Source organism: Ambystoma mexicanum, chromosome 3q (assembly GCF_040938575.1).
Source record: "Ambystoma mexicanum isolate Mex_15411 chromosome 3q, UKY_AmexF1_1, whole genome shotgun sequence".
NCBI lineage: Eukaryota > Metazoa > Chordata > Amphibia > Caudata > Ambystomatidae > Ambystoma > Ambystoma mexicanum.
Window position 1 is genome coordinate 1299440105 of NC_090926.1, and position 437399 is coordinate 1299877503.

Genomic DNA, 437399 nt, shown 5'->3' on the forward strand with positions numbered 1-437399 from the left:
CACACAGTTTCTTTTCTTCCTCATTTTTCAAATGCACCCTTTTCTTACAATCCACTCTACAAAATCTCTAATCTCCACTCTCGTGACAACTGCTCAAGCCTTCTCCTTGGCCTTCCTATCTGCTCCTTCCTCTCTCTAGACCAAGTCCTCAACTTTGCTATCCAGAGTCTCTACAATCTACCAGTTCTTCCCCCCAATTCTACCTGCCAACTATATGCTGATTGGCTCTTGAACTGGGACAGCCAGCCTAGCCCAGTACTTAGAGATGGATGGTGATGCAGAATATACTCAAACATCAATAACAAGACTGACTCAGGAAGTTGGCAAAGTATAACTCTTTTAATGTAAATTATCTAAAACAGGGAGCACAACGGACATCATCTGACGTCACAAAGCAATCTCTCAGAGCATTTAATGAAAAAACACACACATATAGTAAAAACTTGTCATCATTGACGTCTACCAGCATGGCAAACTACAAAAACCTACTTGGAAGAGTGATAGGCTTCCAAGGAACCTCCAGGTATACGTTCCATACTATTCAGGAAGAGTGATTGGGTATCTAATATCAGGTGGGAAACTATGCCCATTCCAAGTGCAAGTCACTATGAACGTCATTAAATACACGTCCCATTGGTTATACAAACTATAGGGCTCTCTGTTACGTGGCCCTCTATAATGGGTTGGCACCCTAATATTCCACCTGCGTAAGAGGCATGCAGGCTGGCACCCTGATGTTTGGCAGGTTGGTCATAACCATAGCTTCCAACCAATTAGTCCACTATCCATCAACATCCTGCAGCCTGCCAGTCAATTAGTTCTTTGAAGTTTGGCCTTGAATTTGTTCTCTGTGTCCAGGAGTACGAGGGAGTACAGGTCACCCTTGCCTCCCAGTTTCGCTCCTGCTCAGCCCATGTCTATTTTCATCCATCCACGTGACTGCAGACCAGGTTTCAGAGAATTTTGCTGTATTTAAACTCTATTAAATGGAAAACCTCTGACGTCTTCAGTGTTTCTCCACCTCACCTCATCAAGAGTTTGTTCCTTTCACATATTAATTGTATCTTCTGTAAGAACGTTTCGGCTCACTGTGGCCTTGACTTTATGATGTTGGGCCAACCAAACCCTTCTTTGATTCACTTCCACGGTGGAGCTTCCCAATATCTAACTGCGACACACTGGAAAATCCTTTCTGTTCACAGTGTCCAGCTCTGCTAAAATGCATCGTGGAATATCTATAGTCCATTCATTCCTATACGTATATGTTGGCATATCGCCGCAATCTAATCACTATATAGCCAGCCTTAAAGAATACTTGTCTACTTGCGTTGCTGCGACTGTACAATTGTAAAATGACTTAGTTTCTTCATCTGTTTCTGTAGCATGAGCATCCTCACCTTGAGTCCGAAATGCTGTTCATCTTTAACACCTCCTCCTTTGATTCTATAGAATGCTCATATCTTCTATCTCTGCTTACAAGGGCGTCAGCTCTGTCCTATGTGACATCACCAATCCGCACTTTTGCTTGTCTTTCCCACTTCCTCCGGGATTTCATTCAAATGGCCATCATATTGTCATGTATGAATGTATGGCTTTCTCAATGGGAACCTGGCCTCCATGATCCTCTTTGGTATAAGTATTCTAACTGGTACTGCACGTGTCTCACACTCCCAACATATAGGCAACATGGGGACGGAGTTTTGGGTGGGGGTACTTGGCTCCACCTCTACACTCTCCATGCACAGCCACTCTATTTTAAATTCCTTCTCCTAGTTCACAAAGCTGTCAATGTTCTCGCTCCTCATTACCTGTCTGATTCTATCTCAGTTTACTCACCATCGCGTTTCCTCAGATCTTCCTCAGCACTCAAGCACACCATCCCATACCCCCCTGTGCCTCCTCTCACTTCTGCTCTTTCTCCCTACTGGCCTGCTCCACTGGAACCCACTACCCATAAGATACTCTCCCTGTGCCTCCTCTCACTTCCGCTCTTTCTCCCTGTGCTCCACTGGAACCCACAGCCCATAAGATACCCTCCCTGTGCCTCCTCTCACTTCTGCTCTTTCTCCCTACTCGCGGCACCACTGGAACCCACTGCCCATAAGATACCCTCCCTGTGCCTCCTCTCACTTCTGCTCTTTGTCCCTACATGCCCGCTCCACTGGAAGCCACTGCCCATAAGATACCCTCCTTGTGCCTCCTCTCACTTCTGCTCTTTCTCCCTACTCGCCGCGCTCCACTGGAATCCCCCGGCCCTAAGATACCATCTTCTCACTTCCACTCTTTCTCCCTACTCGCACCGCTCCACTGGAACCCACTGTCTATAAGATATCCTCCCTGTGGCTCCTCTCACTTCTGCTCTTTCTCGCTACTCACCCCGCTCCACTGGGACCCACTGCAGATAAGATACCCTCCCTGTACCTCCTCTCACTTCTGCTCTTTCTCCCTACTCGCCCCGCTCCACTGGAACCCACTGCCCATGAGATACCCTCCCTGTGCCTCCTCTCACTTCTGCTCTTTCTCCCTACTCGCACGCTCCACTGGAACCCACTGCCCATAAGAACCCTCCCTGTGCCTCCTCTCACTTCCACTCTTTCTCCCTACTCGCCCCGAACCACTGGAACCCACTGCCCATAAGATAGCCTCCCTGTGCCTCCTCTCACTTCTGCTCTTTCTCCCTACTCGCCCTGCTCCACTGGAACCCACTGCCCATCCCATACCCTCCCTGTGTCTCCTCTCACTTCTTCTCTTTCTCCCTAATCGCCCACTCTACTGGAACCCACTGCCCATAAGATACCCTCCCTGTGCCTCCTCTCACTTCTGCTTTTTGTCCCTACATGCCCTTCTCCACTGGAACCCACTGCCCATAAGATACCCTCCCTGTGCCTCCTCTCACTTCCGCTCTTTCTCCCTACTCGCCCCGCTCCACTGGAACCCACTGCCCATAAAATACCCTCCCTGTGCCTCCTCTTCTGCTCTTTCTCCCTACTCGCCCTGCTCCACTGGAACCCACTGCCCATCCCATACCCTCCCTGTGTCTCCTCTCACTTCTGCTCTTTCTCCCTAATCGCCCGCTCTACTGGAACCCACTGCCCATAAGATACCCTCCCTGTGCCTCCTCTCACTTCTGCTCTTTGTCCCTACACGCCCCACTCCACTGGAACCCACTGCCCATAAGATACCCTCCCTGTGCCTCCTCTCACTTCTGCTCTTTGTCCCTACACGCCCCGCTCCACTGGAACACACTGCCCATAAAATACCCTCCCTGTGCCTCCTCTCACTTCTGCTCTTTCTCCCTACTCGCACGCTCCACTGGAACCCACTGCCCATAAGAACCCTCCCTGTGCCTCCTCTCACTTCCACTCTTTCTCCCTACTCGCCCCGAACCACTGGAACCCACTGCCCATAAGATAGCCTCCCTGTGCCTCCTCTCACTTCTGCTCTTTCTCCCTACTCGCCCTGCTCCACTGGAACCCACTGCCCATCCCATACCCTCCCTGTGTCTCCTCTCACTTCTTCTCTTTCTCCCTAATCGCCCACTCTACTGGAACCCACTGCCCATAAGATACCCTCCCTGTGCCTCCTCTCACTTCTGCTTTTTGTCCCTACATGCCCTTCTCCACTGGAACCCACTGCCCATAAGATACCCTCCCTGTGCCTCCTCTCACTTCCGCTCTTTCTCCCTACTCGCCCCGCTCCACTGGAACCCACTGCCCATAAAATACCCTCCCTGTGCCTCCTCTTCTGCTCTTTCTCCCTACTCGCCCTGCTCCACTGGAACCCACTGCCCATCCCATACCCTCCCTGTGTCTCCTCTCACTTCTGCTCTTTCTCCCTAATCGCCCGCTCTACTGGAACCCACTGCCCATAAGATACCCTCCCTGTTCCTCCTCTCACTTCTGCTCTTTGTCCCTACACGCCCCACTCCACTGGAACCCACTGCCCATAAGATACCCTCCCTGTGCCTCCTCTCACTTCTGCTCTTTGTCCCTACACGCCCCGCTCCACTGGAACACACTGCCCATAAAATACCCTCCCTGTGCCTCCTCTTCTGCTCTTTCTCCCTACTCGCCCTGCTCCACTGGAACCCACTGCCCATCCCATACCCTCCCTGTGTCTCCTCTCACTTCTGCTCTTTCTCCCTAATCGCCTGCTCTACTGGAACCCACTGCCCATAAGATACCCTCCCTGTGCCTCCTCTCACTTCTGCTCTTTGTCCCTACACGCCGCACTCCACTGGAACCCCCGGCCCTAAGATACCATCTTCTCACTTCCGCTCTTTCTCCCTACTTGCACCGCTCCACTGGAACCCACTTCCCATAAGATACCCTCCCTGTGCCTCCACTCACTTCCGCTCTTTCTCCCTACTCGCCCCGCTCCACTGGAACCCACTGTCTATAAGATACCCTCCCTGTGCCTCCTCTCACTTCTGCTCTTTCTCCCTACCACCCCGCTCAGCTGCAACCCACGGCCCATAAGATACCCTCCCTGTGCCTGCTCTCACTTCTGCCCTTTCTCGCTACTCACCCCGCTCCACTGGGACCCACTGCCCATAGGATACCCTCCCTGTGCCTCCTCTCACTTCTGCTCTTTCTCCCTACTCGCCACGCTCCACTTGAACCCACTGCCCATAAGATACCCTCCCTGTGCCTGCTGTCACTTCTGCTCTTTCTCCCTACTCGCCCTGCTCCACTGGAACCCACTGCCCATAAGATACCCTCCCTGTGCCGCCTCTCACTTCTGCTCTTTCTCCCTACTCGCACGCTCCACTGGAACCCACTGCCCATAAGAACCCTCCCTGTGCCTCCTCTCACTTCCGCTCTTTCTCCCTACTCGCCCCGCTGAACTGGAACCCACTGCACATAAAATACCCTCCCTGTGACTCCTCTCACTTCGGCTCTTTCTCCCTAATCGCCCACTCTACTGGAACCCACTGCCCATAAGATACCCTCCCTGTGCCTCCTCTCACTTCTGCTCTTTGTCCCTACATGCCCTGCTCCACTGGAACCCACTGCCCATAAGATACCCTCCCTGGGCCTCCTCTCACTTCCGCTCTTTCTCCCTACTCGCCCCGCTCCACTGGAACCCACTGCCCATAAAATACCCTCCCTGTGCCTCCTCTCACTTCTGCTCTTTCTCCCTACTTGCCCTGCTCCACTGGAACCCACTGCCCATCCCATACCCTCCCTGTGTCTCCTCTCACTTCTGCTCTTTCTCCCTAAGCGCCCATTCTACTGGAACCCACTGCCCATAAGATACCCTCCCTGTGCCTCCTCTCACTTCTGCTCTTTGTCCCTACATGCCCTGCTCCACTGGAACCCACTGCCCATAAGATACCCTCCCTGTGCCTCCTCTCACTTCCGCTCTTTCTCCCTACTCACCGCGCTCCACTGGAACCCACTGCCCATAAGATACCCTCCTCTCACTTCCGCTCTTTCTCCCTACTCGCCCCGCTCCACTGGAACCCACTGCCCATAACATACCCTCCCTGTGCCTCCTCTCACTTCTGCTCTTTCTCCCTACTCGCCCCGCTCCACTGGAACCCACTGCCCATAAGATACCCTCCCTGTGCCTCCTCTCACTTCCGCTCTTTCTCCCTACTTGCCCCACTCCATTAGACCTCACTGCCCATAAAATACTCTCCCTGTGCCTCCTCGCACTTCCGCTCTTTCTCCCTACTCGCCCGCTCCACTGGAAACCACTGCCTGCCCATAAGATACCCTCTGTGTGCCTCCTCTCACTTCCGCTCCTTCTCCCTACTCGCCACGCTCCACTGGAACCCACTGCCCATAAGATTCCCTCCCTCTGCCTCCTCTCACTTCCGCTCTTTCTCCCTACTCGCCCCGCTCCACTGGAACCCAGTGCACATCTGATACCATCCCTGTGCTTCCTCTCACTTCCGCTCTTTCTCCCTACTCACCCCGCTCTACTGGACCCCATTGCACATAAGATACTCTCGCTGTGCCTCCTCTCACTTCTGCTCTCTCTCCCTCCTCGGCTGCTCCACTGGAACCCACTGCCCATAAGAAACCTTCCCTGTGCCTCCTCTCACGTCCGCTCTTTCTCCCTCCTCGCCATGCTCCACTGGAACCCACTGCCCATAAAATACCCTCCCTGTGCCTCCTCTCATTTCTGCTCTTTCTCCCTACTCGCCCCGCTCCACTGGAACCCACTGCCCATAAGATACCCTCCCTGTGCCTCCTGTCACGTCTGCTCTTTCTCCCTACTCGCACGCTCCACTGGAAAACACTGCCCATGAGAACCCTCCCTGTGCCTTCTCTCACTTCCGCTCTTTCTCCCTACTCGCTCTGCTCCACTGGAACCCCCCGGCCCTAAGATACCATCTTCTCACTTCTGCTCTTTCTCCCTACTCGCCCTGCTCCACTGGAACCCACTGCCCATAAAATACCCTCCCTGTGCCTCCTCTCACTTCCGCTCTTTCTCCCTACTCGCTCTGCTCCACTGGAACCCCCGGCCCTAAAATACCATCTTCTCCCTACTTGCACCACTCCACTGGAACCTACTGCCCACAAGATACCCTCCCTGTGCATCATCTCACTTCTGCTCTTTGTCCCTACTCGCCCTGCTCCACTGGAACCCACCTCCCATAATATACCCTCCCTGTGCCTCCTCTCCTTTTCCACTCTTTCTCCCTACCACCCCGCTCAGCTGGAACCCCCGGCCCATAAGATACCCTCCCTGTGCCTGCTCTCACTTCTGCTCTTTCTTGCTATTCAACCCACTCCGCTGGGACCCACTGCCCATAAGACACCCTCCCTGGGCCTCCTCTCACTTCTGCTCTTTCTCCCTAATCGCCCGCTCTACTGGAACCCACTGCCCATAAGATACCCTCCCTGTGCCTCCTCTCACTTCCGCTCTTTCTCCCTACTCGCCGCGCTCCACTGGAACCCACCGCCCATAATATACCCTCCCTGTGCCTCCTCTCCTTTTCCGCTCTTTCTCCCTACCACCCCGCTCAGCTGGAACCCACGGCCCATAAGATACCCTCCCTGTGCCTCCTCTCACTTCTGCTCTTTCTCCCTACTCGCCACGCTCCACTTCAACCCACTGCCCATAAAATACCCTCCCTGTGCCTCCTCTCACTTCTGCTCTTTCTCCCTACTCGCCCCGCTCCACTGGAACCCACTGCCCATACCATACCCTCCCTGTGCCTCCTCTCACTTCTGCTCTTTCTCCCTACTCGCACGCTCCACTGGAACCCACTGCCCATAAGAACCCTCCCTGTGCCTCCTCTCACTTCCGCTCTTTCTCCCTACTCACCCCGCTCCACTGGAACCCACTGCCCATATGATACCTTCCCTGTGCCTCCTCTCACTTCTGCTCTTTCTCCCTACTCGCCCTGCTCCACTGGAACCCACTGCCCATCCCATTCCCTCCCTGTGTCTCCTCTCACTTCTGCTCTTTCTCCCTAATCGCCCACTCTACTGGAACCCACTGCCCATAAGTTACCCTCCCTGTGCCTCCTCTCACTTCTGCTCTTTGTCCCTGCACGCCCTGCTCCACTGGAACCCACTGCCCATAAGATACCCTCCCTGTGCCTCCTCTCACTTCCGCTCTTTCTCCCTACTCGCCCCGCTCCACTGGAACCCACTGCCCATAAAATACCATCCCTGTGCCTCCTCTCACTTCTGCTCTTTCTCCCTACTCGCCCTGCTCCACTGGAACCCATTGCCCATCCCATACCCTCCCTGTGTCTCCTCTCACTTCTGCTCTTTCTCCCTAATCGCCCACTCTACTGGAACCCACTGCCCATAAGATACCCTCCCTGTGCCTCCTCTCACTTCTGCTCTTTGTCCCTACACGCCCTGCTCCACTGGAACCCACTGCCCATAAGATACCCTCCCTGTGCCTCATCTCACTTCCGCTCTTTCTCTCTACTCGCCGCCCTCCACTGGAACCCACTGCCCATAAGATACCCTCCTCTCACTTCCGCTCTTTCTCCCTACTCACCCCGCTCCACTGGAACCCACTGTCTATAAGATACCCTCCCTGTGCCTCCTCTCACTTCTGCTCTTTCTCCCTAATCGCCCACTCTACTGGAACCCACTGCCCATAAGTTACCCTCCCTGTGCCTCCTCTCACTTCTGCTCTTTGTCCCTGCACGCCCTGCTCCACTGGAACCCACTGCCCATAAGATACCCTCCCTGTGCCTCCTCTCACTTCCGCTCTTTCTCCCTACTCGCCCCGCTCCACTGGAACCCACTGCCCATAAAATACCATCCCTGTGCCTCCTCTCACTTCTGCTCTTTCTCCCTACTCGCCCTGCTCCACTGGAACCCATTGCCCATCCCATACCCTCCCTGTGTCTCCTCTCACTTCTGCTCTTTCTCCCTAATCGCCCACTCTACTGGAACCCACTGCCCATAAGATACCCTCCCTGTGCCTCCTCTCACTTCTGCTCTTTGTCCCTACACGCCCTGCTCCACTGGAACCCACTGCCCATAAGATACCCTCCCTGTGCCTCATCTCACTTCCGCTCTTTCTCCCTACTCGCCGCCCTCCACTGGAACCCACTGCCCATAAGATACCCTCCTCTCACTTCCGCTCTTTCTCCCTACTCACCCCGCTCCACTGGAACCCACTGTCTATAAGATACCCTCCCTGTGCCTCCTCTCACTTCTGCTCTTTCTCGCTACTCACCCCGCTCCACTGGAACCCACTGCCGATAAGATACCCTCCCTGTGCCTCTTCTCATTTCTGCTCCTTCTCCCTACTCGCCCCGCTCCACTGGAACCCACTTCCCATAAGATTCTCTCCCTGTGCCTCCTTGCACTTCCGCTCTTTCTCCCTACTCGCCCGCTCCACTGGAACCCACTGCCTGCCCGTAAGATACCCTCCCTGTGCCTCCTCTCACTTCCGCTCCTTCTCCCTACTCGCCACGCTCCACTGGAACCCACTGCCCATAAGATAACCTCCCTGTGCCTCCGCTCACTTCTGCTCTTTCTCCCTGCTCGCCCCGCTCCACTGAAACCCACTGCCCATAAGATACCCTCCATCTGCCTCCTCCCACTTCCGCTCTTTCTCCCTACTCACCCCACTCCACTGGACCCCACTGCCCATAAGACACCCTCCCTGTGCCTCCTCTCGCTTCTGCTCTTTCTCCCAAATCGCCGCGCTCCACTGGAACCCACTGCCCATAAGATACCCTCCCTGTGCCTCCTCTCACTTCCGCTCTTTCTCCCTACTCGCCCGCTCCACTGGAACCCACTGCCTGCCCGTAAGATACCCTCCCTGTGCCTCCTCTCACTTCCGCTCCTTCTCCCTACTCGCCACGCTCCACTGGAACCCACTGCCCATAAGATACCCTCCCTGTGCCTCCTCTCACTTCTGCTCTTTCTCCCTGCTCGCCCCGCTCCACTGGAACCCACTGCCCATAAGATACCCTCCATCTGCCTCCTCCCACTTCCGCTCTTTCTCCCTACTCACCCCGCTCCACTGGACCCCACTGCCCATAAGACACCCTCCCTGTCCCTCCTCTCGCTTCTGCTCTTTCTCCCAAATCGCCGCGCTCCACTGGAACCCACTGCCCATAAGATACCCTCCCTGTGCCTCCTCTCACTTCCGCTCTTTCTTCTTACTCTCCCCGCTCCACTGGATCCCACTGCCCATAAGATACCCTCCCTGTGCCTCCTCTCACTTCTGCTCTTTCTCCCTACTCGCCCTGCTCCACTGGAACCCACTGCCCATAAAATACCCTCCCTGTGCCTCCTCTCACTTCCGCTCTTTCTCCCTACTCGCCGGGCTCCACTGGAACCCCCGGCCCTAAGATACCATCTTCTCACTTCCGCTCTTTCTCCCTACTTGCACCACTCCACTGAAACCCACTGCCCATAAGATACCCCCCCTGTGCCTCCTCTCACTTCCGCTCTTTCTCCCTACTCGCCCCGCTCCACTGGAACCTAGTGCACATCTGATACCATCCCTGTGCTTCCTCTCACTTCCGCTCTTTCACCCTACTCACCCCGCTCCACTGGACCCCACTGCCCATAAGATACTCTCGCTGTGCCTCCTCTCACTTCTGCTCTCTCTCCCTACTCGCCTGCTCCACTGGAACCCACTGCTCATAAGATACCCTCCCTGTGCCTCCTCTCACTTCCGCACTTTCTCCTTACTCTCCCCGCTCCACTGGAACCCACTGCCCATAAGATACCCTCCCTGTGCCTCCTCTCACTTCCGCTGTTTCTTCTTACTCTCCCCGCTCCACTGGAACCCACTGCCCATAAGATACCCTCCCTGTGCCTCCTCTCACTTCTGCTCTTTCTCCCTACTCGCCCTGCTCCACTGGAACCCACTGCCCATAAGATACCCTCCCTGTGCCTCCTCTCACTTCCGCTCTTTCTCCCTACTCGCCGGGCTCCACTGGAACCCCCGGCCCTAAGATACCCTCCCTGTGCCTCCTCTCACTTCCGCTCTTTCTCCCTACCACCCCGCTCAGCTGGAACCCACGGCCCATAAGATACCCTCCCTGTGCCTGCTCTCACTTCTGCTCTTTCTCGCTACTCACCCCGCTCCACTGGGACCCACTGCCCATAAGATACCCTCCCTGTGCCTCCTCTCACTTCTGCTCTTTCTCCCTAATCGCCCACTCTACTGGAACCCACTGCCCATAATATACCCTCCCTGTGCCTCCTCTCACTTCTGCTCTTTCTCCCTACTCGCACGCTCCACTGGAACCCACTGCCCATAAGAACCCTCCCTGTGCCTCCTCTCACTTCCGCTCTTTCTCCCTACTCGCCCCGCTCCACTGGAACCCACTGCCCATAAGATACCTTCCCTGTGCCTCCTCTCACTTCTGCTCTTTCTCCCTACTCGCCCTGCTCCACTGGAACCCACTGTCCATCCCATACCCTCCCTGTGTCTCCTCTCACTTCTGCTCTTTCTCCCTAATCGCCCACTCTACTGGAACCCACTGCCCATAAGATACCCTCCCTGTGCCTCCTCTCACTTCTGCTCTTTGTCCCTACACGCCCTGCTCCACTGGAACCCACTGCCCATAAAATACCCTCCCTGTGCCTCCTCTCACTTCCGCTCTTTCTCCCTACTCGCCGCCCTCCACTGGAACCCACTGCCCATAAGATACCCTCCTCTCACTTCCGCCCTTTCTCCCTACTCACCCCGCTCCACTGGAACCCACTGTCTATAAGATACCCTCCCTGTGCCTCCTCTCACTTCTGCTCTTTCTCGCTACTCACCCCGCTCCACTGGAACCCACTGCCGATAAGATACCCTCCCTGTGCCTCCTCTCATTTCTGCTCCTTCTCCCTACTCGCCCCGCTCCACTGGAACCCACTGCCCATAAGATACCCTCCCTGTGCCTCCTCTCACTTCCGCTCTTTCTCTCTTCTCGCGCCGCTCCATTAGACCCCACTGCCCATAAGATTCTCTCCCTGTGCCTCCTTGCACTTCCGCTCTTTCTCCCTACTCGCCCGCTCCACTGGAACCCACTGCCTGCCCGTAAGATACCCTCCCTGTGCCTCCTATCACTTCCGCTCCTTCTCCCTACTCGCCACGCTCCACTGGAACCCACTGCCCATAAAATACCCTCCCTGTGCCTCCCCTCACTTCTGCTCTTTCTCCCTGCTCGCCCCGCTCCACTGGAACCCAATGCCCATAAGATACCCTCCCTCTGCCTCCTCTCACTTCCGCTCTTTCTCCCTACTCGCCCCGCTCCACTGGAACCCAGTGCACATCTGATACCATCCCTGTGCTTCCTCTCACTTCCGCTCTTTCTCCCTACTCACCCCGCTCCACTGGACCCCACTGCCCATAAGACACCCTCCCTGTGCCTCCTCTCACTTCTGCTATTTCTCCCTACTCACCCCGCTTCACTGGACCCCACTGCCCATAAGATACTCTCGCTGTGCCTCCTCTCACTTCTGCTCTCTCTCCCTACTCGCCCCGCTCCACTGGAACCCACTGCTCATAAGATACCCTCCTTGTGCCTCCTCTCACTTCTGCTCTTTCTCCCAACTCGCCGCTCTCCACTGGAACCCACTGACCATAAAATACCCTCCCTGTGCCTCCTCTCACTTCCGCACTTTCTCCTTACTCTCCCTGCTCCACTGGAACCCACTGCCCATAAGATACCCTCCCTGTGCCTCCTCTCACTTCCGCTCTTTCTTCTTACTCTCCCCGCTCCACTGGAACCCACTGCCCATAAGATACCTTCCCTGTACCTCCTCTCACTTCCGCTCTTTCTCCCTACTCGCCGCGCTCCACTGGAACCCACTGCCCATAAGATACCCTCCCTGTGCCTCCTCTCACTTCCGCTCTTTCTCCCTACTCGCCGGGCTCCACTGGAACCCCCGGCCCTAAGATACCCTCCCTGTGCCTCCTCTCACTTCCGCTCTTTCTCCCTACCACCCCGCTCAGCTGGAACCCACGGCCCATAAGATACCCTCCCTGTGCCTGCTCTCACTTCTGCTCTTTCTTGCTACTCACCCCACTCCGCTGGGACCCACTGCCCATAAGATACCCTCCCTGTGCCTCCTCTCACTTCTGCTCTTTCTCCCTACTCGCCGCGCTCCACTTCAACCCACTGCCCATAAAATACCCTCCCTGTGCCTCCTCTCACTTCTGCTCTTTCTCCCTACTCGCCCCGCTCCACTGGAACCCACTGCCCATACTATACCCTCCCTGTGCCTCCTCTCACTTCTGCTCTTTCTCCCTACTCGCACGCTCCACTGGAACCCACTGCCCATAAGAACCCTCCCTGTGCCTCCTCTCACTTCCGCTCTTTCTCCCTACTCACCCCGCTCCACTGGAACCCACTGCCCATATGATACCTTCCCTGTGCCTCCTCTCACTTCTGCTCTTTCTCCCTACTCGCCCTGCTCCACTGGAACCCACTGCCCATCCCATTCCCTCCCTGTGTCTCCTCTCACTTCTGCTCTTTCTCCCTAATCGCCCACTCTACTGGAACCCACTGCCCATAAGATACCCTCCCTGTGCCTCCTCTCACTTCTGCTCTTTGTCCCTGCACGCCCTGCTCCACTGGAACCCACTGCCCATAAGATACCCTCCCTGTGCCTCCTCTCACTTCCGCTCTTTCTCCCTACTCGCCCCGCTCCACTGGAACCCACTGCCCATAAAATACCATCCCTGTGCCTCCTCTCACTTCTGCTCTTTCTCCCTACCCGCCCTGCTCCACTGGAACCCATTGCCCATCCCATACCCTCCCTGTGTCTCCTCTCACTTCTGCTCTTTCTCCCTAATCGCCCACTCTACTGGAACCCACTGCCCATAAGATACCCTCCCTGTGCCTCCTCTCACTTCTGCTCTTTGTCCCTACACGCCCTGCTCCACTGGAACCCACTGCCCATAAGATACCCTCCCTGTGCCTCATCTCACTTCCGCTCTTTCTCCCTACTCGCCGCCCTCCACTGGAACCCACTGCCCATAAGATACCCTCCTCTCACTTCCGCTCTTTCTCCCTACTCACCCCGCTCCACTGGAACCCACTGTCTATAAGATACCCTCCCTGTGCCTCCTCTCACTTCTGCTCTTTCTCGCTACTCACCCCGCTCCACTGGAACCCACTGCCGATAAGATACCCTCCCTGTGCCTCTTCTCATTTCTGCTCCTTCTCCCTACTCGCCCCGCTCCACTGGAACCCACTTCCCATAAGATTCTCTCCCTGTGCCTCCTTGCACTTCCGCTCTTTCTCCCTACTCGCCCGCTCCACTGGAACCCACTGCCTGCCCGTAAGATACCCTCCCTGTGCCTCCTCTCACTTCCGCTCCTTCTCCCTACTCGCCACGCTCCACTGGAACCCACTGCCCATAAGATAACCTCCCTGTGCCTCCGCTCACTTCTGCTCTTTCTCCCTGCTCGCCCCGCTCCACTGGAACCCACTGCCCATAAGATACCCTCCATCTGCCTCCTCCCACTTCCGCTCTTTCTCCCTACTCACCCCACTCCACTGGACCCCACTGCCCATAAGACACCCTCCCTGTGCCTCCTCTCGCTTCTGCTCTTTCTCCCAAATCGCCGCGCTCCACTGGAACCCACTGCCCATAAGATACCCTCCCTGTGCCTCCTCTCACTTCCGCTCTTTCTCCCTACTCGCCCGCTCCACTGGAACCCACTGCCTGCCCGTAAGATACCCTCCCTGTGCCTCCTCTCACTTCCGCTCCTTCTCCCTACTCGCCACGCTCCACTGGAACCCACTGCCCATAAGATACCCTCCCTGTGCCTCCTCTCACTTCTGCTCTTTCTCCCTGCTCGCCCCGCTCCACTGGAACCCACTGCCCATAAGATACCCTCCATCTGCCTCCTCCCACTTCCGCTCTTTCTCCCTACTCACCCCGCTCCACTGGACCCCACTGCCCATAAGACACCCTCCCTGTCCCTCCTCTCGCTTCTGCTCTTTCTCCCAAATCGCCGCGCTCCACTGGAACCCACTGCCCATAAGATACCCTCCCTGTGCCTCCTCTCACTTCCGCTCTTTCTTCTTACTCTCCCCGCTCCACTGGATCCCACTGCCCATAAGATACCCTCCCTGTGCCTCCTCTCACTTCTGCTCTTTCTCCCTACTCGCCCTGCTCCACTGGAACCCACTGCCCATAAAATACCCTCCCTGTGCCTCCTCTCACTTCCGCTCTTTCTCCCTACTCGCCGGGCTCCACTGGAACCCCCGGCCCTAAGATACCATCTTCTCACTTCCGCTCTTTCTCCCTACTTGCACCACTCCACTGAAACCCACTGCCCATAAGATACCCCCCCTGTGCCTCCTCTCACTTCCGCTCTTTCTCCCTACTCGCCCCGCTCCACTGGAACCTAGTGCACATCTGATACCATCCCTGTGCTTCCTCTCACTTCCGCTCTTTCTCCCTACTCACCCCCCTCCACTGGACCCCACTGCCCATAAGATACTCTCGCTGTGCCTCCTCTCACTTCTGCTCTCTCTCCCTACTCGCCTGCTCCACTGGAACCCACTGCTCATAAGATACCCTCCCTGTGCCTCCTCTCACTTCCGCACTTTCTCCTTACTCTCCCCGCTCCACTGGAACCCACTGCCCATAAGATACCCTCCCTGTGCCTCCTCTCACTTCCGCTGTTTCTTCTTACTCTCCCCGCTCCACTGGAACCCACTGCCCATAAGATACCCTCCCTGTGCCTCCTCTCACTTCTGCTCTTTCTCCCTACTCGCCCTGCTCCACTGGAACCCACTGCCCATAAGATACCCTCCCTGTGCCTCCTCTCACTTCCGCTCTTTCTCCCTACTCGCCGGGCTCCACTGGAACCCCCGGCCCTAAGATACCCTCCCTGTGCCTCCTCTCACTTCCGCTCTTTCTCCCTACCACCTCGCTCAGCTGGAACCCACGGCCCATAAGATACCCTCCCTGTGCCTGCTCTCACTTCTGCTCTTTCTCGCTACTCACCCCGCTCCACTGGGACCCACTGCCCATAAGATACCCTCCCTGTGCCTCCTCTCACTTCTGCTCTTTCTCCCTACTCGCCCCGCTCCACTTGAACCCACTGCCCATAAGATACCCTCCCTGTGCCTCCTCTCACTTCCGCTCTTTCTCCCTACCACCCCGCTCAGCTGGAACCCACGGCCCATAAGATACCCTCCCTGTGCCTGCTCTCACTTCTGCTCTTTCTCGCTACTCACCCCGCTCCACTGGGACCCACTGCCCATAAGATACCCTCCCTGTGCCTCCTCTCACTTCTGCTCTTTCTCCCTAATCGCCCACTCTACTGGAACCCACTGCCCATAATATACCCTCCCTGTGCCTCCTCTCACTTCTGCTCTTTCTCCCTACCACCCCGCTCCACTGGGACCCACTGCCCATAAGATACCCTCCCTGTGCCTCCTCTCACTTCTGCTCTTTCTCCCTACTCGCCCCGCTCCACTGGAACCCACTGCCCATAAGATACCTTCCCTGTGCCTCCTCTCACTTCTGCTCTTTCTCCCTACTCGCCCTGCTCCACTGGAACCCACTGTCCATCCCATACCCTCCCTGTGTCTCCTCTCACTTCTGCTCTTTCTCCCTAATCGCCCACTCTACTGGAACCCACTGCCCATAAGATACCCTCCCTGTGCCTCCTCTCACTTCTGCTCTTTGTCCCTACACGCCCTGCTCCACTGGAACCCACTGCCCATAAAATACCCTCCCTGTGCCTCCTCTCACTTCCGCTCTTTCTCCCTACTCGCCGCCCTCCACTGGAACCCACTGCCCATAAGATACCCTCCTCTCACTTCCGCCCTTTCTCCCTACTCACCCCGCTCCACTGGAACCCACTGTCTATAAGATACCCTCCCTGTGCCTCCTCTCACTTCTGCTCTTTCTCGCTACTCACCCCGCTCCACTGGAACCCACTGCCGATAAGATACCCTCCCTGTGCCTCCTCTCATTTCTGCTCCTTCTCCCTACTCGCCCCGCTCCACTGGAACCCACTGCCCATAAGATACCCTCCCTGTGCCTCCTCTCACTTCCGCTCTTTCTCTCTTCTCGCGCCGCTCCATTAGACCCCACTGCCCATAAGATTCTCTCCCTGTGCCTCCTTGCACTTCCGCTCTTTCTCCCTACTCGCCCGCTCCACTGGAGCCCACTGCCTGCCCGTAAGATACCCTCCCTGTGCCTCCTATCACTTCCGCTCCTTCTCCCTACTCGCCACGCTCCACTGGAACCCACTGCCCATAAAATACCCTCCCTGTGCCTCCCCTCACTTCTGCTCTTTCTCCCTGCTCGCCCCGCTCCACTGGAACCCAATGCCCATAAGATACCCTCCCTCTGCCTCCTCTCACTTCCGCTCTTTCTCCCTACTCGCCCCGCTCCACTGGAACCCAGTGCACATCTGATACCATCCCTGTGCTTCCTCTCACTTCCGCTCTTTCTCCCTACTCACCCCGCTCCACTGGACCCCACTGCCCATAAGACACCCTCCCTGTGCCTCCTCTCACTTCTGCTATTTCTTCCTACTCACCCCGCTTCACTGGACCCCACTGCCCATAAGATACTCTCGCTGTGCCTCCTCTCACTTCTGCTCTCTCTCCCTACTCGCCCCGCTCCACTGGAACCCACTGCCCATAAAATACCCTCCCTGTGCCTCCTCTCACTTCCGCACTTTCTCCTTACTCTCCCTGCTCCACTGGAACCCACTGCCCATAAGATACCCTCCCTGTGCCTCCTCTCACTTCCGCTCTTTCTTCTTACTCTCCCCGCTCCACTGGAACCCACTGCCCATAAGATACCTTCCCTGTACCTCCTCTCACTTCCGCTCTTTCTCCCTACTCGCCGCGCTCCACTGGAACCCACTGCCCATAAGATACCCTCCCTGTGCCTCCTCTCACTTCCGCTCTTTCTCCCCACTCGCCGGGCTCCACTGGAACCCCCGGCCCTAAGATACCCTCCCTGTGCCTCCTCTCACTTCCGCTCTTTCTCCCTACCACCCCGCTCAGCTGGAACCCACGGCCCATAAGATACCCTCCCTGTGCCTGCTCTCACTTCTGCTCTTTCTCGCTACTCACCCTGCTCCACTGGGACCCACTGCCCATAAGATACCCTTCCTGTGCCTCCTCTCACTTCTGCTATTTCTCCCTACTCGCCACGCTCCACTTGAACCCACTGCCCATAAGATACCCTCCCTGTGCCTCCTCTCACTTCCGCTCTTTCTCCCTACCACCCCGCTCAGCTGGAACCCACGGCCCATAAGATACCCTCCCTGTGCCTGCTCTCACTTCTGCTCTTTCTCGCTACTCACCCCGCTCCACTGGGACCCACTGCCCATAAGATACCCTCCCTGTGCCTCCTCTCACTTCTGCTCTTTCTCCCTAATCGCCCACTCTACTGGAACCCACTGCCCATAATATACCCTCCCTGTGCCTCCTCTCACTTCTGCTCTTTCTCCCTACTCGCACGCTCCACTGGAACCCACTGCCCATAAGAACCCTCCCTGTGCCTCCTCTCACTTCCGCTCTTTCTCCCTACTCGCCGCGCTCCACTGGAACCCACTGCCCATAAGATACCCTCCCTGTGCCTCCTCTCACTTCCGCTCTTTCTTCTTACTCTCCCCGCTCCACTGGATCCCACTGCCCATAAGATACCCTCCCTGTGCCTCCTCTCACTTCTGCTCTTTCTCCCTACTCGCCCTGCTCCACTGGAACCCACTGCCCATAAAATACCCTCCCTGTGCCTCCTCTCACTTCCGCTCTTTCTCCCTACTCGCCGGGCTCCACTGGAACCCCCGGCCCTAAGATACCATCTTCTCACTTCCGCTCTTTCTCCCTACTTGCACCACTCCACTGAAACCCACTGCCCATAAGATACCCCCCCTGTGCCTCCTCTCACTTCCGCTCTTTCTCCCTACTCGCCCCGCTCCACTGGAACCTAGTGCACATCTGATACCATCCCTGTGCTTCCTCTCACTTCCGCTCTTTCTCCCTACTCACCCCGCTCCACTGGACCCCACTGCCCATAAGATACTCTCGCTGTGCCTCCTCTCACTTCTGCTCTCTCTCCCTACTCGCCTGCTCCACTGGAACCCACTGCTCATAAGACACCCTCCCTGTGCCTCCTCTCACTTCCGCACTTTCTCCTTACTCTCCCTGCTCCACTGGAACCCACTGCCCATAAGATACCCTCCCTGTGCCTCCTCTCACTTCCGCTGTTTCTTCTTACTCTCCCCGCTCCACTGGAACCCACTGCCCATAAGATACCCTCCCTGTGCCTCCTCTCACTTCTGCTCTTTCTCCCTACTCGCCCTGCTCCACTGGAACCCACTGCCCATAAGATACCCTCCCTGTGCCTCCTCTCACTTCCGCTCTTTCTCCCTACCACCCCGCTCAGCTGGAACCCACGGCCCATAAGATACCCTCCCTGTGCCTGCTCTCACTTCTGCTCTTTCTCGCTACTCACCCCGCTCCACTGGGACCCACTGCCCATAAGATACCCTCCCTGTGCCTCCTCTCACTTCTGCTCTTTCTCCCTAATCGCCCACTCTACTGGAACCCACTGCCCATAATATACCCTCCCTGTGCCTCCTCTCACTTCTGCTCTTTCTCCCTACTCGCACGCTCCACTGGAACCCACTGCCCATAAGAACCCTCCCTGTGCCTCCTCTCACTTCCGCTCTTTCTCCCTACTCGCCCCGCTCCACTGGAACCCACTGCCCATAAGATACCTTCCCTGTGCCTCCTCTCACTTCTGCTCTTTCTCCCTACTCGCCCTGCTCCACTGGAACCCACTGTCCATCCCATACCCTCCCTGTGTCTCCTCTCACTTCTGCTCTTTCTCCCTAATCGCCCACTCTACTGGAACCCACTGCCCATAAGATACCCTCCCTGTGCCTCCTCTCACTTCTGCTCTTTGCCCCTACACGCCCTGCTCCACTGGAACCCACTGCCCATAAAATACCCTCCCTGTGCCTCCTCTCACTTCCGCTCTTTCTCCCTACTCGCCGCCCTCCACTGGAACCCACTGCCCATAAGATACCCTCCTCTCACTTCCGCCCTTTCTCCCTACTCACCCCGCTCCACTGGAACCCACTGTCTATAAGATACCCTCCCTGTGCCTCCTCTCACTTCTGCTCTTTCTCGCTACTCACCCCGCTCCACTGGAACCCACTGCCGATAAGATACCCTCCCTGTGCCTCCTCTCATTTCTGCTCCTTCTCCCTACTCGCCCCGCTCCACTGGAACCCACTGCCCATAAGATACCCTCCCTGTGCCTCCTCTCACTTCCGCTCTTTCTCTCTTCTCGCGCCGCTCCATTAGACCCCACTGCCCATAAGATTCTCTCCCTGTGCCTCCTTGCACTTCCGCTCTTTCTCCCTACTCGCCCGCTCCACTGGAACCCACTGCCTGCCCGTAAGATACCCTCCCTGTGCCTCCTATCACTTCCGCTCCTTCTCCCTACTCGCCACGCTCCACTGGAACCCACTGCCCATAAAATACCCTCCCTGTGCCTCCCCTCACTTCTGCTCTTTCTCCCTGATCGCCCCGCTCCACTGGAACCCAATGCCCATAAGATACCCTCCCTCTGCCTCCTCTCACTTCCGCTCTTTCTCCCTACTCGCCCCGCTCCACTGGAACCCAGTGCACATCTGATACCATCCCTGTGCTTCCTCTCACTTCCGCTCTTTCTCCCTACTCACCCCGCTCCACTGGACCCCACTGCCCATAAGACACCCTCCCTGTGCCTCCTCTCACTTCTGCTATTTCTCCCTACTCACCCCGCTTCACTGGACCCCACTGCCCATAAGATACTCTCGCTGTGCCTCCTCTCACTTCTGCTCTCTCTCCCTACTCGCCCCGCTCCACTGGAACCCACTGCTCATAAGATACCCTCCTTGTGCCTCCTCTCACTTCTGCTCTTTCTCCCAACTCGCCGCTCTCCACTGGAACCCACTGACCATAAAATACCCTCCCTGTGCCTCCTCTCACTTCCGCACTTTCTCCTTACTCTCCCTGCTCCACTGGAACCCACTGCCCATAAGATACCCTCCCTGTGCCTCCTCTCACTTCCGTCCTTTCTTCTTACTCTCCCCGCTCCACTGGAACCCACTGCCCATAAGATACCTTCCCTGTACCTCCTCTCACTTCCGCTCTTTCTCCCTACTCGCCGCGCTCCACTGGAACCCACTGCCCATAAGATACCCTCCCTGTGCCTCCTCTCACTTCCGCTCTTTCTCCCTACTCGCCGGGCTCCACTGGAACCCCCGGCCCTAAGATACCCTCCCTGTGCCTCCTCTCACTTCCGCTCTTTCTCCCTACCACCCCGCTCAGCTGGAACCCACGGCCCATAAGATACCCTCCCTGTGCCTGCTCTCACTTCTGCTCTTTCTCGCTACTCACCCCCCTCCACTGGGACCCACTGCCCATAAGATACCCTTCCTGTGCCTCCTCTCACTTCTGCTATTTCTCCCTACTCGCCACGCTCCACTTGAACCCACTGCCCATAAGATACCCTCCCTGTGCCTCCTCTCACTTCCGCTCTTTCTCCCTACCACCCCGCTCAGCTGGAACCCACGGCCCATAAGATACCCTCCCTGTGCCTGCTCTCACTTCTGCTCTTTCTCGCTACTCACCCCGCTCCACTGGGACCCACTGCCCATAAGATACCCTCCTTGTGCCTCCTCTCACTTCTGCTCTTTCTCCCTAATCGCCCACTCTACTGGAACCCACTGCCCATAATATACCCTCCCTGTGCCTCCTCTCACTTCTGCTCTTTCTCCCTACTCGCACGATCCACTGGAACCCACTGCCCATAAGAACCCTCCCTGTGCCTCCTCTCACTTCTGCTCTTTCTCCCTACTCGCCCTGCTCCACTGGAACCCACTGTCCATCCCATACCCTCCCTGTGTCTCCTCTCACTTCTGCTCTTTCTCCCTAATCGCCCACTCTACTGGAACCCACTGCCCATACGATACCCTCCCTGTGCCTCCTCTCACTTCTGCTCTTTGTCCCTACACGCCCTGCTCCACTGGAACCCACTGCCCATAAAATACCCTCCCTGTGCCTCCTCTCACTTCCGCTCTTTCTCCCTACTCGCCGCCCTCCACTGGAACCCACTGCCCATAAGATACCCTCCTCTCACTTCCGCCCTTTCTCCCTACTCACCCCGCTCCACTGGAACCCACTGTCTATAAGATACCCTCCCTGTGCCTCCTCTCACTTCTGCTCTTTCTCGCTACTCACCCCGCTCCACTGGAACCCACTGCCGATAAGATACCCTCCCTGTGCCTCCTCTCATTTCTGCTCCTTCTCCCTACTCGCCCCGCTCCACTGGAACCCACTGCCCATAAGATACCCTCCCTGTGCCTCCTCTCACTTCCGCTCTTTCTCTCTTCTCGCGCCGCTCCATTAGACCCCACTGCCCATAAGATTCTCTCCCTGTGCCTCCTTGCACTTCCGCTCTTTCTCCCTACTCGCCCGCTCCACTGGAACCCACTGCCTGCCCGTAAGATACCCTCCCTGTGCCTCCTATCACTTCCGCTCCTTCTCCCTACTCGCCACGCTCCACTGGAACCCACTGCCCATAAAATACCCTCCCTGTGCCTCCCCTCACTTCTGCTCTTTCTCCCTGCTCGCCCCGCTCCACTGGAACCCAATGCCCATAAGATACCCTCCCTCTGCCTCCTCTCACTTCCGCTCTTTCTCCCTACTCGCCCCGCTCCACTGGAACCCAGTGTACATCTGATACCATCCCTGTGCTTCCTCTCACTTCCGCTCTTTCTCCCTACTCACCCCGCTCCACTGGACCCCACTGCCCATAAGACACCCTCCCTGTGCCTCCTCTCACTTCTGCTATTTCTCCCTACTCACCCCGCTTCACTGGACCCCACTGCCCATAAGATACTCTCGCTGTGCCTCCTCTCACTTCTGCTCTCTCTCCCTACTCGCCCCGCTCCACTGGAACCCACTGCTCATAAGATACCCTCCTTGTGCCTCCTCTCACTTCTGCTCTTTCTCCCAACTCGCCGCTCTCCACTGGAACCCACTGACCATAAAATACCCTCCCTGTGCCTCCTCTCACTTCCGCACTTTCTCCTTACTCTCCCTGCTCCACTGGAACCCACTGCCCATAAGATACCCTCCCTGTGCCTCCTCTCACTTCCGCTCTTTCTTCTTACTCTCCCCGCTCCACTGGAACCCACTGCCCATAAGATACCTTCCCTGTACCTCCTCTCACTTCCGCTCTTTCTCCCTACTCGCCGCGCTCCACTGGAACCCACTGCCCATAAGATACCCTCCCTGTGCCTCCTCTCACTTCTGCTCTTTCTCCCTACTCGCACGCTCCACTGGAACCCACTGCCCATAACAACCCTCCCTGTGCCTTCTCTCACTTCCGCTCTTTCTCCCTACTCGCCCCGCTCCACTGGAACCCACTGACCGTAAGATACCCTCCCTGTGCCTCCTCTCACTTCTGCTCTTTCTCCCTACTCGCCCTACTCCACTGGAACCGACTGCCCATATGATACCCTTCCTGTGCCTCCTCTCACTTCCGCTCTTTCTCCCTACTCGCCCCGCTCCACTGGAACCCACTGCCCATAAAATACCCTCCCGTGCCTCCTCTCACTTCTGCTCTTTCTCCCTACTCGCCTCGCTCCACTGGAACCCACTGCCCACAAGATACCCTCCCTGTGCCTCCTCTCACTTCCCCTCTTTCTCCCTACTCGTCCCGTTCCACTGGAACCCAGTGCACATCTGATACCCTCCCTGTGCCTCCTCTCACTTCTGCACTTTCTCCCTACTCGCTCCGCTCCACTGGAACCCAGTGCACATCTGATACCCTCCCTGCGCCTCCCCTCACTTCCACTCTCTCCTTACTCTCCCCGCTCCACTGGAACCCACTGCCCATAAGATACCCTCCCTGTGCCTCCTCTCACTTCCGCTCTTTCTCCTTACTCTCCCCGCTCCACTGGAACCCACTGCCCATAAGATACCTTCCCTGTGCCTCCTCTCACTTCCGCTCTTTCTCCCTACTCGCCCCGCTCCACTGGAACCCACTGCCCATAAGATACCCTTCCTGTGCCTCCTCTCACTTCCGCTCTTTCTCCCTACTCGCCCCGCTCCACTGGAACCCAGTGCACATCTGATACCCTCCCAGTACCTCCTCTCACTTCCGCTCTTTCTCCCTACTCGCCCCGCTCCACTGGAACCCACTGCCCATAAGATACCCTCCCTGTGCCTCCTCTCACTTCTGCTCTTTCTCCCTACTCGCCCCGCTCCACTGGAACCGACTGCCCATAAGATACCCTCCCTGTGCCTTCTCTCACTTTCGCTCTTTCTCCCTACTGCCTCGCTCCACTGGAACCCACTGCCCATAAAATACCCTCCCTGTGCCTCCTCTCACTTCAGCTCTTTCTCCATACTCCCCCCGCTCCACTGGAACCCACTGCCCATGAGATACCCTCCCTGTGCCTCCTCTCACTTCCGCTCTTTCTCCCTACTCGCCCACTTCACTGGAACCCACTGGCCATAAAATACCCTCCCTGTGCCTCCTCTCACTTCTGCTCTTTCTCCCTACTCGCCCGCTTCACTGGAACCCACTGGCCATAAAATACCCTCCCTGTGCCTCCTCTCACTTCTGCTCTTTCTCCCTACTCGCCCCGCTCCACTGGAACCCACTGCCCATAAGATACCCTCACTGTGCCTCCTCTCACTTCTGCTCTTTCTCCCTACTCGCCCAGCTCCACTGGAACCCACTGCCCATAAGATACCCTCCCTGTGCCTCCTCTCACTTCCGCTCTTTCTTTCTACTCGCCTGCTCCACTGGAACCCACTGCCCATAAGATACCCTCCCTGTGCCTCCTCTCACTTCCGCTCTTTCTTTCTACTCGCCTGCTCCACTGGAACCCACTGCCCATAAGATACCCTCCCTGTGCCTCCTCTCACTTCCGCTCTTTCTCCTTACTCGCCCGCTCCACTGGAACTCACTGCCCATAAGATACCCTCCCTGTGCCTCCTCTCACTTCCGCTCTTACTCCCTACTCGCCCCGCTCCACTGGAACCCACTGCCCTTAAGATACCCTCCCTGTGCCTCCTCTCACTTCCGCTCTTTCTTCCTACTCGCCCCTCCCTACCTTCTTTATTGGCTGACATGCCTGTGGTTGCCTGCAGGCTTCTTGCTTGGCTGACCTGCCTGCGGTTGCCTGCAGGCTTCTTGCTTGGCTGACCTGCCTGTGGTTGCCTGCAGGCTTCTTGCTTGGCTGACCTGCCTGTGGTTGCCTGCAGGCTTCTTGCTTGACTGTCCTGTTGCCTGCAGGCTTCTTGCTTGGCTGACCTGGCTGTGGTTGCCTGCAGGCTTCTTGCTTGGCTGACCTGCCTGCGGTTGCCTGCAGGCTTCTTGCTTGGCTGACCTGCCTGTGGTTGCCTGCAGGCTTCTTGCTTGACTGTCCTGTTGCCTGCAGGCTTCTTGCTTGACTGGCATGCCTGTGGTTGCCTGCAGGCTTCTTGCTTGGCTGACCTGCCTGCGGTTGCCTGCAGGCTTCTTGCTTGGCTGACCTGCCTGTGGTTGCCTGCAGGCTTCTTGCTTGGCTGACCTGCCTGCGGTTGCCTGCAGGCTTCTTGCTTGGCTGACCTGCCTGTGGTTGCCTGCAGGCTTCTTGCTTGACTGTCCTGTTGCCTGCAGGCTTCTTGCTTGACTGGCATGCCTGTGGTTGCCTGCAGGCTTCTTGCTTGGCTGACCTGCCTGCGGTTGCCTGCAGGCTTCTTGCTTGGCTGACCTGCCTGTGGTTGCCTGCAGGCTTCTTGCTTGGCTGACCTGCCTGCGGTTGCCTGCAGGCTTCTTGCTTGGCTGACCTGCCTGTGGTTGCCTGCAGGCTTCTTGCTTGACTGGCATGCCTGTGGTTGCCTGCTGCCCCGTTCCTTTGATGCTGTGTGATATGTCTCGGGCTGCATCCATTAATGCTGCTTCCCCATGTAAGCTGTTGCTTCCGTTCATCAGCTGTTGCTCCCCTTCACCAGCTGTTGCTTTCCTTCACCAGCTGTGTCTTCCCTTCACCAGTTGTTGCTTCCCTTCATCAGCTGTGTCTTTCATTCAGCAGCTGTTGATTACTCTCATCAGTTATTGCTTTGGTTCATCAGCTGTTGCATCCCCTCATCAGCTGTTACTTCGGTTCCTCAGCTGTTGTTTCGTTTCCTCTGTTGTTGCTTCTCATTACCAGCTATTGCTTCCCTTAATCAGATGTTGCTTCCCCTCATCAGATGTTGCTTACCCTCATTAGCTGTTGCTTCCCTTCATCAGCTGTTGCTTCCCTTCAGCAGCTGTTGCTTCTGTTCATCAGCTCTTGCTTCCCTTCATCAGCTGTTTCTTCCCTTCACCTGCTGTTGCTTCCCTTCACCTGCTGTTGCGTCCCCTCATCAGGTGTTGCTTCGGTTCATTCGCTGTTGCGTCCTTGCATCAACTGTTGCTTCGGTTCATCAGCTGTTGCTTTTTTTACTCTGTTGTTGCTTCCCTTCACCTGCTGTTGCTTCCCTTCATCAGATGTTGATTCCTTTAGCAGCTGTTGCTTCCCCTCATCAGGTGTTGCTTCCCCTCATCAGCTGTTTCTTCCCTTCACCTGCTGTTGCTTCCCTTCATCTGCTGTTTCTTCCCTTCACCTACTGTTGCTTTCCTTCATCAGCTATTGCTTCCCTTCACCTGCTCTTGCTTCACCATATCAGCTGTTGCTTCTCTTCAGCAGCTGTTGCTTCACCAAATCAGCTGTTGCTTCCGTTCATCAGCTGTTGATTCCCTTCATCCGCTGTTGCTTCCCTTCACCAGCTGTTGCTTCCTCTCATCAGGTGTTGCTTCCCCTCATCAGCTGTTTCTTCCCCTCACCTGCTGTTTCTTCCCTACATCATCTTTTTCTTCCCTTCACCTGCTGTTGCTTCCCTTCATCAGCTGTTGGTTGCCTTTGCCTGCTATTGCTTTCCTTCACCTGCTATTTGCTTCCCTTCATCAGCTATTGCTTCCCTTCACCTGCTGTTGCTTCACCATAACAGCTGTTGCTTCTCGCCAGCAGCTGTTGCTTCACCATATCAGCTATTGCTTCCCTTCACCTGCTGTTTCTTCCGTTCATCAGCTGTTGCTTCCCTTCACCTGCTGTTGTTTCCCTTCATCAGCTATTGCTTCCCTTCACCAGCTGTTGCTTCCCTTCATTTGCTGCTGCTTCCCCATATCAGCTGTTTCTTCCCTTCACCTGCTGTTGCTTCCCTTCATCTGCTGTTACTTCTGTTCATTAGCTGTTGCTTTACCATATCAGATGTTGCTTCCTTTCATCAGCTTTTGCTTCCTTTCATCAGGTGTTGCTTCACCATATCAGCTGTTCACCATATCAGCTGTTGTGTCCGTTGATCAGCGGTTGCTTCCCTTCATCAGCTGCTGATTCTCCTCATCAGCTGTTGCTTCCCTTCGTCAGCTGTTGCTTCCCTGCTTCAGCTGTTGCTTCCCTTCACCAGCTGTTGCTTCTCCTCATCAGCTGTTGCTTCACCATATCAGCTGTTTCTTCCCTTCAGCTGCTGTTGCTTCCGTTCATCAGATGTTGGCCTGTTGCTTCCCCTCTTCAGCTGTTGCTTCCGTTCATCAGCTGTTGCTTCATCATATGAGCTGTTGCTTCTCCTCATCATCTGTTGCTTCCCTTCATCAGCTGTTGCTTCTCTGCTTCAGCTGTTGCTTCACTTCAGCAGCTGTTGCTTGTGCTTGCTTTGTCATTTCTCTGCCCTCCTTTGTGCTGCATGTTGGATGTGTAGCGAGTTTATGTGTATATATTTTGACTTACCTGTGATGGGTTCCCTTGAATGCCTTGATGAATAAATACGGTCTTGTGTACAAGCTGCTGTAATCTGCTGAAAGCAGCTTGGAGTGGAATCCGGTGAGAGCGGGTCACCTGGATCTTTGCCCTAATTTGCTGAAGAGAAGCAAACCCACCTTCCCTAAAGAGATTGCCTTTCTCCTGATATTGGGTGCAAATCCCCGTCAGGTTTTGATCTTTTGCAAACCTCCTGTCAATACTGGGAATATCCCATACAGAATTATGAATACTTAACGCATCCTTTCCGTTATTAACAGGGCAGCCTTCCATTAGATGAGACGCATTTCATCTGAATAATTAGGGATTGCTAAAGCACTTGTGTAGCCAATCTGGTGCTTGTTAATTCTACTTTACACCAAGCTCCCAAACTGCTTAGTATAAGCCTTACTGTTCAGCCTCGTTACCAAGTGAGAGTTTGCTTAGGGGTAGCAGGACCCGGCACCCCTAGTGGTTCCGACACACCATCCTAAGAAAGGATGTCAGTTCCTGTGTTCATCTCTCAGCATCAGAGCACACATGCCATCATTGGCTGTCATTGGAGTGATGGATATTTTAAGAGGGCGAAAGTAGAACCCCTCGTACTATAGCAACATCTGTGTCTCCCTCCTAAATAGGTGGGTTGGCATGCATGCACCCCTTTAGTCTGCAGTGTGTGTGATTACAGTGCATGGAGCTGTGCTCGCTCTGCAGTGTCTGTGCCACATCTTCGGTGTACCTTGGCTGTGCAGTATGTCTGTATGAATCCATGTTGTGTGTATCTGTTGTGTACAGTGTGAGTGCCTGTGTGCTTCTGTGTGTGTGTATATGTGTGCGTACTTATCTTTACAGTCACAGCCTCCATGAGGTGGTTGTTTAGGGCAGGGTTTGGAATGCAGCCAAGTGATGTCACGTGGACCAGAGCCACTCCCTGGCTCACATTTCTGCAGAGAAACGAAACTAAAACTTTCCCACTCTGAGCCATGGCTGCAGCTACCCCTGTCCAGAGTCTGAAGGAAGAGGCGACCTGCTCCATCTGTCTGGAATATTACAAAGATCCGGTGATCACAAAGTGTGGGCACAACTTCTGCCGCTCCTGCATCAGTGGGTGCCCCCAGGGGTCGGACTCAGACCTCACCTGTCCTCAGTGCAGGGAAGTCTGTCCCCAGGGGGATCTCAGGCCTAACCGGCAGCTGCAGAGCATGGTGGAGCTGGTGAAGCAACTCTCCCTGCAGCCTGAGAGGGCCCCCCTGGAGCCAGAGAGGGGCCCCCTGCAGCCAGAGAGGGCCCCGGGGGAGGGTCTGTGTGAGGAGCACGAGGAGAAGCTGAAACTCTTCTGTGAGGAGGATGATGAGCTCATCTGTGTGATCTGCAGAGAGTCCAGCGGTCACAGATCACACACAGTGTATCCCACAAAAGAGGCTGCTGTGAAGTACAAGGTAAGGAAAATCCTTCTTATTTATTTATTTTGCAATTTATATAGCGCACCAAACCCGGAGGCATCTAGGCGCTGTCATTTATTTATTTATTTTTACATTTGTAGCATCGCACACAATCCCTTGGGCATCAAGGCGCTAGTTGCAGGTCAGGACCAAAGTGTGGAGCGGAAGATTAGGGAGACAGTCATAGCGCATTTAAGTAAAAAGCCACGTTTTCAGAAAGACCAGTACGATTGTTCAGCTCGCAGGGCGAGGGGCAAGGAGTTCCACAGTTTTGCATGAATGACAGGGAGGCTCCGCCCCTGCTCTGGGAAGCTGCACCCCCTGCTCTGGTGCGGCGGAATCCTGGGGTGATAAGACGGTGAGCGCAGGTATGGTGTGTATGTCAGTGCGGGTAAAGCAGAGCAGGGTTACTGTGCCCTGGCATGGTGTATTACTATGGCTACAGCAGTTACGTGCCCTGGCATGGTGTATTAGTGTGGTTACAGCAGAGCAGAGTGACACGACCTGGCATGGTGTATTAGTGTGGTTACAGCACAGCAGGATTACTGTGCCCTGGCATGGGGTATTAGTGTGGTTACAGCAGAGCAGGGTTACTGTGCCCTGGCATGGTGTTTAATTATGGGTACAGCAGAGCAGATTTGCAATGCCCTGGCATGGTGTATTAGTGTGGTTACAGCAGAGCAGGATTACTGTGCCCTGGCATAGTGTATTAGTATAGTTACAGCAGAGCAGGGTTACTGTGCCCTGGCATGGTGTATTTGTGTGGTTACAGCACAGCAGGATTACTGTGCCCTGGCATGGTGTATTTGTGTGGTTACAGCACAGCAGGGTTACTGTGCCCTGGCATGGTGTATGAGTGTGGTTACAGCAGAGCAGGGTTACTGTGCCCTGGCATGGTGTATGAGTGTGGTTACAGCAGAGCAGGATTACTGTGCCCTGGCATAGTGTATTAGTATAGTTACAGCAGAGCAGGGTTACTGTACCCTGGCATGGTGTATTAGTGTGGTTACAGCAGAGCAGGGTTACTGTGCCCTGGCATGGTGTATTAGTGTGGATACAGCAGAGCAGAGTGACACGCCCTGGCATGGTGTATTAGTGTGGTTACAGCAGAGCAGGGATGCAATGCCATGGCATGGTGTATTAGTTACAGCAGAGCAGGGTTACTGTGCCCTGGCAATTTGTTTTAGTATGGGTACAGCAGAGCAGGATTACTGTGCCCTGGCATGGTGTATGAGTGTGGTTACAGCAGAGCAGGGTTACTGTTCCCGGGCATGGTGTATTAGTGTGGTTACAGCAGAGCACGATTACTATGCCCTGGCATGGTGTATTAGTGTGGATACAGCAGAGCAGAGTGACACGCCCTGGCATGGTGTATTAGTGTGGTTACAGCAGAGCAGAGTGACACGCCCTAGCATGCTGTATTAGTGTGGTTACAGCAGAGCAGAGTGACAAGCCCTGGCATGGTGTATTAGGGTGGTTAGAAGCCCTGGCATGGTGTATTACTATGGTTACAGCAGAGCAGAGTGACATGCGCTGGCATGGTGTATTAGTGTGGTTACAGCACAGCAGGAATACTGTTCCCTGGCATGGGGAATTAGTGTGGTTACAGCGGAGCAGGGTTACTGTGCCCTGGCATGGTGTATTAGGTTGGTTACAGCAGAGCAGGGTTACTGTTACTGTGCCCTGGCATGGTGTTTTAGTATGGTACAGCAGAGCAGGGTTGCAATGCCCTGGCATGGTGTATTAGTGTGGTTACAGCAGAGCAGAGTGACACGCCCTGGCATGGTGTATTAGTATGGTTACAGCACAGCCGGATTACTGTGCCCTGGCATGGTGTATTAGTGTGGTTACAGCACAGCAGGATTACTGTGCCCTGGCATGGTGTATTAGTGTGGTTACAGCACAGCAGGACTACTGTGCCCTGGCATGGTGTATTAGTGTGGATACAGTAGAGCAGAGTGACATGCCCTGGCATGGTGTATTAGTGTGGATACAGCACAGCAGGATTACCGTGCCCTGGCATGGGGTATTAGTGTGTTTACAGTGGATCAGGGTTACTGTGCCCTGGCATGGTGTATTAGTGTGGTTACAGCAGAGCAGGGTTACTGTGCCCTGGCATGGTGTATTAGTATGGTTACAGCAGAGCAGGGTTCCTGTACCCTGGCATGGTGTATTAGTATAGTTACAGCAGAGCAGGGTTCCTGTACCCTGGCATGGGGTATTAGTGTGGTTACAGCAGAGCAGGGTTGCAATGCCCTGGCATGGTGTATTAGTGTGGTTACAACAGAGCAGAGTGACACGCCCTGGCATGCTGTATTAGTGTGGATACAGTAGAGCAGAGTGACATGCCCTGGCATGGTGTATTAGTGTGGTTACAGCAGAGCAGGGTTACTGTGCCCTGGCATGGTGTTTATGTATGGGTACAGCAGAGCAGGGTTGCAATGCCCTGGCATGGTGTATTAGTGTGGTTACAGCACAGCAGGATTACTGTGCCCTGGCATGGTGTATTAGTGTGGTTACAGCAGAGCAGGGTTACTGTGCCCTGGCATGGTGTTTAAGTATGGGTACAGCAGAGCAGGGTTGCAATGCCCTGGCATGGTGTATTAGTGTGGTTACAGCACAGCAGGATTACTGTGCCCTGGCATGGGGTATTAGTGTGTTTACAGTGGAGCAGGGTTACTGTGCCCTGGCATGGTGTATTAGTGTGGTTACAGCAGAGCAGGGTTACTGTGCCCTGGCATGGTGTTTAAGTATGGGTACAGCAGAGCAGGGTTGCAATGCCCTGGCATGGTGTATTAGTGTGGTTACAGCAGAGCAGGATTACTGTACCCTGGCATGGTGTATTAGTGTGGTTACAGCAGAGCAGAGTGACATGCCCTGGCATGGTGTATTAGTGTTGTTACAGCAGAGCAGGGTTACTGTGCCCTGGCATGGTGTATTAGTGTGGTTACAGCAGAGCAGGATTACTGTGCCCTGGCATAGCGTATTAGTATAGTTACAGCAGAGCAGGGTTCCTGTACCCTGGCATGGGGTATTAGTATGTTTATAGCAGAGCAGGGTTGCAGTACCCTGGCATGGTGTTTTAGTATGGGTACAGCAGAGCAGGGTTGAAATGCCCTGGCATGTTGTATTAGTATAGTTACAGCATAGCAGGGTTACTCCACCCTGGCATGGTGTATTAGTGTGGTTACAGCAGAGCAGAGTGACATGCCCTGGCATGGTGTATTAGTGTTGTTACAGCAGAGCAGGGTTACTGTGCCCTGGCATGGTGTATTAGTGTGGTTACAGCAGAGCAGGATTACTGTGCCCTGGCATAGCGTATTAGTATAGTTACAGCAGAGCAGGGTTCCTGTACCCTGGCATGGTGTATTAGTATGTTTACAGCAGAGCAGGGTTCCAATGCCCTGGCATGGTGTATTAGTGTGGTTACAGCAGAGCAGGGTTACTGTGCCCTGGCATGGTGTTTTAGTATGGGTACAGCAGAGCAGGGTTACTGTGCCCGGGCATGGTGTATGAGTGTGGTTACAGCAGAGCAGGGTTACTTTGCCCTGGCATAGTGTATTAGTGTGGTTTGCAGCAGAGCAGGATTACTGTGACCTGGCATAGTGTATTAGTATAGTTACAGCAGAGCAGGGTTTCTGTGCTCTGGCATGGGGTATTAGTATAGTTAGAGCAGAGCAGGGTTACTGTGCCCTGGCATAGTGTATTAGTATAGTTACAGCAGAGCAGGGTTACTGTGCCCTGGCATGGGGTATTAGTATAGTTACAGCAGAGCAGGGTTACTGTGCCCTGGCATAGTGTATTAGTATAGTTACAGCAGAGCAGGGTTACTGTGCCCTGGCATGGTGTATTAGTGTGGTTTGCAGCAGAGCAGGATTACTGTGACCTGGCATAGTGTATTAGTATAGTTACAGCAGAGCAGGGTTACTGTACCCTGGCATGGGGTATTATTACGGTTAGAGTAGAGCAGAGTTACAATTAGAGCAGGGCAAGGCTTGCAATTCATGCAACGAAGTGAAGCCCCCAATACACCAACTTCAACATAGACAACTCAATCATACTGGTATCACCATCCTTCAAGACCTTAGGGGTTCACATTGACGCCAACCTTTCAATGAACAAACAAGTCAGCGCTATAGCCTCTGCATCAGCGTTCAGCACCAAACTCATCAATGCCATCAAACCCTACCTCTCCGCCCCCCAACCGAGGGGCCATAGCAAGAGCAACCATAGGCACTAAACTCGATGACTGTAATGCCCTCCTAGCCGGCACCTCAGCTAAATAAACACATCCACAGACTACAAATCACCCAAAATAACGCCCTCAGAGCCACCTTGAGCATCCCCAGAAGGGACCATGTATCCCTTGCCAGACGTTCAGCACGATGGCTTCAGGTCACAGATCGAATCACGCTGAAAATCCAGACGCATCAACAACACTGCTCCCACTTACCTATCTGAAGCAATATCTAGAACCACTTCCGACCGACCGACCAGATCTCAGTACACCAACCAGCTACACACTCCTCGCATCAAGAGAGCCACTGCTGGAGGCCTAGGCTTCTCTTACATCGCACCACAACTCTGGAACTCTCTCCCGTTCACCCTCAGAGCTGAAACTTCCATCTCGGCCTTCCGTAACAACCTCAAATCCACACTCCTCAATTAGTACCATGACTCTCCTCCTCCCACCATGACATTGGTATATTGTAATATAACCAGAAATGTATATGCATACTGTATATAACCAGAAATATAAATGTAAATAACTTAACTATTGTACCTTGTATATATATTGCTGATGACTCTGTAACTAAGACTGTACTGTAACAAGCGCCACGATGTCCCCGGACTGCTGAGCGCTATATAAATGTTAATAAAACAAACAAACAAACAGTCGAGCCAGAGCCGAGCCGGAATTATGGCTCGGCTCTAAGAGCCAGAACAAAGCAGAGCCATTAGAAAAATGCATGTAAATTAGACAGCCTACTACTTCATAGGTAACAGCAGTGACATAATAAAACATGGTGTATTTATCACCACTGCAACTACAGACAAAACTGGGCTCGGCCTCTCAAGGCTGTAACAAACCTCAGTACCATTAACTGTCCTAAAGTAAGTTTGCAACTTCTATTTCACCTCCAACCTCATGACCTTTAGATCCTTGGAAGCCTCTCTGAGATCTTCTTGGTAGGGCCAGCACTGAATACAAATTCATAATATGTAACCATGTGCCCAGAAAAAGGATTCAAGCCTCGTGGAACAGTGCCTTCCAGGGGTGGACTCAGAACCAAAGGAGGCCGTGGAAAGAATGTTCAAAGTGGCCTCATACTATGCATTTTGAGCAAGCCAACCATTTCCCGTAGGAAAATTGGATATAAAATGGCTAACCATATAAAAGAGGCCAATGATGCAGAGGCCTACTGAGAAATCTCCAGAGGTCCCTGTAGGCCAGTCCATCTCAGGGTAACCATAGAAAAGAGGCAATGATGCAGAGGCCTACTCGGAAATCTCCAGAGGTCCCTGTAGGCCATTCCACCTCAGGGTAATCACAGAAAAGAGGCAATGATGCAGAGGCCTACTTGGAAATCTCCAGAGTTCCCTGTAGGCCAGTCCACCGCTGGGTAAGCACACAAAAGAGGCTAATGATGCAGAGGCCTACTGGGAAATCTCCAGAGTTCCTTGTAGGCCAGTCCACCCCTGGGTAATCACACAAAAGCGGCCCAGGATGCAGAGGCATGCTGGGAAATCTCCAGTCCACCCCTGGTGCCTTCATGAACTCTGGGCCCCTGCTGGGATTATACCAGATGGCTTGTGTCTCCCTTATGTGTTCTCCTTCCTTGTTTTTTCCTCAATTTGCTCTATTCTCCTTACACCCTCCAAGCCTTCTTTTCTTTTTCAATAATATCCCCATCTTTCTCTTGTTTTGTTTACTTTCTCCTCCCACCCCCCCTTGGCAAATATAGTGCTCTTAACGTTTGGCTCGGCTCGGCTCTTGTTTGGCTCTTCATTATCGAGGACTTAGAGCTGAGCCAGAGTCAACATTTGGCTTGAGCCAAGCTTGAGCCCTTTTGATTTTCAGCTCCAGTAGGTATGCCCTGGCATGGTGTTTCAGTGTGGCAGCAGCAGGGTTACAATGATCTGGCATGGTGTTTCAGTGCGGCTGCAGCAGTGTTACAGTGACCTGGCATGGTGTTTCAGTGCGGCTGCAGCAGTGTTACAGTGACCTGGCATGGTGTTTCAATGTGGCTGCAGCAGGTTTACAGTGATCTGGCATGGTGTTTCAGTATGGCTGCAGGAGGGTTACGGCGATCTGGCATGTTGTTTGTGTGGCTGTAGCAGGGTGACAATGCCCTGGCATGGTGTTTCAGTGTGGCTGCAGCAGGGTTACAGTGACCTTGCATGGCGTTTCAAAGCGGCTGCAGTAGGGTTACCGTGATCTGGCATGGTGTTTCAGTGCGGCTGCAGCAGGGTTACAGTGATCTGTCATGGTGTTTCAGTGCAGCACAGTTACTGTGATATGGCATGGTTTTTCAGAGTGGCTTCAGCAATGTTACATTAATCTGGCATGATGTTTCAGTGCAGCTGCAGCAGTTTAACAATGATCTGATATGGTGTTTCACTGCAGCTGCAGCAGGGTTACAGTAACCTGGCATAGTGTTTCAATGCGGCAGCAGCAGGGTTACCATGATCTGGAATGGTGTTTTTAGTGTGGCTGCAGCAGGGATACAGTGATCTGATGAGGTTTTTCAGTGTGGCTGCTGTTTGTTTGTTTGTTTGTTTTATTATTTATAATGTGCGATATACCCTCAGGTAACAGGGCGCAGCAGTTACAAGTATATGTAAAGCTTAGTTACAACAACGTTACAGGCAGGCACTAGATACAAAATATACACAGGTAAAACATATTTACAGATTTACAGATGACAGGAGCAAGGACAGGAGAGCAGATACTGCATACAATTTACTTGCAACAACAGAGTATGCAGGAATAGGTGACGGTAAGCGAGCATGCATCTGGAAGAGAGTGGGATGGACTCCGGGCAGTCAATCCTGGCAAAGAATCCTAGCTGCTTATTATGTTAGTGGCCCTTCGCTTTCAGCCACAGGATGGCATTAGTCCTGAGGTTTTGGTAGGGGAGGTCAGTTCTCAGAGTGGGAGGTAGGGAGTTCCACAGTTTAGCTGCTTTCACCGGGAAGCTATTACCGCCAATATTAGAATGATTGAATTTGGGAATGGAGAGGCAGTCTTTATAGGCAGTTCTCGACGGTCTCCAAGATGAATGTCTGTGGAATCTGTCAGCCAAGTAGGTAGGCGCAGCATTATTAAGGGACTTGGTGCGTACGTGATGGAGTTTTTAGGATGATTTTATCATTAGTTGGAAGCCAGTTATACTGTTGGCTAATCACAGAGATGTGGTCTCTTCTGGAGATGCCTAATGCCGCTCTAAGAGCATTGTTTTGGAGAGTTTGGATTCTTCTAGTGGTAGCTTTGGTTGATCGCAAGTAGAGAGCATTGCAATAGTCAAGGCGAGATAAGATCAGGTCTGTGGCTAAAATGATGCAGCTAGTGTCAGATAGAAATGGTTTGGCAGTGCGGATAAGCTTACATGTATAGGCCGTGGAGGACGAGTTAACTTGTTTACTGAAGGTGAGGTTAGAATCCAGATAGAAACCTAGTGTTTTTACCTCATGTCCAACTTTGATGCTGTTGCCATCGATTGTGAAGGATGAGTAAGCGAGTCCTAGTTGTTTAGACTGGATGTAGTGCCCAGGATGATAAGTTCGGTTTTATCATCATTCAGGCATAGACCATGCGTGGCCATCCATGCCTGGATGATGATGTACACTCTATTCACCAAGGCCAAATCCTCTTCATAATCCCCAGAAAGTGAGAGGAGGATCTGGGTATCATCTGCATAGTTAGTGTAGGTGATACCGAGAGGATCCAAATCATCGAAGAGGGGCTTCGTGAAAATGTTGTACAGTGTGGGCGAGACACAAGAACCCTGGGGCACACCACAGGGGATTGGTATAGGGTCGGCAGCTGCTGTGGGGGAACAAACCCTCATGGTTCTACGGTTTAAGAAGGATCTAATCCATGTAATAGCATTGTCAGAAAAGTGGGCCGATGTGTTAAGGTGATTGCAGAGTATGGTGTGATCAACCAAGTCAAATGCGGCCGAAAGGTCTAGGAGGAGGAGTAGGGCAGCTTTACCGTTGTCTCTGAGCTCGTCGACTTGAGTCTTCAGACCAATCAGAGCTGGCTCTGTACCGTGCTGAGGGCGGAAACCAGATTGTCTAGTTCGAGTAGGCCGTGTACTTCCAGGTGTTTTTGAATTTGTACATAGGCAACCAAGATTTTTAGAAGAAATGATACTGTCGTGATTGGTCTGTAATTGGTAGGTGTAGAGGGATCAAGAGCAGGTTTTTTTAAGAGTGGGAGTACCCAAGATTGTTTAAGATTGTTGGGGATAGTTCCAGTGGTAAAGGATGCGTTAATTAGCTTAGTAATGAAAGGAGAGAGGTCTCGGGCCGCATCTTTGATGAGCTGTGCAGGGCAGAGATCACCCTGGCAATTCGATGGTTTCAGGGACAAGATAGTTCTTTCTACTTCAATAACGGAGACTTTAGAGAAGTTGACTCGGGTGGATTTGTTAGCAGTGCTGCTCTCAAATGTTTTGGAGTGGGTGGCGTCATTTAAAGAGGCTCTTTTACTAGAGATTTTATTTTGTAGGGTGGATATTTTATTGGCTAGTGCGTTTTGGATCTCTGAGCACCATTTTTTTATCTTTGATGCAGGTGTCAAGGGGAGCTATGGGGGTCTCTAATTCTTTGAGAATAGTGAAAAGTTCTTTCATGTTGGATTTGGCTTGGGATATACGCGAATAGAAGGATGTAAAGTTTGCTAGACATATTTCTTTTTTGTAGAGGGATGAGACTGGCGGGATGGCCGCAGCTGTGCTCACAGTGATGGTTGGGGCTGGCAGGATGGCCGCAGCTGTGCTCACAGTGATGGTTGGGGCTGGCGGGATGGCCGCAGCTGTGCTCACAGTGATGGTTGGGGCTGGTGGGATGGGCACTGCTGTGCTCACAGTGATGGTAGGGTTGGCGGGATGGCCACAGCTGTAGTGACTGTGGTAGTTGTGCAAGTGGAGGCTGTGGTGTCCTTGGTGGTGGTGGTCCGTGGTGTCCGGCGGCAGCGGCTGGTGCCCCTTGAAGTCCTTGCATGGGCCACTTTATTGTCAGATGATGTGCCTGAGGGAGTCAGAAAGGCAGGTTGTCAGTGAACAGTGTGGATTAATGAAGCAGAGATACATGCATTATGTCGGTCGTGGCTGTGTTGTGTCGGGGACATGGCGTGGTACATGGCATGGTGCAAATATGCGTGTGTTATGCGTACTGAGCTGCGGGATGTGTGATGTTTGTACATGGTAGGGTAATGCGCTGGGGATACTGTGTTGGTGTACTGCCACTTGCTGGATACAGTGTTTGGGGGGGCATTCACTCTGTGGGATGTTGGGGAGGGGTGTGGTATGGATGTGGTAAGCATGGGTTTGCTGCCTGTCCCAGTTACAGGGACAGTTGTGCATTTATGCTCGGTGGTCGGGCTAGCTGGGATGAGGGGGTCAAATGTTGATTTTGTGTGCAACAGTGGTCATTTGTGGGTGGAGATGGGGCTTAGCACTGCTGTGATTTGGTGCCAGGGGAAGCACGGCAGACACACATGCAGTATGCTGTGGAAGGGTGATCTGTGTCTGTGTGGGAGCAGATGCATGTTCAGTTGGCAGTACAGGGTGCCGGTGCTGGGTTCTACATGCATTACTGGGATGGGTCATAGTTTGGTGGCCAGGGTGTATGTCTATGTATGCACCCAGGATGTAGTTTCCTTGGGGGGAGGCATGCAGGGTGTTTTTGGGGTTGTGGATGATGCAATTACCATTTCTGTGATATGTTGGTACAGTGGTGGGTGCAGGGTGACCAGGGAGGTTGATATTACATTGGGTTTACGTGTACTCACCAGCCTCTTCGGGTGTCCCGGCTCTGGCCTCCGCAGCGCCAACCCCTTCAATGGACTCTAGGTGCAGCACACTGCTGCACGTCTCCTCCCAGGGTATCAGGCATATTGGGGATTTGCTCCTGCTGCCTGTGGCCATGCCCTGTCTCCGCTGGGTCAAGAGGAGGTTGCGTACCCTCGGGGCAACCTGCGCCTATCACTTGTGGCAGTCTCGCACTGTGCGTGGGGTTGTGCCGACTGCCGACACCTTCTGGGCCACCTCCTCCCAGATGCTCTTCTTGCGCAGCTGGGTCTTCCTGTGCTGGTCATTGCTGAAGAGCTCTGGTGCATGGTGGACAATGGTATCCGCTAGCATGTTGAGCTCCGAGTCAGAGAAGCGTGGCTTTCGCTTGCGGGTCTCACAGGCGGTAGATCACATGCTGACAGTGGAGTTTGTCTGGTCAGGAGGGGTGGATGTCGCCTGTGCTTTGAGGATTGCAATGGATTGTGTTTTTTACATGGCCGCCGGCCAGTTTCCTGTTCCGGCAATCACTTTATTTCTGGTCCCGGTAATTGTGGGACCGCTGTTGCCATGTGCGGGTGGGTTAAGCACCGTGATGCTGGATTCGGAGGCACCGGCACCGAGGACGACAGTGTGGTCAGTTTTTGGGCTGTTTGATGGTGTTTCCGTGATGCCGGTACCGCTGTTTCCGGCATGCCGGAATGCGCGTGCCTGACAACACATAATCATCTGGTGATTCCGGAGTCACGGGTTGCCGTAAACGGTGGCACTGGCATGACTGTAACTGGGAATACTTACTGGCATTCTTGTAATGAGGCTCAATGTCCTGGCATGGTGCTTCAGTGCGGCGGCAGCAGTGTTACAGTGATCTGCCATGGTGTTTTAATGCGGTTGCAACAGGGATACAATGATTTGGTAAGGTGCTTCAGCGTAACTGCAGCAGGGTGACAATGCCCTGGCATGGTGTTTCAGTGCGGCCGCAGCAGGGTTACAGTGATCTGGCATGGTGTTTCAGTGCAGCTGCAGCAGGGTTACAGTGATCTGCAAGGTGTGTCAGTGTGGCTGCAGCAGTGCTAAAAGGCCCTGGCATGGTGTTTCTGTGCTGCTCCAGCATGTTTACAATGCCCTGTCATGGTGTTTCGGTGTGGCTTCAGCAGGGTTACAATGATCTGGAACGGTGTTTCAGTGCAGCTGCAGCAGGGTAACAATGATCTGGCATGGTGTTTCAGTACTGCTGCAGCAGGGTTACAGTGATCTGGTATGGTGTTTGAGTACGGCTGCAGCAGCGTTACAGTGATTTGGCATGGCGTTTCAGTATGGCTGCAGCAGGGTTACAGTGATGTGGCATGGTGTTTGAGTGCAGCTGCAGGGGGGTTACAGTGATCTGGCCTGGTGTTTCAGTGCGGTTGCAGCAGGGTGACAATGCCCTGGCATGGTGTTTCAGTGCGGCTGCAGGAGGGTTACAGTGATCTGGCTTGATGTTTCAATATGGCTGCAGCAGGGTGACAATGCCCTGGCATGGTGTTTCAGTGCGGCTGCAGGAGGGTTACAGTGATCTGGCATGGTGTTTCAGTACGGCTGCAGCAGGGTGACAATGCCCTGGCATGGTGTTTCAGTGCGGCTGCAGGAGGGTTACAGTGATCTGGCATGGTGTTTCAGTACGGCTGCAGCAGGGTGACAATGCCCTGGCATGGTGTTTCAGTGCTGCTGCAGGAGGGTTAAAGTGATCTGGCTTCATGTTTCAGTACGGCTGCAGCAGGGTGACAATGCCCTGGCATGGTGTTTCAGTGCGGCTGCAGGAGGGTTACAGTGATCTGGAACGGTGTTTCAGTGCAACTGCAGCAGGATGACAATGCCCTGGCATGGTGTTTCAGTGTGGCTGCAGGAGGGTTACAGTGATCTGGCATGGTGTTTCAGTGCAGCTGCACGGGGGTTTCAGTGATCTGGCATGGTGTTTCAGTGTGGCTGCTGGAGGGTTACAGTGATCTGGCATTGTGTTTCAGTGCAGCTGCAGGGGGTTACAGTGATCTGGCATGGTGTTTAAGTGCGGCTGCAGCAGGGTGACAATGCCCTGGCATGGTGTTTCAGTGCGGCTGCAGGAGGGTTACTGTGATCTGGCTTGATGTTTCAGTATGGCTGCAGCAGGGTGACAATGCCCTGGCATGGTGTTTCAGTGCAACTGCAGCAGGGTTACAGTGATTTGGCATGTTGTTTCAGTACGGCTGCAGCAGAGTTACAGTGATTTGGCATGGTGTTTCAGTATGGCTGCAGCAGGGTAACAGTGATCTTGCATGATGTTTCAATGTGGCTGCAGCAGGGTTACAATGATCTAGCATGGTGTTTCAGTGCAGCTGCAGTAGGGCTGCAGTGGTCTAGCTTGGTGTTTCAGTGTGGCTGCAGCAGGGTTTAAATGAACTGGCATGGTGTTTCAGTGTGGCTGCAGGAGGGTTAAAGTGATCTGGAATGGTGTTTCAGTGCCTGCACCTTAGTGGCTCCCTATCTCTAATAGTTTAAGGTGTTGGTCTCCAGGGTTTGTGAGATTAACCAACAATCTGTATTAGATTCTATGGCCCTCATTACGACCCAGGCGTAGGACCATGGTGCTATTAGCACCATGGTCCATGCCGGATTCCAGCATGGTGGATGGCGGATTTACAGCCCCATTCCAAGGTTGGCGGGGCGGTAAATCCCCATTCACCATTTGCCCTTCCCCATTCCTATTTTTACCCCATAGGGCTCAATGGGGATGGGGAAGGCGCTAATTACGGCACCGTAAATTACAGTGCTGTAATTAGCGCCAAGGTCGCTTAGCGCCTTGGACTTTAACGCCTGCAGAAAGCAGGCGTTAAAGTGTGAATCTGGCGTTAGGGGTTTAACGGCGCCGTAGCCGTTTACGGCGCCGTTAAAACCCCTAACGCCAGGGTTGTAATGAGGGACTATGAAATTGGGGCAACAAAGTATATGGAGTATTCAACCAAACAATGTTAGCCTACAACACTATATTGAAAAACATTCTAACATGTAATACAAACATTAATTTCTTGAGAGCACAGGCTTTTAGAATAAAAGACCACAGTTGATATCCACACACATATGCATTCAATTTACAATTCCCTTAGTTCCTACGGTTACACGTCAGCCCCAGAATAGGTGTTGTGATATGATGTACTAAGAGAACATCATATATAGGAACTAAGGGAATTGTACCTTTACATATATATCAGAGTAAAAAGGTGCGGCTGCAGCAGGGTTACAATGATCTGGCATGGTGTTTCAGCGCAGCTGCAGCATGTTTACAATTATCTGCCATTGTGTGTCAGTGTGGCTGCAGCAGGGTTACAATGCTCTGGCATGGTGTTTCAGTGTGGCTGAAGCAAGGTTACATTAATCTGGCCAGGTGTTTCAGTGCAGTTGCAACAGGGTTACAGTGATCTGGCATGGTGTTTTAGTGCGGCTGCAACAGGGTTGCAGTGATCTGGCAAGGTGTTTTAGTGCTGCTCCAGCATGATTACAATGATCTGGCGGAGTGTGGCAGGAGTGTTTCTCGTGTGAAGGTGCTGCCAGTTCCAGTGTTTTTGTTTTGTGTTCATTGCAGAAAGGAGGAGACAACCCTTTATAACACCCTGCCTGAAGCGGAGCATCGCAGAGTGTGGCAGGAGTGTGTCTCGTGTGAAGGTGCTGCCAGTTGCAGTGTTTTTTGTGTTCATTGCAGAAAGGGGGAGCCAACCCTTCATAACACCGTGCCTGACGTGACGCGGAGTGTCGCAAAGTGTGGCAGGAGTGTTTCTTGTGTTGAAGGTGCTGCCAGTTCCAGTGTTTTTTTTTGTGGTCATTGCAGAAACCATTTATTCACCTGCACAACCATTTATGACCATTTATAACACCCTTCCTAACGTGGAGCGTCGCGGAGTGTGGCAGGAGTGTTTCTCGTATTCCGCGTGGGCCGAGTGGACTGGTGAACTTGTGGACAATGGAGAAAAGAACCGGCATCCCCCGACGCGTGCCCAATTAAAACGAAGCTGCAGTGAAGCACCGGGAAAATGCATGCCTGGAAGGAGATCCCAGCTGTTAGCGGGCGATCCCTGCGCCCCCGTGAGCCCCCACACCCCCGTGCACACAGAGACACACGGAGACCGATGCTGTTCGTGTGGGCTCCCCGGTGGCTCTGCTGCCGCCGGGCGACGCCCCTTTATTTATATGGCACGCGACGGAGTGAACGTCACTCCGTCGCGTGCTTGCCCTTAAAGGGGCCACGCCACACTCCTCCTTTTCCATAACAACAAACACAAAGGAGGATACAATTGTTCTACGTTCTACAGCACACAAAACTGGCTAATCACTACTTTACAGCACACACATTAGGAATCCCCCATGTATTGGCAACCACCCTGGATCCCCAGCGGTGCCTTCACACAGTCCGGCGACCCATCGCCAACATGACCCCAGATCAGTCCGTCACATAGTCACTCAGGTGGGCAGGTTTCCCACGCCCTGTTCTCAGGGGGTACCTCCTGCCACTGTCCCTTACCGGAGTACTTGAGTCGGTTCTTCCGCGAACAGGCGAGTCCATGGTGGGGACATCTCCTCCACTATCGTCGGGTAGTTCTTCGCCAGCCTCTTCTCGATTCGCTCCCGGGTCACCCAGTCTCCTAAAGAAACTGGCATTTCTGGTCACCGACGATGTCCCATCTGATGCAGTCACCATAGACCCCTTCACCGCTACAACATCCAGGGGGGCGGGCTCGTATGTGAGGGAGAGCTTGCCCTGCGGATGACGGTTCCTCACTAATACCTCATCCCCTGGGGCAATGTTGGGTGGCTTCAGACCTCTTCTCATGTTCTCCGCCCGAGTTCTTGCCAGCCGATCTTCCTCCACCTGCTCATTGTCAATGATGGCGGGCTCTCGGGCCCCTACCTCAGGTACGACATCCCGAGGGCACCTCTGGAAGAGGGCCTCCGCCGGTGCTACTCCCGTCGATGAATGGGGAGTGGTTCTGTATCCCCGTAGGAATACATACAGGGCCCTCTGCAGACATTCACCCTTGCCTTGGGCGATCCGGAACACCTTGTTAAGGGTGCGCATCATGCGCTCGGCCTCCCCGTTTGCCCTGGGCCAGAGGGGTGTGACCTTCCTGTGCTGAATGCCATAGTTCTTTAAGAGTTCAGCAAAGCTCTCACCCTGATACGGTGCGCCATTGTCAGTGCACACAACCGATGGAAGGCCATGGGTGGCGAAGATCTTTTCCACGGCGATCACCACGTCACCAAACGCCAGCGACTCCACAAATTCCACCTCCGGGTATCGCGACCACTCGTCGACCATCACTAGGAAGTGCATCCCTCTAGATGTAGAGCCGAAGTCAGCATGCACTACTTCCCATGGCTTGGTTCCCCTAGGCATTGTCTCAATGGATGGGTCCCGCTGGGCTGGGGATGCGGCCTGACACCACCGACGCGAGGCCACAAACTCTTCTACCCTCCGCTCTAGCTCCGGGAACCACACCTTCTGGCGAAGCCGAGCCTTTGTTTTGGGCGCCCCTTGATGGCCCTGGTGGGCGAGAGCGATTATCTGTGGGATCTTCGTCTGTGGCACCACTATTCTGTCGCCTCTCAGCAGGAGTCCCGATTCCGAGAATGCAAGTTCTTCCCGCACCTTCCAGAGCTGTTCCAGTGCCACCCTGGCTTCGCATGTTCGACGGTCAAGCGCTTCAAGCACCGTCTTCCACGCACCTTGTTGCATGGCCAGTCTTAGAATGGCGAAGCACTCGTCATCATTCGACGCCCGCTCCAGCTCCTCCACCTGCATGGAGTTGGGGGTGGCAGACTCAACGACGAGACGAACGTGTTCATCAGCCTCCTCCGCGGACACAGACGCCCAGGCATCCCCACATGGGTGACGTGACAGATAGTCTGCAGCGTTGCTTACACCAGGCCGATACACCAGCGACACGCCGTATTCAAGCAGGGCAAGCATCCAGCGCTCTATCCTTACTGGTGGTCTGGAGGAGGAGCCTGCCATGATGGGTAGCAGTGGTTTGTGGTCAGTGATGACAGTCACCGGACGCCCTAGAATGTATAGGCGAAAATGCCTGCAACCCCACAACACCGCCAGGGCCTCCCTCTCGATTTGCGAGTAGCGTTGTTCAGTGTCCGAGAGTGCCTTGCTCGCATAGGCTATTGGCCGAACTTCCTGCTCGCGCCCCACTTGAGTGAGGACCGCCCCCAGACCATAGGGACTGGCGTCCACGACTATTTCCGTCGGCAGGCTAGGGTCAAAGAACGCCATGGTGTCTTCTGCCGCTAGGGCACCCCGGATGTCATCAAATGCCGCCTGCTCGAGGGGCCCCCACTGCCACACGGAGTCTTTCTTGGTTAAAGATCTTAGAGGCTCAGAGCGGGACGCTAGATTCCTGATGAAGCGGCCACAATAAGTGACCATGCCCAAAAAGCTCCTCACCTCAGCGACGTTTTCAGGTGGGCGGGCCTCTCTAATGTCCTTCACCTTACGGGGGTCGGGTGACACCCCATCCGCTTTAAACACGAACCCAAAGAACTCGATTGTTGTCCTGAGGAATTCGCATTTCTCTTTGTGTAAGGTGAGTCCCAAGAGACGGAGGCACTCAAATGTCTTTGCAAGGCGGGTCATGTGTTCTGCCTCTGACTTGGAGTGTACTAAGATGTCGTCACTGATGTTGATGACCCCATCCAGATCTGCTAATGCCCCTCTTATGATGTTTTGAAAAACTTCCGCTGCAGAGGACACTCCAAAACTCAGCCTCTTATACCGATACAGGCCCCGATGGGTGGTGAAGGTGGTGATGTATCGGGACTCAGGGTGCAGAACCACCTGATGATATCCTGCCCTCAAGTCCAGCTTGGAGAAGAATCTCGCCCCCTGTAATTCTGCAATGATGTCGTCCATGGTGGGGGTTAGGTGTCTCTCTCTTTTGATCGCCTTGTTGGGCAGGCGCATGTCGACACAAATCCTTACTGCATCTGGTTGTTTGGGCTTCCGTGCGACGACAATGGGTGAGACCCAAGGAGTGGGGCCTTCCACCTTCTCAATTATGTCCAGCTGAACAAGGTTGTCCAATTCCTGGTCTACCAGATCCCTGAGGTGAAACGGTATGCGCCGGTGCTTCAGAGCCACCGGTTGTATGGACTCATCAATGTGCAAGCGGACTGGTTCCCCCACTAACTGTCCAATGCCTTCAAAGAGGGATGTGTGCTTCTCCAGGAGCTCCTGGATGTCGTCAAGATATACGTTGTATGCGAATGTCACAATCCCCAAAGCTTCAGCAGCTGCGCAGCAGAGGAGCGTGTTGGTGCTCACCGGCGTGACGTAAAACCTTGCCCGAATGCCTGAGTTGCCATATTGAGTGTCAGCCACAAACACACCATCCAGTGGGATTGGATGGTTGCCTCCAAATGTGAAAATGCGCGCTCTCGGTGCCGCCAGCGGTGGTGGTGCCTGCATTGTATCATAGTGTTGCCTGGCCATCACGTTCACGGACGCCCCCGTGTCCACCAACATGGGTACTGAATCCCCATTGACCAGTACGTCGCATCTCGGCTGTCTCTTGGAGTGCGATTTCAGCATTCTTACGCATGACACGAAGAAAACATTCTCTTCATCTTCTTCTTCCTCCTCACCTTCTTGAGGGGGGCCATCGTCGGCCTGGTCCACCTGGGCAACGTTGGATGTTCTCTGGGGGCGGAAAGAGCCAGCCCGGACAGGTCCCCTGGGGACCATTTTCGGGACCGTCGATCTGCACACTCTTGCAAAATGGTCTGTGCCCCCACATCGTCCACACTTCACTCCCGCTGCTGGACAGTCTGCTGGGTGCGGGAGGTCATATCCACATTTTAGGCACGAGGACTGCGCCACTTGGGGCCGTGGACTTTGAGTATTCATGGGGCGTCTTGATCCGCGACCTCTTCCGACTGCGCATACCTCTTCCACCCTACCAGGGCGCACACCCGCTTCCATCCTTGATGCCCGCAGCTCCGACACCTCGTGGCACCTCCCCAGTTCTAGGATGCGGGGTAGTGTTATACCAGGCTCGCGCAGGATTTGACGCCTCAGCTTACCAGAGGAACAGCCTTGAATGAGGTGGTTGCGAATCATATCATCAGGGTCATTCCAAGCACAAGGTGCCGCCAGCCTGCGCAGCCGCCCATAAAACACATCCAAAGTCTCGTCATCTTTCTGTCTGGTGTTGCCCATTAGGAACCGTTCGTAATCCACATTGGCCATGGGCAGGAAGTGATTGTGGAGCGCAGTTTTGGCGGCATCAAAAGACCCATCCGCTGGTTGCAAGGACAAGAAGATCTCGTGCACAGCAGGGCCTGCAGAATACAGGAGAGTGGCCAACTTACTGTCGTCACTCGTCTCCATCGTGGCCCTGAAGTACATTTCCAGCCTGTCCATCCACATCTTCCACCTCTGTCCCAGGCTTGATGGCGTGCCCGAGACATCAAACTCTGGCATTGGCTGTAAGGTACCGGGAGGTCTCTGCAATGGTCTTGGTGGAAGGGCAGGCAGGGGTTGGGCTGGAGCAGCAGCCTGCTTTTGGGCCACGCGGCCGCTGCACCTTGATCCATGGTGTAAAGCGCACAGGCACCCCGTGATGGGGCCGCAACTTGGACACCAAACACAACCAGTACCTTGATGAGGATCCCAGCCCCTCAGGTGATTCAGATGATGTCCAGGTTCGAGGGTTTTCCAGGCAAATGTAGGACCACCAGGTTCCAGACTTCAGCCGGTGTAGAATTGAAGAATCCAAAAATCGAGCAGGGTAGGCCCCAGTGTGCATCCAGTAGGCCTCCAGGTAGCTCCACCCTTAAACTCGATGAAAAACAGTGAAAATGCAAATGACTTGCATTTCCACCAGCACGTGTTGCAAGCAGTGACTGTCCGCCACTGGAATCTCCAAAAATTGGGTCCGGATCTCTCACAGATGCTTCGTTATGAAGCCGTGAGTTTCCGAGGCCTTGTAGTCAAAATGGCCGCCGGCCACGCGTGTCTCTCCCCTCTCCGCGGCCAACATTCACGGATGCGCTCACACGCGATTATCTGCGCATCTCGAAAACGTTGCCACCTGTCCCAGGGATCGATCCCATCCTCGTCGCCATTGTTAGCGGGCGATCCCGCCGCCCCCATGAGCCCCCACACCCCCGTGCACACAGAGACACACGGAGACCGATGCTGTTCGTGTGGGCTCCCCGGTGGCTCTGCTGCCGCCGGGCGACGCCCCTTTATTTATATGGCACGCGACGGAGTGAACGTCACTCCGTCGCGTGCTTGCCCTTAAAGGGGCCACGCCACACCAGCCTCCTCAATCACAGACTTGAAAAGAGCCAGGACTATGGAGGTAAGTGAAGGGGTGGAAGTGGGCGGGGTGGTGGCTATAGTCGTCCCGGCACCTGTCCTGAACAATGGGTCTGCAACACCCCTAACCATCCGTAACCTACCTTGCACCTGCCCCCCCCCTAACCGGAGGAAGTGTGTTTCCTGCCCGAATCCCTGTCCCATTTGTTCCATCAGAAGCGTCGGTTTTTGGAGAAGCTCCTCAGGAACTGGGATTATCTGCTGTGATGAACAAGGATGCCCCCATAAAACTAAAAAGTCTGATATTGTCTCAATGACGAGTGTAAACAACTCGTTGGAAACAGCTACCCCGCAGAGAACTATTTGCCTTGACAGCTCTGCCAGGCCGTTTGAGAATCCCAGCCGTGTAGTAGATACTCACAGAGGGGCAACTCAAGTCCCCCGAATTAACCACATGACGCCAGAGGGCGACACGGTCCAAAATGCAGGGAGTTCGGATGCAATAGAGTCCGCCCACATCTTAAACAGAACCCTGTACATTCAGCCGCTGAAAAAGCTTGCATGGAAAACTGTAGAACGGTGCTGCAAATCTAATATCGAAAGGAGGGCCGTGCTAAGACATCTAAGCACAAACCACGAAACGGACATCTGTGGCGAGCCCCTAGACCCATGGACGACTTGATCATTCCGTTAGCGAGGGAGGTGCTTGCCTTGCCTGAAGCGGCTCAAGTAAGGGAGCCCTTGGCTTAGACCCCGCGAGCAGTGCTCCAGTCGTGATCTAAGAGCTAGATGATAACAACTATGCCGCGTTCGAATCTATTCCTGTAGAAATGTGGGAGGCAAGAGGAGTAATAGGAGCAATAAACCCCCAAGACGAGCATGCAGAGCACCTTGAAAAATTCAATTGTGGTAGTGGATCAAGTGATTAGAGATCTCGTGATCCTAAATGCCAAGATGGCTGCATCGACGGCGATGGCAAAACCTCTGCTAAATGAAGGCGCAAAGGAAGCGCCCCGGCTGGATGGGCTCGAATCGTTCGTGCCAAACACAGTGGGTACAATTGAATGGCTGAGCAAGCACGAAGTTGAATCAAGAGAGTCTGCCAGTAGGGTGACGCCTGATCGGACAAAGCTTGTGAGGAAACAGCGAAGAACGGAAAATAGTTCGGAGAGTGATTTCTGCTATTCACAGGAACTGAAAATTGACCATTTAATAACGGATGACTCTTCCTCCTCCTCTGAATGTGAACCCGAAAGACCATCAGTGAAGAAACCAAAACGTCAAGCTATAAAAGTCCCGAATTGGAGTGAGAGTCAAGGCAAGCTTCGAATTGACTTGATCATTGAAAAGGTGACAAATGAGCTGAGACCCAATCTAATGTCAGCAACGTCAATTGCAGTTACACCCCTGACAAAACTCTTCAAACAATTGTTTTAAAACTATAGAGATCAAACTACATTGATTGCAGTACTAAATACAAAAATCATGAAACTGGAGATGAACATGGTCGAAATGGCTGGACAAAATGCAACGATATGGAGCAAGCACGATCTCTCGATGACAGTGCTGAAAGAAGCATTGAAAAACAACCGTGAAGACAAAAAATTGTTGGCTGAAGTAGCTTGTGAAGCTCTTGCAATTTTGAAAAAAGAACATGACTCTAGAGTATCCATGGAGCGAAATATCGTAGACACGGGGTCCAACCGATCGGATAGTCGGCCGTCGAACATTGATCCAATGGAGCTGTGCTGTTGTTGCTATTCTGGCTGTGGGAAGCCCGAAAAAGCTACTTTGTCGAAGGAAATGAGTGAAACGAACTCGAATATACATGATAGGGGGATCAGCCCTTGCCGTGAGGCTAGTAGATCAACTCTGGCGCCCCCCTCTACTCACCCAAACAGGAATGGGCCCGATATTGAACGGAATGGATGTGAGCCTACAACCCCAGTCAGCGTGAGTCAACCTCAGCTATCGTCAAAGGAGAACAGAATTTTGACCCCGCAAGTCCCAGAGTCGGAGTCTTCTGCACCGAAGACTATCGAGGGGCCCATGATTGACAAAAGAAAATCTAAAGCGATGGCCCTGACGCAGTATCAAAAAGAGTCGGAATGGTTCGACATATTCGAAAACTCACAGGCCCCAAACAAAGCATCGACCTCCACCAAAATGGATGACACTCTATTGAAACAGGGGAAGTGCAAACAAAAATATATATATATATGCCTGCCCAAAAGAACAAAAATGCAGGAAATGCCTCCAATTTCTTTAGGAATATAAAATCTTTGAATGTCACGATTACCAACACAGAATCAAACTTAGATCAAAATCCTAACAAACCCAATGATGATAAAAAGAGCCACAACTCAGTGGAGAATAATGGGGCGCTTGAAAAGGATGTGCTGAAAAATCCCAGTATAAATGGAGACGACAATGAAGGCAGTGACGTGGATTTGATGAACTTGGTAACCTAAAGCACTCCTGATGAAGAGTGCAAGGATGAATGAAATCTAGAAAAAGCTGGACAGTCTAGTGCAGAGCCTTCCGCAAAGGTGCTCGGAACGCAAAATGAATTGGAAAAAGACATTCTAGTTGAGAAAGCAATAGAGCACGGGAAGGCATACTCTATAAGAAAGAGAGTGGTGGAAAAGTCGCCCTCGCCCAAGAAAAGTGTTGGAGGCCCCCTCGGAGCAAAAAAGAGGAGAAGCTCAAGAAGAGCTTAAACAAGAACTATATGGCGCAATTTGAGAAGGTCAACAACGCATCACCCTCAAGAAATGGTATGATAGATATGGGCAGGATCGAAGCTGCAAGTCACGAACAACAGAAAGGAAATCTGAAAGTGCCTGCAATGACAGCTCCACAGAACCTCAGGAGCTGAGCTGGAGGGATGATCAAGGCAAGATTGACCTGAGGAAGGAAATCAATAAACCTGCTATGCAGCCGCCAGAGAATAGCTATCGAATTCTGGTGGAATGGCTCGAAAAAAGATATGGCCGGGCAGTACTAAATAGAAGCCTCGTGATGCAGCTATTTCACTTCCTCCCTGTACTGAGGGCCATAAAAAGCACTGAAATAAAGCGAGTAGAAATCCTGGATGATGACAACCGTGAAGGAGTGCTGCTACACATTGATTCAACAAAAATAGTACAACTAGTGATGATGTGTGAACGACAGCTACTCAACGCGGGTTTTCAAGTTTATGAGGTCGACAACACTCTGAAGGTGCATAGAGTACCTGATGAGAGGCTAAACATCCAAATGCGAGTGGCACAGGGCCACCAAAACGCACACAAAGTAGCCTACATAAATCATGAAAGAATAAACGATGATCGCACAGTCCCCAATACAGTGGAGAATGTGCCAGCGGACTAGACTACTTTAGTACCAGCCGACCTGAAAATGAAAAAAATAAAAATCACGATCGAGAACCTGAGAGATAATCCTCCTGTCGATAGTACCCTGGAGCTCTCGAGTCCAAGCATAAAAGAAGTCGACACCTGGGCCTGGATAGCTAAGTCCCTAAATGAGACAAGGACGAGCTAATGCCATGAGTCTGTCAATCTGCTAGTGCTAGCCTCATGGAACACCAGAGGCTTTAGTCACTTAGTACGCTCACCAGTGAATGAGTTAAGGGCCTAACACATGATATGCCTCCAAGAGACGAAGTATTGGACCTTATTGAATCCATAATTACTGTAAACATTAAATCATATATAGTCCTCTTTGGAGATCTGAATATTAGACTAATGGGACTCTCACCCCATCCAGCCAAGAAGTGTAACGGCTGTAGCAAGATGGAGAATCTTAAAATAATGTGGCTAGAAGAAATGGAAGCTCGGAACATGAATATGATGAATGGAAACATCAGTGGCCACCACGAGAAACGTGCGAAAGAGGAAGTCAAAAGTCAATTTTGGACTACTTCGTTTCAGAAACAATGGTCGACGAGATATTGGCACTAAAGGTGATAAAGACACCTCAAAGCGACCATAACTTGGTAACCTTAACATGGAAACAAGGAAACATGCTCCAAAAAAACCAGTGGAGACAGGATGTAACTCTAGAACCAGGGTGAAATCGCCTTCGGCTGAATACCAGTGACGTTACTGCCTTAGCTAATGAAATAAGACTTATGACCTCAAACTCTGTGAAAGATCTGATAGAATATAAGCATCTTATGGAAGTGTACAAAGTGCAGTCGGCGGGAAAAAAAAAAACCACATATCGGAAACATGAATTTGATCCTCAAGTGGTCCAAAAAAAAAAGAATTCAGGAAAGGACTCAGAAGCCTCAACACCATCACTGGCGTAAACCGAAATGAGTTAAAAAGGAAATTAAGAACAAACTATAAAAACTGGCTAACATCACATAAAATGATCCTGGAACAATGAGACACTGAGGCGGTACTTAAGGCCCTGGCACAAAGAAATTCAAGAGGGTTCTGGTCACAACTAAATGAAATGGAAAATCCACAGAAGGCGGCCTTAACGAACATGGTCACCGAAGCCCAATGGACCATCCATTACAGTATGTTGTTCACAAAACAAAAAGATTTGAAGAGCCCTGGTTTTTGTACAAGTCAGCCGTGGGACATCAAAATCGACCAAGATGATATCAGGAGGTGTATTCAACAAATCAGCACTTTAAGGGCTGCTGGCCCCGACGGATTGTCCAATCAAATGCTAAAAAGCAATCCAGAGGAGTGGACTGAGTTTTGCGACGTACTGTTCAAGAACATAATCCAAGAACGATGAATACCAGCCTCATGGAAATCAGCGATAGTTGTGCCGATTTTTAAAAAGGGTTGCCGTATGGGTCCTGCTAATTATCTGCCAATAGCGCTCTTGGATGTGATAGGGAAAATATTCGCATCCCTCCTACTAGTGCAATTGGCTAATTGGATAAGCATAAATAATGCCTTTGACGTGTGACAATCTGGTTTTGTTAGGGGGGTCGGGTGCGGACTGAACCTCCTCATCCTGAACCTAGATGGAAGCGATCCGAACTGGTCAGAAAGTTTATCTAGCGTTTATAGATTTGGCCCACGCTTTTGATGGCGTTGACCGCGAAATACTGTGATCAAAACTAAAACTCTGTGGATGCCCTCACAGCCTGATACTGGCAATAAAAGAACTTTACTCAGATACTGAAGTCCAGATTCGTTAGGATAGGGACGGCCATCTCTCCAATCCAATAAAAACAGCAAGAGGAGTTAAACAAGGGTGTCTGCTAGGAGCAATGCTGTTTAACTTCCATATCTCAGAGGATGGTGAAGCGCTAGATGGAGTTAAATCTTTCCCTCCAAAACTAAACGGAACGCACATTAGTTGGTTACTGTATGCAGATGATATAGTACTTCTTGACTTGACCCCTATTGGCCTACAAAGAAAGCTGAACGCCCTAAAGACCTACATTGAAGATAATGGACTTGAAATAAATGTAGCCAAGTCTGAAATCTTGATATTGAAGGGGCGTGGCCAGCCAGCCATGGAGTAGGACGTGCTCCGAGGCGGCTGCTCCAATAGATCCGACATTGATCCTAAGAATAACGCACACGTGGTCCGAAAACTGCTGAAAACATAAGGGAAGGCCTCGGAAGCAGCCTTCTACCAAAGGAGCAAAGGACTGTTCGTGTTGAGCAGCGATGACCGAACTATGAGCACTGCAGGGGTCGCCTGGTGGAACACGAAGTCTCGCAAAATGGCAGCGGACAAAGGCGTCGGGTTCGGAAAACACCCCGATCGCCAGAACGACTGAATCCAGCAATTCGCTGTGACTGAGGGGCTCGCTTCATATGATGGTTGGTGGCGCACGTTCAGCCTGTAGGAACAGCTTCAGGAGACGTGCTGTGTTGTGCGATGAGCCCGGGAAAGGAGGAGCTCGAGACACATTATTGCAAGTGGCCGCCGAAGCTCATGTTGGCTGGGGCACCCAGCGGAGCGTTGAACTAACAGCGAGACATTAGGAGCGTGATACATTGTATATCTGGACTTGGAGAAGCCATCTGCCTCGCGTGCTGGAACATATCGCTTGGAGGAAGCCGACCGCAACGACGCTCGGCCATGCCGAGGCAGGCCTAGCTGCAAGGAATTGAGGTGCACTGGAGCGTGAGCGGGGCCGCCTAGTGCAGCGGAGATCGGCTGCGAGAGCCGCGCGGGGCCTCGGATGGGAAATGGTGGGCGCCGCGCGCCTGAGCTTTTCATGATACGGCCCCAGGAGTGGAAGGCAGAGGTATTAATAGTGCACCGGACTGACAGTAGAGCCTGGAGGAAGGAGTTGGATAAGGTGTGCGTGGCACGGGGGCGGCGAACATTGCGGAGAGATCGATGATAGTGGCCTCTGGAGTGTAGCTTGAGGCTGCCGCATGGGTGCAAGCAATGGCGACCGTGCTTTTATTTATTGAAACCAACGATGGTGCAGCATTGAGACCTGGAGGCACGTGCAGAGGCTGAATACTGGCACGCGACGCTGTGTGAGCCACAGGGTGAGAACCAGTACTGTAAGACACAAGCTGTGAAGTGGGCCCAGACCACGGGAAAAATTGGAACTACGCAGCCCATAAGCGGCTGGGCACAGTGAACGCATAGCCGCAAAGGACCCCGGGGACTGGATGAGCAAGAAATAGTGCGCCCTAGCACGCAACGCCATAAACTGTATCGTGCACTGTATCGTGCAAGGACATAGGGCCTCATTCCGAGGTTGGAGGTAAGTACCGGTCGTTTCCGGCATGGCGTAAAGTACGACTCCGGCAAGGTTCCAGACCGCTAATTGCGTCCCATTCCGACCTCGCGGACACGCGCTTTTCGCCATGCCGGAAAAGTACCTAGCGGCATGCCGCAAAAACCCCCCGAAAAACCCCTACCGGCCTGCTGCGACACGTACATTACAACACCGCCATGGAAGCAGCAGCGATAGTAAATAACGGGGACCGTAATTTACGGATCCCGTAAATTACGGTCACCGCAAAACAACGGAACCGGAAATTACGTCATCGCACAGGAACGGGAAGGAGCGCAGCGGCCATCTATAAAAACACAATCCATAGTCATCCTCATCAGGCAGCACCCTCGGGAGCAATCCGAAGTTGGGGAAAGCATCAGGAACCCAGGAACTATGCCTAAAGCACCTAAGAAGTCTGCGGACCGGCTCCGCAAGAAGCGATTCTGCCCTGATGAGCTCCAGGTCATGGTGGACCACCTGGCAGAACACGGTGACGTGGTGTTCAGCCCAGACACTATCCGCAAAAAGAACATCTGGGCAGAAACCGCCCAAAGGGTGAGCGCTGTAGGCTCCACCCCTCGCACCCCCAAGGACTGCCGCAAGCGGTGGGATGACTTGCGGGTGCGGGTGCGGGGACTCCTCACTGCCAACAGGAGTCAGGCCATGCAGACTGGAGGTGGCCCAAGTTCCTCTGTGCGACTTGAGGCATGGGAGGAGACATGCGCCGCAATGATTGGCACGGAATGCATAGAGGGCATCGGTGAAATGGACTGCGGGGCAACGTCGTCTGCCGATGGAGGTGAGTGTCCGAAGTCAACACTGCCAATGGCAATTGCATGATGTAGACTCCCCCAAAGGTGCCTTGTCATGTAGCCACCCCCCCATCCAACTAATGCAGAGTCAACTGCAACGCAATCAAGGGCCAACTGCAAGTACATAACACACATCAGCCATAGTGCAGTAACTTGCACATTCCATCATTTACATTGTGCATCAGGTTCGGCAGTGTGTGTGCCAGACTGCACATTACTATGGCAGGATGAGTCACTCCGACACATGCGTACACATGCGTACATTCAATTCACAATCATATGTACTAGTACTGTTGCAACGCCCATAGGGCCACAAACCCCAAATTACAGAAATGTGAATGCAGCGATCTATGCAATTAGCGCATCATACAATCACTCATGTTGTCCCTCTCCTCTACCCCCACAGGCACCGATCATGACAGCGGGGATACCCAGACGACCCGTCCATCCACCTCCATGTGCAGAGGCCGGTCCCGGAGCATTCCCGCACGGAATAAGAAAACCACCCAGGCACCACAAACGCCAGTGGAGGATGCACCACCACAATCCCTCCCTGCCTCGGCACCTGCCACATTAGACACCCCAAGGTCGGCAGAATCAAGCATTGCTGGGGAGTTGGCAGCTACGGCCACCCAGGAGAATGTGGACAGCCCCTTATCGATCTGTGGTGCCACTGAGGAGGACTTTTACCCCACAGTCCACACCCCGGAGCCCACCAATGTCCCCCTGCCATCAAGCAGTGACTCTGTGGAGCAGGAAACACCTGGACGTAGTGCTCCGGCAGATCCTGGACCTATTCCACAAGTTGAGGCCATGCCAGGGCAGGTAGGCCCAAGACCCGCCAGGAATGTACCTACATACATTGATGAACCACGTGCACATCAGCTGACTGACCTCATCAATGCATTCATGGAGGACACCCGCCAGGGCAGGGTGGAGTGGGTGGATGAGCTTAGGCAGATGCGTCAGGCGGTCACTGACAGCAGCAATAGGGTGTGTGCGGTCCTGGGACGCATCGCGGATGCCCTGGAGGCTGCACCTCCCACACGACAGCCCCAGCGGGAGGACACACCGTCACAGTGCTCCTCCACCCAGACCAGCCCGCTCCGACGCTCATTGCATACATTGCGCCGGCCCAACATGGATCCCCCTGGCTCTGGGGGCACGCCTTGAACATGCTGGCACACACATGTGGCCTATGTTGGCCTTATGGCACTATTCTGGGGTTGTTGTGGGTGAGGGGGAGGAGAGTGAGGGTGTGTTTGTGAGTTGGGGGGAGGGGGAGGGGAGTGAGGGTGTGTTTGGGAGTTGGGGGGAGGGGGAGGGGAGTGAGGGTGTGTTTGGGAGTTGGGGGGAGGGGGAGGGGAGTGAGGGTGTGTTTGGGAGTTAGGGGGAGGGGGAGGGTGGTGGAGGTTTTGTTGTACACGTTTCATGTCAATTATGCAATACACTGGTTGTTCATAATGTAAAACGGAGTGGACATTGATCATTGCGCAGGTGTCATTTGATGTCTCACAGTGCATGGAAGGCAACATTTGCATCCTGGGGAGTCCGTGGTAGGTATATGTAGTCCCTTGTGTGCTTGAGGAGGGCATCCAGCTCTTGGTTCAGTATCCGGGTACATAAGGGTTGTGATATACCATGCATGTGCCCCACTGTGTGCCGGTAGGTGCCTGTGGCAAGGAAGTGGAGCACAGTCACTACCTTCAGTGGAGGGGGGATGGCAGAGCTTTATTCAATGAAACTCACTATGTCGTCATGTATCAGGTCCACTATGGTGGTGATGGTGTCATGGTCAAGCCGGTACAGGGTGTGGATCTGATGTGGTGTTAGGTTGAAGGAGGTGGCTCAGATGCGAGGGATTGGGGGCTGCCGGCGTGGTAACGGTGGATGCACTGGTGGTGCATGCTGGGCCTGTCTCACCCTCCGTCTCCTCCTGTGTGTCCTCTGTGGTTGGGGCTGTGGTTGTTGTTACTGCCTTGCAAGCAAGGCCTCCTGCTCCAGTTGTGCCACTACTATTGGTATCATCTTGGTGTGGGAGAGGGTGTGGTGTGTGGGTATGCTCATTTTGTGCTGTGCCAGACTCCATTGGCTACACCTGTGCTGATTGTGTGCACCTGTGGCTGTGGAAACCACTGCTCTGTGTTCTTAACTCCTTCTCTGAGATGCCTGTATGTACTCCATGCCGGTAAGGTACTTTACGGCCTTAAGGAGACCGTTATTTACGTGTGCTCCTTACTTGCGATCAGCTCCGGTTTACGCCATGGCGTTAATTACGCCATGGTGGTGTGCGCGCGCGACCCAAGACCGTAAATTACGGCATTGTTGTTTACGGCGCCGTAATTTACGGTCTGAAGGGTCGGAATGGCATGGAGCGGAAATCCATGTCGGTAAATCATTACCGGCATGGTTTGTACCTTACCTCCAACCTCGGAATCCGGCCCATAGTCTGTCTGTGCATGAACCCAGTGAGCATAATCTCACGCAGGGCCTCTATGGACAATCGACCCGGACCTGTGATGGCACTCTGAAGTCGTACCACAGCAGTGCAATGAGATTGCTATAGCGGAGGCCGAGCAACTTGGAAAGGCAACTGAACCAGCAGGATGTCCGTGCGGGGGGCTGTGGGCAAGAACAAAAATAAACAACCTACCATGGAAACTTTCGCTAGGGCACAGCTATCCTCAGCGACCACTGTGCCTAAAGGTGTGCCAGCAACAGCAGAGAGTACTGTAGCCACGGAGAACCAACAGATTCTAGCAGCAATCACGGAGCTGAGGGACTCATGGGGGGCAGCGATGGCGGTCCTACGCACTGCACTGGAAGCCAAGTTTGACGCAGTAGGCATTGACGTCGCCTTGCTACGACAAGATGTAAGGACATTGTCAGAGAGAACGAGCAGCCTGGAAAGTGCAGTGAAAACTAACTCAGACACCGGCGCAGACAACTCAAAGGAGGTTCACATATTGAAACAGCAGGTCGTTAACCTGGAAAATCGTGCGGAGGAGGCACAAGGGAGAGCGAGGAGGAACAACATTTGCGTGGTCGGCCTTCCAGAGGGAGAGGAAGGCCAAGACCCCACAGACTATATCGAAAATTTACTCTTGCAAGAAATAGGAGCTGAAAAACTCTCGCAAGGATTTACAGTGGAGCGTGCGCATAGAGCCCTCATGAGGAGGCCGAAGCCGGGGGCACCCCCCCAGCCAATAATTGCGAAAATATTGAACTATAAGGATCGCGAGAAGATTTTGGAATACTTCCGCAAAGGAGGTACCATTGAAAGGGCTTTGTGCACCGTCACGGCATATCCAGATTATACAATGCTGGTCCAAAGACAGCGGTATAGCTATGTGGCGATCAAACGAAGGCTACGCGTGGCGGGATCAAATGTATGCTGCTGTATCCTGCAAAGTTGAAAGTGATACATAAGAGCAAGATGTTTTCTTTCCACACTCCTGAAGAAGCAACAACATGGCTAGACCTTCAGGGTTGTCCGGAACAGGAGGCGGAACAAGCTCGAGAATAATACGATAAGTGGCCGGGACATTGCATGTAGGGTGATATGCTGCACAGTGGGTACTCCAATAGAAATGAGGGTGATGGTTATGGTTGAGGGGTATCACTGGGTACGGGTGACATTTAGAGCAGATACCATGGACCTTGGCGAACTTGAGGACTTGAATATAGTAATGTGCATACATTTGTCAATTGTACAGTTAAGTGTGTTGAGTTTATAGCGAATAGGAGCGTCAGGACGCAAGCACCCTCCCCCCTGTACTAGTTTTAGTAGGCTAGCCACTAGGGCGGCCTTACCCTGCGGAGCATCGAGTACAGGCAGAAGCCAGAAAGTGCTAGATGCGGGGGTGCCTGAGATCCAGGGATTGAGCTGGGCAACAGTTGGGGAGGGGGTTGTTGGGGCTGAGAGGGAGAGCGGGGGCGGGAGACGTGGGGTGTTGGGTGTGTTTGGGGAGAGACGGGCGTGGGAAAGGGGGGAGGGAGGGGTGTTTGGTGAGTGTGTAGTTAGGGGAAGTTTGAACTGGGGTACAAGCCTATATAGACGAGAACAGAAACGAGAAGGGGACTGCACGGCTGGGGTGAGGGCAGGAGTCATAACAAGCCATGGGGGACCTTAAGATACTTATGTGGAATGTCAGGGGTCTAAACAGTTATTTGAAGAGAAATAAGGTTATGCTCTACCTGTGAAGGCAAAAGATAGACATTGCGCTATTACAAGAGACTCATTTGACGAAGAGAGACTGGGTGTGATTTGGAGGAAATGGAAAGGAGTGGTGGTGGGCTCAACATACTCGGCCTATGCTAGAGGGGTCCTTATCTGGGTGGCACCGCATGTCCCCTTTCATGTGTTACAGGAAACTGCTTAAGCAGATGGGAGAATGGTCATACTCCCGGGATTGGTAGAGAACAGAGAGATAAGTATAGTCAACACATACGCACCCAATCAGAATACAGCGACGTATTTCAGAACCCTGAGTGCTAACCTTGGCATGTGCATGGGAAGTGCGGTAATCTGGGGTGGTGATTTTAACTGTGTACTAGACCCCAGGGTGGACAGATCGGATCAAAAGTTGGATAAACCTGCCCCGGCGCACGTGTGCTACAATCGCTGTTAGATGACTTTGGCCTGGCAGATGTATGGAGAATGAAGCACCCCCAAGAAAAACAGTACTCTCACTATTCAGCCCCACAACAGCTGTCTACTAGACTGGACTATGTCTTTGCTACGTCAAGCATCATGATGGAAATGGTGCAGGCGGAATATAAAGCGAGAGTCCTGTCGGACCACTCGCCCTTGGTTGTCGGCTGGCAATACCACCCTCCAAGAGCAAGGATCCCAAAGTGGCAGCTCCGAGCTGAAGTGCTTAAAGATCCTGTGTTCAAAGAGGATATAAGAGAGGAGATCATAAATTACTTTGAGGAGAATACGGGTAGTGTAGATTCGGCATGCACGTTATGGGAGGCCTTTGAAGTGGTGTTGAGAGGCATAGCCATAGCTTGCAAAGCGGTATCCTGACTGACTTTCATGCAGCCGAAAGGGAGTTGGAACAAGCGGAAAAGGAGTATAGAGATACAGGGTCAAATGCGGAGCTGATACTTCAACTACAACAGACGTGTGGAGAATATTGGAATAGGTTGTGTAAACTGAATTATAAGAAATACATAGAGAGGCAGCACGCGGGTGGTGATAAAACGGGACGGCTTCTGGCATGTTTATATAAGAGCGAAATCCCCAGACCTACCATTAGGACAATAAAAAGGGACGATGGCAGTGTAGCCGACACCCAGGAGGGAGATAATCAGGAATTTGCCACCTACTACAGGGAGCTGTATGGGGACGTGGAGGAGGATAGTCAAGAGAGGATAAAAGAAACACTTGAAGACATAGGTCTGCCCAAGATAAGTGCTGAAGAGAGGGAAGAGCTGGATGCACCAATCACTTTGGAGGAGCTAGAAGCGGTGGTGAGACAATTGCCTACTAGTAAGACCCCAGGGGCGGACGGGCTTCCAAGTGAGTTTTATAAAGCATACATAGCAGAAGTGCTCCCCCCGATGCTGAATATGCTAAATGAGGCGTTTGAGACAGGACAGCTGCCAGAGTCGCTCAGGGAGGCAGTTATAATTCCGCTTCCTAAACCAAATAAGCCTGGACACAGCTGTGGCTCCTATAGACCACTATCAATGCTGAATCAAGACGGCAAGATACTAACAGCTGTTTTGGCAAGCAGACTGCGAACAGTCATAGACAAACTCATACACCCTGACCAGACGGGGTATCTCCCAAATAGGAACATAACTCATAATCACAGGCGACTCCACCGAGTCATCGAATGGGCGGGTGGGAACGAGGGTGACATGGCAGTAGTGTCCTTGGAGCGGTGAAGGCTTTTGACTCTGTCAAGTGGCCATGGCTGCTGGCGGCTCTGGCGGAATATGGGATGGGGCCTGGATACATAAGATGGGCAAAGATGTTATACAGTGCGCCGCTAGCCAGAGTTAAGACGGGAGCTGTTATTTCAGAGAGATGGCGGCTAGGCAGAGGTACTAGACAGGGATGCCCATCGTCCCCTATGTTACACATATTGGCTCTGGAGCCTTTGGCTATATATCTCAGACAGCAGTATGACACCATAGGCATCGAAGTAGGAGGGGAGCGACACTTGATCTCCTTGTATGCAGATGATTTGCTATTGTATCTGAGGCACCCGGAAGAGAACCTCCAGTATATCTTGGAGGCTATGGACCGGTATGCGGGGCTGGCTGTCTGGGATAGCTGTGAATCCTCAGAAGTCTGTAATTTTCCCGTTAGGTAGCTATAAGGGACTCCCTGTAGAGAAGCTGCCGGTGCTGCAAGCCCCTTGGGCCGTTGATACCTTTCGGTAACTTGGAATAGATGTGTATCACACGGTTGAACAAGAACATAAACACAACACTGAGGTAGCAGTAGGAAAAACTGAGAAAAGTATGCAATTTTGGGGGAAGCTGCCGCTAGCAATGATGGGGCGTAGTGCAATGCTTAAGATGGTGGTCTTGCCCAGACTTCTGCATTATTTTGGAAACATTCCACACCTCATACCTGGGAAGTTTTTTGCCAAGTTCAATAGTATATGCAGGGACTTTTTGTGGCAGGGCACTAGGTGCAGGGTGGCACTGTGGAAGTTGCAGAATTTTTACGAAAAAGGGGGGATACGGCTCCCCAACTATGAGGCCTACTATGTAGCGAGCCAATTGCAATACGTTGCTCAATGGCTCTCGGATGAAGGGACCCCCGAATCCAGATTGCTCAGTGCAGACTGTGCCCCGTTTTATTTAAAAGAAGTGATCTGGTTGTCCGAAACAGAAATGCAGGGGCGCCCTAGGATGTTGATGCTTGGGTGGAGGATCTGGCGCCGAGCGTGCCGGATGATGGAAATCCCGGCTCCGTGTTCCCCGCAGATACCGCTGGTTACACTGGCCAGGGGTGATGTGCAGCTACGGAGGATGATCAGGAACCACTGGGAATCGGTGGGGTTGGCAACTGTGGGAGATGTCTGGCGGGAGGGAGCCATCATAAATTTTGAAGAGCTGGGCGAGGTAACAGGTCTACACGTAGGTCAATATATTACGTATCATAAACTGGTACGGGAAATTAAGAAAACTTGGCCCGAAACTATTCTTGAAGAAGAGCCGATTGGTACTGTAGACATGATATATGATATAACAGAGGGAGGGCACGAGATTTCAAGATTGTATGACATGCTGATGTTTAAGATGGGTAGAGAACCAACGCAACTAAGATTAGACTGGGAAACTGAGGTGGGAGTCCCGATGGAAGATGGGATGTGGGAGCGTGCTTTGTGGTATCATCAAAAGGTGTCGAGAAACGCTAGGTTGAAACAAATACAATTATATATTACGCATAGGGCGTTCATGACACCACTGAAGATATCAAGGTTTAAAAATGCAGGTAGACAAGCATGTCCCAAATGCGATGAAGAACAGGTTGACATGGTACACATGTTTTGGTCTTGCCCTGTGGTTGGGCGTTTCTGGAGCGAGATAGCGGCGAAACTTGCAGATAAAGGAGTCACATTGGTTGTAGAGTCAGCCTGGGCCTGCCTACTGGGGGGTTCCCTAGATCGCAGAAACTAAAGCATGTTAACAAATTGAAGGACTTGGCATATGTGTTGGCTAAAAGGAGGATCGCCATGGGGTGGAAGGCTTGCCATAAACCGCGGGTGGAGATATGGTGGAAGGAGTTGCAAAGGTGGGCGGAAGCAGAGACCACAGTATGGCAGGACTCCAGTAATATAGGAGGGGGAGAAGAGGTGGTAACCCTATTGGCTTGGAAATCACTAATAGCGGAACTGTTTGGAACGATGCCAGATTTGGCAGATTCCAATGAAAAACAGACCCACCACGCGGTGCGAATACAGAGCGAATAGACTAGATAGGCTCATAAGGGGGGTGGGAATTGGGGAACAGAGATCAAATTGTATAATGTACAAAAGTGAAATTGTATTATTGAATTTTGCGCTGTATACTTGGTCTGTATTGTTTTGTTGTTTGAAATATAATTAAAAAAAATTTAAAAAAATTTAAAAAATCTTGATATTGAAAAATGTAAAAGGGACACCGGGAATCGATCTCCTGAAACAAGTAAATTCCAGCAGATACTTGGGTACGTACATCAACTCAAGTATAAAAGACAAACCTATGCAAAAAAAATTGCCAGTCACTGCAAACAACTAACAGCCCAAGGGGTTGTGATTCAGAAAAAGTACGGTAAATTCTCTTATAAACCAGTTATAAACTTCTATAAGAGCAAGGCGGTCCTTGTTCTAGTCTACGGGGCTGAAAGCATGTTTGGCTGTGCAAGTGAGCTCTGGTCCCGATGCGAAGGCACATTCAGGAAGAGAAGTCTACAGCTGCCACAGGGATTCCCAACAGCATGTACACAATATGAAGTGAGTCTATCATCACTGAACGCAAGAATCATGTGGAACACCTTAGCGCTGTATAGCAAGACTACAGAAGAAGCTGGTTTGCTGCAATGTGAAGTAATGGTCGACCGGCAAAATCACGAGAAGGCGTCCTTACTACAGAAGTGGAGACCAAAATGCAAAAATATCTTAAAACAACTAAACATAGACGAAAAGACTCTCACAACTAACCCCAATGTAGTAATAAAAAAGCTACTCCAACAAGATTGGATAGAGACAAGAGAGAAGCGAGCCGAACATAGATGCATGCAAAATCGACCAATGGAAGCCAAAAGTTGAAACTGTTTGCCAAAATATCTTGAAAGATTTCCTTGCAAGCGTCTAAGAAAACTTGAAATTCAGACTGAACCTCTTTCCAACAAAAGAAATCCAAACACCAAGACAGGAAGTTGGAGCTGACGATCTAAGGTGTAGATTCTGCAACGGTCAAGACGAGACATTGAAACACGTAGTGCTACATTGCACTGAATTGAGAGAGCTAAGAACGACCTATTTAGGGCACGAGCTCGGGAAAATCATGACCTATAGCTGTGAAGAGTGTTGGATAAGGTTGCATAGTAGCGAATGTCAACAACTAACAATAGCTCTATCATTGTATCTGAACAACTGCTCAAGAAGCTGCTAGAAGCTCTTGGAGGAACACAATAATAAACGAAAAAGAAATATAAAAGAATGAAGGGAACAGGACCAGTTAAATGACATGTCGTGTAGCAACGTTTAGAGAATTTATGAATTTTTTTTTTAATGTATGGTATTGTTTTTTTTTCCTTTTTCTTTTTTTTTTAAAGTTTGTAACAAACAATAAAAATAAAAAAACGAAACAGTGATCTGGCATGGTGTTTCAGTGCAGCTGCAGCAGGGTTGCAGTGATCTGGCAAGGTGTTTCAGTGCTGCTCCAGCATGTTTACAATGATTTGCCATTGTGTTTCAGTGTATCTGCAGCAGAGTTCCAGTGATTTGGCATGCCGTTTCTGTGCAATTGCAGCATGGTTACAATGATCTGGCACTGTGTTTCAGTGCGGCTGCAGCAGGGTTACATTAATCTGGCAAGGTGTTTCAGTGCAGTTGCAACAGGGTTACAGTGATCTGGCATGGTGTTTTAGTGTGGCTGCAGCAGGGTTGCAGTGATCTGGCATGGTGTTTCAGTGTGGCTGCAGCAGGATTCCAGTGATTTGGCATGCCGTTTCTGTGCAATTGCAGCATGGTTACAATGATCTGGCACTGTGTTTCAGTGCGGCTGCAGCAGGGTTACATTAATCTGGCAAGGTGTTTCAGTGCAGTTGCAACAGGGTTACAGTGATCTGGCATGGTGTTCTAGTGTGGCTGCAGCAGGGTTGCAGTGATCTGGCATGGTGTTTCAGTGTGGCTGCAGCAGGGTTGCAGTGATCTGGCATGGTGTTTCAGTGTGGCTGCAGCAGGATTCCAGTGATTTGGCATGGCATTTCTGTGCAATTGCAGCATGGTTACAATGATCTGGCACTGTGTTTCAGTGCGGCTGCAGCAGGGTTACATTAATCTGGCAAGGTGTTTCAGTGCAGTTGCAACAGGGTTACAGTGATCTGGCATGGTGTTTTAGTGTGGCTGCAGCAGGGTTGCAGTGATCTGGCATGGTGTTTCAGTGTGGCTGCAGCAGGATTCCAGTGATTTGGCATGTCGTTTCTGTGCAATTGCAGCATGGTTACAATGATCTGGCACTGTGTTTCAGTGCGGCTGCAGCAGGGTTATATTAATCTGGCAAGGTGTTTCAGTGCAGTTGCAACAGGGTTACAGTGATCTGGCATGGTGTTCTAGTGTGGCTGCAGCAGGGTTGCAGTGATCTGGCATGGTGTTTCAGTGTGGCTGCAGCAGGGTTGCAGTGATCTGGCATGGTGTTTCAGTGTGGCTGCAGCAGGATTCCAGTGATTTGGCATGGCGTTTCTGTGCAATTGCAGCATGGTTACAATGATCTGGCACTGTGTTTCAGTGCGGCTGCAGCAGGGTTACATTAATCTGGCAAGGTGTTTCAGTGCAGTTGCAACAGGCTACAGTGATCTGGCATGGTGTTTTAGTGCGGCTGCAGCAGGGTTGCAGTGATCTGGCATGGTGTTTCTGTGCTGCTCCAGCATGTTTACAATGATCTGGCACTGTGTTTCAGTGTGGCTGCAGCAAGGTTACAGTGATCTGGCATAGTGCAACAGGTAAGTGCCTGACAAAGATCACCTGGTAAGGAGTGGTCTCCTTCCAATACAGTAAGTGCAACCTGTGTGGGAGCACATGCCAGTGGGTGCTAAAAAGCAAGTGCTGGGATAGGGCGGGGGCTGAAGGCGATTGGGCAGGAGGCCAGGACCCTGAGGACACATAAGGCCATAGCCACCAATCTCAGCAACTGTGGGGTTTGGCAGGGGAGGGATAGAGGGAAAGTGGAGGTGAAGAGGAAAGTCTTGAGGAGCTTCCAAAATTTGAGGAGATCTGGCACAAGACGGAGATGAAGAGGGAGGCTGTTTCAGTGAAGGGAACCAGCCGAGGAAAGAGAACGACCACCAGCACACTGCTTAGAGGAACGCTTGACGCGCAAAGAGTTGGAGCCAGAGGAGCGTAGAGGTCTGGAGGGAGAGTATTTAGTGAGAGCAAGTTGTAGATGGCGTGGTCCCCGGCCCCAGACAGCCTTATGGATGATGCAGAGGGATTTGAATGTAATCCTTGCAGCAACCGGGAGCCAGTGGAGAGATTTTAGGGAGAAGAGATACGGTCCCTGGGCTTGAGGCCAAGGATAAGTCTTGCAGGCATATTCTGCATAAACTGGAGTGGGCGGAGGGATGAAGAAGGAAGATTAAGGAAGAGGCTGTTGCAGTAGTCCAGACCGAAGAGTACCAGAGCTCTAGAGACATTGAGTGTCTAGGGAAAAGTGATGAAAGTAAGGATGCCTCTAAGGAGCTGGAGTTGAAAATGGGGCTTCTTGGCAAGGTCCAGGATGTGAGGGAGGAAAGAGAGAGAGGTTTCTTGCTTCAGATATAGGAGAAGGGGGAGAGCCCATAGCAGGTGGCCAGAGTGAAGGGGGAAAAGAGGGATTATGAGTCCCAATGGGAAGGATCTCAGTCTTGCTGGCATTGAGGCAGAGGTCATTGGAGGCACACCAGGACTGGATCGCAGATAGGCAGTCAGGAATAGTAGAGGAGGTAAGGAGAGGATCAGAGGGAAGTTTGAAGAAAAGCTGGGTGTCATCTGCATAACACTGGAAGTGGGGGGGAAGGTGGAAATAAGGTGAGCAAGCTGGCGAGATAGACGTTAAAGAGCCAGGGTGAAAGGTTGGAGCCCTGGGGGACGCCACAGGTGGAGATAGAGGTGGGGAAGGAGAAAGAGCCCAGGATAACCTGGGAGGGGCAATCAGAGAGGAAAGAGGTTAGCCAGTCCAGTGCCTGCTCCGAGATACCAAGGGTATCATTAAGTCATTTATGAGGATGGAGTGGTTGACTGTGTCGAATGCAGAGGAGAGATCAAGTCGAATGAGAACAGCAGGAGAGTTAGAGTCGAGAGATGCAAGCAATTCTTCACGGGTGTTCAGAAGAGCAGTTTCCATGCCTCTGGATGCTCAGAATCCAGCGTGATGGTCGTGAAGGCAGCCAACGAGCTCATTATGCTGGGTCAGTTGGGGGAAGACAAGAGTTCCCTAAGGAAGGGAGTGATAGAGATGGGGCAGTAGTTAGCCGGATATGAGGGGTCTGTGGATGGCTTTTTCAGGAGGGGACGCACAAGAAAGTGCTTGAGAGAGAAGAGAAAAGACCTGGTAGCAAGAGAGTGATTTCAGAAGTCAGCAAGTGCAGGGGCAAGGGAGCCAATGTCGTCCTTAATAGTTCTTGAAGAACAGGGAGAGACCTGTTTGGAGGAGACCTTCCTGGAGCGTACAACCCTCATGACCTCGTCTGATGTAATAGGAGAGAAGGAGGAGAGAAAGGCTGAGGGAGGAAGGGAGGATGAGGATGGCAGGGGGATGAGAGCGGGGGAGGGAGAAGAGGGGGAAGTAAGAGTGCTCGGGATGTCCTGTTTTTTTGTGTGAAGCGTGTGGCCAATGCAGTACAGAGGGCCTGAGAGGGAAGAGGCGAGGTGGAGACTGCAGAAGGATTGGCTAGTTCCTTGCAGATTTTAAAGAGTTTAGCTGTGTTGTTGGATGCTCCAGAGATGCGTACCTGGAAATGGGCCCTCTTCTTGTAGCAAATGGAGAGACGATATTGCCTTCTTGTAGCAAATGGAGAGACGATATTGCCTTTGGAGAAGGCGGCAGGCCAGTTTGTCAGAAGATGAGCATGAGGTCTGCCACTTGCGCTCTGCAGCTCTGCATTTATGCTTCATGGTTGTAAGATCGGAGTCGTACTAGGTGTTACTCTTGGTGGCATGTTTCAGGCGGATCGTCATGACTAGGGCAAGAATGTCGAGAGTGTTCCTGATGGCGAGCTGTAGGTTGCTGAGAGCAGAGTCTATTGCTACCTAGTCTATGTTACCTACGCTGTTATTGTATCTAGCCCATAGCCTTTTAGCATATTGCTACCTAGCCTATTTTACCTACGCTGTTATTGCATCTAGCCCATAGCCTTTCAGCCTATTGCTACCTAGCCTATGTTACCTACGCTGTTATTGCATCTAGCCCATAGCCTTTTAGCCTTTTTGCTACCTAGTCTATGTTACCTATGCTGTTATTGCATCTAGCCCATAGCCTGTTAGCCTATTGCTACCTAGCCTATGTTACCCATGCTGTTATTGCATCTAGCCCATAGCCTTTTAGCCTATTGCTACCTAGCCTATGTTACCCACGCTGTTATTGCATCTAGCCCATAGCCATCTAGCCCATTTCTACCTAGCCTATGTTACCTACACTGTTATTGCATCTAGCCCATAGCCTTTTAGCCTATTTCTACCTAGCCTATGTTACCTACGCTGTTATTGCATCTAGCCCATAGCCATCTCGCCTATTTCTACCTAGCCTATGTTACCTACGCTTTTATTGCATCTAGCCCATAGCCTTTTAGCCTATTTCTACATAGCGTATGTCACCCATGCTGTCATTGCATCTAGCCCATAGCCATCTAGCCTATTTCTACTTAGCGTATGTTACCTACACTGTTATTGCATCTAGCCCATAGCCTTTTAGCCTATTTCTACATAGCGTATGTCACCCATGCTGTCATTGCATCTAGCCCATAGCCATCTAGCCTATTTCTACTTAGCCTATGTTACCTACACTGTTATTGCATCTAGCCCATAGCCTTTTAGCCTATTTCTACCTAGCCTATGTTACCTACGCTGTTATTGCATCTAGCCCATAGCCATCTCGCCTATTTCTACCTAGCCTATGTTACCTACGCTTTTATTGCATCTTGCCCATAGCCTTTTAGCCTATTGCTACCTAGCCTATGTTACCTGCGCTGTTATTGCATCTAGCCCATAGCCTTTTAGCCTATTGCTACCTAGCCTATGTTACCTGCGCTGTTATTGCATCTAGCCCATAGCCTTTTAGCCTATTGCTACCTAGCCTATGTAAACCGTGGTGTTTTGCATCTAGCCCATAGCCTTTTCGTATATTGCTACCTAGCCTATGTTACCCATGCTGTTATTGCATCTAGCCCATAGCCATCTAGCCTATTTCTACTTAGCGTATGTTACCTACGCTGTTATTGCATCTAGCCCATAGCCTTTTAGCCTATTGCTACCTAGCCTATGTTACCTGCGCTGTTATTGCATCTGGCTCATAGCCTTTTAGCCTATTGCTACCCAGCCTATGTTACCTATGCTGTTATTTCATCTAGCCCATAGCCTTTTAGCCTATTGCTACCTAGCCTATGTTACCTACGCTGTTATTGCATCTTGCCCATAGCCTTTTAGCCTATTGCTACCTAGCCTATGTTACCTGCGCTGTTATTGCATCTAGCCCATAGCCTTTTAGCCTATTGCTACCTAGCCTATGTTACCTGCGCTGTTATTGCATCTAGCCCATAGCCTTTTAGCCTATTGCTACTTAGCCTATGTAAACCGTGGTGTTTTGCATCTAGCCCATAGCCTTTTCGTATATTGCTACCTAGCCTATGTTACCCATGCTGTTATTGCATCTAGCCCATAGCCATCTAGCCTATTTCTACATAGCGTATGTTCCACATGCTGTTATTGCATCTAGCCCATAGCCATCTAGCCTATTTCTACCTAGCCTATGTCACCTACGCTGTTATTGCATCTAGCCCATAGCCTTTTAGCCTATTGCTACCTAGCCTATGTTATCTACGTTGTTATTGCATCTAGCCCATAGCCTTTTATCCTATTGCTACCTAGCCTATGATACCTGCACTGTTATTGCATCTAGCCCATAGCCTTTTAGCCTATTGCTACCTAGCCTATGATACGTGCACTGTTATTGCATCTAGCCCATAGCCTTTAAGCCTATTGCTACCTAGCCTATGGCACCTACGCTGTTATTGAATCTAGCCCATAGCCTTTTAGCCTATTGCTACCTAGCCTATGATACCTGCACTGTTATTGCATCTAGCCCATAGCCTTTAAGCCTATTGCTACCTAGCCTATGGCACCTATGCTGTTATTGAATCTAGCCCATAGCCTTTTAGCCTATTGCTACCTAGCCTATGATACCTGCACTGTTATTGCATCTAGCCCATAGCCTTTAAGCCTATTGCTACCTAGCCTATGGCACCTATGCTGTTATTGAATCTAGCCCATAGCCTTTTAGCCTATTGCTACCTAGCCTATGATACCTGCACTGTTATTGCATCTAGCCCATAGCCTTTAAGCCTATTGCTACCTAGCCTATGGCACCTACGCTGTTATTGAATCTAGCCCATAGCCTTTTAGCCTATTGCACCTAGCCTATGTTACCTATGCTACTATTGCATCCAGCCCATAGCCTCTAGCTTCTTGTTACTTAGCCTGTGATGACTGCTTCTAACCTATGCCTTCGGTTATTGCCCAGTGATTCTCACCACTAGCCAATGCTTCGCGATCATAGCCACTAGCCTACATGGCCTTGCAATCTGCGCTTCCAGCCTGTGTCACGTGATCATTACCAATAGCCTATCCTGCCTTGTGTTCACTGCATCTAGTCTGCAACTACTCAACCTTGTTCTTGTGACTCACGAATAAAGCCTGTGCAGAACTGCTCTGCCATCCATTGCGCCAGCCAATCGCCTCCCCAAACATATTACCCCAACTTGTTCTACAACCAGAACAAAGCCATGTACAAACCCACGTTAATCCTCACAAGCATACTCCTCAGCCTTACCGCACCTATTCTATGCACAATGACTGCCCACTTGCTGGCACTGCTACATCCAACCACAGCAAACATCTACAAATGAAGGCCCTTAACCTATTATGGAGTCATACTCTTAACCTATCCATGGCCACCAAACTGCCTCCATCAGACAACATCTCGCCCACTACCTTCTTACTTTCCAGACCGGCAAACATGTAATGAGGCCCAATGAATTTTTGATCATTTTCCTCTGCCTCCTCCTCATGAGTCGATGCAGCATCATGATGTCCACTTGATTGCCCTCATGGAATGATCTGGAAACCCTCCTCTTATAAATACTTTCCCTCCTCCTCCTCGTGAGTCGATGCAGCATTATGATGCCCCTTCGATCGCCCCCCTGCTGGAATGATCTGGAAACCCTCCTCTTATAAATACTTTCCCTCCTCCTCCTCCTCGTGAGTCGATGCAGCATCATGATGTCCCCTCGATCGCCCCCTGCTGGAATGATCTGGAAATTCTATTCTTATAAATCCTTTCCCTCCTCCTCCTCCTCATGAGTCGATGCAGCAGCAGGACACCCTAATTGATCCCCCAATTTGGAGAAGTACGCTCTGGGACCTGACTGCCTCTTATACTGTGTTCTGATTGCAGTTTGCTGTGTCACTTGGTGCATTCTTTTTGGGCCACTTGCCCCACTATTTTTGGAGCAAAAGATTTGCTCAACTTTTGTAAACAGGGTTTTTGGAGCAATATTGCCCACTTTTGACTTTTGCTGGTCACTCCTCCCTAGCAGGCATTATTAGGGTACTTTACATGCTTTAGGTCCACGTTGTGCATCTTTTGCACGTTGTTTGCACTAGTTCATCTCTGAGATGTGCATTATTTTGTAGTGCCTTTGTTGTGCATCTCCAGTTAACACCAAAACAAGTTTTGAGAATCTGCCCAAAGGACTGTTTTACATAGTGAAGTTCACCATTTTTAAATATTGTGCAAATGTAAGTTGTTATTAGTGAAGTAAAATATTGTGTTTTAAATTCTTTACAAATTATGGTTCTTTCTGAGCACAAAATTGTAATATCTTTGAAAAGGTGGGAGTATCCGGGCAAATGATGGCAATGCCTGGTAAATGCCAGTACACCACTATCCTTCCGCAAACACTATGAGCTTTGCCAATGCATGATTTCATGCCTTCTTAGAAGTATACAGTGAGGCATTGTGCGCTCTTATCAGCTATTCCCCTCTTAACACAATTTCCTCACTTCCTTCAGTGTGTGGGACTGTGAAATGCCCATTACATTTGTGCAAGTGTTTGCATGCAGGTGTTTGAAAATGTGTGTGTGCCTGCTTATGCTCTAACTGTAGGCAGTCTTGTCAGTGTTCCTCATGCACATTAATGTCTTAACACCGGACTTCTGTAATTTTCAGGATAAACTTCAGGAGTGGCTGCTGCCCCTGAGGAAAGAGAAGGATGAGCTATTGGCATCAAAACTGAAAGAAGTAGAGATCTCCAAAGCAATGATGGTGAGTGGGAACACCTGCACTTGGGTGGGTGTGGGTGTGTGTGTGTGTGCATGTGTGTGTTGGCACATGTACACATGGACCTTTAGCTCTGCCCCTTTGTCCAAATTAGGCTCACCTCTAGAATTAGTAAGCACATTTGTGGAAGTGCGCTTGTCAAGTGCTGATCGCTGGCCCAGCCCGGATCTCTGCTCAACCTTTATCCTCTGGAATCCTCTGAAGAAATTCCTACTAAAATTGTACTAGCCCCTAAAACACCTTTGTTTTCATTATTTTTAGGCTGTTTGTACTGGTGGTTCCACCCCCTGCCCTGAGTGGGCGGACCTCTCCTCCTCACTCCTGGCCTCAACCACTCAACTCCTCCTTCTTGGAGACTTCAACATCCACCTGGATGCCTCCTGTCCTCCCTCTGGACTCTTTCGCGACCTCTGCGACTCTCTCTCACTCACCATTCTCCCCTCTGGCCCAACTCACTCTGCAGGGCACACTATGGATGTTCTGATCTCCTCAGACCTTCCCCTCTCTGTCCCTCTCTCTACTCTCTACTCTCTACCCATCTCAGCACTAAAGGGAGCCCTTATCAATGCAAGATCCCTCATGGCTCATGCCCTTGACATTGCATACCTCATTACTGGCGGGGGTGTCTCTCCCTGGGTAGCGCGTGGTGTATCGCCTACTAAATAGATATAGAGGAGAGAGATGTCCCTCAACCTTCTATACTGGTGGCTGTGTCCAGTGACAGACACGTATTGTCCAAAAAAGGAGAGAAAACAGAAAATAAAAAATAAAAAATGGTATTCTCCAGACGGTTGAGCAATGTTCGACAAGGTATGGATTAGATCTTGGGGCTGCTTGATCTAGAGGGTAGGTACAACCTGCAGGGCAGGTCAACTGTTTTATCCTTTCCAAAGTGTATAACTTTACTGGTGCCCGTGGGTCACTAAGGTTGGGATGGAAAACAATTCGTCTGGAGAAACCACTGGTGGATGGAGAGGTAAAACACTGCCGGGGGAAAGGCTGGAAGGCTAAAAACTGGCTCTTGTAAAAGTGTTGCGCTCACTCGGTGGTGATGAGCGTGCTGCAACAGGTTATTCAAGAAAAAACTCTCTGTCGGTGTGCAAGAGATCAGAAGTGGGTCATGAGAGCCCTCATGACCGAAAAGGGTCGACCGGTTTCAATGGCGATAGGAAATTGTGCCATCTTCGTCAGGACCGTTGATTTTAGATGCAGGCTGGGTTGCCAAGGTTCAGAATGCAGCTGAACATGATCGAGAGAAATGTTCTGGTGTCTCCTGTAGGGAGACAAAAGGAGGGGGGGAACAGGGGGAAAGCACGATCAGGGCAAAAAGGGGTGGCACTGGTAACTGTAAGAACAGTGCAATTGCAGAGATGAAGCTCTTACTGTGTTTGGGTGAGCATAAAAAGCAGGAACTGTGAGGGTAATTAATTTCAGGAGAGGTTGAGGGTGCCTGGGCACCTGTGGTGGGTCTCACCGCCGGGGGGCTAAGAACGTGGGGGTGATAGAAGGGAAAGGACCGGTGTGAAATTTAGGGGTGAGTGCACCCTATACACTAAGGATGGACGAGGTGCCATGGTGGTCAAACAACCTATGGGCCCATATTGGGAAAATCCCGGGCTAGTGCAGTTACTTGGTGCCATTGCAAGGTGCTAAAAAACAAAAAATTGTTACCTCTGGGCATAAGTCCAATGTAGGAGGGAGGAGGCCGATGGACGTCTAGGGTGGTAGAAACAACACCACTCAGTAGAAGCCCAAAAGGCAAACAGGGCTCACAAGTCAAGCGTACCTGTTAGGAATAGAATTGATGTTAGAGTGGACTCCGGAGGCTGTGTGGGGTCACAGCTGTGGGGCCTAGGTGGATGGTGTACCTGTGATCGGGCTGCTGCTCGTCTCCAGAGGGTCCGTGTGCTGTGTTGGATAGTACAGCTCCGGACTAATGCTACTGGGAAAAATAAGGCCCCTTCATGCATTATATATATATTATATTATATTTTATATATTATTTTATTATTTTTTTAATTTCCAGCCACTTGTTGCCCATCATCTATCACCTCCTCTGTTATTTTCCTCATTCCTTATTTTAATTCTTCTTTGTTGCACCCTGTGGCCATCCACCATCCATACCAACACATGGCCCTATACAGTCCCCTCTGCTAGCCACGCGTTCTTGTTTATTCAGACAGTAAGCCACAGCACCATTTAGCCCTTACACTTGCCGCACCATTTTTATTCCGAGTAGTTGCTCTCCTGTGCTTTTGACAGGCACTCAGGCTTGTCTCACGGCTGACTGCACACGCCCTTGGCGTTGGCCTGGAGCCAGGAGCGTCAAGGCGACGCCAATGCGAAACCGTGTTTCGAAGTTCTTTTTATAGGCGATGGGCCTTATTTTTCCCAGTAGCATTAGTCCGAAGTTTTGGGCTTCTACTGAGTGGTGTTGTTTCTACCACCCTAGACGTCCATCGGCCTCCTCCCTCCTACATTGGACTTATGCCCAGAGGTAACAATTTGTTTGTTTTTTAGCACCTTGCAATGGCACCAAGTAACTGCACTAGCCCGGGATTTTCCCAATATGGGCCCATAGGTTGTTTGACCACCATGGCACCTCATCCATCCTTAGTGTATAGGGTGCACTAACCCCTAAATTTCACACCGGTCCTTTCCCTTCTATCACCCCCACGTTCTTAGCCCCCCGGCGGTGGGACCCACCACAGGTGCCCAGGCACCCTCAACCTCTCCTGAAATTAATTACCCTCACAGTTCCTGCTTCTTATGCTCACCCAAACACAGTAAGAGCTTCATCTCTGCAATTGCACTGTTCTTACAGTTACCAGTGCCACCCCTTTTTGCCCTGATCGTGCTTTCCCCCTGTCCCCCCCCTCCTTTTGTCTCCCTACAGGAGACACCAGAACATTTCTCTCGATCATGTTCAGCTGCATTCTGAACCTTGGCAACCCAGCCTGCATCTAAAATCAACGGTCCTGACGAAGATGGCACAATTTCCTATCGCCATTGAAACCGGTCGACCCTTTTCGGTCATGAGGGCTCTCATGACCCACTTCTGATCTCTTGCACACCGACAGAGAGTTTTTTCTTGAATAACCTGTTGCAGCACGCTCGTCACCACCGAGTGAGCTCAACACTTTTACAAGAGCCAGTTTTTAGCCTTCCAGCCTTTCCCCCGGCAGTGTTTTACCTCTCCATCCACCAGTGGTTTCTCCAGACGAATTGTTTTCCATCCCAACCTTAGTGACCCACGGGCACCAGTAAAGTTATACACTTTGGAAAGGATAAAACAGTTGACCTGCCCTGCAGGTTGTACCTACCCTCTAGATCAAGCAGCCCCAAGATCTAATCCATACCTTGTCGAACATTGCTCAACCGTCTGGAGAATACCATTTTTTATTTTTTATTTTCTGTTTTCTCTCCTTTTTTGGACAATACATGTCTGTCACTGGACACAGCCACCAGTATAGAAGGTTGAGGGACATCTCTCTCCTCTATATCTATTTAGTAGGCGATACACCACGCGCTACCCAGGGAGAGACACCCCCGCCAGGGCTAGGGTGTTCTTCCTTAGGGACAGGTACGCCGAGTTGGGTGGCCCCCCTATTTCTCTGAGTTTGAATGTGAGCACTCCATTTGACCAATGTGTTAGCATACTTATGATGCACCTAAAAAATCTACCTTCCTAGTATAACCGTTGTTGTTGTGTTACCATATGTTCTCCTTGTTAACGGTTTAAAAGACGATCACGGTTTTACCGTGCACTTTAGCTTTTCAAGCATTCCCTGTTGTTTTCAAGTAGACCTCATTACTGTACAGAACCTTGACTTCCTAGCTATTACCGAAACCTGGTTACATGATGCCTCTGGCCCACTCCTCGCTCTATCCCTACCCAAGTGTTATACCATTATTAGAAATGACCGCCATTCCAACTTGTCGAAAGGAGGAGGAGTCGCTTTTATACATAGCAACAAAATCGTTATGAGAGCTACTCCCCACACACAACTTAGTTCTGCAGAATCTCTCTCAGTGAAACTATCCCTCTCTCCCGCTAACACAGCAACACTCCACCTTATATACAGACCTCCAGGCCCACTGATCTCGTGCCCAAGTCCCCCCGCCAGCGTCACACACCTGCACTGCCCACCTGGCAACCCCCGCGCTTGGGGACCGTTTCTCTATCCCTACAGTCCCCCCTACCAGCACTTGACACCTGATGTCTGCACTTACCCATGAACTTGCCACAAGCTGGCCGTTACTTACTTACTGTTAGCTTTTCCCATGTACTGCACTGTCCCTGCCCCCCTCCCACACACTTGCGCGATCCGAATGACACCTGGCCTAGTAGGATTGTTGTCTGTCCTCCCTTTTTTCCCCTCCCTTGCCTCGTCGCGCCTTGAAACACTTGTGTATAGGCGCGTTATAAATGCCATATCATATCATATCACAACCTTATATTCGCGCACGCATTTGCGGAAGTGCTCTTGTGAAGTGCTGATCGCTGGCCCGGCCCGGATCTCTGCTCAACCTTTATCCTGTGGATTCCTCTGAAGAATCTCCTACTGGCTGTTTGTACTGGTGGCTCCGCTCCCTTCCCAGCACCACCTTATATTAAGGGCGTGCGCAGTGCTCTGGTGAAGTGCTGATTGCTGATCGCGTACAGCGATCAGCAGCCCGAGTATAGATTTCAGTAAAAAAGCAGGCTGGGAAATGTCTATGGTGTTCTGAATCCGCTGGGCTGATGCCACTCGCACATGCACGGTGTCGTGTTTAATATCGGAATTAAAGTAAATAGTAACACCGCCCACCGCCTGAACGTGAGTCTCGGTGGAGGAGCAGGTGAGCTGTCTCTGCATTTCTTAGTAAACTAAACTTGCTTATCATGAGTTTTGTAACTTGGTTACGTCACTCCATCCAGTAGTTGAACCTCACTGTTAGTGCGTATAACAATTGGTTATAACAGTTGTAGACTGAGGGGTTATGTATGTGAGTCTGTGTCTTCCAATGATCGTCAAACCCAGGAGGCTTTTCGGAACTAATCCCTCGCTGTGAACTGCTTGTCACGTTTAGTGACCTGAACATGGTTTAATGCACAAGTGAGCACACAGCTACACCGACGCTAACGCACTGTGGAGTTAAGTAACATAGAAGCGAACAAGCACAAAATACTATCATTTTGCCGATAAGTATATTCCCTTTGAAGCTTTTTATGACTAGCTAAATATTTCACACTAACCCTACTGAATAGGAAAATATACATTCTGTGATTAGATTCTTGGCAACATTCTGATAATACTATTAGGCCATTTAGTGACAACATTGCCATTAACACTCCTGATCATCCACTAATGAGGCCTCTCCGTACACAAAAGAACCCCTCACCCAAAAAACCCAATATAGTAATAACACGATGTTCTCGTCGTATTTGTCCTCCTAAAGTCATCTCTGGCCTTAAAACAATAGTAAACTCCAAGAGGATGACTGCATTTTTCCCCAAAAGAAAGACACTGAGTATTATTGATGAAGAGAGTGCCACACAAGAGATTGCAACTGAATTAAATCTTTCTCTAAGTTGTTTGGGGACAAAATTGATTGGAGATATGATACAAAATAAATGTCACAATAATATAGGCTCTAATACAACAGATGATATCGACATACTTTCGTCCCCCCAAGTAAAATGACCTAGCGATATTAAAGGCACACATGAGCTCCCATGTAACAAGGTAAGAAGTGGAAGCAGGGAGGTGATGAAAGTCGCACAACGGCTAAGCATAGAAACACATCAGGAAAGGTCCAAGACATAAAGAATACCGCTGAGACTACAGCGGCTCCTGTTGCAATGGTAGAGGTGATGATACATAATGCGGCAACTACCTCCCTCATTCATCTTCAGGAAAGCATTGATCTACCACCTATGAATTATGACATTGAATATTTAGCTGATGGAACTGACACTACATCGACTCCAAGTGTGATGTCCATACACCCCCACACTTTCTTTGAAACTCCCCTTATAGATGTACCATTATTTGGGTACTCTATGACCCCTGAAAAGGGTTGCCCTGCAAATGCGGTTGAGTTGATGTCAGAACAAGCCAGCTTGTCCAAAACCCTGTCCTCTAACCCTAGCAAAGATAAATCAAATTCTTTTATTTGAAAGTATTCAATCTAGTATGTCACCCAACGCAATGCTCCTAGCTTTTGAGTGCTTACTAACCACATTGGTAAATACGTGCAGTAAACTTGAAAACAAACTGGATATACAATCTGTACTGCTGCATAAATGCATCAATAGGAATAGGAAAATGATGCACGATCAGAGTACTAATACAGATATAATGGGTAAGGAAAATGATGCACGATCAGAGTACTGATACAGATATAATGGGTAAGGAAAATGATGCACGATCAGAGTACTAATACAGATATAATGGGTAAGGAAAATGATGCACGATCAGAGTACTGATACAGATATAATGGGTAAGGAAAATGATGCACGATCAGAGTAATAATACAGATATAATGGGTAAGGAAAATGATGCACGATCAGAGTACTAATACAGATATAATGGGTAAGGAAAATTATGCACGATCAGAGTAATAATACGGATATAAAGGGTAAGGAAAATTATGCACGATCAGAGTACTAATACAGATATAATGGGTAAGGAAAATGATGCACGATCAGAGTACTAATACGGATAAAATGGGTAAGGAAAATGATGCACGATCAGAGTAATAATACGGATATAAAGGGTAAGGAAAATTATGCACGATCAGAGTACTAATGCAGATATAATGGGTAAGGAAAATGATGCACGATCAGAGTACTAATACGGATAAAATGGGTAAGGAAAATGATGCACGATCAGAGTACTAATACAGATATAATGGGTAAGGAAAATGATGCACGATCAGAGTAATAATACAGATATAATGGGTAAGGAAAATGATGCACGATCAGAGTACTAATACAGATATAATGGGTAAGGAAAATGATGCACGATCAGAGTACTAATACAGATATAATGGGTAAGGAAAATGATGCACGATCAGAGTAATAATACAGATATAATGGGTAAGGAAAATGATGCACGATCAGAGTAATAATACAGATATAATGGGTAAGGAAAATGATGCACGATCAGAGTACTAATACAGATATAATGGGTAAGGAAAATGATGCACGATCAGAGTACTAATACAGATATAATGGGTAAGGAAAATGATGCACGATCAGAGTACTAATACAGATATAATGGGTAAGGAAAATGATGCACGATCAGAGTAATAATACAGATATAATGGGTAAGGAAAATGATGCACAATCAGAGTAATAATACAGATATAATGGGTAAGGAAAATGATGCACGATCAGAGTACTAATACAGATATAATGGGTAAGGATGAAAGTACCGTTTTCACTTTCAATGCCAATAAATCTGTACTGATAGCACCTAAAGCATAAACCAGAAATTCGGTTACAGTGAAATTACCAACAATATCAAAAAAATGTATGTAAGAGGAAAAAAAATAATAACAAATCCATCTCACAGGCATCTATGTGCCAGATGTATAAAACCCCAAAACAATCCCTGTTGTGTAAATATGAAAAATGTTCCAGGAAATATCATAGCGCCACTGGAATCCACTACTAATGATACTAGGGGTATCCGCCATGTCCGATCTCTTATTCCAGGTACCCAACTTAACACTATCATTACCCCATACAAGAATAATGCAGAATGTACTGGCACCCCCTAATCATGCTGTTGCTGCAATAAGCGGGGGAAAAGCGCTGCTTCTCTGAATGGGTACAGTCCTGGAGTGGAGCACACTATGCCGTCCTCTGAAAAAGTGAACAACATATTAAGCTTGCTCAGGAGGTTCCTTCCCAAAAGGTTCACCGGAGTATCTTTGCAGTATAACAAGGGAGCAGATAAAGTTTGATTACCTACCTCGATACGTAAATCTTCAGTGTATGTAACTGATAGCACAGCCCCAGAAAATCCCTGCGTGTCCATTGCTTTGCCTGATAGGGGGAAATCCACCTTCTTTACTACAGGATTTTGTGGCCGCTGTGTTGACCATGAAAGAGAATGTCTGTTTGCCTACCTTTATACCTATCCGGGGTTCATGCTCCGAATCTGTAGTAACCGATAGAACTGGACACGTTGGAGATACCTGTGGTCTATTCCTGATACATTTGAGCACCAGGATGTGAAAAAGGGGTATCCTCTGAGTACGCTTGCTCCAGTATAATGGGTAACTGTCCCATTCGGTAGAGGATTCTTCTCCCAAGCCTGTACTGGCGCATGGGCTGACATGACCAGGGCATGAGTCTGTGTCATTCCAGTTACCAGGTTCTGATCAACTTGGACTTGCTGCAGTGCCACAGAGTTCGGGGCAATATTTGGGTATTCGTCTGGAGGGGACCTGCGTTAAAATACTGTGGTACAATTCGACAATCCTCCGACACATGCCACATTCTTTCACACACCCAACACAGCACTCCATACATTCCTCCTTACCCCCCACCCATTGGCCCATTGAATTGGGGCCCCATTCCTCCAAATCTGCCAAATGACCCGACGCCTCACGAAAATCGTTCCCTACCCCGTGAAAATCCTCTCACCAGTCTTGGTCCAGGAACATACCTGTCTGTCCATGCTTGTCCCATTCCAGAATCGATTTGTCCTTGTTTTCCGAACTGTCCCTTCAGTCCCTTTATGGGGCTGGTTATCATTACCCCCTCTAAACAAATCTTTGCTAGTTTTTTCAGGACCAGCTTGGCCTCAGCCTTTTGTGCCTGGGCCGTACTCTCCTTTTCCTTTTCCTGTCGCCTCTTACAAAAATGCACAATGTGCGCCTGTATCCCTACGACCTTGTCTAGGTGATGCTGTACTTCTTTAGGAAGTCCCTTTTTCAACATGTGATAAAAAATAGCCACATTTTTGTCCCATGCATCTCCCGTCTCTGCCCTTCACATCTCCAGAATCAACTGAATGTGGGCAGTGGGATCCTCGTCTAACTTCATTGTTTTTGTCAAAATGGAATTTATGTCTGGTGAATCAGGATACATTATCCTCAGTGCTCCCCAAATTTGTGTCCTATAATTATTGAAAGCCGCCCCATCGTGGGTGTTCATGTCTAATTCAATTCCCAGATATTCTGCTTTCTTCCACATCTCCTCTGCCCGTTCCCCCAACAAGGCTGTGAAAAGGGTTTTCATGTCCCCAATTGCCAACATGACACTGGCTGTTTGTTTTTCTAGAGCATAAATCCACTTCCCTGCCCCTGCAGTGAGCGAAGGAAGCGTCTTCATTAAGTTATGCCGGTCCATGTGTGACCACAGGACATAATACGCCCTCCCCTGACCCTTCTTGAGTAGTGGATATTGAGTCACTTTTGCCTTTACTAGGGCTTTCCATATCTGTCCTCGCCCTCTCCCTACAGCCATGCGGGCTCCACGGCATGTCCGAAGACCCCATCTCGTGCTTTGCAGAGTCCTTACTAGAGCGGGAGATGAGGCCTCTGCTTCCTGTCTTCCTTGCTCATTGTCTGTCTCCCAGTCATCCTCCTCTTCCTCCTCTGTCCCTTCTATCACATCCCCTGATCCTTTTGTGGGGAAGGACACACCCTCGTGGCTGCCGTAGCAAGCCGCCTCGCTTCCCCTTCATTCTAATTCCGCATCTATGGCGGTGTTTTCTTTTTACATGTCCACACTTACTCTCTTTATGACAGATTTATCTAGCCTTATGATAATCTGGGCATGTCTCTGTGATGCTGGAAATGCATTGGAGGGTCAGGGCCTCCATGTCCTTGTCCTTTACTCCTTTTATCATGTCTGGTCTGTGTTATTTTCTTCACAGGAGTCCATGTGGGGCTCCTGGCAGTGCAGCTCTTTCTCTTTTTGGTTTGGTGAATAGACACTTGGGATATCCTTATGGCACCCATGGGTGGGGGTACAACCCTGTACCCCTAGTGTATGTTTTTGGGCACATGTGTGTGGCCCACAGAGCAGGGTATGGGCTGGTGCAGCTCCACGCTGAATTTGACAGGTGCTCTGAGTATCCTCCAGTTTGGGCTACCCAGGCCCTGCCATTGGAATCAGTTGATTCTTGACAGGAGACGAGATGGCCCCTTTGCCTCTTGCTTTCTATTGCCTGTTACCTTGTTTTCCAAAAGTCCTGGGAAGCCCTGATTCTGTCCCTTCCCCTGACTGGCTTTTGGGTGAAAGTTCCTTATATGGTATTGTGGGGACGTCCAGGCCAGACTGGCTAGAGCCTTCAAAATGACTGTATGTTGTGGGCACGCCCTTGGGGTGGGACCTGGGTGAATGGAGTGGGTGACCAATATACATTTCATGTTATGGGGGTCTGGTTTCAGGTGTGTGACACAATGACTGAGACAGCCCTGCCCGAAACTGGTATGAATGCAGTGTGGAGTGCTGAATGGCTGGGTACTTTTCCCAATCCACATTCCTTGTTGTGAGTGTCTGGATGGAGAAGAATGGCCTGAATGCACTGTAAACCTGATTGGCTGCCTGCCTGCATGAATGCCCTTCTGAATGATTGGCTGCTGAGCTTGGCCCAGCAGTGTGAATGAGAGACAGAACAGTATAGCTGAGGACCTCTCACTTACTGGAATGGTTCAGAAGCTGAAGTCGAAACTTGAAACTGCTTACCCTTGACGCCGAGCTGAAGAATAAGAATTGCTGTTGCTTTCTGTTGTGATTTAACAATTCTGTGATTTACCTATTCTGTATATCCTACCAGTACACTTTGTGTGTGTATGTCTGAAGCTGGAATGTCAGGTACAGAATGTTCCAAGCAGAATGTTATGATGTGAATGCTGGTTCCTTAAATGTCAGTTAGAAAGAAAAGCTGGGCACAGGGGGACCGGTGGATGTTTCTTCAATAAGAACCTGTCTTCTATGTAACCTAATGTTTTTACCTATATCTACGAACCTACTAAATCATCTTAAGTAAACCAAGGCTCCTGACTCTTTACTGAACTCATAACCTTCATTTCAAGACTTTCCTTCGATGCAATCTGTATCTCTTACTCTTTTCACTAGTATAACCCTTTCTACTACAGAGCCATCTTCCCCAAAACTACCAGCGGAGACCCACACTATGTTAGATAACCAAGAAACTGGAGGTGCAGGGTCCACCCACGCAATTAGTACAAGTAAGGCCTTACCAAGATATGCCTCAGAAAGGTATCTACGGGTGGTCTTACAATAAGGTGCCACCTCACTCTAAAGTGAGGGCTCCATCCAACCAGACAAGCAACCTGAAGGATATCGAGACTATCCCCACGAGTAACACACTGCGCTGAAAGACTACACTTCTAAAATAACAAACTAGATAATAAAAAATTAAACAATATAGACGATTCGTACACTTCCTAAACACGTTCACTCTTCAACCTGCTTAGCCCCTTCTAATCACACAAACACATTTCTTGCCCTACATAATAAAAACTGTTTCCTTTTTCTCCTATTACACCCCACTTGATTTACTGACAAAGATACACTTATGTGGACGTCGAAACCTCGAAGTTCTCCGAACTGGTGCTCCCCCAATCGGTTCTGCTTAACAGCTGGGCTGTAGAACCTCCTCCTCGGAGACCAGACAGGCCTCTTGGTGCCTGCAAACCACTTCTTGTTTGTGTACGAGCTGGTCCCTGCAGAGAAGGACCACAGTCGAGCTGGACGAACAGGAGACCCCCAATATTTTCAGAGAGCCTAAGGCTCCAACCTGGCTCACCAAACTGTAGGTGTGGACCTTTAGCTCCGCCCCTTTACCCAAACTAGGCCCACCTCTAGAAATAGTAAGTGCGCCTTTTGTCCATAAAGCAAGTTTATTGTACAGACGGCCGGGAGGGGGCTTAGACGGCATCTAACAGTCACACTAACCCTGGTCTCCCTGAACCACACAAAGAACACATATTATGTACAGTTTGCAACAGTTAATACACTCCCCCAGATACTGTTACAAAGGCATCCCCCCAAAAATGATTGGTTGCCCAGTTGAGAGAAATCTAAAACCCACACAGTTCATTGGACACCGACATTATAACACAATCCCCTAAAACATAATTACAAGGTTTACATTTTCAACACACCCCTTCCCAAAAACCTCCCCATATTTGGTGGCAGCCTTGCTTCTTAGTTACTCAACCACAGAATTCCTATTAATGACGCACACAGACCTGCCCTAAAAATCCCTAAGCACATGAAGATCAGAAAAAACACGTAGATTCCCTTTTGACCTATTCGTGTATGCTAACTGCATTGCCTAAACCTGTCCGGTGTCCGATTTTCATGACTACGGACCGTTCTGCCCACTCTCTGATAACACAATCGCTCTCCTGAAATGTATTACTACTGGTCTCTGCAAGGAGAAGCCACCTGTTCAAACAACCCTGTGAGATCCACAAATGCCTATCCCTTACAACAATGAACTCTGCTGTTTACCAGAGATCATATCTTCCCTTCGCCCTCCAGCGCTTGAGCCATCTGCAAACTGACTGCAGCCACCCCGTTGACCAACTTAAGAAACCTGTTCATGACTGCTGACGGGCCTTTGCAAGCCTTTGCCACGATTGCGAAAACACCCTTCTAATTAATCCACAATACGGAGACCCATGATACTCAGAGCAACCACACCTCATATACTTCATATATTTTGCTAAATTTGAAAAACACTTTCCATACAGGTGTACCATTATGTGTGCATTTTATACCTCTTATGATCTTCTCTCATGACGACCAGTCGTACAGTTAAACTCCACGTGCACATATTGATCCCCTGCTTCACCTGAGGTTGGAGAGGCCCTCCGTGTGACAATGTTTCATCGTTATGCTTCTGCGCGCATGCAAATCTACAAATATATCGCCTCTACACAAAATAACACAAAGCTCATTCCATTTACCATAAATATTCTAATATTTGTAGCAATTTGCGAAAGTGACAGAAATGACGATGATGACGTGTCCACCCGCCAGTCAGTGGTATGGCGCACATTGTTTGAACTTTTCCAATTTCCCAACACACATGGTCATGGGCTTGATCCTGTCAAGGAGGGATAGGACCCTGCTCAACCCGGGGAAGGAGGCCTACCAGCGTCTTTACCCGGGCCAGTCCTGCCCCAGACGGGGGTGGGGGAGTTGGGACAGCACAGTGTCTGCCCCACCTTTATGTTAAGGCTGTCAATATCTACGGATGTCCCCCTCCTTGCCCTCTTTTAAAAGGACCGTCAAGACACAGAGTTTGAACCTGAACCCGGGGTAAGTAGATTTCTACTACCTTTAAAACCCGGGGTAAGTAGATTTCTACTACCTTTAATAGGGCCGTTTGTCTGTTTGTGTTTGTTTTCTGTGCGCCCTGAGGCCCAAGGGCATGTGGCGCGGAAGAAGAATTAAATAATAATAATGACCCAATGCCTCCCATAATGCATTTGGCCAGGCAGATGAAGGCCGCTGGAACGGAGCTTGGAGGAGGCTGTGGGACAGATTGTTACAGATGAGGTATTTGATGTGAGGGAGAGTGGTCCTGAGGTAGAAGAGTGTGTGCCTGGTTATTGGGTGGTGTGAGTGAGGGGTAACAAAAGAGTAGACAAATCAGTGAGTGTGTAGAGTGTTTGAGAGAGTAAAAGGGGTAAAGTGGGAGGAGAGGAAGAGAAGAGAGAGGACAGGAGAGTAGAGAGCAGAGGGGAGAGGAGAGTCTGGAGGAGAAACAGAGAGGAGAGTAAGTAATAGAGTAGAGTAGATGGGAGAGGAGAGCAGAGGGGAGAGGAGAGTCTGGAGGAGAACAGAGAGGAGAGTAAGTAATAGAGTAGAGTAGATGGGAGAGGAGAGTAGAGGGGAGAGGAGAGTCTGGAGGAGAACAGGGAGGAGAGTAAGGAATTGAGTAGAGTAGATGGGAGAGGAGGGCAGAGGGGAAAGGAGAGTCTGGAGGAGAACAGAGAGGAGAGTAAGTAATAGAGTAGTGTAGATGGGAGAGGAGGGCAGAGAGGAAAGGAGAGTCTGGAGGAGAACAGAGAGGAGAGTAAGGAATAGAGTAGAGTAGATGGGAGAGGAGAGCAGAGGGGAAAGGAGAGTCTAGAGGAGAACAGAGAGGCGAGTAAGTAATAGAGTAGAGTAGATGGGAGAGGAGAGCAGAGGGGAAAGGAGAGTCTGGAGGAGAACAGAGAGGAGAGTAAGTAATAGAGTAGAGTAGATGGGAGAGGAGGGCAGAGAGGAAAGGAGAGTCTGGAGGAGAACAGAGAGGAGAGTAAGTAATAGAGTAGAGTAGATGGGAGGAGAGAGGAGAGCAGAGAGGAAAGGAGTGTCTGGAGGAGAACAGAGAGGAGAGTAAGTAATAGAGTGGAGAAGAGAGAAGGCGTAGAGTAAAGTGGAGAAAAACGAGATGTCGATAGGGAGAAAGTGAGAACCTTGAACCCTTGAACCATCCTCCAGAGTCCCGGTATTCTTAAGACCATCCATGAGTGTGAGTGTGTGTGATAGTGTATGTGTGTGTGTTTTTTATCCATGCAGGAAGTAGGAGCGTCAATGTAAGAAAACACAATCGTAAGAGGATAGGGTGGCTTGCAAGCTGCAAACACACTTCTACCGAAACTCTATCTGCAAGAGAGAGTTTTTTTTGTTTTCAGGAGAACAACTGAGACACCCCAAATAAGGCAAGCAAGCTTTTCACACGTTACCACCGATAGCGAGAGACACCTTACCTCTCAGAAAGACCAGTTCCACCCTGACACCAAATTGCGATATACTCACCATTAAACGACCTTTATTTCATACAACTACCATCACCATGCATGTAATTTACCGTCCACCAGGCCCGCTGCTCTCAGTCGAAGAGGACCTCCTGCACACACACTCAGCACAAATATTAAGCCTATTTCTAAAACCATCCTGCTTGGTGACTTTTCCTTACGTGTCAATGACTCCGAAGACATGAACGCGGGGTCAGTAGCCACCTCTCTCAGCGCCCATAGATTCAGGTGCTGCATCGTGGCCCCTACTCACTCCAAAGGTCGCACCGTGGATTGGATAGTCGACCTCAACTGCCAGATCTCCATCCACCCCAATCTCCCCTGCCCTTGGACAGACCACCATGTTATCTCCTTCATAGTGGCACCCATCCAACTACCCACACGCACTGCCCGATCATGCCACCCACGATTGCACGCAGCTCTCCCAATCTCACCAAAGACTGTATTGTGCCCCTACTTGACATACTACAGTTGGAGCATCTACCCCACTCGGATCCAGCTTCCCTACAATGAAACTGGCAATTGACACCATCGCATTCCTAGCACCACACAAAACCAAATCAACAACACACAAAAACTTGTTATTCACTCCAAACCTGCCAGCGCTCCGGTCTAAAAAACATGAAGCTGAATCCAAATGGAGAAGAGCACCTTCTGGCAACCACAAAGCGTTGTTTGTCACATCAGCCAAGGCATATAAAGAAGCCATCCTACGCACCAAAGCTACCACATATAACACAAGAATTGCCAATTCCAATTCCAACACACGAGACATCCTCCGTGTTAGGGAGAATTATCAAAAATGTGCTAATTCCCTTCACCTTAGAGACCCTCACCAACTTTGCTGTATTTTGAGGACTTGATTTATTTACCTGGAGATCGTGTGACCCTTTTTCCCACTCTCTCATTTATTTTGATATGTGTTTTACCTTTGTGTTTCCTTTGGTTATGGAGTCTAACCAACTCCGTAGGCATCATCTTTTCATTTGCGTCACACAGCACCCTCAGTGCAGTGAGGAAGCCTTTCAGGCTTTCCCAAGGTGTAACTACCTTCTCTGGGATAAACTACTGTTTCCCAGAGTAAGTAAAGTGAAATTGACTTTACTAGTCTTTTAAATTCCTTGCAATAGAGTGCTGGAGGGGTTACTTAGTATCCTCTGTGTCTAGTTACTCATGTAGCATTCACATGTTACCCTTTCCTCTCAGAATGGCTGATGGCAGTGGTTTTACAACAAACTACCATGATTTTTCCCGACCGCAAACTATTCGTAGCTCCGGTAACGTTAAATCATGGGAGCCATGTCTTTCAAGATGGCGCCAAAGCCTCCTTTGTTAAAACAGGTCCTGGTCTTCTTTTTTCAACATTTCTTTGTGGAAAGGTCCTTCTCGAGTTTTTCTCTGAACGCCAAACCAGGTTTGGTCTGTTTGTTCATTTCGCCTTTGGTGGGCTTCTGGAGTGAAACCCGCCTCTGGCTCCAGAGTGTCTGGGGTAGGCAGGAAGTGTGGGAGATGCCCGAAACTCCCTGTGCTTAGTCTCTTAGGAGACCCAAATGCACTCTGTGATGATTGGCTGGCTGATTGTCCAGCAAGGATAGCCACCCTGCTGGGTGAGTGGCAGCTAGGCTGGAATGAATGGGAGAGAACTGAATAAAAGGTGAGTCTTTTGGCTTGGAAGGCAGAGTGGACCAGTGGACGAAGGAACCGAAGAAGAGCTTGAAGAGGACGTCTGCTGCAACTCCTGGACCGTTGGTTTGCCCGGTGAAGCCCTGCTGCAGTGCCTACTTGCCAAGTTCGCATTGACAGAGAAGCCCTTGCAAGGACAACTTCTCTCTTTGAGTTGGTGGGAGCAATCAACTCCAAAGTAAGCCACCTAGATACTCATCTCGTAGCTGGTTGTATTTCCTCAGAGTTGCTGCAGGAAACCGCAGAACCAGGGAGAGGGACACCAGTTTGTGTGTGTTACTTTTAAGCTGGCCTAAAGCGTTTGGGAGATCCTCCGGACTCCCTCAACGTCGGACCGACCAAGCCTGACCCCCCTCAGCTGAGTACAGGACCTCAGATGCAAGGACAGTCCATCTTGACAGTCAGAATCAGCATTGTTACCAGTGCGTTAGCTGAAATGCCAAACAGCCACTGAAATTGAAGTTTGCCAGTTGCGAGCTTTTGACCGTCCCAGTGCAGGAGTCCCCCGACATACTCCCTCTTGTCCCCACGACTGAGGCCCAGGAACAGCGAGATCTGCAGGAACTGCCAGGAACCGAAGTCTTCAGCTGCACCTTTTGCTTCATTGTAAGGTTCTGTAAAACAAGACTGAGAGTACTTACCTCTCACGGTGAAAGTGCTTGAAACTTTTGCAACTCACAGGCCTAATCAGCTTGTGGCCCCACATATGATTCTTCTTTTTACAAACTACCTCCAAGAACTTGTGCAGAGACTTTTCCGTTTATGTACCAGGACTGCTTTATCCTATCCAAGACTTTAGCCCATTGACTTTGGCCTAGCCTATTGAATTGAAGTGACTCTTCTGGTGAACTCAAAGTCTTTGCACTGCCTAAGAATAATTGTAGTCTTTTATGTTCTGATAACCTTTGCCTTTTACTCCTCTTGAAAAGTATTCTGAATGCTAACAGTAAGATATTAATGTCCCCAGCACCCTTGTTACTAAAGTTACCTGTAGGTGTAGGTTATGTCTGTGGGCCATCCCAAAAGGGTCTTGTCTGATTCAGAAACTTAGAGTGTACAGTATTGAAGTATATTTGTGTGTTAATATCTGATTGCCTCCTTCTAATGAATGTTTTATAACTGACTGATAAATAAATTAATAAGTATTTATCCAAGAAACCTTGAGTGTAAGAGTTTATTTGAACACCTGTGATTGTAGACCTCTGTGTAACATCATTACTTTTCACATTCCACTCTTGAGATGAGCCTGGCTGCTCAACACGCTACCAAAACTGTGTAGTACAGACCTATACCAAAGGTTGGTTTGCTTACACCTGTAGTCATAGTTGTGTGTAGTGGTCCCAGAGGGTACTTTGCCTCACAACTTTTGCCCCACTCAACCTCACCAAAGACAAAGCCTGGTGTAGTAAGATACAAAATGCCCCCCTTGACAAAATATTCCACCTTCACAAAAAAAATCGAAGCAAAGCAAATCACCATCGGTACTAACTCACAAACCCCAACCTTATTCAGCCTCCCACCTCTGCGATAGACCGCCCCCTAACTTTCACTTTAACCTTGTCCCCCCAGGTGAGGTCTCCTCGATATTGAAATGCCTGAAACCATCAAGATGCAAAGGAGGCACCTGCCCCCCTCCTGCCCAGCCACAATCATCAAGGGCTGCTCGGATGCCCCTGCCCCCGCCTGCCCAGCCACAATCATCAAGGGCTGCTCGGACACCCAAGCCCCCCTCCTGCCCAGCCACAATCATCAAGGCCTGCTCAGCCGCCCATGCCCCCCGCCTGCCCAGCCACAATCATCAAGGGCTGCTCGGACACCCAAGCCCCCCTCCTGCCCAGCCACAATCATCAAGGCCTGCTCAGCCGCCCATGCCCCCCGCCTGCCCAGCCACAATCATCAAGGGCTGCTCGGACACCCAAGCCCCCCTCCTGCCCAGCCACAATCATCAAGGCCTGCTCAGCCGCCCATGCCCCCCGCCTGCCCAGCCACAATCATCAAGGGCTGCTCGGACACCCAAGCCCCCCTTCTGCCCAGCCACAATCATCAAGGCCTGCTCAGCCGCCCATGCCCCCCGCCTGCCCAGCCACAATCATCAAGGGCTGCTCAGACACCCAAGCCCCCCTCCTGCCCAGCCACAATCATCAAGGGCTGCTCGGACGCCCTGGCCCCCCGCCTGCCCAGCCAGAATCATCAAGGGATGCTCGGATGCCCCTGCCCCCCGCCTGCCCAGCCACAATCATCAAGGGCTGCTCAGACACCCAAGCCCCCCGCCTGCCCAGCCACAATCATCAAGGACTGCTCAGACACCCATGCCCCCCGCCTGCCCAGCCACAATCATCAAGGACTGCTCGGATGCCCCTGCCCCTCGACTGCCCAGCCAGAATCATCAGGGACTGCTCGGACGCCTTTGGCCCCCGCCTGCCCAGCCAGAATCATCAAGGACTGCTCGGCCACCCAAGCCCCCCGCCTGCCCAGCCACAATCATCAAGGACTGCTCGGCCACCCAAGTCCCCCGCCTGCCCAGCCACAATCATCAAGGACTGCTCGGCCACCCAAGCCCCCCGCCTGCCCAGCCACAATCATCAAGGACTGCTCGGCCACCCAAGTCCCCCGCCTGCCCAGCCACAATCATCAGGGGCTGCTCGGCCACCCATGCCCCCCGGCTGCCCAGCCACAATCATCAAGGGCTGCTCAGACACCCATGCCCCTCGACTGCCCAGCCAGAATCATCAGGGACTGCTCGGACGCCCTTGCCCCCGCCTGCCCAGCCACAATCATCAAGGGCTGCTCAGCCGCCCATGCCCCCCGCCTGCCCAGCCACAATCATCAAGGGCTGCTCAGCCGCCCATGCCCCCCGCCTGCCCAGCCACAATCATCAAGGGCTGCTCGGCCACCCATGCCCCCCGCCTGCCCAGCCACAATCATCAAGGGCTGCTCAGACGCCCATGCCCCTCGACTGCCCAGCCAGAATCATCAGGGATGCTCGGACGCCCTTGCCCCCCGCCTGCCCAGCCACAATCATCAAGGGCTGCTCAGCCGCCCATGCCCCCCGCCTGCCCAGCCACAATCATCAAGGGCTGCTCGGACGCCCTGGCCCCCCGCCTGCCCAGCCAGAATCATCAAGGGCTGCTCGGATGCCCCTGCCCCCGCCTGCCCAGCCAGAATCAAGGGCTGCTCAGACACCCAAGCCCCCCGCCTGCCCAGACACAATCATCAAGGACTGCTCAGACACCCATGCCCCCCGCCTGCCCAGCCACAATCATCAAGGACTGCTCGGATGCCCCTGCCCCTCGACTGCCCAGCCAGAATCATCAGGGACTGCTCGGACGCCCTTGGCCCCCGCCTGCCCAGCCAGAATCATCAAGGACTGCTCGGCCACCCAAGCCCCCCGCCTGCCCAGCCACAATCATCAAGGACTGCTCAGCCACCCAAGTCCCCCGCCTGCCCAGCCACAATCATCAAGGACTGCTCGGCCACCCAAGCTCCCCGCCTGCCCAGCCACAATCATCAAGGACTGCTCGGCCACCCAAGCCCCCCGCCTGCCCAGCCACAATCATCAAGGGCTGCTCGGCCACCCATGCCCCCCGGCTGTCCAGCCACAATCATCAAGGGCTGCTCAGACACCCATGCCCCTCGACTGCCCAGCCAGAATCATCAGGGACTGCTCGGACGCCCTTGCCCCCCGCCTGCCCAGCCACAATCATCAAGGGCTGCTCAGCCGCCCATGCCCCCCGCCTGCCCAGCCACAATCATCAAGGGCTGCTCAGCCGCCCATGCCCCCCGCCTGCCCAGCCACAATCATCAAGAGCTGCTCGGCCACCCATGCCCCCCGCCTGCCCAGCCACAATCATCAAGGGCTGCTCAGACGCCCATGCCCCTCTACTGCCCAGCCAGAATCATCAGGGACTGCTCGGACGCCCTTGCCCCCCGCCTGCCCAGCCACAATCATCAAGGGCTGCTCAGCCGCCCATGCCCCCGCCTGCCCAGCCACAATCATCAAGGGCTGCTCAGCCGCCCATGCCCCCCGCCTGCCCAGCCACAATCATCAAGGGCTGCTCGGATGCCCCTGCCCCCCGCCTGCCCAGCCAGAATCAAGGGCTGCTCAGACACCCATGCCCCTCGACTGCCCAGCCAGAATCATTAGGGACTGCTCGGATGCCCTTGCCCCCCGCCTGCCCAGCCACAATCATCAAGGACTGCTCGGATGCCCATGCCCCCTGCCTGCCCAGCCAGAATCATCAAGGACTGCTCGGACACCCAAGCCCCCCTCCTGCCCAGCCACAATCATCAAGGACTGCTCGGACACCCAAGCCCCCCGCCTGCCCAGCCAGAATCATCAAGGACTGCTCGGACACCCAAGCCCCCCTCCTGCCCAGCCACAATCATCAGGGACTGCTCGGACGCCCTTGCCCCCCGCCTGCACAGCCAGAATCATCAAGGACTGCTCGGACACCCAAGCCCCCGCCTGCCCAGCCAGAATCATCAAGGACTGCTCGGACACCCAAGCCCCCCGCCTGCCCAGCCAGAATCATCAAGGACTGCTCGGAGGCCCTGGCCCCCTGCCTGCCCAGCCAGAATCATCAAGGACTGCTTGGACGCCCTTGCCCCCCGCCTGCCCAGCCAGAATCATCAAGGACTGCTCGGACGCCCATGCCCCCCGCCTGCCCAGCCACAATCATCAAGGACTGCTCGGAAGCCCATGCCCCCCGCCTGCCCAGCCAGAATCATCAAGGACCGCCTCAGCCACTGCTTACACTGGGAAACTAATCAGAGCCTGCAGACCTCTGATATCCCCCAACAATTGACTTACTCTAGCCAGAGCACTTATACAATCCAAACTGGATTATTGCAACAGCCTGTATGTAGGTGCCAATAAAACGGTTGTTAATAAACTACAAGTTCTACAAAATAATGCACTCCGTGCCGCCCTTAATATCCCCAGAAGAGAACACATCTCAGCCACAAGAATCACATGCAAATGGCTCTCCATCCAACAAAAAATAGACCTAAAAACTATCTGCCTCACCTACAAAGCTCTTAACCACCTGGCCCCACCTTACTTAACCGATAAATTCATCTTAAGACAGAATATTAGAACCACCAGATCCTCTAATACACTACAACTGACAGTGCCCAAATACTCCCTCAAAAGAGCCGGCGGATCCAGTTTCCCAGTTCTAGCTTCACAATTATGGAACACTATCCCATCGGACATCAAATCTACCCCTACATTTCAACCTTTCAGAACTAAGATCATCACCTGGCTACTTAACAATTAACTAGCACCGTATGTATATATGTCACTAATTCTACTATAACTGCTGTCATAACTGATGTTGTAACTATACTTACATTGCACAATTGTACAAATGTTCCTACCTATGCCTGTAACTTGATGCTCAAGCGCCCATATACCTCTGGGTCAGGTGCGCTATACAAATAAGTAAATAAACAAACAAACAAACAAACAAAACTGCTTGGACGCCCTTGGCCCCCGCCTGCCCAGCCACAATCATCAAGGACTGCTCGGACGCCCATGCCCCCCGCCTGCCCAGCCAGAATCATCAAGGATTGCTCGGACACCAAAGCCCCCCTCCTGCCCAGCCACAATCATCAAGGACTGCTCGGACACCCAAGCCCCCCGCCTGCCCAGCCAGAATCATCAAGGACTGCTCAGACACCCAAGCCCCCCGCCTGCCCAGCCAGAATCATCAAGGACTGCTCGGACACCCAAGCCCCCCTCCTGCCCAGCCAGAATCATCAAAGACTGCTCGGACACCCAAGCCCCCCGCCTGCCCAGCCAGAATCATCATGGACTGCTCGGACACCCAAGCCCCCCGCCTGCCCAGCCAGAATCATCAAGGACTGCTCGGACGCCCATGCCCCCCACCTGCCCATCCACAATCATCAAGGACTGCTCGGACACCCAAGCTCCCCGCCTGCCCAGCCAGAATCATCAAGGACTGCTCGGACACCCAAGCCCCCCTCCTGTCCAGCCAGAATCATCAAGGACTGCTCGGACACCCAAGCCCCCCGCCTGCCCAACCAGAATCATCAAGGACTGCTCGGACGCCGTTGCCCCCCGCCTGCCCAGCCAGAATCATCAAGGACTGCTCGGACGCCCATGCCCCCCGCCTGCCCAGCCACAATCATCAAGGACTGCTCGGACGCCCATGCCCCCCGCCTGCCCAGCCAGAATCATCAAGGACTGCTCAGACGCCTTTGGCCCCCACCTGCCCAGCCACAATCATCAAGGACTGCTCGGACGCTCATGCCCCCCGCCTGCCCAGCCAGAATCATCAAGGATTGCTCGGACACCCAAGCCCCCCTCCTGCCCAGCCACAATCATCAAGGACTGCTCGGACACCCAAGCCCCCCGCCTGCCCAGCCAGAATCATCAAGGACTGCTCGGACACCCAAGCCCCCCGCCTGCCCAGCCAGAATCATCAAGGACTGCTCGGACACCCAAGCCCCCCTCCTGCCCAGCCAGAATCATCAAGGACTGCTCGGACACCCAAGCCCCCCGCCTGCCCAGCCAGAATCATCAAGGACTGCTCGGACACCCAAGCCCCCCGCCTGCCCAGCCAGAATCATCAAGGACTGCTCGGACGCCCATGCCCCCCACCTGCCCAGCCACAATCATCAAGGACTGCTCGGACGCCCTTGGCCCCCTCCTGCCAAGCCAGAATCATCAAGGACTGCTCGGACGCCCATGCCCCCCGCCTGCCCAGCCACAGTCATCAAGGACTGCTCGGACACCCAAGCCCCCCGCCTGCCCAGCCAGAATCATCAAGGACTGCTCGGACACCCAAGCCCCCCGCCTGCCCAGCCACAATCATCAAGGACTGCTCGGACGCACATGCCCCTCGACTGCCCAGCCAGAATCATCAAGGACTGCTCGGACACCCAAGCCCCCCGCCTGCCCAGCCAGAATCATCAAGGACTGCTCGGACACCCAAGCCCCCCTCCTGCCCAGCCAGAATCATCAAGGACTGCTCGGACACCCAAGCCCCCCGCCTGCCCAGCCAGAATCATCAAGGACTGCTCGGACACCCAAGCCCCCCGCCTGCCCAGCCAGAATCATCAAGGACTGCTCGGACGCCCATGCCCCCCACCTGCCCAGCCACAATCATCAAGGACTGCTCGGACGCCCTTGGCCCCCTCCTGCCAAGCCAGAATCATCAAGGACTGCTCGGACGCCCATGCCCCCCGCCTGCCCAGCCACAGTCATCAAGGACTGCTCGGACACCCAAGCCCCCCGCCTGCCCAGCCAGAATCATCAAGGACTGCTCGGACACCCAAGCCCCCCGCCTGCCCAGCCACAATCATCAAGGACTGCTCGGACGCACATGCCCCTCGACTGCCCAGCCAGAATCAACAAGGATTGCTCAGACGCCCATGCCCCCGGCCTGCCCAGCCAGAATCATCAAGGACTAATGGAACGCCCATGCCCCCCGCCTGCCCAGCCACAATCATCAGGGACTGCTCGGACGCCCTTGCCCCCTTTATCCATGCCTCCTTCTCCACTTGTCTGGTCCCGACCAGTCTCAAGGAAGCTTGGCTACTACTGTTAGGAAAGGTTTCTCTTTACTGCACCTTTCCTTCCATTTTAATGGACCCCCCAAACATTTTGCTTTTATTTTTGATTCTGACCTGTACCTTTTACCGTGCAGTGAAGCCTCAAGCTTCACTACACTGTCGTTTGCTCACCTTTCATGGGAAACTGGCATGTCAATACTGCAACACATTGTTTCCCTTAGTCTTGCGACTTTGTTACTACTTTTAGTTACTTGTCATCACATGTGATAACTTTTTATCATTGTAGAATGAATCTTACAATGCAGTACAATGGGGTACACTTTTTTTTTGTTTTGTCCTAGACTGACATGCAAAGTATTTTTGGTTATTCTAGGTGTGCTAAATGGACAATCTGGTTGCAGCAGTGACTTTTTACCATTTTTTGGTACTTTTCGTTATAGCCTTACCGCGTTTAAATCGTTTGGCTACTAACTGTGGCTAGTGTCTAAACATGGCCGTGCCACATGGTTTTTCGCTTGTCCTTTGGCCACCTTGTTATTTAGCCTTATTCCTGGCCTGTGAGGCCAGGAAAATCCTTATAAGGACTTCCAGTGCCCGGGAAAGCAGTAGCTTTTGGCAGTCTACTGGAGGGCTATGTTTGTTTGCTGGCAGAATGTGGGCTGGTTTCAGTGTGTCTGAGTGGTATGCATGAATGTTCCCGCCTGATTGGACCACTGCTGGGGTGTGTGCGTGGGCTAGTCCTGCTATTGGGTAGTGGGAGTTTCGCCTCTTACCTGGCTTTTAGGATAAGAAGAGGACCCCTGCACCCATTCTTGAGAGATCCTGGAGTAACCTGAAGGAGCCAAGTATCCTATCCAGCTGTGAGACCCGTGAAGAGACCGGAGACCTGACTGAAGGAGGCCTGGCGACCAACTTCTGCTGCTGTCCTGGTGGAGCCCTGTCTTGCTTGTGATCTTCCCTGCAAGGGAGCTGCAACCCCTGGAGTGGGCAGGGGGCATCCATTCCTGAAGTCTGCTCGGTGCCTGGCGAAGAAGAGCCTTCGGAAGTGTCCCGGGACCATCCTGTGGCTGACCAGCTCTGAGCATGGGCTACCGTGCTGCCGACGTCGTCGTTCCGAGTTTCGACTTGGAACTTTGGGGATCCTCAACTTGTCCTACAAGACTCACCTCAGCGAAATGACGGCATCCTAGCGTCAAGTGGACCGAAGATAGGAGGGAAAGTCAGACCGTGACAAGTGAAGTCCTTTGCGTCACCGTGCTGTGGTGACCACTGTTCAAAACAGCTTACCTGACCCGAGTCCAGTCCAGGGAGGGGTCCTGCATCGAGCTTTGCTACATTCTTCATGCGAGAGTCCTTGCACCAGCGAAAGACACCAACCAGAGATCAGCTAGAACCTGCAAGTCCTGTGAATCGAGGACTGCGACTAACGGCGGGAAAAGCAACCTCTGACCCTTTTCCATTGACCTGCCAAGTCTTGGCAACAATCGAAGTACGGGGGGTAAGTTACAGTTGTTCTTACCTGCCCCTATACTCCTTTAAATGATTTCCTAACTTTTACAAAACCTTTACTATACTTTGGTTTACCATAGCTTGCCGGCACAAGCATTCCGAAAGTTGGAGACACTTCTATTAGTTAGAACCTAAGTCTTAGAACTGTTCACTGGACCCCAGAGATTCAACCTTCATTTTATCCAGCTTCAAAAACTTTGTCGGAACTTTCCTGAACCTTTGGACATAAGCCCCACACAATTTAGGGAAGGACAATTGAGGTTAGGGTTAACTCTCTGTGGACCTTTCTTTTACAGGCGTTTGATTTGTATTATGCCCTCAACCAATGACTGTATATATGTAAACTATTATTGAGTGTTGTGTGATATTTCTACCTGTTAGTAGTCATTTTTCATAGTGTTGCTTGGCCATAAATAAATAACTGTATTTGTATACAAACTGTTTAAGTGTAATTTGTGATTCCCCTGTACTCATGTGGAGCCTTTACAAGCTCACCACCTCTTGAGACTTAGCCTAGACCCTCGTCACTGCTACCGTAAACTGGTTTGGCTACAGCTCCCAGAGTTGCCCCGTCACGATATAGGTTGGCCTTCTATACATCTGTCCACCATGTCAGAGTATAGAAAATCAGTCCGAACAACTACCATTACTCAAAAAAACGTCCTTGGACCCATCTACCCCTACCAACTACTGCAAAACACCACAGTCCCCTTCCTCCTTAAGATCCTGGATAGAGCCGCATACCTCCGAATTCAACAATACCTGGGATCAAATCATATCCTGAAGGTGCGTCAATCAGGGTTCCGCCCTGGGCATGGCACCTAATCACCCCAGCTACACCTAAAGAACCAGCTCGACAAGATCAAGGATGCTGGGAAGCCAGCCCTATTACTGCTCCTAGACCTCTCCGCTGCGTTGGACCTGGTAGACCACAAGATCCTTTGCCAACAACGCACAACGGCATCCAACTTCTCGCCAGAAGCAACAAACTGGATTGCATCCTTCCTGAAAGATAGAACTATGAGAGTTTTTGCCAAAAACACTAGTGTCCCCTGGCTCTAATTGCCTGTGGCGTTCCCCAAGGCTCCTGTATCTCCCCTACTCTTTACAACATGTTTACCAAACCGCTCTTTGACCTCCTCGACTCATTCGGTATCTCATTGATCAGGGAAATGGGGAGTGTCCCAGTCTACTGCGCTGCAAGTGGGGAAGTAGATGGCAGCGTGACAAATCGCACTGGGCGCAGTGAAAGAGGGTGTGTCTCCCTAACACACCGGTTGACAACCGTTTGTGCGAACACACTGCCACACCTGGCACCTCACCAAATATATAACAAATTAGAAACTGGAATTCCAGAGTGCTGTGAATTGTTTTTTATTTGTGTTGACAAACACAAATGTTAGTTTGATGCACTTTGGAACAGTCTCAAAGAATAATATGAATCGGTGATACACAAAATGACATGAAGCTGTCCTTAGTATAATAAATGAACTAATTATGACATAGGAGAGGCATAGGTCAGGTCCAATCAGTTAGTGAAATGGTTGTGCCCAGCCGACACGTGTTTCGAGCAACCGCTCTGCCTCAGGGCTGTGCTTAACAGTCATGCTATCAAACAATGATATATCGAAGCAAAACATAATGAAATAATGCATAAATGATGAAAAATATACATGCCACATAAATCTTCAATTAATGGGTTGAACGAACATGAACAATTACCAACAAGGACAAAAACAATAACAAAAACAAGGAGAAAGAAAATACGGAGAGAGACAACACATTCTACAATTAGTTGCAGTTTTGAGGTTACATGTTTAAAAATTATATATATTAAAAACATGGGATGAGATGTTGAAATTGTATCCCAGTAACGTAATATGTTGTGCATTTCAACCTAATCCATACTACATAGTGACTGGTAGAAATTATTAATTGGTAGAATTGAGGCGAGGTGCTTCCCATACAGTTGGGCGGGGGCCCGTGAGCAGCCCCGTTTCTTGGCCCGGGCGGAGCGGACGACGGCTCGGGGAGCAGAACTAAACAGCTCCGGAAAGGGGGTGGGGGGTGCAGTAAGGGGCCCACCCAGAAAACTGACTCTGATCTGACCACACAAAAGATTAAGCAGACTGCTGTGCCGGTGGGTGCTCCTGAGATGTTCGGCTGCTGCTCTCTGTCAACTTGTGGATGACTTTGATGCGTTCGGAATATGCAAACAAAGGAATGCATATTCCAAACGCAGCATGTGAGATGTTCTGGAGTCACGCACCCTGTGCCCCTCATTCCTTGTGTTGAAAGCCTTTCAAGTGGGGCAATATATAAATGATGGCTCATTTAACAAGCCATTGTTTTTATACAGTATGTGCATTTCAGTGTTAAGAACTGAACATGGTGCATTTTTATTCACCAGGCCGGCACAAGTATCAGTTAGCTGACCAAACCTATGCATTCTTCAAAGAGAATTAAAATGACACACAGAAAAAGTTTTAAACTATTCGCTTTATTTCCAAAACGTTTTTAGTTATATATGGCGCATCCCTGGGAGGGTTAACTGTCATGTTCTTGCTTAAGTATTCTAGTGGCTGCTTTGGGACATGGACTAGATGCATGTGCTCAGCATCAAAGGTCTTTTAATTGTCGAAACAAGCCAGCCACTGCCTAACGCACACACCAGATGGCAGCTCAATGTCACTTGGCACCTTGATTAGGAAAGTAGAGTTCATTGTGTGTCACCATGCAGACAGTAGTCCATAGCAAATCAATGCAGTGATATGTGTGCAGCAATGTTTTGTGCGCTGCACAGGACACCACCCTGCTGGTTAATTCTTGTGTACATTAGAGACTTCTGGTAGAGTTTGCATGGCATGCAGAGGAGTATGCTAGCTCCTTCTTGTGTACATTAGGGACTTCAGGTAGAGTGTGCATTGCATGCGGAGGAGTATGCTAGCTCCTTCTTGTGTACATTAGGGACGTCTGGTAGAGTGTGCATTGCATGCAGAGGAGTATGTTAGCTCCTTCTTGTGTATATTAGGGACTTCTGGTAGAGTGTGCATTGCATGCAGAGGAGTATGCTAGCTCCTTCTTGTGTATATTAGGGACTTCAGGTAGAGTGTGCATTGCATGCGGAGGAGTATGCTAGCTCCTTCTTGTGTACATTAGGGACTTCAGGTAGAGTGTGCATTGCATGCGGAGGAGTATGCTAGCTCCTTCTTGTGTACATTAGGGACGTCTGGTAGAGTGTGCATTGCATGCAGAGGAGTATGTTAGCTCCTTCTTGTGTACATTAGAGAGTTCTGGTAGAGTGTGCATTGCATGCGGAGGAGTATGTTAGCTCCTTCTTGTGTGCATTAGGGACTTCAGGTAGAGTGTGCATTGCATGCGGAGGAGTATGCTAGCTCCTTCTTGTGTACATTAGGGACGTCTGGTAGAGTGTGCATTGCATGCAGAGGAGTATGTTAGCTCCTTCTTGTGTACATTAGAGAGTTCTGGTAGAGTGTGCATTGCATGCAGAGGAGTATGTTAGCTCCTTCTTGTGTACATTAGAGACTTCTGGTAGAGTGTGCATTGCATGCGGAGGAGTATGTTAGCTCCTTCTTGTGTGCATTAGGGACTTCAGGTAGAGTGTGCATTGCATGCGGAGGAGTATGCTAGCTCCTTCTTGTGTACATTAGGGACGTCTGGTAGAGTGTGCATTGCATGCAGAGGAGTATGTTAGCTCCTTCTTGTGTACATTAGAGAGTTCTGGTAGAGTGTGCATTGCATGCAGAGGAGTATGTTAGCTCCTTCTTGTGTACATTAGAGACTTCTGGTAGAGTTTGCATGGCATGCAGAGGAGTATGCTAGCTACTTCTTGTGTATATTAGGGACTTCTGGTAGAGTGTGCATTGCATGCAGAGGAGTATGTTAGCTCCTTCTTGTGTACATTAGGGACGTCTGGTAGAGTGTGCATTGCATGCAGAGGAGTATGGTAGCTACTTCTTGCGTACATTAGGGACTTCTGGTAGAGTGTGCATTGCATAAAGAGGAGTATGTTAGCTCCTTCTTGTGTGCATTAGGGACTTCTGGTAGAGTGTGCATTGTAGGCAGATGAGTATGTTGGCTACTTCTTGTGTACATTAGGGATTTATGGTAGAGTGTGGATTGTATGCAGATGAGTATGTTGGCTACTTCTTGTGTACATTAGGGATTTATGGTAGAGTGTGCATTGCATGCAGAGGAGTATGTTGGCTCCTTCTTGTGTACATTAGGGACTTCAGGTAGAGTGTGCATTGCATGCAGAGGAGTATGTTAGCTACTTCCTGTGTACATTAGAGAGTTCAGGTAGAGTGTGCATTGCATGCAGAGGAGTATGTTAGCTACTTCCTGTGTACATTAGAGAGTTCAGGTAGAGTGTGCATTGCATGCAGAGGAGTATGTTAGCTCCTTCTTGTGTACATTAGAGAGTTCAGGTAGTGTGCATTGCATGCAGAGGAGTATGTTAGCTCCTTCTTTTGTACATTAGAGACTTCTGGTAGAGTGTGCATTGCATGCAGAGGAGTATGTTAGCTCCTTCTTGTGTACATTAGGGACTTCTGGTAGAGTGTGCATTGCATGCAGAGGAGTATGTTAGCTCCTTCTTGTGTACATTAGAGACTTCTGGTAGAGTTTGCATGGCATGCAGAGGAGTATGCTAGCTCCTTCTTGTGTACATTAGGGACGTCTGGTAGAGCGTGCATTGCATGCAGAGGAGTATGTTAGCTACTTCCTGTGTACACTAGGGACTTCTGGTAGAGTGTGCATTGCATTCCGAGGAGTATGTTAGTTCCTTCCTGTGTACATTAGGGACTTCTGGTAGGGTGTGCATTGCATGCAGAGGAGTATGTTAGTTCCTTCCTGTGTACATTAGGGATTTCTGGTAGAGTGTGCATTGCATGCAGAGGAGTATTTAGCTCCTTCCTGTGTACATTAGGGATGTCTGGTAGAGCGTGCATTGCATGCACAGGAGTTTGTTAGCTACTTCTTGTGTACATTAGGGACTTCTGGTAGAGCATGCATTGCATGCAGAGGAGTATGTTAGCTACTTCTTGTGTACATTAGGGTCTTCTGGTAGAGCGTGCATTGCATGCAGAGGTGTATGTTAGCTACTTCTTGTGTACATTAGGGACGTCTGGTAGAGTGTGCATTGCATGCAGAGGAGTATGTTAGCTCCTTCTTGTGTACATTAGGGACGTCTGGTAGAGCGTGCATTGCATGCAGAGGAGTATGTTAGCTACTTTTTGAGTACATTAGGGTCTTCTGGTAGAGCGTGCAATGCATGCATAGGAGTATGTTATCTCCTTCTTGTGTACATTAGGGTCTTCTGGTAGAGCGTGCATTGCATGCAGAGGAGTATGTTAGCTCCTTCTTGTGTACATTAGAGAGTTCTGCTAGAGTGTGCATTGCATGCAGAGGAGTATTTTAGCTCCTTCTTGTGTACATTAGGGACTTCTGGTAGAGTGTGCATTGCATGCAGAGGAGTATGTTAGCTACTTCCTGTGTACATTAGGGACTTCTGGTAGAGTGTGCATTTTATGCAGTGGAGTATGTTAGCTCCTTCTTCTGTACATTCGGGACTGATGGCTGGAAGGTTTAGAATGAATCTTAACCTCTGGCATTGCTCTGCGCAACCCTCCAGACCATCGTTCTTCGCCTGCCAAGCCATTACAGAAGGGGAAAGACCATATGCAAATCAGGCTTGGTCCCACCCCAAAAGGGGCAGTCCAGCCCAAACTACTAGGTCACATCCCTTCTGCACGAGACCACAAGCATCCCCAACATGTTTCAGCCTTGTTGGGGCTTATCAGTGAGGAGTAGCATGGGTCTCTAGGCCCAGCAGGCACGGGGCCCACGTCTGGGCATACTCGTCCCACTCGGGGTAACAAAGCAAAAACAAAGAGGTGATGGCTGGAAGGCTTAGAATGAATCTTAACCTCTGGCATTGCTCTGGGCAACCCTCCAGACCATCGCTCTTCACCTGCCAAGTGATTACAGAAGGGGAAAGACCATATGCAAATCAGAATCTCCAAAATGTGTGGCTTTAGAAAAAGTTGCTCTGCAGGGCGACACCTTCCAATCCCTTAAATTGGTAATGCACGATTGTTGAATCTTAGGTGAAACTTTTTTGTAGCCATCAGAGATACGATCCAGGATGTCACGGGTCAACTGTACATGGACGGTAACAAAAGCCTAACCGTCACCAAAAACAGTATAAAGTCGAAAAGAATACAGGACTCGGCGCCATCCCTTCTGCACGAGACCACTAGCATCCCCAAACATGTTACAGCCTTGTTGGCTTAAGATTCCCAGATCATGTATACCTTTTGGGGTGTTGCTGATGGTAAATGGGTTATAATACTCACGGGAAGGGAATTACATTGCACGGAATTGCAATGGCAAGACGCATTCGGCATGCGACGAGCAAGCAGCTGCGTACATTGGTAGCCTGCGCCAGAAATGAGGCATGGAAACTGTGCAGTAAATAGGTAGCCTGCGGGAGAAATGAGACATGGAACCTGGGCAGTAATTAGGTAGCCTGCGGGAGAAATGAGACATGGAAACTGTGCAGAAAATAGGAAGCCTACATGAGAAATGAAACATGGAAACTGTACAGTAAATAGGTAGCCTGCGGGAGAAATGAGACATGGAAACTGGCCAGTAAATAAGTAGCCTATGGGAGAAATGAGACATGGAAACTGCACTGTAAATGGGTTGCCTGCGAGATAAATGAGACCTGGAAACTGTGCAGTAAATAGGTAGCCTGCGAGAGAATTGAGACATGGAAACTGGACAGTAAATAGGTAGCATGCGGCAGAAATGAGACATGGAAACTGGGAAGTAAATAGGTAGCCTGCAGGAGAAATGGGACATGGAAACTGGGCAGTAAATAAGTAGCCTGAAGGAGAAATGAGACACGGAAACTGTGCAGTAAATAGGTAGCCTGCAGGCGATATGAGACATGGAAGCTGGGCAGTACATAGGTAGCCTGTGGGAGAAATGAGATATGGAAACTGGACAGTAAATAGGTAGCCTCTGCAAGTAATGAGACATGGAAACTGTGCAGTAAATAGGTAGCCTGCAGGAGAAATGAGACATGGAAACTGTGCAGTAAATAGGTAGCCTGCGGGAGAAATGAGACATGGAAACTGTGCAGTAAATAGGTAGCCTGCAGGAGAAATGAGACATGGAAACTGGGCAGTAAATAGGTAGCCTGCAGGATAAATAAGACATGGAAACTGGGCAGTAAATAGGTAGCCTGCAGGAGAAATGAGACATGGAATCTGTGCAGTAAATAGGTAGCCTGCAGGAGAAATGAGACATGGAAACTGCAGTAAATAGGTAGCCTGCGGGAGAAATGAGACATGGAAACTGTGCAGTAAATAGGTAGCCTACGGGAGAAATGAGACATGGAAACTGTGCAGTAAATAGGTAGCCTGCAGGAGAAATGAGACATGGAAACTGTGCAGTAAATAGGTAGCCTGCACGAGAAATGAGACATGGAAACTGGGCAGTAAATAGGTAGCCTGCAGGATAAGTAAGACATGGAAACTGGGCAGTAAATAGGTAGCCTGCAGGAGAAATGAGACATGGAAACTGTGCAGTAAATAAGTAGCCTGCAGGAGAAATGAGACATGGAAACTGGGCAGTAAATAGGTAGCCTGCGGGAGAAATGCGACATGGGAACTGTGCAGTAAATAGGTAGCCTACGGGAGAAATGAGACATGGAAACTGTGCAGTAAATAGGTAGCCTGCAGGAGAAATGAGACATGGAAACTGTGCAGTAAATAGGTAGTCCTGCAGGAGAAATGAGACATGGAAACTGTGCAGTAAATAGGTATCCTGCGAGAGAAATGAGACATGGAAACTGTGCAGTAAATAGGTAGTCCTGCAGGAGAAATGAGACATGGAAACTGGGCAGTAAATAGGTAGCCTGCAGGAGAAATGAGACATGGAAACTGGGCAATAAATAGGTAGCCTGCGGAAGAAATGAGATATGGAAACTGGACAATAAATAGTAGCCTGCAGAAGAAATGCGACATGGACACTGGGCATTATTATGCATGTGATTGTGAAATGCCCTCTTCTGCCTTGTCCCTTTTATGCCTGGTTGCCAGGACCTTTGTCAGTACCTGGATATGATATTGGGGACTTGTCAGATAGGAACATACACGGAATACTGATTATGGTATTCTAACTGGATATGATATTGGGGATTGTCAGATAGGAGTATACACGAAATACTGATTATGGTAGTCTATCTGGATATGATATTGGGGATTTGTCAGACAGGAATATACACGGAATACTGATTATGGTAGTCTATCTGGATATGATATTGGGGATTTGTCAGACAGGAACATACACGGAATACTGATTATGGTATTCTAACTGGATATGATATTGGGGATTGTCAGATAGGAGTATACACGAAATACTGATTATGGTAGTCTATCTGGATATGATATTGGGGATTTGTCAGACAGGAATATACACGGAATACTGATTATGGTAGTCTATCTGGATATGATATTGGGGACTTGTCAGACAGGAACATACACAGAATACTGATGGTGGTATTCTACCTGGATATGATGTTGGGGACTTGTCAGGCAGGAACATACACGGAATACTGATTATGGTATTCTATCTGGGAAAGATGTAGGGTACTTGTCAGACAGGAACATACACAGAATACTGATTATGGTATTGTACCTGGATATGATGTTGGGCACTTGTCAGACAGGAACATACACGGAATACTGATTATGGTATTCTACCTGGATATGATATTGGGGACTTGTCGGGCAGCAACATACACGGAATACTGATTATGGTATTCTACCTGGAAATGATGTTGGGGACTTGTCAGACAGGAACAAGCACGGAATACTGATTATGGTATTCTACCGGGATATAATGTTGGGCACTTGTCAGACAGGAACATACACAGAATACTGATTATGGTATTCTACCTGGATATGATGTTGGGGCTTGTCAGACAGGAACATACACGGAATACTGATTATGGTATTCTATCTAGATATGATGTTGGCCACTTATCAGACAGGAACATACACGGAATACTGATTATGGTAGTCTACCTGGATATGATATCGGGGCTTGTCAGACAGGAACATACATGGAATACTGATTATGGTATTCTACCTGGATATGATATTGGCGATTGTCAGACAGGAACATACACAGAATACTGATTATGATATTCTACCGGGATATGATGGTGGGGACTTGTCAGACAGGAACATACACGGAATACTGATTATGGTATTCTACCTGGATATGATGTTGGGACTTGTCAGACAGGAACATACACGAAATACTGATTATGGTATTCTAACTGGATATGATATTGGGGATTGTCAGACAGGAACATACACAGAATACTGATGGTGGTATTCTACCTGGATATGATGTTGGGGACTTGTCAGACAGGAACATACACGGAATACTGATTATGGTATTCTATCTGGGAAAGATGTAGGGTACTTGTCAGACAGGAACATACACAGAATACTGATTATGGTATTGTACCTGGATATGATGTTGGGCACTTGTCAGACAGGAACATACACAGAATACTGATTATGGTATTCTACCTGGATATGATATTGGGGACTTGTCGGGCAGCAACATACACGGAATACTGATTATGGTATTCTACCTGGATATGATGTTGGGGACTTGTCAGACAGGAACAAGCATGGAATACTGATTATGGTATTCTACCTGGATATGATGTTGGGGCTTGTCAGACAGGAACATACACGGAATACTGATTATGGTATTCTACCTGGATATGATGTTGGGGCTTGTCAGACAGAAACATACACGGAATACTGATTATGGTAGTCTACCTGGATATGATATTGGGGCTTGTCAGACAGGAACATACATGAAATACTGATTATGGTATTCTACCTGGATATGATGTTGGGGCTTGTCAGACAGGAACATACATGGAATACTGATTATGGTATTCTACCTGGATATGATATTGGGCACTTCTCAGACAGGAACATACACAGAATACTGATTATGGTATTCTACCTGGGTATGATGTTGGGGCTTGTCAGACAGGAACATACATGGAATACTGATTATGGTATTCTACCGGGATATGATATTGGCGATTGTCAGACAGGAACATACACAGAATACTGATTATGGTATTCTACCGGGATATAATGTTGGGGCTTGTCAGACAGGAACATACACGGAATACTGATTATGGTATTCTACCTGGGTATGATGTTGGGGACTTGTCAGACAGGAACATACACGGAATACTGATTATGGTACGGAATACTGATTATGGTATTCTACCTGGATATGATATTGGGCACTTGTCAGACAGGAACATACACAGAATACTGATTATGGTATTCTACCTGGATATGATGTTGGGGCTTGTCAGACAGGAACATACACGGAATACTGATAATGGTATTCTACATGGATATGATATTGGGCACTTGTCAGACAGGAACATACACAGAATACTGATTATGGTATTCTACCTGGATATGATGTTGGGGACTTGTCAGACAGGAACATACACGGAATACTGATTATGGTATTCTACATGGATATGATATTGGGCACTTGTCAGACAGGAACATACACAGAATACTGATTATGATATTTTTCCTGGATATGATGTTGGGGACTTGTCAGACAGGAATATACACAGAATACTGATTATGGTATTGTACCTGGATATGATATTGGGAACTTGTCAGACAGGAACATACACAGAATACTGATGGTGGTATTCTACCTGGATATGATGTTGGGGCTTGTCAGACAGGAACATAAACGCAATACTGATTATGTTATTCTACCGGGATATAATGTTGGGCACTTTTCAGACAGGAACATACACAGAATACTAATTATGGTAGTCTACCTGGATATGATGGTGGGGACTTGTCAGACAGGAACATACACAGAATACTGATTATGGTAGTCTACCTGGATATGATATTGGGGCTTGTCAGACAGAAACATACATGGAATACTGATTATGGTATTCTACCGGGATATGATATTGGGGCTTGTCAGACAGAAACATACATGGAATACTGATTATGGTATTCTACCTGGGTATGATGTTGGGGACTTGTCAGACAGGAACATACACGGAATACTGATTATGGTACGGAATACTGATAATGGCATTCTACCTGGATATGATATTGGGAACTTGTCAGACAGGAACATACACAGAATACTGATTATGGTATTCTACCTGGATATGATATTGGGCACTTGTCTGACAGGAGCATACACAGAATACTGATTATGGTATTCTACCTGGATATGATGTTGGGGACTTGTCAGACAGGAGCATACACAGAATACTGATTATGGTATTCTACCTGGATATGATATTGGGCACTTGTCTGACAGGAGCATACACAGAATACTGATTATGGTATTCTACCTGGATATGATATTGGGCACTTGTCTGACAGGAGCATACACAGAATACTGATTATGGTATTCTACCTGGATATGATGTTGGGGACTTGTCAGACAGGAGCATACACAGAATACTGATTATGATATTTTTCCTGGATATGATGTTGGGGAGTTGTCAGAAAGGAACATACACGGAATACTGATTATGGTATTCTACATGGATATGATATTGGGCACTTGTCAGACAGGAACATACACAGAATACTGATTATGGTATTCTACCTGGATATGATGTTGGGGACTTGTCAGACAGGAACATACACAGAATACTGGTTATGGTACGGAATACTGATTATGGTATTGTACCTGGATATGATATTGGGCACTTGTCAGACAGGAACATACACAGAATACTGATTATGGTATTCTACCTGGATATGATATTGGGGCTTGTCAGACAGAAACATACATGGAATACTGATTATGGTATTCTACCGGGATATAATGTTGGGGCTTGTCAGACAGGAACATACACGGAATACTGATTATGGTATTCTACCTGGAAATGATATTGGGCACTTCTCAGACAGGAACATACACAGAATACTGATTATGGTATTCTACCTGGGTATGATGTTGGGGACTTGTCAGACAGGAACATACACGGAATACTGATTATGGTATTCTACCTGGGTATGATGTTGGGGACTTGTCAGACAGGAACATACACGGAATACTGATTATGGTATTCTACCTGGGTATGATGTTGGGGACTTGTCAGACAGGAACATACACAGAATACTGATTATGGTATTCTACCTGCATATGATATTGTGGGCTTGTCAGAAAGGAACATACACGGAATACTGATTATGGTATTGTACATGGATATAATATTGGGCACTTGTCAGACAGGAACATACACAGAATGCTGATTATGGTATTCTACCTCGATATGATGTTGGGGACTTGTTAGACAGGAACATACACAGAATACTGATTATGATCTTTTACCTGGATATGATGTTGGGGACCTGTCAGACAGGAACATACACGGAATACTGATTATGGTATTCTACCTGGATATGATATTGGGTACTTGTCAGACAGGAACATACACAGAATACTGATTATGGTACAGAATACTGATTATGGTATTCTACCTGGATATGATATTGGGCACTTGTCAGACAGGAACATGCACAGAATGCTGATTATGGTATTCTACCTCGATATGATGTTGGGGACTTGTCAGACAGGAACATACACAGAATACTGATTATGGTATTCTACCTGGATATGATGTTGGGGACTTGTCAAACAGGAACATACACAGAATACTGATTATGGTATTCTACCTGGATATGATGTGGGGGACTTGTCAGACAGGAACATACATGGAATACTGAATATGGTACAGAATACTGATTATGGTATTCTACCTGGATATGATATTGGGTACTTGTCAGACAGGAACATACACAGAATACTGATTATGGTACAGAATACTGATTATGGTATTCTACCTGGATATGATATTGGGCACTTGTCAGACAGGAACATGCACAGAATGCTGATTATGGTATTCTACCTCGATATGATGTTGGGGACTTGTCAGACAGGAACATACACAGAATACTGATTATGGTATTCTACCTGGATATGATGTTGGGGACTTGTCAAACAGGAACATACACAGAATACTGATTATGGTATTCTACCTGGATATGATGTGGGGGACTTGTCAGACAGGAACATACATGGAATACTGAATATGGTACAGAATACTGATTATGGTATTCTACCTGGATATGATATTGGGTACTTGTCAGACAGGAACATACACAGAATACTGATTATGGTACAGAATACTGATTATGGTATTCTACCTGGATATGATATTGGGCACTTGTCAGACAGGAACATGCACAGAATGCTGATTATGGTATTCTACCTCGATATGATGTTGGGGACTTGTCAGACAGGAACATACACAGAATACTGATTATGGTATTCTACCTGGATATGATGTTGGGGACTTGTCAAACAGGAACATACACAGAATACTGATTATGGTATTCTACCTGGATATGATGTTGGGGACTTGTCAGACAGGAACATACACAGAATACTGATTATGGTATTCTACCTGGATATGATATTGTGGGCTTGTCAGACAGGAACATACATAGAATACTGATTATGGTATTCTACATGGATATGATGTTGGGGCTCGTCAGACAGGAACATACACAGAATACTGATTATGGTATTCTACCTGGATATGATGTTGGGGACTTGTCAGACAGGAACATACACGGAATACTGATTATGGTATTCTACCTGGATATGATATTGTGGGCTTGTCAGAAAGGAACATACACGGAATACTGATTATGGTATTCTATATGGATATGATGTTGGGGACTTGACAGACAGGAAAATACACGGAATACTGATTATGGTATTCTACCTGGATATGATATTGTGGGCTTGTCAGACAGGAACATACATAGAATACTGATTATGGTATTCTACATGGATATGATGTTGGGGCTCGTCAGACAGGAACATACACAGAATACTGATTATGGTATTCTACATGGATATGATATTGTGGGCTTGTCAGAAAGGAACATACACGGAATACTGATTATGGTATTCTACATGGATATGATGTTGGGGCTTGTCAGAAAGGAACATACACGGAATACTGATTATGGTATTCTACATGGATATGATGTTGGGGACTTGTCAGACAGGAAAATACACGGAATACTGATTATGGTATTCTACCTGGATATGATAGTGTGGGCTTGTCAGACAGGAACATACACAGAATACTGATTATGGTATTCTACCTGGATATGATGTTGGGGGGGACTTGTCAAACAGGAACATACACAGAATACTGATTATGGTACAGAATACTGATTATAGTATTCTACCTGGATATGATATTGTGGGCTTGTCAGAAAGGAACATACACGGAATACTGATTATGGTATTCTACATGGATATAATATTGGGCACTTGTCAGACAGGAACATACACAGAATGCTGATTATGGTATTCTACCTCAATATGATGTTGGGGATTTGTCAGACAGGAACATACACAGAATACTGATTATGATCTTTTACCTGGATATGATGTTGGGGACTTGTCAGACAGGAACATACACAGAATACTGATTATGGTATTCTACCTGGATATGATGTTGGGGACTTGTCAAACAGGAACATACACAGAATACTGATTATGGTATTCTACTTGAATATGATGTGGGGGACTTGTCAGACAGGAACATACATGGTACACTGATTATGGTACAGAATACTGATTATGGTATTCTAGCTGGATATGATATTGGGCACTTGTCAGACAGGAGCATACACAGAATACTGATTATGGTATTCTACCTGGATATGATGTTGGGGCTTGTCAGACAGGAACATACACAGAATACTGATTATAGTACAGAATACTGATTATGGTATTCTACCTGGATATGATATTGGGCACTTGTCAGACAGGAACATACACAGAATACTGATTATGGTATTCTACCTGGATATGATGTTGGGGACTTGTCAAACAGGAACATACACAGAATACTGATTATGGTATTCTACCTGGATATGATGTTGGGGACTTGTCAAACAGGAACATACACAGAATACTGATTATGGTATTCTACCTGGATGTGATGTGGGGGACTTGTCAGACAGGAACATACATGGAATACTGATTATGGTACAGAAAACTGATTATGGTATTCTACCTGGATATGATATTTGGCACTTGTCAGACAGGAACATACACAGAATACTGATTATGGTATTCTACCTCGATATGATGTTGGGGACTTGTCAGGCAGCAACATACATGGAATACTGATTATGGTATTCTACCTGCATATGATATTGTGGGCTTGTCAGAAAGGAACATACACGGAATACTGATTATGGTATTGTACATGGATATAATATTGGGCACTTGTCAGACAGGAACATACACAGAATGCTGATTATGGTATTCTACCTCGATATGATGTTGGGGACTTGTCAGACAGGAACATACACGGAATACTGATTATGGTATTCTACCTGGATATGATATTGGGTACTTGTCAGACAGGAACATACACAGAATACTGATTATGGTACAGAATACTGATTATGGTATTCTACCTGGATATGATATTGGGCACTTGTCAGACAGGAACATACACAGAATACTGATTATGGTATTCTACCTGGATATGATGTTGGGGACTTGTCAAACAGGAACATACACAGAATACTGATTATGGTATTCTACCTGGATATGATGTGGGGGACTTGTCAGACAGGAACATACATGGAATACTGAATATGGTACAGAATACTGATTATGATATTCTACCTGGATATGATATTGGAGACTGGTCAGGCAGGAACATACACAGAATACTGATTATGGTATTCTACCTGGATATGATGTTGGGGCTTGTCAGTCAGGAACATACACGGAATACTGATTATGGTATTCTATATGGATATGATGTTGGGGACTTGTCAGACAGGAAAATACACGGAATACTGATTATGGTATTCTACCTGGATGTGATATTGTGGGCTTGTCAGGCAGGAACATACATAGAATACTGATTATGGTATTCTACATGGATATGATGTTGGGGACTTGTCAGACAGGAACATACACGGAATACTGATTATGGTATTCTACCTGGATATGATGTTGGGGCTTGTCAGTCAGGAACATACACGGAATACTGATTATGGTATTCTATATGGATATGATGTTGGGGACTTGTCAGACAGGAAAATACACGGAATACTGATTATGGTATTCTACCTGGATGTGATATTGTGGGCTTGTCAGGCAGGAACATACATAGAATACTGATTATGGTATTCTACATGGATATGATGTTGGGGACTTGTCAGACAGGAACATACACGGAATACTGATTATGATATTCTACCGGGATATGATGTTGGAGCTTGTCAGACAGGAACATACATGGAATACTGATTATGGTATTCTACCTGGATATGATATTGGCGATTGTCAGACAGGAACATACACAGAATACTGATTATGGTATTCTACCGGGATATAATGTTGGGCACTTGTCAGACAGGAACATACACAGAATACTGATGGTGGTATTCTACCTGGATATGATGTTGGGGCTTGTCAGTCAGGAACATACACGGAATACTGATTATGGTATTCTATATGGATATGATGTTGGGGACTTGTCAGACAGGAAAATACACGGAATACTGATTATGGTATTCTACCTGGATGTGATATTGTGGGCTTGTCAGGCAGGAACATACATAGAATACTGATTATGGTATTCTACATGGATATGATGTTGGGGACTTGTCAGACAGGAACATACACGGAATACTGATTATGATATTCTACCGGGATATGATGTTGGAGCTTGTCAGACAGGAACATACATGGAATACTGATTATGGTATTCTACCTGGATATGATATTGGCGATTGTCAGACAGGAACATACACAGAATACTGATTATGGTATTCTACCGGGATATAATGTTGGGCACTTGTCAGACAGGAACATACACAGAATACTAATTATGGTATTCTACCTGGATATGATGGTGGGGACTTGTCAGACAGAAACACACACAGAATACTGATTATGGTAGTCTACCTGGATATGATAATGGGGCTTGTCAGACAGGAACATACATGGAATACTGATTATGGTATTCTACCGGGATATAATGTTGGGGCTTGTCAGACAGGAACATACACGGAATACTATGGTGTTCTACCTGGGTATGCTGTTGGGGACTTGTCAGACAGGAACATACACGGAATACTGATGGTGGTATTCTACTTGGATATGATGTTGGGGCTTGTCAGACAGGAACATACACGGAATACTGATTATGGTATTCTACATGGATATGATATTGGGCACTTGTCAGACAGGAACATACACAGAATACTGATTATGGTATTCTACCTGGATATGATGTTGGGGACTTGTCAGACAGGAATATACACATAATACTGATTATGATATTTTTCCTGGATATGATGTTGGGGACTTGTCAGACAGGAACATACACGGAATACTGGTTATGGTACGGAATACTGATTATGGTATTGTACCTGGATATGATATTGGGAACTTGTCAGACAGGAACATACACAGAATACTGATGGTGGTATTCTACCTGGATATGATGTTGGGGCTTGTCAGACAGGAACATAAACGCAATACTGATTATGTTATTCTACCGGGATATAATGTTGGGCACTTTTCAGACAGGAACATACACAGAATACTAATTATGGTATTCTACCTGGATATGATGGTGGGGACTTGTCAGACAGGAACATACACAGAATACTGATTATGGTAGTCTACCTGGATATGATATTGGGGCTTGTCAGACAGAAACATACATGGAATACTGATTATGGTATTCTACCGGGATATGATATTGGGGCTTGTCAGACAGAAACATACATGGAATACTGATTATGGTATTCTACCTGGGTATGATGTTGGGGACTTGTCAGACAGGAACATACACGGAATACTGATTATGGTACGGAATACTGATAATGGCATTCTACCTGGATATGATATTGGGAACTTGTCAGACAGGAACATACACAGAATACTGATTATGGTATTCTACCTGGATATGATGTTGGGGCTTGTCAGACAGGAGCATACACAGAATACTGATAATGGTATTCTACATGGATATGATATTGGGCACTTGTCAGACAGGAACATACACAGAATACTGATTATGGTATTCTACCTGGATATGATATTGGGCACTTGTCAGACAGGAACATACACAGAATACCGATTATGGTATTCTATATGGATATGATGTTGGGGACTTGACAGACAGGAAAATACACGGAATACTGATTATGGTATTCTACCTGGATATGATATTGTGGGCTTGTCAGACAGGAACATACATAGAATACTGATTATGGTATTCTACATGGATATGATGTTGGGGCTCGTCAGACAGGAACATACACAGAATACTGATTATGGTATTCTACCTGGATATGATGTTGGGGACTTGTCAGACAGGAACATACACGGAATACTGATTATGGTATTCTACCTGGATATGATATTGTGGGCTTGTCAGAAAGGAACATACACGGAATACTGATTATGGTATTCTACATGGATATGATGTTGGGGCTTGTCAGTCAGGAACATAGACGGAATACTGATTATGGTATTCTATATGGATATGATGTTGGGGACTTGTCAGACAGGAAAATACACGGAATACTGATTATGGTATTCTACCTGGATATGATAGTGTGGGCTTGTCAGACAGGAACATACACAGAATACTGATTATGGTATTCTACCTGGATATGATGTTGGGGACTTGTCAAACAGGAACATACACAGAATACTGATTATGGTACAGAATACTGATTATAGTATTCTACCTGGATATGATATTGTGGGCTTGTCAGAAAGGAACATACACGGAATACTGATTATGGTATTCTACATGGATATAATATTGGGCACTTGTCAGACAGGAACATACACAGAATGCTGATTATGGTATTCTACCTCAATATGATGTTGGGGATTTGTCAGACAGGAACATACACAGAATACTGATTATGATCTTTTACCTGGATATGATGTTGGGGACTTGTCAGACAGGAACATACACAGAATACTGATTATGGTATTCTACCTGGATATGATGTTGGGGACTTGTCAAACAGGAACATACACAGAATACTGATTATGGTATTCTACTTGAATATGATGTGGGGGACTTGTCAGACAGGAACATACATGGTACACTGATTATGGTACAGAATACTGATTATGGTATTCTACCTGGATATGATGTTGGAGACTGGTCAGGCAGCAACATACATGGAATACTGATTATGGTATTCTACCTGGATATGATATTGTGGGCTTGTCAGAAAAGAACATACACAGAATACTGATTATGGTATTCTACATGGATATGATGTTGGAGACTGGTCAGGCAGCAACATACATGGAATACTGATTATGGTATTCTACCTGGATATGATATTGTGGGCTTGTCAGAAAAGAACATACACAGAATACTGATTATGGTATTCTACCTGGATATGATGTTGGAGACTGGTCAGGCAGCAACATACATGGAATACTGATTATGGTATTCTACCTGGATATGATATTGTGGGCTTGTCAGAAAAGAACATACACAGAATACTGATTATGATCTTTTACCTGGATATGATGTTGGGGACTTGTCAGGCAGGAACATACACGGAATACTGATTATGGTATTCTACCTGGATGTGATATTGTGGGCTTGTCAGGCAGGAACATACACAGAATACTGATTATGGTATTCTACATGGATATGATGTTGGGGACTTGTCAGACAGGAACATACACGGAATACTGATTATGATATTCTACCGGGATATGATGTTGGAGCTTGTCAGACAGGAACATACACGGAATACTGATTATGGTATTCTAGCTGGATATGATGTTGGGGCTTGTCAGTCAGGAACATACACGGAATACTGATTATGGTATTCTATATGGATATGATGTTGGGGACTTGTCAGACAGGAAAATACACGGAATACTGATTATGGTATTCTACCTGGATGTGATATTGTGGGCTTGTCAGGCAGGAACATACATAGAATACTGATTATGGTATTCTACATGGATATGATGTTGGGGACTTGTCAGACAGGAACATACACGGAATACTGATTATGATATTCTACCGGGATATGATGTTGGAGCTTGTCAGACAGGAACATACACGGAATACTGATTATGGTATTCTAGCTGGATATGATGTTGGGCACTTGTCAGACAGGAACATACATGGAATACTGATTATGGTATTCTACCTGGATATGATATTGGCGATTGTCAGACAGGAACATACACAGAATACTGATTATGGTATTCTACCGGGATATAATGTTGGGCACTTGTCAGACAGGAACATACACAGAATACTAATTATGGTATTCTACCTGGATATGATGGTGGGGACTTGTCAGACAGAAACACACACAGAATACTGATTATGGTAGTCTACCTGGATATGATAATGGGGCTTGTCAGACAGGAACATACATGGAATACTGATTATGGTATTCTACCGGGATATAATGTTGGGGCTTGTCAGACAGGAACATACACAGAATACTATGGTGTTCTACCTGGGTATGATGTTGGGGACTTGTCAGACAGGAACATACACGGAATACTGATTATGGTACGGAATACTGATTATGGTATTCTACCTGGATATGATATTGGGCACTTGTCAGACAGGAACATACACAGAATACTGATTATGGTATTCTACCTGGATATGATATTGTGGGCTTGTCAGAAAGGAACATACACGGAATACTGATTATGGTATTCTACATGGATATGATATTGGGCACTTGTCAGACAGGAACATACACAGAATACTGATTATGGTATTCTACCTGGATATGATGTTGGGGACTTGTCAGACAGGAATATACACATAATACTGATTATGATATTTTTCCTGGATATGATGTTGGGGACTTGTCAGACAGGAACATACACGGAATACTGGTTATGGTACGGAATACTGATTATGGTATTGTACCTGGATATGATATTGGGAACTTGTCAGACAGGAACATACACAGAATACTGATGGTGGTATTCTACCTGGATATGATGTTGGGGCTTGTCAGACAGGAACATAAACGCAATACTGATTATGTTATTCTACCGGGATATAATGTTGGGCACTTTTCAGACAGGAACATACACAGAATACTAATTATGGTATTCTACCTGGATATGATGGTGGGGACTTGTCAGACAGGAACATACACAGAATACTGATTATGGTAGTCTACCTGGATATGATATTGGGGCTTGTCAGACAGAAACATACATGGAATACTGATTATGGTATTCTACCGGGATATGATATTGGGGCTTGTCAGACAGAAACATACATGGAATACTGATTATGGTATTCTACCTGGGTATGATGTTGGGGACTTGTCAGACAGGAACATACACGGAATACTGATTATGGTACGGAATACTGATAATGGCATTCTACCTGGATATGATATTGGGAACTTGTCAGACAGGAACATACACAGAATACTGATTATGGTATTCTACCTGGATATGATATTGGGCACTTGTCTGACAGGAGCATACACAGAATACTGATAATGGTATTCTACATGGATATGATATTGGGCACTTGTCAGACAGGAACATACACAGAATACTGATTATGGTATTCTACCTGGGTATGATGTTGGGGACTTGTCAGACAGGAACATACACGGAATACTGATTATGGTACGGAATACTGATAATGGCATTCTACCTGGATATGATATTGGGAACTTGTCAGACAGGAACATACACAGAATACTGATTATGGTATTCTACCTGGATATGATATTGGGCACTTGTCTGACAGGAGCATACACAGAATACTGATAATGGTATTCTACATGGATATGATATTGGGCACTTGTCAGACAGGAACATACACAGAATACTGATTATGGTATTCTACCTCGATATGATGTTGGGGACTTGTCAGAAAGGAACATACACGGAATACTGATTATGGTATTCTACATGGATATGATATTGGGCACTTGTCAGACAGGAACATACACAGAATACTGATTATGGTATTCTACCTGGATATGATGTTGGGGACTTGTCAGACAGGAACATACACAGAATACTGGTTATGGTACGGAATACTGATTATGGTATTGTACCTGGATATGATATTGGGCACTTGTCAGACAGGAACATACACAGAATACTGATGGTGGTATTCTACCTGGATATGATGTTGGGGCTTGTCAGACAGGAACATAAACGCAATACTGATTATGTTATTCTACCGGGATATAATGTTGGGCACTTGTCAGACAGGAACATACACAGAATACTGATTATGGTAGTCTACCTGGATATGATATTGGGGCTTGTCAGACAGAAACATACATGGAATACTGATTATGGTATTCTACCGGGATATAATGTTGGGGCTTGTCAGACAGGAACATACACGGAATACTGATTATGGTATTCTACCTGGAAATGATATTGGGCACTTCTCAGACAGGAACATACACAGAATACTGATTATGGTATTCTACCTGGGTATGATGTTGGGGACTTGTCAGACAGGAACATACACGGAATACTGATTATGGTATTCTACCTGGGTATGATGTTGGGGACTTGTCAGACAGGAACATACACGGAATACTGATTATGGTATTCTACCTGCATATGATATTGTGGGCTTGTCAGAAAGGAACATACACGGAATACTGATTATGGTATTCTAACTGGATATGATATTGGGGATTGTCAGACAGGAACATACACAGAATACTGATTATGGTATTCTACCTGGGTATGATGTTGGGGACTTGTCAGACAGGAACATACACGGAATACTGATTATGGTATTCTAACTGGATATGATGTTGGGGACTTGTCAGACAGGAACATACACGGAATACTGATTATGGTATTCTACCTGCATATGATATTGTGGGCTTGTCAGAAAGGAACATACACGGAATACTGATTATGGTATTCTACATGGATATAATATTGGGCACTTGTCAGACAGGAACATACACAGAATGCCGATTATGGTATTCTACCTGGATATGATGTTGGGGACTTGTCAAACAGGAACATACACAGAATACTGATTATGGTATTCTACCTGGATATGATGTGGGGGACTTGTCAGACAGGAACATACATGGAATACTGAATATGGTACAGAATACTGATTATGGTATTCTACATGGATATATTATTGGGCACTTGTCAGACAGGAACATACACAGAATACTGATTATGGTATTCTATATGGATATGATGTTGGGGACTTGACAGACAGGAAAATACACGGAATACTGATTATGGTATTCTACCTGGATATGATATTGTGGGCTTGTCAGACAGGAACATACATAGAATACTGATTATGGTATTCTACATGGATATGATGTTGGGGCTCGTCAGACAGGAACATACACAGAATACTGATTATGGTATTCTACCTGGATATGATGTTGGGGACTTGTCAGACAGGAACATACACGGAATACTGATTATGGTATTCTACCTGGATATGATATTGTGGGCTTGTCAGAAAGGAACATACACGGAATACTGATTATGGTATTCTACATGGATATGATGTTGGGGCTTGTCAGTCAGGAACATAGACGGAATACTGATTATGGTATTCTATATGGATATGATGTTGGGGACTTGTCAGACAGGAAAATACACGGAATACTGATTATGGTATTCTACCTGGATATGATAGTGTGGGCTTGTCAGACAGGAACATACACAGAATACTGATTATGGTATTCTACCTGGATATGATGTTGGGGACTTGTCAAACAGGAACATACACAGAATACTGATTATGGTACAGAATACTGATTATAGTATTCTACCTGGATATGATATTGTGGGCTTGTCAGAAAGGAACATACACGGAATACTGATTATGGTATTCTACATGGATATAATATTGGGCACTTGTCAGACAGGAACATACACAGAATGCTGATTATGGTATTCTACCTCAATATGATGTTGGGGATTTGTCAGACAGGAACATACACAGAATACTGATTATGATCTTTTACCTGGATATGATGTTGGGGACTTGTCAGACAGGAACATACACGGAATACTGATTATGGTATTCTACCTGGATATGATATTGGGCACTTGTCAGACAGGAACATACACAGAATACTGATTATGGTATTCTACCTGGATATGATGTTGGGGACTTGTCAAACAGGAACATACACAGAATACTGATTATGGTATTCTACTTGAATATGATGTGGGGGACTTGTCAGACAGGAACATACATGGTATACTGATTATGGTACAGAATACTGATTATGGTATTCTAGCTGGATATGATATTGGGCACTTGTCAGACAGGAGCATACACAGAATACTGATTATGGTATTCTACCTGGATATGATGTTGGGGCTTGTCAGACAGGAACATACACAGAATACTGATTATAGTACAGAATACTGATTATGGTATTCTACCTGGATATGATATTGGGCACTTGTCAGACAGGAACATACACAGAATACTGATTATGGTATTCTACCTGGATATGATGTTGGGGACTTGTCAAACATGAACATACACAGAATACTGATTATGATATTTTTCCTGGATATGATGTTGGGGAGTTGTCAGACAGGAACATACACGGAATACTGATTATTGTATTCTACCTGGATATGATATTGTGGGCTTGTCAGACAGGAACATACACAGAATACTGATTATGGTATTCTACCTGGATATGATGTTGGGGACTTGTCAAACAGGAACATACACAGAATACTGATTATGGTATTCTACCTGGATGTGATGTGGGGGACTTGTCAGACAGGAACATACATGGAATACTGATTATGGTACAGAAAACTGATTATGGTATTCTACCTGGATATGATATTTGGCACTTGTCAGACAGGAACATACACAGAATACTGATTATGGTATTCTACCTCGATATGATGTTGGGGACTTGTCAGGCAGCAACATACATGGAATACTGATTATGGTATTCTACCTGCATATGATATTGTGGGCTTGTCAGAAAGGAACATACACGGAATACTGATTATGGTATTGTACATGGATATAATATTGGGCACTTGTCAGACAGGAACATACACAGAATGCTGATTATGGTATTCTACCTCGATATGATGTTGGGGACTTGTCAGACAGGAACATACACAGAATACTGATTATGATCTTTTACCTGGATATGATGTTGGGGACCTGTCAGACAGGAACATACACGGAATACTGATTATGGTATTCTACCTGGATATGATATTGGGTACTTGTCAGACAGGAACATACACAGAATACTGATTATGGTACAGAATACTGATTATGGTATTCTACCTGGATATGATATTGGGCACTTGTCAGACAGGAACATACACAGAATACTGATTATGGTATTCTACCTGGATATGATGTTGGGGACTTGTCAAACAGGAACATACACAGAATACTGATTATGGTATTCTACCTGGATATGATGTGGGGGACTTGTCAGACAGGAACATACATGGAATACTGAATATGGTACAGAATACTGATTATGATATTCTACCTGGATATGATATTGGGCACTTGTCAGACAGTAACATACACAGAATACTGATTATGGTATTCTACCTGGATATGATGTTGGAGACTGGTCAGGCAGCAACATACATGGAATACTGATTATGGTATTCTACCTGGATATGATATTGTGGGCTTGTCAGAAAAGAACATACACAGAATACTGATTATGGTATTCTACATGGATATAATATTGGGCACTTGTCAGACAGGAACATACACAGAATGCCGATTATGGTATTCTACCTCGATATGATGTTGGGGACTTGTCAGACAGGAACATACACAGAATACTGATTATGGTATTCTACCTGGATATGATATTGGGTACTTGTCAGACAGGAACATACACAGAATACTGATTATGGTACAGAATACTGATTATGGTATTCTACCTGGATATGATATTGGGCACTTGTCAGACAGGAACATACACAGAATACTGATTATGATATTCTACCTGGATATGATATTGGGCACTTGTCAGACAGTAACATACACAGAATACTGATTATGGTATTCTACCTGGATATGATGTTGGAGACTGGTCAGGCAGCAACATACATGGAATACTGATTATGGTATTCTACCTGGATATGATATTGTGGGCTTGTCAGAAAAGAACATACACAGAATACTGATTATGGTATTCTACATGGATATAATATTGGGCACTTGTCAGACAGGAACATACACAGAATGCCGATTATGGTATTCTACCTCGATATGATGTTGGGGACTTGTCAGACAGGAACATACACAGAATACTGATTATGGTATTCTACATGGATATAATATTGGGCACTTGTCAGACAGGAACATACACAGAATACTGATGGTGGTATTCTACCTGGATATGATGTTGGGGCTTGTCAGTCAGGAACATACACGGAATACTGATTATGGTATTCTATATGGATATGATGTTGGGGACTTGTCAGACAGGAAAATACACGGAATACTGATTATGGTATTCTACCTGGATGTGATATTGTGGGCTTGTCAGACAGGAACATACATAGAATACTGATTATGGTATTCTACATGGATATGATGTTGGGGACTTGTCAGACAGGAACATACACGGAATACTGATTATGATATTCTACCGGGATATGATGTTGGAGCTTGTCAGACAGGAACATACACGGAATACTGATTATGGTATTCTAGCTGGATATGATGTTGGGCACTTGTCAGACAGGAACATACACGGAATACTGATTATGGTATTCTATATGGATATGATGTTGGGGACTTGTCAGACAGGAAAATACACGGAATACTGATTATGGTGTTCTACCTGGATATGATATTGTGGGCTTGTCAGACAGGAACATACATAGAATACTGATTATGGTATTCTACCTGGATATGATGTTGGGGACTTGTCAGACAGGAACATACACGGAATACTGATTATGATATTCTACCGGGATATGATGTTGGAGCTTGTCAGACAGGAACATACACGGAATACTGATTATGGTATTCTACCTGGATATGATGTTGGGCACTTGCCAGACAGGAACATACACGGAATACTGATTATGGTATTCTATCTGGATATGATGTTGGGCACCTGTCAGACTGGAACACACATGGAATACTGATTATGGTATTCTACCTGGATATGATGTTGGGCACTTGTCAGACAGGAACATACACGGAATACTGATTATGGTATTCTAGCTGGATATGATGTTGGGGACTTGTCAGACAGGAACATACACGGAATACTGATTATGGTACAGAATACTGATTATGGTATTCTACCGGGATATAATGTTGGGGCTTGTCAGACAGGAACATACACAGAATACTGATTATGATATTCTACCGGGATATAATGTTGGGGCTTGTCAGACAGGAACATACACGGAATACTGATTATGGTATTCTACCTGGATATGATGTAAGGGACTTGTCAGACAGGAACATACATGGAATACTGATTATCGTATTCTGCCTGGATATGATGTTGGGGACTTGTCAAACAGGAACATACACAGAATACTGATTATGGTTTTCTACCGGGATATGATGGTGGGGACTTGTCAGACAGGAACATACACAGAATACTGATTATGGTATTCTACCTGGATATGATGTTGGGGACTTGTCAGACAGGAACATACACGGAATACTGATTATGGTATTCTACCTGGATATGATATTGTGGGCTTGTCAGAAAGGAACATACACGGAATACTAATTATGCTATTCTGCATGGATATGATATTGGGCACTTGTCAGACAGGAACATACACATAATACTGATTATGGTATTCTACCTGGATATGATGTTGGGGACTTGTCAGACAGGAACATACACGGAATACTGATTATGGTATTCTACCTCGATATGATATTGTGGGCTTGTCAGAAAGGAACATACACGGAATACTGATCATGGTATTCTACATGGATATAATATTGGGCACTTGTCAGACAGGAACATACACAGAATGCTGATTATGGTATTCTACCTCGATATGATGTTGGGGACTTGTCAGACAGGAACATACACAGAATGCTGATTATGATCTTTTACCTGGATATGATGTTGGGGACTTGTCAGACAGGAACATACACGGAATACTGATTATATTATTCTACCTGGATATGATGTTGGAGCTTGTCAGTCAGGAACATACACGGAATACTGATTATGGTATTCTACCTGGATATGATATTGTGGGCTTGTCAGACAGGAACATACACAGAATACTGATTATGGTATTCTACCTGGATATGATGTTGGGGACTTGTCAAACAGGAACATACACAGAATACTGATTATGGTATTCTACCTGGATATGATATTGGGCACTTGTCAGACAGGAACATACACAGAATACTGATGGTGGTACTCTACCTGGATATGATGTTGGGGCTTGTCAAACAGGAACATACACAGAATGCTGATTATGGTATTCTACCTGGATATGATGTGGGGGACTTGCCTAACAGGACCATACACAGAATGCTGATTATGGTATTCTACCTGGATATGATGTGGGGGACTTGTCAGACAGGAACATACACAGAATACTGATTATGGTATTCTACCTGGATATGATATTGTGGGCTTGTCAGACAGGAACATACACGGAATACTGATTATGGTATCCTATATGGATATGATGTTGGGGACTTGTCAGGCAGCAACATACATGGAATACTGACTATGGTATTCTACCTGGATATGATATTGGGCACTTGTCAGACAGGAACATACACAGAATACTGATGGCAGTATTCTACCTGGATATGATGTTGGGGCTTGTCAAACAGGAACATACACAGAATGCTGATTATGGTATTCTACCTGGATATGATGTGGGGGACTTGCCTAACAGGACCATACACAGAATGCTGATTATGGTATTCTACCTGGATATGATGTGGGGGACTTGTCAGACAGGAACATACACAGAATACTGATTATGGTATTCTACCTGGATATGATATTGGGGACTTGTCAAACAGGAACATACACAGGATGCTGATTATGGTATTCTACCTGGATATGATGTGGGGGACTTGTCAAACAGGAACATACACAGGATGCTGATTATGGTATTCTACCTGGATATGATGTGGGGGACTTGTCAAACAGGAACATACACAGAATGCTGATTATGGTATTCTACCTGGATATGATGTGGGGGACTTGTCAAACAGGAAAATACACAGAATGCTGATTATGGTATTCTACCTGGATATGATGTGGGGGACTTGCCTAACAGGACCATACACAGAATGCTGATTATGGTATTCTACCTGGATATGATGTGGGGGACTTGTCAGACAGGAACATACACAGAATACTGATTATGGTATTCTACCTGGATATGATATTGGGGACTTGTCAAACAGGAACATACACAGGATGCTGATTATGGTATTCTACCTGGATATGATGTGGGGGACTTGTCAAACAGGAACATACACAGAATGCTGATTATGGTATTCTACCTGGATATGATGTGGGGGACTTGTCAGACAGGAACATAAACGGAATACTGATTATGGTACAGAATACTGATTATGGTATTCTACCTGGATATGATATTGGGCACTTGTCAGACAGGAACATACACAGAATACTGATTATGGTATTCTACCTGTATATGATGTTGGGGACTTGTCAGACAGGAACATACACGGAATACTGATTATGGTATTCTACCTGGATATGATGTTGGGGCTTGTCAGACAGGAACATACACTGAATACTGATTATGGTATTCTACCTGGATATGATTCTGGGGACTGGTCAGACAGGAACATACACAGAATACTGATTATGGTATTCTACCTGGATATGATTTTTGGGCTTGTCAGACAGGAACATACACAGAATACTGATTATGGTATTCAACCTGGATATGATGTTGGGGACTTGTCAGACAGGAACATACACAGAATACTGATGGTGGTATTCTACCTGGATATGATGTTGGGGCTTGATATGGGGGATTTGTCATACAGGAACATATACTGATTATGGTATTCTACCTGTATATGTAATTGGGGACTTGTCAGACAGGAACATACACAGAATACTTATTATGGCATTCTACCTCGATATGATGTTGTGGACTTGTCAGACAGGAACATACACAGAATACTGATTATGGTATTCTACCTGGATATGATGTTAGGGCTTGTCAGACAGGAACATACACAGAATACTGATTATGGTATTCTACCTGGATATGATGTTGGGGACCTGTCAAGCAGCAACATACACGGAATACTGATTGTGGTATTCTACCTGGATATGATATTGTGGGCTTGTCAGAAAGGAACATACACGGAATACTGATTATGGTATTCTACATGGATATGATGTTGGGGCTTGTCAGTCAGGAACATACACGGAATACTGATTATGGTATTCTATATGGATATGATGTTGGGGACTTGTCAGACAGGAAAATACACGGAATACTGATTATGGTATTCTACCTCGATATGATATTGTGGGCTTGTCAGACAGGAACATACACAGAATACTGATTATGGTATTCTACCTGGATATGATATTGGGGACTTGTCAAACAGGAACATACACAGGATGCTGATTATGGTATTCTACCTGGATATGATGTGGGGGACTTGTCAAACAGGAACATACACAGGATGCTGATTATGGTATTCTACCTGGATATGATGTGGGGGACTTGTCAAACAGGAACATACACAGAATGCTGATTATGGTATTCTACCTGGATATGATGTGGGGGACTTGTCAAACAGGAAAATACACAGAATGCTGATTATGGTATTCTACCTGGATATGATGTGGGGGACTTGCCTAACAGGACCATACACAGAATGCTGATTATGGTATTCTACCTGGATATGATGTGGGGGACTTGTCAGACAGGAACATACACAGAATACTGATTATGGCATTCTACCTCGATATGATGTTGTGGACTTGTCAGACAGGAACATACACAGAATACTGATTATGGTATTCTACCTGGATATGATGTGGGGGACTTGCCTAACAGGACCATACACAGAATGCTGATTATGGTATTCTACCTGGATATGATGTGGGGGACTTGTCAGACAGGAACATACACAGAATACTTATTATGGCATTCTACCTCGATATGATGTTGTGGACTTGTCAGACAGGAACATACACAGAATACTGATTATGGTATTCTACCTGGATATGATGTTAGGGCTTGTCAGACAGGAACATACACAGAATACTGATTATGGTATTCTACCTGGATATGATGTTGGGGACCTGTCAAGCAGCAACATACACGGAATACTGATTGTGGTATTCTACCTGGATATGATATTGGGGACTTGTCAAACAGGAACATACACAGGATGCTGATTATGGTATTCTACCTGGATATGATGTGGGGGACTTGTCAAACAGGAACATACACAGGATGCTGATTATGGTATTCTACCTGGATATGATGTGGGGGACTTGTCAAACAGGAAAATACACAGAATGCTGATTATGGTATTCTACCTGGATATGATGTGGGGGACTTCTCAGACAGGAACATACACAGAATACTGATTATGGTATTCTACCTGGATATGATATTGTGGGCTTGTCAGACAGGAACATACACAGAATACTGATTATGGTATTCTACCTGGATATGATGTGGGGGACTTGTCAGACAGGAACATAAACGGAATACTGATTATGGTACAGAATACTGATTATGGTATTCTACCTGGATATGATATTGGGCACTTGTCAGACAGGAACATACACAGAATACTGATTATGGTATTCTACCTGTATATGATGTTGGGGACTTGTCAGACAGGAACATACACGGAATACTGATTATGGTATTCTACCTGGATATGATGTTGGGGCTTGTCAGACAGGAACATACACAGAATACTGATTATGGTATTCTACCTGGATATGATGTTGGGGACCTGTCAAGCAGCAACATAAACGGAATACTGATTGTGGCATTCTACCTGGATATGATATTGTGGGCTTGTCAGAAAGGAACATACACGGAATACTGATTATGGTATTCTACATGGATATGATGTTGGGGCTTGTCAGTCAGGAACATACACGGAATACTGATTATGGTATTCTATATGGATATGATGTTGGGGACTTGTCAGACAGGAAAATACACGGAATACTGATTATGGTATTCTACCTCGATATGATATTGTGGGCTTGTCAGACAGGAACATACACAGAATACTGATTATGGTATTCTACCTCGATATGATGTTGGGGACTTGTCAGGCAGCAACATACACGGAATACTGATTATGGTATTCTACCTGGATATGATATTGTGGGCTTGTCAGAAAGGAACATACACGGAATACTGATTATGGTATTCTATATGGATATGATGTTGGGGACCTGTCAGGCAGCAACATACATGGAATACTGACTATGGTATCCTACCTGGATATGATATTGGGGACTTGTCAAACAGGAACATACACAGAATGCTGATTATGGTACTCTACCTGGATATGATATTGGGCACTTGTCAGACATGAACATACACAGAATACTGATTATGGTATTCTACCTGGATATGATATTGGGGATTGTCAGACAGGAACATACACGGAATACTGATTATAGTATTCTACCTGGATATGATGTTGGAGCTTGTCAGACAGGAACATACACGGAATACTGATTATGGTATTCTACCTGGGTATGATATTGGGGATTGTCAGACAGGAACATACACAGAATACTGATTTTGGTATTCTACCTGGATATGTCATACATGGAATACTGATTATGGTATTCTACCTGGATATAATGTTGGGGCTTGTCAGACAGGAACATACACGGAGAACTGATTATGGTATTCTACCTCGATATGATGTTGGAGCTTGTCAGAAAGGAACATACACAGAATACTGATTATGGTGTTCTACTTGGATATGATGTTGAGGCTTGTCAGACAGGAACATACACAGAATACTGATTATGGTATTCTACCTGGATATGATGTTGGGGCTTGTCAGACAGGAACATACACAGAATACTGATTATGGTATTCTACCTGGATATGATTCTGGGGACTTGTCAGACAGGAACATACACAGAATACTGATTATGGTATTCGACCTGGATATGATGTTGGGGTCTTGTCCGACAGGAACATGCACGGAATACTGATTATGGTATTCTGCCTGGATATGACATTGGGGATTGTCAGACAGGAACATACACGGAATACTGATTATGGTATTCTACCTGGATATGTCATACACAGAATACTGATTATGGTATTCTACTTGGATATGATGTTGAGGCTTGTCAGACAGGAACATACACAGAATACTGATTATGGTATTCTACCTGGATATGATGTTGGGGCTTGTCAGACAGGAACATACACAGAATACTGATTATGGTATTCTACCTGGATATGATTCTGGGGACTTGTCAGACAGGAACATACACAGAATACTGATTATGGTATTCAACCTGGATATGATGTTGGGGACTTGTCCGACAGGAACATGCACGGAATACTGATTATGGTATTCTGCCTGGATATGATGGTGGGGACTTGTCAGACAGGAACATACACGGAATACTGATTATGGTATTCTACCTGGATATGATATTGGGGACTTGTCAGACAGGAACATACACAGAACACTGCTTATGGTATTCTACCTGGATATGATGTTGGGGCTTGTCAGACAGGAACATACACAGAATACTGATTATGTTATTCTACCTGGGTATAATGTTGGGGCTTGTCAGACAGGAACATACACGGAATACTGATTATGGTATTCTACCTGGATATGATATTGGGCACTTGTCAGACAGGAACATACACAGAATACTGATGGTAGTATTCTACCTGGATATGATGTTGGGGCTTGTCAGACAGGAACATACACAGAATACTGATTATGTTATTCTACCTGGGTATAATGTTGGGGCTTGTCAGACAGGAGCATACACAGAATACTGATTATGGTATTCTACCTGGATATGATATCGGGCACTTGTCAGTCAGGAACATACACAGAATACTGATTATGGTATTCTATATGGATATGATGGTGGGGACTTGTCAGACAGGAACATACACGGAATACTGATTATGGTATTCTACCTGGATATGATATTGTGGGCTTGTCAGACAGGAACATGCACATCATACTGATTATGGTATTCTACATGGATATGATGTTGGGGCTTGTCAGACAGGAACATACACAGAATACTGATTATGTTATTCTACCTGGGTATAATGTTGGGACTTGTCAGACAGGAGCATACACGGAATACTGATTATGGTATTCTACCTGGATATGATATTGGGCACTTGTCAGGCAGGAACATACACAGAATACTGATGGTAGTATTCTACCTGGATATGATGTTGGGGCTTGTCAGACAGGAACATACACAGAATACTGATTATGTTATTCTACCTGGGTATAATGTTGGGGCTTGTCAGACAGGAGCATACACAGAATACTGATTATGGTATTCTACCTGGATATGATATCGGGCACTTGTCAGTCAGGAACATACACAGAATACTGATTATGGTATTCTACCTGGGTATAATGTTGGGGCTTGTCAGACAGGAACATACACGGAATACTGATTATGGTATTCTACCTGGATATGATATTGGGCACTTGTCAGACAGGAACATACACAGAATACTGATGGTAGTATTCTACCTGGATATGATGTTGGGGCTTGTCAGACAGGAACATACACAGAATACTGATTATGTTATTCTACCTGGGTATAATGTTGGGGCTTGTCAGACAGGAGCATACACAGAATACTGATTATGGTATTCTACCTGGATATGATATCGGGCACTTGTCAGTCAGGAACATACACAGAATACTGATTATGGTATTCTATAAGGATATGATGTTGGGGACTTGTCAGACAGGGACATACACGGAATACTGATTATGGTATTCTACCTGGATATGATATTGTGGGCTTGTCAGACAGGAACATACACAGAATACTGATGGTAGTATTCTACCTGGATATGATGTTGGGGCTTGTCAGACAGGAACATACACAGAATACTGATTATGTTATTCTACCTGGGTATAATGTTGGGGCTTGTCAGACAGGAGCATACACAGAATACTGATTATGGTATTCTACCTGGATATGATATCGGGCACTTGTCAGTCAGGAACATACACAGAATACTGATTATGGTATTCTATAAGGATATGATGTTGGGGACTTGTCAGACAGGAACATACACGGAATACTGATTATGGTATTCTACCTGGATATGATATTGTGGGCTTGTCAGACAGGAACATGCACAGAATACTGATTATGGTATTCTACATGGATATGATGTTGGGGCTTGTCAAACAGGAACATGCACGGAATACTGATTATGGTATTCTACCTGGATATGATGTTGGAGCTTGTCAGACAGGAACATACACAGAATACTGATTATGGTATTCTACCTGGATATGATGTTGGGGACTTGTCCGACAGGAACATGCACGGAATACTGATTATAGTATTCTACCTGGATATGATATTGGGGATTGTCAGACAGGAACATACACGGAATACTGATTTTGGTATTCTACCTGGATATGTCATACACGGAATACTGATTATGGTTTTCTACCTGGATTTGATGTTGGGGACTTGTCCGACAGGAACATGCACGGAATACTGATTATGGTATTCTACCTGGATATGATATTGGGGATTGTCAGACAGGAACATACACGGAATACTGATTATAGTATTCTACCTGGATATGATGTTGGAGCTTGTCAGACAGGAACATACACGGAATACTGATTATGGTATTATACCTGGGTATGTCATACATGGAATACTGATTATGGTATTCTACCTGGATATAATGTTGGGGCTTGTCAGACAGGAACATATGGTATTCTACCTCGATATGATGTTGGAGCTTGTCAGAAAGGAAAATACACAGAATACTGATTATGGTGTTCTACTTGGATATGATGTTGAGGCTTATCAGACAGGAACATACACAGAATACTGATTATGGTATTCTACCTGGATATGATGTTGGGGCTTGTCAGACAGGAACACACAGAATACTGATTATGGTATTCTACCTGGATATGATTCTGGGGACTTGTCAGACAGGAACATACACAGAATACTGATTATGGTATTCGACCAGGATATGATGTTGGGGTCTTGTCCGACAGGAACATGCACGGAATACTGATTATGGTATTCTGCCTGGATATGACATTGGGGATTGTCAGACAGGAACATACACGGAATACTGATTATGGTATTCTACCTGGATATGTCATACACAGAATACTGATTATGGTATTCTACTTGGATATGATGTTGAGGCTTGTCAGACAGGAACATACACAGAATACTGATTATGGTATTCTACCTGGATATGATGTTGGGGCTTGTCAGACAGGAACATACACAGAATACTGATTATGGTATTCTATATGGATATGATGGTGGGGACTTGTCAGACAGGAACATACACGGAATACTGATTATGGTATTCTACCTGGATATGATATTGTGGGCTTGTCAGACAGGAACATGCACAGAATACTGATTATGGTATTCTACATGGATATGATGTTGGGGCTTGTCAGACAGGAACATACACAGAATACTGATTATGTTATTCTACCTGGGTATAATGTTGGGGCTTGTCAGACAGGAGCATACACGGAATACTGATTATGGTATTCTACCTGGATATGATATTGGGCACTTGTCAGACAGGAACATACACAGAATACTGATGGTAGTATTCTACCTGGATATGATGTTGGGGCTTGTCAGACAGGAACATACACAGAATACTGATTATGTTATTCTACCTGGGTATAATGTTGGGGCTTGTCAGACAGGAGCATACACAGAATACTGATTATGGTATTCTACCTGGATATGATATCGGGCACTTGTCAGTCAGGAACATACACAGAATACTGATTATGGTATTCTATCTGGGTATAATGTTGGGGCTTGTCAGACAGGAACATACACGGAATACTGATTATGGTATTCTACCTGGATATGATATTGGGCACTTGTCAGACAGGAACATGCACAGAATACTGATTATGGTATTCTACATGGATATGATGTTGGGGCTTGTCAGACAGGAACATACACAGAATACTGATTATGTTATTCTACCTGGGTATAATGTTGGGGCTTGTCAGACAGGAGCATACACGGAATACTGATTATGGTATTCTACCTGGATATGATATTGGTCACTTGTCAGACAGGAACATACACAGAATACTGATGGTAGTATTCTACCTGAATATGATGTTGGGGCTTGTCAGACAGGAACATACACAGAATACTGATTATGTTATTCTACCTGGGTATAATGTTGGGGCTTGTCAGACAGGAGCATACACAGAATACTGATTATGGTATTCTACCTGGATATGATATCGGGCACTTGTCAGTCAGGAACATACACAGAATACTGATTATGGTATTCTACCTGGGTATAATGTTGGGGCTTGTCAGACAGGAACATACACGGAATACTGATTATGGTATTCTACCTGGATATGATATTGGGCACTTGTCAGACAGGAACATACACAGAATACTGATGGTAGTATTCTACCTGGATATGATGTTGGGGCTTGTCAGACAGGAACATACAAAGAATACTGATTATGTTATTCTACCTGGGTATAATGTTGGGGCTTGTCAGACAGGAGCATACACAGAATACTGATTATGGTATTCTACCTGGATATGATATCGGGCACTTGTCAGTCAGGAACATACACAGAATACTGATTATGGTATTCTATAAGGATATGATGTTGGGGACTTGTCAGACAGGAACATACACGGAATACTGATTATGGTATTCTACCTGGATATGATATTGTGGGCTTGTCAGACAGGAACATACACAGAATACTGATGGTAGTATTCTACCTGGATATGATGTTGGGGCTTGTCAGACAGGAACATACACAGAATACTGATTATGTTATTCTACCTGGGTATAATGTTGGGGCTTGTCAGACAGGAGCATACACAGAATACTGATTATGGTATTCTACCTGGATATGATATCGGGCACTTGTCAGTCAGGAACATACACAGAATACTGATTATGGTATTCTATAAGGATATGATGTTGGGGACTTGTCAGACAGGAACATGCACGGAATACTGATTATGGTATTCTACCTGGATATGATATTGGGGATTGTCAGACAGGAACATACACGGAATACTGATTATAGTATTCTACCTGGATATGATGTTGGAGCTTGTCAGACAGGAACATACACGGAATACTGATTATGGTATTATACCTGGGTATAATGTTGGGGCTTGTCAGACAGGAGCATACACAGAATACTGATTATGGTATTCTACCTGGATATTATTCTGGGGACTTGTCAGACAGGAACATACACAGAATACTGATTATGGTATTCGACCTGGATATGATGTTGGGGACTTGTCCGACAGGAACATGCACGGAATACTGATTATGGTATTCTACCTGGATATGATGTTGGAGCTTGTCAGACAGGAACATACACGGAATACTGATTATGGTATTATACCTGGGTATGTCATACATGGAATACTGATTATGGTATTCTACCTGGATATAATGTTGGGGCTTGTCAGACAGGAACATATGGTATTCTACCTCGATATGATGTTGGAGCTTGTCAGAAAGGAACATACACAGAATACTGATTATGGTGTTCTACTTGGATATGATGTTGAGGCTTGTCAGACAGGAACATACACAGAATACTGATTATGGTATTCTACCTGGATATGATGTTGGGGCTTGTCAGACAGGAACATACACAGAATACTGATTATGGTATTCTACCTGGATATGATTCTGGGGACTTGTCAGACAGGAACATACACAGAATACTGATTATGGTATTCGACCTGGATATGATGTTGGGGTCTTGTCCGACAGGAACATGCACGGAATACTGATTATGGTATTCTGCCTGGATATGACATTGGGGATTGTCAGACAGGAACATACACGGAATACTGATTATGGTATTCTACCTGGATATGTCATACACAGAATACTGATTATGGTATTCTACTTGGATATGATGTTGAGGCTTGTCAGACAGGAACATACACAGAATACTGATTATGGTATTCTACCTGGATATGATGTTGGGGCTTGTCAGACAGGAACATACACAGAATACTGATTATGGTATTCTATATGGATATGATGGTGGGGACTTGTCAGACAGGAACATACACGGAATACTGATTATGGTATTCTACCTGGATATGATATTGTGGGCTTGTCAGACAGGAACATGCACAGAATACTGATTATGGTATTCTACATGGATATGATGTTGGGGCTTGTCAGACAGGAACATACACAGAATACTGATTATGTTATTCTACCTGGGTATAATGTTGGGGCTTGTCAGACAGGAGCATACACGGAATACTGATTATGGTATTCTACCTGGATATGATATTGGGCACTTGTCAGACAGGAACATACACAGAATACTGATGGTAGTATTCTACCTGGATATGATGTTGGGGCTTGTCAGTCAGGAACATACACAGAATACTGATTATGTTATTCTACCTGGGTATAATGTTGGGGCTTGTCAGACAGGAGCATACACAGAATACTGATTATGGTATTCTACCTGGATATGATATCGGGCACTTGTCAGTCAGGAACATACACAGAATACTGATTATGGTATTCTACCTGGGTATAATGTTGGGGCTTGTCAGACAGGAACATACACGGAATACTGATTATGGTATTCTACCTGGATATGATATTGGGCACTTGTCAGACAGGAACATACACAGAATACTGATGGTAGTATTCTACCTGGATATGATGTTGGGGCTTGTCAGACAGGAACATACAAAGAATACTGATTATGTTATTCTACCTGGGTATAATGTTGGGGCTTGTCAGACAGGAGCATACACAGAATACTGATTATGGTATTCTACCTGGATATGATATCGGGCACTTGTCAGTCAGGAACATACACAGAATACTGATTATGGTATTCTATAAGGATATGATGTTGGGGACTTGTCAGACAGGAACATACACGGAATACTGATTATGGTATTCTACCTGGATATGATATTGTGGGCTTGTCAGACAGGAACATACACAGAATACTGATGGTAGTATTCTACCTGGATATGATGTTGGGGCTTGTCAGACAGGAACATACACAGAATACTGATTATGTTATTCTACCTGGGTATAATGTTGGGGCTTGTCAGACAGGAGCATACACAGAATACTGATTATGGTATTCTACCTGGATATGATATCGGGCACTTGTCAGTCAGGAACATACACAGAATACTGATTATGGTATTCTATAAGGATATGATGTTGGGGACTTGTCAGACAGGAACATACACGGAATACTGATTATGGTATTCTACCTGGATATGATATTGTGGGCTTGTCAGACAGGAACATGCACAGAATACTGATTATGGTATTCTACATGGATATGATGTTGGGGCTTGTCAAACAGGAACATGCACGGAATACTGATTATGGTATTCTACCTGGATATGATGTTGGAGCTTGTCAGACAGGAACATACACAGAATACTGATTATGGTATTCTACCTGGATATGATGTTGGGGACTTGTCCGACAGGAACATGCACGGAATACTGATTTTGGTATTCTACCTGGATATGTCATACACGGAATACTGATTATGGTTTTCTACCTGGATTTGATGTTGGGGCTTGTCAGACAGGAACATACACAGAATACTGATCATGGTATTCTACCTGGATATTATTCTGGGGACTTGTCAGACAGGAACATACACAGAATACTGATTATGGTATTCGACCTGGATATGATGTTGGGGACTTGTCCGACAGGAACATGCACGGAATACTGATTATGGTATTCTACCTGGATATGATATTGGGGATTGTCAGACAGGAACATACACGGAATACTGATTATAGTATTCTACCTGGATATGATGTTGGAGCTTGTCAGACAGGAACATACACGGAATACTGATTATGGTATTATACCTGGGTATGTCATACATGGAATACTGATTATGGTATTCTACCTGGATATAATGTTGGGGCTTGTCAGACAGGAACATATGGTATTCTACCTCGATATGATGTTGGAGCTTGTCAGAAAGGAACATACACAGAATACTGATTATGGTGTTCTACTTGGATATGATGTTGAGGCTTGTCAGACAGGAACATACACAGAATACTGATTATGGTATTCTACCTGGATATGATGTTGGGGCTTGTCAGACAGGAACATACACAGAATACTGATTATGGTATTCTACCTGGATATGATTCTGGGGACTTGTCAGACAGGAACATACACAGAATACTGATTATGGTATTCGACCTGGATATGATGTTGGGGTCTTGTCCGACAGGAACATGCACGGAATACTGATTATGGTATTCTGCCTGGATATGACATTGGGGATTGTCAGACAGGAACATACACGGAATACTGATTATGGTATTCTACCTGGATATGTCATACACAGAATACTGATTATGGTATTCTACTTGGATATGATGTTGAGGCTTGTCAGACAGGAACATACACAGAATACTGATTATGGTATTCTACCTGGATATGATGTTGGGGCTTGTCAGACAGGAACATACACAGAATACTGATTATGGTATTCTATATGGATATGATGGTGGGGACTTGTCAGACAGGAACATACACGGAATACTGATTATGGTATTCTACCTGGATATGATATTGTGGGCTTGTCAGACAGGAACATGCACAGAATACTGATTATGGTATTCTACATGGATATGATGTTGGGGCTTGTCAGACAGGAACATACACAGAATACTGATTATGTTATTCTACCTGGGTATAATGTTGGGGCTTGTCAGACAGGAGCATACACAGAATACTGATTATGGTATTCTACCTGGATATGATATCGGGCACTTGTCAGTCAGGAACATACACAGAATACTGATTATGGTATTCTACCTGGGTATAATGTTGGGGCTTGTCAGACAGGAACATACACGGAATACTGATTATGGTATTCTACCTGGATATGATATTGGGCACTTGTCAGACAGGAACATACACAGAATACTGATGGTAGTATTCTACCTGGATATGATGTTGGGGCTTGTCAGACAGGAACATACACAGAATACTGATTATGTTATTCTACCTGGGTATAATGTTGGGGCTTGTCAGACAGGAGCATACACAGAATACTGATTATGGTATTCTACCTGGATATGATATTGGGCACTTGTCAGTCAGGAACATACACAGAATACTGATTATGGTATTCTATATGGATATGATGTTGGGGACTTGTCAGACAGGAACATACACGGAATACTGATTATGGTATTCTACCTGGATATGATATTGTGGGCTTGTCAGACAGGAACATGCACAGAATACTGATTATGGTATTCTACATGGATATGATGTTGGGGCTTGTCAGACAGGAACATACACAGAATACTGATTATGGTATTCTACCTGGGTATAATGGGGCTTGTCCGAAAGGAACATACACGGAATACTGATTATGGTATTCTACTTGGATATGATGTTGAGGCTTGTCAGACAGGAACATGCACGGAATACTGATTATGGTATTCTACCTGGATATGATATTGGGGATTGTCAGACAGGAACATACACAGAATACTGATTATAGTATTCTATCTGGATATGATGTTGGGGCTTGTCAGACAGGAACATACACAGAATACTGATTATGGTATTCTACCTGGATATAATGTTGGGGCTTGTCAGACAGGAGCATACACAGAATACTGATTATGGTATTCTACCTGGATATGATATCGGGCACTTGTCAGTCAGGAACATACACAGAATACTGATTATGGTATTCTATATGGATATGATGTTGGGGACTTGTCAGACAGGAACATACACGGAATACTGATTATGGTATTCTACCTGGATATGATATCGGGCACTTGTCAGTCAGGAACATACACAGAATACTGATTATGGTATTCTATAAGGATATGATGTTGGGGACTTGTCAGACAGGAACATACACGGAATACTGATTATGGTATTCTACCTGGATATGATATTGTGGGCTTGTCAGACAGGAACATGCACAGAATACTGATTATGGTATTCTACATGGATATGATGTTGGGGCTTGTCAAACAGGAACATGCACGGAATACTGATTATGGTATTCTACCTGGATATGATATTGGGGATTGTCAGACAGGAACATACACAGAATACTGATTATAGTATTCTATCTGGATATGATGTTGGGGATTGTCAGACAGGAACATACACGGAATACTGATTATGGTATTCTACCTGGATATGATGTTGGAGCTTGTCAGACAGGAACATACACAGAATACTGATTATGGTATTCTACCTGGATATGATGTTGGAGCTTGTCAGACAGGAACATACACAGAATACTGATTATGGTATTCTACCTGGATATGATGTTGGGGACTTGTCCGACAGGAACATGCACGGAATACTGATCATGGTATTCTACCTGGATATGATGTTGGGGACTTGTCCGACAGGAGCATACACAGAATACTGATTATGGTATTCTACCTGGATATGATATCGGGCACTTGTCAGTCAGGAACATACACAGAATACTGATTATGGTATTCTATATGGATATGATGTTGGGGACTTGTCAGACAGGAACATACACGGAATACTGATTATGGTATTCTACCTGGATATGATATCGGGCACTTGTCAGTCAGGAACATACACAGAATACTGATTATGGTATTCTATAAGGATATGATGTTGGGGACTTGTCAGACAGGAACATACACGGAATACTGATTATGGTATTCTACCTGGATATGATATTGTGGGCTTGTCAGACAGGAACATGCACAGAATACTGATTATGGTATTCTACATGGATATGATGTTGGGGCTTGTCAAACAGGAACATGCACGGAATACTGATTATGGTATTCTACCTGGATATGATATTGGGGATTGTCAGACAGGAACATACACAGAATACTGATTATAGTATTCTATCTGGATATGATGTTGGGGCTTGTCAGACAGGAACATACACGGAATACTGATCATGGTATTCTACCTGGATATTATTCTGGGGACTTGTCAGACAGGAACATACACAGAATACTGATTATGGTATTCGACCTGGATATGATGTTGGGGACTTGTCCGACAGGAACATGCACGGAATACTGATTATGGTATTCTACCTGGATATGATATTGGGGATTGTCAGACAGGAACATACACGGAATACTGATTATAGTATTCTACCTGGATATGATGTTGGAGCTTGTCAGACAGGAACATACACGGAATACTGATTATGGTATTCTACCTGGGTATGATATTGGGGATTGTCAGACAGGAACATACACGGAATACTGATTTTGGTATTCTACCTGGATATGTCATACATGGAATACTGATTATGGTATTCTACCTGGATATAATGTTGGGGCTTGTCAGACAGGAACATACACAGAGAACTGATTATGGTATTCTACCTCGATATGATGTTGGAGCTTGTCAGAAAGGAACATACACAGAATACTGATTATGGTGTTCTACTTGGATATGATGTTGAGGCTTGTCAGACAGGAACATACACAGAATACTGATTATGGTATTCTACCTCGATATGATGTTGGGGCTTGTCAGACAGGAACATACACAGAATACTGATTATGGTATTCTACCTGGATATGATTCTGGGGACTTGTCAGACAGGAACATACACAGAATACTGATTATGGTATTCGACCTGGATATGATGTTGGGGTCTTGTCCGACAGGAACATGCACGGAATACTGATTATGGTATTCTGCCTGGATATGACATTGGGGATTGTCAGACAGGAACATACACGGAATACTGATTATGGTATTCTACCTGGATATGTCATACACAGAATACTGATTATGGTATTCTACTTGGATATGATGTTGAGGCTTGTCAGACAGGAACATACACGGAATACTGATTATGGTATTCTACCTGGATATGATATTGGGGACTTGTCAGACAGGAACATACACGGAATACTGATTATGGTATTCTACCTGGATATGATATCGGGCACTTGTCAGTCAGGAACATACACAGAATACTGATTATGGTATTCTATAAGGATATGATGTTGGGGACTTGTCAGACAGGAACATGCACAGAATACTGATTATGGTATTCTACATGGATATGATGTTGGGGCTTGTCAAACAGGAACATGCACGGAATACTGATTATGGTATTCTACCTGGATATGATATTGGGGATTGTCAGACAGGAACATACACAGAATACTGATTATAGTATTCTATCTGGATATGATGTTGGGGATTGTCAGACAGGAACATACACGGAATACTGATTATGGTATTCTACCTGGATATGATGTTGGAGCTTGTCAGACAGGAACATACACAGAATACTGATTATGGTATTCTACCTGGATATGATGTTGGGGACTTGTCCGACAGGAACATGCACGGAATACTGATTATAGTATTCTACCTGGATATGATATTGGGGATTGTCAGACAGGAACATACACGGAATACTGATTTTGGTATTCTACCTGGATATGTCATACACGGAATACTGATTATGGTTTTCTACCTGGATTTGATGTTGGGGCTTGTCAGACAGGAATATACACGGAATACTGATCATGGTATTCTACCTGGATATTATTCTGGGGACTTGTCAGACAGGAACATACACAGAATACTGATTATGGTATTCGACCTGGATATGATGTTGGGGACTTGTCCGACAGGAACATGCACGGAATACTGATTATGGTATTCTACCTGGATATGATATTGGGGATTGTCAGACAGGAACATACACGGAATACTGATTATAGTATTCTACCTGGATATGATGTTGGAGCTTGTCAGACAGGAACATACACGGAATACTGATTATGGTATTCTACCTGGGTATGATATTGGGGATTGTCAGACAGGAACATACACGGAATACTGATTTTGGTATTCTACCTGGATATGTCATACATGGAATACTGATTATGGTATTCTACCTGGATATAATGTTGGGGCTTGTCAGACAGGAACATACACGGAGAACTGATTATGGTATTCTACCTCGATATGATGTTGGAGCTTGTCAGAAAGGAACATACACAGAATACTGATTATGGTGTTCTACTTGGATATGATGTTGAGGCTTGTCAGACAGGAACATACACAGAATACTGATTATGGTATTCTACCTGGATATGATGTTGGGGCTTGTCAGACAGGAACATACACAGAATACTGATTATGGTATTCTACCTGGATATGATTCTGGGGACTTGTCAGACAGGAACATACACAGAATACTGATTATGGTATTCGACCTGGATATGATGTTGGGGTCTTGTCCGACAGGAACATGCACGGAATACTGATTATGGTATTCTGCCTGGATATGACATTGGGGATTGTCAGACAGGAACATACACGGAATACTGATTATGGTATTCTACCTGGATATGTCATACACAGAATACTGATTATGGTATTCTACTTGGATATGATGTTGAGGCTTGTCAGACAGGAACATACACAGAATACTGATTATGGTATTCTACCTGGATATGATGTTGGGGCTTGTCAGACAGGAACATACACAGAATACTGATTATGGTATTCTACCTGGATATGATTCTGGGGACTTGTCAGACAGGAACATACACAGAATACTGATTATGGTATTCGACCTGGATATGATGTTGGGGACTTGTCCGACAGGAACATGCACGGAATACTGATTATGGTATTCTGCCTGGATATGATGGTGGGGACTTGTCAGACAGGAACATACACGGAATACTGATTATGGTATTCTACCTGGATATGATATTGGGGACTTGTCAGACAGGAACATACACAGAACACTGCTTATGGTATTCTACCTGGATATGATGTTGGGGCTTGTCAGACAGGAACATACACAGAATACTGATTATGTTATTCTACCTGGGTATAATGTTGGGGCTTGTCAGACAGGAACATACACGGAATACTGATTATGGTATTCTACCTGGATATGATATTGGGCACTTGTCAGACAGGAACATACACAGAATACTGATGGTAGTATTCTACCTGGATATGATGTTGGGGCTTGTCAGACAGGAACATACACAGAATACTGATTATGTTATTCTACCTGGGTATAATGTTGGGGCTTGTCAGACAGGAGCATACACGGAATACTGATTATGGTATTCTACCTGGATATGATATTGTGGGCTTGTCAGACAGGAACATGCACAGAATACTGATTATGGTATTCTACATGGATATGATGTTGGGGCTTGTCAGACAGGAACATACACAGAATACTGATTATGGTATTCTACCTGGGTATAATGTTGGGGCTTGTCCGAAAGGAACATACACGGAATACTGATTATGGTATTCTACTTGGATATGATGTTGAGGCTTGTCAGACAGGAACATACACAGAATACTGATTATGGTATTCTGCCTGGATATGATGTTGGGCACTTGTCAGACAAGAACATACACAGAATACTGATTATGGTATTCTACCTGGATATGATTCTGGGGCTTGTCAGACAGGAACATACACAGAATACTGATTATGGTATTCTACCTGGATATGATTCTGGGGACTTGTCAGACAGGAACATACACAGAATACTGATTATGGTATTCTACCTGGATATGATGTTGGGGCTTGTCAGACAGGAACATACACAGAATACTGATTATGGTATTCTACCTGGATATGATTCTGGGGACTTGTCAGACAGGAACATACACAGAATACTGATTATGGTATTCGACCTGGAACTGATGTTGGGGACTTGTCCGACAGGAACATGCACGGAATACTGATTATGGTATTCTACCTGGATATGATATTGGGGATTGTCAGACAGGAACATACACGGAATACTGATTATAGTATTCTATCTGGATATGATGTTGGGGATTATGGTATTCTACCTGGATATGATGTTGGGCACTTGTCAGACTGGAACATACACAGAATACTGATTATGGTATTCTACCTGGATATGATGTTGGGGCTTGTCAGACAGGAACATACACAGAATACTGATTATGGTATTCTACCTGGATATGATTCTGGGGACTTGTCAGACAGGAACATACACAGAATACTAATTATGGTATTCTATCTGGATATGATGGTGGGGACTTGTCAGACAGGAACATACACGGAATACTGATTATGGTATTCTACCTGGATATGATTCTGGGGACTTGTCAGACAGGAACATACACAGAATACTGATTATGGTATTCTACCTGGATATGATATTGGGGATTGTCAGACAGGAACATGCACGGAATACTGATTATGGTATTCTACCTGGATATGATATTGGGGATTGTCAGACAGGAACATACACGGAATACTGATTATAGTATTCTATCTGGATATGATGTTGGGGATTATGGTATTCTACCTGGATATGATGTTGGGCACTTGTCAGACTGGAACATACACAGAATACTGATTATGGTATTGCAAAACGTACCTCCTGTTGAAGTGTGAGTGTGAGATACTTCCAACCGAAGCTCTTACCAGGCGATCTGATAGCCCCATCTAACAGAGTTTGGCGTTGCTAGGCAACTTATGCATGTGCGTGCTGCGGGCATGAAAAGAGGACTGCATATGAGTCATGGAGGCCTGGCTGTAAGCAGAGCACCATCTTGGCGTGTTGTGGTAAATGGGGGTAGTATAGACCCAAAGTGATAGAAGTTACTGGCAATAAGTTATAATGGCCCAATTAGTGAATTCAGATTTTCAACACTTATCTTTACTCAACTCGAGCAGCATTACAATAACAAACTTAGTAGAACAATAAAATGAAAAACTACATGTTCCATGCACAACAGAGTCTTTAGTAGTTCTCTTGTTATTGGTCTTCATTTAAACATGTGATCTTATTCCACCAATAGTCTCTAAACACCTCCATAAATGTGTCAACCTTCTTAATATCCTCCTTTTTGTTTCGCTGATCATCCAATTTTGCATCCCATCCGGTAAACGCTGAACTTTATCTAATCTCGTCCTGATTCTCATGTTCCTGTCTGCTTGCTATCTCCCATGGAACCTGCAATTAAAGAACATTTTAGGTTCCTGTTCACCTGTGCTGGGTAATAAAATACATCACTTAATTGCATCATAATCATGACATTATATTATACATTTTCACGATTAGAATGGGTGGGATAATCCTTCGCCTCTGTGTCTTTAATAGAATTATGACTTTCTTAAACGAATGTGTTGGAAATCTGAATTCTATGTCTAGACCCGGAGGCTCGGATTATGCTTTTTTAAAGCTCACTTACCAACAACGATATTACCTTTTCGACTGGCTTGAAATAGAAGGTTTTGAATGGGTCTCATTTGTCCAGGCTACTGATTTCAATGCATCCTCCAGTCGTGCTCCTACACTAAAAGCCTTGGATGTCATAGCTCCTCTCGCTGAGTGTGCCATAGTGTGAAATGTCGATGCCCACTTGGCTCTTCACCCATCCCATCCATCTTGCTAAAGTGGCTGGCGCTACTGCCCCAATGAGCAACTGGGATACCCCTGAGGGACGTATCTCATTTGTTTCATTTATATACGTCTGTATGCACCGTACTGGGCATAATTTTGGTTGTCCAGTGAATCTATAGTGCTCAGATTCGTTTTAGTTTGTCTAGTTATATAGAATGTCTCTCCTGTGGGTGTAATGTCTTCCTATCCACCTCTAACGCTCTTACGTCAGATACCCGTTTGCATGACGATAAGCATAATAGCATTGTCACCTTGGCTGATAGTTTCTTCCTGGATAGATCTTCGTTATCTGGCCATGTTGCAAACAACTTTCATACTCTGTCTAATCCCATAATTGGTCGTATTTAACCCTGGGGGGTCTCATCAGTCTGATACCTTTCAGTAATCTGCATACCAAGGGGTGTGTTACCCTATTGTTCGTCCTTCTAACTGCATGTGTCCTGCTGATATCCCAGATCTAGCAGTATCGATGGTCCTGTATGCTTTGCCCTTTGCTGCCATTTGTGCAAAGAATTAGCTACATGTACTACATCTGTTGTAGCTGAATGAACACTCCTCTTCATACACCAGCTATGCCACTTTGACTATGCAGACCTGTATGCCTTTCTGGTCTCTGGTGCCCAGGATTCCTAAATGATGCGCTCAGCATCGTTCAATAGTCCTGGCCTAGCCCAGGGTCCCCTGATATCGGCCCAGCAATGAGGTTGAGACTGCCTGACTCCACTAGAGGATGGTCGTTCCCTGTCGTGTCCCGAATTATCGGTCCGATCATCGGTAGTGCGATCGGGTTGTCGTATAACATTTCCAGCAGATCTGGAAACCATGCTTGTCCCCGCCATGCTGGAGTCACAAATATTAACAATAATCTTTGTCCCCTCACCTGTGCCAGAGCTCTCACTATCATTGAGAATGTCAGGAAGGCATATTCTATTTCTGGGCCCCATACTTGCAGGAAAGCATCTGTCCCCTCTGCTTCTGGGTCTGATCTCCGGCTGAAAAATCGGGCAATCTGTCTGTTCAGTCTCGATGCAAATAAGTCCTTCTGAAATGTTCCCCATCTTGCCCACAGTGTTTGGAATACTGTCTTGCCCAGCTTCCAGTCGCTGGCATCGCTTAGGAAGCTGGAGTTCCAATCTGCTACTTCGTTCAGACTGCCCGGCAGGTATTCTGCTGTCACTGAAATCCTTCTCTGTAGGCATAAGTGCCAGAACTCTTTCGCTAGATCCACTAGCATCTTGGATCTCATTCCTCCTAACCTGTTTATATATCTCACCGCAGACACATTGTCCATAATGAGGAGAATGCAATATTGTGCCTTCTCCTGTGTCCAGCATTTTACTGCAAAAAAGCCTGCTAGAAGGTCCATGTAGTTGATATGCATATCCAGTTCTTTCGTCGACAATCTCCCTCCGGTCGTCATATTTCCGCACCGGGCTCACCTGCCCCATCTAAATACACAATCATACGTATGATATGATATGATATGATAGTTTATTTATATACACAATGTGTTTCAAAGCGCTTAAACCCTTGTATCGCTGTGTTCTCTTAGATACGTCACTCCAGGTTTCATCAACGTTGTGAAACACTATGATAGGGCTGATGCTAGACCGAATAGTAGACGCGTGAATTCCCACATTTGTCCCTTCCATCTGAGTCTTAGATATTTCCTCTGTTCTATAGCTATTGGAGCCGTCAGGGAAGTTTCCCTGGGATCTATTCTTACCAACCAATCATCCCGTTGTAATACGTCCCTCAGGAGGTGCATACCCTCGATCTTGAAATCTCTGTACATTCTGAAGCTGTTCAGTTCTTTTAGATTTATCACTGGTCTCAGCTTGTGTTTTCCCTTGAAAAACATATTGCTCACAAAGCTGTCTGACTGCTCTGACACTTGCGTTACGGCTTCCTTCTTTACTAAGGACCTTATTTCTGTGTCTAGCAGTTATTTGTCCGCTGTGCTCTGCACTAACATGTTTGGCGGTCTTGTCTGAAATGGGTTGGAATGGAAATTTATTTGAAACCCTTGAACTGTATTAGTTTCCCGGATGTCCGAAGATAAAGTATGCCAGTGTTTTACGCATTGCGCTAGTCTCCTGCCTACTCACTCTATTGTACAGGTTTTCTGTATCATTGGTCTCACCTGTGTTCTGCTGTTGCTGGCGTTCTGCTTGCCTCAAGCCTCTTCCTCTCCCTCTTCCCCTGGATGGGAAGAATGGATTGGGTCTTTGGTCATCCTGCTTCCATTCACTCCTGCCGTTGAAGGACCTGTAATGAATGTACAGGCTTGCTGAGCGGCCCCTTCCTCTGGCAGCCTGTGCAAAAATGTGCCTCCCGAACACTCTTTTTAGGGATGCTTGTGCCTTGTCGATAGCCGTGTAGGAATTTGCGAACTTCGTAAGCTCCTTTATAAAAGAGTCACTGAAGAGCTTCCCTTTTTGCGGCCGCCTCTGACGTTGCTAGTTCACTTAGCTTGGGGTCAAAAATTCCCTAAAAGATATACTGCTCTTTGTGCCCACCCTGACAGAATCGCAGGGTCTATAGGGTCATTTTTCTCTTTGGCCTCTGCCGCCATTGGCAGTATCTTGGTGGGGGGTCCCACCACATCTAACATCTTGTCCTGGCATGACTGCCAGGACCTATCTACACCCTTTTTATGTCATTAGCATATTTGATAATAAAGGTCACCATGTTTTCTTCAATTTCAGGTGTTTCAGCAATACCCTCTGACAGGTGTGGTCTTGGGCATTCTGCTCTAAGTTTGTTTCTCGCCTCTTTAGACAAAGTCGTCCTCAGTCTCTTCTTCAAATAAGCAGCTGTCTTTGGCCGGTGGTTACCACTCTGCTGAACGTGGGTGTATTAGGGTATCCGGGTTAAAGTCGTCCCCGGCCTCGTCTTCTATTCCGGTCGTTTTCCTTTTCTTAGACGTTCCCTCTTCCCCAGATGAAGATATCACTTCCACTTCCTCTGAGGATTGTTCTAGCCAATCATCATCCTCTTCTGAGCTCACCGAGGATGTGTCATGCCATTTATGCACTCTCCTCTTAGACTTGACTGCTTTTTTCATTTTCCTCTGTGGCGTGCCCTCGGGGGTCTTGGTATGTTTAGCCTTCTCCAGCATGGGTCTGCCATGGATTCACATGCTCATGAATATTCCCCGTCGCCAGGCTGGGAATCCTCTGTAAAGAAAAAATCAGTTTCAGTTTCGTTTCTGAACTGTCTTTCTACTAATAACCAATCACTGGTCTCTGGGTCATACTGCCCCAGCCAATGACTGCCCTCTACCTAAGCCCCTCCTCTGGCAGCCATCTTCAGATTTTTACCGCACGTTCAATTGTTGGGAGTCCTCGTGCTATAGCTCTCAAGCTTTTACTGCGTTTTGCTTTTTTTCGAAGAGTTTACTCTTATGTTTTCGGTCAATCGAGCCTCAAGCTCCACCGATTCTACTTCCGATCAACGGGGACCCGTTTTCGGAATTTTCTAAGCTCCTCAAGGGCAAATTTTCATCGAGTTTTCAATTCTCAGAGGATTCCGTAAGATCTTTGAGGTCTACCCCACGTGGTCATGGCCCAGGACAAAGGAAGCATGACGCCTGTTGGATCCAAGCTGTTCAGGAGCTGCCCTGGATGCGGACTACAGAATGTCTTCAAGGAAGATGAGCACTCCCGGTGGAGGGGGGGGCACGGTAGCCATAACGGACACAGATACCACCTCTGAGGATGAGCTGGGTAGCGTCCAAAGGATCCTGGACAAGAAGTTCAAGGAAACCAGGGCCTACGGGAAGGATCCCAACGAGGCTGACGAAGAGAGCAACAGGGGGCCGACGAGGAAGATCGGACCGCAGAGGACCCCACGCCCCACCCGTCGGTCCTGTTGCAACCGTTGCCTGTGCCACAGGACAATTCAGGAGCAATCTTGATGGCTATAAAGACCCTGTGTACGGAGATAAGGAAAAGGCTGCCTTTACACCCAACAGACGACCCAACAGCACCTGCACCGTCGGGGAACCCACCGAACAAGCGGAGGCGAGTCCATCCTCCTCCTCCCTTCCAACCTTCACCTCTTCCCCTCCACCGAGGGATGAGACGGCGACGACGGCGACGGACGACGACAGTGGTGACGATGGGACGGACCTCCCATCACCCCCTGCTCGGACCTCTCACCCCCCCCCCGAAAAAATTGGCTCCTTCCAATCCATGATCCCCAGGGCATTGTAGCTCTTCCAGCTCAGCCCCGAAGAGCAGATGAAGGAGGGGTTCCTCTACCAACGACGGGAGGCCAAGAGGAAGACTATCCTCTCAGTCCCTTTACTGGACGACATCTGGGACGAGGGACTGGCACTACTAATGTGGGGGACTTGTCAAACAGGAACATGCACGGAATACTGATTATGGTATTCTACCTGGATATGATATTGGGGATTGTCAGACAGTGTAAGAGGATTCAATTCAACACTACAGCTAAGTCAACGCCTAGTCTATAATACTGAATGAAAACCCTTATTGATATAACTTTATGTCCAGTTCATGCGTTCTGGATGACTACCCCTATATAACACCCCTCTCTCAGAATCCCCCTGACCCCACTGAGCCAAGAAGTAGTTCTGTTTTGCAAGTTAAAAGGTTTATTTGAGAAGTAAAGCAATATATATCTATCACACTTTATAATAAATTAATAATTGAATATCACACTTAATCTGATATGATAAAGATTAACAACGGAGAATCTGGCACTAGCACACTTCTTGATAATCACTAAGGAGTTGACATGAAATGGATAAGATAGCAACAATACTTTTATAGTTTCAAATGGATGCAATGTGGAATGAAATGCAGTAAAGAAAATAACTTGATAGGATTTCAGCAAAAACAATGTAATCACTTTCTTGTACAATTCACCCCCCCCTTTTCTGCAATGCAAGGAAATGGAAGGAAGGCACACAGTTCTCAGAAATGCAATCAAATGTGATTCAGTTCACCCAGCAACTTAGACTGCAGACGTTGAAAACACAGGCCCAAATGCTTTTAAATGTGCTGGCAATGTAGAAATAAATATGCTAAAATGCTTTTAATTCCCTCTAGGAGGTTCAGGGTGAGTGAAATCAAGTTAATATTAGTCCAGGCTCACTTTAGCAAGGATCTAGGGTGTAACTAGCAGGTTAAACGAATTTCTGGCAACTGAAAGGCAAGCAGCAGCAGATTTTTACACGTGAAGAAATTTGCAAATCGCGGCAAAATTCGCGAGTGCCTTTTTCACGATTGCGGCAAAACTATATGGGGTAGGAATGCAGTTCTAGGTGCGTAGGAAAGCCACGATTCCCAGCTTTCTGAGGAAAGTTACTGCAAGTCTCTAGCACAAACGGTCACAGAGATATGAGCGATTAAATAAAGGTCGTTTTTCGGATTTGGAATGTTAAAGTTCAAAAAGACAAGTGCAGCTTGCAACTAGAAAATGACAAGTGACAGCTTTGCAAATGACAGGTGACAGTTCTACTTAGATTAAATAGATTGAATTATATTATGTTAACTAAGAAATTGGTTCTGCACAGTTTGCTAGGTACTCACACTATATTCTTGAATGAAATGGGCCTTGCCACGGATCTGGTCAGGTTTTAGACTGGACTCTGGTCTCTGCACTTCACAGTGATCGGGGTCAGCTCTCTCTGGTTCTGCTAACAGGTCAGCTCTACTCTGCTGGTCTGGGTCTCTGAAGTTGATGGAGGTAAAGTATGGATTTTCCAGCAGAGCTTCCAGCTGCAAATGGATTTGAAGGTCCCTATCTGTCCTGTCTCTCTGCTTTTATGTGTTTTTTTTTTTATGGGTGTGTGTGCCGCATCACTAGACCGTACCCCTCTCCACTTATCATTGGCCAAGCTTTCATTTCTCCCCTGATTGGGGGAGCTAAGTTGCGTCAGAGTGATGTCATTTTACAGCCTGCAGAAAGTCCACTCCTCCTGTCAACTTACACACAAATCTAGATTTGAACCAAATACATATTTGCAGAGGTACATATTGTTTTAAAATTACATGCACCCCTCACATATCACAGGAGGTATACCCTGTTCAAACTCTGCTCTTCCTGGGAGCTTGCATTCAGAAATGGCAATATTTTGCACTTTTTAACTAGTTTGCAATACCGGACATTACCCCAAATTTACACACATGTGCGCAAGGAGTATGGACATTAGTTGATGAAGTGTCAGATTTTTCACATGCACACATTTTGAGTAATATCCTCTTTTCCGCTAAAACCCCCCTGAACATACCACCGGGTCCTAGCACGTCTTAAAACGTGGGCAGAAAAATCACAAGAATTATGGTGTCATTTAAATAATTTTCACAAGTCCGTACTATGAGTTATTCATCTTTTTAGAGTTATGTTCTGGCCCCAAAGGGGTGGGGTTTTCCTCCGGCACAAGGTTGAATTTCTGGTTTTTCCAGTTCTGCCAAGCCAGCTTGCTCTCACAGGCAGTGCCCCTCCCCTTTGCTTCAGGAGGAAGCTACTTTTACGACATCTCCAATAAACCATCTGCCTGGGTCAGGACAGGGCTTTGTTCAGAGCTCCTGTATTCTGTGGGGGCTCCCCTTAATTCAATTATCAGAGAGATGGCATATCCTTAGTGTGGCCAGCAAAAGGCAGATAGGCCTGGGAACACAGCTGTGACTCAAGTTTCACTCCTGATGGGGGTGGCTGGTGGGCAGAATTCAGTTTCTCAAGCCAGGTTTCAGATAAAATGTCACTTTTTGTTACCCAGTTTAAGTCAAGACAATGTTTACATATGCAGCTAGAATGCTGATTCTAAGTTTAAAACTATGACATTTAAACAATTGCAACCTATGTGACACTCAGAAGTAGGTCACTCAGTCAATTTAAACATTTAGATTTTTAATGTCTTTCAGTCCAAATTTACTTAAATTGCTGAAATCCACAGCTCAGCCAGTCTTGTTATAAACCTTCAAGTCACTTCAGAATATAACTTTACATTGGATCCACCTCTTAAAATGTCTTTCTTTGGCATGTTTTGGGTTCATTTATTCAGTTTTCTACAAAATCTGGTGGTTTTAAAACGCCGGCTTTTGGATAGTGGTGAGTACTGGTACTGCACCCCTTTTTGGGATTTAAGAAAATGAATTCCCAACAGTTATGGGTTTGCTTTTGGCAATCAGCATTGCCACTCCCAATGGTTTCAGCCTACTGTGTGGGTAGTCCAATGGTGGTTTTAGGCAGTGTCCTTCTGTGCCCATAACATCGGCAAAAATGAGCGGCAGCCTATTCTTCATGCAATTCCCTGGGCATTTTCTGGGAAGCTCTGGCCATCATGATGTTTTCATGTCAGTACTGCACAGTTTTGAGGTAGGGCTCGGATGCATGGGTAAATACATCCCACAAGCCCCCCTTCTTGCGGTGGCCATCTGATCCTTCACTGGTGGGACCCGCAAGATCTGGGATGTTTCCTCATCTTCTTCCAATAGATGGCACAGTTCAGCATCTTTTCCTCCATCCGGTACTGATCAATCGGTTCTCCTCGCCGGTCATGATGGGAATATTGGGCGGTACCCGGGCCCGTTACGTCTCTGCTCCCGGTCTCCGGATCGTCCTCCTTGGCCCGTCTCCAGGTTCTCTTTCTCCTAGGACGACAAAGGAAGAGCGGCAATACCTATTCATAGACGTTTTTCCACCACTGTTGAGATAGTGGCGCAGCACATGCATTTCATCATAACGAAACATTACATTCTTATTTTGAAAAAAAAACAGTATAACTAAGAGACAGTTTCATGCAAATCACAATATTTTAGAGACTAGATGTGGTATGTTTTATGATTGGAACTGAATTAGTCTGAGACAGTACCCGCTAGGATTCCAGAGGATTCCTCCAGTTGTTGCAGAGTGTGCCTGGGATGGCAACACTTCAACTGGTTTATGTGGACCCACTTGTCTTCCCCCGCTGCCAAAGGACCTTTGGGGATGTGGATTTTGTAGGCCACAGGGGAGATCTTGTCGATGATCTCAAAGGGTCCCTTCCACGTAGGCAAAAATTTCCGCTGTTTTGCCTGGTTTCTTTGGAAGTTGTATAGATAGACCCGGTCCCCCACCTGATATTCCTTCCTGGAAGTCTTCAGGTCATAGTGGGTCTTCATGCTATCAGCTGATCTTTCTAGATTCCGCTGAGCATAAGCAAAAGCATGTTGAAGGTGTTTCCTTAAATTCTCCACATACTCATGAGTTGTGGAGGCATTTATCAGTGTCTGCTCTTGGGTCCTGTAGAGCAAATGCTGAGGAAGCACCATCTTGCGCCCAGTCATCAACTCAAATGGTGACATTTTGGTTGCAGATGAAGGGGTAGATCTGATGGCCATTAGGACCAGAGGTAATCGGATATCCCAACTTGGCCCAGAATCTGCCACAAACTTCTTTAATATGCTCACAATGGTTCGGTTATATCTCTCTACTGCCCCAGAAGAAGCTGGCCTGTAAGCAATATGCAACTTCCTTTTGACCCCCAGTATCTCCCACATCTTTGTCATTACTTCACTGGTGAAGTGGCTACCCCTGTCTGACTCAATCCTTTGAGGTAGACCAAAACGGGAAAAGATGTGGTTAATCATCAGGGCAGCTGCAGTTTCTGCCTTGCAATTTGGGGCTGGGAGACATTCCACCCACTTGGTAAACAAGCATGTCACAGTCAACATGTACTTATTCCCCCTAGCAGAGCGAATCACGGGGCCTACAAAGTCGATTTGTAAATCTGACCATGGCAGTGTCATCCCCCTCTTTTGGAGAGGCGCACGGTGCGTGAGGGATGATGGCTGAAATTGTGCACACACAAGACACCCCTTCAAGTATTGGTCAAGGTCCTGCCCCATGTGTGGCCAGTATGCAACCTCTCTTAAGATTTCCAATGTTGTGTGAAACCCCCTATGACCGGCGGTGGCCGCATCATGGGCGTGACTTAACATCAGGCTTCGGAATGAGGTAGGAACCACCCACTGATCATGGCCAGCTTTGGATTTCCTTACCAGCAAACCGTCTTGGATTCGGAACATTTTTGGACATTTCATCAACACTCTTAGGTCCTCTTTCCCAATGTAATCGGTATCCGCCAGGGGAAAGTTCTCAGGGTCCTCAATGTGCTGGTAAAATTTACCAATTGTTGGATCCCCCTTCTGAGCGGTAATGAAATCCGCATCAGGGGTCTCCTTACTCCATTGTGCAATTGAAAGGTCGTTGTGAGCATTTGTCTGGGACCTAGTGATAGCAGTGACCTGGATTTCCCCCAACAGGGACTCAATCTCAATTAGATCCCCTTGGATGGCCCCGGTTTTGGCCAGCTGATCAGCTAAGTCATTTCCAGTTTTGTCTGGTCCCTCTACTTTGGAATGACCCTTGATCTTTTTCCAATAGATGGTCATCTCATTCGAGGTGACCAGATCATCAATGTTTTGGATCAACTTCCCATGTTTCAAGGGTTTGTTGTTAGCACATAACATGCCTCTGGTTTTCCAATTAACCAGGTGCTCCACGAACCCGTTCCGTACATAATCCGAATCTGTGATTATGACCAGTTCGTGGAGTTGATGCTGGACAGCAGTGAGGATGGCCTGATGCACGGCCATCAATTCTGCCACCTGACTACTTCGGGGACCAATTTTGTATCCAGCGGAGGGTTCTGGGGACTCATTCACCCATGCATTCCCTACGCCAGCCACCAGTTCTTTCTCCCCGTCGTTGTCAACATGGTAAGAGCATCCATCCACATAGACGGTGGGCATTCCCTCACACTTGTCCTCTTCAAAGACTTTGTGTGGGGAATTAAGGTATGCCTCCGTGTTGTCCTTTATTTTTAGACTTTCGTCCTCGAGACAGTTTTCTCTGGCACAATCATGCAAGTCAGCCAGACCTTGCGCGAGGGGACTCTTCTTGTTTTGGCCATATCTGACCTCCACAGGAAAGCCTTGCATTGACAGAATCCAGGAAGTAATTCGGGAATTACTCACATTTCCGGTACGGATTCTATCACTTTGGAGATATTGCAGAGGCTGGTGTGGAGTCTCCACTATGATGTGTTCCCCCTGGATAAACGGGCGGTAATTCCTCAATGCCCACACCGTTGCCAGGAGTGCCTTCTCACAATCGTTGAATTTTTCCTCCACAGAGGATAAAGTTTTGCTCGCATAGGAGATTACTTTACTGAGCTTGTCATGCTTTTGGTATAATACTGCCGTCAAGCACGTATTAGAGAACCCCGTCTCCAGGAAGAACTCCTTGTTTCTGACAGGGTAAGCTAGGCAAGGCGCTTGTGAGAGGCTTCTTTTGAGTTGTTTTACTGCCTCGGCTTGTTCTGGACCCCATTCCCACTTGACCCCCCCCTTCAGGAGATGAATCAGGGGTCTGGTGATCTCTTCGTAGCCCTCAATGAACTTTCTGCTGTAATTAGTCAGTCCAAGGAGGCTCCTTAGTTCCCGCAGAGTTGTGGGGTCTTTCAGTTTTTGGAGGGCTTCCACTTTCTTTTCCTGGGGACAGAGGCCCTGAGCAGTAATCTCATGCCCCAAGAAATTAACACGGGTTCTACACCACTGTGCTTTCTGAAAGGAAAGTTTTGCTCCGGCGGCCCTCAACTGCGTCAGAACATAACGGATCTCCGCTATGTGTTCCTCCACAGATGAACTTTTGATGAGGACATCATCTACATAAGCCAGGTTACCCCTCGCACCCAGGTCGGGCATGGCCTTATGTAGGAAAATGTTAAATTCATTGCCGGAGTTGAGGTATCCGAAGGGAGTCCGGGTCCATGTATACTGCTGGCCCCCAAATGTAAAAGCCAGTTTGTATTGGTCCTCCCTGCTGACAGGCACGGTCCAGTATCCATTGGTCAGGTCTATTGCAGTGAATACCTGTGACCCCTGGATCTGGGCCAGCCCTTGGTCAATGTAGGGGAGAGGCCATCGGGAAGTATGGACCCGTTTGTTGAGCTCCCTGAGGTCAGCACAGAGTCTCCACTGGCCGTTTGGCTTCAATATTCCCAGCACCGGATTATTGAAGGTGCTGTGGACTGGACGGATTATTCCCCTGGACTCAAGGTTCTTAATTATTTCAGTAAGGGACTCCATTGATGCGAGAGGCAAGCGATATTGCTTCACAAACACAGGAGTCATGCCAGGGTCCGTGGGGATTGTTGTTGTGTGGATGTCGGTGCGACCACAGTCATATGAGTCTACCGCAAAGAGATCTTGGAAATCCAAGAAAACTTGTTTCAACTTTTGCTTTTGTTCCAGAGTCACACAGGCATCAGCTAGGTTGACTCTCTCTTCCACCATCTGCCTGAAGCCTGGAAAGACTTCTGGTTTGGCTATCTCAGCGGCCTCCTCCAGCTGGGTGGAGAAGTCCCTGGTCAGAGTGCTGATTTGGACTGGAGGCTTCAGGTGGGAAAGGGAGCCCTCATGGACCTGGAAAATCACCTCATCCCTCCTGAAGTCACAAGTCACATCTTCCTTACCATAAGGGCAAGATGTGTACACCAGGAAGTTCCCCCCATGCCGGGTAAAAATCCTGTCTGGTGTTGTATTGTCATCACTGTCACTGTCAAAGCAGTCCTTGGGGATTGGTCCTAACAGCTCATTACCTAAATCTATGGAAAAATGTCGGTCATCAACCGCCATTCCAATAATGGTGCCTGCGGCTAGAGTAATACTCTTTAAGTCGCTGTTATCCACCTCTATTGGAATGGTGTCATGTTCTATGTTGACTAATGGTGTTGGGTTTACCCCCAACCCTTGCTGTTGGAGAGAAGCATTTAGATGTATGTAAGCATCAGGGTTTTTCAGCTCTTGTCCCCTTTTAACTTTCACTTCCAGGGAGAATTGTCGGGTCCTTTCTGGGATGGTGACTTCCTCTTTAACCTGAATTTCAACGGCATAAGGTAGCAATTGAGCTGACCTAAATGCTTTTTCTGGATCATCAAAGCCCATGGGATTATCCGCTAATCGGGACCAAGCTTTGAAGTTTATTAGGTCCAAACTAATGGCAAAGCGATTGAGAATGTCACTGCCTAAGTAAAAGGCGGCAGGGACGTCTCGCACGACCCAACAATTGTGGACTATGCTCTTGTTGCCAATGGAGATTTTGAGCATACACCTGCTTGGCAGGAGATGTTTGGAATTAGGTGCTTCCAGGTCCATTTCCCATTTGTCTATCAGTTTGAAGGTGGGAATGGCTGGATCTTTTGGGAGTTGGCGAAACATGGCTTCGCTGATGAAGCTCTTACCGTTGTTCACACACACTCGAGCGAGAACAGAGTCCTTCCCATCATTTAACTGAACAGGGATGAACAACTGCTCTCCAATTTGCTGAATCTCAGCCAGGCTTTGAGCTGATTTCACATCTTTCTGGACTATAGGAGTGGGAGTTTCTGATTGTGGATTAGTATAGAATTTCAGAGTGTTTCCTTCCAGCGTGGAATACCACTTTAGACTGGAAGGAAGGTTGATTTTCAGAAATAGAGAGGACCCTCCATCACCAGTCTGTTGTCCTACTGCTATTACTGTCACGTCTGGAATTTGGCTATTCTGGAAGTGAAATTCTACTTGGTCAGGTTTTTGTTCAACCATGTGGCAGGTGCCGTTTAAACTAACATGGTTGACACTCTGTTTTAATTTTATTGGTCGGCTAGTCTGGGTCCAGAGGACCTTGTTTATGCAATCTATTAAGGATGACAACCTCCTCAGGAGGTCATTCCCCAGTAAACAAGGGGTGCCCTCTGGAGTCACAACTATGACCGGGTGTTTCAACTTGTGTCGCCCAATTTTAATGTCCAAGTCTGCAGTCCCCTCAACGGGAATTTCCTTCCCGTCAAAGTTCTGCAGTTGTCCAGGAAGAGAGGTGAGAGGAATTTGGTAATTCTCTCCCCTTCCTGCATTCAGTTCATCAAAGGCCCTTCTGGACAGAAGGGTAGCTTGAGATCCCGTGTCCACCAGTGCCAAAATTGTCCCCTGCACCTGTACTTGTACCGGGGCATAGTATCTTCTCTCCTTCTCCTCAAGGGGGCACAGATAATGCACATTTTTGGACAACTGGTGGGCTAACTTTCTGGTTTTGGACATCGCTAGCGAAGAGATTTGGGAAGAATTCTGTGGAGAGCCTTGGGAATCTGAAAGAAAAAGTTGGCAACTGGAGATCAGAGCCATTGTGGGTTCCCCTGGCTCCGGTTCCGGGCCGCCCCCCCCTTTTTGGAGGCAGTCACCAGGATGGGTTTGAACGAGGGGATTTTCTTGCTGTTGGTTCTGGGATGAGATGGTGGGCGGCGGTAACTCAGTCTCCACATCTCCCCAGTCTGGATTTGCATCCCTAGGGACCCATTTTTCTTTGGGAGGAGTTCCCCCCTCTCTGAAGGAGAAGATCCTTTTCCCAGGATCCTCTGAGGATCCCTCTCCCTCAAATTGGAAGATCTGTACCTCCTCCTCAAACTGAGTCTGTTTGGGTCTTTTGTTTCTCCTACCACCCCTCTGCTCCTTAGGAGGCAGACTTTCAGGGGCAAGAGATTTTGTTTCCGGTTCCTGGGTTTCCAGGGGCGGTTTACAAGTGGGGAAGGAAGCTTCCTCCAAGGCTTTACACCCCCCTTCCCTTTGCGCCTCCTCCCTGGGAACCGGTGAGTTATCGGGGTGCTGCCCCCGTCATTGTTCTGGGGCACCAGGTCCAGAGTTGGGTGCGTTCTGCGTCGGCATGCCGATCTGATGGTTCTGCTGAGCCCTCAGTATGTGACCCAGATCCCGCGCCATGTTTTGAACCTGGCGCTCTAACTGGGACACCCGCTCAGGCTGATACGGGGCCCTGTTTTCTCCCCTGGGCTGATCCCGGGAAGGGTAACTATCCCTTCTCTGGTAATACCCCGGATTGGGAAGATTTGGGTACCCCTCCACCCTTGGCCTCCCCTCTCCCGGATTAGGTTGTCTGGGCTCAGGGAATTGGGGAAAGAAGGATGGATGATTTTGGGGTTGGAAGTTGGGTGGATACCTGGGGAAAAAGTTCTGCCCAGGATTTGGAGAATTTCTGCCCTCCGGTGGGAAGTTAGGAGGGAAGTTCCCTGGGTTATGTGCTTGGCTGGATCCCCCCCCTTGGGCTGGAGGAGTCCACACATAACCCAGGATGGGTCAACTTCCCCTGACTCCCTGTCTGTGACTGGCCCGAGGACCTTCTGGGCCTAGCATTATTAGGTGCAGGTAGGTTTTTAGGCCCCCCCATCTCCAACTCTAAAACGGGGGTGACCTTTACCTCTGCCACCTTGGCAGCAGCAGGGGTGCTGTTGGCTTTGGGGTTTTTCTGGGCATTATTTTTGCTATCTACCGGTTTCTGCACCTCATAGATCCGGGTAGCCTGTTCAATGACCCAGTCTAAAGATCTTTTCTTGTGAAAATCCCTCACGAGCTGGGTCATTATGTATTTGGGCAAGGCATGAAAAAATGTATAAATGAATTCTCTACTGTCTGTGCGCACCCTTCTGGTGGTCTGCGCAAAAGCACGTTTCAGTTCTTGCACAAATTCTTGTGGGGCCTGATCCTCCCCACATTGCAAATTGTAGGCTGCCTTGCGAGCCTCTTGAGGATTTCTGTGAACAGAAAAATGTTTCAAGATGGCCGCCTTATAGGTGGACCATCTTAAATGATTTTGGTCCTCCAGCCCTGCAAAGAAACTGGAGTATTCCGGGGAGAAGGTCCACTTTACATATTGAATACAGCTTTGGCTGTCCTTCAAATGGAAAGTCTCCATCATTTGCTCAAACAACTCTAAGTGCTCCCAAACAGAATACTTAGCGTTCTTATGGTAAGGCGTGATGACGCTCCTGATCGCCTTAATCTGCTTTAAGGGGTCCTTAAGCAAGGCCCTTTTTGCCTTATTGGCCTTTTTGGTTCGGGTAACCCTTGTCCATTCATCCTCTGACTCAGAGGCACTGCTCCCAGAGGTTCCTGTCTGTTCTTCCAGGTTTTCCCGGATTCTGCGAGCCTGGGAATAGCTGGCAGAATGTGGGGACCTGGTCTCCTGTTTCCTGTGGTGCTCAGAGGAGTCCTCAGATCCCTCCTTGCTGCCAGGATTTGCTGGGTACCCCCCCCCCACTGACCTAACTGGGCAGAGGTTTTCAGGATGCCCTTAAGGGGCCTACTCTCCTGGGGTTCCCCACTGAACTGTACTGTACTTGGGTGCCCATACCCGGATGCCCACCCCTCCAATCCTGGGTGGTACTGGCCTATGAGCCCCATACTTTTAGCTGGATAGTAATCTGCCATCCCTGTGGCCCTGTGCTCATGTGCACCAGGGGACACGGGGGTGGTGGAGTCCAGGGACTGGGAGAGATGAAGGCCCCTGGTGTTAGAGCTCCTGAGGTTATGGTCAGGAGTCTCTCTTTCCCAGCGGACCTCATCTCTATCCGCCCCTGCTCCCTGTTTCAATGCAAGAGCCTGCATTTGTGCTTTCAGTTCCTCAGTCAAGGCCTTACTAGACTCTATCAGTCTCTCCTGCATCGCTACCTGTTGTTGGAGCCTATCATTGTGTTGACAAAGGGCCTCATTTTCCCTCTGTGCTTCCTGGTTGGTCCTGGAGAACTGGGCCAGTCTTTGCTGCAGGAGGTTTACCTCCTGAGCTGTGTCCCTATTGGCCTGCTCCTGTCTTGCCAGAGCCTCCTCCACCCTCCTGGTGTGCTCTACCAAGTTCTGGTGTTCTTTTTGGAGGTCACCCAGTCCCTGGAGGGCCAGGTGATTTTCTTCCATTTTCCTTTTTAAGTGGCAGACTTCCTGGCCTAAGGTATCCCTTTCCTGACTAAGAGCCTGCATTTGTGCCGCCAGGTCGTCCCTCTGTCGTTGAAAGGCACCAGCTTTTTGGCGCTCCTCATCAAACTCTGCCTGGGTATCCAGGTCTTTCAGAATCAGTTTATTGCTCTCCTCTTTCTCTCTATCTAGCTGGCTTTGCAGGGTGACTACCTGCTCCGCGCATGCCCTGTTGAAATTGATCTGTTGCTCCAACTTTTTCTGGTTCTGCAGTAAGGAGTCCAAACTGTCTTGGTGCTCCTTCTGCAGGGCCAGAAATCTGGTATCCTGGTCTGTCTTTTCCTGTTGTAGGATGCCCATATCCTCTTTTATTTTAATGATATATTGCCTTTCTGACTCCTGGCTCCTCTGCAGCCTCTGCTCAGAAGAGGCCAGATCAGATCGGGCCTTCTCTACTGCCATCTGTTGCCTATTTGCCAGATCTTGGCTTTCAGTGCATTTATCCTGCATGTCTCCCATATATAGGTACAGGTATGCTGCTATCCTGGCAATCTTATTGTGTTCATCTTTGGCTTTAGGAGCCATATATAGTTCACTCAGGGCCACATGTAATGGACCCTGATCTCTCCATAAGTCTGACCCTGTTTCAGTGACCTGTCGCGTGATGGCCTGCAACCAGGCATCCTGGCCCTGTTCAGTCCATTCACCTCTCACAAATAGTTTATGTAAGAGGTGCTCTCTGGCTATTTTCATGTCTACTAAGGTCGTCATTCTAGAGATTGGTCTCTGTCCTGACTTACAGAAGTTTGTATTTTATTTTTGCAAAACATACCTTTTCCTAAGAGCGTTCCTTTGAGGAGTGCTTTACAGCGTAACACAGCGTGGTGATCCGACCGGATATGTGTATCTGGTCAGCTGGCACGCTGTATTAATCTGCACAAATGGTAGATCTAACCCAAACGTCCGGCACGAGCCCCCAATTTGTAAGAGGATTCAATTCAACACTACAGCTAAGTCAACGCCTAGTCTATAATACTGAATGAAAACCCTTATTGATATAACTTTATGTCCAGTTCATGCGTTCTGGATGACTACCCCTACATAACACCCCTCTCTTGGAATCCTCCTGACCCCACTGAGCCAAGAAGTAGTTCTGTTTTGCAAGTTAAAAGGTTTATTTGATAATTTAAACAATATATATCTATATATATCACGCTTTATAATAAATTAATAATTGAATATCACACTTAATCTGATATGATAAAGATTAACAACGGAGAATCTGGCACTAGCACACTTCTTGATAATCACTAAGGAGTTGACATGAAATGGATGAAATAGCAACAATACTTTTATGGTTTCAAATGGATGCAATGTGGAATGAAATGCAGTAAAGAAAATAACTTGATAGGATTTCAGCAAAAACAATGTAATCACTTTCTTGTACAATTCACCCCCCCCCTTTTATGCAATGCAAGGAAATGGAAGGAAGGCACACAGTTCTCAGAAATGCAATCAAATGTGATTCAGTTCACCCAGCAACTTAGACTACAGACGTTGAAAACACAGGCCCAAATGCTTTTAAATGTGCTGGCAATGTAGAAATAAATATGCTAAAATGCTTTTAATTCCCTCTAGGAGGTTCAGGGTGAGTGAAATCAAGTTAATATTAGTCCAGGCTCACTTTAGCAAGGATCTAGGGTGTAACTAGCAGGTTAAACGAATTTTTGGCAACTGAAAGGCAAGCAGCAGCAGATTTTTACACGTGAAGAAATTTGCAAATCGCGGCAAAATTCGCGAGTGCGTTTTTCACGATTGCGGCAAAAATATATGGGGTCGGAATGCGGTTCTAGGTTCGTAGGAAAGCCACGATTCCCAGCTTTCTGAGGAAAGTTACTGCAAGTCTCTAGCACAAACGGTCACGGAGATATGAGCGATTAAATAAAGGTCGTTTTTCGGATTTGGAATGTTAAAGTTCAAAAAGACAAGTGCAGCTTGCAACTAGAAAATGACAAGTGACAGCTTTGCAAATGACAGGTGACAGTTCTACTTAGATTAAATAGATTGAATTATATTATGTTAACTAAGAGATTGGTTCTGCACAGTTTGCTAGGTACTCACACTATATTCTTGAATGAAATGGGCCTTGCCACGGATCTGGTCAGGTTTTAGACTGGACTCTGGTCTCTGCACTTCACAGTGATCGGGGTCAGCTCTCTCTGGTTCTGCTAACAGGTCAGCTCTACTCTGCTGGTCTGGTCTGGGTCTCTGAAGTTGATGGAGGTAAAGTATGGATTTTCCAGCAGAGCTTCCAGCTGCAAATGGATTTGAAGGTCCCTATCTGTCCTGTCTCTCTGCTTTTATGTGTTTTTTTTTATGGGTGTGTGTGCCGCATCACTAGACCCTACCCCTCTCCACTTACCATTGGCCAAGCTTTCATTTCTCCCCTGATTGGGGGAGCTAAGTTGTGTCAGAGTGATGTCATTTTACAGCCTGCAGAAAGTCCACTCCTCCTGTCAACTTACACACAAATCTAGATTTGAACCAAATACATATTTGCAGAGGTACATATTGTTTTAAAATTACACGCACCCCTCACATATCACAGGAGGTATACCCTGTTCAAACTCTGCTCTTCCTGGGAGCTTGCATTCAGAAATGGCAATATTTTGCACTTTTTAACTGGTTTGCAATACCGGACATTACCCCAAATTTACACACATGTGCGCAAGGAGTATGGACATTAGTTGATGAAGTGTCAGATTTTTCACATGCACACATTTTGAGTAATATCCTCTTTTCCGCTAAAACCCCCCTGAACATACCACCGGGTCCTAGCACGTCTTAAAACGTGGGCAGAAAAATCACAAGAATTATGGTGTCATTTAAATAATTTTCACAAGTCCGTACTATGAGTTATTCATCTTTTTAGAGTTATGTTCTGGCCCCAAAGGGGTGGGGTTTTCCTCCGGCACAAGGTTGAATTTCTGGTTTTTCCAGTTCTGCCAAGCCAGCTTGCTCTCACAGGCAGTGCCCCTCCCCTTTGCTTCAGGAGGAAGCTACTTTTACGACATCTGCAATAAACCATCTGCCTGGGTCAGGACAGGGCTTTGTTCAGAGCTCCTGTATTCTGTGGGGGCTCCCCTTAATTCAATTATCAGAGAGATGGCATATCCTTAGTGTGGCCAGCAAAAGGCAGATAGGCCTGGGAACACAGCTGTGACTCAAGTTTCACTCCTGATGGGGGTGGCTGGTGGGCAGAATTCAGTTTCTCAAGCCAGGTTTCAGATAAAATGTCACTTTTTGTTACCCAGTTTAAGTCAAGACAATGTTTACATATGCAGCTAGAATGCTGATTCTAAGTTTAAAACTATGACATTTAAACAATTGCAACCTATGTGACACTCAGAAGTAGGTCACTCAGTCAATTTAAACATTTAGATTTTCAATGTCTTTCAGTCCAAATTTACTTAAATTGCTGAAATCCACAGCTCAGCCAGTCTTGTTATAAACCTTCAAGTCACTTCAGAATATAACTTTACATTGGATCCACCTCTTAAAATGTCTTTCTTTGGCATGTTTTGGGTTCATTTATTCAGTTTTCTACAAAATCTGGTGGTTTTAAAACGCCGGCTTTTGGATAGTGGTGAGTACTGGTACTGCACCCCTTTTTGGGATTTAAGAAAATGAATTCCTAACAGTTATGGGTTTGCTTTTGGCAATCAGCATTGCCACTCCCGATGGTTTCAGCCTACTGTGTGGGTAGTCCAATGGTGGTTTTAGGCAGTGTCCTTCTGTGCCCATAACATCGGCAAAAATGAGCGGCAGCCTATTCTTCATGCACTTCCCTGGGCATTTTCTGGGAAGCTCTGGCCATCATGATGTTTTCATGTCAGTACTGCACAGTTTTGAGGTAGGGCTCGGATGCATGGGTAAATACATCCCACAACAGGAACATACACGGAATACTGATTATAGTATTCTATCTGGATATGATGTTGGGGATTGTCAGACAGGAACATACACGGAATACTGATTATGGTATTCTACCTGGATATGATGTTGGAGCTTGTCAGACAGGAACATACACAGAATACTGATTATGGTATTCTACCTGGATATGATGTTGGGGACTTGTCCGACAGGAACATGCACGGAATACTGATTATAGTATTCTATCTGGATATGATGTTGGGGATTATGGTATTCTACCTGGATATGATGTTGGGCACTTGTCAGACTGGAACATACACAGAATACTGATTATGGTATTGCAAAACGTACCTCCTGTTGAAGTGTGAGTGTGAGATACTTCCAACCGAAGCTCTTACCAGGCGATCTGATAGCCCCATCTAACAGAGTTTGGCGTTGCTAGGCAACTTATGCATGTGCGTGCTGCGGGCATGAAAAGAGGACTGCATATGAGTCATGGAGGCCTGGCTGTAAGCAGAGCACCATCTTGGCGTGTTGTGGTAAATGGGGGTAGTATAGACCCAAAGTGATAGAAGTTACTGGCAATAAGTTATAATGGCCCAATTAGTGAATTCAGATTTTCAACACTTATCTTTACTCAACTCGAGCAGCATTACAATAACAAACTTAGTAGAACAATAAAATGAAAAACTACATGTTCCATGCACAACAGAGTCTTTAGTAGTTCTCTTGTTATTGGTCTTCATTTAAACATGTGATCTTATTCCACCAATAGTCTCTAAACACCTCCATAAATGTGTCAACCTTCTTAATATCCTCCTTTTTGTTTCGCTGATCATCCAATTTTGCATCCCATCCGGTAAACGCTGAACTTTATCTAATCTCGTCCTGATTCTCATGTTCCTGTCTGCTTGCTATCTCCCATGGAACCTGCAATTAAAGAACATTTTAGGTTCCTGTTCACCTGTGCTGGGTAATAAAATACATCACTTAATTGCATCATAATCATGACATTATATTATACATTTTCACGATTAGAATGGGTGGGATAATCCTTCGCCTCTGTGTCTTTAATAGAATTATGACTTTCTTAAACGAATGTGTTGGAAATCTGAATTCTATGTCTAGACCCGGAGGCTCGGATTATGCTTTTTTAAAGCTCACTTACCAACAACGATATTACCTTTTCGACTGGCTTGAAATAGAAGGTTTTGAATGGGTCTCATTTGTCCAGGCTACTGATTTCAATGCATCCTCCAGTCGTGCTCCTACACTAAAAGCCTTGGATGTCATAGCTCCTCTCGCTGAGTGTGCCATAGTGTGAAATGTCGATGCCCACTTGGCTCTTCACCCATCCCATCCATCTTGCTAAAGTGGCTGGCGCTACTGCCCCAATGAGCAACTGGGATACCCCTGAGGGACGTATCTCATTTGTTTCATTTATATACGTCTGTATGCACCGTACTGGGCATAATTTTGGTTGTCCAGTGAATCTATAGTGCTCAGATTCGTTTTAGTTTGTCTAGTTATATAGAATGTCTCTCCTGTGGGTGTAATGTCTTCCTATCCACCTCTAACGCTCTTACGTCAGATACCCGTTTGCATGACGATAAGCATAATAGCATTGTCACCTTGGCTGATAGTTTCTTCCTGGATAGATCTTCGTTATCTGGCCATGTTGCAAACAACTTTCATACTCTGTCTACATCCCATAATTGGTCGTATTTAACCCTGGGGGGTCTCATCAGTCTGATACCTTTCAGTAATCTGCATACCAAGGGGTGTGTTACCCTATTGTTCGTCCTTCTAACTGCATGTGTCCTGCTGATATCCCAGATCTAGCAGTATCGATGGTCCTGTATGCTTTGCCCTTTGCTGCCATTTGTGCAAAGAATTAGCTACATGTACTACATCTGTTGTAGCTGAATGAACACTCCTCTTTATACACCAGCTATGCCATTTTGACTATGCAGACCTGTATGCCTTTCTGGTCTCTGGTGCCCAGGATTCCTAAATGATGCGCTCAGCATCGTTCAATAGTCCTGGCCTAGCCCAGGCTCCCCTGATATCGGCCCAGCAATGAGGTTGAGACTGCCTGACTCCACTAGAGGATGGTCGTTCCCTGTCGGGTCCCGAATTATCGGTCCGATCATCGGTAGTGCGATCGGGTTGTCGTATAACATTTCCAGCAGATCTGGAAACCATGCTTGTCCCCGCCATGCTGGAGTCACAAATATTAACAATAATCTTTGTCCCCTCACCTGTGCCAGAGCTCTCACTATCATTGAGAATGTCAGGAAGGCATATTCTATTTCTGGGCCCCATACTTGCAGGAAAGCATCTGTCCCCTCTGCTTCTGGGTCTGATCTCCGGCTGAAAAATCGGGCAATCTGTCTGTTCAGTCTCGATGCAAATAAGTCCTTCTGAAATGTTCCCCATCTTGCCCACAGTGTTTGGAATACTGTCTTGCCCAGCTTCCAGTCGCTGGCATCGCTTAGGAAGTTGGAGTTCCAATCTGCTACTTCGTTCAGACTGCCCGGCAGGTATTCTGCTGTCACTGAAATCCTTCTCTGTAGGCATAAGTGCCAGAACTCTTTCGCTAGATCCACTAGCATCTTGGATCTCATTCCTCCTAACCTGTTTATATATCTCACCGCAGACACATTGTCCATAATGAGGAGAATGCAATATTGTGCCTTCTCCTGTGTCCAGAATTTTACTGCGAAAAAGCCTGCTAGAAGGTCCATGTAGTTGATATGCATATCCAGTTCTTTCGTCGACAATCTCCCTCCGGTCGTCATATTTCCGCACCGGGCTCACCAGCCCCATCTAAATACACAATCATACGTATGATATGATATGATATGATAGTTTATTTATATATACAATGTGTTTCAAAGCGCTTAAACCCTTGTATCGCTGTGTTCTCTTAGATACGTCACTCCAGGTTTCATCAACGTTGTGAAACACTATGATAGGGCTGATGCTAGACCGAATAGTAGACGCGTGAATTCCCACATTTGTCCCTTCCATCTGAGTCTTAGATATTTCCTCTGTTCTGTAGCTATTGGAGCCGTCAGGGAAGTTTCCCTGGGATCTATTCTTACCAACCAATCATCCCGTTGTAATACGTCCCTCAGGAGGTGCATACCCTCGATCTTGAAATCTCTGTACATTCTGAAGCTGTTCAGTTCTTTTAGATTTATCACTGGTCTCAGCTTGTGTTTTCCCTTGAAAAACATATTGCTCACAAAGCTGTCTGACTGCTCTGACACTTGCGTTACGGCTTCCTTCTTTACTAAGGACCTTATTTCTGTGTCTAGCAGTTATTTGTCCGCTGTGCTCTGCACTAACATGTTTGGCGGTCTTGTCTGAAATGGGTTGGAATGGAAATTTATTTGAAACCCTTGAACTGTATTAGTTTCCCGGATGTCCGAAGATAAAGTATGCCAGTGTTTTACGCATTGCGCTAGTCTCCTGCCTACTCACTCTATTGTACAGGTTTTCTGTATCATTGGTCTCACCTGTGTTCTGCTGTTGCTGGCGTTCTGCTTGCCTCAAGCCTCTTCCTCTCCCTCTTCCCCTGGATGGGAAGAATGGATTGGGTCTTTGGTCATCCTGCTTCCATTCACTCCTGCCGTTGAAGGACCTGTAATGAATGTACAGGCTTGCTGAGCGGCCCCTTCCTCTGGCAGCCTGTGCAAAAATGTGCCTCCCGAACACTCTTTTTAGGGATGCGTGTGCCTTGTCGATAGCCGTGTAGGAATTTGCGAACTTCGTAAGCTCCTTTATAAAAGAGTCACTGAAGAGCTTCCCTTTTTGCGGCCGCCTCTGACGTTGCTAGTTCACTTAGCTTGGGGTCAAAAATTCCCTAAAAGATATACTGCTCTTTGTGCCCACCCTGACAGAATCGCAGGGTCTATAGGGTCATTTTTCTCTTTGGCCTCTGCCGCCATTGGCAGTATCTTGGTGGGGGGTCCCACCACATCTAACATCTTGTCCTGGCATGACTGCCAGGACCTATCTACACCCTTTTTATGTCATTAGCATATTTGATAATAAAGGTCACCATGTTTTCTTCAATTTCAGGTGTTTCAGCAATACCCTCTGACAGGTGTGGTCTTGGGCATTCTGCTCTAAGTTTGTTTCTCGCCTCTTTAGACAAAGTCGTCCTCAGTCTCTTCTTCAAATAAGCAGCTGTCTTTGGCCGGTGGTTACCACTCTGCTGAACGTGGGTGTATTAGGGTATCCGGGTTAAAGTCGTCCCCGGCCTCGTCTTCTATTCCGGTGGTTTTCCTTTTCTTAGACGTTCCCTCTTCCCCAGATGAAGATATCACTTCCACTTCCTCTGAGGATTGTTCTAGCCAATCATCATCCTCTTCTGAGCTCACCGAGGATGTGTCATGCCATTTATGCACTCTCCTCTTAGACTTGACTGCTTTTTTCATTTTCCTCTGTGGCGTGCCCTCGGGGGTCTTGGTATGTTTAGCCTTCTCCAGCATGGGTCTGCCATGGATTCACATGCTCATGAATATTCCCCGTCGCCAGGCTGGGAATCCTCTGTAAAGAAAAAATCAGTTTCGTTTCTGAACTGTCTTTCTACTAATAACCAATCACTGGTCTCTGGGTCATACTGCCCCAGCCAATGACTGCCCTCTACCTAAGCCCCTCCTCTGGCAGCCATCTTCAGATTTTTACCGCACGTTCAATTGTTGGGAGTCCTCGTGCTATAGCTCTCAAGCTTTTACTGCGTTTTGCTTTTTTTCAAAGAGTTTACTCTTATGTTTTCGGTCAATCGAGCCTCAAGCTCCACCGATTCTACTTCCGATCAACGGGGACCCGTTTTCGGAATTTTCTAAGTTTCTCAAGGGCAAATTTTCATCGAGTTTTCACTTCTCAGAGGATTCCGTAAGATCTTTGAGGTCTACCCCACGTGGTCATGGCCCAGGACAAAGGAAGCATGATGCCTGTTGGATCCAAGCTGTTCAGGAGCTGCCCTGGATGCGGACTACAGAATGTCTTCAAGGAAGATGAGCACTCCCGGTGGAGGGCGGGGCACGGTAGCCATAACGGACACAGATACCACCTCTGAGGATGAGCTGGGTAGCGTCCAAAGGATCCTGGACAAGAAGTTCAAGGAAACCAGGGCCTACGGGAAGGATCCCAACGAGGCTGACGAAGAGAGCAACGGGGGGCCGACGAGGAAGATCGGACCGCGGAGGACCCCACACCCCACCCGTCGGTCCTGTTGCAACCGTTGCCTGTGCCGCAGGACAATTCAGGAGAAATCTTGATGGCTATAAAGACCCTGTGTACGGAGATAAGGAAAAGGCTGCCTTTACCCCCAACAGACGACCCAACAGCACCTGCACCGTCGGGGAGCCCACCGAACAAGCGGAGGCGAGTCCATCCTCCTCCTCCCTTCCAACCTTCACCTCTTCCCCTCCACCGAGGGATGAGACGGCGACGACGGGGACGGACGACGACAGTGGTGACGACGGGACGGACCTCCCATCACCCCCTGCTCGGACCTCTCACCCCCCCCCCCGACAAAATTGGCTCCTTCCAATCCATGATCCCCAGGGCATCGAAGCTCTTCCAGCTCAGCCACGAAGAGCAGAAGAAGGAGGGGTTCCTCTACCAACGACGGGAGGCCAAGAGGAAGACTATCCTCTCAGTCCCTTTACTGGACGACATCTGGGACGAGGGACTGGCACTACTGAAGAACCGGTCCACGGCTCCTGCTAAGAAGGATCGGTATGAGAAGAAGTACCGGGTCCCGGACTCCTATCCTGTGTACCTCAGAGCACAGCCATCCCCGGATTCAGTGGTCTCCGCAGCGGCCAAGAAGATATCGGCGGGGGCGACGGCATCAACTTCCACTTCCCCGCCGGACGGCGAGGGGAAGAAGCTGGACGCCATGGGACGATGGGTCATCTCGTCGGCGGCGATGACCATTAAAGCTGCCAACGCCCTCGCGATCGTGGCACGCTACGACAGGGAGCTGTGGTTCAAGATCGCTCCCCTCCTGGACTTCCTCCCAGACGACAAGAGGGCAGAGGCCCTGGAAATCCTACAGGAAGGCGAGGTGGCTTTGGACCACGCCATCACGGTGGCCACGGACATCGCCGACACCGGCTTTCACCAGATGGGCAACAGCGTTTGCCTTCACCGGCGTGGTTGGCTCAAAGCCACCGATTTCTGTCAGGACGTGCAGACCAGGGTACTGGACATGCCCTTCGACGGGAACAACCTGTTCGGCAAGGCAGTGGACGAGTCACTGCAGGCCATCAAGGCAGACACCGAGACGGCCCGGGCCTTGGGTTCTCTCCACCAACGACGGCTGTCCTTTCGGACCCCCGGAAGCAAGTCACAAGGTGCCTCCAAAGTTTTCGGCGGCAGTTCCGCGTCATACCGCCAGGCGGCCCGCTCCTCGTCGCAGGAAGCCTACAGAGACCGCAGCAAGGCCGGAGGATCCCGTCGTCGTCTCCAAGGAGGCGAAGGTGGCAAGGCAGCGGCGAAGCAAGACTGAACCGGCCGTGACGTCGGGCCCTCACCTGAGCACCCCGGTGGGAGGCCGGCTGGCGAATTCCGTCAGCGTGTGGGAGTCCATCTCCACCGACCGTTGGGTGCTAGATGCCCTGGCCCACGGGCACACTCTGGAATTCCAAAGAAAGTGTCCCTGTCTACCACCCGTGACCAGGAAGGAAAATCACGTGCCACAGCTACTTCTGGGGGTACGAGCAATGCTAAGGAAGGGCGCCATAGAACTCGTCCCAAAGAGGCTCCGGGGCTCCGGAGTATACTTGCGGTACTTCCTCGTCCAAAAGAAGACCGGCGGTTGGCGACCCATCCTGGACCTTTGTCGTCTAAACAAATACATCAAGTCCCAGAAATTCCGGATAGTCACCCTGCAGCATGTGCTGGGACAGCTGGAGACGGGCGGCTTCCTATTGTCACTGGACTTGGAGGATGCCTACTTCCACATCCCCATACACAAAGGACATTGAAAGTTCCTACGATTTGTGGTCCAAGGGCGGCACTACCAGTTCAAGGCCCTACCCTTCGGGTTGAAGTCGGCGCTGAGGGACTTCACCAAGTGCCGGTGGCGGCGTGGCTGCGCCTGCTGGGGATCCACGTATACCCCTACCTGGACGATTGGCTCATCCGAGCAAAGTCAAGGGAACTCACCGTCGATCACACAGCGAAGACCGTCTGACTGCTCACGGATCTGGGATTCTCAATCAACTTTGCAAAATCTCACTTGGTTCCGTCGCAAGACGCCCTGTTCCTGGGAGCCAGTCCCGACACAGTGGCGCGATTGGCTTCTCCGTCGGAGGAAAGGACGAAGACCATCCTGGGCAAGGTACAACGGCTGTTGACCTTGGGGACGGCCAGGGTGAGGTCCATCAAATCCCTACTCGGCATGATGTCATCGTGCATCTACCTCTTGCTCCTATGCAGGTTGCGGATGCGGCCACTGCAGGAGTTCCTCGACGCCTGTTGGATGCAAGCAACGGGCAGCTTAGAAGACAAGATCTCCGTCAACGAGCCGTTCCGTCAAGCGATCCGGTGGTGGGGCAACCGCACGCATCTAGTGGCGGGTATGGACTTCCAGACCCCGGCACACCAGGAAACGATGACGACAGACGCCTCCCTGGAAGGATGGGGAGCACACACCAGAGATCTGCATGCAAGAGGCCTTTGGCTCCCGGAGGAGAGGTCACTACACATCAACGTCCTGGAGCTCCGAGCCGTGTTCTGGGCCCTCAGGTTGTTCCTCCCGTCCCTCAAGGGCAAGGTGGTGAGGGTCTTCACCGACAACACCACCACGATGTTCTACATCAGAAAGCAGGGGGGCACCAGATCCCCAGCCCTATCCAAGGAAGCGCAGGATCTATGGCACTGGGCCGTTGCCCAAGGGATGTTCCTGGTACTCTTCCATCTGGCAGGAATAAAGAACACCATTGCCGACTCACTCAGCAGGGAGCTGCGCTCGTGCCACGAGTGGGAGCTTCGGCAGGATCAAGTGGATCTCCTATTCCGACGATGGGGCAATCCCCAGATCGACCTATTCGCGACGGCGACGAGCGCCAAGTGCCAGAGGTTCACCAGCAGGTTTCCCCAACCAGGGAGCATCAGTGATGCCTTTTCATTCCCCTTGGACTGCCTGTTCCTGTATGCGTTCCCTCCGTTGCCGTTGCTGCTGTGACTCATCAGTCAACTCTGACGGTCCCGGTGCAGGATGATCCTCGTCGCACCGGCGTGGCCAAGGCAGATTTGGTTCCCGGACCTTCTGGACATGTCAGCGTCCCCCCCCAGTCAGACTGCCGACGGACACAGATCATCTCGCCAGGGAAGGAGGCGCCATCCTCCACCACGACCCAGAACCTGCAGGCCTGGCTCCTGGAGTTATAGAGTTCGGAGGGTACGATATCTCAGCGGACTGCAAGGAGGTGCTTGCAAAGGCCAGGGCGTCCTCGAATCTTAAGTGCTATGGACACAAATGGAAGAGGTACTCTGTCTGGTGCCGTGCACAGAAGATAAAGCCTCTGTGGATTACGGCCCCTCAAGAACTGCAGTACTTGCTGTCGCTGGCCAAGGCAGGGCAGGCACACGCCTCCATCAAGATCCATCTGGCTGCGATCTCCCGCTACACCAGAACTCCGGGGCGGTCATCTCTGTGGTCTCATCGCCTGGTGAAGGAGTTCATGAAAGGACTGTTCCGCTCATTCCTGCCGGTGAGGGCTCCGGCCCCGGCGTGGGAGCTCAACGTGGTGCTGACCAGGCTCATGGGCCCGCCATTCGAGCCTCTGCATTCGGCACCATTGAAGTTCCTATCGTGGAAGACAGCGTTCCTTGTGGCCATCACCTCCGCACGACGAGTGGGAGAGATCCTGGCCCTATCCTGGAAACCTCCATATCTGACATTCCACGAGACGAGGGTAGTGCTGAGGACGCACCCCTCCTTCATGCCCAAGGTGCCGTCGGACTTCCATCTCAACGAGCCCTTGGTGTTACCTGTTTTCTTCCCGTCGCCTTCGTCGCCGGCTGAGAGGACTTTGCACTCGCTGGATGTGGCTAGAACGCTGAAGTTCTACGTGGACCGCACGAAGAGCATTCGGAAGACATCACAGCTGTTTGTGAACTTTGGACCTGTATACCAAGCAAAGGCCCTCTAGAAGGATTCCATTTCCAGATGGCTCTCAGGCTGCATCATGCACTGTCACCGGTTGGCAAACCGACCGTTGCCCGGCCGTCCGAGAGCCCATTCGACCAGAGCGATCGCTGCTACCACGGCGTTCCTGTCTGGTGTGCCCCTGCTGGACATCTGCAGGGCGGCTACGTGGAGGTCGACACACACCTTCACGAGATTCTACTGCATCGACCGGGATTCCAGGGAGGAGTCCAGAGTCGGTCAGGCAGTGCTGCGCAATCTGTTCGCTTGAAGGTGAGCCTGGTGAGGAGGTAAGAGATGCTTAATGTTGAGTTGTTGAAATGCTTAATGTTGAGCCTTGCCACCTCCCGTGGTTGTGCATGTGTGTACTGCTGTGTATTTTTGTATTCATGAGCATATGAATCCATGCCAGACCCCATGCTGGAGAAGGAACAAGTTACTTACCTGTAACTGTTGTTCTCCAGCATGGGTCTGGCATGGATTCACATGCAAACCCTCCCTCCGAACCCCTCTGCGGCTCTTCTCTTGGTCCTACTGCCACTTTACGTGCTACCAAATCTGAAGATGGCTGCCAGAGGAGGGGCTTAGGTAGAGGGCAGTCATTGGCTGGGGGCAGTATGACCCAGAGACCAGTGATTGGTTATTAGTAGAAAGACAGTTCAGAAACGAAACTGAAACTGATTTTTTTTCTTTACAGAGGATTCCCAGCCTGACGACGGGGAATATTCATGAGTATGTGAATCCATGCCAGACCCATGCTGGAGAACAACAGTTACAGGTAAGTAACTTGTTCCTTACAGGCTCTCTTTCTTCCCCTTTTCTCTGTCTCATGCCCCTTTGCTCCCCTGAGCTCTTGCATGCCCTGAGAGAATTCTTTCCAATCCTCCATAACGGCCATCTGGTGGGGATCCCCCATACTGGCCCCCAGGGCCTTCTGTATGACCTGTCCCATCTCTGTATAGTTCCTTTTTTGGCTCACTTGCGCCCTACATTCCTCACGGGAGCTGGACATTTTACTAAAATATCTATCAGTGTATTTATTCACAGGTTTCTTTGGCCTGTATTCCTCTCACAAACACACTTACCATGTGAGCAGTGGTCTTATTTCAGGCTTTTTTGCCTGTTGGGTTTTTGTTGGGTCTGTGCCTGTCAATTTCGTTGCTTTTCTGCAACGTCAATTCATTAGCCACCAGTTGCCGTTGCTCCGCCGAGCGGTCTTCTGACAGAAGTGCTCTGTCACTGAATGAACGCCTGCGCGAGTTGCGCGTAATGTTCTGCTTACTGCAGAGTGTAAGTCTTTATCTCTCTTTCTGAGAGTAAATAGAATTATAATCATTGCAGGCACTCAATGTAGACACGGTTGACAGGAGCAAAGGCGTGGTGGAAATACCTCCTCCCGACGCGCCTCATCTGCAGCGCTGTGTCTACTCTGCCCCCTAATGCCGGCCCGGACTCCTGTCACAGAGTATCCTACTGGCGAAATGATCAAAGTTTCCTTACACTGCGGATATGCTCCGCCGTAATCTAGATACGTTACTCTCTGAATTCCCCACGCTTGTGCTACTTTATATATACAAACATTACATTAGTCACATCGTTTTCAAAATTAAATAAATTGGTACTTAACTGACTGCCCGAGCAGCAAAGTAAGAGGAGGATATTAAGATGGTGGACAGATTTATAGAGGTGTTGAGAGACTATTGGTGGAATAAGATCACATGATTATATGCAGACCAATAACAAGAGAACTACTAAAGACTCTGTTTTACATGGAACATGTAGTTTTTCGCTTTATTGTTCTACTAAGGTTGTTATTGTAATGTTGCTCGAGTTGAGTAAAGATAAGAGAAGCATAATCCGAGCCTCCGGGTCTTGACATAGAATGTGTGTGCTGGGTATTAGGTCCTGAAAACTATACTCGCACTTGGGCATCTGTGTCGAACCATGTAAGTTAAATGGCCTAACACTGTATGAAGTCAATTACGTAGTGATTATGTGACATAATGAGGATGGATGAAGTGGTATTAGACTTGTAAAACTGCAGACCGGGAGCCGCTGCGCTCCCCGTGGCTGTTGCTTGGCAACGCCCGCATCATGTGATTAAGGGGGTGGAGGGGCTCATGCATTTTCTACAAGCGCATTCACAGGAAATTGTGTTAATTATCATTCATTGTTGCAAGCGAATTTCCAAATTGATGTGGTTATGGGTTAATAAGACGTGAAGCTTGTGGTCTGTGTTTAAGCCATCCCGAGTGGCTGCATTTCAAAGATAAGCCTGGCTTCTTTTTGTCGCATTGTGAGCAATTTATTGTGGCATCTAATGTTGCATTTAATTTGCTGGATGTCAAAGAATCTAATACCGCCAGGGTCACCAGTTGCATGGTTCGCTATGGGATTTAATGAATTTTGTATCTGAATTGCATATAAATGTTCACGAATTCGGACTCGAAGCTCAAGTTTAGTGCTGTCAGTATAGAACCACTGCCATTAACATACAAGACAGTACACAACATACGTTGTTTTGCAGTTTATGAAATCTTGTATTGGGATGTTGTAACCGGTATATGTAACAAAGTGCTTCATATTACTGATTACATATTGGCAAAAGTTGCAGGAACCACATTTGTGGAATCCTGAGGCTGGTGGAAGCCAGGTCCTGGTGTTGGGAGCCCCTTGTTTTTTAAGGAAGCTTGGACTGATTATGTTGGCAAGACTGGGGGCTCTTGTGAAAACCATGTGTGGTTTGTCTGTAATGAATGAACTCAAATCAGAGTCTAATCTCAGTATTCTCCAATGACGTCTGAGAATGTTATTAATTGTCTTGTGGTCCACTGACTATTTGGTCACGGATATCACACGTTCAGTATCTGGTTTAGTAGAAATGGCTTTGGGTGTTAGTAGTTTGTCTTGATCTGTTGATTCGGCCCAAAGTATGGCTGCTTTTGCCTATTTCAGCCAGACCTCACGCGCACCAGGTTCACGCACCCGCTCGAGTACCAAACGAGTACTGACTGATGACCGCTGTGCCGCGGTGTCGCGGTGCCGCGTGTCAGCCGTTTGGCTCGTTAGCCTGAAAACTAGAGCCTGTGTACTAGTCTCCTGGTTGAATAGTCAACACTTTTTATAAGTAAGTGCGGGCTCGTCTCCTTTCATTGTTTACCTAAAGTCGATTGTAGAAGTGTTTAGTTTACAAGTAAATTTCAAAATGAATACACTAACTGCTGGCATGCCACGTCCCTTAAACCCCGCTTTGCAGCGTTAATTTTTTTGTAAGTCTCCCAAGAGCTCCGGAGTGAATAAGGCAACCGTCAACACTCCTAAAAATGTTGCATTTGCCTCCGACATTCGTACATTCTTAGTTGAAGATGAACCTGTGAGAATCTCCCCCACGAATATTGCAAATGGTAATAACAAACGAATATCGGTAGCACACCTCCACTTCCCGTCCCTTTCTAACGCTAATGTAGCATTCTTACCAAACCATCTATCTGATGCTACTATCCAAGGATGCATTGAGACTGGCAACAGTGAGACCGCTATAGACTCTTTTCATACGCCGACTTACCTACCCCAATTTTACATGGATTCACAAGTGCCTAAACAGCCTCAAGCAGCCCATCTTTTTGCCCAAATTCCATTATATTCCCAAATTCTAGGTCCTTCTCAACGAGAGAACCATTCAAGCAACCACTCAACGCATCCCCCGTTAACTCTAACGGGGTCAAGTTCGTCGCTTCCAGCACCTACGTTCCAATCTACCCAAAACCTGTGTCAGTGCTCCTGCCCCTGGTGCCACTATGGATAATATCTCATCCAAGCCAAACTCAGAGCATTCTGCACTCTCGAATTCGCCAGAGCTATATCCAACTGATGCACCACAAGATATAATTCCTTCTGATGACTCAGAGTCATCCCTAGTAGCTTCCTTTGCCAAACCAACCCCAAGGCCTTCTTTCGGGTTTCCCCCTAGTTCTAATCCTATTCTTGAATCGGCCCTAACAGCCCTAAACGCTAGCATTTTTTCCCTTACCAAGTTATATGAGGTACTAGACCTTCGTGCCGCCACTCAAAATACATCTCTAACACTCCTCCACAACAAACTTGATTGGCTAGCTACCAACAAAATGACGTTTATCAACACTGAGATAGTTAATTCTCATGTTCAATTTGAATCTGCAGGATTACCAAATGTAATACCTTTGGAGATGCCACAATCTGAACCAGAAGATGCCCCATCTTCAATTATACCACTAATTGAAGATACCCCGGAACTTGAAATGATGAATCCTGAGAGTATTGACTCCATAGTCATTGAAAAAACGTTATACGATCTTTTTTCAAAAACCTCCCAAAACAAAAGAAGAAAAAGAAAGGGCAATAGAAAAAGAACATCTCAGTGTCTTAATGATACTAACATTAACCAAAACATTGAACAAAGAAAAAATAAAAAAAATAAAAAACTGGCCTCTTCGGGTCAAAAAAATCCAAGACCAAAAAATGTATAGCAAACTTGTCTTTTCCCATCCAAAGGCCTCCCATCATCGACGTTGAACAGGCCTCAGCGTCTACTTCTGGTCGACAAGAAAATGACGCTGCTATCGTTCCTGTGGTTTCGATGGCTGGCATCTTCAAAGGTAAGACTTCTGATAAGTCAAATCCTGTTTCAAGTGCATCTCATCCTACATGTGAAACAGTTGCCAAGCTACCTCAAACTGCCTGTGAATCTCTTTGTCCGATAAATCTAGATTCTACACATGAGCAACTCATGAATCTATCAGTTTATCGGCACAGCAACAAATCAATGGTTGAGGATGTTCATTATGGTTTACATCACACCCAAAGTCATATCCAACAACTGAAACAACATCTAAGGCCTATTTTCCATGTAAACTTTGACATCCACCCACAGGCATTTAGAACCATGGATCAAAAACGCAACTCAAACCTAATGGGCTCTAGTTCACAAGAAAGCATTGCATCCTCTATGCCGCTTCTACCCTCAACTGAGTCACTTAACAAAACTATTATATCTTCTAGCGCGAGTAGTAATGACATTCCTACTATGCTACCCTTAAATCCTACTCAATTGGCGCTGTCATCATTGAATTCAATTCAAAACTCTAATCTTCAAATGTCAAACACGCTTGATATAAGCCTTCTATCAGCCTCGCCTTTCTATTTTGAAAAACGAAAATATTCGTCTCACAATGTTGGACAGACTGCACTCAGACCCATTTCCAAATCGAACGACAATATTAACTATGGAACTCCCTCCCCAACAACATCAAAGAAGAAAGCTCCTTCACTGGATTCAAAAAGTCACTCAAAATGTTGCTTTTCAAATAGCAGATATGACACAGTTACTAGCAAGCCCAAACATGCTGCAAGTAACCCGCATCGTATAATTGAATGTGAAACAATTTGTTATTTTGTCATGAAAAACTGCATTGTATAATATGTTAAAAAAAAATTGTAATATGTTATCTCTGCTCTGTAATCTCACCGTGATACCTGTGGTTCTGGGCCTCTCAAGTTCTCACCCTGGGGGACTTTAACATGGGCTACAACGACCCGGCAGACCAAACAGCCAGCACTATAGCTAACACCCTTGCTGAACTAGGCTTTGCGCGAAGAAGTATGGCACCCACTCATTTGAAAGGCAGAACACTTGATTGGGTGGCCGACCACAACTGCTTAGCAAACATCACAAACACCTCACCACTAGTCTGGACCGATCACCACCTGGTATCGTTCTTGTTATCCACTGACAGACCCCGACCTCCGCCTAACACCACGGCCCCTCCTACTCTCACCAGAAACAAGAAGAACATTACACCAGAAAGACTCATCCCGAATCTACTCCCCACACTTAACACACTCCCCGACAACCTGGATCCAGAGATCCTGGTTGAAGAATACAAGGTCATGGCTGCCTCGTTGGACCTCATCGCCCCACTTAAACTCAGACCTAGCAAACCGACAACGCACCTTAACAAATGGTACACTCCATTCCTCAAAAACCTAAGGCAACAAAAAAGAAATTGCGAGGCCACCTGGAAAAAATCCCCCTCAGCCGCAAACAAACTCAAACTTTCCAGACTAACCGCACTTTATAAAAAAGAAATCTACCTGGCTAAACGAACCTCCTTTGACTCTCGCATTTTCCAAGCTAAATCTAATATGAAAGAACTCTTCTCTATACTTAAAGAAGTAGAAACCCCCATACTCCCCCCTGATACTTGCACCAAAGATAAAAACTGGTGTTCAGAAATTCAAAATGCCTTGGCAAATAAGATTGTGACCCTTCAAAGTAAAATCTCTAGCAAAAAGGCTGCCCTAAAAGACACCCTCCCTGCCAAAATTCAGGATAAGCGCACGACCACGACTACAGATCCTACCCGCTTCAAGTTCTCCAAAGTCAATACTCTTGACGTAGAAAAAATTATCCTGTCTTTGAAACCATCCAACTGCCAGGGAGATCTGTGCCCAGCACAGCTCATCAAAGATACCGCCCGCGACCTCTCACCCTTCATCACTAAACTGATCAATGCTTCCTTCAACACTGGCTCCATCCCCTCCAACCTAAAACAACCCTGGGTACTTCCATTACTAAAAAAACCTACCCTGGACCCAGCCATACCCACAAATTACCGACCCATAACCACTGTTCCCTTCCTACTAAATATCCTCGACAAGGTCGCCTATGTACAAATACAGAAGCACCTGGAAGAACACCACCTCTTAGGATCCAGACAATCAGGGTTCCGTCCTCAACACGGGACTGAAACTGCACTTATTGACCTGAAAGCTCAGATCGATACACTCGGGGACAAAGGGCAAGTTGCCTTGCTCCTCCTCCTTGACTTATCTGCAGCTTTCGATTTGGTCGACCATTCTGTCCTATGCGCACACCTCCATAAAGCAGCACACTTCTCTCCAGAGGCCATCACATGGATCACCTCATTCATTAACGGAAGAACTATGAGGGTCTTCTCTCCCACTGCTGCAGCTGACCCCATTCCCATCACTTATGGTGTCACACAGGGCTCCTGCGTCTCCCCCACACTGTACAACATATTTACCAAGCCCCTTTTCGATGATTTGGATCATCTCGGTATCACCTACACCAACTACGCAGATGATACCCAGATCCTCCTTCCACTTTCTGGAAATTATGAAAAGGATTTGGCCTTGGTAAATAGGATGTACATCATCATCCAGGCATGGATGGCCACTCTTGGACTATGCCTGAATGATGAGAAAACGGAGCTTATCATCCTGGGTACTACGTCCAGCTTAATGAAACTTAGCCCTGCCTACAACTCCTTCATGATAGATGGGAACAATATCAAAGTTGGTCAGGAGGTCAAAACTTTGGGTCTCTACTTGGATTCTAACCTTTCCTTCAAAAGAAAACTGAGCTCCTCGGCTTCCTCAACTGCATACACGTGCAAATTAATCCGCTCAGCCAAACCATTTCTGTCAGACACTAGCTGCCTCACACTCGCTAGAGCCCTTATACTATCCCGCCTTGACTATTGTAACGCCCTTTACCTGGGAACTTCCAAGGCTACCACCAACAAGCTACAAACCCTCCAGAATAACGGCCTGAGAGCAGCCCTAGGCATCCCTAGAAGAGAGCACATTTCAGGACTCAGCCAACAGAACAACTGGCTATCCACTAGAGACAAAAGTCTCCTAAAAACGGCATCACTTACCTACAAATCCCTTAACAATGCCGCCCGATCTATTTGATCAATAGATTCCATAGACCAGCTTCCTCGAGACCCCTCAAACTGCTTACAAAGATTGCCTCTCTGTCCCAAATTTCAAACTTGCCACCATAGGAGGTAACAGTTTCCCGGTAAAAGCAGCCAAACTGTGGAACTCCTTGCCTCCCAACCTTAGAGTAGACATGCCCTACCTCAAATTCCGATCCATGCTAGTTTCATGGCTGAAAACGAGGGACCACCAAGATAGCTAAGTGCCAAGGCTATCACTTTTTTTGCTATCCGCACACTGTGTAACCTCGTGTGCCCACTTTGTACTCTTGTTTATATTGTATATATTGCCTGTTCTCCTCATTATGCTCTGTATATATTTCCATTGTTAACATGTACATTTTATATTTTGGAACTAAGCTTCGCATATTCTTGTAAATGCTGCGCCTTGATATCCCCGGGTATATCTGCCCATTACAAATAATAAAACAAACACCAAACAAACAAACAAACAAATGTTATAAATAAATAAATTATAAATAAATATCCTCAACTCTATCCCGGCTCTAAAACAAATAAAATCCAGCGATATTGAATCAGTTAAATATCCAATACCTGCTCAACAAGATATTACCATCATTACTATACCATCACTACTTGTTAAAAATGTAGTATGGGCTGAGAGACATCAACTATTTGCCAGAGGAATGCGTCTTGAAGCAATAACACCTCCCCCTTCAAATGACCACCAATCTTGTCACAACTCAGTGGCCTCATTTGATAAACCAAATGACAAAACTCTAACTTCTAATGGAAAACCAATTTGCAGATGCATGAATGAACCGGCCTCCATGACGATCCCCAACCATTCGAAATGGGACTGGGTAAAAAGTGCAATAAAAAAAATGAACATCAATCAACCCATTATGAAATTATTACAGATAGCATCCATGCTTGCTCGTTAACATTGTGGAATACTAGAGGATTCTCTCATCTTTTATTCTCTGAATCCTCACAATTGAATAAAGTTGAATCTATCTTAGCTTCAGAACCCTCTAGAGGTCGTTCAGCTGCTGGTCTCCTCATCGCTATTCGCAATGATTCACAATTGGCTCTTCAACCATGGTTATCTCCAGACCCAGGCATACAAGTGGTCAAAGTATCTACCAACAATGCAAGTCATCCTCTTTTTCCAACAAGTATAATTTTAAATATTTACTGGATCCCTGCTTCTTCCTCTGAACTACAATTTCTAGACAAAATAGAGAACGTTCTAAATAAAATGGTAACTCTACCTGAAGTTAAAACGACTATAATAGCAGGCAACCTCAATTTGAACACTCTTCTATCTTCTAAAATTTGTCCTGACTCGAGAGCCTCAAGATGGATTCGATTGATGAGTACAAGAAAATTCACTATGCTTAATGGTTCTACCCCGGAAGACTTACCTCCAAGGGCAACATGGTCCAGAAATATGAGTCAATCAATTCTTGATTATGTATGTATTAACTGTGACTCAGACAAGCTAATAGCCTCTTTTGAAGTTTTACCCACCACACTGAGTGATCATAGTAGTCTGCAAGTATATTAGGTTCCTCATACACCTGTTAAGCAATCTGAGTATCCCTTCAAATCTGGAATCAACAATGCTGGAAATCGTGTTAGATAGTTTCCAAGCCAAATTTATAAATTACATCTAAGACTTAAAGACAGTGACTTACAATCATCTTGTTCTTCACAAACATTCTACAATGATAGTAGTATGATACTAACAATGATAGTAGTATGATACTAACAATGATAGTAGTATGATACTAACAATGATAGTAGTATGACACTAACAATGATAGTAGTATGATACTAATACAAGAAGCCTCCTCTTTAAATCCTCAGAAAATTGTTCATAAGCGTACACAAAATCCTGCTATATACAACCTGAAGCAAGATCTCAAGATTGCACTGAGAACGCCATCTGTTAGATATTCCAAAGCTTAAAACAATTTATAGAAATAAGATCAAAAATCTATCAGCAGTTCAGAAACAAGAACGAGCTGAGCTAATGCTAAGAGCTATCATGTTGAAATCTTCTGGTGAAATTTGGAAATTAATTAATAAACTACCCTCTAATGCTCACCAATCTGTTATGCTCAACATGATATCAGAAGAATCATGGACATCTCATTTTCAATCTCTTCTGTTAAAACCTAACATATTGATAAAGGAGCTGTTTGTGTCTGTTCCTGCACTAAATCAACTCAAATTTGATAAACTCGATATTGAGTTGATAATAAAAAAATTAAGTTCTCCAAGAGCCCCTGGGCCTGACAAGTTGACCAATGCAATTCTGAAATCCAACCCCGAATCCTGGGCTTCGGTTCTAGAAACTATTTTTTTAAGAGTACTGCATACGTCTAAGATACCGCCATCTTGGCAACAAGCCATAGTGATACCTATATTCAAAAAAGGAAGTCGAGCTAATCCTGACAATTATAGGCTGATAGCTTTGCTTGATGTGCCTGGAAAAATGTTCGCGAGAATTATTCTTCGCGATTTTCTAAGATGGCAAACAGAAAATGAGCTCATGGATAAAAACCAATCAGGATTTGTTATAGGTGTTGGAACAACTTTGAATCTTCTAATTTTTGCGATTTTAAAACAACAAGCAATTCAAGCTAAATATCCAATTATTTTTAGCACTCGTTGATTTTTAGCAAGCCTTTGATTCTGTCTCCAGACAAATTTTATGGTCTAAACTTTTTAAAGCTAACTGTCCGTTGTACATTACCTTTTTAATTCATCAATTTTATTCGGACACCTATATTAAAGTGAAGATGACGACTGATGGGCTTCTATCAAATTTGATTGGGACAAACACGGGCTTGAAACAAGGCTGCCCATTTGCCTCAATACCTTTTTAATTTTTATATAAACGATCTTAATGTGGCTTTTAACTCAGACCGCTCGTTTCTACCAAGACTGGGAAAACATGAGATATCTTATTTATTATATTCTGACGATCTCATTCTTTTAGACAGAACTCCTATTGGGTTACAGAGAAAATTGAACGCATTATCGGAATAGCTGCAAGAAATGATTTAATAATCAATACAAACAAATTGAATATACTTGTATTTCATCATATTGGTAGTAGTAAACAATTCAAGTTCAATTGTTCATTACAACAGATTCATGAAATCAAATATCTAGGAGTTAATCTAAATTCCCATCCATCTGAACAACCATATAAAGGAGAACTGACTTCAAGGATGAGACTCTTAGCTATCCAAGGAAAAGCAATACGAACAGCTTATGGGAAATTCTCCCTCTCACCAGCACAAATTCATTATATCCAAAAGGTTGTGCCCATCATTACTCACGGGAGCCAATCTAAAGCGTATCCTCAATCTGTACGGTAGGACAACCTTGAGGGCATTTATTGGAAACACATACTGCCAGTGCCCGTAAGTGTCCCTATTGCATTAATTCGATATGAATTAGGACTTGTATCTCTCCATGCATCAGTATCATGGTTAATGCTAGCAACCTACAGAAAATGTTTGATATCGCAAGATACTTCAAAAAATCTATTCTTTGTCCTGAAAGAGGGGTTTCAATCTTCAGCATCTAAGCCCATGCTTGAATGGAAACTGACTTGCAGTTCCATATTAGAGACAGCTGACATATCTGAAACATTACTTTTAGAATTTCTGGATAAAGCTAAAATCAAGCTATGGAAATATGACTGGATAGTTACTCTTGACAAAATCAATACATACCAGATGGTCAGGTTGGGATAATTTCACCCGAAATTACTCAATACACTACCACAATATTTAACTCAATTTCCTGATCGTGTTTATGCTGATTCATTTTTAAGATTTCGATTTGACTTACTTCCTACCAAAAGTAAACTTGCCACCTATAATAATTTACCAGACTCAGAATAGAAATGCAAGCACTGTGAACTACCTGACTCTATTGAGACCACTAAACATCTGATGATTCACTGCCAACACCTTGTTGATATGAGGACGAGATATCTGTATAAACATTTTCATCATAGCCGTCTACTATCCAAGGACGAATTATGGACAGCAATGTTTAATGCTTCAAACTATTCAATCATTATTGACATTGTTCAATTTTTAAGGGAATTGAACCTTTTTCCATCACAATTCTAGTCTATGAAAGCTTCTTGATATTCTTTATTCTCCCTATAGATTGACAATTGTTCATCTGATGATACACAGCAGCATGAATAATAATAATGATTGCAACATTGAAGAACATGAACTTTATAACAATCAGAAACAGTGCTGGAATACTTATTGTTGCTATACTACCTAGTTCATGGTACCATTGTATTGTGATTTTGACATGTCTGTAAAATTTGGTTTTATTAATGATAGAAAATTGGTTACATTAAGAAACATCAAAGAATATCAATAATCTGCATATTGGAGAAGTTGTTAATTCAACTGAAACAATAGTTCAATAAAAAAAATTAAAAATAATTTTAAAAAACAATCACATTTAGCACGCAGCATTACACCCTTGGGAATGTTGCGAATTACGTTTTCTCTGTGCCCACTACTGGCATAAAGGACGGAGTTAACCTCATTCGGTTTTCTTTATGTGTGGGTTGTAATTATGTCAATAATCTCAATATCGAAATCCAAAAAAGTGATATTGTTCTGACTGTATGTGCAGGTAAGTTATATACTGTATCTGTTGTAGTTGAGTTTATTGGTGAAGATGTCAAGTTGTTCCTGAGTCCCAGTCCAGATGACTGGTATATCGTCGATATATCGTTTCCACAATAGAACATGATCCTCTATATCAGATGTGCTGGGGAATAGAGCATATATCATCTCAAACTCCCCCATAAAGAGGTTTGCTAGTGTGGGATCGAGTTTGGCTCCCATTGCTACCCCCATGCAGTGTGTGTAGTAAGTTCCGTTGAAGAAAAAATAGTTGTTGTAAGGGCAAAATCTACCATTTCTGTTAGCATCTGTTGGAATAGATAATGTGAGGCAGATTTGGAAGATAACCAATGGACAATGGTTGATAGTGCTAAATCATGTTGTTTGTTAGTGTACAAAGCTTTCACATCATAGGTTAGCAGGAGATAATGCTCCTTCCATTCGATATTTCGTAGGGTGTTCAGTATGTCCATGGAGTCTCTGGTATATGATTTCAGTTTTTAAACTTCCTCTCATAGCTGTGAATCGATGAATTTCAGAAGGGGTTCACTTAGCCAGTCATTGGGCCTCATTACACGTTATGCACTAAAATCGGGCCATTACCGGCATGGCACTATTAACGTGTCCGGCTTGGCATGATGCCGCTAATAGCGTGGCATTACGAGTACGCGGACACGAGCACAGTGCCATGCCGGTAATGACTCTACCGCCATGCCGCAAAAGACCCCAAAAAGTCCCTTACCGGCTTAGACGAAAGAGCTGATAGCACTTCCGACCTCCCGCTACATGCAAATAGCGGTCACCAGCGGAAGCGGAAATAGCGTCATCGCACAGGAACGGGAAAGAGCACGGCGGCCATCTTTAAAAACACAATCCATTGCGATCCTCAGCACCCAGGACCTGTTTCCACACGACTTCAACACCAAATCATCCCGGATACCCTGAAGATGCCAAAGGCCATCAAGAAAGGCGCGGATCGGCAGCGCAAAGAAAAATTCACCAGCGAGGAGCTGATCATGTTAACAGAGACCCTTGCGGCAAATGCCAATGTTGTATTCACCAATGACATGCGGCGTGAGACCCTCGTGAAGAAAAAGGCCATCTGGGCAGAAGTTGCCCACCAAGTCAGTGCGGTGGGCACCACTACCCGCACTGTCAAGGACTGCAGAAAGCGGTGGGACGATCTACGGCTCCGGGTCCGAAGCATACAGTCCGCAAATCGCAACCTGGCTATGGCCACAGGAGGTGGTGCTGATTCACCAATAAAACTCCGGGAGTGGGAGGAGACCTGCGCCAGCACAATTGGATCCAGCCACAAACATACATGCACACAACCCTGCCAATGTGAGTGTCACACCCCAACACACACACAGGCACGCATCACCACATACACGTGCAACACAGACCCATTCATGCATGACCCACCCGACATCCCCATTACCGGATTCCCAACTAAAGAGGTCCCAATGCATAGAGCGGCATGACATAATCATTCTGCATAAGGCACGTAGAACCAACTACAGTGATATTCCCTTTTATTGTCCCCCACAGGATCACAGGCAGACCGTGATGAACAGGGCACTGTGACACCTGCTCCCCTAGCCAAGAAAAAGGCCAGGACACAGGAGTCAGGGGACACAGCCACCACCTCAAGGGGCACAGGGAGGGGTGAGCACCAGCAGAGGGCGAAAGGCAGCAAGAGCGCCAGTTCAACACAGCCTGAAGCCACGGCTGCTACAGTTGATGCACCCACGGCAGTGTAACCCCCCTCATTGGAAACAAGCACAGAGGGCCCGCTCTCTGCTGCCACCAGTTCCACTGGTGAGGCAGCAGCCACCGCGCCGCTGTCGGACGTGGAGGAGACCAGTGACCTTGAAATGCAAAGGCAGACCCCCAGCCCCCTGCAATCCATTGAGCCAAGCCCACGGCCACCATCGCAATCAAGTTGCCATGGACAATCTGGAAACGACACCGTGGAAGGGCGCTGGAGCCCTCAGGTGTCCTCACCTGATGGCAGAGGCATGGACCAGGGCGCAGCAGCCACCCCAAGAGCTGGACGCAGTCGCCATGACCTGGCAACCATCAGCCAGAGGCAGTAGGAAATTACAGGGCTGGTTGGGCAGCATGTGGAAGAGGCAGCCTGTCTGAGGGAGGAGGTTAGGTTGTATGCAAGCCAGACAAGGGAGGCCATGGAGTCCTGCAGAAACAGGCTGTGCGAGGAGATGGCCCAACTGAGGCAGATCCTCACACGTATAGCGAACGCTATGAAGCGACAACATCCACCCCCAACACAGGATCAACCGGGCACCTCCTCCTCTGCGAGTTCACGTCAGACAAGCCCCCGCCACCTCTCCTTGCGCACCATGAGGCGCACGCCATCCCAACCTCCCAATGGCGGTGGAGACCATGAGAAGTAGGGCCAGTAAGAACTAGCTGGCACGTGTGCAGCAGGACACCTACGCACTACAAGCCACACATGGGGGTGTTGTGGGGGGAGGGGGGAAAGGGTGTTTTTGGGAGTGTTGTGGGGGGAGGGGGGAAAGGGTGTTTTTGGGAGTGTTGTGGGGGGAAGGGGGAAAGGGTGTTTGCACAGTTGGGGCCATACAATTTTTGTTCACGAATTAAACATAATACACTGTTGACAAGTTGAAATCCAGGCTTGGTCTTCATCATTGTGTGTACTTTATTGGGGACAGGGCCCATTGTGCGCCTCACCACATACAGCAGGGCAACAATGCCCATCTCCATCCAAAAGAGTTGACCCTTGTCTCTCAGAATATTTGATATATCAGATTCTGACGCACATTGTGTCCCTCCTGGCCATCGCCTCTTGCATGTCCTGCCGGGCAATTTCCCCCATCCTCATCCCCATCAACATCATCTTCATCAGGTGGTTGCATGTCAATGTCAGGGGGCATAGGCACATTCCGTCTGATACACATATTGTGCTGCATGACACATGCCATGGTTATCTTCGCCACTTTGTCCTGGCCGTACAGGGGAGCCTCACCCGGCCAGTTTAGGCACCAGAGCCGTGTCTTCAGAAGGCCAAATGGCTGCTCAATCGCGACGCGGGTACGGTTCTGTGCAAGGTTCTATTCCTCTTCGTGCCTGTTCTGTGGGTTCCCTATAGGTGTAAGGAGCCAAGTCTTCAGGGGATAGCAGGCATCACATGATGCATGGGTGGAACAATGGGGCCTTGTTACTGGTCCCTCAATTGCAACCTGGACATTTCACACTAATTCTGTTAGCATTCTGATTGGCATCCACGAATCCCAGCGTGCATGGAGACGATCAGTGTAACTGCAATGTGAGAAGGTAAGCGAGTCCCTGCAAGTGGACGTGCACCATGCATGCCTCCGGCATTATTTCCAATGTCCTGGGTGTGGATAGGTCCTAGGTGTTCCTGGGGCCTGACAACCTTTTTACCACACTGCTAGTGTACTACCATTATGATTCCAATGTCCCCATGCTGTGAAGCGCACATCAGTAGTGGTGTACGGGTGTGGTTCTGTACAATGGCTACAGGTGATCCATTTGCATGCACTCAAGGGCGCATTTCTGTTGTGATGTTGTTCAACGCACATTTACATTATGCATATTGGCTGCATGTAGCAGCTTTGTGTCATGTAGGGTATGGTATAATGTGCAAAGTGCATGTGGATAGATGTGTCATGTATTGCGTTATGGATTGATGTCTTTGTTGTGCAGTTTACTACTTGCATGTGGTTTCGTGTCCTCTCCATTGTGTGCTGCGTTGGTGGACATTGGCGTACATCTGTATGTCCCTTTATTGTACGGACGACAGTCCACAACCAGTTGGAGTATGCATCTCTCCCCCACCCAAACACACCCCACACCACACTGCCATGTGCCTGCCCTGCTACTCACCAAGTAGCCACAAACTTTGTCCACCATGGCGCTCCATGTTGCGTGTTATCATTGAGTTCCGCAGGACCATTGATTCATGGATTGAGCAGGGGTATCGGTCATGATATGTTATTCTCTTTTTTGAGTCACATGCCATTTGGACATTGATGGAGTGATAATGCTTTCTGTTTCGGTAGACAGCCTCATTGTGATGTGGGGGCACCATTTCCACATGGGTACAGTCGATTGCCCCGATGCTACTTGTGATACATGCCAGTGAATAGATGCCAACTTTGGTGTTGGAGATCTCCTGGGCAGTCCGTGGCAGGGATATGTGTTCACTTGTGTGCTTCAGGAGGGCATCGAGCACCTGGGTCAGCGTGCGTGTGAATACTGGTTGTGAAATGCCATGCATCTGCCCTACCGTATGCTGGTAGGTGCCTGTGGCCAGGTAGTGGAGCACAGTTACCACCGTCAGTAGAGGGGGGATGACAGTACGGATGTCTATGTGGCTCACTATATCGTTGTGATTCATGTCCACCATGGTGGTGATGGTACCCCGGTCCAGGCGGCACAGGGTGTGTATCTGCTCAGGGGTTAGATTGAGTGGAATGGCTACAATCCTGGGGATTGCTGGCTGCCTCTGTGGTATGACTGGGTGCACTGGTGTGGCTTGCTGGGCCAGTATCGCCATACTCCTCCCCCTGCGTCTCCTCTGTGCTGCCTGTTGTTGTTGGTGCTGCAATGCAATCATGTCCTCCAGCCCATGTAATGCTGCAAGTATTGGAACCATCTCAGTGTGGGAAGGGTTGTGGGAAGGGGTGTGGTGTGCTCCTTTTGTGCTGCCCCAGTCTCCATTGCCTCCACCTGTGCTGTTGTGGCCACCTGTGGCAGGTGGGGACACTACTCAGCTCTCTTAACGTGTGGTTCGCGATGCCGGTATTTCCTCCAGGCCGGTATGGGCTTCTTCGGCCAAAACCATGCCGCTATTTGCATGTATGCATGCCTTGTAATGGCGTGCTATTAGTGCCATGCCGCTATTTACGACCTGAGGGGTTGCGCGCCCATGGACTGGCCGCTATTAGTGGCACCGTTCTTAGTGGTGCCGCTAATAGCGGCCACTCCGGCTCGTAATTGGCTAGGGAAATTAGCAATACCGGTAATCCCTTACCGGTACTGTTATTCCCTTAGCGCATAACGTGTAATGAGGCCCATTGTCTGACATGATGGGTCTCATGTCTGGGATTGTTGGGAATTCTTTGTGGACTTCGGGTAAAAAGTATATAGTCGGCATGCAACCCGATGAGTGTAAGAGAAATTCTTTTTCATCTTTACCCAATAGTAAATAGGAGTGCCATTTGTCACCACCTTCTTTCTGACAACAGGGGTGGCGTCAGTCAGTATCTTGGAATATCATTACTATATTCCCCCCTTGTCAGCTGGTTTGATGACTATGTTTGCGTTGTCTCTCAGGTTTGCGAGAGCTACTCTTTCCGCTGGATTCAGGTTAGCCGTACTGGAAAAATTCTTCTTTTTCTTCAAGTGCAATAAATCCTACGTGACCATATCAAAAAATGTATCTTTATGGTTGTTTTCTGAGCTGGGAGGCAGACATTTTGATTTCTTCTTAATTTTGCTAGGTTGGTATGTCGTATTCTATATCCACGTTTGATAAGAGAGTGACATCATCTGTTTCTTCTTCATCTGCTAAAGACATCAATAGTTTGTTATGGGTTAGTTCCCCAAGTGTGAAGGCGGAGGGCATCCTGGTCCCCGATTCCTGAATTGGCAAATGGTCCTTGTTTAAGAAAAACTTCTTCAACTTCAAATTCCTGATAAATTTGAAGAGATCTATGTAGTGTTAAGACGGATTTCTGAACTCTGTCCTGGTGGCGCAGAGGTTCAGAAGGCCAACCTAATTACTTGGAACAGGGTAACCTCTGGACAAGCCAGACCAATCAAGGTAGCGATCGCGGCGGTCAAGACTAGGTCTCAAGAGGGGTGAGGGTGACTGAAAGCCCGCAATGAGCACACAAAGCAAGAGCGCTTACAAACTACTCCAAACAGTTGTTTATATCAAAAATAGATACACATTTATTATAAGGCCTTGAAACTAATAACCACAGTAAAAGCAGCAATATACAACGATATTAAACCAACACATACACTATCCACCCAATATATATACAGAATACACAGTTTCACAGCATTAGCAGCACGAAATATGTTATCCACCTGCAGGGGAAGGAAAACAGGCAGTGCGAACCAATGCGTGTGATATGTCCGCCTTCTGAGGCCCCTAACTGGATGGTAGTCCAATCCCTACGAAGAGTGGAGCCTAGCGCTCAAAAGTACCTGCACACGCCGGTGCCAATGGGCAGAAGGTGAAGCTCTTCGGAGGACGTTGAACAGCTCTGTAGGGAGCTCTAATGAAGGAGAACACGGTCCGCGACTCTAGCGCAGCCTCCACTGTGAGGCAGAAGCAGGGCGCGAGTACGGACAAGGGGTGCTGTATTCACAGCGGGGAAAAGCAAAGGGCACTGCAGGAGGGCGACCAGATCCTAGCTAATCTACTCACCGGTCCCCGAAGCAAGCAGGCCCGAGCTTCTCCTCGATAGATGCAGCTTCTGGCAGGTTCTGAAGAGCAGGGAACGTCTCGTCGTCGTGCAGAGTAAAAAGACGTCCCGATCGAAGAAACAAGCACAGTTTTGTCGCCACCGCAGGGCAACGGAACGGCCGGGTGTATTCAAGCCAAACGAGCACCGCTCACCTCTAGCTTAGGACTGCTAAGCAAACGAAGCGTGTGAGCATGCCCCGGACTCAGAATACCACCCAACCTGTCGGCGATTACAGAGCAGGCCTCCTTAGTAAGCTGGTCAGTCAACTGGATGGCCCAGAGACACTTCCGAAGGCTTACAGCAGGAGTTGATGAAGGTGCCGGGAATAGCTGGTCCTGCTATTCCAATAGGTCGAAGCGCCAGTACAGGCCTTCTTGTTCGATCTTAGGTGGAAAGGGCTTCACCGGACGACAGCAATGAGGAGCAGAAGTTCTTCAGGGGGTCACCAGTGATTCCTCGGTCCAGCCTCGTGTTCGCAGGATACTTGGCTCCTGTATCCCTGGGTTCGTAAGAACTCAGGAGATCGACATGGTAGTGGTGTTTCCAGCTCCCTCTTATCCACGGTTCCCTTCGCGCCAAAACGGAGGGGAGCCAATGGGAGATCCGCTCATCAACACACATACCATACGTGGACCAATCACGGACCACAGTGGTCCCAGGCATTCACACCACCCTAGACTCTCTGGCACCCAGGATGTGTATTGGGACCAGACAGCCCAGCCCACATCCTGGGGGCACTCAAACGACATGTAGAAGCCCGCGAAAGCAACCGTGTTTCGCGGGAAACTACATGCCCAAATAAGGAAGGCCCCGGGTCGCCTGACCCGGGGGAAGGTAAAGGGAGCAAGACGGACAGTGGACGAGACAAAGGAGCCTCGTGGTCCGGCCATTTTGGGTAGCCGGGCCACCCTTTTGTGTTCGCGGCAAAAAGGTGCTCAGAACGGCAAAAGGAGCTCAAAATAAACCAAATGATCGCTGCCACCAGCCCAGTCCCTGAATGACTTGCACCGATCCAAAAACCATCCTATAAGAGTGTCTAGGGTCTGTAGAAGGCTAGAGACCCAAGAGAGCTGTAACTTAGCTTACAGTGCCCTCTTGTGTCGTGTTGCACTAAAATGGCGACACGATAAAAGAAACTACGGGAAACAGCGTTCCCCGGTACTGACTGTCTTAAGGGCATGTCAGTTTCCCCGTAAGAAAGGAGCGAAAGCCCAGAGGAGTACAGCAGAAGGCTGCACTTCTCTGGCAAAGTCAAGAAAACAGGTTGAAAACAATAGCAAAAAGTTTAGGGGTTGCCACATGGAAGGAAAGTTCCCTACAATAACGAAATCTTTCCTAACACTCGCCCCTCCCAGACTATGGACAGGGGGAACTAATCCACCCCTGGATGAGTCTCTTGTTCAGGTCGGTAAAACATTCTGGACAACCCATCAGCATTGCTATGTTGGACACCTGGCCTATGCTCAATAGTGAAGTCGAAGCCTTGTAGACTTATGGACCACCTAAGCAACTTTGGATTCTCCCCCTTCATGTTCATTAGCCACTTTAACGGCTTATGGTCAGTCTGCACAGTGAAGTGGGTCCCATAGAGGTAGGGCCGCAGCTTCCTTAGGGCCCACACAACAGAGAAACATTCTTTCTCTACCGTGGACCATCTGAGCTCTCTGTCCTTAAGCTGGCGACTAATAAAACCGATAGGGTGTTCCTTACCCTTCTCATCTACTTGTGATAGTACAGCTCCTATCCCAGTGTCAGAGGCATCCGTCTGCACGATAAAAGGTCTTTGATAATCAGGGGCCCTGAGCACAGGGGCCTGGCACAAGGAGTCTTTCAAGCCATTGAAGGCCTTCTCACACTCGTCAGTCCAAGTTACCTTCTTGGGTTTCTTCGGAGTTGTGAGGGCAGTCAGAGGAGCAGCTATGGTGCCATAGTCTGCCATAAAATTGCGGTAATAACCCGTGAGTCCTAAGAAGGCTCTCACTTGGGTTTGTGTAGTGGGGGTAGGCCAGTCTTGTACTGCTTGTACTTTACTGGGGAGAGGCTGTATCCTTCCTCCACCTACTTCATGCCCAAGGTAAACCACTGAGCCTTGTCCAATCTGGCATTTACTCGCCTTTATGGTCAAGTGGGCTTTCTGAAGAGCCTGGAGCACAATCCCGAGGTGTTTCACATGGTCTTCCCAGGTGGCACTGAAAACTGCTATATCGTCCAGATATGCAAGACAGAATTCGTCCAACCCATTCAACACATGATTCACAAGCCTCTGGAAAGTGGCAGGTGCATTCTTCAATCCGAACGGCATTACCCGGAATTGGTAAAGCCCGTCGGGAGTTGAAAATGCTGTCTTCTCCTTGGCATGTTCTGCTAAAGCTATTTGCCAATAGCCCGCAGTCAGGTCAAACGTGCTGAGGTACTTGGAGGCACCCAAGGTATCCACCAGCTCGTCAGTTCGAGGCAAGGGGTGAGCGTCTGTCTTGGTGACAGCATTCAGAGCCCTGTAATCCACGCAGAACCTCAATTCAGAAGTGCCTGCTTTTGGAACCAGAACCACAGGACTGGACCAAGGACTACTAGAGGGTTCAATCACCCCAAGGTCTAACATCTTGTTGACCTCGGTCTTAATATAAGACCGTACTTTATCCGACATCCTGTATCCCCTACTTTTGGTAGGTACACTGTCTCCTGTGTCAATGTTATGTTTGCACCAAGGTGTCAAACCAGGCGACTGTGAAAACAGGGGGGAAAACTGCCTAAGCAAACTTTTCACCTCAGCCTGCTGATCAGAAGTCAGGTGAGGGGCCACTCGGACACCCTCAACGGAGCTATCTGAAGGACCGCTTTGGAACAGGTCGGGAAGAGGTTCTGACTCCTCTTCCTCAACGTCTGACGCCAGTAGCAGTGCTGCGATTTCGACTCTTGGGACGAAAGCCTTCAGCCTATTTACGTGGAACACTTTTGGAGCCTGTCCAGGCCTTCCAAGGTCCACTAAATAGTTCACCTCACCCAGGGGCTCCACCACTGTGTAAGGGCCTGACCATTTGTCCTGTAAAGCGCGAGGCCTTATAGGGTTCATGATCAGGACTTGCTGACCAGGGGTAAAGTGAATTAAGGAAGCTTTCTGGTCGTACCAATGTTTCACCAGCGCTTGTCCGGCCTTCAACTTTTCACTAGCCAAGCCCATCAGGAGTACCATCCGTTTTCTGAGCCCTAGCACATAGTCAACTACATTGGTAGTAACAGGGGGAGTGGGCATTTCCCATCCCTCTTTGACGATGGCTAAGGGTCCCCGTACGGGATGACCGAACAGAAGTTCGAAGGGGCTGAAGCCAACACCCTCCTGTGGTACCTCTCTGTAGGCAAACAGCAAGCATGGTAACAGAAGATCCCATTTTCTTCTCTGGGGCTCCTCCAGAGCCCCAATCATGCTCTTTAACGTTCTGTTGAAACGTTCCACCAGACCATTGGTCTGGGGGTGATATGCAGAAGAGAACTTGTAGGTGACCCCACATTCTTTCCACATAGCCTGCATATACTTCGACATAAAGTTGCTGCCACGATCTGACACAACTTCTTTAGGGAAGCCAACCCTAGTAAATATGCCGAGTAACGCTTTTGCAACTGACTTGGCAGTTACAGTCTTTAATGGGATGGCCTCAGGATACCTGGTTGCATGGTCGACCAGCACCAGGATAAACCTATTGCCTGAGGATGTTTGCGGGTCAAGGGGACCAACGATGTCGATCCCTACCCTTTCAAATGGTACCCCCACAACTGGGAGCGGTACCAACGGAGCTTGGATTGTCGCGCCAACCTTACCAGACAACTGGCAGGAGGCACAACTCCTGCAGTGACTTTCTACTTGCACCCCCATCTTGGGCCAGTAGAAGTGCATAGATAACCTTTGCTTGGTCCTCTTCATTCCAAGGTGACCAGCAAGGGGAACTTCATGCGCCAACTGCAGGAGGAAGGGTCTAACAGAAAGGGGAACCACCAACCTCCTATGGTCTCCTTCTGTAGACTCTGTGGGCTCACTGTACAGGAGTCCACCTTCCCAATAAATCCGATGCTTCCCAGGAGGTTCACCCTCAAGCTGGGAGCAGGCCTGTCTCCTTAGGCCTTCCAGAGATGGGCACTCACGTTGGCCCTTACTGAAGTCGTCCCTATCAGGACCTCCTTCAACTAACAAGTCTTTTAGTTCAGGATGGTCGTTGGGGTCGAACACTTCAGGCATCGCCACCTCCTCGTCAGGCTCGGGCGATTGACCAACTCCCTCCACCGCAGTGGTAGGCGAGTTCGGGGGAATATTCTCTTTCCCCCGTCGGGACTTGTTGACTCCTTTCGCCTTGGGTTTCCCCTTCGGCTGGGGCGGCGTATTGGACTTGGCCAATGCTGCCCGTGCTTGAGACCGTGTGTAGGGTCTTTCGGCAGTGTCTCCTACGAGCCCTAGAGCTCTGAGATCATTGCCCAACAAGACCTTTCCCGGGACGTTTCTCTGAATGCTCACTGGAATCCTAACTGCTGTACCATTTAAAGTTAGATTAACAGGGATCACGGGAAACATACGGAGGGGGCCGTCAGCCAACTTAGTGGGCATCAGAGTAGCTCTGGCAACCTCCTCTGAGTCTACCAAGGTAGAATCCACTACAGTTCGACTGCACCCACTATCCCTAAGAGCTGGAGTATCCACTCCATTGATCAGCACACTGTCTTTAAAGTAGTGCTTGGTATTATCCGGAATCCTAGCATACGCCTCTGCGACTTTAGGCTCCCAGGAACCCAGGGACACTAAAACTACCTCAGCCTCTATTCCGCTGGGAAATGAGTCTGAGGAGAAGGATGCTCCTGTAATCTCTTCTTCCTCGTAGGAGGAGAAGGCCAGATTAGCGGAGTGGACCCCCAAAGGTCTAACCTTACAACGGGGATCCCCCTTCACATGGTCAGTTGCTCCACAAGAAAAACAAGCCCCATTGGGTCTGTTTACGTAGGGAGGCTTATTATAACCAGAGTTCTGTTTCGGAGGCGAACCTCCACTACCCTGTGAGTTCTCGGATGGCTTACCCTTATTTTTCTTTTTGTGGCCCTTATGGGAAGAAGATTTAGCAGATTCCCCACCCTCCACATCTTTGGACTTTTTCCCTTCCTCCTGCTTACCAGGATGAGTTTTGTCCTTATGGGACACTCGATGTGACACCCATAAATCTGCTGCAATGGCCAGCTTCTTAGGATCTATCTCCTTCGAATCGGCCAAATGCTGCTTAAGCTCCGGGGAAGAAGAAGCAAAAATGTGTTCCAGCATGACCAGATTGATCATGCCTTCGAAGGTAGAAACCTTATAACCTTCAACCCAGCCAGTCAAGTTTTTCAGGGACTCAGCTACATACGACACCCAAGTACCACCTTCCTTTTTCTTATACTCTCTAAACCTTTTCAAATATTGGGTCGGAGTCTTCCCAAACTTTAAAATGAGAGTCTGCTTCAACATTGCAAAATCAGCGCGCTCAGCCTTCGACATTTCCATAATGGCACTGCAACCAGAATGGGGCAGTCTGCTGAGTAACCATGCAATCTTATCCGCATTATCAACCTCTTGAACCTCGCATGCATACTCAAACGCATTTAACCAGTCCATAATGTCATTTCGTTCCTCATACACACTGAGCAGATCTTTTGGAAACCGTGGATGAGAGGAAGCCCCAGAACCATGTCCAGGACCCTTGGACCCATTTGCGAACTGAAGCTTGGCCAGTTCCAACTGGTGATCCCTGTCTTTTTGTTTTTCTGCCTGGTCGATTTTCAGTTTGGCTATGCTGAATTCAAGCTCCTGCTGCCTAAACCGCAGCTCTTGCTTCTTGAATTCAAGCATAGCCTCCCCATCAACACTGGCAGAGGAAACGTTAGACATTACATCCTCCCTGTCCTCGTGGTCGTGATGGATCAGTGCAGCGGCAGAACCGTCGGTTCTGCCAGTGAGAGCAGCCCCACCACCTTCTGCACTGTCCTCGGAAGTTATAGCGTCAAGCTGCGCTTCTTGCCACGCCACGATTCTCTGGATCATTTCCAATTTAGTGCCTTGAGAGGAAACCCCTCTCTCCGCACACATCTTCTTCAATGTTTCAGATTTCGAAGCATTTAAGGTTAATAAAGTATTCGTTTCCATACTGTCGATAGGACTATGGCCTTTTTAACGTTATATTCAATACTTTACTGCGTGTCCTGGTTGGAATAACCTGAAAACGCCTTAGCTCGTGCGCAACACTGGATACCTTCAGTCGTATCCCACCGCTGTACACCAATTTGTTAAGACGGATTTCTGAACTCTGTCCTGGTGGCGCAGAGGTTCAGAAGGCCAACCTAATTACTTGGAACAGGGTAACCTCTGGACAAGCCAGACCAATCAAGGTAGCGATCGCGGCGGTCAAGACTAGGTCTCAAGAGGGGTGAGGGTGACTGAAAGCCCGCAATGAGCACACAAAGCAAGAGCGCTTACAAACTACTCCAAACAGTTGTTTATATCAAAAATAGATACACATTTATTATAAGGCCTTGAAACTAATAACCACAGTAAAAGCAGCAATATACAACGATATTAAACCAACACATACACTATCCACCCAATATATATACAGAATACACAGTTTCACAGCATTAGCAGCACGAAATATGTTATCCACCTGCAGGGGAAGGAAAACAGGCAGTGCGAACCAATGCGTGTGATATGTCCGCCTTCTGAGGCCCCTAACTGGATGGTAGTCCAATCCCTACGAAGAGTGGAGCCTAGCGCTCAAAAGTACCTGCACACGCCGGTGCCAATGGGCAGAAGGTGAAGCTCTTCGGAGGACGTTGAACAGCTCTGTAGGGAGCTCTAATGAAGGAGAACACGGTCCGCGACTCTAGCGCAGCCTCCACTGTGAGGCAGAAGCAGGGCGCGAGTACGGACAAGGGGTGCTGTATTCACAGCGGGGAAAAGCAAAGGGCACTGCAGGAGGGCGACCAGATCCTAGCTAATCTACTCACCGGTCCCCGAAGCAAGCAGGCCCGAGCTTCTCCTCGATAGATGCAGCTTCTGGCAGGTTCTGAAGAGCAGGGAACGTCTCGTCGTCGTGCAGAGTAAAAAGACGTCCCGATCGAAGAAACAAGCACAGTTTTGTCGCCACCGCAGGGCAACGGAACGGCCGGGTGTATTCAAGCCAAACGAGCACCGCTCACCTCTAGCTTAGGACTGCTAAGCAAACGAAGCGTGTGAGCATGCCCCGGACTCAGAATACCACCCAACCTGTCGGCGATTACAGAGCAGGCCTCCTTAGTAAGCTGGTCAGTCAACTGGATGGCCCAGAGACACTTCCGAAGGCTTACAGCAGGAGTTGATGAAGGTGCCGGGAATAGCTGGTCCTGCTATTCCAATAGGTCGAAGCGCCAGTACAGGCCTTCTTGTTCGATCTTAGGTGGAAAGGGCTTCACCGGACGACAGCAATGAGGAGCAGAAGTTCTTCAGGGGGTCACCAGTGATTCCTCGGTCCAGCCTCGTGTTCGCAGGATACTTGGCTCCTGTATCCCTGGGTTCGTAAGAACTCAGGAGATCGACATGGTAGTGGTGTTTCCAGCTCCCTCTTATCCACGGTTCCCTTCGCGCCAAAACGGAGGGGAGCCAATGGGAGATCCGCTCATCAACACACATACCATACGTGGACCAATCACGGACCACAGTGGTCCCAGGCATTCACACCACCCTAGACTCTCTGGCACCCAGGATGTGTATTGGGACCAGACAGCCCAGCCCACATCCTGGGGGCACTCAAACGACATGTAGAAGCCCGCGAAAGCAACCGTGTTTCGCGGGAAACTACATGCCCAAATAAGGAAGGCCCCGGGTCGCCTGACCCGGGGGAAGGTAAAGGGAGCAAGACGGACAGTGGACGAGACAAAGGAGCCTCGTGGTCCGGCCATTTTGGGTAGCCGGGCCACCCTTTTGTGTTCGCGGCAAAAAGGTGCTCAGAACGGCAAAAGGAGCTCAAAATAAACCAAATGATCGCTGCCACCAGCCCAGTCCCTGAATGACTTGCACCGATCCAAAAACCATCCTATAAGAGTGTCTAGGGTCTGTAGAAGGCTAGAGACCCAAGAGAGCTGTAACTTAGCTTACAGTGCCCTCTTGTGTCGTGTTGCACTAAAATGGCGACACGATAAAAGAAACTACGGGAAACAGCGTTCCCCGGTACTGACTGTCTTAAGGGCATGTCAGTTTCCCCGTAAGAAAGGAGCGAAAGCCCAGAGGAGTACAGCAGAAGGCTGCACTTCTCTGGCAAAGTCAAGAAAACAGGTTGAAAACAATAGCAAAAAGTTTAGGGGTTGCCACATGGAAGGAAAGTTCCCTACAATAACGAAATCTTTCCTAACATGTAGGTATCAGTAATGTTGACCGAACCCAACCGGGAAAAGGAGAGGCCCTTGTTCAGTACAGATTCTTCACTGGTACTGAGGACATGAGAGGGCAGGTTCATGACTCAATTGGGAAGATTCAATAATTGCGACCCCTGGACCTGGTCGTGATGACATGTCCTGTTCCTATTGGGCTTCCTGTGTTTGTTGCCCTGTCCTCGCCTGCCTCTGATGTGTTTGTTGAAATAGCTGTGTTGGATACCAGAGTGTTTGAGCAAGTGACCCTCTTTTTGGGAAAATTCCTGCCCTTTTATGACATTTGATCTTAGTGGCAAAATTGGTCTGTTTGTATTTAGTTAACATCTGTTCTGTGTCTGTAGATGATGCTTCTCCCTCACTGGAATCTTCAGTGATATCAGCATCTGAATTCCTCATCTTCTTCATCTCCTATGTTGGGAAAGACACATAGGCGTATTCCACGTGGGATCCTGTCGCAATCTAGGTCCAGCGTTATGCCGCTTATACCATTGACAGCGTCCCAATCCCTGTCGCCCCGTCAGTGAAGATATTGGGGGTCTACCTGGATGACGCTCTATCCCTTCTTCGTTAAGTTAATGCCATTGGTTCCTCCACTGTCCCAACCACCAAACTCATCAACGCCTGCAGACTGTTCCTCTCTGCCAACAGCTGCCTCACAATTGCCCGAGCTGTCATTGCCGCCAGATTTGATTGCTGTAATGTTTTGTTTGCAGGCACCTCGACCCAAAATATCCAAAAGTTGCAAGTCATCCAGAGCAACATTCCCAGGCAAACTCACATCTCTGCTGCAAGAAGAAACACCCACTGGCTCCCAATAAGAGACTGGATTACCTTCAAACATTGGCGATCACCCACAGGTGCCTCTCCTTACCTCTTTCACTAAAGTCCAAACAAAGAGACCAACCAGAACTGCCTATGCTCACCATCTCGTCATGTCTAAATTAGACGGTCCAGGGCGGGCAGCGCAGGTGCTATTCCACAACCATTGAAGCCAGCAAGCATTTCAACTCTCCAAAGAGGATACAACCCACATACCCCAGGAAGCTGAAATCCTAGGAAGGGCCGCCACCCTCCACGACTAGAATTACAGTGAGGAGCAAAACGTGTTCCATTACTGTCAATCTGGATTCCACCCAACCAGGGGGACAAATACATCAATGGCAAATATGAGAGAGAATCTGCCTGTGGCTTGGGGCACTGTGACAAGGTCATCTGCCATTGTCAATAGGTGGTGGGGTCCCCTCTCAGCCTGGGGTGGGAGGCCTACCAGGGTGAAAGTCAGAGTCAGTCCTACCCCAGAGAGGGAAGGTAGCACTTGGGATCCAAGTCCCTTCTCATAGTGCCAGCCTGCTTGCCGACAGTGTCACTGACAATCACACCATAACTTTCTCGCATGATGCTGGCCAGTTGTTACCTTTTATTGTAGAAAACTTTAATTATCCAGCATTCTTTGCAAGGAGAAGCACCTTTACAAGCTGAACAGTAGTTTCCCTAAGTGACTGAGAGTCTGAATACAGTTACCAGCCGTGTGCAGAGAAGTAATCACTCAGCGGCCCGGGAACAGCAAACAGCAGCGGTGAGACGCAGCACGAATCAGAAGCATCAGAGAAACGCAGGCCCACCAAGCACTCCATGGACAATGTGAGCAAACAAACTAACAGGCCCACACAAGAACTGGGGCTTACTGGACACTACCCTTACCTGGGAAAGAGCTGTGGAGAAATCCCCAGCGGCCTGACAGGCTGACAAGGCCCTTACATGAACTGGACCTCGAATGCCATAAACCATCAACTGATATGCGGCGGTCCCACACACAAGAAAGGGGTGCGGCTTAGACACACTTTTGTTTCCACTGTTGTTTGTAACACCTCCCTGACAGGGAAAATAGGGGGAGATTGGCCCGGTGAACCAGTGGGGAGGGACAACCAGAGCTAAGTGTCTAAAAAGTGCCGTCCCTACATTGGCAGCACAGACATGGAACTCCCTGCCTATGACCCTACGCTTGGATATAAATGAGAAAACCTTTCGAACTTCTCTGAAGACCACCCTTTACAGAATATTAGTGTTCACTTCTGTCCTGGGTGATCATTGATCTCCTACAAATTAACTCTGCCCTAGTCTTGTCTTATGTGTTTGTTCTGCGTGTTCATCTGCACCCAGATGCCTGCGGGTTCCTGCCGTGTTACAAATAAATAAAGTAATAAACCAATGGGGAGAAAGAGGAAAGTATAAAGGGAGAGCTGGGAGACAGGAGGTTCTGGGTTGTTCGGGTGAGGTCGAGGAGGCAGAGGTCTAGAGGCCAAGAGACTAGGTCGAGGAAGGAGGGTGTGGAGAAGAATGGAGGAGAAGGTATTGGTTAGTGGGAGTAAGTGCTTACACCTTCTCGCTTCTGTACTCACTCACGCTGACTATAAGGCTCCCTCACGGCAGAAAAAACACAATCCGAGGCACCTCGAAGTGTGAGGGATTTTGGGTACACTACACGTCACATTAGGGATAGTGCTATAGTCACGCCCATGTTGACGTCCCCTTTCGATCTTCAAAAGAAAGATGCACTACTCTGCGCTAACCACTAGATGTCGGACTATATGTAGATACAATCATCAGAAATGCTATTACGGTGAGTAATGCATGTCATATATAGCTACCCCTCGGGCGTGTGACGAGTACAATGATCCATACCAGTGAACCCCCATCCATGCGCTGCTTGGACCTTCGCGCCCGCCTCTAGTGTTTCCCTGAAGCATCAATATATTTTCTTGGTGCTTATTGGCATACTGCATTACTTGCCTAAGTTTCTTTGCATGTTGGAGGCCCCTCACATTCCAAGACAGTACTCCTATTCTAGGACCTGTATGGCGGTCGGTAGTAATCAGGTGTGGCCATTTCAAGGTTACTGCGAGTACATGTTGACTTCCCATGAAGTGTGACACTAGCGAATGTCCAGTGGGAATGTGAATGTCTAAGTCCCTCACTATGGAGATGCAATACTTAGGGTATACTCCCCCCCCATCCCAACTGTACCCCTATCTCAAGCCAGAAACTATAACTGACTGGCTGCCCCCATTGCCCCCACTTCCCAACATCAAACACAAAAGAAAAACAAACCCAGCATAAAAGCATGCGTTGGGGGATGTTGGAGTTGCCCAGTCGCTCCCTTTGGGTGTAACGGAAACTGGGGTATATAATTCGGGTTCCATAAACCTGCAGTTATGTGTGGGCCTCTAGTGGCAGAGTCATCTCCTGGATTGCGAGAGGCCGCTGCACAGTTTACTATGATCAGGTGACGGATTCGGTCCCAGGTTGGGAAGCCACAGCAGAGAAATCCTCAGTCAAGTAAAGGAACGGGTAGTGCCATATCTGTGCTGAAAGGCCCAAATGCGATCAAGTGAGGGGCGTGGTCAGGTATTTCATGTTGGGGCAGGGATGCTGCCATTGCTCGATGAAGGTGGTCTTCCACGCGGTCGGTTCTTGATGCCGCCAACGTGCTCTGTGATAAAGCGTGAGTCCGCCTTGGTGTCCATGAAGAAGGTTGTGTTGCCCTCATGCATAATGTTCAGCTTGGCGGGATATCTCATGGCATATTTGACGTCATGTTTATGCATCGTGTCCTTCACATCTTGGAAGACCCGTCTAGAATCTTTTACTTGCGGACTAAAATCCGTGAAGATGTGCACGGCAGTGGATCCAAACTTTAGCTTGCCGTGCTCCCGAGCAAGTCTCAAGATAATGTAGTTGAAAATGCGGGCAATGATGGGGCGTTTTTGGGCCCCCGTGGCCAGTCTAGGCCAGAGCGATCTGTGAGTGGGCTCCACTAGGAACACTGGAGACATTACAGGATTGCCAAGTATCTCAAGCAATAGGCACACCATAAAGGGATCCATCTTTGCAATGGGTGTGGTTTTTGGCACCCCCATTATTCTGATGTAGCAGAGAGACCCTGGAGGTCGTCATCTGTGGCCATTACTCTCTTGAGTGCTGATTGTTGTTGAGAGATGTCAGCTTGCAGTCTGGTGGTTTGGTCCCCAGTGTCTCCTATGCATTTTTCTGCTTCAGTGACCCGTCCACAAAGGTTCTCAGGCAGAAGTATCTACCTTAGGGGTGAGGGAGTCTATGTTCTGCCCTAATGTGTCCATACTGTCTTTAAAGGCAGCCATGGTGAGATTTAGCTTTTGTAGATGCGGGTTGGTGCCATATGGCCCGTTATTGTCGATGTGCACCGTTGGTGCCTTTGGAAATACCTCAATTTTCACCTGCTTCTTTTTGGATCCCATGTGGGATCTCCACCCCAAATCCTCAGCGCGGGTGCTCTACTGGCAATGGGCCTTTGATCGAGGGCTCTAAGGCCGGGTGGTGGCACAGTCCGGCAGCTTAATAGGATAGGGCAGAAGGCTGTGATGCACTCGTGGCCACACGATAGCAGCACAGTGCTCCAGGGCTCACTGAAGCAGCATCTTCTGTGGCCTGGGCCAGGGGGCAGCCCACCCACCATCCCAACATGAAGGGATATTGGGCAGCCGCACGGGCCCCCGCTGTAGTATGTTTGGGGTGGCGCACCCCACATCCGACGCAGCAGAGGTCGCCAGCTCCTCAGGGTTAGCAGCAATGTGTTTTCCCCACGCCTCTCAAGCCGGCCACGCGGTGTCCGCGCCCCGGTCCGTCCATCTCTCCTATGGGGGTGCAGCGGCGGCGAGGTACAGGATCGCCTGTCAGGGCCGCTTGGCTCCACGACCACGCGGCCTCCCAGTCGGGCCAAGGGTAACCAGGACCACTGAGTATGAAACGACTGTGCAGGCTCGAGGTAAGGCCTTCTCCGGGGCCAGAGGGAGTCCGCTTCGTTTCACTGCTGCTTTAGGGCTCCATGTCTGCTGGTTTAAGGATCTTACAAAAGGATCTTTTTCAAGATGTGGTCATCTTGCTGCTCAGCCGACAGCGCCCTTCTACTTATTTAATTCGTATAAAATCTAATAAGTTTGAAGTTGCATTTCTGTAAGATATTCTTGGATTTTGATAAGATCCTTCTAAGAACATCAATAAGAAATTGTTGTATGGGTGCGGATACAATTTCTTTCTATGTTGTGGACATGAAAGAGACTGCTTCTGTGCACCTGCCCAACCAGCGTTAGGTGTTTACATTGGTGGAGCCACCTGTTTTCTACCATTGTAGATTTTTGAAGCCCTATGTACCATTTTTATGAGACTGACATATGAGCTGAGGTATCCCCCTCGTCAGAAATTACATTATAGTAATGTTTGGAGGCCACAGACGGGGAAGCACTTGATGTTATGGTTCTGCCATGCCCTCCTGCTCCTCCCTGCACCCCCCACCCTCTCCCCTTTTCTTGTTAAGCACTTGTGTGATCCAAATCACCTTGTGGCCTTGTAGGAACGCTTTTTATTCTCCAGCATGGGGTCTGCCATGGATTCACATGCTCATGAATATTCCCCGTCGTCAGGTTGGGAATCCTCGGTAAAGAAAAAATCAGAGCGGAGAGCTGCGAGGAGGTGCAGTCTGGCAGGAAACTCTGATTTTTTTTTTCTTGTTTGCTGTGGAAGTCTGTCTGCAGTGTTTACTGCTACAAGGGCTTAAAAACCCATTTTGGCCGCGGAGCGGCCGCGGAGAGCTGCGAGGAGGTGCAGTCTGGCAGGAAACTCTGATTTTTTTTTTTCCTGTTTGCTGTGGAAGTCTGTCTGCAGTGTTTACTGCTACAAGGGCTTAAATAGATGGCTATTAGTCATACACGCAGCTTGCCTCTATAGGATCTGTAGGAAGGCCATTTGGGGCTCTTGCCATTTTGATTGACAAAAATATAAAGGCTTAATCTAATATGATCTATGGTGGAGAAGATCTTTTGGTAGTCGAACTAAAGCTTCTCAGTGAGACAATTGTATTGTTCTTGATTATCTGTATATACTGGAATCCGGTTAGTAGTCCACAAATGCATTTAATCAACTTGATACAATTTTGGAAGAGGCTTTTATTCAAAATTCGAACTACCAGCTTGTAATTGGCAGAGATTTTAATTCAATGTGTCTGGACCCAGTTACGTTTAATACATGCCCTATGCACATCAAACGAGAGTCTATCTCGCAAATAAGAGGTCGAAAGTGGGTCAAATATCTCTAAGAATGGGACTTACAGATGGTTGATGCTGAACGCAATGGCAATACATTGACTTGGTCAAGAGCTGGAAATAGATCTTGCATCGATTACTTTTTTGTTTCCAGCTCTCTAATTAGTGTCTGTGAGAGTTATAAATCCCACATTGGGAGATCATATGCTCATTAATTTAGACGTTCACTTGGCATATAGTACTCACAACATTGATCATGCATTGGCATTGATAGAAGCTGATCGACATCTTGTCTCAGTTCGATGGACTGCGAGGATGTCGAGAACTCACTCATAAGATTAGCCAAGAAATCAGGCTTGAAGTAGATGAAACTCAGTTCAGAATCAATAAGCAACAAATTGAGGAATGGAACACTATCATCATTAAACACCATCTGAACAAATTATCCAAAGCCAAATTCACACAAATTAGTGATCATAAGCACAAATTCAGTTCGGAGGTGGCTTATTTAAAACAGAAGAATACAAATTTGAGGGAACTAAAAAAAAAGGTTTTGACACTAACACAATTTAAAAGTAACAAAATTCAAATTTGTCAAACCTATAAAAATAAAATCAAAGTGATTAAAAACGAATTATATATTGCTGATAATCAGTGTATTATTTATAATCTATGTAAAACAATTCTAAAGATGTGTGGACAGTTTTGAGAAGCTCCACTGTTCCTAGTCGTGCTTGTATCCAATCTTCCATCTCGGCGGACGTGTGGCACAGTTATTTCACTCTAAAATATCAAATGCCTCCAAAAGCTCCAAAATATCGATCACTGAGCTATGCCCCTGGTCCTTGACTGGTATCAAGTGGGCTATTTCAGAACTTAAATACTCCAAAGCGGCTGGTCCGGATGGAATCCCTGCTTGTGTTCTTAAAACTGATCCCGATTTTTGGGGCATTATTTTAAAAGCCAAATATGATTACATATTTGAAGAGAAACGTATTCCAGAGTCATGGCATTCTGTCACCATCATTCCCATCTATAAAAAGGGTAACCCCATGGACCCCCATAATTATAGACCCATTGCCCTTACAGATGCTTCTTCTAAAGTGTTTTCTATTCTTGTACTAAATGAACTTCAACGCTGTATTCATGATCATGACATTAATTATAGACCCATTGCCCTCACAGATGCTTCTTCTAAAGTGTTTTCTATTCTTCAACGCTGTATTCATGATCATGACATTGATTATAGACCCATTGCCCTTACAGATGCTTCTTCTAAAGTGTTTTCTATTCTTCAGCGCTGTATTCATGATCATGACATTAATTATAGACCCATTGCCCTTAGAGATGCTTCTTCTAAAGTGTTTTCTATTCTTCAGCGCTATATTCATGATCATGACATTAATTATAGACCCATTGCCCTTACAGATGCTTCTTCTAAAGTGTTTTCTATTCTTGTACTAAATGAACTTCAACGCTGTATTCATGATCATGACATTAATTATAGACCCATTGCCCTTACAGATGCTTATTCTAAAGTGTTTTCTATTCTTCAGCGCTGTATTCATGATCATGACATTGATTATAGACCCATTGCCCTTACAGATGCTTCTTCTAAAGTGTTTTCTATTCTTGTACTAAATGAACTTCAACGCTGTATTCATGATCATGACATTAATTATAGACCCATTGCCCTTACAGATGCTTCTTCTAAAGTGATTTCTATTCTTAAACGCTGTATTGATGATCATGACATTAATTATAGACCCATTGCCCTTAGAGATGCTTCTTCTAAAGTGTTTTCTATTCTTCAGCGCTGTATTCATGATCATGACATTAATTATAGACCCATTGCCCTTAGAGATGCTTCTTCTAAAGTGTTTTCTATTCTTCAGCGCTGTATTCATGATCATGACATTGATTATAGACCCATTGCCCTTACAGATGCTTCTTCTAAAGTGTTTTCTATTCTTGTACTAAATGAACTTCAACGCTGTATTCATGATCATGACATTAATTATAGACCCATTGCCCTTACAAATGCTTCTTCTAAAGTGTTTTCTATTCTTCAACGCTGTATTCATGATCATGACATTAATTATAGACCCATTGCCCTTACAGATGCTTCTTCTAAAGTGTTTTCTATTCTTGTACTAAATGAACTTCAACGCTGTATTCATGATCATGACATATATTGTAGACCATTGCTCTTACAGATGCTTCTTCCAAAGTGTTTTCTATTCTTCAGCGCTGTATTCATGATCATGACATTGATTATAGACCCATTGCCCTTACAGATGCTTCTTCTAAAGTGTTTTCTATTCTTGTACTAAATGAACTTCAACGCTGTATTCATGATCATGACATATATTATAGACCCATTGCCCTTATAGATGCTTCTTCTAAAGTGTTTTCTATTCTTCAGCGCTGTATTCATGATCATGACATATATTATAGACCCATTGCCCTTATAGATGCTTCTTCTAAAGTGTTTTCTATTCTTCAGCGCTGTATTCATGATCATGACATATATTATAGACCCATTGCCCTTACAGATGCTTCTTCTAAAGTGTTTTCTATTCTTCAGCGCTGTATTCATGATCATGACATTGATTATAGACCCATTGCCCTTACAGATGCTTCTTCTAAAGTGTTTTCTATTCTTCAGCGCTGTATTCATGATCATGACATTGATTATAGACCCATTGCCCTTACAGATGCTTCTTCTAAAGTGTTTTCTATTCTTCAGCGCTGTATTCATGATCATGACATTGATTATAGACCCATTGCCCTTACAGATGCTTCTTCTAAAGTGTTTTCTATTCTTGTACTAAATGAACTTCAACGCTGTATTCATGATCATGACATATATTATAGACCATTGCCCTTACAGATGCTTCTTCTAAAGTGTTTTCTATTCTTGTACTAAATGAACTTCAATGCTGTATTCATGATCATGACATTAATTATAGACCCATTGCCCTTACAGATGCTTCTTCTAAAGTGTTTTCTATTCTTCAACGCTGTATTCATGATCATGACATTAATTATAGACCCATTGCCCTCACAGATGCTTCTTCTAAAAAGTGTTTTCTATTCTTATACTAAATGAACTTCTACGCTGTATTCATGATCATGACATTAATTATAGACCCATTGCCCTTACAGATGCTTCTTCCAAAGAGTTTTCTATTCTTCAACGCTGTATTCATGATCATGACATTAATTATAGACCCATTGACCTTACAGATGCTTCTTCTAAAAAGTGTTTTCTATTCTTATACTAAATGAACTTCTACGCTGTATTCATGATCATGACATTAATTATAGATCCATTGCCCTTACAGATGCTTCTTCTAAAGTGATTTCTATTCTTGTACTAAATGATCTTCAGTGCTGTATTCATGATCATGACATTAATTATAGACCCATTGCCCTTACAGATGCTTCTTCTAAAGTATTTTCTATTCTTCAACGCTGTATTCATGATCATGACATTAATTATAGACCCATTGCCCTCACAGATGCTTCTTCTAAAAAGTGTTTTCTATTCTTATACTAAATAAACTTCTACGCTGTATTCATGATCATGACATTAATTATAGACCCATTGCCCTTACAGATGCTTCTTCTAAAGTGTTTTCTATTCTTCAACGCTGTATTCATGATCATGACATTAATTATAGACCCATTGCCCTCACAGATGCTTCTTCTAAAAAGTGTTTTCTATTCTTATACTAAATGAACTTCTACGCTGTATTCATGATCATGACATTAATTATAGACCCATTGCCCTTACAGATGCTTCTTCTAAAGTGATTTCTATTCTTAAACGCTGTATTCATGATCATGACATTAATTATAGACCCATTGCCCTTACAGATGCTTCTTCCAAAGAGTTTTCTATTCTTCAACGCTGTATTCATGATCATGACATTAATTATAGACCCATTGACCTTACAGATGCTTCTTCTAAAAAGTGTTTTCTATTCTTATACTAAATGAACTTCTACGCTGTATTCATGATCATGACATTAATTATAGACCCATTGCCCTTACAGATGCTTCTTCTAAAGTGATTTCTATTCTTAAACGCTGTATTCATGATCATGACATTAATTATAGACCCATTGCCCTTACAGATGCTTCTTCCAAAGAGTTTTCTATTCTTCAACGCTGTATTCATGATCATGACATTAATTATAGACCCATTGACCTTACAGATGCTTCTTCTAAAAAGTGTTTTCTATTCTTATACTAAATGAACTTCTACGCTGTATTCATGATCATGACATTAATTATAGATCCATTGCCCTTACAGATGCTTCTTCTAAAGTGATTTCTATTCTTGTACTAAATGATCTTCAGTGCTGTATTCATGATCATGACATTAATTATAGACCCATTGCCCTTACAGATGCTTCTTCTAAAGTATTTTCTATTCTTCAACGCTGTATTCATGATCATGACATTAATTATAGACCCATTGCCCTCACAGATGCTTCTTCTAAAAAGTGTTTTCTATTCTTATACTAAATAAACTTCTACGCTGTATTCATGATCATGACATTAATTATAGACCCATTGCCCTTACAGATGCTTCTTCTAAAGTGTTTTCTATTCTTCAACGCTGTATTCATGATCATGACATTAATTATAGACCCATTGCCCTCACAGATGCTTCTTCTAAAAAGTGTTTTCTATTCTTATACTAAATGAACTTCTACGCTGTATTCATGATCATGACATTAATTATAGACCCATTGCCCTTACAGATGCTTCTTCTAAAGTGATTTCTATTCTTAAACGCTGTATTCATGATCATGACATTAATTATAGACCCACTGCCCTTATAGATGCTTCTTCTAAAAAGTGTTTTCTATTCTTATACTAAATGAACTTCTACGCTGTATTCATGATCATGACATTAATTATAGATCCATTGCCCTTACAGATGCTTCTTCTTAAGTGATTTCTATTCTTGTACTAAATGAACTTCAGCGCTGTATTCATGATCATGACATTGATTATAGATCCATTGCCCTTACAGATGCTTCTTCTAAAGTGTTTTCTATTCTTGTACTAAATGAACTTCTACGCTGTATTCATGATCATGACATTGATTATAGACCCATTGCCCTTACAGATGCTTCTTCTAAAGTGTTTTCTATTCTTCAACGCTGTGTTCATGATCATGACATTAATTATAGACCCATTGCCCTTACAGATGCTTCTTCTAAAGTGTTTTCTATTCTTGTACTAAATGAACTTCAACGCTGTATTCATGATCATGACATTTATTATAGACCATTGCCCTTACAGATGCTTCTTCTAAAGTGATTTCTATTCTTGTACTAAATGATCTTCAGCGCTGTATTCATGATCATGACATTGATTATAGACCCATTGCCCTTACAGATGCTTCTTCTAAAGTGTTTTCTATTCTTGTACTAAATGAACTTCTATGCTGTATTCATGATCATGACATTGATTATAGACCCATTGCCCTTACAGATGCTTCTTCTAAAGTGTTTTCTATTCTTAAACGCTGTATTCATGATCATGACATTAATTATAGACCCATTGCCCTTACAGATGCTTCTTCTAAAGTGTTTTCTATTCTTCAACGCTGTGTTCATGATCATGACATTAATTATAGATCCATTGCCCTTACAGATGCTTCTTCTAAAATGTTTTCTATTCTTAAACGCTGTATTCATGATCATGACATTTATTATAGACCATTGCTCTTACAGATGCTTCTTCCAAAGTGTTTTCTATTCTTCAGCGCTGTATTCATGATCATGACATTTATTATAGACCATTGCCCTTACAGATGCTTCTTCTAAAGTGTTTTCTATTCTTGTACTAAATGAACTTCAACGCTGTATTCATGATCATGACATATATTATAGACCATTGCTCTTACAGATGCTTCTTCCAAAGTGTTTTCTATTCTTCAGCGCTGTATTCATGATCATGACATTGATTATAGACCCATTGCCCTTACAGATGCTTCTTCTAAAGTGTTTTCTATTCTTGTACTAAATGAACTTCTACGCTGTATTCATGATCATGACATTGATTATAGACACATTGCCCTTACAGATGCTTCTTCTAAAGTGTTTTCTATTCTTGTACTAAATGAACTTCAACGCTGTATTCATGATCATGACATTTATTATAGACCATTGCCCTTACAGATGCTTCTTCTAAAGTGATTTCTATTCTTGTACTAAATGAACTTCTACGCTGTATTCATGATCATGACATTAATTATAGACCCATTGCCCTTACAGATGCTTCTTCTAAAGTGATTTCTATTCTTAAACGCTGTATTCATGATCATGACATTAATTATAGACCCATTGCCCTTACAGATGCTTCTTCTAAAGTGTTTTCTATTCTTCAACGCTGTGTTCATGATCATGACATTAATTATAGACCCATTGCCCTTACAGATGCTTCTTCTAAAGTGTTTTCTATTCTTCAGCGCTGTATTCATGATCATGACATTGATTATAGACCCATTGCCCTTACAGATGCTTCTTCTAAAGTGTTTTCTATTCTTCAGCGCTGTATTCATGATCATGACATTGATTATAGACCCATTGCCCTTACAGATGCTTCTTCTAAAGTGTTTTCTATTCTTCAGCGCTGTATTCATGGTCATGACATTGATTATAGACCCATTGCCCTTACAGATGCTTCTTCTAAAGTGTTTTCTATTCTTCAACGCTGTGTTCATGATCATGACATTAATTATAGACCCATTGCCCTCACAGATGCTTCTTCTAAAGTGTTTTCTATTCTTCAACGCTGTGTTCATGATCATGACATTAATTATAGACCCATTGCCCTCACAGATGTGTCTTCTAAAGTGTTTTCTATTCTTCAACGCTGCGTTCATGATCATGACATTAATTATAGACCCATTGCCCTCACAGATGCTTCTTCCAAAGTGTTTTCTATTCTTCAGCGCTGTATTCATGATCATGACATTGATTATAGACCCATTGCCCTTACAGATGCTTCTTCTAAAGTGTTTTCTATTCTTGTACTAAATGAACTTCTACGCTGTATTCATGATCATGACATTGATTATAGACACATTGCCCTTACAGATGCTTCTTCTAAAGTGTTTTCTATTCTTGTACTAAATGAACTTCAACGCTGTATTCATGATCATGACATTTATTATAGACCATTGCCCTTACAGATGCTTCTTCTAAAGTGATTTCTATTCTTGTACTAAATGAACTTCTACGCTGTATTCATGATCATGACATTAATTATAGACCCATTGCCCTTACAGATGCTTCTTCTAAAGTGATTTCTATTCTTAAACGCTGTATTCATGATCATGACATTAATTATAGACCCATTGCCCTTACAGATGCTTCTTCTAAAGTGTTTTCTATTCTTCAACACTGTGTTCATGATCATGACATTGATTATAGACCCATTGCCCTTACAGATGCTTCTTCTAAAGTGTTTTCTATTCTTCAGCGCTGTATTCATGATCATGACATTGATTATAGACCCATTGCCCTTACAGATGCTTCTTCTAAAGTGTTTTCTATTCTTCAGCGCTGTATTCATGGTCATGACATTGATTATAGACCCATTGCCCTTACAGATGCTTCTTCTAAAGTGTTTTCTATTCTTCAACGCTGTGTTCATGATCATGACATTAATTATAGACCCATTGCCCTCACAGATGCTTCTTCTAAAGTGTTTTCTATTCTTCAACGCTGTGTTCATGATCATGACATTAATTATAGACCCATTGCCCTCACAGATGTGTCTTCTAAAGTGTTTTCTATTCTTCAACGCTGCGTTCATGATCATGACATTAATTATAGACCCATTGCCCTCACAGATGCTTCTTCTAAAGTGGTTTCTATTCTTAAACGCTGTGTTCATGATCATGACATTGATTATAGACCCATTGCCCTTACAGATGCTTCTTCTAAAGTGTTTTCTATTCTTCAACGCTGTGTTCATGATCATGACATTAATTATAGACCCATTGCCCTCACAGATGCTTCTTCTAAAGTGTTTTCTATTCTTAAACGCTGTATTCATGATCATGACATTGATTATAGACCCATTGCCCTTACAGATGCTTCTTCTAAAGTGTTTTCTATTCTTCAACGCTGTGTTCATGATCATGACATTAATTATAGACCCATTGCCCTCACAGATGCTTCTTCTAAAGGGTTTTCTATTCTTCAACGCTATGTTCATGATCATGACATTATTTTGCTGTTCCCGGTTGGTTTCTGCAAACAAATGGGCTGTGCTATAAACGCAACTATTCTTGCACACATCTTGGAAAAAAACAATCGATCAGATTGCGGCCCTGTCCATATGGCTTCCCTGGACATGACTGCTGCTTTTGACAGAGTCATCCGTAATCTTTTATGGGGTAATCCCTTCCCACCTAATCTCTATAATTGCCATGTTGCACAATCACACCAATTATAGAGTTAGGATCAACCTGGAGGGGGCGCTTACTGATCCAATACCCACTTTCACGGGTGTGAAGCAGGGGTGCAATTTGGCATCTGTTTTATTTAATCTCTTTCTGTGAGATTTAAATGAATTATGGAACCAAGGCAAAAAGAATGCAGTTAGATTGGGTAAATTGCATTTGAATTGGATGTCCTTTGCTGGTGATTTGATTGTTTTTCACAGGACAACCTTTGGTCTACAGAATAAACTCAACCTTTTACGATATTTGCCAAAAGATTTAATTTACAGGCCAATCCTTCAAAATCTCGTATTGTGATTTTTTATAATAGAAAGAAGATTGCCAGGTTCCATTGGTCAATTGGAGGTGCACAAGTTGAGCGCAAACTTACCCTACACTATCTAGGTTACAACCTGTGTGATACAGCGTCCGTACTAATGTGGACGACTGCGCTGAATCTAAAAGTTAGACCACTGTTGAGTCAGATGAAACTTATATACGGAAAGTATTGCAAGGTTTCAGTTACCCCATTAATTTATTTTTATATATTGAAGATTGAGTCAATACTTCTCTATGGCCTAGACAGGTGTCTATTAGACATAGATAACATTTTGGACACACTCCAGGGTATTTGGAAAAACACCTTGGGTTTGGCCAACTTGCTTCCCAATTCCATCTTGCGTCACAAGCTTGGACTGAGCTCTCTTTCATCTAAACACCATTGGAGAATGATGAGTAATTATTCCAAAATGCTCAACCCTCCGTGCAACTCCATGTACGAAGATCTTTCACAGATGCTCATTCACCTACATCCATCTTTAATATTAAGGTTTGATGTAAAAATAAAGAAACTTCTGAGTAGGATAAATGTAGACTCACAAGAGCTGTGTGCATTTGTACCCCATGTGAAGAAGAAACACTATGCTCATGATTGGTGTAAGACCATCGAGACAAACAATGGCTACAGTTCTTATAACGAATTTGCTGGGTTTGCCAAAAAATGGAAACCTCGCTCCACCTATCTCTTGAAGTTCCCGTGTGAGAAAGCTTGTATGCTCTATATAAGATTTAAACATAATCTAATTTCAACCAATGAACGACTTTATCGTTGGCAACACAATAAGGCCAACACCAATATGGGCATGTGTCGTCTTTGTTTATGTGCTAATGAGCGTGACACTTTAAAACACTTTAAAGTAATATAATTGCATACTGTCTATCTAAATCTCTTCCTTTTATATTCTTTGGTCTAGGGGTTGCTATAAGCAAAGTACTGTTAGACTTGCACGATTAGACTTGTGATCTTGCACGTGGCTTGTCAATACATCGAAATACAGTGGAAACTATTATTATTTGTAGTTTCACACTAACTGCTACTTGTCATTTGTTTCTGATGTATCTTTGTAAATGTACAGCGTTATAAATATCAGCTCATAGTGAGCAAAACTGTACACAAACAATGATCTTATATTTACCTTGAACTTGAAATGATTTTTTGTAAGGTTGTAAACATTGTATTTTAGAAACTCTCGAGATGAAATGCACATTTGCTATTTTGCACAAGGTAATAATTGAGGTAGTGATTTTAATATACTTATTTGGGATTTTTACTATAGAATTATTTTCAGTTGTATGTATGCATGGAATAACATGAAGTGTACATTTGCTATTTTGCACACTTTCTTTGCTTTTTATTTTTAACTTGCAGAGATAGAAAAGAATAAAAAAACAACCAGATTTTAAGGTGATTTTAGGTAGTTTTAGATTTTCTGATATGTAAGAAGTTCAATGTGTTTGTGAGATGAAATCTATCATCGGTTTAACCAAATGTTGTGAAGGTTTTTGTATAAACCAAACACAATAAAAAATTAAAAAATAAAAATAAAATGTCCTCCTAGAGAGCATCATACGGCCAGTGCCACATCTTTTGGAAACTCCACAATAACTGTCCTACTTTTCTTTACCCCCATGCAGGGCAAGTTGGAAACCGAGAAGCAGAAAACTGTGGTGGAGTTTCAAAGAATGCGGCAACTCCTGATGGAACAAGAGCGGGAAATACTGCAGAGACTGGAGGAAATGGAGGGGAGAATTACCACGACTGAAAATGCAAATATATCCAAATTATCGCAGCGCCTCTCATTTCTTAGTGCCCTGATAAGTGAAATAAAGATGAAGTGTGAGCAGTCAGCAGAGGAACTCCTAAAGGTGAGACACTGCGTGCTGCATGTACACTGATATAGTGAAGAGAGAAGTGTGAGCAGTCAGCCGAGGAACTCCTGAAGGTGAGACACTGCGTGCTGCATGTACACTGACATAGTGATAGAGGGGAGTGTGAGCAGTCAGCGGAGGAACTCCTGAAGGTGAGACACTGCGTGCTGCATGTACACTGACATAGTGAAAGAGAGGAGTGTGAGCAGCTAGTGGAGGAACACCTAAAGGTGAGACACTGCGTGCTACATGTACACTGACATAGTGATAGAGATGAAGTGTTAGCAGAGAGTGGAGGAACTCCTGAAGGTGAGACACTGCGTGCTGCATGTACACTGACATAGTGATAGAGAGAAGTGTGAGCAGTCAGCGGAGGAACTCCTGAAGGTGATACACTGCGTGCTGCATGTACACTGACATAGTGATAGAGAGAAGTGTGAGCAGTCAGCGGAGGAACTCCTGAAGGTGAGACACTGCGTGCTGCATGTACACTGACATAGTGATAGAGGGAAGTGTGAGCAGCTAGTGGAGGAACTCCTGAAGGTGAGACACTGCGTGCTGCATGTACACTGACATAGTGATGGAGAGAAGTGTGAGCAGCCAGCGGAGGAACTCCTGAAGGTGAGACAATGCGTGCTGCATGTACACTGACATAGTGATAGAGAGAAGTGTGAGCAGTCAGCGGAGGAACTCCTGAAGGTGATACACTGCGTGCTGCATGTACACTGACATAGTGATAGAGAGAAGTGTGAGCAGTCAGCGGAGGAACTCCTGAAGGTGAGACACTGCGTGCTGCATGTACACTGACATAGTGATAGAGAGAAGTGTGAGCAGCCAGCAGAGGAACTCCTGAAGGTGAGACACTGGGTGCTGCATGTACACTGACATAGTGATAGAGAGAAGTGTGAGCAGTCAGCGGAGGAACTCCTGAAGGTGATACACTGCGTGCTGCATGTACACTGACATAGTGATAGAGAGAAGTGTGAGCAGTCAGCGGAGGAACTCCTGAAGGTGAGACACTGCGTGCTGCATGTACACTGACATAGTGATAGAGGGAAGTGTGAGCAGCTAGTGGAGGAACTCCTGAAGGTGAGACACTGCGTGCTGCATGTACACTGACATAGTGATGGAGAGAAGTGTGAGCAGCCAGCGGAGGAACTCCTGAAGGTGAGACAATGCGTGCTGCATGTACACTGACATAGTGATAGAGAGAAGTGTGAGCAGTCAGCGGAGGAACTCCTGAAGGTGATACACTGCGTGCTGCATGTACACTGACATAGTGATAGAGAGAAGTGTGAGCAGTCAGCGGAGGAACTCCTGAAGGTGAGACACTGCGTGCTGCATGTACACTGACATAGTGATAGAGGGAAGTGTGAGCAGCTAGTGGAGGAACTCCTGAAGGTGAGACACTGCGTGCTGCATGTACACTGACATAGTGATGGAGAGAAGTGTGAGCAGCCAGCGGAGGAACTCCTGAAGGTGAGACAATGCGTGCTGCATGTACACTGACATAGTGATAGAGAGAAGTGTGAGCAGTCAGCGGAGGAACTCCTGAAGGTGATACACTGCGTGCTGCATGTACACTGACATAGTGATAGAGAGAAGTGTGAGCAGTCAGCGGAGGAACTCCTGAAGGTGAGACACTGCGTGCTGCATGTACACTGACATAGTGATAGAGAGAAGTGTGAGCAGCCAGCAGAGGAACTCCTGAAGGTGAGACACTGGGTGCTGCATGTACACTGACATAGTTATACAGAGAGTGTGAGCAGAGGGTGGATTGACTCATGGAGGTGATGCACCGCAGGTGAGAGTGCACTAATCTAGTGATACAGAATCAGAAAAGGAATTGAGCAGGGAGTGGAGGAACGTGCGAAGGTGACACTAATACTGTGACACAGAGGAAGAGAGGAGTGTGAGTAGAGAGTGGAGTGACTAATGGAGGTGATGTACCGCAGGTCAGTGTGCACTAATCAAGTGATACAGAATCAGAAATGGAATGTGAGCAGGGACTGGAGTAACGTCTGAAGGCGACAATGATACTGTGAGACAGAGGAAGAGAGGAGTGTGAGTGGACAGAGATGATGGACTGCAGTTCTGCTACTGTGTAGTGTGTTTGTTTTTTTATTTAATTTCTATAGCGCTTTATGCCTAAGCGCTTCACAAGTGACAATCAGTGGTACAATAGGATATGCAATGAGACAATCAAACCAAAAAACAGAGTCTAAAGAAGAAAAGCTTTGAGAGGTGTTTTGAAGAGACGAAAGGATGAGATGGCGTGCAAGCAACATTCCAATGCTTTATGCAGTAGGCCAGAAGAGGGAGGCGGACAAAGGGATGGCATTTTGATTAGTGCTTTTATTCAAATATTAGAAAAAAGGCCTATCTGTGCCTATCAAAAGGGGTTATTCCCTGCCTAACACAAATCAAACTATAGTGCTCGTCCACAGTGTTATTGTCCACATCTAATTAGTACGTCCTCCATCTAAAAAGCGAACCTACGCTGACCCGACCACTAAAGAAAGAAGAGGATCATTGAACAATAAGAGGGGTCCAGGAGAATGACTCCCTTCTCCTAGACAGGCTTGCTCAGCCTTAGTAGCTTATGAACAATAAGAGGGGTCCAGGAGAATGACTCCCTTCTCCTAGACGGGCTTGCTCAGCCTTAGTAGCTTATGAACAATAGGAGGGGTCCAGGAGAATGACTCCCTTCTCCTAGACAGGCTTGCTCAGCCTTAGTAGCTTATGAACAATAAGAGGGGTCCAGGAGAATGACTCCCTTCTCCTAGACGGGCTTGCTCAGCCTTAGTAGCTTATGAACAATAGGAGGGGTCCAGGAGAATGACTCCCTTCTCCTAGACGGGCTTGCTCCGCCTTAGTAGCTTATGAACAATAAGAGGGGTCCAGGAGAATGACTCCCTTCTCCTAGACGGGCTTGCTCAGCCTTAGTAGCTTATGAACAATAAGAGGGGTCCAGGAGAATGACTCCCTTCTCCTAGACGGGCTTGCTCAGCCTTAGTAGCTTATGAACAATAAGAGGGGTCCAGGAGAATGACTCCCTTCTCCTAGACGGGCTTGCTCAGCCTTAGTAGCTTATGAACAATAGGAGGGGTCCAGGAGAATGACTCCCTTCTCCTAGACGGGCTTGCTCCGCCTTAGTAGCTTATGAACAATAAGAGGGGTCCAGGAGAATGACTCCCTTCTCCTAGACGGGCTTGCTCAGCCTTAGTAGCTTATGAACAATAAGAGGGGTCCAGGAGAATGACTCCCTTCTCCTAGACGGGCTTGCTCAGCCTTAGTAGCTTATGAACAATAAGAGGGGTCCAGGAGAATGACTCCCTTCTCCTAGACGGGCTTGCTCAGCCTTAGTAGCTTATGAACAATAGGAGGGGTCCAGGAGAATGACTCCCTTCTCCTAGACGGGCTTGCTCCGCCTTAGTAGCTTATGAACAATAAGAGGGGTCCAGGAGAATGACTCCCTTCTCCTAGACGGGCTTGCTCAGCCTTAGTAGCTTATGAACAATAAGAGGGGTCCAGGAGAATGACTCCCTTCTCCTAGACGGGCTTGCTCAGCCTTAGTAGCTTATGAACAATAAGAGGGGTCCAGGAGAATGACTCCCTTCTCCTAGACGGGCTTGCTCAGCCTTAGTAGCTTATGAACAATAGGAGGGGTCCAGGAGAATGACTCCCTTCTCCTAGACGGGCTTGCTCAGCCTTAGTAGCTTATGAACAATAAGAGGGGTCCAGGAGAATGACTCCGTTCTCCTAGACAGGCTTGCTCAGCCTTAGTAGCTTACCTTCATATCGTTTCTTGTGATGCTTTGAATTAACCCCTTTTAGTTCTGCGAGGGGATTCTTCCACCCTTTCTTGGGTATCCCCTGATTCCTTTTGTTCACTGCTCCTTGTTTCACTCTTTCAAGGTCTGAGCCTTTTTCCACTGAGTTTCTAACAGTGTCTCTTTCTGTCTTCCCCATCCATGTGTATTCAGGGTCCTCTGTGAGCCTGCTACCAATAATTGACCAAAAGTAGTCCAAGAAGGAGCGTACACCAGGCAAGAAGTACCGCTGTTTATTACAGCTGGGCGAGAACAAATGAAACAGCACAGTGGAACAGAACTGGCCGATGAGAGCCGACAAAACCGCCCACTACGGCTAGATCTTTTATACAGCAGAAACAATAGCGAGCATAGCACTTAGCATAGTGAGAAACAGTTACACTTCCAAGTTACGAGTTGTCGGGTGTCCCACGAAGCTGATTGGTGGAGTGACGACAGTCCCCTGTAGCTGAGCATAGGTTAGTAAAAAGTGATTGGAGCAAACATTCCCTCCCCCCGAACCCCAGATCCATCACCTCCCTTGTGGCACCACATTCCTTCCCACTCCACCCCAAACGGTAGTTGTTACTACATGCTACGTAATCGTGCTGACCTCTGGGACTTTATCAACCTGCCATTGGTCAGCACGCATTGAGAAAAAACATGAGACACCCTGAGCTTGTGGGAAGGGAGACATTCACACGGCATCTGCTCAATGAGGTGCTTTGCGGACATCAGGCTTTGTGCGTGCTCGAGGCACTTAGTGCACAGCCGTCAATGTTCCCCTATCCCCTACCGGGGGTGCCGGTTCCTCTCCCATTATTTCCGCAACTGGTAGGTGCAACCCCACGGCAGCACTGTATCAGCACTTTCATTGCACTTGATTACGTTTTAACCATTCTTTTGTTTCCACCTGTTCAGTATCCAGGGTCCCCTTTCCCAGTTCTCTTGTACTTGTTGTGTGATGTTCTCTAAAATTGCGACGAGTGCGGCAAGTCTCGTGGTTCCCTTGGCTGGCTTGACTAATTTCACCACTACTGGAACGAGGAGGATGCCTCCCACAGTATTCCTGGTTTTCTTTACTGGTCTCCCAATTACTGAGCTCAGTGAGATGACTCCTGTAGTGTTTTTGACTTGCTTTATGATTTTCCCAATTACTGAAACGAGGGAAATGACTCCCATAGTGTCCTTCACTTGCTTTACTATTTTTGCAATTGCTGAGCTCAGGGAGATGACTCCTGTAGTGTTCTTGACTTGCTTCATGGTTTTCCCAATTACTTAGCTGAGGGAGATGACTCCTGTAGTGTTCTTGACTTGCTTCTTGGTTTTCCCAATTACTGAGCTCAGGGAGATGACTCCTGTAGTGTTCTTGACTTGCTTCATGGTTTTCCCAATTACTGAGATGAGGGACATGACTCCTGTAGTGTTCTTGACTTGCTTCATGGTTTTCCCAATTACTGAGCTCAGGGAGATGACTCCTGTAGTGTTCTTGACTTGCTTCATGGTTTTCCCAATTACTGAGATGAGGGAGATGACTCCTGTAGTGTTCTTGACTTTCTTCTTGGTTTTCCCAATTACTGAGCTCAGGGAGATGACTCCTGTAGTGTTCTTTACTTGCTTCATGGTTTTCCCAATTACTGAGATGAGGGAGATGACTCCTGTAGTGTTCTTGACTTGCTTCATGGTTTTCCCAATTACTGAGCTCAGGGAGATGACTCCTGTAGTGTTTTTGACTTGCTTTATGATTTTCCCAATTACTGAAACGGGGGAGAGGACTCCCATAGTGTCCTTCACTTGCTTTACTATTTTTGCAATTACTGAGACGAGGAAGATTACTCCTGTATTGTTCTTGACTTGTATTGTATTTTCGATGCCCTAGTATCCACACGGGTTTCCCACCAGTCTCGTTACCTGTATTTCAATGGGTGGGCGTCACCAGTTCTTCCTGGGGTTGCGAGGTTGCTCCGTGTGGACACACGCTCCCAGGGTGTCTTCGTTCCGCTTTCTGCTGTTCTCTCTGGCTCTGCAAATCTCTCTGCTTGGCAGTCTCTGCGCTTGTGGTCCACACGGTCCACCTCCTCGAGGGCACGCCACAACCTTGAACTCCGTAGTTGACTCCCTGCCAGCTTCTTGACTGCTTTTCCTTCTGCTTCGCCACGTCCTCTTGACTGAGGACCTCCCGCTTCTCCTCTCCCAGGTTTGGACTTCCCAGGCTACACCTGCTCGGTGTTGCCTTCTTTCATTTTCGTATGGTCTTGCTGGTTCCTCCCCACTGGAGGATCATAGTCCTTCCTCACTCTCCATGAAGTATTATTGCGTTAGCACTGCATTCAAAGGGCTGGAACGGGGGAGGGGCACCGGCCAGGCAGCATGAGTTATAAGCCCTGGCTCCGCTCAGGCCTAAAACGAGAGCACTTGGATGTTACCCCCATTCCAGCCTTAGTGTTAGGTGGATGCAATGTTTGTGGTGCCTTCTTTACATCAGACAAATGCACCCAATACCATCATTCTTTCACCTTGACTGCAATTGGAGTAGCGTACACCACAGTGTAAGGACCATTATACCGAGGCTCACTCCACCTGCAGACAAAGCTTTGAATATAGACCCTATCTCCAGGAAACCACTGTAATGGCAGTGAGCCCGCAGTCTCCGGTGCAGCGCTGTTTTCACCATTATTTAATAGACTTTGTTAACTGACTTAAGTATGAATGGAACTCATCCCCCAAAATTGACACGGCTCTGTGAGCATCAGATGCACTGCACACGGGAGATAATGGTGTGTGCATACGTCTCCCCGTCACTATTTCGTGGGGGGGTGATGATCCTTACAGGGCTGGGTCGTCAAACTAAATAAGGCCAGGGGGAGATACTGCACCCAATTTCTTTTCAAGGTTGCACATAGTTTGGATAGCGTTGTCTTCATTAAACCATTCACCCTCTCCACAACACCATTGGCCTGAAGGTGATAAATGGAACACATCTTGTGTTTAATTCCCAAAAGAGCTGCAATTTCCTTGAACAGCTTGTTAAAGAAGTGTGTGCCGTTCTCACTTTTAAGCATATTGCACACCCCTCATTGGGGGGAACATTTCTCTCACCAAAAACGTGGCTGCTGATTTGGCATCAGGATGTGCACATGTACCAGCCTCAATCCAACAGGAGAACAGACAGACCACAACTATGAAGCAGCGGAAGGTGTTACCTCTTTCCACCATATCTGCAAAATCTATATGCACATCTTGAAACTGACCAATTTAATAAGCCAAAGTTCCCCTCTGTGTTTTTAATGTCTGCCCATTGGTTTATTTCTGGCAATCCACACAATTGGATGTAAACGTAGACAACAACTCATGAACATTGGGCACATACCAAGTTTCTTGCATATCCGCAGCATTATGCTGTTTGGACACGTGACCAGGATAGTTAAGCTGGTCAAACACTACTAAAGCAAAATCCTGGGGCATCACCACCTTCCTTGTACTCATCTGTATCCACACCATATCAGCTGGGGACTGTGCGCACCCCCTTTTAAGCCATACCAACTTCTCACTTTGTGGTGGCTGACCTTGTATCACAATTATGTAGGTAACTGGAAGTGCAGTATATGCAACATGCAATTGTAGCTCCATTTTTACGAACACTGGATGCTCAGAAATGTATGGCACCAGCAAGTACGCAGCCAATTTTGCTGCTGTGTCTGCTGTTTTGTTCCACAGGGACACAAAGTCTGCACTACTTGTGTGGGCAGTACATTTGACGATGGCGGCGAGTGAGGGTTATGATAGAGCATCGATTAATCTATCTAGCAACGCTGCATGCTGAACTGGGGACCCATCTGCTCTCTGAAACACCCTTCTCATCCACCTCGACAACCGTGAATAAATGGTGGTGGTGACGTAAGTGGAATCCGAATAGATTGTGACCCGACAGCCTTGCTCTTCCTTGAATGCTTCAATTAGGGCAATTCATTCTGCTGACTGTGCTGAATAGTGACCCGGCATCCTGCGCTGTACGAGAACCTCATACTCTCCGTCCACTAATCGCATCACTGCTGCCCCAGTATGCCGCTGGCCCATCTCCTGGTCAATAGTGGAAGAACGGTCAAGAAAGAACACCTCACCATCATGTAAAGCTTTGGGAATACCATCCTCAGGACCCTCGTACGTAACACAGTCATGCACTTCGTCATCTTCAGTAATGGGTTTGGTCAAAAATGTGGCCGGATTTACAGTTTTACAATGAACAATGTGAATAGATGGTCTTGAAAGTCTCACTTCATAAGCAGAAGGTCTCTGTGTAGTCAATGTGGATTTGGACCTTTCTAGTATTGCAAAGACGGCGTGTTCTACGTACAACATCAGTGAACACCCCATGACAATAGTTGCAGACTTCTCAATAGCAAAAGCGGCAGCAGCTAACACCTGTTCACACAGCAACTGTCCTTGCATAACGGAATCTAGCATGCTACTGTAACAGGCTAGGGGCTTGTGACCCATGGTGCTGCGATGCGTCAATACTGCAGTCATCATTTGACTATTGGAATGGAAAAAAGATAAATCTCTTTGGTATAGTCAGGAGTTGCCAAAACAGGAGCCATAGAAATAATGTTTTTCAGCTCCTGAATACTGTTAACCATCTCGTCAGTCCATCAATAGTGTTTTTTGTTTGCTTTGCTTCTTTGACGGCCTGAAGTAAGGGTCGAGTGTTGGCCGTTTAATCAAAGATCCATGCTCTACAGTAATTACATAACCCAAGAAATGTTGGCATGTCCTTAACTGTCACTGGCTGAGGGGTAGCGCGGACTGCTGCCACACTTTCTTGAGTCACTTTGCTTCCATTTACTGAGATGAATTGGCCCAAATACAACACCTCTTACTGACAGTACTGCAACATTGCTCTGTATACCTTATATCCTTTGTGAGCCAGCAGTTGTAACAAAGCAATGGAATTCTCCCTGCACTGTTGTTCAGTGGTGCTGCATACCAATAGATCGTCCGCATACTGAATAATCGTACTAGGTACGTCAATGTTTCCTAAATCTTCATGCGGAACCCTGTTAAAAATACTCAGGGATTCACAGTACACTTGAGGTAGCCGGGTGTGCTCAAATTGGCTCCCGGCAAACGTAAACGCGGTGAGATACTGTGAGTCTAGATGCAAGGGCATTGAGAAAAAAGCATTTTTCAAATCCACCACAGTGAAATGAGTATTTTACACATGTATATTACACAGTATTGTGGCAGTGTTCAGAACCACCAGAAACTCTGCCAATACCACATCATTGAGGGGACGTAGATCCTGAATTATCCTCCAACTAGCCCCCTTTGATTTCTTCACTGGGTAGATAGCTGTGTTACACAGGGAATAAGATGGTATTATGATGCCCTGATGCAATAGAGCCATAATGAGGTAATAAATCCCTTCTTCCAATACCTTCGACAGGGGATACTGTTTCACCATGGGCAATACAGCACCAGGTTTCAATGTGATGTGTACTGGTGCAACACTGCGTAAGAGCCCTACGTCATGCTGGTTACTTGTTCATAACGTAACAGGTACCTGAGACAAATCTTCTGAAGAAAAAGGTGGACCAACCCGTACCAGTAGCATAGAACAGGCCACACGTCTGTATTGGATCATTATCTCGCATGGGACACATGCTTCCAATATTATCTCCCCTTAGTTTTCCATGCTCTCAAAAAAATCCTCATCTGAAAAAGTTTTCATCAGTTTTGTGGGATCGATGCACAACACTGTGCATCACTCCCCATTATAAGAATCAACTGCGATCAACACAATTATGTCTTTTGACACTAGAACTCCTTCTATGTCAGGCATGATAATTGTCCCTGCACCTACCTCCTGGGGTTGGGCGGGCCAGAACAAGAATTCGGAGGGCACACGCCAGTATCGGTTGGCCACCTGTGGTATTGCACTGAGCAATATCATGATACCGTATGTGAACAAAGCAGGGACTACTGACATTCCTCTCGCTGCCGATTCAATGTCCAATGAACATGGTAATGTAAAGTCAACATCACCCTCACAGAACACATACCAGGCATTGAACACACCATGCCCCTTTCAGTGAACGAGAGGGTCATGTTGATCTTACTCAAGATGTCCCTTCCCAGTAGGTTGATCGGGGTTGAAGTAGAATACAACAGGGGGGGCCCACACTTCCCGGCCATCCACCTTAATGGGAAATTATTTTCATGAAAGGAACCATTTGAATTGTCCCATAGAATCCCTGAGTATCCATAATATCGTCTGACAGAGGGAATCATCTCTCACTAATGGATGATTTAGTTGCACCTGTGTCCACCATAAAAATAAATGGCTTATTCCGTATCTCCATGCCCACCAGCGGTTCTTCTTCTGGGTCGGCAGTGACCGATAGTACTGGGCATGCTAGGTCTGTCTGTGGGCTGTCCTAATCTGGATATGTATTTGCCCCTGGAAAGACATATGGATTGCCTCTGACCACTTGGCCCCTTGCAATGTGTCACTGTGCCATTCGGCATAGCGTTACTTTTCAGTATCTGAGGGCCCTGCTGTTGTCCTTGATGCACTGCATAAGGTGGCATGTTACTGCGGAAATGATGGTGGGCGAGCAGGCAGGGCAATGGGCACTGGTGCACATTAATAAACTGCAGGGGGCAGTTGGACATATGACTGAGGGTACAGGCCGTACCTCCCTGGGGATAAGGATACATTTGTTGCTGGTGGTTGTCAGGCAGGCATGGTATCAAAAGAGACGCAGACTCAAAAGTAACAGTTTGAAAAATCTTTATTAAAGAACATTCTTGGGTTGGTTTAATGCCTAACTGGCCCTCACTCTAAAGGGATGTGCCCTCACCTGATGTTTCTAAGGGCTGTTGGTGTCGTAAGTCCCAAACCAAAGTCTGTCTGTGTCAAAACCTATGCTTGCCCTCACTCTTAAAAAATGTGTTTCAGGGTCTTTTTTAAGAAAAATGGTGGTTCGAAAAGAAAATGTAAATCAAGACTGTTTTCAGGTAGTCTTACCATCAGGTGTAGTTCTGCCAGTTTAAAAAATAGTTCAACTCAAGGAGGGTTGCCATCGGAACCTTACGTGTAGGTCTCTTGTAAGTAACCATTCCAATAATAGTTTTTTTTTAAACAATTTTTATTAACTTTTACAAACAATCAATACAAAAAACCTGACAGTGCGTGTCATATAACTTCCAACATCATATACAGTATCGTGAAATGACCACTGTTTCCCCATTACCCACCCCCCTAACTCGAGCCTACTTCACTTCACCCTCCGCTGTTGTTTCCTCTTGGGGTACCTCCCCCTGTGTATTCCCGGAGGAATCATGTTCACTTAGACAGGCCTGGGTGGACCCAGACAGTGTGGCCACTAAGTGTCTCCAAGCCATCAGAGTTTCCGCTTCCTCATCCCCCCCATTAGCCGCTTCATTCCATACCGCCGTTTACGCTTCTGCCCATTTTTGGAGATCATGCCACCAAACCTCTACCCTTGTTCTATTGTTTGCTTTGCTTTCCAAACCCATGGCAATTCTGCGCTTGGCAAGTATATAAGCCAGATCCTTGAGTTTACTCACATGTTTCAGTGTACGCGGTCTAGAAAAAACCCTACCATGCATGCCCACACAGATTCCACATCTAGCGTGATCTCTTTCTCGGTTTAGCGGTGGGTACTTCTCCCCAGAATATTCCAATTTCTGGGCATGCCCAGAACATATGTATCATCCCTGCGTTCACTTCCCCACATTTGGGACATGTTTGTATCTCTGCGCCCTTGAATCGAGCAATCCTCTGGGGGGTCACATTCGCTCTGTGGGTAACATATAGCTGGATCTGTTGCAGCCTCGCATTCCTGGACATTTTTTTATGGTATCTCTGAACCCTCTCCCAGAGCCCCTCATTCATGGGTTCCCCGGCATCTTCTTCCCAGTCCCGTCTCTCAGCTGGGTCACTTCCTTTCCCACCCTGGACATCAGCAGTTCATAGATTCGAGAGACCTTGTGCCCCCCCCTCTGCGATATCATAAATTGTTTCAATGGCCGTGTCGGGTTGATCCTCTAGCACTATTTCGGACCATCTCTCTTTCACCCGCCGTATCAATCTAGTGTAAGTAATATATTGCCCTGAGTGTAGACCACTTGCTTCTACCAGTACATTGAATCCCATTACCTTCCCATCTTGTCATACATCTCCCAGCGTTGCAATGCCCACCGGTTCCCAATGCTTACGAATCGTCTTCCTCAATTGCTTGTCCCCTCCAGTCAGTGCCACTAATGGCACCTGTGGAGAACACGGGGTTGGGTTCTCCATGATCTGGCAAGCCTTACGCCACATCTTCCATCCCAGTTCTAACATCTTTGTGCACCCTTTTTTTTAAATTTGTTTAATTGTATTTAAGCAATTTTTACAAAGGTAGATGAAGTAAAAAACAATTGAGTTCAGATCAAATCGATATTGAGTTTGTTAACTAACTAGTTCCTTAATATGTGATCCTTGGCTTTTTTTCCCTTTTCGATTTTTCCTTAGCGGAACTAGTTCAGGTTCCTTCTGGTTCCTTATTGCAATTCTGCACATCCAGCCCGATCGATTTGAAGAAGCCTACTACAGAAATAACCCAGTCAGTCTTTTCACCACTTGTTAGGCAAAGCCACCACTCCTGCTCATCGTAAACATGTAAGTCTTTGAACAGGTGGCCTAACCATCTCAATCGTTCCTTAACAAGGCCTGTGCAAGATAGCAGCAGATGTTTCCTCGTTTCTACCTGGTTATCCTGGGTACAGAAGCGAAAATTGTTTGGAACCGCCTGCTTCCTGATCATTGGGATTTCATTTGTGCTGAGTAGGTTCAATCTAAATCTGAGGAAGCTTGCTCTTAGTTCTTTGCTTGGAGATTTTAGGAGGTAAGGTAAAGTCTTGTTTAGTCTTTTGGGATTATGTGGAAATTCCTTTGTCTGAGCACGTTTTCCGGCAGCGGACTGAGTTTCTATCAAATCCCTTTCTAAGATGTTCTTATTTACTTTTACTGGGTTGGAGATTAGTTCCTCCTCCGAGCTGCCAACTTTTTCCAATAGGCCCCTGTTTTTTCATCTCCAGGCTCTCAGGGTTTGACTTTCGCCATTCATCATTGCGCTATTAAGTATCTCCAACATTCGGTTTGAGTTAGGTTGTATTAGCTTTCGATATAACATCAAACCGTTTCATTCGACTATTACTTTGAGAGATGACAAGCTCAATTCTCTCTGAATCAGCATCGTTGAGGTTGATTGAGGCAGGTTCAAGACTTCACGCCAATAGGCACCCTCAAGTCTGGTACAAATGGTCCAAATGGAGTGAGGAAGTGATGGCATGGCTTCAGCTTCGTAGACAATGCTTGGAACCACTTTGAAGAACCACAATTTCAGAGTTGGCAAGAGTGAAAATCTGCTGAACTTTCTGTTCATGATCTTCGTCTGAACTATTAACGATGCACCCTTTTAGCTCTGGTTTTGGCAACCATATCCATTCTTTCAAAAAGTACGGAACGCATTCAGACCTCAACAATCTGGACTCCGATGTTGTGTCTTCCGTTAACCACTTGGCCACAAATTGTAGTTGACTGGCCAAATAGTAGACCTCAAAGTTGGGCAATTTTATGCCCCCTTTATCATACATGTTCTGCAGTTTCCATAGGGCTATTCCTGTTCCTGGTATTGTGCCATATGAACCCTCTACATATGCTCTGAAGTTTAACAAAGAATCGCTTGTATGGTATATTCCCAACCCATTCAAATAAAAGTTCCCAGTGTCTCTGGGTCGCTCAGGGTCCCTTCCCCAAGCTTTGCTCCTTCCAGATTTAAACAAAGAAAAGATGCTTCTTGCTAGGCCTGTCAGGGCTCCCTTCCCCAAGTCTAGGCCTCTCCTATAACGTTAAAATAAAATTCTCTGTTGGCTTCTCAGGGTTTCCTTCCTCAAGCGTAGGCCCCTCCAGTCTTAAACAAAAATCCACCTTGTCAGGATGTACCTTTTTTAACACACACAGTTCTTTCCATGGGGCAGTGTCAGAGACTTTCGAAAATGGCAAGCTATTTTTGCTCCTCCCCTGCGCGACCACTCTAATTTCTGGCCCTTCTCCTTATACTTTGTACACCCTCAGGTTGCATACTTTGCACTCTCTTGAAAACTGGCTCATTCGCCCACATGTCCAACACTGACCCGCTCCTCCTCCTCGAGGGCCCATGCCTCCAAAGCCTCCTCGCCCTACCTGGGCCCCGGAAGACCCCCCTCTTCCTTGCTGAAAGCCCCTCTGTAAATCCCCCCTTGTACTGGGGCTGGTACCCACCTGCCCAATCTTTTTCAGCTCCCCACCCTGGGGCCGCTCGCACATCGGCCTGGACCGCCCTAAACTCTGCTGGTCCTTCAATCTGCACTGCCGCTACAGCTCCTTCCAACGCAACCTTTGCTAACTTCTTTTGGACCAGTTTTGCTTCCTGCGCTTGCGCTCGCTGTGCCACTTCCTTCTCCTTTTCTTTCAACCATTTACAATGGTGGATAATAATAGACTGAATTTCCACCCACCCTTTTGCTTCGATCCCCACTATGTTGTCAAGCGCTTTCTGTACCTCCTTTGGACGTCCCCTTTTCACAACAAAATAAAAGAATGGAATCGCCCGGTCCCAAGAGTCTCCTGTTTCAGCCCTCCACATTCCCTGGATGTGCAGTATGTACTGAGCGGTGTCCTCATCATCATGCATTGTTCTTTGCCTAATCGATTGGTGATCGGGTGTATCTGGATATGTGCCTTCCAAACGCCGGCCACACTTGATGTCTAATGTCGTTAAAGTGCACCCTATCATGGCTGTTGTCATCCAACTTCACACTTAGGTACTCAGCCTTAACCCATATGTCATTGGCCTGGTCTCCCAGTATCGAAACAAACAAACTTTTCAAGTCCCCTACAGCCAAAGTTGTGCCAGCCATTTGTTTTTCAAAAGCCTATATCCACTTCCCCGCCCCAGCAGTAAGCGACGGGAGTGCCTTCATAAGGTTGTTTTTATCCATGTGGGGCCATGGTATATATTGTGCTTTCCCAGGTCCCTTGTGTAACAATGGAAACTGTGCTTCTACCATCTTTACCACTTTCCTTTTTCCTGCCACCGATCTCCTAACTTCTGCCATGTGGCCATACCTGTTTCTTAACCTAGGTCCCCATAAGCTTTCCAAACTCATCTATAGTGTCCCACTCTTTCTCCCCCTCTCGTGTACGATCATACTTCTCATCCTATCGTATGGTACCATAGTCCAAGCTCTCACGTTGTCGCCTCCTTTCTTCTATGTCCTGTTCTATATGTACATCCTTGATTGCTGTGCTTTCTATTCAAAACAAAAAAATCTCCTGACCTCCATTCATCCGTTCCTACAGATGCACACTGTCCGTCTCTCCTATCCAATTTTAACTGCGCCAGTTCGCCTTCCACTTTCTTTAAAGTGTCTACTAACTCTGTTTGCTGTTTTGTATCAGTATTCTCTGATGGTATTTTACCCCAGTGCGGCAGCAGCCAGTATCGGGTTAGGGAGATTCTGGCATTGAGACGGTGTAAGCGGCAGGGGAGCTGTGGTGGCTTGTGGTACATATGTGAGATAGGTATATATCCTGAAGCAGCACGCATAGGATAAAATCCTAACGGGGGACACTGGGCACAGGGACGTCACTTAGGGGTCGCTAGGGGTTGCCTAAATACTAAAGAATTTTTTTTTTTAATTCAGGCTCCTGGGCTGTGGCCAGCAGCATGTGGCTCTTTGTTTCTGGAGTGGCTGGTTTACTGGTAGCTCCCTGCTGCAATGTGCATGTGATCTGCAGGTTGCAGGTTCGACTCCCTGCAAGGTCAACTCAGCCTTTCTTCCTGCTGCGGTTGATAAATGAGTATCAACATAGGTTGGGTGATATTGGATATATATTTATTCAATATGAAGTGCTTAAGCGTAACTGCTATTTAATAACACATCATTATCGTTTGGCCTTGGACGTCTGCTTGCAGTCATAGTAATTTGGTAATATGGGCCTATGCGCACTGATATTAACGATACATATGGTGATCCATTTTTGTATGCAATGTATATTACTTTACAGTGATACCGTAACCATATTTTTCATTGTCGACTTAGAAACAATGCTATGGGATGACACTTCCTGTTTTGTAAAGGGGTGAAAGGTTGTGTTCCATCGCTTCCCGTGATGTCACTTTGGGGTGGAGTCAGATGACATCACTTCCTGTGATTTCATCAGAGGTCAAGGGTTATGTGATGTCCCTTCGATTACCCCTAGCATTTTGGTGAAATGACATCCTTGCTGGGTAAACTCAATACGGTGAACGGGGGCGCTTGGGACGGTGGGCGTAGTAGTTGTGGGGGCACAAGAACTTACTACCTTGCTCGCCATTTTAAGAGATTCTCTAGACATATCTTCTAAATCCTCCACCATTTTCCATAATTCTAAAACTTCTTTTCGATTTTCCATTTTCTCCCCTTATATTTAGCTGCCAAAAATGTATACATGTGACTTAGTATGTCCCTGTCATTTGTCCCCTGTTCCGGCCATGGTTTATACATTCCTCCTTTAGTTTCTGCAAGCCATCCTTATGATACTTAAGAATCTGTTCTCGTTACAAAGGAAGAGCCTTGCACATATATTCCAACGTTGTAGTCACCCCGTCTCACTATTTTATAATGCCCTCAACACCCTTGCCCCAACCCAACAACCAAAACCCCTTCCCCCATGTCCCTCCTCTCACCACTGTTCTCCCCCGTCTCCTCAGTGCTCACTCCCCTGCACACTTCTCCTTACACAACACACACACATCCATTCACTCCTCTCAATATTCCTATAATATACCACAACAGGCCTTCCCGCAGCCTCAGCTAACAGCAAATCGCGAAGACTAAAAATCACGAAAATGTCTACTTTTTTGTTCCAACACCCCCTTTATATTGGGTGATCCCAGGCCCCCGAGGGCCTGTGCCACAAATACTTCTCATTCTTATGCCCGCTTATTTTGGGCGGAGAGGTCCCAGACCCACTAAATATATGGGGTCTCTATCCACATCCTTTATATTCCGTTACACAGCGCTGTCTTCTTCCCTAGTGTTATATATAAAAAACAAAACCAATTTAACATATGTCCAATACCACGTGGTTTTCTGACCTACCAATACAGACACATGTACACACTTTCAAACACTCATGCTCCTTCCCCATCTCCCACTTGTTTTTCTCCAAAGACAGTGCACTTACGTCTATGTGTTCAACCGAAATCCTCCGTCATGAGGTCCCATAAACGTCCTGCACAATCCGGAGACAGCGCCCGCTCCGAAGAGTAGACAGGAATTCTGATAACACGGCTCCTGTAAACCTCTTGAAGGCGTATACGAGGGGGACTGGTCGCTGCAGGTGGGTGCGGCCCCTCTGGATGTGGAATCCTCCATCTTCACGGGGGAGTCTGGGATTGCGTCGGGGTCACCAATAATTTAGGGTGATTCCTCAGCAACCAGACATAGAAAAAACAACCCGCTAGGGAAAAAGGCTAGTGCATACTTTTTTAAGAAAAACAAGAGCTTTATATTTTATACATAAAGGAAAATGGCGACAATGGTATTTTAGGTCCACTGCCACAGTCCTCGATTGTCTCTCATCATCAAGATGGAGGCCACTTTATAGACACACAAATCGTCATTCATGACGCATTCGATACACAGTATTAATCCCCCACCCTCATATGACCCCTGTGCCAATTGGTTGTGTCGTTTTCTTCACCATCTTGTCCCCGCATGGGGTACAAGCTCTTCACCTCAGAACGCTGCAAAGTAATTGGTTAAACTTAAGAAAGCAATATCTTGTCTTTGTTCCTAAACACCTGATGTGCCCCTGGTCATCAACATGAACTCAGCAGATAGCTTTGAGGCCAGACTGGTCCTCGCTTTTCTCTTCCCAGACATGTAGGCGCCCCCATCGTGCCTCCCCGTCATGATCTTATAACTTGGCATCACCCTTTGCTCTCCCTGGTACAAATCATGGACATTGTTGTTCTCAGCTCCCCCCTGTATCAGCTGCCCCTCCCGGGGTATGGACCTGGGGTCCCACTAATCCACCCAATTCATGAAGGATTTAAGAGCACTATTTCTGTATATCTGGTAGTTCAAATGGAATGACCATTCCTCTGGGGGGGGCGCTAGTGTCCTAAATCTCAGTTCCTGTTTGGAAGCTCCTGAACTCTGCCCCAGCTCCCATGAGTATGACCTTGGTACTGGGCTGCAGCCCGGCTCCCATTCAACTTCTGGCATTCCTACCTAATTGTTCAAAGGGCTACCTTGATACAGTTATATTTTATTTATTTTTTATTTTATTGTGCATTTGTAAGGCGCTTATACATCAAGTGAATTGTGTTTGAAAGCGCTGACAGGGCAACAGGGAGGGCACATGGAAAAGAAAAGCAAATATAACAGTGAAAGATAGAGATGGACCTACTAGGCCTTGTGAGCATTCAGAACGTGCAAGTGCAGAGAGAGAGAGAGAGAGAGAGAGAGAGAGAGAGAGAGAGAGAGGGAGAGAGAGGGAGAGAGAGAGAGAGAGAGAGAGAGAGGGAGAGAGAGGGAGAGAGATGGAGAGAGAGGGAGAGAGAGGGAGAGAGAGAGAGAGAGAGAGAAGGGAGGAAGAAGTGGGGGGTAAGTGCTAGGAGAGAAGGCATGAGGAAGTGGGGTGTACGTGCGTGTTACTTGCCGCGTCTGGGAATTCGGGTGTGATAATTAAGCAAGAGATAAGGCCTCATTCTGTATCTCTGACACGGCCTGTGAGGATTCAGGCCTATTCTCGTATGCAGCCCTAGTTCATGTTGTGAATGTCGCACCCATGCAATGTATTCTAAGAGACACTATTGCAAAGCAATGGATAGTATTCCCCTATATGAGTTCCTAAAATACATATTTTCCCCGTCGACTTCTTCCACCCATACATTCCTCCCTACCCTCTACACCGCCCTCTCGGCATTCTCTGCAGTTTAATATATTTTCTGCAATCTAAATCATTTGGGAGGGGCAGTGATCTGAACGTGCATCGCTACACAACGCATCCCTTTTATTTGTGAGGACCTACATAAAACAACAAAGAACCTAGAATGGAAGAGAGAGAATCGTACGCAGAGGCGATCTGATGGGAAGATGTCCTGGAGGAGCGGAGCCATGCTACACCGCGGAGACTGCAGTAGCATGGAGCGTGAGCCGATCGCTAGCAAGACGCCGGTAGACTGGTATCCTGACTGACCAAGAAGCCAAGGTCGGGAGAGAAACATAGACTTGAAAGGGACCATCTCACCTGCACCGCGGTGGGCCTTGGGCCCTTCAACAGGCACTGAAATCAGACCGCAGCAGAGAAGTCGGATCCCCAATTTACACATAAGAAGTCCATCCACTGCCGAGCTGGGCAGAGTAAAGGAAGCAACCGCTCCCAAAGAGGTAACGCCGTTGAGAGTGGAGAACATTAACAAAAGAAGCTGGGGAAGCACAAGGGTTACGGGAGCCCGGAGAACATGAAGGGACAGACGTCCTGCTGAGGTCCTGATAAAGCCAGGCTATCAGAGGGCTAGAGGGCTTTGGGGAGCTGTAGGAAATTAAGAGAAGTTAATGCTCAAAGCTGCGAGATCAGCAAGGGTTACGGAGCCCGCAAAACCTGAACGCGCAAATGCCCTACTAACGCGCTGCTAAAGCAAGCCTGTTAGAGGTCCAAAGGACTATGGGGAGTTGTAGAAACATGCAGAACTGGTCGGAAAGAGAACCTGGAGGGTTCCAATGTTTAAAATCCAGGCAAGGATACTGCCGAGCTCCAAGTGAGAAATGATGGATTTATATTAGAAATACCTTGTCGTTCCTGAGAAAAGGAAGCTGTATCGAATATTGATAAAACCTGAAATTTGTGTTTAGGCCAGACAGAAGCAAAGAGCTGAGCTTTTGCCCCGGCCTCCTTCTTCCCCTCCGCCCCCACCCGACCCTAAGTGGTAGGGCCAGTTAGATATTAGGATTTGGACTAAGGACTATTTCTTTTCAGACTTTGACAAGCACCATTAGTTTTAGTTGTGCTGGGCAGGGAACTTCACTCATTGCGATAGGGTTAGATAGGCCTTTTTCTTATTTGAATAGAAACCCCTTAAAATGTCTCTACTTAGTCTGACTCCTTCTGGTCCGCCACTGACCTAGAGATACAGAATTAGAAAAGGAGTGTGAGCAGGGAGTGGAGAGACTCCTGAATCCGAGACACTGTATGACACATAGGATACACTGATACAGTGAGAGATAGGTAGGGAGGAGTGTGAGCAGGGAGTGGAGAGACTCCTGAATCTGAGACACTGTATGACACATAGGATACACTGATACAGTGAGACAGAGGTAGAGAGGAGTGTGAGCAGGGAGTGGGGAGACTCCTGAATCTGAGACACTGTATGACACATGGGATACACTGATACAGTGAGACAGAGAGGAGTGTGAGCAGGGAGTGGGGAGACTCCTGAATCTGAGACACTGTATGACACATAGGATACACTGATACCGTGAGACAGAGGCGGAGAGGAGTGTGAGCAGGGAGTGGAGAGACTCCTGAATCTGAGACACTGCATGACACATGGGATACACTGATACAGTGAGACAGGGGTAGAGAGGAGTGTGAGCAGGGAGTGGGGGGACTCCTGAATCTGAGACACTGCATGACATATGGTTTACACTGATACAGTGAGACAGGGGTAGAGAGGAGTGTGGGCAGGGAGGGGAGAGACTCCTGAATCTGAGACACTGCATGACACATCGGATACACTGATACAGTGAGACAGGGGTAGTGAGGAGTCTGAGCAGGGAGTGGAGAGACTCCTGCATCTGAGACACTGTATGACACATGGGATACACTGATACAGTGAGACAGGGGTAGAGAGGAGTGTGGGCAGGGAGTGGAGAGACTCCTGAATCTGAGACACTGCATGACACATCGGATACACTGATACAGTGAGACAGGGGTAGAGAGGAGTCTGAGCAGGGAGTGGAGAGACTCCTGCATCTGAGACACTGTATGACACATAGGATACACTGATACAGTGAGACAGAGGTAGAGAGGAGCGTGAGCAGAGAGTGGAGAGACTCCTGAATCTGAGACACTGTATGGCACATCGGATACACTGATACAGTGAGACAGAGGTAGAGAGGAGCGTGAGCAGGGAGTGGAGAGACTCCTGAATCTGAGACACTGTATGACACATGGGATACACTGATACAGTGAGACAGAGGTAGAGAGGAGTGTGAGCAGGGAGTGGGAAGACACCTGAATCTGAGACACTGTATGACACATGGGATACACTGATACAGTGAGACAGAGAGGAGTGTGAGCAGGGAGTGGGGAGACTCCTGAATCTGAGACACTGTATGACACATAGGATACACTGATACCGTGAGACAGAGGCGGAGAGGAGTGTGAGCAGGGAGTGGAGAGACTCCTGAATCTGAGACACTGCATGACACATGGGATACACTGATACAGTGAGACAGGGGTAGAGAGGAGTGTGAGCAGGGAGTGGAGAGACTCCTGCATCTGAGACACTGTATGACACACGGGATACACTGATACAGTGAGACAGGGGTAGAGAGGAGTGTGAGCAGGGAGTGGAGAGACTCCTGAATCTGAGACACTGTATGACACATAGGATGCACTGATACAGTGAGACAGAGGTAGAGAGGAGTGTGAGCAGGGAGTGGAGAGACTCCTGAATCTGAGACACTGTATGACACATGGGATACACTGATACAGTGAGACAGGGGTAGAGAGGAGTGTGAGCAGGGAGTGGGGGGACTCCTGAATCTTAGACACTGTATGACACATCGGCTACACTGATATAGTGAGACAGGGGTAGAAAGGAGTGTGAGCAGGGAGTGGAGAGACACCTGAATCTGAGACACTGTATGACACATAGGATACACTGATACAGTGAGACAGGGGTAGAGAGGAGTGTGAGCAGGGAGTGGAGAGACACCTGAATCTGAGACACTGTATGACACATAGGATACACTGATACAGTGAGACAGGGGTGGAGAGGAGTGTGAGCAGGGAGTGGAGAGACTCCTGAATCTGAGACACTGTATGACACATAGGATACACTGGTACAGTAAGACAGAGGTAGAGAGGAGTCTGAGCAGGGAGTGGAGAGACTCCTGAATCTGAGACACTGTATGACACATAGGATACACTGATACAGTGAGACAGAGGTAGAGAGGAGTGTGAGCAGGGAGTGGGGAGACACCTGAATCTGAGACACTGTATGACACATGGGATACACTGATACAGTGAGACAGAGGTAGAGAGGAGTGTGAGCAGGGAGTGGGAAGACACCTGAATCTGAGACACTGTATGACACATGGGATACACTGATACAGTGAGACAGAGAGGAGTGTGAGCAGGGAGTGGGGAGACTCCTGAATCTGAGACACTGTATGACACATAGGATACACTGATACCGTGAGACAGAGGCGGAGAGGAGTGTGAGCAGGGAGTGGAGAGACTCCTGAATCTGAGACACTGTATGACACATAGGATACACTGATACAGTGAGACAGGGGTAGAGAGGAGTGTGGGCAGGGAGTGGAGAGACTCCTGAATCTGAGACACTGTATGACACATGGGATACACTGATACAGTGAGACAGGGGTAGAGAGGAGTGTGGGCAGGGAGTGGAGAGACTCCTGAATCTGAGACACTGCATGACACATCGGATACACTGATACAGTGAGACAGGGGTAGAGAGGAGTCTGAGCAGGGAGTGGAGAGACTCCTGCATCTGAGACACTGTATGACACATAGGATACACTGATACAGTGAGACAGAGGTAGAGAGGAGCGTGAGCAGAGAGTGGAGAGACTCCTGAATCTGAGACACTGTATGACACATCGGATACACTGATACAGTGAGACAGAGGTAGAGAGGAGCGTGAGCAGGGAGTGGAGAGACTCCTGAATCTGGGACACTGTATGACACATGGGATACACTGATACAGTGAGACAGAGGTAGAGAGGAGTGTGAGCAGGGAGTGGGGAGACACCTGAATCTGAGACACTGTATGACACATGGGATACACTGATACAGTGAGACAGAGAGGAGTGTGAGCAGGGAGTGGGGAGACTCCTGAATCTGAGACACTGTATGACACATAGGATACACTGATACTGTGAGACAGAGGCGGAGAGGAGTGTGAGCAGGGAGTGGAGAGACTCCTGAATCTGAGACACTGCATGACACATGGGATACACTGATACAGTGGGACAGGAGTAGAGAGGAGTGTGAGCAGGGAGTGGAGAGACTCCTGAATCTGAGACACTGCATGACACACAGGATACACTGATACAGTGAGACAGAGGTAGAGAGGAGTGTGAGCAGGGAGTGGAGAGACTCCTGAATCTGAGACACTGCATGACACATGGGATACACTGATACAGTGAGACAGGGGTAGAGAGGAGTGTGAGCAGGGAGTGGAGAGACTCCTGAATCTGAGACACTGCATGACACACGGGATACACTGATACAGTGAGACAGAGGTAGAGAGGAGTGTGAGCAGGGAGTGGAGAGACTCCTGCATCTGAGACACTGCATGACACACGGGATACACTGATACAGTGAGACAGGGGTAGAGAGGAGTGTGAGCAGGGAGTGGAGAGACTCCTGAATCTGAGACACTGTATGACACATAGGATGCACTGATACAGTGAGACAGAGGTAGAGAGGAGTGTGAGCAGGGAGTGGGGGGACTCCTGAATCTGAGACAATGTATGACACATCGGCTACACTGATACAGTGAGACAGGGGTAGAGAGGAGTGTGAGCAGGGAGTGGAGAGACACCTGAATCTGAGACACTGTATGACACATAGGATACACTGATACAGTGAGACAGGGGTGGAGAGGAGAGTGAGCAGGGAGTGGAGAGACTTCTGAATCTGAGACACTGTATGACACATAGGATACACTGATACAGTGAGACAGAGGTAGAGAGGAGTCTGAGCAGGGAGTGGAGAGACTCCTGAATCTGAGACACTGTATGACACATAGGATACACTGATACAGTGAGACAGAGGTAGAGAGGAGTGTGAGCAGGGAGTGGGGAGACACCTGAATCTGAGACACTGTATGACACATGGGATACACTGATACAGTGAGACAGAGAGGAGTGTGAGCAGGGAGTGGGGAGACTCCTGAATCTGAGACACTATGACACATAGGATACACTGATACCGTGAGACAGAGGCGGAGAGGAGTGTGAGCAGGGAGTGGAGAGACTCCTGAATCTGAGACACTGCATGACACATGGGATACACTGATACAGTGAGACAGGGGTAGAGAGGAGTGTGAGCAGGGAGTGGGGGGACTCCTGAATCTGAGACACTGCATGACACATGGGATACACTGATACAGTGAGATAGGGGTAGAGAGGAGTGTGGGCAGGGAGGGGAGAGACTCCTGAATCTGAGACACTGCATGACACACAGGATACACTGATACAGGGAGACAGAGGTAGAGAGGAGTGTGAGCAGGGAGTGGAGAGACTCCTGAATCTGAGACACTGTATGACACACAGGATACACTGATACAGTGAGACAGGGGTAGAGAGGAGTCTGAGCAGGGAGTGGAGAGACTCCTGAATCTGAGACACTGTATGACACACAGGATACACTGATACAGTGAGACAGAGGTAGAGAGTAGCGTGAGCAGGGAGTGGAGAGACTCCTGAATCTGAGACACTGCATGACACACAGGATACACTGATACAGGGAGACAGAGGTAGAGAGGAGCGTGAGCAGGGAGTGGAGAGACTCCTGAATCTGAGACACTGCATGACACACAGGATACACTGATACAGGGAGACAGGGGTAGAGAGGAGTCTGAGCAGGGAGTGGAGAGACTCCTGAATCTGAGACACTGTATGACACACAGGATACACTGATACAGTGAGACAGGGGTAGAGAGGAGTCTGAGCAGGGAGTGGAGAGACTCCTGAATCTGAGACACTGTATGACACATAGGATACACTGATACAGTGAGACAGAGAGGAGTGTGAGCAGGGAGTGGAGAGACACCTGAATCTGAGACACTGTATGACACACAGGATACACTGATACAGTGAGACAGAGAGGAGTGTGAGCAGGGAGTGGAGAGACTCCTGAATCTGAGACACTGCATGACACACAGGATACACTGATACAGTGAGACAGGTGTAGAGAGGAGTGTGAGCAGGGAGTGGAGAGACACCTGAATCTGAGACACTGTATGACACACGGGATACACTGATACAGTGAGACAGGGGTAGAGAGGAGTGTGAGCAGGGAGTGGAGAGACTCCTGAATCTGAGACACTGTATGACACATAGGATACACTGATACAGTGAGACAGAGAGGAGTGTGAGCAGGGAGTGGAGAGACTCCTGAATCTGAGACACTGTATGACACACGGGATACACTGATACAGTGAGGCAGAGGTAGAGAGGAGTGTGAGCAGGGAGTGGAGAGACTCCTGAATCTGAGACATTGCATGACACACAGGATACACTGATACAGTGAGACAGGGGTAGAGAGGAGTGTGAGCAGGGAGTGGAGAGACTCCTGAATCTGAGACACTGCATGACACACAGGATACACTGATACAGTGAGACAGGGGTAGAGAGGAGTGTGATCAGGGAGTGGAGAGACTCCTGAATCTGAGACACTGTATGACACACAGGATACACTGATACAGTGAGACAGAGGTAGAGAGGAGTGTGAGCAGGGAGTGGAGAGACTCCTGAATCTGAGACACTGCATGACACACAGGATACACTGATACAGTGAGACAGGGGTAGAGAGGAGTGTGAGCAGGGAGTGGAGAGACTCCTGAATCTGAGACACTGTATGACACATAGGATACACTGATACAGTGAGACAGAGAGGAGTGTGAGCAGGGAGTGGAGAGACACCTGAATCTGAGACACTGCATGACACACAGGATACACTGATACAGTGAGACAGGGGTAGAGAGGAGTGTGGGCAGGGAGGGGAGAGACTCCTGAATCTGAGACACTGCATGACACACAGGATACACTGATACAGTGAGACAGAGGTAGAGAGGAGCGTGAGCAGGGAGTGGAGAGACTCCTAAATCTGAGACACTGTATGACACACAGGATACACTGATACAGTGAGACAGAGTTAGAGAGGAGCGTGAGCAGGGAGTGGAGAGACTCCTGAATCTGAGACACTGTATGACACACAGGATACACTGATACAGTGAGACAGGGGTAGAGAGGAGTGTGAGCAGGGAGTGGGGAGACTCCTGCATCTGAGAAAATGATTGACTCATAGGGTACACTGATCGGTATTCCATGCTGGTTTATGCATTTTAGATTGAGGTCTCCAGAAATAATCAAGTTTAACAGTGGGTCTTCAGCCATCTCCTCTGTTTTTATTTTCGCCACACAATGTAACAGCCTCTGGGACTTCATTTTTAAAGGCTTCCAATATATGTTTATTAATAGGATGCTGCTTCCATGTCTTAGTTCCTGGTCTTGCATTTCGATTATTGCCCATTGTAGAAATGGATCAGGATTTCCCTTTTTTCTTAATATCGTTCCTCGATTTTGCTTTATTAACATCAGGAGCCCTGCACATGGTTTCCCGCTGTGACCTTTTTGTGCAGGGTTAATGAATACCTCACATAGTGGCCGCTCCTGGATCCAGGTCTCCTGTAAGCATATAATCGATGCGTTACTCAGATCTTCGTTCAAATCGTTAAACAGCTGTCTGAATCCCCTCGTGTTCCAGGGGATTAACGAGTCCTGTTCCTTTTCATCCTTCTTCTTTTGCTAGACCTTTTTGTTGATAACTAAAGAACTTGCCACCCACCACCATCTTCATTTTTTTCCACAGAGTCTTGTTTCTTCTGTTTATGTTCATTAAGTTGTTTCTGTGCACCATCTTCTCTGTTATTCTTTTTTTTCCTACACTGTCAGGTTATGCCGATGAGTCTCAGTCTTCAGAGGGTTGAATGATCCATCATGTCTCTAGTTTCCTTTTTGTGTTGTGGTTGCCCACCCACTCCCTTCATCTTCACTCTACTGACAATGAGATTCCCTCTCTTTCCCTTTCCCACCCATCCACTCATGACTGGCACTACTCCCCCTCTTTATGTTTTCCTCCTAACTCTTTCACCCCCTTAATCTGTCAATAATCCTGATATCATATTGACCCCCACTTTCCATTACTGATTACATTTCTTGTCATTTTTTGGTTCAGAACATCTGTGAAATGCACCTTTTTCTCACCTTGTCTAGCACTGCAACTCTTATTCTGGCACTGGTCTTCCCGAGACTTGACGACGGTTCCTCAGTACGCTCTTCCCTCTTGGGTCTGTTCATAGCTCTGCCCCACATGGTCTCTGCTTGCTTCTTCCTCGTTCTCATATGTTTCCCTCTCTTACTGCTCTCCAATGAGGCTCTTTTCAGGCTCATCTTCAGTTTTGCTTCTTATGTTCTTTTATTTCCAACCACAGTGGCAACAAGCGCACTTTCCAGAGTAAATCTCATCCAAGCATGGCTTAAATTTAGCCAAAGGTAAAATGTCATTATTTTGCTCATCTAAGAATGAGTCTAGGGCTAGGTACACCTTTGTGAAGATGCTAGTGTCCAGGGGGGAACTGGCCTATTGGGGAGTCTGGAGATTTCCCAGTAGGCCTCTGCACCCTGGGCAGGGGTGGACTGGCCTATAGGGAACTCTGGAGATTTCCCGGTAGGCCTCTGCACCCTGGGCAGGGGGGAACTGGCCTATTGGGAAGTCTGGAGATTTCCTGGTAGGCCTCTGCACCCTGGGCAGGGGTGGACTGGCCTATTGGGAAGTCTGGAGATTTCCCGGTAGGCCTCTGCACCCTGGCCAGGGGTGGACTGGCTTATTGGGAGTCTGGAGATTTCCCGGTAGGCCTCTGCACCCTGGGCAGGGGGGAACTGGCCTATTGGGGAGTCTGGAAATTTCCCGGTAGGCCTCTGCACCCTGGGCAGGGGTGGACTGGACTATAGGGAACTCTGGAGATTTCCCGGTAGGCCTCTGCACCCTGGGCAGTGGGGAACTGGCCTATTGGGGAGTCTGGAGATTTCCTGGTAGGCCTCTGCACCCTGGGCAGGGGTGGACTGGCCTATTGGGAAGTCTGGAGATTTCCCGGTAGGCCTCTGCACCCGGGCCTCTTGTATGTGGTATTTCCACTTTTTCTCATAGGAAAAGGGTTGGACTTGCTGGAAATTTGTAATTTGGGGCTACTTTGAAAATTATTTCCAGGTCCTCTTTTGGTTCCAGGTCCAACGCTGCTAGTGTCGTACCTACGTATCATGCAATGAAGCTCCAATCATATATTTTTGATCTCTTTTAATTGCCACAAATTGTTTTGCTGCAGTTCATCTAACTTTTCTGTACATCCCTTTGGGGAAAGCCCTCTATGAATTCAAATGAATAAAGTGCTTTGTATAATCTGTGCTGTATAAACTAATTTCTTTGTGATTTTCCTCCCTCCTGCAGGATGTCAGAAGCACCCTGAGCAGGTGAGCCTGCTTTATTTGTGTCCTGCTAACCATGTAGGGGTCACTGGAGGGAATGGGGTGAAATAAGGTAATATGTGTGTGATGATTTTGTATAACTGGAAAGGGCTCATCTTCTTACAGTGCATGTGATGAAGACATTGCAGAGTGTGTCTTTAGCCAGTAGGTGTCAGCAGAGAGCTCTGTCCTATAGGACTGCTAGGAACGGGTACCTGACGAGGTAACAATGAGCCGGATTGGTCTAATGTTGTAAGTATTCTGATTGGTGGACATAAACCACACTCTAATACAGGAGAGAACTCTTAGTATCTTAACCCGATTGCCATCAAGGGCAGCGCCCTGCAATAGGAGCTTAGCGAGACACTCTAGTACAGAAGAGACACCCTATTAGCCAACCAGTGTGCCCAAGAGGAGGAGCCCTGCACTAGTAGCTTAGCGTGACACTCTAGTACAGAAGAGACACCCTATTAGCCAACCAGAGTGTCCACGAGAAGGAGCCCTGCGCTAGGAACTTAGCGTGACACTCTAGTACAGAAGAGACATCCTATTAACCAACCAGTGTGCCCAAGAGGAGCCCAGCACTAGGAGCTTAGCGTGACACTCTAGCACAGAGGAGACCCTCTAAAAGCCCTCGCAGGACAAGGCTGCAGTGTTGAACGATGCAGGTTCGCAGCAGACGCTGCCCGATTTCCACGTAACACGTTTGTTACGTCCATGCTACTGAGCCTATAAAATCCTAGGTTCGGGCCCTCTGCAACAAAGCCCTCGCAGGACAAGGCCATGGTGTTGAACGATGCAGGTTCGCAGGAGACGCTGCCCAATTTCCATGTAACACATTAGTTACGTCCACACTACCGAGCCTATAAAATCAGAGGTTTGGACCCTCTACGGCTAAGCCCTCGCAGGACAAGGCTGCAGTGTTGAACGACGGAGGTGTTTGACGATGAAGGGGTCTGCGGTGTAGACAGTGTGTGCGGACGATTCACCCTCCTGTGTGCAGCCACCAGGTAAGAAGTTGTGGAGTTTGCTTGCCTGCTCTGCACTTCTTAGCCCGTCCGACTGTGCGTCGTCTCTGATTGTGCCCCTCCCCTTGCAACCTACGCCTCTCCCCTTCCTGGTGCTACCCTTCCCCTGTGAGTCTTATTGCTGCCCCTTCCCATCCCTCCTGAGCCCCCCTCTTGCCCTTCCTTCATGTCCCCCCTGTGCCCTTCCCTGCGTTGCCCCTCGATTCCTTGTTCGCATACCCTTCCGCTCCACTCTATCGCTGCTTGCTATCCTCACTTCCAAGAACCTCATCTGTGACGGCTGGCCACCTTGTGCTCTCTCCTTTCTCCTCTTCTCCCATTAATGGTGGCACCCAGTTGGTGGCCCTCCTGGCCCCCTTCCACTCGTTTAAGGTCATCATTAATGTTTACCTGAATGAAACCGTCTTGGTCCAAGGCCCTGAGGCCAACCTTCTCCTCTTTGATAGACGCTTCCCACGTCTCATCAATTTCCTTTCTTATCCTGCTGTCCCTTCTCCCCCTTCCTCGGCTTCCTTGCCTCCCCCCTCTGCCTCCTCCTTGGCTACCTTGCCCTCTCCTCCTTCCTCTTTTGCCCCCCATCTGGCTCCTTCTACACTTCCGCAGGGCGTACTTCTAATTTGTACCCCTCCCCGGAAGTCTTTCAAGGTTGGCAACCTTCTCCATATTGCCACTCTCAACTCTCGCTCAGCTATCAAACACTCCTCTGACATCTGCCTCCTCCTGGAAGAACTTGACCTCAATGTCCTCGGTCTCACCGAGACATGGTTCAGGGCCAGCTCTGTAACGAGCTTTGACACTCTCCTCCCTGATGGCTACAAGATCCTATCCGCGCCCAGACCCAACTGTTCCGGAGGGGGTGGAGCCTTGATCTTCCCGGAGTGGATTCCTGCTGTCATTCCTATGCAGGCCTACTCCTCTTTTGAATGCCTTGTCTGCAGGCTTTCTCTCTCTCCTGGCCACTCTCTTACTGGGGCTACTATCGGCCACCTGGCCAGATCTTCTCCTTCCTTGCTGAGTGGGCGAACCTCTCCTCTTCCCTCCTGGCCTCGACCACTCAACTCCTCCTTCTTGGAGACTTCAACATCCACCTGGATGCTTCCTGTCCCTCCTCTGGACTCTTTCGCAACCTCTGTGACTCTCTCTCTCTTTCTCTTCTCCCCTCTGGCCCGACTCTGGATGTTCTGATCTCCTCAGACCTCCCCCTCTCTATCCCCCTCACCACTCCTCTCTCCTGGAGTGATCACTTCCTCATTTCCTCCTGTCTCTCCCTATCTACCCCTCAGGCCAAGCCAACCCCAGCACTGCCATCCACCTTCTCGGTCATCCGACCCATGAGGCGTGTGTCAGTTGAGGCTTTCGCCGCCACTTTCTCTCACCCTCCTCCTCCTCCTATGACTGACTCACATCCTGACACAGCCCTTTCCATGCTCTACTCTTCTATCTCTGATACTCTTGATGTTCTTGCTCCTGTCATGAGGATCCGCTTGAAGCCCAAAGCCAAGTGCAACTCCTGGTACGACTCTGATCTCGTCACCCTTAAACGCAAGTGCAGGGTGGTTGAGAGGAAATGGCTAGCTTCTTGTGAATCCTCTGACAAACTGGCCTGCCACCTGCTTCAAAGGCAATACCGGCTCTCTGTCCGCACTAAGAGAGCGCACATCCAAGCCCGCGTCTCTGCGGCATCTAACAACTTGGCCCAACTCTTTAAAATCTGTAAGGAGATGGCCAAACCTGCTGCAGTCTCTACCTCTCCTGTCCCCTCCCAGTCCCTCTGCATTGCCCTGACTTTTCATTTCATCTCTAAAACTCAGGACAACCTGTCCATCCTCTCCTCCTTTACTCCTCCTCCCTCTACTCTCTCCTCTGCCTCTGGCCCCCCTGTGCCACCTCTCCTCCCTCTTTCTCTGCCTTTCCTCTGTTTTCCCCGACAAGGTTTCTAGACAAGTCTGATCTATGAAAGTCTCGTCAAAACAGGTTCTTCCCTGTTCTTCCAAAACCATCAAGGACCACATGAACACCCTTGCTCCTGCCCTGGCTGACTTCTGCAACCACTCCTTCACCCCTGAAGCCCTCTCTTGTGCACCCTCTTCTCAAGAAACCTTCAGCCGACCCCTCCTGCCCAGCTAACTATTGCCCGATCTCCATCACTCCTTTCCTGGGCAAACTCCTGGAAAAGCTGGCCATCTCCCAGCTTAATCTTCAGACTGAATCTGTTGGTCGTCTCCATGACCATCAGTCTGGCTTCAGAGCAGCCAGAAGCACGGAAACTGCTCTCCTGAACATCCGTGAAGACCTGCTCTCTAACCTCGATTCTAATCTCCCCTCTGTCCTCGTCTTACTGCCGCCTATACCCAGCCCTTCTTCCACCACCGTCCACTCTTCAAATGTATTCACCATATCTATTTATCTGCCCCACCTTGCTTCCTCCATACCCCACTACTCCCCACTGTCTTTTAGTCCCTTGCACTCGCTGTGCTGCCCCCCACTTCTGCTCCACACTCCTTGTGTATCTCCCCCAAAATACCTCACCCTCTGTCCTCAAGAGGATAACCAGTGTCCAAACCTTAAGAGGGCCCTCAAACTACATCTCCTCTCTTCAGTGATCTTCTACTTTACCTCACCACCTCGCACAACCCCTCGCCCGGATCCCCACCCACTCCTCCACTTGCTCACTACTATGAATGAATACACACAGCTCTTGTGCCCGATGGCCCGGATCCCCACCCACTCCTCCACTTGCTCACTACTATGAATGAATACACACATCTCTTGTGCCTGAAGGCCCGGATCCACACCCACTCCTCCACTTGCTCACTACTATGAATGAATACACACATCTCTTGTGCCTGAAGGCCCGGATCCACACCCACTCCTCCACTTGCTCACTACTATGAATGAATACACACATCTCTTGTGCCTGAAGGCCCGGATCCACACCCACTCCTCCACTTGCCCACTACTATTAATGAATACACACATCTCTTGTGCCTGAAGGCCCGGATCCACACCCACTCCTCCACTTGCCCACTACTATGAATGAATACACACATCTCTTGTGCCTGAAGGCCCGGATCCACACCCACTCCTCCACTTGCTCACTACTATGAATGAATACACACATCTCTTGTGCCTGAAGGCTACCCACTCCTCCACTTGCTCACTACTATGAATGAATACACACATCTCTTGTGCCTGAAGGCCCGGATCCACACCCACTCCTCCACTTGCTCACTACTATGAATGAATACACACAGCTCTTGTGCCCGATGGTGTAAATATAGCGGTATCAACACCATGTTGCCCATCTATCATGTCCCCGTTACACCCCTACACACTACCTTGCACGCCACCATTGCACTACCTTAATGGAAAGCTCCCAGCCACAGGATTACTCTATGTTCTGCATTCACCCTGGTGTATAGTGCTTGTGATTGAAGCGCTATGCTTGATATCAGATCAATAGAGTCACAAAATGCAAATACTACTTTCTTGCCACATTGTGAAGGTAAGCTCAATCAAAGGGCAGAATATTTTCCAACTGCATCTTTTGTTGGTTGCAGCAAGATTTTTGAGAGTCATGGGGCTGGTGAGGGGGGACACTGCCAGCCAGGGACAGCCACCCATCCACTCAGCAATACTGACCCCAGGAGCCATATGCAGGGACACCTCCAGAGTCTCTCTCTCTCATCCCCACCCTTGTATCACATCCCCAGAGGCGGTACACAGAGGATCCCCCAGAGCCTCTCTCTCACCCCAGCCTCATATCATGTCCCCAGAGGCGGTACACAGAGGATCTCCCAGAGCCTCTCTCTCATTCCCTGCCTCGTATCATGTCCCCAGAGGCGGTACACAGAGGATCCCCAGAGCCTCTCTCTCATCTCCTGCCTCGTATCATGTCCCCAGAGGCGGTACACAGAGAATCCCCCAGAGCCTCTCTCTCATCCCCTGCCTCGTATCATGTCCCCAGTGGCAGTACACAGAGGATCCCCAGAGCCCCTCTCTCATCCCCAGCCTCGTATCTCAGCCCTGGAGGCGGTACACAGAGGATCCCCAGAGCCTCTCTCTCATCCCCTGCCTCGTATCATGTCCCCAGAGGCGGTACACAGAGGATCCCCAGAGCCTCTCTCTCATCCCCAGCCTCGTATCACGTCCCCAGAGGCGGTACACAGAGGATCCCCCAGAGCCTCTCTCTCATCCCCAGCCTCGTATCTCAGCCCTGGAGGCGGTACACGGAGGGTCCCCAGAGCCTCTCTCTCATCCCCAGCCTTGTATCTCAGCCCTGGAGGCGGTACACGGAGGGTCCCCAGAGCCTCTCTCTCACCCCCAGCCTCATATCTCGGCCCCAGAGGCGGTACACAGAGGATCCCCAGAGCCTCTCCCTCACCCCCAGCCTCGTATCATGTCCCCAGAGGCAGTACACAGAGGATCCCCAGAGCCTCTCTCTCACCCCCCAGCCTCGTATCTCGGCCCCAGAGGCGGTACACAGAGGATCCCCCAGAGCCTCCCTTTCATCCCCAGCCTCGTATCATGTCCCCAGAGGCGGTACACAGAGGAACCCCCAGAGCCTCTCTCTCATCCCCAGTCTCGTATCTCAGCCCCGGAGGCGGTACACGGAGGGTCCCTCAGAGCCTCTCTCTCACCCCCAGCCTCATATCACATCCCCAGAGGCGGTACACAGAGGATCCCCCAGAGCCTCTGTCTCATCCCCAGCCTCATATCATGTCCCCAGAGGCGGTACACAGAGGAACCCCCAGAGCCTCTCTCTCATCCCCAGTCTCGTATCTCAGCCCCGGAGGCGGTACACAGTGGATCCCCCAGAGCCTCTCTCTCACCCCCAGCCTCATATCACATCCCCAGAGGCGGTAAACAGAGGATCCCCCAGAACCTCCCTCTCATCCCCAGCCTTGTATCATGTCCCCAGAGGCGGTACACAGAGGATCCCCCAGAGCCTCTGTCTCATCCCCAGCCTCGTATCATGTCCCCAGAGGTGGTACACAGAGAAACCCCCAGAGCCTCTCTCTCATCCCCAGCCTCATATCTCGGTCCCAGAGGCGGTACACAGAGGATCCCCAGAGCCCCTCTCTCATCACCAGCCTCGTATCATGTCCCCAGTGGCGGTACACAGAGGATCCCCAGAGCCTCTCTCTCATCCCTAGCCTCGTATAATGTTGTTAGGCAGAAACCTGTGCAGTTCCCTCTGGGACCACTGCAAAAGATTTAGGACTACAGGTGTTTGGCAGTAAACCCACTTGGTAGCAGTCTTTACCACACAGATTCAATTGGTAGCTGTGGCTGAGCAGTCAGACTTCCCTCAAGAAGAGTTAGGCAGTATACAGAGTATTCACAATAGGTCAAAAGAACACAATAGAACAAGTAAACACTGACCAGAGCTTGGTGTAAAAAGAGATAATTATTTATTTAAAACCACATCTAGAAAAACACACAGGCACTAATAGTAAGCAATCCAAAAACACGGTCATTAAAAGATATACACTCCCTTAAAAGAATATTAGACAAGTCTTAAGTAAAGCCCCACTTATTTTCAGACAGCGGTGAGCGCTTAACGTAGATGGCACTCTAATAATTTGTTTTAAAAAAAGAGAGAGAAAAGCAGAGAATAAATTGAAACAGATCCCAACACTTGTTCACGAACACAACAAGAGGGGAAGGCAAAGTAACACCGTGAATTCAGAGTCAGTAGGCCGGATCCGCTTTAAGAGGATCAAAATGAAATGTGTTCAAGGTCACACGGTTGCAGTGCACAAAAGTCTTGTAACGGTTCAAAAAGGAGTTGGACCAAAGAAAGGGACCAGTTAGAGGGTCAAGGCGGCCAGCCCAGTCCAGAAGGTTAAGGGGTTATTATTACCTTGTAGCAATCTTTAGAAAGGGAGGCTTGGCGGACACGGTACCTTAAAGTGGTGAGAAAACTCCAGCGGGAGCAGTTGTTCTTGGCAGCGGATGCAAGTCGGTGCTTCGTCCAGGGGAAGAGAAGATCTCGTCGGGGAGGAAGACATGAGTCCGTTGCACTGCCAGGGAAGAAACCAGCCGCGGAGTTTCTCAGGTAAAAGGAGCGGTCTGTTGATTCGCGGTCCAGCGGTAAGTGGCTATCCGGTTGCCGGGGTGCTTGGCATGGGCAATTCGACCACAAGCCAGTCTGGGGTGCGAAGAGAAGAAGGTAAACTGGTTGTGCCCACCAGTCAGGGGAAGAAGCCTCTCCAGCCGGGAGATCTTCTCTGTCGTCGGGAAGTGGTGAGTCGGTTACGCAGGGCTCCACCGGTGGTGTCGTCGTGGTCGGTCGGCTCAGCTTCTCCCTTGTCGGATTCTCAGGTCCTGTGGCGACTTCTGAAGTTCCAGTCCCCAAAGCCCTGCTTTTATGCAGCATACCCCCATTCACTCAGCCTAGCTGTCAATCAAACATGCTAAGTGGTGAGCCGGCCGGCTCACCACTTGGGCCAATCACACAAGAGTGCGACTTGAGTTACCAAGGTAACTCAGTCCAGGGTGCCTAAACCCCCTCCCACACCTCCTGTGGTACCCAGACAGAGTGGCAGCACTTTTGGATTTTTCTGTGGAGAAGCCCGCCAAAAAGTGGAACAAAGGGCTCGACTTGGGTTGGAGTCACAGAAGAGAACACAGACGCCATTTTAGAATCGAGTCCTGGCAAAAAATACCAACCGGCGTATTAATATTAATTAAATAAACCGGAGGTATGTTCGAGGCTATGAGAATTAAATAATTAAAGTTGGTAGCCTCGAACAATGGGAAAATCCCATAGGGATATATTCGCGGTCGAATATAAAAAGTAGTATCCACTGCCACCAGCCAAAACTCGATCAGGGGGGACGGAGACGTGCCCCCTCGACTAACAGACCCCGGGGCAATCGAATTGCCCCGACCAGTACGTCCACAATATGATGGTTTGTACCGGTTTCTGTTAATAATTTGGGACTAGTAAAGCCAATGGTGACTTTACATGCCCTAGGAGACAGTAGTCAGTCCCAGGGTATGGAGTCTATGGTGGGGTGTCACTATGACACCCCTGTGTTACTGCACGGAGTGTGCTGTGTAACACACATAGTAAAAACACATGAGACCCTATGGAGTAAAGGACCCCATAGCCCATAAAACACATTAACAGTCAAAGGAACCCCTCAAATCATGTCCAAGAGTGGGAGAAAAAGAGTCTCACTCTTGGCAGGAGAAAAAACAAACTCCAGAAATCCAGCAAAGCCGCTGGGGGACTCACTAGGTTAGGAAATTCAGCCTAAAGAGAGAATTCTCCCTAACAAATGTCCCCAGAGGCGGTACACCTGAGGATCCCCCAGAGCCTCCCTTTCATCCCCAGCCTCGTATCTCGGCCCCAGAGGCGGTACACAGAGGATCCCCCAGAGCCTCTCTCTCATCCCCAGCTTCGTATCATGTCCCCAGAGGCAGTACACAGAGGATCCCCAGAGCCTCTCTCTCATCCCCTGCCTCGTATCATGTCCCCAGAGGTGGTACACAGAGGATCCCCCAGAACGTCCCTCTCATCCCCAGCCACGTATCATGTCCCCAGAGGCGGTACCCAGAGGATCCCCCAGAGCCTCTCTCTCATCCCCTGCCTCGAATCATGTCCCCAGAGGCGGTACACAGAGGATCCCAAGAGCCTCTCTCTCATCCCCAGCCTCGTATCATGTCCCCAGAGGCGGTACACAGAGGATCCCCCAGAGCCTCTCTCTCATCCCCTGCCTCGTATCATGTCCCCAGTGGCAGTACACAGAGGATCCCCAGAGCCTCTCCCTCATCCCCTGCCTCGTATCATATCCCCAGAGGCGGTACACAGAGGATCCCCAGAGCCTCTATCTCATCCCCAGCCTCATATCATGTCCCCAGAGGCAGTACACAGAGGATCCCCAGAGCCTCTGTCTCATCCCCAGCATCTTATCATGTCCCCAGAGCCGGTACACAGAGGATCCCAAGAGCCTCTCTCTCATCCCCAGCCTCGTATCATGTCCCCAGAGGCGGTACACAGAGGATCCCCCAGAGCCTCTCTCTCATCCCCTGCCTCGTATCATGTCCCCAGTGGCAGTACACAGAGGATCCCCAGAGCCTCTCCCTCATCCCCTGCCTTGTATCATGTCCCCAGAGGCGGTACACAGAGGATCCCCAGATCCTCTCCCTCATCCCCTGCCTCGTATCATGTCCCTAGAGGCGGTACACAGAGGAACCCCCAGAGCCTCTCTCTCATCCCCTGCCTCGTATCTCGGCCCCAGAGGCAGTACCCAGAGGATCCCGCAGAGCCTCTCTCTCATCCCCAGCCTTATATCATGTCCCCAGAGGCAGTACACAGAGGATCCCCAGAGCCTCTCCCTCATCCACTGCCTCGTATCATGTCCCCAGAGGCGGTACACAGAGGATCCCCAGAGCCTCTCTCTCATCCCCAGCCTTATATCACATCCCCAGAGGCAGTACACAGAGGATCCACCAGAGCCTCTCTCTCATCCCCTGCCTCGTATCATGTCCCCGGAGACAGTACATGGAGGATCCCCAAGAGCGTCTCTCTCACACCCAGCCTTGTATCTTGGCCCTGGGGGTGGTACATGGAGGGTCCCGCAGACCCTCTCTCTCATCCCCAGCCTCGTATCTCAGCACCTGATGTGTTACATGGGGGATCCCCCAGAGCCTCTATCTCACCCCTAGCCTCATATCTCAGCCCCAGAGGCAGTACACAGAGGATCGCCCAGAACCTCTCTCTCACCCCCAGCCTCGTATCATGTCCGAAGAGGCGGTACACAGAGGATCGCCCAGAGCCTCTCTCTCACCCCCAGCCTCGTATCATGTCCGAAGAGCCAGTCCACAGAGGATCCCCCAGAGCCTCTCTCTCACCCCCAGCCTCATATCTCAGCCCCAGAGGCCGTACACAGAGGATCTCCTAGAGCCTCTCTCTCATCCCCAGCCTCGTATCATGTCCAAAAGAGGCGGTACACAGAGGATCCCCAGAGCCTCTCTCTAATCCCCAGCCTCGTATCTTGGCCCTGGATGTGGTACACAGAGGATGCCCCAGACACCCTAACTCACAACCATCCTTGTATCACATCCCCAGACACAGATTACAGAGGATCTCCCAGCGCCTCTCTCTCACCCCCAGTCTCGTATCATGTCCGAAGAGACGGTACACAGAGGATCTCCCAGAGCCTCTCTCTCGCCCCCAGCCTTGTATCTCTACCCCAGACACAGTACACGGAGGATCACCCAGTGCTTCTCTCTCATCCCCAGCATGGTATCTTGGCCCTGGATGTGGTACACAGAGGATCCTCCAGAGACCCTCTCTCGCACCCAGCCTCGTATGTGAGCCCTGGATGCAGTACAGACTCCAACAACAAAGAATGAAAAAATATCTCAAAGCAATACAAAAAAGCTATCTTCCTTGCCAAATCTAATGCCATCAACCTCCGACTCTCTAAAGCCAATTCCAAGTCCAAGGAGCTGTTCTCAATTTTCAAAGACCTCACCACCACGCCAACCAGCCCCGGCGAAATCACTAAAGACGTAGCCTGGTGCACCAGTATACAAGCAGAACTCTTAAACAAAATCTCTCTCCTCCAGGACAAAATACAAACACAACGCAACACACTTCCCAAATCCCCTGCCACGCCCACCACTCTCCAGCAAAAGCCCCCCCTCTCTTTTCATTCTGAGATGTCTCTGTAACCGAAGTTACAGCTCTCCTCAAACACCTCAAACCGTCCACTTGCAAAGGTGACATCTGTCCTCCCAACATCATTAAAGAGAGCGCTGACTCCCTGACCCCCCTCATCACCGCCTTCATTAACGCTTCCTTCACCTTAGGTATCGTCCCATCTAGTCTGAAAGAAGCTTGGGTCTGCCCCCTTCTTAAAAAGCTCTCCCTGGATCCCTCCTCCCCTAACAACTACCGCCCCATCACCACCGTCCCATTCTTGCTCGAGATCCTTGGTTAAAGCCGCCCACAATCAGATTCAGCACTTCCTTGAAACCAACTCCATCCTAGGCAAGAGACAGTCCGGATTCTGCAAAGACTATGGCACCGAAACCGCCCTCCTGGACTTAAAAAAACAAATAACCAAGATAATGGACTCAGGTAAACCAGTCCTCCTGCTGCTACTAGACTTATCTGCCGCATTTGACCTCGTCGATCACAAAACTCTCACCTCCCACCTGACCAATGCTGCCCACTTCTCCAAACAGGCCTCTTCGTGGATAACCTGCTTCCTAGAAGGCAGAGCCATGAAAGTCGTTTCAGACTCTGCCAACGCTGCCCCCACCACCAGCCACTGCAGCGTCCCCCATGGATCTTGCACTGCGCCCACCCTCTACAACCTGTTTACCAGCCCCTTTTCGACAAACTAGACTCCCTCGGCCAAGCCGACACCAACTATGCCGATGACACACAAGTGCTCCTTCCCTGGCGCGTATGATCACAACTCTGCAGCCCTTCTTCAAATATACTCTACCATCCAGGCTTGGATGGCAGCCAATGGACTTTGCCTCAACGGAGACAAAACAGAGATCATTCTCCTAATTGAACCAAAAATACAGTAACTTCATCATTGACACCACCACCATCCCCGTCTCGTCCTCTCTGAAGACCCTTGGGGTCTATCTCGACTCCACCCTATCCATGAACAGACAGGTCAGCGCCATTGCCTCCGCCTCTACTCATACCACTAAACTCTTAAACGCCATCAAACCATTCCTCTCCAACCAGAACTGCCTCTCTATCGCCCGGGCCACCATAGGTGCCAAATTAGACTACTGTAATGCCCTCCTGGCAGGCACTTCAGTAAAAAACCTAAACGGGGTCCAAACTGTCCAGAACAACGCGCGCAGAGCAGCACTCAACATCCCCAAAAGAAATCACATCACACAAGCCAGACGTGATGGTCACTGGCTCCCAGTTAAGGAAAGAATTAGATTCAAAACGCTCACCTTAACTCACAAATGCCTTAGCCTCTCCACCCCCTCTAACCTATCCGAAACCCTCAGCAGAGACACCTCTGCACGGCTCAGAAGAACGCACAACGCTAACCAACTGCACATCCCATCCTTGTTCAGAAGGGAATTGCCATAGCATTTTGGTGCTGGACTGCCCATGTGGGCGGGACAAAGACTGATATGCAAATTGATATTTCCCATCTGTTAAAGGTACAGTGAGCTAAAGTGTGGCTGCGGACTCTTGAATGGGTACCTTCCCACAGAACAGGTCAATGGGCCGTGTTAGTTTTCGAAGAGGGGCGCCTATGACTACATTTTGATTATTTCAAGGGCCTTAGGTCTAGTCACCCTAAGTTTCCCAGGGTCGTACAGACATGGAGCTCTTGCTCACTAGGCACAGCTCCACCTCACTGATGATGCCCAACAAGGCTGAAACACTTGTATGGGGTTGCTGTTGGTACTCTTTTTCAGAAGGGAATTGCCCTAGCATTTCAGTGCTGGACTGCCCATGTGGTCGGGACCCATCGGTGAAGCGCCGTGTTACCTTTTAAATTCTGCCTGTCGTGCATCAATGGGCCGTGTTACCTTTTAAATTCTGCCTGTCGTGCAATGGCAAATTTCCCTGAAAAGACACCCATCGCCGATGCAATAAGTATTTTCCTCGTGAGCACGACGAGCGCTCATGCAAGGCCTGCTAACTCTTACGACCGATAACGTTGAAGACCGGCGGTCTAAACGTTGGGTGGCCTACACTATGTAGGCCGAAAACCTTAGCCCTGCCGGTGCTTCGGACAATGAGGAATCCGTCGGCAGCCATCCATGACACTGATTCCGTAGCCATCGACCTTTCAGCGGAGCCTACGTGCTCCCAAGTGCCCATCCCCGGCCCGAGAGGCAGGCCACTGGCACTGTTATGGGGAAATCATGCCCCAGCGACACGGGCACCCACGCGTACTCAAGCACACAACCCCTAAGGCCTCTTCAATAGAGTCATCGAAGAAGCGCACAACGCCCGCAGGACAGCTGAAAATGTTGACGGTTCCTTCACGACCTAACGGTTCGGCACCCTCCACGCAACCACACCCGTAGCATGCAACTGGGCATAATGCTCCTTCTGGAACGGTCGATCCCCCTTCAAAAACCACTGTCGTCGACCCTCCATCCAAGGGCACGCAAGCGCTGATGGACTTGGTGGTGTTACCGACCGCGGCTGCGCCTTCAGGTGCATCGTAACTTCAATACAGCTGTCGAAGCTTCGTGAGAAGCTTTCGGAAATCCTTTCGATGGCCAGGGAGTACAAGGGCATCCCCTCTCCCCAAAAGCACTTTTCCGTGGCCCCCCAGCCTCTTTCTAAGGCCTTACAGGGAAAGTCTTCCCCTTCTAGGCAGCCCTTCCCTCCTCCTGACTATTCAGCTTCCTCACAATGGACTAGGGAGGGGTTTGAACAATGTATGGACACAATGGACACATTCATGAACTTTTCGGACCAATATGATAAAACCTTGAAGAGACTTAGGGAAGTGGACTCTTGCCCCATTCCCTCTAAATTTCAGAAACTCCCCTCCTCTGCACAGGGACACCAAGAAGATATCTTTGACGCCCCAGATTACCCAACCCAGGAGGATTCCTATGAAGGGTTTAACCTCTTTGATCAAGACCTAGCCAATCAGGACCGAGACTGAGATCAGGCGCAGGACCAGGGCTCTTGGCATACACCGCCACATACCGCTGACCTGGACGTCATCTGTCTAGATCCCCCTACTACTCCTCCCTTTGCAAAGAGATTCCTCACCTGTTGACAACCAGATGCTGATCAACTCCATTTTAAAAAGAGCAGCCGACCATTTTAAAATTGCAACGCACGAAGCCGCTCCACACTCAGACTTCGTGGAGGACATCCTCAAGGAAAAGGCTCTAGTTAGCCAAGCCATCCCTTTACTAAGTACTATAAAAAGGCACCTGACCCCTTCTTTGCTGTCCCCATCTCTTACATGGGCAGCCAACCCACGGGTGGAGAAATTATTTTGCCCAGCACCCTCCGACCCCCTTCACATCAGGGCTCATGCCACACCGGACTGCTTGGTCGTTACGAACACTCGAAAAAGGGCAGGCGTACCATTGTCTTCAGCAGAATCCCCTCTTCACAAGGACTGCAAGAAGCTTTACCCCCTGGGTAAGCGGGTCACCACCTCTGCGGCCTACTCCACAAGAATTGCAAATAGCACCATGGTCCTGGCAAGCTACAGTGATGTCCAGTGTGGCCTAGTGCAAGATGGGCTTCAGGATGATCCAGAACCCACCCGAATACGCCTGCTGGCGGTCGTGGCTGAAAGCAGACAAGTAACCTTGAATATACTAAAGAACACACTGGACTCGGCCAAAACCGCTGGAGGCACCCTCGCCCAGGGAACCCTACTTAAAAGGCATGCCTGGTTAAAAACTCTGGGTTCAAACCCAAAACTCAAGCCTCTCTAATTAACAAGCCAGTGGAGGATTCCAACCTTTTTGGGGAAGTGGTTGATGACGCCCCAGAGATGGCAAAGAAAGAACATGAGACTCTAAAGTCACTTAGCCAGATTACAGCTAAACCCTTTCAACAGCGTGGAGGCTCTAATGCACGCCGGTCCTTTCATGTCCAATCCTTCTCCCGCTCACCCCACGGGCAATACTGCTCAGGGTGTAGCCCCTGGTCCTCCGATCAAGGCTCCTCTGGTAAATTCCACTACGAGCAAAGAGGCTCTCTAGGGGCAAGGGGAGAGGCAGAACCTCTACCCCTAGAGGCTCCCAGGCTCCACCTCAAAGTGACTCGCCGGTACAGGCCCCTCCCATGCTTCCCCGGTCGGGGGTCGCCTGTCTTCATTCATCCACGCCTGGGAGGGGATCACTTCAGATGAGTGGGTACTAAAGACCGTTGCCCACAGGTAATGTATCGAGTTTCTCCGACCACCTTGCTACGACCCACCGAGACGCAGACGCATGTCACCAGAACACCTGTGCATCCTGCTGGAAGAAGTTTAGGTCCTGCTGGAAAAGGGCGCCATCAAAGTCGTCCCCCCCTTCTCCAGGTAAACAAGGGTATTTATTCAGTGTACTTCCTTGTACCCAAAAAGAATCTCACCATGCGCCCTGTTTTAGACCTGTGCTCTGCGATCAAGTATGTAAAATCTCAAAAGTTCAGGTTGGCAACACTTCAGGAGGTAATCCCACTGCTGCAGTAAGGGGATTACATGGCCACATTGAAATATGAAAGTATGCATCTTTCATGTCCAATGCTGCCAGCGCACAGAAAGTAACTCAGGTTCATCATAGAGGACACCCACTATTAGTTCAAGGTTCTCCCCGTCGGCATTGCCTCAGCCCCAAGGGTATTTACAAAGGTAATGGCGGTAGTGGCGACTCATCTGTGCATGCATTCCATCCACGTATATCCCTACCTTGATGAGTGTCTCATAACAGGGAACTCGTACAGAACATGCCAGACAAATACCCGACTCCTCTTCAACCTAGGATTCTCTATCAACGAGAGAAAATCCAGTCTAAACCCCAGCCAGGTCAAACACTTTCTGGGGGCTCTAATTCAGACAAAAGACAGACTTGTCTCTCCCTCCAATGAGAGGGTTCGAAACATGCTGTTCCAGATCCCTCACTATGTAGCCACTCACCAGGTGACCATACGCAAAGCCATGCGACTGATGAGGATGATGACTTCCTGCGTCTACCTAGTTCCTCACACTCGTCTGCCCATGCGCCCCATGCAAGAGTGGCTCTCGAGCCAACGGTGTCAGGCCAGCGGCCGGTGGGACGATCTAGTGGTTGTCTCGGCAGCCCTCATTAGTCTCTGCAGTGGTGGTCAATGGAAAACCTTCTGCAGTGGCAAAACCTTTGCCACCCTGCAGTAGAAATCATTCTCACCACAGATGCATCTCGGATGGGGTGGGGGATCACCTCCTTCAACAGACGGTGCACGGCATGTGGTCTCCAGCAGTAGCATCCAATCACATCAACCTGTTGGAACTGCTAGCAGTGTTCAAGGCCCTGAAGGCCTCCCAGACGCACCTCCAGGGTAAAACAGTTGTAGTCCTCACGGACAGTAACACGGCCATGTATTACTTAAACAAACAAGTAGGCACTCACTGGAAGTGGGCACTCAAACACAACATGTTCCTCTTCTCAAAACATGTTCCATGGGAACTCAGCCATCTGGCAGACATACTCAGCAGAGACTTCTCCTTACCTATAGCGCACAATTGGTGACTACAAGAGAACATTTTACTCAACGTCTTTGCAGAATGGGGCTTCCCAGAGATCGACTTATTCGCCACTCTGGAAAATGCCCAATGCCCAGACTATGCCTCCAGATACCCACAGAACCCCTCCGAGGGGAACGGTCTCTGGGTAACATGGTCCGGGAGATTTTCCTACACTTTTCTTCCCGATTCCCCTTCTCAACAGAATAGTGCACAAGATGCATCAAGAACCAGTGACAATGATCCTGGTGGCCCCCATGTGGGCCCGCCAGCCTTGGGTCTCCCATCTCATGGCAATGTCAGTTTCCCCTCCCAGGAAGCTGCTGTGCTGTACAACGTGCTGTCTCAGGATCAGGGAGATACACTACATCCATGCCCACAACACTCAATTTAGCAGCCTGGCTCCTGAAGTCATAGAGTTCGGGCACCTTCAACTCCCTCAAAGATGAATGGAAATAATCAGAGAAGCACGGAAACCTACCACCAGACATTGCTACTCCGGCAAATGGAAGTGCTTTGTTATCTGTTGTAATGCCAAGGGCATCAATCCTATTGATTTCTCACCTAAAGATATCATCCTTTGCCTAACTCACCTGTTAGATTCAGGACTGGTTTTCAATACTCTAAAAGTCCACTTAGCCGTGATTTTGGCATACACCATGTTCCAGAGCAAGGTTTTGTGGTGGAAAATTCCTGTAATTAAAGCCATAATGGAAGGGGTAAAGAGACTTCATCCCCCTATCTCCAACCCAGCTCGTGGTTGGGACCTGAATGTTGTTCTTATCAGACTAATGGGACTTACCTTTGAACCAATGCACACGGCTAGCCTTAAAGCACTCACCTACAAGACTGCCTTCCTGGTGGCGATCACCTCTATAAGGAGAGTTAGTGAACTGCAGGCCCTTTCAGTTCAAGACCCATTCCTCACGATTCACAAAGATAAGGTGGTTTTGCGCACTCACCCACGATTTGCGCCTACATTTATTTCAAAGTTCCATGTAAACCAGTCCATAGAACTACCTACCTTTTTTCCAAAACCCCACTAACGTGGCAGAAAGAAGCCTCCACACACTGGAAGTGATGAAAGCAGTAATTTACTATCTGGAAAAGACAAATCCACTAAGAAAAACAAACCAGTTCTTCGTCTCAGTGGCAGCTGGTAGAGAAGGGGACCCGTCTCTAAGTCAGCTATTACCAAGTGGATCATAAACTGTATCACATTGTGTTACACTCTTGCCAAGAGCGATATTCCCTTCACACCTAGAGCTCACTCGACTCAGGGCACAGGGGCTACCATAGCATTCAATGCTAATGTTCCTCTAGATTCCATACCTTTACACAACGCTAGTACCTAGATACACACTCTAGGTCTGATTCTCAGGTGGGACAAGCGGTGCTAAGACATCTCTTTGCTACTGTTCCTTCACACATCCCACCACCATCTCTGGGTACAGCTCGCTAGTCTATGCACAGCATGTGATTGTAAGCAGATCCATAAGCATCGGAAGACATGCATTACTCAACGTAATCGCATTTCTGATGATTGTATCTGCTTAAATTCACATGCGCCCACCCGTCCTCCCCTCGTGGAGTAGAAGGAACATAGACCTCTTACACCTTCTCTCGTCTGTACTCGCTCATGCACTCTATAAGGCTCCCTCACGTCAGAATAAATACAACCAGTGGGACCTGGACGGGTGAGGGATTTTGGGTACACTACACGTCACATTAGGGATAGTGTTAAAGTCACTCCCATGTCGACGTCCCTTTTGATCTTCGAAAGAAAGATGCAATACTATGAGATTACCACTAGATGTTGGACATATGCACAGCATGATATGATATGATAGGTTATTTATAAGGCGCTTAATACCCAGAGGTTTCTAAGCACGGACCCGGGGTTCAAACCTGTTTTGCTCTGTGTCGTCTTGTTTCCAAGGGGAGCACGTTGCCACTGAGCTATCCTCCTGAGACAGCATGTGAATCTAAGCAGATACAATCCTCAGAAATGCTATTGCGTTGAGTAATGCATGTCATCTGGCAGATTGGGAAAAGAGTGCCTCCAGTGTCCGACGAGGCAACAAAATGGCGGTGGAGGCTGTGGCGCTAAGGAAGTAGGAGACTGACCAAGTGGAGCCATGTTTAACAAGATTTTATTATTTATCAAAACGAAAATGACTATCTCTCCCTGTACAAAGGTGGTATCGTTACTTTAGAAAACTGTAACTGGGGCAGTCAGGATGTCAGTCAAGTCTAACTTAAACAGTCCTGGTCAAAACCTACCTACTTTCCCTATCGCTACAACGAAAAGACAACTAAAGGTTCTAGCTCTACCAGAGCCCAGGAGAATGACTCCCTTCTCCTGGTAACTAAACATTCCTTTGTATCGAGAAACAGTTCACACCCGAGTTCCAGCAGGGCTAGGAGAATGCCTCCCTTCTCCTCGTGTATTCCTTCTGGCGGTTCAACGGAAAGGAAAACAAGTACTTGTGGACGAAAAGCAAAGTCAACTTAAAGTTCAAAATGTCAACAAACAAAATGTCTGTTGGTCCCCGACTGGGACGAGAAAGATTCAAACAAATACGTTCCCCTTGTATCGTGTATTGTATTGTGCTATATTTGTAAAGCGCAAACTAAGGCTCAAGCACATCTAGGCACTAAAGTGGGGGACGGACAGTCCTAAGAGGCACTTCCACTATGCAGAACATTTAGAAAAGATAAGATTTCAGTGTTTTGCGAAATTTGAGAAGATCTTCTCTATTACGCAGAGAGAGCAGAAGTTTGTTCCACAGGGTGGGAGCAAGCACCGAAGTGGAACCTTTTGATAACGTGGAACTCTCAGTAGCATTTGGAAAGAGGAGCGAAGGCATCTGGAAGGATGATAAGGTACCAACTTATTTCTCAAATAGGTTGCCCCAGTATTGCGTGGGGCCCGGTGAGTGATGCACAAGGTCTTAAACTCCACTATGGGCTTAACAGGCAGCCAATGAAGCTGCCGCAACATATTTACAGAGGGGCAAGTCTAGGGGCATCCAGAGACGACCTGGCCGCCGAGTTCTGAAGCACTTGCAGCCGCTGTGGCACGCACTGTGGCTGACCCAAGTAAACCTGTTACAATAATCCATGGATCCCATTATTGCTGAGGTAATCGCTTTGGTGCGGCATTCTGTGGGAAGTTTGGGAGGAGACAGGGCCCATGGGAATGAGAAGACTCTGCGGGGTTAGATGCAGTATTTTTCTCCCTCTGGGGAGGATACCTCCACATTACCAGAGTATCTAATGGCTCGTTGCCATAGCAATCTTTCAGTTCCACAGGTTGAACATCTTAATGTGGGTCACAACGATCAGAAACCCTTAGGCATTGAGAGAAATAAAAACCCTCCTAAAACCCGGGAGACCAGGGGGGGCTCTCCCAGCTCCCCTAACTCCCAAGGGTACAGTGAGAAGAAGTCTGTGAATAATAACCATTCAAACTCTAAAGAACTTTATTCCCCTATACAATCCAGCCTTGAGATTGATTTTTTTTATAATTACATTTGTAGCTGTTCCTGAGAGGGTCTTTGCCTCCAGAAGCCTTGATTGCAGAGGTCCTGCAGAGGCATGCGTGAAAGAGGGAAGCTTATCCTCTGAAGACTGGTTTTGCAGAGGCTGTGCAGCGGGAAGCGAAAGCGTGGAAAGCTTTCTTCCACACAAGGCTGTCTCCGGCGACCGGCGTGCACCAGAGAACCTCAGGAGCGAAGGAAGCTCCTTGTACATGTGGCGCGGTCGGCAGAGAATGAAAAGCAGCCGAGTGCCGGGGGTCGCAAGGAGCCACTGAAGCAGAGCACCTCTGAGCAGCAAGAGAATCGGACGCGCAAGTCTTACCCGGTTAGTTCACAAGCTGATAGTGACCCTGGAGCGCTCCGAGACCGCTCGCTTGCTCGATACAAGATTTTTCAGAGTACAAAACTCTCGTGCAAGTAATAGCCGGGGCAATTCTGAATACCAAGCTATTAGAAACCTGAGAAAACATTATTTCTTAAAACCAAATGTGGGCCTCATCATAGCATTGGCGGTATCCGGGTGGTAATTGCGCTGGGACACTGCCAACGCTATTAGCGTTACGGCAACTCGGTCCGGCCCAATTTGCGCCATATCCTGAGTTACGGTATGGCTGTAATTCCCCATTTTATCAAAGAGTCCAATGGGACTCTGTGGAGTTTTTCGGCACTGTTACTGCCAGCGGTAATATCGCCTGTGCTAATTGCACCAAAAACGGGCAGAAAGTGGAGGTTTTTACCTCCAGCAAAAATCTGGAGGTAATATTTCAAACTTTCTGCCCAACTCATAATTGGGACAGCCCTTTAATAAATGCAGCGGTGAAAGCAAAACCGCTGCATTTAAGGGTTAAGGCCCAACTTGTGATGAGGCCCTGTGTCTTTAAGCATGCAAGGTTACTGAGAATCCAGCAAAAAGATGGGGCAATACTTTTAAACCATACTGCAGACAACCATTACCCAAGCCAAGATGAAGCAGAAATCATGGCAATTTTAAACTCACGGATATTGACAAAGGCAGGAGGAGACTAATGAGAGTTCCAAAGGTTGTAAAGCTTATTGCCCATATTTGCAGAAGCATATAACAAAAGCTAGTAGAAACCCACATTGCCAAAGCCAAGGAAGAAGCAGAATGCAACCATCTCCTTGTCAGTATTTGGTTGATAATGCAGCGGGGAAACAAGACTGGCAAGAAGGCTGCCTTTCTGGAAAAGGTTGTTCAAAAGGAGAGTAGCATAACTTGCAGAGATTTTGGGAAGTGCGAGAGAGTACTAAAGAGCATCAATGCAAATCTTACTTTCCCTTGAAGAAGTACTTAAAGTCTGTTGTTGTACAGCAATGAAAACTATAAAGCTGCTGGAAGCTGATCTTGAGAACAGATGCACTTGTATGTGAAGTACTGTTTGGCCAGGGGAGTATACCTGATCAGCAAACCTTTGAAGACGTAGGCCTGGCATGGGAGTAAACCACGTTTAATTGAGGTAGTAGGTCTGGCATGGGAGTAAACAAGGTATAATTCGGTAAAGTGCCTGGCTTGGGCATTCCTTTTATTGTGGTACTTGCTGCACTCTTGCTTTAGTATAGACAGGTATTTGTATAGCGCTTTGCTTGGGCATTCCTTTTATTGTGGTACTTGCTGCACTCTTGCTTTAGTATAAACAGGTATTTGTATAGCGCTTTGCTTGGGCATTCCTTTTATTGTGGTACTTGCTGCACTCTTGCTTTATTATAGACAGGTATTTGTATAGCGCTTTGCTTGGGGATTCCTTTTATTGTGGTACTTGCTGCACTCTTGCTTTAGTATAGACAGGTATTTGTATAGCGCTTTGCTTGGGCATTCCTTTTATTGTGGTACTTGCTGCACTCTTGCTTTAGTATAGACAGGTATTTGTATAGCGCTTTGCTTGGGCATTCCTTTTATTGTGGCACTTGCTGCACTCTTGCTTAAGTATAGACAGGTATTTGTATAGCGCTTTGCTTGGGCATTCCTTTTATTGTGGTACTTGCTGCACTCTTGCTTTAGTATAGACAGGTATTTGTATAGCGCTTTGCTTGGGCATTCCTTTTATTGTGGTACTTGCTGCACTCTTGCTTTAGTATAGACAGGTATTTGTATAGCGCTTTGCTTGGGCATTCCTTTTATTGTGGTACTTGCTGCACTCTTGCTTTAGTATAGACAGGTATTTGTATAGCGCTTTGCTTGGGCATTCCTTTTATTGTGGTACTTGCTGCACTCTTGCTTTAGTATAGACAGGTATTTGTATAGCGCTTTGCTTGGGCATTCCTTTTATCGTGGTCCTTGCTGCATTCTTGCTTTAGTATAGACAGGTATTTGTATAGCGCTTTGCTTGGGCATTCCTTTTATCTTGGTACTTGCTGCACTCTTGCTTTAGTATAGACAGGTATTTGTATAGCGCTTTGCTTGGGCATTCCTTTTATTGTGGTACTAACTGCACTCTTGCTTTAGTATAGACAGGTATTTGTATAGCGCTTTGCTTGGGCATTCCTTTTATTTTGGTCCTTGCTGCACTGTTGTTGTTTTAGTATAGACATGTTTTTCTATAGGGCCTTGCGTGGGCATTCCTTTTATTTTGGTCCTTGCTGCACTGTTCTTGTTGTTTGGAAGCTGCTGCTGTTAAGCCTCTTCTCCTGGAGAGTATACCCCTCCCTCGGTCTGCGCTACCAACACAGAAAAGGAGATGTTTAGCATATATAACTGAAACACCACTGAGCCTAGTTGTGGTACAGGTTTGGCCAAAGTGCATAGAAGCTCTCCCTTGTACTTCTTCTGGTCCCTAGGGGATTTCAGGAAATAGTTTGTGTGCTGATGCGCCCTGTGATCCTGAGCTGTGATACTTGTGTACTCAGTAACAGTGGCTGTTTGAGCTGCTCTCGGTTGCTGTGAGATGGGCTGTATAGTAACACATATATTTTGCTGTTTCAGGTGTGAAAGTGTAAAGTTGACGAGTGAGAAATTTGGAGACGCGATAAAGAAATACAAAGGTAAAGAGAATGCAGTGTTTTATCATAATCTAGATTATCCCCCCTCCCCCGTAGCCCCCAGTCATAAGTGGTGGCCTCCGCACAGCCCGGAAGGAGGTAAGGGGGCCCTGCGTGTACCCGCGACCCCAGAGATGCTGCTCCGGGGACTGTGTGGCGTGGCCTGAGCAAGCGTCTGCACGGGCCTTCCTGGTCCCTGCTCTGGGGGGGAGGGGTCTGGCCCCGGTGGGGGGTGGTCCAGGAGCAGGGGTGCACCTGACAGGTTAGCCTTGGTGGGAGGGTGGCCTCTACAGGGGGGGGTGCTGCAGGGCAATAGTAATGCAGGCCGGGGGTGGGAGTACCCTCTGTGCCGCCATGCAGTCTGGGCACCCCCCCCCCCACTTGATCATCACGGGGTCTCTTCTGGGACTCAATAGGGGATGCCACCCGCTCCTGCCCACTTTAGCCCCAAAAGGAAGCATTATGAGGTGCTTGATGCACTGGGCAGCTTAGTGTGTACCCCTCAGCCCCCCATGGGAGGCTTTCCAGTGCCTAAATACTTGGGGCACCTCGCAAGGCACAGCTCAGGCAGCTCAGGCAGGAGAGATGGGCTGCGTGACCCACAACAGAAGTGTTGCAAGACACCACACTCCTCCATTTTTGTACAGAAACCAACCTTGAAACATGTGTTAGCCAAACACATAACCCGATCATTATCTGGGTGAAACTATGCATTATTGGGGTCGGGTATGCTGCGTGTTTGTATCCTAGTCCTGCAGGTACGCCGGCTGGCGCCTGGACCCTTGCATCGGGTATTGTCGCTCTCTTACCAGCTCTGGCACTTCTCCCACCTGGTTGCTGGGCTCTTCTCCGTCTGGGCCATCTGCACCGACCTGTGGTGGTCCTCCTTGATCGTCATCGTCGCCATCGCTTATGGCCAGGCGTGGGGCACGACCCCTTGATCTCCTCCATTGCCCTTCCCTGTCCTGTCTTGGCGATTCAGATAGTGTGTGGATGAAACTCGAGTTCCTGGTGATCTGTCCTTTATTGTCATTGGGCCTCATTACGACCCTGGCGGATGGACCATGGTGCTAATAACATCATGGTCAATGCCGGTAACTCTCCGACTCCGCCATGGCGGAATGGGGAATTACCACCCCATTCCGAGATTGGCGGAGTGGTAATTCCCCCTTCCGCCATGGCCCTTCCCCATTCCCATTTTTCCCCCATAGGGCATAATGGGAATGGGGAAGGCGCTAAGTATGGTGCCGCAAATTGCGGCACCGTACTTAGCACCAAGGTCCCTTTGCGGCATGGTTTTTAACGCCTGCAAAAAGCAGGTGTTAAAATCACCATCCCGCAAAGGGACCTTGTAATCAGGCGTTAAGGGTCGGCGCCGTTTACGGCGCCGTAAAACCCTTAACGCCTGACTCGTAATGAGGCCCATTTACTTTTACCACCTGGAGTGGCGTTGGCTCGTGGATGAGTGACATCTTCCCTGTCGGATTCCGTCTCCGCGCCAGGACCAAATCCCCTACCGATATGTCATAGTCCCGGAGGCCTCTCGTGCATTTCCCCGATCAATGCCTGTTTTCGCCCCTCCATCTCAGGGAGGTAGGTTCGTGGGCACCTCTGGAACAGGGCTTCCGCAGGGGCTAACCCTGTCGAACAGTGCGGGGTGGTGCAGTAGTCAAGTAAAAATTGGAAAAGGGCTCTCTTTTCGCAAAGACCCTGACTGTGAGCAATTCTGAACGTTTTTTTTAGGGTGCGCATCAGACGCTCTGCCTCCCCATTCGATCTCTGCCACGGAGGGGTGGCTTTCCTGTGTCGTATTCCTTGATCCGTCAGAAACTCTTCCAGAGAGACCTGTGCATTGGAAAGGTGGGCCGTTATCTGAGCATATTGTCCTTGGGAAGCCATGCGTGGCAAAGATTGTTTCCAACACGGCACTACAGCGTGGAGGGCCACTGACTGAATGAATTCTATTTCTGGGTATCGGGACCATTGGTCCACCATGAATAAGAAGTGTGGCTCCCGCTGGGTCGAGCAAAGTCCATGTGAACACAGTCCCCACATTATTCACTGCTCGGCATGCATTTGATTGCGGGTTCTTTGTGTCTCTGGGCCGTTGCCTGGCACCATACACAGCTCTTTACAAATACATCCACTTTTTTCTCTAGGGCGGGGAATCACAACTTCAGCCAGAGGCGACTCTTTGTCTTCGCTGTCCCTTGGTGGTCATGGTGAGCTAGTGCAATCACTTTCTCAACCAGTGCAGTGGGTACTAACATCCATGAGTCTCTCATGAGGAGACCGTCCTCGGTAAATGTCAGCTTGTACTTCACTTTCAGAGTTATTCCAAGGTCACTTTCACCTCCTGTGTTCTATTTCCAAGACTTTCCAGGATGGTCTTCCACTGTCCTGACAGTCCTGACACCATGGCATTCTTCAGGAACTGGAAGCAGCTGTCCCTTGCTGAGGCTTCCTTTAACTCGTCGATGTCCATGGAATTGGGTATCGTCCCAGCAGTGACTAACCTCCCGAAATCTTCAGTCCCTGAGACATCACTACAACCACCATCATCTTTTCCATTAGGATGAGTTACTTACCTGTAACTATTGTTCTCCAGCATGGGTCTGGCATGGATTCACATGCAAACCCTCCCGCCTACCCCTCTGCGGCTCTTCTCTTGGTCCTACGTGCTACCAAAACTGAAGATGGCTCCAGAGGAGGGGCTTAGGTAGAGGGAAGTCATTGGCTGTGGACAGTATGATCCAGAGACCAGTGATTGGTTATTAGTAGAAAGACAGTTCAGAAATGAAACTGATTTTTTTTTAGGATTCCCAGCCTGACGACAGGGACTATTCATGAGCATGTGAATCCATGCCAGACCCATGCTCGAGAACAACAGTTACAGGTAAGTAACTTGTTCCATCCATGTCCTTCCCAGATCATCGGCTGGTGTAAGGGGGGGCTGAAGGAGAGCTTCACCCCAGAACCATTCCATGACCTACCACACATTGCATCCATGTCCTTCCGTGAACATCAGCTGGTGTAAGGGGGGGGGGGGCTGAGGGGGAGATTCACCCCAGACCCATTCCATGACCCACCATACATTGCATCCATGCCCTTCCCTGATCATCAGCTGGGATAAGGGGCGACTAAGGGGGCGTTTCACCCCAGAACCATTCCATGACCCACCATACATTGCATCCATGTCCTTCCCTACTCATCGGCTGGTGTAAGGGGGGACTAAGGGGGAGTTTCTCCCCAGAACCATTCCATGACCTACCATACATTGCATGCATGTCCTACCCTGATCATTGGCTGGTGTAAGGGGGGACTAAGGGGGAGTTTCACCCCAGAACCATTCCATGACCCACCATACATTGCATGCATGTCCTACCCTGATCATTGGCTGGTGTAAGGGAGGACTAAGGGGGAGTTTCACCCCAGAACCATTCCATGACCCACCATACATTGCATCCATGTCCTTTTCTGATCATCGGCTGGTGTAAGGGGGGCTGAGAGGGAGTTTCATCCCAGAACCATTCACTGACCTTCAATACCTTGCATCCATGTCCTTCCCTGATCATCGGCAGCTGTAAGGGGGGCTGAGGGGGAGTTTCACACCATTCCATGACCTACCATGTATTGCATCCATGTCCTTCCCAGATCATCGGCTGGTGTAAGGAGGGCTAAGGGGGAGTTTCACCCCAGAACCAATCCCTGACCCACCATGCATTGCATCCATGTCCTTCCCAGATCATCGGCTGGTGTAAGGAGGGCTAAGGGGGAGTTTCACCCCAGAACCATTCCATGACCTACCATGCATTGCATCCATGTCCTTCCCAGATCATCGGCTGGTGTAAGGAGGGCTAAGGGGGAGTTTCACCCCAGAACCAATCCCTGACCCACCATGCATTGCATCCATGTCCTTCCCAGATCATCGGCTGGTGTAAGGAGGGCTGAGGGGGAGTTTCACCCCAGAACCAATCCCTGACCCACCATGCATTGCATCCATGTCCTTCCCTGATCATCGGCTGGTGTAAGGGGGGCTGAGGGGGAGTTTCACCCCAGAACCATTCCATGACCTACCATGCATTGCATCCATGTCCTTCCCAGATCATCGGCTGGTGTAAGGAGGGCTAAGGGGGAGTTTCACCCCAGAACCAATCCCTGACCCACCATGCATTGCATCCATGTCCTTCCCAGATCATCGGCTGGTGTAAGGAGGGCTAAGGGGGAGTTTCACCCCAGAACCAATCCCTGACCCACCATGCATTGCATCCATGTCCTTCCCTGATCATCGGCTGGTGTAAGGGGGGCTGAGGGGGAGTTTCACCCCATTCCATGACCTACCATATATTGCATCCGTCTCCTTCCCTGATCGGCTGGTGTAAGGGGGGGGCTAAAGGGGATATTCACCTCTTTCCTTGACCCACCATACATTGCATCCATGTCATTCCCTGATCATCAACTGGTGTAAGAGGGATCTGAGAGGGAGTTTCACCCCAGAACCATTCCATGACCCACCATACATTGCATCCATGTCCTGTCGAATGGGAAATCATATCGTGCCTCCTATACTGTATGAATATATGTATATTGGCCTACGCCAAGCTACTTACAAGCTGCTTACAAGCCACATGCAAAGAAATCCGCGTTGCAAGGTCTTGACCTTAGATCTGAGTAAACCGCCATTTTAGGTCCATCTGCCATTTTAGGTTCTCTTTCTAAAGTCACTTTGTGTTCTAAAATGATGGACAGCGTCATTCTGAATGTAACATGGCCGTCTTGACCTCTGTGTACGAGCTAAAGAGACGTGACACCTCAACAGCGCTGCACTGCCCAATCCCTGGACCATGAGCTCGCAGTCCGAGTCGGCATCTTGATGAGGGTCCACTTATCGAGGCGGGCATATTTGCTGAAATCACCAAACACGAGGTAAAAGTAGTTAGAAAAGAATCTTTGAAATCTGATCGGACCTCCTTAGGATTGATCAGGTGAGTCGTGACCCGATTCTTAAGTATCCTGATAATTTGTTTTGGCGCATTGTACCTGCAAATACAATTATTGACCAGGTAACACCAGAATTCTGATATGCCTGGGAAATTATCTGCCTGCTTCAGGGCGTTATTCCACAGCGATAGACAATCTTTGGAATTTAGCCGTCCGGGACCACAGGAGGGGTCGCCGGCTTGTACTATGTAAAGTAAGCATGGTATTGGTAGTATAGTGTTTTATGATATTTGGCACAGACAAACTAGACATGCTTCCGAACTTCAGTGGCCGTTCAATGGTAGTTTTGAAATCCCTCGTATTGAGTATTTAGAATTAATTTTATTAAAGTAAAAGGCTAGACCTGCAGCATTTGATGTTTTACTGAATTGGAAGAAAGAAGCTTTGCTACAGCTTAAAAGTAGGGAAAAACATGCGCGCCGTCATAAGACGAATGCCGAAAAAGCATTGTTATATGACCAAGATAAACAGTCTGAGTCGGCTAGGAATAGGGATAGGGCTTTCCCACTTGGCATTCAGAAAATCTATCCTTCTAAAGACTTTCATGTTTCTGACGAACTTATTCACAAGTTGGTAAACGAACGAAGGCCTGGTGCCACTGCACCACCTCCATATGTTCCTCTTTCTGCTGGTTTGCCTCTTCCTGTTGTTATTCCTACTCATCTTGCTCCTCCTGTTGTTCTTCTTCCTCCAGTCGTTGTTCATCCTTTTATTGCTGCTCCTCCACCTGCTCCTCCACCTCTTCCTATTGCACCAGCAATAGTACCTCCGTTGAACTTGCCTGCTCTCCCTCTTCCAAGTGGCCCTGCACCACTTGTAGTAGATCAGGAAGCGGGATCGAGGGTTGTCACTTGCAATACTGTACCTCCAGAGACGTGGCTTGATTGCGTGGGCTAAGCATTGTATGGAGGGGGGTGATCGAGCTTATGTTTTTGCCACACTTTCTAATATGGACAATTTTCCTGAGAAAAATGTTTTTATTGAAGGATTAGGGATTCACTTATGTGTAATGTGGGACAGATTAAACAATACAGATCTCCCACAAGGATTGAGGGATCTGAACACCTCAGCGCTTTCTAGAGACACTGTGGAGAAAGTACAAGAGCATGTTGAGAGGGTATTTGAGTATAGAAAGGAGTTGGAAAGGTTGCAGAACGAGGATGAAGATGAGGATAGTATGTATTTACAGAAGCGGTTCCTTCCTTGTCGTAAATCGATATCTGATGAAACACACATTTGTACGAAAGACGCGATTAGATGGATCTCAGACACGTCGATAACTCCAGTTGAGGTATATGATACATATAGTCAATATACGCCAGAAATGCAGAGGAAAGTCATACAGGTAATGGTAGAGTACATAAAGAGAAGGATAAATTGTCCCACAGAGTTATTGAGTATTTATAAGAGAGCTTTTTCACTTGACACTTCTTCGGCTGCTTTAGCGCTCGATTTGGCTCTGTTGCTTAGTAAGCGCTCGGAGTTGCCTACTTCTCAGTTGCCTACGAGAGAGGTTCCTCTGACATTTGTCCCAAAAGTAGAGATCCCTGCTAATGTTGCAGCGGGTACAGCTGCTGTGGACATAGCTGCACACTGTGTGTCGCAGTTTGTTCACGTCCCATTTTCAAGACAGGAAGTGAACACCGTTAGACAATTGTTATTTCCTGTACTCCTGCCCGTAGATTTGTGGAAACAGGTTAGGACTATAGATGATGTACCATGGTTAGGAGATACATGGGCTAACATAATAAGACTCAATGGGGAAAGGCCAGCTGGCGAAAGACCGCCTCAGGTGATACTAACTTTGCCTGACAGAATCGTTGCGAAATTAAAAACTATAATTCCCGAAAAGAGAATTATCTGGGGCAAGCTTACGGCCTGTGTCCAAGGCAAGTCTGAGGGTGCTACTGAGTTCTTTAATCGGTTTGAACAGGTATTCTCGGATTTCAGTGGACAAGACTTAGGCACAGAGTCTGGGAAAAGATTATTTGTAGACAAATTTGTGCGTGGATTGTTGCCGGACATCCAGTTGCAAAGCATGTCCTTCGAGAGCGCTTGGCAACCGAAATCTCGATCAGAAGTACTGCACATGGCTCAGTACTACGAGAATCGTGTCAATAATGAAATGGAAAGAGTTGAAAAGAGAAAAGGTGATTTGAAAACAAAAGTATTATTACAGCAAATTCTTAGAGGCCCTAGAGGGGGTAGTACACAAATTAGAGGTCAGTATGTGTTAGGCAGAAACCTGTGCAGTTCCCTTAGGGACCACTGCAAAAGATTTAGGACTACAGGTGGTTGGCAGTAAACCCAATTGGTAGCAGTCTGTACCACCCAGATTTACCTGGTAGCTGTGGCTGAGCAGTCAGACTTCCCTCAAGATGAGTTAGGCAGTATGCAAAGTATACACAATAGGTACAGAGACACAGTAGTACAAGCAAGCACTGACCAGAGCTTTGGTGTAAAAGTATATAAATATTTATTTAAAGACACACTTGTAAATTACACTAGCACTAAAAGAGGTAAATAAATTCAACACACAGTCACCAGTCACTATTACTAGAGGTACATCCCTTATTCCTTATTAGACAAGTCTTAGTTAACACCACTTATTTCCAGACAGAGGTGAGCGTTTAACTAAAGATGGCACTCCAATAAGTTAAGAAAAAGGGAGGGAAAAGGCAGAAATTAGGAAAAGCACACAACACAATACTTTAGAAGCACCCAGCAAGGCAGGAATGTCAAGTCTACTTGTGAGCCAAAAGTTCAGAGGCCAGGCTCCCTCTTAGAGAGAACAGAGCACCAATGCGCCCAAGATCACACAGTTTAAAAGTCTTGCAGGGAGTTCAGAAAATAATTAAGTCAGCTCAGAAAAGTTAAGCTAGCCAGCCTAGGGCCAACCCAAGTGGTAAGTGGAGACTTTAAGAGTCACCCCGCACAGACCGTTACGAGGGAGGCCAGGCGGACAGAGTACCTTCAAAGTGGAGAGGATCCTCCAGCGGGGGCAGTTGTTCCTGGCAGCAGGTGCAAGTCACGGAGTCGTCCAGAGGAAGAGATGGTCTCGACGTGGAGGAAAGCTGAAGGTCGTTGCACTGCCAGGGAAGAAACCAGCCGCGGAGTTCTCCGGTTAAAAGGTAAGACCCTTTTATTTGCGGTAGGGGAAAAACCGTGGTATCCTGGTTGCCGGGGTGCTTGGCACAGGCAAGGCGGCCATGAGAGGATCCGGGAAGGCGAAAGGACGGGCAAACTGGTTATCCCCACCAGTCAAAGGAAGAAGACTCTCCGGGCTGGAGATCTCCTCTGTCATCAGGAAAAGTGGTAAGACGGTTCAGCAGGGCTCCACCGGTGGTGTCGTCGTTGCAGGTCGGCTCAGCTTCTCCCTCTTCGGATTCTTTAGGTCCTGTGGTGACTTCTGAAGTTCCAGTCCCCAAAGCCCTGCTTTTATGCAGCAAACCCCCATTCACTCAGCCTAGCAGTCACTCAAACATGCTAAGTGGTGAGCCGAGCGGCTCACCACTAGGGCCAATCACACAAGAGTGCGACTTGAGGTGCCGAGGCAACTTAGTCCAGGGTGCCTAAACCCCCTCCCACACCCCCTGTGGTACCCAGACAGAGTGGCACCACTTTTGGAGGCTTCTGTGGAGGAGCCCGCCAAAAAAGTGGAACAAAGGGCCCGACTTGGGTTGGAGTCACAGAAGCGAACACAAACGCCATTTTGGAACCGAGTTTCGGCAAAAATTACCAACCGGTGATTTTATATTAATTTAATAAACCGGCGGTATGTTCGAGGCTATATTAAAAAGTGGTAGCCTCGAACAATGGGAAAATCCCATAGGAAAATATTTGCGGTCGAATATAAAAAGTAGTATCCACTGCCACCAGCCAAAACTCGATCAGGAGGGACGGAGATGTGCCCCCTCGAACAAAAGACCCCGGGGCAATCGAATTGCCCCGACCAGTACGTCCACAATATACTGCTATGTACTGGTTTCTGTTCATAATTTGGGACTAATAAAGCCAATGGCGACTTTACATGCCCTGGGAGACAGTAGTCAGTCCCAGGGTATGGAGTCTATGTTTGGGGGTCACTATGACACCCCTGGGTTACTGCACGGAGGGTGCTGTGTAACCCACATACCAAAAACATATGAAGCCCTATGGGGTAAAGGACCCCATAGCCCATAAAACACATTCAAAGTCAAAGGAACACCTCAAATCATGTCTAAGAGTGGGAGGAAAAGAGTCTCACTCTTAGCAGGAGAGAAAAAATAAACTCCAAAAATCCAGCAAAGCTGCTGGGGGACTCACTAGGTTTGGGAAATTAGCCTTAACAGAGAATTCTCCCTAACAGTATGTTCCACAAGGAAATGTGCCCTTGGGTCCTGTAAACATTAACCAGTGTGCCTATTGTAGGCAAGATGGTCATTGGTGTGCACAATGCCCGGTCCTCTGACAAAGGTCAAATAACACATTTGGGAATATGGGTAGACGATCCAGAGGTCGCCCGGGTGTAGGGGGCCCTGATAGAGGTCAGTTTGCACAGGATCCACAACAACCTTTTTCACAGGACAATCAGACACCAAGTGTGGATACTAGAAACATATTCGATCATCCGTCTGCCGCTTACCTCTCTGAAGAACTTCCTTTCGATGACATTCTGTTTGGCTAGGATTGCCCGAAGCAGGGTTTGGAACTGACATCTATTCCCGTTAATCAGAAAGGTCCCTACGTTGAGATGTTAGTGGGAAATAGGCAACATCTATTCTTGATAGATACAGGGGCACAGAAGTGTTCCATTGATCATTCCTGGGTTCTAAACATTCCACTGTCAGGGCAAACCAATGTTTCTGTAGCGTTTTCTGGCACACCAGTTGTCTGTCCGGTTTCTTCACCGGCACCTATTTCTTTGGGTCCCTTTACGGACCACTGTCCATTCCTTTTGACTTCGAATTGTGGATCGAATTTGCTGGGGTTGAATCTGTTGAAGGAATTAAATGCGGTAATTCATTGTTCTTCTGATGGAGTGTGTTTGACGATTTTACCACAGCAACTTTCTGTCTCCCAATTCTTGACTAGACCTTTGCTGCCAGAATTCAGTGATGTCCCAGAGTGTTTATGGGCAATTGACGACAATGATGTCGGTGTTTTTCAAATCGAGCCTGTTAAAATTGTCTTGAAACATGGAGTAAAGCTTCCACGTATTCCTCAATATAAGATTTCAGTTGAGGGTGAGCAAGATTTGAAAAGCATTGTCTCCGATTTTGTGCATCGCGGGGTGATTGAGGAAATTGCAGGTAGTTTGTGCAATAGTCCGATTTTGCCCGTGTGCAAGAAAGGCGATAATGCAATTCCTTTTCGTTCATAATTGATCTACGTGCCATCAATAGGATCGTCGCTCCACAATTTCCAATTGTGCCTGATGTGACGACAATATTAACTATGATCCCGGCTTCAGCTACTTACTTTAGTGTTGTGGATCGGAAGAATGCTTTCTTTAGTATTCCTATACACAAGGACAGTAGATATTTGTTCGCGTTCACCATAGGGGGACGGTCGTTTACCTTTACCCGTGCGCCGCAAGGTTACACAGAAAGTCCTAGTATCTATAGTAGGGCTCTGAAAGAACAGCTTGATACCCTTGAATTGCCCTCTACTTGTACACTGCTTCAATATGTTGATGACCTGCTTTTAGCTGCTGACTCAGAGAGCGCTTGTAAGGAGGGCACTGTGTTGTTACTTATGCACTTGGATAAACATGGTCACAAAGCTTCGCTTAAAAAGTTTCAATATTGTTGTCAGGAGGTTGCCTATTTAGGCTATCTCCTGTCAAAGGAGGGAAGAAGATTGACACCTGAACAGATAAAAATAATTTCTAGCATGTCTGTCCCAAATACACAGAAGGAAGTCAGAGCCTTGATAGGTATGGCTTCTTACTGTAGGCAGTGGATCCCCAGTTTTTCACTAGTGATTAAGCCGATGTTGGCTTTGACGAAGAAGGGCATTTCTTCGCTATTGCCGTGGAACATGGATCACCAGCGTGCATTTGATTTGCTCAAGACTGCATTGTGCTCGGCACCGGTTTTGGGCACACCAAACTATGAAAAGGCCTTTGTGTTGTTTGTGCATGGATGTGATGGATGTGCTTTGGCTTTATTAACGCAGGAACATGGAGGGAAGAATAGGCCACACAGTTACTTTTCTTCCGCCCTTGATCCCGTAGCATGCGCTATGCCCAGATGTTTGCGAGTTGTCGCTGCTGCTGCTGCTGCGTCTGTAAAACAGAGTGAGGGAATGGTCCTACGCCATCCTCTAACCCTGATGGTGCCTCACTCTGTAGATGTTCTATTGAACAGAACTCAAACGCAACACCTCACTTCCGCACGGTTGACGAGATATGAATTGATCTTGTTTGCTCCTCACATACAAATTAAGAGGTGTTGTGTCCTTAATCTGGCAGAACTCTTACCCTTTCCTGCAAGGTACTGCTTGCAGTGACGAAGAGTCACATGATTGCCTGTACACTACCGAACAAGAGACAAAGGGTAGAATCAATCTGAAAGATACTCCTTTGAACAATCCGCAAGGGGAGCTGTTTTGCGATGGCTCCTGCTTTAAACTTCGGATGATACATCCACAGCTGCTTATGCAATCACTACATTAAGCTCGGTCGTGGAAACCAAGAGAATCACGCATAACTCGGCGCAGGCTGCAGCGATTATAGCGTTGACTCGAGCTTGTGAACTCTCCGAAGGGCTTACGGTGAATATATACACTGACAGTCAGTATGCCTTTGGGGTGGTTCACAACTTTGGTAGACTTTGGTCAGAAAGAGAGTTCTTAACTTCACATGGTATGAAGATCCAGCATGGTTCCCTAATAGTACAACTGCTCTCAGCGCTTGCACTCCCTACTCAGTTAGCTGTTGTACAATGCGCAGCACATCAAAGGATTGTAGATGATATAGGAAAGGGAAATGTCTTCGTTGATCAGACTGCCACCAATCTCTCTGCAGACATGTACACTTCGAGGGAGACCGTAAATGCCTATGCAATGGATGAGGGTGTTGACTCTGTAAGGGATATACAAGCCGATGCCACACTAAAAGAATCCAAGAAATGGGCTGAGGGCTTGGGGAAACTTGATGATGATGGGTGTTGGGTGGACATAGTTGAAGGGAAATGGCTACTTCCTGACGCGTACATAATGATGATGGTCGTTATGGCTCATGGCCCTACACATATATGTGCCCGCAAGATTACTAAAATGTTGGAGAAAGTTTGGGCAAATGACAAAATCTCTAAAATAGCTGAGCGCAATGTTCAGGACTGTATGATCTGTCTACAGCATAATGTGGGAAAGGGAACGTCAATTCCTAGGGGAAGTTTTGGTCCACCTTCCGCCCCGTTCAAGGTGATACACTTTGATTTCATCGAAATGGAGCGGTGTAAAAACTTGAAATACGTGTTAGTTGTCATCTGTGCCTTTAGCAAATGGGTTGAGACTTTTCCTGTTAAAGACGCTACAGCCATGACCACTGCGAAAACTATGTTAAAGGAGTACTTTTCTAGGTTCGGGCTACCAAGAGTCATCTGACAATGATCCACATTTTGTCGCTGCTGTAATTCTGCAGATATGCGTGGGATTCCAGATCGACAAACGGTTCCATTCGGCCAGACACGCTCAGAGTGCCGGACTAGTAGAGAGACACAACGGCATCATCAAGAACAAGCTCGCTAAGACGTGTGCCGGTACCAAACTAAAATGGCCGGACGCCTTACCGATCGTGTTACTAGCCATGCGTACAACCTCTCAAACTAAGACTGGGCTCTCTCCATTTGAGGTAGTAATGGGGAGACCTGCAAATATCTGGAACCTTCTGAAATGTCGCTCTTTGAAAATTGTCGAAAATGTACTTCTTTCAGATTACTGTAGCCAGTTGACTAAAAACCTGTATTTGATTTATTACCAGGTGCGAGAGGCTTTACCTGTATGATACGAGTGCCCAGGTCATAGTGTTCAGCCCGGCGATTGGGTGCTGACAAAGGCATTTGAGCGATCCTCTTGCCTTGCACGTCGGTGGCGGGGCCCATTCCAGGTCCTGCTGGTCACACAGATGGCGGTGCGGGTCACAGGCAGAAAACACTGGATCCACACGACACATGTCAAAAGGATTCCACGCCTGGTGCCACACGATACAGAAGAAACAGAACCCCTCACCAATACTGCAACCAACGATCCTGAAGCAGTAAACAGCATTGAGAGTGCATCAGAGTCTCTCTCTGAGCCCGTGAGGCCTAGGGAAAGAGCTATTTTGTCTCCACACTCTCCAAAGGTTTTGCTTCCGGAAACTGTTGTTCCGGATCTTGCATCTTCACTTGCTCTTGATACACCACTTCGAATGGGAGGTGACGACACGTTGTTCACGGATCAATCAGTACCGGGACAATGAGGTACAATCTATGTCCAAGGAAATAGACTTACGGCATGGTTCGGCTGTGCGTTCGAAGAAGAGAAAAAAAAGTCATCAAGGGCTTGCTTTGTGCCCAAGTAATTGTTTGAAAAGGGGATTCTGTTGGCTAGGGTTGTGGAAGGACTAAGAAGTTGCTTGGCCCGGGAGGTCGCCAGCCAAAAAACACTGGGGTTTTTCGTTTGAAGACTACAATGCCTGCAACCGCTACCGCTCGTACAGGACTGATAAATGATTGTGTGACCAGCTGTGATAATGGACAAACGGTTTGGGCCCCAAAAACGTACTGCTGTCTTTTTATAATGTCAATTGGGTTTATAGTAGTAATCGTTTTGAGCTTTTGGTATCTGGAAGAAATACATCCATTCGAAACTTTGTTACCAACTGAAAATGTACCCACTGTTTCTACTCCTTTTGTGCATCTGCCCACTTTATCTCCTAGAGACTCTCAGCATAGATAGAGATACTACAATAATACATTATTACTCATCATGAATGCTACACGTTCCATTTTTAATAAATCCAACTGTTGGGTTTGTTCGCATTTACTGCAACACAGGGATAAGGGGCTTGGTTGGTATATTCATCCTTTACCTTTGACAACTGCATGTTATGCTTCTCTTAGAGCACTGTTCTTTGGCCGATGGAACAATAGCATCTCGGGGAACTTTGACGGTACTAATTTGAATAGTTTTGAGAAACGTGTTCTTACGCCCCTGGGATGCTCGCTTTTCGCAAATAGGAGCAAGCTCAACGTTGCTTCTATTAGGCCTTCTGATAGATTGTCTCGTCCTTTCCAATCTTTGATTTCCTTTAAAATGGCTCCTGTAGGCAATAAGGATGCCACACCTCCTTCTTACACTGTTAACCATAGCCCCGATTCAGTTTCTTTCTGCATACAGAGGAATGGCACTCAGTCAATAGGTGATTTTAATGGTTGCGCCAACGTTGCGAATTTGACTGGGGAAGACAGACCTTTGTATGTAGGCGAACCTGTCTACTTTGTTTGCAGTAAGGTAGCATTTCCATGGTTACCCAGGGATTGGCAGGGAACCTGTTATTTAGAGATCCTATTACCCGGGATATTCATAGCTAGTACTGTAGAGGTTTCAAAGGCTCGTCCACGGCGGGACGAGAATGGAGATACTCCAGCACAAGTTTTTGGTGACGTAGATAAGTCCTTTGTGCCATTTTGGGGACAAATAATTAATTCTGAAGACATCAGGAGACTAGCGAGAGTACTGGAGAGAAACATCAACCGGACCACGGACATACTCTATAATATGACATTAGAACAGAAAGCAATAAGAATAGTAGCACTTCAGAACCGGATGACATTAGATATCATTCTGGCTGAACGTGGTGGAGTGTGTAAATTAGTGGGGTCCGCTTGCTGTGTTTTCGTGCCAGATTCCTCCCCAACTATCTTCAAGGCAATACAAAATCTGCATGTCCTTAGTTCAGAAGTGCATGTTGCCGAGGGAAACTGGGATCTTAGCCTTGGTTCTGGGACTTCTTGTGATCTTGGGGTCGGAAGGTGCTTTCGGTCTTGCTGATCATTTTGGGAATTCTGTTGTTCCTTTGTTGCTGTATACAGTGTCTACCTAGTATATGTTCGATGCTAGGGGGATGTTGCGCACAGGTGATGAATATATTAGGACACAAAGTACACGCCCCAGATAAGAACACCAAAGAAGGAAATTTTGATAACCGATCTAATGGCAATAGATATTTCCGATAGTGATTCAGGGTGTATGGACGTTGAGACATGGAGCTGTTCGCAAAGTGAACAGAAGTAGTTTTAGTGCTTGGCATAGGCCAAAAGGAGGGTTTGTAGAATGGGAAATCATATCGTGCCCCCTATACTGTATGAATATATGTATATTGGCCTACGCCAAGCTACTTACAAGCTGCTTACAAGTCACATGCGAAGAAATCCGTGTTGCAAGGTCTTGACCTTAGATCTGAGTGAACCGCCATTTTAGGTACATCCGCCATTTTAGGTTCTCTTTCTAAAGTCACTTTGTGTTCTAAAATGGTGGACAGTGTCATTCCGAATGTAACATGGCCGTCTTGACCTCTGTGTACGAGCTAATATATAACCTGCCTGCAGGCCACTTGTTAGGGTCATGAACTGAGACCTTGTCCAACGTTGACCTATGAGTAGAGGATTACCTGCGCCAACTAAGCTAATCCACGAGCATATGTTAAACACAATGTATTCAAATACTGAAATGTGAACACTTGTTTGACTGCATTGTATAAAAATGTTTGAGAAGGCTCTATGAGTAATCCAAAGACATACTGCTGTCATTGTGACTTGTTAGTGAATGTATTAATGGTAAACCCTAAATGTATAGATGTGCGAATTTGGCACGAACCCTAGATCTGTGATGTATTAACTTGTAGGTGGGCTGAACATCATGTTTTCGATAGTATATAAGGTGCAACTATTCTAATTTACAGCCCCACTCACTGAGCACACCGAACAGGGCTGGAGTTCGCTGTGTTGTACTGAGGGCCGATAGCTATCTGTTTTCTTTGTCCTTTGAAACTGTTCAGTATAGAATAAAGATCTTTGTATCTTTCTTTGTAATCCGCGTTTGGTGTATTTCCTTTTGGGGTACTCAGCCTCGATATCTTCCTTTTGATTTCACAGTCCTTCCCTGATAATCGGCTGGTGTAAGGGGGGCTGAGGGGGAGTTTCACCCCAGAACCATTCCATGACCCACCATACATTGCATCCATGTCCTTCCCTGATCATCGGCTGGTGTAAGGGGGAGTTAAGGGGGAGTTTCACCCCAGAACCCTTCCATGACCTACCATACATGTGGGGGGGGGCTTGGAGGTGGGCATTCTCAGTGCCTCAGAGTAATCATTATCATATGCAGGGCCACAGTGGGCATGGAAGTCACCCCCAATGTTTGTGAGCCCTTTTATTCCATGAACAGATATGAAAATAGTCTTTGTGTTGGTTAGGAATCCTGTGTAGGCTGCGTTAGCTCAGTGGGTGCTGTCTTGCAGCACATGTCTTTCTAATTCTGTATTCGTGACTGCAGTCTGTCTGCCTTGTGCATTGCAGGTTATTCTGCGGTAGCTCAGTGGGTGTTGTCTTGCAGCGCATGTCTCTCTAATTCTGTATTAGTGACTGCAGTCTGATGGCCGGGTGCCCGTGAGCTCTCGGCACCTCAAATAAATCCGTCCAAGATCCTGCCGTTATCTGGCCCAAAGTGAAGCTGTGCACGAGGGACACATTGACTGGGAGTCCCAGGCACATCCTGTCAATATTCAGAGTTCCCGGAGCTGGTGCCTGCAAGGTGGGGGGGCGGGTACCAAAGGCTCCAGAAGGAACACCCCTCAGAACCACAACAGGAACACGGAGTACCTGCAAGCGCGCCCAACCGACAGAGCGTGTTGACCTTTGAGGCACCAAGGTTGAGAGCAGTGGATAGCAACAGGTCAGATAAGTGACCCCCCAGCCCTAATCCCCTCAAGCCCCCTCGACTGCCAGTGCCACACCACCAACCACACGGAGGTCAGAATAAAGGAGGACACTTCGCGTCCCCTGAAAGCCAGAGGTTAAACAGCAGAGCTGGGAGCTGTCCCAGGGGCCAGGCATTAGGGGTCTAGACTGTTGGTCACCACCGCAGGCGACGACGCAAGGCCCAGACAGACTCGGAGGTGCCTCGGCCACGCATGGCAGGGCCTGGAGCCCTGGAGGTGCCACGCCTTGGGCCAGTGAGGTGCAGTGCCCCAGATCTCAGCGTGGAACCCAGGCAAGGGGGAGAAACTTTTCAGGATAAGCAAAGGGGCGCCGCCCCAACTCTCAGTGCCTCGGACTGGGGGCTGCTTCCTCCCATGGACCTAGTCGGGGAGCAGGGACGTCTTGCTGCTCTTGACAAGAGAAACCAGCGCACACAGCACAGAATCTCCACATTTCAAGATCACAGGGAAAGGTCACAACCAAGGCGTGAGGATACTCTGGGACTACGAAGGAAGCAGTGCAGGGAGGCGGGGAGACGCCACTGCAGGCATCAGACCCCCAAGAACATTATTTCATATCTTTGCGTCTTACCCCCTGGAGGACAGCGCCCACATCCATCGGGCAGAAGTATATTGTTTACGTAGTGGACCGACTTAGGGGCGCCACCTGCGGAGAACAGCGAATCGGAAGATGGCCAAGGAAAACAAGCGGGAAACAGCAAACCAAGCTCCAATTTGAGGCTGCTTCGCAAACCAAACACATTGAGGCCACGGACGCCCCTGAGGGATGCAACCCACAGACCACCCACGATACCTAGACGGCGTTTCACGACATAAATGAGATGTTCAGTCAGCTGCAAAGCAGCATACAATCCCTCGACGGACAAAGCGGAAGGAAGGGTTCCAAGGGTTGAGGATGAGGCTGTCAGGACCCGCAACAAATGAAGAGAACACTGAAAGAGCTTACGGAGAAGCAGGATGACCTAGAGTCAAGGTGCAGGTGGAATATCCTGCGAATCATTGGCGTTTCCGAAGCAGCGGACCAGCGGAACATGGAACTCGCGGTGGAGGAGATCCTGAGGGATGCATTGGGCCTGGAATGCTTCTGGAATATCTTTGTTGTGGAAAGGGCACATAGAATACCTAGCGGCAGGAAGCCAATACCCGGAGCTCCACCATGACCAATAATCGCACGGATGTTAATCTATCGGGACAGGGACGCTGCCCTATGGAAGATGAGAGAGAAGGGGACCCTCGCATACAAAGGGGCACGATAAACATCTTTCCAGAGTTCTCTGGTAAAGTTCAGGCATCGCGCAGAACCTACATAGACGTGAATAAGAGGATGCGGGATAGGGGCTTTCGCTATGCCATGATGTTCCCAGCCAAACTCCGGGTGGAACACGAAGGGCGCACACTATTCTTCACCCCGGCTGAGGCCAATGACTTCCTTGAGCGCCTACCCCGGAATCCAAGATTTAGGGGGAACAATGATTAAGATTGCACCGGAAGCACACAATTTTCAGGGACCAGGAGTCAACGAACAGCAGAAAAAAGGAAATAAGGGGCCAGGAGCAGACCTTTATGTAGTAAGTGCAGAGACATGGTCGCGCCACTGGCTGCCGCCCAAGTGGAAGCAAGTTTCACAGATCTACATGCTGGCAGGTGGGGTTGCCAGTGGCGCAGGGGGAGGGCCATGGGGAGCCATGGGGAGGGTCCACGTGGAGAGAATGCATCACAACACACGGAATGGTATGGGTTACATGACGAGGGGGTTCCAGGAACACTGGCTAGGACACACCTGGTTCCAGAAAAAGGGCTTGGAAACAGGACAGTGCAGTGACTTGAGTTATGGGAGATTGCGTTCCTGCATGAGATGCACCTCACTCCGGAAGCTGAATCGAACTTCGGCAGAACCTGGGGCTTTCACCGATATTTTTCTTCCTACTTTTCCTATGCGAGAGGGCTGGGCATCCTTGTCCAGAGTGTGGCTGGGGTTAATTTAATCTCCAAAACCAGGGATAGTGAAGGGAGGGGTCTGATAGTGCGGGGCACGATACAGAGTCGCCTGTACAGTCTAGTTAATTATTATGGGCCTAATCAGGGCACTGTCGCAACTCTGGAATGGCTCAATCGGCACCTAGGGGATGCTCCGTCAGGAGACATCATATGGGCAGGCGATTTTAATGAGGTGTTGGAGCTGATGCTGGACCGCACGACAGGCCCGTCCGACCCCCAACTAAAGGACATAGTGAACTGAGAGGAATGAGTCAGATATGGGAACTGGAGCATGTGTGGAGACTCAAGAATCAAGGGGTGCGACAATACACCTTCCACTCCTCGGTCCATGGAACGGCATCACGCCTGGACTTCTTTTTGATTTCTCAGGCACTGATGGTGGTCGTAACGGAGCTCTCCATTTTGGCCCGTACACTCTCAGACCACGCGCCGGTACTGTTAAACTTGGAACTATCCGGTCGAAGTCAGGAGAGGAAACCATGGCAATCCAAGGGTGGGGCCCTGGTGGCCACACTGTTCTGCGACAGCATATTGAAGTCTATAGATACCTTCTTTGAGACTAATGAGGGCTTGGTGGAGTCAGCGGGAATCCTCTGAGAGAGTTTCAAGTGTGTGATACAGGAGGAATGTATCGCCAAAGAGGTGGAGATGCTGAAGCAAATTAGACGTCAGCTCGGTGTAGTGGAGTCACGCCTATGCACACTACTGGCGACCGGGGAACTAGAGACCCCGAGCCAACAGGCGGAGTGAAAGCAATTTATGGAGCAGTTTAAAACGCTGGCACACAGGGAGGCAAAACTACTGTGGTGGCGAGCAGCCGTGAGGCAGTACGGGGAAGGGCAGAGACCACGCAGAATATTAGCTAGGGCCGTGAAGCTGGAAACATTCAAGGGACTGGTTACATCTATAATGGATGAGCAGGGAGCAGAGAGATTTGACGACACAGGGATAACACAGGAGTTCTGCCGTTTCCACAAGGACCTGTATTCGTCCCATACGCATGTCTCCCAAGAAGAGTTAGAGGGATACTTAGGCCGATTCTAAGTGATCCTCCCGCGGCCGATTTTGCCACGGCCGGTAATTTCACATGAGAAAGGTGCGAACTACCAAAAGTTGGCACCTTTCTCATGCGAGCACACGTACATACTATGGTGGCTGCAGGCGTTTCCCACACAACCCCCGCTCACTATACTGTAAAGTATAGTGAGCGGGGTGTTGCGGGGGAAACCCGTTTAGTTTTTATTTAATTTTTTAATTTTTTTGCGGGTGTGCTGCGGTGGTGTCCACCGCAACACCCTGCTCACTATACCGCACAGTATAGTGAGCAGGGTGTTGCGGGGGACACCTCCGCAGCCCCCGCAGTATATATTTGTTTTTTTTACATACCTGCAATGCTACCACCAAAGGTTCGAACTTTTGGTGTTCAAGCCTTTGATGGTAGCATTTTTCAGTCGTTTTGTACGGTCGGACCTTTTTTTTCGGTCCGATCGTACAAAACCACTTAGGCCAGGTGGCCCTATATTTGTGCTCAGAGGATGATAGGGAGGGACTGAATCATCAAATAACCTTAAAAGAAGTTCTAACGGCCATCAGGTCTCTGTCCTCCGGGAAGGCCCCCGGCCCGACGGGTTTGGGGCGGAATTCTATAAATACTATGCAGCAAAGATAGTTCCCTACCTCTTGAAAATGTATCATCAAAGTGCCCGGGAGACATTGCCATGGTATCGCTACTGTACGAGTCACCCATTGCCAGAGTGCTAGTGAATGGTCAACTTACCCCGGGGATAACTGAATAGGGGCACAAGACAGGGATGTCCCCTCTACCCGCTGCTGTTTGCCCTGTCAATTGAGCTGCTGGCCGAGAGCGTGAGGGTCCCACATACACAGGGGCATCCAACTCTTCAAACATAAGGTGGTTATGTCACTATATGCGGATGACATGGTGACGTTCATAAGGGACCCTTAGCGGCACCTAGACCCCATCATGGAAGATGCCGTCAAGTTCGGGCTCTACTCGGGCCTCGTGATCAATGCAATGATATCAGTCCTTTTCCCGCTAACAGAAAGTGAGGTACAGTATGCTGATAAATGGGGGTTTCAGTGGCACATCGCACAAACTCGTTACCTGGGGGTCAATGTAGCCCGGGACGCGAACACAATATTCCAAAGTAACTACCGAAGGGCACTAAATGAAGCGAGGGAGGCGGTCCCAGGTGGAAGAGTTTACCACTCACCTTATATGGCAGGATCTCCCTAATCACGATGGTATTGCTCCCCCGATTCCTTTATGTATTTCTCAATGTGCCTATAGCAGTCCCAGCAGAATACTTCCAGGCGGTGACATCACTAATCACTCAGTTCATATGTGGATAAGTTAATAGCACCAATACGGGGAGGCCTGGGCCTGCCGGACCTGGAAACGTACTATAATGTGGCACTGGTTTGGAGATCAGAGGGAGAGGAGGCACGTAGCGGTGGAATGGGCACCAGCGGCCCCATTTGTACTACGATCCGGCATTCTCACCGCTCCCGAAAGAGGGAACAGAGCAGGGAACATGGTGGAACTCACTTGCACAGCATGGACACGAATAGAGCACAAGTCAAGAACAGAGGTCCTTTACTCTCCAGCACCCCGGGTATACCACTCACCTCAGAGAGGGGCTTTGTCAATCTTATGCGGAAATTGGAGATGCATAGCTACCGCGATTTGTTTCCCCGACGGGAGGTTTATAACATTCGAAGAGATGAAGGCCAAGGGGGGGGTCTAAACCCCTTGGAGGTGTTTCTATATTGCAGGCTAAAAAGATATTCCTGACCTTTCCAGAACAGCCAGCAGCGGCACCAATACTCGATAGAATAATCTCCGGGGGCAACATAGGAGGGTGGTTTCGGTCATGTACGCTATGTGGCTAAACTCTAAGCCACAGATTTCGTCCCCCAGAGGAAAGTGGGAACGGTCCCTGGGGCATGAGATATCCAGAGAGGAATGGAGATATTGCTGTGAGGGAACCAGGAAGGCGGCAATAAAGGCTAGATACCTACCTACACCAATACTATTATTCCCCTACCCACATCCACAACTATTTCCCAGCGGCAACCACCAGCTGCGTTAGATGTAATGAACCAACGGCAGACTTTATACATATGGCCTGGTGGTGCCCTGCGGTACACACCTTTTAGGATAAGGTATGTAAAACTATTGGAGAAATGATTGGCGATAACCCCATGACAGAACTACTGGGATACACTAAACTCATGCCCAAGGGCAGAAGGCGATTAGCTGGGCTACTCCTACTGTTAGCCAAAAGGAGGGTGGCATTCAGACCTGGTGCGGTGCAATGATATGGAGGCAGGATACAGGGGCTTATCATCCTACCGCTTGAGCTCGCCAAACATGTGGGACCCGCACAGCACCAAACATGTGGGACCTGCACAGCAGCAAACATGTGGGACCCGCACAGCACCAAACATGTGGGACCCGCGCAGCACCAAACATGTGGGACCTGCACAGCAGCAAACATGTGGGACCCGCGCAGCACCCAACATGTGGGACCCGTACAGCACCAAACATGTGGGACCCGTACATGGGACCCGTACAGCACCAAACATGTGGGACCCGCACAGCACCAAACATGTGGGACCCGCACAGCACCCAACATGTGGGACCCATACAGCACCAAACATGTGGGACCCGCACAGCACCAAACATGTGGGACCCGCGCAGCACCAAACATGTGGGAACCGTACAGCACCCAACATGTGGGACCCGTACAGCACCCAACATGTGGGACCCGTGCAGCACCCAACATGTGGGACCCGTACAACACCCAACAAATGAGACCCCTGCAGCACCCAACATGTGGGACCCGTACATGGGACCCGTACAGCACCAAACATGTGGGTCCCGCACAGCACCCAACATGTGGGACTTGTACATATCAGATGGAAGAGGGGAGTCAGGAACTATAAGGGGGGAGAGTTGCATGAAACTCCCATGAAGCTCCTCACCCCTAAGGGAAGGAAAGGGCCACTGATCTCCAGAACCTTCTGTGTTCATGCCCCTGGCATAAGGGGTACGGAGGCAGTGTATCTATGCGCTACCAGCGCCACCCACTGGGCGAGAGAGGAAGAAATGCCACTAATGCAAAGAGCCAATGGGACCCACGATCCCCGAATAAGGGAGGTCTGCAATTCAGCCCGGAAATGGGGGGCTCTTTCTTTTGTATGTTTTTGTCCTCATTTTAGGCGTTAAAGGAATGTGTCAGCATGCCCCAATGTACAGAGGGGGCGGGGGGGGGGGGATATTCTCGCTCCATCAGAGTTTCTTCAATTAGACGCACCCCTTGTAATGCAACCCCCCTCGCTTTGATCTTCTTGAAGTCTTGGGGAGGGGGTTCCGGGTCTCCCCTCAGCTCCACCTTTACTCTGTGTAAGTTTAGGGGCCGCCTCTATGATGGGGGGCATCAAACTAGCACCTGTGACTTATCCCTCCCCCCCGGGGTGCGCTAGAGAGGGGCCACTGAAAGCTGGGGCTGGAGGGGGGTTTAGGGGGGCCAGAGGAGATCGTGGCTGAGAGGGGGCCGCAATACACCCCATAATCTCCCACATGGAGAGCGATCCATTAGCCCCCACCGCCCCCATGCTTCTGCTGTTATGAGGGGGCTCTGGTGCCAGCTGCTGCCTATTAACCCTTTCTCTTCTCTCCTCTCTCCGCAGAGCACGTGATCCTGGATGTAGACACAGCGCATAGAAACCTGGCCCTGTCTGAGGGGGGGAGGCGCGTGACCCTCACAGGAAGCAGGGGGCCGCTCCCACGGGACCACCCCTGGAGATTCACTGCCACTCTCTCTGTGCTGGGGAGGGGGGGCTTCTACTCAGGGAGGCATTACTGGGAGGTGCTGCTGCTGCAGGAGGGGGGAGGATGGAGTGTGGGGGTCACACAGGAGTCTCTGAGCTGGAAGGGGGGAGTCACACACTTACCCGAGAGGGTGGTCTGGGCTCTGCATGTGCGGGGGGGTCAGTACCAGGCTCTCACCTCCCCCCCCACCCCCCCCTCCCCCCAGCAGCCCCCCCTGAAGCTGGGGGTGTACCTGGACTACGAGGGGGGGCTCGTGTCCTTCTATAATGCTGACACCGGGGAGCCCCTCTACACCTTCACCAGCGCCGCATTCACCGGGGCCCTGCACCCCTACTTCTGGCTCTCTGGAGGGACAGACCTTCGCCTGGTGTAGGACCCTCCAACACCCGCAACCCCCCCCACATCACTGATACAGTCGCTTCCAAGGGTGAAAGACATACCCCCTTCCCCCCCAGGTGCATCTCCCTCTCTGGCCCCCACCCGGGAATAGTAACTTTAAGGCTCCTCCACATTCATGTTACTTTAGAGGCGACCCCATTATTCATGCTGTGACGTCATGTTCCTTATTCTGTATCTTCTCGGATCATTGCATTTCCGCTAAATTGAATCAAACGTTCAATAAAACACTATAATTCTCCATAATGGTTTGTGGGGACATCTGGGAACTGCACCCTTAAATCTCCTTAATGGTTTGTGGGGACATCTGGGAACTGCACCCTTAAATCTCCTTAATGGTTTGTGGGGACATCTGGGAACTGCACCCTTAAATCTCCTTAATGGTTTGTGGGGACATCTGGGAACTGCACCCTTAAATCTCCTTAATGGTTTGTGGGGACATCTGGGAACTGCACCCTTAAATCTCCTTAATGGTTTGTGGGGACATCTGGGAAATGCACCCTTAAATCTCCCTAATGGTTTGTGGAGACATCTGGGAACTGCACCCTTAAATCTCCCTAATGGTTTGTGGAGACATCTGGGAACTGCACCCTTAAATCTCCCTAATGGTTTGTGGGGACATCTGGATGTTGTCGGTGGAACTGCACCCTTAAATCTCCCTAATGGTTTGTGGAGACATCTGGGAACTGCACCCTTAAATCTCCCTAATGGTTTGTGAGGACATCTGGATGTTGTCGGTGGAACTGCACCCTTAATTCTCCCTAATGGTTTGTGGGGACATCTGTATGCTGTAGGAGGAACTGCAACCTTAATTCTCCCTAATGGTTTGTGAGGACATCTGGATGTTGTCGGTGGAACTGCACCCTTAATTCTCCCTAATGGTTTGTGAGGACATCTGGATGTTGTCGGTGGAACTGCACCCTTAATTTTCCCTAATGTTTTGTGGGGACATCTAGATGTTGTCGGTGGAACTGCACCCTTAATTCTCCCTAATGGCTTGTGAGGACATCTGGATGTTGTTGGTGGAACTGCACCCTTAATTCTCCCTAATGGCTTGTGAGGATATCTGGATGTTGTTGGTGGAACTGCACCCTTAATTCTCCCTAATGGCTTGTGAGGACATCTGTATGTTGTTGGTGGAACTGCACTCTTAATTCTCCCTAATGCTTTGTGAGGACATCTAGATGCTGTAGCAGGAACTGCACCCTTAATTCTCCCTAATGGCTTTGTGAGGATGTCTGGATGTTGTCAGTGGAACTGCACCCTTAAATCTCCCTAATGGCTTGTGAGGACATCTAGATGTTGTCGGTGGAACTGCACCCTTAAATCTCCCTAATGGCTTGTGAGGACATCTGGATGTTGTCGGTGGAACTGCACTCTTAAATGTCACTAATGTTTTGTGAGGACATCTGGATGTTGTCGGTGGAACTGCACTCTTAAATGTCACTAATGGTTTGTGAGGACATCTGGATGTTGTCGGTGGAACTGCACTCTTAAATGTCACTAATGGTTTGTGAGGACATCTGGATGTTGTCGGTGGAACTGCACCCTTAAATCTCCCTAATGGTTTGTGAGGACCTATGGATGTTGTTGGTGGAACTGCACTCTTAGTTGGTCGGGACATCTGGATGTTGTTGGTGGGATTGCAGCTGTGAGGACATCTAGATGTTGTCGGTGGAACTGCACCCTTAAATCTCCATAATGGCTTGTGAGGACATCTGTATGTTGTCGGTAGAACTGCACCTTTAAATCTCCCTAATGGTTTGTGGGAACACCTGGATGTTGTTGGTGGAACTGCACTCTCAAATCTCCCTAATGGTTTGTGGGGTCATCTGGATGTTGTAGGTGGGATTGCAGCCCTGAGGCTCAATAATGGCTTGTGAGGACATCTAGATGTTGTAGGTGGAACTGCACCCTTAAATCTCCCTAATGGTTTGTGGGGACATCTGGATGTTGTCGGAACTGCAGCCTTAAATCTCCCTAATGGTTTGTGGGAACATCTGGATGTTGTGGTGGAACGGTGCCCTTAAATCTCCCTAATGGTTTGTGAGGACATCTGGATTTTGTCGGTGGAACTTCACCCTTAAAGCTCCTTCATGCTCTGTAGGGAACTCTAGATTTTGGCAGTGGAATTGCAGCCTTTAGGCTCAATAATCGCTTGTTAGGACATATGGATGTTATAATATGATAGTTTATATAGCACCCATACACAATGGGGGTCATTATGACCCTGGCAGTAGCCGTGCTGGTAAAACCGGCATAGCTGCCGCTGGAGTTGTGGAATTATCCGCACCTGGCAATGGGCAATTACCGGGGCATTCCAGCCCCTCCGTACCCGATAAAAGCCCATTGCCAGGTGCCGTAATTATTACTCCCCATTCCCATTTGAGTCCCATAGGGCCTACCAACCTGACGGCCCATCGCCCTCCTCTTCTTGTTGCTACTATAGAGGAGATTAGGAGGGAAGCCGTTAGCACTACATTTTCTTGGGTCTGATATATCTTTTAAAAGAACCAGATTTCCAACCTCCTATTTGCTTGATGGGCTCAGCGCCTAGTCCTATCCCTGCCGCCAAGGTGGCTGCCCCTATGTTAATGTTAATGATAATGTTAAAGGACATTTGTACCGCGCACTATCACCACCGGAGTGGTCCCCTGGTGCTCTGGCGGCTCTGAAAGAGGAGGGGGGGTTGAGTTAGCGGGAGAAAGCAGGAACAGAGCAAGAGAGCAGTGATGTGCTGTTGGCGGTCCCAGCCCGGTGGGTCCGTTGGCTGGGCCTGGGGTGTTTGCGGCCGGTAGTCGTCATGTACTGTTGTGCAAGACTATGTGTGTTTTTGTTTTGTTGTTGCAATGTAGTGAAGTTTGTGCGGTTTGTTGTGCCGTAGGTTTTGGTTGTGTTTGGTTTGGAGTTTGAGAGGTGTATGCAGAAAGGGAAATTGTTAGTAGGGTTGGTTAGTTTGTGTCTCTATCCTGAATTAAGGCGCTCGGTTTGCATAGTCTACCCTGATGCGGCTCTGTCCTGATCTGGGTCCGACTGGCATACAAGGTTCCTTATTCCTCTGGCCCCCTATCCTAAAGGAATGAGTCCCATGTACCCCATTAGAATACCCAGCCTTCTCCAGCGCCATGTCCATCACTCTCCTAAACTGAAAACGGCTCAATGCTGACCCATCGCTATGCATCAGGAATGGCTCCCCGCTTCCTGTGTGGACCCTCCACTTTAGATACGCGGCTACACACCCCACTGGACAAACCGGGCTGGCCCGGGTGCCCCCCAGTGTGATAGTTCTGCCCTTCCCCTCCTCTGCGGTTTTGGATTTCCTAATAAAAATGTACACCTGATCACCTCTTACCCATACATCACTCATCCTCAAAAACCCAGATCCTTTACCTTCTTTATTAATGAGCACCAACTTGCTTACCCTTAGAGCTCCAAAAAATGCCAGTGAAAACCCCGCCCTGGCCCCTGATCATCTGATGCAATTTCCCCACATCAATTGGCCGCCTCTCATCAGGCTTGGTTTTTACCTGCTTGGCCCAACCCTTCATTGCCATGACAATATAATGTTTCTTCGTGGGATCGGCCGTGCCCCCCAATTTGTAAAAATGTACAATGGCAGCCAAATGGTAGACAACCCAAGATCTGGACCTACCTTGTTGCCAGCACCACCCCACAAAGGCCCGCACGGGCAATTCCCTCTGGGATTCTGGCAAATTGCTGTTCTGAAAGGCTAAGAAGCGCTCCCAGCACCCTCCGTATCTTCTTACAGTGTCTGGTGCCAGTGCACAGTTGATCAATGCACTCAGATCTCCCCAATCAAGCCCCACCACTGCGTTTGGAACGGGGTCATCATCGTGTTCGCCTCTGGATGGTTTTCCCGAAACTTTGCCCACTGCAAACGAGAAAGAGAATCAGCGGCCACATTTTTAACCCCCGGGATATGACGTGCCCTGACCTCTGTGTTTAGCCAAAGCAGGCTCCTTGTGAGCTCCCTGAGTAGTTCAAGCACTCTGCTATTCCTGCTTGTCCCTTGATTAATAATCTGTACCACTGCCAAATGATCAGACCAGACCATCACCTTCTTGTCCTGCAGCTGCTTGGGCCACAGCTTAAATGCTGCAACAATAGGGAGCAATTCCAACAGTGTAATGTCCCTGGTGATCCCTTCCTTCTGCCACTGTGCCGGCCACGGTTGCCCGCATCAACTATTCCCTAAAATGGTGCCGAAACTGAGTGCCCCAGATGAGTCGGGCAGTCACACCGGGGCTGGAGCCCAGCACAGCTGCTCCCTACAGCAGCAACTTGGACTACTAGCCCGCACAGCAAGCCGCATCCAGGCATATGCTGGCATCGACTTCAGAACGCAGTCCAGGTCTGCCCACCTGCACACCCTGCTAACTACCAGCTTCTCTGCACCATCCCTGCAACCTGGAAGCAGCAGCATTATTAGCACGAACCCGCTAATACCTGAGGCGAATCCGCCATCACCCACGCAGTTTGAGCACCAGCTGATTGTCGGAAAATGGCCACCGATCAAGGACACGCCTTTGTTTACAGGCGTAACTAAGCAACCCACTGTTCCTTAAACCTACCGCAGAAGGCCCGCAGCATAAGGCCCTGTTAACCCCTGTTCGCCCCGGGGCATCCTTGGTGGCTGCTGCTGCCGGATCCTCCTTCGTGCACGTGAGTACGACTTCACTCCGCTCACGTATGAGCAAAAACTCCCATATTCACAACCCTACCACGCCACGAGTCCTCTTCCCCCATACCGTCACACCGTCCACACGGCTTGCACAGCCGTTTCATCTATACCTTGTACAAACAGCTGGCCTGGCTGTTCCCCGAGAACGCCCATGCCATGGCCTTGGCGCCCTGGCCACTCTACTGCTCTGCACTCCACTGTGCAATGCTGTGCGCTCTAGCTCTGTGATACGTAACACCATGGAGTTCTATTATCACCCGCTGCAATACTAACACGTGCAACCAATTGCCATTGCACCACGCCTGTTGGGAACAATTCCGACCCTCCTGTGGAAGGAAGCGCGGCCTGCCTCTTAAGGCCAGAGCCTGTCCTTCTGCCTGTCGCCACTCGCTACAATACTACGTCCACAAGTCCCTCATATCTACGTTCCATCTGGTAAGCGACAACAGCGCCCTAAGCTCGCAACGTTCCTGCTAATTGTTCTCCTATTGCGCCCATGTTGCCCATGAGGCGTACATGTCCTCAGAGCTTGCACTGCCACACTCTTCACGTAGCCCACTGTGACTCCTTTCAACCACGCTACTGCAGCTCACTATGCCTATTTCTCTGAACGAGCCTTCTTATTGCACACCGCCTATTTTGTACTACACGGATGCATCTTACTGTGCCCACTTTGAATTGTACTGCCGCAACCCACTATGCCTGAACTTTGAACTTGCCTGTTTGCAGCCCAATGTGCCCGATTTAGAACTAACCTACTTGCAGCCCAATGTGCCTGATTTTGAACTGGCCTGTTTTTGAACTAGTCTATTTGCAACCCAATGTGCCTGATTTTGAACTAGCCTATCTGCAGCCCATTGTGCCTGGCCCTGAACTAGCATGTTTGCAGCCCAATGTCCCTGTTTTTGAACTAGCCTACTTGCAGCCCAATGTGCCTGATTTTGAACTAGCCTGTTTTTGAACTAGTCTATTTGCAACCCAATGTGCCTGATTTTGAACTAGCCTATTTGCAGCCCATTGTGCCTGGCTCTGAACTAGCATGTTTGCAGCCCAATGTGCCTGATTTTGAACTAGCATGCCTACAGTCCAATGTGCCTGATTTTGAACTAGCATGCCTACAGCCCAATGTGCCTGATTTTGAACTAGCCTACTTGCAGCCCAATGTGCAAGATTTTGAACTAGTATGTTTTTGAACTAGTCTATTTGCAGCCCAATGTGCCTGGTTTTGAACTAGCCTGTTTGCAGCCCAATGTGCCTGATTTTGGACTAGCCTATTTGCCTATTTGCCTATTATGAACTAACCTGCTCTCTCCCCAACTCAAACTAGACTATTGTCCCAAGTGAGCTTCACCTGACCACATTCCTGGACTCAAACTGACTGCCCATGGCAAACCTCTACTTAGCCACTCTTACCTTGACGGCAACCCTCTCCCTGCTTCACCTCAACAACACCACCTTCCCTAAACCACGACCGCAATCACCCCCAACCCAACATCCCACACATACCACGACTATGGGTTATGTCGAGGCTAAACAAATTGACCAGCCAAACTGCGCCCTCAGCCCTCTAGAATGGATCCGCCGATTTGCTGCTCCACCCACACCCTGGAACCCATGCCCAGTGAAAGACAGAAACCTGAGAATCGGCTCTCGGTTCTTAACCCCCAAGTCACCCACCAAAAGACCCCCCCCTCATCCCATGCACAACCAAGCTCAAGCCAACACAGCACACATTTGGACAACACCCAAACAGCCCCCATGGGCATCATTGAACACCCACTGATCAAAGGCGCCCTCATCAATGCCCGCTCTCTGGTCGCTTATGCGCTAGACATCGCAGACTTCATCTCCGCTAACAACCTGCACTTCTTGGCTATCACTGAAACCTGGGTGCACCAGGCAGCAGGCCCAGCTCTATCCCTCGCCATCCCAGAAGGCTATTCAATATTAAGGAACGACCGGGACTCAGGTAAAGGAGGAGGAGTAGCCTTCATCGCCAAAACATCCCTTGGCCTTAGAATAACCCCACCTTCCAGCTTCCGGTCTGCAGAACTTCTGTCAACCAAGCTTCAACTCTCTGCTACACAAAACGTACTTTTACACCTCTTATACAAACCCCCGGGCCCCATCTCCTCATTTGAGGAAGAGATAGCCGACCTCATGACCACCAATACCAAAACAGGATCTCAAATCATCCTACTAGGGGACCTTAAACTTTGGCGATCCAAATGATGCCAATGTGCTCTCCCTGGAAAACACCATGTCCCAACTAGGGTTCAAGCTCAGAATCACAGCTCCAACACACAACAAAGCTAGAACCCTGGACTGGTTAGCGGATCTCAACTGCACCACAGCCATCCTTAAAAACGACCCAATTGCATGGTCAGACCACCATGCCATTTCCTTCTCCATCCAAGGGAAGTCACAACCAAACACTCCCACAGTCACCGTCCCACAAACCCTCACTAGGAATAACCGCTACATCACCTTGCAGAACCTTCGCCCATTTATTCACAACATCCTTACCCCCGCAAACTACGCCAACCTAGATGCGGAGAAACTCGCTGACCTTTGCAACAAAACGCTAGAATCAGCAGTAGATACCATCGCTCCCATCAAACTCACCAAAGCCAAACCAGCAGCCCACTTGAACAAATGGTTCACTACGGTGCTAAAAATCCTCCGAAACACCAAACGAGCTGCAGAAGCCACCTGGAGAAAAACACCAAACCAAGCCAACAAAACATAACACGATAGCAGCTACCACCTGCAAAACTTCCATCCTCAGGGCCAAAAAAGAGACCTACAACAACAGAATTGAGAGCGCCAAATCCAAAACAAATGAGCTCTTCAACATCCTCAGGGAACTCAAATCCCCTCCCACACTTGCAAAAACCTGCGGGAAAGATGCAGACTGGTGCGAGAGGATCCAAAAAGCCTTGGCAGACAAAATTGCCATGCTACAATCCAAAATCGAACGGAAAAAGCTTAGCCTAACCAAAAAAGCAAATCTTCCACCACCACTCACCCCCAAAGCTCCATCGTGCCCCCCTTCTCCTTCTCCCCAGTATCCACTAAAGAAGTAGAAAGCATCATCAAGGGCCTCAAGCCCTCCAGATGCCAAGGGGACTCATGCCCAGCTCCCATCATCCAGGAAGGCGCTAACAATCTGGCCCCTTTCATGACAGCCCTAATCAACGCATCCTTCAAATCAAGCGCAGTCCCTAGCAGCCTCAAGGAGGCCTGGGTCATGCCCCTACTAAAAAAAACAGCCTAGACCCCAATAACCCAACCAATTACAGGCCAATCACCACTGTTCCCTACATCCTAAAGATCTTAGACCGAGTGGCCTACCTGCAAATCCAGAAGCACCTGGAAGATAACAATCTCCTGGGCCTCAGATAATCTGGCTTCAGACCAAGGCATGGAACTGAGTCAGCACTCTTGGACCTAAAAATCCAGATGGACGAGGCAAAGGGTAAGGGCAATGTAGCCATTATCTTACTGCTAGATCTTTCAGCAGCCTTTGACCTCATCGACCATCAGATCCTCACGGAACATCTGATGACCTCAGCGGCCTTCTCTAACCAGGCAACTGCCTGCATCCAGTCCTTCCTAGCCAACCGAACCTCCCGGGTCTTCTCCCCGGGGGCCTCAGCACTCCCCATCCCCATCACCTGTGGCGTCTCTCAAGGCTTGTGCGTCTCGCTGACCCTATACAATATCTTCACCAAGCTATTGTTTGACCGCCTTGATAACCTGGGTGTCACATATACAAATTATGCTGACGATACCCAGGTTCTCATCACCCTATCAGGGTGCTATGATGAGGTCTCCACAAGGATCAACAACCTCTACCTGGCGATCCAAGCCTGGATGGCAGAACACAGCTTATGCCTCAACAACAAGAAAACTGAGCTCCTTCTTGTCAGCTCCCAACCACGGCTAAACAAACTAGACCCCCGTTACACTTCTATCAACATAGACGGTAACCTAATCACAGTAGCCAAAGAAATTAAAACCCTTGGGGTCTATCGAGACTCCACACTCTCGCTCAAAAGACAGGTGAACGCCACAGCCTCAGCCACAGCTTATACAAATAAGCTCATCAACGCCTGCAAACCCTTCCTCTCACCCTCCAGTTGCATTACATTAGCCAGACCGCTAGTGCTCTCAAAAATTCACTACTGTAATACTCTCTTTCTTGGCACCTCAGAACGCAATCTGAACAAACTACAGGTGCTACAGAATAATGCCCTCAGAGCTGCCCTGAGAATCCCGCGACACGCACACATCTCCAGCATCAGACAAGATGCACACTGGCTCCCTCTACGAGACAGAATCACTCTCAGATCCCTTGTTATCGTCCACAAATGCCGCTCCAATGACGTTCCCAAATACTTGGCAGACAAGTTCCTCAATCACACTTCAACTAGACCAACCAGAACGCCATACTCACACTGCCTATCCATCCCCAAATTCTCCCTAAAAAAAGCAGGTGGCTCGAGCTTCCCGGTCCTAGCTGCCAAACCATGGAACGCTGAACCTTAGAGCAGAACCCTCCTTTTGGACTTTTAGAGCCAAAACAAAATCATGGCTCTCCAACAAAAATTCCGCTTAATGTACTCATCTCCTTTGTCGACCATCATGTAACCCGGTCTACTGCACTTACTGTTGTTTTATTGTATGTTGTTTTGTAAGTCTATACTATGCTGTAACTTCCTCTAAGTCTCCGGGGCCCAGCTACCCCAGGGTTCGGTGTGCCTTATGAATAAAGAAACTAAACTAAACTAGCACCGGCACCGTTAATAACGGTGCCGGTCCTACCGTGTAAGGCTGCTTGCGGGTGCCTTTCAGGAGGAGATAGGAAAAGGGAGAAGGGAGAGGAGGAGAGAACAGAGAATAAGCAGTGAAAAAGAGTGGAGAAGCAAGAGGGGAGAGCGAATACAATTGCAGAAGTCAGTAGTAACACATAATGTTGCAAGCCAGGATACAAGATGAAGACGGGAACAGCATGATTCAGGGCCACCATGAGTACAAGATGCAGGGGAAGCCCAGCATGAGAGTTGAGAGAGGGGTGACGCACCGTGAGTCAATGAAGTCTAAAAAGTCAAATCCAAGCATTGGCCACAACACAGTGATGGTGAAACCAGAATGTATTAAAAACGGACTCCAGCAGAGGTAAGAAGTAGGGGGGGAGGACAAGACTGGAGGGGCGGGAAGCTGGGTAGAAAAATCAAGCAAAACAGGCAACACCTGTATGAGAGAGGGGGGAGCATAGCGGAACATAAAGGGGGAATCTAGAGTGGGAGGGGGCATCACGGAACATCAAGGGGGGACCAGAGGGGGAGGGGGGAAACAAGGAACATCACGGGGGGAACAGAGGGGGCCTACAAGGAACATCACGGGGGGACCAGAGCGGGAGGGGGGCTACAACGAACATCAAGGGGGGAACAGAGGGGGAGGGGGGAAACAAGGAACATCACAGGGGGAGCAGTGGGGGAGGCGGGGCTACAATGAACATCACGGGGGGACCAGAAGTGGAGGGGGCTACAAGGAACATCATGGGTGGACTAGAGGGGGGGCACCATGGAACATCACGGGGGACAAGAGGGGGAGGAGTGCTACAAGGAACATCATGGGGGGACAAGAGGCAGAGGGGGAACAAGGAACATCACAGGATGAACAGAGGGGCGGGCACCACGGAACATCACAGGGGAGTCAAGAGGGGGAGGGGGCCTACAAGGAACATCATGGGTGCAAGAGGGAGAGGGGGGGCTACAAGGAACATCACAGGGGTAAAAGAGGGGGATGGAACTTATTCTGCATCACCTCCCCCACCTTCCTGAGCTGCTACAGACCTTTCAAGAGACCCTGTTTTGCCCATCTGGACTACCACCTGCCCCAGCATTGCAAGTACATTTGAGCAATAGGCTCCCCTCATTTTAGGGACTGGACTGCCTCTCAGTTAGGATTTATTTAATGAGAATTGCCTAAAGACTCTGGCACTGCCTGCTTCCTCCCCCTTTTTAGGTTGTGGACCCATTCTGTGCATTAACCCTTTAGGCCACTTGGTCTTGTGTATATGTATGTAGATAGGATTGTATTGATCTAAAAGTATGACTGTTATTGTGTGTTGAACTTTCAAAGGCATTGAAATAAATGTATTTATACGTTTTATATATACACCTGACTGGGAGAGATTTGTAAGTGTCCTTTACTCTGTGTGCTCATTGAGGTCTTTCAGTCACCCTCACCCCTCCTGAGACCTAGTTTCGACCGCCGCAAACGCTACCTTGATTGGTCTGGCTTGTCCAGAAGGTTACCCAGTTCCAAGAAACTAGGCTGGCCTTCTGAACCTCTGCCCACCAGGTCAGAGTTCAAAAATCCGTCTTACCACCCTGCACCCAGCACAGTCCTAGGGCCAGCGGCGGCTGGTGAATTTTTTAAGTGGAGGGTCATAAATATTTTCCTCAGATATGCCATTGCGACCGAGCGTGGTGGGGGACCCCGAAACAATGAATGGGTGGCTGGTGGGGTCTCCCCTTGACATCTTTTAAAATAATGAGTTACAATGCTGCATTTTAGAACAGAACCTTTTTAATTAACCCTGTTTATCACTCTTACCTCCCATCCCTAAACTGCACAGTTTATTAACAAGTCTTTCCAGAACAAGTGTTATCATGTGAGGCAACATGTGCCCACATCTCTTTGCAGGTGTCAGGGTGGAGGTTTCCTTATTTAGGCTCACTTGTTTTCACTCTACCAGTATCTGCACACTCACCGTTGGACTGTCAAGCACTTGGCATTCTAACGTTGCAACGAAATCTCTTTTGGAATAATTACATTTGCAGCTAATTGTGATGAACAGTGCTCCCTGATTTCCAGTGGAAAAAGACCCATGAAACGTATTGAACACATTTGACACCTAGAGAGCAAGTGCCCTGTGCTATGAAATGAACGCTTGGCACCATACGGCTCCTTATAAATGACCTATATATAAAACATCACGGTACAATATAACACACAGGAATATTTGAACTTAATGAATAATTTAATAAATGTCTCTCTCTTTCCTTCACAATGCACTAACATGCAGTCTTTACGAGCCGAAGCTGACACGATTAAACATGTAGGCCCTCATTACGACCCTGGCGGAGAGGGTTTACGCCAGCGGAAATCATGGCGGACCCTTCCGCCTTACTACGAGTTCCCGTAGCGCCATGGAGCCTTTTTCCGCCTGCTTTTTCCGGGCGGAGAAATCCATGGCGCTACGGGACCTTGATGTTAATTACGCCACCGTAATTTACGGTGGCGTAATTAACGCCTTCCCCACTCCCATTATACCCTATGGGGCAAAAATGGGAATGGGGAAGGGCAAAATGGGGATTGGGGATTTACCGCCCCGCCAAGGTCGGAATGGGGCGGTAAATCCGCCAACCCCCATGGCGGTGTTGGCAGCTTTGCGCCATGGTCCATGGTGCAAATTGCACCATGGATCTCCGCCAGGGTCGTAATGAGTGCCGTAGTGATAAAGCAGACCGTTTTGTTTTGTGTGTGGAAAGGAGCTTGGCCTTTGCAGGCACTACCTTAACAGTGGTATCTGCCCATAAGATGGCGTTAGCTGGCGAATCGTGTGAGTACCTGGCAAATGCCTGGCTATCTAATAGCTACAAAAGAGGCCTCCGTGGCTTTGCCAAACTTGTTTTGTTTGCCATTTTTTGTGATGAAAAAAATGATCAAAGCAGATTTCACATTATTTTAAAGCTTAGAAAAAATGTCAGCCTGAGAATAAAAAATTAAAAAGAACACTGGAAGCCCTAACTATGTTTGATCAAGCATAAGAAGTCTGGTATCCTGTAGAAAGACTTATTACGGATGCAAAGCCCTTCGCTTGCTCAGCAATCACCCTCTTTTTATGGTGCTCCTCAAATCATCTGCATTTTAAATAACACACTTAACCAATGTCATGGTTTAGTAGAACATGCAAGATCTAATGCCCAGTAGTGTAGAGAGCTACAATACTGTATGTTGTGCCAATTATACTATATGCTAAATCTAGTCTCCCGCATGCAGTAAATAGTGTGTTTAATGATAGCCGTGTGCAAGTAAATGGCACCATTACACACGGTATTCATTGCATGCTGAAGAACAGATTTGGTTTTTAGTCTAGAATCTAGACATACCATATATAGGGGCCGATTCATGGAACAAATGTTCGCCGAAATTTGTAGCGCAAGCTGGCACAAGCGTGAAAAAGCAAGCACACGCGTGCGATTCCTGGAAGGCCTGCGCGTGTTTTCCCCGGGATGTGCACCAAATCCGCGGGTGGCGCACATGGGCGCACACGTCACTGCAACATCCCGAACGCCGTGCGCGATGCGCCCAGCTAAAGCGCACAACGTTAGCGCACACACCAAAAAGGGGGCGGAACATGTGGAATGGGGAACAACGCATGAAAATAAGGACGTAACTGGGGAAGTACTACTGGGAAGTACACGGAACGTCCACACGCACTCAAACTACACGTATTCATGGAATCGAATAGGGGAAACACGCGCATGCCAAAAGACAAGCACAGGCCTAAACACGTCCGCCACACGAAGGCAGACGGAAGTGTCCCCACGCAAACAACAAACACGTACATACAGCTACGATGAATGTCCCATTTCTCGCAGCACTGATCATGGGACAATGCAGGAGGAGGAGAATAGCCAGGCCCCGCATTTATTTGCCCTGGACCAGCCTTTTTGGGATGCCTGATGACCAGGTCTATGGCAGGTATAGGTTTCCACCTCATATCTTCCTATACCTGGTCCAGGAGTGGGAAGATGGCCTCACATCACCCACCTTGTGCTCCCAAGCACTGAGTCCCTTGGAGAAGGTGCTCAATGTACTCCATTTCTTGGCCACTGGGTCATTTCAGCAGACCACTGCCATAGTGGGGGGGGTCTCACAGCCCACGCAGTCACGCTGCCTACAGCAGGTGTTGGCAATCATGACTGCGCGACCCCTAGTCCGCAGGCACATATGCATGGCCAGAACACCCGCAGAAAGGCAGGCCGTGGTCCGGGACTTTTACAGGGTGGCACACTTCCCCAAAGTGCCCGGTGCCATAGATTGCACCCATGTGGCCCTACGTCTACCTAGGGCCACTGAGAACATCCACTGCAACCGCAAGCACTAGCATTCCATCAACGTGCAGGTGGTATGTGATGTCAAGGGACTCATCACCTCTGTCAATGCTAACTATCCTCGGTCCACCCATGACAGTTTCATGTACAGAATGTCCGCCCTGGGCCGGGACCTGGAAGATGGGAGGCATGGCGACACATGGCTCATTGGCGAGTTCAAATGCCTGTGCACTTGCATGCATGTCACACACAGACAAATACACAAACCAAACTAATGACAACCATTATCACCTCCCCAGGGGACAGTGCCTACCCTCTGAGCACCCACATGATGACGCAAATCCGGAACCCCACCACACCACCCCAGGTAAGATACAACGCTGCCGATATTGCAACCAGGGCCATAGTGGAGCATTTCGGAGTGCTCAAGTCCCGCTTCCGCTCCCTTGACCGCTCTGGCGGCCAGCTACTATATGCACCCCCAGTAGTGTGCAGGATCATTGTGGCAGCATGTGTCCTGCACAATGTTGCAACACGGTGGGGCGTACCGGTGGACATGGTGGTGCCCCCACATCCCCAACCACACGCACAGGTGCGCTGCGCATGGGAGGGGAAAGGGCACGTGGAGGCCACCTAACTGAGGCGCCCCTCACCTTTTGTGGCCTCCCAACCATGGCACAGATGTACTAGTACAAATGGGAGGTGCACACAACAATTGTCCTGGGCAACTTGGGTGAGGGGGGCAAGGTACGTGATGCAAACAGCACCCCTGTGCTCCTGGAAGGTCACGCAACGCTCAGGCATCCCAAAAAAGCATGAAAAAGAGATATGCGACCCCTTTAGCCCATGTGCGTGTAAAAAAACACACGCAGTACGCTGTGGCAGCCAGGAACACATAAAGTACGTGATCAACATACGGGCTATTATGACTGAAAAAAAGGGTTACGTGACAAACAGGGACACCCACAGTGGGAAAAATAGCGTGCGCGACTCACCGTCTGCCTTGCGTGTAGAAGAAAAATGCGTAGGCAACACCCCTGCCAAAAAAAGAAGTACGCACTGTGGCCGCTGTGAAGTAAATGCGTGTGAACCCCAACGTCTAGAAAACACACGCACCGCTCTCCACGAAAAGCATGTATAGAGCGATGGAAACCCACATGGGACCTTTAACCCATACGGAGGGAAACACCCATGCGCATGTTACGTCACCTATGCGCTTACGCGCTAAGGGCCTTTCCTCGAATTACACGCTGACGTGCTGTTTTTTCACGTGCCAAATCACTCCGTACCAAGCTGGCCACTTGACAACACATGGTAGACCACGCTCCTGCCCAGAAGGCCATTTTCCTGCCCCCCAGAGCCCTGAGCTGACTCCCACCAGCCATCTGCTGCTGCCTGCCTGCCTGCTGGCCACGTGCCCTGCTATTTGGTGCCTGCACTTCAGCCATCTGCAGGGGTCCAGTTGCTGTGACCACCCCTGCTGGAACAGAAGACTCCCGACTGCAGTTCCATCACTCCACAGCCCAGCCCCAGGACCCAGTTGCCCACTCACACCTGCGTTGGGGGTTGCCATGTTGGGGGAAACACCATCGGAGACCACTGGCAACCCCCAGCCAGAGAGGCAGAGGGATGCCAGCTTCACTGCAGGAGAAGCTGGCATCCTGGTGGAGCAAGTCCTGGTGCATTATGATGCCCTCTACGGAAGAAGACGCGCTGACAAGGATGGATAGGGGAGGATCTGGAAGGACATCGTGGTTGCCATCAAAGTGGAGGGGGTGGCAACCCGCGACCTACCACATGTCCACCTTACCACCGACGACAGGGTCCTGGAACGCATTAACCCAGCGCTTCAACGCCAGGTCCTCGAGAGGCAGACCGGTCCGGAGTCGAGCGTAAGTGTCCATGCGCACTTATTGGACGCAGTGCATATGGAGGTGTGCCAGGAGTGTGCAGCTTGGACATATGTCAGAAAAGGCCCATGTATGGATGTTTATGTGCAGGGACATGACCATGCTGCATTTGAGTCCTGTCATGTGTGATGCACATCAATGGTGTATGTGTTCCAATGCATGATGCACAACAGCATGTGGAGATGCACACATGTTAGTATTTCTGTGTATGTACTATGCCATGGTTGGGGTGTGACACATGGATGCTGGTTCCACCTTCATGTACGTGCACAGCATACATGTGCGTGTGTGTGTTTGACATGTGTGCGACTGTGATACGCCATGGATGCATGTGACACAGACATGTAGGAACCCAATTGGAAGATAAGACATAGTTGCCGATGATTGCACTGTGACAGGTGGTGGAGATGTACAGATGATTGTATTTCTGGTGGCGTGTGTGCAGGTGTTCGGCACTCCCCATGTTGCTTGTGACATCATGCCAACCTTCGGATGTTCATGCTGTTGTGTGTGTATGGATGCTGCTGCCTGCTGCATGATTCCTGTTAATTTGTGCGTGTGTGTGGGTTCAAATGATATGAGTGTTGGGGAGTGAGATGCCATCTGTGAAGTTTGACACTGACACTCATGTGCAACTGTCATGTGTGTGTATCAGACCATTGTACAGTGCCCTGATGCCTGTGTTCTATCTCTCCCTGTCTGCAGCATCGACTGATGAAGAGGGCGGAGACGGTGCTGTGGAGCACAGCGGCGGGGATCCCACCGCCAGCCGGAGACGCAAGGCCCAGCTCCCCTCCCGGGTTACAATATCTTCCGGGAGTGAGGAGTCTGGTGCCGCGTCCATGGCCGCAGCTGCCGAGGGAAGGTCCAAGAGGCGGAGGTTGGAGGTGGACTCCTCGGCAGCAGAAGGGGCAGCTGGGATCCCACAGGGGCCTACAAAGGAAGATGGCACTGAGTCATCCAGGCTGGTGGGGGGTTTAGTGGAGGTAGAGGCCCTGCAAGGGACAGACACGGGGTCTGGAGGTGGGGATTCCACCAGTGCTAGTGGTGCAGTGCAGGGGCAGGGACAGGAGGCAGCACAGGCCGCCGTGGAGGTGCCTGTGTGTAATGCTGTCCCCGATCCTGTGACTGCATCATCCTGCACCAGCAGGGATGCCTTCGTCCAGACTCGTTTTCAGGGAGGGGATGCGCAAACAACAACTGGCCTTCCTCTCCCTGCGGACATTGCAATCCGTGACCGGATTGAGCCTGTCCTAGCTGGGGTGGCGTTGCATCAAATTGGTATTTGGGATGACGTGCAGGGTTCTCGTCTGGACAATGCACGTCATTTCAAATACCTCTTTGACCGCGTCAGCCTACTAGGACAGGTCACTGGCACTGGGTTCCTCCGTGTGCTGGATCTTCTAGCGACCCCCTCGTCAACTGAACCCCCTATGCGCCAGTCGTCCTCTGTGCCATCTTCCTGCCCAAGCATCACCTGGGCACCCTGTGGAGCTGCCCCTGAGCCAGCAGCGGCCAGGCTGGTGGAGGACACATCCCTGCCACAGACGGGAGTCAAGGTCCAGCAGGGGTGGCCACCCCACCAACTGGACCCCAGCAAGAGGAGGATGTGCAGGCATCGAAAGGCAGGGCAGATGCATGGCAGCAGCAGGCTCATGGTGGGAGCGATGATGGCTCAGAGCCAACCACATCACAGGGGCAGGCATCGGCCGGAGGGCAGGAGGACCCTGGATTGCGAGTGTCTTCCGTGTGGCAGCGGTTGGGCCAGCAGATAGATGCAGAGCGGCGGCGGGCAGAGGTTGCACGGCTCACTATGGTCAGGGCGGAGAACTCCATGCAGAGGGCATTGAGGCGGGCTCAGTGCCTCGAGGCAACCCGCAGGGAGTTGGAGGAGGCTATGGCTGCATCCCTGCGAGACCTCGCGGCCAGGGAAGAGGCCTGCCTCCGGAACATCGACGTGGAGATCGATGATGCCCTGGGCCCGGAACATCAAAAGTGAGCCGTGGGACTAGCCTGTCGCCTTTGTACATAGTTCTTTAGGGTTAGGTTTCCTTTGTTTTATCTTTTTTCATGGATTTTGCTCCACTTTAAGTATATAGTTTTTTATTCATAGAACTTTTTTGTAGGTTTCCTTTTGTTTGGGGACATGGACCCTTTGGACTTCCATTTTATATAGTTCCAGATTTGTACATACTTTCATTATTTTGACATCCCATGGATCAATGGTTTTTTAAATTTTATTATGTTTATTCCTGTTGTGGATGGACTTTTCTATTTTTATTTTTTTTGCTTTCATTATTTCGTAATGTGCAAGTTTGAATTTTCATTATGTTTTTTCATTACGTTTTTGAATACATTTCATATTTCTTCATGATTGGTGTGGTGTACTCTCATTGGTTTTGTGCATGTCTCCATGAGCATTGCCTCAGTCATGTGTTGCCACTGTGTGGCTCTGTTGTACATTTATGCATGGCCATGGTGGATCTTTTGAGACTCTCATGGCATGGGTAATTTGGGAGTGGGTGCAGTGGATGATTGCGTGCTTGTGCTAGGGGTTAGGGGGGATTTGGGTTGGCATTAGGGCCATGGGTCTGTTTTGTTAGGACTTGTTGTTTGGTGGTGTATGTGTCGCGGCCTGCTGGCAGGTGCCCGTCAATGTTGGGTGGGTGTTTGGGGTGGGGGAAATGAGTCGGGGCCTGCTGGCAGGTGCCCGTCAATGGTGGGTGAGGTGGGGGGACATGAGTCGGGGCTCCCAAGTGCATGGTGCCATGTGGCCTGCCTGCGGGGTATGGTGTGATGGGCTGCCTGCGGGGCATGGCCAGGGGTGTGGGGTGGTCTCCTGTGGTGTGGGCTGCCTACGGGGCATGCCTAGGGGTGAGGGGCTGCCTGCGGGGCATGATGTGGGGTGATGGGCTGCCTGCAGGGCATGGCCAGGGGTGTTGGGTGGTCCCCCTGTGGTGTGGGCTGCCTATGGGGCAGGGACTCTCCCTGCTTCTGAGGGTAAACCCCTCAGAAGCAGGGGGAGTTACAGACTCTAAAACTGGGGGAATAATGATGGAGCTTGGTTCGGGCTCCCATTTCCCTAACATTTTAGCCTGAAATTTGCCTGGGTCAGAGGTCAACTTACCAACACCAGGGCTTGTAGTGGGGTTCTCAGTAGAGGTTCCCACAGGCTTAGAGTGGTTCCTTAAGGTGGCCTCTCTAGCCAACGTGGTCTGGTTCTGGGTCTCCATACTGGGAGGCCTGGGGGTACTGGATACTACTCCTAGAGTTCTTAGATCATTCCCCAACAGGACTCTCCCAGGCAGCACCTAAGTCTGAACACTGACAGGAATCCTCACTGTCATGTTATTACACTGAATGAGGGCTGGTAGAATTGGAACCATTTGGACAGGGCCTCCAGACATCTTAGTGGGACCTTTGGGTGCCTTAGCAACATCTTCAGACCTGAAAAAGCTTTCATCCACTACTGTTCTGCTGGCCCCAGAGTCTCGCCTGGCAGGAGTATCCTGGCCATTGACAAGAATACTGTCCATATAATAAACTTTAGAGTTTTCTGGTATGGAGTTGTACACACTCCTATTCTGATTACTAACCAGACACATGGACTCTACTGTTACACTTGCTTGAACACCCAAAGGTTCTTCTTTCCCAAACCTAGTGAGTCCCCCAGCAGCTTTGCTAGATTTTTGGGGTTTATTTTTTTCTCCTGCCAAGAGTGAGGCTCCTTTTCTCCCACTCTTAGACATGATTTGAGGTGTTCCTTTGACTTTGAATGTGCTTTATGGGCTATGGGGTCTTTTACTCCATAGGGCTTCATGTGTTTTTGTGATGTGTGTTACACAGCACCCTCAGTGCAGTAACACAGGGGTGTCATAGTGACCCCCAAACATAGACTCCATACCCTGGGACTGACTACTGTCTCCCAGGGCATGTAAAGTCACCATTGACTTTACTAGTCTCAAATTGGAAACAGAACCAGTACAAGCCATCATATTGCTGGAGGTATTTAGATTGCCCCTGGGTCAGTTTTTTCGAGGGGGCACTGTGCAGTCCCCCCTCATCGAGTTTCTGGCTGGTGGCAGTGGTTATCACGCAAAATATTCCACCGGAATATTTCCTATGGGATTTTCCCATTCATTTTAAACGCACCACTTTTTGGTGCAATGTTAAAGATACCGCCGGATTATTTATTTAATATTTATTCCCCGGTTGGGTCTTTTTGCTGGAACTCGGTTTTAAAATGGCGTTTGTGTTCATCTCTGTAACTCCAACCCAAGTCGAGCCCTTTGTTCCACTTCAGCAAAGACTTCAAAGTGAGCACTAGCCATTTGGACTTCCTCCTCAGGAGTGAAGGCTAAGGAGACTGTGCTGATCCCTGCAGGTTTACCCTTACATCTGGGATCTCCTTTGATGTGATCAGTTGCCCCACAGAGATAGCATGTTCCAAATGCTCTCTGAAAGGGTGGCTTGGTCTGACCTCCTTCTGGTTTGTGACCAGGGGGTACACTAGCCTGTTGTGGTTTACCCTGGTACTTACCCTGGTTATTTTGTTGTTTGGGGCCCTCTTTGGGTTGGCAGGTATTAGAGGTCTCTTGCTTCCCTTTTGGTGGCTGCTTCCCCTCATCCTTTTTCTGAGTGACCCCTGAATCCTTGTGAGTAGCCCTGTTGGCAACCCACAAGTCAGCAGCCTTAGCTAGATTTCTAGGATCTAATTCCTTTGAATCAGCCAAGTGCTGTCTGAGCTCAGGAGAGCAGGCATCATAAATTGACTCCAACATAGCAAGATTTCTCATTCCCTCATAAGTGTCACCTTGTAACCCTTAATCCATCCCTCTAAGTTCTTCAAACTTGCACTCACCCAGGTAGCCCAAGGGGTACCATCATTCTTTTTGAGGATCCTAAACCTCTTAAGGTACTGGGAAAGGGTCTTCCCAAATCCAGCTATCAAAGCTAGCTACACACATTCATAATCCTTTCTAGCCTCCTCCCCCAACTCCATTACCACATCAGTTGCAACAGGGGGGGAGCATAGAGAACAACCAGGAAAGTAACTCATTTCCTGTAATGTTCTGGAGCCCATGATTATACTCAAACAAACTCAGCCAATCCAACACATCCAATTTAGGCTCATACATACCCACAAGCTCTTTAGGCATCCAGGGTCTTTTGGGACTGGAACTCCTACAGGATCCGGAGAGAGAAGCATTTTCAACAGACAATTTCTTCATCTCTAACTCATGCTTGAGCTCCATTTCACTGAGCCTTAGTTATTGATTCAGTTCTTGGTGTCTTTGTTCTGCTTGAGTATTAAGTTTCTTAAACTCCAATTCCAGTTTCATTTTCTCCAGTTCCAGATATTGGGGACTAAATGTGGGACCTGGTAAAGGTCCAGTAGATACAGCTGGCAGAGCAGGTAGAGGCCTAGGGGGGACAACTATATCATCCTCCCCCTCCTCTTCTGCTTCTGACTCAAGATTATCAATATTAGGATTAATATCAATCTCATTACTGTTATTTACATTTGCTGGAGTGGTAGGTTCCTCTGAACCACCATCCAGACTTTGGTTTGCTAACAACCTTTCTATTAGCTCCATTTTCTTGCCCTTAGTCAGGAGATTCTTATGCTTACAGAGAACTCTTAAACAATCAGCAGTTTTTGTAGCAAGGGACTCTTGACTATAACTTTCCATAGTTGACAGGTTTAGAAAATAACTTTTTTAGTGCTAAGCTTTGTGGTTAGTTGCACTAAGGTATCTATAAGCACACTAAAATGTATACTCAATACAAATCCCACCGCTGTTAGGCAGAAACCTGTGCAGTTCCCTTAGGGACCACTGCAAAAGGCTTAAGACTACAGGTGTTGGCAGTAAACCCAATTGGTAGCAGTCTGTACCACCCAGATTTACCTGGTAGCTGTGGCTGAGCAGTCAGACCTCTCTCAAGAAGAGTTAGGCAGTATATAGAGTATACACAATAGGTACAGAAATACAGCAGCACAAGCAAACACTGACCAGAGCTTGGATATAAAAGTATATAATTATTTATTTAAAGACACACGGGTGATGTGAGAGTTGCATGTGGCAGCATCACTATTTAGGACATTGGGCTCTGGAGAGCATGTTGTTTTCATGTTGTGTTTGCAGTATGGGGTTGGTAGGGGATGTTATTGCGTTCTCCTGGTGCCGAGGGTGGTGGCTCTCGAACTGAGGCGTGCATTCCTCCAGGTGATCGGCAGGGTGGTTGTTTGTAGATACTGCCGGTATGTAGCTAAGCGAGACGCTAGTCTCTTGTTCCTATTGTCAAAGGAACCTGGTTCACTAGGGCTCAGGGTAGGCTTGTGCCCAGTGTCCTGCGGGATAGAGGTGATGTTCAGTGGGCATGCTTTGGGCAGGAAGAGTGACGGTGGGATGTCATTGATTGTTTGTTGATGGCTGGGGGTGTCATGCAGTGAGCGGCTGGTAGGGCAGACTGTTGGCTCCAGCTCGTCCGTGACTTGGTAGGGCCAGGCATGGGTAAATCTGGGCTTAAGTATGGGCCTTTGGTGGAGGGCAGCATTATCGGGTGGCTCCCAGGCAAGTCACTTCACTGTACAGACTGTGGGCCTCATTACGACCCTTGCGTTTAGCGCCATGGTTGACGCCGGTATTTTTCCAACTCTGCCATGGTGAATGGCGGAATTACCGCCCCATTCCAAGGTTGGCAGGCGGTAATTCCCCATTCACCATGGGCCCTTCCCCATTCCCATTTTTGCTCCCATAGGGCTCAATGGGAATGGGGAAGGAGGTAATTACGGTACTGTAAATTACGGTACCGTAATTACCTCCAAGGTCCCTTTTGCGGGTTCGTTTTTTAACGCCTACAAAAAGCAGGCGTTAAGTACCAACCCGCAAAGGGAACTCGGAATAGGGCGGTAAGGGTTTAACGGCACCGGTCTCGTTACCGGTGACCGTTAACCCTTAACGCCCTACTCGGAATGACCCCCATTGTCTGTACACTTAAAGTGGCTGATGAACATGAAGGGAGCGAATCCAACGTTGCTCAGGTGGTCCATTAGCCTTCAAGGCTTTGATTTCACGATTGAGAACAGGCCAGGAGTCCAGCATAGCAATGCTGATGGGTTGTCCGGAATGTTTAACCGACCTGAACATGAGACTCATCCAGGGGTGGATTAGATCCCTCTGTCCCTAGTCTGGGGGGAGAGTATTAGAAAAGATTTTATTTTTGCTGCTTTCCTCCCGTAGAATACGTGCCATCTGGTGAAAGGTACATCATCATTTTAGTGGATTACTCCTATAAATGGGTAGAAATCTAATTCCTAGAAGACAACACCACAAAAATGTAAAATGTCTTCCTTCAAGTCTTCAGAAGGGACGGAAACCCTGTGAAAACAGTTCATGACGATGGCGTACAGTTCTAGTCGACAGCGATGAGAGTATCTACAGTGAACCGGCAAAGAACACGACTGATCAGGCCCCTCCCACTCAAAGGCAGCAGGCAACTGCTATTTAAAAGGCATCCTGCAGGCAGCGGTCACAGGAGGACTGGACTACATGGAGGAATTCCAGAAGGCCAGCACGGAGCATAGGATCAATTCCAACATCATGACCCCATTTCCTCTGATGTGCAGAAGATGTAAAAACACATTCCTCTTCCTAACAGGAGTGAACAAGCAGGACAGGAAGAGCAATATAGAGACATGGTGGATACAGTGACAAGAGAAGTGCAAGAGAGTCAAAATGCAGCAGCCCAGAACACTGTGAGGAAACAGGAATGAAACTCAGACACATTTTAGACACAGTTTTGGCTAAAGACCTTTTTTAGAACACTAGCAAACGTACCCGTTCTGTGAATGGGTTCTGTGGAGAGACATGATAACACTCATCAATTGTGGACAATCAATGATCCTGTGGGTCGCTGTTCCAATTTGGCTTATCGCTTGATGTGCTTTGCACCCTGAAGTAAACTGCACTGAGAATGGGTGCGTGTGGCTGGCTGGCATACACCAGAGCAGACGTTGGGGGGGGGGGGGCATACTGGGACCTTCTGTTTTCTCTCCCTACCTGTCGCCTCCCCCTGGCATAGTGCAGTTTTTTGCAGTGTAAATATTTCGGATACCGTGCATCCTAGGGCCTTGAAACGTGGTTTTGTTCCTTGTGTCAGGACCGGTCCACAAACCAAACTATTCATATCAATCATTGCATCCTCGCCATGGCCCCTGTCCCAAGGACATTGAACAATAGAACGTTATATTTGCAGTCAGACCTGTGGGCATCTCCTCGCCGCTAGCTGAAAACCAAAAGCGCCGCCCTTCGAATTCCTCATTTGCAACATCACGTCGAAAAGGCATCTGTGGCCACTTGAATTCACAAATTAATCCATCTAGTGCGGCTGTGTGTGAAAATGGCAACTGCCTTCACTCACAAATGGGACGCCCCGCCCGTCGGTGAACCTCGGTACAGTGTTGCATGAGGGTCCACCGTTACTCGAGTACTACGTTCCACTGACCCTTCACAAGTCTGTTCGCGACTGCAAAGATAGTATGTGAAACAATGGGACCATAGCCGAATGAACATATCAACCAATGTTACACTGCCATCGGGTACAAATACATGATTGTAATAGCAAGATGCCATTCGTCGAATTGCAGCGTTGTGTGCGGGACGTGCTCGCCCAAAGGGGAGAGCAGCTTGCACAGGTGGAATGAATCACCACAGGTGGAGGCCATACAGCCTGAAAACACATAAATTGCACACCCAGTCTCCTCCCACAACCACACCCACTCCGAAATGCTACCGGCAGGACTAGCTATGTTGGCCCTGGGGGACCTGATAGCACTGCAAGTACTCCAACTTCAAGAAGAAGACGAACACCAACTACAACCGGCCGCACGGCGGAGACGCAGGAGGAGGAGGAGGGCAAGGCAGGGCCAGCAAGGGCCGCCAGCACAGCCACTACCACCACGCAGGCAGCCCGCAATCCCACGCCTCCGAGCACATCCGTTCAACCTCACTGATGAGCAGATCCACACCCTCTACCGTTTGGACCGGGACACCATAACCACCATTGTGGACATGACACAGGCTGACCTTGTCAGCATGATAGATAGCCCAACCGCCATCCCACCCCTACTGAAGGTGGTGTCTGTACTCCACTTCCTGGCCACAGGCACCTACCAGCACACAGTCGGACAGTTGCATGGCATATCACAGCCACTGTTCTCACGGACACTATTGCAAGTGCTCGATGCCCTCCTGAAGCACGCAGACGACTACATCTCTCTACCACGCTCGGAGCAGGAAATTACCAACACAAAAGTGGGATTCCATGCACTTGCCGGCATACCGGGTTGCATTGGTGCCATCGACTGCACCCATGTGGAATTGGTCGTCCCACATGCCATGGAGGCCCAGTACCGCAACCGAAAACAATTTCATTCTCTGAATGTACAAATGGTGTGTGACTCCAACAGGATCATTACACATTGTTGTGCCCGATTCCCTGGATCAGCCCATGATTCTATGGTCTTGAGGAACTCTACAATACCACGCTACATGGAGCGACACGCAGGGAACAGATCCTGGCTACTCGGTGAGTCTCATTTCATGCATGATGATGTGGGGTATGTGATGCGGCAATGACCTGGCAGGAAGGGGGGGGGTGCGTACGTAGCAATGGCATTCCTCAAAATTCCTTTATTGTCCACATACAGGTGATGCCGGGTATCCACTGAAGAGATGGCTCCTCACACCAGTCCGGAACCCACGGGACCAGCATGAGGAGGACTACAACCATGCCCACTCACGTACCCGTGTAGTCATAGAACAGGCATTCGGCCTACTGAAGACTCGTTTCCGCTGCCTCAGCAGGTCTGGCGGGGCACTCCTGTACCGCCATGTGAAGGTTGCAAAGATGGTCATGGCATGTGTCATGCTCCACAACATGTGCGTACGTAGAAATGTGCCCATGCCCCCTGACGCAGAACTGCAAGCACCTGATGATGGTCATGATGAGGGTGGGGATGTGGCAGCACCTCAAGGAGTCTGCGAGGCACAGGAGGGCCGTGACATTCGTCAGCATCTCATAGATGAATGCTTCTAGCACTCACGCCTGGTGGCTGATACATGGACACGGGACTCGTGGCACTGTGTGTGTCTGGAACATGCACAATATGGACTGTACGCCTATAATGGCCTCGTACACAAAGATCAATGTCCACACATCTCATTGGATGGTCGTGCATTGTTTATGGCATATGTGATATCATGTTAAACACCCTATCGACCCGCCACCCAAGTGAGCCCAACACACCCCCTCCACCCTCCTACCTCCCCCCCGAACACCAGTGTCCAAAGATGCTCATTGTCAGTGGGCAGTCGCTATTGCAAGCCCCCTCTGCGGGTATCAGGGGCACCCCTGCCTGTGGAGCGCAGGTTCCTCCCAGATCTACGTTGGGGGCTGCCCTGGACGGAACTTGCGACGGATGACGTCTCTGCCTGCTCACGTCCATGCATGTCCCTGAGTGTTTGTGAGAGCTCAGTGAGCACACGGCGCACAGCGGCAAGTTCGGCACATACGTCTTTGGACGTCGCATGCAGTTCCCCCCTCAGGCTCTCGGTGCTTCTCTCCATTTGGACTCTCAGGCTCTCGGTGCTACTCTCCATTTGGACTCTCAGGCTCTCGGTGCTACTCACAATTTGTGCCCTTAGTGTCTCGGTGCTTCTCTCCATTTCTGCCCTAAGTGTCTCGGTTGATGTTTCTATGTCTGCCTTAGTGCCCCCACACTCATCGGCATGGTCCTTGAGGAGCGTGGCCAGTTGCTGCTGTTGCATGATTAACTGGTCGAGGGACTGTTGCCTCTGCTGGGCCATGGCCATTTGCGGGGGTGTCACAGAGGGGCTGTTGTCCTCATGTTGCCTTGCCACAGGGCTTGGGGGGGATGGCCAGTCGTCGTCTTGTGGGTGCCCCTGCGTGGTATCCTCATGTTGTACGGGATGGGACAGACAGGGGGATTAGGACAGGTCATGGATGGATCTGACTTCGACATCCCCGTTTTCTGTGTCGGAGCATGCTGCCATCAATGGGGTGTCACCTATGGTGCTGCTGCCACCAGAGGCAGTGCGTTCTGTGGCATCCGTTGGGGGGACCTGTGGTGGTGGTGGTGTGGCCATGCTGGCTGCTGGGGTGCCTGTTGATGTTCCCTCCTCTGTGCTGCCACCTGATTTGTGCTGCTGCCGTGTCTTGATCCGTGCACCTGAGGTGGAGGGTCTTTGGCCGTTGGTCTTGGCCCTCTTTGCAGGTGTGCTGGTAGGGGTGTCCTGGAGCTCGTCGTTTGGATCGGACCCTGTGGTGGAGTAAAGGAGGGCGAGGTTATTGATGGGTCTGTGGGTATTGGAATGGCATTGTATCACATGCATTGGGGTGGTACCTGAGGGTGATTTGGGTCGGGGCCTTGGAGGTGGTTTCTTTTGTGTGTGGAGTGAGGGTGCAGTTGTTTGGCAGCCTGCAGTTAGGGTGTGCCTGCTGCACGTGTAGTGGGTGTTTTAGGGGTTTTTAATTATTTATGTATTTATTGTGGTTTTAAAGTGCGCTATCAGGCCGATGTGTGTGGACGTTCTCCTGGACATGTGTTTCTGTTGCACTATGTGGACACATGGTACTTCAGATGATTGGACATTGTGGTTTTAGCATTGTTTTATTTGGGACACCTACCTGATTCTTCGGATGTCTGCACTCCTTTCTCCATCCCTCCGACTCCCTCGATGCTCTCCATTCCGATGGTGGAGGCACAGATTTCTTCCCAGGGGGTCAACTTGATGGGTGATTCAGGACCTCCCCCGGTGGCTGTGGCAATGTTGCGGTTGGCAGAAAGTATGCTGCGGACGCGTATCCGCAGGTCGTCCCATCGCTTTCTGCATTGCTGTGGGTTGCGGGGTGCGGTCCCCACCGCACTTACACGCTGTGCCACCAGAGCCCATATGGCCTTCTTGTTCGCAAGTGCCGTCCTGGTCATTTGCGTGGAGAAGACGACGGCAGCATTCTCCTGGAGGGTCTCTGTTAGCACGGTGAGTTCCTCACGGGAGAAGTGGACCTGCCGCTTGCGGTCGCACGCTTTCTTCGCTGCTTTTCCCATTTTTCTTGGTTTCGCTAGGGTGGATGACGGGTTGGGGTGTGTCTCAGGGTAGTGTTTTTAGTGGTTGTGTGGTTTTAGTGGTTTTATAGGTGTACGGCGGGATGTTTCCCGTTCCGGGCCCATGTTTTTACTTCCGTTTCCGTATATTTGCGGTCACCGTACTTTCCGGTTGGCGCTCACTGCGGTGTCCGCTAAGAGGGGTGGCGGTATTGCACCTAGGGCGCCGTACGGCGGCGGTGTGGGCCGTTTTGGGGTCGTTTCCGCCATCGCGGACTTTGCACTTCCGCCATGGCGTGGTGCTCGTGCCCGATGGGTCGGAATGGGCCGGACTTTGCTCCATCGTGCAATGGCGGAAACGCTATTTACGCTGTGGCGTTCCGGTCAGTCACTTTCCGCCAGGGTCGTAATGAGGGCCAAAGTCTCTTAGGGTTAGAGAGTTTGATCCCGGAGGGTGGTTGCTTTCCCTTCCCAGACTTACGTTCTTCTTTTCTTATATAACACGGCCTCTGAATAGTCCTGATCCATCCTTCACTGTTCTTCACCTACCACTGCAGATATTTCACAATACTGTTGGCCTTTTAACTTTTTCAGTTACTATGGCCCTCATTAGGACCCAGGCGTTAAGGGCTTTACGGCGCCGTAAACGGCGCCGACCCTTAACGCCTGATTCCAAGGTCCCTTTGCGGGATGGTGATTTTAACGCCTGCTTTTTGCAGGCGTTAAAACCCATGCCGCAAAGGGACCTTGGTGCTAATTACGCCACCGTAATTTACGGTGGCGTAATTAGCGCCTTTCCCCATTCCCATTATGCCCTATGGGGCAAAAATGGGAATGGGAAAGGGTAAAATGGGAAATGGGGATTTACCGCCCCACTCACCTTGGAATGGGGCGGTAAATCCGCCATCCACCATGGTGTAAACATAGTTTACACCATGGTGGTAAGGGTACGACCCAGGCGGTAACTTACCACCTGAGTCGTAATGAGGCCCTATATCTAATATGTTCTCCTGTTAGGTTTTGTGGCCCTCAGTCTTTTAAACCAGCACACCCTGCTGATTACATTGTGTATCTCATTAATTTCCAACTTGCCTGGTGTATCTCCCTACCAAGATTTCCTTTACACAATTATGTATCTATATTTATTTATTTATTTGTTGTTAGTACACTAAGAAAATACTGTTTCAAAGCGCCCACAGGGCAGCAATGGAGCAAGGGTTTTGAAATACATTACAACACAATATTTAAGAGCAGTGGGGGTGGGGGGGAGTGCCTGGTGAGTATTCAGAAAGTGCAAGTGCAAACAGGAAGAGGTAAGAGGGGTAAGTGCTGGGGAGTCCGAGCTTGTGGGTGAGCCATAGACAAAGTGCTACGAATAATGAGTGCTACATGGCCGGGAGGTGTAAGTGCCAGTCTCCAGAGCGGAGGTTGTGCAGATGCAAACTGCTGTGGATAGGCAGGAGCTGCTGGGAAGAATTGGTGTGGGATGTCAAGGCCCCGAGGATTCATAAGGGCCAAGGACACTGATTCAGCAACTGTGAGTTTAGCAGAGGAGAGAAGGAGGGAAGGAGGAGGAAAAGAGGAAAGTATTAAGGAGCTTTAGGAATTTAAGAAGATCCTGCTCAAGGCACAGAGGGAGGGGGAGGCTGTTCCAGAGGAGGGAGGCCGCAGAGGAAAGTGAGCGACCCCCTGCCCTCTGCTTAGCAAAATGCTTTACATACGAGTTGGGGCCAGAGGAGCGAAGTGGTCTAGAGGGAGAATATTTGGTGAGATAGAGTTGAAGATAGTGTGGTCCCCAGGCCCAGACAGCCTTGTGGATGATGCAGAGGGATTTGTGCAGGAGAGATGTGGTCCCTGGGCTTAAGGCCAAGTATAAGCCTCGCTGCCCTACTCTGGATAAGCGGGACGGGTCGCAGAGTGATAGAAGGTAGATTCAGGAGGAGGCTATTGCAGTAGTCTAGCCTATAGAGAACCAGGGCTTGGGTAACATTGAGCCTCTGAGGGAAAGTGAGAAAGGTAACATTCCATTGAGAAGGAAGAGCTGATAGTTGGACTTCTTGGCAATGTCCTGAGTGTGAGGGAGGAAGGAGAGAGAGGAGTCGAAGATGGCTCCAAGGTTTCTGGCCTCATTTGAAGGAACAGGGGGAGAGCCCAAGGAGGAAGGCCAGAGTGAGGGGAAGAAGGAGGGAGCAGGGGTCCCAATGGGAAGGATCTCAGTTTACAAGCTTTGAGGCAGAGATCATTGGAGGCGCACCAGGACTGGATGGCAGAGAGGCAGTCCGGGATGATGGAGGGAGTAAGAGGGTCAGCAGGGAGTCTGAAGAAGAGCTGTGTGTCGTATGCGTAACACTGGACGTTGGAGATGAGGCGTGCAAGCAGAGCAAGGTAGATGTTAAAGAGCCAGGGGGAGAGGATAGACCCCTGGGGGACACCACAGGTGGGGATGGAAGTAGGAGGCTAGAAGGGGCCCAGGATGACATGGGAAGTACAGTCAGTTAGGAAGGAGGTCAGCCAGTCCAGTGCCTGTTCCGAGATACCAAGGGTATCGTGGAGCCTTTGTATGAGGATGGAATGTTTGACTGTGTCTAATGCAGAGGAGAGATCGAGAAGGATAAGCACAGCTGGAGAGTTGGAGTCCAGAGATGCGAGCAGTTCTTCAAGGGTGTTCAGAAGAGCAGTTTCCGTGCCTCTGGATGCTCGGAATCCAGATTGATGGTCATGGAGGCCACCAGCAATTTCAGTGTGAGAGTTGAATTGGGGGCAAGGCCAGCTTCTCAATCAGCTCCCCGAGGAAGGGGATGATGGAGATAGGGTGATAGCTGGCAGGGCAGGAAGGGTCAGATGATGTTTTCTTTCAGGAGTGGGCACACAAGGGAGTGCTTAAGGGGGAGGGGAAAGATCCAGTGACAAAAGAGTGATTGCAGAAATCAGCGAGAGCAGGGACAAGAGAGCCAATGTTATCCTTGATGGTCCTGGATGAGCAAGGGGAGACCTGTTTAGAAGAGACGTTTGTGGAGCGGACAACTCTAGTAACATATTCAGGTGTGACAGGAGAGAAGGAGGAGGGAGAGGGAGGAGTGTGGTGGGCGATGTTAAGATGGATTTCTAAACTCTGACCTGGCAGGCAGAGGTTTAGGAGGCCACCCCCTTAATAACAGGCCTGTTGTTAGCTCCCTGGTCCCCTCGCGGGACCCGCTCTGGACGTCTGGTAAAACCAGACGTCCAGAGCGGGTCCCGCGAGGGAACCTCGTAATAGGGCAGAATGGGATTAACCGCGCCGGCACCATTACCCGTGCCGTTAATCTCATTCCGCCCGCACCGCAATGAGGCCCTAAGTCTCAGGAGGGGTGAGAGTGATCGGAAGCCCACAATGTGCACACACAGTCATGAACCACAAATTACTCTTAGACAAGTGTATATGTAAAATATCTATACATTTATTGTCGGACGGACCAATTGACACCAGTAAACTTTAGTTATGCAAAAACAGTTCCCACACAAAACACTATACTATACAGCATATATACAATACGTTTCCTAATGCTACAAATGAGAGAAATACAGCCACAACATGTAAAGGAAGGGTGGATTAACACCCAGGGAGCATTAGGCAATTCTTCGGAGTCATTTCCTAACTTTCGTGTTCAGCCCTAAGAAGTGGGGAGCCTTGTGCTCAACAGGACAGTTGTGCGTAAAAATTCACAATCGCGCAAGTGAAGCAGAAAACTGGTGTTCTTGGGAGGGCTGTAGCAAGTCAGGAAGGGGCTTGAGGCGATGAAGAATTGGTTCCCACTATTTGAGTAGGATCTGCCCTTGGCGGCAGAGTAGATTTCAAAAGGTGAAAATAGCTAGGGAGCACAAGCTAACCCAGCCAAGAGCGAATACCTTTAGGGGATATTCGTGCGTAAAAGGGATCACTTGTGCCAGGGGGCCACCGGAAAGTGATGCAAGTGCTCACTAACCCTCGGCACATTCCAGACCAAACTTTTCCAGTTTAGTCAAGGTTGCTACTGGGTCCGAGTTCTGCAGTTTATCCGCCGTCCGGCTCTAAGCGGCTGCGGGATAGAACGATAGTCTGTGACTGGACAGTTGCCTTTTCTTAGCTTCTGAAGGAGGTATGAAGAAAATTCTGTTGCAGCAGGCGTCAGGGCACAGTAAAGCAGAACGGCAAGACACCTATATCGACCGTCACCAACAGGTATAGATGCGGGAATCACAGATGTGGGTAGCGTTATGCACTCTGTCAATTCAGGACCCAGAGGAGCAAGGCCTGCGAAATTTGGCGGGAGAGGGCACGGGACTAGAAGCAAGCGATGTCCCAAGTGGCGGGTGTCAACTCGAGACAGCGGCGGTTCTGCGGGATACCCTGAGATAGAGCTGGACAGTTCACTGAATGGCCCAGGAACACTTCCGAAGGGGCTCGTTTGGTGGATTAGCAGGGGGTGCCGAGAGTAGTTGTCCCCACTACTCCAAAGGGGCAAAGCGCCTTGGAAGGCCTTCTTGATTGATGAAGAAAACAGGGGTCCGACGGGACAGCAAAGGGTGACGGGTGCCAAACCTTCTAGAGCGTCTCTGGCGGTTTCACAAGTCTGTTTCTTCTTGCAGGATACTTGACTCCTTCTATAGTTCACGAAGAACTCAGTTGATCGACCTAGAATGGATGTAGAGCCCCTTTATCTTATCCAAGATTAGCTTTGCGCCAGAATTGAGGACTTCCAATCAAAGATCTGCTCTCATGTCGGCATCCCTGTCGTTGTCCAATCACGGTGGTCTCAGTCATTCAGGCACTTCAGACATCCTGGCACCAGTAGTGTGGATTGGAACCAAACAGTCCCAACCCGCTTCTTGGGCACACACACGTGACAGGCAGAAGCCTGCGAAAGAGATTGTTTTTGCCGAAGGCTGCATGCCCAAATAAGGAAAACCCGGGTTACTCGACCTGGGTGAAGGCAAGGGACAAAATGGCCAGGAGACAGAACAAAAGACTTTGTGGCTCAGTCATTTTTCGGACCTGGCCACAGTCTTGAACCAAAACGCGATAAATGCGGTGAAATTCAGTAAAAAGAAGTAAAACACTATAAAAAGTAACTGCTGCTACCATTACGTCCCAGGCACACTCGTACAATCACCAAAGAATCCTTTGAGGGTGTCTAGGGCCATAAAACAAAAAGGCACCCCAGCGCACTGTACCGAAAGGTACATTGTGCACTGTTAAAAAGTTACCAAGAAATGGCAACATAGTCAAAGACCAAGGGAAACATAGTTTCCCAGTACTGGCAGTCGGAAGGATGAGTCAGTTTCCCCATGACAAGTGAGCAAAAGCCCAGGGGAGCACAGCGGAAGCTTTGCTCCACTGGCAAAAGTCAGGATAGGAAAGTCCAACAAAAACAAATAGTTTGGAGGGTGGGGGGTGGTCCACAAATGAAGGGAAAATTACACATAATGAAATCTTTCCTAACGGGGGGTGTGGGATGGGTTGTGAGGGAGTGTAGAAAGGGTGTTCAGAATGGCCTGAGATTTGGTGGCAAAGTGTGAGGCCAGTGCATTGCAGAGGGCCTGGGAAGGAGAAGGAGAGGAGGAGACTGCAGAGGGGTGGCTAGTTCCCTGCAGATTCTGAAAAGTTCAACCAAGTTATTGGAAGCGCCAGAGACTTAAGCCTGAATGTGGGCTCTTTTCTTTGCATGGATGGCGAGTCTGTATTGCCTTTCGAGTAGGTGGCAGGCCAGTTTTGTCAGAGCATGAGCCTGAGGTTAGCTACTTCCGTTCTGCTGCCCTGCGCTTTCGTTTCAGGGCTGCAAGTTTGTTGTCGTACCAAGTGTTACGCTTTGAGGCAGGTTTCAGATGGATCCTCATGACTGGGGCAAGAATGTCAAGAGCGTTGGTGATGGAAAGATGGTGGTTGCTGAGTGCAGAGTCTGAGGTAGAGTCAGAGGTGGGGGGATGAGAGGGGGTGAAGGTGAAGACGAAGGCAGCCACAGTCACTCGTTTCATCGGGCGGATGTTAGTGAACGAGGTTGGTGGGACTTTTGGGGGACGGTCAGCGGGCCAATGGGACACAGATGGGAGGAGAGGAGAGAGTGGTCTGACCAGGAGAGAGGGGTGACTAGTGGGGGGAGAGAGATAGATCAGAGTGTATGAGAGCGTGTCCAGCTTTGTGGGTTGGCCCGGAGGGGAGAATTTTAGGGGTGAATGACTGTAAAGAAGAGCAGAAGTCAGCCTATTCAGAGAGGAATAGGGAGGTGGCACCTGGAGGCCGGTAGATGGTAGCAATTGTCAGGGTGGAGGTGGGTGAGGTGACCAACTTGCAAACCAGGCTTTCAAAAAAAAGAGGGATAGGTCTGGGTAAGTAAGATGGAAGCAGGAACCCACTCAGGGAAGATTAAGGCAACCCCCCGCCAGTGCAATGTCGTCGAGGCCTGGAGATGATCTTGAAGCCGACAGGGAGGAGGGTGTCAAAAGCAGTGATTGAACTGACTTTGAACCATGTCTCGGTAAGATCGAGAATGTCAGGGGTCAATGTCTTCAAGAAGGAGACAAATGTCAGAGGAGTGTTTGTTGGCTGAGCGGGTGTTAAGAGTCGCCAGGTGGAGGTGGTCAGTGCATTCGAAGGTTTTCTGAGGTGGGGTACAGGGGCATGGTACACCAGTCTGCGGAAGGAGAGAGAGAGTAGAAGAGGGAGTTGCAGGAGAAGGAAGGAAATTAATGAGAGAAGGTAGGATCCAGTCGAAGAGAAGGAGGTTGGGTTGAGGACCCTGAACCAGAATGGTGCCAGTGTGATAGACATTAACGAAGCAGCGAGAGGATGTGAAGCCAGCCAAGAGGACTTCACACTTGGTGCCACCATTAAAAGAGCAGTGTGAGGAAGGAGAGAGAGTGGAGAGGAGATGGGGTCCAGCGATCAGGAGAGGGGACAGAGAAAAGGATATCAGTGAAAAATTCTCTAGAGGAAGCGCTGACATAGGTGTCTGCGATGAGAAGTTAAGGGATTGCACTCAGGATGTCTTTTTTGTGTGTTTTCCTACCGGACTTGGAGAGAGATGGGGGATAGGTGACAGTGTAGCAGTTAGAGAATATTGGAGTAATGGAGAGAGGCATAGGAAGGCAGAGGATTAGCCAGGAATGAGGTGGCAGCACTGCACAGTTCTGGCTGAACACCCTAGGAGGCCTAGTAGAATGAGGTTGGAGAGAGTAAGAGAAACCCAGAAGGAATAGAATTACATTGGAAGAGTGGCACAGAGATGTAAAAACTATACACACATAAAATTGATTTTAAAAATGAACGCAGCAAGCAATGCAATGTGGTTGGTTCCCAAGTTTTGCTAAACACATATGAGAGTAAAAATAAAACCAGTGAAAGGTATGCCGTTAGTTAAGGCAAGGATGGAGGAGGTGAAAAGCTATGAAGACGCATCAGGAGAGTTAGTGTTGGAGGTCAGCCTAACTCACGTTCATGACTGCAGGGATCCTGAATGGCTTTTGAACCAGTGGCAGTGGTGTCATTAGTCCGGGGGATGGATCATATTTAGAGCTGTGAATCTGGGGCTCTCCAGGCCCTCACAGGCACAGACAGGGCCTTTGAACGTGCGCCTTTGAGTCGGTGGCCGGCTTACACCTTCCAGCTCCCAATTGGCCAACAAAAGCAGGGCACAGACCAATCCAGAGGTAGATGCAGACAGTCAGCCCAGCACTGCAGCAGTCCAATAGAAGGTGCTATTAGCATTGCACCTCATGGTAGAGGCCCAATCAGCCGGTACATCAGGCCCTTAGTTGCAACACGAATAACGCAGCAGCCCTTCAGACAAACAGCATGATTCAAGGCTGTGTATGCAGGCCTAGAAGCCTCAAGTGCGAGCAGCACAGTGTTTCCACTGCTCGGATGAAAGGAAGAGCCTGCCTGGTATGCTCTCCTGCCAGGCTTTCTGGACTCACACTTTTACAATTGCCTGGTATAGTCTCCTGCCAGGGTTTCTTGAAAACACACACTTGTAATTGCCTAGTGTACTCCCCCTGACAGGGTTTTCTATAATCATGTACTTGTAACTGGCTGGTATGCTCTCCTGCCAGGCCGTGTCTCAAATGCACAAACGTATAGCTGCCTGGTGTACTCTCCTGCCAGGGCTTTTCATATGTGAGCTTCTGCTCACACGCCCACCTTTTATGGTTCCGCTTTTTAGCCTTATTTTATTTGTATTTATTGGTTATTTGTAAGGCGCATATACAACAAATGGTGTTTAATCGCGCCACGAGCTAATAAAAGGGGGGGGGGGCAGAGGAGAAAGTTAACAATAACGGTCCTACTAGGCCTTGTGAAATTCGGATCGTGCAAGTGCAGCAACAAGAAGTGGGAGGCGGGGAGGGAAGTGCCAGTCTGCGCAAAGCACAAAGTGCTAGGGTGGGAAGGGAAGAGCAGGGTAAGAGGAGAGAGTGCAAGTGGAGGGGTGTCGGGGAGGGCAAAAGGGGGCTAGGAGGTGCTAAGGGAGGACAGAGGGGCAAGAGCCAGGAAATTGCATGGGGTGCAGGTGGTGAGGGTCCCTATGCTAAGTGTGAGGATGGGGGTGGACTGGAAGGGGGAACTGGTGCCCAGTAGAACTCAGTGGGAACCAGGCAGCCAGTCACTGTGACAGATGGGGATGTTAGCAGGGGAAGGGTAGAGGGAAGGAGGAAGAGAAAAGGAGGGTCTTGAGGAGCTTCCAGAATTTAAGAAGATCTGGCTCAAGCCTGAGAGGGGCAGGGAGGCCATTCCAAAGGGAGGCTCTTGCAGAAGAGAGAGAGCTACTTCCCACTCTGTGCCTTATTGGCTAATATACTTGGTTTCTTATATATGGTCTCTTTATTGTCTCTCTTATAGGCTTGCAACATGCATTGACAAACTTGAAAATCTCTCCTCTTAGAAAACTGCTCTTTCAGTCTTTCTCCTGTTTCATAAACCTGCTTCTTTTCTTTCTCTCTTGGTTTTGCTATTTGTAATTTTCGCAGTTTGGCGTAGCCGCCAATATGGCCTGGTGTTCCCTCTGTCCCTTTGTGGACTCACCGGTTCTTGATGGCATTTCTCGTTGCTTCTGTGGTCCGCCGGTGACGGTCTCCAACTTCTTTTTGCTTCATGACCGTTTCTCCCTTTTTTTCTGCTTCCTGAGACTTCTGCTGTGCTTGTCTGCTTAGCATGGGATTCCGGTGAGCAAAGCAATGTTCTCTGATGCAGGCGAACGCTCAGGAGCCCTCTGCTGTTTTCTGGCATTCTCACTGCGTGTTATATGCTTCCGGCAGCCTTCTCCCTTCACAGTCTCGAGCAGGTTGGCTCCACTGACTTTTTTCCAGCCGTTACTGCGCACCGAGAGAAGCAACTCGCTCCCGCCAGCAGCCGGCCTGCGTTCCTTGCTTCAGATATGCGATCGCTGCCACTAGAGCGCTGCCTGTGCTCATGGATTCCCACGCTCCTCTTCCTCATCCCACTGTTGTGGGAATAGTAATCTCTTCATGAAACACTGTGTGAATGTTTGCATTGGGCTTTAAGGCAAACTGTCAGGGGTTACACATGGCACCCATGTAGGTTTAGCGTGGCTGTGCTGATGTTAGGGGACAGGCAAGTGCATACATCAGGAAGGTAAACAAGAAGGAAGAATAGGCAAGGTAATTCAGAACAACGGAACAGGAAGAAAGGGCAGAGCTCAATGGTGGACAAGAAGGGATGGGGACCATGCACTGGACAAACTATGAGGAATCCCACTAGGGGTGTATACACAGGTTGGACTAGAGACTGCCCACAGATGTAAGGGAAGCTCAATGCCTCTGTGTAAGTTACTTTTACAGACACCACACCTTGCAAGCCCATGGGAGGGGGAAGCAAGAGTGACTTCTGTGTCTGGACACTTGGGCACAAACAAGGAGTGTACTTACACGAGACAAGCCGGTATGGGTCCAGCCAGAACATACATGGATGCCTTCTGAGGGAACAGAACGCAACTTACTGTTACATGAAATACACTATAAACTACAGGTTAACGAGGCAAAGTATGGGGCAGAGATTGCCTCCTAGAGTATATCAGCCAATCTCTGTACAAAGGAATACACAGAGGCACAGGTGCGGACACTATAAAACACTTATCAGACACCAAGAGTCCCAAAAGGGAAACAAGAGTGCAGAACAGGAAAACAGGTACTAGGAAAGCAAGCAGAACACTGTAGCACGGAACTAGTGCAAGGTAATAGAGGCAAGGAGCTGGTACCAGGTAACGGAGACAATGGAGGTCATTACGACCTTGGGGTAGCCATGGCGATATTTGCGGCATGGCTACCCCCATTCCGAGTACCGGGTCCGGGTTCCTGGAATGGGGAAATACCGGGCCATTCTGACCTTGGAGGGCCTGGTATTTCCCCATTCCAGGAACCCACCCCCATTTCCATTCGAGCCCCCATAGGTCTCAAAGGGAATGGGGAGCATGCTAACAACGGGCCCGTTAGTAACGGGCCCGTTGTTAGCATACTGGACCGCTCACAGGACCCGCTAAGGACGCCTGGTAAAACCAGGCGTCCTTATCGGGCCCCACGAGTGGAACTCGTAATGAGGCAGTAGGGGGTTAATGGGGCCGGCAGCTCTACCGGCCCCGTTAACACACTGCCTCCAAGGTCGTAATGACCTCCAATTAGCTGGTACCAGGTAACTGAGGCAAGGAGCTGGTACCAGGTAACAGAGACACAGAGCTGGTACCAGGTAACTGGGACAAGGAGCTGATACCCAGTACAGAGACAGAACAGGAAAAAAGAGGAAAAGCAAGAAGGCAAGATTCTAAGTGCAATGGTAAAGGAGAATAGAACTGCAGACTGGGAACAAGGAACTATAACTCTGGACTGGTATAAAGTGGGCAGGACTGCAGACAGATAATAGAAAACTCAGGACTGGAACCTAGGAAGCTAAAGCCAGGTAACACGGACTATGGGCAAAAGAAGGAACTGCAGCTAGGGAACAAGATAATTGGTGGTAGAGAGCAAGGGGCTGCAGACAGGGAACAGGACTGCATGCAGGGGAGCAGGGCTGCAGTGCAGGAAGCACAGAGGTGCAGGGCAGAAGGCAGGGCAGTGAAGACAGAGTAGCAGGGCTGCAAGGCAGGGAGCACAGGGCACTGGAACAGGAGCAGGTTCTGGAAACAACAGGACACAGCAGCAATTGAAGGATCAAGGCAAAAAAGGACTAGGTGCAAATTCAATGCAAGAGACCTGAGCTCCTGCAGGCAGCTGCTTAAATACTTCCCTGCCCTGTGCTGAAGCAGGCTAATTAGCAGCACCTGGGGCCCCACACCTGAAGGAAATCTGCCTCCTCCCTCTCTGGTCCTGGGGAAGTGAAAGCAGCACGGATCTCTAAGGCTTCTGGGGATTGTAGTTCTAGGATTGCTGCATAGGAATAGCCAGGGAATGAAAACTGCAACAAGGTGCATTATGGGAAATGTAGTTTGTGAAATTAAATAAGGAAGTTCCAAAGACTTTCAAACGGAAAGTAAAAACACAAATATGAATAGGTATTGTCAGGGGAGGATTATGGTAATGAATAAGTCACAAATAGTCCAAAATAAGTGCCAATTGGTGCTCCAGTGGCACAGTTGTCACACAAACTAGGTTTAAAAGAAGAGTATGCCGAACTGGGAAAAGTGTATTTCATAATTTTACAAGGCCGGTTAGATTTTGAGAGTTGGTCTTTGGAGTGTAACAAAAGATTTCACATGGGTGGAAGAGGGAAGGGTTTACAAGATGCTATTAGGGCATGGGGGAGTCGGAGATGTATCACCCGATAATACCAGAACCCTCTCCCGGAGGTTGTCTCCCCTCATATAACCGCCCCCAGGGTCAGGATCAGGCAGTGGCTACCGTCCCCTGGCCACATGGGGGGAGGTCATCGCTGGGAAAGAAGTGATGATACCATCAAATTCATCACAACACGTACATAAGGCCAGGGCGATGACTAATGGGAAAACACTGACACATGTAGAGAGGCAATAATGTAAAATGAGAGCAAAGGAGATAGAGCACACGTGTTATCCTGATGGTGGGTGACATTGCTTAGACCTCCCTCCCCCCCGGAAAAGACGAATCTCTACAGCGAGAGGGACCATGAACCCTGAGAGATGAGACATGAATTAAGGAATCTCCAGCTGAGGGCATCCCAGGAGAGAAAATAAACTACCCCATAGACTCTGACTATGTCATGAACAGTCGTCCTCTCTCTTAAAGGAAAATGATAATGTAGCGCCCCCTTTAATTCCCTGCATCCCCTCAAGTCCTACCTGACACAACATCCCTTGTGCATGAGGCACATACTGCTGGCGTGGGCGCAGCAAGTAAGAGTGCGGCAAAACAACAAAGGAGCAGGAGCTACTAAATTGCAGAGCTCCCTCCGTATAGTCATCCAAGCACTGCACGCTCGCTAGATTAACCCCGAAAATAAAGAAGCCTAACACTACAACCTACTACTATGCTACTACCTTTCCACGCTCCCTCCCTATAGTCATCCAAGCGCTGCACGCTTGCTAGATTAACCCCGAAAATAAAGAAGCCTAACACTACAACCTACTACTATGCTACTACCTTTCCGAGCTCCCTCCCTATAGTCATCCAAGCGCTGCACGCTTGCTAGATTAAACCCGAAAATAAAGAAGCCTAACACTACAACCTACTACTATGCTACTACCTTCCAAGCTCTGACTGTATAGTCATCCAATCGCTGCACGCTTGCTAGATTAACCCAGAAAATAAAGAAGCCTAACACTACAACCTACTACTATGCTACTACCTTCCCGAGCACCCTCCCTATACTCATCCTAGCGCTGCACGCTTGCTAGATTTACCCCAAAAATAAAGAAGCCTAACACTACAACCTACTACTATGCTAATACCTTCCCACGCTCGCTTCCTATAGTCATCCAAGCACTGCACGCTTGCTAGATTAACCCTGAAAATAAAGAAGCCTAACACTTGTGTGGGAGCGAGGGGCCAATGGGCCCCTCTCTACCATCACTTCTCAGTACAAAACTTGGACCAAGTGCCTCTAGTGGTGGGAATGCCCCTAGCCCTTATGCGATACTAACTTTTGGTTATATTTGCGTAGATTGGACCACCGAGCAGGACACAGGGCATCCATTTTCTGTACCCCCTTTCGACTCCATCTTGGTAACTAGGCCTCACTGCGATAGTACAAAATGCATCTCCCTTTTTGCCTGCCGCTGTAGCTCGGAGCACATGGCCCCCACCCTTGTCCCCACTCCAACTGGAAAACTCTGCGGCTCCATTCTCACGCTGAGGCCGGAGCTGCTTGCAACAAATAATAAATGTAACACATCCCTTTTCCTCTGAGATCACTGTCCTGCATGTGAACCAACATGAACTAAGCACATAGCTCCTCCATCTCCACAAAAGTGTCCTTGCCCTCTTACCCTCACCAGTTGAAACTTATTGCCGTCCTAATCCTATGTCCTTGCAAGGCATCCCTTTCATGTGCCAGACTACCAACCTCGCTATGAAGCCCACCCAACAGACCCTTGTGTAGTATATTGTGTCCAATACTAACAAGTGCCACATACCTGAGATTCTTGTGAGACTAACCCTATAGTTCAATGACAGTATTATAGTGATCAAGGCCCTTAAACCTGTGACCTGTGCAACCCAAATGTATAGATGGTGTAAACCCTTGAGTGATTTGTATAACGACATCAGATACTACTAAGAGTCTTTTGATCAACTGTTATTTAGTGCATGCATTATTCAGAATGTATTTTCTTAGCTTAGATAGTGACCACCGTGGTTCACAGTGACCCGACCTTCACCCATCCGGAGCACAATGTCGGACGTCAATCCTCCCACCAACCCAGCAACCAACCCAGAGGAAGAGATGATGCCCACACCTAAGCCACCACCACGGCCGACCAATCCTGGTCCGACGTAGCATAATATGTCAACTTGTAGAAATATTATATAAGTGTGTTGTAACTTGTATGTGGTCAGAGCGCTCTCAGAGATTTACATAAACTTTCCTTGGAACTCTCGCAGCCTGCGCTTTTGTGCCTTATTCCCTGTCCAGGGGGTGTCTGTCTTATTTATTTTACACGTGTTAGACAGGGTGGGCACTAACATTTGGGGACCCCCTGCGACGTGATCGGAGAGGTGCCTCGAGGCCGGCGCCGAGCGGCGAGATCCGGGACGCCCCAGCAAAACCATCGCCTCCACGGTCGACCAGCCTGTGCGTACTACGAAGAAGGGTCAAGGGTTCCCGGTTGACGAATACCCGACTGAAAAACTGCTTGCCGAGGCGGCCCATGGCTTGGTTGGGGTGCGAGCCTAACTGGGGTCGGGGTGCGAGCGGCGATCCTCGGGTCACCTGACTGAACAAGTGAGTGCTGGTTGTGAAGGTTACGAAGGAAAGGTAAGGGGGAAATAGGGGGGACAGGTGGTAACGGGTAGTAGGGAAGAGTAGGGCCTGTGTGAGTGATGATGAGGCTTTTCTGATCTATCCTTTATATGGCCATCAGATTTTGGTAAGAAGTGAAGAGAAAAAGAGAAGTGGTATCCTAGACCGAATGGGATAGAAGGCGGTGCCGCGTAGCATTGTCTCATCCAGTGCAGAATAAATAAGTGAAGTTACAGAGAAAATAGTAGGAGTCTCGTATATTGAGTAGACACAGAGTAGTTATTTAGAACATTCTTTTTCTGGGTACGAAAGGATTCTTGGATAACGAGTAAGAGGGTGTAATTGGTGGGGAGTGAATGAGTAGAGCAGGCGAAACGGGAAAGGGGTGGAAAAAAGAGGAGAAAACGTGCACAGGTAGTGCAGGTGCATGATAAGTGTTATATGTGCTTTTGTGTTCTGTCCATTTTTTGTCAAGGATATCCAAGTACTGTGATTAATTTTTTGGATTAAGTGGCAAAATATGCAACAATAAACTGTTGAATTTGAACATGCAATAACTAAAAGGTTAACATTGAAAAGGGGGTTGATATATATATATATATATATATATATCAGTGAAAAAAACTTTGTTAAAGGGACGTTATGGTTAAGTTGCGCTACTAAAAACCTATGAAATTCAGTGAGAAAACTTTGTTAAAGGGACGTTATGGTTAAGTTGCGCTACTCAAAACCTATGAAATTCAGTGAAAAAACTTTGTTAAAGGGACGTTATGGTAAAGTTGCGCTACTAAAAACCTATGAAATTCAGTGAAAAAACTTTGTCAAAGGAACGTTATGGTTCCAAGTAAAACCGAAAAACCCTTGCAATTCGCCAGTTATGGTAAACTAAGCAACCATAACTCGCGCCATCACCGTGCACTGCTAAGACTAACACCCAGGACATCAAAGATGACATCACAAATGTCATTGATGACATCACTGATGACATCACATGTCTGCCTCACTATTTTTTCTTTTGCTGACATATCTAGGCCACATGGTTTTCTTCAGTAACAGTCAGAAACTAAGAATTATATTTTATTTGTAGACGTATCCTTCTAATAGGTTCTTACAGTAATTCTCTTAGAGTACAGTCACATCATATGAAACATATACATATGGGAAAACACAAGCTTGAAAGACAGCAATCCTTTTTGTGCATAAAGATAATCACTAGACTTATGAGCACTTTCTGACAGTTCTGTTGTTTTTTTATGGCTGTACTTTCCCTGTATATGGTCATATTTGTATACATTGTACTCACACTAATTTCCTTAGCGTCCAATCACATCGTGATACATATACATAGGGTAAATAGCAGCTGTCAAACAGAGCAACATTTTTTCACTGAATTTCATAGTTTTTTAGTAGCACAACTTAACAATAATGACTTTGGGCCTCATTACGACCCTGGCGGAAATCGAAAAACGATGGCGGAAATGCAATACCGCCATCGAATAGCGCTCGGTGCGATCATGACCCGTCACCGCAAAGTACGATGCCATTAGCGACACCGTAGTGAACGTCAACGCTAACTGCACCAAGTACGCGCGCGCGCGCCATGCCAAACCGTAATTACCACCATGGCGCAACGGTACGCGAATTCTGACCCTAGCGGACATGCACCTAACGCCATCAAGCACGGCGGAAAGTACCATTCCGCCATGGTGAGAAGTACGGCATCGCGAACCAACCGTAAACGGCCCTACTGAGTGCCTGTACACCGCTCCCGGGCCACATTGTACAACCCCCCGTAGGTGCAATGAAGTCACACAATGCAACCAGTGAAATGTACTAGTCATCCATGCCTGCCAACGAACAAATGAATCTCAAGAGGGCCCAATGGGAGCTGCAGGGCACAGATGGCACGAATACAGAAGCTATACAAATGGACATGACCTCAGTCTCCCACCAAGAAACGCACGCAAACACAGGCACCTGTGACCAGCAATATTCCGATAATCACATCATTCCACCAATCCAACTGGCTGACCGGCATCTGTTACACAAAAGCTAATCCCCCGCCCCTGAGCATGACATCATCAAAACAGTCATAATGGCAGCCCTTATCCCTGACCTCACTGGGCTTCGTAGGCAAACGCGCCCAGCACAGTACCACGCAACTATACCCCGAAGCTGGAACCCAATGCAGATCTCCTCACAATACATCGCTCCCCAAATAGTAATATGCCACATCACTTGCAAAGAAGAACGCTACACGGTTCATATCAGAATAGAAATTTAATGCACAACAAATTATCCAAGCCCATACAGCCATTAGGCCATGAACTCCAAAATACATTTCACCATTGTGGGCTGCATCCACAATAAATGACCAGCTACTTCTTGTGTGACGCCCTGTTCCTTAATGGTACACAGGGGCTACATTCTCGTACGAAAAGGCAACATGGAAGCGCCTAGAACCGCAGGGCCGTCCCAATAGGGAGGCACTAGTCCAGCTGAAAGGCCGAAATGTTGCTCCTAGCCACTAGTACTGCGTAAGGGCATGTGGCCCATTGGCGATCGTCCCATAAGATCGTAATGCTGCTCCACTGATTAACACGAAGCAGCAGGTGTCGGGAGTAAAATCCATCTGCAGGAGTGGCATACAGATGGCAGCGGCAAAAGGGGAGGAGATACCTGTCAACCAAATGAAATGAAAAAGAATAGTATGGCCATCAGAACTACATTTGAATTACTCACTTCAATGATCACACCAAATCCACAGCCATATGCATGCTAGCCCACTCCAAAGGATCATCACCACCTAAAAACCACTTGCGAATCATAACTATCTATATCGAGGTGAAAACACTATCACAAACGAGTGTACCTGTGCATGCGTCTGTTAAAACAGAATCCATCAGATGGGATTGGTAACGTGCATAGACACAAGTGTTTGAAGGCGCGTCGAGACAGGGAGGGCTCAACAAGGCCAGATAGACGATGGTCCCACTATGGCAGCCCTGCATCACATAGCGCAGGGGAGGCGGATAGATTCCAAGAAGCCCTGTACATGGCAAACTCTGTATCAAATCATCTGTCCATGCATCCATACATCATTCCCTCATCCCGTAATGAAAACGCCTGTTTCCATACTCACATAACATGTGAAATTTCCATTGAGTCTGTGCGTTATGCAGCCTGCAAAATCCACTGTGCCCCAGCCCGTAATTCCAGTGTTGTGAAGTAACATGTATTTGGGAACGTCCGGCCTCATCGCCCAAGTCGCTATTGCGCATCCCAAACTATTCATATCAATCATTGCATCCTCGCCATGGCCCCTGTCCCAAGGACATTGAACAATAGAACGTTATATTTGCAGTCAGACCTGTGGGCATCTCCTCACTGCTAGCTGAAAACCAAAAGCGCCGCCCTTCGAATTCCTCATTTGCAACATCACGTCGAAAAGGCATCTGTGGCCACTTGAATTCACAAATTAATCCATCTAGTGCGGCTGTGTGTGAAAATGGCAACTGCCTTCACTCACAAATGGGACGCCCCGCCCGTCGGTGAACCTCGGTACAGTGTTGCATGAGGGTCCACCGTTACTCGAGTACTACGTTCCACTGACCCTTCACAAGTCTGTTCGCAACTGCAAAGATAGTATGTGAAACAATGGGACCATAGCCGAATGAACATATCAACCAATGTTACACTGCCATCGGGTACAAATACATGATTGTAATAGCAAGATGCCATTCGTCGAATTTCAGCGTTGTGTGCGGGACGTGCTCGCCCAAAGGGGAGAGCAGCTTGCACAGGTGGAATGAATCACCACAGGTGGAGGCCATACAGCCTGAAAACACATAAATTGCACACCCAGTCTCCTCCCACAACCACACCCACTCCGAAATGCTACCGGCAGGACTAGCTATGTTGGCCCTGGGGGACCTGATAGCACTGCAAGTACTCCAACTTCAAGAAGAAGACGAACACCAACTACAACCGGCCGCACGGCGGAGACGCAGGAGGAGGAGGAGGGCAAGGCAGGGCCAGCAAGGGCCGCCAGCACAGCCACTACCACCACGCAGGCAGCCCGCAATCCCACGCCTCCGAGCACATCCGTTCAACCTCACTGATGAGCAGATCCACACCCTCTACCGTTTGGACCGGGACACCATAACCGCCATTGTGGACATGACACAGGCTGACCTTGTCAGCATGATAGATAGCCCAACCGCCATCCCACCCCTACTGAAGGTGGTGTCTGTACTCCACTTCCTGGCCACAGGCACCTACCAGTCGGACAGTTGCATGGCATATCACAGCCACTGTTCTCACGGACACTATTGCAAGTGCTCGATGCCCTCCTGAAGCACGCAGACGACTACATCTCTCTACCACGCTCGGAGCAGGAAATTACCAACACAAAAGTGGGATTCCATGCACTTGCCGGCATACCGGGTTGCATTGGTGCCATCGACTGCACCCATGTGGAATTGGTCGTCCCACATGCCATGGAGGCCCAGTACCGCAACCGAAAACAATTTCATTCTCTGAATGTACAAATGGTGTGTGACTCCAACAGGATCATTACACATTGTTGTGCCCGATTCCCTGGATCAACCCATGATTCTATGGTCTTGAGGAACTCTACAATACCACGCTACATGGAGCGACACGCAGGGAACAGATCCTGGCTACTCGGTGAGTCTCATTTCATGCATGATGATGTGGGGTATGTGATGCGGCAATGACCTGGCAGGAAGGGGGGGGGTGCATACGTAGCAATGGCATTCCTCAAAATTCCTTTATTGTCCACATACAGGTGATGCCGGGTATCCACTGAAGAGATGGCTCCTCACACCAGTCCGGAACCCACGGGACCAGCATGAGGAGGACTACAACCATGCCCACTCACGTACCCGTGTAGTCATAGAACAGGCATTCGGCCTACTGAAGTCTCGTTTCCGCTGCCTCAGCAGGTCTGGCGGGGCACTCCTGTACCGCCATGTGAAGGTTGCAAAGATGGTCATGGCATGTGTCATGCTCCACAACATGTGCGTACGTAGAAATGTGCCCATGCCCCCTGACGCAGAACTGCAAGCACCTGATGATGGTCATGATGAGGGTGGGGATGTGGCAGCACCTCAAGGAGTCTGCGAGGCACAGGAGGGCCGTGACATTCGTCAGCATCTCATAGATGAATGCTTCTAGCACTCACGCCTGGTGGCTGATACATGGACACGGGACTCGTGGCACTGTGTGTGTCTGGAACATGCACAATATGGACTGTACGCCTATAATGGCCTCGTACACAAAGATCAATGTCCACACATCTCATTGGATGGTCGTGCATTGTTTATGGCATATGTGATATCATGTTAAACACCCTATCGACCCGCCACCCAAGTGAGCCCAACACACCCCCTCCACCCTCCTACCTCCCCCCCGAACACCAGTGTCCAAAGATGCTCATTGTCAGTGGGCAGTCGCTATTGCAAGCCCCCTCTGCGGGTATCAGGGGCACCCCTGCCTGTGGAGCGCAGGTTCCTCCCAGATCTACGTTGGGGGCTGCCCTGGACGGAACTTGCAACGGATGATGTCTCTGCCTGCTCACGTCCATGCATGTCCCTAAGGGTTTGTGAGAGCTCAGTGAGCACACGGCGCACTGCGGCAAGTTCGGCACATACGTCTTTGGACGTCGCATGCAGTTCCCCCCTCAGGCTCTCGGTGCTTCTCTCCATTTGTACTCTCAGGCTCTCGGTGCTTCTCTCCATTTGTACTCTCAGGCTCTCGGTGCTTCTCTCCATTTCTGCCCTAAGTGTCTCAGTTGATGTTTCTATGTCTGCCTTAGTGCCCCCACATTCATCGGCATGGTCCTTGAGGAGCGTGGCCAGTTGCTGCTGTTGCACGATTACCTGGTCGAGGGACTGTTGCCTCTGTTGGGCCATGGCCATTTGCGGTGGTGTCACAGAGTGGCTGATCACCTCATGTTGCCTTGCCACAGGGCTTGTGGGGGATGGCCAGTCGTCGTCTTGTGGGTGCCCCTGCGTGGTATCCTCATGGTGTACGGGATGGAACAGACAGGGGGATTGAGACAGGTCATGGATGGATCTAACTTCGACATCCCCGTTTTCTGTGTCGGAGCATGCTGCCATTAATGCAGTGTCACCTATGGTGCTGCTGCCACCAGAAGCAGTGCCTACTGTGGCATCCATTGGGGGGACCTGTGGTGGTGTTGTTGTGGGCATGCTGGCTGCTGGGGTGCCTGTTGGAGTTCCCTCCTCTGTGCTGCCACTTGATTTGTGCTGCTGCCGTGTCTTGATGCGTGCAGCTGAGGTGGAGGGTCTTTGGCCGTTGGTCTTGGCCCTCTTTGCAGGTGTGCTGGTAGGGGTGTCCTGGAGCTCGTCGTTTGGATCGGACCCTGTGGTGGAGTAAAGGAGGGCGAGCGTTATTAATGGGTCTGTGGGAATTGGAATGGCAATGTATCACATGCATTGGGGTAGTACCTGAGGGTGATTTGGGTCGGGGCCTTGGAGGTGGTTTCATTTGTGTGTGGAGTGAGGGTGCAGTTGTTTGGCAGCCTGCAGTTAGGGTGTGCCTGCTGCACGTGTAGAGGGTGTTTTTAGGATTTTTGATTATTTATGTATTTGATGTGAGTTTTAAAGTGTGCTATCAGGCCTATGTATGTGGACGTTCTCCTGGACATGTGTTCCTGTTGCACTATGTGGGCACGTGGTACTTCACATGATTGGACATTGTGGTTTTGGCATTGTTTTATTTGGGACACCTACCTGAATCTTCGGATGTCTGCACTCCTTTCTCCATCCCTCCGACTCCCTCTATGCTCTCCATTCCAATGGTGGAGGCACAGATTTCTTCCCAGGGGGTCAACTTGATGGGTGATTCCGATCCTCCCCCGGTAGCTGTGGCAATGTTGCGGTTGGCAGAAAGTATGCTACGGACGCGTATCCGCAGGTCGTCCCATCGCTTTCTGCATTGCTGTGGGTTGCGGGGTGCGGTCCCCACCGCACTTACCCGCTGTGCCACCAGGGCCCATATGGCCTTCTTGTTCGCAAGTGCCGTCCTGGTCATTTGCGTGGAGAAGACGGCGGCAGCATTCTCCTGGAGGGTCTCTGTGAGCACGGTGAGTTCCTCACGGGAGAAGTGGACCTGCCGCTTGCGGTCGCACGCTTTCTTCGCTACTTTTCCCATTTTTCTTGGTTTCACTAGGGTGGATGACGGGTTGGGATGTGTCTCAGGGTAGTATTTTTAATGGTTGTGTGGAATTTGTGGTTTTATAGGTGTACGGCGGGATGTTTCCCGTTCCGGGACCATGCTTTTACTTCCGTTTCCGTATATTTACGGTCACCGTACTTTCCGGTTGGCGCTCACTGCGGTGTCCGCTGAGATGGGTGGCGGTATTGCACCTAGGGCGCCGTACGGCGGCGGTGTGGGCCGTTTTAGGGTCATTTCCGCCATCGCAGACTTTGCACTTCCGCCATGGCGTGGTGCTCGTGCACGATGGGTCGGAATGAGCCGCACTTTGCTCCATCGTGCAATGGCGGAAACGCTATTTACGCTATGGCGGTCCGGTCGGTTGATTTCCGCCAGGGTCGTAATGAGGGCCTTTGACTTTATATACATGTCATATGGAACTGACTAGATCTCTTCTTATGAACGTGATGTCCGCAAACTTATTTAACGTTCGCGGACATGTTCGGAGAACAGTGTACCACCACCTAAAAACTCTGGGGAGGTATTTGTAATAGTTATATCATAACATAGGAACATTTAACAAATTCACAAAGCAGCACACATACAAAGTATATGTAGTAATACTTAAAAAATGTTACCCATATATGTAACACACTAACCATTCATGTAAATACAATATGTTTTAAAATGGAATATACCAAAAGAAGATAAAGTGGCTTCCACCATAATTACCTCACAGACGCTCCACAACCAACAGCAAGACCAGACGTATACACTACTGATTACATATCTCACCAGACATAGTAAGTGCACTTCTTTTTACTCATATATTTATAAACTTTCTATATTAGAAAAAAAAAAAAACATATTACTTCTTTGTTTTCTCACAGAAATGTGTAGTACTCTGGACTGGCTAGAGGAGCATTTCCCACGAGACGAAATGTTAGAAGATAGTCCACCTAATGGTACACACTTTACTGTATAAACCAATTGATAAATATTATTTTGTATACATTCAACATATACATTCTTTTTTTACAGACCCTACAAAGATTGCAACTACCAAAGAAAAAGAACTGGTGGATAACACTCTTGAACACATTACCCACAAAATGGACCAACTTATGGCAAATTTTATGGATTTAAAGAACTTTGTGGAAGATCACCTAAAACCACCAACAACATACCATTGTACCACCTGTACTTGTCCCCCCCCTCACCATATCCCATTCATTTATCCCCAAACTCTCTCCATGGACCACAACGTTTTGATGAGATTTGCATCCCTTCTTCACCTGATCCCACTAATATTGAAAACCCTAATTCTCCTGTTTTTGTTTCCGTTTCTGCCCTACCTTCTCAGTCATAAATTGTTTATATATGTTAAATAAAGTTACTTTTCTTATATTGTGTTGTAATTACTTTCAGTTCCTTGTAATAAAACCAATTTAGGTGTCCACGGACACTGTGGTTGTTTGGAAATGTTCGTAAAGAAACGAAAATGTAACTGTCCTGAGGACACTACATCTGTCCGTAATGTTCTCATGCAAGTTCAAAATGTTCTAAGAACACTCGTAGTGTCCTGAAATGTTCGTAAAGAAACAAAAATTAAAGTGTTCTAAAGAACACTATATCTGTCCGTAATGTTTGCTATCAACTTAAAACTGTCCGAAGAACACAATTGCTGTCCTGAAATGTTCGTAAATAAACAAAAATGATGTGTCCTGAACAACAGTACAACTGTTCGTAGTGTTCGCTACCCAATTGAAAATGTTCTAAGAACACAATTGGTGTCCTGAAATGTTCGTACATAAACTAAAGTACACGTGTCCTGAAGAACACTATCAGGGTAATTCATAGAATTTCGCAGAAAAGTGTCGCAAGCGGCTGGCGCAGAGTGTCCGCGTGCGATTGTCTGCTAAAACCGATTTCCGCGCACAGCGTATTCATGGATTTTAGGCTCCCAAACCAGCCGTGGCGCAGAGTATCGCAGCGACCCTGCAGCAGCGCCAATAACGCCCCCAAGAACGCCCTCGCGCAAGGAAAAGCCATCCAAATCGCTAAATCATCGCAAAGGGCTGCGCTAACCCTGGACCAGTTTACAGGGCTGCCAAACAAGGAACGCAAAGCGGGTAACGTTCATATCAGGGGTACGCGGGAAGTTTTACACACGATTAGCCAGGGTACGTGTATTACAGGGGTACGCCGGAAGTTCAACATGCGATTGGCCAGGGTACGTGTATTACAGGGGTACGCGTGAAGTTTTACACGCGATTAGCCAAGGTACGTGTATTACAGGGGTACGCGGGAATTATCACACGCGATTTGGCTGGGTACGTGTATTACAGGGGTACACGGGAAGTTCAACACGCGATTGACCAGGGTACATGTATAACAGGGGTACGCGTGAAGTTTTACACGCGATTAGCCAGGGCACGTGTATTACAGGGGTACGCGGGAATTATCACACGCGATTTGGCTGGGTACATGTATTACAGGGGTACACGGGAAGTTTAACACGCGATTTTGCTGGGTACGTGTATTACAGGGGTGCGCAGGAATTATCACACGCGATTTGGCCAGGTACGTGTATTACAGGGGTGCGCGGGAATTATCACACGTGATTTGGCTGGGTACGTGTATTACAGGGGTGCGTGGGAAGTTACACACGCGATTAGGCTGGGTGGGTCCTCACAGGTGTTCCCTGTACACCCTCCACGGCCCCTGCAGGCAGCCCACAAAACAGGGGACTACCCTGCACACCTGCTCATGTCCCCCTGCACCCCCACCCCCCAGCAGTGCAGGGGCAGCCTCCACCAGGCCCCCACTCATGTCCCCTATCACCCCCACCCCCCCAGCCACCAGGGGCAGCCTCCACCAGGCCCCCACTCATGTCTCCCACCACCCCCACCCCCCAGCAGTGCAGGGGCAGCCTCCACCAGGCCCCCACTCATGTCTCCCACCACCCCCACCCCCCAGCCACCAGGGGCCGCCTCCACCAGGCACCCACTCATGTCCCCTATCACCCCCACCCCCCAGCAGTGCAGGGGCAGCCTCCACCAGGCCCCCACCCATGTCTCCCACCACCCCCACCCCCCAGCAGTGCAGGGGCAGCCTCCACCAGGCCCCCACTCATGTCCCCTATCACCCCCACCCCCCAGCCACCAGGGGCAGCCTCCACCAGGCACCCACTCATGTCCACTATCACCCCCACCCCCCAGCAGTGCAGGGGCAGCCTCCACCAGGCCCCCACCCATGTCCCCTATCACCCCCACCCCCCAGCAGTGCAGGGGCAGCCTCCACCAGGCCCCCACTCATGTCCCCTATCACCCCCACCCCCCAGCCACCAGGGGCAGCCTCCACCAGGCACCCACTCATATCCCCTATCACCCCCACCCCCCAGCAGTGCAGGGGCAGCCTCCACCAGGCCCCCACCCATGTCCCATATCGCCCCCACCCCCCAGCAGTGCAGGGGCAGCCTCCACCAGGCCCCCACCCATGTCTCCCACCACCCCCACCCCCCAGCAGTGCAGGGGCACCCTCCACCAGGCCCCCACTCATGTCCCCTATAACCCCTACCCCCCAGCCACCAGGGGCAGCCTCCACCAGGCCCCCACTCATGTCCCCTATCACCCCCACCCCCCAGCAGTGCAGGGGCAGCCTCCACCAGGCCCCCACTCATGTCCCCTATCACCCCCACCCCCCAGCAGTGCAGGTGCAGCCTCCACCAGGCCCCCACTCATGTCTCCCACCCCCCAGCCACCAGGGGCAGCCTCCACCAGGCCCCCACTCATGTCCCCTATCACCCCCACCCCCAGCCACCAGGGGCACCCTCCACCAGGCTCCCACCCATGTCTCCCACCACCCCCACACCCCAGCAGTGCAGGGGCAGCCTCCACCAGGCCCCCACTCATGTCTCCCACCACCCCCAGCCACCAGGGGCAGTCTCCACCAGGCCCCCACTCATGTCCCCTATCACCCCCACCCCCCAGCAGTGCAGGGGCAGCCTCCACTAGGCCCCCACCCATGTCTCCCACCACCCCCACCCCCCAGCAGTGCAGGGGCACCCTCCACCAGGCCCCCACTCATGTCCCCTATCACCCCCAGCCACCAGGGGCACCCTCCACCAGGCCCCCACTCATGTCTCCCACCACCCCCATCCCACAGCCACCAGGGGCAGCCTCCACCAGGCACCCACTCATGTCCCCTATCACCCCCACCCCCCAGCAGTGCAGGGGCAGCCTCCACCAGGCCCCCACCCATGTCTCCCACCACCCCACCCCCCAGCAGTGCAGGGGCAGCCTCCACCAGGCCCCCACTCATGTCCCCTATCACCCCCAAACCCCAGCCACCAGGGGCAGCCTCCACCAGGCCCCCACTCATGTCCCCTATCACCCCCACCCCCCAGCAGTGCAGGGGCAGCCTCCACCAGGCCCCCACTCACGTCCCCTATCACCCCACCCCCCAGCAGTGCAGGGGCACCCTCCACCAGGCCCCCACTCATGTCCCCTATCACCCCCACCCCCCAGCCACCAGGGGCACCCTCCACCAGGCCCCCACCCATGTCTCCCACCACCCGCACCCCCCAGCAGTGCAGGGGCAGCCTCCACCAGGCCCCCACTCATGTCTCCCACCACCCCCACCCCCCAGCCACCAGGGGCAGCCTCCACCAGGCCCCCACTCATGTCCCCTATCACCCCCACCCCCCAGCAGTGCAGGAGCAGCCTCCACCAGGCCCCACCCATGTCTCCCACCACCCCCACCCCCCAGCAGTGCAGGGGCACCCTCCACCAGGCCCCCACTCATGTCCCCTATCACCCCCAGCAACCAGGGGCAGCCTCCACCAGGCCCCCACTCATGTCCCCTATCACCCCCACCCCCCAGCAGTGCAGGGGCAGCCTCCACCAGGCCCCCACTCATGTCCCCTATCACCCCACCCCCCAGCAGTGCAGGGGCAGCCTCCACCAGGCCCCCACTCATGTCTCCCCCCACCCCCCAGCCACCAGGGGCAGCCTCCACCAGGCCCCCACTCATGTCCCCTATCACCCCCACCCCCCAGCCACCAGGGCACCCTCCACCAGGCCCCCACCCATGTCTCCCACCACCCCCACCCCCCAGCAGTGCAGGGGCAGCCTCCACCAGGCCCCCACTCATGTCTCCCACCACCCCCACCCCCCAGCCACCAGGGGCAGCCTCCACCAGGCCCCCACTCATGTCCCCTATCACCCCCACCCCCCAGCAGTGCAGGGGCAGCCTCCACCAGGCCCCCACCCATGTCTCCCACCGCCCCCACCCCCCAGCAGTGCAGGGGCACCCTCCACCAGGCCCCCACTCATGTCCCCTATCACCCCCACCCCCCAGCCACCAGGGGCACCCTCCACCAGGCCCCCACCCATGTCTCCCAAAACCCCCACCCCCCAGCAGTGCAGGGGCAGCCTCCACCAGGCCCCCACTCATGTCTCCCGCCACCCCCACCCCCTAGCCACCAGGGGCAGCCTCCACCAGGCCCCCACTCATGTCCCCTATCACCCCCACCCCCCAGCCACCAGGGGCACCCTCCACCAGGCCCCCACCCATGTCTCCCACCACCCCCACCCCCCAGCAGTGCAGGGGCAGCCTCCACCAGGCCCCCACTCATGTCTCCCACCACCCCCACCCCCCCAGCCACCAGGGGCAGCCTCCACCAGGCCCCCACTCATGTCCCCTATCACCCCCACCCCCCAGCCACCAGGGGCACCCTCCACCAGGCCCCCACCCATGCCTCCCACCACCCCCACCCCCCAGCAGTGCAGGGGCAGCCTCCACCAGGCACCCACTCATGTCTCCCACCACCCCCAGCCACCAGGGGCAGCCTCCACCAGGCCCCCACTCATGTCCCCTATCACCCCCACCCCCCAGCAGTACCAGGGGCAGACTCCACCAGGCCCCCACCCATGTCTCCCACCACCCCCACCCCCAGCAGTGCAGGGGCAGCCTCCACCAGGCCCCCACTCATGTCCCCTATCACCCCCACCCCCCAGCCACCAGGGCAACCTCCACCAGGCCCCCACCCATGTCTCCCACCACCCCCACCCCCCAGCAGTGCAGGGGCAGCCTCCACCAGGCCCCCACTCATGTCTCCCACCACCCCCACCCCCCAGCCACCAGGGGCAGCCTCCACCAGGCCCCCACTCATGTCCCCTATCACCCCCACCCCCCAGCAGTGCAGGGGCAGCCTCCACCAGGCCCCCACCCATGTCTCCCACCGCCCCCACCCCCCAGCAGTGCAGGGGTACCCTCCACCAGGCCCCCACTCATGTCCCCTATCACCCCCACCCCCCAGCCACCAGGGGCACCCTCCACCAGGCCCCCACCCATGTCTCCCAAAACCCCCACCCCCCAGCAGTGCAGGGGCAGCCTCCACCAGGCCCCCACTCATGTCTCCCGCCACCCCCACCCCCTAGCCACCAGGGGCAGCCTCCACCAGGCCCCCACTCATGTCCCCTATCACCCCCACCCCCCAGCCACCAGGGGCACCCTCCACCAGGCCCCCACCCATGTCTCCCACCACCCCCACCCCCCAGCAGTGCAGGGGCAGCCTCCACCAGGCCCCCACTCATGTCTCCCACCACCCCCACCCCCCCAGCCACCAGGGGCAGCCTCCACCAGGCCCCCACTCATGTCCCCTATCACCCCCACCCCCCAGCCACCAGGGGCACCCTCCACCAGGCCCCCACCCATGCCTCCCACCACCCCCACCCCCCAGCAGTGCAGGGGCAGCCTCCACCAGGCACCCACTCATGTCTCCCACCACCCCCAGCCACCAGGGGCAGCCTCCACCAGGCCCCCACTCATGTCCCCTATCACCCCCACCCCCCAGCAGTACCAGGGGCAGACTCCACCAGGCCCCCACCCATGTCTCCCACCACCCCCACCCCCAGCAGTGCAGGGGCAGCCTCCACCAGGCCCCCACTCATGTCCCCTATCACCCCCACCCCACAGCCACCAGGGGCACCCTCCACCAGGCCCCCACTCATCTCCCCCTGCCCACAGGCCCTGACAATCCTCAAGCATGTGCCTCATGGCCATCCACCACAGCCCAAAGACACAACCAAGTATTACATGTGCCCATGATACTACTCCAATGGAAAAAATGTAAATCAACACATGTGTCTCACACACACACAATGGTTGCAAGTGAACCTGAAAACCCATATCATGACATGCATGAAAACAATGAGATGAAACCACACATTGAAGAATGAAAAAATCCAAATAATGTATTAAAAACAACAGCAATGGCAATCAAAATCAACCAAAATACACAAGTAAGAAAATTAAAAAATTAAGCAGGCTGTCCCCTTTTCAAATTGAAATCAATAAATGACAAGTCCATGAAAAGTAAATGAAGGTAAAAAAGAAATAGAAAACCATTGCTCCATGGCAAAAAATATTCATAGTAAAAAAAATATCCAAATCCAAAGTCCAACTATGTACAAAGTATTCAGGGTCCATCATCCCAAGAGAAGAAATGAAACCTACCAAAAAACGGAACTATATACAAAAGGTGGAGCAGTGTCCGTCGACTCCAAATAAAAATAAACTGCAAAGGAAACCTATCACTAAATAACTATATACAATGGCGGCGGGCCAGTCCAGCGGCTCACTTAGTTGTGTTCCGGGCCAGGGCATCATCGAACTCCTCGTCTATGTCCCAGAGGCGGTCCTGTTCCATGGCCACGAGGGTCAGCAGGGACGCCGACATGTTCACCTCCAACTCCCTGCGGATTGCCTCGAGGCACTCGGCCCGCCTCAGGGCCCTCCGCATGGAGTTCTCCGCCCTGACCATCGTGAGCCGCGCCTCTTCCGCCTGCCGCCGCTCCGCATCTATGGCGTGGCCCAACCGCTGCCACACGGAAGACACTTCCCGTCCAGGGTCCTCCTGCCCTCCGGCCGATGCCTGCCCCTCCGATGTTGAAGGCCCCGAGCTATCGTGGCTCCCACCTACAGCCTCCTGTTGCTGCAGCTGCTGCTGTCCATGTGCCCTGTCCGATGGTGCCTGCACATCCTCCTCCAGCTGGGTTGCAGTCGTTGATGTGGCCACCCCTGCTGGACGTCCGACTCCCGACTGTGGCAGGGATCTGTTGTCCACCAGCCTGGCTGCACGGTCGGAGGCAGCTCCACAGGGCACCCAGGTGACACATGGGTGGGAAGATGGCATGGAGGACGACTGGGGCATAGGGGGTTCTGTGGAGAAGGGGGTCGGAACAAGGTCCAGGAAACGGAGGAATCCAGCCCTGGTGAGCTGTCCCAGTGGGTCAACGCGGTCAACGAGCCATGCGAGAAGACGTGCAGACTCATCATGAAAAGACTGCAGGTCAGCTCGCATGGCCCGTTGACGCAACTCCACCCCACCCTGGACAGGCACAACCTGGTGCAGGATAGCCAAATCCGCAGGGAGAGGAAGGCCAGGTGTTGTAAACCAATCCTCTCCCTGAGAACGGGTCTGGAGGTAGGCATCCCCGCTGGTGCAAGATGATGCAGTGACAGGAGCAGGGACAGGATTGCACACAGGCACCTCCACGGCGGCCTGTGCTGCCTCCTGTCCCTGATCCTGCACTGCACCACTAGCACCAGTGGAATCCCCACCTCCAGACCCCGCCACTGTCGCTTGCACGGCCTCCTCCTCCGCCAAACCCCCCACCAACCTGGATGACTCCGTGCCATCTTCCTCCGTTGGGCCCTGTGGGGTCCCAGCTGCCCCTTCTGCTGCCGAGGAGTCCAACTCCAACCTCCGCCTCTTGGACCTCCCCTCGGCAGCTGCAGCCTGGGACGCGGCACCGGACTCCTCACTCCCCAACGAGATCACAACCTGGGAGGGGATCCGGGCCTTGCGTCTCCGGCTGGTGGTGCGACCCCTGCCGCTGTGCTCCACAGCACCTTCTCCGCCCTCTTCATCAGTTGACGCTGCAGACAGGGAGAAAGAAAACACAGGCATCAGGGCACTGTAAAATGGACTCATACACACATGACAGTTATACATGAGTGGCATTGGTAAACCTCAGACATGGCATCACAATCCCCAACACACATGTCATTTCAACTTGCACACATGAGTCATACCACAGCCATATTGCAACAGCCAGCACCATCCATTCACATACAACAGCATGAGCAGCCAAAGGTCATCCACACATCACAAGCAACATAGGGAGTACACTACACATGCACACACAACACCAAACTTGCATGCATGTGTACACCTCCGCCAACTGTCGCAGTGTTTTGATCGACATCCATGTCACACCTGACAATCATTCCTCCACATCCTGTGCCATGCAAGCCCACACACACAAGCACCATCCATGTGTCACACATGAGACCCCTCGCATGTGTCACCCTCATGGCCCTGTACACCCCCCCTACTTGGCCACATAAAAATACTTGTTCAACCTGCACACTCCTGGCACACCACCACACGCACAGCTTACATCAGTATGCATGTACACTTACCGCTCGACTCCAGACTGGTCTGCTTCTCAAGGACCTGGATGTGGAGCGCTGGGGATATGCGTTCCAGGACCCTCATCTGATCTTCCGACAAGTGGCCCCGGCGCCCCTTAGCATCCGCTGCCTTCAGGAGGCGCCGGGCCTTGTTGAGGGTCCTGGACCTGAAGTCCTCCCAGCGCTTCCTGACACGTTCGTAGTCGCGGACTGCCACCTCCTTCTTTGTTGATGGCAGTCACGATGTCCATCCAGATCCGAGTCCGTCCTTCCTTGTCGGCGCGCAACCTTCCGAAGAGGGCATCATACTGCCCCAGGACATGCTCCACCAGGACACCAACTTCGGTGGCAGTGAAGCTAGTGCCCCTCTGCCTCCTTGGCCGGGGGTTGCCACTGGTGCCAGATGTTGCAGTGCCCGACATGGCAACCCCAGAGGCAGGAGTGAGTGGGCAACTGGGTCCTGGGGCTGGGCTGTGGGGCGATGGAAAAGCAGTCGGGAGTCTTCGGTTCCAGCAGGGGTGGTCACAGCAACAGCACCCCTGGCTGATGTGCAGGCAGCAAATGGCAGGGCACGTGGGCAGCAGGCAGTCAGGCAGCAGCAGATGGCAGGTGGGAGCATGCTCAGGGCTCTGGGGGGCAGTAATTTGGCCTTCTGGGCAGGAGCGTGGTCTTCCGTGTGTGAACGCGTGGCCAGCTTGATACGGAGTGATTTGGCACGTGAAAATCCAACACGTCTGCGTGTAATTCGAGGAAAGGCCCTTAGCGCGTAAACGCGTCACCAGCGTATGCGCGTCTATGAAGTCACGTGCACGTTGAATTGGGCACACGTTGGAAAATGTTGCGTGTGAAAAAAATGAAAGACACGTCCGAGTGTCAAAGCGTGTAATTGGTGGAAATGGGCTTAGCGCGTACACACGGCAGTGACAAAGCGTGTAATTGGTGAAAATGGCCCTACACGCAGAAGTGACAAAGCGTGTAATTGGTGGAAATGGGCTTAGCGCGTACACGCGGCAGTGACAAAGCATGTAATTGGTGAAAATGGCCCTACACGCAGAAGTGACAAAGCGTGTAATTGGTGGAAATGGGCTTAGCGCGTACACGCGGCAGTGACAAAGCGTGTAATTGGTGAAAATGGCCCTACACGCAGAAGTGACAAAGCGTGTAATTGGTGGAAATGGCCCTAGCGCGTACACGCCGCGTAGGTGACGCTGGACGTGTGGGCCTGCATAAAAGGTACGCGTAGAACACCATTTCCTTGTACGTGCTTTTCGTGGAGAGCGAGTGGGTGAATTCTGTACTTCTTGTCATTTCACTCGCGATTTACTTCACAGCGTTTCAAGTTCGTACTCCCTGTTACCTCTGACAGCTTTTTCTCTTTTTTCTCTTTTACTGGTTTTCCTGGGCCTGTTCCCTCAAACAGTGTTCCCTTCTACTGTTGTCCTGTCTCCTCAGACAGCGTACAAATCTTCTTTTGGCGGGGGTGTTGCCAACCAAACGCTCTCCTTTTTCACGCTCTTTTACCTGGCAGACAGTGAGTCACGCACGTATCTAACATCTGTGCTTGCCCCGTGTGTAGCCTACCCCTTCAGAGTTCATTCTAGGCTGCGTGTGACACGCATACGTTCATTCTTGTGTTACTGGGTGCCACAGCGTAGTGCAGGTTTTTCTTTCTGCACACGTGGTCTAGGAGGGGTTGCGTGCACGTCATCTCCCTTTTTTGGGCCTCCTGTGCGTTGCGTGACCCGTCATCTTTCCCCAGGGGTTACATTCAGCCTTGCTAGAGCACTAGGGTACAATTACCATCTGGTACCCAACCCCTTTGACCCCCAATTGCCCAGGACAATAGTTTACAGCCACTCCCATACGCACATTAACATCAGTGCCATGGCTGGGAGGCGAGGATTCCGTAAGGGTGGCAAAGGTGGAAGAGCCACAAGTGGTGGCCGTGGTGGATCCGGTAGGGGACGTGGTCGTTACTTGCAGGGTGAGCCTGTCCCCCCATGTGTGGAGGACCAGTCAAGGGCACCCATAATCCCCCCCCCTCCCGTTGAGGCTGATGTGGCTGACACCATCCATGCTCAGCCCTTGTTGGACCAGCCCATTGTGGCACCAGACCTGGCTGACTCCATGGCTGACTTCCAGGTCAGCAGGCCTATGACACGTGCGCTGGTGCACGTTGATGTCATCAGGCCACGTGGATCTGGGGCAGCAAGGTCATCTGCTGCCCCAAGTAGGCAGGGCGGAGAGGCTGCAGGGGCAGCTGCGGCTCCATCCACCCCAGCTCTCACACACCCAGCCAGGACAGTGTCGGTCCTAGTCCATCCTGCTGACATTCCCCCTGACACCATTACACTTGAGCCAATGCCTGCACCAACTCTCATGCTGAGTGTGCAATCCCACACTCCTGATACAGAGTCCACCAGGGCTCCTGCCCCTAGTGTCCAGAGCGGCGCAGGACACTTAGGATCACCACCACCTTCCAAGCGGAAGAGGAAGAGTGCTCGTCCGGCACAGGCTGATGCCCCAGACACGGCTACACAGTCCGGCCCGTCGAGGAAGCCCAGCTTCACAGATGCCGAACTGAATGCACTTGTCCAGTATGTGTCCGGACATGATAACGAGATGGTCATTGTTGCAGGATCCAAGACCACACCTGCACAATGCCAGGCACACTGGCAGACCATTGCGGACATCGTAAGTGCCCTTGGAATCGTGAGGCGCACAGCCAATGATTGCTATAAGCGCTGGAATGACCTAAAGCGCAAGGCAAAGAGTAAGATGGCCTCAAGTCATGCCGCAACTCTAGTGACTGGAGGTGGGTCTCCAGTAGAAGACATGGAACTCACTCCACATGAGTCAGTCGCTGGGACCTACGTCACGGAGGAACAGATCCAAGGCGTGGGAGATCTGCCTGATTATGAGGCATTGTCCGGTGAGTGCACATGCATGTGTGTGTCATCCATGTGCATGGTGTGTGTGTGAGGGCTTCTGTTTGTGTGCCAGGTGAGGGTGTGTGCGCCTGAGTCATTTGGGTCACCCATGTGCTTAATGCAATACATTCTGCGCAGCAGCATTTGGCCATAGCAGTATCCCTTCTGCCAACAGTAGACATCTAGCCCAACTGCACGCCAGTTGCCCTTGAAGTGTCACCTTGCCACAACATATTTGCTTCTTTTTCACTGTTCATTCAGTCAGTTTGTTTGCATTACACCACTTTCACTAGGCATGTCGCTGTCCACTAGTCACATGTCTGACATGGCTATGGTAAAGTGGAGTGACTTTGTTACCTGGATATCATTTGTTCACACATGTCCCTGTGCAATTGGACCATTTTGGACTGGCAGCTCCAGGTGAAAAATCAGACCTGTTTGAATTAGAAAAGCTATTACATGCGGGAACTGGACTGAATGAATAAGTGCTGCCCTCCTCTCCATCTTCACTCAATAGCAATGGTACATGCCATCTGTGTGATGGCATGTGTATTTCACCTGGCAATCACAGGCCAATGTGTGATGCCACTGCCAGGCAGCATGCAGAAAATGTGTTCATCTTCCATCTTGGTGTCAGCAGTGTGTGCCATTTGCCTGCCCTTCATACGCAGTGAGGGTGCATGCATGGGATGGTTTTAGTCATGTGGGACATGTGTCAATCAAGTACTGGTTCTCTTGCTTCTCAGCCCTCATTGTGTGCCATGGTGCTAATGCCTGTTTCCATTTCTTTGTTTTTATGTCTTTGCAGGGGAAGACGCACCTGATACTGCTGGGGTTGTGGAGATGGTGCAGACCCAGGAGGGGTCCGAGGGCCGACCAACCACCAGTGAGGGACGTGGTGTGGTGGTGGGTGAGAACCCACAAGTGCTGCAGGTCGTGCTCTCAAGGGATGTCTCTGGCTGCACCTCCCCCGAGCTGTACTCAGGTGTTGATTCGGATGATGAGACCTACGTGCCGTCGAAGGTGAGTGTTCCTGGGAGGGATTCTGTTCTGTCCCACCCACCTGCACCAGGGTCAGACCCCTCAATGGGGATGTCAGTGTTGCCAGCTACGCCTTTGGTGGTTACTGATGCAGGGTCACACTCCGCGACATCTGATCCTGTTCCTGGGCCAGCAGATCAGAGGGGGAATGCAGTCCTGCAGCCTCAGGCAGTGCCGGCACAGCAAGGCGCAGTTCGCCTTGCCCCAGACAGGTGTGTGCCCGCCGACGTGGTGGCCGTACGCCACCTGGCAATACCGCATGGGAGCAATCCATTTACGTTATGGCAACCCAACAGGCAGCATCATCATAGATGATGGCTCAGGCCATGGAGAGGGTGGCCACTTCCATTGTCCCCCCCGAAAGGCTGATGGAGCGACTACAGCAGGCAACCGACTCCATCTGCCAGTCACACAGGGAGGACATGTTGGCGTCCAACAGGGACAGGCGGGCGGCACTGGCGACTCTGCAGGAAGCCATCTCCATAGAGTCCCAGGGCCACAGGGAAGCCCTGAGGCAGGAGCTCCTTCACCTCAGGACGACTCTTGTTGAGCTTGAGGCTTCAACACACCAAAGGACAGAACAGCAGCTGGAGCGTCTCACCCGTACGCTCTCAGCTGAGATGCAGGCAACGAGGGCGGAGGTCCGGGCATCCCGTGAGTTGTTGCATGGGGACCTTCGCACACTCATCCTCCAGAACGAGACCTACCACACCCGCATGCTTGCAGCCATGGAGGAACAGACTAGGGCCTTGCGTGGGCTGCCTCCCATAGTGCAACCACCTCCGGATGCAGCTGCACAGGGTGATAATAGCGACAGCAATGATACTCCCACAATAGGGTAGCCGTGTGGGCCATGAGCCCATGGAGGTGTTTTTTTTTCCCAAGATCCACACAGGTGGGTTTTGGTGTGCACTCTGTCCTCGGACCTCCTGGGTGGCCTCCCCAACCCCCCCGGGCCCATCAATGGCCATTTTTGATTTATTTATTTATTTATTTTTTTTTTATTTTTATTTTTCTCAATTTTTTTGGGACAATGTGTTGCCTTCCGTGGGTCCTGTGGGCATACGCTGCATTGTGGCTGGGCACATGCAGGCTTGTCATGTATTTGGTTCAGATGCTTGGGTTTGAGTCACACACACCCCTCCTGCTTCCCGTTTCCATGGGCTTGCAAAGGGTGTGCCCAAGTGACATTGACGTACGTGGTGACATTGGACTCCCACTACATGTGTGGGTAGTCTAGTCAATACTGTGTATACATTCCTAGTGCATATTGCTGTTGTGTTGTACACTGCATGTTGCATTGATGTGTAACTCATCATCCGTGTCTACCTCCTAATTTGCAGGTCCTTTCCTCATGTCTACACAAGGCCCTCTAGTTTGGAGATGGGGTCCATGTTGGCAGCAGTGCACCTACAACTCTACATGGCGCCAACACTGTACAGTTGGAAGTGGTGGGAGTGCAGGCATTTCCAGGTGGTGAGACTACTAATTTCTTACATTCGTAATGTCATGTTAATGGTAGTACCTGCTCAAGTTTGTTGTTGGTCCTGCATTACTGTGAGCATTTCAGGTGTCACAAGTTTCAATTAGGGACACTGTACATTGTGACACTTGTGTCATGTTGTGGGGATTACTTTGTTTACCTGCACATAGCATGACATGGCACGGTGTGTCGTGTGGCGGTGCTGGGGATGGGTTGGGTGACATGGCACTGTCCTCATGTTGCATTTTGCAAGTGGGTATTCATTTTAGCTGCTTGAATGTGTTTTTTCAAAAAACTGCATTGGTGGTGTCTGTGTAGGTAGGGATGCACACATTGTAACACTTCCAGGTGAACAATCTCAGGCTGATATGGTTTTCACGGTTGATTCTCCAGACATTCAGGATCAGTGTCAGGTTGAGTCATCATTGATTGTCAGATGGTATGTGCCAGGGCAGTGTGCACTCCACAAGGGTGTGATTTCTATGTGAAGTAATTAGCCACTATCTGTGTACAGGCTGCCTCCCCCCGTGCCCTTTCCCCTCCCATGCGCAGCGGCCGTGCATGTGGTTGGGGATGTGGGGCCACCACCATGTCCACGGCCAGGCCCCGGCGTGTTGCAACGTTGTGCAGGACACATGCTGCCACTATGATCCTGCACACTACTGGGGGAGCGTATAACAGCTGCCCGCCAGAACGGTCAAGGGAGCGAAAGCGTGACTTAAGCACTCCGAATGTGCGCTCCACTATGCCCCGGGTTGTAATGTGGGCTGTGTTATATCTTACCTCGGGTGGCGTGGTGGGGTTCCGAATTGGCGTCATCATGTGGGGGCTGAGAGGGTAGGCACTGTCCCCTGTGGAGGTGGTGATTGGTATCATTGGTGGGGTTGTGACCTTGCTCAGTATCTGACATGCATGCATGTGCAGTGGCATTCATACTCACCAAGCAGCCATGTATCGCCATGCCGCCCAGCTTCTAGGTCCCGGCTTAGGGTGGACATTCGGTAAATGAAGCTGTCGTGGGTGGACCCGGGATAGTTGGCATATACTAACGTGATGATTCCCTTGGCATTATATACTACCTGCACGTTGATGGAATGCCAGTGCTTGCGGTTCCTATAGATGTGCTCAGATGCCCTGGGGGGACGTAGAGCCACATGGGTGCAGTCGATGGCACCTAGCACTTTGGGGAATCGTGCCACACCGTAACAATCCAGGGCGGCAGCATGCCTTTCTGCAGGTGTTCTGGGCAGGTATATGTGCCTGCTGACTGATGGGCGTGCAGTGATGATGTTCAAGACCTGGTGTAGGCAGCGTGACTGCGTGGCCTGTGACACCCCACCCACTATGGCACTTGTCTGCTGAAATGATCCAGTGGCTAAGAAGTGCAGTACATTGAGGACCTTCTCCAGGGAGCTGAGTGCTTGGGAGCACAGGGTGGGTGATGTGAGGTCATCCTCCCACTCACTCACCAGGTCCAGTATTATGTGTGGTGGAAACCTGTAACTCCCATACACCTGGTCATCAGGCATCCCGAAAAGGCTGGTTCTGGGTGTGAATATTCTGGCCCTGACTATCCTCCTCCTCCTCCTTTGGTAGCCCACGGCCACTGCTTCTAGGAACGGTATATTCATCCTGGCGTCTGAGCTTGATATTTTGTTTGCGCGCAAATTTATGCGTCGCTGGTCGACGTATGCCTGCTTCCTACTGGCGTACGTGTTTCTTTGCGCGTGTTGTAGGCGAGCGTGTGACCCGCGCACCCTTGAAATCCAGTACCCAGACCAATAGCGTGTGGAAATTCCCACACACCCCGGGATACAGGTGCGCTGACGTACTTGCGTGTGTAAGTGCCCGCGCACCCCTGAAATACACGTACATAGGCCAATCGCGTGTACGCGCACTTTTGTCCAATTACACGCGATGACACTCTGACATGCAGTCTTTCCACGTGTGCTCCGTCATCACGTGCTATGTGGGAAACACCCGTGCGGGTCACGTCACAGACGCGCTTACGCGCTGAGGGCCTTTGGTCCAATAGAATCGCGTATGCGTGCTGACGCGCTTACGCGCTAAGGGCCTTTCCTCGAATTTCACGCTGACGTGCAGGATTTTCACGTGGCAAATCACTCCGTATCAAGCTGGCCACGCGAAAACACAGGGAAGACCACGCTCCTGCCCAGAAGGCCGAATTACTGCCCCCCAGTGCCCCGAGCAGCCTCCCACGTGCCATCTGCTGCTGCTGCCTGCCTGCCTGCCTGCCTGCCTGCCTGCTGCCACCCTGCCCTGCCATTTGGTGCCTGCACATCAGCCATCTGCAGGGGTCCAGTTGCTGTGTCCACCCCTGCTGGAACTGAAGACTCCCAACTGGGATTACATCGCTCCACAGCCCAGCCCCAGGACCCAGTTGCCCACCCACACCTGCCTCTGGGGTTGCCATGTCGGGCACTTCCACATCTGGCACCAGTGGCAACCCCAGGCCAGAGGGGCAGAGGGGCACCAGCTTCACTGCCACCGAAGTTGGTGTCCTGGTGGAGCATGTCCTGGGGCAGTATGATGCCCTCTTTGGATCGTCCCGCGCCAGCAAGGAAGGACGGGAGAGGATCTGGGCCGACTGTGTGGTTGCCATCAACGCGGAGGGGGTGGCAACCCGCAACGTCCTGAAGATCAAGAAGCGCTGGGAGGACTTGAGGTCCAGGACCCTTGTGAAGGGCCGGCGCCTCGTGGAGGGGGGCCGGGGCCGCATGAGTTCCATCCAGATGAGGGTCCTGGAACGCGTACGCCCAGCGCTCCACGCCCAGATCCTTGAGAGGGAGGCCCGTCTGGAGTTGAGCGGTAAGTGTCCAAGCATTACTGTGTGAGACAGGGCATGTTGCGGTGTGCTGGTTCTATGATACTTGCCTGTATGTGTGCCATGGGCCATGTATGCATGTATGTGTGCAGGGACATCATGGTAATGCATGTGCGACCAGTGATGTGTGAACCACATGGTTGTTGCATGTCTTTAAATGCCACATGGGGAGCCATATGCAGATTTTAAACATGAGAGCATGCCAGTCTCTCTTCCTGGACATGGGTGGGGGTGAGGGATGGGTGCTGATGCCAGGTACATATATGGTAGCCATGTCTGTGTGCCTGACCTGCGTGTCTGTGACTTGTGAATGCCATGGATGCATGACACATGTGTGTGACAATGCACAGATTCACTGATGCAGCCTAGTTACCCTTGTATCCGCTGTGTTTGGGGTGTATGAGGCCAGATGGATGTGACTGAGGTGAAGTGTGTGCATGTGATAGGCATGACCCATGATGCATGTGAGTTCCATATCATTGTATGTTTCAAGAGTCCATTGGACATGAATGGAAATGTCCATGGCATGCACCATGCCTGTTACTGTGTGTGTTTTGCCTGGACTGACCCATGTGTTGTGGAGGGACATGATGGAAGTGTACTTTGACAGTGGTACTCATCTGCTATTGCTTCCTGTCTAGGGGACCATTGTACAGTACCCTGATGCTTGTGTTCTATGTCTCCCTCTACGCAGCGGCTAGTGAAGAAGAGGGCGGAGACGGCGCTGTGGAGCAAGGTGGCGGGGATGCCCCCACAGCTGCAGTGGAAGGGGTGGGTGAGCCCCCACAGGGGCCTGCTACGGTGGAAGACGGTGAGGAGCCATCCAGGTTGTGGTTTCCACAGAGGAGGAGGAGGCCGCCACTGGGGCACACATGGGGCCTGGTGGGGGCATCCCTGCTGGTGCAAGTGGTGCAGTCCAGGTGCATGTCGCTGTCCCTGACCCTGTGAGTGCACCACCATGCACCAGCAGGGATGCCCCGTCCCAGGCCCGTCCGCAGGTAGAGGGGATGTCCATGTCACCTGACTCCCCTCCACCTGCGGACGAGGGGACCCGTGTCCGTATGGAGAAGGTCCTGATTGGGGTTGCGATGCGCGCGGGTGCAATTCGTGATGACGTGCGTGCTTCCCGGGAGGAGCACGCACATCATCACGAAGAGCACCGTGCCGAAGTGGCCCAATTGGGATCTTCCATGTTCGGGGGTTTCCTGCATGTGTCGGCCAATCTGGCGGCCCTCTCCTCCTCTGTGGAGGCTATACGCCGGTCGTTCTCCTTGCCGTCTTCCGGCCCAGATGCCACCAGGGCCCCCTGTGGACCTGCCCTGACCTATGCAGCCAGCTCGGTGGGGATCCCATCCCTGCCACAGTCGGGAGTCGGGAGGTCAAGCAGGGGTGGACACCACAGCAACTGTACCCCAGCAGATGAAGGATGTGCCGGCATCATCAGGCAGGGCACGTGCACGACGGCGTCGGTGGATTCCATCAGCCTGGATGCCGTCGTGCTGGCAGAGGCAGTTGCGTCGGAGGCAGCAGCAGAGTCAACGTGGGAGGCATCATGGCTCGAGGCCATCAACATCGGAGGGGCAGGCATCGGCCAGAGGGCAGGAGGACCCAGGACAGGAAGTGTCTTCCGTGTGGCTGCGGTTGGGCCAGCAGATAGGTGCGGAGCGGCGGCGGGCGGAAGAGGAGCGGCTCACGATGGTCAGGGCGGAGAACTCCATGCGGAGGGCCCTGAGGTGGGCCGAGTGCCTCGAGGCAATCCGCAGGGGGTTGGAGGAGCAGATGGCGTCGTACCTGCGGACCCTCGGGGCCATGGAACAGGACCGCCTCCGGGACATAGACGAGGAGTTTGATGATGCCCTGGCCCGGAACACTACGGAGTGAGCCGCTGGACTTGCCCGCCGCCTTGTATATAGTTCTTTAGTTTTAGGTGTCATTTGTTTCTTCTTATGATTTGGGGTCGACGGACACAGCTCCACTTTTTGTATATAGTTGCATTTTTGTTAGGGTTTTTTGTAGGTTTCCTTTGTTCAGTTGGGCTCATGGACCCTTGGATGGTTTGTACATAGTTCTTCATTGGATTGTTTTATTTTTTTATTTTTTATTTATTCTCCATGGAGCAATGGTCTTTGCATTTATTTTTATCTGTCGGATTGATTTTATTTTAATGTGACTTTGAACAACATTTTTTTGGATTTGGATTTGTAGTTTTGATTTTTTTGGACGGACATGCAGCTTTTCTTTTTTTCATTGGCATTGTAGTTTGTTTCATTTCATTTGCATTCAATTTTTTTTAATACAATTTTGTTTTCATACTTCACTGTGTGGTATCATCTCATTGGTTTCATGCATGTCATGTTGGGTGTTTTCCCATTCATTTGCAACCATTGTGTGTGACAGACATGGGTTCATTTGCTTTATGAACGTTGGGGGTGTAACATGTAATTTCCATTTCCATGTGGGTGAATGGGTTACTTGGTAGGGCCTTTTGGCTGTGGAGGCTGACCATAACGCACATGGTTGGTGATTGTGAGGACCTGGGTGCAGGGGGACATGAGTGGGGGCCTGGTGGAGGGTGCCCCTGGATGCTGGGGGGTGGGGGTGGTGGGAGACATGAGAGGGGGCCTGGTGGAGGGTGCCCCTGCACTGCTGGGGGGTGGGGGTGGTGGGAGACATGGGTGGGGGCCTGGTGGAGGGTGCCCCTGCACTGCTGGGGGGTGGGGGTGGTGGGAGACATGGGTGGGGGCCTGGTGGAGGGTGCCCCTGCACTGCTGGGGGGTGGGAGTGGTGGGAGACATGGGTGGGGGCCTGGTGGAGGGTGCCACTGCACTGCTGGGGGGTGGGGGTGGTGGGAGACATGAGTGGGGGCCTGGTGGAGGGTGCCCCTGCACTGCTGGGGGGTGCGGGTGATAGGGGACATAAGTGGGGGCCTGGTGGGAGCTGCCCATGGTGGCTGGGGGGTGGGGGTGCTGGGTGACATGAGCAGGTGTGCAGGGTAGTCCCCTGTGGTGTCGGCTGCCTGCAGGGGCCGTGGAGGGTATACAGGGAATACCTGGGAGCACACAGCCAAATCGCATTTAGAATTTCCCGCGTACCCCTGTCATACATGTACCCAGCCAAATCGCGTGTGGAACTTCCCGCGCACCCCTGAAATCCACGTACCCTGCCAAATTGCGTCTGAGACTTCCCGCGCACCCCTGAGATCCACGTACCCAGCCAAATCGCGTGTGGAAATTCCCACGCACGTACCCGGCCAAATCGCGTGTGGAACTTCCCGCGCACCCCTGAAATCCACGTACCCTGCCAAATCGCGTGTGAGACTTCCCGCGCACCCCTGAGATCCAGGTACCCAGACAAATCGCGTGTGGAAATTCCCGCGCACGTACCCGGCCAAATCGCGTGTGGAACTTCCCGCGCACCCCTGAAATCCACGTACCCTGCCAAATCGCGTGTGAGATTTCCCGCGCACCCCTGAGATCCAGGTACCCAGACAAATCGCGTGTGGAAATTCCTGCGCACGTACCCGGCCAAATCGCGTGTGGAACTTCCCGCGCACCCCTGAAATCCACGTACCCTGCCAAATCGCGTGTGAAACTTACCGCGCACCCCTGAGATCCAGGGACCCTGCCAAATCGCGTGTGGAAATTCCCGCGCACGTACCCGGCCAAATCGCGAGTGGAACTTCCCGCGCACCCCTGAACTCCACGTACCCTGCAAAATCGTGTGTGTTACTTCCCACGCACCCCTGAGATCCAGGTACCCAGACAAATCGCGTGTGGAAATTCCCGCGCACGGAACCTGCCAAATCGCGTGTGGAACTTCCCGCGCACCCCTGAAATCCATGTACCCTGCAAAATCGCGTGTGTGACTTCCCGCGCACCCCTGAGATCCAGGTACCCAGACAAATCGCGTGTGGAAATTGCCGCGCACGTACCCGGCCAAATCGCGTGTGGAACTTCCCGCGCACCCCTGAAATCCACATACCCTGCCAAATCACGTGTGGAACTTCCCGCGCACCCCTGAAATCCACGTACCCTGCCAAATCGCATGTGAGACTTCCCGCGCACCCCGGAATACACGCACACGTTATTTTTCAGTCAGCGGGTGTCCGTGTTTGTGGGTACCCCTTTGCACGTCATTTGTCCTGGAGGGCCACAGTATAGGACATTCATCATGGCTGTATATAGGTGCTATTTGTTGGCGCACCTTTTGGCGCACATTTCTTACAGGCGCAGAGACGCTACCGCCTGCTTTCTTGTGGCGGTCGTGTTTGTGCCTGTGCGCTGGTTTGACCGTGCGCTTTTTTGCCCTATTCGATTCCATGAATACGTGTTGTAGGCGAGCGTGTGGGCGTTCCGCGCACTTGCACCCTGTACTTCATTTTGGCAAATTGTTCCCCATTCCGAGTGTTACGCCCCGTGTTCCGCCTACTTTTGTTGTGTGCGCCGCGCTATGTGCGATTTTCGCTGTGGCCTGTGCGATTTTCGCTGTGACCTGGCACACGCCGTTAGATGGCCTGTGCGCCAACGTGCGCCGTGCACTTTTTTAGCGCACATCCGATGGTTTTCTCGCGCACGGCCTTCCATGAATCGATGTGCGCTGCTTTTCGTGCGATTTTCGCACTTGCACTGCGATTTTCGCTATTCCACTGCAAATCGCATGTTTTTGGCCACTTGCGCCGCGCTAATTATTCCATGAATCGGCCTGTATATCTGTCCTTACTGTTCGCTACCAAGTTTAAACTGTTCTAAGAACACACGCGGTGTCCTGAAATGTTTGTTTCACGTGTGACGCACTTTTAATTACTTCAGAACCCGAACAGTGTCCGTAGGACATCAATGCGCATGCACTAACCAATCTCCGTGCACTTGGTGTCCTGCGGACAGGCGCTTCCTTCACAGACTAGTTCGCAAACAGATCATATGACTGCGCCCACGCTCATCGTGTGTCCTGAAATGCGGACACTGTTGGTGTCCCCGAACAATTTAAAAGTACATTTTCAGTTAATCCATAATATTTTTCAATAAAATCTCACCATGCCACAAGTCCCACATAGCAATCTTGAGTTTCTATATACCTTTTGAAACTTTCCGATCCTTTTTTTGTGTTCGATCTGTCCGCGCACAGTGCGCATGTCCGCGGACCGTGCACAAGCACCCCTATAAAAGACCACGCCCAAGAGCTTATTCCCATTGTATTTCTGGCTATTCTTCAGAACACAGTGAATTTTGCTGCCACCTGCAGAGTACACCATCATCGACATGGCCTCCTTGGCTGCTGAACTGCCACTTGGTGCTGCACCGCACCACCACCACCCCCTCCACCACCACCACCTCCCCAAGGGCCTGAAGAGGGGAACAGGAGTGAGGATGCGGACGAGGAAGAAGAGGATGATGAGAATGAGGTAGAGGAAATCCCTACTACCCGCACTAGGCGTGAGTCTTGGGTGTGGCGGTTATTTACCATTCATGGGAATGGTCCTAAGGCTCGTGCGAACCATGTCACCTGCAATGAGTGCAAAATGATACTCAGTCGCGGGAAGCACGGTAACTACAGCTTTGGGACCACTACTATGAAGCGACACCTGAGGTCATTTCACTCTGGGGCTATTCGCAGGGTTGTACCTTGCGAAGAACGTAGCAGGTTGATTTCCTCTACTTCATCCTCTGTTTCTGATCCTGTCACCACAAGGACCACCTCTGTGGGACAGCGTCTTTCTCAAGCTGCCTCACAGGCCATACAGAATGCTGATGACCCTTACCTTTCGAGGGTCACAGTTGTATGTATGTACTGTGACACAGTACTCTGCAGGGGGGAGCGACTTCGGAGTGCTTTTGAGACTATCGTCTCAGAGCACGAGAAGACCTACTCACTACCCAAATAAAACCCACTCTACATCTTCCTCTCTCAACTCGCCCTTTCTTATCCCTGTGGTTGGTGTCCCCCCCCTTTACCCTCCTTTACCCTCCTCTCCTAGTGTGTCGTGTCTGAAAAACCAAAATAAATACAAAATTACAAAAATCAAAAAAAATAAGGCTCTTTTCAGAGCCGCCTTTCCCAGTTAAAAAATAGAAGTGAAAATAAATGAAGCAAGGCTCTTTGTATTTTTTAGAAGTCCGCGGACAGTTCGCGAACATTAAAAGAATTGGGTTACTACTCCATCACAAACATTGTAATTTTCTCTGGAAAGAAGTGGTGGCTCTGAAAAGAGCCTTTGGGTGGTGTTTGTAAGTCAAAAATTGTAAATGCTTAACATCTACTTCAAAATCGTTGTTCTAATTCCAAAAAAGGTCGCAATGCATTTTGTACATTTCTCAGAAAAATCTGATTGCCAGCATAAGTAAGATGGACTCCATCTCTGCGAAAAATGTATGTACTACAAAACATAATATTTTCTTTGTGAAAAGAAGACATGCCAATATCTCTTAGAAAGCCACAAACAGCCTTATTAACATTGCGCCTTGCTTTTTCCATTTGTGGACCAAATGAAGAAGAACGAAGCCACATTTGTCTCTGCGCAATCCGTGAAAATATCACTTGCGAATTAGGAAACATGTCCATAACCTTCCTCAGTCCTTCTTTCATAGCAAATTGCAAAAAAATTCCAGTCACATGCCCTAAACTGTTCCCTCCACAATGAATTACAATTATGTCTGGATGTTGCTCTGTCTCCAAAGTAGCACAGAGAGGTAGCAAGTCCAACCACTTCATTCCACGTACTCCATGCCAGTGTACTTCCACATGTGGGAATCCAAGATCTACAGCTACTCCACAGCTTTCTGCATGCACCTTCAACCAATGTATCCACGAATCTCCTAAAATCCAAACAATCTGTTTTCTGAAACACACAGCCATAGCTATCTTTTGTTCTCTCAGCAAAAAGAGTATCTCAAAAAATCTCTCCTGGCACAACACACCCACCAAACTTTCCTGACCAATCCCTTTCAGTGCTTATTCTCATTTGCATGACTTCTGAATCCAAAAATCCCCGGATGTAACTCCCGATGTCCGCGAACTACCGCCATGTCCGCGGACATATCATAACATGAACAGCCCTTCTGCCATTTCCATTACACTCTCTCTGCCATTCCCTCATTGGATGTACCTCAAAAATCACATGACCATGCACCAATCACATTCAAGACCTCTACATCTAACTGCATCATTATAGATCAGCACTGCAAATGTACTCTGAATCTCTCTGAGTACAAGTGTCATATCATTGGCAAGCAGCATCTACCACAAATACTGTACAAGTCTTCAAGATTTCTACTTGCTGCTCCACGCATATCCATATGCATGAACACAAACTTCAGGTATGCATATTTTCTGTATAGTACATGACATAGCTCTCAACCATTTTTGTTTTACAGGCGGGTGAAATCACCCGATTTTGTTTTTAGCGGGTGAGACGCCCATTGGAATGAATGGGCGTCCAGGAGGCTTGGCGGGTGAGTCTGCCCTTTACAAGGCGTGTGACACCCGCCAAAAGCGTGTGACTTGAGAGCTATGGTAGATGAACACATTTTCAAACAGACTTTTACCTTGTAAAATCTGTTAAATGAATTTACTGTACTTTTTTTAATTTCCTAAAATCAACTACCACTTATACACCTTTATACTTTTTACTTTCTTTAAACACACACACTCAAATCATGTTAAACTAACATTTTTTAAATGAAATATATACACTACATATATTCAAACAAAATTGCATGCAAACACAATCTATGTTTAAACCTTTATAAAAATACTTATACAATTTCATATTTTTTGTTTTTATTTATTTATTGACTTAATTACTTTAAATTAGACATGACATTGAGGCGCTATTACCTAGAACAGTTTACTTACAGAAATAGTGGTATTCACTTATATATTATAAATTTCACAAGACATAGTAAAAATATTTTATTTTTGCTACAATTAGTCATTCAATACAATTTGTTCATTAAGTACATATCATACACACTGAACTAATATCTTATGTAAATAAATATTTTAATGAAGAAGCGTACAAACAAAAGCAAAGTAATACAATTGCCATAAATAGCAGTGGTCGAGGTTATGAAAAAGTGAATAATACCATAATGGAACAAGAAGTACTCCTTACAAAAATATGCCCTGAAAACTTAGAATTACCCCTCCATTCAACTGAATCAGAACGTCTAGTGTACAAATGGCCATGCACGTCAATGTGTAACATTCCCAAACAATGTTTCAAATCTTTACGCCAATTCCTCAATAAATAGGTAAAAAGCAAAGACAAAATCAAAATTAAATTACTGCAAAATATAGATACCTGTCCAGTGCGCAAGTACACAGGACTACAAGGACATTCATTGGCCTGCATTACAGGACCTACTTGTAAAACCACTTTCCATGATATCAAAAGGATATCAACACATCATTCAACTGTAAGAAATCTAGTCTATAAACTGTACTATACTAAAAGTCCTGCTTTAGCACTAGCAAAGTTAAATAACATCCTTCTACATGGTACAGCAAAAGACCTACTTGAAGAAATTCACTATATCCAGAAAAAATATTTTGGAAGTGAAAGCCATTTACAGAATGAAATAGCTTTAAACCAATTAAGCAACAATTCTACACATGGCAACCTTTTGCTAAACACATACAAAAAAGAAATACTAAAATTTAAAAGTACATCAGCTGAAGTACCAAACCATGTATGTGTATGTTGCCGTAGAATTTTTCATAAAAGTAACACAAAAACTGTGGACCTATCATACAAAATAGAAGACAATGAAGATTCTAAATGGTTTGAATTAGCTCTCTACCTTGTAGCAGAAAACAAATATGAAATAACTGAGCCCTTAATACTTTGCAGTTATTGCACTACAAAACTTGACAACAACCAAACTCCTTCACGTTCTATCACAAATAATTTGGAATTATACCCAGTACCAAAACCTCTACAACAACTTAATTTATATGAGAGCATCATAATTCAAACAGTACACCCATTTCAAGCAATAATACGCCTTCAACCAAAAACAGCAAAATTACCTCCCTCTGAATTGGTAAAAGGCATTCGTGGAAAAGTAGTTTATTTACCATTAAATCTAAAAGAAAATGTGCATACTCTAGGAGTGCAACGTCCAATGCACCAATCTTTAATTATATTAGTAAATGGAGTACCTACAAAAGACAAAAAAATATGGCAACAGCTGGTAGATTTATATAAAGTTAGACAAGCCTTCCAATATCTCAAAGAGAATAATGAATATTACAAAGAAATTAATATTGAAGAAAACTTGAAAGATACAACTGAAATAATTCAAGAAACACAAGAAGCTGGTCCATTTGAGCTACTAGATCCTGCTACAATATCAAATACTTTAGATCAGTATACAATTCATCCTTTGCACTGTAATGACACCGTACAAGATGTACTGGAAACTTACCAAATGCGTCAAACAAAAGGATCGCCAATCAGTATATGGGAAAAAAGTATAGAAGCACGTGCTTTTCCTCTACTCTTTCCTACTGGCAAAGGAGGAAGGTATGATGATAGACCTATTCAAATATCAGCTTCAGAATACCGCTCATTACGGATGTATTCTGAAGATCCCAGATTTAGACAAAATGTGGAATACATATTCCACCTACTCTTTGAAAGTGAACTAGCAACTTTATGTTACGGAGTTGCACACATATTAAAATCAGGATCACACTTTCAAAATATGACAGCTACACAATTATTAGAGAAAGTGCAACAAAAGGATGAGATTTTACAATCAAATATTACTAATCTATTAGCAAATATGCGTGGTACTAAAGAGCACTGGTTTCGACGTCATGGAGATGTACGTTGTATGATCAGAAACCTTGGCCCACCAGTTGTGCAGAATATGCGTGGGAAGATTTACATGATTTCCTACGCATATCAAATAAAAACAAAACAAACATAGATATTCTAACACCTGGAGAACTTTGTTCTTTGGATCCTGTTAATGTTTCAAGATATTTTCACCATCGCTTCATTGCTATGCTACATTTTATTTGTAATAAAACTGTTCCTCCCCTTGGAGAAGTGCAACACTTCTTTTGGAGAAAAGAATACCAAGCCAGAGGAGCACCACATATCCACATGTTTTTATGGATTAAAGATGCTTCTAAATTTGGTCAAGACAGTGATGCCACTGTTTTACAGTTTATTGAAAAATATGTCACTTGTCAAATTCCATCAGAAGCCACAAATAGTGATCTTTGTGCACAAATTTTACAATTTCAAAGACACAAATGTGGAAAATATTGTCGTCGCAAAACAAAAACAAAGGCAAATACTACACCAAATGCCGATTTGGTTTCCCTAGACCAGTTACAAATACAGGTCAAGTAAACAACCTCATGTCTTCAGTTAGACATACTGTTAAAGGAAAGTCACCTAAAAATACATATTACATAAAAAGAAAAGAAGAAGAAAAATATATCAATGATTATAATGCAATCATTGCCCACTTATGGAATGCAAACATAGATGTGCAGTACATTGCAGACAATTCTACTGCAGTTGCACGATATGTCACAGCATACTTAACTAAAGCAGAAAAAACAGAGCTCCAAGACCTCTGGAATGACCTGTCATCAGATAAAACAGTATCTCAGAAATTATACAGCTTGGGCATAAAAATGCTGACCCATAGAGAATGTGGATCTTATGAAGCAGCTGATCGTTTAACTGGTACTTCATTGTATGGTAAATCTGCAAATATAGTATGGCTAAGTCTTGGTCCAGCTAAATCTAGAAAAAGAGTTCTAAAATCATATGAAGATATAGAAACAATAGCCAAACATGATCCCAACAGCCAAGACATTTTAAAAAACAATTTATTGGACACATACTACCCAAACAGAAGTAATACTTTGGAAAACATGTGTCTATACCAAATAGCCCAAAATTACACATACAAAAATAATATGAAACCCGATGAAAAAAAAGGTAAATATAGAGTGACAAACTGTGAAGGCAGCTTAGTTAAACTCACTAAACCAAATTTAATTAATCATATCAAATTGTCATTGAAGACCCCTCAACATAAAGAAGTATATTACATGTCCCTGCTACAACTCTTCAAACCATGGAGAAAAGAAGAACAATTACTAGATAACTATGACTCATATGAGGATGCTTTCAAAGCAAATGAAAGCACTATAACTGATGTAAACTTTACACAGTACAAAACAATGTTGCACAATGAACAGCAACATTAAGAAGAACTCCAAGCCCAACTAGATAAGGATACTCCTGACAGTAGTCAACCTTCTGTAACAGGAAGCCCAGAACCACTGGGAGAACCACTAATAACAAATGAGGCAGAATTAGCTATGATAGAAGTAGAAAACACCATGTGTCAGTATGAAGATAAGGAAGACTTAACTATACTACAATCAAAACTAAACAATGAACAAAGTAGCATTTTTCAAGAAGTAACAAAACAAATTGCACATGGTGTAAAACATGAAAATAAAGAATGTTCCTGCCATAATTATAAACCTATACTACTGTACGTCAGTGGTGAAGCTGGTTCTGGCAAAACATTCCTAATCAAAATCATTAGTAAGTTCCTTCAACAATTGACAAACAACAAACTGTCAGCTGTTGTTACTGCCCCCACAGGTTTAGCTGCCTACAACATAGGTGGTGTTACATTACACCGATTACTACTATTACCAGTAGAACACCAGAACAAATTAGACTATTACAAACTTTCTGCAGAAGCTGCAATGGAATTACGCAGAGTATTGAAACAAATAAAAATGCTACTAATAGATGAAGTGAGCATGGTCTCCAACCTGATGTTAGCTTTGATTCACCTCAGATTACAAGAAGTACTGAAAACAGACTATGAAGAGCTCTTTGCAGGAAAACACATTATTGTTTTTGGAGATCTCCTTCAATTAACACCAGTAAAAGGTGAACCTATTTTTAAAACATTAGGGCACAAACTCTGCCGTAAAACTGTTGGCAGCATTGGAAATGTCAACCTTTGGCAACATTTCCAATACAGAGAATTAACAGAAAACATGCGCCAATCTACAGATCTCACTTATGCCAACATTTTAAAAAGTTTGAGAGTTGGTATACTTTCTAAAGAAGCAGAAACAACATTGAAAACCCGGCACATTAATGCACTTTATGGCGATAATGCATGTGCTACAGATGTTATGGAACAATTAGCCCACAAAAATGTGAATTGTATGGCCTTAATGCCAACTCTTGCAAGCTGTTTCAAATTCAATGAAATCATGCTAAGTAAAGAAATGCAACCAATAATGGAAATTAGCGCCACAGACAAACTAGATGTACATGGTATGACACTATCCATGTGTGACCAAGCCACAACAAGACTAAATAATTTAGAAAAATCAATCTCAAACACAGCAGGCTTAGAAAAGATGTTACAATTATCCTTAAATTGCAGAGTAATGCTTAAACGTAACCTTGACGTGGACCAAGGACTAGTTAATGAGCACTGGGTACAGTTGTTGGCTTTCAAACATACCCACGTGACAACAAAATTCAGTTTGTCAATATACTCTTTGACAAACTTTCAGAAGTAAAACGGATAGGACGCTCAACAGCTAGATTCCTTCTCTTCAAAGATATGTATGTACGCAGAGAACAATTTTCTCTAACTCTTGCATACGCAGTCACAATTCATAAATCACAAGGTCTTACCCTAGACAAAGCAATGATAGATATTGGTAACACAGTCTTTAAAGAAGGCATGAACTACGTAGCACTATCACGCTTACGTACACTTGACGGTCTATTTCTAATCAACTTTGATGCAAGTAAAGTAAACGCTGATATTCCTTGCATTATAGAATATAATAGACTTCGCTCACTATACACTCCCCATCTAAACACATATTCTGTTCCACAAAAAGTAAAACGTTATAAAAGAAAAATAAATCAAACAGAAATGCAACAGGACGTCACTGGAAATCCTCCAAAGAGAGTAAAAGAAACTAATACTCCATCAAGTACCACAAACAAAAAAGAATCAGTTAGAGAAAGTAAACAAGGTACTTCTTTAAAGACGGAAGACAAACTCCAAAAAAAGCAGTTAGATACAGAACTACCTGGACCATTTAAATTCTCAAATATAGTTGGTGTAAGTTGTTATGCAAATGTAGCAATGAATATTCTATTTCAATTACCACCAATTGTTGACAACATTTACTTACACAGTACAAACCCATTGTGTTTGCAAATGTTAGTACTTCACAGAAATGCAGCAAACAATCCTGACAACACATATAATGTTTTTGGAATAAGACGACAATTGGACTACTGTGCTGAAATGGTGAAATTCACTATAAACTCACAGGAAGATCCACAAAAATTTCTAATGTACTTACTACAAGTACTGGAAAACAAAAACATACCTATAAATGAAATCTTTCAGATTTCATACATGTGGAAACATACATGCACTCTCTGCAACAATGTGACACAAGAAGAAATCCCCAATGAACGCTTCATATATATATCAATACCAAATTGTGAATCCATTCCATTTCAGCAACTTGTACAAAATGCAAACCATGGTAGATTATGCTCTACCTGCAATTCAGATAATCGCTCCACGTTAGTAATACAAACACATAGTAAATACGTAATACTAATGCTTCTACGTTACAATGCAGATGGTACCAAAAACAACTGCAAGCTGACTGGATTCACACATGGTCAAATATCACTTGGTAAGAAAACCTTCACAACAATAGGTATAATCTACCACGCAGGAGCCACAACCAATTCAGGGCACTACACTGCATACATAAAAAAGAAATGTGGATGGTTTGAATGTAATGATAGTACCATTACTCTAAAGCAGAGATTACCAGCAAATCTTACAAATGCTTATTTGATGTTCTTAAAACCAAAATTTGATAAATAAACTGTATTTAAACCTTTAAGTAAATTTGCGTTACAAAAATATAAACTGTTAGAATACTCCAAAAGCTATCTAACTGCTCAAAGATTCTACAACAACTAATCAGATAAATGAATACCACTAAATAAGACCAAAAAATACACAGTTAGAATATGCCAATTGGTATCTAGCTGTCCCAACATTATAAATGTGTGTTAAAATAATATAAACTGTTAGAATACTCCAAAAGCTATCTAACAGCTCAAAGATTCTACAACAACTAATCAGATACATGAATACCACTAAATTAGGCCACAAAATACACGGTTAGAATACGCCAATTGGTATCTAACTGTCCCAAAATTTAACAATATCCAGATAGGTCAATCAAAACCACTAAAATATATTAAAAAAAATAGACAGTTAGAATATGCCAATTGGTATCTAACTGCTCCAAAATTTTATAATATCAAAACAAAAGAAGAATCTGTTACTGCTCCAAAAAAAATACAACAAAGCAAAGTACAAAGCATTAGCCAGAAACAACAAGTGAACACTGAAAACAAACAAATAAACTGTAGCATAACAGAAAAAGGGTTTTTTTTAAATCCAACATGGATTTTTTTTTCTCCCACAGACCCAATGATTTTAGCAACAAATACAGAAACTGAGCAAATTGCACAGTACTTTGATTTGTACTCTACTAAATATGAGGGTCGAAAAAAAATAAAAGTATATTGCTAATACAATGTAATAAGTCGTTACAAAATACTAATACTAACATGCTATTTTCTTTTATCACAGAAATGAAGGAAAAAAACATGGACTCCCATTACTAGACCAAACAGTAAGTATACAATAATAAGGACAACCATAGCAGCACATCACATCCATAGTATCTAATACCTTTGTTCCTTATACATTTGTTTTTCACCCAAACTTATAAACAAATATGAATGTGATATGCTGTGGTGGTTGTTGCCAGGGCATAGAGTCTTGGGTGCATGGCCAAATGGCCATGCAACCAAGACTCTATGCCCTGGCAACAACCACCGCAGCATATCGCATCCATAGAGTCAAACATTTCAACTATGATCTATGGGAAACTTTTAATGTCCGCGAACAATATGAGTGTTCCTAGAACACTTTGAGCTTGCCAGCGAACAATACGGACGCCGTTTTCAGGACACCCCCTACGAACATTTCAGAACAACGCGATAGTTCTTAGAACACTTTCAACTTAACAACGAACAATACGGACACCGTCCTAAGGACACCCCCTACGAACATTCCAGGACACCGGGAGTGTTCTCAAAAACGTCTTCAGAACACCCCCATCTTGTTTATTTGCGAACAATTCAGGACACCGCGAGTGTTCTTAGGACACATTCAACTAGACAGAGAACAATACGGACAGCGTCCTCAGGACACCCCCTACGAACACTCCCCGGACACCGCGAGTGTTCTTAGAACAGTTTCACTTTGCTTGCGAACAAAACGAACACATTTTGACTCCTTAGAACACCCCCTAATCAGTTTATTTAGAAAATTTCAGAACACCCGTGATGTCCGCAAACAAATCGAACACAAAAAGAACGTCTAACACATAAAAAACACAACTTTCATCCTATCTCACACACTCCGACCCTCCCCAAACACTCCTACACACCAACACACTCTACAAAATACACATTTTGAACAAAGTTTCACCGCGCTGTCCGGGACGTCCGCGAATCCAATATGGCGGGCGCTACCGAAAAATCTGACGCACTTCACGCTCCATGCCGTCCAATCAGCGAACACTTTGCATGTCCGCGAACATCACGCAATACGATTGGCCAATCAGGACACTTTCCGCGGAGCGAACAGGGAAGTGTATCCGCAAACCGAACACAGATATCACTAATTTTTTTTAACCTACTTTTTGGTCATTTAAAAACAAAACTACTGGACGAATTTTCACCAAATTTGCAAAAGCACGCTTTCGGGACCAAGCCGCTGATCCTGATCCAAATTTGGTGGAAATCCGTCTAGCGGTTTGGGCTGTAGACGCGAGCAAAAATTTTTTCCCATTCACTCTATGGAGAGTGACTATAATGTATACAAATGTGAGCATATAGAGGGAAGGTAGAGTAATAAAAACTAAAACTATGACAAAGTGCTGATACCATAATGATTATCTTCATGCACAGAAAGGATTCCTCTCTTTCAAGCCTGTATCTTCCGCTATGTACATGTTTCATATATGATGTGACAGGAACCCAAGTCTACAAATATAGTACCTTTTCAACTTTTACTTCCTGACTGTTACTGCAGAAAACTATGTGGCTTCGATATGTCAGTAAAGGATAAAAAGGGAAAGCCAGCCATGTGATGTCATCAGTTATGTCATCAATGACATTTGTGATGTCATTTTCGATGTCCTGGGTGTTAGTCTTAGCAGTGCACGGTGGCGGCGCGAGTTATGGTTGCTTAGCTTACCATAACTGGCGAATTTCAAGGGTTTTTCGGTTTTACTTGGAACCATAACGTCCCTTTAACAAAGTTTTTTCACTGAATTTCATAGGTTTTTACTAGCACAACTTAACCATAACGTCCCTTTAACAAAGTTTTTTCACTGAATTTCATAGGTTTTTAGTAGCACAACTTAACCATAATATCCCTGACATGTAACATAGAACATACTAACCCCCTCGTAGTGATTTTCATGTCTGCAGACTACCGCCATGTCCGCGGACACATCGAAAATCTGAGCGTGGTGAATGTAAATTTAAATAGTGTGCCCCATTTCCCCTTTGAAGTTGGCTCTGAAAAGAGTCGTTTTTTTTTTTTTTTTACAGATGCTTGACAGACACCTGTTATTTTATATTTTTTTTCTTGTTTTTTTTCTTACTTTACTCCTAAAATCTTCACATAACCTTCTCCAAAGCAACCCTTACATTCCAAAATAAAAAGGCATTTCCGGTAAAAGATAAAGAAATGCCATCTTCTTTAAAATTAACAGCATTACTGGCATCAATATTCTCATTGTTACAGAAGAACATACCAGCTCTAAGCATGAAGGCACAAATGCCTCGGTTGATGACACACCTAGCAATGTTTTGCTGAGGACAAAAAACTGAACTATTCTCCCATATTGCCCTAGGTAGTAATCCAGAAAAAATTACTTTCGCATTTGGAAGGATCTTCACTACGGCTTGAACCAAGCATTCCAAATCAGCCAACAAAGTAGGGGCACTGACGTTGCCCAAATGGAAAGCACCATAGTGCAAAACTACCACATGCGGACTGTTCATCGTGGCCATATCCGCACAAACTTGTACAATTCCCTGTACATTGCAATCAGGCACAGTGCTCCACACCACCTCCACTCCTTTGACATTAAAGTTCTTTGCAACATGCCTGCATTCAGCGTATTGCTGTAAACCATACACAAACATATCTCCGAGCACCACTTCTGCCATCTTCACCACACACAGTCTCTTTCAACACAAATCCACAACCTCGACATCTGATTGGCTGATCCGTACAGTCTTCTTTCCATGTTGGATTTCCTGGAAAAACCCGGATTTACCACGCCCTGTCCACGAACAGCCGCGGTGTCCGCGGACGGCATCCACTTTACTCTCTGTACCATTCCCTCATTGCATACAGCTAAGCAATCACACAATACGAATAACGTCCTCAGAACACCCCCATTTTGTGAATTTTCCAACATTTCAGGACAATTATCATTTCATTATTCTACATATTAACATTACAAATATTATACTTTTATCTTGTACTCTGCACACAATGCTATCTTTCTCCATTAGCAGCTCAGTATACTACATAGAATCCCATAATACAATGCTATTTATTGATATAAATGCATCGTGCAAAGCACTAATAACGGTATGATATTTATTGCAATATCCTTGACACTTTTTTCGGAACATTATAATGAAAATCCCTAGTACACAAATTCCATGAAAAGTACATACAGACGTGATGTCATCAGTTATGTCATCAATGACATTTGTGATGTCATCTTCGATGTCCTGGGTGTTAGTCTTAGCAGTCCATGGTGTTGGCGCGAGTTATTTTACATAGCTTACCATAACTTGCTATTTTCAGGGGTCTTTCGGCTGTACTTAGAACCATAACGTCCTTTAAACAAACTTTTTTTAATATCACGCAAACAATATACAAACATGGCTTGCAACAACCAACTTCTACAGATGGCTTTACACAGAATGTTGCAAAGTAAGAATTTATGCTCGTTCACAGTGAAGGTCAGCTGCTTCAATTTTTTCTCGGGCCCCGGAGAGGCTCACGAAGCAGACTATAAGGTTGTATTGTGTTTTGACCTTGACAGACAGAGATTGTGATGAAAGACTTCTCTTGAAGGAGTGTGGCTAAAACGTAAGAGAAGATAAACATGAAATTTCTGAAACAAAACCACTTTTACATATTATATCACTATGCGAAAGATCGTTGGCACACGCAGAGTCGTATTTTCGGACTGCACCACTCGTAGACAATGGAAATTGCAATTGTACTGTAAGTAACCCTTTACATTACTTTATAGCAAATATAATTACAATAGCGTAGCATTAAAGACCTTTGAAGTTGAACTTGTTCGTTGAAAGTGGCATAATGTTTTCCACTGCGTACTATCACCGCCGAATTGATCCCCTGTCGTTTAAAGGGCTCTGAAAAAGGCAGACGACACAGAGTGGGTTAATAGAAATAATTTAACCGGTCTATAGGCGGTCAAATGCTCTACTCGCTGTGCCACTTTACTGTAGCCTGTCAAGTGAAACAGCGAGTACAGCGCTCGCTTTGACATCCGTGCACAGCTTGCTAACGCAAGTTCGAATCCAGGCAAGCCCAAACTCAGCCTTTCATCCTTCCGTGGTCGATAAATGAGCACCCCACACCGTGGTTAATAATAAGCACGGCCTAGATACCTCACATTTCTTAGCGCTATATGAATGGGAACATATTATTTTTTTATTATTAACATACTCTGTTGCACTATCCTCGATAGCAAATAGTTTCACGCCCTAATAAATAAAATGATGATTTTTAATGAAGATCGGCTGGTGAGACTAATTTATGTTTTTTAAAACAGGTACGTGGCCCCGTTTTGTCTATGTCACGATTTACAGACTCCAGCGGATGGGGTCTTCAACTGCCAGGCGCAAGTCCAAATATGCAACTTCATGACCCTCACCATTTTATGGGACAATCGCCAAGGACCAATATGCCCTTACGCAGTACTAGCGGCTACAAACAACATACCAACCAATAGGGTGGTCTAATGGCTCGTTGTTGGAGCAACCTTCCGATTATCAGAGAGACCATTTACTGCTTTTTTCATAAACCAACAGCCTATCTACCCCAAAGGAACAACGCGCGACTCCAAATAAACTTTTGCTGATCGACAGCACAGACAATAGCAAATCCGTGAATATTCACTAAACATTTCATGTGAAATAAATGTACTTTACCAAGTGTACAATCCTGCTGTTTACTTTTAAACCACAGTTTCATATTCCGAATTGTGATGCACTGAGTTGTAACCTGATCTAACACTCTCTGTACCGCAAAGGAACATCGCGTGTCTCAACATGAACTTTTGCGGATCGACAACAAAGACAAATGCAAATTGCTGAATATTCTCTAAACATTTGATGTCAAATAAATGTACTTTACAACATTTACAATCTTGCTCTTTGCTTTTAAATCACAGTTTCATATTCTGAATTGTGGAGCGCTGTGTTGTGACATAATGTGTGTTGTCTTCCGGGTTCTGTGTAAAGTCGCGTAGTACTGCAGATGACTGGGCGCGTTTCATGACGCACCCTGTAACGTCACGGAGAGAGGCGGGGAATATGAATGCTTTGATAATATCAGGCTTAGTGGCGGGAGATATGATTTAGTGTCGCAAAAGCAAGTCAGCCAGGTCAATAGCGCCAGTCATAGGGTTATCACATAATGTCGATGCACACCAGCCGGATTTATCGTTTCTTTAGTGGACAAAAAGTCGGTTGACGCCCCTAGGAAATTGTACTATTAGCGGACAAAAGGAGTGCTCTTAAAACACTTTGACCCTGACAACGAACAATACAAAAAACATTCTCAGAACACCCCCATTTTGTGTAATTGCAACCATTTCTGGACACTGCGAGTGTTCTTAGAACACATTCAACTAGACAGATTACAATACGGACAGCGTCCTGAGGACACCCCCAGTTTGTGTATTTACGAACAATTAAGTACACTGCGAGTGTTCATAGCTCATTTTTACCTTCCTTGCGAACAAAAGTGACACATACTCCGTCCTCTAAACACCCCACCATTTAGTTTATTTACAAAATGTCAGAACAGCCGTGTTCTCCGCGGACAAATCGAACGCAACAAAAAGGTCTAGCACATAAAAAAACAAAGCATTGAACCTATCTCGTACTCCCCCACCCTCCCCAAACACTCTTACACACCAACACACGGCACTAAATACAATTTTTTATCCACGTTTCACTGCGCTGTACGCGGTCGACTGCGAATACAAGATGGCGGGCGCCACAGAAAATCTGACGCGCTCCACGCCCCTCGCCGTCCAATCAGCGAACACGTCGCATGTCCGCGGACATGACGCAAGCCCACGGGCCAATCGGGGTGCTGTCCGCGGAGCGAACAGGGAAGTCCGTCCGCAAAGCGAACGCAGATATCACTAATTTTTTTGCCTTACATTTTGATCATTTTTAAAAAAAACTACTGGACGGATTTACACCAAATTTACAAAAGCACGCTTTTGGGACCAGGCCGCCGCTCCTGCCGCAAATTTGGTGTAAATCCGTCCAGCGGTTCGGGCTGTAGCCGTGCGCAAAGTTTTTTCCCATTCAGTCTATGGGAAAAAAAAAAGTTTTGGGACCCCCCCTATAACTTTTCCCCCCCTGGACGAATCCTCACCAAACTTTGCAAAAAAATTCAGAGTGACCCAACTACTTTTTTTGCAAAGTTTGGTGAGGATCCGTCCAGGGAGAGCGAAGTTATAAGCCGCCCAAAAAGTGCTCTTCCTATGGAAACAGCACTTAACCATAACTACATGGCCACTACCGTGGCCATGTAATATATATATATATATATATATATATATATATATATATATATATATATATATATATCTTGATACATATATGTGCATACAAATGTGCATACAAATTACAAGTAATTGATAAGACTCGTGGTATATTATCCACTAGTTATTAAGCGGAAAGGGAGGTTGAAAGGTAAGTACAGACAGAGGGAGGGAAGGAAAAACATTGTCGTGGGAAGAATAACACCACTAGCACATATTTGTCAGCACCTTCCGTTATACAGTGAGAAAATACAAAAATACCATGATCAATGGTTGACGGAGATAAAAGGGGACAGTGTGACGCCAATCTGGCCAGAGGGTGGGTCATTCGACAAGATAGTATTAGATCTAGTATCTACACACTTGTTAGCAAGGTATAAGGGGAAACAACTGCAAAACAGAAGGGAAGTACTAGACCTATAGCAAATGTTTGAAGAAGTTACGCCTGCAGCAGCGGTAAGTAAAGAGAAAGTGAATGAAACACAGAAAACACAGGAAGAGGTAAGCGGAACGCCAAAGGGCGAGTGCACAACCACTACAGCTGAAGGCGATACAACTAAAATATATCCTCTAATGTCCAGACCAGCAGTAGGATATAGTGAGCCCCTGTACGTACCAGCATGCCCAACTCCTACACCTACAACAGGAGCAGTTGCCACAGCACCACCTCCCTATGATAAAGGAGGTTTGTATGGCCCAACAAGCGCACCCACCGTGAATTTAGCACATATCACTGGAGAATTAGACTGCCAGCTAGCGCATGCACAGATGGAGATAACGCGGCTATGAGCATTGTGCGACAGGAGCCAAATGCTACCAGGGGGAGGAGAGGTGCCACCATTATCCATAGCGGATCTAACACCAACATTGAGCACAGCAGGGGAAGTGGCGCAAGCGATCTCAGAGCCAGCACGGTCAGTATCATCACAAGGAACACGCATACCACAAGGGCAAGAGAAAGAGTGGCGGTCAGGGGAATTCCTGTTCCATCTAAATGACAAACTCGTGAGGATTATACACCCACCCACCCCAGACAGTGAGAGAGGAGAAGGATGTGAAGGGAACAATGAGCAAGAATCAGAACTAGAAGAAGTGTGGAGTGACTTAGACGAATATGAAGAGGCAGCTGCCGAGACTGGTCCCCACTGCCAAACCGCTGGTACCCAGACACACCATCGCCACCACTATGACAGGGAAGACTAAGGCAGCGAGGAGGAAATATGATGGTAAGTAAGACAAAGAAAGGTGTGGTAAGTAAGGTAGGGAAGAAACACAAGTTAGAAATGCCATTGATACATAAAGGAGCAGGTAGGCCACATTACATTCCGTGGGCTCAAATGGATAAAAACAACTTGCTAATGGTCCTCCCCCCACTGTCGGGAGGGGCTGGGAAATGGATACACGCCTTTGAGAAAAATACAGCAGGAGTGCCGCTAGCGATAGGGGTTGTGAAGAGCTTATTAGTGTCAGCAATTGGTGATCAAGCAGACGCAGTGTGGGAAAAGGCCGGATTTCCCCGAGTAACGATGAGTTGTGACCGCCACAATGGATCGGCGTTCAATAATGTTCGAGCACAGGTATGGGATGCATTGAGGTGCACGTTTCCAGATATTCCAGATTTACATTTGGTGATGCAGTGCACAATGGAGGAGAACAAGGATCCTACGCAATTCATACTACGGGTGCAGGATTTATGGAGAAGCGAAACTGACACGGCGTGGAACCAGGCCACCGCCTTGTTTTATTTTATCATCAAGAAGGGGCTCCCAAAGGAGGTGCAGAAGGCCTTGGACAAAATAGCTGGGATAGAAGCCAAGGGCTGGCCTGAAATACAGAGTATAATTGTCCACCACTGCAGGAGGATCAAAGAGAGAGAAAAGGAGATGGCACAAAAAAGGCTGGCAGACGAGGCAAAGCTGGTACAGAACAAATTAGGACAGTGGAACGGAGAAGAGCAATACGGTGGGCAACAGTGGCAAGAAAGACCAGCAAGAGGAAGAGGTGGGTACCATGGCCAGAGAGGGGGGTTTGGAGGTATGGGAAATAGGGGATTTGGCGGCCAAGGAATGAGAGGCGGACCACAAGGGTCATGTTGGAACTGTGGGAGATGGGGAAACAACTCTAGAGATTGTAGAATGTGGCCTCAGGGTATTTCCAGGGGCAACAGCCCATGGAGAACGAACAAGGTTGGGGGTGTCTACACCCAGGTAGCCCCTACGGACTACCGATCGGAAGTGGGAGACAGCAAGACTACTGCTATAACGAACCTAGGGTACAGCAAGGACAGCAACCACCACCACAACCAACGGCAAGACAAAATGCAGTGGGAAGCGCGACCAATAATTGTTATGCAACATCTGCAAATGGTGCGCCCGCACCATACCGTGGCGTGACTGTGATCGGAGATAATGTCTTCTCCGTGCCAGGGCAAGAAAGACATTCAGATTAGGACAGCCCACAGGGAACACTTGAGTGTCCAGTCCTATCAACCACCCTATGTGCAGAAGAGGAACCACTAGCGGGGGCAGAGATAGGAAATAAGCAGTTTATCTTCATGGTAGACTCTGGAGCAGAGAAATCATGCCTTATGGAAGGGCGGTTTCCGCTCTCAGGCAGGAATTTAGAGACACAGGGGTTCTCTGGGGCTATTTTAAAAGTTCCTTACACTAAAGTTCTTGATATAATGGTGGGGGGAAAAACCGTGCGTGCACCCTTACTGTACCACAAAAACGCGCCAATAAACCTGCTGGGTAGAGATTTGTTGAGCAAATTGAATATGACGATCTCTTTTACAGAACGAGGAATAATAGTGTGCTCAACCCCAGGAGTATGCCCAGTACGAGCAATGTTGATGATCAGCACAGTGATGAATGAAGTTGTGGTGCGAGGGGTACCCAGTGATATAAGCATGTTCATATATGGTATCAAGGTGTTGGAACGGGTGGTGCCAGAAATAACGAGAAAAGAATGGAGAACACCATCAGATTTCATATTCCGCCCAATTGCGCCCACAGACATTGTACCAGGCACGATAATGTCCATAGACATTGAGGTAGTTCAAGTATCCAGCAAACGTATTGTGGTCATAGGACTGGACGCGCATGGGTGCGAGTGGAGGACTGTGCTATGCATAGACCCAAACATAATGCTATGAGATATAAAAGATGAGGAATTGTTCACTGATGGTGAGGATGATGGAGAAATAATAATGGAAATAAACATACCATGTGATATTATGGTCCAATACAGAGAGGTACATAACCCATTGATGGCTAGCGTTAAAGCCCCACTGACTATATTTGAGGAAGACATGACAAAAGGCTTCTGCATGAGGTGACGCCAATAAAAATAAAACTCAAACCAGGTGCAATGCTGCCGAGAGTAAAACAATATCCCATATCGAAAGAAGCGGAGGAGGGAATTAGAGAGACCATAAATGCACTCCTGAAACAAGGCATCATAGTGCCATCAACCTCCCCATGTAATACAGCGATTTTCCCGATCAAAAAAGCAAAGGGAGGGGCGTGGAGGATGATCCAAGATCTCCGCCCACTCAATGACGTCATTCAAAAAGAGTTCCCATTAATGCCTAACCCGGCATCAATATTGTGCAGTGTGCCAAAAGAATCAACATGTTTTACTGTAATTGACTTGAAGAATGCTTTCTTCTCCATATCACTCGACCCAGGATCCCAGTACCTGACAGCGTTTTCAATAGGGAACAGGTATGAACACCGCCGACTCCCGCAAGGGTATTGTGAAAGCCCCAGCATTTTTAAGAGGGTGTTACGGGAAGACATTGGAAACATAGATGTAGAGAGCACCATCGTTCAATACGTAGACGATTTGCTCGTCTGTAGCCATACAGAAGAAAAGTGTCGAGAAGACTCGATAGCACTACTGAATGTGCCAGCTGCCAAAGGATACAAGGTAGACAAAGGGAAATTGCAATACTGCCTTGCCGAGGTTGTATACCTCGGACAGTTAATATCAAAAGATGGGAAGCGAATGCTCCCAGATAGAGCATCTGCTATACGCAACATAATACCAAAAACTGTGAAAGACATGCAAAAATTTCTTGGCATTTGTAATTATTGCCGAGCATGGATCCTTGATTACGCGGCATGTACACGCCCCCTACTACAAGCATTAAAAGAGGCACAGAAGAATAGGGCGACAATAAAATGGACGCATGAAATGATAATACAGTACTCGAAATTAAAAGACCATCGCTGACGCCCCAGTCCTCGCGAACCCAGATTATGAGACAGAATTTTTCTTGTTTTCACACTGCAATGGGAAACTGATGACAGCAGTACTGACACAGAAGACATCACTAGGTCACAAACCATTGGCTTACTACAGTGGGACACTAGATCCAGTAATGCAAGGTCATTTCATGTGCGAACAGGCCCTCGCAGCTGCGGTCTTTGCGATTGAAAAAAGCGCCACCATTGTCATGGGATGTTTGGTAACGCTATATGCGGAGCATTCCCTGTTCGCCATCCTTGAGCGATCAAAATCAACACTAACGACACAAAGCACAACAGCATATGAAGTAATAATTTCAAGCCCCAACATACACGTTGAGAGGTGCAATACAGTGAACCCAGCAACATTTATTACAGAACCATGCACGACAGAGGACATACAAGAACACGATTGTGCCACATATGAGGGGGAAGGTGACGACATCCCAAAAGCAAGTGAGAATGCCCTACATGAGGGAGACATATATTTCATAGATGGGTCAGCATCATTAAACCCAGAGACAGGGGAAAAACACGTTGGAATGGCGGTAGTGCTCATGGAAGAAGAATATGAGGCAATTGTGCAAAAGCGCCTCCCATCCCATTATTCAGCACAGGTAGCAGAATTAACTGCCTTGATTGAAGCCCTGCGCACAGCCAAAGGCTGTGCGGTGACAATATACTGAGACTCAGCCTATGCAACTACCACGGTGCACTCAGGGCTGTCACAGTGTCGTAGAAGAGGATTCAGGGGGGCAGACGGTTCTCCAGTACAGCATGCAACATTGTTGAATTAACTGATAGATGCATTAGCAGTACCATCGGTAGTGGCAGTGGTGAAATGCCAAGCCCATACCAACAACACAGACGCAATCTCATTGGGAAACGCGGCAGCCGACGCAGCCGCGAAGGAGGCCTCGTATTTCAATGTGACACCAACACTTGAGTGCATCACAAAAGCAACCACCACAGACCCACGAGAGGAAGCATACAATAATACCCCAATAGCGCAACTTATCCAGAACAGAACTGCGAGACTTGTCCTTGGCCTCAAGCCCAGGGACCGTATCTCTCCAGGACTGAAATCTCTTCACTGGCTCCCAGTGGCTGCGAGGATTAAGTTCAAAACCCTCTGCATTGTCCACAAGGCCTTCTGGGGCCTGGGGCCTAAATACCTTCAACTCTCTCTTCCTAAATATCTTCCTTCACGAGCCCTTCGCTCATCCTTCTCCAACTCCCTCATGGTCAGCCGCTTCTCGAAGCAACGAGCTGGGGGTAGATCTCTCTCCGCAGCAGGGGCCTCCCTCTGGAACAGCCTTCCTGCCTCCCTGAAACTTGAGGAGAACCATCTCCGGTTCCGGAAGCACCTCAAAACCTTCCTCTTCGCTTCTGCCTTCTCTCTCCCTCTCCCCTGCTAAACCTGCTTAACTCCCCACTGAATTCTGCACTAAACCTGCATCTGAGCCACTCTCAGCGACCTCGGTCCAGGTCCCAGCCACTCTCCACTTGCACTGCCTCCCTGGCTCCCCCTGCACTGTGGGACTGTCACTGCATCCCTACAGCCCCCTTCCCAGCACTTGCTCTGCACTTACCTCGCACTTGCCACCAGCTGGCCCTTTTATTTATTATTTATTATTTATTTATTTTTACGCTACTTACCTTGTACCGCACTTCCCCCCCACCTCCTCCCCCTGCACTTTCTCCTTTTCCCCTTACCTCTGCACTTGCGCGATCTGAATGACACCTGGCCTAGTAGGATCGTTTGTCTGTCTTCCCCTTGTTTCCCTCCCTCCCTGCCTCGTCGCGCCTTGAAACACTTGTGTATAGGCGCGTTACAAATATCATATCATATCATATCATATCAGATATTAGAGTTACAAAGACGAGCGTCCTAAGAGGAGCAAGAACTGTGGAGCAAACAGGGATGTACACAATCAGCCACAGATCTCATTTGGAGGCAAGAGACGACAGGAAAGGTTGTAATGCCCATAGAGTTACTAGAAATAGCATTCCAACAGTTGCATTTCCCCGGCCATGTAGCGAAACAACACATTTCTGCAGACATTCAGGAACACTGGTTCGTCCCCAATTTACAAGAGCACCTGTCAAAATTCATTGTAGAATGTATAACATGCCAAACATATAATTCTGGAATGACATTAAGAACACTGCGTGGTACCTTGCTCCGACCAACAGGACCATTTAGAGAGCTCCACATAGACTATGCTGATATGGGAGAGCGGTGTAACGGAGCAAGATATTTGACTGTGGTGGTGTGCCCCTTTTCAAGGTGGGTGGAAGCGGGCCCATGTCCCCACCCAGACGCGAAATGTGCGGCCAAGTTCCTTGTGCAGGAGGTGTTTTCACGATGGGGGATATGCAATGTGATTAGATCAGACAACGGTACGCACTTTGTGAATGACCTCTTTAAGGAAGTGACATCGCTCTTGGGGGTCAAGCACAAATTATGCTCAATTTATCACCCAATGGCGAATGGGGTGGTAGAAAAGATCAACGGATTATTAAAGAGTAAGTTGTCTAAGTTGTGTAACACATTAAAAAAGAATTGGGTGTAATGCTTGCCCCCAGCACTGTTCCAACTCAGGAGGCAACCGTGTAAAGACCACCATTTAAGCCCCCACGAAATTGTAACTGGGAGGAGAATAGACACGCCAGTATCCCTGATTAGAAGAGCGTCGGATGGACACCAGGCTGCCACAGCGTTGGGGGAAGAGTTCAAGGAATACATAACCCAGTTAACACACGCAGTACGCAGCACGCAGCATAGCGCGACAAATAGCATTGCCTTTTACTGAAAATGTGATAACTGATACTACTACACCGGCCACAGCTAGTTCAAGCGGGCCACTAATGCTGGGGGCACATGTGTATGTCCGCAGCTTTGTGAGAAGGTGGAATTCACCCAGGTTTCATGGCCCCTACAAGGCCATTTATAGTACACCCACCGCGGTGAAGGTGAAGGGATTGAAGTATTGGGTGCACTTATCCGATGTGAGGAGGGCACACAGTAGTACAATCCCCCAGGAGGCGCAAGACAGCGCTACTTGGACAACAAATGAGGTTGAAAGAAAATAACAAAAGAGTTAGTAAAAGAATATGCAGAGATAAAAGTGATGATATGTATTTTGTTCTGCACAGCTTACTTCCTCTTTCTTTCTTTTCTCTCTCTTCCCCCTCTCCTCTTCAATTGGCCAGCATATTGTCTATACACCTCACCTACCTCTCCCTCTCTATCTCCCACCTTCATTTTATGATGGTTGTCTCTACAGCAAAAGTACATGCGCAATAGAGTAACAGAACAAGCCTGACTGAAAATAATGATTAAACGTGAAGTTGAACAAGAATGTAAATATATGTATATATTGTGATGACTTAACGAATTTATATCGCCCCTCCAGGTGAACAATGGCCCAACGACCCACGATCGGAGAGAGCGAATTAATGTTAGATAGCGAAAGGGTCGCCATTAGGGCTAAAAGGTTCAGTGATGTTGAATGCGTTTTGAAATGTGCTGCAATTTTTATGTCAGTAATGTTGTTTTTTGCAGCTTGGTACTTTACCCTTTTATCTCTTGTTGATGACATGCAAAGGGGGGGAGCGGGGCTAACATGATAAGAGAAGGATCGCAAATGATATGGACTGGGGTGAAGACTACATGGCAGGAGTCACATGAAATGAATGTCAACAAAACAGATGGAATGCAACCCTCAGAATACATCACTGTAGGATCAACAAGTGCGTCAGTGTTACATTTCGATGCAAATATGACTAATGCTTATGGATATAACGAATATGATGGAGATTATTATTGGACAAATGATTTAATTAACACTAGTATTAATGCACAGACAACCATACACCCGACCTCACACAACATTGCTGCTACTGATGACGATACACATGCCATCATGAATAGTAATGACACAACATGGGCTGGGATGTTTCCAATACATTACAAAAGGGTGAAAAACAATGATCAGGAAGGGAGGAGGAGAAAAAGGGGGGCGAGAGGGAAAAGATACGACATATATCACGATTTGGGGCTAGATGAAATAGAAGAACCCACTACCCTGATCAATCGAATAAATGGTATTCTGACATGAGCACTGTGTCGAAGCAAGCAGCAAATGAGAGTTGCTATGTCTGCTCACTCATTCCGCACGCATCAGGGACACCTAAAATGTTGGTACCACAGGAAGTGCCCTTGTCGGAGGCCCAATGTCTGATTCATCTGGTTCTATGCAGAATAAGGAGCACATTCCAGGCGCACACTGTCACATTGGAAAAGCTGGAGAACGAGAAAACATGCACAAGCCGAGGCCAAGGAGTAGTTTGCCTCAAGGAACCATTTCTTGTCATCAAGGGGACACGATTTGCAGACAATGGGCCTCATTACGACCCTGGCGCTAATGGTTTAATGGCGCCGTAAAGAGCGTCGGCGCCATTAAACCATTAGCGCCTGATTACAAGGTCCCTTAGCGGGTTGGAGGCTTTAACGCCTGCTTTTTGCAGGTGTTAAAATCCAACCCGCTAAGGGACCTTGGAGCTAAATACGGCAACCGTAATTTACGGTGCCGTAATTAGCGCCTTCCCCATCCCCATTATGCCCTATGGGCAAAATGGGAATGGGGAAGGGCAAATTGTGAATGGGGAATTACTGCCCCCGCCAACCTTGCTAATAGCACCATGGTCCAGCGCCTGGGTCGTAATGAGGCCCAATAAATGGCACGAAGAAACAATACAATGCAAAGCAGAAGCGCTTCAAGGCCTACCAAATGACACTTTCCAATGGATAAAAGGGGCATGTAGCCGCATCTGGTCACAACACGTCGCAAAGCTGACATGGGTCACAGCACTAGAAAAACCTATCAAAATAGAAAAAGAAGTGCCACATGAACTGTGTTTCCGCAGGGAAGGAAAGGTAAACATGGGAGAAGCAAGGAGATGTAACAAGACAGTGATAATCCCCGACATGAAGAAAGGAACAGCTGCATTAATGGACATGTATTGGGTTTGAGGCAAACAAGCTTACCTGCACCTCCCCGCATCGTGGAAAGGAACTTGTGCTTTAGCGACCCTCCACACAGCCCTGATGGTAATACCGGAGAGCCACATCCAAGGGGCAGCAGAGCAATCGGCTGGCATATCGGCAGCAGAGCAATCGGCTGAACCATCGGCAGCGCCCCAACTAACGCTAACAGAAGGTCCAGCATATGAACTATTGTCAGAATATGAACTAAAGAAAAGATTGACACGAAGTAAAAGATCCTCCAATTACATCTCATCCGAATCATCAAAACTCCTTGCTGAGATCCTGCAGAAAAACAAGCTCTTTTCATCAACAGAGACATTCTTTGCCTCACTTCTCGCCCCTGGACTGCAAGCACGAGCAAACGCCAAATGATTACAGATCGTGCGCTGGGAGCTCATTCAATTGGCTCACGACACGGAAGAGGGGTTCAACGTGATAAAGATAGAACTCCGGGCACTGCGCCTAATGACAATGCAAAATCGATATGTCCTTGATCTCCTCACGGCGATGGACGGTGGTGTTTGCTGAAAAATTGGGGGGGCGTGTTGCACATTCGTGCCAACTGAAGATGCTGATAACGGGACACTCTCACATGTGATAAGTGCAGTACACAACCTAGGGGAGAGGATGAGAGTGGAAGGAGGAGCACAGGAAAGTACATGATTCGACAATTTGTTCAGCTGGATACCATCATGGGTACATGTGGCAATGAAAACACTGATCCCCATCATCGTTTTTGTGCTATTGTTCTTTTGTGTGTGCCAACTGGGACTACGGTGTTGTGAGAAAAGCATGGCAACCTCGGCTATGATGATGGTGACAATGGGCCGACCGACAACGGTAGTTACCATGATAGATGCACAAATGCAAACAGGGGAGGGCACCACACCACAGTACAGGATGACAGCAATTTACAGGCAATATGGGGATATAGTGAATAATTTGCATTACACGACAATAAAGGAACCAAGAGAGTTGCAATGGTACCAAGAAGTATGGGTAGATCTAGATGGGGATGGAGGTATTTACTTGACGTGCACCCCAGGTGAATATGCCAGAAGAGGGAACAGCCTTAGAAGCATTTGCAGAGCCTGGATGCCCATAAAAGGTACCCCCGCATGGGACGAGGCGGTGGCAGAGGTTGAGTACTACCGAAGGGAGAAAGAAAAGAATAAAAAGTAGAAGTAATCGTTACTTTAGATGTAACAAAAGGGGGGAATGTGTGGGAGCGAGGGGTCAATGGGCCCATCTCTACCATCACTTCTCAGTACAAAACTTGGACCAAGTGCCTCTAGTGGTGGGAACGCCCCTAGCCCTTATGCGATACTAACTTTTGGTTATATTCACGTAGATGGGATCACCAAGCAGGACACAGGGCATCCATTTTCTGTACCCCCTTTCGACTCCATCTTGGTAACTAGACCTCACTGCGATAGTACAAAATGCATCTCTCCCTTTTTGCCTGCTGCTGTAGCTCGTAGCACTTGGCCCCCACCCTCATCCCCACTCCAACTGGAAAACTCGGCGGCTCCATTCTCACGCTGAGGCCGGAGCTGCTTGCAACAAATAATAAATGTAACACATCCCTTTTCCTCTGAGATCCCTGTCCTGCATGTGAGCCAACATGAGCTAAGCACATAGCTCGTCCATCTCCACAAAAGTGTCCTTGCCCTCTTACCCTCACCAGTTGAAACTTATTGCCGTCCTAACCCTATGTACTTGCAAGGCTTCCCTTTCATGTGCCAGACTGCCAACCTCGCTATGAAGCCCACCCAACAGACCCTTGTGCAGTATATCATGTCCAATACTAACAAGTGCCACATACCTGAGATTCTTGTGAGACTAACCCTATAGTTTAATGACAGTATTATAGTGGTCAAGGCCCTTAAACCTGTGACCTGTGCAACCCAAATGTATTAATGGTGTAAACCCTTGAGTGATTTGTATAATGACATGAGATACTACTAACAGTCTTTTGATCAACTGTTATTTAGTGCATGCATTATTCAGAATGTATTTTCTTAGCTTAGATAGTGACCACCGTGGTTCACAGTGACCCGACCTTCACCCATCCGGAGAACAATGTCTGACGTCAATCCTCCCACCAACCCAGCAACCAACCCAGAGGAAGAGATGATGCCCACACTTAAGCCACCACCACGGCCGACTAATCCTGGTCCGACGTAGCATAATATGTCAACTTGTAGATATATTATATAAGTGTGTTGTAACTTGTATGTGGTCAGAGCGCTGTCTGAGACCTACATAAACTTTCCTTGGAACTCTCGCAGCCTGCGCTTTTGTGCCTTATTCCCTGCCCAGGGGGTGTCTGTCTTATTTATTTTACACGTGTTAGACAGGGAGAGCACTAACACACTACAACTTACTACTATGCTACTACCTTCCAGAGCACCCTCCGTATAGTCATCCAAGCACTGCACGCTTGCTAGAGTAACCCCGAAAATAAAGAAGCCTAACACTACAACCTACTACTATGCTACTACCGTCCCAAGCTCCCTCCCTATAGTCATCCAAGCACTGCACGCTTGCTAGATTAACCCCAAAATTAAAGAAGCCTAACACTACAACCTACTACTATGCTACTACCTTTCCGAGCTCCCTCCCTATAGTCATCCAAGCACTTCACGCTTGCTAGATTAACTCCAAAATTAAAGAAGCCTAACACTACAACCTACTACTATGCTACTACCTTCCCACGCTCCCTTCCTATAGTCATCCAAGCACTGCACGCTTGCTAGATTAACTCTGAAAATAAAGAAGCCTAACACTACAACCTACTACTATGCTACTACCTTTCTGAGCTCCCTCCCTATAGTCATCCAAGCACTGCATGCTTGCTAGATTAACCCCAAAATTAAAGAAGCCTAACACTACAACCCACTACTATGCTACTACCTTCCCACGCTCCCTTCCTATAGTCATCCAAGCACTGCACGCTTGCTAGATTAACCCCAAAATTAAAGAAGCCTAACACTACAACCTACTACTATGCTACTACCTTCCCACGTTCCCTTCCTATAGTCATCCAAGCACTGCACGCTTGCTAGATTAACCCCGAAAAAAAAAGCCTAACACTACACCCGACTACTATGCCACTTCCTTCCCGAGCTCTCTGCTTATGGTATTCACAGGGACAAGAGAGGGAGGTGAGGTGGGGGGGGCTGGTAGTCGGGGGGGGGCAAAATAACAGACCATACAAAATCATTGCCTCCATTAAACTGGCTTTATGGAAGGCGAGATGCCTCCTGCTTTTGCAACACAAAGAGATGCCACCAGAGGAATGTGTGCAGTTGAAGTTGTGTCATTTGTACACATATTTTTGTGTTGAGGTCAAGAAGAGAGGAACAAAAGGAGCAATCTCACAACCTAATCCTGGTTAGCATGGTATTAAACCATTTTTTACTGAAGTTTTTCTTCTAAAACAGTTTTAATTAGATTTTTTTTAATTGTTTTTTTGCATGTTTTTGAATTCTAATTGGATTTTTTCAAAATCTCGGAGGATTGGGACGGTTGTAAGGGGTGATGTGGAGACCTTTCAAAAAAACAAAAAAAAACAAAAAAAACTACAACCTGTTGTAGCACCATTTTAGTTCAGAACAAATTTACTTCTCGACACTGAATATTGAGTTTTTAATTTAACTTTTAAAGGCACATCATGGTGCTCGTTCAGGAGTGTCACCTCCATGCGTCGTGTAGTCTACCTCTCGAAGCATGCACCCGTCTCTGTTGCCCAGGCCACCTGCTGCAGCCTCTACCATGGACACGCTGCACCACAGACACCCAGAGAAGACTGACCAGAAACCACACCACAAACATAAATGACAGGAATCTGCCATAGACAGAAAGCAAGAAGATAAATCTGATCCCTGAAATTGAGCAACACACACCCTCATTGATTTATATGGTGGAAAACAAACATATATTGCCAGAGACCTTGCCAGCCATATAATCCCCAGGCTCCCTGCTACCTGGAACCTCCCCCATGCAAACGCTGCTGTGCAGACACACGGAGAAGGCAGCAAAAACACCATGCACTTCAGTGAAGGACTGTGTCATATACACAAAACAAGGACAGAAGTGTATAAGGCAAGTCCAATCACTTTGTGGTCCTGGCCATGAAAGTCTGGGCATCTTACATTTTAACACCCGATTGGCTAAAATGTAGCAAAACAAGCCCACATTGGTTTATATGGCAGAAAACAACCAGATATTACTGTTATGTACACGTCACGTCACTGCACAACGGAGGGACATGGTGCGAATAAAGGAACGGGTGTCAGAAACCCTGCCAGTCCAGTGTAAACCTCAATCCATGCCTGATGTGTCTTTTGTTCAGCCGGTGGGAGCCCGCGTTGACATCTAGTGTTCCCCCCTTGTTGCAAGCACTCCACTAACATGGATCCAAGGGCACACCCTCGATCTAACACTGGGGACGAGGATGAGATATAATCTGCAGCTGAGGTATTCCAGCAAAGAATCCAATCGGTCCTGCAGGACTTCCCAGGAGTCCTCAATGTCAGCAATGACATCCTGGTGCACAAGAGTAGCAGAGAAGAACACCTATGCCGGCTGAAAGCAGTCTTCGACAGGCTAGAGAAGGCAGAACTGACAGTCCACAAGGAGAAATGTGAATTCCTTAAAGAAGAATGACCTTCTTCTGCTACATCGATGGAGGTGAGGTGCTCCTGTCCTCACGAGGTGTCTGGAGTGCCGGTCTGATGTATTAGCCGGCGTCATAGACCCTGACTACAGAGGAGATGTAAAGGTATTGAAGCAAAAAACGGCAAAGGCAGGGGAGAGAATAGCCCAAGGGATTTTGGAGAAGGCTCTGTTCCCTAAACCCCAGGAAGTTAAACCTCTAGTGAAACCGATAGAGGAATCAAGAGTTTTGCGGAAGCAGACATAGAGCCAGACGTTACACCTGAGGCAGCTTCACTCTCTGTAGTAGAGGAAGAACCTGCAGTCATCCCTTATTTAGCCTGGTCTTCTGGCCATTTTGTTAAGTTGCACATAATTATCTGCATAGATCTCTTCCCCTTCATCCACCCACTGGACAGAGACATTTGTTTGTTAAAATAGAACCCTAGTTTTGCAGAGGATAGGTGCATTAGGCATCCTGCTCAGAAATACGAAACAGCCTGTGGTAGGAAAAGCTTGGGTGCTTCTGTGACGTGTGGGATGAGAGAGCACACCTAATATGTGCCGTTTGCCAGCACGCTGCATCTCGCTGTACCAGATAGTTCCTGAAGCTATATTTTGCTCAAACTCAGTGTCATGATGGAACTTCTCTGCATTTAAAATATTTCTTTTTGGTCTTTTCACATTACTATTAATACATAACTAAGTCTTTTCTTTAAGGAGAAACAAGAATAACATCACAAAACCGATGCCAATGCATGTCAGTATTGCTGCATCCCTAAGGGCAGACACCTTTTTTCTTCTGTTCAAAAACCAATTTCCTTGTGACAAATCAGCTCCTTCTTCTCTTGATGCTCTCCTGTAAAACCTGATAGCTGAAAATAATGTCAAAGAAAGCTGGCTTATACTCCTCATCACGTCATGCTCTGCCCCTCTTCTCCTGGGGAGCTGGTGCTCTTGTCACTGCGCACGCTGCTAATGTGAAGCCATCGTCTACATCCCTCTATTTTTACCACAGTCGGTGTCGTAAAAGTTACTGTATGGGGGCCAGTGAAACGTTCACCTTTCTATTTTCTAATTTGATTTCTCATTAACATATTGGCCCTCATTACAACTAAAATTCAGTCAAGTATTTGTGAAACTCATCAACCCAGTATGTTAGAAGAAGTAGCATCTGAAATTGTAAGTGCAGGAGAAGTAGGCGCTTGCATTCTCCTGCCAGTAACAATTTCATGAGGAGTCAAATGATGACCTCTCCCAGGCTTTTTTCACAAAGCAAAGAGAGCAAGAGGTAAGCAGCAAAGACAATTCTTACCAAAGATTAATGTTAGCTTAGCCAAGTGCTCCTTTGGTAATCTATTAATTCTCTCAGCCATTGGCATGTGGGTGGTAAACAGCATACAGCCTGTGCCGTACACCCAGAAGTGTTGTTATTTCACCAATCAAATCATTTGCAAAGTATTGGACATTATCTGAGCGTATTTCATCAGTAATTCCCCACTCCGGAGCACCTCCCTCACCAAGAATTTTCCAGCTGATCAGGCATCATTACAGGCACAGAGACCAAACCAACGTGAAAAATGACATACAAGCATGTAACTATAAGGAGCACATCTATCTTGCAGGTCAACTTAGTCAACATGCAAGTGCCGGAAGGGCCCTTCCGGTTGCTGTAACGTTCCACTCACCACTTTTAGTGTGTGAACAGATACACATTTCTGATATGTCATGCAATTGCTCACAAACTCAGAATTCAGACACATACTCACAAAGGTGGGTAAAAACCAAGCTTCACTTATCTCCGCAGCCACATGCTTTTTGATACGTGGGCAGGGTAGTGAAGTTGCTCCGGTGCCACATTCAACAACTTCCTCGTTTTCACCACTTTGCCAGTGCTCTCTTGTCGCCATATTAAAGCAGTTATATTAAAGCAGTTGGTGACAGAGAGCACCCTCTTTTCTTCCAAAGCACTTACTCTTCTTGTGGAGCTTCTCCCTGTAGTTCTATTATTTGCATCATAGGGGTTGCATTGAAACTCTCCGGCAGTGTTTCTTGTTGTGTTGTATTTCTCACCAATGTCATAGAACATATTTCTTCTTGTGTACATGATAGCAACAATTTTGTCCCTTGCGGGAAATATGCTGCTCTGTGTGCCATGTCGTTACCCTGGGAAATTAAATCCTGTCCCCCTGTGTGGGCTTTGCATTTTATTATCACCACCTTCACTGGTTGGTGTAGCACTTCCAATAATTTGCTCAGAAATTGCTGCATGTTGTACTTGTGAACCATCACTTTGACAGAATCCCCTTCTCTCCCACCTTGCTAGTCCTGAGTGTACAGTGGACGTTACATATCCAAAATCTGAGATGTTTACTGCATGTCCTTCTGATATATTCAAAGCCTGAATGAATGATACCAATTCTGCCGTCTGTGCAGAAAAAATGTTTTGGCAATCGTATTTGAGAAAAAAGTGTAGACTCCACATTTTTGTACATTACCACTGCTGCTCCCGTATGCCTTAGACCTGAATTTTGGTTAATACTTCAGCTTCCTTCAATGAAGCTCATGTCACCCCCTCTATCATTTCTTCCTTCACCATGGTGTTTCCTTCATTCCTGTCCATGCATGTTATATTATGTTATGTTATATTAATGTAACTTAATGAAGCGCACGATCACCGAAGTATCATGGCGCTATGAAAAGAGAGAAGAGGGAGAGAAGCAGTAACAGAGCTTATTGAAATAGGTGAATTTTCAACAGTTTCCTGAAAGCCAGATGATTGAAATACTGTTTCAGAGCCAGGGGACATCATTCCACAGTTCGGTGGTGGCGACTGAGAAGGCTCTGCCTCCAATCCAAGAATGGCAGAAAGGAGGGACAACAAGTAGACCCGCAGTAACTGAGCGTAACTGCGATGTAGGGAGTAGCGGGTGACCTTGGTATGAAGTTATTCGGCCCCCTGGTCATGCAGTACACGATGTACCAGGCAGAGGGACTTAAAAGCGATGCGCTGGGATACCGGCAGCCAGTGTAGGGGCCGCAACACAGTGAAATATGGGCTCCATAAGGGGAGCACGTTGCTACTCTGGCCGCCATGTTCTGAAGACGCTGCAGTCTCCGAATTAGTGCTTTAGGCTGCGCCAAATATAGCGCGTTGCAGTAGTCTAAACAGCTGAGCACTAAGACTATGGCCACAGGAGGGCGAATGTGAACTGGGATGAGGGGAAGCACCTTCTTAAGTATTTTTAAACGAAAATGACCCCCCTGGCAGACTGCAGACACTTGAGCCTCCATTGAAAGTGAAGAAGAGATAACTACACCTAGATTCTTGACCTTGGCAGATGGAACTGGAAGGAGGCCCAGAGAAGAGGGCCAAAAGGAAGACACCCAGAGTGAAGGATCAGGGGTAGAACCCACCACCAGCACCTCCGTCTTGTCTCCGTTCAACTTGAGCCAATTGTGGTTCATCCATGCCCCCACGGCAGTCAGGCACTGATTCAAGCATGACAACAACTCAGTCTGATCGTGATCCAACCGGATCAGGATCTGAGTGTTGTCTGCATACGAATAGCACCTGATGCCGAAGGAGCGGATGAGACAGACAAGAGGCCAAATATAAATATTAAAGAGGACAGGAGACAAGGCGGATCCCTGGGGGACACCACAGGAAAGAGTGAAAAGAGCAGAAAGAAAATGAGGGAGTGAAAGAATCTGGGTTCTGCCGGTCAGGAACAAAGGGAACCCCGGCAAGAACCTGGCCAGATATTCCCACATGGGCCAGGCGGGCGAGCAGAATGGGGTGGTCAATGGTGTCAAAGGCCACAGAAATGTCTAAAAGATTCAGGGCACCAACCCACCAGCATCCACCAGCCTGGCCATATCGTCCTGAACTGACGCCAACACGCTCTCCGTCCCCCAACCAGGTCTGAAACCAGCCTGGGCGGGTTGAAGAGAGAGCCCTGTGGATACCATGAAAGAGGAAAGAAGAGGAGACACCAGTGATTCCAGAAGTTTCATGAGAAACAGGAAAAGCGAGATCGGTTGATAGTTAGATGGTAGCAAAGGATCAAGCGACGGCTTCTTAAGGGGGATCACTGTTGCAGCCTTCAGCTCAGTAGGAATGCAACCCTGCTGACAAGACACATTGACGGCCGCTGTAATCTCAGACAGCAGCTCGGCAGAAATATCTTTCATCACTGCCAGGGAAATGGCGTCAGACGGTGCCCCTGACTTGAAGCGCTGGATAGCAGCAAGCACATCAGTCTCAGAAAAGAAAGGAAAGGAGGGCCAGTCAGCCAGCGTTATCAGGCTCATAGGAGCTTGAGCAAAAGAAGATGCCCTGAAATAACAGGGTATAACTAGGGGCACACACAAAGAACTACCTAGTTCAGTATTTGAATTAAACAGAGTAGGTCATGAATATTCATTCGAAACAAATACTTTTGAATTGTTCAATACTTAATGAATAACCAAGCATATGTGTCACTTCCAGGTAAGTGTCGATCTTTATGCAAGACTCTTTTAATTTCACCAAATAACATATGTATACAGAATTCCTCAACTGTGGGAATGCTTACATAAACATTTCATTCAGTTTCTCATGAAAAGTACCAAACATAAAAGTTTGTATTCATAAATAAACAAATAATTACATTTTCCAACACTTCTAAACATATATGTGTGTGTGTGGATCTCCAAATCAACAGACAGGTAATGTTGTTCTATACCTATCTATCTGGCTACTACGCGTTTCGGGCCAATCCGGCCCTTCTTCAGGTAAAGGAATATCCAGAGCAATACATTCATTGTTGATTTGTGTTATGTTTGGTACTTTTCATGAGAAACTGAATGAAATGTTTATGTAAGCATTCCCACAGTTGAGGAATTCTGTATACATATGTTATTTGGTGAAATTAAAAGAGTCTTGCATAAAGATCGACACTTACCTGGAAGTGACACATATGCTTGGTTATTCATTAAGTATTGAACAATTCAAAAGTATTTGTTTCGAATGAATGTTCATGACCTACTCTGTTTAATTAAAATACTGAACTAGGTAGTTCTTTGTGTGTGCCCCTAGTTATACCCTGTTATTTCAGGGCATCTTCTTTTGCACATTTTCTACGGTCTGGTAGCACAGACTCACTAGGGAGCACCTGGAATTTGATAAAGCTATTAGGATATTTGTTTAAATTGCCTAAATTTTTAGTCAAAATTTAAGGAGTGCACCTCTACTCCTAGCTTCATAGGAGCTTGAGGTAACACCTCCACAGGAGGGGTAGGTATGGTCAACTTGATATTGGCACATATTGTTTAAATTTTGTCGACAAAACAATTCCAGAGAATCACAGAGCTCCTGCATGGGGCTAACAGATGGGCTAAGTATAGCTGCATAGGAGAGAACTGTAACCACAGAAAAGAGCGCCTTCTGGCGGCATAATGACGATTCAATTTTATGAGCATAGAAGGTTTTATTATGCATGCCATACAGTCATGTGCATAGTGCCTTTGATGTACTGGTTCAGCTATAAACTCTGCTGCGTTCACTGTCCTGCATCTTACTACTTCTATCACAGGGTTTATCAATATTATCTTATATCCTGAAGCCCTTTGTGTATTCTATGTGGATTTTGAACTTTCCAGAATTGCAAATAATGAGTGCTCCACGTACAAAATGCAGGTACATCCCATTGTCATTGTTGCTGCCTTCTCAATTGCAAACATGGCAGCGGCAAGTGCTGTTCACAAGGAAAATGTCCCTGTATCACCCGGTAAATTGACCCGCTGTAGTATGCTAGTGGTTTGTGTCCTTGCCCTTTTTTCTGTGTCAGAACTGGTGTCATTATCTTGACATCTAAATGAGAGAGCAAGTGGAACCTTTCTGTTATGCTCACCTGGCTCCCACAGGGGCGTCGGTCGGACCTGGACTGCTGCGGCCTCCACCCACGTGATGCATAGTGCAGCGATGACTGACTGGATCTGCCCTCCTAATCTTGTCTGCTTGGCCAGTAGAAATATTCTCCTTATATTCTTGAAGGATGAGCCCTCCATCCTGCGAAGCACGCAGGGGCGCGTTGATGACCAGTTACTTCACTAGCTTGAAGATATTGGAAGAGTTGTAGACGAATCCTGACTCCAAAAGATCCTGGCGAAGAGCCATAAGTATATAGTTCATAAGAGTTCAAAATGTCTGGAATTCACTCCTGTCCAATTCCTCTTTTATCTTGCAGCTTTGACCCAATACGAAGATTGACAGCTGAAAGTGCTCCGGTAAAATCTGTGTTACCCAACACTGTCCGGTAAATAATGCCAAGGGTTAAACTTGCTGCTTTCTCCTTATTTTACAGGTGCAGCATAAGAAGATGTGGCGTGCTGATGAATTATACCTCCGGCGGTAAAATCAGGTAAACATATGGCGGCTAAAGAATTGTCTCTGTCTGTTCTCTCTGCTCACCTTGTTGTTTCTTGTCCCCCTTGGGTGCTGGGATTCGGCGATGTAAAGATAGAGACAGCGCTGGATCAAAGAGATGCTGCGTGGAACGGTGAGTTTGGCGCAACTTTGCTGCTGGCGATGCGACGCATTTAAAACAAAGTCTTTCCTCTGGTTTGAAGATTCGATGAATCCGGAATCAGGTAAGAAATCAGGTAATACTCTTGTTCTAACCTTTGCTTCTTTCCTTCTTTCTAGGTGCTCCAGGTTCGAGGCGGGCGTGGCAGAAGGCTGGATGCTGCTGCTGGCACGGTGAGCGTTACGCTGCTGGATGCAGAATAATGTGAAGCATGTGCTGCTCTTTGGGCGTTTTTTAAATAGCCTCCAAAGTAGTCCCAGGTAGATATTCCTCCCCGACCACTCCCGAGTAACAAAATAGTCCCTAAGGTAAAGTAGTCCCTTCCAGGCCTCACACGGACTTGGATCTTCTTGCAGCATGGTCTGCATCAGGTAAGTGTGCACCTATGAGCCTGGCGCCTATGGCGCCAGGACTGATGTCCCATATGAGCCTGGCGCCATAGGCGCCAGGACTGAACCCAGACAGCCCCTAGCAGGGGTTGCTGGGTTTTCTCAAGGCGACATGATGCCTGCTCCTGGGGCTGATGGACGTGGTCTGGATGCCCGGGGGTATGCATCATGACACCTTTCCTTAAAGTTGTGTGTCGCCAGTACTGGGTCCTGTGCTGGCTGACTTTTAAGTTCAGTAAAATGTTCATACATTTCATCTGTAGATCTGATATTACTCTTGTTTTTCTGAGGTTCTTTTAGTGCTAGGAGAAGTGGCCTGGTGTATGCGGCATAATCGAACAGCCATGCTCTGCAATAATTGCATAGACCCAGGAATTGTTGCTTCTCTTTCACTGTCTTTGGGTGGGGTGTTTTGTGTATTGCCTCAACTCTTTCTGGTGTTATCTTTCACCCTTCTGCTGTTATTATCTGTCCCAAGTATACCACTTCTGTTTGACACTGCTGCAGTTTTTCCTTGTCCACTTGGTATCCTTTATCAGCCAGCAATGTTAGCAGCACTCTTGAGTCATCCCTGCACTCATCCTCAGTTGTGCTGCATGCTAAAAGATCATCTACATATTGTATGACTGTACTTGATACTTGTAGATTGCTCAAATCCATCTGTATTTCTCTGTTATAAATGCTGGGACCCTCACAGTACCCCTGAGGTACACTTGTATGTTCAAATCTCATTCCGCGTAAATGCAGTGAGGTATCTGGAGTCTGGATGCAGGGCAATGGAGATGAAAGCATTCTTCAAACCCACTGCTGTAAAGTAGCGTACCTCTGCAGGGATACTGCATAAGATTGTAGCAGGGTTTGGGACCAGTGGATATTGTGCTTCAACCATCTGATTAAGGGGGTGGAGATCCTGGATTAAACGCCATGCCCCTCCCTTTGCCTTTTTATTGGGTATATAGCCGTATTGCATGGCGATGTGGATTCGTGTATGATACCCTTCTGCCATAAGGCATGCAGTGTCTCATATATGCCCTCGTCTGCTTCTAGTGAAAGGGGTATTGCTTTGCTCGTGGCAGCAGTGCTCCATCCTTCAGTTTAATGTGCAATGCTCCCGCGCCTTTTAGTATTGATATGATAAGATATGGCATTATTAGCATGCGTGTACACAAGTGTTTCAAGGCATGATGAGGCAAGGGAGGGGAAACAGAGGATGGACAAAACAACGATCTTACTAGGCCTAGTGACATTGAAATCACGCAAGTGCAGGGGAGCAGGAAGGGGAGAACTGCCAGGGAGGAGGAAGGATGGGCAAGTGCAGGTCATGGAATCAATACAACAAGTAGTGCAGCCAACAGGTGGCAAGTGCAAGTGTTTAAAGTGCAGACAGCAGGTGTCTAATAAGTACAGGAAAGGGGACGGTAGGGTTATAGATACAGACCACAAGTGCTGGGGATGCCAGGAGGCAGTGCGGGTGTGCAACTGGACAGGCATGGACCTGGGCCTGAGTTCAGAGAGTTGCCAGGTGATCAGTGCAGTATCAGACAGGAGGTCAGCAGGGGAGAGGAAGAGAGAAAGCAGAAGCAAAGAGGAAGGTCTTCAGGTGCTTCCAGTCCAGAACTAGAGAGGGTTCTGCTCAAGTTTCAGAGAACCAGGGACGCTGTTCCAGAGGGAGGCACCAGCCGAAGAAAAAGATCTGCCCCCAACTCGTCATGGGGCCCTTATGTCCATAAGTTGTCTGGGATCCTTTTTAAAACTTCCTGCATATATTTTGGTTCTTTTCTCACCAGTTGTGTCAATTGTGGTACTGCTCTTTCCATTATTTGCCCAGGACAAGGTATGCTCAACTCCAACACTACCTCTCCTTCTTTTTCCTCTGTACTAAAGGTGGGCGTCTGATACTCCTGTTAGTGTTAAAGTAGGATCCATGCATAATTCTGATCGCCACTCCAAGTGATCATCTGTGCGGCACAGTATCACCATATCCTTTCTCACAATCGCTTCCTCCAGGTATAGTACTGTGTGTGTGCCATGTGTAGCCACATTAGGGCATTAAGGTCTGAATACAAACTCATTTAATAGGCAAAAAACCTTCCCTTCATCCCTGGAATCCACCCCAGCAGTACTAAGACCCCATACAGGAACACCTCAGGGTGGGTATCCCTCTCAAGGTGCTGTGTGCATAATATGCTTGTTTCAACACTGTCACCCTGGCTGGATACATCCTAGGTATGGAGCACACCATTCCTTTCTCTGAAAATTAAATTGTGCCGTTCAATTTACTCAACAAATCCTTTCCCAATATGTTGATGGCGTGTCTTCTGAATACAACAGTGGTGCTATGATGTGTCAATGGGTCTATCTTTGGTCACAGGTACCAATGAAATGGTCCCTGAAAAGCCTTGCATGTCCAGTGTCTTGTTGGATAATGGAAATCCTCCTTCTTTTAAACAGGATCTAGTAGCTCCAGTATCTATTAAAAAGGAAAGGTCCTGCCGCCCTATTTTAACTGCTACCTCTGACTCCTCTTCGGGGTCTTCAATTACTGCGAGGACCGGACACATTCCTACTTTCCATGGGCACCCGTATTGTAAAAATATGTTGGGTGATGTTGCGAATGGGTTTCCCCCCACCACTGTAACCCCAGTGAAATGGGGTATCTCATTTTGTCCCAATAATGTCACATTCTCCTATCTGTGCGTTTGTGCTGATGCCTGTAGTATGCTCACCGTTCCCTGAGTTCCTGCTATTGTCACCCCTTGTGTTGGTACTTGTTCCTGTGTTGGCATTATCTGTGGCTGCTGAGGTTGTAATTGCATCTTTGGTATTTGTACGTGTTGGTAAGGTAACCCTTGCATATGTTGATTCTGTTGTGGTAACCCTTGCATCTGCTGTGGCAGTGTATATACCTGTATGTGTGGCTGTAGCTGCTTTAGTACTCCTTGCTGTGCTGCTTGTTGGCCGAAAGGGCACATTAGGGCATAGTGCCCTATAGTGCCACAAATTAAACACTGTGTTACACACATTGGCCGTTGGTCCCTTTGGCACCGTAGCCGCTTATGCGGATCGATCAGATTGGGTACATCCAAGATGGAGGACCGCTGTTTTACCTGTGCCGAGAGCAACGGTTCAGTCTCTGCACGTCCGCCAAAGACGCCGTTTATACGAACAGAGTTAGGGTTTCCTTCGCGTAGCTACTGTTGTTGCAGGTGCTCCGTGAGTTTGCTTCTAGGTGCTCATAGTGTTAGCATTCTTTCCTAGACCTACCCTCTTACCTTTTACCTCTAACTCTGTGCTTCTGTTCCATTCAGGTCTTTTCTGTGGGTTCTCCCTTTCACCCAATCTCCTCGACAGTTCACTCCAGACTACTGTGTTCCCTTTAATCCCGCTAGACCAGCTTTGTCCTTCCAGGCATTCCTCCTCTCCTTATACAAGCTAAGAGTGAGTTCCTTTCCTGAGATCATTGGGGAAATACTTCTCCCCAAAAGTCATCCTTACTTACCCTCTGTCTGTTTCAGGCATCCTGTTTCCTTGGGGCTCCAGTTTCCGGGATGCTGGTATCAACCCCCTGATTCTTATTAGCACCGCACTTGGAGGTGAGGGACTCCTTTCTTTATTGCACTATTATTTAGTCCTATCCCCCTTCATTCTGAAATAAATCTCTTTCAACCCCTTTGTTTCTCTGTTACTAGAGGAAGCCTTCCCTCATACAGTACCACTCCAGGCCTTGGGGAGAATCATTGGCACGGTTATCCATTCATCGGTACGGAGACTCGTCCAGGGTTTTCTTCCCCAGATGGTTTCCCTGACGGTTGTGTCCTTTCCCCTCGGGTTTTTTGCCTCCGGGTAGGGAGGGACAGGTCGGTTGGGGGAGCTTTCACTTGCGGCATTGGCTCTTCCATCTGATATCCAGCTGTCTGCCAAGGTGAGATCGTATTTGCTTCTACAAATGTATGATTACTATCATATTGAGAAGTGATCAGTAACAGTTATCCTTAACAGTTAACAGTTAGCGACGCCCATAAAGAATTGGCGAACAGCGATACAATCGAACAGCAAATGCAGCAGCTCATGGCTACTATGCAATCGATGTAATTGGAAATGCAGTCCCTCAAACAGGATAATGCCCAACTGCGACAACAAGTTGCCCGGGCATTTTCAGAATCACCCCCATCTACATTACAAACGGGCAAGTTTGACAGTGACCTACATAAACTCAAGGAGCTTCTAGACAGTTGCACCGTTCAGTTTACATTTAAATCCCGCTTTTTTCCAAGTGATAAGGATAAAGTGGGTTTTGTGATATCCCATCCATCTGGACCCGCTTTGGCATGGCCTACCCCATTAGTGACATCAAACAATGCTATTCTAGATTCCTACCCAGCCTTTACAAATAGTTTAAAGTCAATGTTTAGCAGACAAGAGATTTCTGATCTTAAACAAGGTAGTAAGGATCTTTTGACATACATTACACAATTCAAGCAGTTTTCCTCCTAGATGGGTTGGCCAGATGATGGACTTCTTACCTTGTTTAGACGAGGGCTGTCTGACGAGCTCAAAGATGAAGTTTCAAAAGTCCCTCATCCTGCTAATTTAGCAGACATGATTACCCTTACCATGCAGATAGAATATCGAATTCAAGAATGATTTCATGAAAGAAGGAAAAATAAAGGTATTCGACCGCATATCGAACATCCTCCAATACCCAGTAAACAAGTCCTAGCTGAACAACCTATGCAGATAGGATCAGTGAGAGGACCCCTGTCCGCTAATGAGAGAGAGAGAGACGAAAATCACTGGGGCTGTGCATGTATTGTGGATCCTCTTCCCACATATTGCGGGATTGTCCTATTGTTCCTCCATGTCGTACTCAGGTGGCAGGTTCGGGAAACTCCAAAACCCTACTGTAGGGGGAACAGCGGTAGGAGTTTATCAATCAGGTTGCCCACATCGAATGAGCTTGACCCTAGAGACCTCTTCCACCACTCAGACCATGGTTATCGTATCTTTGACTATCATGTTACCAGACTAAGTTCTACAAGAATGCCCGCGTTAATTAATTGCAGAGCCACAGGAAATTTCCGAGATGATAAATGGGCCACGGAACATGGGATAGCCCGTATACCCAAGACAATTGTTACTCCAATCCAGGGAGTAGACAGAAGTCCTTTGAGCTCAGGTCCCATACAAGAACAGACTGAACCAGTCACTTGCATGATTGCGGCGCACAAGGAGAGCTTAGTTTTTGAGCTCATAAAAGCCGCCCACTTTCCGGTAATTCTGGGTCTTCCTTGGTAAGGGTTCATAACCCCTTTATAAACTGGACAGCTGGGACTCTTTTTCTAGGATCTGAATATTGTGTACACCATTGCCTATCCCATGAGTCAGTAGGCATCCATATTCCAACAGAAATTCCCAACTCCCCAACAGTGCCCAACATTAACCAGATAGAAATCATTCCTGAATCCCATAGGAAATTTCAATCAGTATTCGCAACACCTGAATTTCCAACTCTACCTCCACACAGGAGAGATGACTGTCATATCAATCTACTTCCGGACCAACCTATTCATTTCGGACGGATGTATGTTCTCTCTCAATGAGAAAAGTCTGCTCTAAAGGAGTACCTCCAATCCAATCTCCGTAATGGACTCATTACAGAATCAGTTTCCCCAGCGGGCGCTTCTCTCTTTTTCATTCCTAAGAAAGACTCTGATGAACTCAGACCATGCATTGATTATCGGGGCCTTAATAGGATCACCATAGCAGACAAGTATGTCCAGTTTATAAAGGGGTTATGAACCACTCGATTTTGTCCAGAAAGATTGTTCCCCAATGCAAGCTTTATCGCCGTTGTTACTGATTTTCTACAAGAGCTAAAATCCGCTACCACCCTAAACAAACTACTTTGCGAAAGAATCGCTTCTACCCATCATTTTACCCAGGAAAACGAATATTTTTTTCATGGCGTCAGGTCTTTGTTCCAACATCTTTGTTACAACAAGAAGTATTACGCATATGCCACAACTCCCGAGCAGCAGGCCATCGAGGTTTTCAATCTACTTTGGAGCTAATTCAACGTCATTTCTGGTGGCCAAATATCAGATTGGACGTTCAAGATTAGGTTGCAGCATGTGCCGTGTGTTCACAATCCAAGATTCCACGAGTACCACCCTTGAGATTGTTAACAAGGATGCCTATTCCGGAAATACCTTGGCAAATTATCTCTACAGATTGTATAGTTGATCTTCCCCCTTCTGGTAAAAAAAACACCATAATGGTCACTACAGACTATTTCACTAAATTGGCTCATTTTACACCTTTACTCAAACTGCCTGGAGCTGCACAAATGGCCAAGATCTTTCTCTATGAAATATTTTCCCGACACGGCCTCCCAGATACTATAGTATCGGACAGGGGTTCTCAATACACTTCACTCTTCTGGCAAAAGGTTTGTCATACTTTAGGGATTAAACAAGCCCTCAGTTCAGGATACCACCCCCAGACTAACGGGCAAACTGAACGCTTGAATCAAACCCTGGAGGGTTACTTGTAATGCTTTGTGTCGGCTGCTCAAGACAATTGGGTGGAATTACTACCATTTGCGGAGTTTGCGTATAATAATGCCAAACGCTCCGCCCTGCAAACCAGTCCCTTTCATTGTTCATATGGATATCACCCTTGGTTTGTTCCTTCAGTCACTACTTCTCCTTCAAACTGTCCGGGGGTGGATACCCTTATCTCTGACATACAAGAAGGTCATAGGTTCGCCAGACTGTCACTGCAAGCAGCTCAGGACCGGGTGAAGAGGTATGCAGATCGTCATCGCCGGGGCAGTGGGGGATTCTGTTTGGTTGGCATCCCGGTTCCTACCCCGTCATTTGGTTCCATCTAAACTTTCTCCTAGATTTTTCAGACCTTTCAAAGTGGTATCCCTGGTGGGCTCAGGAGCCGTTAAACTCGCACTACCCTCTTCATGGTCACGTATACATCCTGTGTTCCATCCATCACAGATCAAATTGGCAGCACAAGATCGTTTTCATCGGTTGCGTAAGGCTCTGCCACCCCCTGTCTCGACTGACATAGGTCCTGAATTTGAGGTAGTCAGCATCTGTGATTCACGTTATCGCAGGGGTCGATTTCAATTCCTTGTGGATTGGAAAGGGTATTCTCCTGCTGAAAGGACCTGGGAACCTTCTTCTGGGGTTCACACGCCCCAGATTGGTGCAACGTTTTTTCCGACTACATCCGGGGAAGCTGGGGTCACCCCCCAGGAGAAGGGGGCATTCTGTTACACACATTGGCCGTTGGTCCCTTTGGCACTGTAGCCGGTTAATGCGGATCGATCAGATTGGGTACATCCAAGATGGAGGACCACTGTTCTACCTGGGCGGAGACAACGGTTCAGTGTCTGCACATCCGTCAGAGACACCGAGGATCGCTCACGTGATTCCTCATACGAACAGAGTTCGGGTTTCCTTCGCGTCGCTACTGTTGTTGCAGGCGCTCCATGAGTTTGCTTCTAGGTGCTCATAGTGTTAGCATTCTTTCCTAGACATACCCTCTTACCTTTTACCTCTAACTCTGTGCTTCTGTTCCATGCAGGTCTTTTCTGCGGGTTCTCCCTTTCACCCAATCTCCTCAACAGTTCACTCCAGACTACTGCGTTCCCTTTAATCCCGCTAGACCAGCTTCATCCCTCTAGGCATTCCTCCTCTCCTTATACTAGCTAAGAATGAGTTCCTTTCCTGCGATCATTGGGGAAATACTTCTCCCCAAAAGTCATCCTTACTTACCCTCTGTCCGTTTCAGGGATTCTGTTTCCTTGGGGCTCCAGTTTCCAGGACGCTGCTATCAACCCCCTGATTCTTATTAGCACCGCGCTTGGAGGTGAGGGACTCCTTTCTTTATTGCACTATTATTTAGCCCTATCCCCCTTCACTCTGAAAGCAATCTCTTTCAACCACTTTGTTTCTCTGTCACTAGAGGAAGCCTTCCCGCATCCAGTACCATTCCAGGCCTTGGGGAGAATCATCGGCGCGGTTATCCATTCATCGGTACGCAGACTCGTCCAGGGCTTTCTTCCCCAGAGGGTTTCCCTGACGGTTGTGTACTTTCCCCTCGGGTTTTCTGCCTCTGGGTAGGGAGGGACAGGTCACTTGCGGCATTGGCTCTTCCATCTGATATCGAGCTGTCTGCCAAGGTGAGATCGTATTTGCTTCTACAAATGCATGATTACTATCATATTTAGAAGTGAACAGTAACAGCTATCCTTAACAGTTAACACACTGTCCTCCAAATCGGAGCCCCATACCCCCGTAGCCGTATCCCCTTCCCCTAGGGTAATATCCTCTGCCTGGTGGGTACTGTCCCATAAATCCAGGCTGCTGTTGCATTTGTTGTGTTCCCCATTGAGGGTTGTATAATGTCTGAATGTATGCCTCTTGCTCTGGAGCTGCTCCTACTGGAAGTGGCCCTTATTGGGCGGGCGCAACACTAACTGGTCCTGTGTGCACTGCCCCTTCCATGCTGATTTCACCTAACCTTTTTTATACTCATTCATTCTCTGCTTTTGTTGCGTTATCCATTCTTTCTTTATCCTTCTCCTGCTTTCATTTGCAATAGTGTACAATTGTAGCCTGTATCTCAGGCCATCCTTTTGCATCTATCCCCACTATCTTTTCTGAAGAATTCTGCACATCCGTAGGGAGGCCCCTTACTAGGATGTGGTAAAATAAAGGTATTTTATCATCCCGTGATTATTTATTCTCCTGAGTCCACATCTCTTGTATTTGTCATATGTATTCTGCAGGGTCCTCACCTGGCTTCATTTTGAGAACCGATATTGAACCGATATCTGATGTGCCTGGATGCAGCTCCTTCAGAGCCTTCCATACGTGAGTTCAATAGTTGTTAAATGGTGCTCTGTTGTATATATTACTGCTCAATGTTACCCCGGCATACCCTACCTGCTGCCAAGTTTTCTCACTTCAATCCCCTATTAAGACTGCCAGCAAACATTTGATGTCCCCTATAACTAGTGGGATCCCTGCTGTCTCTTTTTCAAATACATATATCCACTTATTAGTCCCTGCCATAGGTGAAGGTAAACTGTAAACCAAGTTGTCTCTATCCATCATCTGACAGGGTACACACTGTACTTCGCCCATTGCCTTCTGTAGAAGGGGCAGCTGTGTACATGCTCCACCTTTAGCCCTTCGTTGTGGTACTTTTGCTAGCGCTACCCTTGCTTTCCTGCTTCGTAAGCGATTTGCCCAATTCCCTACCTGTTCCTCTGCTTCTTCATCCCTCTCTCTCCTCCGCCTTCCTCTACCCTTGTTCGTGAAATCACATGGGTCGCATTCATTCTCTCTCATGTTATTGTCACTTTCCATCTCCCAGTCAGATTCCGTAATTTCTCCTTCTGTTGTATCTTGCTCCTCCTCCTCCTCTGACTCTTTGCTATCGAATTTAAATTGTATACAACTTGACGTCCATCCCTCCTGATCGTCATCTTCTCCATGTCCCTTTCCTTTTCTCTCAATCTCCTTCTCCACTACCCTTTCCGCCTGCCTGAACATAGAGTGTAATTGTTGCTCTGTGCTTTCTTTAATATCTGCTAGGTACTTCCGAGCGCCTTTCTCTTTTTTTATCTTTAGAATGGGATTTGGGCTCTGCCCTTCCCTTCCTTGTCTTCTCCCTTTTTATATATCCTGCAGGGGAGGGGGGGGCAGTATCTTTTCCCTCTTCCCCTTCTCCCTCTTTTTCTCCTCTTTTTTTCTTTTTATAAAGCTTCCACAAATCCAAAATGTCGTGTCTCTTTTTGAGCTTTGAACCTTTATATGTTGCCGATACATACTGTCTATGATATACTTCTGGAATGTTCCTTCCCTGGGCTATTCCTGATAACATTGCCCAAATGTGTCGTTAACCCACTGACAATGGTATTTTAATATCTTGTAGCGATACTGGGGTAATGGTCGACACATCTGATCGAGAGGTGTGTCCATTAAATAGGGCATTTTTACACCTTTCTTTTAATTTTAATTTTAATTAATTTTTAGTATGTTTCAAATCTTTTTAGAGTACTCTTGTTTGTTTTTAGTCTTAGCCCTATTTACTTTTATTCCAAAATACCCTACCTCTTCCTTACTCACATACACTCACAGTCACCCACTCACTCTTATACTTACCACTTTTTTCCCTGTTCACCCTATCTCATGCACACTGGCCCTCTCCACAGGCCCGCCTGTTAATTAAAGTTAGTGAACAGATGGCCTTCTCCACTGGCCCACCACCTTAACAATCGTACCTAAGTTAATTAGTGTGTCGAGCGCGTGATTGCTTCACCCTCTGTTCGATCTCGCTCCTATACGTATTACGCTTCGCCTTCAATATTTACCTATTAGTTGGGCTCCGGTCCTTTCGCCCCTACCATAGCCACCCAAAACACTAAACAAAAAATAAATGCACTTACAAACGAACAACTGCTGTCAATATGATGAACATTGCGTTTTCTACACAATCTTCAATATTTCTCAACCCGTATACAAAAAATGACACAACTATACCAATCACCTGCACTACGCACAACTCTCGTCCAATGAGGTTCGCCACCTTACTACGCAACCCTCTGTTCTAACCCAGATGTGTCACCGCCCACTTACTCCCTATCAGGTAAGCAGACCTAATATCTTTGACTAGTTGGTCCGATCGCCCTCCAACCTTTGAGGGTGCAGTCTATACACCATAAAAACAATCCCTCGCCTGCGCGTTCATGGATAGGTACACTCACGTATCCTTTTTGGAGATTCTCGAGTCTTCTCGACCCCGATTCTTCCTTTAAAGGCCAGCACTACTTTCTGAGTGTAGGGAGCGCCGAGACCAGCAGACCTTTGAGAAATCTACGTCTGCACGGCCTCCTCGTTATAGCCCTGTACGACTGGTCTGCGAACTCCACCCACACTCCTCCGGGAGTGCGTCTGGAATACCTGGTCTGGAAAACTGTATCTCGCTGGGGCCTCCAAAAATGTAGCTTGGGTCGCTTCGGAGACTCACCAAATAATTACAAAAGTAATCCAAAAAGGAGCGTACACCATGCAAGAAGTAACACCATTTATTCTGGGCCAAGGCGCAGCCAGGAAAGCAAAATGTACACAGACGGCGGAACAGTACTGCATGAAAGGCACTGTCAGAGTCAGTGCCCTAAGGGCGATTCTTTTATAGTAATACAATCTAATTAGCATCTAAACATTTTGCAACACTAGGTTAGTCCTCCTAGTGCAACGTATGGGTGGGGCTATGTCTTTCCCCTTTAGAAGCACATACATTACACATCAATGATTGGTTCCTGCAAAATTCACCCCACTACCCACTACCACCACAGTGACATCACAGTGGAACTTACAATTCCCACATCATCAATTGTAAACATTGAGTCACGAGCGGACCAGCGGAACTTTAATAATCTGTCGCCAGTCACTTCCATCTGGTTCCCATGACACTAGAAAAGCCTTGAACCATTGAAAAATAACCATCATAATGTTGCATCTTGAGAACTCTCCGGATCTCTTCCCAAGCTTGAATGTACTAAGGGGACACTTTGAAACTGCCAGTAGGCCAGTTCTTCACTTAATAATTTGCCAAAATCATAAAGTGTTGTGCTTCTACTGCCCTTCCCTTGCGCCGTGAGCTATGCTTCCTACCTTGAATGTATCGGAGGCTGTTATTTTCTCAGCGTATTATCCTGAGAACGTGTAACTTTCCACGTGCCTTTTTAGCCCAGAAGGCATACTCTGAGGCCTGTCTGCAGTGCCTCTGCCTTAGTATTAAACAAAGCATAATTACCTGTAACTCATGTTAAACACCTACATTTTTATTAGTGCATTTTTTAAATGTTTTGTGGATATTTGATGCATACTAATTCTGGGCGTTCTCCAGCCTAGAGCATAAATGGAGCCGTGCAGCCATCAATGAAAAGCACTCTCCATGCCTTCTTGCTCTCGCAGTTGATAAATGTGTGCCTTTCTATTGCGCTGAACTTGCATTTTTACCACAGTGCAAACTAACATGATTAAGACGCAGGAACAGCAGAAGGGCTATCACGATAGAAAAGCTGTAGTAAGATCATTTTCTATTGAACAAAAAGTCCTAATTCTCCTCTCCTCTTCCGAAAACAGAATGCTCTCTTGGGGGCATGTTCCCTATGAGATATTAGATCAGACAGGGCTTTACGATTATCGAGTCTCGCAACCAGACATGAAAATCAAGACTCACATTTATCATGTGAATGCTCTTAAAAAATCGAAAGAAAATCCCATTGAAGACACTACCAGGGTACTAACCTGTTTGTATGTGATGAAACCAGCTAATATTATGGAGCTCTCTCAAAGCCCCTGGTCCTCGCTGATTGTGTTAGTCACTAAGCCAGATCAATCGTGGAGATTCTGCACTGATTTCAGGAAGGTAAACGTGGTCTCCCAATTTGATAGTTACCCCGTGCCCAGAATTGATGATCTTATTGATCGATTGGGGTCCGCCATTAACCTCTCCACGATCGATCTGATAAAGGGGTACTGGCAAGTCCCTGTTAATCCAGCAGACAAACAAAAAACAGCTTTTTTTACTTCCATGGGGCTTTTCCAATTCAAAGTATTGCCCTTTGGCTTGCAAAAGTTAATGGATCAGAACCTCCGGCCTTATACCTCTTTCTGTGGAGCATACATTAAGTCTTGGAAGGAACATGTTTACCACCTGTATTTGGTTACCAGGGCCCTAAGAAAAGCGGGGCTTACGCAAACCCAAAGAAATGCCCTTCAGCTAGATCAGCGGTAAAGTATCTTGGGGTTTTTGTAGGAAACAGCCTGGTACAGCCCCAGATGGAAACATTCAGAGTAGTGAAAGAAACCCCCACTCCAAAAACAAAGAAAGATCTAAGAGCCTTTTGGGGTTTAGTAGGTAATTAAAGACGTTTTATCCCTAATATCTCATCTATAACGTCTTCTCTTACGAATAAACTCAAAAATGCTGAGCCCCAGAAAGTTAAATGGCGACCTGAAGATCAATTGTGTTCTGACAAACTCAACACTTCGAATGTTGGCCTAGGTGCAGTACTTTCACAAGATCATGACGGTTGTGAAGGCATCATAAAGCAAGACACAGATAAAATATTCAAAGTTCAAACAAAAATATTTTTATTAACTTAAATGTCAGGATGGAGTAAGGCTTAGCTTGCCTTATGCTAAGGTGCGATTTCCCTACCTAAAGAAACGAATGATAGCCCGAGCCAGTAAGTTCAACTTAAAAGTCTGTCCGTGTCCAAAACCTATACTTGCCCTCACAACTAAAGCTAAACAATGTACAGGGTTGTCAACCATTAATCAAGTAGTTCTCCAAAATAAAGTTCTGAGCTTCTTCAAACTCTTGGTATACTTCCCAGCTCCCCTTCCCCAAGTTCAAGGCAGGTCCACAAAGTCTCAGGGTTCCATTCCCCAAGAAGATAACACAGTTCCAAAAAGAGCCTCAAGGTTTCCGTCCCCAAAGCGACAAAGTTCACAAGGTCTTGGGTTTCCCTTCCCCAAGACATCAGCCTGTCCAGCTTGCCAACTCACGCTTAGTTGCCGTCTCTTAACACTCAAAACCAATTCCAGGTCAACTTTGACTCTCTTTCGGATTCCTTGAAAGTTTACACAGATGTCTCTCTTCTGCTTTCACTTTAGCAACATCTTTCATATGTGAAAATGTGTTATCTGTATGGTTCCTTGGCTTTCACAAACAGGGTATTCTCAGTCTAGGCGCAGTCCACCCTACAGGTCACGCAACTGACAACCCCAGGCGTTCTTGCCCACACAGGTTTCTCTGGCACTGCCCCTGTGTTTGGGTTCACCTACACTTTGCTTTCTCCTTGCCAGTCTCTTGGCTTTGCCACAATGTGCTTTTCATACACTTCGCTCGCTGGTGCTCCCTTTCCTTCACCACATTACCTTCACTCTCTTCAGTAATACTCATCATTTTCATTTCATTTTCATACGACATTCATTTGTCAATTTTGTCATTATTCTAAAACACATAAAATCACAGTTGAGTTAAAAGAATGAGGGTTAAAAAAGGGTACAGACATAGTACATCAATTGACACCGCATGTTGAACATCTACATATCATCATATTGTGCAGAGGGCATATGAAAATACAAAACAGCATTCTGAAACCAATTAAAACAATACTTCACAGAAACGACACAGGCTAAAAGACACTGGGCCTCATTACGAGTTGGCCGGTAAAAAAGCTAATTACTGGCATGCCGGTGCTACCATGTCGGTGTAGCACTGCTGCCGGAATGTACGGTAGATTCTGAGTCAGCGTGCACGCGCACACCGGCATGCTGGTAACGGCAGTACCGGCATGCCCGGAAACGTCCCCAAACATCTGATAGCAGCTTCCTTGATGCCACAGTCACCGACTCAGGCACTGATGAGGCCGTAAACACTGGTACCGGCAATACCAGCACCGGAGACAGCATCACTGCGCCGGAACGGGACATCCACTGGTGGCCATCTTAACAATCAGAATCCATTGCAATCCTCGACCGACAGGACTGGAACTGAACTGTAAAGTGCCCAGCTACACTGAGGACCATGTCAGGGACACGAGGAACCGTCAGACGCCGTAAACCCTGCTTCAGTGAGGCAGAGCTTAACATGCTTGCGGACACTCTGCTGGAGCATGCGGGTGTAGTGTTTGGTGGGGCTATGCGCCACCCAGCACAGACCCAGAAGAAGGCAATATGGATAGAAGTGGCCTCAAACGTTTCTGCGGTTTGTACAACACCCAGGACTGTGAAAGACTGCTACAAAAGGTGGGACGACTTGCGTCTCCACGTCCAGAACCTCCTTGCCGCCGAGCGCAGCCAGGGGCAGGCTACAGAAGGCAGTGCACCTTCCCCAATCAAATTCCACCCATGGAAAGAAACATGTTGCACAGTCATAAACATGGAAAGCATCGAGGGGGCCAGAGATGCGGAGGCTGTAGCATCATCGTCTGGAGATGCCGGTGAGTGACCATGACTTACATCCCAAACCACACAAATGTCCCCTCAATGTCAATGGTGTTTTCCAAATGACAAGTCAGTGCCACCAGATACCTGCTGCCTTGCCACACACCGACAGCCCCATACCACGAAAACATGTCCCTGCCAGGAAGACAGGCAACAAACCCTACAGACACATCCCACATGTCCCCTGTAATGCACACACAACAACCATCAGCATGCGCACACATACATCACTGTCCACAATCTGTCCTCAGCGCCATCAAATCCATCCAGGGCAAGACGCATGCATCATTGCCACCATTCGCCCACATTTCACCCCCACCATGTCCCTTCCCACAGACTCAACATCAATGCATTAAAGTACACAAGTCGACCACTTCCCCATCACATTGAAACTGCACATGTCCCCAAGCCATGGCCGCATGGCCACAACACCCATGCTAGAACACACCAGCACCCCAGCCAACAGACACCGCGCCATCCATGTCCACACTGCAAGATGTTTCCACACTGCCCTCCCCACACTCATGTGTGCACCATGCCTTGTCCTACACCGTGAGCATGACAATGCACATGAACATGAATGTACCAGCTTTGATGCATGTCACATGGGTTCACACGCATCAAGAATGGTCTGCTGTACTGTCCCCCACAGGCACCTCATCAGGAAGCAAGGGCGAGCTAGACACAATACCCTCCTCCACTGCAGCACGTGGCCGAAGAACCAAATCTACCACCAGCAGCCAGGAGCCATGCACCAGCGGCACTAGACCAAAGCGTAGCTCAACATCAACTGCTCATCCCGCTTCCAACACCATACGCCTGCCAGCCAGCCAGCAGCAGCACAGCAAGTCTAAAACACCTGCAGACAAGCATCTGGCAAACCGACTGCAGCAGTGTCCAAGATAGCATGTCAGCAGAATACACCCGTTCACAAGTCAGCACATCACCATGCCGATCCAGTGTCACCATTCATGAGTCTGCCCGAAGACCCACAATCCCCTGTCCTGATCACGACCGGAGAGACACTATCCCCTGCTCGGAGCATGGCTGAACATCTAGCTAGCTATCTCCGCCACCCAGGGAGTCCAATGAATGACGCAGAGGCACGCAGCACCGTCAAGGCCACTGGGTCAGGCACACAGGGCAATGTGCCCCAAGATGAAGAGCCGCCTCAGCCGAACGGAGGAGCGACAGGAGGCTATGCATGCCCTGGTCACCCGCTACCTCACCGAGGCAGAGCTGATGCGACAGACGATGCAAGACAACACCTGCAACACTGCGCGCATGCCTGGCAGGGCAACTGAGGCCGTATATCAACTGGCAAGATGTGTGCGTGAGGGCAATGAGGTGATGTCCACAATGGCAGAGTCATTAAACATGGTTGTGACTGCAATAGCTGAGCAACGGCACATCATTACACCACCGGCCCAATCCGCCAGTGCAACGTCAAGCAGCTCCACCCAAGGAACCCTCTTGCCCCGCTCGCAGAGACTGTCTCGGTTGCAGGGGCCTCAACCCCATGCACCAAAAAGGGGCCGCAAATAGTCTACAGTCAACAGTGCATGTGTGGAAGTTGTCGTTGGGGAAGGGATGTGGGTGTCATGGTGGCAGTGGCAGTGGACGTGGGGGTGGGGGAGTTTGGATATGGGTTACTGGGGGAGGGTGTGTTGGGGCATTGTGTGTGGGGACGTGGGGGGGTAGTTTGGCCAATTATCAGGGGGATAGATGTGTATGTTTCGACAGTTATATTCTGTACATAGTTCACAAACCTTCAATACACCTGGTGTACCAACAATTCAATTGTCTGGACATTCATTCTTGAGTGTGTCACAATTTAATCCTGCACAGTGTCCAGCCCCCAGTGTGACCCACCCCCATTTCCATGTCTCCCACATTTCATCAGTAATAATTTGCAATCAATGCTTGACGTTTGGCATGCCTGCCAGTGCATAGTATGCTGTTTCAGAGGCATTCTCCTCATCTACAGTCCGTGATAAATATATGTGGGCCCTTCCATGTTTCAGGGAGGCATCTAGCACCTGGTTGAGCACAAGGGAGATACATAGGGCCTCTTTTCGGTAACTTACTGAATCCGCCATGGTGAAATGGGGAATTACCACCCCATTCCAAGGTTGGCGGGGCGGTAATTCCCCATTTACCATTGGCCCTTCCTCATTCCCATTTTTGCCCCATAGGGCTCAATGGCAATGGGGAAGGTGGTACAGACCAGCCGTTAAGGTCGGGAGCCGCAAAGGGACCTCGTAGTAAGGCGTTAAGGGGTTAACGTCACTGCAACCTTTTACGGTGCCGTTAACCCCTTAACGCCTGGGTCGTATAAGGCCCAATATGTTAACACGGTGACATATTAATTTCCAAGTCCTCCGACTTTCAGTATTCTTGTTATTGTGCCCCACGCTTGCTGCAATAAACACTCCATTTAGGTCTTTGCTGCGCCTAAGGAGCAAAAGAGCATCATGTGTTCGATGTATGCCATGTGCGCTACATATTGGGCCTCATTACATGGTAGGCGGTAAGGGAATACCGTTACCGGTAACGAAATACCGGTAACTGTATTTTCCCAAGCCGATCACGATCCGGACCCACCGCTATTAGTGGACCCGTAAAGTACGGCGCCACCAATAGCGGCGTGGCCGCTTGCGCGCGACCCCCACACCGTAAATAGCACCATGGCGCTAATAGCACGCAATCACAACCCATGCATACACGGCAATACCGGCATCCCAAAGACCCAAAAAGCATTTACCGGCATGGCGCTAATAACAGCATCGAAAACCACACGTTAAGAGACCTGAGCAGTGTTCCCATCTGCCCCAGGTGGACACAACCAGCACAGGTGGAGTCAATGGAGACAGCCAGCACTAAAGAGCACACCACACCCCTTCCCACACCCCTTCCCACAGCAAGATGGTCCCAACACCAGCAGCATGACATAGGCCTGCGTACATGACTGCAGTGCAGCACCAACAACAACAGGCAGCACCGAAGAGACGTAGGAGTAGGAGTAGGAGGAGGAGGCCGAGACCTGCACAGCAAGCACCACCGGGGCACCCAGAAACACCACAAGGGCAGCCAACAAACCCCCGGAATCAAGGCGAAGATGACCATGGTATGTGTAAGGCACAACTAAATGTGCATCTGATAGAATGTGCCCATGGCACCATGCAACCGCCAGATGAGCATGATGTGGATGTGGATGAGTATTGTCGAAATGCCCAGCCCGGACATGCAAGAGGCGATGGCATGGCGGGACAGGATCCTCGTCAGCATCGGAATCAGGAATAGCATCAGGACAAAGGTGGAATATCATGCATGGAGAGACGTGCATTGTTGCCCTTGTGGCCGTCTGGAGGCCCACAAAGGGCCCTCTCCCAAAGAAAATCACACATACACAATGATGGAGACCATGCCTGTTTTTCAACTGCAGAAGAGTGTATTTAGAACATAACGTGAACAGAAAGTGCATAACCCCAACTGTGCAAACACCCTCACCCCCCTCCCCCCACAACACCCCCGAATACACCCTCCCCCCCTCCCCCCACAACACTCCCACGTGAGTCTCAAGGCGTGAACATGTCCTTCCCCAAATGTGGCCGATATTCCTTGATGGCCCTATTTGTCCGCTCCTTCTTCAGGTGTTTGCGATGTTGTGCGCCTGAGGTTGCGCATAGAGCGGCGTAGGGGGCTTGTTTGCCGTGAACTCCCAGAGGAGGCTGGGCCTGTTTCCTCCTGGGTAGGGAGTGGACATCTGCGCTCAATAGCCTCTGCAATGCGGTTCATGGCCTGCCTGAGTTGCCCCATCTCATTGCAGATGCGGTTGGTGCATGCCTCCATGCCCTCCCTCGTCTGCCGTGCGAATGCACCAATGTCCTCCCTCAGGTGCCCTGTCTCAGCCACATGTTGACCTACCAGACCAGCCTTTCGGTCTGCCTCTGGAAGATGGCTGATAGGTCAAGTTCCACGGTGTCTGCCGGTGGAATGGCTGATGCGCCTGGATCAATAGCACTGGCATCAGGTGTGGATTACAGGGGGCTCCATGACACATCTTGTGTGTGGGTGGGCGATCCGCCTTGGCTAAACGGACCTGGTGAAAACATTGGGGATGTGAGTAAGTGGCGTGTCGGGATGGGGCTCTGACTCAGATCCTCAATCACCGGTGCTTCCTCTGCATCGGAAAGTGGGGCAGTGGCTGCTGCCTCACCCGTAGAGCTGGTGGCAGCAGAGTGCACTCCCTCCATGCTGCCTTCAATTGATGGGAGACACACTCCCGTGGTTACCACAACAGCGGCAGGCATGGCCTCTGGCTGCGTGGCACTGCTGCTCCTGCTGCCTTTGTCCCGGTCACTACTCTTGGGTCCCATAGAGGATGTTGCGTGGTCCCCGGTGGCATCCCTCCTGGCTTTTTTCATGGGTGTGGGAGTGGGTGCTGACGTGCGTGGCTCCTCATTTTCCGTGTGTGATCCTGCAGGGGTGATAAAAAGGGTAAATCATCATCTATGGGTCTACCTGCATTATGGCAGATGTATACGTCATGCAGTTTGATGCATTTTGGGGTCATCATTGTGGAGCCATGGAATGGGGATGTTGGCTGGCTCATGCATGATTGGCCCTGTGTTGGTGGGTATGTGATGATGCATGCATGTCTGTTTGTGGCTGGATCCACGGCATTCATATGGACACATGATTGTGGGACCCCTCACCCTTCACTGCGCATTTTTGGGTGCATACACTCACCTCCATCCGATGAAACGGCCACGCCATGCTCCATATCGCCGACCCCCTCTATCGACTCGACTCCAATTGTGGAGGCACATATCTCATCCCACTCCTTCATCTTCAAGGGGGACTCTGCTCCACCTCCTGTGGCCATTGCCATGTTGCGGTTCACAGATAAAATATTGCGCACACGCACCCGGAGGTCGTCCCACCTCTTGCGGCATTCCCTGACACTCCGGGTGGTGGTGCCCACCGCACTGACTTTTAGCGCGACTTCGGCCCAGATGGCCTTCTTCTTAAGGAGGGCCTCCCGCCGCATATCTTTCACAAATACTACTTCTGGATTTGCAGCAAGTGTGGTGGTCATCATCATAAGTTCCTCATTAGAAAACTTTTCTTTGCGCTGGCGATCAGCAGTTTTTTTAAGCGCCTTCGGCATCCTCGAGCTATCTGGTATGGTTCCTGGTCAGAGTTGCCTGGATATATGTCCTGGATGCAGAGGATGACAATGGATTGTGTTTTTAAAGATGGCCGCTGTGCTCTTTCCCGTTCCTGTGCGATGACGTAATTTCCGGTTCCGCCTTTTAACGGTGACCGGTAATATCGGTGTCCGCTATTTACAGGTAGCGGGAGGGCGGAGGCGCTATCGGCGGTTTTGCGGGCGCCGGTAAGGGCCTTTTTGGGGTATTTAGCGGCAGGGCGGAACGGTCATTTACGGCATGGCGCTATGCTCGTGTCCGCGTACTCGTGATGGGACGCTATTAGCGGCCTCTTGCGAGGGCGGACACGCTAATGGCGCCATGCCGTAAAATTCCGATTTTTACCGCCTACCGTGTAATGAGGCCCATTGTCTTCAGGAACTTACACCTTGCCACTTGATAACACTGGCAAAAGAACAAAAAGTAGCCAAAAGATGCCTTACCGAGACCACACACCAAACATGAACCATTTCCGGCAGTAGTACAGTATGCTAGGTTCAGTGGAGAAAACCTAAATTCCAGGTACGGAGTGCGAGCAAGAGGGGCATTGACCAGGTGCAGGTATGTTTGGAACACCAGGGCTGGCTTGCTGGCTACATATGTGACTCCCATGGCCAACCCACTACACGCATTAACCAGTTCAACCTCAGCTGTCTCCCGTGAGGTTCTTTTCGCTTTTTCCACATCGCCCAAGGTGCTAGTCTGGGGGTTATGCCCCAGATTTCCCAAATTCATATCCGACAAGGTTATAAACCAGGATAAGGATCTACCACCCTCAGTTTCCAACATGGTATTTAAGTCTCACACAATATTTTAAATTCGGGAGTTAACCATAATCTAATACAATATAGGGCCGGTCTAAGGGTGGCACCGCTCTGGGTTTCCCTGAGGCCTAATTCCAGACAAACAGGGTTACCCGGACACGATGTTGAAGCCCAAGCATCCTTTCCAAGAAGCAACCAGGCCCAATGTATCACTAGTGGAGTGGCCCCAAATCTACGCCAGACACAGGGCAGCTGATGTGGCCCGTGCGACATACATTGTGAAGGCCGGGCAGATAGCGCCCTGCCCATGAGTGGTGAAAACTCTCCGTATATTTCCAGTGTTCTGCTGGATTTGAGCATCTGTGATGTCCAACTACCCTGGTCATAGAATCTTACCCCAAGGTAGTCGTAACATCGCACCTGTTCCAGGTGAGATCCATTGATGTTCAGTTCGAGTTTCATACATTTTTTTAATTTGGGGTGAAAGACTAATGGTTTCGTTTTCCCAATATTAACCTCGAAGTGGCACTCCAGGCATTTCAGCACGAAGGCTTCCAGGGTGATTGCAAGCCCCTTTGCAAGAACTGCACCATCTGTGAAAAGGAGCAAAGGAACAGCTTCATGGCCTAATTCAATCTCACAGAGCGTATTACCTCATCAATGTATATCAAAAACAAGAGGGGGGCAAGGACACATCCTTGCCTCACCCCGCTAGTCACCTCAAAGGGATCAGTTAGTTTGCCCCATGCCCCGCCCCCCAATGTACTGAAATTTTATTGTTGGAATAGAGCTGCAGAATAATGCGTAGCAGGTTGGCTTGTACCCCCCTCTTAACCAAAACTGACCACAGCATCTCCCGTGACACACAGCCAAAAGCGGTCCTGAGATCGATGAACACAGAAAACACTTTCATGTTTTTCAGGGCTGCGTATTTTTGCGTGACTGGATGTAAATGAAATGCCTGGTGCGTGGTGCTTGTGTTCGGCTGAACCCCAGCCTGGATGTGATCTACCACATTTTGCTGGACCAGTCACGCCTGGAGATGCTCGTAGATAGCTCTTGTGAAAACGTTCCCCACACTATCCAATACGGAGATTGGCCTAAAGTTCCCTGGGTCCTCTCGCCCTCCTTTTTTATAGATTGGAATTGTGGTGGCATTTTACCAGGAGTGGGCAACGTGTTCAATCTGAGGATTGTCTTAAAGAGGTGCCAAAGCACAGGCACCCAGAAGGATCGCTCATCCTTAATAAGATCTATCGGTATTAGATCTGGTCTGGGAGCTTTTCCCCACTTCTGGGAGCAAATAGCCCTATTAATCTCCTGTAATTGGAAGGGAATTGACGCTGTGGCACCCCCTCTATTCCAGAGTATATGATAGGACCCCCCCATTCCATAGAGGTGTTTTCTCCAGGTACTTGGGCTGATGTTATTCCCACTAGCTATCTTCCAAAATGAACGGGTATTCCCGGATTGGGAGGCCTCATGCAATTTGTCCCATTCTCGCTGGACATGATGGTCCTTTTTGGTCTTTATCAGGGATTTATACCTTGCCCTAAAACACCTCAATCCCGTTCTAGCGAAACCCTGGTGGCAATTTAGGATATCGAGCTTGGCCATTTTACAGTCCTCGTCAAACCAGATGCTATGTTAAATATGGCACATTTCATTATACTCTTGCTGGACTTGGTGACAAAATGTTGTATGGACAAAACCAAATTTGTCATATATAAGGTAGGTATCTACATTACCGGGATCCATTGATAAGAGCCGTTCCAAGTTAGGTGGGATCGACTCATAGATACTTGGTCTTAATGAGGTTAAGCTCCAACCATTTGATTCTCTGTTTGGTTTGCCCCTGGATTTGGACAGAATAGCTAGAGTTACTGTGATAATTGTTCTCGTATTTACCCAAATTAACCAATATTGGGCACAATGGCTCATGGTCACTTCCTTGTTTTTCCAGGATCTCGAAAACCTTTGCATTTTCCCCCAATTTCATGGATAGTAGGATATGATCTATGTGCGAGGTACTACTATTTCCTTAAAATGTAGGTTTTGCCGGCTGGTCCTCTCCAAAGTGCCCATTACAAGCCCGTAGACCAATGCTGAGGAGAGTGGCAGCAGAACTGGGGGCCTGCGAATGAGGCCTACCCAGCATCGATGAGTCTAAAGCTGGGTCATCCCATACCTCAGCGTACTCATCCCTTGCATCCACGAGCTCTAAAAGGGGCTCAATTGCAGATTCAAATCACCAACCAATATGGTTTTGTCTTCCAGACCCTCATATGATTCTCTTATTTCTGAAAGATTCCTCGCCAAGTCAACTGCATGATACGTATATTAGTTTATTACCCGATTATACACATTAAACATAGAAATTGGTTGAATGCCCGGTAGACCGAGCACCAGGTACTGTACATCGGGAGAACTAGGCTCAATGTTGGAGATTTGCCAGTCGAGGGCTGTGCTAATCCATGTTACTAACCCACCAAAGGGCCTACGCTTTGGCCGGCATCTGGAATGCCTCATACCCCAGAAATGTGATCAAACCTAATTCCCAAGTTTCCTGGAAGCATACCACATCATACCCCCGGATGAAGCTACACCAGTCAGGATCTATCAGATGCTTCCTGAGGCCAGCCATGTTCCAGGAGATGAATCGATGCTTCCCGAGGCCAGCTATGTCCCAGGAGACGAAGCGATGCTTCCTGAGGCCAGCTATATTCCAGGAGACGACTTCCCGAGGCCAGCTATGTTCCAGGAGACGAATCGATGCTTCCCGAGGCCAGCCATGTTCCAGGAGACGAATCGATGCTTCCCGAGGCCAGCCATGTTCCAGGAGGGGGAATCGATGCTTCCCGAGGCCAGCCATGTTCCAGGAGACGAATCGATGCTTCCCGAGGCCAGCCATGTTCCAGGAGATGAATCGATGCTTCCCGAGGCCAGCCATGTTCCAGGAGATGAATTGATACTTCCCGAGGCCAGCCATGTTGCAGGAGATGAATCGATGCTTCCTGAGGCCAGCCATGTTCCAGGAGATGAATCTATGTTTCCCGAGGCCAGCCATGTTCCAGGGAGATGAATCGAGGCTTGCCGAGGCCAGCCATGTTCCAGAAGATGAATCGATGCTTCCCGAAGCCAGCCATGTTCCAGGAGATGAATCAATGCTTCCGGGGTCCAGCCATGTTCCAGGAGACGAATCGATGCTTCCCGAGGCCAGCTATGTCCCAGGAGACGAAGCGATGCTTCCTGAGGCCAGCTATATTCCAGGAGACGACTTCCCGAGGCCAGCTATGTTCCAGGAGACGAATCGATGCTTCCCGAGGCCAGCCATGTTCCAGGAGACGAATCGATGCTTCCCGAGGCCAGCCATGTTCCAGGAGGCGGAATCGATGCTTCCCGAGGCCAGCCATGTTCCAGGAGACGAATCGATGCTTCCCGAGGCCAGCCATGTTCCAGGAGATGAATCGATGCTTCCCGAGGCCAGCCATGTTCCAGGAGATGAATCGATACTTCCCGAGGCCAGCCATGTTGCAGGAGATGAATCGATGCTTCCTGAGGCCAGCCATGTTCCAGGAGATGAATCTATGTTTCCCGAGGCCAGCCATGTTCCAGGGAGATGAATCGAGGCTTGCCGAGGCCAGCCATGTTCCAGAAGATGAATCGATGCTTCCGGAAGCCAGCCATGTTCCAGGAGATGAATCAATGCTTCCGGGGTCCAGCCATGTTCCAGGAGACGAATCGATGCTTCCCGAGGCCAGCTATGTCCCAGGAGACGAATCAATGCTTCCTGAGGCCAGCTATGTTCCAGGAGACGACTTCCCGAGGCCAGCTATGTTCCAGGAGACGAGTCGATGCTTCCCGAGGCCAGCCATGTTCCAGGAGATGAATCGATGCTTCCTGAGGCCAGCCATGTTCCAGGAGATGAATCGATGCTTCCCGAGGCCAGCCATGTTCCAGGAGATGAATCGATGCTTCCCGAGGCAAGCCATGTTCCAGGAGATGAATCGATGCTTCCCGAGGCCAGCCATGTTCCAGGAGATGAATCGATGCTTCCCGAGGCCAGCCATGTTCCAGGAGATGAATCGATGCTTCCCGAGGCCAGCCATGTTCCAGGAGACGAATCAATGCTTCCTGGGGCCAGCCATGTTCCAGGAGACGAATCAATGCTTCCCGAGGCCAGCTATGTCCCAGGAGACGAATCGATGCTTCCTGAGGCCAGCTATGTTCCAGGAGACAACTTCCCGAGGCCAGCTATGTTCCAGGAGACGAATCGATGCTTCCCGAGGCCAGCCATGTCCCAGGAGATGAATCGATGCTTCCCGAGGCCAGCCATGTTCCAGGAGATGAATCGATGCTTCCCGAGGTCAGCCATGTTCCAGGAGACGCATCAATGCTTCCCGAGGCCAGCCATGTTCCAGGAGATGAATCGATGCTTTCCAGGAGACGAATCGATGCTTCCCGAGGCCAGCCATGTTCCAGGAGACGAATCAATGCTTCCCGAGGCCAGCCATGTTCCAGGAGGCGGAATCAATGCTTCCTGAGGCCAGCCATGTTCCAGGAGACGAATCGATGCTTCCCGAGGCCAGCCATGTTCCAGGAGACGAATCGATGCTTCCCGAGGCCAGCTATGTTCCAGGAGACGAATCAATGCTTCCCGAGGCCAGCCATGTTCCAGGAGGCGGAATCGATGCTTCCTGAGGCCAGCCATGTTCCAGGAGACGAATCGATGCTTCCCGAGGCCAGCCATGTTCCAGGAGACGAATCGATGCTTCCCGAGGCCAGCCATGTTCCAGGAGACGCATCGATGCTTCCCGAGGCCAGCCATGTTCCAGGAGATGAATCGATGCTTCCCGAGGCCAGCCATGTTCCAGGAGATGAATCGATGCTTCCCGAGGCCAGCCATGTTCCAAGAGATGAATCAGTGCTTCCCGAGGCCAGCTATGTCCCAGGAGACGAATCGATGCTTCCTGAGGCCAGCTATGTTCCAGGAGACGACTTCCCGAGGCCAGCTATGTTCCAGGAGACGAATCGATGCTTCCCGAGGCCAGCCATGTCCCAGGAGATGAATCGATGCTTCCCGACACCAGCCATGTTCCAGGAGATGAATCGATGCTTCCCGAGGCCAGCTATGTCCCAGGAGACGAATCGATGCTTCCTGAGGCCAGCTATATTCCAGGAGACGACTTCCCGAGGCCAGCTATGTTCCAGGAGACAAATCGATGCTTCCCGAGGCCAGCCATGTTCCAGGAGACGAATCGATGCTTCCCGAGGCCAGCCATGTTCCAGGAGGCGGAATCGATGCTTCCCGAGGCCAGCCATGTTCCAGGAGACGAATCGATGCTTCCCGAGGCCAGCCATGTTCCAGGAGATGAATCGATGCTTCCCGAGGCCAGCCATGTTCCAGGAGATGAATCGATGCTTCCCGAGGCCAGCTATGTTCCAGGAGACGAATCGATGCTTCCCGAGGCCAGCCATGTCCCAGGAGATGAATCGATGCTTCCCGAGACCAGCCATGTTCCAGGAGATGAATCGATACTTCCCGAGGCCAGCTATGTCCCAGGAGACGAAGCGATGCTTCCTGAGGCCAGCTATATTCCAGGAGACGACTTCCCGAGGCCAGCCATGTTCCAGGAGACGAATCAATGCTTCCTGGGGCCAGCCATGTTCCAGGAGACGAATCGATGCTTCCTGAGGCCAGCCATGTTCCAGGAGATGAATCGATGCTTCCCGAGGCCAGCCATGTTCCAGGAGACGAATCAATGCTTCCTGGGGCCAGCCATGTTCCAGGAGACGAATCAATGCTTCCCGAGGCCAGCTATGTCCCAGGAGACGAATCGATGCTTCCCGAGGCCAGCCATGTCCCAGGAGATGAATCGATGCTTCCCGAGGCCAGCCATGTTCCAGGAGATGAATCGATGCTTCCCGAGGTCAGCCATGTTCCAGGAGACGCATCAATGCTTCCCGAGGCCAGCCATGTTCCAGGAGATGAATCGATGCTTTCCAGGAGACGAATCGATGCTTCCCGAGGCCAGCCATGTTCCAGGAGACGAATCAATGCTTCCCGAGGCCAGCCATGTTCCAGGAGGCGGAATCGATGCTTCCTGAGGCCAGCCATGTTCCAGGAGACGAATCGATGCTTCCCGAGGCCAGCCATGTTCCAGGAGACGAATCGATGCTTCCCGAGGCCAGCTATGTTCCAGGAGACGAATCGATGCTTCCCGAGGCCAGCCATGTTCCAGGAGACGAATCGATGCTTACCGAGGCCAGCCATGTTCCAGGAGACGAATCGATGCTTCCCGAGGCCAGCCATGTTCCAGGAGATGAATCGATGCTTCCCGAGGCCAGCCATGTTCCAGGAGATGAATCGATGCTTCCCGAGGCCAGCCATGTTCCAGGAGATGAATCGATGCTTCCCGAGGCCAGCCATGTTCCAGGAGATGAATCGATGCTTCCCGAGGCCAGCCATGTTCCAGGAGATGAATCGATGCTTCCTGAGGCCAGCTATGTTCCAGGAGATGACTTCCCGAGGCCAGCTATGTTCCCGAGGCCAGCTATGTTCCAGGAGACGAATCGATGCTTCCCGAGGCCAGCCATGTTCCAGGAGATGATCGAACCACTTTCTCCTTTGGCTGTTGCCTAAATTCGGGAGCAGGTGTTTGTCAATCTGCTGCATCCAATCTGGTATTTGACTGACTACTCGCAACCTCTTCCCCATTAAGACCCCTTGCTGCATGTCCATTCCCACGAAATACATGGATGGCATGTTGGGCATTCGTTGAGTACATTGTGGGCACTTGTTGAGTACAGATTGTTGACCTCGAGGGAGGATTTGTCCGGAGTTCTATGGACAGTAGGTGTTCCATTAGCCAGTGATTTAAAAAATAAAACAAACCTGTCCTCCGCATGGTCGGGTATGCTCTGTCTCGCGCACTTTATTACACCCCTTCTTATAATGGTCGTGCACCCTCGTGCATGCCTAAAGCAGTGGATACACGTATTTACCAGCGAGTCCTGTGTTTCATAAGACCCTTTGCGATGTAGTGTGACAGATGGGGTGGTCTGCCGTGCTCTCTGGATATGTGTGGGAATGAGCACTGTGATCGTGGGGCAGCCCACCCGCCATCCTGTTCCCCAGGGGAATAGTATTGGGAGCAGTGATCCGTGCATATTCAAGGCGTGTCCCTTTATCTCATGAGATTCGTCCTTTGCCTTGCATTATCTAGTACACGGACTTCACACATGCCTGCATTCCATGCATGGGCTTCTCCGAGCTTGCGTTCAGTTCCGTTCACATTCGTTCCCTTAAAGCTCGCCTTGCTCGTATGGTTCCATACAACCCCTCACTTTGGGTTCGCTTTTGCTTGCACATCTCATCTCGTTCATCTGGCAATTACATTTTATCTGTAGAAGCCCCAGGAGTGCCCCGATACGAGTGTTCCCTTTGCTTCCCAGCTAGGCTTGTGCTTTATAAATCCCATACCTACATGCGTACATACATAAGGCCGCTGTGTGCAGCGCTCCATTGCTTCCCAGCTAGGCTTGTGCTTTATAAATCCCATAACTACATGCGTACATACAGAAGGCCGCTGTGTGCAGCGCTCCATTGCTTCCTATCTAGGCTTGTGCTTTATAAATCCCATACCTACATGCGTGCATACATAAGGCCGCTGTGTGCAGCGCTCCATTGCTTCCTATCTAGGCTTGTGCTTTATAAATCCCATACCTACATGCGTGCATACATAAGGCAGCTGTGTGCAGTGCTCCGTTGCTTCCCATCTACGTGTGTGCTTTATAAATCCCATTACTACATGCGTACATACAGAAGGCCGCTGTGTGCAGCGCTCCATTGCTTCCTATCTAGGCTTGTGCTTTATAAATTCCATACCTACATGCGTGCATACATAAGGCAGCTGTGTGCAGTGCTCCGTTGCTTCCCAGCTAGGCTTGTGCTTTATAAATCCCATAACTACATGCGTACATACAGAAGGCCGCTGTGTGCAGCGCTCCATTGCTTCCTATCTAGGCTTGTGCTTTATAAATCCCATACCTACATGTGTACATACATAAGGCTGCTGCATGCAGCACTCTGTTGTTTCCCATCTAGGCTTGTGCTTTATAAATTCCATACCTACATATGTACATACATAAGGCCGCTGTGTGAAGCGCGCTGTTGCTTCCCAGCTAGGCTGTGCTTTATAAATCCCATACCTACATATGTACATACATAAGGCAGTTGTGTGCAGCGCTCCATTACTTCCTATCTAGGCTTGTGCTTTATAAATCCCATACCTACATGCCTACATACATAAGGCCGCTGTGTACATGCTGGAATCTTCCCTTGCATGTTCCTGTTTCCAGCCCACAATCCAATCCACAAGCGTCGAGTAGGGGCTTGCAAAGTTTCCCTTGGGCTGGGCCAGCTGCGTCACAGGTGAGGATTCCATCTTCACCTGCGCGAGCTCCAATGGTGTTAGAGCTCTCACCAGCGGGCAGGGGCGTTGCTAGGGGGGGGCTAAGGGGGCTATAGCCCCCGATCTTTTGGTTGTAGCCCCGGATAGAATCTCAGGAGCTACAGCCAAAAGTCTAGCTAGCCCCCAGTCCCAACAGTTCCAACATGAGCTTAGCCCCAGGTCTTTTCCAGACCTAGCAACTCCCCTGACAGCGGGCTCTATCCTGTGCTAGTTGATGGGTTGAGCGCTGGATGCTGTGATCTGTATGGCATCTAAAGGCCGCAGGTTCGAATCCCGGCAAGGCCAACTCAGCCTTTCATCCTTCTGAGGTCGATAAATGAATTGGGCGGTATTGTATGTATGTATTTCCTCTGTAAATATATAGCACTGTAATAAAACAACATCATTATCATTTAGAGGCTATTGCCTTAGATCAGAGACCGCTAACCACACTTACCACACAATAGAGCCCTCTGGTACAGGCAATAACGCTCCCATATGGCAACAGTTCATGCAAATACATTGTTATGGCACAATGGAGTTCACAGATCAGCGAACACTTTTTCAGAAGCTCTTCCTAACAATATCCTATCTGTGTTTTAACGGTTTTGAAAATGAGATTTTATTGAATGAAATGAAAAGTCGACATTTTCCCTATAAATGTAGAAGCGGTTAACTACTGTCGAGCTAAACCCGTCACGTTTGAAAAGTGGTGTGATTAGGTGTGTGCTTATAAATCCCATAACTACACACATACCTACATACGAATAGACATAAGGCAGCTGTGTACAGTGCTCTGTTGCCCTACATACATACACACATAACTACATGCGTACATACATACACACATACCTACATACGAATAGACATAAGGCAGCTGTGTACAGTGCTCTGTTGCCCTACATGCGTACATACATACACACATACCTACATACGAATAGACATAAGGCAGCTGTGTACAGTGCTCTGTTGCCCTACATGCGTACATACATACACACATACCTACATACGAATAGACATAAGGCAGCTGTGTACAGTGCTCTGTTGCCCTACATGCGTACATACATACACACATACCTACATACGAATAGACATAAGGCAGCTGTTTACAGTGCTCTGTTGCCATACATACACACATACCTACATACGAATAGACATAAGGCAGCTGTGTACAGTGCTCTGTTGCCATACATACACACATACCTACATACGAATAGACATAAGGCAGCTGTGTACAGTGCTCTGTTGCCATACATACACACATACCTACATACGAATAGACATAAGGCAGCTGTGTACAGTGCTCTGTTGCCATACATACACACATACCTACATACGAATAGACATAAGGCAGCTGTGTACAGTGCTCTGTTGCCCTACATGCGTACATACATACACACATACCTACATACGAATAGACATAAGGCAGCTGTGTACAGTGCTCTGTTGCCCTACATGCGTACATACATACACACATACCTACATACGAATAGACATAAGGCAGCTGTGTACAGTGCTCTGTTGCCATACATACACACATACCTACATACGAATAGACATAAGGCAGCTGTGTACAGTGCTCTGTTGCCATACATACACACATACCTACATACGAATAGACATACGGCAGCTGTGTACAGTGCTCTGTTGCCATACATACACACATACCTACATACGAATAGACATAAGGCAGCTGTGTACAGTGCTCTGTTGCCATACATACACACATACCTACATACGAATAGACATAAGGCAGCTGTGTACAGTGCTCTGTTGCCATACATACACACATACCTACATACGAATAGACATAAGGCAGCTGTGTACAGTGCTCTGTTGCCCTACATGCGTACATACATACACACATACCTACATACGAATAGACATAAGGCAGCTGTGTACAGTGCTCTGTTGCCCTACATGCGTACATACATACACACATACCTACATACGAATAGACATAAGGCAGCTGTGTACAGTGCTCTGTTGCCATACATACACACATACCTACATACGAATAGACATAAGGCAGCTGTGTACAGTGCTCTGTTGTCAT

General features: G+C 48.1%; 1 protein-coding gene across 1 annotated transcript; it reads left to right on the forward strand.

The window, feature by feature from the left end:
* Positions 1–28185: 28185 nt before the first annotated feature.
* LOC138447907 (E3 ubiquitin-protein ligase TRIM39-like) lies at positions 28186–296906 on the forward strand. The gene is made up of 6 exons (XM_069604422.1): positions 28186–28679; positions 72717–72812; positions 221024–221254; positions 249659–249681; positions 272384–272442; positions 296123–296906. Exons 1-6 carry the CDS (start codon positions 28224–28226, stop codon positions 296635–296637), a joined length of 1380 nt encoding a protein of 459 aa, XP_069460523.1. The 5' UTR covers positions 28186–28223; the 3' UTR covers positions 296638–296906.
* The last annotated feature ends 140493 nt before the right edge of the window (positions 296907–437399 follow it).

Excerpts from the sequence above, each read along its gene's own strand:
- LOC138447907 (XM_069604422.1), top strand. The coding sequence starts at position 28,224 with ATGGCTGCAGCTACCCCTGTCCAGAGTCTGAAGGAAGAGGCGACCTGC. Across the intron at positions 28,680-72,716 it reads AGGCTGCTGTGAAGTACAAG|GATAAACTTCAGGAGTGGCT; the intron begins GTAAGGAAAATC and ends TGTAATTTTCAG. Across the intron at positions 72,813-221,023 it reads AGATCTCCAAAGCAATGATG|GGCAAGTTGGAAACCGAGAA; the intron begins GTGAGTGGGAAC and ends ACCCCCATGCAG.